The sequence below is a fragment of the Macaca mulatta genome, chromosome 15 (assembly GCF_049350105.2).
Source record: "Macaca mulatta isolate MMU2019108-1 chromosome 15, T2T-MMU8v2.0, whole genome shotgun sequence".
Taxonomy (NCBI): domain Eukaryota; kingdom Metazoa; phylum Chordata; class Mammalia; order Primates; family Cercopithecidae; genus Macaca; species Macaca mulatta.
Genome location: NC_133420.1, coordinates 52704167 through 53280882, shown reverse-complemented (window position 1 = coordinate 53280882; position 576716 = coordinate 52704167). Strand labels below are relative to the sequence as shown.

At 39.8% G+C, this 576716-nt stretch overlaps 4 protein-coding genes across 57 annotated transcripts; all 4 read left to right on the top strand.

Annotated features, from left to right (window-relative positions):
* The first annotated feature begins 149136 nt into the window (after positions 1-149136).
* Positions 149137-346985, top strand: SLC44A1 (solute carrier family 44 member 1). Of its 13 annotated transcripts, none has more exons than XM_015117154.3 (16): positions 149137-149420; positions 206468-206557; positions 217318-217460; positions 243053-243189; positions 255866-255959; positions 263681-263850; positions 265814-265903; positions 268538-268677; positions 270147-270333; positions 271903-272068; positions 272835-272991; positions 273703-273786; positions 281539-281676; positions 289775-290011; positions 292082-292162; positions 345429-346985. In XM_015117154.3, exons 1-16 carry the CDS (start codon positions 149385-149387, stop codon positions 345441-345443), a joined length of 1965 nt encoding a protein of 654 aa, XP_014972640.2. In that variant the 5' UTR covers positions 149137-149384; the 3' UTR covers positions 345444-346985. The 13 variants fall into 13 exon arrangements, with proteins under 13 accessions (XP_014972640.2, XP_077824507.1, XP_028690844.2 ...); XM_077968381.1 differs by having other exon boundaries at positions 345390-346985; XM_028835011.2 differs by having other exon boundaries at positions 292082-292363.
* Positions 346986-355185: 8200 nt separating this feature from the next.
* FSD1L (fibronectin type III and SPRY domain containing 1 like) lies at positions 355186-445933 on the top strand. 5 transcript variants are annotated; one of them, XM_015117149.3, is made up of 15 exons: positions 355186-355387; positions 369316-369409; positions 373948-374043; positions 377785-377916; positions 381786-381887; positions 389524-389546; positions 394505-394626; positions 410470-410679; positions 412381-412479; positions 416582-416711; positions 417377-417409; positions 430274-430374; positions 430855-431106; positions 435096-435184; positions 439833-445933. In XM_015117149.3, the coding sequence occupies exons 4-15, from the start codon at positions 377866-377868 to the stop codon at positions 439956-439958; spliced, it is 1338 nt and encodes a 445-aa protein (XP_014972635.1). In that variant the 5' UTR covers positions 355186-355387; positions 369316-369409; positions 373948-374043; positions 377785-377865; the 3' UTR covers positions 439959-445933. The 5 variants fall into 5 exon arrangements, with proteins under 5 accessions (XP_014972635.1, XP_014972633.1, XP_014972637.1 ...); XM_015117147.3 differs by lacking the exon at positions 369316-369409; XM_015117151.3 differs by lacking the exon at positions 417377-417409.
* Positions 445934-451688: 5755 nt separating this feature from the next.
* FKTN (fukutin) lies at positions 451689-527650 on the top strand. Of its 37 annotated transcripts, none has more exons than XM_077965406.1 (14): positions 451689-451735; positions 458146-458248; positions 460978-461068; positions 461263-461471; positions 462470-462662; positions 474622-474681; positions 479449-479652; positions 482502-482779; positions 485176-485308; positions 492998-493127; positions 495679-495812; positions 497374-497501; positions 516375-516472; positions 526353-527650. In XM_077965406.1, exons 5-14 carry the CDS (start codon positions 462558-462560, stop codon positions 526427-526429), a joined length of 1347 nt encoding a protein of 448 aa, XP_077821532.1. In that variant the 5' UTR covers positions 451689-451735; positions 458146-458248; positions 460978-461068; positions 461263-461471; positions 462470-462557; the 3' UTR covers positions 526430-527650.
* Positions 527651-538224: 10574 nt separating this feature from the next.
* Positions 538225-549149, top strand: TAL2 (TAL bHLH transcription factor 2). Of its 2 annotated transcripts, XM_015117088.3 has the most exons (2): positions 538225-538280; positions 544990-549149. In XM_015117088.3, the coding sequence occupies exon 2, from the start codon at positions 545000-545002 to the stop codon at positions 545324-545326; it is 327 nt and encodes a 108-aa protein (XP_014972574.1). In that variant the 5' UTR covers positions 538225-538280; positions 544990-544999; the 3' UTR covers positions 545327-549149. The 2 variants fall into 2 exon arrangements, with proteins under 2 accessions (XP_014972574.1, NP_001181375.1); NM_001194446.2 differs by lacking the exon at positions 538225-538280 and having other exon boundaries at positions 544966-545603.
* Positions 549150-576716: the final 27567 nt, after the last annotated feature.

The following is a 576716-nucleotide window of genomic DNA, read 5'->3' as shown; positions in this document are numbered from 1 at the left end:
GATTCAGCTGGTCTGGCTGGCTAGGCGGGTGTCCCCTTCCTCCCTCACTGCTCCATGTGCGTCCCTCCCGAAGCTGCATGCTTGGCTGAAGAGGACAACCATCCCCAATAGAGGAGGACCCGTCTTTGGTCAAGGGTATACGAACAGCTGCGCTCCCGTGCTAGAACCTCCAAAGAAATAGGCTAGGATTTGGTGATGGTTATGTACCACCTCGTTACCATAAAGAAGTCCTAACCTCTGCATGCTGTATTATTGAAAGCATCAGAAAAGCATCCGAACACTTGGGAATCTTATGGCTCATCTTTTCAAATCAAGACAAACAAGAACAAGAAACAAACCCAGGATTAGTACACTATAACCACTGCCCCAGACAGGTTTAAAGTTTCAACCAAGTTTGGTGGGAAACCATGCTTGGTCTATTTTTTTAAAAGAAAATTATAACTCTAGTGCTCAATTATGGATGTTTGAAAACTGAAGCTGAATCACACACATCTATATTCTGGGATCATTTTCCCAATATGTGAAGAGTTCAAAAGTTCAGATCGAAGTCAGGCAGGGTTGCTCACGCCTGTAATCCTAGCACTTTGGGAGGCCAAGGAGGGTGGATCACTTGAGGTCAGGAATTCAAGACCAGTCTGGCCAAATGGTGAAACCCCATCTTTACCAAAAATACAAAAATTAGCCAGGTGTGATGGCACACACCTGTAATCCCAGTTACTCAGGAGGCTGAAGCAGGAGAATCGCTTGAACCCAGAAAGCAGAGATTGAAGTGAGCCAAGATTGTGCCACTGCATTCTAGCCTGGGTGACAGAGCCAGAATCCACATTAAAAAAAAAAAAAACAAGTTCAGGCCGGGCGCAGTGGCTCATGCCTGTAATCCCAGCACTTTGGGAGGCCGAGGCAGTCGAATCACGAGGTCAGGAGATCGAGACCATCCTGGCTAACTCAGTCAAACCTCATCTCTACTAAAAATACAAAAAAAAAAAAAGTAGCCAGGCGTGGTGGCAGGCGTCTGTAGTCCCAGCTACTTGGGAGGCTGAGGCAGGAGAATGGTGTGAACCCGGGAGGTGGAGCTTGCAGTGAGCCGAGATCGTGCCACTGCACTCTAGCCTGGGAGACAGAGCGAGACTCCATCTCAAAAAAAAAAAAAAGTTCAGATCAAGCAGGTTTACACCCATCACTAATTACTGTGGGGAGCTAGGGGAAGTAACTCTATCTTTCTGGGTATTAATTTTACTCATTGCAAAATTAGAGCATTGGAATGGATGATTTCAAAGTCCCTTATGACTCTTAGCAAAGTCACAGAAAAGGAGAATCACAAGGTTTTCATTTGGCATAAGCAGAATTGGTATATGCCAACATAATAATTTTTGAGAGTCAAGAAAGAAGAGACTTTATCCAAAAACACCTGTCACAGTAGCCAAGGACCAAACTGTACAAGCTGAGATAGTGGAAGACACGGAGGCTTTGGAATCAGCCAGACCTGGCCTCTAACCCGAACTCTGACACCAGCTTTCTGTCAGTATGCAAATTACTTAATCTCTCACCTCAGTTTTCTTATCTATAAAATGTAACGTTCAGTTCACACTCTGTTACTCAGGGTGTAGCAATGGTGGTCAAGTGCAGCATGGATCTGAGAGGGGCAGGCCTCCCCAACCTGCAGGGTTAGTGATTAGGCAGAAATTAATGAGTTCAGATTACCAGCCTCTACTCCAACAAGGGGCAGGATGAGCAGGGACCAGTTGCCTTCTGAGTCTCCCTGAATGTATGGGCTTAGTCTGACCCTCTTCCAAAGCCCAGCCTCAGTGAAAAAATGAACCCCTCCCAGGTATAGCCAACAATATAATTATAGTTCATCTTCTCCAAATAATGGAGCATTGACTATAATATTGTTTTAACTGTGGTTTTGGATTTTTCTGAACCTGCTGTTCCATCCTTGCCAATACCCCCATTGTTACTTGCCAATACCCCCATTGAATCCAAAGTTGAAAGTTCACTATACAATAATATGTTAAGAGATGATGTTATGGGTTTTTCCCTTTTGTTCAATGAACAACATAGAAATCCCCTTAAATGCTGTTCAGAGCCTGGTACACTTGAGCCTAATTTTAGAGCAGCAATCTTAGAGTTAAAGAGAATTTGAGGGCCACGGGGCTCATAGGAGCAGAAGACCTAGTCTGCCCCAAAGCATCTTGGGAAATGTGTCCAGTGCCGAGAAAACAGGAAATGCAGCCATGTTATCCTCTCACATATGGTTTTGGACAGGATAAAATGAGATAATTTCTGCAACACAGACTACATGGTACCTAGCCATAGGAACGACATTAAGTGGTAGTTACTACTATTACTCACCGCTGGTCTGTGTAGCTCCAAAGTCCATCAATGTTCTGCTATGCATACTACCTCCCTACCCCAAATGATAGTCTCCAAACTTTTGGATAATATATCACTATAATTTTGTTTGTTTTTTGAGACGGAGTCTTGCTCTGTTGCCAGGCTGGTGTGCAGTGGCGTGATCTCGGCTCACTGCCACCTCCGCCTCCCAGGTTCAAGCGATTCTCCTGGCTCAGCCTCCCAAGTGGCTGGGACTAGAGGTGCCTGCTACCACACCCGGCTACTTTTTCTATTTTTAGTAGAGACGGGGTTTCACGTGTTGGCCAGATGGTCTCATTCTACTGACCTCATGATCCGCCGGCCTCAGCCTCCCACAGTGCTGGGATTATAGGCTTGAGTCACCGCGTCTGGCCCATCACCATAATTTTTTAAAGGTTTAGCATACAGACTTCAAAATACCAAAATATGCATATTCATATATTTATATAATATACAAGTGCTACTTTTTACATGCTAAAACTTATTACAAGAGAGATAGTTAAAAGGCACGAAAGGTTTGAAATAAAATCTTTAAATAATATTTATTTTATTAATTTCTAGAACAAAAAATATCTGTAAGCAATGTGTTCAATGTGTTTCCTTATTTTTAAAATCTTGGTTTAAAGAGGCAGAGGTTGCAGTGAGCCGAGATCACACCACTGCACTCCAGCCCGGGCGATAGAGGAAAACTCAGTCTCAAAACATTTAAAAAAAAATAGGTTGGGCGCAGTGGCTCATGCCTGTTATCCCAACACTTTGGGCAGATTACCTGAGGTTGGGAGTTCGAGACCAGCCTGACCAACATGGAGAAACCCCATCTCTACTAAAAATACAAAATTAGCCGGGCATGGTGATGCACGCCTGTAATCGCAGCTACTTGGGAGGCTGAAGCAAGAGAATCGCTTGAACCCAGGAGGCGGAGGCTGTGGTGAGCTGAAATCCCGCCATTGCACTCCAGCCTGGGTAACAAGAGTGAAACTCCAGCTCAAAAAATAGTAATCAATAATAAATAAAAATACAAATATAAACATTTTTAAAAGTAAATATAAAAATAAAATAAAATCTTGTTTTAATGTTTTGTGTCACAACAATTTGAAGGAGTGCATCTAAGTTCAGTTTATGATCAACACTGAATTCTAATGGATGACATAGACAGAAAAAGAACCTCACATGAAGGTTCCAAATAGAACCAAATGGAAGAACTGTCTTGCTTGGCTGCACTTGCTAAATCATAATTGCCATCTTTTAAATCCTATCCATCATTCATGCAGAGGTTTTTGTTGAAATTTGTCTGATAGATTTTCATCATTCCTTTTTTTCTTGAGACGGAGTCTTGCTCTGTTGCCAGGCTACAGTGCGGTGGCACAATCTCAGCTCACTGCAACCTCCAACTCCCGATCCAAATGATTCTCCTGCCTCAACCTCCTGAGTAGCTAGGTGGCATGCGCCACCATGCCCAGCTAATTTTTGTGCTTTTAGCAGAGATGGGGTTTCACCATGTTGGCCAGGATGGTCTTGATCTCCTGACCTTGTGATCCGCCCACCTCTGCCTCCCAAAGTGCTGGGATTACAGGCATGAGCCACCATGTCCAGCTCTTTTTTTTATGAGATGAAGTCTCACTCTGTCTCCCAGGTTGGAGTGCAATGGTGCCATCCCAGCTCACTGCAACCTCTGCCTCCTGGGTTCAAGCGATTCTACTGCCTCAGTCTCCTAAGTAGCTGGGATTACAGGCAGCCAACATCATGCCTGGCTAATTTTTATATTTTTGTAGAGAAAGGGTTTCACCATGTTGGCCAGGCTGATCTTGAACTCCTGACCTCAGGTGATCTGCCCACCTCGGCCTCCCAAAGTGCTGGGATTACAGGCGTGAGCCACCACGCCCAGACTGATTTCCATCATTCTTAATGCCAAAAAATTACCCTGAAAACAAATTGGAAGGGATTGCATGTTTATATTTTTTAACAATTAGATTCAAAACCCACTACAATTCCTTAGGAGATTATTAAACATACTAGAAAATTCTTTTTCCAAGTGTATTCACTATGCATGTGACAAACATATGTAATTTCCACAACTAAACAATATTCCAATAGAGACATTTCCTCAGAGTCATTTTCGAAAATGTCCTCTGGGTATCTTTTAAAAAGCAGTTTGTTTCTCATTATTGGTGTCACTTTTACCTTGAAGAAACAAGCTATTTAATCTGTTCTTACTTTTCTTTTAATTTATCTGCTAGGTAGCATACTATTGACAACTGCTTGTCACATAAAATACCAATAAATTGGCTGGGCACAATGGCTCACACCTATAATCCCAACACTTTAGGAGGCTGAGGCAGGCAGATCAAGTGAGCCCAGGAGTTTCACACTAGCCTGGGCAACATAGCAAGACACCCACACCCCCTACCTCATCCCCGTCTCTACGAATAATTTTTTTTTTTTTTTTTTTTCAGACAGAGCCTCACTCTGTCGCCTGGGCTGGAGTACAGTGGCATAATCGCAGTTCACTGCAACCTCTGCCACTTGGGTTCAAGCGATTGTCCTGCCTCAGCCTCCCGAGTAGATGGGATTACAGGCGCCTGCCACTGTGTCTGGCTAATTTTTGTAGTTTTAGTAGAGATGGAGTTTCACCATCTTGGCCAGACTGGTCTTGAACTCCTGACCTCGTGATCCACTCGCCTTGGTCTCCCAAAGTGCTGGGATTACAGGTATGAGACACTGCGCCTGGCTGGCAAATACTTTTTTTTTAATTAGCCAGGTGTGGTGGTGTGTACCTGTAGTCCCAGTTACTCTGAAGGCTTAGGTAGGAGGAGTGCTTGAGCCCAGGAGGTCCAGGCTGCACTGAGCTGTGATTGTGCCACTGCACTCCAGCCTGGGCAATGGAGCAAGACTGTCTCAAAAAAAGAAAATCAATAAATGGCAGATTTGTCTTTAACTTCAATAACTTTTTAAAGTGTTTTGACAGAAGATAAACAATGAACTTCTGTGTTTATTGCTACCCCATCTCATTATAAAGCAGGGGTCCAACTTTATGGCCCTTATATCAAATCCCATTCCACTCTTGTTTTTATAAATAAAGTTTTATTGGAATACAATCACACTCATTAATTTACATATTGTCTACGGCTGCTTTCATCCTACAGTGGCAGAGTTGAATCACTATAATAGGGACCATATGGCTTGCAAAACCTAAAACAATGACTATCTTCTTTACCAAAAAATGTTGCAAAACCTTCTGTTATACATCATTATGAATTTTTTAATATTAAAGTTTCTGTTTTCACAAAATTTATCACACCTAAATTTCCTGGAATTTTAATTATTATGGCTCTAACTTCTTTGCTACGGTAACTACATATGAATGATGCAGTCATTAAATTTCACTTATGCTCTATTCCTCTAGCCTTATCCCTCTTGTATTTAAGAAGTAATTATAATTATAATTAAAGGTATAATTATATCTTTATAATTAATATAGCCCCTCTAAGATACATTTTTCTTAATGGCGATAGAATTGTTTTCTATGTATTTCACTATTGAAACAGAATCTAGCAAGTATCATAAATTGAGTTAAGTTAGAAATATCTGTACTTTCATCCAATTATATCAGAAGCCTCCCACAATGTCAAATCTATCCTAATGCTTATTTCCTCAGATCTTCAGCTATCTTTTCTATGCATCTTCCAATGATATTTGCTGACAAAGGAACACATTTTTCTTATTATTTCTGCTGAGTTTTACCAGGGCAGAAGAACACGTATTTCTCTAATAGTATGCAGCTTTTTAACCTCTGCTCTTAAGCTAAAATCTGTAAAGTTAGTGAAATTAAGTGACACTGAGCAGTGCCTGATTAAAACATCCGTGTAAAAAAGCTGTAAGATTGGCCTGCATACTCTAGATGCTTCATTTCTAAATGTCATGATAACCATGACAATTTCATGGATAAAACTCAAGTACAAGATACACTTTGGGGCAGTGTTCACTGTCAGTGGTGTTAGACTTAAATCCACATTTCAAACAGGGCTCCATCATAATGTCTAATTTTTTCAACACCTCTTGTCGGATCTCACTAGATATCATTGTTTTATCTCTTAATGTAGTTGACAAAGAGCTCGTAACAGAGCAGAAATGCTTGTTTTGCCATTTTCTCATTGTTCCCTTATGCTTCCATTATAGGTATTGTCTTAAATTTACAATTTCATTACAGATATCTTTTTAAGCTTTTTGTTCATTTGGTGCAAGTTACTTTAGTTCAAACTAGATAATGCATTTTTCTTAGAATCCACACTGGCCCATGTAAACTGCAATGCATCACAGGATGCTGAGAGCCAACCCAGAAGAAGACAACACAGTCGAGCCCTCCACATTGTGGAAGACCCACTCTTCCCTTAGAGAACTCATGAACTACTCTTGATATCTGACCTATGTGAAAACACAAATATCAACCTGTATATTAGATATTAGCAACACAATGTTTCTTTATTTTTTAGATAAACACATATAGAGGTCATAATATTTTTTTATACAGTGCATTGCTATACACATTCTACATTGGAGACCATGATACTATACAATGATTTTGCCACTTTATTTTATTTTATTTATTTTCTTGAGACAGAGTCTCACTGTGTCACCCAGGCTGGAGTGCAATGGCACGATCTTGGCTCACTGCAACCACTGCCTCCCATGTTCAAGCGATTCTCCTGCCGCAGCCTCCCAACTAGCTGGGACTATAGGCATGTGCCACCATGCCTGGCTAACTTTTGTACTTTTAGTAGAAACAGGGTTTTGCCATGTTAGCCAGGCTGGTCTTGAACTCCTGACCTCAGGTGATCCACCTGCCTTGGTCTCCCAAAGTGTTGGGATTACAGGTGTGAGCCACCTTGCCTGGCCAATTTTGCCATTTTAAAAAGTACAATACTTAAAGGAGGTGAGAGTTATTCTGCTAATACAGTAAGGTATTACATTAGGTTGGTGCTCAGCAAGTATTCAGTTGCTTATTGAATACTTACCATATACCAACATACACACACACACACACCAGTATATCAAGTGCTATGAGTGTTACCAAGACGAATCAAAATAAATCAGACATGAATCCTGCATTCAACTCCAGTTATTCACTAATTTATTCATCCACTTAGCAAACAATTACTGGGTGCCTTCAAGTTCTAGGGACAGAGTAAGGCACTAAGAATTGGTGTCTTGGTGACTTCCACTTCAGATATGGCAAACTATTCATCCAACTTGAATTAGCTTAGATAGATTGGTCATTATTATGGTAAGTTTTCATTTTTTGGCTTCCTAGGGTTTGTTCTCCTATCCCAATAGCACTCCAATTTCCTACTGGATAACAAACTTTCCCCCACTGTGGTACGGTGACCCAAGCTGAAACTACAGGGTCTAAGACACCATGAATAAGGAGAAATTTATTCTCTGCAGGGAGAAAGCCAGAATGGAAAGAAGCAAAGACAAAAGATAAAAGAGTCTTAGGAAAAGAACAGCCTTATTTCCTTACTTTCTGTCTCCCTTTTATAGACCCTCTGAGGCCCAACTATGTATGCTTTATTTCTTCTTCATAAATGTCTATAACATTGCCTCACTGTCCTGGACATTGGTTGTTATAGCCATATAATAAATGTACCATTTTACTTGGGCTAATTTTAGTGAGTTTCTCTTCCTTGCAACCAAACAGTTCCTGAGAATAATTTGGTCCCAGGAAGAGGCTTTGCAAACAAACACTAAGAGGAAATTAGGAAAGATTGTTGTAGAACTGTGACACTCTCTTCCCTTCCCATCACCACCTTCCACCCCAGATGAAAAGCTGGAGGTCTGAGATCTGAGATATACAGTTTGAGAATCAGCTGATTAAACTTTAACTTTGAGTCTCCATCTCCATGTGACTTTAAGAAGAGTATCGTGAGATAGAGGAAAGATAAAACTCAGTTCCAGATTGCCTGGCTTGAAATAGAGTAGGGGAAAAAAGAACATTCTGGGGGATTGGTAGCATCTGTTTATTGCTCTCCCAGCTTGGGGGATCTTGTAGTCTTAGTTAAACCATCTAACTACAGGTGTGGAAACTCTTTCCCATCATTTCTCTGAGGGTCTAGGAATCATCTTTAGTCTAACAAAGAGGAAAGGTATTTTGGTAGAAATACCGTAAGAGGTAATTGGCCAGTGGCAGAAGTAGATATATGCTTCAAGGTGAGCATAGCCTCTACAGGAAGGAAAACTATTGAGGAGACCTGATGTAAAATGAGCAAGGTTTCATGAAGGGTGAATACCTGATCTTCAGAAACCAGGGGTAAGTAATATAAGGTTTTCAATCTTGTGAAAACTGCACGGTCAGCTGGCGAAGTTTCTAATCCAATATGACTCCAGGGGCACAAAGACAAGGCTTATTATGGACATCTTCTCAATTCACTTGTCCAGATTTTTCAGGTGGTGGCCCCAATCTTGAGCCAGTTTTCTGACTATGGATCAATGGTCCTTCTTACTTTCTCACTATATCCCTTTCATCCTTTCACACTTGAAGGTTTATTCCTTCTTCCTTCCCTCCCAATTCCCCATCAAAGTCCTTAACGAGTTGACTCAGGATCATCAGTAAGAACTTTGATGGCCAATGAAATATCAAAGCAGGGTAAAAAAAGGTAAGCAAGGAGCAACAAATAGTAGCCCTTTCTCAAGAGCATGGAAGCATTTTTGAAACAATAGTCTTCAAAACACTATTGCCTAAATCTCCACTTCCCGGAAGGAAAGGGAGATTAGACAGATGACAGATAGATAGGTAGGTAAATAGAGAGAGATAGAGATTAAGAAACAGATGTAGATGGTCTTAGTCCTGTTCGTATTGTTATAACAAAACACCTGAAATTGGTAATTTTTTTTTTTTTGAGACGGAGTCTCACTCTGTTGCCCAGGCTGAAGTGCAGTGGCATAATCTTGGCTCACTGCAACCTCTGCCCCCCCGGGTTCAAGCAATTCTCCTGCCTCAATTTCCCAAGTAACTGTGATTACAGGTGTGTGCCACCACACCCAGCTAATTTTTGTATATTTAGTAGAGACAGGGTTTCACCATTTTGGCCAGGCTGGTCTCGAACTCCTGACCTCAGATGATCCACCCCATCTTGGCCTCCCAAAGTGCTGGAAGTACAGGTGTGAGCCACTGTGCCCGGCCATGAAACTGGTAATTTATTTTATTTTATTTTATTTATTTTTTGAGATGGAGTCTCGCTCTGTCACCCAGGCTAGAGTGCAGTGGCATGATCTCAGTTCACTGCAACCTCTGCCTGCCAAGTTCAAGCAATTCTCCTGCCTCAGCCTCCCAAGTAGCTGGGACTACAGGCACGTGCCACAATGCCCAGCTAGCTAGTTTTTTGTATTTTTAACAGACACGGGGTTTCACCATGCAGACTGGTCTTGAACTCCTGACCTCAGATGATCCACCCTTGTCTCAGCCTCCCAAAGTGCAGGTTTGAGATTACAGGCATGAGCCACCACGCCCTGCCTGAGACTGGTAATTTATAAAGAACAAACATTTACTTTCTCACAGTTCTAGAGGCTGGGAAGTTCAAGATCGTGGCACTGGCAGGTTCAGTTTTTTTACAAGGGCTGCTGTCTGCTTTCAAGATGACACCTTGTTGCTGCATCCTCCAGGGGGAGAAACACTGTGTCCTTACATAACAGAAGGTGGAAGGATAAGAGAGCCCAATGCTATTTGAAGCTTCTTATATAAAGTTTTAATCTCATTCATGAGAGGAGGACCCCTCATGATTTAACTACCTCTTAATACCATCACATTGGCCATGAAGTTTCAATACCTGAATTATGGAGGGGACATATTCAAACCACAGCATGGACATACAGATTCTATTTTAAGGAAGGTAGCCATTGCTTTAAAGTAAGTTCAATGATTTCTTCTAGTTCCAAATAGTTCAAAACAGGACAGTCTGGTATGTATGTATGTATGTATGTATGTATGTATGTATGTATGTGTTTAGAGAGGGAGCCTTGCTCTTTTGCCCAGGCTGGAGTGCAGTAGCACCATTTCGGCTCACTGCAAACTCGGCCTCCCAGGTTCAAGCGATCTTCCTGCCTCATCCCCCCTAGTATAGGCATATGCTACCATGCCCGTTTAATTATTGTATTTTTAGTAGTGACGGGGTTTCACTATGTTACCCAGGCTGGTCTCAAACTCCTGACCTCAGGTGATCCACCTGTCTTGGCCTCCCAAAGTGCTGGGATTACAGGTGTGAGCCACCATGCCTGGCCAAAAACAGGCTCTTTGGGGACAATGTGAAAAAAAAAAAATACAGGCACGAGCCTCTGCACCCGGCCCTTTTTTCTCTCTCTTCTAAATTAAAGTTTTTTATTGTATTACATTCCTCTATTAAACATGGGTTGCCGAACCAAGGGAAGTCATATTCAAAGCAGCTCAAGAACAAGAAAGATTCCCCAGAGCTTTGGACTTGGAGCTTAACCTGCTGGTAAATACATCAAATTGTTTTACTGTGGGAAAGGGGGGAATATATTTTAGGTACCTGTATGAGGGCTGTGTGATTTCCGGGAACTGTCTTGGAATACTATTTATGGGAGGAGAGTTTGTATTAGACTAGGCAGTCAAGGGGTAGACTGTAGCAGACTGTGGTTGCTTCCTTTTCCTCCCAGGAAGCTTTCACTTGTTCCTTCTGTTAAGAGATTCCATTACGCTGGCCACACACTGGGTCAATGATCCAGTCTGGCCAATTCCCTTGGCAATAGCAATAGTTCAAGCGGAAGCATGCAACACAAGCAAAATCAATGAGAACCTTCATCAGGATTAAAATAGAGACTTGGGGAGAAAGATATTTTTTCTTTTCTCTGGGGTTCCTAAGCTAAGACTAGTAACAGCCATGTCCATATGGAGAAGCAAGAAAGAATGACACCAACATGAACAGAAGAGCAAACACAAGTAGTGATGATCATGAGAACAGGAGAAAAAAACATCCTTGTCATAGGGAGGCCTCAGTGCTAGCCCCTGAGATCATGGTTTTTCCTTTAATTCTGTAAACTACTCCATCCCTGCTCTGTGCTCCAGTTAACAGCCACCCCCTTTCCTGCAGAGTCTAGTTTAAATTGAGTTTCCATCACTTCAAAGAGTCCTGACAAGGCTTGGCATGGTGGCTCACACCTGTAATCCCAGCACTTTGGGAGGCCGAGGCAGGTGGATCACTTGAAGTCAGGAGTTTGAGACCAGCCTGGCCAGCATGGTGAAACCCTATCTCCACTAAAAATACAAAAATTAGCTGGGCATGGTGGCGCATGCCTGTAATCCCAGCTACTCGGGAGGCTGATGCATGAGAATTGCTTGAACCTGGGAGATAGAGGTTGTAGGGAGCCAAGATCATGCCACTGCACTCCAGCCTGGACAACAGAGCAAGACCCTGTCTCAAAAAAAAAAAAAAAAAGAAAGAAAGAAAGAAAAGAAAAGAAAAAAAAGGAAAAGAGAAGAAAAAAAGAGTCCTGAAGAATACATGCCCAGAAACATGGGGAACTCAGAGGGATAATTTAACACAAATTTAGGGTTTTTGTTGTTGTTGTCATTGTTATTATTATTATTTTTAAACTGTAATACAAGCCTAGGGTAAAAATTCAAACAGTATAAAGAGGTTTATTATCTAATTATAGAATAAGTCTTCCTCCTAGAACCCTGCTGCCGAAGAAAAAAAACCTGTTAACAGCTTTTTTCGTATCCTTCCAGAAATTTCCTTGAATTAACCTTATAGCACTCTGAAGGACCAAGGAGAGAATGAAGTGAGTGAAATATATTACCCTCAGATCTAGCTCAACAAAGCAGATATATCAATATTATGTCTATTTTTCCCCTTTTCTGATTATACTTGGTTTAAATATGCAGTGTAAAATTGCCTGTGAATGTCTACATTTTATATTATTGAGTAAAATCCCAACAGGGAAAAACTAACTAATGAGTTTTGTTTTGTCATCATGTAGGGCTTTTACAACATAGTTTAAAACACTCAACATCTTGAAACAATTGACAAAATCATTCACCTTCACAGAAAGTTGGTTTGTTTTTTTGAAACAAACATAGAGGAACTTGCCTTATTTTATTTTATTATTTTTTTTGAGATGGAGATTCACTCTTTTGCCCAGGCTGGAGTGCAATGGCATGATCTCAGCTCACTGCAATCTCCACCTCCTGGGGTCAGGCAATTCTCTTGTCTCAACCTCCTGAGTAGAGTAGCTGGGACAACAGGCAGCCACTACCACACCCAGCTAATTTTTGTATTTTTAGTAGAGACGGGGTTTCACCATATTGGCCAGGCTGGTCTCAAACTGCTGACCTCAAATGATCCAGCCACCTCGGCCTCCCAAAGTGCTGGGATGACAGGCGTGAGCCACCATGCCCGGCTGGATTGTTTTCTTTAAAGCGGTTACTTTTCTGTTATGTGACTCTTACCTCAATACTAATAATCTTTAAAAGACGGAAGGTATACATTTTGCAAAGCAAACCTAAATCAAAAGATTTTTTTTTAAGTCGTAACCTCTGACAAAAACGTTAATTAACCTGTATTAAGAACCTACTCTAGGCAAGAAAGACCCTGTGCTAAAAACTTTCCAGTAAACAATAGACATAATATGTAAATTATGATAGTATGCTAGAAGGTGATAGATACTATGAGGAAATAAGTAGAATAAGGTCAAAAGGAATAGAAGAGACAGAGGGGCAGGGAGCAGAATTTGAAACAGTGGTCCTGGAAAGCATCATTAAGAAGGCAGCATTTAAGAAAAGATTCAGCCAGGTGTGGTGGCTCACACCTGTAATCCCAGCACTTTGGGAGGCTGAGGTGGGCGGATCACCTGAGGTCAGGAGTTGGAGACTAGCCTGGCCAACATGGTGAAACCCCGTCTCTACCAAAAATACAAAAATTAGCCAGGCATGGTGGCGCATGCCTGTAGTCCCAGCTGCTCGGGAGGCTGAGGCAGAAGAATCAGTTGAACCTGGGTGGTGGAGGTTGCAGTGAGCCAAGATGGCGCCACTGCACTCCAGCCTGAGCAACAAGAATGAAACTCTGTCTCAAAAAAAAAAGGGGGGGGATATGCTATGCACTGAAATGTAGATGGCTGAAGCAGGTTTGAAAGAGGGATGGGGAATGAGAGGAGGAGAAGAGGATAGCTGTGACAAGCAGAAGTTCTGTTTGGGACAGGTTGCATTTGAAATGTCTATTAGAAAACGAGGTGGAGGTAGCTCATAGAACTGAGGTGATTTTTGTAAGAATTGAGCCACCAGTCCCTCCACCTCCTTGCAAAGCAATAATATTTAATTATGATAGTATCAGTCAAACTCAATGTTTTCCTTTTTAACACTTCCATATATGTTCCTATTTATCTTGCATTTTGAACTTCTTTTTAATTGAGGTAAAATGCTAATGCTTTCTTTTTTTCTAAAGATTGAGGTCTTTACCCTGCTCCATTGTCAAATCGTGACATGATTTTTTCCATACTTCACCTTGTGTCCCCTCTCACCTACTTTTCTTTTTTTTTTCTTTTTTTTTCTTTTTCTCTTTTTTTTTTTTTTTTTTTTTTGAGACTGAGTCACACTCTGTTGCCCAGGTTGGAGTGCAGTGGCATGATCTTGGCTCACTAAAACCTCCATTCCCTGGGTTCAAGCAATTCTCCTGCCTCAGCCTCCCTAGTAACTGAGATTACAGGTGTGTGCTACCATGCCTGCCTGATTTTTATATTTTTAGTTGAGACAGGGTTTTGCCACGTTGGCCAGGCTGATCTAGAATTCCTGACCTCAAGTGGTCCACCTGCCCGGCTTCACAAAGTGCTAGGATTACAGGCATGAGCCATCGTGCCCAGCCCTCACCTACTTTGCTAAATGGGAATATAATTTACTCCTTAACTCTTCTCTTTCTTTCACACCTTGAATCCAATCTACCAGACATTTTGGCCAATGTGTGTTACTCTTTTTTAAAAAACAGATGTTACTGCAATTTACTGTTATTTTTAAGAAAGCTATCACTACATATCTTCCAACAATTATGTTAAAAGAGTCCACAAATGGTGATTGCCAAGGTGTAATTTCCAAGACTTGTAGATCTAGCCAAGTGAAGTATGACATCTCTGAAAGGAACCTGGACTATGGGCTATCTGAAATATGTTATATAGCTGGAGTCATTTCTTAGGGCTGTTGTAACAAAGTACCAGAAATTTAGTGGCTTAAAACAGCATAAGTTTATTCTCTTGCAGTTCGGGAAGATAAAAGTCCAAAATCAGCAGGGACATGCTTTCTCTGAAGGTACTATGAGAGGATCTTATGTTCCTCTTCCATATATGTCTGTTTTTAAAGTTCCCTTATGTTATGAGAACACAAGTCATTTAATTTAGGACATACTTTAATCTCATATGGCCTCACCTTAACCTCATTACATCTGCAAATACCCTATTTCCAAATAAGGTCACATTCACAGGTGTCAGGGGTTAGGATTTCGGATATCTTTTTGTAGGGACACAGTTGTCAATCCATAACAACAACAAACCTCAGTTATTCATTCATCTATTCACTAAAAATAGTACCTGTGCTTGGCACACTTGCAAATACTAGAGATACAAGCATGAACAAGATGACGTAGTTCTTGCCCTGAGAGAGCCTGTAATCTAGTGTGGGAGGCAGATACTTGCAGTTCAATATGGTAAAAGAGAAGAACTGAGGCTGGGCGCGGTGGCTCATGCCTGTAATCCCAGCACTTTGGGAGGCCGAGGTGGACAGGTCACTTGAGGTCAGGAGTTCAAGACCAGCCTGGGCAACATGGTGAAACCCCGTCTCTACTAAAAATACAAAAATTAGCCAGGCGTGGTATTACATGCCTGTAGTCCCAGCTATTTGTGAGGCTGAGGCAGGAGAATCGCTTGAACCCAGGAGGCAGAGGCTGCAGTGAGCAGAGATTGCGCCACTGCACTCCGGCATGAGCAACAGAGCAAGACTCTGTCTCAAAAAAAAAAAAAAAAAAACAAAAAAAAAAAGAGAGAGAACTGGCCAGGCATGATGGCCTGCACCTGTAATCCCAGCTACTTGGGAGGCTGATGCAGCAGGAAGATCACTGGAGCCCAGGAGTTCAAGATCAGCTTTGGCAACACCATGAGACCCCCATCTCAGAAGAACATGAAGGAGAAGGAGGGGAAGCAGCAGAAAAAGAAGGAGAAAGAGAAAAGGAGGAAGAGGAGGAGGAGCAGGAGGAGGAACAACTGAGTAATATGGGAATTCAGAGATGCAACACTTAACTCAGCCTGGAAAGCCAGGCTGGCCTTACCACTTTCTGAAGTAAGCGATATCCAAACTAAGACCTAGATGATGGCATGGGAGGTACAGGGAAGAAGACTCCAAGCAGAGGGATTACATTTGTTGAAGTCCAGATGTTAAAGAAATCATGCAGCTGGGCGCAGCGGCACATGCCTGTAATCCCAGCACTTTCGGAGGCCAAGGTGGGTGGATCGCCTGAGGTCAGGAGTTTGAGACCAGCCTGGCCAACGTGGTGAAACCCCATCTGTCTCTACTAAAAATACAAAAATTAGCCAGGCGTGGTAGCGCGTGCCTGTAATCTCAGCTACTGAGGAGGCTGAGGCAGGAGAATCGCTTGAACCTGGGAGATGGAGTTTGCAGTGAGCCGAGATCATGCCATTGTACTCCAGCCCAGGCAACAAGAGCGAAACTCTGTCTCAAAAAAAGAAAAAAAGAAAGAAAAAAAAAGTATAAAAATTAGCTTGGTGTGGTGTAATGCCAGCTACTTGGAGGGCTGAGAATTGCTTGAACCTGGCAGGTGGAGGTTGCAGTGAACCGAAATCGGGCCAGTGCACTCCAGCCTGTGTGACAGAGTGAGACTCTGTCTCAAAAAATAAAATAAAATAAAATAAAAGATAATAATAGAGTTTTAATATTAAAGACAGAATAAATCAATAAAAATAATCCCAACCATTAATCTTTAGTTCATCCAATTAGTTTCAAACTTTCTTCCACACCAAACTTCTTAAAGAGCACATTAAGATGAAACCAAATGGAGTTTAGCTTGGGCATAAACAAGGCACTGTTGGCATCGCACAGCCATGCAGAGCAGACAGAGAGGATGAAACAAAACCTGGCCCTGCATCTACACAGCTGAATCTTGGGCAGGAGGAATAAGCCCAGCTGCAAAAGCAAATATCAGACTGGTAGCCTGATGGGTGAGGCACAATGGCCAAAGGACACAGGAAGCCCAGGCGCGATTGAAGCAACTCTCTAATCAAATGGATGGAGCCAATGGAGAGGAATCCAAGCATCTTGTCTGCCCTCCCCAGTCAGGCACACAGGCCAGCAGACAGGCAGGTAGGAGGTTATTTGTAGACAAATTGTCCATGGGTAGCAATGGATAAGATCCAGGTTCTGTCCCAGGGAAAAGGGCTGGCAAGTGCCACATAGTATGCCAAGGCCCAGTCCCAGGCTGAGTTCAGGAACAGTGTGCAGTCCTAAAAGGGGACTGTGCCTCTGGGCAGGAGAGCTAGGGATCAGGTAGAAGCTGGATCTCTGGGTTGGGCCAACAATAGCCAGAGAAGAGACAGATATCACTCGGGGAAACATGGCTGTCAGAGGATGTAACCGGACTATCAACCTCCAAGGTTCAGTGGATGACTGGGCACCAAGGCCCACCAGAGGCACTGAGGTGGTTAATCTACTTCCTTCCTGAACTTGTTCAGACTGAGGAGCTGAGGTGGGAGGGTGGCAGCTGAAAGTGAGATGCATCAGTGGACCCAAAGGGGAGCAGCTGGGCAACATAAAGGCATGGAAACTGAGGCCGGAGGTCAATGGGGTTGAGTTATTCTGCTTGACTGTGCACCATGCCCGCTCCCTGGTGGATGTACTCATGGGAAAGAAATGACTACAGCTAAATTACCTACTTGGAAGTCTAATGGAGTGACATTAAGAAACAGCCCTTCATTCCACTAACATGTATTGAGTACCTCTTATGTTCTTAGCATAGTCTCTGCCTTCAAGGGTCCTACAGTAGAACAAGCATGATGGGAGATTCACAGAACTAACTCGGTGAGAAGTCCCATCCAAGTGCTGGGGAGCACAGAGGGAAAAAGAAGAACACCTAGAAGAACAGAAAAGTCTCTGAAGCTTTTTGAGAAGAGACCGTGACCATTTTTGCCTGGATAGCCCAATTCTAATTATCACTCTATCCGAGACTTTAATTGCCTCCGGGTGATGCCAGCTGCCTTGAACGCCAGGTCTGAAGGCACAGCTGTTGCTACTTAATCTACGCCTCCCTCAACTAAGTCTCAGGTTTGTAATCTTATCACAGAGGGAGCCTAGGGTTCCATATGACAGGACTGAAAATCCCTAGCTCTGTCTCTTACTAACTAGTTATGTCTGCCTTTTTTAACCTTTCTGAACTTCAGTTTTACTACTTATTTATATGAGAATAAAGACAACCCAAACTTCAAAGGGCTGTTTCAAGGATTAAGTGGAAGTCATGTATATGCATGGGTTTTATAAACTTTAAAGAGCTAGAAAAACATTTCTTATTTTAATGGTGTCTCAACTTGAGTCTGCACTGGGCTGCAGCCATGCCTGGGTGTGTTTGATGAACTGGTTTGTGAGGCTTCTGGTTGTCACTCTGTGTGAGGAGGAGGAAGTGGTTTGGCTCACATGCCAGAAAAAGACGCAAAGACAGCTGGGCCGCATGTGGGAAGCTTCAGATATCTATGCCTATCCTAGCTCCGCGGACGGAAGTCAGAACTCAGCAGAGAGGCTGGGCACGGTGGCTCATGCCCATAATCCCAGCACTTTGGGAGGCCAAGGGCGGCGGATCATCTGAGGTCAAATGTTTGAGACTAGCCTGGCCAACATGGCAAAACCCTGTCTCTACTAAAAATACAAAAAAAAAAAAAAATAAAAAAATAACCTGGGCATGGTGGCACGTGCCTGTAATTCCAGTTACTTGGGAGGCTAAGGCAGGAGAATCACTTGAACCTAGGAGGCGGAGGTTGCAGTGAGCTGAGATTGTGCCATTGCACTCCAGCCTGAGTGACACTCTGTCTCAAAAACACACACACACAAAATAATAACTCAGCAGAGAGAGGGGCTCCTCACTGTTTTCACAGGGGGATGTTACCACCACCGCTTTTGGGCCTCCTGACAAACCAAGATTCAGAAAGGGAGGTGGGGGTGGAGGGACATGCTCTCTTCCCAGCACAGGAAGAATTCCAGAACGTTTGTCACTGTTTAATCACCTGAAGAGTCTCCTCACCAGGAGAACACATTCTTGATGCAAATACAGCATATAAGGTGTCTGCTGTACCTTCCCCTGGAGTTGCCAGGTGACCTGGAGACATTGCCAATGTTGGGGAAATGGGAAGTGTAACAGGAGTACTTGTGAGTTGCTACAAATGCTCCTGGGGACAAAGTCTCAGGGGCAAGGGTCAGCAATGACAGGCCATTGCCCCTAAAATGACCCCAACAGTGACACTCACGGGTGGGTAAGTCCTGGAGAAACTCGGCCACATGACTCTTCTGTCAGGATGAGTGTTAGATGCCATGTGAGTTCCCATGCCAGTAGCTGCTATTTCCAGTTGTTTCAATTGCTTCATTTGTTCAGGGAACCCGAGAAAGGAGATGTGTTACCCAGCGATGCTAGAAGCTGGTTCTCAACAAAGACCACCCAGAAGTGAGCCGAGGTATTGGAAAGTACCTTATGTGTGCTTTCAACAAATGCTGCTTAAAGCTGCTGCAGTGTCCATTAAACCATTGCTCTTGGCTCTCATCTCGGAGTTTTCCAATGCTGAGGGAATGCAGACAGAAGGATGTGTAAGATTATGACACAGGAGCTGCATGGTGAGGCGGTAAAGGAGGAGAGAGGAGCAACAATCGTGCACCCTGTGAAATGTTCCCCCCGCCCCGGTTTTTTTTTTTTTTTTTTTTTTGAGATAGAGTCTTGCTCTGTCACCCAGGCTGGAGTGCAGTGGTGCAATCTCAGCTGACTGCAGCCTCCACCTCCCGGGTTCAAGTGATTCTCCTGCCTCAGCCTCCTAAGTAGCTGGGATTACAGGCACACGCCACCATACCCAGCTGATTTTGTATTTTTAATAGAGATGGGAGTTCACCCTGTTGACCAGGCTGGTCTCGAACTCCTGATCTCAAGTGATCTGCCCACCTTGGCCTCTCAAAGTGCTGGGATTACAGGCATGAGCCATTGCACCTGGCCAAAATGTCCCTTTTAAGTGGAGATGGAGTTGGGGGACAGTGCAGGGAGCTGGGGGCAAAGGTGAGTCAAAGAGAACAAAATGCCCCCACTAAAGATATGGCAGGAAGTCTGGCCAAGGGTAGGGACATTGGCTTTTTTTTCTCTTTCTCTGCAGCCCACCACCATTAAGTCTAGAATTCTGGATTAAGCATCTTTAGAGGAGACTCAGATGTGCCCAGCTTTGGACACCCCACACAGATGCCTGCATTCACTCAACAAGGAGAGAGTAAATAATTCATCCAAGGTCTGCCAAGACAGCTCTCTGGCACCATAATGGTTTCTGAGGTTGAAGGTTAGCTCTTGCCAGACAGGGAGGAGCCCAGCAAACAACAGGGGTCTCCTTAGCAGTATGGAATCTCTGTATAAATGCCAGCTCACAGCCACTCTGACTTGTCCAGCAGTGCCCTGGGCCCCTGCAGTATGCCTCGGACTAGCTTCATCCAGCAAATTGCTGCCTCTGACAGAGTCTGATGTCCATTTCCCCAGCCCATACTGAGTGTCAGTCACGGGCCTGAGTGAAAGAGACATGACCGCTGACTGCCTTGGAAGAGCCGGCTTAGGACAGGTTAGTGTGGGAGGGCAGTGGATCCATGGGTCCCAAAACGGGTAGTGAGTAGCCAACTGGTGAGCAGTCAGGTGAGGGTTTGGGGAGAGAGGGACATTTCCTAGAGGTAGAGTTATTTAAGCAGAGTTTTAAATAGTAAGTTGGAGCTCACCAGGCAGGAAAGGAAATTAAAAGGAACAGCTAGAGTTCTGTTAGAGCTTAGTATATGCAGGCATTGTGTAAAGGGCATTTCAGAGAGAGAGAAAACAGCTGGTGTGAAGTCTTAGAAATGTGAGAGTGCATGCTATATGGATAGGCTAATTCTTGTAAAAAATTTACTTTTATAGATTTAGGGGGTGCAAGTGCAGTTTTGTTACATGAATGTATTACATAATGGTGAATACTGGACTTTCAGTGTAACCATCACCCAAATCGTGTATATTACACCCATTAGGTAATTTCTCATCCCTTGCCTCCCTCCCACCCTCCCACATTTCTGAGTTTCCAATGTCAGTTATTTCACTCTCTATGTCCACGTGTATATATATACATAATTTAGCTCCCACTCATAAGTGGGAACATGCAGTATTTGACTTTCTTAGTTATTTCACTTAAGATAATGGCATCCAGTTCCATCCATGTTGCTATAAAACATGATTTCATTCTTTTTTATGGCTGAGTAGTATTCCATGGTGCAGATTATACACACACACACACACACACACACACTCCCCACACACACTCACACACACACACCTCACATTTCCTTTATCTAATCGGAATAGGCACAGTCTACGTATTTGCCTATACACAGGTGAATTCTGTGTAGATAATGTTTAGTGTACTGTGGGAGTTGTAAAAAGATAAAGCTACAAAGGAAAGTTAGAACTGAAAAGGCCTCACAAATTTAAATATATATATTTATGCATAAGTCTGGAAAGATATATGGCAATATGTTAGCATTGATTTTGGTGATGAAGACGAGAGATTCATTTTTACTCTTTCTATTCTGCATTTTCTTTTTTATTTTTTTTCACCAATAAAAAGAAGAGGTTGAGGAGGTGGGTGGTCTGAATACCATTCCAGAAAGTATGTGCTTCATGCTGCAGGCACTGGGGAGCCACTGAAAATTCTTAACCAGAAGACCGAGGCAACCAGGCAGGAGCCATCAAGAGCTGCTTACATGGGAGGCCCTCAGTGACGCACTTGCTCCTACTTCCCTGGGACTATCTTCCTCATACCACCTGCAGACCCAGAAGTCAAGCCTGTAGGATGAAACCTGTCCATCCACGAGATGGGAAGCTGCCAGTAATGAGCAAAGAGGCACACTCATTTTGAGTGCTTTTCTCTGCCCACTCAGAACTCCTCAAAACTTGACAGCGGGCACAAAACAATCTGGCTCTGCCCCAAGCACAAAGACCGGGGGAAAAGGACAGGTGGCAAAGCATTCACAAAAGCTAGGGGGAGAAAAACCAGATTGGTTTTTTCCCTACAACGTAGGAGCTTTTATTACTAGAAAATAAAATCCTGTCTGAGCAAATGCCAGGAAAACGATTAAGGGCTCAATTTACATTGGGAGGCTTGGCTGGGCACTGCTGAGCAGGGAGCTAAACAATGTCAACCCCACTCTCTGTGCACATCACGTTTGGGGTGAGTGGCCCGAGCCCCAGCCAGGCCTTTCACTGCCAGTTTTGTAGAATTACAGTCAAGCTTTGGCCACTTGGTTTCAGTTAAAAGGATTGTGTGGAAGGAAGGATAAAAGCCTCTTGCGTGCGCAGACCAGCTATTGCGTCTGAGGTCTAAGAGGAGATGTAGCCAGGGTGGTGCCAGGCCCTGCAGAAACCCTTCTTCCCTGTGGTTCTCAGGCTCTCCAGCCTGACCCAGAAAGGACAGGAGAGGTATAGGAGCATGGGCTGGCTTTGGAGTCAGACAGGCCCGGGTTGGAGTCCCCATTCTACTACTGCCTGTGGGCCTGTAGGCAAGATTTTAACTTTTCTTTTTTTTCTTTTTTTTAATTTTTAGACACAGTTTTGCTTCTGTTGCACAGGCTGGAGTGCAATGGCGTGATCTCGGCTCACTGCAACCTCTGCCTCCTGGGTTCTAGCGATTCTCCTGCCTCAGCCTCCTGAGTAGCTGAGACTACAGGCGTGTGCCACTGCGCCTGGCTAGTTTTAGTATTTTTAGTAGAGACGGGGTTTCACCAAGTTGACCTGGTTGGTCTTAAACACCTGACCTCAGTTGAGCAGCCTGCCTCAGCTTCCCAAAGTGCTGGGATTACAGGCATGAGCCACCATGCCTGGCTGGCAAGATTTTAACTTATCTGAGTCTGGTGTCTTCATCAATAAAGTGAGGATAATAATGCTTAGAATTATTATGGGAATAAAATAACATGATATATGTAAAGCACCAATAAAGTAGATACTTGTTCATTGGTAGCTTCTTTCTATCCCTTTTTTCCCTCCAAGACCTCCTAAGGGAAAGAATTATAATGCAATGGTAAAGACATGAGATTAGAGTTTGAGAAACTAAGGTTCTAGTCCAACTACTAATGAGCTGTGTAACTTTGAGCAAAGCACTCAGTCTCCCTGGGTTTCACTTTCTCCCACTGAAAAATTTTGGATTAAATAATCCCTAAGGGCTCCTCTATCTCTGACTTTCAATATTAATTATAATTACTATCATGAAACAGTTGCTGTGTGCCAGGCATGTTGGTCAGCAATGCACATGCATTATCTTATCAAGTATTATCTTTAGTTTACAAGTGAAGAAAATGAGCTTTATAGGGGCTGAAGAACTTGTCCCAGATTGTATAGCTAGTAAGGACAGGCCGAGAAGTACTTGCCCTGACTTATTTGTTTAAAAAAAAAAAAACTAATTAACTTAGCCTCAGGGTTCCAAGTCTTTGCACTAAACAGGTAATAAAATCAAACCACTCTGCAGGTTCTAGGTCAGGTTTAAATGGCTACCAATTCTTGAAACTGTAACTGGGAATTCAGGCCTGAGGAATATTGATCACTTGTTGCAGTGTGAAACAGCCCCAACAGAGGAGACATTCATATAGAGGGTAAGAAAAAGGTGCTGCAAATTGGCATTCCTGCAGCTTGAGTCTGACTGGCAACAAGAAGACTCAGGAAGACATATCAAAGCCCAGCGGTCGTGACCAGGCCAGGGAGCCCAGGGCTGAAGAAGTGAACTGTTGGTAAGCCCATATCAGTTGTCTATTGTTCCATTTTAAACCACCCCAAAACTTGATGGTTTAAAACAACATACATGGCTAAATGCAGTGGCTCACACCTGTAATGCCAGCACTTTGGGAGGCCGAGGAGGGCACATCACTTGAGGTCAGGAGCTCGAGATCAGCCTGACCAACATGGTGAAACCCCATCTCTATTAAAAATAAAATTAGCCAGGTGTGGTGGCACATGCCTGTAATCCCACCTACTTGGGAGGCTGAGGCAGGAGAATTGCTTGAACCCAGGAGGCGGAGGTTGCAGTAAGCTGAAATTGTGCCACTGCACTCCAGCCTGGGCAACAGAGCAAGACTCTGTCTTAGAAAAATAAATAAATAAAAATAAAACAACAAAGATGTGTTATTTCTAGGCTGAGCACGGTGGCTCACGCCTGTAATCCCAGCACTTTGGGAAGCCGAGGCGGGCAAATCATGAGGTCAGGAGTTCGAGACCAGCCTGGCCGACGTGGTGAAACCCCATCTCTACTAAAAATACTAAAATTAGCCAGGCGTGATAGTGGGTGCCTGTAATTCCAGCTATTCAGCAGGCTGAGGCAGAAGAATCACTTGAACCCAGGAGATAGAGGTTGCAGTAAGCTGAGATTATGCCACTCAGTAAGCTGAGTTGCACTCCAGCCCAGGCAACAGTGCGAGACTCCATCTCAAAAAAAAAGATGTGTTATTTCTTACAATTTTGTGGGTTGGCTGGGCTCAGATGGGCAGTTCTTTAGTCCCGTGTAATGCCAGCTGGGTTCACGCATGTGACTACATTTAGCTAGGAACTCAGTGAAGTTAGAACATCAAAAATGGCTTCACTCTCTTGTCTGGCAGTTGGTGCTGGCTATTGTAAGAATTAAAGAAAGAGGAAAGAAACATAAAAGGTGGCTTGACAGTCAAGGACAGGCTTATTTTAGAGAAAACAAACTTGAGAGGGGCTTCTGGCCAAGTTAGGTCAAAGGCACACTCTCTTACAGATTAAGAGTTTTTAAGGATTCAAGGCAGGAGAATTCGTCAGAGGCTTGGACTGCTTCTGTGTCTCTTTGTTGTGCTTATCTGGGAGGGAGAGTTTTATGTCTGTTCCTATACATCTTCCTGCAGCTGCAGGCCTACCCCCGAGTCTGCTTTTAACTTCCCTATCTTAGTGCACCTGAAGGGAAAGGAATGTGCTTATTAAGGCCCACAGTTTTACTGGGACCCACTGTATGAAGGTGAAGCTTAGCTTGGCAGTTACCCCAGAGACTTCCCCCTAACCTCCCTCTGTGCCCAAGCTGTCTTATCTGTGTTTTACTGTCTGCTCTTTTTGGCTGCTTGTTGTTAGAAGAGAAGTGATTTCCTTGAAATGCATAAGGCTGGAAAGGGAGCTGGAACTTAAAGTGGCGGTGTTTGTCTGAGATGACAGTGCTCCTGCTCTGTCAGCTATCAGCTGGGACACCTCAGTTGTCTGCCACATGGTCTTTTACCCTCCAGGGCCTTTTTCTAAATGGTCTCTCCACCAGGATAGCCTGGCCATCTTAACACGGCAGGTGGCTTCCAAGAGAGCAAAATCAGAATTAGGTCAATAGACAAAGAATCAACTGGATTTATTTATACTAGCAATGAATGCTTTGAAACTGAAATTTTAAAAACAGTACCACTAACATTCCAAAACATGAAATACTTAGTCATAAGCTACCCTACAAAACACTAATGAAAGAAATTTTAAGAGGTAAATCACGTTCATAGACTGGAAGACTGGATGTTGTTAATACAACAGTTCTACCCAAATTGATCTGTAGATTTATGGAAATCCAGACATTATCCTCATCAGGGGGGCAAGTTGTTATAGATACTTACAAGCTGATTCTTAAAAGGGCAAAGGAACTAGAATAGCCAACCAACTTTGAAAAATAAGAACAGCAAGTAAGTGGTTAAACAAATAGACACTACTGAGCAATACAAATAATTGAAAGACTAAGTACACAACTTGAATGAATCATAAAGTTATTCCTTATTCTAAGTGAAATAAGCTAGACTCAATTATTATTATTATTATTATTAATATATATATATATATTTTTTTGAGATGGAGTTTCACTCTTGTTGCCCAGGCTGGAGTGCAATGGCGTGATCTCGGCTCACTACAACCTCTGCCTCCCGGGTTCAAGAGATTCTCCTGCTTCAGCCTCCTGAGTAGCTGGAATTACAGGCATCCACCACCATGCCTGGCTAATTTTTTTCAGATAGAGTCTCACTCTGTTGCCCAGGCTGGAGTACAGTGACGCAATCTCGACTCACCGCAACCTCCGCTGCCCAGGTTTAAGTGATTCTCATGCCTCAGCCTCCTGAGTAGCTGGGATTACAGGTGCCTGCCACCAAAAATTAGCTGGGTATGGTGGCACATAACTGTAATCCCAGCTACTCAGAAGGCTGAGGCAGGAGAATCGCTTGAACCAGGGAGTTTGAAGTTGCAGTGAGCCGAGATCACACCACTGCACTCCAGCCTGGTGACAGAGTGAGACTCCATCTAAAAAAAAAAAAAGAAAAAAAAAAGATTTATATTTTTAGAGACAGGGTTTCACTATGTTGGCCAGCTAGTCTCAAACTCCTGTCCGTCCCCCTGATCCACCCACCTCGGCCTTCCAAAGCGCTGGGATTAAAGGTGTGAGCCACCGTGCCCAGTCTCCAGCTAATTTTTTGTATTTTTAGTACAGAGGAGTTTCACCATGTTGGCCAGGCTGGTCTAGAACTCCTAACCTCAGGTGATCCACCTGCCTTGGCCTCCCAGAGTGCTGGGATTACAGGTGTGAGCCACCACACCCGGCCAAAATTTATGTACTGTATGATTCCATTTATATGTCATTCTGGAAGAGGCAAAAATATAAGGACTTACTATAATCAAGACCATGTGGCCAGGGCACAGAGGCTCATGCCTGTAATCCCAGCACTTTGGGAGGCAGAGGCGGGCGGATCACTTGAGGTCAGGAGTTCAAGACTAGCCTGGCCAACATGGTAAAACCCCATCTCTACTAAAAATACAAAAAATTAGTGGGGTGTGGTGGCACGCGCCTGTAGTCCCAGCTACTCAGGAGGCTGAGGCAGAAGAATCGCTTGAACTTGGGAGGTGGAAGTTTCAGTGAGCCAAGATAACGCCACTGCACTCCAGCCTGGGCAACAGAGCAAGACTCCAACTCAAAAAAAAAAAAAAAAAAAAAAAAGACCATGTGATATTGGGTATAAGATAGATAGAGAGGCCAGAAGAGACCTAAACACATATGGTCAATTGATTTTTGACAAAGGTGCAAAGGCAACTAAATAAAAAAGTGATAGACTTTTTGGCAACTGATGCTGGAACAATTGGACATAAATATGCAAAAGCATGAATCTTGACCTACAACTCACACCTTATACAAAATTTTAAAAAATGGATTATAGATCAAAATGTAAAAGGTAGAATTAGAAAACTTTTAGAGGAAAATATAGGAGAAAATTTGTATAATCTTGGATTAGGCAAGGAGTTTTTAGTAGGACAACAAAAGCACACTATGAATAAGTTAAACTTAACATTTTTTGCTCTATTAAAGACACTGGGCCGGGCACAGTGGCTCATGCCTGTAATCCCAGCACTTTGGGAGGCTGACACAGGTGGATCACTTAAGGTCAGGAATTCGAGACCAGCCTGGCCAACATGGTGAAATCCTGTCTCTACTGAAAATACAAAAATTAGCTGGGCATGGTGACACGTTCCTGCAGTCCCAGCAACTTGGGAGGCTGAGGCAGGAGAATCGCTTGAACCTGGGAGGCGGAGGTTGCAGTGAGCGGAGATCACACCACTGCACTCTAGCCTCAGCAACAGAGTGAGACTCCATCTGAAAAAAAAAAAAAAAAAAAAAGACATTCTAGAGAAGACAAAAATATAGAGGTATAGAATAGATCAGTAGTTGCCAGGGGTTAAGGATTGACAGAGGGTTTAACTACAAAGAGGATGCATAAGGGAATTTTAGGGAATGAGATCACTATTTATATTCTGGTTGTGTAAGTAGTTACACAACTCTATGTATGTGTCAAAATCACAAAATTATACGATAAAAGAGTAAATTTTACTGTGTTGAAATTTAAAAATAGGACAGACGTGGTGGCTCATGCCGGTAATCCTAGCACTTTGGGAGGCCAAGGTGGGTGGATCACCTGAGGTCAGGAATTTAAGACCAGCCTGGCCAACATGGAGAAACCCCATCTCTACTAAAAATTCAAAAATTAGCCAGGCGTGGTGGCAGGGGCCTATAATCCCACCTCTTGGAAGGCTGAGGCAGGAGAATCGTTTGAACCCAGGGGGCAGAGGTTGCAGTGAGCTGAGATCATGCTACTTCACTCTAGCCTGGGTGAAAGAGTGAAACTCCATCAGAAAGAAAGAAAGACAGGAAGGAAGGAAGAAAGAAATTTAAAAATAACTAACATATAAAACTCAGCCATAAAAAAAATCTAGTTGGGCCCAGCGTGGTGGCTCACACCTGTAATCCCAGCACTTTGGGAGGCTGAGGTGGGCGGATCACAAGGTCAGTAGTTCAAGACCAGCCTGGCCAACATGGTGAAACCCTGTCTCTACTAAAAATACAAAAATTAGCTGGGCATGGTGGTGCATGCCTGTAATCCCAGCTACTCCAGAGGCTGAGGCAAGGGAATAGATCAAACCAGGACCCAGAAGATGGAGGTTGCAGTGAGCCAAGATTGCACACTGCACTCCAGCCTGGGCTACAGAGCGAGAGTCCGTCTCAAAAAAAAAAAAAAAAAAATCTAGTCAATATTCCTCCAGACCCACCCTGAAGTGGATACCAAGGATCATCCCCATAACAAACAAATTTTTTAAATGTTCAACCTCCTCATTAATTAAAAAATGATAATTTAATCAAAGCAATACCATTTGCCTCCCCATTATATACATTTCAAAACTTGTAATAATACCCAGTATTGGCAAAGGTATGATAAAGTGGGTACAATCAAATGCATTGAGTAGGCATGTGAATTGGTACAGCTGTTTTGGAAGGCAATATGGCAACATGGATCAAAAGTGTTCCATACTTAAGTGTTCTTACTTCTTGGAAAAATGAAGCCACTTCTAGGACTCAATCGTCATGAAATAATCAGAGATTCTGATGAGGATCGTTATCTTTTCTACATTGAAATACTGTCTCCCTCATCACAGGGATAGACGTGCAGCGGGTCCCAAATAAATGCTGCTAACTATCTGGATGACAACTGACTTCTATACAACATCTTGCTTCCAGGCTGGAGTCTGGTTGGAAGAGAAGCCTTCTACCTCCTGGGCCTGTTTGGTCAGGATGCTGCCTTCTGTGTATCTTTCACTGTGAATGACTGAAGTGACAATTATATGCCCAATGATTTAATAAGCAATACTTCTTACCATACCCATAGAGAGAGTAGGGGTTCCTTTTCCAGACTGACGACCTCGTGAAAAAACAAACCCAGGAGACCAGACGAGATAGAATCAAAGAGGCAAGAGAGTGAGCTCAGTAGATGCTGAGAACTGCTGGGAAAGCCAGAGAACTCAGGCTGCGAGGCTGTCCAGCCTGAGCCCAGGCTACACTGACAGACTCAGACAAAAGCTGATTTCTAAGGAGGCCTGTGAATTCAGGAAGATGGCTCAGCTTGACTCAACGTTCAAGAAAGAAGAGAAACATCCTGCTGAGCAGCCAGAGAAAAAAGGGCTTAGCTGAGAAACGCCAGGCACTAGCCTTTGAATCATTGGGAAAACATGGTCACTTTAAGATGAAGAAAGACCCCGACACAGGACCTAGGGTCTAGGCCTTATCCTCAGGCCCCACCCGCAATCCCCATCTGCTCACAACAGCTATGCTCTTTGTTCTCAGTTAATGTTTTTTTTTTTTTTTTTTTTTTTTTTTGGAATGGAGTCTCACTATGTTGCCCAGACTGGAGTGCAGTGGCACGATCTCAGCTCACTGCAAGCTCTGCCTCCCGGGTTCACACCATTCTCCTGCCTCAGCCTCCCGAGTAGCTAGGACTACAGGCGCCCGCCACCACACCTGGCTAATTGTTTGTATTTTTAGTAGAGACAGGGTTTCACCATGTTAGCCAAGATGTTCTAGATCTCCTGACCTCATAATCCGCCCTCCTCGGCCTCCCAAAGTGCTGGGATTACAGGTGTGAGCCACCGCGCCCAGCCTGTTCTCAGCTAATGTTTTATTAATTCCTTTGCCGTATGCTGTTATATGGACAGTGCAAATCCTCGTCCCAATCCTGGCTGTTTAAACAACTGCCTCTGCCCTGGCTGTGGTGCTCCAGAAACCTTCTCAGTCCTGATGTCTGGGCTTTCTCCTCTGCCCACAGGCTCCCAGGCCCCACCCTACCCACCGACTCCTTCCCTGCACGTGCACACACACACACCTCTTATTCCCTTAGCGGTTACAATAGGCACTCTGAGGCCTTAGTCCATGAGACTAAGTTATTAAGGAAACAGGGAATCTTTTCATATTATTGTCTCAAGTTGGAGAACTTTTTTTTTTTTTTTTTTTTTTTTTTTAGAGACAGAGTCTTGCTTTGTCACCAGGCTGGAATGCAGTGGCGCAATCTCGGCTCACTGCAACCTCTGCTTCCTGTTTCATGCAATTCTTCTGCCTCAGCCTCCCGAGTAGCTGGGAATACAGGTGTGCGCCACCATGCCCAGCTAATTTTTGTCTTTTTAGTAGAGATGGAGTTTCACCATGTCGGCCAGGATGGTCTCGATCTCATGACTTCGTGATCTGCCCACCTCAGCCTCCCAAAGTGCTGGGATTACAGGTGTGAGCCACCACACCCGGCAAGTTGGAGAACATTTAATTCAGTATGCTGACTCTAACAAGTGACCATTTCTAACATTGAGTGAGCACTCACTGTATTCTAGGCGCTGTGCCAAGTACTCTACGTGCATTATGAATTATTACAATTTAATCCACCCAGCAACTCTGTGAGTTGGGAACTGGTACTATCATGGTTAACACCCATTTTGCACATGAGGAATTGTGGGCTCAGAAAGGTTAACCAATGTTCCCTGGACAATGGGGTTAATAAACAAACCAAAACCATAACTTTGAACTCTTTCATTTAGCAAGTGTTAACATTGAGTTCCTCCCATGTGTCAGACACTGCTCTGCCAGGCACAGGCACTAGGCTATATTGGTAGACAAGACAGACTTAGCCACCACCCTCAAGAAACCCAATATCTAGCAGATTAGGTAAACCTTAGGCCTCTACAGCTGCCCTAATTGGCCACAAAGCCAGGATTCAACCTCATGTTTTCTACAACAAAGCCGAAACAATAACCACAACACTTCCTGCCTCTCTCTTACCGGAAACAGTCCGTCTGTGAGAAACTTGAAGTCTTGGAAGTTCTCAGGCTGAAGTCAAGCTGCATACCTGTATGACCTGATGTTGACGTTGAATTAAATGCTGTGAATCAGGCTACTGGATGCGTGGAACCTTTTTAAATACTTTGCTCAAATGTCACTTTCTCAAAGTGCTTTTCTAACTACTTGCCTCCTATCAGCATGGTTAACCCATCTTTCCCTGCTCACTTTTTCATCATGTCTGATAATCTTCTTTTATAATGTATTATTTATTTTATTATTATGCCTATTGCTTAGCATGTGTTTATTTGCACTTTTTTTTTTTTTTGAGACAGAGTCTCGCTCTGTCACCCAGGCTGGAGTGCAGTGCCGTGACCTTGGCTCTCTGCAACCTCTGCCCCCTGGGTTCCTCAGCCTCCCAAGTAGCTGGGATTACAGGTATGCGCTACCACGCCCGGCTAATATTTGGATTTTTAGTAGAGACGGGGTTTTGCCATGTTGGCCACGCTGGTCTCGAACTCCTGACCTCAAGTGATCTGCCGGCCTCGGCCTCCCAAAGTGCTAGAATTATAGACGTGAACCACCATACCCAGCCCTTTGCACTTTAATATAAAGTTCCCCCAAGGGCAGGGAATCCCTATCTGTTTTGCTCACTGACGTATCCCAGAGCCTAGACAGAGTCTGGCACACAAAAAGTACTCAGTGATGAATTTTTGTGTAAAACAATAAAGGTGAAGAGCACGTACGGGGTTAGCAGACGGATGGTGCTAATTAGATAGGAATAAAGGATAGGGAAGGAAAACTGAGCTGGGAACTGAGGATAGGAGGGAACGGGGCAGTCAAGAGAGGTGTGCTGCAAGAACTGGAAGGGAGGGACCACACAGGCCCCAGCCTGGAAAACAGAAGACCCTGCAGGCGGTAGAGTGTTTATTCTTCTCTGTGCTCAGAAGCATGTCAGACATGTGAGAGCCAGGAAGCCAGGGTTGATCAGGAACTGTACGGCCTCCTGCGCTCTGCAAGAATCCCAGGGAGTCACGGGGTCAAACGAACAGTCAGGGGTTGAGGATCAAAGCAGGCAAAGGCTGAAATCCAGGAAGTCTGAGAGAGTAAGATAATGATACCCATCCACCAAAACACAGAGAAAAGCCTAAGCCTGGGGCAGCAACAGTGGAAACTAAGGTTTCTGTCAAGTTTTCTCCCAGGAGGTGTGTAGTCCATAGGGCTGCAGGGGTGGGCAGGGAAGAGAGTATGGTTGGTGGTAAGCTACAGCTGGAGAGAGCTGATTGTGCATTATCTCCTGCCCAATTCATGTTTAGTGTCTTCACATCTGTAGCTTGAAATTGGCCACGGCAGAAGTATTTACACCATGGAAATTGGCAAATGCTATATAAGTCAGGGATTGTTGGTTTGCTTGTTGGGCAGCTGGTTGTTAAATACTCACCAGCACACCACTGGCATGGTTTATTATAGAACTGAGGCTGCAGGAAGAACTCTGTTCTTGGCTGAAAAAAGAAGGCACTGGGATTGCAGGTAGGTACTTAGGCTAAGGTGTACCCCATGGAAAGACACCTATGCCCTTGGGTAACTGCAGACAGAGCAAAGAGCCAAACTTAAGAGATCCCTTCCCGGGGGTTCTTCTGTTCACTATAGAATTTACATGGGGATTCTTTCTCTTACGTTTGGAAGCCAGAGACTCATTTGAATCCATTTATTCATTCGTTTCACAGGTACAAATAGAGGATCTGCCATGTTCCAGGTTAATAGCTGGACCACAGAGAAGACAGACTTGTTCCCGCCCTCATAGAACGGGGTGCTGCCTAGTACAGAAGTCTACAAATCACGTCCTGAGGGCCGAACGCAGCTCAGGACCTTTCAGTCAACAGTCCTCAAGTTAAGGATGGTTTTTACATTGTTAAAGGGTTGTGAGGAAGAACAAAAGGAAGGAGGAGGAAGATGAGGAGGAGGAGAAAGGGGTAGGAGAAAGAGAAGGAGAGAGACCATGAGTGGTCTGCAAAGCTTAAAATATTTCCTATCTGGGCCTTTACAAAAAAAGTTTGCCAACTCTTGGTACAGCAAACTAGACAAACCTTACTCCTTTATAGCCACCCTAATTGGCCATTAAAAGAACAATGTTTGGCCAGGCGCAGTGGCTCACACCTGTAATCACAGCACTTTGGGAGGTTGAGGCGGGTGAGGTCAGGAGTTTGAGACCAGCGGGTGAAGTCAGGAGTTCACCTGAGGTCAGGAATTCGAGACCAGCCTGGCCAACATGGTGAAACCCTGTCTCCACTAAAAATACAAAAAAGTTAGCCAGGCATGGTGGCAGGCACCTGTAATCACAGCTACTCAGGAGGCTGAGGCAGGAGAATCACTTGAACCCGGGAGGCGGAGGTTGCAGTGAGCTGAGACTGCACTCCAGCCTGGGCGACAAGAGTGAAACTCTGTGTCAAAACAACAACAACAACAACAAAAACAAAAAAATAAAAAACAAACAAAGAAAAAAAAAAACCACAAAAAAACCCAATGTTTGAGCCAGAACTTCACCTGAGGAATGGACCAGGAGCAGGTCAGGTGACACTAACACAAAGAATGAAGCAGCCGGGCATGGTGGCTCACACCTCTAGCCCCAGCACTTTGGGAGGCCAGGCAGGTGGATCCCTTAAGGTCAGGAGTTCAAGACCAGCCTGGCCAACATGGCAAAACTCCGTCTCTACTAAAAATGCAAAAATCAGCCAGGCATGGTGGTGGGTACCTGTAATCCCAGCTACTCAGGAGTCTCACGCAGGAGAATTGCTTGAACCTGGGAGGCGGAGGTTGCAGTGAGCTGAGACTGCACTCCAGCCTGGGCGACAAGAGTGAAACTCTGTGTCAAAACAACAACAACAACAACAAAACCAATGTTTGAGCCATGACTTCACCTGAGGAATGGACCAGGAGCAGGTCAGGTGACACTAACACGAATGAAGCAGCTGGGCGTGGTGGCTCACACCTGTAGCCCCAGCACTTTGGGAGGCCAGGCAGGCGGATCCCTTAAGATCAGGAGTTCAAGACCAGCCTGTCCAACATGGCAAAACTCCGTCTCTACTAAAAATACAAAAATCAGCCAGGCGTGGTGGTGGGTACCTGTAATCCCAGCTACTCAGGAGTCTCATGCAGGAGAATTGCTTGAACCTGGGAGGTGGAGGTTGCAGTGAGCTGAGATCACACCACCGCACTTTAGCCTGGGCAAAAAATGAATGAGGCTGGACATCTCCTGGGCTATAACTCAGTAACCAATTAGAAATATGTGTTTGTAAGTATTTGACTATGTGGACCACAGCATGAGACTGAGGCCTAAAAGTTGAGTTCCAGGAGAGAGAAGGTCAGGGGTTAGCCCAGGAACATAGGAGGGAACAAAGTCAGAGGACCCTTACTGGAGTCAGTAATGAAGGTAGAGAACAATAGCAGCAGCAAACACTTCTAGAAGGCCTGCTGTGTACCACGTGCTATTACAAGCACGTTACTCATATTGACACATCTAATTCTCCTAACAGCCCTATGAGCTTGGTCCTATTATCATTCCTATTTGACAGATGAGGAAACAGGTAACAAAGTCACTTGCCACCAGTGACACAGCTACTAAGTAGTAGAGCCAGGATTTAAGACCAGGTAGTCTGATTTCAGGATCCATGTTCTTAACTACTATACTACACTACACTACACTACACTACACTACACTACAGTACACTACACTACAGTACACTATACTATACTACAGTACACTACAGTACACTACACTACAGTACACTACACTACACTACAGTACACTACAGTACACTACAGTACACTACACTACAGTACACTACAGTACACTACACTACAGTACACTACACTACACTACAGTACACTACAGTACACTACAGTACACTACACTACAGTACACTACAGTACACTATACTACACTACACTACAGTACAGTACACTATACTACACTACACTACAGTACACTACAGTACACTACACTACACTACACTACACTACACTACAGATAGACTGTGAGGGGGGAAGGTAGGAAAGCAGGTCTTTTTATTTCTAGTTAAGTCTTTTGCTGAGCCCTGTGACTGTGATTTGCTCCGGAGTAGAGAAGGGACTCTGTGCTTTCTCAAGAGAAGCAATTTCAAAACATATGACTCTAAGGAGCAGGTCTGATCAACTGCACTTGAGCCGAAAGGATGACCGGAGAAAAGCAGGGTACCAACCACAGTCAGGCCACCGTGCGCATTCCCCCAATCCCGTGACAAACAGGACTGAGCCTTCTCTGTGCCAGGCTCTGAGCTGGATGCTGCAGGGAGAGCGATGAGACAGACTCGGCCTCAAGGGGCGGCAGCCATGAGTAAACAGGCTGTGCTTAGTAGAGTCTGGATTAAGACCCACACAGCACCCATGGGGGCTCCGTGGAGAAAGCAGCTCTAATCCCAAGGGACCTGCACCTGTAAGCTCGAAGCCAGGTGCCAGGGAGGGATGTGGAGCATGGCCTGATCAGCATCACTTGGATGAAACTCCCTTCAGAATAGGTGACAAAAAGAAAGGGCTCCACAGACAAGTCAAGGGACCACTGGAGAGCCCAATAAACACCAATATGCAGAAGAGAGAAGCAACAGTATCAATCCCAAAGTAAGTGCTAAGTCTAAAGCCAGATAAAAGGCCAAGCAGGTGTTAGCAATGGCATAGTAGGCATCTGGGAAGGCCAGATCAGCAGCAGAAGCCAGAACCAAGCAAGCAGAAATGGAACAAGGTGACCCAGACATGTTTGTCTGGGTCTTTATGCTACACCGCCTTCCCTACCTCACAGCTTTATTCTTCATTTATCTCCCACAGCTGACTCTCTGCCAGCCTTACACATCAGGAACTTACTAACATTGGTGCCTCCTAAAACTGGGGAAGATCCATCCATAGTAAGGGGTTTTTTTGTTTGTTTGTTTGTTTGTTTGTATTTTTTTTTGAGACAGAGTCTTGCTCTGTCGCCCAGGCTGGAGTGCAGTGCATGATCTCAGCTCACTACAACCTCTGCCTCCCAGGTCCAAGTGATTCTCCTGCCTCAGCCTCCCATGGAGCTGGGACTACAGGTACCGCCACCATGCTGGCTAAATTTTTTTATATTTAGTAGACACAGGGTTTCACCATGCTGGCCAGGCCAGTCTCAAACTCCTGACCTCAGGTGATCTGCCCGAATCGGCTTCCCAAAGTGCTGGGATTACAGGCATGAGCCACCGTGTACAGCAAGAGTTAGGTATTATCTGCTAATGCTCCTCCTACCTCCTCTTCCCCGCCAGCCAGCTGACTTTCCCAAGATGAGCTAATAGCCTTCCTTTAAAAGAAATAGTGTCAGGCTCTTTTTCTTACTCACATTTCTCCCTAGCATCATTCCATCCAGAGCTTAAGGTTGCTGGTGACCTGGTGGTGTTGGTGACTTCACCATTCTCCCTCTGGGAAATGAAGTGACTCAGCAGTCACTAAGGCAAAGATAATAGTGTCATCAGCGGTCCTTTGCAGAGCAAAGAAATGTCAGGGTTATTGGGTGTCTGAATAGAGCTGGAGGTCCTAGGGTTAACATAGCAAGAAAAAATGACGGCGTAGAGTTGCAAGCTGTTCCAACAATTATCAAGTTCCCAGGAGCAACTCTTAATAAAGGCTTGCTGACTATTCTGGCAATAGGAAGGGCGGTGTGCTAGACTACAGTTCTTCCTTCCTTATTTCCAACATACCAACCGACATGCCTGTGGATGCAGTTGCTGGTGTGCTATCATATTGGACATCTGTAGGATTATTTGCCCCAAATCCTCTCCACCTAGAAATTACTCACCCCACCCCTGACCACATGGCATGTTTGTTTATTTATTGAGATGGATTTTCACTCTTGTTGCCCAGGCTGGAGTGCCGTGGCGAGATCTCAGCTCACCCCAGCCTCCGCCTCCCAGGTTCAAGCGATTTTCCTGCCTCAGCCTCCAGAGTGGCTGGGATTACAAGCATGCACCATCACGCCCAGCTAATTTTGTATTTTTAGTAGAGACAGGGTTTCTCCATGTTGGTCAGGCTGGTCTTGAACTCCCAAATTCAGGTGATCTGCCTGCCTCAGCCTCCCAAAGTGCTGGGATTACAGGCGTGAGCCACCACGCCTGGCCCACCTGCCGTGTTCTTATCTGGTCTTGTCTTCTCTCTCCATGTTTGATTAGTTAAGGTTGGGTACTTGACTCAAGGTGGGCCAATCAGAGCCTTGCTTGGGATTCTCCCAACTGGAATAAAAGAATCAGTCTCCGTTTGGTGGTGGAAGTTGAAAGATGTAAACTTCAGGAGCTTTTATTAGCTGCATATACAATCATGAGAAGAAAGGCTATTTGCAGTTAGAGAAGGCGAAAGCATAAAAAGAAGCAGAGGCTAGGGAGTTAAAAAGAGTTATTGGCAGCATCCAAGTCTCGGGATCCAGTTGTTCCTGAGACCAAGTTGCAGCCTTGCTTCCTGCAGTTTGGTTTGCAGGTATGATAAGCTACACCTGATTGTTTATTGGATTCCATGAGCAAGTACATTTGCGTGTTTTGCCTAAGCTGCTTCCAGCCTGAGAGCCCTCTACTTGGTGATAAAGTGTCAGAGTCAATCTGCACTTACGATGACACTATACAGTGGCACAAAAAAAAAGTTCTCTAGAAGGGCCTCCTGGGAACTCCTAACTTCGCTTTCATTGTCAGGGTATGATGAAAGAGGGTGTCAGCATGCAGGGGCAGGCTGTCCCCAGTCCTGGCCGAACACACGAAACCCAACACAAGAGGAACAAGACAGTCACCACCTTCTGTGTCTTTATCTACACTGGGCCTCTGCTTACTCTAGCATCTCTCTAGCTTTTCATTTGTTCTGCCACTCCAACTGATGTCTAGTTGGTCTGTTTCTCTAGATTCCAACTTCCTGATTCATTCCTTGCTATTTCTCCCCTTTTAACATGCCCTCCAGGTATTCAATTCCAGTGTCAGAGGCGTGTGAACCAGAGCAACTCCATCTTAAATAAGAGCTGGGTAAAATGAGGCTGAAACCTTCTGGGCTGCATTCCCAGACGGTTAAGACATTCTAAGTCACAGGATGAGATAGGAGGTCAGCACAAAATGCAGGACATAGAGACCTGGCTGATAAAACGGGTTGCAGTAAAGGTGCTGGCCAAAACCCATCAAAATCAAAATGGCGTCAAGAGTGACCCCTGGTCGTCCTCACTGCTACACTCCCACCAGCGCCATGACAGTTTACAAATGCCATGGCAACGTCAGGCAGTTACCCTATATGGTCTAAAAAGAGGAGGTGTGAATAATCCACCCCTTGTTTAGCATATCATCAAAAAATCACCATAAAAATGGGCAACCAGCAGTCCTTGGGGATACTATATGGAATAGCCATTCTTATATTCCTTTACTGTCTTAATAAACTTGCTTTCACTTCGCACGGCGGACTTGCCCTGAATTCTTTCTTGTGCAAGATCCAAGAACCCTCTCTTGAGGTCTGGATGCAGACCCCTTTTCTGGTAACACCAGCAACCTAGGTAGCCAGCAACCTAAGTTTTGCCTCTGCCAGTCAGCATTAAGGGCTGAGCCTAGGTAAGCCCAGTGAATCAGTAAATGATACATGGTATGGTAGACTCTGGAACTGCCAGCAGAGATCAGGAAAGGGAAAAATCAGTGTGGGGTACAAATGGCCTTGAATTTGGAGAGGTAGAAAGGACATTCTGATCTGAAAAACATAAACAAAGACACTGAACAGAAAAGGGCATAGGGACAAGAGGACTGGAAAGAAAAAGTAAGCCTGGCTGGAGTGGCATGTTATCAGAAAGGAACCAACATTAGGTAAATCTGAGAGCTAAAAGGGGATTAGATTACACAGCATCTTAACATCCAGACAGAGGAGGTTAGACTATTTATAGGCAAATATTACAGGTTTTTTGATCAGAAAAATGACACAAGGAATATGATACTTTTGCCATGCATTTCTCACACAGGATGAGAGAGACAATATCTCCCTGGCTTACACAAAAGATGAAAGGAGGAGTGTTGCTTATTCTCTCTACCAAACACATTCTTCACTTTCCTATAGGATCTGTCATTGCTTATCTTGAGTCTTTTTGCTGTTGGCGCGTGCTGTTTTAAAACTTAGTTGTGTTCAATACAGAATTTTTTTTTTTTTTTTTGAGACAGAGTCTCACTGTGTCGCCAGGCTGGAGTGCAGTAGCACAATCTCAGCTCACTGCAACCTCCGCCTCCTGGGTTCAAGTGATTCTCCTGCCTCAGCCTCCCGAGTAGCTTACAGTCATGAGCCACTGCACCTGGCCCAATATAGAAATTTTTAAAATGCAGCCAAACAAAATTAAAAATTAAAAGTTTCCCCAAAATTTTACATACAAAATAAGTATTAAGATATTTGTAGGCAGGCACAGTAGCTCATGCCTGTAATCCCAACATTTTGGGAGACTGAGGCAGGAGGATTATATGAGCCCAGGAGTTCAAGACCAGCCTGGGTAATGTAGTGAGACTCCCCAATCTCTACAACGAGACAGGGTCTCATTCTGTCACCCAGGCTGGAATGCAGTGGCTTGATCTTAGCTCACGGCAACCGCTGCCTCCAAGGTTCCAACTATTCTCCTGCCTCAGCCTCCTGAGTAGCTGCGACTATAGGCACACGCCACCAGGCCCAGCTAATTTTTAAATTGTTTTAGTAGAAAACAGGGTTTTGCCTGTTGGCCAGGCTGGTCTGGAACTCCTGACCTCAGGTGATCCACACCCTCGGCCTGCCAAAGTGCTGGTGTTCTGGTAGAAGGTGTCCAGGTTCTTGGGGTCTCAAACAAAGAGTTGGACAAAACTCGCAAAGCGAGGAAAGCAAAAGCAGGGATTTATTGAGAACGAAAGTACGCTCCACAGTGCGGGAGTAGGCCCGAGCATAGGTGCTCAAGAGCCTGGCTCACAGAATTTTCTGAGGTTTCAATACTCTAGAGGTTTCCCATTGGTTACTTGGCAAATATTCTATGTAAATGAAGAGAGTCACAGAGTCATTTACTCAGAACGCACCCTAGTGTAAATGGAGAGGGTGTTACTTGGTGTATATGATCTATGTAAAATGGAGAGGATGAAGTGAAGTTACAAAGCCATTCACATTTCTGTCATTGCCGAAGTGCTTTTATTTGATTTACTTCTAGGAAGTCAGCGTGGATCAGCCTTATGTTCCCTACATCTTGCCTCGCTGGGATTACAGGCATGAGCCACCGCACAAGGCCAACAATTTTTTTGTTAATTAGCTGGGCATGGTGGTGCACACATGTAGTCCCAGCTATTAGGGAGGCTGAGGTAGGAGGATCACTTGAGTCCAGAAGGTTGAGGCTAAAGTGAGCCATGATCGTGTCACTACACTCTAGCCTGCGTGACAGAGTGAGACCCTATCTCGAAAAGAATGAGAGAGATTTGCACACATCATTCCAGAATGATTTATAATACAGAATATGTTCACCAACATTTTTATGTTATATAAATAATGTTATTTATATTTAGCAATATATTTTCCATTGGTTGCTTTTGAGTGGTAAATTCCTGTTATTACATTTAAAATATTTGACTCACAAAAAATTAATTAACGTGTACCTTTTTAAGAATTTTATTCCATAGTTCAAACCAGCATTTTCCTAAATTTGTTCTGTGTAAGTTTAGAGTTACAAGATATTCTACCTCAAATAAGCAGGTTATGTTTAGGAAAGGCTATATCCCTTGTGGAAATTAAAGGCTTCTCAGTGTTCTCCAATTAATTGATCAAAGGTAAATGAAGTATGCTCCAGCAAATACCTTTTTAATGAAAATTCATTGATATTTGTATAATTCTGATAGAAAGTAACGGATTCAAAAACAGAGAGCTCCCCAGGTGCGGTGGCTCATGTCTGTAATCCTGGCACTTTGGGAGGCCAAGGCGGATGGATCACCTGAAGTCAGGAGTTCAAGACCAGCCTGGCCAACCAACATGGCGAAACTCCATCTCTACTAAAAATACAAAAATTAGCCAGGTGTGGTGGCAGGCGCCACCTACTTGGGAGGCTAAGGCAGGGAGAATTGCTTGAACCTGAGAGGTGGAGGTTGCAGTGAGGCAAGATCGTATCACTGCACTCCAGCCTGGGCGATATCCTGCACCCATGGAAATAAATGAAGGAGCTTCCATTTGCTGGGACAGTTGTGATCTCCTCATCTTCCAATGAGACCAGTAGTGGCCACATGGCCACTCTACACTCTTTTTTTTTTTTTTTTTTGAGATGGAATCTCATTCTGTCTGTCACCCAGGCTGCAGTGCAGTGGCGCAATCTCGGTTCACTGCAACCTCCCCCTCCTGGGTTCAAGCGATTCTTCTGCCTCAGCCTCCTGAGTAGCTGGGATCACAGGCATGCGCCACCATGCCTGGCTAATTTTTGTGTTTTTTAGTAGAGACAGTGTTTCACCATATTGGTCAGGCTGGTCTCGAACTCCTGACCTCATGATTTGCCTGCCTCAGCCTCCCAAAGTGCTGGGATTACAGGCGTGAGCCACTGCGCCCAGCCACTGTACACTCTTTAGAGACCAGAATTCAAGCATCTATGTGAGGTTGGATATGTAATTGTCAAGGTCCTTTTCAACCTTGAGGCTCTGAATTTTAATTGAGAGCATTAAAAACATCTTGTTTTAGATCCCATCACTCATTTGCCAGCATGGAGCAAGTCATCCAGGTGTCAGTTGCTTCATTTGTGAAACAAAGGGTCTTTGTCTGAGGCCAGGGTTGTCATCTGATGCTGGGTCACAATCTCTAGATCCCCTTGGGGTCCCGCCCAACAGTGACATACTCAGGCCCTATTCTTTCTCTTTATTGAGGAGGAAATAGTGTAAGCAAACAAAATCATCAAGAGTTGCTTACATATGCACACAGAGCATGCACCAAACAGCTGGAAAACAAGGAAAGTAGGTGAAAGGTGAAGTTGTTTTGCTGAATGGGTGTCAGAGGTTGGTTTACAAATCCACAGGGAGGACCAGAGCTCACTTGCTCTGAAAAATCCGTTCGCAGAACTCTTAGCAGCCCCGCCTCCCTCCCCACAGCTGGCTTCTTCTGAGAGGCCTAGAGGCAACTAAAGTCTCCGTTTTGATGTTTTGTTTTGTAAGAAAACAAAGGGAAGTCTAAAAATTAAAAAAAAAAAAAATGCTGAGGTTCAATCAGAAAGAAATTCCCCCCTGCCCCTAAGAAAAAACCTTCAGCTGTTCCAATGTAGTCCCACGAGATTGGTTTATCCGAACTCTGAGGGGTCTTGTTGTTTTGTGTGTTCCTCAGAGCCCAAAGAAAACCAATTCCAGGCAGGGCGCAGTGGCTCACGCCTGTATTGCCAGTACTGTGGGAGACCAAGGTGAGTGGATCACCTGAGGTCAGGAGTTCAAGACCAGCCTGGCCAACATGGTGAAATCCCATCTCTACTAAAAATATAAAAAATTTAGCTGGCCATGGTGGCAGGTGCCTGTAGTCCGAGCTACTCAGGAGGCTGAGGCAGGGAAATTGCTTGAACCCGGAAGGCAGAGGTTGCAGTGAGCCGAGATCACACCATTGCCTGGCAACAGGCAAAAAAATCTCAAAAAAAAAAAAGAAAACCAATTCCATTTTCCTCTTTTCTTCCTGGTGCTGAATGACAAAGGGAAGCTAAAGGGTGTTGTCTTCTATCTGGCATACTTTGCAATGTAGAATAAAATAACTTTGAGCTGTGGTCACTTCTTGAGGTGACCTTCCACCCATCCTCCAGGCAAAATATCACAAAGACCAACAAAACCTGAATCTGAGAAAGACACAGAGCTGATTTCCTGGCTGACTCAACGCCCTGAGACAGGCACTTGCCTCTGAAACCTTCAGGCCTCCTCACTAACTGCAAGACCGTGCTTACTGCTCATGATTGAATGAAGTATACAAATTCAAGCAGTCTATTATTTTTGGTGGAGTGACAAGGTCTATTGTTCCCTGGGTGCTGTGTCTCTTTCCATAGAGGCTGTAACTTTACCCTACTCTAAGATTAGTTGGTCCTGTCATTGTAATTTCCTTGTGTCTATTTTGGAGAGAACCGACCATGTTTGTGTTATGTGTAGTGTCTGAGGCAGAGAATGGCTCTCCCCAAAGCCGCAACAACCAGTGTAGGACAGTTCTTTTTTTTTTTTTTTTTTTTTTTTTTTTGAGACAGGGTCTTTGCACTGGCTGGAATGCAGTGGTGCAATCTCAGTTTACTGCAACCTCAGCCACCTGGGCTTAAGGGATCCTCCCACCTCAGTCTCCTAAGTAGCTGGGACTACAGGTACGTGCCACCACACCTGGCTTTTTTTTTTTTTTTTTTAAATATAAAGACGACATTTCCCCATGTTGCCTAGGCTGGTCTCAAACTCCTGAGCTCAAAAGATCTGCCCACCTCAGCCTCCCAAAGTGCTGGGATTACAGGCGTGAGCCACTGCACCCAGCCTACGACAGTTCTTATGCCTGCTGGCTAATAAACATTCATAGCTTTAGTAGAATTTTGTCAAGACCGCACCTGGTGGAAAGGTTGTAAGGAAAGGTACACATCGCCCTCACTCACCTCTAACCGCCAGAGGCAAGATATCCAATTCATTCTGGTTTTCCTAAGACTTGCCCAGTTTTAGCAGTGAAGGTCTCATGTCCCAGGAAACCCCACAATGCCAGACAAATCAGGACATTGGTCACCCTACATATCTACCAAATAATTTAATAATTGCTGAATGCCAAATTAATTTTAGCCAGTATAAGACATCTGGTTTCCCTTAAAATAGCTTCTACCATGGAATAGGCTTACATTTCCAAAAAGGATGAAAGGAGAGATGAGATGTAGAGACTTGCTACTCAATGTGTGGTTAAGAGATCAATGGCATTTACGCTACCCTGGAGTTCTTTCAGTTGTAGACCCTCCGGCCCCACCTCAGACCTACCGAATGAAAGTCTGTAATTTAACAGGGCCTCAAAATGAATTCTTGCACAAGGGCTCCGCTTACATTAAAATCTGTGATGCACCGGCCCAGAGGGAGATATCTCAGGGTGATTTTTAGCTGGGTCTTGAAGTCAGTAGGCATTAGTAGGCAGAGAGGGGTAGGAGGGAACAGAAAACTGGAACCGGAAAACAAGCGCACAAAGGCAAAGAAAATGACAATGTGTTTATTAACCATGAGTGATTTGTTGTTTCTGGGAACGAGAGATGGGAAACAGCCTGGGAAGGCAGGTTGGTGAGAAGACTGTAGACGCCCTTAAACAGTAGACTGGAGCAGTAGCTTTGTATCTTCCCCGCTCTCCTTCCTCTCAAAGCTCAGTCCTCTGCTAAACTGTTTTATCTTCTGAAATTTAGAACCCTTCCCTTCCCCTGGCTCAGACTGGCAGCAACTGGTGTCCCAAAGTTCCAGTAGAGAAGAGGACGGCAGGCCCAGGAAGATCCTCCCCTAAGGAGAAATTTAGAGGCAAGCTCTTTTCTCCAGGGTCCCTTAAAGGGTCAGAGCCCTGGGCTCCTTAAGGAACTCAGTCTTTGACTGGGAAAGGCAGCGGTGAAAGGGATGCAGATCAAGGATCTCTATTTCTAGCCAAAAAGTTGGCAAAATGAAGAAAAATTTGGAGCCCTGAGCAATATCTGTTTCATTCCAGGACACAATATAAACTAATGATTACTTAACCACTTTGTGCCCCAGGTTCTGAAATCACAAAAAAGGAGCCACCCTTGTATCAACCTCTAGGTTACTAGGATTCAGTGAGTTAATGCCTGCAAAGCTCGTAGGACAGTGCCTAGATCCTACTAGGAACTCCCTAGAAGGTACTTGTAAGAGTTGGAGGCATGTTGCTGAGTGGGGAGCTGGGTGGGGCAGCCAGCTTCCAAAATGAACCCCAATGATCCCCATCTCCTGGTATTCACAACCTTGTACAGCACCCCCTACACACTGCACCAGGGTTGGTCTGTGTGATCAGTAGCATATGAAGGAGTGATGGCGTGTCACTTCTGCGATTAGGTCATTACAGACTGTGGCTTCCAGCTTAGGGTCTCTGTTTCATTTTGGGGGATGCCAATCACTTTGCGGGAAGCCAGCTGCCATGTTGTCAGCTACTCTACGGAGAGGTTCACATGGTGAGGAACTGAGGGAGACTCTAGCCAACAGCCAATGAGGAACTGAGATCTAGCAACCACCAAGTGAGTGAGCTTAGAAACAAATTCTCCAGCCCTGAGATGACTGCAGCCTGGACTGACAGCTTGACAGCAGCCTCATGAGAGGACCTGAACCAGAATTACCCTGCTAAACCCCTCCCAGACTCCTGACGCATAGAAAATGTGTATGATAATAAATCCTTGCTGTTTTAGGCGCTAAATGTGGGGGTAATCTATCATGCAGCAAGAAATAATTGAATCACTGGGCTTGGTAAAAATATACATACCATTATGGGGAAGGGTCCAAGAAAACTGGCCTAAATATGCCCAGGCTTTCCTCCACAGGTGCAAACAGGAGGTCCAGAATCTGTGCCCGAGAACAAGAGCGTTGAACAGAATTTAAACAGTACAGCTGGGCGTGGTGGCTCACGCCTGTAATCCCAGCACTTTGGGAGGCCGAGGTGGATGGATCACTTGGGGTCAGGAGTTCGAGACCAGCCTGGCCAACATGGTGAAACCCCATCTCTACTAAAAATACAAAAATTAGCCAGGCATGGTGGCACATGCCTATAATCCCAGCTACTTAGGAGGCTGAGGCAGGAGAATCGCTTGAACCTGGGAGATGGAGTTTGCAATCAGCCGAGATCACACCATTGTACTCCAGCCCAGGCAACAGGAGCGAAACTCTGTCTCAAGAAAAAAAAAAAGAGTTTAAACTGTAGACAGTTTGCTCAAGACAGAACCAGGTGACCTGTGGCCAGCAATGGAGACTCCAACCTGGTATCACTGCTCAGAATCCACAAAAATGACCACTGACAACTCACCCAAAAAAACCTCTGCGGCAACTGCGCTAGTCCTAGAAAAAGGTCTGGTCCAACCATGCAAGACAGCAGGGCTCTGGCCTCCGCTTTGAGGCCCAGCCCATGACTTCTACTCTGAAAAGTTAGAAATAAAAGCACAGTGGCTAAGGGATAGATGAGTTCTGCAGGCTGAGCCAAACCAGGAATGGATACCAAATTTATAGCATATTTTAAATCTATTAAACAAATTAATGCTTTTAACAGAAAACCCAAATGGGATATAATTATTCCATTGACAAGAAACTTTCAAGGTTTGTTTTTAAAATAACTTATAGTACACTGTTGTCAAAATGGCCAGTAATGGGTCACAAGTTTATGGTTGTGTAATGAATGTGATCTTCTTATCCTGTATCTTCGTGTGAATAACCACATTTGGAAAGAACCCCAAAAGTCTAATTTGAAATTCTTTATGAAGGAGAACTGCCACCCCCAATAATCTCTGGGAAGGAGGCTGGCAAAGAAGCCTCGTAACTCCCAGGCTATGTGATATTGAGTGAAGGAGGGTGTCCTTTGAGAAAAAAACTGGAGTCTGATTTGTACCAAAGGAAATCTAGGTATTAGAGCAGGACTGCGTGCCGATGCATCTGAGAGAGTCGCCCAGTTCTACATACTTGCACTGAGGGGGATGTTGGCTCATAACTGGGTACACAGCTGAGCCCAAGAGATACCTGACAGCATCCCACCAGGAGGAGGAAGGCAGAAGCCAGGGATCTGAGAGGGTAACAGCCATTTGTGAAGAAGGAACTTAGCCACGGATGATACCATTTCATATCTTCCAGAATTTTCATACACATTATTGGCCCCCCTGTGAAGGAGGGAGCCATTTTTAAAAACTAGGGCTCTGAGGTTTTTGAGGAATAAGTTCCCGGATGTTTTCCAGGTCCTGAGCAGCCCTGGCCTTCAGGCTCCCCAAGGCTGCCAGTTCGGTCAACTTCATGCTGCCTTCACTGCCTGGGCTCCAGGTCCTACAGGATGAAGTGCCATGACAGTCTGCATCCCCAGGCCGTTCTTTCCACTGCCTCTCTCAACACCCCACAGTGGGGCAGGAAAACACAGCAACACTCGAGCTGCACAGCCAAAGCCTCAAGTGTCCAACCACCCTGTGACATATATGAGGCTGCCCTCTCCATTTATGTAACCTAATCCTCCCCATCGTCTTCTTTCCATCAGCTTCCTCTTGTGTCCTGTTCCGACCCAAGCAGAGGAAGGAGGCGCACAACGACAGAGTAAATGCTGGGGCATGGCACACGGAGCACTGGGATTGGATTCCTCAAGCTGCAAGGGACCTTGGCACTTTCTTCTTTGCCCAGTCTCTGTCCCCTTTTGTTCCCTGGAGAAGCAACTTTGTAATTGATAATGATAATAATGGAAACTAGCTTTTTAAAAAATTAAACATAGAATTATTGTTATGTACCACATGAGGACGTTTTGTTCAATGACAGACCACACATACCACATTGGTCCCATTAAATTTATAATACCATATTTGTACTGTACCTTTTCTATGTTTAGATATGTCTAGATACACAAGTACGTACTATTGTGTTACAACTGCCTACAGCATTCAGTATAGCAACATGCTGTACAGATTTATAACCTAGGAGCAATAGGTTACACCATATAGCCTACGTGTGTAGTAGGCTATACCATGTAGGGTGCATCTTTGTGTAAGTGCACCCTACAATTGCACAATGACAGAATTGCATAATGCTGCATTTGTCAGACTATTTCAGTCAATAAGCGACATATGACTGTACCATATCATCCAGCAATTCTACTTCTGAGTATACACCCAGAAGAATTCAAAGCAGGGACTCAAACAATATTTGTACACCTATGTTCATAGCATTATTCATAAGAGATGGAAGCAACTCAAGTGCCAGTCAACAGATGAATAAAATAAAATGTGATTTATACATATAAATGAAATGTGGCACATACATACAACAAAATATTATAAAGCTTTAATAACGAAGAAAGTTCTTTTTTTTTTTTTTTTTTGAGACAGAGTTTCACTCTGTCACCCAGGCTGGAATGCACTGGTGCGATCTCAGCTCACTGCAATCTCCGCTTCCCAGGTTTAAGCAATTTTCCTGCCACAGCCTCCCAAGTAGCTGGCATTACAGACACACACCACCACGCCCGGCTAATTTTTGTCTTTTCAGTAGAGACGAGGTTTCACTATGTTGGCCAGGCTGGTTTCAAATTCCCAACCTCAGGTGATCCACCTGCCTAGGCCTAGGCCTCCCAACGTGCAGGGATTACAGGCATGAGCCACCAGCCCTGGCCAGAAAGAAAATTCTGATACATGCCACAACATGGATGAACCTTGAAGACATTATGCTAAGTGAAATAAGCCCGTTGCAAAAGGACAAATATTGTTTGATTCTACTTATATGAGGTTCCTAGAGTAGACAAATTCATAGAGACAGAAAGAATGCTAGTTGCCAGAGGCTGGAGGGAGGGAGAAATGGGAGTTATTGTTTAATGGGTATGAAGTTTCAGTTTGGGAAGATGAAAAAGTTCGGAGATGGAGTGGTGGTGGCTGTTGAAAGACAATGTGAATGTGCTTAATACACTCAACTGTACACTTAGTGGTTAAAGTGGTAAGTTTAAAGTTATGTCTATTTTACCACAATAAAGAATAGTGAAAGCTAATGTTTATTGAGTGCTTACAATGTACTAGCAATACTATGCTAAGAGATATAAACACATTGTCTCATTTAATCCTCACAACAACACTTTTGAGATCAATACTACTAAGGGCACCAAGTTTCTCTACAGCTCAGCGGAGCTCCTAGGAGTTGTCACACACTCATGGTGGGGGACAGTGGGGAGAGGACCATTTCCCCAGTCAGAAGTCCTATCTGTCACTAATGTTCCTCAGATGCATGTTCTCTAAATCCTTCAAGACGCTCGGCTTTCCAGAGCCTCCTGTTACACATCCTGGGATCTGGATTCGATGGGCTGGGTTAGGAGAAGAGAAAAGGAAATAGAGTGATGACGCCTTTTGGGAAAGCAATGATAGACTTCCCGGCAAGAAAGTTTCTGGGGCATCTTTGTAGTTGCTGACATTTGAAAATACATGATTCCTTGCTACTTAACATAGTCATTAAATATGGAATGCTAATCAATCAAACACAGCGTGAATGGAGACTGTGTGCAAAAGTCAGGGGTCGATCAGAGAAGCGGAACCATGATGGGTAATGTAGAATAAAGAATTTATTATACAGTTAGACATTAAGCTAGCCTGGCATAGTACAAAGCCACCTCACTGTGTATCCCTAGCATAGCTGATCAATTTTGAGAATTTCACAAAAAAATTCTTGCTCTTTTTTTTTTTTCTTTAGTTTTTTTTGAGATGAAGTTTTGCTCTTGTTGCCCAGGCTGGAGTGCAATGGTGTGATCTTGGCCTACTGCGACCTCCGCCTCCCAGGTCTGAGAGATTCTCGTGCCTCAGCCTCCCGAGTAGCAGGGATTACAAGCATGTCCCATCACACCCAGCTAATTTTTGTATCTTTAGTTGAGATGGGGTTTCACCATGTTGGTCAGGCTGCTCTTGAACTCCTGATCTCACGTGATCCACCCTCCTGAGCCTCCTACAGTGCTGTGATTACAGGCGTGAGCCACCGCACCTGGCCTCACCAGAAAAGTTCTTATTCCATATACTAAAACCCAAGTGGCATCTCTGGGAAGCCTTTGCTTTGGTCCTTCCCTTTTGCGTATGTACCACACAGCCCTTTGTACATATCTGTAATAGAACCCATATCACTTGAATTCCAGTTATGTGTGTCCACCTCCTCTCTGGACTCTAAGCGCCTTCAGCCAGAATCTGTGTTTCATTTCTTCCCATCTCCAGCTCCTGGCATGGTGCCTGTCATATACGAGATCAAACCATGGGAAATTGCTTCTGTTCTATCATCTTTAATACAAAACAAGGCAATTTCATAAATTCCAGAGTAATAGGAAGTTCTGGGCAAACATTTGCCAAATAAATGAACACAGAACAATCAAATACCCACAAATTCTGATTAAGCATCAAAGAAAGGAAATGCTTTAGGTTTTCGTGTGGCCTTGGGCTCACATGCCTCAATGATCCTTGCACTCTTGAACATGGTGGTGCCATGAGAGATTCCCAACACACATTCCCAGGTCAACACACAGCTCTTGTATCATTTTCTTCTTTCTGGAGACTGGCAGTATCTCCCCACAGAAGAGGAGTGATCTCTAACAGGTCCAATGCATGGTTTTCTGCACTGTGTTTACGGTTCTGGAGGCCGGCAGTTTCTCCATTCAGCTGCTAAGTGGCAGACCCCAAGATGGATGAGATTAGCATCTGGGATGGCAAGTGTCCAGGATGGCTCAGAAGTAGCTGCCAAACTCCACTTAACTCTCAGTCCCAGCATCACAGGGTGGCAAGGAGCTGCAGAGGCCACGGATCTCAACCATGCATCATTTGGAACTGAAAACTAGCAGATGCAAAATAGCTTTCTAAAAATCAAGACATGGCCAGGCTTGGTGGCTCACGGCCATAGTCCCAGCACTTTGGGAAGCTGAGGCAAGAGAGTTGCTTAAACCCAGGAGTTTAAGCCTGCAGTGAGCCAGGATCACACTGCTGCACTCCAGCCTGGGTGACAGAGCAAGACTCGGTCTCCGAAAAATAAATAAGAAAAAGGAAGCAAGAATTGATAGAGGTGACTCTTCATCCCTAGGCAGTTGTGCCTTCCAAAACACAGCCTCTGGCTTCACTGTATCTGGCCCACTGTCAGAGGCTAAAATTAAGTGTGAGGTTTGTCAGACTTCAACATCCAAATGGACCCCAGCGGCCACCATTCACAGTTGCAGAGAGGCCTGAATTAGTGTATGGGAGAAAGGTTGTTCTGGAACTTCAGAAAGAACTAAGCTTCAAAAAAATTTCATCCATACAGAGGTGCTTCTGCCTGGATCCAGCCCAGCAATTCTTCTGGCCCTCCTCTCCCTCCCACTTCCTGTTCCTTGGTCCAGGCTCCCCTGACCTTCCCTGCCCTCTGCCCTTGGTTACCTGATGATCCAACTCCAGGCCTCCACCCTGGGTCCTACCTCCTGGGCCTGGCCTGGGAATGGAGACAGGAAAAATGAGCTAAGAGGAGTTGATTGCCTTATACAGGTTACCTCACTTCAGCCTCACAAGGAAATGCTGAGAGGTTAGGGTTATTATCTTCCTTTTAAAGATGAAGAAAGAGCCAATTAAAGAAGTTAGCTAATCTGCCTAACACTACAGAGTGGCTAAGAGATGAAAAAGGAATCAAAATCCAGGTGTGTCCAACTCTAAAGCCCATGCTCTTTCCAACATGCCACACTGCCCTCTCTCCCCTGGTACCTTTCCACCTTCCCTTGAGTCTCATGTGCATATCCTGCACCCCAGATATTCATTCTGATGTCCTCTTCAACCTACAATTCATCCCTTCACCTCTAGCAACATCCCTCCTCCCAGACTCTGGCCGACTCAGAATGTCTTCTAAGATAGAAGAGCTGCCTACCATTTGTAATCCACAAATGAAGTGAGGGCACACCTGATCACACCTTACCTGCCTTCTCTGAGTCTCCACTGCCTCAGGGAGGGTCCAAATATCTCATCATGACCTAAATGCCACTTACAGATTGCAGCCCTTACTGGTCCCTCTGGCATCACCTCTCAACTGATCCTTCTCTCTTCCCTTTTATTTATTTATTTATTTTTTTTTGAGATGGAGTTTCTCTCTTGTTGCCCAGGCTAGGCATTAAGCTAAATAAAAGAAGCTAATCACAAAAAGCCACTTATATGATTCCATTCATATGAAACATCCAGAATAGGCAAATCTAGAGACAGAAAGTAGAGTAATCACTGCCAGGGGATAGGGGAAGGGAAAATAGGGAGTGACTGCTAATAGGTACGGGGCTTCTTTTTAGGAGTCATGAAAATTTTCTGGAATTAAATAGTGGTGATGATGCCACAACTTTGTAAATAGGCTAAAACCACTTAGCTGTATGCTTTAAAAGAGCAAATATTATGGTATGTAAATTGTATCTCAATAAAACTGGTATATTTTAAACATATTTTAAAAGTGTTTATTAGGAATCAATGTCTGTGAAAGAAAGGAGGAAGCAGGATCGGGGCAGAAGAGCTTGACCTGTGATGCAGGCCCACTAAAGCCGCAACTAACCAGGGAGGGAGCTCTGGAGCAAGTATGCCCATCAGAGTGTCTCTCATCAGGCTGAAATGGCCCAGCCTTTATGCCTCTACCCTGCTCAGTCACCGATGTGGGCTCCCCAAAGAATAGCATGACCCTGGGCAAGGCAGCTCTCCCCCGCTGGAATGGACCCTGAAGCTGCTGGACAGCTGGAGGCTGTCTACAAACCCTGTCCCTGGACATGGGCAGCAAGTCCTTCTTAGAAGGGGATCTGAGTGGTGTAAAGACCATGCAGGCCACTAGAAAGGAATGTGACAGTTGTTTCAGAAAGGAAAGAGAAGTTGACAGAAGAAAAAGGAGTGAGATAGAGCCACAGAGATGGCAGGAGGCTGTGCATTATGCAATGGGATCCCACCTCACAAATCATCATCTTCGCCTGAGTTAAGATGCAGAGTACAGACCCTCAACATTTTGTCAAATAGGTAATTCTCTCTATTTTTTTCTTTTTTTGAGACAGAGTCTCACTCTGTCACCCAGGTTGGAGTGCAGTGGTGCGATTTTGGCTCACCGCAAACTCCACCTCCTGGGTTCAAGTGATTCTTGTGCCTCAGCCTCCTGACTGCCTGGGATTACAAGCGTGCACCATCACACATGACTAATTTTTTTTTGGAGACAGAGTCTCGCTCTATCCCCCAGGCTAGAGTGCAGTGGTGCGATCTCGGCTCACTATAACCTCCACCGCACGGGCTCAAGCGATTCTCATACCTCAGCCTCCCGAGCATCTGGGATTACAGATGTCTGCCACCATGCCCGGCTAATTTTTGTATTTTTAGTAGAGATGGGGTTTTGGCATGTTGGCCAGGCTAATCTTGAACTCCTGACCTCAGGGGATCCACCCGCCTCAGCTTCCCAAAGTGCTAGGATCACAGGCGTGCACCACCGCACCTGGCCAGTAATTCTCTTCTAACATTCTGTCTTTTCCTTCTTAGGCTCACATTTCTCCCAGAGCCTGAGCTAGCTGTTGCATTCACTCAACTAAATTTTTTTTAAGTTTTGTGAAGTGTGTATGGTGGTACACATCCATAATGTCAGCTACTCAGGAGCCTGCAGCAGGAGGATCCCTTGAGACCAGAAGTTGCAGGAGGATCCCTTGAGACCAGAAGTTCCAGGCCAGCCTGTGTGACATAGTGAGACCTTGTCTCTAAAAATATTTTTTAATTTATAAAATAAAAAATAATGAAGTTTTGTGGGAGAGAGAGCACCTCTTTTTCTTATCTTCACAAACATGATAAAAGACATTACAATTAAGGTGTAATTTATAAATGATGATCAATACTGTGCTGAACAAGAAGAGTAGTGAAGGGAAAACAAGAGGAGTCCCACCACCAAAATCAAGTGGATTTAGTATCAGGTGTTTGGTCTACTAGCTTTCCATAAAATGCACATCTGGATGCTGCAGGAAAGACTGTATTTCACATATACACTGCATCTGGTTAAGACAAGAATAATAGGGAAACCAGCAAGGAAAAATGCAAACCCAGACATCTAACAATACTGCTTTTGCAAAGGTGCTTTCCTATACCATCCCATTTATTCCTCTCAACAACTCCATATTATAATAATCTTCATTTTATATTACAGTTGACTCAAATGACTTTCAGTTTAATTAACTGGCTCAAGATTACATAGCAACTAAGCAATGGTACAAGGACTTACATCCAGAGCTGGTGACTTTTTTTTTTTTTAGACCAAGTCTCACTGTCACCCAGGCTGGAGTGCAGTGGTATGATCTCAGCTCACTATAACCTCTGCCTCCCAGTTTCAGGTGATCCTCCTGCCTCAGCCTCCCGAGTAGCTGGGATTACAGGCTCGCACCACTAAGCCCAGCTAATTTTTGTATTTTTAGTAGAGATGGGGTTTCACCATGTTAGCCAGGCTGGTCTCGAACCCCTGACCTCAAGTGATCCGCCCACCTCGGGCTCCCAAAGTGCTGAGATTACAGGCATGAGTCACCATACCCGGCCACTAGTGACTTTAAATGCAATACTCTTTCCAAGACTACACCAAGATATAATACAACCTCCATTTTCTCTCCACCTTCTGTGGCCAGACAGGTAGCCACAAGAGAATAGAAATCTCCTCAGCTGTCCAAATTCATTTCCCAAGAAGTAAAAGACATTTAAGGATTAACTTCTTAGAGAGAATATTTCATTGATGAGCATGGCTTTCAGCCAAGAAAGAGAATAAACAAAACTACCTCTAATACACCTCAGAAATGCAACAACTCATTTGTGTGTGGCCTTGAAATTTTTAAAGAGGAAAACTCCAGACAGGCAACTAGTAAGCATTTTTAACTCCAGCTGTGACAGGAAGTGAAATTTTAAATGGCAAAATAGAGGAAGAAGCTATTAAATAAGGGTCTCCATAGAACAGGGTAGCATTCAGCCCAGGGGTTTCCCACCTCAACAAAAGTCACTATGACAACACTGGGACATCAAGAGCGTTCATGAGCAGTGATGGCTGGTGAACATATCTACAGCCCTGGAACAGAGTGACACCGCCAGCACTGGTATGGGTTATATAATTAGCAATGAAGAGGAGACAGGTTCCTTGGACACAAAAATATGTTTGTGATACTGTGACAACCAAGTTAAATGAGTTCATTTACTCTAGAACTTTCCAAGAGGGGAATAGTTTATACACTGATTTAAGAAATGGTGAATTCCAGCAATAAAATGATCATTTGTAACAGCTGCAGAGAGAAACTGATCATTCTGGACAACTAGTTCAGGTATGACAAATAGTCGTTCTGTTTGCCTTCATTTCTCTCGCCTGCCCCCATGGAAGGCATGACTAATCACTGCATTTTTTGCCACTGACTTGAGATATAACCTTATACTCTTGAAAACAGCACTTCAAGAAGCCACTACTGGTTAATCATAAATGCATTAACAACTTTGAAACAAAAAAGGGCTGGCATAAAGCTGCATAGGATGAAGAAAGAGTGCAACAGATGGAGAGTCTAGGCCAAAAAGACCAGGCAGTTAACTCTCAGAGGAGGAGTTAAGGGGTAGGGGCCAGATCCCATTTATCATTGTATCCTTGACACCTAGCACAGTGGTTAACACCCAAATCACATGGTAGTGATGCTTTGACATATTCTATATTTACTATATATATCCATTCACTATTAGGAAAACTGTATATAATTATTCCCTATTGTGCATTCCTTTTCTTTTCTTTTTTTAAAAACAAATTTTTTTTTGAGACTGAGTCTCACTCTGTCATCCAGGCTGGAGTGCAATGGCGCAATCTCGGCACACTGCAACCTCCACCTCCCAGGTTCAAGTGATTCTCCTGCCTCAGCTTCCCAAGTAGCTGGGATTACAGGCACCCGCCACCACACCGTGCTAATGTTGGCATTTTCAGTAGAAGTGGAGTTTCACCATGTTGGCCAGGCTGGTCTCGAACTCCTGACCTCAAGTGATCTGCCCACCTCAGCCTCCCAAAGTGCTGGGATTACATGCATGAGTCACCGGGCCCAGCCATTCTATTTGTTTTTCAGGTATTTTTTTCTACTATCTTTGTAAGGACCTTAATGAAGAACCTCATTCAGTATTGTTTAAGTAAGTACCAGGAACCACAGAGGGTGTATTATCAGCGGACCTTGGTTTGAATCTTGACTTTACATTTATTTGCTCTACAGTCTTGAGAAAATTGCTTGACCTCTACAAGCATCAGTATCTTCATTTGCAAAAGGAGGATAATACCATCTACCTTGTAGGATTGTGTTATGGTCTGAATGTTTGTGTCCTCCTAAAATTGATGTTGAAACAATTCCTAATGTAGTCGTAGTAAGAGGTGAGGCCTTTGGGAGGTGATTAAGTTATGTGGGTGGAGCTCTCATGAATGGATTGGTGCCCTTATTTTAAAAAGCCAGAGAGAGCTTGTTTGCCCTTTCTGCCATGTGAGAACACATAGCAGGTGCTATCTATGAGAAACAGACCCTCACCAGTGAATCTGCTGGTGCCTACTTATTAGACTTCTCAGCTGCCAGATCTGTGAGCAATAAATTTCTGCTGTTTATAAATTGCCCAGTCTAAGGTATTTTGTTATAGCAGCCCAAACAGACTAAGACAGGTTATTATAAGGATTTACTTGGCAAAGCACCTGATACAGTTCCTGGTTTGTTTGTTTGTTTGTTTTTCTATTTATTCCTCTCTGTTTCTAAAAGGATTTAAAGTGGCTTAAAAAGTTACCTACAATTAAGTAAATAAATTTAAAATAAACATGTAAAAATTTTACAGCAAAAGGGAAACAAAAATATTTAAAAATACGGTAAACAAGGAGCGAGTTACAGCATCTCATACGTAGTAGACATACAGTTAAATGTTAGTTGTTAGTAGTAATAGTTTGTACTAATAACATTAGTCATTATTGTTGATGTCATCATCTCTGCCAAGAGAATTCCATTTATCTTTCAAATTCCATTTATCTTTCAAATCCCCTTCTGGGGTCCAGCCCTATCAGGTAGCAAACTGATGTAAAACCTCAAAAATTAAAACTGTGGTATAGGTGTATGACCAGATAGACCAATAGAACAGAATAGAACGTCCATAAGAGTTTTCAGTATATGATAAAGTTGCATCATATATATGCACAAAGTACACGATAAAATTTAGTCTATAAAAAAGCTGCAAGATTTTGAAGACCTCACATCCAGATACAGACATTAAGGCACAAAGAAGTTAAATAACTTGCCAAGTTCATGCAGCTAGTAAATTACAGAACTGGGATTTGAATGTAGGCATTCTAATCCAGAGTCTACTTTATTAACCACTAAATGATAAAATGTTTTTTTTTAAAAAGCAGACTACACATCAATAAGCATAATATGCTAACTTTGGGGAGGAAGAAAGAAACTTATTTATGTTTGCTCATGTGTGCACACAGAAATTCTGGAAGGACACACAAGAAACTAATAGCAGTAGTTACCTTTGGAGAATGTGGAGATGGACAAAAAGGTAATGGGGATATATATGTGTATGTGTGTATGCATATGTATATATATATGTGTATGTGTATGTTTCTATAATTATGTTATATATTTGAATTATATGACCAGATTCAAAATTAAAATAAATATAAAAAGAAAACACTTGTTCTGAACAAGTCTTTTCTGACTTCCCCAAGCAGAGTAAGCTCACCCTTTTTTGGGGGGGGCAGGGACACAGTATCACTCTGTCACCCACCCTGGAGTGCAATGGCATGATCTCGGCTCACTGCAACCTCTGCCTCTTGGCCTCAAGCAATTCTTGTGCCTCGGCCTCCCAAGTAGCTGGGATTACAGGCATGCACCACCATGGCCAGCTAATTTTTTGTGTTTTTGGTAGAGACAGGATTTCGCCCTGTTGGCCAGACTGGTCTTGAACTCCGGGCCTCAAGTGATCCAGCTGCCTCGGCCTTCCAAAGTGCTGGGATTACAGGTGTGAGCCACCATGCCTGGCCTACCTTTTATTCTTCTTTGTTTCCAAAAGGATTTAAAGTGGCTTAAAAAGTTACCTACAATTAAGTAAATAAATTTAAAACAAACATGTAAACATTTTACAGCGAAAGGGAAACAAAAATATTTAAAAATACAGTGAACAAGGAGTGAGTTACAGCATCTCATACATAGTAGCCGTACAATTAAATGTTAGTTGTTTGTAGTAATAGTTTGTACTTATAACATTAGTCATCACTGTTGATGTCATCATGTTTTCTGGCACATACTATGTTTCACCGCCTTTATTTACGTTCCCTCTCTTGTTCACCTAGATCCTCCAGCCAATCCACAAGCTCTTCTACGGCAGAGTTCTGTTTCTTTCATTCTTTTATCCCCAGCACAGAGTACAGTCCCTGACATATAGCAAGCATCCAGTACATGGGGAAGTGGAAGTGGGAAAAGAGAAGAAGCCGGACCAACCAGCCAAGTTCTGTGGTAATAGCACTGTGGAAAAGGAAACTGACTAGGACCTTCGTGTAATAGTGGGAGCTTGGACAGGAAGTGAGGAGGGAGGAAAATACAGCAACCCTTGCAGAAAAGGTGTACCTAACCCAGCTAAGGCAAAAGGGCAAAAGGGGTACTGCAGGCTGCTGCTAATCAGGGGGAAATGAGGAAGGTGAACATCCAGCTGAGGAAATGGTGGGAGTTTAGCCAGTTCCAGGAAAAGCAAGAAATGGATACTAAGACCCCAGAAGAGAAAGACCTCCAGCACACGAGATTCAGCTGAAGACTCTCCGCTCCTCTGACGACTGAAAATGGACCAGGGGGCATGTGAAAGACTGGCATGGGAGGAGACTCTCAGCAGGTATATGCTACCTATACTTTTGGTCTGTTGCTGTCTGTTCACTGAAACTCTTTGCATACACTCATTTGAAGGCTGAAGGGAGATTCACACAGGGTCAGAGGTGTATTTTCCCCAGCAGAGTAAATCCCTAACTCCATAGGCAAGAGATCTGGCCCACTCCAGTCAGATCACCCACACTCTCTACAAAGCTGCATTTCTGTGGGCAACTGTGTAAGTCCTTAGTAGGAGTCACAGGAATATATTGCATTATTTAATGTGTTAATCATCAAAACTGCACAGATTCTATAGACCTCATTTTAGAAATACAGATAAAATATGTATAAGTTAAGATAAACAATGCCTGGGATTTCTTTCAAAATAATTTAGCCCAGGGCCAGGCACAATAGCTCACACCTGTAACCCCAGCACCTTGGGAGGTCAAGGAGAGAGGATTGCTTGAGGCCACACCTGGGAAATGTAGTGACAGCCTGTCTCTAGGAAAACTTTAAAAATGAGCCAGGTGTGGTGGCATCTGCCTGTAGTCCCAGCTACTCAGGAGGCTGAGGTGGGAGGATGGCTTAAGCCTGGGGAGGTCAAGGCTGCAGCAAGCCATGATCATACCACTGCACTCCAGCCTTGGAGACAGAGTGAGACCCTATCTCAAATAATCATCATCATCATCGTCATCTAGACTACAGAGGAGAAAAGTCAGCATGAATTGATGAAACAAGATTCGCCAAGTATTGGTAATTTTTGAAGCTGGGTGTGGATACCTCAGGTTTGTTATAAAGTTCTTTCTACTTTTTTGTATATGCTTTACATTTTTCATAACAAAATGTTAATAAAAAATAGTTTTCATAGGGCCTGGTGGCTCACGCCTGTAATCCCAGCACTTTGGGAGGCCAAGGTGGGTGGATCACCTGAGGTCAGGAGTTCGAGACCAGCCTGGCCAATGTTGAAACCCCATCTCTACTAAAAATACAAAAACTAGCTGGGTGTGGTGACTCATGCCTGTGATCCCAGCTACTCGGGAGGCTGAGGCAGGAGAATCGCTTGAACCTGGGAGGCAGAGGTTGCAGTGGGCCAAGATCATGCCACTGCACTCCAGCCTAGGCAACAGAGCGAGACTCCATCTTAAAAAAAAAAAAAAAAAAAAAAAAAAAAAAAAAAAAAGCTTTAAGTGCTGACCCAGGTCTTCAGGTAGCCAAGAATTATATATTTACCTATGTGATTTTTTTTTTAGAATTTTGCTTCATCAACTTGCTAAGCTCAATTATTCAGGGGTACTCTATCATCCTTCTGCTTGGTCTCTCTGAATAGTGGGATTGCTGGTTATTATTTTTTCTTTTTTATTCTTTTCTGTATTTTCAGAATTTTTTAAATGAGCATCTATTGCCTTTATAGTTAGGAAAATCAATAAAGCTATTTATTACCAATGTGGACTCATGGATTTTTATTTTATAAAATGGATTATCACATTATGCATTTTAATAAACTTATTTGAAATTTTACACGTGACAGGAGAATATTTATTTCTACCCCACAAACAGTAACAAAATAATACATAAAAATCAGAAACTTGGATTGTCCAAACAGTAGCCATTAGGAAGAGAATGTACTTTATGTACAGGATGCTTCTTCCTAAGAGGCAAGCCGGTTAAATGAAGAAAGTAGAATCCTGGATAAATATAGAAAATGTTTGCAGAAGGAAATTTTATTTCATTGCCTCAGTCCTAAATGGCATTAGCAAATACTGCAAAGTAATGAAGGAGGTCATTAAGAAGGAACTAGAAACGCCTTCCAATGTTATGGAAGAAATTCTGACATCTTAATTATATTCTGCCACCTAGTGACAAAGGAAGATTAACATACTTCCTTAGCCCAGCTACAACAGCAGAGAGGCCTGCCCTCCACCACCTAGACACCAGAGCCATGGCCTGACTGCCAGGACAAGCCTGATCCTACAAGCGCTTGGTGCACAGTATCCTCTCTCTGCTTCTGCTCACAACTCTGGGAGACACTGTAAATATGGTCAAAAGCCATGGAGCTGTTCAGTCTGTGGCTGACAGACTTCCCATGGAGCCAGGTCAACCCTCTGCCACTCAGCACAGTGCACTGGGAACTCTGCTCTCTCCTGCCTGTTGCAAAGGACTTCCAGGGAGAAACAAATTAGGAGACTAAAAAGACATGGCTCACGGTGGGCATTTTCATCCATAACTTCCACTGGACTTAAAAAGAGGAGTAAATACAGTGATCCCCTTACCCTGAAATAGGATAACTTTGTTTTGTTTTTGTTTTTGTTTTTGAGACAGTCTCGCTCTGTCACCCAGGCTGGAGTGCAATGGTGCCATTTTGGCTCACTGCAACCTCCGCCTCCTGAGTTCAAGCAATTCTCCTGTCTCAGCCTCCCGAGTAGCTGAGACTACAGGTGCACATCACCACATCTGGATAATTTTTATATTTTTAGTAGAGACAGGGTTTCCCCATATTGGTCAGGCTGCTCTGGAACTCCTGACCCCAGGTGATCTAACCCGCCTCCCAAAGTGCTGGGATTACAGGCGTGAGCCACTGTCCGCGGCCTGGGATAACTTTTATACAGGAATCTTTGCAATTACACGAGGTGATAGGCACAAAAACTCCTATTGATTCCCCGAATATAAATTGGGGAAGGAATGGATGGTCTCAAAGCACATTCAGGGGCAGCCACACACCACCTGGAAGAAGCTTCTGGTCCAGCGGATGTGGCCCGTGGAAGTGTTGGCCCATCATGCATTGCAATGGTGGGTAGGCAGGTAGGGGCGGGGCCAGGGCCGGAAGTAGAACTGTGGCCTCCATGGCCGCTTGTGACTCCAGAGGTTCTATGCAAGAACCATAGAATCACCGTGATTCTTTTTTTTATTTTTTTATTTTCTTTCTTTGTTTTTTGTTTTTAGTTTGTTTTTTTTTTTTTGAGACAGAGTTTGACTCTTGGTTGCCCAGGCTAGAGTGCAATGGCATGATCTCAGCTCACTGCAGCCTCCACCTCCCGGGTTCAAGTGATTCTCCTGCCTCAGCCTTCCAAGTAGCTGGGATTACAGGCACCTGCCACCATGCCTGGCTAATTTTTGTACCTTTAGTAGAGACGGAGTTTCGCCATGTTGACCAGGCTGGTCTTGAACTCCTGACCTCAGGTGATCTGCCCGCCTCTGTCTCCCAAAGTGCTGTGATTACAGGCATGAGCCACTGTGCCTAGCCCACTATGATTCTTTAGACGCTCTTTGAGGTCTCCTCTGTGCTTCTGTCAGCAGTTTCAGCCCAATTTTCGAAAGAACATTGGTGATAACAGCAGTGACATTTAATAAGGAACTTGATCCTGTGCAGAAACTTCGTGGACAAGATTAGAGAATACAAATCTAAGCAACTGGCATCTGTAGGACCTTTTGATATTGGCCTAATGTGTCAGCAAGAGCTGGAGAGGAAGCTTTTAAAGCGTGAGCAGATGGCTCACGGCATCGGAATAAAGCTTCCGTGAAAGCCATGTCTGAGATGGGGCTAAACTAATAGTCTAAGTCAGGGAGCAGTGAACTATCAGCCTGCTTTGTAAATAAAGTTTTATTGGAGCACAGCCATGCTCATTCATTTAAATGTTGTCTATGGATGTCTTCACACTATAATGACAGAAATAAGTAGTTGCAACAGAGACTGTGTGGTCTGAAAAGCCTACAATATTTACTAACTGGTCCTTTATAGAATAAGTTTGCCAATTCATGGTCTATATGAGCTACCCAGGGAGACCATGGCTTTCAGTCTTCCAAAAACATCCATTCCTCCAGCTGGCTTCTAATAAGAATTACAGATGATATAGTGATGAAGTCCTAAGAATTCACTTTTTGGTTTAGAAGCTGATAAACTGGCAATCCTTAAAAAAAAAAAAAGAAAGAAAAAAAAACAAAAGGAGGTTCAAACTTGTAATGTTTGCCAGTTTCCATGGTGTAAATCAGGATTTCTTAACTTTAATACTATTGGTGTTTGGAGCCAGATAATTTTTTTTTTTTTTTTTTTTTTTTTAAACGGAGTCTCTCTGTTGCCAGGCTGGAGTGCAGTGGTGCGATCCCGGCTCACTGCAACCTCTGATTCCCTGGTTCAAGTGATTCTCCTGCCTCAGCCTCCTGAGTAGCTAGGATTACAGGGATACACCACCACGTCCAGCTAATTTTTTATTTTTAGTAGAGCCGGGGTTTCACCATGTTGGCCAAGATGGTCTCCATCTCCTTACCTCATGATCCACCCGCCTCGGCCTCCCAAAGTGCTGGGATTACAGGCCTGAGCCACAGTGCCGGGCCTGGAGCCAGATAATTCTTATGAAGCACTGTCCTTTACATTAAAGGATATTGAGCAGCATCCCTGTCTTCTACCCACTAGATGTCAGTAGCAACCCCCCAGTTGTGATAACAAAATATTAGTATGTCTCTAGAGATTGTCAAATGTGCCCTAGGGGGCACAATCTTTCTCATCGAGAATCACTGGTGTAAATACTCCTGCTGTAACCAATTTCAGGCTAGTAACTTGACATCAGTGAACATGGATGTGGAGAAAGGTGCACACAGCCTAACAAACCAGTAAGAACCATCTCCAGTGCTGTGCAAGAACATATTTGCAGATAGTGATGTTGTTGCCCTGTTTTTAAAATTGAGGTACTTAACCAGAATCCACATAGAAATTAATCTGCTGGCCAGGTTAATTTTTTTCTTCAGGAAGTGGGCTGAATCTCTCTGCACAAAGTTATATACCATAAAACATGGTTGAGATTATTCTGAACTAAAAAATATCCAAAGCAAAGCCAACATTTACCCCCAATGGTTATTTAAAACTCTCAATAATATATCAATAAATCCCATGGCTTTCCAGTGGATTTGACAGGATGAATGAGTCCCAAGGAAATTGAATGGCTGTACTTATTAGATGGATTTTGGGTTCTGTTTTGTTGTGATTGTTGTTTTGTGGGGGTTTTGTTATTTAAGTCAAATGAATTTGGGGAAATATCTGCCAATAATTATGACATTGTCTTTGGAAGACTTTGCATTAAAAGTACTGACAATGGTTAATTACTCAGAACCAATTACTGGGGACATTCTTGGGCCATGACATTAAAACCATATCATCAGCACCCAGGAGGACCTTTACCCTCCTATTCCAGGAGAACAGCCATCTATTTTTATCTACAGTTTCAGTTGATTAGGATATAACACTATTTCTATCAATCCTGAATTCTTGAGGGGCATTAAAATACAAGTTTCGTAGGAACATCAGTAATGCAGTGTCTCTACTGAACTCATGCTACTTAGAGTGACAGGCCAATAACAGGTCAATAAAGGCTACGGTCTATTTTTCTTGCCAGATTTCTGCACAAGATCATTCTGCACAACAACTAATATTGTTACCACTTCTGGGGTTTCCTTTCCCCTTACTAGTTGTGGCCTTCCTGGACAACACACACACACACACAGAGTCATCCACAAATTTGAGCTTCACCTGCAGGGTCTCACCCGATGATTTTACCTTTGTATAGGATGTTGGCATCTTGTGGCATGTTGTTAACACCTGCTCATAAGAATTGCAAAAGTTCCCGGATGATCTAGATGCTCCCCAAATCTTGGCCCCAAAATGTTACTTAAATATGCAGGACTTCTCCTACAGTGAGCAGTGATAAATAAGTACCAAAAATCTATATATCAAATTTGGGAAAATTAAAGAATTCCAGCTCAAATTACTCAGACGGTACAACTACCAGAAATAGGGAAATTCTAATTATCATGAGGTGACCTTATGCAGTGATTTTACACACACACACACACACACACACACACAGGATGATATAAAAGTTATAAATGCACTATAGGCTAGCATATGATTGTAAACCTCTGACCCTTAAACTGAGTAAAATTTACCCCCAATCCTTTTAAAATCTTCGCATAGTTCATCTTCAACAAATAATATAGTAAATGTGCATAAAGACCATTTGCTCTACATGTAAAATTCTGACCTAGAAACCCAGATAAGCAGTTTCTTAAGAATGAGCATGATGCAAAGACAAGAACAATACAGCAAACCACCATAAATTAAAATGGAATTTTGAGAACTAGAAGGTTTCCTTTTCTAAAATTGAGTGACCTCCGTTTTGAGTGTATTCAAATTGAATAGTACTAGCAGAGTTAACAGTGAAAAAGTTTGATAAAAATCAGATCACTACCAACAAAAGACTGAAAAAATACAGTAAAGTAAGATCTTTATACCGGACTTTTTTGTTGTTGTTAAGACAGACTGGAGTGCAGTGGCACCATCTCAGCTCACTGCAACCTCTGCCTCCCAGGTTCAAGTGATCCGCCTGCCTCAGCCTCCCGAGGAGCTGGGATTACAGACATGAGCCACCATGCCCAGCTAATTTTTGTATTTTTAGTAGAGACAGGGTTTCACCCTATTGATCAGGCTGGGCTCAAACTGCTGACCTCAGGTGATCCACCTACCTCGGCCTCCCAAAGTGCTGGGATTACAGGCGTGAGCCACTGTGCCCAGCCAACACCTATTCAGATTGAAACGTGATGACTCCTGGAGTCACCCCCGCTCCTTTCCCTTCAGCTATGTAGCATTCTTTGTTTGCATAAGGCAGAGACTAGAGACTGTTAGGCTCATCAACCTCACCAGTACAACAATTCAAGTGTACTGCTAACACAGATCAAATTTGAGTTCCAGTTAAATGTTCTAGGGAATCCAGCACTGAAGAGGAGGGCTTTATTCAAGAGTCTTTGGGTTCCAAGTGAAAAAAATCCAACTCAAACTAGCATGGGCAAAAACATGGTAGTCAAATTCAGAAAGAATGATAGCCAGCTGGGCCTCAAAGTAAGACTGGATTTAGGGACTCAGATCATCTTAGCCCTCCCTTTCTGTTTTCCATCTCTACTGCTCTCTGCTTTGTCAGCATCTCTTTATCAAGCCACCTTTTCCAGCATGAGAATGGAAGGAAAATATGACCCCAAGGAACTCTAGGCTTACAACCAGAAAGGAACCAAGGGCCCTTTCTCACCAGCTCTACTTAGGAAGATTCTGGGGAAGTCACTGAAGTAGCAGCACAACCAGGCTTGTGCTTTTAAAAGATGCCGCTGACTGCTGCGTGGAGAACATATTGGGCAGAGGCAAAATTGGAAACCCCACTTGACCCTGCTGTTCCTCAGTGAAATCCTCCCTTGTCTTGCCTTCTGTGACACAGAAACATTCCTGGTCTCTGGTAGAGGCTAAGAAGCCCTTTAGATTCATTTCTGTTGTTACCACAGAACATCTCCTGGGTACTTCATGAGTTGCACACACTGGGGAAATAATTCAGAGTATTACTATGCTGATTCTGAAGCTGGAACTCAAGTGGAAAATTTACTCAGACTGATCCTCAATATCGCTTCTTTCCATAGGTAAATCCAAACCATATTGTTCCAACCTACTTTTCTCCTGAGCCTGCTGTTACTAGTTAGTTCAAACGTATCCATAGCTCCTCATGTTTATTGATTTAAATACAGACTTCTCAGGCTCTCCACAACACTTCTCTGATATCATTTTCTAAGCAGTTTTTTTTTTTTTCTTTTTGGAGACAGAGTCTTGCTCTGTCGCCCAGGCTGGAGTGCAGTGGCGCGATCTTGGCTCACTGCAACCTCTGTCTCCTGGGTTCAAGCGATTCTCCTGCCTCAGCCTCCTCAGTAGCTGGGACGACAGGTGCCCCCCACCATACCCGGCTTATTTTTTTGTATTTTTAGTTGAGATGGGGTTTCACCATATTGACCAGGCTGGTCTCAAACTCCTGACCTTGTGATCCCGCCTCGGTCTCCCAAAGTACAGGGATTACAGGCATGAGCCACTGCACCTGGCCTTTTCATTTTATTACCTAGATATGTGTGAACACCTTTTCATAGAAGACAAATTCAGAAGTATACAGAGAAAAAGGTGGCAGCTCGCCTGTAGCCTTCCCCATCCCCTCTTCAGAGGTGACCACTCTCTGCTGTTTGGCAGGTATCTTTCCAGTCTATTTTCAATACATTTATCATGTATATATATGAAAATACAGAAGTCTCTTTTTATAAATATAACAAAGATAATGCAATATGTGCTGTTCGGTCAGTTGCCAAATACTATAACGTATATGGTATTATTACTTAACAATATACCTTTCCATTTCAGTATGTATAGATCTATCTTATTTAAGGACAAACTAGTATTCATCAGGTAGATGTATTAAAGTACAGATCTGCAATCCTTTATATGCAATTTTAGATCCAAAACATTCTGAAAACTGAATGTTTTCAGTACATTTACAGCAAATTCATCTGGCGGTAAAATCTGACCTGAACTGACATGAAGCTATTTGGAGTCTTTATTTATCCCACTTAGTGAATATTCATAATTTTCAATGCAAAAATAATAATGTGTTTCATTAGGGAGCTCTTTCCTGGACCCCACTAGTGTCGTTGTATAATATACAACCCAAAATTCTGAATTATGAAACTTACCTTCCCCAGGAGTTTCAAATAAATGATTGTGGATCTATAGTTTTCGGATTGGGGTATATATATATGCTTTCACTTTCTTGAGAAAAGCTTATGAAATATGTAAAACTACTACTAAAAATAATTAATACTTATCAAGCGCATATTATATACCAAACACTATTCCAATACTTTCCATAAACTAAGTAATGCGATCTTCACAATACTGTCAATAAGTATTGTGATCTCTATTTTATAGCTGAGAAAAACTGAGTCACACAGAGACTAAGTAATTTATGCAATTTCTATAGCAGTTTACTCAGTCAAAACTGAATCTAAATTCTGGCCCCTGAATGTGTGCATTTCATCCACTGTGCCATTTTACCTTTATGCCCTCTGGGAATAATATAATAAACACCTAGTTAGATCTAAGCATTTTTCCCCATTTCTCTGACATCATTAAAAAAAATAAAACCTGGTCGAGCATGGTGGCTCATGACTGTAATTCCAGCACTTTGGGAGGCCAAGGCAAGAGGATCACTTGAGGTCAGGAGCTTGAGACCAGCCTGGCCAACATGGTGAAACCCCATCTCTACTAAAAATACAAAAATTAGCCATATGTGGTGGCACGTGCCTATGTTCCCAGCTACTTGAGAGGGTGAGGCACGAGAATTGCTTGAACCTGGGAGGCAGAGGTTGTAGAGAGCCAAGGTCATGCCACTGCACTCCAGCCTGGGTGACAGAGTGAGACTGTCTCAAAAAAAACCAAACCAGGCTGAGCACGGTGACCCACACCTGTAATCCCAGCACTTTGGGAGGCTGAGTTGGGTGGATCACGAGATCAGGAGTTCAAACGCCGTCTCTACTGAAAATACAAAAGTTATCCAGATGTGATGACGGGCACCTGTAATCCCAGCTACTCAGGAGGCTGAGACAGAGAATTGCTTGAACCCGGGAGGCGGATGTTGCAGTGAGCCGAGGTCACACCACTGCACTCCAGCCTGGGCAATAGAGCAAGACTCCATCTCAAAACAAACAAACAAAACAAAACAAACAAACAAAAAACCCTACAAATACAGTTGAACCACCGTGTACTCCAACCCAATCCCATTCCGCTTCCTTCAGAGAGGTAACCACTGTCTTGAATTTGGCGTTTATTATTTTATGCATGTTGTTTAAATGTTTATTCAACAACATATATACTTTTTTTGTATATTAGAGCTTACATATAGCAGGAAGAGGGACATAATTGAAAAAGGACATCAAATGGGACGTCAAATTCATAAAACTTCAAGTTACTACTAATCACTAATATTCTGTTTCTTAACCTAGATGGTGTGGGTGTGAGTATTCATTTAATGTTACTCTTTAAACTGCACATGTACTATCATTTTGTATTTTATACATACCACAATTTTAAGTTTTAAAGGAAGTTTAATATTCACATAAAATAATATTTTGTAAATGTTGTTGAAAAAATTTAAATCTCTCATTGGGCTGGCTTGAATATGTTCCCACCCCTAGGTCAATCACTGTGCCCAGAAGGGTGGAGGAATTACTAGATTTACTAACAAGCATTGTGTATCCACTCCTGTGGCCAGGGAGTGGGATTTATTACTCAAAGAAGCATAGGTTGGACAACGTTGGACAAACCAACAAATATAAAATGATGGCCATGGTGGGAGCCAGAAGTGTTGGAAAATATTAGAGAAGAAAAATGTCATTCAGACTCCCTTATTTAGAATGTCCATTACCTTCCCCACTGCTGCCCAGATGGATACACTTTCTACCTGTCCCTTAAACATTGATTTTTAAATGAAAGCCAAGACTCTAAAAATTAGAAGAATAAAATAATCCAAACAAAGCTTTTCTGGAAAAATAAATAATGAAACTTCCCTCCCCACCACTTCACTCCTTCTACTCCACCCCAGACCACAGGGCAAGAGGATAGAGCCAGCCGGGCATAGTGGCTGATGCCTGTAATCCCAGCACATTGGGAGGCCAAGGTGGGCGGATCACTTGAGGTCAGGAGTTTGAGACCAGCCTGGCCAACATGGTGAAACCCCATCTCTACTAAAAATACAAAAATTAGCCAGGTGTGGTGGCATGCACCTGTAATCCCAGCGACTTGGGAGGCTGAGGCACAAGAATCCCTTGAACCCAGGAGGCGGAGGTTGCAATGAGACTCCGTCTAAGAAGGAAGGAAGGAAGGAAGGAAGGAAGGAAGGAAGGAAGGAAGGAAGGAAGGAAGGGAGGGAGGGAGGGAGGGAGGGAGGGAGGGAGGGAGGGAAAGAAGAGGATAGAGCTTTGTTTATGCCCACACAAGCAAATTCAAGGCTTTCACCTGGTCTTTGGGTAATCTTGGTAGTGGCCATCAGGTAGTATGTGGTTCTCTAATGGACCCAATTTATTATTTCTGGCAAGCTTGAGAAGAGGCAAAATTTTGAAAGCAGGAGGTGACTAATGAAAGACACTAATATTCCTCTACAAAATAATAAGAAAGATCAGCTCTACTGTGGGCAGTGGTGGATTTGCCAGTAATGAAGCAGCTCATAAAACATGATACCCTTCTTTTTTGTAGGGTTGATCTGTACCTTGGTGATTCCCCCAGAATGGAAGGAGATTAGGATGGTAAAGATTTAAAGAAATAAACTTAGGATGAGATCAAGAATAAGAACTGGTATTAAATGCCAAGGTACAATGCACCTCCCAATACTTTTCCCCAAAACTTAACCTACCAATGTAGTCACAGAAAGATCTGGACAACCATCATTCTCTTCCAATCCCATCTGACTCAAAGGCTTACTTTGTGGCAAAGAATACAGAATGCATGCATTCTCAGTTATCTATTAGTTTAGGAAGTGAGGTGCTCAGCTACTATGCTCATCACAGCAACACTTTTGCCCAAGCTCACTAATCATAGAGGTCCCTTCTCTTCCCCCAGGAAGAATGAGTAAAGAAACACGAAAAATGCTCTACATGATTGTCAAGTAGAAATGTCTTCCCCTCTACAGAAACACAAAGATCAAGGAATAAATTGATCTCATCTTCCAACTCAACTGTAAATTTCTTAATATCAGGAAAATATGACTTATATTAACTTATGCATTGATCACAGTTCCAAGTGGAGAGCTGGGCATACAATAGACAATAAGCAAATTTGAGTCAATTTGCCCATCTGCATTAGTCAAGGGTCTCCAGAGAAACAGTACCAGTAGGAGACAGTGTATTAGTCTGTTCTCACATTGCTATATGGGACATACCCAAGACTGGGTAGTTTACAAAGGAAAGAGGTTTAATTGACTCACAGTTTCAAAGGGCTGGGGAGGCCTCAGGAAACTTAAAACCATGGTGGAAGGGGAAGCAAACACATCCTTCTTCACATGGCAGCAGCAAGGAGAAGTGCTAAGCAAAAGTGGGAAAAACCCGTTATAAAACCATCAGATCTTGTGAGAACTCACTCACTGTCACAAGAACAGCCTGAGGGTAATCGCCCACATGATTCAATTATCTCTTACAGGGTTTCTCCCATGACATGTGGGGATTATGAGAACTACAATTCAAGATGAAATTTGGGTGGAAACACAGCCAAACCATATCAGATAGTGGGTGGCTGGGGGGGTGGGGGAGTGGGGGAGTTGGGGGGTGGGGGGGTGGATGGATGGATGGATGGATGGATAGATAGATAGATAGATAGATAGATAATTATAAGGAATTGGCTCACACAATTATGGGGGCTGAGAGCCCCAAAATCTGCAATCCACAAGCTGGAGATGCAGATGAGCCGATGGTATAGTCCCAATCCAAGTCTGAAACCCTGAGAACAAGGAGAGTCAATGGTTTGAGTATCTGTCTGAGTCTGAAGGCCTGAGAACTAGGAGAGTCAATAGTGTAAATACCAATCCAAAAGCCAGCAGGCTGAAGACTCAAGAAGAGCCGATTTTTTAATTCAATTCTGAAGACAGGAAAAGGCTTATGTTCCAGCTCAAACAGTCAGGTAGGAGGAGCTCCCACTTATTCAGACCTTTTGTCCTATTCAGGTCTTCAATTGATGAGGTGAGGCCCAGCAAATTAGGGATGGCAATCTGCTCTACTCAGTCTATCCATTCAACTTTTTTACACTTTTTAAAATTTTATTTTTTAGAGATCAGATCTCACTGTCACTCAGGCTAGAGTGCAAGTGGCATGATCATAGTTCACTGCAGCCTTGAACTCCTGGGCTCAAGTGATTCTCCCACCTTAGCCTCCTGAGTAGCTGGGGCTACAGCCATGTGCCACCAAGCCCAAATAATTTTATTATTTTTTTAGAGACAGGATCTCACTATGTTGCCTAGGCTAGTCTTGAACTCCTAGCCCCAAGCAATCCTCCTGCTTCAGTTTCCCAAGTAGCTGGGATTACATCAAATGTTAATCTCATCCAAAAACACTCTCACAGACATGCCCAAAATAATGTTTAACCAAACACCTGGCTATCCAATGACCCAGTCAAGTTGACATGTAATCATTACACTATACTATACTCTGTGTGTGTGTGTGTGTGTGTGTGTGTGATGAAGACTAAATGTAATTTTAATGTATTCCAATTATACCTAATAGTTGAGCAGTGCTCTACAGTTTATAAAACATTTCCATGTACATTACCTCATTCAGTTTTCACAGCAGTCAGTATTATGAGTATGGAAAATGAGGCTCAAAGGGGTGGCATAACTTGCTCAAAGTCACACAGCTAATAAGAAGTAGAGTAGATACTTGATCCACGTGATCTGACTCAGATCCAATTCTGTCTGCATCACACCATAGCTGCTTTACTATTGCTATGTATTTGTTAAGCATTTTGACCTCCTTAAAGAGAAAAGGCTGTTGCAAATGAAGTCTGGGCAGCAGCTGTATCCCCAGCTGTCTGAAATGCCTCCACCATGTTTGGCAACAGCTGTCTTAGCTTGACATCTCACTGGGCTTCTGTCAGAGCCCCACCTTAGGGAATGACAAGTTTAATGAAGAAAAATCCAACCTTCCACCTGAACTCCTGGTTTTGCAGATACAACTGACATCTGACAGGCTTGGAGGCCCTCACTGCAGGGAATGGAGTGACCTCAGCCTCCCAGCTCATAGATTATATGTTTGGCAGCTTTCTCTGCAATTGGTTGGCAATATTTGTGCCTTCTCCAGATCCTACTCCCTAGTCTCAATACTAATTTAAATGCAATTCAAACAAACACTGAGTATTTCATATGTGCCAGGCACTGGGGATATATAAAAAGATGAGTAACACATCATTTCTGCCTCAGGGCCACCCAAAGTCCTACAGAAGAGTTAGAAACTTTATATTGCCAGTATGTCTATGGAGACAATACCATTACCACGGCAAATGGGCCCTTTTGAACAGAGAAAGTCTAAGGAGATTGCTCAAAAAGTTAAATACCGACTGGGCACAGCGGCTTATGCTTGTAATCCCAGAAATTTGTGACGCCGAGGTGGGGGATCACGAGGTCAGGAGTTCAAGACCAGTCTGACCAACAGGGCGAAATCCCATCTCTACCAAAAATGCAAAAAAATAGCAGGTCATGGTGACACCTGCCTGTAATCCCAGCTACTTGGGAGGCTGAGGCACAAGAATCATTTGAACCCAAGAGGCGGAGGTTGCACTGAGCCGAGATCGCACCACTGCATTCCAGCCTGGACTACAGAGTGAGACCCTGTCTCCAAAAAAAAAAAGTTAAATACCATGTTGACAATTACCTTTGGGAGGAACAACAAATTCAAACACCAGCAAGAATCTCAGAAGGGCAAGAGCTGTGGAAGGGGCACTTCAAAATCTCAAATAACAAACACCTTTGTTCATGGGTACATAGGTGTTTGTTATTTGAGAACTAGAACCTCATTTTGTGTCTTACAAAACAAGACAGTGATCAGCATGTCAAAGGCCAAATGACAGCATGTGATATGTTAGGGGGCAAAAAAGCAAAGCCACATTATTTGGAGGACAGGGTACACAGAGGACAGTATCAGGAGGTGAGGTTAGAAAAAATGGTGGTGAAAGGGCTGGGCACAGTGGCTCATGCCTGTAATCCCAGCACTTTGGGAGGCCAAGGTGGGCAGATCACAAGGTCAGGAGTTCAAGACCAGCCTGACCAATATGGTGAAACCTCATCCCTACTAAAACTACAAAAAAATTAGCTGGGTGTGGTGGCACATGCCTGTAAATCCAGCTACTTGGGAGGCTGAGGCAGGAGAATTGCTTGAACCCGGGAGGTGGAGTTTGCAGTGAGCCAAGATTGCACCACTGCACCCTAGCCTGGGTGACAGAGCGAGCAAGACTCCATCTCAAAAAAAAAAAAAAAAAAGAAAGAAAAGAAAGAAAAAAAGTTGAAGAGGTTTCAATGTCATGCCAAAATGTTTAGAATATATCCTGAATGGAGCCACAGAAGATTTGTAAGTTGGGGCTGGTGTTAGCATGTTTTGATAATGTGATTTAGAAAAGTGATGCTAGTACTTAGCAGAGGTAACAGTCATTAGAGACTAGTCAGAGGGAATATTAGAATGTCCCGAGTGAGAGATGATGAAGACCTTAACCAAGGAGCTAGAAATGGAAACAGGGGAAGGATTGGAAAGACCATTCAGAAGTGGAATAGTCAGCTCTGGGTAAGGAGAGGTATACAATATCTAGTTATGTGGCAGGGTACTGGAGAAAGTATGAAAGAACCCAGAAAAAGAAGTAGAGAGGGAGAAGGTTCGAGAAGAAGTTGTGGAGTTTGGTTGGGGCTGGACATGCTCAATGTGAAGGGTTTACATGCCTCCAAGTGAAGATCCTTAGTGGACAGACAGAAAGGATAGCCCAGGAAAATGGAGCGGGCTCACATATTAAGCCATGGGAGTGAATGAGACCACTCAGGAAAGCAGCATAGAGAGACAGAAGACGGTGAAGAACAAGGCCCGCCCTCAGGAATACTGACACGTAAGAGCCAGACCAGGAATCAAAAACTGGAAATGGAGAGCAGTCACAAGAGATAAAAGAACTAGGAGAGAGCCATCATCACTGGCCATCAGAGAAATGCAAATCAAAACCACAATGAGATACCATCTCACACCAGTTAGAATGGCAGTTATTAAAAAGTCAGGAAACAACAGGTGCTGGAGAGGATGTGGAGAAACAGGAACACTTTTACACTCTTGGTGGGACTATAAACTAGTTCAACCATTGTGGAAGACAGTGTGGCAATTCTTCAAGGATGTAGAACTAGAAATACCATTTGACCCAGCCATCCCATTACTGGGTATATACCCAAAGGATTATAAATCATGCTTCTACAAAGACACATGCGCATATATGTTTATTGCGGCACTGTTCACAATAGCAAAGACTTGGAACCAACCCAAATGTCCATCGATGATAGACTGGATTAAGAAAATGTGGCACATATACACCATGGAATACTATGCAGCCATAAAAAAGGATGAGTTCATGTCCTTTGTAGGGACATGGATGAAGCTGGAAACCATCATTCTCAGCAAACTATCGCAAGGACAAAAAAACAAACACCACATGTACTCACTCATAGGTGGGAATTAAACAATGAGAACACTTGGACACAGGATGGGGAACACCACACACCAGGGCCTGTTGTGGGGTGGGGGGAGGGATAGCATTAGGAGATATACCTAATGTAAATGATGGGTTAATGGGTGCAGCACACCAACATGGCTCATGTATACATATGTAACAAATCTGCATATTGTGCACATGTACCCTAGAACTTAAAGTATAATAATAATAAAAAAAAAAAGAACTAGGAGACAGCAATGGCAGATTGGCAAGGGTGAGCAATAGTACCAAATGCTGCCAAGAGATTACAGAAGATTAGAACTATGATGGAATCTCTAGATTCCTCTGGAATTTGAAAGGTCATTAGATTTAGAGAGAAAAAAAAACCAGTAGGGGAATAAATCGAGTAAGACTGGCAAAATGTCCATCATTGTTGAAGCTGGATCATGGGTACACAAGTGTTTGTTCTAATGTTGTCTCTACGTGTGTAGATGTTTGAAATTTTTTCCAACTAACAAGTTAAAATTCCAAAAACTAATACAAAAAAAAATTATAAAATAAGATCTCGTGACCAGCTTCCAAGATAAGGGTTTCAGTTTAAATAGCAAATGGGATACAAATGGGGGCAGGGTCTGCATTTATAGGTCATCCAGGGGCAGCTGGTCTCAAGTATAATATTTTGAACTTTTGCTGGCAATGTGACATGGCAGTGGGGCTGGGCTGGGCCCGGCCGGGCCTAGTGCTTGTGTCAGTCATTCAGTGTCAGTACAGGAAACAGCTGACACTCAAATCAGGATGGTTCCCTGAGGGTTTAGTCAAGGGAGTATTTATGGAGTAGGAGCAGAGTGTAGAGAAAGCACAAGGAGTACTGCAGGAATGCCTGTGCTGGTGGCAGCGGGATGGCACCAGCTTTCTCTCATGCTCTTGGTGGAATGCAGCCACGAGCGTGTATTTCTTGTGGGCATGCAGGTCGACTGGCAGTCAGCTGGGGGCTCTGTTTCAAGCTGGTGTCACCTGGGTTTGGCTCCTTTTTGTGGATCAAGCTCTGGGCTACTCCACATGTGTTCATTCTGGGCCGCAGACCAAACAGGCAGCAGTTGCGCAGGGGAAGTTCTTCCCGTTAAGATGACAGGCATCACAACAAAACAAACCCCACGCAATGGCTTTCCTCTTACTGCTAAGGCTTTTCCTTAAGGCTTAGGCTTGAAACTGGCACAGATGGTTGGGTGTACCCACATCTCATGGCCCCAAAGCTAGTCGAAGAGCCAAGCCTCAAAAAAAGGGGCAATAAGGCCAGGCGCGGTGGCTCAAGCCTATAATCCCAGCACTTTGGGAGGCCGAGACGGGCGGATCACAAGGTCAGGAGATCGAGACCATCCTGGCTAACACGGTGAAACTCCGTCTCTACTAAAAATACAAAAAAACTAGCCGGGCGAGGTGGCGGGCGCCTGTAGTCCCAGCTACTCGGGAGGCTGAGGCAGGAGAATGGCGTAAACCCGGGAGGCGGAGCTTGCAGTGAGCTGAGATCCGGCCACTGCACTCCAGCCTGGGCCACAGAGCGAGACTCCGTCTCAAAAAAAAAAAAAAAAAAAAAAAGGCGGGGGGCAATATATCCCTCTTTTTTTGGGGGGAGTAACTGCAAAGTCACATTCAGGCAAAGAGCATGGAAACCAGGAGGGGCGAAGAATTAAGGCCAATAATTCATCTGCAGCACACTCAGAAAGCAAGGGAGATAAGCCCGTAATAGAATCCAGAAAGTCATGAGAAGACCCCTTGAGAGAAGGCCTGACCTTCCATCTGAAAGAATGTGAAGAAATCTCACAGAGAGGATGCTAGGGGAATACGTGTCCTGACTCCCTCAGGTCTTCTCTCCGGCTGCTCACTCCCTGAACCCAGCCAGAAGCCAAAAAGCAAAGAAGCCTTTGATCCTTAAAGGTCAGGCTCCTGGGACAGGTAGCTGTAGGGCCAAAAAGAGGATACAGGCCCACACACACAGTTCATAGTAAGCAGATGAGCTGGGACATGAATTCTGGCAGTTTGCTCAGAATCCACGCTCTTGATGAGTATAATGCAACATCTTCCTTTCTAATCCCTGCCTGGGGGTCCCGTTTCAATTTTTTTTCTTTTTTTCCCCCTTTGAGACAGAGTCTTACTCTGTTGCCCAGGCTGGAGCTCAATCTTAGCTCACGGCAACCTCCACCTCCCAGGTTCAAGCAATTCTCATGCCTCAGCCTCCTGAATAGCTGGGACTACAGGCAAGCGCCACCACACCTGGCTAATTTTTATATTTTTAATAGAGGTGGGGTTTTGCCATGTTTTGGCCAGGCTGGTCTCGAACTCCTGGCCTGAAGTGATCTGCCTGCCTTGGCCTCCCAAAGTGCTAGGATTACAGGCGTGAGCCACTGTGCCTGGCCCCACTTAAATTTTTTGTGGCCTAATAAAGCAGGTGAGCCCTGATTTTAGGCTCTGAATACACAAAACTTAGAATTTAATTTCAAGGGCTCATTCTCTTCACTCCATAGAAAATATTCTTTGCTTATAAAAGAACTTACTGCTACTAGAGCAGGACCAAGTGAAGGTGGTGTGCAGGCTAAAAAGAGTCAGTGTGTGAACAGAACCCTCATCTCCCTCCAGGTCCAGCCCAGGAAAATGGGGAACCTGTGGGCTCAGAAGTTGCGGATGATCCTATAGGTGGCCTGGACCGCTACCTGGGTTTCTGATCGAGAGGGACAGGCAGTGCACCAAGAGAGAGGCTTTTCCTCCCACAAGGAAGAGACACAGCTGGAGGTGGAAACAGGCAATTAAGACTGATTGTCTGACTCAGCAATCAAATTAGGCTGTGACAGCTATTGATAGTTAAGAGGAGGCAGGTTGCCGGTGGGAGTTGAGAACAGGCAATCAGTGCAGATTGACGTTTGAGAGGATCTGGGAGCAGATTCTATGTCCAAGGGCTCTGGGGAGCCACCTCCCAAAAGGGAACACTTTGCTGAGATCCACCAACACTCTCCTGGTAGGCTGGAAGGAAGCTCTCAACGTTTGTGCTGATTGTGTTTCTTGGAGACAAATTAATGGCAAATGAAGTCAAAGTAATAATAATTGGCAGCATTTTTTTTTAAGCAGTAAGTTGTTCTAAGCAAAGAATCCTTTCTTTGCTTGTAAGGGTGGAGAGGATGCGCCCCTCAAACTAAATTCTAAGTTTTGTATGTCCAGAACCTAAAATCAGGACTCGCTTTATTAGGCCACAAAAAATTGCAGTAGGACCCCCAAGCAGGCAATAGAAAGGAGGATGTTACATTATACTGATCAAGAGCGTGGATTCTGAGCAAACTGCCAGAATTCACATCCCATCTCAGCTGCTTGCTGTGAACTGTGTGCGTGAGCTCAGGCAAGCTACATGCCTCTGTGTCCTTAGTTTCTCCAAAAAATGGAAGCAATACTCATACAGCCTAGAGCTGTGGATTTAATGAGTTAATAGATGTGAGCACTTAGTAGTGTTGCACACATAATGATATTTGAAGGCTAGTTATTATTATTGGCCCCAGTAAGCAGACTCAGGGACAATCCGCTGCCCCACATTCAGGCAGCATCCTTACCTTCTACCACCGCACCCTGTGTCACAGTTGGGAGCCTGCAAAGACAGCGGTCCAGCCCTCTACCTGAGCCTAACTTTCAACTTGGTCTTACCCCAGCACTGAATACAACCGAGACAGGGTCGCTCTCATCACCTAAGGCTAGAATCCGGGGGAAATTTCCTTTCTCAGCGAGTGCCCTGACCATTCCATCCACCATTGACTCAAGTTGATGAGAACAATTAAAAGAAGAGGTGCTAGCTGCAGAAAGAAATCAGTATTTTAATGAAAGACAAAACAAGTCTAGTAGAAAAACCAGTCCAAACAAAAAGGAGGAATGACAAAGTCAGCTTAGCTTCTTACCATGGTGCTTCAGGAGTTACTGAGTCCCCCATCTCCCTGCAGTTTCTGTCCCTGTGTTTTCACAGGGTGGGGTCTCTCTCCTTCACTTTTTGTTGTTGTTGTTGTTGTTGCTGTTTTGAGCAGAGTCTCACTCTGTCGTCGAGGCTGGAGTGCAGTGGCGCAATCTCAGCTCACTACAACCTCCGCCTCCCAGGTTCAAATGATTCTCCTGCCTCAGCCTCCTGAGTAGCTAGGACTCCAGGCCTACACCACCACACCTGGCTAATTTTTATACTTTTAGTAGAGATGGGGTTTCATCATGTTGGCCAGATTGGTCTCCAACTCCTGACCTCAAGTGATCCACCCACCTTGGCCTCCCAAAGTACTGGGATTACAGGTGGGAGCCACCGCGCCTGGCCTCTTCCTTCACTTCTTTTCTCTCCCTCTACCTCTCACTTCTTTCTTTCTCCTCTTTCACTTCCCTCTATCCTTTCTCCCTCAGCTTCCCCTCTCTCTTTTTAAAACCTGCTTTATGACAGTTTTGTTTTGCCCTTGGTTGTCTGTGGATCCATAGCTCTCAGTATAAATACAAGATTTTTTTTTTTGCCTTTCAGTTAGGACAGCTGGGATCTATTTTACTAGCTTCATCCCCTGAATAATGGTCAGCAATAACAGCAAACACATGTTACACTTAACGTACATCACTGTGACCAGGTGCAGTGGCTCATGCCTGTAGTCTCAGTGGGTGGATCACCTGAGGTCAGGAGTTTGAGACCAGCCTGGCCAACATGGCAAAACTCCATCTCTGCTAAAAATACAAAAATTAGCTGGGTGTAGTGGCACGCACCTGTAATCCCAGCTACTCAGCAAGCTGAGGCAGGAGATTCACTTGAACCTGGGAGGCCGAGATTGCGCCATTGCACTCCAGCCTGGGCAACATAGCAAGATTCTGTCTAAAAAAAAAAGTACATCATTGCATCACTCACCCTTCTAAGTTCTTTATGTGTAATAATAACTCCATTGTCAGGACATCCCACAAGGGGGTCTTTTATTATCATTATCATCACCTATAGTAAACTAGATTACTATTCACCCAATACTTTGGATTCCCTTCTTCAGAATTCTTGCTGGTAGGAGGTTTAAACCATCCCCACCCTGTCAAACAGAGGAGTGACCCCATGACTTTCTTTGACCAATAAAGGTCATAAAGGGTCATGTGACACTTCCAAACAAGAAGCACTAAAAATCAGTGAGTGCTTGGCCGTGTTCTCCTTTCCTGTGCCATGATGACTGGCAGTGTCCCAGCTAGTGGCTGCTCTGTCTGAGGATGAAGAATGCTTGGAATGGGCCAGATGCGGTGGCTCACACCTGTAATCTCAGCACTTTGGAAGGCTGAGGCAGGCAGATCATGTGAGGTCAGTAGTTCAAGACCAGCCTGGTCAACATGGTGAAACCCCGTCTCTACTAAAAATACAAAAATTAGCCAGGCACGGTGGCAGGTGCCTGTAATCCCAGCTACTTGAGAGGCTGAGGCAGGAGAATCGCTTGAACCTCGGAGGCGGAGGTTACAGTGAGCCGAGACCATGCCATTGCACTCCAGCCTGGGCAACAAGAGCGAAACTCCATTTCAAAAAAAAAGAAAGCTTGGTATGGAGCCATGACAAACTCACGAAGGACAGAAAGTATGAACAAGAGATAAATGTTTGTTGTTATCTGTCTTTGAGATTTCTGGAATTGTCTGTTACCACAGCATAACCTAGCCTATCCTGACTGATAAATTCTCATTTTCAGGTAACAAAACTGAAACACATTTAGAGCGTGTCTTGCAATCTGGTTCCAAAGTCTGAGCTCCTAAATACTACTCTATTTTACTTCTATGAGCCTCAATTTCTGGTTTATGAAGCGAGGTGATCTGTACCCTAGTTGAGAGTGACAAATGCTGTTTCTTTCAGTCTTGTCTATTTGATTCTCACTCATTCCATTTCCTGCTTTCTTTTCAGCTTTAAACGTTGCCGGCATGTTTCTTTTACCACTAACGGCTGTGAAGGGAACTAGATGGGAACATCTGTTTAGGACCAGAGATTCCTACTACCGTTGTTTCCAGCTCAGGACACCCTGAGGAAAGAATTCCTCAACCTCCACTTCTCCCCGCCAGGTCTCCTAACTTTGGTATTCTTGGAAGGATGATAAGAATTGCTTTCATTTGTTAAGTAGCTGCTATGCCTCAACACCTATACAAACATTATTTCTAATTCTTAAAGCCACACTATAAAGTACGTATTATTCCTGTTTTTTTTTTTTGATGAGGAAACTGAGGCCCAATAACACTAAATAACATGTCTAAGGGCCGGGCGTGGTGGCTTATGCCTGTAATCCCAGCACTTTGGGAGGCCAAGGCGGGCAGATCACCTGAGGTCAGAAGTTCCACACCAGCCTGACTGATGTGGTGAAACTCTGTCTCTACCAAAAATACAAAAATTAGCCAGGTGGTTATGGGTGCCGGTAATCCCAGCTACTTGGGAGGCTGAGGCAAGAGAATCGCTTGAACCCAAGAGGCAGAGGTTGCAGTGAGCTGAGATCATGCCATTTCACTCCAGCCTGGGCCACAAGAGCAAAACTCTGTCTCAAAAATAAAAAATAAATAAATAATAAAATAACATATCTAAGGTCATACACTTAGCACATTTAGACTCCTGGTTCCCTTTCAGAGCCACCTGACATGTAAGTTCTTTCCACCAGGCTTCTTGTTGTAGAAACCATTACTCCAGCTGATCTTCTGGTACATTCCCTTTTGTTATTTGTGACCTCAGAGGTATCTGAGTCTTTCAGTATATTCTATGCTAAATAATATTTAAAATGCCCCAGGGGACACAAAGAAGAGGCTTCTGAAGAAGGAAGCAGAGGGACGGTTAGCTGAATCTAGGCAAATTCCTAAGAAAGTCTTAATGTAACAACAACAACAACAACAACAAAAACAGAGGCTTGCGAAATAAAGTGAAATAGACTAAGCAGTTTGAGGTAGGTATTTAAATGAGGCCGAGCACAGTGCTGAGGAGTCTGAATCGAAGTTTTCTGAGCTCTCAACCAGACATTAATGAAGCAAACCTCCAAGGGACACATCCCAATTAGACCTATTTTTCCAGATGATCAGACTAGCACCCCAAAGTCCGATTCCTGTCCCTGGTACTCATCTTGGAACAAAATTATCCCTGTTGAGAAGCTATGCACCAAATACTACTTGTACAAATAACTGCCTGATTTTTTACAACAGGCCTGTGTCTTAGGACTTCTTGGCTGCCACTGTAGGATAATGAGCTCATTGATCATTGCTGTGTTTCAATAAATATTTTTTTCCTGATAATGAGCCAATTTATAATCTAAAGCCAGACATTGTCAGGCCTGGAATCTTTTATAAAAAAATGTATCATCATAATTGTTATTTGGTATTGCCATCTGGGTCTCATTTCACAAAATAAAAGGCTTTCTTGTGCTTCTGGAAGCCACTTTTTCCGGAATAGTGTGTCCTCAAGACACCCCCTCACAGCATGGCCTTACGAATAGCGAGTTGTTCATGCAAACTCCTCCAAACACTTTCTCCTTCGTGATCCCATTTTTAACAAAACCCCCAAATGATAATACCCCCTTATTCAGGCAGCTGCCATTTATAGAGTGCCTACAATATGCCGGGCCTAATGCCAGATGCTGTGGAGAATGCAAAGCTGTCCAAGACACAGCCTGGCCCTCAACACTCAGTCTGAAAGGCATTAAACAAAAATTCGTACAATTGCGCGATGTTAAAATTTGGAAGCCATATTAGGATATTTTGCTTTCTTGAAGGAAATCAAAGTTCTACCACTCCGTCAAGGCTCATTTTACCCCACCATCAAGGAACAGGATGGTGAGAGAAATCAATCAAATTTAGTATTTCTTGGCCATGGCTCAAGCCTGTAATCCCAGCACCTTGGGAGGCCGAGGCGGGTGGATTACCTGAGGTCAGAAGTTCGAGGCCAACCTGACCAACATGGTGAAACCCCACCTCCACTAAAAATACAAAAAAATTAGCCAGGTGTGGTGGCAGGCACCTGTAATCCCAGCTACTTGGGAGGCTGAAGCAGGAGAATTGCTTGAACTCAGGAGGCAGAGGTTGCAGTGAGCCATGATTGCACCACTGTACCCCAGCCTGGGCGACAGAGCGAGACTCCATCTCAATCAATCAATCAATTGATCAGATTTAGTATTTCTTGGACCACTCTGCCAGGATGTGGTACTTTGGGTGTGAGGGAAAAAAAGAAGCTAAAGTTCTATGGCCCTCTGAAAGCTCTCTTCGGCCCCTCTCAGATACCTCTTTTGCTGTTACCTCCTCACAGTCTTCTCTTTCTTCCCAGACTAGGAAGAAAGCATGGAGCTACCTCCCTTCTGGGAACGACCTTCTGTTTCCTTGAGTGGAAACAAAGTGAAGCCTAGGGAGAGGCCACCAGGTCGACATAGGCTGGCAAAATACTCTCTTGCAATTTCATAGGAGGTGACACTGGGGTATGAGATGGTAAGAAAAATACCCAAAACATTAGTTCAGGAGAGTACAACCTGTCCTTTATTTTTTTATTTATTTAGAGACAGGGTCTCCCTCTGTCATTCAGGCTGAAGTGAGGTGGTGAGATCATAACTCACTGAATCTTTGTCGTCCTGGGCTCAAGTGATCCTCCCACCTCAACCTTCCAAAGTCCTGGGATTACAGACATAAACCACCACACCAGGCCTCTTTTTTATTCATTTTTAAAGACAGGACCTCGTTCTGTCGCCCAGGCTAGTGTACAGCAGCACAGTCAGCTCACTGCAGCCTCAATCTCCAGAGTAGCTGGGATTAAAGACTCAAGCCACAGCACCTCGCCCTCAAGCTGTCCTTTCATGACCTACGGAACCATTCATTGTTTAGAAGGCTCATCCAAGAATTATGTAACATGCAATGAGACGGTATCATCTATGACTTTGCTATTTACTATTAATTAAGGTTGAGAATCATCAGTGACGTTGCATGTTAATTTGTGGATTTTTGACTAGCAGAGAAGCAAATGATTTCTGAAAGTAGAAAACCCCAAAGGTTGTAGTGTATTGCCCCGTAGGATATGAATGATGTATCTAGCCCAGTGACCTTACTCTGATGTTCCTTTTTAAAACTGCCTTTAAATAGCCCATTCCTCAAATACGTCTGTCAACTTGCTGGGCCATGATGTCCAACTATTTGGGCAAGTATTATTCTGGATGTTTCCATGAAGGTGTTCTTAGGTGAGATGAACATTTAAATCGGTGAACTTTGAGCAAAGCAGATTACTCTCCATAATGTGGGTGGGCCTCATCCAGTCAGTTGAAGGTCTGAATCAAACAAAAGACTGACTTCTCCCGAGCAAGAGGGTATTCTGTCAGTAGATGGTCTTCAGACTTAACCTGCAACATTGGCTCTTCCCTGGGTCTCCAGCCTGGCAACTTATCCTGCAGATTTTGGACTTGCCAACCTCCATAATTGCGTGGACCAATTTCTTAAAATAAATCTCTCTCTCTCTTTCTCTATTTACATCCTAGTGGTTCTGTCTGTCTAGAAAACCCTGACTAGTACACTATCTTACTGGTTCCTTCACTAATTAATGAGTTAAATAACATCTTTAATACATGTTTATTCTGTAGTTTTATACAAGTCATATTTTTATTTCACTTTTGAAATTTATAATTTAACAGAGGGTAGAGGCTGATCCAGTGATAACAGAGGATTCCTTTGCCCTGGTCTTGTCCTCTGACAGTTATCTTCCCTGGGAATCTCAAGGAGGGGAGGCTGAAGCACAAAAGGATGCCGGTGCATGCAATCTTAGATCTTAGCCAAATACTACCTCCTGTCATCTCACTGACAGCACAAGTCACATATTGTAAGAAGCAGAAATTTGAAATAAAATTATACACAACAAAATAAATAAAGTAGTATTGGGCTGTCATCCAAAATACAGAATCAATATCCATGCATTAGGCTGGGAGCGGTGGATCACTCCTGTAATCCCAGCACTTTGGGACACCGAGATGGGCGGATTACCTGAGGTCAGCAGTTGGAGACCAGCCTGACCACATGGTGAAACCCTGTCTCTACAAAAATACAAAAATTAGCCAGGCATGGTGGCGCATGCCTGTGATCCCAGCTACTTGGGAGGCTGAGGCAGGAGAATGACCCGAACTTGGGGAGTGGATGTTGCAGTGAGCCAAGATCGCACCACTGCACTCCAGCTTGGGCAACAGAGTGAGACTCTGTCTCAATAAATACATAAATGAATATCCATATGTTCATACTGATAGAAATAAATGATTGAAAAATAAATGGGAGAAGGTTCAAATCTATGCAGAAGTCCCAATAATTTATGTAGATACTCCACCCTTAAGGAAGTGGAGCATAACTCCCAACTCTTTCAGCATGGACTGTACATAGTAACTTTCTGCCAACAAGTAGAGTATGAAAACAGGGACGATAAAGAGGAACTTGATGGTAGACAAACCTGACAAGCACTAACTCAGCCAGACAATCAAGGTTAACATCAACAGTGACAGTATGTATCCTTGATATGATATAATGAAAATGGCATTTTTAACTCTGGTTTTCCTCTCAAAAACACATAGCCCCAGTTTACTCATGAAAAAAACATTAGGCAAATCCCAGCGGAGGTACATTCTACAAAATACCTGACCAATACTCCTCAAGATATTCAAGGTCATCAAAAATAAGGAAAGTCCTCTCTAGAGGAACTCAGGGAGACACTCTGACTAAACGTAATACAGTATCCTGGATGAGATCCTAGAACAGAAAAAAAAGGACATTAGGAAAAAACAGAGGAAATTTGAATGAAGAATGGATTTTTGCCAACAATAATGTATCACTATGGGTTTATTAATTGTGACAAATACACCATGCTAATGGCAGATGTTAATAAAAGGGCACATGGGTATATACTAGATGAGGGGTATATGGGAACTCTGTGCTATCTTCATATTTTTTAAAAAAGCAGTCAAATGAACCTGAAGAGAAAATATATTCTCTTTTGCCTGGAAAAATATCTCCTTTGCACCTTCTGGAAACACTCTTTAGCAGTGCCAGGTACAGAACCCACCCAGAACAAAGCTGAATAAATGTAACCTCAACACAGTTTCCAAAATACAGCTCTCAGTGCCCTCCCAGTTTCTGAGGTTCTTGGCCTACTCAGAACGAGGGGTGGTGTGCAAAGATGTAGCTGAGCTTGCCTGTGCTTACAGAGCAGAGTAAAGCCTAAGGAGGTATATGTGGGGTCCGTCCTCACTTAGAATATACCTGAGGGAGACTGTGAGAGGAGATCTGCCAAGGAGACTGAGCCAAGCTTCTTCCCAGGAGCTCCTGTTTGAATGAAATGTTAAATAGCATACACAGGGCCCAGAGTTAGTGGGGTGTAGCTTGCTGGGCAGAACTGGATTGCTCCCTAGCTTGCCTCCCTGATCCATGGATGAGGCAGTGGAAGGATGTCCCTCCTAAGCAGTCCTTTTTTATTAAAAAGAAAACAAGAAAAAACTTTTATTTTAGGTTTGAGGGTACATATGAAGGTTTGTTACATAGGTGAACTCATGTCATGGAGGTTTGTCATACAGATTATTGCATCACCCAGGTATTAGGCCCAGTACTCTGTAGTTATCTTTTCTGCTCCTCTCCCTTCTCCCACCATCCACCCTCAAGTAGACCCCAGTGTCTGTTGTTCCCTTCTTTGTGTTCATAAGTTCTCATCATTTAACTCCCACTTATAAGTGAGAACATGAAGCATTGGTTTTCTGTTCCTGTGTTAGTTTGCTGAGGGTAATAGCCTCTAGCTCCATCCATGTTCCCACAAAAGATAGGATCTCGTTCCTTTTTATGGCTGCATAGTAGTCCATTATATGTATCACATTTTCTTTATTCAGTCTGTCACTGATGGGCATTTAGTTGATTCCATACCTTTGCTATTGTGAATAGTGCTGCAGTGAAAATTCATATGTATGTGTCTTTATGGTAGAATGATTTATATTTCTCTGGGTATATACCTGATATATGCCTGGGAGGTAGAGGTTGCAGTGAGCCAAGATCGTGCCACTACACTCCAGCCTGGGCAACAGAGCAAGACTCTGTATATAAATAAATATCCATACATTCATACTGATAGAAATTCCAAATAATGAAATTATCTATTATTTGGAATTATCCATTATTTGGAATTTCTATCAGTATGAATGTATGGATATTTATTTATTTATTTATTTATAATGGGATTGCTGGATTGAACACTAGTTCTGCTTTTAGCTCTTTGAGAAATTGCCATACTGCTTTCCACAATGGCTGAACTAATTTACACTCCCACCAACAGTGTATAAGTGTTCCCTTTTCTCTGCAACCTCTCTGCATCTGTTGTTTTTTGACTTTTTAATAATAGCCATTCTGACTGGAGTGAGATCGTATCTCATGGTGGTTTTGATTTGCATTTCTCTAATGATCAATGATATTGAGCTTTTTTTCATATGCTTGTTTGCCACATGTATGTCTTCTTTTGAAAAGTATTTGTTCATGTTTTGCCCACTTTTTAATGGGTTTGTTTTTCTCTTGTAAGTTTAAGTTCCTTATAGATGTGGATATTAGACCTTTGTCAAATGCATAGTTTGCAAATATTTTCTCCCATTCTGTAGGTTGTCTGTTTACTGTGTTAATAGTTTCTTTTGCTGTACAGAAGCTCTTTCGTTTAACTAGATCCTATTTGTCAATTTTTGCTTTTTGGCCTGTGCAGTGGCTCACACCCGTAATTCTAGCACTTTCGGAGGCCAAGGTGGGTGGATCACTTGAGGCCAGGAGTTTGAGACCACTCTGGCCAACATGGTGAAACCCCGTCTCTACTAAAAATACAAAAATTAGCCAAGCATGGTGGTGCATGCCTGTAGTCCCAGCTACTCAGGAGGCTGAAGCATGAGAATCGCTTCAACCTGGGAGGCAAAGGTTGCAGGGACGTGAGATCTCACTGCTGCACTTCAGCCTGGGTGACAGAGCAAGACTCTGTCTCGAAAAAACAAACAAAAAATGCTTTTGTTCCAATTGCTTTTGGTGTCGTCTTCATGAAATCTTTGCCCATGCCTATGTCCAGGATGGTATTGCCTAGGTTGTCACCCAGGTTTTTTATAGTTTTGGGTTTTACATTTTAGTTCATCTTGAGTTGATTTTTGTATATGGTGTAAGGAAGGGATCCAGCTACAATCTTCTGCATATGGCTAGCCAGTTATTGGAGCACCATTTATTGAATAGGGAGTCTTTCTCCATTGCTTGTTTTGTCAGCTTTGTTGAAGTTCAGATGGTTGTAGGTGTGTGGTCTTATTTCTGGGCTCTCTATTCTGTTTGATTGTTCTATGTGACTGTTTTTGTACCAGTACCATGCTGTTTTGGTTACTGTAGCCCTGTAGTATAGTTTGAAGTTAGGTAATGTGATACCTCTAGCTTTGTTCTTTTTGCTTAATATTGCCTTGGCTATTTGGGCTCTTTTTTGGTTCCATATGAATTTTAAAATAGATTTTCTAATTCAATGAAGAATATCATTTGTAATTTTTAGGAATATCATTTATTATGTAAATTGCTTTGGGCAGTGTGGCCATTTTAATGATATTGATTCTTCCTATCCATGAGCATAGACTGTTTTTCCATTTATTTGTGTCATCTCCGATTTCTTTGAGCAGTGCTTTATAATTCTTATCGTAGAGATCTTTCACCTCCCTGGTTAACCGTATTCCTAGGCATTTTATTCTTTTTGTGGCAATTGTGAATGGGATTGCCTTTCTGCTTTGGCTCACAGCTTGGCTACTGTTGGTGTATCCGAATGCCAGTAATTTTTTTGTACATTGAGTTTGTATACTGAAACTTGCTGAAGTTGTTTATCAGCTGAAGGAGCTGATAAACAGCTCTCTTTTGGGCTGAGACTATGGGTTTTTTGAGGTATAGAATCATGTTGAAATCATGTTGTCTGCAAACAGGGGTCGTTTGATTTCCTCTCTTCCTATTTGAATGCCCTTTATTTCTTTCTCTTGCTTGATTGCTCTTGCTAGAACTTCCAATACTACGTTGAATAGGAGTGGTGAGAGACGGCTTGTCCTGGCTTCAAGAGGAATGCTTCCAGCTTTTGCCAATATGATGTTGGGTTGGTGATGGCTGTGGGTTTGTCATAGATAGCTCTTATTATTTTGAGGTATGTTCCTTCAATACCTCACATATTAAGAGTTTTTAACATGAAAAGATGTATAAATTTATTGAAAGCCTTTTCTGCATCTATTGAGATAGTCATGTGACTTTTGTCTTTGGTTCTCTTTGTTTAACATGAAAAGGTGTTTAATTTTATTGAAAGCCTTTTCTGCATCTATTGAGATAGTCATGTGGTTTTTGTCTTTGGTTCTGTTTGTGTGATAAATCACATTTATTGATTTGTATATGTTGAAGCAACCTTGCATCCTGGGATAAAGCCTACTTGATTGTGGTGGATTAGTTTTTTGATGTGCCGCTGGATTCAATTTGCAAGTATTTTGTTGAGGATTTTTGCATGAATGTTTATTAAGAATATTGGCCTGAAATTTTTGGTTGTTGTTGTGTCTCTGTCAGATTTTGGTATTAGGATGATGCTGGCCTTATAGAATGAGTTGGGGAGGAGTTTCTCCTCCTCAATTTTTGGAATAGTTTCAGTAGGAATGGTACCAGCTCTTCTTTGTACATCTGATAGAATTCAGCTGTTAATCCACCAGATCCTGGGCTTTTTTTGGTTGGTAGGCTATTTATTACTGATTCAATTGTTGATCTTGTTATTGTTCTGTTCAGGGAATCAATTTCCTGGTTCGGTCTTGGGAGGTGTAGATGTCCGGGAATTTATCTGTCTTTTGTAGGTTTTCTACTTTGTGGGCATAGAGGTGTTTGTAGTAGTTTCTGATGGCTGTTTTTATTTATGTGTAGTCAGTGGTAACATTCCCTTTATTTCTAAGTGTATTGATTCTCTTTTCTTTATTAGTCTAGCTGGCAGCCTATCTATCTTATTATTTTTTTCAAAAAACAAACTCCTGGATTTGTTTTTCTTCTGAATGGTTTTTTTGTGTGTGTGTCTCGACTTCCTTCAGTTTAGCTCTGATTTTGGTTATTTCTTTTCTTCTGCTAACTTTGGGGTTGATTTGCTCTTGCTTCTTTAATTCTTTCTGTTAGGTAATGTTAAGTTGTTAATTTGAGTTCTTTCTAACTTTTTGACATGGGCTTTTAGTGCTATGACTTTCCCTCTTAACACTGCCTTAGTTGTGTTCCAGAGATTCTGGTATGTTGTATCTTTGTTCCCATTAGTTTCAAAGAACCTCTTTATTTCTGCCTTAATTTAATTAATTACCCAAAAGTCATTCAGGAGCATGTTGTTTAATTTCCATGTAATTGCATGATTTTGAGTTATTTTCTTAGTCTTGACTTCTAATTTTACTGTGCTGTGGTCCAAGAGTGTGTTTGGTATGATTTCATTTCTTTTATATTTGCTGAGGATAGTTTTATGTCCAATTATGTGGTTGATTTTAGAGTATGTGCCATGTGGCATTAAGAAGAATGTATATTCTGTTGTTTTGGGGTGAAGAGTTCTGTAGAGGTCTATCAGATACAGCTGGTTCAATGTTGAGTTCATGTCCTGAATGTCTTTGTTAATTTTCTGACTTGATTATCTGTCTAAAGCTGTCAGTAGAGTGTTGAATTCTCCCATTATTATTGTGTGGAAGTCTATGTCTTTTTGTACGTCTCTAAGAACTTGCTTTATGAATCTGGGTATTCCTGAGTGCATATATATTTAGGGTAGATAGGTCTTCTTGCTGAAATGAATCTTTTACCATTATGTAATACTCTTCTTTGTCTTTTTTGATCTTTGTTGGCTTAAAGTCTGTTTTGTCTGAAACCAGGATTGCAACCCCTGCCTTTTTCTGTTTTCTATTTGCTTGGTATATTTTCCTCCATCCCTTTATTTTGAGCCTGTAGGTGTCACTACATGTGAGACAGGTCTCTTGAAAACAGCGTACCATTGGGTCTTGCTTTTTTTATCCAGCTTGCCATTCTGTACCTTTTAAGTGGGACATTTAACCTGTTTAAATTCAAGGTGAGTGTTGATATGTGTGGCTCTGGTTCTGTCATTGTATTGTTAGCTGGTTATTAGGCTGGCTTGTTTGTGTGGTTACTTTCTAGTCATTGGTCTGTGTGTTTTGTTTTGTTTTGTTTTTTTGAGACAGAGTTTCACTCTTGTTGCCCAGGCTGGAGTGCACGGCGCGATCTCGACTCACTGCCTCCCAGGTTCAAGTGATTCTCCTGCCTCAGCCTCCTGAGTAGTGGCAACTACAGGCATGCGCCACCACACCTGGTTAATTTTGTATTTTTGGTAGAGACAGGGTTTCTCCATTTTGGTTGGGCTGGTCTCAAACTCCCGACCTCAGGTGATTCACCTGCCTTGGCCTCCCAAAGTGCTGGAATTACAGGGGTAGGCCACTGCACCTGGCCTTGGTCTGTATGTTTAAGGGTGATTTTGTATTAGTTGGTAGTGGCCTTTCTTTTCTATATTTAGTGCTCCTTTCAAGATCTCTTGTGAGGCAGGCCTGGTGAGGAACTCCCTCAACATTTGCTTATCTAAAAAGTATCTTATTTCTCTTTCCCTTAGGAAGTTGAGTTTGGCTGGATATGAAATTCTTGGTTGAAGGTTTTGTTTTTGTTTTGTTTTGTTTAGACAGAGTTTTGCTTTTGTTGCCCAGGCTGGTGTGCAATGGGCACGATCTTGGCTCACTGCAACCTCCGCCTCCTGGGTTTAAGTGATTCTTCTGCTTCAGCCTCCTGAGTAGCTGGGATTATAGGCCCAGCTAATTTCTGTATTTTTAGTAGAGACGGGGTTTCACCATGTTGGCCAGGTTAGTCTCAAACTCCTGACCTCCAGTGATTCATCCACATCGGCCTCCCAAAGTGCTGGGATTACAGGTGTGAGCCAGCATGTCCAGCCCAAGATTTTTTTGTTTAAGAAGTTGAATATAGGCCCCACTCTCTACTGGCTTGCAGGGTTTCAGCTGAGAGGTTCACTGTTAGCCTGATGGGGTTCCCTTTATAGATGGCCTGTCTTTTGTCTCTAGCTGCCTTTAATATTCTTTTTTTCATTTTGACCTTGAAAAAATCTGGCAATTATATGTCTTGGGGATGGTCTTTTTGGGTGGAATCTTGCAGGAGTTCTCTGAATTTCCTGAATTTGACTGTTGGCCTCTCTAGCAATGTTAGGGAAGTTTTCTTGGCCAATAACCTGAAATATGTTTTCCAAGTTGTTTGCTTTCTCCCCCTCCCCTATGAATCATGTCAGTGATTAATAGATTTGACCTCTTTGCATAACCTCATACTTCTAGGAGGTTTTGTTCATTCCTTTTTATTCTTTTTCATTGTTGTTGTCTGATTGTCTTATTTCAGAGAGCCAGTCTTCAAGTTCTGAGATCCTGCTGTTGATTTATTCTGCTGTTAATAGTTGTGATTGCATTGTGAAATTCTTGTATTGTGTTATTCAACTCTGTCCAGTCTGTTAAGTTCTTTTTTATACCAGCTATTTTGTCCTTCAGCTCCTGTATTGTTTTATTGTGGTTCTCAGTTTCCTTGAATTGGGTTTTCGCATCCTCCTGAATCTCAGTGACTTTGTTCCTATCCATATTCTGAATTTTATTTGTTATTCTTGCCAGTTCAACCTGGTTGAGAACTCTTGTTGGAGAACCGGTGCAGTTGTTTGAAGGACATGTGACACTCTGGCCATTCAAGTTACTAGAGTACTTGCATTGGTTCTTTCTCGTCTCGTCATGTGGATTTTCCTTTAAATGCAGTGTAGATTGAGTACAGCCAATAGACTTCTTTTCTGGATGTTTTCACTGGGCCATGCCTTTGTGCAGGGTCTTTACTTGAAGCTGGTTTTTTGTCTCTGGTTTCAGAGGAGGGTATGTTAGTGAGGTGTCTTTTGTGTTGAAGCTTGGGGGTATAATCCAGCAGGTGGCACTTAAGACTTATTGGTCAGTTGGTAGACTCTTGCTAAGTTGTATGGCCTCTAAGTTTCCTCACAGTTGCAGCCATGTTCCCTCTCAATGCTCTGAAAGTGGCTCTGAAACGATGGGTTCTTCTCCCCCTTGAGGGCTAGCTGTAGACTGTGGCTTGACTCTGCTGGACTGCCTACTGCAACTCTGGGAGTATCTCCTTCCCCAACTTGGAGGTAGCAGAGGAAGTGATCTTAGTAATGGTTGCAGTCAAGGGTCTTTTGCTTGTCTACTGGGGGCTCCACCCCAGAGTGATGCAGGTCAGCAATTGCTCAGTGCAATCACCCCAGGATGGAGAGTCTATGCTGTGGGACAGGGGTTCCTGTCTAGTGATGAGCAGATGGGTGGGGAAGGGGTCCCCGTAGGAGACAGATTGACCTCCTCTCCTTGGGCTGACTGCAGCTTGTTGGAGGTGTGGATAAGGCACTTAGAGGTCTTTGCTCCTATGTTGGTCTGAGGGTAGTAAGGGCAGTTCCATTGCATAGGTGGTGGCAGAGAGCTTTCAGTTGCCCCTAAGGGCTCTGTCCAGGGAGTTGCAGAGCTTCCATTGACTTGATAGCTCTGGTGGCAAGGTGGCTAGAGACCCAGGCCAGGAGGACCTTCCCAGTAAGGAATTATGGGAACGGACACCCATATAAGAGTTTGGCAACTTTTCCGTAGGGCTGCTGCAGTATGCTGAGGGCCTGCTCCAGTCCCTAGTCACCTTGGATTTTCCAGAACCTGAAGGTATCAACAGTGAAAGCTATAAAACAGCAAAGACAGCGGCCTTTCTCTCCTTCTGGGAACTCTGTCCCAGAGAGGTACGAACCTGTTGCTGGTCTGAACATACCTGTAGGAGGTGGCTGGTGACCCCATCTGGGAGGTCCCATCCAGTGAGGAGAAACAGGATCCGGGACCCACTTAAAAAAATATTTGAGCCACGTTTATGTAGAGCAGTTGTGCTATGCTGGGGACCACTTCCGCCCCAGGTTAGCTTGGACTCTCCAAAGCCCAAAGGCTAGAATGGCTAAGTTGCCCAACAGCAAAGATGGTGGCCGGGTCCCTGTCTGGGAGCTCTATCCCAAGGAGGTTTCAAATCTCTTGTCAGCCGAAGAACACTCACGAGAGTGACTGGAGACCCTGGCTGGGAGTTCTGCCCAGTGAGGAGGAATGGGAACAGGAACCTGCTTTAAAAAGCAGTCTGGCCACATTTTCGTAGAGCAGCTGTGCCGTGCTGGGGCACTACTTCCATCCCCGGTCAGCCTGGACTCACCAAAGCCAGGGCTGGAACAGCTAAGTGGCCCAAGCAGCAAAGATGGTGACCTGCCCCTTCCCCTGTGAGTTCTGTCCCAGGGAAGTTGCAGCACTGCTATTGGTGGCTGGCTGGAACTCCAAGTCAGTGGGTCTTATCTTGTGAGGTGTCATGGAAGTGGAACCTACAGACTGTCACTTCTCGGCCCCCTGGATTCAGCTCCTTTCCTAGGGGTGTCTAACCTCCCACTTTGCTGGAATTGCAGCTACTTTTGTCAGGAAGCCCAGAAAGCCCAGGTCTCTAAGGCTCCTGGGTCTCTGCATGTACCTGAGCGGCTGCTCTGCCAAGACTCCATGTAGCTCTGTGTGTCAGACTGAAGGCCCGGGCGGAGTGGGTTCATGAGGGGATCTCCTGACTCAAGGATTGCAAAGATCTTTGGGAACAGGGTGGGTTCCCAGGGTCACACATGCACTCACCACTTCCCTGGGCAGGGGGAGGCTCCCCTGGCTCTGCGGCACTCCTGGGTGAGCTGCTGTCCTGCCCTGTTTTTCTCTGTTCTCCATGGGTCCAGTTGTTTCCTTGATTAGTCCCAGTGCATGTACCTGGATATTTCAGTGAAGGTGCTGTATTTACTCACCCGTTTGGTTCCTCTCTGTGAGAGCTACACACACTACCTGCTTCTAGTCAACCATCTTGGCCACCCTCCTGCCCCCAGCAGTCCCATTTCCTTTTATTATTATTTTTTTTAAGATGGAGTCTTACTCTGTCACCCAGGCTGGAGTGCAAAGGTGCAGTCTCGGCTCACTGCAACCTCTGCCTCCCAGATTCAAGCGATTCTCGTGCCTCAGCCCCCCAAGTAGCTGGGATTACACGCATGGGCCACCACGCTGGTCTAATTTTTTGTATTTGGGAGAGACGGGGTTTCACCATGTTGGTCAGGCTGGTCTCAAACTCCTGACCTCAGGTGATCCACTCGCCTTGGCCTCCCAAAGCACTGGGGTTACAGGAGTGAGCCACCATGCCTAGCCTCCATTTTCTTACCCTGTTATTAGTCCTGTTGTGTTACTGTGTGCAATACTCGCTGCACATTTTAGCGGACTTCAGATGTGCTGCAACCGTTGAGTTGGAACTGCTATATTCTAAAGAGGAGAGACTCCTCTACTAGGTTGGAATCAGTATTTCCACAGTTTCATTAGTCAGGATTCAGACAACCAGATCCTTTCTCAAAAAGGGAGTTGTACTCATAAATGCCTGTTTTATAGAGATCCACACCCATATTCTAGGAATGCCCTTTTTCCTCATGCATACAGCTAAGTAATGGGTCTTCTCAACTATTTTTCTGAGGAATGAAAGAGGACGGTGTCTGTATTCGTTCTCTATTACTACATAATAAATTACCACAAATTTCGTGACTTAAAACCTCACCCATTTTTCAGCTCGTGGTTTTCTAGATTGAAAGTTCAATGCTTTCACAATCAAACACAAGAGACAACAGTGGGTCTAGCTGCCCAGGAGGAGTGATCCGGGAAACTAGGTCATTTTACACCAGAGCCATGACCTTGGCTAGCCAACTCTTTAGTGCTACAGCCACTTCAGTCAAGGAAAAGAAAAGGACAGGATTCAGAGTGCTTTTGAAGAGCGTGAGAAAGCAGCTGAATTGGCATTTTGCTAGGTTTACAGACTTTCCTGAGTGTTCCTGAAACCTGACTTCAGATCAAAATTTCATTTCCTATAACAGGATAGTTGGGACTGTGTTGGATTCATCAGCACACTGAAATTTGTCCAAGTCTCCAAAAAAAAGAAAAAAGAAAAAACCCTCCTGACTCTCTAACTTTTCTTCTGTGGTCTGGACTCCCTTGAGGCTGCTCTTAAACTATTCTCTTTTCGAAGGTACCCTGGAAGAAAATGAACCTCTCAGGGCTTCAAAATGCAAAAGCAGCCAAAATCCTCCCTTTGCTTCCCATTTTTTTCTTTTTTCTTTCAGATAGGAGTCTCATTCTGTCACCAAGGCTAGAGTGCAATGGTGCGATCTTGGCTCACTGCACCTCTGCCTCCCAGGTTCAAGTGATTCTCCTGCCTCAGCCTCGCGAGTAGCTGGGACTACAGGTGTGTGCCACCATGCACAGCTAATTTTTGTATTTTTAGTAGAGACGGAGTTCACCATGTTGGCCAGGCTGGTCTCAAACTCCTGACCTCAAGTGATCTGCTCACCTTGGCCTCCCAAAGTGCTGGGATTACAGGCATGAGTCACTAAGCCCGGCCCCATTGCTGTTACAATAGACTTACAGGCTTCACTTAGGCTTAAAGGAGGACACCTGAGCAGAATTGGGGTTAGTTTTACTATTCCAGTCTACAAGACAGAATCTGAAGCCTGCCACCCTCTTGCTTTCTCTAACATGCTGCATTTTCACTTTTAAAGAACAGAGGCAGCTAAAGGCAGGTCTGTGTTCTCTCTCGGTTGGAGACATTTTTTACAACCAGTTTTGTTAACCAATTAGAAAGCCTTCTTTTTTTGTTTGATATTTAAGATTTATGTGGCTCGGTTGCTTGAATGTAGTGAAGAATCGAATGCATTTAAATAGTATGCTTGGTTCTAAGATGTCAGAAGAGGCCAGAGACTGCTACAGCTCTTTGGTATCCAAGATACCAAGCAGTTGCAAGAAGAGGAGCGTGTGAATGGGCTCCTCCAAGAGAAATAGCAAATGCTATTTCTGCTTCTTTTGGTAATAGTCCCACTTAAAGGATACGGTTGTTAATCTACAACAGGAAGGGGATGCTAAATCTGGTGGAGAGTGAAGAAGATATTACAGTGAGGAAAAAGAAATTAACCTATAAAAACTATGTGGGGAAAGGCTTATTACTTTGAGTTGACCTTGAGACATTTCATCGCCTACTTCTGTGCCGCCAGCTGGCTTCACATGGACAATAAACTTCTCCAAAATACTTAGTATAAAGTTGTTGTTTGTCTTCATTAATTTACCCTGGTGACCCCGGGGGGGACATTACTCCTTAGGGGGAAGTACAGCCCCAGGATAACCCTAGCCACTCACTGAATTACCAAGGGCCAAATTGTCACACATAGCTGTTTACCCACTGCTTCCCTTTTGGCAGCTTTCCCTGTGGTTGTGGTTGCCCCCCATGTCCCTAGCAAACCCAACTTTGTCTTTCTCACTTTTATCAGTACATTTCCATTCAGCAACCAAGCTATCTTGGACCAACGGCAGCATCTAGTCCATATGCCTAACACATGGCACATGGCAGGCACTTAAAATACATTAACTGAATCCAATACTTCCTCCTTTACTTCCAAATTAACATATTCTCTCAACTGGATGGGACTTATCTCTTTCTTATTCTAGATGCTGTTTTCTCTCTGTACCAGGACAGCCAAATGACTCTTCCTACTTTCAGAGATATTGCCCCACCTAGATGTCACCTAGGTGTCACAGATCCTAGGCATTCATTTTTTTAAATCCACCTTGAGAAGAGTTGTACATTAAATTGTTGCTTCTTGGTTCCAAATGGCTTATTTAGGGCCTTTTTGACAAGTAGCTTGTCAAAGCATTTGGCTGTTTCCTTTATTGACAACACAACCTTTCTCTCAGGTTGACACCAGAGAAAACACTAAACTTTCAAGTATCTAATCTTTATCCAAGTTCCAGTTGCAGAAAATAATATTTTTGAAGAATTACCTAAAGGATGTGTAGTTCAACCATTCCTCTGAGCCATCAAAATGTTATCTTTGGATCAAGTCAAACCATTAGAGAAAATTGATTTGGCTTTTGCTTGTTGTGGCTGGTGTTTTGACATTAACCTACAGACAGGGAGATCATTTTTAAGAGACCATAAAAAAAATTTGTTTGGGAGCCTTTTACAGACATGTTGTCAAAAGCTGTCACAAAGTATTTTCTGGAGGATTACACAAGAGAAGTTTCTCTTCATTCTCAGTTCTAGGAATTTGACTTTATTATTATATACACTGTGAATGAGGCCTCTTTGCATTCATTTTAGGAAGCTCAATTTTAAATTGGTGGCCCATCTTTAACAATTCATAGGACCTCAAAATTTTGTATGCTGACCTTACCTCTGGCTTTACTGTAATTTGCTACTCTTCGCTACTTTATTGTAATCTGGCTATCCTTTGTTTTTTTCTGTTTGCTCGGATTTCCCTACTTAATTTTTTACTCTAGTATACTGTATATTTTTGGAAGCTGCCATAAATCCTTTGGAGAAGAAGGCAGACATAAATATATTGTGATTTTTATTAATTCAAGGATCTATGTAGATCAATCTCAAAACTATATTATAATCAAATAACATTGTACAAAAACCAAAGGTGATTATTAAAAAAGAATTCCATTTTTACTTGCCATTTTTTAAAACTTAGAGGTAAATCCACATATATAGCATACAGTACCACTTACTAAAATTCTGTTTCTTCATCTATCCATTTTTCTCAGTCTCCTCTAGTATCTTTCTCTTCCCACACTTCACAAAGCTCATCCAACACCACTCCATTCCCAACAGCTATTTCCTCCCCCTTCCCTCTCTCTTTGCTGTATTCACTTGTTATGTGACCTCTCTTCATCAAGCAAGATCCCATCAGTTTTTGAAGAAAGGAAAATGAGAAAATGTGGCTGGCTACTTGAGGACTCCTTTTGCTGGGGGGAAGAGAGTAAGGCAAATAACACTCCGAAATAAATAATTTGTCTCATTACATATAAATAATTACTTCATTTAAAGAAAAAAAAAGTATCAGTCACTAAAGCTTTATTAGGCTTTACTTAAGGTATCATCCAAAAAAGTCAGTACTTCTGGACACATAAGGGCTATATTAGTCTGTCTCACACTGCTGATAAAGATGTAACAGAGACTGGGTAATTTATAAAGAAAAGAGGTTTAATTGACTCCCAGTTGCACATGGCTGGGGAGGGCTCACAGTCAGGGCAGAAGGCAAATGAGGAGCAGAGTGGCAGGCAAGAGAGAACTTGTGTAGGGGAACCACCCTTTATGAAACCATCAGATCTTGTGAGACTCATTCATTATTTCTAGAACAACACAGGAAAGACCCACCCCCATGATTCAATTACCTCCCACTGGGTTCCTCCCAGGATACATGGGAATTATGGGAGCTACAATTCAAGATGAGATTGGTGGGGACACAGCCAAAGTGTCTCCTGGGTCTTGAGTACTTCTGAGGAAAGGGAGGAGGGAAAGAAGAAAAGATGCCATACACTGGAAAGGATGAGACTATACTAAGAATCCCAAAATAAGAAAATGCCATGTACAAGAAAACATTCTTGGTATTCCTGCCTTTCAAAATTAGAACAACCTAAGTGTCCACTATTAGAGAAATGATTAGGTAAATTACAATCTGTTCAGGAAATAGCATATTGTTCAGCCATGAAGTGTTTGGTTTTTTTGTTTTGTTTTGTTTGAGACAAGGTCTCCCAACTCTGTTGCCCAGGCTGGAGTACAGTGGTGCTATATTGGCTCTCTGCAACCTCTGCCTCCTGGGTTCAAGTGATTCTCATGCCTCAGCCTCCCAAGCAGCTGAGATAAAAGGTGCTTGCCAGAACACCCGGCTAATTTTTGTATTTTTAGTAGAGATGGGGTTTCACCATGTTGGTCAGGCTGGTCTTGAACTCCTGACCTCCAGTGATCCGCCTCCTTGGCCTCCCAAAGTGCTGGGCCAGCGCACCCTGCAAAGTGTTTATTTTGAAGAATGTATTGCAGCAGTGAAAAATGTTTATGTAATAATAAGCAAAAAAAAAAAAAAAAAGCCAAACAGAAAATGGTATTGTGTTGTAATCTACTTATCAATTTATGTATCTCTACCATCATTAGACAGAGGGAAAAGCTAGGAGTGGGGTAGGGGGAGTCAGGCCAAGATAGAACCCTGAGGAACACTGACATTTATGGAATATTCCAGGGAGGGGTACCTTCAAAGAAGTCAGAAAAGATGAAGCAAAGAAGCCGTGAAAAGAAGGGAACTGACAGCATGACATTACAGAAGCTGAGAGAAGATGGCACATCCAAGGTCTGGCACTTAATGTCCATTACCACATTTAGTCCTCACAAAAGGCTTGGGTGAAAGATCCAGTTATACCCATTTTGCTATAAGCAAACTAGGTTTCAAGAGGTTGAGCAAGTTGGACAATATCCCAGAGTAAGGGAAAGATGAGATTTGAGCCAAGGTCTGCCTCTAGGTATAAACCAAAAAAGTATCTGAGGCAAGTCTCAATTTATTAGGTTGGTGCAAAAGTAATTGTAGTTTTTGCCATTATAAGTAGTGGAAAGTTTACTTTGCCAAAGTTAAGGACTCACCTGCGACACAGACTCAGAAGTTCCTGAAGACACGTGCCCAAGGTGGTTGAGGTACAGCTTCCATTTATACACTTTAGGGAGATGCAACACATTAATCAATTGAACCATTTACATTGGTTCAGTCTGGAAGGGTGGGACAACAAGGAGAGGGGTGCTTCTAGGTCATAGGTAGATTTAAACATATTCTGATTGGCAATTGGTTGAAAGACTTATTATCAGTAGAAAGAAATGGCTGGGTTACAATAGGGGTTGTGGAGACCTAGGTTTTATACCTCCAAGTAGCAGGCTTTAGAGAAAATAGACTAAATGTTTCTTATCAGACTTAAGGTCTGTGTTGATGTTACTACTGGAAGGGTATAATGAGGCATGTCCAATCCCTACTGCCCATCATGGCCTCAACCAGTTAAATTTTAGGGTGTCCTGGCAAAGGAAGGAGACCATTCATATGGTGGGGAGGGCCTTCAACTTTTATTTTTGGTTTACATTCGCAAAGTATGCGCTCTTTGCTTTATACCAGGCTGCCTCCCTGCCATGTTAGAAAGATCTGCTGAATTTATATGAGGTCACAGTTTAGGTGGGATTAGTCAGTTGTATTTTCTCTTCAATACACATATTTTTATTTTTTTGGGATGGAGTTTCACTCTTGTTGCCCAGGCTGGAGTGCCATGGTGCAATCTCGGCTCACTGCAGCCTCTGCCTCCTGGGTTCAAACGATCTCCTGCCTCAGCCACCCTAGTAGCTGGGATTATAGGCATCTGTCATCACACCTAGCTAATTTTATTTATATTTTTATTTTTAGTAGAGATGGGATTTCACCATATTGGCCAGGCTGGTCTTGAACCCCTGACCTCAGGTGATCTGCAGGTCTTGGCGTCCCAAAGTGCTGGGATTACAGGTGTGAGCCACTGTGCCTGGCCAATACATGTATTTTCTATTCATTACATGTGGGGGTTCATTCTCTCACCCCTTATCAGAACAGAGGTCAGGGAGAAGGAATGGACCTGCAGGGTGATGGATTAGTATGGGGATTGCGAACTCCATTCCCTACAGGGCAGTTAGGGTAAAAGGGGAGGTGGTGTGGCAAATTAGAGCAGGCACATACTGTCAATAGGGGCAGGAATGCAGGAATGTGGCCCACTGTTTTCAGATATCTTAGTTTGTTTAGGGGACCCCAAAATCTGGATTTTATCTTTTTTGCAAAATTATTAGTTTTTGATGTTGGGAACTAACTAAAAAACTTTTTTTTTTTTTTTTTGAGATGGAGTTTCACTCTTGTCACCCAGGCTGGAGTTCAATGACACGATCTTGGCTCACTGCAACTTCCGCGTCCCAGGTTCAGGTGATTCTCATGCCTCAGCCCCCCGAGTATCTGGGATTACAGACCTGAGCCACCATGCCCAGCTAATTTGTGTATTTTTAGTAGAGATGGGTTTTTGCCATATTAGCCAGGCTGGTCTCAAACTCCTGACCTTAGGTGATCCGCCTTGGCCTCTCAAAGTGCTGGGATTACAGGCGGGAGCCACCAAGCCTGACCCTAACTAAAAACATTTTTAAACACTGCGCAGACTAAATAAATCTGTGGAGCCCATAGGGGCCAGTTTGAAACCGCTGGCTGAGCTCTCCCACGACAGAGTTTCTCTTCAGGGAAGCTTACCCTCAGTGGTGCTGATTCTATGGAAAGTCAATCCTCAGGCTAAGAGGAAATCCCTCCGGGCTGCAGCTAGGAAAAGGAGCAGGCCTTGGATGGGACGCTTCTCTTTCCATCTTCCTTCCCCAGCTAGTCTCATTGGGCCCGTCAGTCAACTTTCCATGATGAATGCTTTGTTGCGTTCTGTTCTGTGGAGTTAAAGGAGCGTGGAGTGTCTCTTATCACAGCCCCTTTTCTAGGAAAATAAATGGCCAACTCCCTGGAGTTGAGGATTTTTTTATGCAATGACTCTCCTCCACGAGATTGATTGCAGCAGCTTTGTGAGAGATTTGTAGTAAGTAGTGTTCAGGCTGTAGGTCTTAAATCCTCAATGCCACAGTCATAACTCTCCAGGAAGGAAATGATAGAAGATCACGGTAGCTAATATTGCATTATGATGATACTGTCTTCCCAGAAATGATTGCGGTCTTGCTGCTGCTGTCTTACTTAGGAAACAGGAGCTCTTCAAATGTGCTTGAGATATCTGTCCTGGTGGTGCTTTGCAAGATCCACGAGAAGCTACAGACTAGGGGAGGAGATCAAACATTTATGAGCACCAACCATACTTTTTTCACATATGGGGAGACTGAGGCTCAAAGAAATTAAATCATTTTCCCAGGATCTCTAGCTATAAAAACTCTGATTCAAAAGCAGATCTTGTCTACTATGCCACCTATAACATATTTTAATTTTAGATATCTAAAAAAATATTAATGAGTCAAAGTTGATAGGAGTGAATGGTAAAATAATTTTATTATGTTAGGTTTAACCTCAATATCTATCACTTTTATACTTAGTCTACAGTGTACAATAAATAGCTTAAATGATACCCTGAGGAAACAATCAGACAAACGTAGGTTATGAAAAAAAGACAATTGTCCTGCTTTCTACAAAAGTCAATGTTATAGGGGAAAAAAAAAGTCAGGAAACTGTTTTCTCTTAAAAGAGATTGAACAGACAACTGAATATAATGGATGAACCTTAATTGGATCCTGGCTCCAAGAGTGCCAGCTGTATAAATCATTTTGGGGGCCGGGCGCAGTGGCTCACGCCCATAATCCCAACACTCTGGGAGTCCGAGGTGGGCAGATCGCCTGAGGTCCGGTGTTCCAGACCAGCCTGGCCAACATGGTGAAACTCTGTCTCTACTAAAAATACAAAACTTAGCCCCACCTGGTGGGGGGTGCCTGTAATCCCAGCTACTCAGGAGACTGAGGGTGGAGAATTGCTTGAACCCAGGAGGCGGATGTTGCAGTGAGTAGAGATTGCACCACTGCACTCCAGCCTGGGCGAGCAACAAGAGCAAAGCTCCACCTCAAAAAAAAAAAAAAAAAAGAAACAAGGTTATTTTGGAAACAACTGAGGAAATGTGAATATGAGCTGGATGTTAGGTGATATTTAGGAATTATTATTTGTTGTTTTAAGTATGACAATAGTATTGTGGTTATTCAGGAAAACAGTTTTATTGTCAGGTGCTAAGGTATTTAGGAGTGAAATATCATGATGTCTGCTGTTTAACTGCAAATGATTGAGGAAAAAGCTATGCATGTGTGTACATGTAAAACCTGGCAAAATGTTATTCATTGCTGAATCTAGGTGGTTAGTATGTACATGTTCATTATTCTCTTTTTTCAACTTTTCTGTGTGTTTAAAATTTTTCATGGTAAAAAGTGAAAATGTACAAATAAATATTTAATTAGATTAAACTGCCTTAGAATGATAGGGAGGAAGATACACTGAATAGGGTAATTGCATTTTGAAATTCCTGCAGAAGATCAAAACTATGGAAAAGCTGAAAATACGTCTTCATTACAGTAAATGTAAAAAATACTTTATAAGGATAGGCACACATTATTACAGCCATATAAAGGCACATTTGCAGGTGGACAAGCACTAGAAATACATCAGTTTAGTGGAAATAGAGGTGATCTGTTTTTCAAAATTACTCTTGCTGTATCATCTCTTCCCTTAATAGAATCATCAAAGAGCATGTTCATTGACCAAGGTATTAAAAGATCATAACTCTTTTGCTATGTGGTGGAGTTATAGCAAAATATTTTTCTTTTTTTTTATTTAATTAATTTATTTTGTTTTTTGAGACAGGGTCTTGATCTGTCACCCAGGCTGGAGTGCAGTGGTGCGATCTCAGCTCACCGCAACCTCCACCTCCTGGGTTCAAGCGAGTCTCCTGCCTCAGCCTCTGGAGTAGCTGGGATTACAGGCACCCACCACCACGTCCGGCTAATTTTTGTATTTTCAGTAGAGACAGCGTTTCGCCATGTTAGCTAGGCTGGTCTCGAACTCTTGACTTCAGGTGATCCACCTGCCTCTGCCTCCCAAAGTGCTAGGATTACAGGTGTGAGCTGCCGCACCCAGGCCTAAACATCTTTCTTTTAAAACTCATCCTTGGCTGAGCACTGTGGCTCATGCCTATAATCCCAGCACTTCAGGGGGCCGAGGTGCACAGATCACTTGAGGTCAGGAGCTCGAGACCAGTTTGGCCAACATGGTGAAACCCCGTCTCTACTAAAAATACAAAAATTAGCCGGGCATGGTGGCAGGTGCCTGTAATTCCAGCTACTTGAGAGGCTGAGGCAGGAGAATCACTTGAACCGGAGGTGGAGGTTGCAGTGAGCCGAGATTGTGCCACTACACTCCAGCCTGGCAGATAGTGTGAGACTGTCTCAAAAAAAAAAAAAAAAAAAAAAGTCATTCTTGAAGCCCATTGTAAAGAAATATTCTGTATCTTTATAATCAGTAAATGCATTGAATGTATTGCTTTACTAAAAACAAACCAGTGTGAGAACTTCAGCTCCATGAATCTAGTGTGGTTAACAAGATCTGGGGAAAATAACAGTAAGTAAAAAAAAATTACAGTTACAAATAAAACAGACTCAGAAAGTTAGTTCAGTTTATGAACGACCAAATAGTTTAAACTGAATTATAAAGAACAATTGCCTAAAATGGCTCCAGAAACACAGGCCAGCCACCTGGTTTTGTGAATAAAATTTTACAGCATTCTCATATTTACACGTTGTCTATGGCTGCTTTCATGATACAATGGCAGGGTTGCACAGTTTTAATAGAGACCACCTGGCACACAAAGCCTAAAATATTAGTATCTGCTTGTTAAAGAAAAAGTTTTGCCACACGAGGTGGCCCGTGCCTGTAATCCCAGCACTTTGGGAGGCCGAGGTGGGTGGATCACCTGAGGTCAGGAGTTGGAGACCAGCCTGACCAACATGGAGAAACCCTGTTTCTACTAAAAATACAAAGTTAGTCAGGCATGGTGGCACATGCCTGTAATCCCAGCTACTCGGGAGACTGCAACAGAAGAATCACTTGAACCTGGGAGGCAGAGGTTGTGATGAACCGAGATCAGACCATTGTACTCCATTGTGAGCAATAAGAGTGAAACTCTATCTCAAAAAAAAAAGAAAAGAAAAGAAAAAGAAAATGTTTGTTGACTCCTGGTCTAAAAGTATATATAGATATGTATATAAAAAAGGATCAAAGGAGAATATAAAAAAAAAGTTGATTTATTATGGTGGAGAGATTACATATGATTTCTATTCAAATTTTAAAGTTTACATTTTTACAGTGTGATTCATTAAATATTTTAAAGAAAAAATAATTGAGAGGTTTTACTGTTTCTACAATGCATAGGATGACAATGGAGAAACAAAGAGCAAATATATACTATACAGTTGTGAAATCCTGACTTGGAAATTCTAATATTCAGAATTGAGCCAGAGAATATAATCAGAAATGCAGGGGGGATTACAAAGGTAATTCTCATGGGATTGTTCATAATAAAAAAAATGGAAATAACAGGGTAACCATTACCCAAATAATGGTGTATCTCTATATGATGGAATATTACACAATCATAAAACATGCTTTAAAAAAAGCATTTCTTACTTTTGTAATCAGAAAAAAATAAGGTGTTTAAAGGATACAGTACTACTCACTGACATGGAAAACATTAATAATAGTGATATTGAAGTAAAATAAATTATAGAACATTTCCAAATACTTATTTATAAGTGTTATCTACATGCACTTACAAACACACAGAAAAATATGTCTGGAAGGATATTAAACTATACCATCAACAGTGGTTTAGGAAGTAATATTTGGGTGGACTTTTCCTTTCTCTCCAATATAATTATAGAGTATTCAGTAGGTTTGTTTGTTTGTTTGTTTGTTTTTTACAATGAGCATGTAAACCAAGAGAAGAAACATATGCATATTTTTTCTCTAATGGTTATTAAAAGCTATTAAATGATTGAATAAAATGCATATGAAAAGCTGAATACAAAATTACAGAAGGAATATAACCTCAACTCAAGGAAGAAAGCATGCCCAGGAAAAGGATCTAGAAAATGTCAAAGCATTTTGTTGCCTCTGGGTGATGACATCATGCATGATTCTTGCCTTATCTTAATGAACATATATTACTTGGATAATCAGGAAAATTTTAAAGTACAAATTTGTTAAAATAACTTTAAAAAGAAAAGAATATTGTTACAGCCTTTACCAATCCATATTGCTCTCTTGAATCCCTTTATATCTGTCTCTGTTTCTCTCTCTCTGTCTCTCTCTCTGTCACAAACAACCCCACACACACAGAGTTTGTTCATGGCAAAACAGTGACTTCTATTTTTTTTTTTTGTTGGGGGGATGGAGTCTTGCTCTGTCACCCAGGCTGGAGTGCAGTGGCATGATCTCGGCTCAATGCAACCTCCACCTTCTGGGTTCAAGCCATTCTCCTGGCTCAGCCTCCCAGGTCGCTGGGACTACAGGCACGTGCCACCACGCCCGGCTAATTTTTTTGTATTTTTAGTAGAGATGGGGTTTCACCATGCTGGCCAGACTGGTCTCCAACTTCTGACCTCAAGTGATCCACCCGCCTCAGCCTCCCGAAGTGCTGGGATTACAGACATGAGCCACCATGCCTGGCCAACAGTGACTTCTATTAAACAGATTTTCCATTTCTGTTTCAAATGTCCTAGCCTCCTTCTTTCATAACTCACCAAAATCCCACATGTCATCTGAACTCCACAGATAAGAGGGAAAGGAGGAAGAAGAAGACAGAAGTACTCAGGGATGTGTTACCTGCAAGGCTCCTCATATTATGGAAAGAATAAAATACCCAAGTCCTTACAATGGCCTACAATGCACGTGCGCGCACACACACACACAAACACACACACACACACACCTCTCTAACCTCATCTCTCACCACTCTCTTCATAACTCTTATATTTCCTTCAGGTCCCAACTCAAATTTCATCTTATCTAGGAGACCTAACTTTAGCTTTCACCAACTTGGTTTTGAAACCAAGTGTGACTATATTTGACTATACCTTGAGGTTTAGTCTAAATGTGCTTTATTAAATCGGAATGAAATCATCAGAGTAAAAGATCATGTGGTAGTTAGCTTCCAAGATGGCCCCCTGATATTCACACCCTTGGATAGTCCCCTCCCACACTAAATAGGGCTGACCTGTTAGCCAATAGGACACTGCAGAAACGACAAAGTGTGGCTTCCAAAGCTAGGTCATAAAAGACATTGAGGCTTCCGTGTTGCTCCCTTAGATACTCACTCTGGGGGAGTCAGCTACCATGCCAAGAGAATGCCCAGGACCCCTACAGAAAGACCCATATGGTGAGGAACTGAACCCCCACCTGCCAACAGGCTGCATCAACTTGCCATTCATGTGTGTGAGCTGTGTTGGAAGCAAATTGCCTGGCTCCAGTCAGATCTTCCTATGACTGTAGTCCTGGCCAACATTTTGACTGTAATTTCCTGAGTCACCTTGAGCCAGAACTATCCAGCTAAGATGCTCCCAAATTCTTGACCTACAGAAACTGCAAGAGATAATAAATGCTTATGTCATTTAAGCCAAGTCTCAGGATGAGGCATCTCTCATTTCTGCTCCTGTTCCTGTATGGGGACCCAGGAAATGTAGGCTGGCTGTACCTACCCTACCCTGCCTGGGGAGATGGGGCAGAACAGTTTATATCTAAAGTTTATCTGAACAAGTCTCCCTTGGCCTTTTTGGTGGGTCAGATTTTGCAACCCAAACTATTACTATGGTAGATGGCAGCCCCATTTCCACAAAGAAATAACGATTTCCAGGTAGAGAGAGTCATTCTTGACCACATGCCCTGACGGCTTCGTCGCCATTGTTCCTTAGTTCTCTCTCAGCACTTTTCTGCCTCCACCAACCAGCTCAAATTCCACCAAGAAGCACTCTCAGTATATAAAGTATGAGCCATAATTTTAAGAGTATGTATGCTATGTATGTATCTCTGTACATATGTTATATGTGTTCATATGGCTCTGTATATATGTATGTTGCATGTATATCTGTATATATTGTGTTTTGTGCTTGTATGTATGTTGCGTGTGCCTATTTTTGTCTTGCTGCATGCACATGTGTATATCTGTATGGTGTATGTATCTATATGTATGTCATGTGTACATATCTTGTGTATATTTGTATTATGTTCTAAGTATATCTGTGTATTGTATGTTGTGTGTGTCTGATGTGTGTGTGTATGTTGTGTATATCTGTATTGTGTATGTATCTGTGTTTGTGTGAATATCTGTATGCACGTTGTGTGTGTTTCTGATGTGTATGTGTCTGTATATTGTATATGTTTATCTGGTGTGTGTGCGTGTGTGTGTGTGTGTGTGTGTGTGTGTTTGTGCATGCATCCAGCCTTTGCTATTTTGGGATTCATACAATTTCCCTTCATAAGAAAACTATCAATACAACTGATTCTTAATTTTCGTAAGTGTGCCACAGTTATATAAAATGTTAACATTAGGGAAAGCAGATGAGAGGTTTAGAACTCTTCTGTGAATTAAAATGTTTCAAAATAAAGAGATTTAAAAAAACAAAAAACAAAAAAAAACAGCTTCCCAGATTAGTAGGAAAGTCAGCCTTCCCCTTTCTCAGATCTGAAACATCCAAGGGGTACTTAACTTTTGTCCAAGGCACCATCCTGATTGTAATTTCCTCTCCAGTGGAGTTGGAGTCAGGCCTGATGGTTCCACAACCATAGCCCAGATGGACAACTCTCTAGCTTGCCAAATGGACATTCCTATTTGCTGAACCTACAGGGTGACTGCCAGCAATCCAGATCCCCTTCCAGACTTGTGTCCTAAAACACTTAAAGGAAGATAAAAACAAAAGAGAATTCTTAGAAAAAGACAAGGAAAGAAAGACAAATTGAAGGGCCAGTGGCTAATTTGGGCAGAACTACATGTTTAAGGACCCAGGGAAGGGGAGATGAGGCCTCTGCCTGATGTTGAGTCTCCAGATCTAGGGTGGGCTGAGAGAAGGGTCCAGCGGAAGAGGAGCAGAAAACTGCATGGCAGACTCAGGCCTTAGATATTCAAATCCTCCCTGGGACTGTGTGTGTTGCCATGGGCTCCACATTTTACAGGTAGCTATTTGGGGTTTAAATATTCTTCCCCCTTCACCACTCTACAAATCAACTAAGACTCATTTGGGCAGGAGTGGATCTGCCCTGCCCTGCCCTGCCTTGCTTGGCTGAAAACAAAGCGCTCAGCTCCTGGGAGAGTGGGGTTTGTCCTTGCTCTCCGCTCACTAAGCAACCTGTTGATGAGCTTGTAATTACCAGAACTGTGTGCTACACAATGAATGTTCTTGGAGATTTTAATGATCGAAGTGAATGAACATGCTTCAACATTTGGAAACGTGCTTGAGAAGAATAATTGCTTTAAAGTGCTTCATAAATTGTTGCTAGGAGACCACATCAAGATAGGCCTTTTTACTTACAACTTGAAGTTCAACTGGCAGGAAATTCACCCATTCAAAGATAAGCAAACAGAACAATTCGAAAAAGGAAGAATGAAAGACAGAAACCTGCCAGCGATTAGAGAAAATCTTCCACCAAAAATGAAATGGAGAACAAGAGCCAAGACATTGTTGCTGGTCTTTATGGATTTTGCATCTCCGTTCTTACAGGTTATGTGTTCTTGGACAATTTCAGTATTGAATTTTCTCATCTGAAAAAAAAATGGAGATATCAATAGCTCACTCATAGGATGAGATAACTCACATGTGGATGTATCCAGCACATAATGCTCAATATTTAATTATTTACACATACTTGTTCCAAAGCGTTTTGAGGTCACTTACAAAATTATTTCCTGACTAGTTTGTGTTGCCCCAAAAGCAGGCTCTGCACAGGAAATTGGGTTTAGGTGGCTTATTTGGGAAATGATCTCAGGAAACTTAAGTGAAGTAGTGGAGAAAGAAAGACTGAAAAGGGACAAAAGTTCAAAGCTGCATCAGTGAGCAGGAAAGTCCAATACCGATAAATCCTCTGGGAACTCTCTGAAGCTCCATGGAGGACATGCCGCAGGATCATCCTGCCAAGGGATGAAGAAGCTGAGGGATGTGTCCACTGACTTGTTTCTCAGGGGCCAAGGGTTGTACCTGGGGACCTTAAGTTCCCAGTGCCACCACAATGGCCTGAGCAGTCTGGTAATTTCTGGTAGAACAGGAGTAAACTGTCTGGGAGAAGAGCAGGGAACCACAAGCATATGAGGTAGGCACCTGTCCATGTGGCCAGGAACTGACCCACTCAAGCTGCATGTGAGCTCCAAGGTGGGCCAGAGTAATACAGAGCTAGGTATCAACAGAATCTGCTACACTTAAGATTCAACAAGGTAAAATTAGTTGATGAAGAAATTGAGGTCAAATAAAAGCAAATACTCTGTGTTACTGAATCTTTAAAAAAAAAAAAAAAGATTATTTTCTAGAAAGGCTGGCTATAATGACTGACGCCTTTTTTTTTTTTTTTTTTTTTTCCTGTTTTCTAGACACCTAATGAGCACACTAGCCTGGAATTTGAGCAAGGATTCAATATTGCTGTGGGCAATATATAGTTAGGCAAATCCTTCACACATGTCAGTCCCATGTTGACCCAATTCTAGGGAATCTGGAACATTCTTATGGGGTTCAACTATGTTTGGACTTTAGGCCTGAAGCATTAAATTTGAAATTTGGGCACCAAATGGTAGTTGGAAATCACGTTCCCGTTCTGCATGGATCAGGAAGGAAGCACATCAGCTACTTTCCTATCCAGCGGACCCTGCCCTGCTTCACAGCTGTTTGCCATCTGAATCAATAGCAAGCCAGCAGGGCTCAGACTTGGCATTCCCTAGTATGGAAGAAGAAAAGCAATAAAAACTGTTAACCTCTAAAGTTTTTTCAACATATCTGTTGCTCCCCCCTTAGCTCTAGGAAAAGCATTAGCAGCACCATCATGCTCCATAGGAATGGAAAGCCATGTTGATGGCTAGGGAATAGAGCAGCGCAATATGACAGGATAACAAGGGAACAGACAGGAGCAGGCAGAAAGGCTGGCAATCCCTCCCCCCGACCCCCAACCTCCCAGCCCCCTTTCCAGGAATCATAAAAGTGAGATATGAAAATATGAGAAAGGATGAATACAAAACAAGCAGGAGAAAGACAACCAGGTATTATATGCCCCTGATGGAAGAACACACCACCACTTATGAAGTAGTCCAGCTAAAAAATTGAAACTGGGTCTGATATAGACTCTAATTTTAACTATCAATGAACAGGAAATGCAAGAAACTAAGGAACATGTTAAATACCACCACAAGGATGAATGCAAAAACTCCAGACTGTGGGAAACTACTGAACAATGAATCAGGTTTCTTCAACAAATACAGAGAAATCTATAGATTAAAGGAGAAGTAAAAGATATATTGACTGGCTGGGTGTGGTGGCTCACGCTTGTAATCCCAGCACTTTGGGAGGCCGAGGTGGGCAGATCACGAGATCAGGAGTTCGAGACCAGCCTGTCCAACACAGTGAAACCCCGTCTCTACTAAAAATACAAAAATTATCTGGTCATGGTGGTAGGCGCCTATAATCCCAGACACTTGGGAGGCTGAGGCAGGAGAATTGCTTGAACCAGGGAGGCAGAGTTTGCAGTGAGCCAAGATCCTGCCACTGCACTCCAACCTGGGCGACAGAGCTAGACCCTCTCAAAACAAACAAACAAAAGATATATTGACTAATTGCAATGTGTGAATCATATTTATTTATTTATTTTCTTTTTTTTTTTTTTTTGAGACAGAGTCTCTCCCTGTCGCCCAGGCTGGAGTGCAGTGGCCGGATCTCAGCTCACTGCAAGCTCAGCCTCCTGGGTTTACGCCATTCTGCTGCCTCAGCCTCCCGAGTAGCTGGGACTACAGGCACCCGCCACCTCGCCTGGCTAGTTTTTTGTACTTTTTAGTAGAGACAGGGTTTCACCGTGTTAGCCAGGATGGTCTCGATCTCCTGACCTCATGATCCGCCCCTCTCGACCTCCCAAAGTGCTGGGATTACAGGCTTGAGCCACCGCGCCCGGCTGTGAATCACATTTAAATAATGAGAATTATTTCAATCTTCCCTCAAACAAATTATGTAAAAAATAATGAGGCTAGGGGTGGTGGCTCATGCCTATAATCCCAGCACTTTGGGAGGGTGAGGCAAGGGGATCCCTTTAGCCCATGAGTTCTAGACCTGGGCAGCATGGTGAAACCTTGTCTCTACAAAAAATACAAAAATTAGCTGGGAATGGTAGCGTGCACCTGTAGTCCCAGCTACACGGAAGGCTGAGGTGGGAAGGTCTGAGCCTGGGAAGGTCGAGGGGCTGCAGTAAGTGGTGATTGCACCACTGCACTCCAGCCTGGGCGACAGAATAAGACCCTATCTCAAAATAAATAAATACACAAAATAAAATATAATGAGTTTAAGAGAAAGGAAATTAAAATACTGGCTGAATATTATGATGATCTTATGAATAATATGATATTGTTAATTATTTGGGTCATGTAATAGTAGTCTTATTTAAAAATTTTTTTATTTCAATAGCTTTGGGGGTACAAGTGGTTTTTGATTACATGGATGCATTGTATAGTGGTGAAGTCTGAGATTTTAGTGCACCCATCACCTAAGTAGTGTACATTGGACCCAATGGGTAGTTTTTTTTTTTTTTATCCATTGTGCCCTCTTACACCCTTCTCCTTCTGAGTCTCCATAGTCCATTACATCACTCTATATGCCTCTGTGTACCCATAGCTTAGCTCCCACTTATAAGTGAGAACATACAGCATTTGATTTTCCATTCCTAAGTTATTTCATTTAGAATAATGGCCTCCAGCTCCATCAAAGTTGCTACAAGACATTGTTTTATCTTTTTATGGCTGAGTAGTATTCCATGGTGTATACACACCACATTTTCTTTATCCACTCAATAATGGTACTTTTTTTTTTTTTTGAGACACAGTCTCGCTCTGTCGCCCAGGCTGGAGTACAGTGGCACAATCTCAGCTCACTACAGCCTACGCCTCCCAAGTAAATCTTATGCCTCAGCCTCCCAAGTAGCTGGGATTACAGGCCACCATGCCTGGCTAATTTTTGTATTTTTAGTAGAGATGGGGTCTCACTATGTTGGCCAGGTTGGTCTTGAACTCCTGACCTTGGGTGATCTGCCCACCTTGGTCTCTCAAAGTGTTGGGATTACAGGCGTGAGCCACAGCATCCAGCCTAATGGTACTATTTTTAAATAAAAACAATCTTGCTAGTGTTGGCTGGGTGCAGTGGCTCACACCTTTAATCATAGCACTTTGGGAGGCCAAGGCAGGTGGATCACCTGAGGTTGGGAGTTCGAAGCCAACCTAACCAAAATGGAAAAACATCATCTCTTCTGAAAATACAAAATCAACCAGGCGTGGTGGTACATACCTGTAATCCCAGCTACTTGGGAGTCTGAGGCAGGAGAATCACTTGAACCCAGGATGCGGAGGTTGCGGTGAGCCGAGATCATGCCATTGCACTCCAGCCTGGGCAACAAGGGTGAAACTCCATCTCAAAAAAAAATAATAATAATACTCCATATCTTTAAAAGATTGATTCTTAAATATTAATGATGAAATTATGTAATGTCTGCAATGTTCAAGAAGAACATGGGCGGTGGGGATGGGTAGGCAGCCTTGTTCATGGTCTAATGAGTAACACCTGGGGTTCTTAAATGATTTTTGTCCATTTTTGTATCCATTTCAGATCCTCCACAAGAAAAAGGTAAAATACAAAACAAAATATCAACAAACCCAACAGGTAAGTGGGCTACCTTCAAAACATAGCCAGTAGGCATATAAAGTCTGTTTCAGCAGAAGGCGTATTTTGGATGTGGGGATGTTCTACCTCACAAGTGTTCTACTTGTGAAGAAGCTTTGGCTTCTCAGCTCCGAAAAGAATCAGGAAAATGTCCAGAGTGGAGGAAGTAAGATGCTGCTCCTTAGATTGATGTTTGATCTCAAGGATCCAGCCCCTGCTACACGGCTCTCTCTGAAAGGATCTGACTAAGGTTCTTCACTAAAACATGTTTTCCACTGCAAATGCATGAGAGAGTACTGTGAGTTACTCCTGCAGGCATGGCTACATTCACGATTATGATTGAGACAGAGTGGAACTAATAAAAGAATTTGGGCCTGGCACAATGGCTCATGCCTGTAACCCCAGCACTTTGGGAAGCCAATGCGGTTGGATCACTTGAGCCCTTGAGTTTGAGATCAGCCTGAGAAACATGGTAAAACCCCATCTCTACAAAACATACAAAAATTATTGAGGCATGGTAGTGTGAACCTGTAGTTCCCAGCTACTCAGGAGGCTAAGGCAGGAAGATGGCTTGAGTCCAGGAGGTTGACACTGCAGTGAGCCATGATCACACCGCTGTACTCCAGCCTGGGTGACAGAGTGAGACCTTGTTTCAAAAAAATTAAAAAACAATAATAACAATAAAATAATCTGGAGTCATTTAAGTTTTACTACACTGAAACTACATCATAAAGCTAAAAAAATTATCACTAATAATAATAATGGCAGCTAACATTTATTGAGAGCTGACTTTAGGCTTTGATTACTATTTCTGATTTACAGATAAGGAAAGTGAGACATAGAGAGGTTATATACCTTACCCAAGATGGCAGAGCTGAGATGTGGCTGAACTGGAATTCAAATCCACCACGTTAGTTTTCTAGGGCTGCCATGACAAAGGAACACAGATTGGATGACCTAGACAACAAAAATTTATTTTCTCAGAGTCTTGGAGGCTAGACAGCTGAGATTATGGTGTCCATGGGGTTGGTTCCTTGTGAGGGCGATGAGGGAGGGATCTGTTCCAGGCCTCTCTCCTCGGCTTGTAGATGGCTTCTCCCTGTGCCTTCACATACTCTTCTCTCTTTATGTGTCTATGTCCATATTTCCTATTCTCATAAGGATACCGGTCACATTGGATTAGGGCCCACCATGATGACCTCATTTGAATGTAATTACCTTTTTAAAAACTCTGTCTCTGGCTGACTGTTGGTTCATACCTATAATCCCGACACTTTGAGAGGCCAAATCAGGAGAATGGCCCAAGGCCAGGAGTTCGAGACCAGCCTGGACAACATAGGGAGAGCCTGTCTCTACAAAAAATTTAAAAATTCACCAGGTGTGGTGGTGCCCACCTGTAGTCACAATTATTTGGGAGGCTGAGGTGGGAGGATTGCTTAAGCCAGAGGGGGTTGAGGCTGCAGTTGAGCCATGATCATGCCACTGCACTCCAGCCTGGGCAACAGAGCGAGACCCTGTCTCAAACAAACAAACAAAAACTGTATCTTCAATTATGGTTGCATTCTGAGGTACTTGGGGTTAGGATTTCCACCTGTAAATTTTGAGACAGCACAGTTCAGTCTGTACCCCTCTGTAGCCTGCTTCCAGAATGCTCAGCCCTCACTCTTTCACCAAATTCTCTACCACCAAAGGCACAATGGCCTGGGTAAAACCACAGGTGCATTTGCTCATATTTTGAGTCATAGGAGTATGCCAAGTGTGGCCTCTCAAAGCAGTGTTGCTGTCCGTTAGAAGTCCATGGGTTACAATTGAGGGAGCTTCCTAACATCTTGTGATCTGAGTGAGAAGAAGCAAACATTTATTTGGGTGTTGGATTGACAGGGAGGTTCTCTTGCACATGCCTTGGTCCCAATGAACTTATGGTCACTAAATCCTCAGGAACCTTGCCTTCTCTGTTATCTTCATCTAGTTTTTTTTTTGTTTTTTTTTTGTTTTTTTTTGAGACAGTGTCTTGCTCTGTTGCCCAGGCTGGAGTACAGTGGCACGATCTCGGCTCACTGCAACCTCCACCTCCTGGATTCAAGCAATTCTCCCTGCCTCAGCCTTTTGAGTAGCTGGAATTACAGGCACCTGCCACCATGCCTGGCTAATTTTTGTATTTTTTAGTAGAGATGGGGTTTCGCCATGTTGGCCAGGCTAGACACAAACTCCTGACCTCAAGTGATCCACATGCCTCAGCCTCCCAAAGTGCTGGGATTATAGGCGAGAGCCACTGCACCCGGCCTTCTTCTTTTTCTATATCTTCAGTCTCTCACTCTCTACTCCCTTTCCCCAAAAGCCTATAAATATCCTTCTTAAAGACAAAAGCAAGTTTGTTTACCACATGTTCCCTTGTCCCCCTCCAGTGACTGTTTCTTATTTTTCACTTCTTATCCAAACTTTCCAAAGCCTCCATCTGCATTCACTCTTCCCACTTTCCTTCCTCCTGTTCAATCCTTGACTTCTCACAATAAAATCCCCTCCCACTTTTTGCTTCTCATGTCCTAATTTCTAAATCCACTGTTAGTCACTAATTGATCATTTTTGCTTTATTTTTTCATCATATTTGGCCCTTTCTTGAAACTCTCCTCCATCTACGACGTTGGTCAGGGTAGACTAAGTTATGTAGCAGGAACAAATTAACCCCCAATCTCAGTGGCTTAACACAACAAACATTTACTTCTCACTCATGCAAAACTGAATGGCCTAGGGCTTTCCATGTGGTTACTCCACCATCCAGGTTACTTCCATCCTGTGGCTCTGCCAAGTCAAAAACAGGCCTCCATGGTTGCTAAGACAGAGGAAGATAGAGCTGGAGGGTCACACACCAGCTCTTAAATGCTTCTCTGCAGAAAAGACACATACCCCTTCTACTCGGAGCACATCGCCAGAACTAGCCACTTGACCCTACCGTCTAGAACGGGAGCTGGGAAATGTAGAAGAGCTCATGGAAATGCAGTGAAGAATAATTATTTCTAGGTGGGTGCCGTGGCTCATGCTTGTGATCCCAGCATTTCGGGGGGCCGAGGTGAGCGGATCACTTGAGGTCAGGAGTTCGAGATCAGCCTGGCCAACAAGGTGAAACTCCATCTCTACTAAAATACAAAAATGAGCTGGGCATGGTGGTGCACGCCTGTAATCTCAGCTTGTCAGCAGGCTGATCGCTTGAAGATCAGCAGGAGAAGAGGCAGGAGAATCGCTTGAAGCCAAGAGGCAGAGGTTGCATTGGGTCGAGATCGCGTCACTGCACTCCGGCCTGGGCGACAGAGCAAGATACCCTCTCAAAAAAAGAAAAACAAAAAGAATAAGTATTTCCATTATAAGAATTTCTGTAATAAATTTTTATCTCCCAATTTTCTTCCTACGTTTCAACTCTTCCTTCAAGAGCAACTCTTTTCCATATCTACCTCACAAATGTTAGCGTTTCTCATGGTTCTATCCTCCACCCCCTTCTACATGCTCTCCCTATAAGAGCACATCTACACTCACATCTGAAAGACCATCTGTAGACTTATTAATTCCAACCCACAGTCTCCATGTTAGAGATCTAGGTCTATAGTGAGCATAATCCATCCAGTAGCAGCCTGGTAGGTATCTCTTCTGATGTTCCATAGGCTATTAACACTCAGGGAACTGATAATCTCCCTTTCACCTCTAAAAACAAACCTATTCTTCCTCCTGTTTTTCATAGGATCCAAGCTGTTACCAAGGACAGAAACCCAGGGTCAACCTTGATACTTTTTTCTAACGATTTTTTCAACAAACGAATCAATCACCAAGTCCAGTAAATTCTACATTATAAATATCTCTAGATTTAGTTCCTTCTCTCAATCCCTATTGCCATTACATTTTCCTCAGGCTTTCACTATCTCCATCTTGATTGCTCTATTAATCTCCTCACTCATTTCTCTGTCTTATTGTACCACACTCCAACTGTTCATTTCTGAATAGGATGCATTTTAAATATCCACTTGGCTGGGCGCGGTGGCTCACGCCTGTAATCCCAACACTTTGGGAGTCTGAGGCGGGTGGATCACGAGGTCAGGAGATCGAGACCATCCCGGCGAACGCGGTGAAACCCCGTCTCTACTAAAAATACAAAAAAAAAAATTAGCTGGGCATGGTGGCTGGTGCCTGTAGTCCCAGTTTCTAGGGAGGCTGAGGCAGGAGAATGGCATTGACCCAGGAGGTGGGGGAGCTTGCAGTGAGCGGAGATTGCACCACTGCACTCCAGCCTGGGTGACAGAGCAAGACTCCATCTCAAAAAACAAAAAAATCCACTGACCAGGCATGGTGGCTCACGCCTATAATCCCAGCACTTTGGGAGGCCTAGGCGGGTAGATCACCTGAGGTCAGGAGTCCAAGACCAGCCTGGCCAACATGGTGAAACCCCGTCTCTACTGAAAATAAAAAAATTAGCCGGGTGCTGTGGCAGACACCTGTAATCCCAGCTACTCGGGAGGCTTAGGCAGGAGAAGCACTTGAGCCCCGGAGGCAGAGGTTGCAGTGGGCTGAGATCATGCCATTACACTCCAACCTGGGCAATAGAGTCTCCAAAAAAAAAAAAAAAATTCCACTGAGGCCAGACGTGTTGGCTCATGCCTGTAATCCCAGCATTTTGGGAAGCAGGCAGATCACCTGAGGTTGGGAGTTTGAGACCAACCTGTCCAATATGGCAAAACCGCATGTCTACTAAAAATACAAAAATTAGCTGGGCGTGGTGGTGGGTGCCTGTAATCCCAGCTACTCAGGAGGCTGAGGCAGGAGAATCACTTGAACCCAGGGGGCAGAGGCTGCAGTGAGCTGAGATCACACCACTGCACTCCAGCCTGGGTGACAAGAGTGAGACTCTGTCTCAAAAGAAAAAAAAAATCCATTGAATACCTACTATGTCCTCTGACAATATACTGTATGCAGAGATGAAAGCTACAGCTCTTCCCCACAAGGTGCTCACAATGTAGTGAGGTGGATAAATAAATAACTGAAACACTGGCAGGTCAATACTTTGAGAGCCCAGAAGATGGGCACATAAACCAGGGAGATCTTTATAAGAGGCAAATTTAGTCATGTTTTCCACTAGCTTTAAATACTTCCATGGTTCCCCAGTACCTTTAGATGAAGTTTAGACTCCTCAAATGGCAAGCAAAGCCATTCAGATCTTTGAGACCTTCATCTCCTGTCTCAGTTGCCCTGTACTCTCATGCCTCTGCCTGTTCACATAGGCTAATCCTTCTGCCCAGAAAAACCTTTCTTCACAATCTTTCTATATACTCTTCACCTTTCAAAGCTCATAGCAAGAACCATATCCTTGTGCAAGCCTTCCCTAACCTGCCAGCTTCTTCTGAGCTTCCTACTGCCATAACTTTATGACTGTATTCTAATGATCTCTGTACAAGTGCAAGACAGGGGTTGGGGGGGGCAGCATCTTACTCTGTTTGGAATCTCCAGCACTGGGTCAGGCACACCATGGAGCTGAGAGAAATTTTCAGCCATTTGCTCCTCTACCTCACTCAAATCCCACAGCATAGGCACACACCCTGAATGGTGATTGTGTGCCTGGACTTTGAACAATCCCTGTGGCCTTGTCCTCCAGCCTTTATAAATTGTTGATTTCCATTGTCTAATCATCCTCTGACTTGTGGCTGCCCAAGCCCTGGGCACCATGCCCATTTCTGCAAGCCTGCTGGTACCCTCAGCCTGCCTGTCATGTCACAGTGCGATAGAATAATTCTCCTTTTACTTGCCTCTACCCAGTGCTCTTTCTGTATCGCAGTGTGGGGTGGGTGTAGTGTGTGTGTACGTGTGTGTGTGACAGAGAGAGTGAGAGAGAAGAGATGTTGTGAGCCAAACTTCAGAGATAGTGTTCAGCTTCAGTCCAGATAGCAAACTCAACCTCTTCACGAATCTTCACAGTCATGCATACTAGACATACATTAACTTAGTATATTTTATGAGAATTTGTGCATCGACACAAAAGATTCCATTGTGCAGCAGATATCTTTCTGCCAGTGTTGTGGTTGCATTCTTTCCCCCATCTCCCTGCCCTTCTCCTTCTTCACTGTCTCTTAGGAGCAATACAATTCCTCTCCTTGTCTCATGCAAAGCAGTTTAGCAAACATTTTTTTCTTGATGGAGAAGGCCCTTGAGACTTCACCTTCCACCCCAAATGTCATTTCAAAGTATTTCTTCTAATCAAATAAAGGGCTCTCCCTCAGAGAGTTCTGGTAACCAACATTTTCTCCACCTCATTACTTGCAAGTCTTTACAGTTCTGCCATTTGGCTGTGGCTAAAGTTCATCCCTCAGGCCCCAAACAAGAGGAGTTGACAATTAGTAGAGTACAGGGCTTGCTCACAGGACACCATCTGTGTTAGTCCCTTCTTAAACTGCTAATAAGGACATACCCAAGACTGGGTAATTTATAAAGAGGTTTAACTGACTCCCAGTTTTGCATGGCTGGGGAGGCCTCAGGAAACTTACAATTATGGCGGAAGAGGAACCAAACACATCCTTCTTTACATGGTGGTAGGAGAAAGAAGAATGAGAGTGTTAAAAAGGGGAAGGCCCTTATGAAACCATGAGATCTCATGAGGACTTACTCACTATTACGAGAATAGCATAGGGGAAACCATCCCTATGATTCAATTACCTCCCACTCTGTCCCTCCCATGACACAGGAGGATTTGGGAACTACAATTCAAGATGAGATTTGGGTGGGGACACAGCCATCCTAGTCATCTCACTGAGTCACCACAGTGCCCAGAACAGTGTCCAGCACACATAAGAGATATTTGCTTATGGAATACAGAATAGTTTGAGTGATTAACCAGCATCCCTCACGAGACAGGGAAAAGATGACACACCACACTTGGAGAAAGGCAGGACCCAGAAGGGCCAGAACCCAGGCAAGGTGTGGAGGAAGGGAGCTTAGCCACTTGAATAAAGGTGGTTTTCTAATCCTAGAACATACGTCCATTTCTTTACATTTAGTGCCTTTGGTAATAACATATTTCCCTTGTAACCTCATGCTAGGGTCTGAAAGTTTGTGTCCCCCCAGGATTCATATGTTAACATTTAGTCTTTGGTGCAGTGGTATTAAGAGTTGGGGCATTATGTCGGGCGCAGTGGCTCATGCCTGTAATCCCAGCACTTTGGCGGGGCCAAGGTGGGCGGATCACCTCAGGTCAGAAGTTTGACACCAGCCTGGTGAACATGGTGAAACCCTGTCTCTACTAAAAATACAAAAATTAGCTAGGCATGGTGGTGGGCACCTGTAATCTCAGCTACTTAGGAGGCTGAGGCATGAGAATGGCTTGAACATGGGAGATGGAGGTTGCAGTGAGCCGAGAGCATGCCACTGCACTCCAGCTTGGGTGACAGAGTGCAACTCTGTCTCGGAAAAAAAAAAAAAAAAAAAAAAAAGGAGAGATGGGGTATTTGGGAGGTGGTAAGGGCATGAGGGCTCTGACCTTATGAATGGGATTGGTGCCCTTATAAAAGAGGCTTAAGGGAGTTGCTTGCCCCTTCTGCCAGGTGAGGACCCAGCAAGAAGGTGCCATCTATGAAGCTGGCACCATTAGACACTGAATCTGCTGGCACCTTGATCTTAGACTTCCCATCCTCCAGAACTGTCAACAATAAATTTCTGTTACCTATAAATTACCCTGTCTATAGTATTTTGTTATAGCATCCCAAACAGACTAAGACACCTTGTTTTTTGGTTTCATATTTTTTGGAGGGGAAACCTATGGGAGCTATTTTATGAGAAATCGAGATGTTCTAAACTGACCCAAGCTGATTTGGCCCCTCAGTAATTGCCAGGTTCTTTGGGTAAATATCAGTAACCTCAAGTGGTTAAAAGTCAGAGTAGCATACACTCCGTACCTCACAATCTCCACAGCAGGTGAGGTCTCAGAGCAAATTCCGCCAAAGCTACAAATGTTTACTAGCCAGCAGGGCAAGAATAGCCTTACAGCTGGCTCTTGAGACTCTTGAGAAGACCCATTCTCTGCCTTAGGCACTACAAATAACACAAACTTTATAAAGCAGACATGAGGACCAGCCACTCTTCTGTAGGGTCAAGTCTCAGCCACTAGGAAGGAGACTGATCCAAGGCAGCACTAGACCTCAAGCACCTAAAGTTTGACCACTAAACCACTGAGCTTGCTGGATCCATACACCTCATTCATGCAAGATCAATAAAGCATCTATCTAACCAACCATATGTCTTGAATCACTCTTATCTCACTCATTCAAAATTACTTCCCTAGGCTGGGCATGGTGGCTCACGCCTGTAAACCCAGCACTTTGGGAGTCCAAGAGAGGTGGATTGCTTGAGCCCAGGAGTTGGAGACTAGCCTGGGGAATGTGGCAAAATCCTGTCTCTACCTCCAAAAATATAAAAATTAGCTAGGTGTGATGGTGCATGCCTGTAGTCCAGCTACTCAGAAGGCTGAGGTGGGAGAACTGCTTTGAGGTTGTAATGATCAGTGATCACATCACTGTACTCCAGTGTGGGTGACAGACTGAGACTACGTCTCAAAGAAAAAAAAAGAAAAAAAAATTCTCTCTGATTAAAATCCCTCAGGTGAGATTTTGATAAGGATTTCAAAGTACTGCATAGCCATCTTTGGAGTGTTAAGTCTTGATGAGAGAACTTCAAAAGCTAACTTATCTGCCCCAGGATATATATTAGAGGTCACTCGAGCACATATGTATCATGCCATATATTAAAAGTATTTGCAAATACTAGGCTGGATGCGGTGGCTCATGCCTGTAATCCTAGCACTTTGGGAGACTGAGGCAGGCAGATCACCTGAGGTCAGGAGTTGGAGACCAGTCTGGCCAGCATGGCAAAACCCCGTCTCTACTAAAAACACAAAAATTATCTGGGCATGGTGGCATGTGCCTGTAATCCCAGCTACCCAGGAGGCTAAGGCAGGAGAATCGCTGGAACCTGGGAAGCAGAGGCTGCAGTGAACCGAGATCGCACCAGTGCACTCCAACCCAGGTGACAGAGCAAGACTCTGTCTCAAAAAAATAAAAAATAAAAATAAAAGCCTTTTCAAATACAGACAATGTAATATTAAAAAACAGTATGAATTCCATGATGGCACAGGAACTGTAGCATTATAAGGAAAAAGTAAAAGTCCCCTTTTGGTAGTGGCAGTAGCAGGAATTCAAGTGGGAGAACACTAAGTGGAAAGGGGAGAATGCACAGGTTGGGTTGGAGTGGGGCAAAGGGTCCAATGATCATCTAGAACTTTCCTCCGCTTCAGCATGAAATGACTTGTGTTTGCTTTCATGTCAGAGGCTGCTCTATCATCAGCGGACTTGCAAGAACTAATTTCAGCTCTGTTTTTGTAACGCCTCATTTTAGAAGAAATGGTTCCTTCTTCTGCTGTCAGCACAAATGTAAAAATTAGGAACGTATCTGATTGCACCTGTAGTTACCCACTTGCAGTCACAATTAGCCATAAGCACCATCTGAAAATGGCAAAAGCCATTAAGCATGCCTGCAATTAAGTAACTGGGCATCATTAGTTGCATCGTTAGTCACATGAGTAAGTTTTATGGTCACCATGGCTACCTCCTGATACCAAATTACCCACCCAACAAGGGAGCACTAGAGCTGCAAGCTGACCCCCCTTCCTTCTCCAATTTTGTGAAAATTGCATGCTTTTTTCCAATTATTTCACACAAATGAATGGGGAATGTTTGCAAATACAAACTATGTCAAGCAAAAAAGAAATGGTCACCCTGGGTTCTGTGTGTAAATTGTTCATCTTTTGTTGTTGTCGTTGTTGTCATTTGACATACAACAAAGCAAAGTAAGCTATCTCTTTTTCTGGTAGAATAACTCACTTGCGGTATATAGGTGACAATATAATCTTTCATGTGTACATTCCTGTATATAGTTTATTTCGCACCATAGTTATCATTTCCCAATTTGAATATCTGCTACAAATTTTCAACTAGAGAGCTTTACATCCTGTTAGAGTTGAAATGTTTAGATCTTTTTCCCAGAGGATTTTAGTCTGGAAGGAAAATGGGCCCAGAGACCTAGGAAAATAGTTTCTGCCTAGAGAATGATGATCTGTGGAAATGTCATCGAGAAATGTATTCTTAATGAATCACTAGCCTGAGAATGAAACATAATGTTCTTCTAAATCCCAAGAAATATATACTCACGTAACAGATCAGAGTAGGGCAGAGAGATGCATACTTTAATTTATATTTATTTATATTGTATGTTCAAGGGACTTGATATGACAATGGATTAATCATCCTTTTCTAAGTAGCATGTTTCAGATTTACCTATCCCAGAGATGAGTAGCTAGGCCCTATCAACTCCATTTACGAGTTTAGAAAGTATGGAATAGACTAAATAGCTCATAGTCTCCCATCTGTCTATTGGCATCATTTGCCATTTGGAGAGAGGAAATATTCCATCAGACTTTCTGACCCTAGTAACCTCAGACCAAAAAAAGGGAAATCTGTCTCTAGAGCAGTGCTGTCCAGTGGAACTTTTTGTGATGATAGAAATGCTCCATGTCTGCACTGTCCAACATACAATCACTAGCCACTTGTGGCTAGTGTGTGCTTGAAATGGGTCTAGTATGGCTGGGGAACTAAATTTTTCATTGTATTTACTTATTTATTTATTTTTGAGATGGGGTCTTTCTCTGTTGCCCAGGCTGGAGTGCAATGGCAGTGTCTCGGCTCACTGCAAACTCTGTCTCCTGGGTTCCAGTGATTCTCCTGCCTCAGCCTCCCAAGTAGCTGGGATTACAGGTGCCTGCCACCACACCCAGCTAATTTTTGTACTTTTAGTAGAGATGGGGTTTCACCATGTTGGCCAGGCTGGTCTCGAACTCCTGACCTCAGGTGATCCACCTGCCTTGGCTTCCCAAAATGCTGGGATTACAGGCATGAGCCACAGTACCCGACCATTGATTTTAGTTAACTTATTTTATTTATTTATTTTTTTGACAGTCTCGCTCTGTTGTCCAGGCTGGAGTGTAGTGGTATGATCTCGGCTTACCGCAACCTCTGCCTCCTGGGTTCAAGTGATTCTCCTGCTTCAGTCTCCCGAGTAGCTGGGACTACAGCCATGCACCACCATAGTTAAATTTAAATAGGCACAGGAGGCCAGCAGCTACCATATTGCACAATGCAGCTCTAAAATACACGGCTACAGTCAGAAAAAGAGGCCAACAGTGGATCCAAATCTGATCAAAAGTGTGATAAATGGGTGGCAAAGTATTTAAATCCAAATTCACAGGCTGTAGTCTTGGCTTCACTGCTTACTAGCTACATAATCTTGGATGAAACACTTCTCAAGTTGCATTTAAAGCTATCACGTTGGAGGTAGTGTGGAGATTGGAGAGAAATCAGAGATGACGGTGAAGCAGCTTGTCTTCCTTTTGCCTGGATATCTCTGCTGTGTACCATAGAAAGCTGTTCAGGGGAAAACACTGAAGGCCTTCCACCTTTATATATGATATTGCTTATGAAACAGACCAGATATTATTTTCCACCAGCTGGTTCTGAGATATTGGTATCCTTTAATTATTGTACTAAGAATGGACATTGATTCAATTTCTACTTGATTGAATGACTTCAGTGGCAGAGTTCCCAAAGGACATGCATTCATGCTGATAATGATGCTTGGAAACCCCAGATACATTCTGCTGGTTTGCTTTCTTTACTGTCTGCTCTAGGGAGAAAGAAAGGATTGGGCAGTAGAATAGCTGTTATTTGCTTATTCATTCAACAACATTTTTGACACTACTATGTCTTAGAAATGGTGGTTGGTGCTGCAAAAGTCTATCCAGAAGTCAGATGCTATACTACATGGGAGCACTTTAGGGGAAAAAAAAAAAAAAAAGCACTGAGCTTCAAGTCGGAAGACCTGAGTTCAAGCTATGACTTTGCTGGTAATTATCACTGTGATTTGGAGACAAAGGCCTCATTTGGAAAATTATTGAAATTCCCTTGAGCTGGAAAAAATCTCTTATTCCATGAAAGGTTAGATCTCCATTAGCATGACTAAGGCCTACTGCCTGACCTTTGAGAACTATCCAGCAAGCAGTAAAACACAGCTTCACCCTCAGAATTCAACACGCATATCTCTTCCTGGATTCAGGCTGAGAGGATCAAATTAAAATAAGAGACAGACACCAGAAGGAGCTTTTAATTTTATTCTGTTTTATTTATTTATTTTTTTTGAGACAAAGTCTCCCTCTGTCACCCAGGCTGTAGCACAGTGGCACGATCTCCACTCACTGCAACCTCCACCTCCCAAGTTCAAGGGATTCTCCTGCCTCAGCCTCCTGAGTAGCTGGGACTACCTGCATGTGCCACCATGCTCAGCTAAGTTTTGTATTTTTAGTAAAGATGGGGTTTCACTATGCTGGCCAGGTTGGTCTTGAACTCCTGACTTCGTGATCCACCCGCCGTGGCCCCTCAAAGTGCTGGGATTACAGGCGTGAGCCACCGCGCCCAGCCAGGAGCTTTTTTTTTTTTTTTTTTTTTTGAGACGGAGTCTTGCTCTGTCGCCCAGGCCGGAGTGCAGTGGCCGGATCTCAGCTCACTGCAAGCTCCGCCTCCCGGGTTCACGCCATTCTCCTGCCTCAGCCTCTCGAGTAGCTGGGACTACAGGCGCCCGCCACCTCGCCCGGCTAGTTTTTTGTATTTTTAGTAGAGACGGGGTTTCACCATGTTAGCCAGGATGGTCTCGATCTCCTGACCTTGTGATCCGCCCGTCTCGGCCTCCCAAAGTGCTGGGATTACAGGCTTGAGCCACCGCGCCCGGCCTGCCAGGAGCTTTTTATTAACTCAGAAGTTGTTCTTCTTGGGACCAGCACAGTACAAAAAAATCCCCAGGAGCCGAGGCACAACCCTACTGCAGGCTGGGGTTCAGAAAAAGGAGGGTCTTACAGAATAAGCAGGAATGTATCAGCTGGAGGGGCAGGGAGAAGGACGTTTCTGGCCTTTGATAGGCTTGGAACAAAGCAGAATTGCAGCTGAGAGGCTGCCAGCATTGGTGGTAGTGAAGGAGAAGTGGGTCCTCACAGGCAACCATATTTTCCCCAGATTGGCTTTGCATGTCTGCAGTCTCAAGTTCTCTAAGTTCCAGAATCCTGTATCCAATTGCTTACCTAAAATCTCTACTGGAGTTCTCACTGACACCTCAAGTTCAACAGTTCCTAACTGAATCATGATTTACCTCTATCCACACCCTCTAATAGTCTGATTTCTCTCTAGTTCTTCCTCTTCTAGTAAATAGAACCACTGCATTGGATTGTACCAGTCAGAAACCTAGGATTCCACCCAGCGATAACTGTTCTTTCCTCTCGGATTGTGTTTCTCAAGTTGGTCTACTTTTCATCTCCAAACCCTGACCTGGTCTGAGCATTTGATCACCTCTCCTCTGGAATACTACAACAGCTTCCTTATATCCACAATAAGAATGTGTTCAGTACTTTCTAAAAACACAGCTAGAAAACATCCTAAACGTGCTAATCTAACAATGCCATTCATCAGGTAAAACCTTTCAGTGACTTTTAGTTTTCACAACCTAAAGCACAACACACACACATACGCACACACACACACAAAAACATTTCCTGTCTATGTGGAATTTGCATTATGAAAGCATTAATTAAATGTACCAATTCATGTAAAATTTCAAGAAGGAGTTGAGGAGAGATGCACGGCAGTATGTACTATCTCACATGGACAGGGAGATAAGGGAAGGCTTCCCAGAAGAAGCAAAGTTTGAACTGAAATCTAAGGATGAGTAATATTTAGTTAAAGAGATGAGAGAATAGTGAGACAGACACTTGGGGCAACATGTTCAAAAGGCCTCAAGGCAGGAGGGAACAGGCTAAAAAAATGGCTGTGGGATCAAGCTCAAGAGAGAAGTGTGGTTCAAGAAGGTAGGGAGGTGGACAGACTATGTAGACCATGATAAGCAAATTTGACTTTATCCAAAGTAATTAAAAGATACTGAAGATTTTGAGGCTTTTTTGGTTTTGTTTTTATTTTGAGATAGGAGTTCAGCAAGACTTCTTTCTCAAGACACAGGTCACAAAGACCCCATTGATAAAACAGGATGTGATAAGGAAACCAGCCCAAACCAGCCGATATCAAGATGGTAATAAAAGCAACCTCTATTTGTCCTCACCGCTTATTATACACTAATTATAATGAATTAGCATGCTAAAAGAAACTCTCATAAGCACCATGACAGTTTACAGATACCATGACAACTCACAGGAGTTACCCTATATGGTCTAAAAAGGGGAGGAACCCTCGGTTCCAAGAATTCCCTGCACCTTTCCTGAAAAACTCAAGAATAATTCACCCCTTCTTTAGCATATGATCAAGAAATAACCATAAAAATAGCCAACTAGCAACCCTTGGGGCTGCTCTGCCTATGAAGTAGCCACCCTTTTATTCCTTTCCTTTCTTCATAAACTTGCTTTCACTTTACTGTCAGCTTGCTCTTGAATTCTTTTCTGCATGAAGTCAAGAACCCATGTGACCTCCCAGGTTGAGCTTCAATTTTGAGGTTCATCCTGTGACATTATAAAATACTTGATTGGTAGTTTTTGTTCTTTCAGCACCTTGAATATTTTATCCCATTGCTTTCTGGCCTCCATTGTTTCTGATGAAAAATCATCTGTTATCTTATTGAGGTTCCCTCGTATGTGATAATTCATTTTTCTCCTTTTTGGGGAGCGTCTTTCCCCCACTCTTTTTGTGTAGAGTGGGGTCTTGCTATGTTACCCAGGCTGGTCTCGAACTCCTGGGCTCAAGCTATCCCCGTCTCAGCCTATGCCTGGCTCATTTTTCTCTTGCTGCTTTCAAATTTTTCCCTTTTAAAATTTCTCTTTCAACATTTTTACTGTCACGTGTCTGGGTGTAGATTTCTTTGCATTTGTTCCACTTGGAGCTCTTTAGACTTCTTGGATTGTAGATTTCTCTGAGCCTCTGTTTATTTTTCTTCATTCTTTTTTCCATTTGTTCTTTCATCACATAATCTCTATCAGTCCATCTTCAAGTTTGCTGATTTTTCTGCTAGTTCCAATCTACTGTTGGATATGTCTAGTGAAATTCTAATTTTAGTTATTACACTTTCCAAATTTAGAACTCCAATTTTTCATTTGGTTAATTTTTTTGTAATTTATAGCTCTTTACTGACATTCTCTATTCAACGACACGTTGACATTATGCCTTTGTTTACTTAATTAAGCATGGTTTTCTTTAGTTCTTTGAACATACTTATAATGCCTGCCTTGAACTTTGTCAATCAAATCTGACATCTGGGCCATCTTTCTCAAGGCAATTTCTATTGCCTGATTTACTGCCTATGTATGTGTCATGCTTTCCTGTTTCTTTGTATGTCTCTGTATAGACATTTCAGGTAACAGATTGTAGCAATTCTAGATATTGAGTACCCCCTCAACTCCAGGGCTTATTTTTGTTCCTTTTTGCTTATTTATTTAGTGACTTGCTTAGATAATTTTAGTAAAGTCTATTTCCCTCACAGTGTGAAGCGTCTGATGTTGCTCCTCAGAGGACATACACAGACTTGGACATGAACAGTCACTGTGGGGTGACAGTAGTTTCTGCAGGACTCTCTTTATCTCTCTTTCCTTGATCCCTCTGTTAAGCTACCTACCTTTGTTAGATGCTGCCTAATTGTCAGGTGATTACTTTTTTTTTTTTTCTTTTGACAATGCCCTGGGACATAAATTGTTCCACAGTCTGATCCAATTAGATTTAAACCCCAGAAAAATAGAGGTAGTTTCTAAGCCCGGTTTTTGAGGTTTGTTGTGACTCCAAGAGGATTCCTCTTAGTTGTCTCTCTCCCTGGTTCTGTCTGGTAAGTTAACTGGCCTGTGGTTCAGCTTCTTGCTCCCATGGAGTTACCAGCCTTCTCTTAACTGCTTACCACCAAAATCTCCATTGTATTTGAGAGAACTTTTAGACTTGAGCTTTCCCATATTCTGCTTTAAATAAAGTCAATTTCTTTGGGGAGAGTGTTAGAGCTCTCTGTTCTTAGGGAATTCCTCTTCTCCAGGGCAAAATCTCTGAGCCACTGCCCTGAAGGTAAGGACAGGGACAGTAGCCTTCTCTTGAACTGACACCCCTGCTTTACACTCAAGGTAGAAGATGGGAATAGTGGCTTCAGATCTTGTCTTGCCTCTCCTGGCATGAAACCTCCAACCTAAAAGTAAGCTGGAACAAGGACTAATGGGACCCCTGTACTCTTGACCTCCCATGCCTAGGACAGAGCCTCCATCTATGAGTGGGAGTTGGGTGGAGGAAGGGAGCCCCTCCTCCCTCAGCCACACTCACCAGGAATTTAGCCTCTCCAATTCAGAGGTGGGGGATGAAAAACGCTAGTGGCCTGCCCTTCCTAGAGTGCTACTATATCCCTTGACTAGGAGCAGAGGAGAGAGGAGCCCCATTTTCTCGGTGATATTTGACCAGACTGGAACTTCTGTCATCAGATTGAGATGGGAAGGGAGGAGGGAGGGGGTGGGTTGTGCCAAAGACTCCTTTTGTTCCTGCCAAGATCTAACAGATTTTCTTTAATAGATGTTTCTTCATTTGCTGTATGCTCTTAGGACAATTTCCAGGGATTTATAAATGATAGGGTTTTTAAAAAATACATAATGTTCAATAGTTATGGCTAACTCTGAAGAGTGGGTCCATAGAGCTCCGCACACTGCTGTTCCGCAAGTGGAACTTCTGAGAGGCTTAAGGAGGGAATTTAATGATCAAAAGATCCTTCTGACTATTGAGTGAAGAACGGATCAAAGGGAGATCAAAGTATAAGCAGAAACACCAGTTAGAGGATATATTGAGTTGTCCAAAAAGGAAAGAAAAGTAGTGACTAAAGAGGTGTTGTGAAAATGGTGAAATAACGACTACATCTTTTGTTTATCATTATAATTCTAGCACCCAGCACATGGTAGGTACTTAATAAATACTTGTTGAATGAAAGAGTGAATGCTACCCACCTTAGAATTAAACCTTCACATTATCAAGCCTCTCAGCATTGACTTCTCTTTTGCTCTGTTGCTGGATTATGGTAAGACTTGTTTTGTGGAAAGGCTGAAAAATTATAGTAGAAATTCTAGTATATGAAGAAGCCTTTGTGTAGGCTGACATGAGTCACCTTATCTGAGCCAGGAAAGCTTTTCAGAAGATAAAACATTTGACCAGGCCCTGAAGTGTGACCCTGGTGATGCTATAGAGGGAAAAGGGGGGAAATCTCAAGCTCTGCTATGTTTTCTTAGACAAAAGCAACATTTTAATTAGCAGAAAATCTCTGGAATATTTGTCACATTTATAATTCCAGTAAATTTATCTCTTTCCTTTCCTCAGAGTCCTTAAATGTAAACTAAGACGGTTAAATTAGCTGATCTGTACAGATTCGGCAGCTCTAACATTCTAAGAGTCTATGCATCCATGAATGAAAGTCTGCAAGGAATAAATAATGAAAGGAACAAAATGCTCTTCCTACCAAATACTAAACTTAAATCAAGACAAATGCTTTTAATTTGGATTATGTATTGTTTCCTTTTTTCCTTGAATTTCACACACATGAAATTATAGTCTAGAAGAGAACAGATAAAACGTAGTTTTATTGAGCAAATGATCACTATTTTAGTAACTGGCAAAGGTTAAAACCTTTCAGCAACATCTTTTTTTTTGTTTGTTTGTTGTTTTTGTTTTTTGTTTTGAGACAGAGTCTTACTCTGTTGCCCAGGCTGGAGTGCAATGGCGTGATCTCCACTCCCCGCAATCCCTGCCTCCTGGGTTCAAGTGATTCTCCTGCCTCAGCCTCCCAAGTAGCTGGGATTATAGGTACGCACCACCACGCCCAGCTAATTGTTTGTATTTTTAGTAGAGATGGGGTTTCACCATGTTGGCCAGGCTGGTCTCAAACTCCTGACCTCGTGATCAGGAGGCCTTCCAAAGTGCTGGGATTACAGGTGTGAGCCACCATGCCCGGCCCATTTCAGCAACATCTAAATGAATAAACACAAGTCCAATCCTCTGCCTTCTTCCTGTACTTATTTGATTTCAAATAATAACTTCCATTTTCAAATGTTTTAAAAATTTTTGGTGGTCAATGGATTATTTGAACCTCAGTGAATATATGAGCACCCTCTGAAACACATATAGAACAATATACATACCCTCAAGTATCCATGCAACTTGAAGAAGTTTCCCAAACCTTAAGGGCGCTGGGTTCCAGAGTAAGTTTATATTGTAATTTACAATTTAAAAAGGGCATTTTGTATCTTGCTTAACACACAACTCTGTAAGCAAAGCAATATTAACTTCATCTTACATATGAAGAAATTGGAACTTAGAAGAGTTTATCATTCATCTTTTCCAGGAAGGGAAGACCAAGCACTGAGGCTGCTTTTTTCCCAGAGTGCTGATAGCCTCCCATGGCAAGGGGGAAGGAAATCAAAGCCAATGTCCTGTTCAAAATAGAATATCTAAGGAGGGACCCCTTCACTCCAGTGAAAATGGGGTACCAAAGGTTTACACCTCTCCCCTACTCCAAGGGCTACAAGAAAATTACCTTGTTGCTGAGCCTAAGAGACAGGGAAAAGGACTGAAAAGTTTCCACAAGCTAATCATCACTCAAATTTGCAGCCTACAGACACATCACTGAATTTGATTAGTCAAAAAGCTGTCAACTTCTGAATTTATTTAAAAATTGTTCTGAATTGTTAATACCTTTGAACAGCAAATAATCAAATATATATCCACTCTAGAGGAAAACAACTTTGTCCTAGACCAGAAAAACATCCCACATATCATACATATCATTTTTCAAATAAATGAGCAGCACACAATCAAAAATAATCAAGCACACAAGCAAGATACCATGAGCAAGAACCTTTAGAAACCACAGAACAAATAGACAACATACCAGATTTTCACACATTTCTGATGTTGGAATTATGAGACTTAGGCTATAGAACAATATACTTAAAACAAATCTGCCTATTTTTTTAACAGCTGGGGAAGGAGGTTGTGTGCGTGTGTGTGTGTGTGTGTGTGTGTGTGTTTCTTTTTTCTTTTTCTTTTCTTTTTTTTTTTTTTTGAGACGGAGTCTCGCTCTGTCGCCCAGGCTGGAGTGCAGTGACGCGATCTCAGCCCACTGCAAGCTCGGCCTCCTGGGTTCAGCCATTCTCCTGCCTCAGCCTCCCAAGTAGCTGGGACTACTGGCGTCCGCCACTACGCCCGGCTAATTTTTTGTTATTTTTAGTAGAGACGGGGTTTCACCATGTTAGGCAGGATGGTCTCGATCTCCTGACCTCGTGATCCACCTGTCTCGGCCTCCTAGAGTGCTGGGATTACAGGCGTGAGCCACCATGCCCGGCCCATGTGTGTTTGTTTTAATACTTGGAGAAAGCTCACTTCTGATTGGAGAAAAAGTATAAGGGATAAAGTAACCTAACAAATTTGAAAAAGAACCAAAATGAATTTCTATAAATACAAATTATAATAACCAAAATTGAGTACTGAATAACATTAAATATAACTGAAGACAGAATAAGCAAACTAAATGTAGGTTAGAAAAAATTATTCAAAATATCACGAGATAAAAATATGGAAATTATGAGCATTCAGAGACATGAAGTGTAGAACAAGGTCTGATGTACACTCCACTGAAGCTCCACAAGGAGAAGGAGACAGAATGGTTGTTAATTTTCTTATGGCTCTTTATTTTTTATTATAAAATTATTTAAGCATACATGAAAGAAAAAAGTAGATAATAGTACTATAAACCATATATGCCTATCACCCAGACTTCACAGTTATCAAGATTTTGCCACATTTGTTTATTTTCTTTCTTTGTTTTTATTCCTTTCTTTGTTAAAATATGTTAAAACCATTCCCAGAAGTCATATTGTTTTGCTTTTATAGGCAATACTTGAATATCGAATCGCTAGGAATTTTCTAAGACTAATAAAAGGTACTATCCACACAGATTCAAAAATCTCAAGCATTCCCAAGCAGGATAAGCAAAAACAAATCCACATCTGGACACTGTACAGAAACTTCAGAATATCAAGACAAAGAGAAACTCTAAAAAGCAGTCATGGGTTTACATAACTTGCTCAAGGCCATGTAGCTAATAAATGACAGAGTCAAGCCTCCTTTCAGGGTCTTTTTATTTCTAAATTTGGCATCTTCCCTTAATAGTACACTAAACCTCTATACTAAACTCATTGCTTGGGTAGCATTCAGAGAATTGACATACTTACCTTAATAAATATATCTCTCAGTATATTTTTTCTTTTACAGTAATTTCTTCTAACCTATTTTTAGTTTTCTTATTCTGTCTTCAGTTACATTTAATATGTTATATTTACATTCTACTTCAGAACTGGGACCAGAAAGAACTAACATTCAGTCTTTAACTGGTGGATTTTTACCTAAGGATTAAGAGTAGGCAGAGACCCTTACAGCTCAATGACTTTCAGTCTTCATTTTATAGATGAGAAAACTGGGTCCTAAGTGAAGACTTGGCTGAGGGTAACAGCTGACATATCATTGCCCAGACATACAGGAAGCTTATGCTTGTGATGGAAACCACTAACCATGTCCAAAATCTAGAGAGAGCTCGCTACACAGAAGGAATTTTTTTTTGAAGTTAGAAAAAAGATTTCATCTGATCTGAAAAAGTTGGGTTTGTCAATATTTCTTTAATTTCCTAATGAGAGAAATAAATTGGATATCCTTAAAACAAGCAGTTGTAGAAGTAAATGAATGACTTCACCCTGGTAAAGTTGGGAGCAATCAAAGAGTTGGTGGAGTAAAAGTCACCGACACTTGAGGATTAAAGGAAGCGTGGGAGATGACAAAGTGACATTTAATTCCACCCTAGACCAGATATTGTTGGAAAGTGTGAGTTGTACAGAACATTTTGATCAGACTTTGTAACTTTGTATGTAAGATTAGGATTCAGTGATTGATGAGTTGAAGATTCACCAAAAATTACCAACATTTTAAAAATAACTTATTTTTAATTTTTAGAAGTTATACATGCTTGTTACAGGAATTTTAGAAAACACTGAAAAATATAACAAATAATAAAAATTTTAAAAGATATATAAGAAATATAATATAAAGTGCAATAAGGCCAGGCGCAGTGGCTCACGCCTGTAATCCCAGCACTTTGGGAGGTTGAGGCAGGTGTATCACCTGAGGTCAGGAGTTCCAGACCAGCCTGGCCAACATGGTGAAACCCGTCTCTATTAAAAATACAAAAAAATTAGCCAGGTGTGGTGGCACATGCTGTAATCCCAGCTACTTGGGAGGCTAAGGCAGAAGAATCGCTTGAATCCAGGAGGCAGAGGTTGCAATGAGCTGAGATTGCGCCATTGTACTCTAGCCTGGGCAACAAGAGCGAAACTCCTTCTCAATAAATTAATAAATAAAAAATAAAAATAAAAAAATAAAGTGCAATAAAATAAAAATAATAATTCAGTAAATAAAAGTTATATCAGTAACTAATGATACATTGCTAATGTATCATTGTTTTCTTCTCACCTTTCTTCTATGCACATAAATATGTTTTTACTATCACTGTGATAAACACCCTCATTCATAAATCTTTGACCATAATTTTATTTCCTTTGAATAAACTCCTAGAAGTGAGGTTATAAAGGTAAGATCTTTGTACAGTTCACAATATATTACCAAACTGACTTTCAGAATGGTTGTAACAAACTACATTTCTAAGAACTTTATTCAAAGTGGAGTCCCACACAAGAGGATTTGTTCATTCAGCTACGGTAAAGCATATGGTGGACTATTATGTAGCCATTGAAAATCATTCTTTTGAATCCTATATAATGATGCGGAAAATGCTTACACTGTAACATTAGGTTACAAAGTAGCATACAAAACATTATACACAACATGATCCCAATTTTGTTCAAAAAACTACGTACACATTTAGAAAACACACATACGTATACACATAAAATAAACTGAAAGGCAAAACACCAAAATATTATAATGGTCAGCGGGGAACACAGAGTTGTTGTAAAACAGCAGAGTTGTTAAGAGATCAGGCTTCCAGTCAAACAGAGCTGTGTCTGAATCCTGGCCTGCCACTTACAAGCTCAGGTTTACAACCTTGGGCTACTGCTGTAACTTCTCTAGGACTCAGTTACCTCCTCTAAAAAAAAATATGGAAAATGTGGCTGGGTGCGGTGGCTCATGCCTATAATCCCAGCACTTTGGGAGGCTGAGGAGGGTGGATCACCTGAGATTGGGAGTTGGAGACCAGCCTTATCAACATGGAGAAACCCTGTCTCTACTAAAAATACAAAATAAACCGGGCATGGTGGTGCATGCCTATAATCCCAGCTACTTGGGAGGCTGAGACAGGACAATCGCTTTGAACCAGGAGGTTGCAGTGAGCTGAGATCGCACCTTTGCACTCCAGCCTGGGCAACAAGAGTGAAACTCTGTCTCAAAAAAAAAAAAAGGAAAAGAAAAGAAAAGGAAAAGAAAAATGTAAAAAATGAAACTACTTCATAGGTTCACAGTAAGAATTAAAATAAATGGAAAGAATGTAGGACTCCTGAGATAGAGTAATCAATAAATGATTGTTATTTTTGTCTTTTGGATAGCATGACTATAGGGGGTTTTATTGTCTTTGGTGTACTTCTTTTTAAATTGTTTAATTTTTTTTTGAGACAGAGTCTCGCTCCGTTGCCCAGGCTGGAGTGCAGTGGCACGATCCCGGCTCACTGCAACCTCCGCTGCCTGAGTTCAGGCAATTCTCGTGCTTTAGCCTCCTTAGTAGCTGGGATTACAGGCATGTGCCACCATGCCGGGCTAATTTTTTTATTTTTTAGTAGAGACAGAGTTTCACCATGTTGGCTGGGCTGGTTGGGAACTCCTGGCCTCAAGGAGTGATCTGCCCACCTCGGCCTTCCAAAGTGCCGGGATTACAGGCTTGAGCCACCTCGCCCAGCCTCTTTTGTGTACTTTTAAAAACATTTTCGTATATTTTCTAAATTAAAAGGCACCAAAACTATTATCACAGAAAAAAAAATTTGTTTAAGATAATACTACTTTTTTCTCTTTTTTTTAAAGATGGAGTCTCACTCTGTCGCCCAGGCTAGAGTGCAGTGGTGCAATCTCAGCTCACTGTGGGTTCAAGCGATTCTCCTGCATCAGCCTCCCAAGTAGCTGGACTACAGGCATGCACCACCACACCCGGCTAATTTTTGTATGTGTAGTGGAGATGGGGTTTCACCATTCTGGCCAGGCTGGTCTTGAACTACCGACCTCAGGTGATCCACCCACCTTGGCCTCCCAAAGTGCTGGGATTACAGGCGTGAGCCACTGCACCAGGCCTGATAACACTACTTCTCTATTGGGGAATTAAGTCATATTTCCATGTCATTGTTTCTCTCTCTGCCAAAAAAAAAAAAAAACAAAAAAAAGTAAAATTCTAGGAACCTCTCGAGTTTTAAAAGACCTGTAGCGAAATAATAATAGTTTACAGGTATGGAGTGCTTACTATCTGCAAGGAACTATGCAGTGGTAATTCCAAGGGCAGAGCAGTGGAAGAGCCTAGTCTGGTGCAACAATAGGGGGTGAATTGTCTGCAGAGGATGTGAAAAAGCTATAAAACCTCATCTGTCTGCTTTTTATTATCACCATGTGCCCACAATTTTAAACAATGTTGGCCAGGCACAGTGACTCATGCCTGTAATCCCAACACTGCAGTCCAACCTGGGCAGCAGAGCAAGACCCCATATGAGAAAAACAAAACAAAACAAAACAAAAAAACAATGTCAGCAATAGATATACTCTTCCTTAAAAAAAAATCTTTGGTTGGTCTACCTTCAAAGCTGTTGAATTTTAATACTGTGGTGTGTGTGCATATATATACTTATAGACATATGTTATATAATATATATATCTAATACTTATATGTGTGTGTATATATATGTTTCAAATGAGCAAACATTTATTATTTATGTCTTACCAAGCATTATATTCTACATGGAAACAAATCCAGACAACCACTAGTTATGCATCCACCCAGACACACGTGGACATAGCTGCATGGGGTTGCCTCAAGAGTAAATTCATAATGGTTAGGAATTGTTCAAACTCATTGAGGTCATTGTTCATGTCTTGAATCCCTATAGTACAAAATATCTCTACACTTAAACGGTAGACATAAATAATGATAGCACAGTGGTTCTCAAGATGAAGAAGTAAAACTGGATTAATTTAATCATTCTATGTGGCAATTTGCACATTTAATTTGGGTTTAAAAATTTTTAAAGTGAAACAGTATAAACTGCAAGGCGTAATACCTTGTTTAGCGAGTATAAATTTCAGTTCATACAAAACATACATTTTCATTTTAAAAAATTGAAATGTATTATTTTAAATTGTTCATTGCTTCTAACTAAAGAATAAGAAAATGATGATTACTGTTAATAATTTTGTCATTCTTGTGTCAAGCATGCCAGATACACCATTGTAACCTGGCGAAGTGCTCTCCCTCATGTAATAATCATGATGCAATGTCACAGATGAGGAGTTCAGAGAACTTCTGTAACTTGAGCAGGGTCCCACAGCTGGAATTTGCTGGACTGGTTATCAATCCCACATTTGTCTCACTCCTAAGCCCAAGGTTGTAAGCAGTGTGTCAGGATGTTTGAGTTGCTAACAACCAAGGCAAAGTGAGGAATAAAGGTTTTTGAGCTTCAGGTTCATTTTGAAAAAGGAGACTTGCTTCAAGGAAGTTCATTACTTTTGCCAAGAACCTTTGTTTTTAAATTGTCAATTATCTGTACCAATACTCTCCTAAGCAATCACCCAAGGGCCTGAAGGAGTTTATGCACCTTTCCATAGGAAGCAATTTACTTTCCTTTCTCAGGACAAAAAAAAAAAACAAAAAAAACAAAACAAAAAAACCCAAAAAGGCCCATTATCTAACAAAGGCATTTTCTCATGTCACATAATAAAAATTTAGTTTTTTTCCAAATAATATTAAAATAATAAAGAGGATCTATTTTTGGAGTTGAGACAACGATGTAATAATGAGCCAAATGGGCTTTCTCAATAGGTTAATACCTGAAGGCACTGGTGCTGACTCTGTATTACACGGGCCTTGACATTTACTTCCTAGAGAGGTGCCAACATTTACAGTGTTTTTAAATGCATGACTGCTCTCAAGCCACAACTTTTAATTCCACTGTGACATTATCCTTTCCTTTTCCCTGAAGTCATGAATGAGTTGTGGTTGGCAACACATGAAGAAAATTGCTGATATCAGGAAAAGGACTGGTAATAGAATCAGAACTTAAATGCTGGAAGTGTTGGGATCAGGTTACTAAAGTCTTTCCCCTGGCAAAATTTCAACTAGAACTTTCAGCAGAAACTCTCACTATGGAAGGCCTTACATTTCCAGGAAGGTACTTGTGTTAGCAGAAAGAGCAGAAAGAGGGGCTAGAAGAAGAAATAAGAATTCAGACCTCAACATTCATCGAGGGTGTGTTATATGTCCTGAAGGCTCTTATACTTTTACCTTTACAACAATCTTATGAGAGTTCTGTTTGTTTGTCCCTATTTTATAGATAGGAAAAGTGCCTTTTTTTTTTGAGACAGTGTCTCCCTCTGTCACTCAGGCTGGAGTGCAATGACAGGATCATAACTCTCTGCAGCCTCAGTCTCCTGGACTCAAGCAATCCTCACACTTCAGCCTCCTGAGTAGCTCAGACTTCTGACATGCACCATCATGCTGGCTAATTTTTAAATTTTGTGTACAGATGAGGTCCCACTGTGTTGCCCAGGCTGGTCTTGAACTGGGCTGAAGCGATCTGCCCGCCTCAAACTCTCAGAGTGCTAAGACTGTAGGCATGGGCCACTGTGCCTGGTGAAAAATTGCTTTTAGCAGAGGCTGAGGGACTTGCCCAAGGTCTCATAACTAGCAGGTGGTAAAATGGATATGTTACCTCAATTGTCTCAAGTCTAGGGCTTTTCCCATCATGCTACAGCTACCTCTCCACATTATGGCCACTTCCATGCCCAACATGGCATTATCAAATTATGAAAACAAATTGCATGGACTCTGGCATCAGACAGCTTGAGTTCGGATGCTAACCTTGCTACTTAATCGCTATTGGACAGTGGGCAAATTATCTCTTGGAGCAGTGACAGTGGCAATAATGCTTACCAAATAATTCACTTCTACATTTCATCCCCCTCTGATTATGTGAGGACATGTGACTAGGACTAACTAGTAAAACGCAACCAAAAGTGGTGTGTGTCATTTCTAGGCTGAAGCAGTAAAAATTCTATGAGTAATTATCCAATCCTCTCTTCTTCCAGAGAGAGAGTTGGAAGACTTCAAGTTACACAGGGTGCAGCTAAAATATCTTAGAGGCTGGGCCTGGTGGCTCATGCCTTGTAATCCCAGCACTTTGGGAGGTCAAGGCGGGTGGATCACTTGAGGTCAGGAGTTCAAGACCAGCCAGGCCAACATGGTAAACCCCTGTCTCTACTAAAAATACAAAAATTAGCAGGGTGTTGTGGCATGCACCTGTAATACCACCTACTCAGGAGGCTGAGGCAGGAGAATCGCTTGAACCCTGGGAGGTGGAGGTTGCAGTGAGCCAAGATCGTGCCATTGCACTCCAGCCTGGGAGACAGAGTGAGAAAAAGAAGGGACAATCTGGATTTCCCCTGAATTTAAACTGAAAACAGGGTATATACATATTTTGGGGAGAAGATGGTCTGGAGAATCTTAGCATTGTCTCTCTTTCCTACTTTTGAGGAAGCCATAAATGAAACTCTCCAGGAAGAAGCCTAGGGATGCTGGTGACAGTCATGAGCAGGCCATTCAGGAGGGGAACAGCATGTCATTTTTGCTTTAGCACTCTCTTAAAATGTCTTTCTACATCCCTGCAACTAGCTGAGGGGGAGTAAGAGAGCAAAGCTGTCAGACCAGCAGCATCTTAATTATGGAGATTAGAAATATTTTATGCAATTGACACAGCCTCTTCTAAATTACATAGTATTAGGGAAAACGACTCTGTCTAGCACCAATGAAAAAGGAAGAAAGGAGATCTCTGAGACAGAACAGGTTGATTTTGACAGTTTGTCCAATAAAATAATGATAGGCAAAGAAACTTCAAAAACCAAGCTAATACTACTCTTTTCATTGCCTTACACAAATCTCTTAACAGGACTTGAGGGAAGCCAGGAATGATTGTAGCTAAACTTCAAATTGCTAGTCCAGCAATGTGTGCAGACCCTGTAGCCTGCCCCGCCTCCCCATTCCTCCATGTTGTTCTGTAGCATCACACTAGGAGATAAACCACTGGAGCACTTGGGAAGCGAGTGAGTTGGTGGTCAGTTTCCAGGGAGTCTATGTCCTTTGCTCAGTGGGAGAAATATCAGTTAGTATCCCTGAAGTGGTACCTTGGTATTCTCAAAAAGTTCAATTACTTCCCAAGGCCTAGTAATTTCCTGCCAGGCACAGGAGCATCTGGTTCTACGAGAATTGAGGCCCATTGAAAGCATTCTGAAGACTGAAGGTTTTGGTAAAGAATATGGAAGATTCCTGTCAATCATACTTAGGCACCATTTTTCTGAATTGAATAGGGGAGTTGATGAGTAGGGGCATAGCTCTAGCGCCTACTGTTTTTATTATTTAATCTTTCCTCCCTCTAGTCCTCCCTGTATGATACTACCATAGTGATCATTTTAAAGCAAAAAGCCCACTGTATTACTACTTTACTCAAAACTCTTTGTTTCCTCTTATCTGCAGGAGGTACAAATTCTAAGGCCTATGAATGCCAGAGGGTAATGTAGATAGGAGAAACTGGCCCCTGTCAGAAAAGACTTCAGAGAGTGTTTGAAACTGTGATAAACAGAAGAGCTCAGGCCAAGATCTCCCAACCTACATGCTCTTCTTACAGTGTGACATTGATATTTCCTCAAGGGTAGGGTTTGGGGAGCACCAATGGTCGCTTCCCTTGAATCTAAATGGGCCTATGACTATAGCAAAAGTGATGCTATGTACTACCTGAGGCCAGGTTATAAAAGGCAATGCAGCCTGGGCACGGTGGCTCACACCTGTAATCCCAGCACTTTGGGAGGCTGAGGTGGACAGATCGCCTGAGGTCAGGAGAAAACCCATCTGTACTAAAAATACAAAAAAATTAGCTGGGCGTAGTGGCATGCGCCTGTAATCCCAGCTACTTGGGAGGCTGAGGCATGAGAATCACTTGAACTTGGGGGGCGGAGGTTACAGTGAGCCAAGATCATGCCATTGCACTCCAGCTTGGGCAACAAGAGAAAAACTCTGTCTCAAAATAATAATAATAATAATATTAAATACATAAGTAAAAGGTAATGCAGTGTTAGCCTGGTCCTCTCAAGATGCTCACATCTGGCCGAGTGTGGTGGTTCACACCTGTAATCCCAGAACTTTGGGAGGCCGAGGCAGGTGGATCACCTGAGGTCAAGAGTTCAAGGCCAACATGGTGAAACCCTGGCTCTACTAAAAATACAAAAATTAGCAGGTGCCTGTAATTCCAGCTACTCAGGAGTCTGAGGCAGGAGAATTGCTTGAATCCAGGAGGTGGAGGTTGCAGTGAGCCCAGATCATGCCATTGCACTCCAGCTTGGGTGACAGTGAGACTGTCTCAAAATAATAATAATAAAATAAATGAAAATAAAAAATAATTAAAAAAAAAAAAAAGATGCTCACCCTTAGATCTCAGCTACCAAGCTTTGAGGAAACCCAGGTCATGTGGCAAGGCTCCAAGTAGGTATTCTGGCTGATAGCCAACAGCCAGTAACAACCTCCAGGAGTGAGGAAACTTCAAGATAACTCCTGCCTCATCCACTATCTAACTGCAACCACATGACAGCCCTCAAGTGAGAACCGCTTAGCTGAGCCTACTCTGCTCCCCCAACTGTGAGATTTGATGATTGTTGTTGTTTTAAGTCATCAAGTTTTAATTTGGTTTGTGATACAACAATAGATAACTGGAACATCCAATAGATCTTATTGATTTCTAAGCCTGCATCTTTGCTTAAGTCATTTTACACCTGAGAGTTCTCTTTTTCTCCCATCATCTTCACTTATCCAAAGCTACGTGTTAAGGACCAGCTGAAACACAATTTATGAAGCCTTTCCTAATTATTGCATTTGTGACCTGTTCTTTCCTTGTACTCTGGACACTGTATATGTTCTTCATGATTAACAGGTCATTCAGGAGAACCCCCCTCCCTGTCCTTAATAAAATAAAACGTTTTATATTATTAAAATATTTAAATATAGTTTTTTTAAGTACATGCTTTTGTCAAAACTACAAAAAATTCAAAAGTTATAATTCAGAACATGTCTCTCTTCTGTTTGTTCTGTTTCACCACGATTTATCCCCACCTCCTCTCCAAAGGTAACTGATGTTTACAGATTGGTACATATTCCTCACAACCTCATCTATACAGACATGCACACACGTGCTTGTGTACACGCAATTTACATCACACACACACAAGATTGACATGAACATGATTCCATCATAATCCTGTTTTGTAAACTACCGTTTTTAGCTGATGGTATATTTTAGTTATGTGTAGCTCATGTCATTAAATACAGATTGCTCTTACTTTTTAACAGTTGTGTAGAGCTTCCCATTATTTAAGCAATTACTTAACCAATCTTCTGTTTATGGAAATCTAGGTTTTTCTCAATGTTTCCTTATTAAAAACAAGATTGTATTGCTGTTGGATATTCTCAGGGTAAGAATTGCTGGGTTAAAAGAATACACCTTTTACATTTTGATACAAATTCTTAAATTTCTCCCCAGAAAGAGGGTAACTATTTATATCACCATTAATCATGTATAGAGTACTGTGACCTTCTCTCACACTGGTTATTATTAAGCTTTTAAATCTTTGCCAATTTGCTAGGTGAGGAATGATGTCTCCTAATTTTTAAACTTACAGTTTTATTATTAGTAAGGCTGAGCAACATTTCGTGTTTTATTAGTTCTTGTATTTCTTTCACTGTGGATTTTGTCTGTTATATCCTTTACTCATTTTTCTGTGGAGTGGGTTTTTTCTTTTCTTTTTTCTTTTGGTTTTAAATAGGAGCTTCTTGTGTATTATGTAAACCTTTATACAGACTTTGCAAGTATTATTTATCTCTGTCATTTGTATTTATTTTGTAGTATCTTTTGCATGTAGGAGTTTTAAAATATTTATGTAGTTAATCCTATAGGTCTTTTACTATGGTATTAGGCTAGTGTTATCCAAAGAAAAGTCTTTTATACTTCCAATATTAGAAAAGTTATTATTATTATTATTTTTATTTATTTTTGACAAAGTTTGGCTCTATCACCTAGGCTGGAGTGCAGTGGTACCATCTTGGCTCAATGCAACATCTGCCTCCCAGGCTTAAGTCATCTTCCCATCTCAGCCTCCTAAGTAGCTGGGACTACAGAGGCACACCACAACGCTCGGCTAATTTTTGTATATTTTGTAGAGACCGGGTTTCACCATGTTGCCTAGGCTGGTCTCGAACTCATGAGCTCAAGTGATTTGCCTACTTCAGCCTCCCAAAGTGCTGGGATTACAGGTATGAGCCACTGTGCCCAGCCAGAAAAATAAACCTATTTTATACCAGAAGTTTTACAGTAAACAATAACAAACAACAATAACAAGAAGTATTTTAAAAAGTAGTAATCTGATATTTAATATAAGCTTTCCTTTGAGACATTCTAGGCATTTATAAATCTAAATTCCTAGGGACTCACTGACAAAATTCATTCATTCATTGAACAAATATTTATGTAACATTCCTGGATACCAAGCTGTTTTCTAGGCTTTTGGTACACAGTGGGAACTTGTCTAGTGGAGGTAAGAAATGGTTAACAGGGAAAAAATGGAACAGCATTTTTTAAATTAAAAAAAAAAAATCAATCTTTGTGGACCTCCTTTAAGCTTATATAGCATGTGGACTTTTCCCTTTCATTGCATTTATACTATACTCTGTTCTTGGTTTAAATATCTTTCCACCCCTTAAGAATGATCTAAAGGCAAGGAGTGTATTTGTCTTCGAATCCCAGGCACCCAGCTAGGTATTTGGTTCATTATAATGGCTCAAGACATGTACTGTTAAATAAATAGATTTCCCTACTTTACAAATTTCTTCTCTCCTTCACAAATTAATACTCATAACCCTGGTTCCGTTTTCTCTCCTTCCTCATCCCACTATCCCAAAATGAAAAACCAACACTAATTTTATGTTGGAAACAGCTGAGATCCCTGAGGACTGATGCTTGAGCACAAGCTACTTAATCAAAATCAAACATGCTTAGCTCATAGAAAGCAGTCAATACAAAAATTATTAAATGAATCGAATGACTACAATGTTTAAAAAAGTCATTCAGAAAAGTAGTAAGAGGAAGATACACCCCTCAACACAAGTTCATAACAAGCATTTTAAAGAGAATTCATACATGGTTTGATCTTGCAACAAAAATCCAAGTGAAACCACAGATAAAAGCCAGAGTTATTAATAAATATTGGAGGAACATCAACTTACAAGTGTGAGCTGAAACAAAGTTGCAGAGCTAAGGACTTAAGAACTGCCAGTCTTGCTGAATACAATGTTGTCTTTTTCTGTGGCATGTCTGAGTTTGGGAAAGCTCTCTCAAGGTAAAGTGGATTTCTAACTTCTGGTTTAACTGGGAGGCTGAGATACATTTCTAACTTCTCAAACAGAGACCTGCTCTTGCCTCTCTGGCAATGAATGAACAGTTACAGCCTTTGGTTACAATTAGTTTTTGCTTTTGGAGCATCTCCCAGGGGTGATATATGAATGCTCAGGAGGAAGAGGTTGTGAGGCAAATCTGGAAGCTGGGGCTCTGCTGAAGCAAATATGCTCTTGTGGGATGTGGCTGTGAGCACAGTATGTGCTAAAATGTAAATAACACAGCCAAAGCACCAAATGCCACGGTTTTTAAATTAAGAGGACTTCTCAGCAGTTATAGACATATACATGTAGAGATGCATTTGTATTTCTGTTACCCCAAAACCTGAAATCATGTGAACAACGAGTCAGGCTTTATTAAGATCATTGGAAAGACCATTAATTCAACGTTTTCCCTCAGTGAGTGACCAGCACCAAGTCCTCTATCTGAAGCTGGCACCCTTGGAATTCACACAGCCAATTACGCAATACCAGACCATTGGGAAGCATTTCTGGCTGGCTCAGCTGGTGATCCGATTTTACCCCTGCAGCACCAAGATTGATAGACCTTATAATTTTATCCTGGTTAGCGCAGATGGTTTTTACATAAGTTTTTAAAAACCTCCTTTCTCCCAAAAGAAAAAGAAAAACAACCTAAGCCCTTCCGAAGGGGCTTGCCCTGCTAACATCTCACGACGGTAGATAAGTACCCTCGTCACCGGCTTAAGAAAAAAAGAAATCTCTTTTGTGATTTCTGAGTTTGCTGTGGTTTAATTTCATTGAATGCTGTGTGTACTTATTTATAAGAGTGAAAAGGAATGGTAATTTGCCTCTCTAAATCACTCATTTCACGAGGCTTTTTTGGGGCATGAGGGGGATGGGAAAGAGACTCACTCTTAGAAGGTACAGCATATCCAATGCACAAGCTGTTAGTTTCCCTCATGCTAATGACAAGGTGTAATTTTGAAACATCACATTCATATGCATATATGGTGCATACATACATAAGTGGTGTATTTACAAAGCACCTTAGAGAATCTTAGAACTCTTAGTTCTATTAACCCTTAAAGGGAAAACCAGAGTTCAGATCAGTCAAGCACAATGGACTGTGCTTGCTTTCAATTATATTCACCCATTAGCTATGTCTAGGAAAGAGATCTCTAAAAAAGTAAAATACATTTTATGAAGCACTGCCACAGTCTGTTACGCATTATCTCCTTCTACAGTTCCAATTACAGAATAAGCAGTAGCTACTACACGGAACAACAGCACTAGCCAAAAAGATTTTTCTAATCTGAGAAATGCTCCCATATTGACTCTGCTAAGAGAAACAACTCCCCTTTCCTTGACTATAAAGAAGGAAGACAGATGGCTTCTTGTTTAGGACTGTAATTTTACTTTCAGTCTCCTCTCTGAGTTAAAAACAACATGTACTTTTCTGGCTTTGAGGGAAAATCTCAAGGGAATGTTTTTTATTCCTGGCCACACTGAATAATTCAACAAACATTTGAGAGAGCTGAGGGAGATACAAAGGAGAAAATACTTTTCCTTGTTCTCAGGGAGTTTACAATCTAACTCTGGAGTTTACAACCAGAATTGGGACTAGAACCATTAGAGTTTTATGTCTTCGCTTGTATTTGTCGGTCTAATGGTTATCAGAAACACATGTAGGATTCTCTAGCTCCGGGGTATGGCGGACCCTCTGATCGAATTGAAAGGAAACTAGAAAGAATGCAGAAGAATTCAAGATCTTAAGCAGTTGAATACTTGCTGACCTAGCAGCACTTCCTTATGTTATTTAATCTTGACCACAAGCCTTTGCGGTCATCCTTGCTACCAGCATATCACAGAAGAGGACAATGAGATTTGGAGAGGTAACTCGTCCACAGTCACGAACTCAGGAAATGGCATAGGAAAACACCAATTAGGAATTTTTCTCTGGCCCTTTCTGTAGCTGTCCCCTTACAGGCTCCCATTCCAATTTTCCTTGGCTTAGATTCCCTTTCAATGCATGTAAAGTCAATTTAATTCTGTGTTCTTTTCTTCCCTCTACACTTGAAGTAATCTTTAAAACGTGATGTCTCATATTTGGTGAATCAGTGCTTTTGGAAGTCTCACTCCCTTGCGTCTTTGCAAATAAAGTTTTTCTTTTTTCTTTTTTTTCCTGTGTCTGTCTTTTGAGACATTCTGTGACAAGATGAAATGACATATGAAGGCTATAACAGTGCCTGATAAATGTGTTTTTTTTTTTTTTTTTTTTTTTTTTGAGACGGAGTCTCGCTCTGTCCCCCAGGCTGGAGTGCAGTGGCCAGATCTCAGCTCACTGCAAGCTCCGCCTCCCGGGTTCACGCCATTCTCCTGCCTCAGCCTCCCGAGTAGCTGGGACTACAGGCGCCCGCCACCTCGCCTGGCTAGTTTTTTGTATTTTTTAGTAGAGATGGGGTTTCACCAGGTTAGCCAGGATGGTCTCGATCTCCTGACCTCGTGATCCGCCCGTCTCGGCCTCCCAAAGTGCTGGGATTACAGGCTTGAGCCACCGCGCCCGGCCGATAAATGTGTTTTTTAACATTAGTCATTACCTTTAATTTCTTTCACTTTTTAACTGTTTTCACCTCACACTGTATTTCCTAACGACTCTTTTGGAACTGTAAATTTCTTGAAGATAGTGACCACGTCTACTCTAACTTGTTGCTGCTTCCTTTAGTCTTACTGATTTAGCAACAGTAACTTGGTAAGTCTCTTTTGTTCGTCTCTTTATTGCCAGTACCAGTTACTGGAACTTAGTGTGTCATAGGTATTTTTAATATAAATTAATGTCCCCTTTTTGTTTTTTGTAGACTATCCTGTATAGGAAAGTTTAGCTTAGATCCAGTATGGCTTTGACTTGCAAGCCTGGGTAACTTTTTGCCTTTTCCTCATTTCTGGCTATTTATTACCATTTCAACCTTGGGGACATTTCATTAGGTTCTTGGTCCCTTTCAAAGCTCAGTTTCCACATCAGCAAAATGGGGACAGTAGCAACAGATACTTCTTTCTTCCAGCCTTCTTATCACCTACTCTTTCTCCAGGAAAGGTTTCTTATGTACGCTTTCCTCTGAAGAAGAGCCGACAGAGCGGTAAGAAGCCATCAGGATCCTGAGTTGTGCGCCCAGTAGGGAGAGGGAGCAGTCTCGCTTGCGTCCCGGGTCCGGAAGCAATCAGGCCCCTTTTCGGCAGCGAGTTGGCCCGGTCTTCGTCTGCCTCAGCCCGCTTTGCCCTCTAGCCTCGAGGCAGAGAGCTGCCTCGGTGCCACCGCTAAATAAGCCCGGCGCCGCGCAGTCTCTGACACGCGCGGAAGGGCCCGGCCTCGTTCTGGCTGCCGCCGCCCTGCCGCCCGCACGGCGCTGCACTGGGGGCGGGGAGTCTGATGGGAGACGCGCGCGGCGCTGAGGAGGCGGCGGCCCGGGAGAGGGAGCGGGAGAGGGACTGGGCGCGGGAGGCGGGAGGCGGGGAACGGAGGGAGGCGCCGCCGCCGCCGCCGCCCGCCCCTTTCCGCTGGGGAGCAGCTGCTGCAGCAGGAGCAGAGCAGGAGCCGCGCAGCCGCCGCCGCCGGGGGATGTGGCCGGTGTCTGCCCCTAGCCGCGCCGCCTCTTGAGTACCAGCCGCCGCTGCAGCCACCGCCGCCGCCTAGCCGTGCGGGGCCAGGCCGCGCCCTCCCCGGGCGCCCGCCGGCTCGCATGCCGAGGGGCTCTGGGGCGTAGCTGCGCGCCCGGCGCCGCCTCCGGGCTCCTTCGGCCCCGCCATGGGCTGCTGCAGCTCCGCCTCCTCCGCCGCGCAGGTGAGGGGCTCCCGCCTCCCGGCCGCCCGCCCGGATGCCTCCCGTGCGCCGCGTCGCTCGGCGGGCGCCCGCCGTCCGATACCTCTCGCTGTCCCCAGCCTCCCTTGAGCGCACCGTGCAGTCCAAAGACCCCCACGCCGCCTTTCCCTCTCCCGGGTGCCGCCGATGCCCGCGCGCTGGCTCCCCGGTCCCGCCGATGCCCGCGCGCTGCTCCGCGGCTGCCGACTCGCAGGCGCCTCTGCGCGTCCCCTGGTGCGCCCTCAGCTCTTCCCGGCCCCTTCCCCACTCGGCCCCCTCCTGCCAGTCACACCTGAGCGGCCCGTCCCGCCAGCCGGCAGGTAGAGGCTGCACTGGCGCCTCCTCTGCCCCAGGTGGCATCCCCTTCCCTGTTCTTCCGGGCCTGGCTCCTCTCTTCCACCTCCGTGGAGTCTCCCCGCCATCCGTCGCCTGTTTTCTGTGCTCCTCGCAGGTGTACCCCCAGCAAGGGCTCTTCACCTCTTCCACCGAATTCCGGTTTCTGCTTCATTAGATATTCTGTCCCTTTTCTCTTGCCTGCTGCCCCCCGGCTGGGTTCAGATGTTTCAGCAGGTCCCGGAGCCCTTCCACGGCCCGCTCCGCAGACCTCGCTTGCTCGCTTGCACCCCATCCCCCCTTGGTGCCGTGACCCGGGCCCCGCGGCCTCCCAGCACTCGGAGGCCCCTGCGGGAGCGCGGATTCTGGGCTGGGAAGGAGATTGGGCACCTGGTGGGTGACGGGAGCGTTACGGAAACTCCCTCTTTGTTGCCAGTGTTACAGGAGGAAGAGGTTCCGAATTTAGTTTTTCTGTGGGCACTGGCTGAATGTTGTCGCTGAGGGCTGAGATGCAGAGATTTCTCCCAGCTTCTACCCTGCCCCCATCCAAATTTCGCCAACCTCCTTCTCTCGGATCCGAGCCCTTAACCTGGGTGGATATGTTTAGACAACTGTATGAGGATCAAATGTAATAGAACTTGACTACTGGCCACTAATAACTGGGAGGACCTGTTTGTAAATTACCTAATTTAGTGGGTTAGTGAGTGTATTTACAAATACTATAAAAAGCAATCAGGAATACTGCATCAAACTGTCTTGTGGTGGTGTATGAAAAATAGGCTCTGACAACGCCTGGGATGTAATCTCACAGTTTCATTAGCGTAGAATTTAACTGTGGTCTGTGATTTGTTTGTTTTAGGGGGCAGGAAAGGGTTCTTGTTTTTAGAAATAAAGGATGGTTGTTGGTGAAGAAAAATGCTAGTTTGGGGGCAAAAAAAATTCCTCCAGAGATCTAGCATCTGTGATAATGCCAGAAGTGTTTTTACTGCTGCTAAATGACTATATATAACTCAGTTTTAAATAACCTGCATACTTGTTCTGAAAATCTGAGATCTGTTAGAGAGAAAATGACTAGAATTGCAGATGAATGGGGACATTTATGTTTTATTAGGTATCCATCCTATCATCCTATTCCTCCAGTCCTTTGTTTTTTTTGAGTGTTTGCTTACCCGTTTGGTTTTCTTTTTTTTTTTCTACTAGCATTATAGTCAGGCTTATTGGTGTAGTTAAACATTCCTATTCAGTTATAATAGCAAAGAAAAAACTATGTAGAGGTGTTAGGAAGGAGAGGCTTGGTATATCAGAGTTTTCATATTAACATATAAAGGCGTAGAATTGCACATAACTTTCAGCTGGTTAGGATTTTGTGGGGTCTAGTTGGGTGCTCTTTAATATTTAAATATAATTTTCACCAAAAAGGTGTTTTTCAGACTGCCTTTCTTTTCAGAATTGAGTTAATTTACATTCTCTTTTGGTGGTGAAATGCCTTTAAGACAGAAAAGTATTGATAGTTTATGGTTGACTTGTTCAGTGCATGAACAATTAAATTTGGGAGGGATGGGTGCTGCACCAGAACTCTGCTTTAAAACAGGTAGTGGGTCTTGCATTTGTCTAGCTCAGCGTCATACTTTTCAGAATGCTATCATATACATTTTCTTTTCTTTTACCTCCTCTCACTGTAGAACATGCCATGTTCTACAGATAAGATGCATGTCATACACCCAAGGGGTGCATTTTTTTCCTGTGGATTCCTGTAACCAATCAACAGCTGTCACATTTTTAAGTTCAGCTTTAAGGACTTGTAGTGTTCAGTGGAGCATTGAGGAGCAGGTTTTGTGCCAAAGAGCTGAACTTTTTTTTTTTTTTTTCTTCTTATTTGAGATTTTTGGCATCCTTCTTCATTTGTGAAATGTTACTAATCTGCTGGTATTTTAACTCCTTTCAGGAGCATCACCAGTTTTAGAATACTGTTGTTCCTATATGTGTTTTTAAACAAAATAGGGTTGCAACTCCACATTTTCTCCTGCCTCTCTTAGGGGTCTCAAATGTATTTTCTTCTTCTTCCTTTTTTTTTAGATGGGGTTTTGCTCTTGTTGCCCAGGTTGCTGGAGTGCAATGGTGCGATCTTGGCTCACTGCAACCTCTGCCTCCCAGGTTCAAGCGATTTTCCTGCCTCAGTCTCCCAAGTAGCTGGGATTATAGGCATGTACCACCTCACCTGGCTAATTTTATATTTTTAGTAGAGACAGGATTTTGCCATGTTGGTCAGACTGGTCTCGAACTCCTGACCTCGGGTGATCTACCCGCCTCGGCCTCCCAAAGTGCTAGTATTACGGGCATGAGCCATCGCACCCTACCAGGGGTCTCAAATGTATTTTCACTCAGAATATGTTTGTTTCATCGCTTCTACTGGATTGTAAGCTTCTGGAGCACAAGAACTGTTTTTGTTTTCCTTATTTGTGTATCCACTGCAGTGCCTCACTGTAGCTTGTACTTAATAGTTGTTCAGCAGTAGTCCCTGGAGGGAATATATAGACATATATTTGAACCTCTGACTGGCAAGTGGCATCGAATGTGACTCTAGCCCTGACCCATTGAATTCTATAGGCTGGTTGATTAATTCTGCCAAGCTGTCCTCTTCTAAACTCAAACCTGGACTGTTTAAGTTAAAACTTACCTGCCTTTTCTACATCTCTGTTCTTTCAGTGGTACCATCAGCTTGCAAAATTGTTCAAGGTTTTCCTTTGCTCCTGATGACCTGCTTAATGTGTATGTTTTAGATGGAGCAGTGACTATAACATCTTAAAAGAGCTTGTCTGCAAACTCTAATGATAACCTACACAATACATGAAAACAATGAGCTTTGAGGTAATCTGCAGTTCAGTTTAGCTTTTCTTAGCAGTATCTTCAGCAACTTTAAAGCTCTGGCAGGTTTTTATCAATGTAAATAAAGTGCATTTTCTTTTTGTAGCAGGGATTCACTTTTGAAGTACAATTTATCTTCCCTTACAGTCTCTTACTATGTTGTAGATTCTCGTAAAAGAGTTTGTGGTCTTCCAAAGTTTGATCTCTTGTAGTCTGTCCTGGTATTAGTTTCATTTTCTTGGCAGTATCTGGGTATCATAATTTCCCATCAAAATAATTATACCGTTTTAGGATTTAGATCAAAGAAAAGTGTCACATTCTATACTAGTATTTCATTGCTAGAGGAGCAGATTATTGGCAAAATAATTTGTGCTGTATCAGCTATGTACATCTAGGATCTTAAAAGTGAGTGAGGGCTCTTAAAGAACTTTTAAAATTATTTTTAAAAAATTAATGACCATTACAAGGTGTTTACTAATATTGGTAATTGCTCAATATCGACCAACACATGATAGTCTTTGCCTAAAAGTCTTTTGAGGGGAACTTAAAAGTAAGATAGTCTTGAGTTTCTTTTTACAGTACTAATCCTCCCTAAGGCTCTTAAAATTTACTCCCATCTCCCTATAATTCGTTTGTTCTGGTATAACCTGACATAATTTCTATCCTTGTAATGTTAAACTTCAAAGTTCACTTGTAAATCTCCAGATTTATTAAAATGCTCTTTCCCATTGACAAACCAGTTTGAATGAATCTTTTGAAATATTACTTAGCAAATTGCCATAAGTCTTTGTCCTTAATGGCTACATCATATTTCTCACAGCAGTGCTTTGGAGGCCAGGAGATTTTGCAAGTTCTGTGAAGTTCTGTGTCCTTCAGTTCTAACCTTAGACATTGTGAGAGGGATGGAAGAGAATCTTTCAGGTTGAACAAACTGCCCCTTGTCTGTCTAGCTTTAGGAGACTTTTGTCCACTGTCTCATTCTGTGGTCTTCAAATTGAAGGCTGTATATTTAACTGTCTTTTTGTAGCTCTCATATTCTGTTTTGGGAGTAATAAAAAACAATCAGAAGTGGTTTACAAATGCTGGTTAACATTTGCATATACTAACTGTGCTTTAACAGAATTTTAATAATACCATCATCTATATCAGCTTTGTGGAGTTTGAAGTCAGATGGTAAAAATTAAATTTGAAGAGTGTAGTGGGAATTACCAACAGAGACTAAAGTTGCTCAATTAAATTATGACCTGCAAAGTAAACTTGATCTAACGGGAACAGAAGTCATGGCATGAAGCCTTTTTTTCTTTCCTCTTCTGAATAGTGTGCTGTTAGCGTAGAGGATCTACTCCTCAAAATATGTAAATCAAAGTTAATGTCAAAATTGGAAAATAATGTAGAAATGGTAATTTTTTTTTTTTTGAGCCAATGTTTGGCTCTTGTTGCCCAGGCTGGAGTGTGGTGGCATAATCTCGGCTCACTGCAATTTCTGCCTCCCGGGTTCAAGTGATTCTACCGTCTCAGCCTCCCAAGTAGCTGGGATTACAGGCGCCTGCCACCACGCCCAGCTGATTTTGTTTTTGTTTTTTTTTTAATTTTTAGTAGAGAGAAGTTTTCACCATGTTGGCCAGGCTGATCTCAAACTCCTAACCTCAGATGATCCACCCGCCTCAGCCTCCCAAAGTCCTGGGATTACAGGCATGAGCCGCCACGCCTGGCCAATTCCCAAATCTTAAATTGCAGTTTACTAATTTTTTTTTTTTTTTTTTGAAACAGGGTCTTGCTCTGTCACCCCGACTAGAGTGCAATGACATGATCATAGCTCACTGCAGCTTTGATCTCCTGGGCTCAAGTGATCCTCCCACCTCAGCCTCCTGAGTAGCTGAGACTATAGGTGCGAGATCATGCCTGGCTATTTTTTTTAATGTTTTAAATTTTTTGTAGAGACAGGATCCCACTATGTTGCCTAGGCTGGTCTCAAACTACCGGGCTCAAACGATCCTCCTGCCTTGGCCTCCCAAAGTGCCAGGATTATAGGCGTGAGCCACTGCACCCAGCCTACTTTTTTATCTTTAGAAAAGGCTTACTTAATAAAATTTTGAAGTAAAGAATTTCCAAGTTAAATTTCACGCCGCCATTTGGAACTTCCTATAGTTGCTATCTGGAGAGCAGCATGGTACAGCAAAGCTAGTCTACCTAGAATGCTTCCAGGCTTAACAAGTACTATACTATCAAATACTATTTGATGTGTTAACAGTACAGTCATTTAAAAATGTTATTGGCCTGGGAAAATTATTCATAAATATATATTCTACTACCAGTAATTGGTTAATAGTTGTTTTTCTGTGCTCCCCTTTCCCCTGCTCAAACTGCAAAGAAAGAATGAAATATTTCAATTTGGTCATTTTGCCTCAGATTTTTGGGACTATAGGGGATATACGAGATAAACCTACTATCACTTTTCTGTTGATCTAAACTAGAATGTAGGAATATGAAGTAGACTGAGGTCAGAGAGATACATTATGAGGTAACTGGGATTAGAAACCTTAGTCTCTTAATCTCTTGTCCTTTCTGTAGTACAGTACTATTAATTCTTAATGTCTTAGGTTTTCTTTTCCTTTCATCCTTGGCTGTACATTGGAATCACTTGGAGAAGTTTACAAATACTATGGAAGTGATGCCTGGGTCCTATTCCCAGAGATTCTTATGTATTGGTCCAAGACTGCTGGCTAGGCATCACAATTTTTTCTTTCTTTTTTATAACTGCTTCTTGCAGAGCAGGGCTGACCCATAGTAGTGCACCCAGAGTAGCCAGCATCAAAACTTTTAAAAGTTCCCCTGGTAGCCCTCATGTGTCACCAAGTTTGAGAGGCACTGTTCCTTACCCTTTGTCTAGGTAATTTTATCCCTCGTATGGCTTCAGTTACAGTCTGTATGTTAACAGTTCCCAAACTAAATTACTGTCCTCGTCGCTGATCCTTATATCCAACTGATTAATTAGCATCTACACTGGAATATTGTACAGGCAACTCAAACTCAGCATGTTTAAATCTGTCCTCAAAATTGTACCCCTCACCCCTGGCTTTTTCAGTACTTTATCTCTGGTTCACTGAATGATGCCAATGTCCTGGTTGTGGAAACTGGAGACTTGAGTCCTGTAGGGAAACTGCCTCTCATTCTTTTATATCTAGTCACCACATCTTGCCTCTTTGACCTTCTCAACGTCACTGCCAGCACTCTAGTTCAAACCTCTGTCATCTCCAGCCCAGATCTCTCCGTAACTATTCATGCTCCCTTCTAATTTTTCTTCGTATTGCAGTCTTGGTGATCTTTGAAAAATCCCAAGCTGATTGTCTTCCTCTCCTATTTAAAACACTTTAATGGTTTCCCATTGCTCTTAGGACAAAGACCAGAACCCCTGACCCTGGACAATAAGACCCTGTGTGTGGCTGTTCTCCATCTCTCTATAGGGTCACCTTGTGCTGTGCTTTTCTTTGCTCATTGCACTGCAGCCTCACAGATTCTTCAGTTGGTTGTATTCCTTCCTCTTAGAGGGCTTTTCCATATGTGGTTCACTTGTCTAGAAGGCTCTTTGCTTTGCTCCCTGGCTTTTGGCTGGTTGCTTTAAGTTTCAGCCTGAAAGTCACTTCCTTGGAAAAGCCTTTTCTGATCCCTTCAAACTAGGCCGTGTCTCCTCATTAAACTCTCATAGTCTTATGTGTTTTTCCTGTGAGCACTTAAAGCAGTAAACACATAATTTTACAGTTAATATTAATGTCTATACTAGGAGGTGACAGACTGCAGCCCATGGGCCAAATCTGACCTGCTACCTGTTTTTGTGTGACTTGCAAGCTAAGAATGGTGTTTACATTTTTAAGTGGTTGAAACAAATCAAAAGCATATGATTTCATGATAAATTAGTTTCATAAATTATGACATTTTAATTTCTTCGTAAGGGTTTATTGGGACACAGTCATACTAATTCATTTACTTGTCTGTAGCTGCTTTCATATGACAATGGCAGAGTTGAGTAGTTGTGACAGAGGCCTTATGGCCTGCAAGCATAAATATTTACTCTGTGGCCCTTTACAGAAAATGTTTGCTGACCCTTGCTCTAGGCTGAGTTGATGAAGAGAGGGCCCATGTTTGCTTTGTTTATTGCCATCTTGGTGCTTAGCTGGTACCAATACATGGTAGGCACTCATGAAATATTTGAATGAATTAACAAATATTTTCTTTCCCTCCATGGATAGAGGTGATTGAACTTTTACCTTAGAATGCTGGGGTTTTAAAATTCATTATAAAATTGTAAAAAAGATTCTTCTTTAGAAGATTCTTAACAGAATTTTCAGCAGCTCTCTTAAGCAGCTTGTCTGTTGAAGGTATACATGTCATTTATGAAGCAAGTATACTTATAAAGGTGTAAGTTACTGGGTCAAGGTGGATGGGAAAGGGCTAGTGCACTCAAGTAATGGACCAGTCAGGTTTACAGTGCTGATGTTTTTATAGCAGGCACAAATGGGTGAGACTTTATGGCAAGCATTGTAAAGAAAACCTGTTAGAGCTGGTGAAAAATTTAAGTCGTTAAAGAGTTCGACATTGTTATCTCTGCTGTGGGAATTCACTCTGTGAAGACAGTTAAAGTTTTTGACACAGTAATATTTCCTCCTTTTTGGTACTTTTTGTTTTCTCATTTATTTGGAATATAGTATAGCATAATGTTCCAATTTTGAATTTATGCATTGTATAAAATTTAGTATTTTTTTGGCAATTTAAAAAACAGATTTACATTTTTCAGTATGTTTTATTATACTCAATAGAGGGATGCCAGCTTTTTCCTCCGGGGGGACTCCTTTGTTATTGCATAATATGATAATGTTGTATAATAGGATTCATTTAACAAACATTTGGTTGATAAACCACTGAAATTTATTTTTTTGTGAATATATTATTATTCCTTTTAGTTGCTCTCTACAATATCCCACAACCAGATATTTAGACTTTTATTTAGTAGGGAAATCCTTAAAAGCAACTTTTATTCCAATTTTTAAGGTTGCCAGAAATGCTGAAAATTATTAAATGTAAGTGTTTGACTTCTGGATATGTTTATAATACGTAAAGTAAAAAAAACCAGCAAGAAGATGGAAAAATTGAAAACAGATGACTACTTCAAGATATTTAAGTAGCAGGAAGGTATTAAAGTTTGTTTGTTTGTTTGTTTTTGTAGATTTGTGATAATATAATGATGATTATGTTCTCAGAAAATTCTTCATTATGAACTACTTACGATGTTACAGCTATAAGAAATAAAAAAGGCCAGGTTTGGTGGCTCACACATACAATCCCAACACTTTGGGAGACTGAAGCAAGAGGATTACTTGAAGCCAGGAGTTCTAGACCAGCCTGGGCAATATAGTGAGACCCATCTCTACAAAAAGTAGAAAAAAACAAATTAGCCGGGTATGGTGTTGTATGCCTTTGGTCTCAGCTACTCGGGAGGCTGATGTGGGAGGAAGATCTTTTGAGTCTGGGAGGTTGAGGCTGCAGAGAGCGATGATCGTGCCTGTACTCCGGCCTGGGTGGCAGAGCGAGACCCTGTCTTTTTTTTGAGATGGAGTCTCACTATGTTGCCCGGGCTGGAGTGCAGTAGCGCAATCTCGACTCGCTACAACCTCTCCTTCCTGGGTTTGAGCAATTCTCCTGCCTCAGCCTCCAAGTAGCTGGAACTACAGGTGCCCACCACCATGCCTGGCTAACTTTATGTATTTTTAGTAGAGACAAGGTTTCTATGTTGGCCAGGCTGGTCTTGAACTCCTGACCTTGTGAATCTGCCCGCCTCGGCCTCCCAAAGTGTTGGGATTACAGGCGTGAGCCACTGTGCCCGGCTGAGACCCTCTCTTAAACAAACAAGCAAGCCAATAATAATAATTTTAAAAAACCCTTAAATCCAAATAGCTAAAACATTAAGGAAAATTGATTATCTCCTGTAAGTCAAGGGGTAAGGTAGCTTCCAGGTTGGGTAGTTCAGTGGCTTGATGATGTCAGCAAGGCCATAAGTTCTCTCCTTGTTTCTTTTTTGTCATTTTACGGAAGGTAGCTTTTTCTTAATTAGCTCCCCTCAAGATCCCAAGATGGCTATGGCTCTTCTTACCATCTTTTGCTGAGCTGACAATCTCCAGTGGTTTTCCTTTCATGGGAATTAGAGAGGGCTGCACACTCATCCCTAAACAAGCTGTAACGAGAGGAAGGCAAAGGACTCTGCAATTGGTTTAGACTGACCAGGACTTCCCTCTGAATCAAGTGAGGGGCAGAGCAACACCAGAACTAAAGGAGGACTTTGCCAGCAAGGTGGCGGCAGGGATGCAGGAGCGGGCATGGTGGCTGAATAGGTAGCCAATACTATCTGCTATGGTTTTGCCATCTTCTTTTGTCTTTAAATCAGACTTCTGTAGTGTTTCCTAACATTTTACTTACAGCTCCATTATGAACTTCACAGTTCGTAGTTCAAAGTCACACAGTTATCTTCTTATTGTCCTAGTGATGCTGCTCAAGCCATTGCTGAAACCCCTGTCTTTCTTTTTTGCCCACCCCCACTGCATCTTTCCCATTCTGAGCTAAGGACAGCTTCAGATGAAGAAGGAGCATTTTGAGGTTGGATTAATGGTTAAGTAGTGAGTTAGTATTCTTGCAAGCCATGGTCCCTCAAGAGCACCTTGGGGGTATGACCTCTTCTCTCTCTGGCTCACAATCTCCTTTTCTACCTCTTTTGAAGTCTCACTTCTGTCTGTGTTTATCTCTGTTTCAAAATTGGATATCAAAAACCTGATAGTTTTTATTTTCCTTATTTTTCTTTCCACCTCCAGCTAATACACCTAAGGAGCTATAATACTGAGTGGAATATACTAAAGAGGGAAAAAGAGAGTGCCTCTGTTTTCTTTTTTTTTTTTAAATTTGCTTACTTTCAGGATTTTTTTTTTTAAATAACTAAACTGAAAAGTCACATCATTATTTAGAGTATCTCTGATATAAAGAGTTCTCACAGTATATAAAAGGCATCCTTGCAATACATAATTTATAGAAGGAAATAAACTAATGTGTAAATATGTTCAATTTTGTTAATAACCAAATTAAAGCAAAGAGGCATCCTTTCACATCTGTAACTTTGGTAATAGATAACAAAATAATGTTAATTGCCCAAGTGGTTTTGACTCAAATATACTTTATTGATTTGCTGGAATAAATTGGAATGATCCTCTTGAGATACATTAAAAGCCTTAAAAAAATTGACACCCTTTATATGGTAATTCAAAAGTTGAGTAATGCTATATGTAAGAATCTTTTTATTGTAGCGTTATTTATAATGGCAAAAAGTTTAAAACATCATATGTTTGCTGTGAAACTTTCTTTTTCTTTTTAAAATTTATTTATTTATGTATTTATTTACTTTTATTTAACTTTTTTTAGACGGAGTCTTGCTCTGTCGCCCAGGCTGGAGTACAGTGGCGTGATCTTGGCTCACTGCAAGCTCTGCCTCCCGTGTTCATGCCATTCTCCTGCCTCAGCCTCCCAAGTAGCTGGGACTACAGGAGCCCACCACCATGCCTGGCTAATTTTTTGTATTTTTTAGTAGAGACGGGGTTTCACCATGTTAGCCAGGATGTTCTCAATCTCCTGACCTCGTGATCCGCCCGCCTCAGCCTCCCAAAGTGCTGGGATTACAGGCATGAACCACTGCACCTGGCTTCTTCCTTTTTCTTATTAAAATCCATTTGAATTTAGTCTGTTATACTTCCTCATTGCCAACTAAATGATCCTCCCTTAGTCATTGAGTGGCCTTTTGCCTTCCTCAGAAGTCCTTTCGCTATTTCTTCTCTAAACAGCTAGTAGAATCCGGAGGATTGAACACCATTGTGTACTGGGAGGAGGGTGGTCTCTATAGCCAGACTATATTGATGTGAATCCCACCTTGTCACTAGTTGAGTTATTTGGGGCCACGTTCTTTTTTTTCTTTCTTCTTTTTTGAGACAGAGTCTCACTCTGTAGCCCAGGCTGGAGTGCAGTGGCACGATCTCGGCTCACTACCAGCTCCGCCTCCTGGGTTCACGCCATTCTCCTGCCTCAGCCTCCCGAGTAGCTGGGAGCACAGGTGCCTGCCACCACGCCCGGCTTATTTTTTGTATTTTTAGTAGAGACGGGGTTTCACCGTGTTAGCCAGGATGGTCTCGATCTCCTGACCTCGTGATCTGCCCGCCTCGGCCTCCCAAAGTGCTGGGATTACAGGCGTGAGCCACCGTGCCCGGCCTGGGCCACATTCTTTAACCTTTGGTGCCTGAGTTTCACCAGCTGTAAAATATAAACAATAATAAAACTTGCCTCAGAAGCTTTTAGCAAACTGCACAACTCATGAATGTATCTCAGAAATTACAATATTAATGTAAACTAAATATCCCTGATGTTCTAATAACCATTAATCCTTCCCTTAAAAATGTTTTTGTGTTTGAGGTTTGGAAAGGTACCCTGACTTCCAAAAATTTTAGTTTTGAGACAAGGTCTCGCTCTGTCACCCTGGCTGGAGTGCAGTGATGGATCTTGGCTCACTGCAACCTCCACCTCCCAGATTCAAGCAATCCTCCCACCTCAGCTTCCCGAGTAACTGGGACTACAGGCAGGTACCACCATGCCTGCTAATTTTTGTATTTTTTGTAGAGATGGGGTTTTGCCATGTTGCCCAGGCTCGTCTCAAATGCCCGAGCTCAAGTGATCTGCCCACCTCAGCCTCTCAAAGTGCTGGAATTACAGGCATGAGCCACCACACCCAGCCTGGTTTATATTCTTGAGATAATTTTATTTTGAGACAGAGTATCATTTAAGAGTTGGATCCAGCTGCATAGGACAGAAAACTGAAAGAAACTAGATAAACCAGATAAAAATGTATTTCTTACCCAAAGTAAGTCCAGAAGTAGTGGTTTCAGGGCTGATATGACACTCCTTGTTTACCAAAGACCCACTCTCCTTTTGGTTTCATTATGTAAGCATATGACTTTCATTCTTAAGATTATAAAAATACCTGGAAACTTTTTATTTTTATTTATTTATTTTTTTAGACAGGGTCTGTCTGTGTCACCCAGGCTAGAGTGCAGTGGTGAGATCTCAGCTCACTGCAGCATCAATCTCCTGGGCTCAAGTGATCCTCCTGGCTCAGCTTCTCAAGTAGCTGGGACTACAGTCATGTACTACCATGCCCAGCCAATTTTTGTATTATTTTAATTTAATTTAATTTTATTTTATTTTATTTTATTTTATTTTATTTTATTTTTTGAGAGGGAGTCTTGCTCTGTCACCCAGGCTGAAGTGCAGTGGCGCTATCTCGGCTCACTTTAACCTCCACCTCCTGGGTTCAAGCATTCTCCTGCCTCAGCCTGCCGAGTAGCTGGGATTACAGGCACCTGCCACCATACCAGGCTGATTTTTGTATTTTTAGTAGAGACGGGGTTTCACCATGTTGGCCACGCTGCTTTCAAACTCCTGACCTCAGGTAATCCACCTGCCTTGGCCTCCCAGAGTGCTGGGATTACAGGTGTGAGCCACCGCGCCTGGACTTTTTTTTTTTTTTTTTTTTGAGACCGAGTTTTGCTCTTGTTGCCCAGGCTGGAGTACAATGGCATGATCTCAGCTCACTGCAACCTCCGCCTCCCGGGTTCAAGCGATTCTCCTGCCTCAGCCTCTGAGTAGCTGCGATTACAGGCTTGTGCCACCACGCCTGGCTAATTTTGCATTTTTAGTAGAGATGGGGTTTCACCATGTTAGTCAGGCTGGTCTCGAACTCCTGACCTCAGATGATCTGCCTGCCTTGGCCTCCCAAAGTGTCGAGATTACAGATGTGAGCCACTGTGCCAAGTCTGTATTTTATTGTAGAGATGAGGTCTTCCTATGTTGCCCAGGCTGGTCTCAAATTCCTGGGCTCAAGGGATCCGCCCATCTTGGCCTCCAAAGTGCTGGGATTACAGGCATGAGCTACCACGCCTGGCCCCCAGATTGTAAACTGTGTCTGGAAAATGAATGCAAAGAGAAACAAATTATGAGAGGCTAAATTGGGTGGTGAGGAGTTCAGGGGATGGGGAAACCAAGAGAGGAAGGAATAGTTGGGGAGTGGGCTTCCTAAAAATGATTCTCCAACAAAAGATCTGGTCTGGAAGAGTGGGGTTTAGAAACAGTGAAGGGCAGACAGATTTTAGTAGAAAGCAGGGAGAGAAGAGGGCATTCCAGTGGAAAGGAACGGCTTGATCAAAGGCAAGAAAGCAGACAATAACTTGTCAGCATGGAAAGGAGACCTGACCAGAGTGGAGTGAAGAGATGTTACATGTGGGGAAGGCATTCATATTTGAAGGCGAGGAAAATGGGCAGCCATGGAGGGATTTTCAGAGTGGTTTAAGGAAGATGAATTTGACAGCATACCTGCACCTGAATGGGAGAAATGGAAGGCAGAGGCCACCCAGGAAGCTGTTCAGTAACTCATATCAGTGTAAACAGGAAACAGAGAACAGACATTGTGGAGTCGAAATAAAATAGACCTTCCTGACTTAATCTGGATATGTGGAATGAAGAAGGAACTAGCACAGATGTTTCGAATGCCACATTGTGGGAGAAGGGTATTATATAGTATGTGGAGAGGGGAAGATGAATTCAGTTTTGTATGGACTGACTTGAGGTGGTACTGATATTAATACCTCCAGGTAGTATTTCCATAGGCAATTGAAGACCCAGAACTGGATTTCAGAAAATGCTTTAAGTCATGAGCATATAGAACATAGAGAACACCAATCATTGCTGGGGATTTACTGTGTGGTAGCCTCTGGACTAAGTGCTTTACATACAGTTCTCATTTTATTCTCACAACTCTCAGGTGGGTCCCAGTTAGCCTCATTTTGCAGATGAGGAAACAAACTCAGAAAGGCTTAGGTACCTTGCCTAAGATCGCCCACGTAGTGTAAAATCGGGAGTAGTTCCAAGCCTGTGCACTTCTGCTGTATTTCCCTCTGCTGTTCTGAGAACTACTGTATTAAATGGTAGATTGAATGTACCTTAGATACCACATTTCTGTCACTTAAATTCAGAGATTCTGTGTGCTGTTTGCTGTTTGTTCTTTTTTTTGGGGGACAGAGTTTTGCTCTGTTGCCTAGGCTGGAGTGCAGTGGCGTGGTCTCGGCTCCCTGCATCCCCCGCCTCCCGGCTTCTAGCGGTTCTCCTGTCTCAACCTCCCAAGTAGCTGGGATTATAGGCGCCCACCACCACACCTGGCTAATTTGTGTGTGTGTGTGTGTGTGTGCGCATATATATATATATATATATATATATATATATATATATATGTTTTTTTTTTTTTTTTTTTTTTTGGTAGAGATGGGGTTTCACCATGTTGGCCAGGCTGGTCTCAAATTGCTGACCTCAGGTGATCGCCCGCCTTGGCCTCCCAAAATGCTGGGATTACAGGTGTGAGCCACTGTGCCTGTTTGTTCTCTCTTTAAAGTCTATATGTAGGTTGGTTTTAAATCAGTGCACCTCAAACTATAGAGGCCAGGGTATGACAGTTTAGAGCAGAGTCTGAAAGTGGTGGTTATAAACTTCAGACTCTGAGTAAGGACCAATGGCTACTGTGCATTTCCTCTGGGGACCCTTCCATATTTTCTTCTAAGAACTAAGTCTGAGCAAGTCTATCATAGCAGCAAGTTTACTACTTATGAATATAATTGTGTTCTTTCCCCATAATTCACCAATTCCTGAAAATACACTTTTAAATAAGGAATGGATATTTATATGGTTAGTCAGTCTTTGGAGATTCATGGTCTCCAAAAGGGTTAATGTAATTGATGCTTGTGTTATTAATATTGAGTACCAACAAGGCTCTGGAGAGTAGTAAGAGAGGAAAGGGTGAAGAAAATGGTCTCAATGAAGTTGACTCTGGAGCACAAATGATTAGTGTGCACATTAAGATCAAGTTACGAAGGCAGAGATTCCTACCATCAGAGCAAGAGCTGGAATTTTTAAAATAATAAACTTCACTTTAAAAACTCAGCATATTTAAGAGAGTTTTATTCCTTGCTTACTAAGCCTCGAAAGTTTTTCCAAATCTATTTTGCTTGTGGTTTTGTATTTTCATGACGATTTTGAAACCACAAGTGTTGGAAGACAATTCTAAAGATACCAAGTTTTAAATATATTTTGACATATTTTGAAACTAGTCATACTTTTCATCAAGAAAAACATTTTTGAATGTACACTGCTGATGAAAGTTTGAAAATAATAATTTAATAAGGCACTTCATTTTAAAACTGAAAGCAATTCTAGTTTGCTGCTAGTTTTAAAAAGTTTATAATTTAATGTAATCTGAGGAAGTAAACTAAGACCAAGTGGAAACACTTACTTATCTTGAGGTTGCAACAAGCAAATTGAGCTGGGAGCATTCTGGGTGAGGAAGGATCTGCTATTTAAATCAGGCTCTATGATAAATGGTGCTCTACATGCCATCCCTTTTAAAGGTCCAAATGTTTCTTATATAAGAATATCTTAATTAGGATTTCTCCCAAGTATGTGCTTCCAAAGCACCAGGGCTATAAGGTGTTCTGCCAAAAAAAGGGTTCTGAGGTCAGAAAAGTTTGAGAGGTTCTTTTTGTTCACTTCATACCACCCCCTCCCCGCCCCCCAACCCCATTTGAAAAGTATCAGGCATATTAATATATTTAGGGTCATCGCCCTGCCTCCCAGGAAACCAGTTTAACTTTGCTTAACTGGCCTTTATTGGACTTCTGTCCTTTAAATTTTTTTTCATTATATCTCGAACTGCTCTCCTGCAGAGCACACTTTGAGTAACACTGCTTGAAATATTGGTTCTCAATTTCATTCTCCTAAATGACAACAAAAGTGATTACTGTGAAACAGAAGCAACAATAAGGTTGTTGGATCAGGTGACTCTTAGCTAAGAATCACTCAGCTCTGAAACTGAGTTTAAGCACATCACAAACTTCATGTTTTTCTTTAAAATACTGGCAAAAGTAGGTACATTTCAAGTCACTCAAGTATATTATAACTTAAAACCCTTTCACCTGAATCATTGTTTCTCAGATTAGTGATTTGAGATCTCCAAGGGATATCAGGTAGGGTAAATGATTGACAAAGGGATCCTTCAAGTTTGAAACTTAATATGAACTGCTGTGGGGTCAGCTGGGCCAACAGCAAGAAGGGGAGCCGTCATCTGCACTGGAGGATTTTCTCCTTCCTTCAAGTCTGCTGCAGCAGAGGGGCAGTTACAGTTATCACTTAAACTCCAAATGGCCATCTGGAGATGGAATGCTTCTTTTATTGGAGAAGGAATTGAGGACAGGGATGATGGACCAAGCAAATAACAGATCCTCAATAAATGTTTATTGAATACATATGGAACAGGGATGGAGTATTCAGAGACTAAACATTTAGTTTGTGGTGCTAATACTTGTCAAGACTATGGTTAAAACGAATATAACTTGCCAATGGAGAGAAATGGGAATGAACCTGAACATTAAAACTAGCTACCATTCAAAATGTTTAATTCTGGTGGACTTTTGAACCCTACCTTGCTAGCTTGTGTTCCTAGGTTACAATGAAGTCTTGGTGAAGACATTAATATTAGCCAATCAGCAAAAAAAGGCACATCATAAGCTAGAACCCTCTGGGCCTCATCAAAACCTCAGTATGACAGGTAATCAGCACTGGACGATAGATTTGTTATATAAGAATGAGAACCTTCTTTCCATTCTGCCACACCCCTTTCCCCCATTTCCCCGCAGCACACCTCTTGTTTCTGGCCTACAGAGCATAATGAAAGCTCTTCTGGCCCATTTTCTCAGTGCCTGCCTGGGAGTAGGCTGGGTAAAGCTCCAGTCTTAAGTATTTTGTTCAGAGTGACCAGGAAGGTGACAAGCAGCACTGCTTCTGCCCAGTGCAGCAATAAGGAAACTCAGGACAAAGGGAAGATGCTGAAAAGTAAAACAAAAGAACCAAGAATATCAGTAGAATAAAAAGAGAATTCCAAACTGGCTGCATGCTTTGGTTCTGTTCAATGTTTATGGGCTGGTGTGCTGCTCAGGCTGCTAAGTACTGGGCTCAACAAAAAATGAGACTTTTCCCTCAGTAAGTGTGCCATCTGTTAAGGGAGATGCTACGGAGGGGTGTAGCTTTGTCAGTGTGCCAGAGCACAGCTGAATCTGTTTCTCTCTCTCACTTTTTTTTTTTTTTTTTTTTTTTGAGAGGGAGTCTTACTTTGTCGCCCAGGCTGGAGTGCAGTGGCACGATCTCGGCTCATTGCAGCCTCTGCCTCCCAGGTTCAAGTGATTCTCCTATCTCAGCCTCCCAAGTAGCTGGGACTACAGGCGCCCACCACCATACCCAGCTAATTTTATTTTTTTATTTTCAGTTGAGACGGGGTTTCACCATATAGGTCAGGCTGGTCTCGAACTCCTGACCTCAGGTGATCTGCCCGCGTTGGCCTCCCAAAGTGCTGGGATTACAGGCGTGAGCCACTGTGCCTGGCCCTGTGTTTCTTATATAGCTAAATATTAGTATAGTTTACAAGGTGTAAAGCACTGATAATTCCTTGCTAGATTTTAAACTAATTTTCAAAACTAAAAACTAGAAATACAAAAATGCCCTAAAGGAACATAGATGTTATTTTTGAAGTTTGGTGTGTGTTTCTGCTTAACTGGTAAGGATGAAGTTCAGTAAACTTTAGGATAAAGTTACTGTGTTTGTAGGCATGACAACATTTTATTATACAGAGTGAAAAAAAAATACCGTCTTTGAGTAAGAAAATAACAAAGCTTCAAATGCCTATATGCAAGTTACAATGACTTTTGAGGCAGTCCCATTGAAAAGATTGTACCTATACTATGGGTAATGTTTTAATTTTCATGTTGAAATGACCAGTTTTTAAGCTAATAAATGAGTTTTGTTCTTTGATAGAGCAGATTCTAGAAATTTTAAAGTAGAACACATCAAAAGTATTCTTCTGTCGCTGTTGACTAACCTATGGTGGCTCTTTTGTTGCTCTTATGTGTTTATGACTTAGTCGTATATCTCTGCCCTATCACCCTGCCAGGAAACCCAAGTGCTCTTGCCATAGTCCCGGAGTCTCATACCTAACTGGGCACAGTGACCTGTTTAATGTTCCATGGCCACTGAACTACAGGGTCCAGAATGGATTCAGGGACACCCAACTCCTCAATTTGTTTCCTACCACTACATCAGACCACCTTCTCATTTATCTTCCAGCTTTCTCCCATCCAGACATACATTTTCTCTTTATGCTCTTTACGTTTTTTTGTCTCATTTGGTTCCAAAAATGTTTTAGGTAATTTGTAATAAAGTGTAAATATATTTAAGACTTTTGAAATGAAAAGCCAAAAGCTGAAAGGAGCTGGAGGTAGGATAAAAGGAAAAAGAAGCACAAGTGTACTGAGTGCCTGAGCTTCTTCACCTCAGGCACTCAGGTACCAGTGTTTCTAGTCCTATTTTAGAATGATACTGATTCAAAGGAAATTGTCACATGGAATCCTTTTACAGAACTGCACAACTGTCAGGGACTTAAGAGGTCTACCAAGGTAGCCATGAATTTTGTATCACATCCTCTACATGGATTTTGTTCAGTCTTTGTTTAAACACTTCCAGCAACAGATAACTTACTGCTTCCTGAGACATTTGTTCTACATTCGGGCAGTTATTAGAAATTTCTTTTTGTACTACCGAGCTCTGTGTCCGTGTAACTTTATTGTTCTGATTCTGCATCCATTAGCCAAACAGAATAAAAAACTGAAATTGGTGTGTGCCAAGGTATGTGTGTGTGTTTTAAAGTTAAACACCTTTAGTTTTTACAACCATGTCTGAATGTCAGACTTTCAGAAATTTTACTGTTCTGGGCCACTTCTTTACTTTCCTTTTATGCTTTGATTATTAAATCTATGTAATTTTTATTTTTATCAGTTACACAAGTATGTGGTTTTTTTTGTTTGTTTTTTTTTTTTGTTTCTGAGATGGAATTTCACTCTTGTTGCCCGGGCTGGAGTGCAGTGGCGCAATCTTGGCTCACTCAACCTCCGTGTCCTGGGTTCAAGTGATTCTCCTGCCTCAGCCTCCCGAGTAGCTGGGATTACAGGCGCCCGCCACCATGCCCAGCTAATTTTTTGTATTTTTAGTAGAGACGGAGTTTCACTATGTTGGCCAGGCTGGTCTCGAACTCCTGACCTCAGGCGATCCACCTGCCTCAGCCTCCCAAAGTGCCAGGATTACAGACATGAGCCACCACGCCCAGCTCACATGTTTGTATTTTAAAGAGTTAAGCATTTCTAGGGCTTGTTATTTTAAAAAGCCACCTCCCCATTTTCTGCTGCCTGAGACCACCACTTTTAATTCTTTAATTCTTTTGCTTTTCCCCCATATATCTTTAATTTGCTTATACTGCTGCCTCCTCGCTTTTCAATTTTTGACATTAATTTTGGACTCCACTGTAGAAGATGAAGATTGATTTGTCTTCCAATGCCATCCTCTGCCCTATCCCATGCACCTACTTTGGGTTGCCCTTATCCTTCTGCTACAGATATATCATCATAACTTTGGATCAATGTTCAGTCTTTTTTTTTTTTTTGAGATGGAGTCTACTGTGTCACCCAGGCTAGAGTGCAGTGGTGTGATCATAGCTCGCAGCAGTCTCAACCTCCCAGGCTCAAGTGATTCTCCCACCTCAGCCTCCTGAATAGCTGGTACCACAGATTTGCACCACCACACCTAGCTGATTTTGTAAAATTATTTTGTGGAGATGAGTTCTCACTATGTTTCCCAGGAGGGTCTCGAACTCAGACTCAAGTCATCCTCCTGCTTTGGCCTCCCAAAGTGTAGGGAATACAGGCGTGAGCCACCGCACCCTGCCTAATGTTTAGTCTTCATCTTATGACTAAGTGGTTGCTCTTAACAGCTAAGTCATGTTATATTTCATCATTTATCACTCTTGGAGATCATGGTTGTCTTGATCTACTGTCAAGTAGATCATGGTTCTACTGTCTACCCAGCTTGCTAGTAATTTGCACTTGTAACTGGCTTATAAACTCTCACCTAGTTGTGTGACTCTCCTTTGAGTAAGCTCAGATACCTTAGATATTCTTTCATTTTAATTTTCTGAATAGATCTCTCCCATTTCTCCAAACGGGGCTGGACACTTCTCATGCCTGCTTTTTTATAAAGCTGTCAATTTAAGATCTCCTGTCACATAATGCCTGGAATTTTTTTTTTTTTTTTTTTTTTTGAGATGAAGTTTCGCTCTTGTTGTCCACGCTAGAGTGCAATGGCATGATCTTGGCTCACTGCAACCTCTGCCTCCTGGGTCCAAGTGATTCTCTTGCGTCAGCCTCCCAAGTAGCTGGGATTACAGGTGTGCGCCACCACGCCTGGCTAATTTTGTATTTTTAGTAGAAATGGCGTTTCTCCATGTTGGTCAGACTGGTCTCGAACTCCCGACCTCAGGCAATCTGCCCACCTCGGCCCCCAAAGTGCTGGGATTACAGGCGTGAGCCACTGTGCCCAGCCCATACCTGGTATTTTCTTAATCTTTCTTGTATTGGATTCCCAATTATCTGGATCCCACGTGTTTTTTAAAAGTTTATTTTTTAATTTACATGCAGTACAATTCACTTTTTGTTCTACAGTTCTATGAGCTTTGACAGATGCATGGCCTTATGAAGTCACTACCACCAGTACCAAGACACAGAACAGTTCTTCCAAAAATTCTCTTGAGCTGTCCCTTTGTCATCAGATCACTCCTCCACCCTTGGCAACCACTGATCTATCCCTGTAGTTTTGCTTTTTCCAGAATTCATATAAATGGAATCATACAGTCTTGTAACCTTTTGGAGTTTGGCTTCTTTTCTTCAGCATAATGCGTTTGAGATGCATCCGTGCTATTGCATGCATCGATAGTTTGTTTTGGTGGCTAAGTAGTATTCCATTATATGAATATATCATAGTTTATTCACCAGTTGAAGAACACTGGGTTGTTGCCAGTTTGGGGTGATTATTAATAAAGCTCCTATAAACACTTATATGCAGTGTGAACGTTTTCATTTATCTTCGGTAACTATCTGGGAGTGGAATTGCTGGATTGTATGGTAAGTGAATGTTTATAAGAATCTGCCAAACTGTTTTCCAAATGGGCTGTACCATTGTGCATTCCCATGAGCAATGTATAAGAAGAGTTCTAATTGTTCCATATCCTCGTGAGCATTTGGTATTGTCAGTTTATTTTTTAAATTGTTGGCATAGACATTTAGTGATATCCCACTATGGTTTTAATTTGCATTTTCCTAGGGACCAGAGATGTTGAACATCTTTTCATATACTTATTTAATATCTGTATATCTTTCTTGGTGTTGTATCTTTCGAATTATTGCTGTGTGTGTGTGTGTGTTGAGAGACGTGGTCTAACTCTGTCAGCCAGGCTGGAGTGCAGTGGTGCACTCCTAACTCACTGCAGCCTCAAACTCCTGGGCTCAAACGGTCTTCCTGTCCTAGCCTCTCAAGTAGCTAGGCCTATAGGTGTGTGCCACCATACCTGGCTAAGTTTTATTTATTTTTTATTTTTATGTAGAGACAGGGTCTCACTGTGTGCCCAGGCTGGTCTCAAACTGCTGGCCTCAACCAGTCCTCTTTTCTTGACCTCCCAAAGTGCTGAGATTACAAGCGTAAGCCACCATGATTGGCCTTCATTGCTTATTTAGTGGAGGGAGTTTTGTGGAGTAAGTGGGTTTGCTTCCTGTCTTTTCCCACCACTGGCACGGGATTCAGCTTTTTGGAGTGTACTATTTAATCTCTTATTGTTGAGAGTTCTTTTATACATTCTGGATACAAGTCTTTTATGAGATATGAGACTTGCAAATATTTTCTCCTAGTATGTTTATTGTTCTTTCATTCTTTCAATATTTCAAAGAACAAACATTTAAAATTTTGACAAAAGTCTATTTTATCAATTTTTCTTTTGTGATTTATGCTTTTGATATCTAGCTAGGAACACTGCCTAGTCCAAGGTCACAAATATTTTCTCCTATGTTTTATTCTAAAAATTTCTAGTTTTACATTTTACACTTAGGTCTATTATCCATGTTGTCAGTCTTTATATAAGGTTGAGTTGGTTTTTTGGTTTTTTTTGTGTGTGTGTATGAATATCTATTTATTTCAGTGCAATGTATTGACGAAGACTGTTTTCCATTGAATTGCCTTTGTATCTTTCTCAAATATCAACCATATATGTGTGGATCTATTTCTGAACTTTCTGTTCTGTTTCATCCATTTGTTTGTCTTAATACTAGTACTGTATGGTCTTGATGATTATTGTAGCTTTATAGTATATATTGAAATCAGTTTATGTGAGTCCTTTAACTTTTTCCTTCCTTTTCGAAGTTATTTTGACTATTGTAGTTCTTTTGCCTTTCCCTGTACATTTTAGAATCAGCTTGTCAATATCTACAAAAAATTTTGCTGAGATTTTGATTTGGCTTGCATCCCTGTATGGATCCTTTAGGGAAGAATTAATTGTCAAATAATACTGAGTCTTCCAATCTCTGAGTGTGGTGTAGTTCTCCATTTATTTAAGTCTTCTTTGAGTTTTTTTCTCCCCATCAGTGTTTCTGTACTGGTGTTATTTTTCTTGGTTTATTCCCTTGATTTGGTAGAATACCTCCTTTAGTAGCTTACTGAGAAAGGCTCCATGAGGGAAGTTTTTTGACACCTTGCATGTTTTTATTTTTATGTCACATATGTAATAGTTGAGTGGATACAGAATTCTAGGTTGGAAATTATTTTTCCTCAGAATTTTAAGTAAGTTGTTCCATTGTCTTCTGACTTCTAGGGTCACGGTTGAAGTCTGCTATTCTGATTCTTGATTCTTCATATTAAACTTACTCTCTCTCAAACCTTTTAGGATCTTCCTTATAACCCACATTCTGACATTTTTCACCGATGGGCCTTCTATCCATTATGCTGGATACAGCGTGGGCTCTTTCAATCTGAAAATTTCTGGTTTGCAGTTGGGAAAATTTTTTCTTAATTCTTTCTTGGATTTTTTACCCCCATCTCTTCCCCCTGTTTCTGAATTTTCTTACCTTTTAAAGGTATTTTTGAACTCCTTGTCTTTTCTTCACATTGCAATATATTTCCTTAATTTACCTTTCAGTATTTCTATTGTGTTTTTATTTCTGCTATGATTTCTAATTTCCTAGTGGGTGCTTTTGTTCTCTTCAGTAATCTTTTTGTTTGTTTGTTTGTTTGTTTTTTGTTTTTACATCATCTGTTCTTATCTCTGTGTGTGTGTTTTAATTTCACTTCTCTGCAACGGCATCATCTTTTTCTTCCAAGTAATTTCTTTCTGTTTGTCATGGTAAAAGATTCCTTAAATGTCTGGTCATCCTTAGCTCTGGTTATTATTAATATTTAGGAACAGGGCCCTAGAAGATTGTTGGAAAGCATTGTATTATTTGGGTATGGGATTGTTGGCTGTGGCACTTTCTGTAGAGTGGTCTGGCTCGCCTTTTTCTTTGGGAAACACTAAGTGTCAGTATCGTTTGGTCATTTCTCTTGTACTCATCAGATTTCCTGAGAGAAGTCTCTTCTGAGCTCCTGGAAAGGATATTAGTCTGGCTGCCAGAGTCCTGGTACTCAAGCAGGGAAAGAAGGTTGGGGTGGGTGTTGGTTTCAGTATTCAGTGTGTAAACTTCCACTTCATCCTTTTGTTTTCTGTGTGGTACCTGTGTGTGGTCCAGCTCTTCTGGGTAGAAGAGGGGCAGTTGTCCAACTGCAGAGAAGATCTGAAAGCTCTCATGCAGCCCAATGAATCCTTCATTTTTAGCCCCATTGTCATCTCCAGTTCCAGAGATATATTAAACCACTAATTCCTGAGTTTTGAGGGAGTTTTATGGCGTAAGTGGGTTCACTTCCTGTCTTTTCCCACTGCTGGCTCGGGATTCAGCTTTTTGGAGTATACTAGGTCAATTTATTCTCCCACCTGCTTCATAGTTCCAAATATTTTAAATCCCTCTATTATTTCAGTGGAGTTTTAGAAGGGAGCAGAATTCAGTGCATGTATTCAGTTAGTCAGAATTTATGACTGTCCAAGTCTCTTTCATTGATCTGAGTTCTATTTTAACAATCTTCTTCTTTTTTTTTTTTTTGAAACGGAGTTTCGCTCTTGTTGCCCAGGCTGGAGTGCAGTGGCGCGATCTCAGCTCACTGCAACCTCTGCCTCCTGGGTTCAAGCAATTCTCCTGCCTCAGCCTCCCGAGTAGCTGGGATTACAGGCATGCACCACCACACCCAGCTAATTTTTTGTATTTATTAGAGACAAGGTTTCACCATGTTAGTCAGGCTGGTCTCGAACTCCTGACCTCAGGTGTTCGGCCTGCCTCAGCCTCCCAAAGTACTGGGATTACAGGCGGGTGCCACCACACCTGGCCAACAATTTTCTTAAAGTGGGGTATGCAAAAAGCAACTCACTAAAGTAGGTATAGGTAGTCCTTTCTTCTGGATTCTTAATGTTGCCTAATGTTGAATTTGCTTTTTCAACGACTTCACTTACATTACCTTGCTGTTCACCAAAAGCCCTTAAAAAAGCCAACTTTCCCTTTTGTGCTGTTGTTTCTTGTAGAATTTTAAGAATATAAGTATGAAGTTGGAATTTTCCGCAAGACATTTAAAGCTGTTGATTTTTGCCCAGCTTTATAGACTGTCATGAGCTTTTATTTTTTATTTTATTTTGTTTTTTTAAAATTTTTTTGTGACAGAGTCTCGCTCTGTCGCCCAGGCTGGAGTGCAGTGGCACGGTCTCGGCTCACTGCAACCTCTGCCTCCCGGGTTCACGCTATTCTCCTGCCTCAGTCTCCTGAGTAGCTGGAACTACAGGCGACTGCCACCACGTCTGGCTAATTTTTTGTATTTTTATTAGAGACGAGGTTTCACCGTGTTAGCCAGGATGGTCTCGATCTCCTCACCTCATGATCCGCCCACCTCGGCCTCCCAAAGTGCTGGGATTACAGGCGTGAGCCACCTCGCCCAGCCTGAGCTTTTATTTTTATTATCCAGTGTATGTGCTCTTCCTTTCCCAGGTTTCTATTATCTGATTAATATGCAGACATAAATAAATTTATGTCTGCATGTTTATTTAGGGAACACCTCCTGATTGTGGCATTCACTGTAGGGTGGCCTGGCTGGCCTGTTTCCTTGAGAAACCCCTAATGGCAGTATCTTTTGTCCTTGATATTATTTATCATTTTATTTTTATTTTTAAACGTTTCCTTTCAGATCCTCTCTTTAGACAATCACTGTCTTAAGCTGGTCACCTCTTTTCTCAAGATGATTCTGGCAGTTTCCTATACAGCTGACCTGTACTTTAGTCCATTTCGTCCCATCTTATCCCCTGAACTATTACTAGAGTTACGATGAATAAATTTTAATAAAATTCAGGTATATTATGTATTTCCCAATTTCCATTCTTCTATCAAAAAAGGACAAGACTTTAGCCAGGAATGGCTTACTCAGGTACACGTGTTGGCTCTTACTGGTCACCTCTTTCTTGTCTAAGTGCCCACGAACCCTCCCTTTGGTATTCTGTTGTACAGTTTTACTCAGAGTTGACATTATGCTCAATTGCTAAGTGGGTAGCATACACTTTCTTCCCCCTCTTAAAACCAGGGATGCTGCCATGTTCCTCTCTGTGTTGTATTGCCGTGGTTCTCTACGGTTGCTTGAAGACTGCTGCCAGCAGTCTTCTTTGCACAAATCCTCTTGGTGTTTGTTCAGGCATGTGACTTGTGTGGACCACCAGGGTGTGAACTCTAACCTGGGAGACAGGAGAGGCAGGTCTTAACTCTCTGTTCTTAGTGTGCCACACTAATAACATGTAGAAGACACTCAGTAAATGTTTCAGTAAGCTTGTTTATTTGAAACAGTTTACTCATCTACTAGAGCTTCAGTGTTTATAGACCAATATTGAATCCCATCCCACTAAATTTTGGTTATACCTGTAAGGTTATACTTGCTTTCTTGTGTTAAAGTGTTAAAATTTATTGAAAAAAATATATTTTCCCAGTACCTGTTGATGTCCCAAGCATTGTGCTGGGCTTTGGAGATATCACAACGCATGACAGCTCTTAACTCTCATGGAACTCAGTGATGTTTCATGCATGATCATCCTCTCCACTTGTTTATTGACATTGGAGGTGGCATATGTGATGTCCCTTTTTCTAAAAATTTTTCTCCTAAGACTGTCTGTAGTCTTCTTCACATAATCATATCTGACATGTGTCAACTTTGTTGCTGCCACCCTAGCCCAACTTGTGGTCATCTTGTGCTTAGCTGCCTACAGTCCTCCTCCACTCAGTAGCCTGAGTGATCAAAAAGGTGATTCAGACTCCACATCCTCTCCCCTCCAGAGGCTTCCATCACACTTAAATATAATATCCAGACTTCTTTTCTACCTTACTCTGGCTCTGCCTCCCTCTTCACCTGCCCACTACCGCCCTTCTCATTTATTATGTTCTGGCCAAGTTCATGTTGTCAAACACGTCGAGATCCTTCGTCTTTCAGGGTCTTCCTTTTCTCTCTGGCTCTACCCTTAGATTTGCCAGACTTCCTCCCTCAGTTCTACACCTTGTACCCTAGCTGTCATTTTCTGTTTCTTTACTTGGTTGTATTTTTTCAGTGATCATCACCTGAAATAATTATGTATTTTTTTTTTATTGGCTTTCTCCCAGCATATGCACGGGATTTTGTCAGATCTGTTGACTGCTGTATCCCCAGTGTTAGAACAGTACCTGGTCAATGTTTGTTGAATGAATGATGCAGTATTGTATCAACTTACATTGTTTTTTCTACCTCTCCATTTTTAGTTCAGAGCCCTTTGGATAAGACAGGCCAGTTTCTGAACAAAGGCATTCTTCCAGACTTAATTAGGTTCCCTCTTCTAGGGTTAAGTGCTTAATCTTTGCAGCATCTTGAAATGGTAAAAACTAAATTCTATTCTTTGATGCCATCTGTGTAATCAGTGGTTAATGTAACTTTTCACACGCTTCTTATTCCTGTTGGAATAGATGAAAAGACCAAGTGTGGCTTTAAGTCCTTCTGTTTTATAATTCCTGGACACATTTCTCAAATTTCTGCTGCAGGTTTTCTTGTTATCCCATAATCTCGACAGGTTTTCTCTCACCTCTTGGATTCCTCCTGTCAGACCTTGTTAGGCTTGTTAATTTTCTGTATAGCATGGAATGATGCTTTTCTAGAAGGTTCTGACAAATCCTTACTGTCATTTATCTCATTGCTCCTCTGGTAGAGTCTTTCATTCCTCTCCTATGTTCCCTTGTTTCTTTTTTTCCCCCCTAAATCACTTCCCTTAATTCCAAGTGGGTGGAAGGAAAAGGAATGGAACTTGGTCTTAAAGGATGAATAATGACTTCCTTGGGATATCAGTAAAGGAACTCTAGTCTGCAGGAATGGTACGAAGAAACACATAGAAGTGGGAAATGTGTAATGTGTTTGGCAAAAGTGGTTTGGGATGGCTGGAGTATGTGTTTATCTCTAGTGTGAAATCTGGCCAGAAAGGTAGATTGTGATCTTTTTCTTTTTTTTTTCTTTCAGACAGAGTCTCACTCTGTCGCCCAGGCTGGAGTGCAGTGGCGCAGTCTTGGCTCACTGCAACCTCCACCTCCCAGGTTCAACTGATTCTCCTACCTCAGCCTCCCAAGTAGCTGGGATTATAGATGCCTACCACCACGCCTGGCTAATTTTTGTATTTTTAGTAGAGACAGGGTTTTGCCATGTTGGCCGGGCTGGTCTCGAACTCCTGACCTCAGGTGATCCTCCTGCCTCTACCTCCCAAAGTGCTGGGATTACAGGTGTGAGCCACTGCACCTGGCCTGATTGTGATCTTAAATGCTAGTTTTAGAGTTACGGAAGTCTGTACTTTAGTCTCATAATACTTTTGTTTCTCTGGTGTAGAAATTATTTTGTTATGTTTTACATATTTGTTGAAAGCAAGAGTCTATTTTTATTTTTTCCTCATCTTCAACAGTATCTAATAGAGTAGCTTGCACATACTAAGAGTTCAAAGTTGAGTTGAATTGAATTCTGATAAAAGGGTTTAATTTTCCCAAGAAAATCTAGAAGGCTGGACTCTCTACTGAATTAATCAAAAGGAGAAAATATATAATTTTTTAATTGTACACTTTATATGAGTCTGTACTGTGGAGAGATATATATATATATATATATATATATTTTGTCTTCTTTATATCTCCTACCTCACTTTTCCTTTTTGTAATATGTAATCACCACAACAGGCAGTGTTGGGATCAAGGAGAGGGGCTTGGGAGATATTTAACTCCTCAGTATCTCCGTCAAGTCCCCATTCTTTGATAGGACAGTTAATCTTTTCATAATCTTCAGTGCAGCGCTATGCAGAGGCATGTTCATGTACCTCCGTCCAATCAGAGAACTGCTTGTGTCCTACAATGCAGGAAATCTGGAACCACCATCACGAACAAACTTATATTCCTTTGAGAAAGGCTGAGAGAAAAAAAAAACAGCCGTATGTATTAGGTATCACTATTCTCTTTACAGGTGAAAAAGCTGATTCATAAAGGTTAAAAGTCTAAGATTATTTAGCTAGGAAGCAAATGAGTTGGAATTAGAACACAAGTGTTATATTACTTTATTTCCCCTAATTTTTTAGGTATCCCAAATTCCACTTAAGGATGATGAATGGCCTATTGGTCAGTTGAAAAAATTCAATTTGTGCAGCGTTGGCTAGCACAAATGCTGAAAGTAGGTCTCCCCATCTGCTAAAGGATATAAGCAAATTCATAGCCTCTAGCCTTTCTTGTGACACATGCATGAAAGTAGGTAATAAAAAGAAAAGTGAATATTATTTTATGCCACATTAAGTATAATATTAAAATAATTTCATTCAGTGTGTTTAATTTTCTTTCATATGTATATAATTTGTATTTTTTTATTTTTTTCTTCCTTGAGATGGAGTCTTGCTCTGTCACCCAGGCTGGAGTGCAGTGGTGCGATCTTGGCTCACTGCAACCTCTGCTTCCCAGGTTCAAGCAATTCTCTTGCCTCAGCCTCCCTAGAAGCTGGGATTACAGGTGCTCACCACTACACCTAGGTAATTTTTGTATTTTTAGTAGAGACAGGTTTCATCATGTTGGCCAGGCTGGTCTCGAACTCCCAACCTCAGGTGATCTGCCTGCTTCGGCCTCCCAAAGTTCTAGGATTATAGGCATGGGTCACTGCACCCAGCCCAATAATTTTTATTACAGTAAGAGTTTGATTAGAGTATGAGTGACCAAAATCTATTCCTAGAACATAGAGTTATTGGTGAATTAGAAGGGGGTGGATGTTATTCCTTATTGTCAACATGGTTCATGTAGACTGTGGAGATGAATGGATTACATTTGGCTTGTATTAATGCTTACAAGCTGTATTTTTCCTTTTTTGCTTTTTTCTAGTTCTTATTGAACAGCATTGATTTGAAAAATTCATATGTAAACTCAGGATGCTGGGCTCTTCTACCATTTCATGGTGGATGATTTGTGTAAAATTGCAACAGTGAATTTCATTCAAGCAGTAGGAATCTTGAAGATGTGAGTCCATTACTAGCAAATGTTATGTTCTGAATATATTGTCTGAGTTTTTTTTTTTACCTGCAATCACAGAGCAGTGACAGCTCATGCCATTGTACATAGCCATATCATACTTCGTTAAGCAGTTTTGTATTGCTCTAAAATCGCTGTTTTTGCTTTTTCCTCAACAATATGTGTCTGATTTTTTTTTTCTCTTAGTAGGATTAATAATAATCTACTTTCCCTGGCCGTGATGCTCTTTAGAGATCAAACAGCATTTTTAAGTTGCAAGGAACCTTCCACCCTGTTGTCTTCTGCTTTTACACACCCACACAGTCACATGTTAATGAATATGATAGTTCTGTAGGTTATTATTTCTTTATGCATATAAATATGTTTCATGGTACTTAAAGACAGGGTACGGTAGTAATACTGACATTGATGTTAGAGGGAAAAGTAGTGAATAAAGCCAATAAAAAAACCAGTAAAAGATATATCCATCAGTGAGGTTGTGTTTATGCTCATTATAGCAAACTCTTTATTCATTCATTCACTAGATAAACCACTAATTCACATTTTACCAGATGTTCCCCTTAAGCAATATGAAGCTACTCCTTTTCCACTTTGATTCTGTTTTGCAATATATCTTTTCTACCAGCATTAGATTCAAAGTTTCCCCTGGACTGTGCCCTCAGTATACTCATCTGGCCTTTGTCACTGAACAATAATTGTACTGGTGGAGGTGTATTGGCCTTTTTGAATGAGCATCTTCACTGCTGCCTCACTGCTTTTACTTACGACGTCCTTGTTTGGAATTTTTCTTCCTCCTATCTGAATCCTATCCTGATTAGCCAGTTCATATTCCCTCCTTTCAAGAAGCCTTCCTCTTCAGTCCGCGCTGACCACCCCCTTCTCTGAACACAGTATAAATTACCTTGGGTATTGTTACCTAAGTGTTTCATGTCACCTACCTATAGAAATATCGAATCTTTTAAAGCATAAGATGAGGCCCTATCATTCTGAGCATGAAACAAGTTCTTCTGCCCAGAATTTCATAACATCTTGTTGAACAGTATGGGTAGAGTAAGTAACAGTGACACAACTATGTATCCATTGTTTACTTTGCTATATATAGTGGTATGTATTTTACATATACTGTGGTTAACCTCACAACTGTTACAGGTGAGGAAAATAAGGCACACATAGGGTTAAGTGACTTGCCTATGTCATGTAGTAGTTTCTTTGTAGTAGAGCCAGGAACTCTTAGTTATCTCATCCATTCCAATCTGTGAGTTTTTCAGGTGTTTCTATCTTTCATAACCTTGATCCTATAGAAAAGTAAGCACCTGTACTTTTAGAGCAATGAATTATATAATTTGAAATCCACACATGGGAACCCAAGTTTAAATTCTTAGCAATAATGATATAAAACAGTTCAATAGTATTATGATTTCAAAATTAATTTGAAATCAATTTGAAAAATAATAAATTTTTTTCTTCAAAAGTACAGCGTTAAAGGCTTGGAGCTTGTCTTGACACTAGTCTTGACAGGAAAGTGGTGTTTGAGAAACAACTACACAGCCGTAGCATGTATTAGTGAGGCCGATCTCAATTTGTTGTAATGCTAGATTTACATCACAGATGGTAGCTTCAGCTTTGATTTCAGCTCTTTCATGAAAAATAATGTGTTTTACAGCATCAGGGATTGTAAACACGTTCCAAAGTTGAGCGCATGTCAGAAGTTTGGGGATAGCTCAAAGCTTAGTAAATTCATCTTCAGAATGTCATGAATATTGAGTTTTTGTTGATCATATTTTGCTTTCAGCTCTTGCATTTTGTTCATGAAAATGTGAGCCATGCAATGGGATAAATGCTTGGCAATTCAGGTCTGTTCCTGAGGGATCCACCTTGGACGTAAACACAGACAATGAAAGTGTGATTCCTTATAAAATTTGTAACCTTCTTTTGAAATTGATTTCTAGGAAATATTCTCTAAGTTTTAAATTTAGTGATTCTGTTGAGTTTGAGGGTTGGTCAGCTTATGAAAAATCAATGCAGTCTCAACTTCTTTGATCCACATGTCTGGTTTGAATCAGAACACTTGTGTTTCCTGGATCATATCAGCAGTGCTACTGCTTTTTTCCCCCTGTAGTTTCAGTTTTGGTGTGTTCAGATGTCTTGTCGCATCATGGAAGAACAATCTTTTTTTTTTTTTATTTGAGACAGAGTCTTGCTCTGTCGCCCAGGCTGGAGTGCAGTGACCTGATCTCCACTCCCTGCAAGCTCCGCCGCCTCCAGGGTTCACGCCATTCTCCTGCCTCAGCCTCCCAAGAAGCTGGGACTACAGGCGCCCGCTACCGCGCCCGGCTAATTTTTTTTTGTATTTTTAGTAGAGACGGGGTTTCACCGTGTTTGCCAGGATGGTCTCGATCTCCTGACCTCGTGATCCGCCCGCCTCGGCCTCCCAAAGAGTTGGGATTACAGGCATGAACCACCGCGCCTGGCCTTATTATTATTATTTTTTTTCTTTGAGACAGAATGTCGCTCTGTCTCCCAGGCTGGAGTGCAGTGGCACAATCTCAGCTCACTGTACCCTCGCCTCCTGGGTTCAAGCAGTTCTCTTTCCTCAGCCTCCCTAGTAGTGGGGATTACAGGCGCCCGCCACCATGCCCAGCTTATTTTTGTATTTTTAAGAGAGATGGGGTTTCACCATGTTGGACCAGGCTGGTGTGGAACTCCTGGCCTCAGGTGATCCACCCGCCTCAGCCTTCCAAAGTGCTGGGATTATGGGCGTAAGCCTCTGCACCTGCCCGGAAGAACAATCTTAGAGTCACCAGGGGGTATGACAAGTTGAGCCACTCTGAACCCTTTAATTTCAAGTGTCCTTGATCTGAGGAAGCAGCTTAATAAATCTCTTGAACAAGTTTTCACAACCTAGCCATATGAGTGCATTAAAATAAAGTCAACTTCTATGCACCTTTTCATCTTCTTTCAAATATTTCTTGGATTTGTGAAGATTAAGGTGACTCAAGAGTCACAATCTCAATCTGTCACTGCTTTCATCACATCATGCAATGAACCTGATTTATTCATTCAGTAAGTAGTTTTTTGAAATTTTTATGCCCTAGGAACTGTGCTAGGTACTGGGGATAGAGCAAAGAACACCAAGCTTATTTTTTAGGGGACTAAACAGAGACACAGGTAAAATATACAGTATAGCGATGAAGATATATACTGCTTTGGAGAAAATTAAGTTAGGAAACGGGGATGGGGAGCCGTGTGTGTGTGTGTGTGTGTGTGTGTGTGTGTGTGTGTGTGTCTGCAGTTTACAATAGGGTTGTCAGGAAAAGCCTCACCGGGATGAGGGGGCAAACAAACTTGGTATTTAAGAAAGGAACATTCCAGGCAGAAGGAATAGCAAGTACAAAAGTCAGGAGGCAATCCTGAGAGCTGAAGTAGCATCAAGAAAACCAGAGTAGTCTGAGAAGTGGAAGGAAGGGAACAGCAGGTCCAGGCTATTTTGTGCCCAAGCATCTAGGGTGTTCCAAGCCATTATAAAAACTTGGCTTTTGCTCTGCATGTGGCAGGAAGATATTATGGGATTTCAAGCAGAGGAATAATAAGATCTGGCTTTCTGATCACGTTATTGAAACTAGTGTTGAGGGGACACGGGTGGAAGCAGATAGAAGGCCATTGCAGTAATCGAGGTGACAAATAATGGTGAGTTGAACCAGAGTGGTAGCAGTGGAGAGCTGACAGGACGTGGTCAGATTCTGGCCATATTTGGAAGACAGAGCCATCAGCATTTCTGAACTGAATAGATGCTGTGAGAAAGTGGCAATAAGGTTTTCAGTCTGAACACCTGAAAGTGGAATTATTGTTTACTGAAGTAGGGAAGGCTGTTGGTGGAACAGGTTGTGTAGAATATGAGGAGTTGGTAATAGATGTGTGTCGTGAATGAGACAATGGAACTCAAGTGTGGCAGCCTCAGCTCTTGAATACACTTCAGAAATTTGCACACCCCTCTCTTTACTGCAGTTACTCCATTCATGATAATGATTTAAACTTTTCAGGGTTTAAATTAAGTGTTTTAGATTCCCTGATGGCAGGTACTCGTGCCTGTTAGCTAACTGGGTTACAAAAAAATCTCAAATCTCAAGCAGGCCACACTCTGGTAAGCAGGTGGCACCAGATCCAGTGGTTCTATGAAGACGCAAATGTTTCTGCTGCCACACCGTATAGGTGAACCTGGAAAAAACAAGCAAACAAAAACAGAATAAAATGGAAGCCGCAACAGTAATTGAAAAACACAATAAACAACCCATGTTTGCAAAATCAGGCACTGAAAACAGTAAGGCTGATGGGATTTGGGACAGACCAATTAAAACTGAGGAACTTTGTAAACCAAGTAGCCTAATAGGGCTTGGTCCTTCCCATGTAACCAAGTAGTGCATGGGAAGTACTCAAAAAATGTTAGTGGCAGTTGTTCTGTTGTTGACACAAGAGTACTAAAAAACAAAATAAAACAAGAGCCAGCACAGTCAACTCTAACTGGTACTTGTTTCCAGTATCATAGTCAGAAAATTCTATGTAGCTGTAAACCCTGGGGCTCATACTTTGTTCTTTGGGAAATAGGTTTTAGAGGGTATTTGTCTTCCAATAGAGACCATTTGGATCAAAATTGAAAAGTTGATCCAGCATATAGCCTTTCTTTTTTTTTGAGACGGAGTCTCGCTTTGTTGCCCAGGCTGGAGTGCAGTGGCGTGATCTCAGCTCACTGCAAGCTCCGCCTCCCGGGTTCACGCCATTCTCCTGCCTCAGCCTCCTGAGTAGCTGGGACTACAGGCGCCCACCAACATGCCTGGCTAATTTTTTGTATTTTTAGTAGAGACGGGGTTTCACCATGTTAGCTAGGATGGTCTCAATCTCCTAACCTTGTGATCTGCCCGCCTTGGCCTCCCAAAGTGCTGGGATTACAGGCGTGAGCCACCACGCCCGACCCAGCATATAGCCTTCTTAATCCATTGTTTTAATACAGGGAGGAGTGTATTTGCAGCCTTCCTTTTTTTTTTTTTTTTTGAGACAGGGTCTCACTCTGTCACCCAGACTGGAGTGCAGTGGCGCTGTCTCCACTCACTGCAACCTCCACCTCCCAGGCTCAAGCAATTCTTCTCCCTCAGCCTTCTGAGTAGCTGGGATTACAAGTGCACCACTACCACCTGGCTAATTTGTTGTTGTTGTTGTTGTTGTTGTTTTTAGTAGAGACTGGGTTTCACCATGTTGGCCAGGCTGGTCTCGAACTCCTGACCTCAAATGATCCACCCGCCTCAGCCTCCCAAAGTCCTGAGATTACAAGCATGAGCCACTGCGCCTGGCCGTATTTGCAGGTTTCTCATCTGCATTTGCAACTTTGCCAGATAACTTAGAAGGAAAGTATAGTGGTTTTTAAAGCCACTGAATCAACTACCACTTATGCTAAAGTAAGTCACTTCTGTAGACTTTCAACTGTTTTCCCCCCATTACGGTCATCTTGTATTGCCAAGGCTTTCTCTTTAATCTTGAGAAAACTTGTCTCTGCTTGAAAACATTATTATGCTGGGAAAAATTGCATGTGAGCCAATGTGACTTCACCATTATGCCAACAGCATTCATCTGTTGCCAGTCAGGTATGAGGTAATGCCTGTCAAAGAAACACACTGCAGCAGAACAAACTGTGCTGCTGACCTAAGACTCCTTAGATCTGCCCTTCCACCTGGGAACCAAACTCAGATCTACCTCCTTATTGATAGTCTAGGATTTTTCAGTTTAAAATAGGTATTCAGTAAGAACAACCTTAAGTTGTTTTAATAATATGCTCAAAAAACATTTGAGAAAGCTCAACATCTTTTTTTTTTTTTTTTTTTTTTTTGAGACAGAGTCTCGCTCTGTCGCCCAGGCTGGAGTGCAGTGGCCGCATCTCAGCTCACTGCAAGCTCCGCCTCCCGGGTCTACGCCATTCTCCTGCTTCAGCCTCCCGAGTAGCTGGGACTACAGGCGCCCGCCACCTCACCCGGCTAGTTTTTTGTATTTTTTTAGTAGAGATAGGGTTTCACCGTATTAGCCAGGCTGGTCTCGATCTCCTCACCTTGTGATCCGCCCGTCTCGGCCTCCCAAAGTGCTGGGATTACAGGCTTGAGCCACCGTGCCCGGCCTTTTTTTTTTTTTTTTTTTTTTTTAAAGCCATCTTAAAACTAGGAAGAGAAAACTATCTTTTTTTTTTTTTTTTTTTTTTTTTTTTTTTTTTTTTTTTTGAGACAGAGTCTCACTCTGTCGCCCAGGCTAGAGTGCAATGGCACAATCTCGGCTCACTGCAACCTCCGCCTCCCAGGTTCAAACGATTCTCCTGCCTCAGCCTCCTAAGTAGCTGGGACCACAGGTGCGTGCCACCATTTCCAGCTGATTTTTGTATTTTTAGTAGAGATGGGGTTTCACCATGTTGGCCAGGATGGTCTTAATCTCTTGACCTCATGATCCGCCAGCCTTGGCCTCCCATAGTGCTGGGATTACAGGCGTGAGCCACCGCGCCTGACCGAGAAAACTGTTTCTTTAATAAGATCCACCGTCTTAAACCAAAAAGCCAGTCTTGTACTCGACAGTGATACAGTAGAGCATCTTCAGTTTACATCAGGAATATATAAGTAAGCCTTTTATCACCATTAACATTGCTTTAGAAGTTCTAACTCGTGCAATAATCCACAATACCAAAGTAAGTATAATGATCTAAAAGGAGATAAAATACAAAAAAAAAGAAAATCAACTAAAAATTATAGGTGCTGTATTTGTTAAGTATACAAAAATCAGTATCTTTCTCAAGCGTTAGCAATAACCAGTTAGAAACATATAGTATAAAGAACATCCCATTTATCAAAGTTTCAGCAAATATAAAATTAGAAATAACCCTAACAAATATGTCCAATTTTGAAGTGAAGAAAACTTATAAAACTATAGTGTTCGGCCGGGCGCGGTGGCTCACGCCTATAAACCCAGCATTTTGGGAAGCGGAGGTGGGTGGATCACAAGATCAGGAGATCGAGACCATCCTAGCTAACACAGTGAAACCCTGTCTGTACTAAAAATACAAAAAATTAGCCAGGCGTGGTGGTGGGCGCCTGTAGTCCCAGCTACTAGGGAGGGTGAGGCAGGAGAATGGCGTGAACCCAGGTGAGATCGCACCACTGCACTCCAGCCTGGGCGACAGAGTGAGACTCCATCTCAAAAAAACAAAAAACACGTTTCTTGAGGTTTTAAAAATAAATAAATGAACTAGAGGGACATTTGTTGTTTCTGGATACAAAAACTAGAATACTGAGATGTCATTGTTTCAATTTAATATGATTTGAATAAAATTGACAAAATGATTTACAAAATGATTCTAAGCAAGAAGCATAAAGGGAGGACTAACATCAAATAAAATTTAAAAATAGTGGTCAACACTGTGTTGCAGTTTGGCAATAATGATAATGAATTGAGGTCTTGGAGGTAGAATACATGGATTCCAGGTCTAGCTGTGACTTATCAGCCACATGACTATGGCCCAGGTACCTAATCTCTTCAAGGATAACTTTCTCACCTGTAAAGTGTGGGATTAAATGAGATAGAGAGTTGAGCAAATTGCTGGTACATGGGAAGTACTCAAAAAAATGTTAGTTGCTATTTTGTTGTTGACCACCATAGTATAAATAAGAATTTATTATTTGTTAAAGGAGCCATTCTGAATTAACAGTATTACACTATACATCAAAATAAATTCCATGAAACCATAAACAAGTATTAATAGAAGAAAATAATATTAAAAAGCTAAAGAGCTTAAAAACATTGAGACAAGGTCTAAAGTCAAGTTGATTTAGCTGTACAAAAATTTCTATTTCTGCAAAAAGAAAAACAAATTGGGTAACAAACTGAGGCAGAAGTAGTGTCGTATTGGTGTTTAACAACCAGCTCTCCAAGTGAAGAAAAAAAATCCAGATTTGCTACATTTGCTGATTTCCATGGTGTATATGCTCCCACTATGACTCATTTTAAGCTGCCGATGTAAAGTCCATGAGCAGGAGTTAGGAAGAAATGTGCAAGATTGGCTGTCATGAGCTGGTGTGAGCCCGTGTGAGCTCACTGCGGCACACAAATGGCACAGGCATGGCAGAACATGCTGAGAAACCCTCTCAACATCACCCAGCCCACCGAGGTGAACCTGTGACTCCCAGGCCAGAGCACATTCGTTTTTGTAGCTGCCTTCCCCAGGCGGCATAAGATAGACATAACAGAGCAAAAAATTCAGTGTTATGGAGAGCACCTTGGCAGGGATCTGGGCCTGCAAATGCTCTCAGTAGAGAAAGCCCTGTAGAGTGGCTGGGGCCTACCCTGGGAGCAGCCTCTTTGGGAACAAAGTCATACCATGGCTGAAGATTAAGGATAGAGGTATTGCTAGGCAAGTGCTCTGGACCAGGACAGAGATGTTCCTCTGGTGGCTTCTTCTCTTTCTGAAACCCGTGATATTCTGGGCAGCGGCGCATGTGTTTTACTGTCTTCCTTGGTAGGGTGCTTATAGTCTTTCTCTTTGGTTTTTACTATCTTTTTGATATTGTTTAATTATTGCCTGTAATAGTTTTCATAAATGTGGTCACCAGAAAGATGAGTCATGGAGGCAGTGGTAGTATGTGAGTGCATGAAGGGTTGTGTCTAGGAGTGATGAGTCAGGTGATATCTTGTAGTAAAGAATGTGTCTCATAGTGACCAGGCAGATATGATATCATCAGGAAGGGAGGTTTGAAGGTATAGAGGCTTGGGGTCCTTTGCCATGTTTGTTGACATAGGGCTTCCCTCAGGGGCTTGCACTTTTTATTCCACAGTGGATGACTACTAGCTGGTCATTTGGTAACCCAGGCTTACATGTGCCATCTTAAAATGGGTTGTTCCTTTGTGATTACATCTGTAGTTCTAATAGAAGATCAGCTTATTCTTGGGTGGACTTTGTGGAAAGAAGCAGGATTTAACTGGGTTTCAGAGAAATGAAGACTTTGTGAATTTGGGAGCCATATTGTTTAAGTTGTATAGTTATTTGAAGCCTGTGATTGAGAATCATTATTTAGGGCAGTACAGAAAGAACAAATTGACATGGAGTGGGATGGGGTTCAGAGACTGAAGAGAGAAGAAACTAGTTACTTTTGTGGGATTAACACAGATTAACTTTACACTGTGAGAAAAGTAGCTGTAACAGATGCATAGAAGACTGGCTGGTGGGCAAGATGAATTGCCATAATTGTATACAAACCAGTCAAGGTCTGTCTGAGCTTGGGACCTGGCTTTACGAGTGGGATGTCTTAATGACTCATCGGGTGTGGAGGTTTACAGATGCCTGTGTTTTTAGAGCATTTACTTATTCAAGTTAGGCTTATTAGTGTTCATTTTTCTTGGTTGCTTTTTTTTTTTAAGAACAAGTTTAGTATCTCTCATTTGTAGAGCTATTAATTTGATAATTCAGTGTTCCCCCTTACTTATTTGAGTGTGTCTAATCTAATCACTTTTGATCTTTAGCTGACTTTCCTTAACTCAGCTTCTGGTGTGCCCATATGTTTTCTTGTGAATGTTTGCTGATCATGGAACCATTGAATGTCAAAGTTGGAAAGGACTGCAATAGTCTTCTAATCAGACTTGTCAACTCTGTATTATTTTCTTCCCTACTTCCTTCTTAATAATAGATTGGGTCTTGATTTTTTTTTTTTTTGAGACGGAGTCTTGCTCTGTCACCCAGGCTGGAATGCAGTGGCGCAATCTCAGCTCACTGCAACCACCGCCTCCTGGGTTCAACCAATTCTGCCTCAGCCTTCTGAGTAGCTGGGATTACAGGTGTGCGCCACCATGCCTGGCTAAGTTTTGTATTTTTAGTAGAGATGGGGTTTCACCATGTTGGCCAGGCTGGTCTTGAACTCCTGAACTCATGACCCACCCACCCCCCCCCTCGGCCTCCCAAAGTGCTGGGATTACAGGCGTGAGCCACTGCGCCTGGCAGGTCTTGATTTTTAATAGTTGGAATTTGCCAAGAAGGAGGATTTGGGGGTTTTGTGATAATATATCATCTTCATATAGAGCAGTCACTTGGAGATAACCCATTGGTCATACCTAGGGGTAGCTGAAGGCCAGCTGATTGTCTGATGCTGAAATGTCAGTGCACATTCAGTGGCCCCTGCTGCAGGGTACTTCAACCTTTAATTTTAAACCTTGGGCCACAGGTGGGAGTTTAGTTGGACTTTGGACCCAAATTTTAGGGCCGGGTTAAACTCAGCACTCTCATGTTCCTAGGACTTCCTCCATGGTTCTGATCTATTTCGGGGCATGGAGAGGGTGCTGGAGGTTGGTTGATTGTGGAGAAACAACCTTGTGTTATCCAAAGATAGTAAGGCAAGCCTGCAGATCTAAGAGCTGCTTATTTGTAAATTATACTGAAATGCTAGGAGAAGTTCTCTGGAAACGGTCTAAATTGTAGTTCTTTAATATTTTCTGCTTGTAGAATTTGAATGGGGAGTACTTGGTGTGGTTTAGGTTTTACCAAGGAAGGCCAGCTGTTGGCCATGAAGAGGCACTACTAAGTGTCGTTGACCTTAGAATCCACAAAGCCCCAGGGCTTTGGAGACTTAGAACTTAATTTTGCTAGATTTAAAGTGTACTCTCCTCTTAACGTAGAATTCATGTAAAACTACATCATAAGACACACTTATCAACCCAGAAGGCTAATTTATTAAAGAATCAACTGACAGGCAGACCAGAAATTTTTTGTCAGTTTGGTAAGCATGAAAGTAAAGCCAAATTATTATTAAGAACTATTACATCTATTCTTAATAGAAAAGTAGTATGGTTATTTTTTAAAAATCCAGTCCCAATATGTGTGAGTCCTTTCTCATTCCACTTTATGAGATAGCAAGCATTAACAGCTTAGTCTGTATATGTTCTTCCCAAATGTCTGTAATTGCAATAAGCTCCCTTGCTCTATTGCTTTTTTTTTTCTATAGCTCTCTAATTATGTTGTGCACTCCACTTGTCACCCTGTGGGAGGCAAGAGCACAGTCAGAAGGTTGCCTGATGACGTGGAATCAGATGAAGGGACAGGGAGTAGGCTGGATGACCCACGGCGCAGCCTCAGTTCAGTAACCTGAATTGTCTGTTCAACAATAAAAGCACGTCTGCATGAGAAGCTGGGTGCCAGAGTTCACTCTCCTATCACCCTTTCCCCAACAGTTTGGAAGGGCAGTATCAAGGTTTATCTCTCAGACTTTGATTTTTCACTATAACTACCCAGGTACAAATCCTGGCACCTAATAGGTGCTAAGTAAATAGTAGTATGTATCTACCTGCCCTATCCATTTCGTATTTTCTGACAAATACAATCTTTTTTTTTTTTTTGTAAGAGATGGGGTCTCACGATGTTGCCCCGGCTGGTCTTGAACTCTGAGCTCAAGCAATCCTCCCACATCAGCCTCCCAAAGTGCTGGGATTATAGGCATGAGCCACACACTTGGCCCTGACAATCTTTCTGTAACTGTGTTTATACTGCAGTCTGGTTTGCCTTGTCACTCCATCCTGGACTCCATCCTGGGCAACAGAGTGAGACTCCGTCTCAAAAAGAAAAAAAAATGTAAAAAAAAAAAAAAAGATGATATTTCTTATTCAGATCTATTTTATATTATATTTTAGTTGTCTGCAACATTATTTACCCTTTTCCCTTGTGTTGCCTACAGAGAGATGGAAAATCAGCACCTTATCTAGCAATTCTAGTAACTTCTGATTTCTCGGAAACATGCTTCTGTTCATCAAATTTCTTTATTACCCAAGTCTTTACCTTAAAGACCTTCCACTTTCATCTTGCATATCTGATGTGGTAGCTATATGAAAAGTGTTCATATGGAGTCTGTCATGAAGTCAGCAGAACTCTGCAGGTGAAGTGGTCAATGTGGACCCTTTGAAGTGTTTTAATGTGATTTCTTTTATACATATAACAAATTTATTGAGATATAATTCACATACCGTACAAAATGATTTTTAGTGTGTTCATAGAGTTGTATAACCACCGCCACAATCAGTTGTAGAACATTTTTATCACCCCAAAAGAAACCGCATCCCCATTAGCAGTCATTCCCCATTTCCTCTCAACTCGTACTTTCTGTCTCTATAAATTTGCCTATTCCGGGTATTTCATATAAATTGAATTATATAATATATGGACTTTGTGCCTGGTTTCTTTCACTTAGAATGTTTTCAAGGTTCATTCATGTTGTAGCATGTATCACTACTTCATTCCTTTTTATTGCAAAATTATATTCTATGCCATGGATGTACCATATTGTGTTTAATCACTCGTCAGTTGATGGGCATTGTATGTGATTTTTTTAATCGCAAAGTAGCACTTTAAGTATTATTGTTTTTGAAATACAATCGAGTGTTTTATAGAATTTAGGTGGAAGTTACAGACGGCTAGGAGAAAAACAGTTTGTTTCTACCTGTTAAATATCACTGCAGGTGTTTTCTTCAAATATCAAGAATAATATTTGGACATTTGGAAATTACCTTTGAAATCAAAAGAGAAAATATGTTAATATGTTACTCTTGTTTATGGCCTATAATTTTCCTGTACGAAAAAGTTAACCATGTAAAAAAAAATAATTTGCCCACTGTCTCACGCGTCCGTGTGAAGAGACCACCAAACAGGCTCTGTGTAAGCAACAAGGCTGTTTATTTCACCTGGGTGCAGGCGGGCTGAGTCTGAAAAGGGAGTCAGCAAAGGGTGGTGGATTATCATTAGTTCTTACAGGTTTTGGGATAGGCGGTGGAGTTAGGAGCAATGTTTTGCCAGCAGGGGGTGGATCTCACGAAGTACATTCTCAAGGATAGGGAGAATTACAAAGAAAAGGGTGGGGGAGATTACAAAGTACATTGATCAGTTAGGGTGGGGCAGAAACAAATTACAATGGTGGAATGTCATCAGTTAAGGCTATTTTCACTTCTTTTGTGAATCTTCAGTTGCTTCAGGTGATCTGAATGTATACGTGCAGGTCACAGGGGATATGATGGCTTAGTTTGGGCTCAGAGGCCTGACACCTATCTGGCCAACATGATGAAACCCTGTCTCTACTAAAAATACAAAAATTACCCAGACATGGTAGCATGTGCCTGTGGTCCCAGCTACTTGGGAGGCTGAGGTGGGAGAATGACTTGAACCTGGGAGGTGGAGGTTGCAGTGAGCCGAGATTGTACCACTGTACTCCAGCCTGGGTGACAAAGTGAAACCCTTTCTCAAAAAAAAGTATTTTTAGATAAATTAAGCTATAGAACATACTGTGGTATTTTTACTGCAATTCTTATGCCTCTCATTTTCCTCTTTTCCCTCCTTTTTTCCACATAGTTCATTCCACAGTGTCTACACACGATATGCTAACCACAGTAAACAGAGCAGAGCAAAGTGTCATGGGTCCTGGCCCAACTGTCTGGTTCACATTCCTGCTGTAGTACATACTGACCATTTGTCTTGAGCATATTACTTAACCTCCTTTGTCTCAGTTTCCTCATCAGTAAAATGGGAATAATAACAACATCAACCTCATAACACTTGTTCTGAAGAATAAATGAGTTAATATAGGCAAAATGTTTGGCACATGGAATATGCTCAACAATATTAGCTGAAATCTGTCTCTGTATGGTATTATGATTTAGTGTTACACAGTCACTTTAAGTACTTGTGTAAAACATCATTTTGGTAATATTCTTAATTTTGATTGATCTATAGTCTTTTTCTACCTTAATATGCGCAGCTTTTCCTATAATTTTGCCAGCCCTCAATTATGAACTCAAATGGGTTGTGTTATAAAAGGGAGGACAACCAGGCACAGTGGCCCATGCCTGTAATCCCAGCACTTTGGGAGACCAGGGCAGGAGGATCACTTAAGGCCAGGAGTTTGAGACCAGCCTGGGTAACATAAACGAGACCCCATCTCTACAAAAATAAAAATATCAGCCAGGTGTGGCAGTGCATGCCTATAGTCCTAACTACTCAGGAGGCCACGGTGGGAGGATAGCTTGAGCCCAGAAGTTTGAGGCTTCAGTGAGCTATGATCGTGTCACTGCGTTGCAGCCTGGGTGACAGAACGGGATTCTGTCTTTAAAAACTAAATAAAGTAATATATGAAAGGGAGAACAGAAAAGGTAGAAACCAGAGATAAGGAAGGCAAATTAGCAAGAAAACAGCAGAAAAGTAAAAGAAGCTGAATCTCTTAAGCTCCAGCACCCTTCCTTTCATATGATAATAAGTCATTTGTTGAATGAATGGATTTTTAATAGTTTGGTTGATTATGGGTTTCAGAATTGAAGTTTCCTTCAACTTCTTTTAAAACTTTATGACTTCACAGTCTATATGTGTATCAAAGCATCATGTTGTACACCTTAAATATATATACTTTTTACTACTCAATTATACGTCAATAAAGCTGGGTGGAAAATTTAAGCTGTAAAAAAGGCATTTCAGTTTTCCTCATTGTGTTGTCATTTGAAAGTTACTATTAATTTGTTTCTTACACAATTGTCTCTAAAACTGTGTACTCATTCATTTCTTCTGGTTGTATTTCCCTTACAACTAGTTTTTCAGTTTTCAAACACACATTTTATAATATGTACAATATGGGAACAACTTAAAGATGTTTGAGATGAATATTTGTGGGAACTCACTTTTTTTAATGCTTCATAGGGAAGCATAGCCCATTGGGAAAAGACGTTAACAATGATTTAGGGCCTAGTCCTAGGAACTTAAAATCATTTATCCTGAAAACAATGCATGGTATAGGGTAGTTGTGCTTACCTTGCTGGTGGGGAGGTCAGTTCAGCTGATCATACTCCTATTTAGAACACTAGCTAGAATTCAAGCCCAGGTTTGTGTTCCTTTCCCTCTACACACCCATTTACCTCTCTAAATTGCCAGTTTTCCTGCATTCTTCAGGAGAAATCTTGCTCCTACCTGGGTCGTTCTCAGCATACAGCTTTCTAAGGAAGTTTGAAGTGTTCTGATCTCCCATCAATAAGTGTTAGGTAAAATGACTTAAACATTTTCTGGTGGCTTTGATACTGTATCTTTTTATAGGTAATGAGGAAGTAGAAAAAGCATAATCTGGATCAATGGGAGCATATATTATATATATGTATGTTATTTCTTTCATAATTAAATAGCATTAATGGAAATCAGAATGAGAAAAATGCATTATAAATCAAACTACTTAAAAATTGCATCATCGCTTTCCAGTGCTTATATATTTGCATATTCTCTTTTGCATATTTGTATAATCAGAGCATAGATACAATTTCAAACCATGTTTCTAACACAACTGTTTATTATAATCGTTTTTATATGTTACTATACAGCCTTCATAATTATTTTTATGACTGCTTAATATCCCATTCGTATATTTATTTTCTATTATTGGATAATTTGTAATTTTTTTCTCGTAATAGCATTGTATTGAACATGTGGAGCTATTTTAATGTGTTTTTTTGTTTGTTTTTTGTTTTGAGACAGGGTCTTGCTCTGTCACCAGGCCAGAGTCTGGTGGCATGGTCACGGCTCACTGCAGCCTCCACTGCCCGGGCTCAAACGATTCTACCACCTCAGCCTCCCAAGTAGCTAGGACCACAGGTGTGTGCCACCACGCCTGGCTAATTTTTAAATTATTTATAGAGACAAGGTCTCACTGTTGCCCAGGCTGGTCCCAAACCCCTGGGATTAAGCGATCCTCTAGCATCAGCCTCTCAAAGTGCTAGGACTATAGACATGAACCACCATGCCTGGTCCTATTTTAATATTTTGGATTATTTCCTTGGGCTTCTGAAATGTATTGCCAAATTACTTTCTCAAAGTGGTTAACCAATTTACATTGCTTTCAGTTTCTTAACCAATGTTGTCAGCGTTCTGAAAGTTTTTCAGTGGGAGTAGCATCCTAACTATGAACTCTTATTCTCTGATTTCTAGAAATATAATGAGAGAGGTTGGCATTGTCTGCATCCACTTCCCCCAATGGGTGTGTGACCAAATACATTTTGGAGAATCTTAGAATAAAGGCTCAAGAAACCCTGCTTGAAAGACTAGACTTTGTTAACCCGCATTTCCAAAACTTATTTAAAATGGGATTAATTTTTCTCACATAATCCATTAACAAACATCCTTGGGAATTGCCGACCATATAATATCTGCGGGAAAAGGAATCCGCTTATGATGCAATAGATACTTTTTGGGAACAAAATCTTATGCAAGAAAAGCAGTAAGGCTGTCTCTTCTAACATCATGCCACTCCATGGTGAGAGACCTAGCCTGGTTTATTTATTCACTAAATAAATGTCCTGAGAGCCTACTTACGTGCTAGCTGTGGTAACTGTTGGGGACATAGAAGTTAACAAACCCAAGTCCCTGTCCCCAAGTAGACGATAAAGTGGGAAGACTGAACATTATATATGCAACCATTTAGGGGAAGCTTCTGTACACATTGTTTTGCATGGAATAGGTTTTCATTTGAAGAATATTTGAGTGCTTTCTATAAACAATGTTAATCCCTGGGTTAAACAAAAAATAGACACTTTACACTTACCATCAAAAAGGTCATCTACTGGGAAAACATAAATAATTATAATATGGAATGATAATTACTGTAATGGTATTTACGTAGTGTGCTGTAGAAACACAAAGGAAGGGAACCTAATTCACCTTATGGATTCCTCCAGTAGGGATTTGGTTCACTTAAGAGTTTTATGCCACTGCCATAGAACTGAACACATACTTGTTTCAGTGCGTGACTGCTGTGAACTAAAAACATCTTAATTGGCAAAGACAATACCTAATTTTGATTTAGAACATAAATTTACCAAATTCTGCTCACCTATTTGCTATATTATGATCAGTGCAATCTTCATGTTACTTCTGTATAAGTCATTATAAGTCAGTTCTCAGTGTTTTTTATTTTATTTATTTTATTTTATTTTTTATTTTTTGAGATGGAGTTTTGCTCTGTTGCTTAGGCTGGAGTGCAGTGGTGCAATATCAGCTCACTGCCGCCTCCACCTCCCAGGTTCAAGTGATTCTCTTGCCTTAGCCTCCTGAGTATCTGGGATTACAGGTGTCCACTACCATGCCTGGTGAATTTTTTTATATTTTTAGTAGAGATAGGGTTTCATCATGTTGGCCAGGCTGGTCTCTAACTCCTGACCTCAGGTGATCCACTCACCTTGGCCTCCTAAAGTGCTGGGATTACAGGCATGAGCCACCGCACCTGGCCTATAAGTCAGTTTTTATCTGTTCCATCATGGAAAAGAGAGCAAGGTTGGAGTAAGAATCTTATATTGTGTATGCATGAAATTTAAAAAAATGGTTACAGCATAGCCAGAAAAGTCAGTACACCCATTAACAGTCTGGAAACTGACTATACTGTAGCCGATGGGAGGTGTGAAGTAGAGCGTTGGTCTATCAGTCTGTCCTCAGTATCATCAAGTACTGAAGAAATTCTGACCCTTGTAGATGTGATAAGAAAAAAACAAAGCCCATGAAAACTATAATTTTAAAAAATTAAATAGTAATTTTAAATTATAAAGGTTGCTTACCACTGATTCAGGAGAAAGACAAGTTAGAGGTATTGTTTGAGGATTGCAGACAAGGTTTGTCTGTATAATTTTGATTGTTTCTTTGATAATAGAGGTAAAATATGTTATTAGCTATGTTGTAGAGCAGGATTAACTTGGCCTCTGCCCAGTAATTGTTATGTGTTCATATGCAAGAAAGACAGTCATTGAGAAGTCTGATGCAAGACAGACATCTTTGTAACAGGCCCACAATTATTTTTTAGGGGAATTGGAGGCAGAATGAAGTCACTGGCAATTTATCTCTCTGTGATCTTTCTATCACTATGTAAATACCTAACTTACAAAGCAGCTCTAGTTGCCATTTCCCCCTTTCTCCTTAAATGGATGAATGTTTGTGATTTCGTATAAAGTTCATGAACTAAGAAAAGCAGTTGGGCACAGAATCCTGTATCTTTCCACGCAGTGTATCTTATTACCTTTAACTGTCTGTTAAAATCATGCTTTTAGTTTTACCTTTCCATAATGAATTTCCATCACCAGGCTTAGCAAATGAAACAGATTACTTATGGTAACCGTAAGTAGTTATGCACTCCAGATCCTTGACAGAGCCTTCCCAAAGGACAGGCAATGTCTTTCAAAATCCTATTACAAGATTTTATTTGCAGATGCTAAGAACAGAAGGCTAGAGCCGCCATAGTTTATTGCCACTCAACTTCATCAGGTCTGCTCACTCTATTGAAAACTGTGGCAAAAATGATATATATCAACTCTTTTATTTTATTTTTTACCACTCTGTGCAAATAAAAGCATATTGGGTAATTTAATGAAGCAGTATGTCCTTGGAGGGAGCTTTAAAGATTCTGAATGTACAACTATTTGTCTTTAATACTGGAGGTTTCTGTGTAAAACTGGCAGGAGCAAACTAAAGTCTTCACAGACCAATGTTTGCCACATACACAGTTGAATCGCACAAATGTCTATGTAGCGGTGACCTTGGAGATAGATGCATTCAGTGACTAATAGTGGCTTTTGAGGTGTGTCAGGGAGTAGTTAGGACAGTGAAAACTACAGCAGAGCTGCTGGAACTGTGGGACCATTTTGGAGATGGTCTGCTAACTCAGGAAGTGCAGACCATGATGTTCAAACAAAAAATTGGGGGAGGGGTTGATTACTCAACAAATCACCCATTTCAACCCAAGGATGCATTCTGAACTCTGTGCTTGATGAGAGTACATCTTAGCTTGCTTTGGTCTTCCCAGGTATAGCTGGCTTTTCATCAGAATCTGGGAAAAGGAGCAGCGATGGATCTGTGCTGCAAAGATCTAGGCACACAGGAGGAATAGCATTCCTGTGCTTATCATGAGGTATAGGCTTCAGGTTATATGGGATTCCTGGCCTGCCAGCTTAACTCTCCTTACTAGTGACCTGTAAGAACAAGTATATGTTGATAACCTTGTCAGAAGGATACTCTTGATTGTGCTTAAATTTCTAAGCTTCAGTACTTTGTTAGTAGTTAATACTTTTATACCTCCCAGTTGATTAGAAAAAATACAAGAATATGGGTGGTGCCGTAGTGGTGAAATGGCATCCCAAATGGTATTGGAATCTGTAATGGTTGGTCCCTTATTTGTTTGCAGGCTTAACCCTGCCCATATACCACTTCTCTTCCTTGGGACCAGCCTCCCAGGCTGCTATTTATTGTTACTTTGAATGTCGGAGAATGCAGTTCTCTGGCCTAGTCTGGGGGAATGCCAAAGGAGCATGTAGTCCTTTAGCCTGTCAGAAATTACAAAAAACTAGCCGGGCGAGGTGGCGGGCGCCTGTAGTCCCAGCTACTCGGGAGGCTGAGGCAGGAGAATGGCGGGAACCCGGGAGGCGGAGCTTGCAGTGAGCCAAGATCTGGTCACTGCGCTCCAGCCTGGGCGACAGAGCAAGACTCCGTCTCAAAAAAAAAAAAAAAAAAAAAAAAGAAATTCCAAGTTGTAGCACCTCTAGATATATGTGACCAGATAGTACTTAACTCATTGTTAGTAGGGATCTCACCAGTGACATCTACATGAAAATATTATTCCAGTAGCTTAGTAAATATAACCCTAGACAATAAGTGTCAGAAAACAAAGGAAGATATTTTTCCTCATTTCTGAGGCTGAAAGGCCTTTTCCTAACTGGAGCCACAAAATCTTTAATGTATAAAAAAATCTTGATATGAAGTGAGAAATGGCTGATTTTTTTTTTTTTTAAGCAGCTTAATGTCCTGTTTGCTACTAAACATTTCTGGGTGTAATAATTCTTATTTAGCAGTCAATATTTCCCCACGATAGCAACCAAGAATTTTTAGAATGTTTTGGGGCACAAAACACATTATATTTTAGACACTGAAAGATCATTTTAATGTTTGCCTCAGAATATAAGCTCCAAAAGTTTATGAGGTAATTTCAACAGTTCTCACAAACGCTTCTTTAATGTTCCCCATGTCTATTCCTGCAGTATCTTTTCTGTCTCTATCTTGGCATCACTCACGCTATCTTAGTAGTTAATTTGTCTCTTTCCCACTTAAACTAGAGCTCAGTGAGGACAGGGGCTGTCTTGTTGTTGCATCTCAAGTATTTTGTGTGGTACCCAGTATTTATTTGAAGAATCAAAGAAATGCTTAAGAATATTTTCTGAAGCTAGGTGTGGTGGCTCATGCCTATAATCCTAGCACTTTGGGAAGCCAAGGCTTGATCCAGGAGTTAGAGACCAACCTGGGCAACATGGTGAAACCCAACCCATTTTTAAAAAACAATTAATGGAGCATGGTGATGTGTGCATGTAGTCCCAGCTACTCAGGAGGCTAAGGTGGGAGGATCACTTGAGCCTGGGAAATGGAGGCTGCAGTGAACCGTGATTGTGCCACTGCACTCCAACCTGGGTAAATGAGCAAGATCCTGTCTCGGAAAAAAAGAATATTTTCTGAAAATCAAGCAACTTTATATAATTGACTCTAACCTTTTTATAGCACATTTTCCATTATTTTAAAACCTGGTGTATGAAGGAAAGATTGATAGCATTAGGTAGTACTCTTATTATATTACTTATAAGAATCTTTTGGGAAGCTTTGTACTTCTGTCTTAATTAGGAGAAAGTCATACAGGCAGTAAGCACATAGTATGAAAAGAGAGCAGGAATATTCAGTCTTTGCCTTTAGATATTACCTAGATGTCTTCTGACTTCCAGGGTTTTGGACCTACCTGCCTCCATATTTGAGACCTAGTTAACTCTTTTTGTATGTAATCTGGATCGTTGATAATGCTTGTCTGATCTTTTGATATCTTCCTAATCCTTCCTGCCTGACCTAATTCTGTGCACTTGATACATAATTGCCAGACCTTTTCCTACTTAATTGGCCCCTTGGCCTTGGCCCACCCTGCCTGCCATATTACTGCCATATTACAGTGATGGCTAATTTGACCTAATTGTTTACAAGATATCACTTACCAAAACCTCTGTGTTTTACTATTATCTACAAATACATTTATTCAACAACTGTGTATTTGCAGTCACATGAAAATTTAGGTTAAAACATTTTACAGGTTTATTTACTAAAAAAAAAAAATACACCCTTACTATAGCATATCAAATTCACTAGAAGGCCTTGAGTTTAGTTATTAGGGCTCATAGTGAATATGGAGTCTAAGACATAGTAGTACTATGACTTCTATAAGAGATACCATGGAAGCTAAAATATTAGATATCTATGCTGTACAAAATATAGGAAGGCATGTGAAGGTGTTACACATTGTTCCTCCCTAACTTTAAGGATATAAATGTACAAACAGGAGGTATATGCCAGCTGTGGTCTGACTTAGAATTGTTCTTTAATTCTCCAGTAGTAGTATTAGAAATTATAATTCTGCCTTCTAGATTACTAACCTTGTATATATGTGCAAAAAAATGCATGTACTGTGGATATTGTTATAGGAATATATTCACACACTTACTTTAAAACATTAAAAAACTTTTTATTATTGAAAATCTCAAACGTTCATTTTAGCCATTTTTGAAAATCTTTAAATCTTTTGTACCTTCAAGTTTGTCTGGTATCAATTCCTTGTGCCTGAAGAACTTTCCTTAACATTTCTTACAGTTCAGATCTGTGGCTAATAAATTCTGTCACGTTTTTTGGTTTGAAAAGTGTTCATGTCTGAGAGATATCTTCTATCGCATAGAATTTGGGGTTGGTAGTTTTTTTTTTTTCGTTTTCCTTTCGGCGGTTTAAAGATGTCGTTCTGTGGTTTTCTACTTTTCATAGTTTCTAACAAGAAGACTGCTGTCATCTTTGTTTTTCTGTATGTGATGTGTCTTTTTTTTACCCTTCTGGCTGCCTTCAAGAAGATCTTTGTATCTTTGGTTTTCAAGGGTTTGAGTATAATAGGTCTAGGGGGTGTGTGTTTGTGTATTATATTTATCCTGCTTGGGATTCTCTGAACTTCTTGGATCTGCGCTTTGATTTCTTTCATTATTTTTGGAAAATTTGCAGTCATTATTTTTTTCAAATAGTTCCTCTGCCTCATTCTGCCTTCTTCTTGGATTTCAATTACAAATGTCACATCATTTGTTTTTTATTTTATTTATTTATTTATTTTTTGAAATGGAGTCTCGCTCTGTCGCCAGGCTGGGGTGCAATGGTGCGATCTCGGCTCACTGCAAGCTCCGCCTCCCAGTAGCTGGGACCTTAGGCACCCGCCACCACGCCCAGCTAATTTTTTGTATTTTTAGTAGGCGTGGTTTCACCGTGTTAACCAGGATGGTCTCGATCCGCTGACACTGTGATCCGCCCACCTCGGCCTCCCAGAGTGCTGGGATTATAAACCTGAGCCACGGCGCCCGGCCACATCATTTGTTGTTGTCCTGTAGTTCTTGGATGCTCTATTCTGGTTTTTAAATTTTGAGTCTGTGTGTGTGTGTTTCAGTTGGAATAATTTCTGTTAACCTGTCTTTGAGTGTACTGATTATTTTCCTTGTCTGTGTTTAGTACACTGATAAGCCTGAGAAAGGCATTCTTCACCTTTGTTACCATGTTTATTTGTTTGTTTTTAGCATCCCTGGATCCTGTCTTATAGTTTCTGTTTTTCTGCTACAGTTTGAGGACTCAGGTTTCAGACATAGATTTTCCACTTGTTTTCTTTGATTTTTGTTTTCCTAATCTATAAAATAGAAAAGTCAGGAGTATATAGTAATTAACAGAATTGTTTTAGGAATCAAATGCGGTCATAGATAATATAAATGTATGCCCTTGGGCAAGCCCCTTCCCTTCTCTGGGTCTTAATCACTCTCACTAAAGGCTTGTATTATATGATTACTTTGGTACTATTTAGTTCCTAAACTGCAAGATCCTGTGAAGGGGAGAGACCTAACATGTACTGAAAGCCTGGTATTAATCTCATGTAGAATCTGAGAAAGGGGTAAAATCACATTTAAAAAGTGCTGTTGCAAAACAGTTTACTTTTGCTAGGTCAGACAGCATTAAATCCTGTTGCCACTTGGATAAATCTGTTAAAGAATTATTAAAAATTTTCAACTCTTGGGTTTTCTGACTCACTTGAGAAACTTCATGGCTCATAACACATCTCACTTGCTTTCCCTGTGCCAATAGGATTTAAAATTATTGAGTTGGCTCCCAAATTTTTCAATGTGAGGAGAAACTAATTGAGGTTATTGCTTTTTACTAACTAGTGCAAATAAAAAATAGTCTTATTGGAATAGGCTTTGGAGTCACAGAGGGGGGTCAAAGACTGATGGTGCAGGTGTGAAACCTTAGGCTGATTATTTAACTTCTGAGCCTGAGTTTCCTCATCTGTGAAATACAGACGACACCTACATCAGTTGTTTTGAATGTAGAAGACATAATGTGTGTAAAGCTTTGCGTCTAATGTCTGATTAATAGTAATCAATAACTGATGGCATTAACAATGGCAGCTAAAATGAAATATGCCACCATTAAGTCAAAATTTTAGTAAGTATAAGGGAAAAAGAGTTTACTATTCTTTATATCCTTTTTAGTGAGAAAGTTCACTTGGTAAAAGGATATTTTAATAATAGAGAGAGGGTTAACTGAAAAGTATTGATGAATAATAGTAGTAACAGAGAATTGAGTGCATGCTGGGTGACAGGTGCTCCCATTTACTCTTCAGAACATCCCTGTGAAGTAAGCCACCCCTCCTCTGCTAAGTGTTCCTTTGTCAAGTGAGGGTGATCATTTTTGTTCTTCCACTCTGCTTTAGACTCTGTCAACATCTTTTATATGTAAGTCCTACCCTCGCTCCACTTCTCATTCCCGGTGAGAGAACGTGTATTTGGCACAGAAGTGGCCCACAGCAAGTTGAAGGGACTTGTTGAGATGTTGAATCTTTGTATTTTGCTGGTCAAGAATGAAATATCTCTTTATGTTATAGATGAAAATTTAGGCATTAATGAACTGAATGTTGGTCTAAGGTAAAAATACTAAGAAAATAGTTGGAGATAAAGAAACTGCTCAAACAACCTGAGGCCTTCCCCTTTCTTCCCTCCCCATACATGCTGTTTATTAAGACAAATAAATATAGCATTTCAAAGTAGCTTTTGCTTTATAAATTACCATAGAGTAAATATAATGAGTATCAAAGATGGGTCCAAATTCTGTGTTTGGAAGCAGTTTTACTGTAATGGGTATTATTCAAGACTGAAATTATTTAATACAAAGAAACATTCTTTATTCACACTGTGAATAACTGTCTTCCAAAATACAGACCACAATACAGGCATTCTTGTATGAATAATACAGAGAATTAAGTCAAATTATTTTGCAGTTTTTTCCAGTCATAACAGTTTCAACAAAAGTGCATTCCTGATCATAAGTTTTAGAGTTGGAAGGAACCTAAGAGATCCAAACTAACTCTTTTCTGCCACCCAGAGAGATGAAGCAATTTATCTAAAGTCATGTAGCTAACTAATGACAGAGCCAGGGAGAGAACCAGTCCTTCATCTATTATGCCACAGTGCTGCATTGCTCTGGAAAAAAATACTGCCTACTCATTCTTGGTTTTTAATGCTAGTTAGAGTCTTAGGGTAAGGTTTTTTTCCATGACTAACTAGTGCTCTTTTGTTTTCTGTGTGGGTGTTTGGGAACAAGCTAACTGGTTGTGTTTTTTGTTTTGTTCTGTTCATAACAATTGTACAGTGTAAGGCAATAACAAAGCATTTGTTTGGTTAACACTTTAGGGGTTAGGAAGAAATCGTTTTAACTCAAATTCTCTGCCCTCATTGTTGATAGGCAGATATTTTAAAGTTGTGTTTTTTAATCTGGGATTTGAATTCCCTAAATTCTTATGAAAATCATGTGAATATCTGCTTACTTTTTTTTTTTTTTTTTTTTGAGATGGAGTTGCACTCTTGTTGCTCAGGCTGGAGTGCGATGGCGTGATTTTGGCTCACCACCACGTCTGCCTCCTGGGTTCAAGTGATTCTCCTGCTTCAGCCTCCTGAGTAGCTGGGATTACAGGCATGCACCACCACACCCGGTTAACTTTGTATTTTTAGTAGAGACGGGGTTTCTCCATGTTGGTCAGACTGGTCTCGAACTCCCGACCTCAGGTGATCCGCCCGCCTCGGCCTCCCAAAGTGCTGGGATTATAGGCATGAGCCACCATGCCTGGCCTATGCTTACATATTAAGAAAAGAATCTGTAGTTTTCATCAGGTTATCAAAGATACATAGTTCAATACTATGGTTTTAGAGGGAGAGAGAACTAAGCCTGTTTGCACTCTATATATACTAATTGTACTAGAGGGCTCCCTTATCTCCAGCCCCCTCCTGCTGGTGCCGTTTCCTCCTGACAAGCCTTTTCCGAATAGCTTCCTGGATATTGTCATGGAAGCCACTGGAGGCCTCAACCTTCTCAGAGGAACCTTTCCCATAGGTTTCCCAAGGATACCTTCTTTCTCCCTTCGCTGCTTACTTTTTCCAGGAGAGGGTGTGAGACTCAGGGATTTTTGTTCATTAGAAAGCTCAGGGGGCTTATTTCAGTTAGATTTCCATTAAAAGGGATTTGTGAGCTGACCCGAAATCCTAAGACTATTGAAATAAGAAAAAAAAAAAATGCAATTGGAATTCCAGTCAATACTTAAGTTAACTTTTAGAATGCTGCTAGTTCTGTAGTTCAGGATTCTTTGTGTTTGATCTAGAAACTAACATTTTCTAGGAACAAAATGAAAATACATGGATTATTTAGGAGTTGCACAGATCTGTCTATAAAAACTGATTTTTTTCTTCCTGAATTTTATTTGATTTAGAAAAATCTACCCCTGAATAGGAATCTATTTTTTTTTTTTTTTTTTTTTTTGAGCTGGAGTTTTGCTCTTGTTGCCCAGGCTGGAGTGCAGTGGCACAATCTTGGCTCACTGCAACCTCTGTTCAAGTGGTTCTCCTGCCTCAGCCTACCGAGTAGCTGGACTTACAGGCGCCCACCACCACGCCCGGCTAATGTTTGTATTTTTAGTAGAGATGGGGGTTTCACCATGTTGGCCAGGCTGGTCTCGAACTCCTGACCTCAGGTGATCTGCCCGCCTCGGCCTCCCAAAGTGCTGGGATTACAGATGTGAGCCACCGGGCCCAGCCTGAATAGGAATCTATTTTGATGGGCATCTTTCCTAGAAGAGAACATATATATAAACAGCACATTCTAACTTTTTTTTTTTTTTAAGTTTAGCGTCTGGACACACAAAGAAAAAGCTAGTATTAAGACTGAAGTTGGGCCGGGCGCGGTGGCTCAAGCCTGTAATCCCAGCACTTTGGGAGGCCGAGACAGGTGGATCACGAGGTCAGGAGATCGAGACCGTCCTGGCTAACACGGTGAAACCCCGTCTCTACTAAGAAATACAAAAAACTAGCCGGGCGAGGTGGCGGGCGCCTGTAGTCCCAGCTACTTGGGAGGCTGAGGCCGGAGAATGGCGTGAACCCGGGAGGCGGAGCTTGCAGTGAGCTGAGATCCGGCCACTGCACTCCAGCCTGGGCTACAGAGTGAGACTCCGTCTCAAAAAAAAAAAAAAAGAACCTGAAGTTGGAAGAGTGTATTCATTTATTCATTCATTTTTAAAAAGCCCTCACTGAGTACATATTATGAACCCTCAGGCATCATGTTACATGCTGAGAAATAAGCCTGGTCTCTTCCCTTATGAAACTCATAGTCTGCTGGGACACAGCATAACAAATAAGAATGACAATTTAGCCCACTAAAAACTCTAATATAGGTACCAAAAAAGCAATGAACTCAGGACCGGCCCTGGCCAGGAAGAGGGGTGGGAGTAGGGCCAGTGGAGTTATTGCTGTGGGGGTTAGCATAAACGTCACAGAAAAGATGACAAATATTTGAGTTGTGTCTTAAAGGTTCAATAGAAACTTGTTTGGCAAAGAAGGGCTTTAGCTATAGCTGGTGTATTTGTACCCTTCTAACTTTAACTAAACTTAACATTTAACATTCTCTTATTTTGTGTTTCCAATTAGAGCTCCAAACGAGAATGGAAGCCACTGGAGGACCGTAGCTGCACAGACATACCATGGCTACTGCTCTTCATCCTCTTCTGCATTGGGATGGTAAGGAAACTCTCACAGATGGTCCGAACCTGGACTCATGATCCAAGGGAATGATGAGGAATTGGTTTAATGAGGGCAGTTGTTGTGGAATATACAAGTCCTTATACAGTTCAGTGGTATTTTGTGTCACCCTTGATTTGTTTTTCTATATGAAAACTGAGCTCAAATTAAGGAGCAGCTGGGACTCGTATGCCATTCAATAGACCATTTCAGAAAACAAATCATTTGACGTAAGTCTCTGAATGGTGATCTTGATGGGGGTGGTGAGCAAAACAGTGACCATGAGTCACAAGCCCCACGTATTCACCCAACCCAGTCACACCAACTTGTTGGTTATCTTTAGGGCAGTCAGTTCCTCTCAGAGACTTCGTGTTCCATAGTTCTTCCTAGATGGGAGGCTGGTTGCTCACTCTCCTTCTTCCTTCTGCCCGTCCTAGGCCCCTGCTGCCTTCTGTGTCTACTGTAATGAGTGGCATCTTTTGATTGGAGATCAAGGGACCTGGTGGTTTTCCAATGGCCCCTGCTGCCTGCTGGGTCTACTGTAATGAGTAGTATCTTTTGATTAGAGATCAAGGGACCTGGTGATTTTCCAATGGGTATAGAGAATGGAGGAGCAGAGTTGCTGTTACAAGGTATTCGGGGTGTGCACATTCAGTTGCATACTCGAGTACTCTGCCCTACAGGAGTTTCTGACACAGACTTCCGTGGCATTAGAGTTCCTGCCAGTGTGCTGGGCTGAAAAAAAGATAGAAAACTGCTATTTTTAAAGCGGACTGATATTTAGAAATAGAAAGGACTTGGAAATCCTCATCTGGTCCATCGCCCTTATTTTACAGATTAAAAACATCAAACTCAGAGATGGAAATGACTATCCCAAGGCCACACTGCTAGTTCATGACAGAGCTGGGAACAGAGCCCAGGTCTGTTCACTTCCATGTCAATGCTGTTTTCTAATACCCCATTTCCTCTTCCTCAAGGGGACTCTGCAGACACATTATTGCTCTCTCTTTCTTAGTCTTCTACAACTCAAAATGCAATTACACTACCTCAGGCAGCCTTGCTCTTACTCATGTGTATTTTTAACCCCCTTCTTACTATACCTTTTATAGAGTTTCTTTAGGAAAATCTTGCTGTTTGTCTCCTCTAACTGCCCACCAGGCCAGCGCCATTTGTGAATCACAGAACAACTGTAATCTTGGCTAATAGGCACAATTGTAGGTACCAGTTCTGCCTCTGAGCAAAGGAAAAGAAAGCAATACATTTTAATGAGATATGATAAATCCAGTAAAATAAGGAGTATTTATTTTAAAGATAAAAGCATAGTTTCACCAAATTTAGGATATTTAGGAAAGATCAAAATACCTGTCTCCTAACTTAATGACTTATAAGATATTGCTCAAAAGTTTACTTAGTTTAATGGAATGGCAGCTGAAATATAACATGCATGAATGTTTATGCAGCGTGTGGAGAAAAAAAAATTTTTTTTTTTGAGACGGAGTTTCGCTCCTGTTGCCCAGGCTGGAGTGCATGGTGTAATCTCGGCTTACTGCAACCTCCACCTCCCAGGTTCAAGTGATTCTCCTGACTCAGCCTCCCAGGTAGCTGGGATTACAGGCATGTACCACCACACCCAGCTAATTTTGAATTTTTAGATGGGGTTTCACTATGTTGGCCAGGCTGATCTCAAACTCCTGACCTCAGGTGATCCTCCCATCTCGGCCGCCCAAAGTGCCGGGATTACAGGCGTGAGCCACTGCATGCTGCCGTAGAAAGATTCTTTGATAACAGAATTAGTCCACAGCCTTTCCCTGCTCCCTGAATGTAACCCTGAGACAAATAGCAGCTGACCTTTCAAAATTGTTTACAAAAACATATACCATGCCACCCGAGGTGCTTTGGATTTTCTGTGCTAAAATAGGTCAGGAAAGTGCAATCATTAATGTTAATAGGCTGATTTGGGAGTGACTTGAGACTAAGGAGTTATTTGTTTACTGAAACATTTTAATGCAATGGTAATTAATATAGTGTTGATTTCAGTATGATGGTAATTAAGACCCACTGTGTGTACTTTTAAATGTTGGCATAGCATTATTAGCATTATTTGTTTTCTAATGATTCTTTTAATGGATTACCTTCATGGAATTGAGCTAACATCATATTTTGCCATGTAGAAATAAGAAATCTTAAAAGTTCTGGCTGGGCTCAGTGGCTCACGCCTGTAATCCCAGCACTTTGGGAGGCCGAGACCATCCTGGCTAATACGGTGAAACCCTGTCTCTACTAAAAATACAAAAAAATTAGCCAAGCGTGGTGGCGGGCGCCTGTAGTCCCAGCTACTCAGGAGGCTGAGGCAGGAGAATGGCGTGAACCCGGGAGGCGGAGCTTGCAGTGAGCTGAGATCTCACCACAGCACTCCAGCCTGGGTGACAAAGCGAGACTCCGTCTCAAAAAAAAAAAAAAAAAAAAAGAAATCTCAAAGTTCTATTCACTGGCACAACAGAGATTCAGCATTCTTTGGCTTCTGAGTATTTGTTTTAAATGATTTTTAGAAGATTTCTCCCTCTTTGGATTTCATTCTGTAGTACTTTTAAAATAAACATTTAACAAAATGTTTTGTTTTAGATTTGTTGTTCTAAAACAAATCTAAAACAATTTTAGATTTGTTGGGCATTAATCTATGCTCAACACTTTAGTACGTGTGTGTGTGTGTGTATATATATACACACACACACAAAATATGTATCTTTTAAATTTTTTTAAATGACTATGAAATAGGTTTTATCCCCTGCTTATAGACAAACTATAGCAAGGTTAAATATTAGCTTATCTAAGAATATACTGCTGGAAATAAGTGGCAAAGATAGAATAGGAACTGGAACTTTCTGGCTATGTTCTTTTAATCGAGTGGCCCAGCTGCCTGCTTCTCTTACAGATTGTTTCTTCTTAGTAATCTTGCAGCCTGGTACTCAAACCATACCTTTATTCTCTATCTTTATTTGCAGCTTTTTGCTCGTTTTTTGATACCTATGGTCTGGTTCTTAAATATTCTAAGATCTTGTCATCTTTCACTCATCTCTACCATTAAATCTTTATACATGTTCATCTCTTCATCAATATTTGTACTTCTCTTTTATTTCTTCCCTTAGTTTCAAGGTTTTTCTAATGCTTGAGTTGTCTAGAACTTAGAGTGTTTTTCAAAGCAAATTACTCTCAGCCTTCTTAAGTGCTATCTTCTACATTTGAACTTTCATCACTATTTTGGGATTACTGGGCATATACTTACTCTGCTCCAAAAAATTACTTGTAACATTGCACTGCTAAATTTGTGTATTTCATTAAGGGAGTAAACAAGTGGTTTTTAGCCCTAGCTGTAAATTGGAATTAGCTGGGATCTCTTCTTTTTTTCTTTTCTTTTGTTTTTTCTTTTTGAGACAGAGTCTTGCTCTGTCATTCAGGCTAGAGTGCAGGGTGCGATCTTGGCTCACTGCAACCTCTGCCTCCCAGGTTCAAGTGATTCTCCTGCCTCAGCCTCCTGAGTAGCTGAGATTACAGGCACCCAGCACCACTCTTGGCTACTTTTTGCATTTTCAGTAGAGAAGGGATTTTATCATGTTGGCCAGGTGGTCTTGAACTCCTGACCTCAAGTGATCTGCATGCCTCGGCCTCCCAAAGTGCTGGGATTACAGGTGTGAGCCACCGTGCCTAGCCTAGAATTAGCTGGGATCTTTTCTAAAAAAAAAAAAAAATTCCTCAGCTCTACCTCAATGGTTCTCATATAATCTCTGCAAACCTGATGTTCAGCCAAAGTTGAGACCCATTATTATAGGTACAGATCAACCACTGAAAAGATCAACCACTGAAATGTATTGAGCAAGAAGTGTTAAGAGTGGGTTTAGAAAGCTGGTCCTGGCAGCTAATGTTAAAGATGGCTTGGAAGGTGGAAAGAGGTTTCAGGTAGATCACTTTGGGGGCTGATGTAATGGTCCAGATAAGAGGTGAAAAACCTGAAATAAAGAAGTGCTAAAAGAGAAGAAGAGAGAGATTGAAGAATTTGGATCCATAACATTTATCAATGGTGTTATCAGTGTTGCAGACAAGTGAGAGATAGATCAAGGATGACTAAGAGGTTCTTGTGTTGGGGGTTCAGGATAGGTTTCTCAGCTCAAATCCCACCCCAGCTCCTGGTAGGTTCCCAACCACGGTTTCTGTACACATCATGAAACAAGAGTGGGATGGATAAATAAAGCACCACTTTATTAGTAAATACCTGATTATGCCCAGTTAGTTACTCCCTGGTAAAAGTAACCTGTGGAATGAAGCTTGAGCCCAAAAGGCTGAAGTTTCTTCCTATCTAGGATGGTCTGACTTCATTCTGTCTCAAGGAGAGGTGTTTGTCAGAAAAGAAGAAAAGAGAATGGAGATCTACCTGGACGAAATCTGCCCAGATCAGCTTACCACACAAAGGCAAGAACGGAGGCAGCTGGATGGCCCTAACAAGAGTGCTTACCATGGAAAATAGAAGATACAGAGATCCCCTACAACTTACTTACCCTAGTAGTTATTGCTGTTTACTGTGAGCTAGACACTGTTCTTAGCACTTGACACATAGAAACTCATTTAATTCCTACACCTGCTCAAGGAAGTATACACTGTTGTTATCACATTCCCATTTTACAGAGAAGGAAACAGAGGCATAGAGATAAGCTTAGTAACTGTCTTAAGATTACATAGTGGCAGCACTGAACCCAGAAGAGAAGAGGGAGAAGCAGAGGCCTCAAGAGGTAGACCCCACTCTGTTGCCTGGAATTGAGGACAACAGAAAAAGCTGTTTAGAACATGGACCTGTAGGACACAGTAACCTCGCTTGCCAGTGAAACATGGTCTCATCAATATCTCAGGCTCTGACCAAATCGCTTGCCATTACCTCTTCCTCTAGTGTGGTTTCAGGAAGCTAGGGTGAGGGGCAGAAGCACGGAGAGAGGAGATTGCAGTCTTCCACTTCGTATCTTGTGTGTGCCATCTAGAAGTGGTACCACCAATGGAGACAGAGCATATGGAGGAAAGGGAAGTGTGGAATGAGAAAATGAGTTGTGGACATGTAGAATTTGTGAGTAAGGAGAAGCAGTTGGAAATGCAGAGTTGGAATCTTGGAGAATGATCTGGACTAGAGTTGGATTTAGGGGACATCATCTCATAGTTTGTCCCTTCAGACTGCTTTCATGGAAGGACCTTTTCTATTTTATAGCATTGGTTTACTTCCCAGGGCATGATGTTTCTACCTCATTAACTATTGCTGAGCATGCAGAACAGAGTGAGAGATTCACTGCACTATTTAGTCACCTGTTTGGTGGGCTGTTCTTTGCTGGGATCACAGATATAAGAAGAACAATATGCCAAAAAATTACCATAAGGTTACCTGATCCAAATGACTTTCTATTAAGTCTGTTTCCTTTCTTTATTTTAATTTGTGGTAATTACCTATTAATGTACCTAACATAATATTTACCATTTTAACCATTTTGAAGTATGTAGTTCAGTTAAATTCGTTTGTTTTTAATCTGGTTTTGCTTTATTTATTCTCAGACACTGTAGTAAACCAAACAGGTGTGAACCTCTCCCTGCAAGTATATTCTTAAAAATTGCACTTTGTATCTGCTTTCCCTTAGAAACATAATAGTTTGGAAGAGGAAGGGCTTTAGAGATTCATCTAATTCTATCCTTGTGATAATAAGGAAACTGAGGCTCAGGGAATAAAAAGTTACTTGCTCATGATGGTAAGGAGTATTCATGGCAAAGTGAGGGTCAGTTTTCAGTCTTTCTTGTCTGTGTTCTTTTCATTGTTTTAGCTGCCCATGAAATTGAGCCTATGATTTCGCTCCGTCATGCCCATTATTTTCTTCTCTTTTGAGAACATTTCAGTTCTTTTAGGATAAACCTTGCATTTGTATATGCAGAATAAATGCTTATTGAGTGGTTATTTCCTAGACTTTCTATCATTTTGTTTTTTTCAGAGTCAAGGTCTTATTCTGTTGCCCAGGCTGGAGTGCAGTAGTGCAATCATGGCTCACTGCAGCCTTGAACTCCTGGGTTCAAGCAGTCCTCTTGCCTCAGCCTCCTGAGTAGCTGGTACTACAGGCGTGTGCCACCGTGCCTGGCTAATATTTTTATTTTTGTAGAGACAGGGTCTCACTTTGTTGCCCAAGCTGGTCTCAAACTCCTGGCCTCAAGTAATTCTCCTACCTCAGCCTCCCAAAGTGCTGGGATTACAGGCATGAACCACTGCTCCTGGCCTCATTCTGTTTTTTTTTTTTTTCCTTCTTCTTTCCTCATTCTTAGAGAGATGCATCCTATTGCATGTTTTAAAAAGTTTGGGAATCTGACAGATTGACACAAGTTTATAATTAATTTTGTTTAATTTGTTTATATAAATATTCACTCCGCATCAGGCCTTTTCTAGGGTAGGATACTAATCCTGCCCTGTTTGCTGGGTCCTCATAGCCCTCTGTATCTTAAGGTTCCCAAAAGAGGAGAAACAGAAGCCAATTGTTCCAAGATTTTACAAATCAGTTATTATAAGATTGAGCCCAAGCACTGATGAGATATGGGCTTTATAGAGGTGAAGTGGTATCTGAGAAAAAGAGAGTCAGTATATGTTTTCATTAATTCCAGGGGAGAGGGCTGTAAGCAGAACTCCTTTTTTTCCCTATCTTTTTATTTTGAAACATTTTGCCATATTCATACACCATCTCCCACCCACTCTATACATGTTTTTGTTGACCATTTTTTTCAAAACTAAATTTAGTCCTTCTGCTTTGTTCAGTTACTTAGTAGAGGCTCTAGGTATACAATTCAAACATGCTTGTGAAATGAAAGTATGTCTTTTTTTTTTTTTTTACTAATAGCAAATAAAACTAAGCATAAGCCCTTACTTAGGTACAACTAGACCTTGTGATATGAAGGGAATATGAGCACAGTTCATTAATGAGCAAATTGTCTTTCTCCCACTTAGGCAGTCGGTACTTATGAGTTGCCAGGTCATGCCTCTGACCCACCATCCCTGTGTGCCTTCATCTGATTTGAGTCACCTCCTATTTGTGAATAAATTTGTCTGGTCCTCTTCTCTCTCTTAAAATAGCAGTGCTGAAAGCACTTCCATAGCTCACTCATTTGAACATTTTAGCCATGATTTTCTTCCTTGCTAATAGTCTTACTTTTTCTCTAAGATTGCTTCCTACTCCACGCTTATGAAAGCCTTCCTTATCCCCTTATCATTTGCTTCATTAATGTGATTTTTCCTTCTGTTGAATGCCTTTCCCCTCTCTCTCTGCTGAACCATTAAATTATTGAGTGTATTCTGTAAAGTTTCTCTCACCCCACTTTAATTTCATGTACCACATTGTTTCCTTTCTGAAATTATATTGCTTCCCACATTTGGATTTTAGAATTTTTCTTTTTAAAGATACTGTATTTTTAATTGTATTTGGCCTAGTTCCCCATTGTCAGTGGTTGTACCATATGAGAAGTCCCTAGGATAATAGTCATGGTTTCTTCCCATCTTATTAGCTTATTATTCTCCTTGCCCATCCCCCACCCCTGGCAGCTTTCCACCCTCTCTAATACTTCTGGAAGCTACTAAGAAGTTTAAGTGGCCTATGTGAAAATATGTCAGTGTCCCATTTTAGCATATATATGTAACATTTACAATTTATACCCCTGCCTACATCCGAGAGGGATGTGAGGTGGCTTATGATGATAAAGAAAAAACCCACATGTCCAACAGTACTGTTAAAAATAGTCAGAAAAGGAAATCAGAAGCCACTTAAAGGAATCTGTAACACAATGTACTTACCAAACATAAGAAGAAAATTCCTATAAAAAGTAAAAGAAGAACGTAACCTTTTAATTATGTAACAACTTTGCTATTCTAGATTAGTAGTGAAAGAAGATTGTAATTGTGGTCTGAAAATATTTTTGTACAGTAACAAAATTACTGACATTCTCGCTGTTCCCCCTAGAAATTTTTGTTCTAAAACAGAACCGAAGGGGTTTTTGTTAGTGTCCAGTTACTGTTGTTAACCTCTTTGGTCTGACTTTCCCATTCAAATTCACCGCTAACAGCTACCATTTATTGATTACCTGCCATGTACCAGACAGTCAGCTAGGGATTGGATATGTGTTATTTCATTCAGTTCTCCTCATTAGGCTGTGAAATAGATGGTATTACTCTGTGTTAGAGAGGAGGGAACAGAGTCTAAGTATGTAATTAGATAAAAATTACACAGATAGTGATTGGTAGAGTGAGGGTTTGAATCCAGGTCTTACTGAATACGAAGTCCATTCCCTTACTGTTAATCTGAGTCTTCTTGTTAAAATATGTGTTGGAGGCTTCACGTGGTGGCTCACGCATGTAATCCCAGCACTTTGGGAGGCTGAGGCAGATGGATCATTTGAGGTTAGGAGTTCGAGACCAGCCTGGCCAATATGGTGAAACCCTGTCTCTACTAAAGATACAAAAAAATTAGCTGCGTGTGGTGGTGCATGCCTGTAGTCCCAGCTACTCAGGAGGCTGACACAGGAGAATCGCTTGAACCCGGGAGGCAGAGGTTGCAGTGAGCCAAGATCGCGCCACTGTATTCCAGCCTGGGCAACACAGCTAGACTCTGTCTTAAAAAAAAAAGTATTGGAAAGGTTAGCTATTAAACCTCCTAATACTTACCTCCTTTTCCAGTTTTTACTCAGCACAGGGCTTTCTAATTTGGAGTTCAAAGATATGCTTAAAATGGTATGCTGATTCACACATGTAAATATGCAAATATGTATGCAAAGGATTAAATATTTTTTTTCCATGTCTTAGTATTGGGTTGAAGTTCTGAGGTGGGATTGATTGCCCTACAATGTCCTTGGAGGAGTCAGGAGAGGGGGAGAGGGGCAACAGGGTGAGTGTGAATGAGTAAGTACTGACTAGCTGTGTCTAACCCCACCGCTAGCAGTTTGTGCTGCTTGGAGGCAGAAGGAGACTAACATGTATTAAGACATGCACTTTACATGTAACGTGTATTATCTCATGTAATTCTCACAACAGCCTTTGTGGTAAGTGGTTTTAACCTTAACTTATAGATGGCAAACTGAGGCACAGAATTAAGTAAGTTTGTCCAAGGTCACCCAAGAAGAAAATGGAGTCATCAGTATTCCATTGATCAACGCAGGCTTTTCTGACCCCGAAGCCCACCATCTTTCCCTTGTAGCAAATTCTCACTTATAATAATAGTACCTAACAACTATAATAGCTAAGACTTTATTAAGCTCTTACTATATGCCAGGCAGATTTTTTTTTTTACCATTTTACTGGATTACATTATTTAATCCTTACAACAGCCCAGTGAGCTACATACACTCATTATCTCAATTTTACAGATAAGTAAATTGAGACAGAAAGTTGAAGCTAGTGAGTAGCAAATCAGGGATAGTCTCCACTCTCAGTCTATTTTTTTACAAAGTATAGCTTCAAGAAGTTTCTACTGACTGTAGCTATGGTCTCTACTCTTTCCTTGTAGCTCCCTTACCTGCACAATGAAAGTGCAGGGCTTGTTTAGAAAACAGTTTGTTTGCCTTTTTAGGTAAGTATATTTAAAGGGGAAATACTTTTCTCTGAGGAATTGCATATGAGTATAGTATTTTCCGCTCTAGGCCTTAGATCTAGCAAGGCTATTTAGATAAGTACTACTCATGATACTTGGCTGTGATTAATTAAATAATGGTAGTCTCTGCCTTCATAGCCAGTTTACTAAAGATAATAAAAATGTAACCTTTTAATGACCAGGTTGCAAGAATAGTTCTTAGCCTCAGTCTTTACCCACAGATACAATCAGTTTATCAGTAGTGATTCACTTTACTTCCTGTTCTTCTGGCTAGTCGCTTGCTGTCAAGCATAGGCTTTTATTGCTTTGTTTTGGTCAGTGCATGCTTGACTTAGCAAGCATGATGTGCTTCTGAAGTATCTACCATTTGCCTTTAGTACTGTGATGAAGCATATTCCCATGAAATGAAGTGACCTTTGCAGTATACAAAGCCAGTGCATTACTGTCCTCCAGTCTTCAATATTAAGAGCATGGCAGTGCTTCACGATGTAATTCTTTGACTTGTATACAGCTTTATTGCAGGAAGGAAACAGAACTATTGCTTGCACTGAAGCGATAATGATTCAAAACCCGCGTTCCTATTGTTCTTTGAATTTTTTTCTTTCATCCTTTGCTGATGTTCACTTAAAGGAACCCCTTTACAACCAAATGAAACTAAAGAATGAGGGAAGCTGGGTTTGATTCTGTGCTCTGATCTTTACTAGCTTTGATGGCCTCGGATAACTTGTTTAACATCTCTAGGCCTCAGTTCATAATCTTCATCATGAGATTAGAGATAACGTACTACAAGCACCTATTAAGAGTATACAGACTGGCACAGAGCAGGTGTTCTGTATAGGGAAGCTGATATTATTACTATTATTATTATTAATAAAATTCAAAGATGATCTTGTGATGTAAAGGTTAGGATTTGTTTTGTTATGGTAGTAAATAGTGTTTCCCTATGGACTTCTTTGTATTGCTTATGTGCAATCCAAGGAAAACAATAGAATAGTGTTTGCAGTAAGGAAAGATAGCTCTTTGTTCCCTTCAGCAGACAAAAGAAGCTCATTATCGTATCAACTAGTGACTGTTGGCTATTGAAATGGTTTATTTGTATGTTTTTTTCTGTTTCTTTCCTAGGGATTTATTTGTGGCTTTTCAATAGCAACAGGTGCAGCAGCAAGACTAGTGTCAGGATACGACAGCTATGGAAATATCTGTGGGCAGAAAAATACAAAGTTGGAAGCAATACCAAACAGTGGCATGGACCACACCCAGCGGAAGTGAGTAGACTGTTGCTGAATGATGAACACATGGAAACTTTGAAAGAGGCACAGAGAAAATCCTGCTATTCTTACTGTTTTAAAGATAATATCTTACCAAATATTATTTTTATGTGACTTCTGTTGGTGTGTTTGATTTTTTTTCACTGAACCCTTGAGTCATTCTTGTTTTTGGTCTACAAATATATTCTTCAGGAAACAGAATTAGTTACCATGTTAAAATGGGCTACCTTTATCCATGTTAGTGGGTAAAGGCTTGATTTGAAAAGGGTATTCTTTTACTCTTTTTTTTTTTCCATTAGCCTTTAAGCTGTGCACTAGTTTTAACCCTGTAACATTTTTTTCCTCTAAGATTATACTTAATGGGAGAGAGAGGGATGATAATGGATTTTGAAATATTAACATTATAAAAAATATTTTATGTGGTATCATTTATAAGTATACATCAGATTCCTATTTTATAAAATATACATTTTGTCAGACTTTAAAATTTGCTTTGGCTTCTCAATATTCATCTTTTAGATTTCATGAGATTCCTGACTTAATTGACTTTTTCTTCAAAAGAGCTGTCATTTTGTTTTTAATACCTGTGGGGAAAATAGATTTCATCTAGCATATTTTATGTATGATGCTAATATATTTGTGTAAACTATATATTTGTGCCCCATGAAGCCTTATTAGGCATTTGTTCTTCAGAATTAGCAACACTAATTTTAAAGTAGTAGGCTAACTAATCCAGTTAATGCACTTTATAGGAAAAGGCTAAGCAGGTAACATTTTAAGGTTGTAGGTCTATTATAAAGCATTTTCCAGGAACGTAATATGTAATAACTGTATTTATTATATAAATCTGTTGGTTAAATCTGGGCCCCTAGTGGGAAGTATAAGATTAATTTGATAATGTTACAAACCTGAAGAAATCCAAATAGTTAATTTCTCAGTGTTATTCCTCCCATTAATGAAGATAAGATAATGCATTTTAAATAAACAAAATTGTAAATGACAACAATGAGTATCTTTATAGCATCCCAAAGTCAACTAGCATGTGATACCACCCTGTGAGGTAGGTGTAACGGAGGCTTGGAAGACTGAAGTAATTTTCCCAAAGTCACATGGCTGGTGGGCGGTAGAATATCCAGCTCAGAAGATGAGTTTTTCTCTTGATATGCACCTGCATCCATTGAGAGAAGTGAAAATTGGACTCTTAGCAATTGGAAGAATTATTACATTTTTTCTTCTTTATGATTGCTTCATGAAATTAACGCAAATTTTAGACTGTATGTTATTTCTTGTAGCAAGACTATGCATATTTTTTTAATTTTTATTTTGAAATAACTTTAGACTCATAGAAGTTACAAATATAGTACAGAGTTCCACAGTACTATTTTTTTGTAGATAGCATCTACTCTGTAAAATATTATTTAACTCTTTAATGCTGCTGACATGTATCAAATATAAAATATTACAATTTAGATAAAGGAGATAAGAGGAAAAGGGAACTACTCCCTCAGGTCTTCTACTTACATGGGATTGGAATCATTTTTAATGGCTCCTTTCATAACTTGCCAGGACTCCAAGCCTGTTCTCACCATAAAGTTTGTGTAAATGCCACTCTTCGTATTTAACATTGTGGTGATTCATCTGTTCAGTGGAGCAGATTGCAAATACTTGGATTATTTTATGTACCTTTCGGCCTCTTCCAAGAGAGGCTACTTATTATTCTGAAAATGTGATCACTGTTCCCTGAATGCTTAGCATAGTCAAGAGCCATTCATATAGAGGGAAAATAGTTTCCCAAGTGTAGCTGTTCCTTAATTCATGTACACATGTTTAAAATTTATTTTTGATTTCTACTTCATCTTCTCTTACTGTATGACCTTTTTAGTGCTAACCTACTTAAGTATTTCTGTCTATAGATGTTTTTGTAAAAAAAGAACAGACTTTTTTTTACCTTTCTCAGATAAGTCTATAATATTTCGATCTGAAAAGAGACAGAAAAGCAGCAGTCTTTGTGTTTGTCACCTTTATTCCATCCTCTTCTTTCTCCTGAAAATGTATTGGTTTCCTTCCTTTATACTTATTTCCTCGTACTTCTTTGCTTCCTTACGAACTGTAGGCCCTTCTGTAGCTGTATAGTATTTTTATACCTGTTTTGTCTGCTAGTACTTCAGCCTAACCCTGATCACTCTCCCATTCCTTACTGTCAGCCGCTAGTACAGTAGCTGGTCTTACTAGGACCTTTAAACATATTTGTTGAAAAAGTCAACAAATCAGTCCTCTAAAATCTCAACTATAACTCTCTCTTGCGTTCATGAATATTGTTTCTTCTATCAGAAAAAAAAATTCCTCCCAATCTGCACATGGCTAAACTCTACTCATCCTTCAGCTCTCAGCATAAATGTCACTTCGCTTCCCAGAGAGGTATTTTTGTTCTCATAATTTAAATCCGATATTCAAAAGTACTCTCATTGTATCCTATAATATGTGTAAGTATATACTTATTTTTTGATTATTTGTTAAATGTGTATCCTAAGTGCCATAAGAGAAGAGATATATTTGCCTAGAGCATAGTAGGCACACATTTAAATGCTTGTTTAATGAATAAATCAATTTGTTTCCTTAGAATATGTTTTAAGAAGTAAATAGTGAGTTTGAGAATTTGAACATTTTAAAATTATTAATGCATATTGCTGAATGGCTTTCCATAAAGACCGTTCCATTTATATTCCCATGAACAGTGTTTGAGATTGCTTTATCTTTGCTAGTATTATTAGTTTTTATTATTTACTAATTTGTTAAGCCAGAAAATAGTGTTTTATAGTTTTAATTTGCATGTCTTTGATTATTAATGACTGTGAACCTTTTTTCCCCATGTTTGTTGGCCTCTCATGAAGACTGTTGTGCTAGCGTATCTATTCTTGGTCGTCTTACCTCTAATCTGCTCCATCCTTTATACTGTGATAAGATTAAGTTCTTTAAAATAGGGCTCTTATGTTGTCATTTCCCTCCTCAAGAGCCTTTCCTTTGGTAGTGTTGTCTATAGCCTCAAAGAAGAGCCCACTTAGCCCTGCCCTTCCAGGCTTCTTGTGATCTGGACCCGTTTCACCTATTCAGTCTCCTCCCACTGTTCCTCAGTGTGGTGTTCTTATTGTCTGGGACATTCAATTGATTCTTACCTCTTTGCTGTTCCTTCTACCTGTCTGCCAGTCTGAATTCTTGAAACACTTAAGACGCGTCTCATAGCTAACCTCTGTATGAAATGTTTCAAAACTAACCTTATCCGTAGTGAGCTTTCCTTTACTTTGATTACCTGAACTTTTCTATATTATACTTGTTATTCTACTGCCTTCAGTTTGCGCCCTAATTATATTGTGTGTTTCTCATCTGTCTGTATTAATTGGCAGTTGCTAGGTAACAGTATTACTGTAAAGTTAGTGACTTAAGATACATTTGTGATCACTTTCTGTAGGTCAGAAATCTGGATGTGGCTTACCTGGGTCTGCAGACACAGACTCTCACAAGGCTGCACTTAAGTTGTTGGTCAGGGCTGAGATTTCCTCAAAGGCTCAATGAGGGGAGGTTCCCCTTCTAAGCTCTTGTGGTTGTTGGCAGCATACAGTTCCTTGAGGGCTGTTGGACTGAGGGCCTTTGTTCCTTGCTGGCTGCCATTTTTTTGATGGTGGGGATCAGGGTGGTAGTAATATATTTTGAACTCTGATTGGGAATTCCAAAAACATACTTTTTCTGCCACATTCTAGATTGTCCACAATCTTTAGGTCTATAATATATAAGTAGCCTCAGAGTATATATGTCAATTTTAGATAAAAATTTATCATTATTATTATTATTGGAGGCAGAGTCTCGCTCTGTTGCCCAGGCTGGAGTGCAATGGCATGATCTCGGTTCACTGCAACCTCCTCCTCCTGGGTTCAGGCCTCTCCTGCCTCAGCCTCCCGAGTAGCTGAGACCACAGGCATGCACCACCACGCCTGGCTAATTTTTTTTGTATTTTTAGCAGAGACTGGGTTTCGCCATGTTGCCCAAGCTGGTCTTGAACTCCTGAGCTCAGGCAATCTGCCCACCTCGGCCTCCCAAAGTGCTAGGATTACAGGCGTGAGCCACTGCGCCCAGCCTTATTACTATTATTGTTTTCCCAGAGAGGAAGCTCCCTATCTTCCATATCAATTTGGACAGACCAGAGATGGTCCTGTTTAGTGGCAAGATACCTGAGTTAGTGAGTGTGTGGACTGAGCTAGGACAAAAAAAAGGTCTAGCTTTGTTGGCCTCTGGGGAGAAGACTGGGGTGAGGGCAGAGGTGTTGTGTATCTACCAAAGATGCTCCCAGGTACTGGGTGCCTGAGATGGGAGAAGATGTGGCAAAGTGGTGGTAGCTCTTTGTAAACTAGGTCATCATTGTAAAGCTGGGTGACAATAAGTAGGGAACTGCTCTTAATCTTTTTGACATAAACATTGTATCATTATTAGAACTTTTTCCTCATTCTTCAAACAGTCCTAACACAGAGCTTAGTGTCCGCTTTCTTTGTTACTCCAAGAAGTTTTACCAGTATATCTCATGCATGAATATCGATTCTTCCATAGAGGTTTTAAAGATATATTTTTGCACAAATCTAATTTTCTTTTTTATCTGTCTTTCTTCCAAGGAAGCCATTTAAAGTCCCAATCACTGATAAAGGCTCCATTACCCTAAAATGCCTCTCCAATTTCAGATAATCTGTATTAACAGGATGTAAAGAACTAGAGGTCTGCAGAGGATGATAGCATCTATGTATGAGTAAAATCTATAGGGGGTGCATTTTATTTGAGCTCTTTTCAATTTCCTGCATAATCTTTACCAGAGTACCTAGTAAAAACAGAATCAGAGGATGAGTTTTACTTCTTTCTCTTAATTGTTCTCATTGGCAAGATACTCAAAGCTTAAAATGTTTGTGCTAAAACGATCCTTGAGATCATATTACAAGTGAGGAAACTGAGTCTAGGAAACATGAGGGACTTGATGGAGATAGACCAGCACTCAGTTCTCACCCTCAGTCGGTGCTCTTTGCATCATGCACTAAAATAGATCTGGTGAGCTGTGTGGTAATTCCAGTTTCCCACCTTTTTTGCTTTGGGGGTTTCTCCCTCCCAACATTTAAAGATGAAAGAAATTTTGGGGGGAACTTGATGAGTCCCCACTCACGCTAAAAAAACTTTGAAAGGAACCAAAGCCCTTATACAATCTAGGAAGGCTTTGAGTAATTTGAAGGCAATTTTGTCTATTTCTTTCTCTGTCAAATAAAGAATATGAATTGTGATGAGGAACTGCGTTTTTTTGTCTTTTTGTTTTTTGTTTTTTGTTTTTTGCCGTTTGTATGTTTTCAATATTTACTGAAAAATACTTAGCTTCAAATTGATAATGGGGTTTTTTAAATAAGATAATTGATTGTTTAATAAACAGTGGTCTTATTTTAAGGAAACTCTCCATTTTTATAGTATCTACACATATGCAGAATAGGACTTTAGTGGCCACTGATCACCTTCTTTAAAGTGAGAGTCCTGTATCTTAATGTCTCTGGTTCAGTCTACCCCATGATCACATATTAACTTATGCAGAGGATTATTTAGGGGATTGTACCAATAGGAAGATTGTGCTTGCTCTTTAAATGATTGCCAAACTTTCTAGGCCTATACTAACCATATAGCCATCTATTTTAGGGAGAATATTATTCTTTAATTAGTCAGCATGTAAAACATGCCTCTTTTGAAGACTTTTTAAAGAGTAACCGAATCTTGTTGACTGTGCATACCTGTTCCTGTTTGAAAAAGAATTAGAAAAATACAGATAAAATATGCTAAAATATTTGCATTGGTCCTCTTATCAGCTAAGTACTTGCACAGGTTTTCATTATGTGGCTAGGACTTCTCTTCCTCGTGATGACTTAAATCATACTGCTGTTTCCTGAATGACTATCCTTCACCATTTTTGAAAATTATATTTATTATTTTATTTAGCCCTCAGCAACCATTTATTGAAAATCAGCCGTGTGCTACAGACCACTATTACGAATACTAAAATAACAAGCAACCTAAGTGGTTGAAAAAAAGGTTTGGTTAAATTCATTCATTAATTCATTCATTCGTGAACTCTATTTCTTGGCCATCTTCTTTGAGTTAGGCACTTGAGATTATACTCCTGAGCAAAATAAGCATACTTTTTTTCTTTAATCTCATGGGAATTACAGTTTTGTGGAGAAAACAATAAAATCATCATACAATCACAAATTATTATAGCTATAGGAAGTGTTTTGAAGAGAGAGGTATAAGGATATGAGAGAGGTTATAATGGGAAGGCCATGAGAGAGGTTACAATGGGAGGTCCTGGCCCGGTCTGAGACACTGTGGAGTCAGTAAAAATGATGCTGTAGAAGTATGTCCATAGCATGCAATATATGCATAACATTATTAAGGGAAAAATAAATTGCAAACCAGTATGTACAGCATTATTTTATTTATATATGTAAAAATATACATATACATAGAAAAGTATGGAATGACATGAAAATGTCAGCAGTGTGATTAGCAGTTGAATTATGGATGGTTTTAATTTTGTACTTATCTCTTTTTTCCTAAGTTTTCTATAATCAATATATATTACTTGGGTAATGAAAAAAAATAAAAAGGATAAAAAGACATTTGTAGTCCCTGTCCTTGAAGATCTTGCATTCTAGTGGGAAAGACAAAACACATGGAGAAATTATGACAGTTCAGTGTTGGAATGTCATGTAAAAGTGTTGTCTGTTGAAAGCTGAGTGACTCCACTTTCCTGAGTTCCTAACAGCAGGCTGGTGGGGAGAGGAAAATAAGGCAATTTGATGGTAGTACTGGAACCACTATTGTGTTAGTTTCCTAATGTTGCTGTAACAAATTACCATAAAGTAAGCAGCTTTAAACAATGAAGTTCTGTAAATCAGAAATTGAAGCAAATTCGTTGCTTTAAACAATGAAGTTCTGTAGATCAGAAGTCTGTGCACAGCATGGCTTAGCTGATTCTCTGCTATAGGGTTTGAAGGATGAAATCGAAGTCTTGGCAGGGCTGTGATTTTTTTCTTAAGGTTCTAGGGAACGAATCCTCTTCCAAGCTCATTCAGGCTGTTGACAGAGTGCAGTTTCACATGGCTGTAGGACTGTAGGACTCCTTGCTAGCTATAAACTGGGAGACATTCTCAGCTTCTTCTAACATATGTTCTATAGCATATATTCTATGGCTCATGACCCTCTTCTTCCAGCAAAATTGGGTCCGATTCTCAGTCTTGAATCTCTCTGACTTCCCCTTCAGGGCAGCATCTTGGTTGCAGGTTGTACATGTGAGTTGAAGACTCTCAGCCAGTGACAGGGGTTCAGGGACAGGGTAATTTCAGGCAGAGTTTTGGAGCCCCATTTAGGTATAAAGATGCTAACTAAATTTTCAGAAGGTAAGTTTATAGAGATGTCTTTGAAAATATTTTTTGTCATATTTTGGGGGTTCAATGCAGGGCTTGCATTTTATCAGGGTAAAGTCAAGTAAAGTAGGCTGTGAAAGGATGGTACACATAATGGTGATTGGAAGAAGAGGTGAATAGATGGTTATGAGGGTTTGGGGACTGAGAGGTGGCTCCAAGAGCCCATCTTCTGGTGAAGATGGAATTCTGATTAGAATACCAAGCTTGGTTCTCATCGTCTGAGGAATAGTGTGGCTGAGTCTACAGTTTAGAATGCTTGTTGGCCATCCTAAAGCCCAGGGAAGACTGGCACACACAGGAAGGTGCTCCCGACTCTGTCGTGTACTCCTGACTCTATCTTGTGGAGTTGTAGAAGCTTAGAAGAAGAGAGGTATACATGTGTCCATTGGACTAATTCTTAAGTTTTACAGGATATTCTACCTACCTGTTGTTAAGGTATTACTTAGAGCAGCCTGCTTCTTCCTACACTTAGGGATAGGTTTAAACAAATGGAGATGCTCTAAGCCTTTGACGAATTTGCCTTTGCTTTGAGGGAAAGCACTCTTCTCTCTGTCTTCTGTCAGTACTCTCTGATTCTAACTCTAACCTACTGTCACTCCTACTAAAGTGAAAAAGAGAAGCCTAGATAGATACCTCACATAAACTTGTATTTGAGAACTTATTTCCCCCCCCAAATTTACAAGCATTTGAAAATAGTAACATCTGTGATGTTCTAAATAAAAACTTCTTGTATTATGTATACAGGTTTTTTTGTTTTTTTGAGATGGAGTCTTGCTCTGTCACCTAGGCTGGAGTGCAATGGCAAGATCTCAGCTCACTGCAACCTCTGCCTCCCGGGTTTAATAGATTCTCCTACCTTAGCCTCCCAAGTAGCTGGTATCACAAGCACCCACTACCACACCCAGGCAATTTTTGTATTTTTAGTAGAGATGGGGTTTCACCATGTTGGCCAGGCTGGTCTTAAACACTCCTGACCTCAATGATCCCCCCCACTTCAGCCTCCCAAAGTGCTGGGATTATAGGCGTGAGCCACCACACTCGGCCTATACAGTTTTTTTCTAAACTTTCATTCTCTCTTATGGAAAATATTAGAAGCTGTAAATATGCTAACTAAATTTTCAGAAGGTAAATTTATGGAGATTTTTTGTGACCACACTACTCTTTAGCCTAAAGTTTTAATCTCTTTACAAAGGTAACATCTGTATTGCTAGTGTAATTCTGCCTTCAGGATAATACTTGCTGTGGAAAATACTGCTAGCAATTTGAAAGAGGAGATCCAGCTACATACCTTAGAAAATGCAGGAGCTCAAAGTCAAAATGTTTTGTCAATTCTAAATAGGGAAGTGAAAAGCTGTTTAACAGAACTAGATGACATGTATGCAGCTAGGTGGCAAGGAAGGGAGGATTGGTTTTTCTCCGTGTTGTTTGACCAGGTGTGTATATTTGCCATGTCTAAGTTAAATAGCTGATACAAATGCTCAATCCGAAGTCTCACTATTTGAGTTGGTTCTAGGTGACCTGGCACCTGTAAAGATTTTTATAAGCTTTAGTCGTTTTACATGAGCTGATAGATAATGATCTTTGTAATATACTTCAGGTAATTATTAACTGCTTCAACTATGAGTTTGATGGTGATTGGTTTGCCACCCACTTGTGTTTACCTGGGTGTGAGAGTTGAAGGCACCTAGGAAGTTAGAGGGCACACAGTCCACACACAACCACCCTTACATCTGACCCCAAATGCAAGATTGGGGTCCATAAAACCACCTATTTCCTGGCAAATAATTTGCCAGGAAGACTTACAGAACTCACTGAATGCTACTGTACTCATGGTTGTGGTTTATTTTTAGGAAAGGATATAGAGTAAAATCAGCCAGCAAAAGGAGTGCATGGGGCAGAGCTTCCATTGTTGTCTCCCTTGGAGATAGTGGAGTGTGCGGAGTCAGAGCACAGTACTTTCTCAGTGTCAGTGTGTGACAATACACAGAGTATGTCTAACCAGAGAAGCTCACCTAAGCCTCAGTGTTCATAATTATGTGGCTGACTCAGTCTCCAGTCTCCAGCTCCTCTGGTCAGTTTGATACCAGGTGATCCCAAACTCCTAATCTAAACAATATTGTTGGTCTTTCTAGGGTGGTCAACCCCCACCCTGAATACTCTGTGGAGTGGTCTACTCCGACCCTGAAACACATGGTTAGACTTCTATGACCCAAGAGCACCAAAACAACAAAGACACTCCCATAAGGCTTAGAAATTCACTCCCAGAAGTCACGGGCAAAGTCCAGATCTCTTTCTGAGTAAGGCTAAATTCTTACTACCTTCCCACTGGGGCTCATTAGATTAAATTGAATTTTGTGAAGTCGATTTTTGGGAAGAAATTTAAAAATATTTCATTTTTATAGCTTTGTTGAGTTATAACTTACATATAGTAAAATTTACTCATTCAAGTGTAGTTTGAATTTGGTAACTATATACAGTCATGCATCTTCCACCACAATCCACACTTCTTTTGCTCTTAGAAAATTACCTTGTGCCCCTTTGTAGTCAGTTCTTGCCCCCATTCTTGTCCCTAGACAACCACTGATCCGCTTTTCATAGTATAGTTTTGTTTTTTCTAGAATGTCATATACGAAGAATTATACATTGTGTAATATTTTGTGTCTGCCTTTTAAAACATATCGTAATAATGCTACTGAGATTCATGCATATTGTGAAATATATCAGTGGTTAGTTCCTTTTAAATTACTGAGAAATATTTCATTGTGTGGATATAACACAGTTTATCTGTTCACTAGGTTTTTTGCAATTTGGGTTATTTGAATATTTAACTTTTTTTTTTTTTTTTTTACTATTGTGAGTAATACTGCTTTAACAATTTGTGTATGTAATTTTATATATTTCATTACTCTTGGAGAGTTAGATATATAGCATTGAGATTGCAGAGTCATGTGGTGAGGATGTTTAACTTTATAAGAAATTATCAAGCTGTTTCCCAAAGTGGTTGCTGCACCATTTTGCATTCCCACTACAAAAGTAGGAGGATTATATTTGCTTCATTTCCTCACTAACATTTTGTATTATGAGACTTTTTGTTATTTGTTATATTTTATTTTATTTTTTTAGAGATAGGATCTCACTGTGTTGCATGGTTCAGAGTGCCATGGCTATTCATTGGCATGATTATAGCACATTACAGCCTCAAAGTCCTGGCCTCAAGTGACCCTGAAGCTCCCGAATAGCTGGGACTGTAGGTACAGATCACCATGCCTGTCTCTGTTCTTTTTATTCTTAGCCATTCTAGTGAATCTGTAGTGGTATCTCATCGTAGTTTTAATTTGCATCTTTCTGATGACCGATGATATTGACCATCTTTTTAAGTGCTGGTTGACCATCCATCTGTTTTCTTTTGTGAAGTATTCATATCTTGCACATTTTAAAACAAACTGGTTAGTCTTAATGAGTTATAAGCACTAAATCTGTATACAAGACCTTTGTTTGGTGTTTTGCAATTATTTTTTCTAATCTTTGGTTTGCTTTTTGTTTTCTTAATGACATCTTTTGATGAGCAAAAGTTTTAAATTTTGATGAAGTTGAATTTGTTTGTTTTTATTAATGGCTCATGTTTTTTGTGTACTAGCTGAGAAATTACTGCCTTACCCCAAATTCACAATTTTTTTAATGCTTTCTTCTGCAAGTTTTTTAGTTAGCTCTTATGTTTATATATATGATAAATTTTGGTTTAATTTTTTATTATGGTGTGAAGAAAAGGTCAAGGTTTATCTTTTTTCTCCCATACAAAAAATACAGTTATTACAGAAGCATTTATTGGAAAGACTGTCTTCCGCATTGAATTACTTTGCCACCTTTGTTGAAAATAGATTTTATTATAGGTTTGATGGCATGAAAGGAGGCTGATGGAGTTTCTAGTAATAGCAGCTACCAATATTATGGAGAAATAGAAATAGTTTGCCTCATTAAATAAGCAAGGACATCATCTTTTAATAGCACTATTTTCAATAACTAGTTGCAGCAAATCATAATAAAAGAGATAAATAGAATATGTATAGGTGGTTAGAAAGAAAAATAATACTATTTGCCAGTGACAAGGGGCTATAACCTAGAATGTTTAGGAGATTCAACAAAAACATATCTTGAAATGAGGCGCTTAAATTATAGGTTATAAAACAGATGCCTAACTAAAGTCAGTCATTTGTCTTATCAGTGCACAGAAAATACAATGAAAAATATAATACTTGTTTTATTAAAATAAAATCTAACAAGATATATGTGGGACCAAATACAGAGAGTTATAGTATTTTAATTAAAAAAAAAAAAGCAAGAGAGGTATAATCTACTGGTTGAGTAGTCTTAATATAGTAAAGATGACAATACTAACAAAATTAATTTATAGATTTAATACAGTGCCAGTTAAGATCCCAGTAGGATGTGCATTGAACTTGATTGATAATATAAATCACAGAGTAAAGGACCAGGGAAGAATTTCAGAGGGGAAATGTTTTTAAATTGTTTCTCATTCACAAGATAATTTGAAAGGATTAGAAGTAGGTGCATATATTGTAAGACAATGAAATGGGAGTAAAAAAGATCAGGAGCCACACAATGGAAGTGGAGAAGAGATGAGACCAGAAATCTAGGCTAAGTGTAGTTACTGACATTAAGCACTAAATTAGCTGTGAACTTCCTGGTTTTGAAGGCAGGAAGGGAAACACATGGGTTTCACCAGAGGTTGCAAATCCAAAAGCCCCTAGGCACATACTGTAAATCACTTACATGGGTTGGGTATAAGACAACAGGGAATATTGGACACTTCGAACTTTATATGTGTGTGCCCCATATAAAGGAGATAGCTGCTAATTGGGGTGAGTTTTGGCATATGGGTAGATGGGGCCAGTGATGCTAAGTTTTTAGAGGAAGCCAGAAGTCTGTTAATGAGAAGAAGAGTGTATCAGTCCTATGATTTTTAAATGTTGATAGTTAGCGTACTAGCCAAATGAAAGATGGGAGCGAAGGATTACTAATTGTGTGAGTACAGATTGTGTATCTATAGTTGTGATTATCTAATTAATAATTGTGTCACTTGGAGAATGAAAGGGGTATTGCCATTCTAGGCCGAAACCTGTTCCAAAGTACAACAACAAGACTACCTGGACATAGGTTAAGAACAGTGATGGGAACAAAATAGAAAGAGCAGAAATAAATACTGTGAAAGTAGTCAGTGTTTAACAAAAAACATTGGGTTGAGTGATATTTTGAAGAAAGCTACATTTAGTTCTATTTTAATCTCATACCATGCAAAGTAAGTTCCACATGGGTTAAATATTTTAAAATGAATGTTCTACTTTATATAATTGAATGAATATTATACTTTAGTGATTGTTATATTTTGTATAATTTCAATATTATAAATGAATATTATACTTTATATAATTTCAATAATTGATACATTGTTGAGGCAATAAAGGAATTACATAAGGCTGGGCGTGGTGGCTCATGCCTATAATCCCAGCACTTTGGGAGGTTGAGGCGGGCAGATTACCTGAGGTCAGGAGTCCGAGACCAGCCTGGCCAACATGGTGAAACCCCCTTCTCTATTAAAAAAAAAAAAAAAAAAAAAAAAACCCCAGGTGCAGTGGCAGGCCCCTGTAATCTCAGCTACTCAGAAGGCTGAGACAGGAGAGTTGCTTGAATTCAGGAGGCAGAGGTTGCAGTGAGCCGAAATCGCACCCTTGCACTACAGCCTGGGCAACAGAGTGAAATTCTGTTTCTTAAAAAAAAAAAAAAAGAAGAAAAGAAAAAAAAAAGAAATTAAATAATTCGAAGGTAGGCATGTTTGATTATCAAAAATTTGATTCTCTGATACAAAAGCAATACAATGGGAACAACATTCAGAGTTTTTCTGTAATAGATAAGATTTTTCATGCAATTGGGGGTGTATCTGTACGGGTAGATCCATTAGGCAGATTATTGAAGGACAGGTTACACTGTTGAAAATAACAACAGTAATGTTTGGCCAAAAGATCTTCATTTGTAAAATGAAAATAGTAGCAGTACTTCCTTTGGTGTTTTAGAGGAGTAAAGATCATAAATCATGGTATGCCTTAGCACAGTGCTTGGTATCATGAACGTTAACAGCTGTTTATTATAATCATCTTCATTATCATCCGAAACAAGCTTCAAAGTTACTTATCAAGGCTTCATCCCTTTTTAACCTAGATGGGGAAAACACAGCTATTTTAACCATCTGTTACATTTATGTGGTTTACAAAGCACTCTAACATATTCTGTCTCATTGATTCTCACTATCCCTGGGAACTGTTTAAATTTTTTCTCAGGTTTTGTTTCAGGGTTCCCTCTTTCATAGACACAGCTTGGTCTTTGTCATCACCCTTAATTGTTCTACCTATAAAATCAATTCAGAGTAATTCAAAACTTCCCCCACCCTCACCATGGGCTTCTCTCCTTCCATCTTGCATTGCATGTCCTTTTTTGCCCACTGCAGCCATTCTTCGACCTCTAGTCCTTCGACTCCTGTACTTTCTCCCAAGCCCCTTTTTTTTTTTTTTTTTTGAGATGGAGTCCTGCTCTGTCGCCCAGGCTGGAGTGCAGTGGCATGATCTTGACTCACTACAAGCTCCGCCTCCCGGGTTCACGCCATTCTCCTGCCTCAGCCTCCCGAGTAACTGGGACTACAGGCGCCCCCACCACGCCTGGCTAATGTTTTGTATTTTTAGTGGAGACGGGGTTTCACCGTGTTAGCCAGGAAGGTCTCGGTCTCCTGACCTCGTGATCTGCCTGCCTCGGCCTCCCAAGTGCTGGGATTACAGGCGTGAGCCACCGCGCCCAGCCTTTTTTTTTTTTTTTTTTAAGACATAGTCTCACTCTGTGGTCTAGGTGGGAGTGCAGTGGCGCAATCTCGGCTCACTGCAACCTCCGCCTCCTGGGTTCAAGTGATTCTCTTGCCTCAGCCTCCTCAGTAGCTGGGATTATAGTTGTGTGCCACCACACCTGGCCAATTTTTGCATTTTTTTTTGTAGAGATGGGGTTTCAGTGTATTGGCCAGGCTGGTCTCAAAAACTTCTGGTCTCAAGCAATCCACCTGCCTTGGCCTCCCAAAGTGCTGGGATTGCAGGCATGAGCCACCATGCCTGGCCTCCAAATGCTCTTTTTACTCTACTTTCATCCTTGTTTTTTGTTGTAATATAATTTTTTCATAATGTTGTGGCAATATCTAGTGTATATCTGTGCCTTACTGTCTTCCTCAGAGATCTGAAAGAAATCTGTGATAGGCAAAGGATTCCAATGGACATTTCTCCAAAGCAGCTATATGAATGGCTAACACGCACATGAAAAGATAGCCAACATCATTAGCTCTCAAGAAATGCAAATCAAAACCACAATGAGTTACTATTTCACATCCACTAGAATAATTATAATAAAAAGGCAGTTACAGATGTTGGTGAGGATGTGGAGAAATTGGAGCCCTCATACGTTGCTGCTGGGAATGTAAAATGGGATAGCTGCTCTTGTAAACAATCTGACAGTCCATCAAAATATCAAAATAGAGTTACCATATGATCCAGCCATTCCACTCCTTAGTATCTACCCAAGAGAACTAAAAACACATGTCCCCACAAAGACTTATACATGAACATTCGTAGCAGCCGCAGCATCTAATAGCCAAAAACAGAAAACAGCACAAATGTGCATCAACTGATGACAGGATAAACAAAATGTGGTATATCCACACAATGAAAAGTTATCCAGCCATTAAAAGGAATGAAGTGCTTATATATGCCATGGCATGGATGAACCTTGAAAGTGTTATACTTCATAAAAGAAGCCAGCCACATAGTGTATGATTTTCTTTATATGAAATGTATAGAATAGGCAAATATATAGAGACATAAAGTAGATTAGTAGTTGCCTAGGGCTAGGGAGTAGGCGGACATGGAAGGATGATGTATTCACTTGTTTTCTGTTGCCTACAGCAGAATACCTGCAACTGGGTAATTTATAAAGAAAAAGGAATGTATTATAATTATGGAGGTTGAGAAGTCCAAGATGGAGGGTCTGCATCTGATGAGAGCCTTTTGCTGGTGGGGATTCTGTGCAGAGTCCTGAGATAGCTCAGGGTTATCACATGATGAGGGGGTCAAGTGTGCTAATATGCTAACTCACATCTCTCTTCTTACAAAGCCACCAATTCCCCTCCCATGATAATCCATTAATCCATTAACAAGGGCAGAGCTCTTATGATCCAGTCACCTCTTAAAGGCACCACCTCTCAATACTGCCTCACTGGGGATTAAATTTCAACATGAGTTTTGGAGGGGACAAATATTTAAACCATAACAGATAGGGAGTTATTCTAATGGTTATGAGGTTTCTTTTGGGGGTGACAAAAGGTTCTAAAATTAGATTGTAGTAATGGGATGAACAACTCAGTCAAATATACTTAAAACTTTGAATTGCACAGTTTACACAGGTGAATTTTATGGTATGTTATTTATATTTCAAAAAAGCTGTTACACTAAAAAGAAAATGAAATTTCTGGCCATTGGCTTATGACACATATTATTTCTCAGTATGAGTGCTGAAACAAGTTGATTTAGGAGTGTTCTTTCAATTTATTGGACTAACTAGAAAATTGTTTTTTTCATGTGAAATGTTCTTTTTTAAGAGACCAGGTCTTGCTTTGTCAGCTAGGCTGGAGTGCAGTGGTACCACCTTTGCTCACTACAGCCTCAACCTCTTGGACTTAAATAATCCTCCCACCTCAGCCTCCCAAGTAGCTGGGACTATAGGCATGTGTCACCACATCCGACTAATTTTTGTATTTTTTGTAGGGATGGGGTCTGACTATGTTGCCCAGGCTAGTCTCAAACTCCTGGCCTCAAGTGATCCTCCTGCCCTTGTCTCCCAAAGTACTGGGATTACAGGCGAGAACTAATGCACCCAGTTAAAGTTGTTTTAATTTACTTTCTTGCCTCAGTTTATTATAAGGAATATCATTTGCTGTAAGTGACTCTTGGTTGCCATTCTGACAATTATGTCTCCCTCCATAGTAGATGGATAAGCAGGAGTTTGTAGCTAAATAGGAGAGTCATTCTTCCCCCATGCTTTTCTAGTTCCATGCCTTTGCTCTGCAATGTTAGTATCTTCTTTGGCTCTTTCATCATCTTACTTTTTACTCTTATGAGGCCTTTGACAATCTATTTAAAACTATGAAGTATAAAGTCTGTCTTCAGAAAAATACATATGGATTTGCACATCAGAGTTTGCTTATGATTTCTGGAGGCTCACAGATTTCACCCAGGTTAAGAATCTTAAGAATCTCAACCTACACACTGACTTTGGTGATCTCATGCACTCCCAGGGGAAAGCTACCATTTATATGCTGATTATTCCAAAATCACTATCGCCTGTCCAGATTTCTCTGCTAAAACCCTACAGCCAACTGTATAGGTCCATTTGGACACTTCATAGGCATCTCCAACTTAAATTGTCTAAAGTTGGAACGTCATCCTTGTCCTTCTGTACTCTGCTTCTTCTGAGTCCCCTATCTTACAGAATTGAGCAGGATTCCAAACGAGAATGTCCTAGCCATTTAGTCTAAGATGCTAAGCATTATGTTTATTTTTTTTCCTTTCCCCCTATGTATAATCAGTCATAAAGTTTTCTTCAGTGTGTCTAAACTTTTGAAATCTACTCCTTTTTATTCGCATTCCCACCCTAGTTCAAGTCATCATTTCTTGGTAGAAACTTAGTAGCCTCCTAGCCAGTCTCCTTACTTTTCTCTTGCTTACCTCTGATTCTTTCTGCACATTGCAGCTGGTGAGCTCCCAATGGCTTCCCAGTGTCTTTAAGAAGAACTCCAAACTTTCTAACTTTTTTTTTTTTTTTTTTGAGACTGAGTCTCACTCTGTCACCCAGGCTGGAGTATGGTGGTGCAATCTCAGCTCACTGCAACCTCCACTTCCCAGGTTCAAGCAATTCTCCTGCCTCAGCCTCCCAAGTAGCTGGGATTACAGGTGCACACCATCACACCTGGCTAATTTTTGTATTTTAGTAGAGACAGGGTTTCACCATGTTGACCAGGCTGGTCTTGAACTCCTGACCTCAAGTGATCTGCCCACCTGGGCCTCCCAAAGTGCTGGGATTTACAGGCATACCATTTATAAGGCCCTGATTGATCTAGTACCAGCTGACCTGTCCAGCCGTCTACCAACCATCCTGACCATTTTCTTGTTTTCAGCTGTGCCATGCCCCCTTTCACCTTTTTGCCTTTGCCTGCTCTGTTCCTGCCCTGTTCCTACTCGCTTTCATCCACACTGGTTAACTCTTACTCATTCTTTAGGTTCCAGCTTTAGATATCCCTTCCTCAGGACACCTATCCTGATTTTCCATTAATGGGGTACGTTTGTTGCCTCCTTTATAATCCTGTTTTCCCTGCTTTAGCACTAGCACACTGTTTATAATTGTCTTCTTACACTCTGGATTGTGAACATTAACAAGGGAGACACTTATTTATCATCATATCTTTAGTACTTATTTAGGCCTACACCTGGCAGAATAGGTGTTTAATAAAATTCTTTTGAATAAACGAGAGTATTTCTCTGTCCGTGAAATATCTTCTTCCCTATCTTCACTCCTCTCTGGCCCCACTTAGCAAAATCTTATATAATTACCATCTGTTTATTAATTTGGGAAATATGCAGCTGCTTCTTTATTCCAGGCATCATTTTAGGCACTAAGGATGTAGGGATGAATTAAGCAGTCAAATATCTTTGCCCTGTTGGAGCTGATATTCTACTAGTGGTGGTGGAAAATAAACAGATAAATCAGTAAAATACACAGTGTGTGAGCGAGTGTAAGTCTGAGGAGAAACAAAGCAGGAAAGATGAAGGCACATCAGAGTAGAAAGTTGGTGTTTTAGACAGGCTGGCCAGCGAAGGCTTCACTGAGAAGGTGTCTTTTGAGTGAAGACTTGAAAGGAGGGAAGGAGCTAGCTCTGTTGCTGTCTAGAAAAAGAACATTCCAGGCAGATAGGCGTGCAGCGGCCCCAAGGTGAGAGTGTGCAAGGTTGCTTGAGGAACAGAAAGGAGACCAGTGGGAGACCAGGCGAAGGTGAGATTAGAGAGGTGCACATTCTCTGAATATTGCTCTCTTAGTCTGATCCTTGGGCTTCCTCTGCAGTTTAAAGTTATTTTCAGCTCTCAGTGCTGTGAATTACCAGAAAGGACCATGAAAGTTTCTCTTCTTAGCAGTTGCCTGTAAATCAAGGTCTACAGAAGTGCTGGCGGAGGAGGCTGCCATGCTGTTTAGAATTCAGTTGTCTCTTTGGGGATTGGTGAGATGGCATCCTTAGGTTTTAGTTTTAACAAGTGGCACCTCTTCCTTAGGAGATTTTTGCCTCTTCCTAATTAGGACTGAGGAAGCAGTGGGGAAGGGGCACACCCCTGTCAGCAACCTCATGGGTTGGGTTTCTTGGGTTTCACAAACTCTGGGGTGCTGGCTCCATAGTTCTTTCCTAATATAACAGGGCTCCTCTGGGGGCATTTGGGTCCCACCCCGAATCAGATGACTGGGCTTGCCTTGCTGGCACCCCAACACCAGCCCCTCTGGAAATAAGAGGCCTCCTCTGGGCAGAATTCCACTGTGGGTGGAGTACAGATCTGCGGGGTTCTCTGTAGCCTATGTTTAGCAATAGCAAGCCTCCGCTAGGCTGTCATGGTTTTCAGTTTGGTATGATTCACTCACGGCAACACTCTCTGTGGAAAGGGGCTATAAATTGTAAATTGATATGAGGTAATAATTGGAAAAATGATCAGACTCCATTTTTATTCCCCTCTGGGGAAGACACATGTCAGGAATCACTAAAGCAGAAGGTGACAGAGGGATTTTTCAGCCAGCTTTCCAGCTTTAGTGCTGCAGTGCTTCCATCCTGATTAGAGAGGAGAGCAGCCAAATTCGGCAGGAGGCGGCCAGCAGACCTAGTATCTGCTTGCCACCTTTTGCTCCAAAAAGGCTTGTCACAGAGTTACCATGGCAGCAGGAGGCAATTTAATGGCAAAGGCTCATCTCTGGAGCAGCACTGCTGTTCCCCAGCCATTCCCTCTCTAGCCTTCAATTCGAGGGGCTGGCCATACTAGGGTATCACTGTTCCATGGCCATTTGAGTACATGTTGCCTAATGGAAGAGCTATAAGATCTTCCAGATTCTAAGGATGGCTACATCTTCTATCCCCTGCTTCTCCTTAGTGCATAGCTCTTTGATGCTCCATCCTATAGTCGACTTTATCAGATTATTTGCAGTTCCTTAAATATGCTCTTTCATGATTCTGTGCTTTTAGACATGCAGTTTCCTCTGCCTAGAGTGCTCCCTTCCCCATCTGTCTGGAAAATTCTTACTCATTTTCAAAATATGGCTTAGAAACTGCTTCCTCCTCCTTAATGGTTTCTCTGACCCCTTATCCTCCGTGCAGAATTACACAATTTCCACTGCCATCTCAGCCTTGCCTCCTATCACATGGTTTTTAAATGACTGTATACATTTTTGTTTGTTTTTCTCTAGACTATAACTTACTTGCATTCAAGAACTGTATTTTATGAATTTGGTATCCCCTATTTAATTCCTGTCACGTGAGTGTTGCATACCACATAAGAGTACAGCCCTATATCATGTCCAGGTAGGGCTTTGTCTCTCAGGGATCCCAGAAGATTGCACTGATTTAATCAACTGACTTGACTGGTCTGTAACTCACTCTCCTTTACATTTATTCTCACTTTCCAGTTTGAACTGGAAAGTTAGGTTAGTCACCCAGCTTGCCAATCAGTTCCATCCTTTGTTAAATTAGGATGTTGTGAGGCTAAAGCCTGTAATGCTTTGTGACTCAAAGTAAATTATCAATGAATCTTACTGTCTTTACCTTCTCCTATCTTCAGTAAAGAAAGTAAAAGCAAAACAGAAGTTTAAATGAGTTTTAAACCTTCTGTGGCATGGTATCATTCATTTTCATCTTCTTGCTCTGAGCGCAGCTTTAAAAGTCACTTCTTTTGTGACTCTTATCCTTTTTCCTGAGTTTCAGTGATTTAATGTCCCTCCTTTGTCTCATCCTGTTTTCATCTTTGGTGCATCTGTCCCCCTCATTCACTGCGTAGACAGAGCATTTTATTTAGACATCTCTCCTTTTCCTACCTTTTGGGATAATTTGTTATTGTATCTCAAAAATATCCATTTAAAAATAAACCTTTTTCTGTTCCTCAAATAATTTCTGGAAACCACCCCAACTGTAATAAATACACATTTACATGCCTTACCTGCTGTCTTCTGTAATGTTTGCTTTGCAGTTTGGTCTGAGCATTTTTCTCCATTCCCATCTACCTTTTAAGTTCAAAGCTTACTTAGGCTGTTTTGCAATTCCCTTTGCAAATGCATTTCTGTATCATCTGATCATGCTATGTGCATATTGTATATGCCAATGCCTGCAGGTGTCTAGGCTGTTTTGTTTATAGAGTATTTTTCTCTTACTGCTTCTTGTCTTTCATTCTCACTTTTGGTATTTTATTTATTCCTGTTCCTCTAAAGGATGTGAAACTTAAACCTGTATTTAAATTATCAAAAGGCTCAGTAAAAGATTCACTGAGGATGACAACGACAAACTTGCTCTTAACTTAGGTTTATGGAATATCTGTGACATGGGCTCTCCACCTTGGAGATGGCGTAGAGAAGGAGGAGGTATGGAGGCCAAGGCAAATAATCAGAGTTGGCCTGAGAAGCTTTTTCAAAATGTATGTGCTGCATCTCTTGCCTGATCCTTGCCCTGTCGGGAGTGAAACTAGGCGGATACTGTGTGTTACCCTCTCAGCTGAAATACTCATCTGTAGTTTTCAGTTACAATAATCTGGTTTGTCAGTGCCATGCTTATTACGATTATTTGTTTCATTGTCTAAAAATAAAAATAAAACTATCAGTTCATTTTGTTTAAACTGAAAAGTGAAAAACTAATGTAAGCATTTATTTACCTGGTTAAGGACATTTTCAAATCAAAAGGCAAGAAAGTGCAATTTTAATAAATCATAAATTGGTTTGATACACGCACTTTGCCTCCTCTGTAAATATTCAGTTAAATATGAATTAGTTAAAATATAATTACTTGCAAGCATGTTGCCATGGATTGGATGAACTTCAGAATGCTGGAAACAATATTCAAAGTTAATAGAGAACAGTTAAAGTTACTAATGATATTTGTAGGAAATATTTTGGAATAGTGCAGAATGGAAACAGTGAAACTCAGAATCAGAGGTACTAGGTTTGAATTCATGCTTTGGCACCTACTAGCTCTCTTGGGCCTGGTGGTTAGGCCTCAAGGCCTCAGTTTTAACATCTTTGGAATGGTTATGACCCCTACCTCACAGAGTTGTTGCAAAGATCAAATAAGGTCTTGAATGTGACAGTGACTAATACCTAAACACCCAACAAATGTTAATAGAATCTGGACCTACGATCAAGGTTTCCATGTTATTTTTAACTTTATGTGTGTGCATTTGAATATGTGAAATGCATAGAGAATTAAGCTTAATATCTTCTCTTTTCGTTCTTTCTTTTTGCTTTTTTTTTTTTTTTTTTTTTGAGACACAATCTCACTCTGTCGCCCAGGCTGGAGTGCAGTGGCGCCATCTCGGCTCACTGCAACCTCTGCCTCCCAGGTTCAAGCGATTCTCCCGCCTCAGCCTCCCAAGTAGCTGGAATTACAGTTGCCCGCCACCACACTCAGCTAATTTTTGTGTTTTTAGTAGAGATGGGATTTCACCATGTTGTCCAGGCTTGTCTCGAACTCCTGACCTCAAATGATCTGCCCGTCTTGGCCTCCCAAAGTGCTGGGTTTACAGGCTTGAGCCACTGCACCTACCCAGCTTAACATATTCTTAGACTATGGAGGGCAGGTAAGATATGGAGTGTAAGCATGTCATGTGTGTGAGTGTGTATTTCTTGAAGATATCATTTCAAGTAAGTTTTTAGATATTTTCAAACCACATACACAGGCTGAAAAATGTGCAGTGTTAATTTCAGAGAGTTATAGTCATGGTAGCATTCTTCTCGCCCTCCTGTTCTTGTTTTCCTTGTGCTGGATCTGTTTTGGCGGCGTACTTGGTTCTCAAGGGGGTAATGACTTTACCCTTAGTCATGAATACTCCTACACAGATTTTTTTTTTTCCTAAATGAAAACTAAATATTAGTATTGTATCCCTGTTTTATGCCCATATAAGAAAGTGTTGAGTTTAGTTCCTTACTATGAAATGTAAAATGTGTGGAAAGCAAGTAGTATTCTTTGTGGTGATGACACAAATCACTGAGTGCATGCTATGTTAGGTGCTTAATATATATTATTGATCACATTACAACAAACTATAAAATAGGTGATATGTAATTTTTCAGATAAGGAAACTGAGGGTCAGACGGATAAATATATTTTCCAAGGTCAGAGAACTATTAAGAGAGAACCAGAAAGCAAGTTCACATTGGTCTGACTAAAGCAAGGGATAAGGTTGCTGCCCAGTCACTAGCATAAGTCAAAGGAATATGTTTTAAGGTATAAAAGAAGTTAGAAATGTAATAGGGATACTTTTGCCCTTGGAGGAGGCTGAAGCCTGCAGGACGGACAGTGCATCTATTCTCAAGAGGTTGTCATTGATCCAGCCTAGGCCCAGCAACAAGGCCCAGGCAGCTTCTGGCTTTTTTTCCCTTTTCCCTAAGCTTCTTTTTCTACTGTGGTGTGATTCCCCAGATGGTTCTCAAGGCATTGCTTATCACTTAGAACTGTGTACTCAATGCCTCTCTCTCATCCCAGTTCCACTGCCCAACTCCCACCCCATAGAGAAACACACAACAGAATTACTGTGAGAATTATATGAGTTAATATATGTAAAGGGTTTAATACAGTGTCTGATAAATAGTAAGTACTCAACAAAATTGGCTATCATTTTTAAAAGTCTTTATCATTAAGTATTATTAGGCCAGGTGCAGTGGCTCATACCTGTAATCCCAGCACTTTGGGAGGCCAAGGTGCATGGACCACCTGAGATCAGGAGTTCAAGACCAGCCTGGCCAACACGGTGAAACCCCTGTCTCTACTAAAAATACAAAAATTAGCCAGGTGTGGTAGCAGGCGCCTGTAATTCCAGCTACTCAGGAGGCTGAGGCAGGAGAATCGTTTGAACCTGGGAGGCTGAGGTTGCAGTGAGCTGAGACCATGCCATTGTACTCCAGCCTGTGTGACAGAGCAGAACTCCATCTCAAAAAAAAAAGTGTTCTTAGTAGTGATCACAGTGGTGGTGATGGCAATGGTAGCAGTGATGGTGGTGGTGGTGGTGGTGGTGGTGGTGATAGCAGTAGTGGTTGATTCAAAGGTTTTATGACACATTTTTCAAGGACCTGATTGTTCCCTGTCCATGATCTGTCTTTGTGCAATTCATTATACAGGGTCACAGGCATAGACATGCTTAGTCAGACTCCCAGGATAGAAGAAGGGAGAATTAGTAAGGGAATGCTTGTTTCTACTCAGAAGTTGCCAGAAACAATTCTCTGTATGCCCTACTTCCTTGTTATCAGCCATGGAAACAGTCCACAAAACCTACTTCTAAACCTCATGTTGCCTGGCTTTTTTTCTTTCCTTCTATCTGTATAGATAGAACATTTGGAGTCACTGGTTTGGAGTCACTGATAGGGTCACACACACGTTTTTTTTGTTGTTGTTTTCTTTCAGTTTGGTAAGTTATACCTGAACTTCATGCCGGGTTCCCAGACCCGTTGCTGTGCTGAAGTGTGCAGAATTACTTGATCTGCAAAGGCCTCTGTAGTTGCCCCCCTTTTTTTTCCTACTTACTTTTTTTTTCCCCTTCATATAAAAGTTTCCATTTTAGCGTATGTATTGACTTTACCTTTTCTGCTTTTCAGTTTGTTCTCCTAATTTTTATATTTGGTTATATTTCCTGTTGCAGATTTGAAACCACATTTTGCATAGCAACAGAGTTTAATCGTGTGAAAGGCTATTGACAGATGCATGATTTTATAAAACTTCTTATGAACTCAGTGGAATTGAACCCTGGCTGGAGATTCATTTTAGGTGGAAGCATTCCTTCTTGTACTCCCTTCCTTGATCCATATTATTGCACTTAGCTTATCTCAGTTGAGAATGTTTAGCCCTTATTTTCTCTTTGAGCAAATGTTAACATCTACAATCTTTATCATCTCATCTACTTTATAACATTAAAAATACATGCTTCAGTATGCTTTCTAATTAATCTTCCCTTTCCTAAAATACAAGTATACAGAACTTAAAGGGTATAATTTCAGATTTGGGGATTATTTTGTCTATCTGTAATGGACAGTATTTAACTATTAATAAACAATATTTACTGCAGTTATATCAGCTCAAAAGTAATTGGCATTCTTTCTAGAAGATGCGGATTATGAAAGGTAAAATAAATTAAAAATCACTTTATTTTAATACCCAGAGATGACTGTAGTTGAAATGTTGGTGTATTTCCCTCTAGTCTCCATTTAACTTTATATATTCAGTTGTATATATTCATTGATATCTATAATATATATTCATTTTTGGAATTATATAATTCTGTTTATATGAATTATATATAATGAATGAATTATATTTATTAACTAAAGTTTACAGTTTATATATAAACTGCAATTCATGCTATATTATATAGCAGTATTATGATACTCCAATAATTTTTTTGGTACAAGTTTGACAAAATAAAAAATTAATGATTTGAAGAAAACTAAAATAGATGATTTCTGATTATAAAATATGCATGTGTACAATACAAACATTTAAATATTAGAAAAATAGATCATGATAATTATGAATCCTACAATTCCCCTATTCCCACTGTTAGTCTGTTTATAAGCAATTTTTTAAAAATGTATTTATGATGAGATTTTTATTGTGGAGGAATGTGGAATAGATATTCTTTGCTCTAGGCTTAGTCAAATATGCAGTGACCCACAATGTGTTTTGTGAAATAATATCTCAGTTTTTTCTCCATGCTTTAGGTATGTATTCTTTTTGGATCCATGCAACCTGGACTTGATAAACCGGAAGATTAAGTCTGTAGCACTGTGTGTAGCAGCATGTCCAAGGCAAGAACTGAAAACTCTGAGTGATGTTCAGAAGTTTGCAGAGATGAATGGTGAGACATTAGGCCATTCAAATCTATGTCCTATCACCTTGTTCTCTTTGTTAAATATAAATTTGCCCTAGTGTTAAATAAATTATCAAGGAACCTTAGATAATTGAAGTAATTTTGGACTTCCTTGCTAAAAAATATTATAGTCACCCAGGGAGCTTGTTAAACTCCAGATTCCTGGGCCTCACCCAGCAAATTCTGACTGAGTGGGTCTTTGCGCTCTGGAAGTCAGTATTTTTTAAATAAATATCTCAGGTGACTTTGATGTAGTCTGTTGAGTGTTTGGAAATTACTAAACCACTCTAGGTAAAATTTGTTTCTTGTTCCCCCTTCCCAAGGATTGGTTAAAAGTATTTCAATTCACATTTATATAAATTGAAACACATTTTATATATTGAAATAATATATATACGTGTGTGTGTGTGTGTGTGTATGTGTATATATATATATATAAAAAACCCTGGTTAGCAATGTAACATATGCATATTATAGGAAATTCGAAAAGTTCAGAAAAAATAAGAAGTAGAAATTAAAATTCCAGCATCAGTACTTTTTCAATGAGTCGGTGTGTATATAGTTTTGTGTTCTGCTTTTTAAATTTAATGTTCTGTCATAGCTCTTTTTCTAAAAATAATTGTGAGAAATTTTGAGGCCAAACATAGGGGAATTAGCTGAGAAAACTAACATAGTTTCCTGAAATCTAGCTCTGTTCTCTGAGGCATTTTATCTGTAGGTACCATCCTCAGGTCCACATGGCTTGCCTCAATTCTTTTCTGAGAATCGTTTTTTTAACCACCCTTTGTAGAGGCCCCTGTTTTTGAATTTCTTTGAGGTTTCATGCTTGTATTTTGTGTGTAGGAATCCTCAGAGCTGCCTTGGTCCTGCCCAGATCCACAGGCTGGTGCTGGTTCCTTGGAACAAGGACCAACTCAAGTATCCAGTGGGTACAACTTCTGGCTGGGTGGACAGACAGCCTGGAACCATAACGCTGCACACACTAGCATGGCTCCAGTGTCTTCCTGTTGGGGATGCTAGCCTTCTGAAGGCGGGAGGACTGCAGCCTTCCAGGCTGGCAGTATCCCTGTTCCATTGTTCCATGCCCTCAGCATAGGATAGCATGGGTTGATTTGGGTTGGATTCCAGTGCTGACTGTCACTGACTGCCTCTGTAATAAGGGTAAAGGGTAAAAGGTCTCTGAGCCTAGGTTTCCTCATCTGAAAAAATGTGGATTAAAAATAATACTCCCTCATACGTTGTTATGAAGATTAAGTAAGATGATGTATGAAGAATACTGAACACTTGGTAGGCACTTGAATAAAGAAGTGCCAACCACTCTTCACGATCTCATTTTTAATTCCCATATGGTATCCCCACATGTGTTGTTGCTGAGCCTCTTACCAGAACTACCAGCCTCATCATTATAAGGTTTCTTAGGGAGAGGTGAGCCCTTCCTTAAGGGTTTTTCCAGAATTTTAGACAATGTGAGTATACTCTGACAAGTGATGTGGTTGAGTGGTTAAAAGTATACGCTCCGGAGTGCGATTGTTTGGGTTCAAATGTTGCTCCTACCACTCACTGGCTGTGAGACCCTGGGCAAAGTACTTGACCTCTCTTTGCCTCCGTTTCCACATCTATGAAATAGGGACAATATTCATACCTAATATACTTCATAGGATTGTTATGAGGACTTGATACATGAACAATGCTTAGAACAGTATCTGGCAAATATTAAGTTGCTAAGAAAAATTATTGGCTGCTGCTATTATCATTATAATTATTAATATTATTCCACTAGTGGAATGTAATAGTCTTTCTACCTCCAATTTCTGTCTAGTTTTAGCTGTCTTATATACTGCTGCCATGTTAATATTCCTAGAGCTTCAATCAATGCTAACCCCTTGCTCAGAAAGCATCCATAGTAAAAAATAAAAGTCTATATGTCTTATGCTATCATTCGAAGCTATGATCTAGTCTCGAACTATCTTCCAACATGTCTTCTCAAACCCACTGGTTGTGAGTCTTGGTCCCTTGAACCTGAGCTGTCATCTGGAGGGCTAGAAGAGAGCTAGGTCCTTGTTAGCTGTGTGGCCTGCTGAGATGTTTCCTGGAGGAGAAATGCCCCATGCTCCCCTGCTGGTATGCTTTGTTTCCAGGCTGGTATCCTTCTAAGTGAATATGATACTGACTGTGGCCTGTTCAGGTTTAGTTAAGAAGACCTTCCTGGTGGGTTTTACAGCTTTGTATTTCTCACTGTGTCTTGCACAAAGTAGGTGCTCAAGATTTATTAATGAATAAACATTATTTCAGAAAACAGACTTCTTAAATTGGTGCCTAGCTACAAAGGTACCATTGGGGTTTTGTGCCAGCTGTATGAATAATAAGTCAATAAGGTAGCCATAAAAAATGAGAGCATCAAGAAGTACAACGATGGAGGATAGAGAAGACAAAATTTTAACAGGCGAATAGAAAAGCTATAAAATTATATCAGAGAGAGAGCCTTTGGTATAGGGGCCTAAATACCTTATTTGAGTAGCAACCCTAACTTGAAATTTCTGAACTTCTCAAAAGAACCTATGCTGTTGTTTGAATTGGTAACTTAAAACTAGACCTGGTAAGATTTAATTCCAATATTACCCTTGTCACTGAGAGAATTATTTCTCTGCTTTTTGCATTATTTTTCCTTCTTTTGTCTTTGTAAGTTACCTGATTTTTTTTCTTTTTCTTCTTGCTTAAAAGACAGAGTAAAGTGCAGTAGTCTGGTCTGTAGGACAGTGGCACAGTCATGGTTCACTGCAGCCTTGTACTTCTGGGCTCAAGTGGTTCTCCTGCTTCAGCCTCCTGAGCAACTGGGACTATAGGCATGTGTCACCATGCCCAGATAATTTTTTTACTTTATGTGGCAATGAGGTATCACCATGTTATCCAGGCTGTCAAACTCCTAGCCTTAAGTAATCCTCCCTCCTCAGCCACTCAAAGTACTGGGATTACAGGTATGAGCCACACACCTGGCCATTCAGTTATCTTTTCTATCTTTTGAGGTGCAAGTTGATTCAAGAGTAGCAAGTAATTTTTATTAGAATCTATGTCTGCATGTTGTTACAGTATATTTCTGTTAGAAAATACACAGACCTTTTAGCCTCAAATATATAAACCTCAGTCATTAATTTCAGAGAGAAATAGCTTTAATATATAATTCAAACTTAAGTGGGAAATTTTCAAGTCTGTAAGAGGGGATAGTGTAAAGTCCACGAAAGAGCCTAAATGTAAGAGCTAAAACTGCAGAAACTCTTAGAAGAAAATGTAGGGGAAAGCTGCATGGCAATGCATTTGGCAGTAGTTTATTGAATGGCACCAAATTGCACCAAAAGCACAGGCAACAAAAGAAAAAAATACATAAATTGGATTATGTCACAATTGAAAACTGTACATCAAGGGACAAAAATCAACAGAAGTGAAAAGTCAACCCATAGAAGATACTTATAAATCAGATATCTGGTAAGGAGTTAATATCTAGACTATCTGAAGAGCTACTATAAAAAAACACACCTAAAATCACACAAGTGTTCGTGAGGATGTAGAGAATTGGAACCTTTGTGTACCATTGATGGGAATGTAAAACAGTGCAGCTGCTATGGAAAATAGTATGTAGGTTCCTCAAAAAATTAAAGATAAAATTAGCATATGATACAGCAGTCCCACTTCTGAGAATATATCCAAAAGAATTGAAAAGAGGATCTTGAAGAGATATTTGCACAATCATGTTCGTTGTAGCATTATTCACAATAGCCAAGAGGTGGAAGCAACCTCATGTCTGTAGACCAATAAATGGTTGGAGAAAATATGGTGAACTACCAGTCGTGGTGGCTCACACCTGTAGTCCCAGAACTTTGGGAAACTGAGGCAGGAAGCGCGCTTGAGTTCAGGAGTTCAAGACCAGCCTGTGCAACGTAGTGAGATCTCATCTCTACAAAACATGAAATTACCCAGGCATGGTGGCACGCACTTGTAGTCCCAGCTACTCAGGAGGCTGAGGCGGGAGGATCTCTTGAGCCCAGGAGGTTGCAGTGAGCTGAGATCATGCCACTGCAGTCTAGCCTGGGTGACAGAGTGAGACCCTGTCTCAAAAACAAACAAAAACAAGGAAAATGTGGTGTATACATACAATGGAAGATTATTTTAGCCTTAAAAAAGGAGGAAAGAAACATCATATGCTTCAACTTGCATGAAAATTGAGGACACTATGCTAAGTCAAATAAGTCAGTCATAAAAGAAAAAGACTGCATAATTCCACTTACATGAAACAAAAAGTAGAAGTGTGGTTGCCAGGAGCTGAAGGAGGGGGAGAAAGGGAGTTGTGGTTCAATGACTAGAGTTTCAGATTTACAAGATGAAAAAGTTCTAAAAATCTGTTGCACCACAATATGCATATAGTTAATAGTGCTGTACTGTACACTTAAAAATGGTTAAGACAGTCAATTATATGTTATGCATTTTTTTACCGCAATAAGAAATAGGAAAATAAATTCTGACACATGCTATAACGTGGATGAACCTTGAGGACATTATGCGAGGTGAAGTAAGCCAGTCACAGAAGGACAAATACTGTGTGATTCCACCCTGGAGTAGTCAAATTTATATAGACAGAAAGTAGAATGATAGTTGCCAGGGTGGCAGGGAGAGTAGAATGGGGATATTGTCTAATGGGTGAAGAGTTTTAGTTTAGTAAGATGAAGAGAGTTCTGGAGATGGATGGTGGTGATTCTTGCACAACAGTTTGAATGTACTTAATGTCACTGAACTGTACACTTACAAATGATTACGATAGTAATTTTATGTTGTCTTTATTTTATCATAATTTTTATTAAGTTCATGAAAGAAGAGTCCTGTTTGAGGTAGTAACAGTTTAAGTGCTAATTTTATACCTAATTTTAAGATGCAAGGCAATATAACATGTTTCTTACTAGAATGAGAGGATAATATCAATCCTTTTCAAAGAATTTTAAGTTTCCATGACAACATTTGAAAGTACTTTTTAGCATTTACAACCATCCATTCACATGAAATTTTATTACCCCTAGAAATTAAAGGGGAAGAAGCTCTTGGTTCCTATGGTGGTGGTTGTAAGAAATGTATTTAATAGGCAAATAAATTATTTCCTCAAATCTTTGTTTCTTTTAAACAAGAAAAAGAAGATATTTTCTTGGGCACTTAGAGTTTGTGGAATGCCCCTGTCAAGTATGACTACAATAGAGAGTTTGGAAGAAATAGCTGGAAATTAGATTGGTATTGTGGAGATGCTGTCATATTACAAAGAGCTTTGAAAGGCAGGCAGACAAATATAAAAATGTGAGCGCTGGCCGGGCGCATGGCTCACACCTATAATCCCAGCACTTTGGGTGGCCGAGGTGGGTGGATCACCTGAGGTGAGGAGTTTGAGACCAGCCTGGCCAACATGGTGAAACCTCATCTCTACTAAAAATACAAAAATTAGCCGGGCGTGGTGGCAGGTGCCTGTAATCCCAGCTACTCGGGAGGCTGAGACAGGAGAATTGCTTGAACCTGGGAGGTGAAGGTTGCAGTGAGCTGAGATCATTCCACTGCACTCCAACCTGGGCAACAAGAGCGAAACTTTGTCTCAAAAAAATAAATAAAAATAAAAAAATAATAATAAAAGAACTGTGAATGCTAGTACATGAGTTGGGTGGTGGGGGTACAAATGTGCATTTGTTTTTATGGTTCATAATTCATATAACACAAATATTATAAATATATAATGCTAGAGAAGAAAACAGTTTAAAAATTGCCTTTAAAGAATTGAAGTTGCCAAATACCATAAGGACTCAGTATCAAACTTCTTGCAGTTGTGTATGAATTTCCTAGGGGCAAGCTCATGCTCTTTTCATCTGGGAATATCCAGGCCCTAATATAGAGGCTCCCATAGTAGATAAGTAGATATCCATAAATGTTATTTGAAAAAATGATGGGCTGGATTCCCTGTTCTCCTCTATTGCCACTTAATAATTTCTCATTCTCACAGAAAACTTTATCCTCAATTCTGTTATCTGTGTGAGTTGACACCAGCAGGTAAATTGTTCTCCAATCTAACCAGTATTTCTGTGAAATCAGTTCTTTTTATTCATCTCTAAGTAACTCATTTATCTCCCTTATAATGCTATCCAAGTGATTATTCATATCTCTTCTCTCAAGCCCTCTTGTTTGTCCTCTTTCCTAAACTTATGCCCTACAGAGAAAACTGAAACCATCTGGTAAATGCTCTTATTTGAGTTCTTATTTTCAGCAGGGCATGAATTCCATCTTACTTTCACTTTCCCTCTCTTCAGTCTGATGAACAGGCCACTTTCCTCCTTATTACCATTATTTTTGAAAATTCAAATAACGCTACAGTAGTTCTCCCTTATCGGTAGTTTTACTGTTCGATTTCGGTTACCCATGGTCAATTACAGTCTGAAAATATTTAATGGAAAATTCCAAAAATAAACAATTCATAAGTTTTACATTGTGCACTTTGCTTAGTAGCATGATAAAATCTTGCACAGACCTGCCCCATCCCACCCAGACACGAATCATCCCTTTGTCCAGCATATCCACACTGTGTATGCTACCCACCACTTAGTCTCTTAGTAGCCCTATCAGTTACCAGACCGCAAAGACGTAGTATATAGAGGGTTTGGTACTATCCACAGCTTCGGGCATCCACCGAGGGGTCTTGGAATGTATTCCCATGGATCAGAGGGAACTATGTACATTATAGTGAGAGAGAAGAATCTCCCTCCTTCAGCTTTCATCTCAACCCAGCCATACCAAGACAGGTGGTGAAGATACCAATGCATCTTGCAAGACAGGTGGTGAAGGGAAGGGGAAGACAATGCCTGCTCAGACAGTTCTTCTCCTTTCTCTCTCCCCCCTCTAATTCTGACCCAGCATCTCTGGTCCATAGACGACCCTTCACTTCACTCCACTGTCCGCATTGTTCAGCATGGGCATCTGAATCGGAATAGAAACACCAGACTTATGCCCCGGGTTTTGTTTCAACATACCATTTATTGGTAGCTATTGTATGCCATGGACTGCACCAGATGCTTTGCATATTGTTTTGATTTTTGCACTTGCTGTCTAAATTCTAAATGGCAGTTTAGAAATGAGCACAATCTTCCGAGTGAGGTGATACATGCCTGTATTCCCAGCCTACTGAGAGGCCAAGGCAGGAGGATCACTTGAGTTCAGGAGTTCAAGGCCAGCCTGGGCAACATAGCAAGATCCCTGTCTCTAAAAAAATAAATACATAAATACATAAATAAATATAAATGAACATAACCTGTGAGTAAGTTAGGAGTTGACTATAGGTTCTCAGTGCTAATAGTTCACATGGAATTTTTATTACCTTTTCCATTATTCTTATCAAACTGTTTTATAATATGTATTTTATCTTCCCTAACACAGTAGTAAAGTCTGGCAGAAATCTTATTTTCCTTTTGTTTGCCTCCCATTTATAGTATGTGGAAAAAGCACTCCCATTTACTAATGCTTCTTCAATGTACAATATTTTGAAAAAAATTTGAGAGCTTTATAACCTGCCCTGAGACCGTGTTCACATTTTGAGTAGAGCCATGAAGCTTGGTGTTTTCTTAATGATTACTGTTTAGCCATTAAAAACTTTAACAGATTATGTGGTCCATTCAGATAATGCTAATTGTGAATACTAATAAGCCTTTTTGATTATTGTTATCTGGTTATTAGTTTAGAGTCAGTATCAATAGATGATCAGTATATTACCCTTTTTCTTGCCAGTCAGTATCAATAAAACTTAAACCCCAGAGTAATTATGTTTTCTTTTTGGCACAGTAAGTCAAAAGATTTGACTTGATATCATTTATAAATGAATGAAATGATCAACTCTAGCAACTGAATTAATTGCCTCCAAGTCAGAGATCAGCAAGGATGCTTGGTTGTTTAAAAAGAAGGAAAATCCTTACATTTGATACTGCAGTTTAAACTAATTCTTTCATTCAACAAATACTTAGTACCCATTAAGCATGCATCAGAGATACAAAGTACAGTCCCCACATTTAAGGAGTTTGCAGTATAGTTGAGTCAGAATTCTCCTTATCCTCCACAACACCTAGTAGAAGTCTCGTACATAGATGTTCAAAATTAATTCACTTAGCAAATATTTATTATGTATGCCTAGTATGTGCCAACAGTGGTTGACAGATGATGCCACATTCTTACCTGGCTAATTTCTGTAGGTGGATGCTTCTTGGGAATTACAAATATGTCCATACTTTTCATGGGTTACTAGGAATTAAAATTGGAAAATTATCTTCCATTCTCCCAGCATATAAATAGTGTTTCTTAATTAGTGAAAAGGAGGTTAAATTCATTAGACATCACAAGGCAATGGAAATCTGTCATAGTAAAAACTGTTCTGCATTGAGAGACTTTCTTTTCTATTAGTTGCAAATATTTAAATCATGTTTTAAGGAATATTTTTCCTTAATTTTAATCTATCCTATAAATATCACTGTGGTGGTAAATTAAACAAAATTTTAAAGCAAGAAAAATTAGCCCCCAGCATAGAAACTCTTTGTTTTGTATCTTATTTTCAAATAATGTGATGTTTTAAACTATTGGTTCACAACTTTGAGGAGGCTTTTGCCTCCTCAAAGAAAATTGGCAACATCTGGAGACATTTTTGGCTGTCACACTGGGTGAGAGCTTAGGAGGAGGCTACTGGAATCTTGTGGATAGAGACCAGCGATGTTGCTAAACATCTTGCAATGCACAGGACAGCCCCCTACAACCAAGAATTGTCCAGCACAAAATGTCATAATGCTAAGATTGAGGAATGTTGTTTTAGATCATATATTTGTAGCAAATGGTGAAACGCATCCGAACATTGTATATAACATATAACACCAAAACATAAGAGATTAAAAACAGTTATTTCATTTTTTTCTCCACTCAGGATACCTGTTTTATTCAACAGAAGGCTTTTGGATGACATCTATATACCAGGAAATATAGGTTCCAAACTTTTCAAAGGCATAAGGTTTGAGTTCTCAAAGAATTTGCATTGTAAAAATAGAGATGATATACAAACAAAAAGTTACAAAAGAATATGCCCTGTTTTATCATAGAGCTAAGCAGTAAATAGCTTTGTTGGGTGGGTCAGAGAAGGCTTGACAGAAGAGATGAAGTTTGAGTAGTGTGTAGAAATTCTGCTCAGACGTTAACACTCAGGTGCTAGCTGGGAAAGGACAGCGCAAGCAGAGGGAGTGGTGTGTGAAAACCTGGAAGCTTGTTAAACAGCAATCATTGATTGTATGTAGTTTATTATGTTGAGATGAGTCTGGAGTTTTAGGTAGAGACCTGCTTTAGGAGGAACTTGAATCCAGAATATTTGGACTTCATCCTGAGGATAGGGGTGTGATATGACTAATCTGCATTGTACAAAGATCATTCTGATGGTTATACGCAGAATGGAGATGAGAAACACTTTACAGTATTTTAACTGACACAGTAGGAGATCATGAAGTTCTGAGATAACATAGGAAGGTCCAATGCTCAGGACGTGGTGTCTCTTGAATGGTATAGGAAAACAGTAGATAAAAAAGATGTCGGATAACTTGTATGTTTCACGGATGGTGGAACCATTAACCAGGACAGAAAATATAAAGTCAGAAGGTACATGGTGGAACTAATTTTTCTCCAAAGATTTTTTTTTGAGGTGTCTGTAGAACGTATGTTTTTTGGCCCAGGAGTTTATTGAATACTTACCCAATTTTGAGTATTAGAAATGGCACAAAGGAAGCATGGCAGCTTAGGGGCAAAGAATTCCACTTGTAAATATGCCAGTGATTGCATTGAAGGCCTTGGAAGTACTGCTTTTTTTTTTCATCTGTAATATTTGGAGTGTTCTGATGGAAACGTACCTCTTAGGGGAGTTGATATAACTGATATTGAGCTAAAGAATAATAAATTCAGACTAAATAATTGACTATTATACAGCATTTGAAAAATTATAGTAGTTAAACATTCTGGGGGCCATAGTAACCATTTGCCATGATAAATGTTTATACACTAAAGTTAGGTTCCTAAGATCACTCATTTTGATAGTCTTTGAATAACATCGGCTGAGTTGCATGGATTACCTCTGGTATGCTTTAGATAAGCTTTTGTTCTTAGTTTTCTACTTTTCATTACTCGTATAATTTTTACCTGCTTTTACATTAGAAGGAAAACTTTGTCCTACTGGTTAGATCCAAACTTCTTGTGCTAAGTATTTTTTATACGTTCACTGTAAAAAAAAAAAAAAAAAAAAAAATACTACCTTCAGAATGTTCACTGAAAATGCTTAGCTAATGAACATGAAAAGAAAAACAGTTGTAAAATGTTTGCCATTACTGAATTGTTTTAATGTTCTTCATTGAGGCTTCTCTGTTCATCAACCCTTTGAGCAGGAAGCAGTATAAGGTTTCTTATGATTATTACTACTAACACATTGTAAAGATCTTTTTCCTTTAATCTATTTAGTACAGGATCTATTTAGTACTGGCCTGTGTCCCAGAATACCATCAGAGATAAGGCTATTATCCTTTCATTGAGTATTATCCTGGGAAAGTATTTATAAAATTGAACTCCATTGCACCTGCTGACCTCCTTTTTTAAATTAAGAAAGGGTGGGGATAGAGATTATGCTAACTGAATTCAGATGAAGCAGTGTATTTGGCAGCACTGACACAAAGTGCTTTAGTTAGGGCCTTTTATTTTGTGCAAATCGATTCCATCTTGGACTCTGAAAGAAATAAGTTGACAATTCAGATCAGGAAGTTGATGATCACATCGGGTGCTCGACACTTATTGGCACAGTTGCTGTTTCTCCTAAGCAATTCTATACTAGGACTCCTAGCTATTTCAGGATTAATCTAAAATGTTTCCTTGCCATTGTTATGTTTTCTGCAAAATTACTATAAATGTAATCTAGTGGCATTATATTCAAGTGTGAAAGACAATGCTCTTAGAAGAGTTAAATATTTAATATTCATCCTTAGCTTTTTAAAAAATAGATCATTAAAATGCAAAAGAATAGTCAAGCACAATTTTTAAAACTTAGTTTCTTATTGAGCCTACTTTAAGCTTAAAAAACTTGAAGAACAGTGCCATGTAACTCATAATTATCGCTTTAAAAATATTTTGCATTGTCAGATTACTCAGATTATCTTTATATAAAATATATGCTACATGCACTCATATCAGTATGCTGTTAAGGCTCACATATTTAATCACTTGGATTTTTTGCTGGTTTGGGGCAGCATTGCTAAATTAAATGTTGGTTTGTGCCTTTCTAAAAATTATTTTGATTGATAGGACAAGATATAAATGAAATAAATTTGTTCCCAATTTTGTTGTCCCATTAAATCAAGCTATATCCTTTTTTCTATATTCCCTTCCAGTTCCTTCTCCTATGCTCACATGCCTTTTCCATAATTAACTCAGTGTTGCAGTCTGCTGTTCACATTATATTTTAAGCTTTTTCTATGGTGGTATAATATAAAAGTTCAGTATCATCATAATACAGATGCAAAGCTATTCTGTTTATTTCATAATAAAGTATTTGACCAAATTAGTAATCTGGTGGGAACAGAAGTTAATAAAATATAAACCGTTTCTGTGATGAAATGCAGCAAAATTAGAACCGGAGCCTGGGTCTCCTCACTTAACAATATATTATACAATGAACCTTCCAGTATTCTAGTTGCTGTATTTTAAAATTAACGGATCAGGAAAATAAGACTTATGTTGGATTTAGTGGACTTTATCCCTCTCAATTTTCTATACTAAGGAAATTAATGTATATACCAGCTTTATAGAGTTATAGTAAATTATATAATACATTAATGTATTATGTAAATTTTACACTGTATACATGTTACGTATATTCGATATGTGTTGGCCATATAATCAGAAAAATTAATGTTTTTTTGCATAACCAATCTACAGTTGAATTTAAGCTGTCTTAAACTCTGAAAACTAGGAATCACTTTTATCAGTTTATCAGTTTTATCAATTTGTTCCGTTTATTTACAGTTAGGAATGTTTCCTGCTTTTTAAATAAGTAATGTATTATCCAAATTTATATGAGTTAAATGCAGTAATTGTAAACATTTAGTAATGGTAGGCATAGGAAAAACAGGCATAATATGTAATTGAGCACAGGCTTTGTAGTCAAGAGACGTGGTGTTTAATCCCAGCTCTACTCCTACTAGCTCTATGTTCTTAGGCAAGTTATTTACCTTATCTCTTAGCCTCTATTTCCTTCTCTCTAAAGTAGGCTTAATAATACCTGCCTTATAGACTTATAGTAAATTGTATAATACATAAATGTCATCTTGCAGAGAACCTGACACTCAATAAAGGTAGTTCTAGTACTTATTATTACCTTTAATATTAATTCAAATTTGTACATGAATTACATTAATAGTAATTTTAGAGAAGAATCAATTTTAAATGGTTGAGGACTTATACATCAAATCAGATTTCTATGAATTCTATAATGTTTGGAAAGTTGCATATGTTGAATGATACAAAATTAAAATGGATAGTGAGAGAATTTTTTCTGACTCTTCTGCCAGCTAACATATAATTTTTCTTTGAACAGGTTCAGCACTATGTAGCTACAACCTAAAGCCTTCTGAATACACTACATCTTCAAAATCTTCTGTTCTCTGCCCCAAACTACCAGTTCCAGCGAGGTAAATTTTATTGCAAAGTTGTTAACTTGTGACTGTTGTTTTTGTAGGTAAATTTTAAACAATATATGTTATTCTGAGAAAATAGTTATTTGATACCTGTTGGCCAGGTCCAATACTTTTATAACAAAAATTTTAAAGTAGGAATAGAAATGACATTATATATTTAATATTTAAAAACAACAGGTAGACAGCCAACTTTTCTTGTTCTGAGATATTTTAAATTTATTTTAGGGGCTTTCTTTTTTTGTTTTTATTTTCATGCCATAATTTTTAAGTGCACAAAACCACTGAATTGCTGTAAAATCTGCAACAAACTTAGAAACCAACTCTCACAATCTCCAAAGAGTTTTTTTAATTGATCCTAGTAATATTTACTGGGATTGTTGTAAATTTACTTTGTGGATTTAGAAAGTATGCCAGTGATTATTCCCCATAGTTTCAGGTTATATTTTTTTAGGGCCATTCTCTGTATTAGGTTGTTTGCTATATCTTACCCAAGGTCTTATTCAACAAACATTTATTATTAAGTACCTACTGTGCATAATGGATACAAAGATGAAACAAGAAATGTTCTTTGGAAGGATCTCAAAGTAGTTACAAGTAAAGCAACATTTAAAATTATAAATAGGTTTTTTGAAAGGAAATGCATTATCAAGCATTGTAAAATATATGCTCAGAATTAGGTATATGTATATGTGTGTATGTATAGTTTTGTATATGCATTTGTGCACATATATACACACACTTACACACTTTGGAATGTTGGTCAAATCACAACCTTAGTGTATATTGCCAACTGTGTGTAACATGAGTCAACTTCTCCAGGAAAATGTACTTGAGGCCACTTATAATTGCATCTCAATATATTATAGGAAGCTGTTGTATAAAAAATTTTGACACTCATGTCTACTTTCTTTTGGATTACTTATGGGTGTAACTTGGGTTTTATTAACTTGAATTTGAAATTTTCTGTTGAAAGTAGAAAAAAGATGTATCAGTTAAATATATTTTCAGCTCATTAATCTTGTCAAGTTGCTATTGAAAATCAAAATTTAAAGCCTGTAGACATAAAACTAAAGGAACTATTTTAAAAGATAGTAAGAGAGACCTACAAATTATGGCCTTAAACCAACAGCTACGGAGATTACATTCATATAAGTTGAGAATATTAGGGAGGCTGTGGCAGTAAAGAAAAGGGGATCCTTCGAATAGTCTTAGGAGAAAATTTATCCATATAAAAATGAGAAAAGCTCTATACCCTCATCTATCCAACTGGTAAAGTCTGTTTTAAACATATACTTTGAATATAGAATCATGCTTTCAAGATTAAAACATATTATGACAGGATAGCCGGAAAGCCTGGTTATGAGAGAGAGGTCTCTGCTCCTGTGTAATGGGGGCAGGATGTCAGGTGGGGGCAGCTCAGCTCATCCTGCACATCCTCCCCTGCCTCTGACCTCTGATGCCACTTTGTTGAGGACTGCCTGTTCCTGGTTATCTTGGTTTTTTCAGTTTTTGGTACACACATGCATCTCACAATGTCCTAGGGGTATTCACTGGAAGACAAAGAATAGTATCAGGGGAGAAGATTTTAGAGATGGACAGAAATGGCTTCTAACAAGGTCATCATCTAATATCTCAGTAATCTAAAATGCAGTGCTGAACCTATACCATCTGAAAACTGCATGCTGTGTTTAAAAATCCTTATGTTTTACTTATTTTAGTACATCACAGTCTAAGTATGTTATCACTTTTGTCTGAACCAAGCCAGCTGGAAAGTAAAAGAGAAGAACATTTGATAGAAAGAAGGCAAATCTTGTAAATACCAGAGCTATGTAGTATTAGGTAAACAAACTGAAAGGATCTGAGAATAAGAATAAATTTGTTTTAATAAAAAGACTTGGGGCATCACCCCGTTCCACACATCGTTGTATTAGATACCAAGTTTCCAAAGGTGAGTAAGACCTAGTCTCTGTCCTTAAACTCATAGTCTAGTAGGGACTATGTTTTTGGTGACTTTTTTTAATGGCAAAAGACCAGCACCAGGCAAAACTATGAGGCAGGCAAGTACCCCTCAGCATCCTTCACATCTCTTTTGGTGTCCTTCTAGGAGCATCCTACTGGGACAGAAGGACATGAACTTTGAGATAAGTCTGGGGTGAATTCCATATTACTTTCAATTTGTCACCTCTTGCAAGCCTCTTAACCTCTCTGTAAACCAAGTTTTTTCATGAGTGAAATGGGAATAGTCATACTCCCCTCAAGGAATTTAAGAGTTAAACAAGATAATACTCATTAAACATCTATTACTGTGTTTGGCACTTGACTTAGGAGGTATTTCTTTAAAATTCTAGAACCTCTTCCTTTGGCCCGTCTTTCTTTGGTATCCAGGGGCCTTCTACAGCTAAAAGCAGCACCTGTTTTAGAGAAAAGCAATTGTAAACTAATTTTCAATGAAGCATTAGTGACACATAATAACCAGATGATTACCATTCCTAAAAGCTTTTGAATTTTAAAAACAAATGCCTAGAAAGAGTTGTATTTTATCCAAATTCATAATTCTCTATTGGTGAAATGCCAACCACGGTGGCAGTATGGGGAATAGCTAGCCAGTATACTTACAGTGCTTTTAGAAATAGCTGGAGAAAACAGCAATAGTAGAAACAGATTACATAAATTCAGTTTATTCATCATGTGTTTGGGCACCTCTGGATGACAGAAAGTTTACTAGATGCTGGGGAATTAATGATACAATATTGTATAAATGACAGATTAATAGCCAAAGGCCAGATACAGTGGCTTATGCCTGTAATCCCAGCACTTTGGGAGGCCGAGGCAGGTGGATTGCTCGAGGTCAGGAGTTCAAGACCAGCCTGGCCAACGTGGCAGAACCCCATCTCTACCAAAAACACAGAAATTAGCTGGGCGTCGTATTGCATGCCTGTAATCCCAGCTACTCAGAAGGCTGAGACATGAGAATCGCTTGAACCTGGGAGGTGGAATTGTAGTGAGGCAAGGTTGTGCCATTGCACTCCAGCCTGGGCAACAGAGCAAGACCCTGTCTCAAAAAAAAAAAAGAAAAAGAAAAAAGAAAGAAATTAATAGCCAAGAAAAAAATGTTATCTGTTCATATTTTTCAATGGAGGATTCAAGGATAAATTAACATTTACAAATCATCTACTACTTGCCAGCTATCCCACAGTATCTCTCATATATATTATCTCATTTAACCTTCACAAAAACCTATCAAGATATTGCCCCCAATTTGTAGGTGAGGAAAAAGAAGATGAGAGAGGTTATCTAAAGCCATACAACTAATTGCTGCAAATTGGAATTTGAATCCAGGATGTTGTAATCTATACCACAATGAGTGTTCAAAAACAACAAAGAGTATAGGAGTGAAAGAAGGCCGGGCACAGTGGCTCATGCCTGTAATCCCAACACTTTGGGACACCAAAGTGGGAGAATCACTTGAGCTTGGAAGTTCAAAACCAACCTGAGCAACATAGCAAGACCCTCTCTCTCTATAAAACATACATGCATGCATACATACATACATACATACATACATAAACAAATAACAAAAATGTTTTAAAAAGGGTGAAAGAAGAGAAAAAAGAAACACCACTCCATGTTTAGACTCATATTTCCTGCCTTTAGTGTACTGTAGAGATATTGCCAGAATACTTCATTGTTATACTTACTTAAATAAAACTTTGGCTAGACATCATGTGTAATTGTTTCTTTATAACCTGAGGTTCTAAAGTAATTATATGAGATGCAGACCCCTGCCTTCTTGTGAAGGCAAATGGACAAGTGGTATTAGGCATTGTTAGTCATCATACTTTAGGGAGCTTATTAACTGTGATGATCTGAACTGAAAGGGAAATGGACAGTATGTTTGCCAAGGTAAGATATAATTTTCATATGAGGGACTAATGTAAAAACTTTAAAAGAGTCATTATAAATTCATTTTGTTCTTGACTGCTTCAGCAAGTGAAACAACATCACTTCCTAATGTGACTATATCGACTTACTAAAGATTCAATATTTGGTGGGCTTTGGAATGTAGAAAAACTTACTGTATATAGAATACTTTAGGCTTGTCCTTTTAATTAAGAAGCACAAAATGTGTCATTTACATAAGATACTAAAGTAGAAATGATCTCATAATACTAGCTCCTCAAAAGTATTATTTTCTCAGAGGCATATGAAATTGGTGTATTCAACTCCACCTAAATTCATTAAATCACATGGGATTTCAATGCTAACATATAAAACAAACCATTTCAATGACACAATTATTACTTATTTTTTTTTTAAATAAGAAAACAATTCAAGTATCAAAACCCTGTGGCCGGCAGAGTTGTTTTTGTTTGGGGAAAAGTTGAGAAAAAGAATGACAAGTAAGGAAATCTAGTTTGTTTAGATTTCAAACAAGAGAATCTAGTGCTTTTTACTTTAAAGCTAAGTATTTCATCTTATTTTTGAATAATGTCCCTATATATTATTTCTTCTTATGTTTGCCTTCTATTTTTGTTTTTCATTACCACTAGGAACAGATTTTGACTATCAGCTAGACAATGTAGTTAATCAGCGTGTGCTAATTTTATACCTTTAAATTTAGAGCATCAGGTTGTTTTATTTTATTTTATTTTATTTATTTATTTATTTTTTAACTGACATAGACTGAATTTTGGTGTAAAGGGCTGCTGTTATTTTACTCCAGTTCTTTGAAGGATACTTACAAAAGTACTCTTTCCAATTGGCCAACTGTTAATAAACAGTGTGTAAAAATGTTTGAAAGGGTAAGTTCAGAGCAGATATTACCCAGCATTTCCTCCTAAATAAAAATGAAGTATTTTCATTTTGAGAGTTATAGTCATTCTATTTTAAAATCATCTATTCTCATCCTAAATTTGAAAACAACAACAACAACAACACTGAACATATTGGGCATCCTGTTCCTATATAATTTTGTGTCATCGATTTATGGGTGCCCTCTTGGATGATGATGATGATCTGAAGAGACTTGCAGAGTACTTACTCCTACTCTTTCAGCTAACCAATGGAGAAAGTAAGAGAGAGAGATGGAGTTACAGGCAGGGTGCAAGATTAGAAGAATTGGGGGTTTTTATAGTTACCTGGCAGGAAAAAGAAAACAGGAAAGCAGGGCTGAGAAAAATAGTGGGTACTGAAAACAAGAAAAAGACATCAGTATCGTTAAGTGAATATATTTTATGTTCAAGGTTGGAGGCAAATGAATTAAATAGACACTAAATCACAGATGATGGGGTAATAAATAAAGAGGATGGAGTTATAGATAATCATGAAACAGAGAGGATTTTAGTTTTGAAGGATAGAGAACCAGGCTTTAGTTTAAAAATATGGTTAGAAGAGTCCTTAGGCAGAGACATTAACTTGCAGAGATAGCATCTAGACAACATCAGAAAAGAAGTTTCATCATGGCAAAGTTGTCAGTTTAAAGATTTCTGTAACAAATCAGCTTCTATTGACTTAGAAATTTACAGTTAATCTTTTTTGAGTCTCATAATATTTTTAACTAAATCTACTTCACTTAAAAGTATTCTATAATTTAATATCTTTTTGCATCATTTGTGAAGCACTTTTTGGTTAAAAAAAAACAATGATTTGAATACCTATAATTCAAGCATTTCTTAGAATGCTCTGACTTCCTGTGCTTTCTGATACGATGTCAAACCTTTGGCATTAACTTTCACTAATACCATTTTGGAGGTTTACACAAATACACAGGGATGCAAGAGGCAATTTTTAAAAACAAATATTCATGTCATATTGTTATGTCATCAATTTTGGATATATTTACTAAAGCAAGACTAAGGCAAAGCTAGATCTTTAAAATTATATTATTTTAATGTTCCACCAAATATGACAGCATGGAAGATGTCACTTATTCTTACCACCAATGGTGCTCGTTTACTACCATTTAAAGGAAACTGATACATAGTGTGCTTATATTCTTACTGGAAAAGAAACATTGTTTTTCAAGGAAGGAAATGAGGATAGTGTTTTGCTTCAGGTCATACAAAGTTGCTTTGCTGAGATTAGAAACCTTGTAGTGCCCAACCATGTAATTTTATCCACTCATTGGACCAAAATACAGTGCCAACCAAGAATGAGAACACATTTGTATCGTTCCAGTCAAAAACGTAGTTGTAGCTGTAACTTAAAGTTCTATGAACATATTTTCATGGATACCATTTTAAAAAAAGTTACAAGGGGCCGGCCCGGTGACTCAAGCCTGTAATCCCAGCACTTTGGGAGGCCGAGACGGGCGGATCACGAGGTCAGGAGATCGAGACCATCCTGGCTAACACAGTGAAACCCCGTCTCTACTAAAAAATACAAAAAACTAGCCGGGCGAGGTGGCGGGCGCCTGTAGTCCCAGCTACTCGGGAGGCTGAGGCAGGAGAATGGCGTGAACCCGGGAGGCGGAGCTTGCAGTGAGCTGAGATGGTGCCACTGCACTCCAGCCTGGGCGACAGAGCAAGACTCCGTCTCCAAAAAAAAAGTTACAAGAACAATTCTGGAAATGTGGGATTCATGTTAGCCATGGCTAAATTTTAACATAAGGCACATATAAGTGTGTCTTTATGCATGGACATACATATGGCTGTCTTAGAATTCGAGTAAATCACAACCAAAGGCATATTCATAGTTCTGTGTTTAAAATCTCTCATTGATTAGTGTATACTATCCTCTCAGAAGTTGAGGATAGTGTATACTATCCTCTCAGAAGTAGAACCATGTTGTAACAAACCAGATTAATGTCACAGTTTACACATAGCTGTAGTCTTTCGCAAGTAAAAGCTTCAGTCCATATAAGCCTAATATAAATGACTAAGTAATTGGTTATTTTACATCTTTTTAGACACAGATAACCTTAGATTAATAGTGACTGATGAAAAGAAAATAGCCCAGAATTATGTGATCCTAACAAATCCACTATTTCTCACTTTTTAATTATTTTCTGTTCTCATGATTATGTGTAATCTTTTATGCAGAGATATCACATTCGATATACTTTTTCCCCTTCTATTATTACATTATAAGCATTTCTATATATTACTACTCATGGTTACTGTTTTAAATAGCTGCCTATTATGCTGTTTGTTGATGTCTCAGCATGACTTTGTTTATATGAGAGGTATTAAGCTTATGCTGTAAACACCTTTATTAATCTGAGATTTTGTATGCTGTTTTGTTAGAGGAAACGTTCTATTAATGGTGGCACATTTCAAGTAAAAGCATGTGCTTTTTATTTTCAAATCGCTTATGGCAAAAATTCATTTTCAGTTCAATAAAGTATGTGTTTGTAAGCTTTGTCATCTGCCCCTTGACTGGTAGATGTGCAGGCTAAGGAGTTTTAAGTGTTTGGTTTTGCTTTTGGTAGTTCTGTGTGTATGTGTGTGTGTGTGTTTCTTTTCAGAAGGGGAGGGTAATGTCTTCTGTTGGAACATGCACTCCACCCTCTTTGATAAGGCTTGTGGTAAGATTTGCATCACTACCCATGACAGTCATCCTCATAGCATTAAGCACACAGCTCTTAGCTCCCATAATGATGCGTGGAGGGTGGAGTGTATTGCAGCCATATTCACCTTTCATTTGTGTGTTTGATGTGGCATTTATATTAAGTAGGAGTAATTTTTTTTCTGATTTTTTTTTTCTTGTGTCACCAGTGCACCTATTCCATTCTTCCATCGCTGTGCTCCTGTGAACATTTCCTGCTATGCCAAGTTTGCAGAGGCCCTGATCACCTTTGTCAGTGACAATAGTGTCTTACACAGGCTGATTAGTGGAGTAATGACCAGCAAAGAAATTATATTGGGACTTTGCTTGTTATCACTAGGTAATTGTTTTTCTCATTATTAGCTATTGCATAGTATTGGAGAAGAAGACTGTTTTGTCTTTTAGCCAAAATATGAATACAACTGGGGATACTTGTAAAATGTTTAACTTCCCATAGCCAAAATCATTGTTTCAGATTATATATAGTTAAGAATATGTACATATAAGTATGTATATATATCTGAAACTCATTCCCTTTTTTTCTTTCATGGGAGAAAACTAGTGTTTTCCCAAACATTGGTTACTTAGTCCACAGCTACTTTAATATGATAGCAGGAGGCTTCTTTTAATGAATCAACTACCCTCTGTTTTTAGTTATGATTCCTAAAAGGTATATTTACTTATACAGGAGGCGACATATTCTCTTATATATTCCCATCTAAGAATATAGATTTCTGATAGATTAGTTTTGAAGTATGTAATTTCCTTTTCATTGCTACAGTGCATAGTATCAATGTATTGCTGGAAAAATTAGGAAATCTCCACCTATTAGCCACTGAGTTTTCTAGTCCATAAATAGATAATAAATCAAATAAAAAATTTATTTTCAAGATTAACACTCCCTGTATTATTCTAGAACTATGTGTACCTTATCAGAATGTATAGGCCTTCTTAGTTGGGAGAAGTAAACTATGGTAGGAACCAACAGCTATTTCATTATATAAGTAAACTTAGTATTTATGCCTGTTAACAATTATAGCCATTGAGAAGATACAAGCTGTATTTCCGTCTTTCCTGTCATTAGAGAGTATTTTCTTTTTGCTTAGGTAGTACTTGACTCAATTGAAATAATGCTGTCCATATGAAAATCTATTTCTGTGATATTTGAAAGGCTCCCATCTGTTTTTGGTTCCTGTACATTTATTGCAAAAGTGAGTACCTCAATAATGTTACCTAGACACGAATCCCAACCATTTATTTGGCTTTGCAAGTGGCCCAAAGAAACTTGACTCTTAGTCTAGCTTTATATCAAAATTATTTGGTTTTTGAAATAGTTGAATACTTTAACCAAAAAACTAAAAATCCAATTAAAAATAGTGCCAATAATGTTAAGCCATCAGAATTCTATTTTTTATTAGAATGATTCTCTTTTGAGGCTTAAGTATGTAATATAAACTTAAAAAATCTTTGTTCATTTTTTGTGGAATGGGCCTTTAGATAATTAAGAAATTTATAAATTATTATTTCAGAAATGTAATTCCCATGCAATGGTTAAATCTTTCCTTTCTTCTTTAAGATTTTTACTCAGTATTATAGCACATGGGATTTAGCTTGGGGCAGGTAGAATAATTGGCTGTATAACTCAAACAGCTTTGCTCCTTTTTGAGGAAGGTCTCCTTACCTGGGACCCCCGACCTCAGTTGAGAAATTAGACAGAGGAAGTTCGGCCATAGTAGGCTTCAAGATGTTACTCCATAGGGTCAGACCATCCTTTGGAGTTCTAGAGGAGAAACAGCCAGAAAAGGATAAGATGCCATTTAGCTTCTGGACTGACTGTCAGAGAAGTTAAGTTGGTCCTGAAATACATAGATTACTCAATAAAGGGTAGCGCCTAATTTAACTGATCTCTGTCTATGTGTAGTAATTTTTCTTGTCACCAACATGACATGTCATTCTCTATACTTTGTGTGCTGGCATGTATGTTTGCATGTCTGATGTCTTCCCCGTGGTGAATCCACAACAGTCCTGTGCTGTTTTTGAGTCACCATGTGCATTTGCATGTATTTTTTTCTGTAGTTTATAAACCCACAGTTAGGTGACTTTGGTTTCGAGTGATGCTATTTAAGTGGTACAAGTAGCAAAGTCAAATACAACAGCAGCCAGTTTCCTTCCTTATCTAAATTGTGGTCAGTAGCAACAGATTATTTCCCTGGGGAAAAAAGCAACCATCGAAAAGGTTTTCTTTATATTTACCTGTGTTTTCAAATAATATTCTATATGTTCTCTATTTATCTTCCCTGCAGTTCTATCAATGATTTTGATGGTGATAATCAGGTATATATCAAGAGTACTTGTGTGGATCTTAACAATTCTGGTCATACTCGGTTCACTTGGTAAGCTATTTGTTTCTTTGTTTTCATGGTACTTAACTACTTTAGTAGAAAATAGAAATATAAAGAAGAAAATAAATTTTATTTTCACATGCTATATCTTCAAGGAAGACTGTTAATTTTTGCCTTAAAATTTCTCATAATTCTATTTGCCCCTCCCCTCATTTCATCACTGTTGGCATTTGAAGTCCGGACTTTTTTTCTATGCATATGTATATGAGCATATATAGTTAAATTTTACCAGCTGAATATGAAACCTTTTAGTAATGGAATTTGTTCTCATTACATTTATAATCTTCACTGGTATGTTTGGTCTTACTGTTCTCATCTGTTCTGTCTTTCCTGAAATTCTTTAGACTACTGTGATTATTAAAGTCAGAAATAAGATGATATATGTTGAGTTCTCCCCTACCTCCCTTAAATTTAGCATAAACTTTGCTTCCTTTCATCCCCTACTCTCTTCTGCTCCCTCCCACTTTTTGCCCTAGTCTGAGCTTTTGTACTAGGGTTATAATTAAAGTTAAAATATTATTTTCACCTGCTGTATCTTTTTAAAAATCTTGTTTATCTTTGCCTTAAAAAGTTTTATGATTATATTTACATTTACGTTTTCCTGGACTAGTTTTAGTAGGAACTACTTGTCCTTCTTCTATAAAGTAGTACAGAACTGCTAGTAAGGAAAACTAAATCAGTTATTTGGAAATAAATTTGAAGAGGTTTTCCTGAATGTAAAGGAAAATTACCAAAAAAGTAAAATGGTAAGTGAGAAGATGATAGCAGAAGAATAAACCATGACCTCAGGAGAAAGAAAAAAATGGAACAGAAACAATAATCAAATACACAAATAAAAAATTTCAGAATTAAAAAGATTCCCCCAAAAGATCATAGGCAAATTTAATTATGATTCAGAATTAGACGAAACTTTAAAGCTCTAGATATTAATAGTGTTGTGATGATTAAATTAGATCACATCTATAAAGGACATAGCACAGTTCCTAACACAAATTAAAAGTTTAATACTAAATACTGTCTACCATGGCTATTGTGAATAGCTTCCTCCTTGACATCATTATTTCAATTTCATTCTATTTTTTTAACTTCAGCTTTTCTCCTATAATTCATTTCTGTTTCTAGGAAACATATTTTCTTCTTCCATTTTCTGAATATATTAAACATTTTTCCGAACAATTTTCTTGTACCTGCAAGACTTCAAAATGGAAACATTCCCCTTGCTCTCAAATGTTTTTCACCAATTTCTGGTAGTTTTGATTTGTTTCTTCCTCTTCAACAGATGGAAAATTTGTACTTGGTGTTTGCCAACAAAAAGGCAATGGAATTTGTCTTTGACCTCATTCACTCTTGAGTGCAGATGTTGATGTACCTCGACTTCACTTCAGTTTTTTATCTCCCAGATGTTTATCGTATCAGCCACACACACACACATCTCTCTACTCTGAATTATCCATTTTTTTACTGTGACCTACAAGGCCTTACAGTATGGTCTGGTCCCCAGCTACCTGTCTGCCCACATCTCTACCACTTTCTGCATTGTTCATTGCAGTAGCCACAATGGTCTTCTTGCTCTCATGCTAAGGATGATTCTACCTCAGCCTCTTTGAACTTTGCCTAGAACACTCTTTCCTTAGATAGTGTCATAGATTGCTCTCTGTCTTTGATTCCGTTGCTCACTTATCATCTTACTAATACCAGTGAGGCCTTGCTTACCCATGATATATAAAATTGCAAAGCTTTCCCTACCCAAACACTCTATATCCTTCTTACCAGGAGATCATTTTTTCTTTAGACTTAATATATTGTATTTTTCCTTGTTTTCTTATTTTTCCCCCCCTACTATTACATAAGTTCCATGAGCAGCAAGAGTGAGGACTCAGCCTTGTTTACTGCTCTATCTCTAGCTAGAACAATAGGTGCTGTAGCATTCAACATGTTTGCTGAATGGGTTGAAGGTAGGTATGTAAGTCAGCTCTCATATGTGGAGGTAGGTTTGTCTCCGTCTTCAGTCTCGTTCTTTGAATCTCTCAACCAGTGTTGGAGATTAAAAAATGCTCATCCCTAGCACCCACCACTATCAGAGGTTTCCTCTTTGTTCCTCCCTTTGGAGGGAACTGTTCTTTTGATTTGCATGTATTCATTGTACAAATATTTAATCAACTGCATTACTGTGTCAGTGCAGGACACAGAGGTATCTGTGATGAGTACAACAGAGAAGATCCTTGCCCTCTTCAAGCTTCATTGATGTTTTCTGTGATGCTTATTTCCTTCCTTCAGCCTCCTCAGCTTAAATGCTGAGGCTCTTTCTTTGTGATCAGTTCCTCTCAGGGGTGTATGTTTCTACTGGCTCGCTCTTAGCTTCATAGTCAATAATAAATAAATTTGAAGGAAGCTTATTTGATATACTGAAGGATTTATAAGTGCTTAATGTGGAGGATGATAATAGAGTAATGGACACTTTCTTTATGCTGGCAAAAAGTTATTGCTACGTACTTCCCAGCCAAATGGATTGTCACTGCATTAGTCCCATGATGATCAGTAGGAAGGGTCAAGAAAATTGAGAATTTATGTTACACATTTTCTTATGCTAATTACTGCATTAAAAATTGGGTCTTTTGTCTCCAGGAGGCACAGGTGTACTGTGGTGGCTGTATGCAAAGCAAAGAAGGTCTCCCAAAGAAACTATTACTCCCGAGCAGCTTCAGATAGCTGAAGACAACCTTCGGGCCCTCCTCATTTATGCCATTTCAGCTACAGTGTTCACAGTGAGTTTAGGCTTTGGCTTGTCTTTCGGTTTTGTGTTTTATTTGCAGGAGATCATTAATGGAGCAGAAACTCAAATCTAGCTTTTGCATTCCTGACCCTGATCTCCAGTAGATAATATCTCTGTCCCATAGTGTATGAAACACTAAAAAATCTCCTGAAGGATTCCCTCATGGATGAGTGCTATTTGATGAAACATTTTTTCTACCCTGACTGCTTTTTGAGACAGGATGTTCACCTAGAATATTTACATTACCATTTGTTTACAAGAACATATTTCTTACTGTCATAAGATAATTACTTTTTAAAAATGATTCCCTTTACTGCAGAAAAGTATGTTAAAAAATATATCATTCCATTTACTTGTTCACTAATTATCTTCCCATTTGTCTTTCAAACTTTTCATTTAACAATATGGCATTATTTCAGAAATGTACGTCTGGTCAGGTACAGTGGCTTATGCCTATAATGCTAGCACTTTGGGAGACTGGAGTGGGAGGATCTCTTGAGCCCACGAGTTGTAGACCAACCTGGGCAAGATAGTGAGACCCTGTCTCCATAAAAAATTAAAATCAGCTGAGCATGGTGGTGTGCACCTGTGGTCCCAGCTACTTGGGAGGCAGAGGTGGGAGGGTCACTTGAGCCATGATTGTGTCACTGCATTACAGCCTGGGCAACAGAGTGAGAACTTATCTCCAAAATATATATGTGTATTTGTGTGTGTGTGTGTGTGTGTGTGTGTGTGTGTGTGTGAGATTTGCTGCTTAGGTATTAAGCAATAAAATTACCAATTAACATGTGGTTAAATAATTTATATGTATATCTTTGGTTCATCATTATCTTCTCTCTGAAAAAAGAAAAAAAAATCATTACTTCTAAGAGCAATCCCAAGCTTTTTATTGAGCATCAGAAACAAAAAATAAAGCCACCATAAAACCATTGATGCCAAAAGATATTTGTTAGTTATTGTTATACAGATATTACAACAAAATATGAATGAAATCTCATTTTAGGTACAATTTGCTGTGCCAGCTGCTGGAGATGGGATGTGGGGGTGGGAGGAAGCAAGGGGTGAATCTGACACAGATCCCACTTTTAAGGAGCTGTTGGTCTAATAAGGAAGATAGAAATAAAAACCTCATTTTTGTGGTGTATCTGTTTAAATAAAGAGTCTCATCCTGACTGACAATATGTTTTGATTCATAATGAGTGGCAAAGGGAAAAGGAAAAAATTCTAGGATGTATTAATAAGTTGATAAATCCTTTATATTTTGCTTTAAAGGACACTTGGTAACCGTAATATACAATTGACAATAAATATTGCAAGAGAGATACTTACTGCTAAAATATTATTGAAATTCAAAGAATGCTACCTCCAGGTTTGGGAGTGAAGGGTTATGTTAAAAATTTCCACTATTTTCGGTTTCTGTTTTCACTACTTAGAATAACTGAAACCATTCTCTCCATACAGGTGATCTTATTCCTGATAATGTTGGTTATGCGCAAACGTGTTGCTCTTACCATCGCCTTGTTCCACGTAGCTGGCAAGGTCTTCATTCACTTGCCACTGCTAGTCTTCCAACCCTTCTGGACTTTCTTTGCTCTTGTCTTGTTTTGGGCGTACTGGATCATGACACTTCTTTTTCTTGGCACTACCGGTAAGAAGATATGCTTCTTTCTCTTAGTGACAAACGTGATTTGCATTCCAGTATTTTAGAACATCAGAGAGAGGTGATTCTTCAGACATTTGTTGGTGACGGTCCAATAGCCATCAGAACTTGTAGTGGTTATGGCTCTTCAATAACCTACTCCATATTCGTCTTTTTTTTTTTAGACAGAGTCTTGCTCTGTCACCCAGGCTGGAGTGCAGTGGCGCTCTCGTGGCTCACTGCAACCTCCGCCTCCCAGGTTCAAGCGATTCTTCTGCCTCAGCCTCCTTAGTAGCTAGGACTACAGGCACATGCCACCATGCCCGGCTAATTTTTGTATTTTTAGTAGAGACGGGGTTTTACCATATTGGCCAGGCTGGTCTTGAACTCCTGACTTCATGATCCACCTGCCTCAGCCTCCCAAAGTGTTGGGATTACAGGCGTGAGCCACTGCTCCTGGCTTTTTTTTTTTTTTTTTTTTTTTTTTTTTTTTTTTTGAGACAGAGTGTCTCTCTGTCGCCCAAGCTGGAGTGCAGTGGTGCGATCTCAGCTCACTGCAACCTCTGCCTCACAGGTTTAAAAGGATTTTCCTGCCTTAGCCTCCCGAGCAGCTGGCACTACAGGTATGCACCACCACGCCTGGCTAATTTTTGTATCTTTGGTAGAGACAGGGTTTCTCCATGTTGCCCAGGCTGCTCTTGAACTCCTGGTCTCATGTGATCCGTCCACCTCAGCCTCCGAAAGTGCTGGGATTACAAGCGTGAGGTAGCGCGCCCAGCCCATATTCGTGATTTTTTAGAACATCCTAGCCATGTAAGTCTAGATCAGGGAAGGCCTGAAATTGCATTCTAATTCTGAAATGATCATGAATTTGAAGTAAGTTCTGGTACTGACTCAGACATTTAGATTCCTTCTAAGATGAACCAATGAATGCAATGTCACTCAGGAGTTACCTCAAATCCCAGGTATAGCCAAGGATATACTTACTTCCTTGAGATTTTCTAGTTTGGAAACGATCTGACCCTACCTAGAGCTCCAAGTGAGGATATAGTTAATAGTTAGACACTCAGACTTTCTTACAGCCATACCGAATATCAAAGGTTAAACTTAAATGGAACTAATTGTAAAGAGTATCATAAGGTTAGTAAACTTGTATGTAACTATGTAACTTATCTGTCCATTCAGCACACACACTTAGCAATTGAATATAATAATAATTTCTGTACTTTGTTAAGAAATCCATAATGATTGGATAAATAATAGGTCTTGAAAAAAACTGAAGTGTTTGAAAATTCATGGTTAAACTAAATAATTGATAATATAAGAAGAATTTTATCAAATAGAACAACTTTTAAAAGCTTTATATGATGCCTCTGAGGACATCAAAATGCATAATAGTACAATTCTTAATTTCACAACTTTTCAAGTGATAGTTGTTTTTGTCCCTTTATGAAATAGCACACGGATCAGAAGGTTTGTGGCTTGGGGTAGGGGGGCCCTATTGCCTTCTATTTAATTGCCGTATTTCTGGATTTGTACTTTATGTGCTTCTTCTTTCCTCCCTTGATATTTTCCTAGGCAGTCCTGTTCAGAATGAGCAAGGCTTTGTGGAGTTCAAAATTTCTGGGCCTCTGCAGTACATGTGGTGGTACCATGTGGTGGGCCTGATTTGGATCAGTGAATTTATTCTGGCGTGTCAGCAGATGACAGTGGCAGGAGCTGTGGTAACATACTATTTTACTAGGTGAGAAATTGTTGTTATTAGAAAATTCAAGTTCATCTAAGGGACGGTGTCCACAGGCTGGAGGGGAAGGGAATCAGACTGGGGCTGGTAGGAGTTTCATTTCTTTAACAAAATAATTAGAAATGAATATGATAGAGTGTTATATATAGTTGATAATTCTGGGAGGTGGTCAAATGAGAGATTGTTGTTTTATTCTTTATACTTTTCTGCAATTGTCTCAAAAAATTTATCGTGATGTCACAAGTTGTATTTAGCAGAAGAATAAATCTTATAGTGGTGCCATACGTACTTCTGCTTTGTATAAAAGTCCATCAAAGGACAAATCTTTTTAGTTTGTTTAGACCGGAACAAGTGTGAGTTCCCTTTGGTAACTTTAGAGCCAAATATGAAAGCTTTAGGCCTCATAGTTTTCTATTATAATTATATGCCAAGTCTAAATTGAACATCTTTTTAAATTCTATTTTCTGATTATGTGGTTAACCCCATAAGTATTCACTAATAAAAGCTTTCGGAGCACAGTTTTATTTAACTTGAAGTATTAGAGCATCAGAACCCCATGAAACCATAGAGCAATGACATTAATTTTATATAGCATATGTGTAGCATTTGTAATAGTTATATATCACTTGGCCATTTTGTCATAAGACAAAATAAGAATGATGAGCTGATTTTTTTTTTTTTTCACTGCATTGAACTCTAAACCATACCTGTGTTTCCATCCTGATCTAGGCTTTGTTTTAATTGTCTTTGGTCATTTTTTAAATAGGGATAAAAGGAATTTGCCATTTACACCTATTTTGGCATCAGTAAATCGCCTTATTCGTTACCACCTTGGTACGGTGGCAAAAGGATCTTTTATTATCACATTAGTCAAAATTCCGCGAATGATCCTTATGTATATTCACAGTCAGCTCAAAGGAAAGGTAAGAGGAAAATGCATTTCTGTACTTTCTGTGGGCACATTCCAGACCTCAGTTCTGCATGTAGGAAAGCACCCAATAATGTTAAATACAAAGTTGTGTTTTCTTCAAAGTCTTTACGAGGCAAAATCTAGCCCTTCTACCCTGTCTCCCACTCATGCGCTCCGTATGCTCTGGCAAAATTCATCCAATCACTAGTTACTAAAAGTTTCCTGTGCTGCTCTTCCTCTCTGTTAACTCACATATCTTCCTTATTAGAACTTCTTCCCTATCCTTGACTGTGGGAATAACATGCATTTCAACATAGTTTAGCTCAAATTCTACCCCTTTGTAGAAACCTTTCCTGATTCCTGCCATCTCCCAAATGATGCTGTCTCTTTGTTCTCCACTCTTAAAACACTTAGTATCTATACTACATTCTGACTGTAACTTTTTTGTATTTAGTATTTTTTTCTCCTACTAGATCGTAAGTACCTTGCAGGTGTTACAAACTTCGTTGTATCTTATATGCAATAGAGACTAAATAAACATTGAATTTAACTTATTAAAAATAATTCAGTCATTATGTTTTAAGGAGGAAGTAGACAAGTATGGAGGCTTTGAAGCATAAATTGTGATTTTAAAATTTTTATTTATTTTTCTAATGTTTGAAGTCTTCTATATGACAGTTTGATTCTTTGGTTTTTTGATTATTTCAATTTTTCCCCTATCCAGGAAAATGCTTGTGCACGATGTGTGCTGAAATCTTGCATTTGTTGCCTTTGGTGTCTTGAAAAGTGCCTAAATTATTTAAATCAGGTAAAATATTTTAAAAATAAATCTAATATTTACTTTCAAAGATAGGTTCATTGTTTCTTCTCCTAAGCTAAAATAAACTTAATTGAAAGATGTTATGTTTTTCTTGTGGTATTGTACATTGTACCTTGATAAAGTATGTCTATTTCAATCATATTCTTATTTTTTAAATTAATGTATATGCTTGCCAAGGCTCATTATTATTTTAATTTTTTCCAACTATTATTTTAGGTTTAGGGGTACATGAACAGGTTTGTTACATAGGTTATTATTTTTATTTTAATAAATAGATGAAACATCACTAGGATTTGTTTTTCAGGGAAAGCATTTATCTCTTATCCCTTAATTCACATTCCTTCATTTTTTAAGTTTTCCCTAAGAATCTGACTACTGTGGCTATTATTATCCTTTCATTTTTAAAAATGTTGTTTGAAAACTTCAGTGTAAAGCTGTTGTGACGCTTTATCCCTCTCTGCAACTAGCTACTATCATTCAAACTAGTGTGCTCTCTATGCTGATACTTTTTTTAGGGGGGGGTCCCCAACTGTTAAACACTATGATATTGGCCTGGGAAATATTATCAAAGGAAGTACTACTTATAAGCTTGAATGGAAGAATTGATATTTATAGGATAAAAGGGCTTAGGGGAATGGGTTAGTCCTCTATCTATCTAATATCTGAGGATCTAGGAGTCTCTGTGGGGCATTCCTTCCTTCTTTTCTTTATTTTTTTAAGTTACTTTTCCATTCCCCAAAAGTCAATTCTAATGTATTAATGCCCTCATCTAATAGGCCAGAGGTAAAATTGACTTTCTCACCATTTGCCGCTAAGTGATTAAAGAGTAGCATTGCACTTTCCATTCACTTCAGGCTAGTCACAGGTTGATAGTTCTATGGTCATGGTATTGAGCATGCCCGGACTTTGCTTTACTGGGCTCTGTGGTTACTATGAGAAAGTAGGTATGATGTTTCATTAGCAAAATACATTCTTATAGGTCATAATATTCCCTATGGATGTATAAATGTTTGGAAGCTCATTCTTAAAATAATTAGTAACGGCCATAACAGCCTGAAAAATTGGGTTCTTTAAAATTGGTTTGAGGCCAAATCGTCTTTATCAGAAAGTTGGTGGATACACTAAAGATGATCATAATTGCATTTTTATACCCATCACTAAGTAGCTTATCCTTGGAGAGGTATGCTAAGCCCAGATCTCTAGTCTCAATCCCACTGCCGTCCCCCAGGCACCTTTTGCTTTTGCAGTTTTCCAAGTGTGCCTGGGATGACTTCCAACACCTGAGTAGTTCCTACTGAGTCTTAATGATTCTGCCTGAGCGTCACTCCAAGAAGCCATCCTTCACCACACCAGCCCCTCTGCTGAGCTTCTAACACTAGGTCATACCTTAATATTCAAATACTAACAACACTATATCGAAGTTATCTATTAACTTTACCTTTACATTTCTAGCTCCTTTAAAGTAAAGATCTTCTTTTTCTTGGTCTCCTCAGAAGCTAGCACAGTGCCCAATATACAATAGGTGGTCTTTTAGTGTTTTCTGAATGAACTATTAATTATATTAGTGAATATTTGGACTCAAAAAGACTAACAGGGTGATACAAAACTATAAAAATCTTGAAAAGGAGATGTGCAGTTATACTGAAGGAAGAAAACACATCATATGATATCAAGATAGTCGATTAAAAGGTTACAAAAATCAAAGGTTTTGAGCATATCCCAAGCTAAACATTAGTCAGTGATTTAGTACCAACAACCGTGAGATGTTGATCTTTTTTGTACACATTTTGTCCATTTTGGTCAGCATTTTGTAGGCATGATGTTTGAAGTTTTAAGTGGAACATTAAAATAGTAGTAAATCAAACATGTGAGCAAAGGCTTAGGGAGAGTTATTCTGAACTCATACTTTGTAGTTCTGTTTGGGAATACAAAGTGCTACAATGTGGGGACTGATCACCCGCAGTGCTTCATGTCTCCTGGGCTCATAGGAAATGGCCACGTTTGAAATGTGGTCAACACAACTCTTTAAGGCTAGCATTGTTTTCTCATCTATTTATATACATTTATATAAATATATATAAATATATATACATTTCTGAGTGGCATAAACAAAAATATGGTTTATTATAGAAAATATGCAGACATCTCAAATTTTAATGATTCATTCTGTAAACTAAGACACTGATGTTTTTAAAGAAAATCTATTGAGGTCAGGCACGGTGGCTCATGCCTGTAATCCCAACACTTTGGGAGGCCGAGGCAGGTGGATCATTTGAGGTCAGGAGTTCGAGACCATCCTGGCCAACATGGTGAAACCCCATCTCTAACGAAAATACAAAAATTAGCCAGATGTGGTGGCTCATGCCTGTAGTCCCAGCTACTCCGGAGGCTGAGGCAGGAGAATCGCTTGAACCTGGGAGGCCGAGGTTGTAGTGAGCCGAGATTGAGCCATTGCATTCCAACCTGGGCAACAGAGCGAGACTCTGTCAAGAAAAGAGAAAGAAAGAAAGAAAGCCTGTTGAAATTAAGATTTGCAACATACTTATAATTTTTATGACTTTGAAAAAGTCTAAGAATTTAGAACAAAATTGGATAAGGCATAGAGTATGAGTTTGACTTTGTGCCCTGTCTTAATCTGTTCAGGCTTCTATAACAAAATACCATATGCTAGGTGGCTTCTAAACAACAGAAATTTATTTTTCATAGTTATGTAGTTTATGAGAACTATCCCCATAGTTCTAGAGGCTGGGAAATCCAAGATCAAGGCACCAGCAAAATCCGTGGCTTGTGTGGGCCTGTTTCCTGGTTCAGAGATGGCGCTTTCTTACTGTGACTTCACATGGTGGAAGAGACAAAATAGCTCTTTGGGGTAATTTTTTTAACAAGGGTACTAATCCCATTCATGAGAGTAGACCCCTCATGACCTAATCACCTCCCAAAGACCCTACCTACTAATACCATTACCTTGCTGACTATGTTTCAACATATGAACTTGGAGAAGACACAAACATTCAGACCATAGCATTCCCTTTCTCCCCTGTGCCTTAAATAAGAAAGGAATAATTGTCATTACCCTTTCATTTATTTAATTTATAAGGATCCACACAGAACTGCACATACCCTATATTCCCTTAGCATTGCTGTCTAGCTTGCCCCTATTAAGTGAGTCATTATGTAAATATTTTAAACTTTAAGAGAATTTCTGGGTCCTTCACTAGAGAAAGGAAAGAAGATGTGAAAATGAAGAAGTTGTATTCTGGGACAGATGGCCACACAGGCCTGTTACATGCATGTGACCCTCTGCCCTAACATATTTTCTTTCACATGATCAGTACTTTTTAACTATATCCCGTCACACAGAATTACAACCAGGGATTGCGTGGGCTAACAGGCATCCTTTAAAAAGATTTCCGGATGGTGGTCATCCTTCATCTTGCTCCTGGGGGTTGAATATCCTCAAGCTTGTGTCCTACCCAAGCAAATGTTGAGCGTGGGCTAAATGTTAATCAGTGATGTCTGTCTGTGGGCAGTTTAACTCCAGATAAGGAAGGCTGTCTGAGAAGAAGGTGGGTGGACTCTAAAAATCTTAACCAAGAAAGTCTGAAGAAAGTTCAGGGAATAGTTATCAGGGAAAGCCACAAAGGACTCCAAAATTCCTAAGAACCTTAAGCATGAATTCTTTTAGACTAGGAAGTATAGAAAAGGAGGGAATTTTCATTGGCCTGCTATGATTCGCAGCACATTTTTCTTCCTGAAGAAGTCATCTTGACCTTTTGTGTATCCAGTTCATCTTCCTACCTTGGGAGGGAGTGAAAGAGCTTGCAAAATAGCCACCTACTTTTTTTCAGTTGGGTTGAATACAAAGGAATTGCATAGATCCATAGAAATATTGCCAAAAAGGCTAAATTTCTGTGACTATGTTCGACCCGCACAGAAATTTCTCAGAGGGGTGGAGAAAATAAATTATTGCTGCTTATTTATCTACAAACAGATAGACTTCTGCCCTAAAAGCAGATGGAATGGCGCAGGGTGGGGTGATAAGAGAGAAGCAAAAGAGGAATAATAATAATTCACAAATGAAATGAAGCTTCTAAAAACTAATGAGGGAAACAAAAAAGTTTTTATAGTTTAGTTTGGAAGTGTTGGGCATTCTCCTCATGTCAGCTGGTCTGATGATAACAGAGGAGAGAGACTGGAGACATGTGGGTCCTCTCTTGCTTCTGTCTCAAAGAAATTCATGGTGAACTGGAAAGGGTAGAACACTATAGTTAAGAGTGAGTTGTTCCCATTGAGGGTGGGAGTGACCATAAGCTAGTACCTAGTTGATTTAAATGGGTTGTCCAATTTCCTTGATTCTAGACATTATGAAGCTACTTAGCATCAGGATGCATCTCATAATCAATACGTATATTTGATATGGTAGGATATTTTCTCCTAAAAACTTGTTATGAATAACTGGCTCATTAGTCTCTTGATTATATCTTAGAATGTGGGAAATAAGGTATTTCTCTTCAAGGGAGTCATACTCCAGATCACTGAAGACCTTTGTCAATTAAATTGTTGAACTGAAGAATTACAGTGAGAGATGCTGAAAGATTGAAAGTTGTGGAGGAAGTTACTAAAACTTGAAATGAGTAAATGTGGTTTGTATTTCCAATAAGAGGGTGGGTTCCACATACAGTAGATGAGGGAGTAGATGAGATTGATATTAATCCTTGGCAGTACTCTAGAACAGGAGGTCAGCAAGCTTTCTCTGTGAGGGACCAGAGAGTAAATAGTTTTGGCTTTATGGGCCATACAGGATCTTTCATGACTGCACAATTCCATCACTGTAGCATGAAAGCAGCCATAGACAATAGGTAAACAATGAGCACAGCTGTAAATAAAGTAAAAAACTTTATTTACAAAAGTAATTGGTGGCCGGGTGCGGTCGCTCAAGCCTGTAATCCCAGTACTTTGGGAGGCCGAGGCGGGTGGATCACGAAGTCAGGAGATCGAGACCATCCTGGCTAACATGGTGAAACCCCGTCTCTACTAAAAATACAAAAAACTAGCCGGGCGAGGTGGCGGGCGCCTGTAGTCCCAGCTACTCGGAGGCTGAGGCGGGAGAATGGCGTAAACCCGGGAGGCGGAGCTTGCAGTGAGCCGAGATCCCGCCACTGCACTCCAGCCTGGGTGACACAGCGAGACTCCGTCTCAAAAAAAAAAAAAAAAAAAAAAGTAATTGGCAGGCCAGATATGGCCTACAGGTGATAGGTTCACTACCTCTTCTATAGAATAAATCGTTAACTGGGTGTTTTTGTGAGTACTTAGGGAACTGGTGCGAACTGGGAACCAATCTGTGTTCTTTCAGAATAGAACTGGCTGGGGCAGTTCTTCTTCATCGTTTTTCAGCAAGGTTAATGTTACACAAGATCAAAAGTATAGTTTATTTTTACTTCTTTGGCAGAGTATTTCAAAAGAAGCTTTTGTAGAAGATGGAAAAAAAAAACACGTGGACCACTGCAGTTAGGTAGTTAACTCTGTGGTGCCTGCTGTCTTTTATCTGATAAGAATCACTGACAGATGACAATATAAGGGAGCAACAAGCAGGTAGATGCTAATGAACACTTAGTATGATTTCTTCAAGATGTTCTGTATTTTAGTTTTTGAGATAAAAAGACTTATAGTAATATATTCTGATAATAAACTTCCACAATTTGTATGATGGAATTCTATATACCAAAATCATACTGTACTTCTGTTTTGTTTTTCTTTTTTTGGAGATGGAGTCTTACTCTGTCGCCCAGACTGGAGTGCAGTGGTGCAATCTCGGCTAACTGCAACCTCCACCTCCCTGGTTCAAGCAATTCCCCTGCCTCAGCCTCCCAAGCAGTTGGGATTTCAGGCGCACCCCACCACGCCTGGCTTTTTTGTATTTTTAGTATAGACGGGGTTTCACCATGTTGGCCAGACTGGTCTCGAACTCCTGACCTCAGGTAATCCACCCGCCTCGACCTCCCAAAATGCTGGGATTACAAGCATGAGCCACCATGCCCATCCTCATAATGTGTTTCTTAAAGAGCACCATAATTTATTTCCTACTGCCCCATTACTGAAAAAAGCTTAGGAACCACAGGTAGTGACCTGCTCAGTAAAATACTCTCTTTGGCTCTGAAATGTTCTGCATTTTTAGTCAATGAATTTAATCATATAATGGCAAGTTAAATTTTTGATAATTCAAACCTCATCTTCATTACAGACTCCTAATAATTAACAAGCTTATAATTAGAATATTCATAAATTGTAGACCATCTCTCCTGGGCTCAGTGGTTAAAGCTTTATAGACAACACAGTATAAAGCAAGCCCTTTATCTCCCACAGTTTCCCAGCAATCCCAACATTTGGGACCCAGTGACAATTTAAGTCAGCACTAAACCCAAAATTCCTCAGGACCAAAAGTTTTAGTCACAAAGTTCATATACTTTTCCTTCCTAAGACTCAAACATATTTGATGTTATAATACTTTTTCACACTTCCCAGAAAACATCAATGCTGTTCTAGAATGTAACATAAAAAAGAATGGAAAAAAAAATCAGTCTGTGACTAGTAGGTCAAAGAGCACATGGGGCAGCAGAAGCAGGTATAATTGAATGAAAGCGTATCAGCTAGAACTCAGTATTTTAAGGAACAGAAAGCTCAGCTCAATCTGACCTGAACAAGGGAGAGGGAGGGGAATGTGGAGCAGGGAAGAGCTGGGATTCTTAGCAATTTATTAGCTTCTATAACAGAAAAGTTCAGAAATCTGGCAAGTTCCCAATGTCCCAATTGTCACCAAGGTGAAGTACCTGGTTCTCCCTGCTCTGACTTCATGGTGTTGGCCTCACCCTCAGTTTTACACTGTGACCTTCAGCAGCTCTTCTCATTATGTTAGCCAAACAGCTATAGCCATTCATACCCTCACACCTTCAAGAGAACCTATGGAAGAGAAAGAAAGCCTCTTTTTCCCAGAAGCCCCAGGGAATATCACTTTTGCCTTCATTGGCTCTGATTGGTTTATTTACCAATTCTGAACCAATCATTGTGGCCAGTAGGTATAGTATGCTAATTGGCTTATGTCAGTCAAGACCCATCCCCAGAGCCTGAGGTAGTGACAGTCTCACTGGGACTGAAACAGGGAATGGGGTAAGGCTGTTTTCTCCAAAAAGATTTAGGATTCTGCTCCCAGGAGGAGGAGGGGTATAAAATGCCAGCCATCAAAGAGCTATGTACTACAAGAGCTGTGAGAAGTGAGAGCATAGAAGAAAGCCACCAAGGAGGAGATAGTAGATAGTCCAGATAGAACACCACAGCAATCTGATGCCCGCACCTACCTCTTCAGCTTTTAAAGCATCACCTAAATGATTACAGTGCACTGCTGATGTTCACAGTCACGACCCTGAGTCATCTAGGAAAGATTAAATTATGTTTGATTTACTAAGACAGGGAAGAAGTTAATGGATGTTAGAAAGGTTTTTGTATGTTTTAATAAATAACAGTGTTTTTAAAGGACCAAAACTAAGCCAAATGGAAAGTTATTTTTACCATATGAGGCTTTAAATCTTATATTTTCTTGTACTTAGTCTCAATCTTACCTCATTAAAGGGTGCCATGTGTTTGACTGAAATATTTTTAAAAGCTGTGTTTTAGCTATACTCAGTTTATATCTTAACAAAGGAAGTTTCAGTTGTTGATGAAAATGTTGTTTTTGCTTTTGTCCAGAATGCATACACAGCCACAGCTATCAACAGCACCAACTTCTGCACCTCAGCAAAGGATGCCTTTGTCATTCTGGTGGAGAATGCTTTGCGAGTGGCTACCATCAACACAGTGGGAGATTTTATGTTATTCCTAGGCAAGGTAAGACCAAGTATTTTTTTCTGCAACTTACAGTAAAGTTTTGCATATATATATTTGCTCTTTTATTTTAAAAATATCCAGGCCACCAAAAAACTAAAAGAAAGTACTTAGGAAGCCCTTACTATGTGTCCAGCATTGTTATAAGTACTTGACATATATTGTGTTCATTTAATCCCCACAATAAATTTTTAAGGTAAGTTCTGTTATTATCCTCATTTTACAGAGAGGGAAACTGAGGCATGGAGAGGCTAAGTCATGTGCCTATGTTTCTCCTTCTGTGTTGTTTTTTGTTGTTGTTTGTTTGTTTGTTTGTTTGAGACGGAGTTTCACTCTGTCGCCCAGGCTGGAGTACAATGGTGCTATCTTGGCTCACTGCAACCTCTGCCTCCTGGGTTCAAGCAATTCTCCTGCTTTAGCCTCCCGAGTAGCTGGGATTACAGGCGTGCGCCACCACACCTGGCTAATTTTTGTATTATTGGTAGAGAGAGGGTTTCCACATGTCGGCCAGGCTGGTCTCGAGCTCCTGACCTCAGGTGATCCGCCCGCCTTGGCCTCCCAAAGTGCTGGGATTACAGGCGTGAGCCACTGCACCCAGCCCTCTTTTTGTGTTTTGAACTGTAAAGAATTAGGAAAAAGTCTTCCTCCTGGTTAGTGGTACTGCAACTGGAGCCTGACTGCCTCGATTTCAGTTCTGACACTATCACTGGTAGTTGTGTGACCTGGGCAGGTTAGATAATCACTCTGTGCCTCAGTTTGCTCATCTGTAAAATTGGAATATAATAGTGTCAAACTCCTAGGGTCATGAGGTTAATGCATTGTTAATACATGTAGGGTATCTAGGAGAGTGCTTGACACATTTTAAGTTCTCAGTGAATGTTAGGTGTTGTCATTATTACTATAGTATTATGTATAAGCCCCTTTAAAATAGAGCTGTTAGAGAATAAGACTTATACTTTCCTTAGAAATGTCGAACAAGAGGCAAGTTATTCTATACTATTAAAATACTGCAAAATATTCAATAACATTATAATTAGATTTCATTGTATCTGAGTTTTAAACCACAAAATATACAGAAAATTTTTGAATTGAGGAAAGAGAAAGACTTATACTACCACCACTATAACTAAATAACATCATTTCTATATAATTCTTCCCATGTTTTTTCATCGGCTTGTATTTCTGTAGTATAAAAATCATAGCATACGTACCTGTTGGTCCTCCCGATTTATCTTTACATTACACCATATACATTTTCCATCTTGTTTTGATAATCTTCACAATTATTCATTATTACCAGGTAAATATCCACCAAATACTATTTGTAAACATTTTCTTACTATTGAACCCTTAGGTGGCTCTAGCCAACTGTATTTTTTAAATGTTTTTGTAAAGAAAATGTGTTTGGCATGGAGAAGTATAGCATTGTGTGTGATGAAGTGGGTCGGTTCTCTACAGCTGATTCAGAAAGGCTTCACCATCTTTCATTTTTGTTTACATATTTATAATTTATCCCTACAGCTAAGAAAGATTAGAAGCAACTTAGGATAAAAGTATATATATGTATACCACACACATACTACACACACTGCTTTTGTTTTTTTTTTCCAGACAGAGTTTCACTCTTGTTGTGCAGGCTGGAGTGCAGTGGCACAATCTTGGCTCACCACAACCTCCATGTCCTGGGTTCAAGTGATTCTCCTGCTTCAACCTCCCGAGTAGCTGGGACTACAAGCATGCCCCACCATGCCCATCTTTGTATTTTTAGTAGAGACGGGGTTTCTCCATGTTGGTCAGGCTGGTCTCGAACTCCCGACCTCAGGTGATCTGCCCACCTCAGCCTCCCGAAGTGCTGGGATTACAGGCATGAGCCATTGCCCACAACGCTTTTTACAAAGGGAAATAAGAAGCCATTTAGAGGAGTAAAGGAGATACTAAGTGGTAATATTTAATGATGATGATTTTAGTAAACTCTGATTAAGACACTTTGGGTACCAGGCACTGAGGGAAGGGCTTTTGTTAAGTGTTACATTTGGTCCTCCCCTGTAAGGTGAGCTACTAGTATTATCTTTGGTTTCCTCTACTCTAAAAGTTTAGAGAACAAATTAAATTGGCCAGATTTAGAGAACTAGAATGTGGCGTTCAAGCTCAGGTCTGTCTGACTTCTAAGTTACTAATCACTGTGTGCTATAATTGCCTCAGCTGATGTTAAATTTGTCCTTGGGCCTTTTAAAAAAATTTTTTAAAGCCTTTTGACTCAGTAATTCTGAGCTCACCTACTAAGCCCTGTTTTTTATTAAGAGTTTACAATATGAAGAAATGCATATAATGTAATAAATGAAAAAGCTGAGTAAAACTACTAGGCTTTAGTAGTGTTTAACAATGTTTATAAGAAAAAGAATGGAAATGAATATCTCAAGATGTTAACAATGATTGCTTTTGGATATTGAAAATACAGATAATTCCAAACCCCTACCCCACTTTATTGTAGTAAGATAATATTCTCTATATTGAGTCTGCATTATTTTTTTAATGAAAAATAAAAAGATGGGTTGGGCACGGTGGCTCACGCCTATAATCCCAGCACTTTGGGAGGCTGAGGTGGGCAGATCACCAGAGGTCAGGAGTTCGAGACCAGCCTGGTCAACGATGTGGCGAAACCCCATATCTACTAAAAAAATACGAAAAAAAAAATTAGCCGGGTGTGGTGGCGAGCACCCGTAGTCCCAGCTACTTGGGAGGCTGAGGCGGAGAATCATTTGAACCCAGGAGGCAGAGGTTGCAGTGAGCCGAGATCGCACCACCACACTCCAGCCTGGGTGATAGAGCAAGACTCTGTCTAAAAAAAAAGAGAAAAAAATATAAAGATGATAAAACACAATGTTCTAAAGTTGACTTTTTTTAGCAGCCTAGTGACCTGTCAAAACTTTTTCTTTGTTTATCATATCCTTTTATTCATATCTTTATAGAGTGCCTACTAGTAATGTGGAAAGGACTATTATAGGTTCTGGTTATATACTGATCAATACATAGAATTTAAAATCTAGTAGAGGGCCAGGCACGGTGGCTCATGCCTATAATCCCAACACTATGGGAGGCTAAGATGGGTGGATCACTTGAGGTCAGGAGTTCGAGACCAACCTGGCCAACATGGGGAAACCCTGTCTCTACTAAAAGTATAAAAATTAGCCAGGCGTAGTGGTACATGCCTGTAATCCCAGCTACTCAGAAGCTGAGGCATGAGAATTAGTTGAATCTGAGAGGCGGAGGTTACAGTGAGCTGAGATAGTGCAACTACACTGCAGCCTGGATGACAAAGTGAGACTCTGTCTCAAAAACAAAAACAAAAGAAACCTAGTAGAAAAGGCAGTTTTGTATCCCTTTTTTCACTTGGTATTACATTATGAGCATTTCTTGTTTTCTTAAAACGTTTCTAACTCTGGTTATACAACTGTTGTGTCATTTAATCCTCAGGTTTTCTGTTTTTTACAGTTGAGCTGTGCTAAATTTTTTACTAACCTAAAATTTGTATTTGTGTATAAATCTTGCCCACATCAATCCTTATTTCCTGAAGACAGAAACCTAGAATTAGAATTAATTAGGATTCTTGATGTGCATTGCCAAATTGTTTTCCAGAAAGGTATATTTTTAATAATGTAATATTTATAGTATTTCAAATGACCTCAAAAACCATAAAAGATGATAAATACATTTTTAATTGAGAAATTCAAAAAAGAGAAAAATAAGAGGAAGAGAAATCTTCTGGGTTTCTAACATTTTAATATCAATGTTCTTTAGTTTTTTTTCCTAAAAATATAGTTCTGATCATAGAATACAGTAAATCTTTCGAAAAGAGTTTTTCATTACAATTAAATAGCTGCTAGCATGCAGAATTTGTTTCTAATCAGGGAGTTCAACTAATAGATCATAATAAACATTATAAAACATGATGCCAGAAATGAATTGTTTGTATACATAGCAACTTGACTGAATCTTGAGGAAACTATGCTGAGCGAAAAAATCTAATCCCAGAAGATTAATTCTGTTTATATAATAGAAATTACAACAGGGCTGGGCTCTGTGGCTCACACCTGTAATCCCAGCACTTTGGGAGGCCAAGGAGGGTGGATCGCTTGAGCCCAGGAGTCTAAGACCAGCTTGAAAAATGTGGCGAAACCCCATTTCTACAAAAAAATACAAAAATTTTCCTGGCATGGTGCGGTGCACCTGTATTCCTAGCTACTCAGGAGGCTGAGGTGGGAGGATCGCTTCAGCCCGGAGGCAGAGGCTGCATTGAGCCGTGATCACACCACTGCATTCCAGTCTGGGTGACAGAGCAAGACTCTTTCTCAAAAAGAAAAAAAGTGAAATGACAGCAGTGTGGAAATGGAGAATGGATTTGTGGTTAGAGATCGGGTTGAGGAGGAGGGGAAATACCCATAAAATAGCAAAGTGCAGGGTTTCGGTGATGATGGATATATTCTGCATCTTCACAGTATCAATGTCAATAACATGGTTGTGACATCGATATCATGCTATAGTTTTACAAGATGTTATCATTGAAGGGAACTGGGTAAAGGGTACATGGAACCATTCTACTATTTCTTACAACTGCATGTGAATTCACAATTACCTCAAAATTTTAAATTCAATTTTAAAACTCTGAATTAAAAAAGGCATCATTATGGGTTCCATTTCTATGGTACCCTGATAGTTTTTATGGAATATGAATTAGATTTGTAAGGGAACTTAGCTCTTCTAGTTTAGTGACTTGTAACATATGGTCACTGGCCAATAGGGTCCTAAAGGTAAGAATAGAGATTTATAATCCAATTTAAATTTTTTAAGTATTGATATTTGTCCTAATAAAGCTATCCCGAAACCCTTCAATCTCAAATTTATTTGCTTCTGTGTGAAATTATTTTACCTCCATTTGGTAATGTCTTTTCTCACACTAATTATATCTTCTAGTTGACAATTTATTTGACTTGGGTTAATAAAAATTGAGAATATGAATTATTACTTATAAATGCTATTTTATTGGTAAACAATATCTTTCAAAATGTAGGTGCTCTAGAGAAAGAGCATCATAAATGTTGCACTTAGGATGGCAAAAAAAGAAAGGAAGGGAGGGAGGGAGAAACATTGCCAGGCATTGCATTAAATACTTTTAAAATGTTTATTTTAACAATCGTGGGATGTATGTATTATTATGTCTCTTTTAAAGATGGAAAAACAGGCTCAGAATGGTTAAATGAGCTTGCTTAGAGTTACAAAACTAAGTACTAATTCTGTGATTCAAATCTACATCTTTCTGACTCCAAAACTAGTATCATTTCCTTCCTGCTTCCCACATCCTACCCAAAGCATGAATCTCGTCTACTGTATTCCAATAATTTATCCTCTAGAACAGGAATGTCTATTTTTTTTTTCTTTTTTTGAGATGGAATCTTGTTGTGTGCCCAGGCTGGTCTTGAAGTTCTGGGCTCGAGCAATCCTCCTGCCTCAGCCTCCCGAGTAGCTGGGACGGTAGGTGTGAGCCATCATGCCCAGCTAGGATTTCTTAACTTCTAAAGTCATGCGCCCTATTAAGAAAAAAGTTTGATCACAGTTGTTTAATATATTTACATTTATTTATCAATTGTGTGTATATTATATATATATAGCTGTTACTAATATATGCCTTATAAAGCATACTAAAGAAGACATTATAAATGTATGAGAAATATAATAGAAGTCCCAGGTGATCCTGTTAAATACTCCCTAGGATGTGGGTACTCCACCATGGAGATCACTGATATAGTCCAGTACTTCTTGAGACATAGGCTTTATCAGCACCTGGGATACTTTTTAAATGCAAACTACTGGGCTTTATTGTGGATCCAACCAACCAGACTCTGGGAGTAGGGCCCAGGAATCTGCATTCTTAGCCTTTCTACAGTTTGAGAACCATTACTGTATCTGCTTGAATAAGTGCATAACACTCTTTCATTATATTTGGGAATAACTACTACTTTTTTTGGCTAAACATCACTAATTGTTGAAGTTATCTCTTGTATGAGAATATTTAACCTTCCATCTCACCATCTTTTTGTCTCAACATCTAGTTTGTTTGAGCCACACCTTCTTTCTATAACTAACTTTACCATTTCAATGGGATTTAACTTTTAATGGCATGCTGAGAGCATGAAGAACCTCAGCCCTCCAATAAGGTGAATGTGCAAAATTTGGAGAGTATAGGAAATAACTCACTCTAAAATTGAAACTAGGAGAGTGGAAGAAAATGGAAGTAATGACCGGGCGCGGTGGCTCACACCTGTAATCCCAGCAGTTTGGGAGGCCGAGGCGGGCGGATCACCTGAGGTCAGGAGATAGAGACCAGCCTGGCCAACATGGTGAAACCCTGTCTCTACTAAAAAATACAAAAATAAATTGGCCAGGCGTGGTGGCGAGCACCTGTAGTTCCAGCTACTTGGGAGGCTGAGGCGAAGAATTGCTTGAACCCAGGAGGTGGAGGTTGCAGTGAGCCAAGATCATGCCACTGCTCTCTAGCCTAGGTGACAGAGCAAGACTCTGTCTCAAAAAAAAAGAAAAGAAAATGGAAGTAATTAAGCATCTATGGAAATAACCCCAGAAAATAAGTCACTATAAGAGAAGATTCATAAGTGAGTTGCTACAAAAATGGTGGGGGAGTCTTCCAAAGCTTGGGCAGACCCAGATTTGCTCACTAAAAGCATCTGAGAGAGGGATCAATTTATAGCTTAACCAATGTATCATCTAATGCAATTTAACTCCAAGTTAAGATAATGGTGAATGAGAAATGCCTTGATGTTGATAAATACTGGAGAAAATGCCAAAGAAGAATTCTCACTCTGCCTCTGCTTAATGCTAGGCAGGAACAGGCTGCCATGATTCTAGAGGTCTCTTTTTTCCCTTTACTTAAAGCCTTATGCAAGACAAAATAATGGACTGGGAAAGAGTGTGTCTAGAATTCAGTAGAATCCATTACTGCTGTGTACCAATATCCAAATATTTCTGAGTTTTTATCTGGAAAGAGCACTGGAGTTGACATCATGAGACCATTATTTGAGTAGGATCTATTCTTTTTTCTACTCTTATGACCTTGACCTTGGGTCTACTCTTTTTTTTCTACTCAGGTTGGCTAGCATCTCTAAGTATGTTTCCCAGTCTATAAAATGGGATGATAATATTTGCCATAAACCATTTATAGTGTTATTGAAAAGCTGTAATAAAATGTATTTTAAACACCACAAAAAATTTAAAATGCTGCATGTGAAATTGTGAAGCATCAGAGTGGGTGGTTCTTGACAATAACTAAATTGGCTATTTCTTTTATTCTTTTAGCATGGATGTTTTTGGCAACCTCTTTCTTCACAGAGAGTCCAAATATAAACTTCATGGCAAATTATATTAAATTTACCACATATTCTATGTGAAATAAAATATGAAACACAGAAAAAGTTCTAAGACTATAGATGTTTGTTGCAGCATTATTTATATCTGAAAACAATGTAAATCTCCATAGTAAGAGAGTGGTTAAATGTATTTTAAATCTCTCATAAAATGAAATTATGTAGCTGAGTAAATATTTATGAAGCATTTATAATGATACTTCTATAAATATTAATGAAAAGCTTATAGTGATTTGTTTATATAATACTATTTCATATATGTGAAAATGCTTAGAAAAAAATACATACCATTACACTGAAATATCACTTTTTTCTTAGTGCTAAGAGTGTGTAAATTTTTTCTAAAATATGTGTACATTTATCTTAAAAATTGCCACAGATTCTAAATAGGTTAAGTTTTAGGGTGCAGCGTAGCATTTAGAAAACTTAATTATCTTTAAACCAGAATCATTTAACGTATGATTTTAAAATGTATATTATATGATAAGCATGCATGACTCTGTGTGTATATGGGAATATATGGATTGTATTTCCTCATTTGAGATGGAATGGCCTCATGCAACCATCACTTATAAATAGTAAAGAGAATTTGAAGTCTGCAAATGATGAGAAAAGAGTGGCTTTCTTCAGTAGGATATTAAATGTGATCTTTGTTCTCTCTGCTTCAGGTGCTGATAGTCTGCAGCACAGGTTTAGCTGGGATTATGCTGCTCAACTACCAGCAGGACTACACAGTATGGGTGCTGCCTCTGATCATCGTCTGCCTCTTTGCTTTCCTAGTCGCTCATTGCTTCCTGTCTATTTACGAAATGGTAGTGGATGTATTATTCTTGTGTTTTGCCATTGATACAAAATACAATGATGGGAGCCCTGGCAGAGAATTCTATATGGATAAAGTGCTGATGGTAAGTACTTCAAATGCCCTTTCCAATTTAGGGATAAAAATACCAATAAAAATATTTTGTAAAACATTATCTATGTTTAATTCACACTATATGCAACTGAGTAATTTAGAATTAACCCCGTAGCACTGACTCATGAATGAGGTTAATCTTGGGTAAGTCAGGGAGGAAGGCTTCTTGGCATGGACAAGATCATTTCAGATCACCTAGCTAGAGCTGTACTCGTTAATAGTCCTAAGTTCACCCTATTCCTGCTGCCCCTCTCTCTGTAGTTAGATAGATTTGAATTGACTTTTTAAACCAGCTTCTAGCCTTTTCCTGAAATGGGGCTCAAAGACAAAATAATCCTGTTTCCCAGGTCCTAGTGCCTACCTGTCTTTCTCTGTCCACCATTGCCCCAAACATTACTGCTGTCAACCCTGATTAAAACTCATCATCTTAAATATGGTGGGCCAAACTGAAAGCATTTTGTGATGAATATGGATAACAGACCCATGACTGATAGAGTGTATAGTTATTTATTAGTCAAGATCTGAACCTTTACACAGATATTATATGCAGATTTTTCATATTAGAACCTCAATTAAATGTCTTTAAAAATTTGAAAACCTTATTAAATGGCTTAAGTACCATTATAATCAGTGTTAACTGTTACCAAGTAAAGATGCTTTCTAAATAATAGTAGTTTGCTATTAAGCTATGAAATATTTCTATCTCAAAATGGGTAATATTGAATACTAAGCATTATACATTGAAATAACAAGTCATTTTCCAGGAGCATATTTTATCCAGTTAAATCTGAAATAAGTGTATTAATAAATAGGCTAGATTTTTTATTTTTTTTATTTTTTTTATTTTTTTGAGACAGAGTCTTGCTTTGTCAACCAGACTGGAGTATAGTGGCATGGTCTTGGCTCTGCAGCCTCTACCTCCCAGGTTCAGGCAGTTCTGCCTCAGCCTCCCAAGTAGCTGTGATTACATGCGTGTGCCACCACTCCTGGCTAATTTTTGCATTTTTAGTAGAGATAGGGTTTTACCATGTTGGCCAGGCTGGTCTTGAACTCCTGTCCTCAGGTGATCTGCCTGCCTTGGCCTTCCAAAATGCTGGGATTACAGGTGTGAGCCACCACACCCAGCCTAGATTTTTTTTTTTTTTTCAATAGCAAGAATGCCAAATGATTTAGCTGACCTATTTGGCATTGATTTTCTCTTTTTCTGACAACATCAGCTAAATTGTGGACATTTTCTTAATGTCTAAACTAATTCTAACTGGTTATTTTCTGAATGGAATTTGATCATGATTATTGCATCTCTTTTGTGATTAAAGCATTTAGAAGAGTGTTACTGTTTTTTAAGTCACTGATCAAAAGCAGAGTAAAGAATACTATTTTCCACCCTTCAGTTTTCTCTGTAGGAATGGTGAGGATATTTAATGAAGAAGTGCCCTGTAAATGTTGACAGAATGGAAATGTTCCCTTTGGGGCACATTCCCATTTCGACTACTACTAACCATAGGTTCTGGTTGATACACCCTGTCTTCCTACTTTATGAAGTAATGTCATGGTCAGATTGACACTTTTTTAAAAGATAGTTTGTTTGTGGTTTGGTTAAGAAAAAAAGCATTATGTGCTTAGCAATATCAGTGTGTTCTTTTACCTTCTGTGGTTATTTAAAAGTGGAGGCTTATGGAGTAACATGTTCTTCTTGTTTCATTTAACCTTGATATAGAAAAAAACAACAATAACAAATAAAATGATATTCTGAGTATGAGAAAATAGCCTCTTAAAAATGTTAGGTGTTTTCTCTTCCACATAGAACTAACATTATCTCTTGGAGCCTTAGTAAGATTGTCACAATGAATGGATGGAAAGATGTTTTAAATCAGCGGATTGCAGGATCCATTCCTGCAAATTTAGCAGCCCTCATGTGTGATACTAAACATTCTTTATTGCTATGTTTTTAGGCCATCCATTTACCAAGATTGAGTCAAAAATGTAAATGTTCTTTAGAATTCATCTACTAACAAATCTGAAAGGAACCAAGAATTTACGCATTGTGATCCATATTTTGCAGGAGTTTGTGGAAAACAGTAGGAAAGCAATGAAAGAAGCTGGTAAGGGAGGCGTCGCTGATGCCAGAGAGCTAAAGCCGATGGTAGGTGGAGATGAGGAGGTGGCCGCCCTCCAAGAATTTCACTTTCACTTCCTCTCTCTCTCTGTCTTCACTGACTGCACTTCTTCAGGAGAAGCTTTTGTTATCTGTATCACGCAGGACGTGCTGCTCTTTCTGTTTGTGTGCTTACCCATCACTTGGATGGCAGAATTCTTGTCACAACTGAGACCACCTTCTGTAAAAGTAAGCTGAAAGGAACAACATCCTCGTCAGTGCTCGGTGGGGGGTAGGGGATGATAGTTTTGTCCCTAAGGTAAAACTGCTATTGCTCTTTCCGTTTCAACTGTCAGTGTTTGGCTTTCATCAGACTGAACATTTTGGTGTACACTTGAACTGACGGTTTGACTTTTATCATTTTGGAAGGTGATCATAGCAATTCCTTTCAACTTGCTAAAATTCATACTCCCCCATTTTAAAATATTGTTCTGTTTACATCGCTGTCCTTTTCCCTTGGCTGACATTTTCTTCTGTTGCCTAGTTGTACTTTCTTTGTTTCTTAAGCTTTATTTTTCAGTAGCAACAAGGCTGTTTTCATCAATACCCACATTCCCACTCAGTAAGACAATCTAGTCTTCTCCCAGTTTAATTGTGAGATGGATAAATTATTTCTGGTCATTGATATTATATATATGTATATATATACAAATATATCTCTGTACTCCACTTTTATTTGAAAAAAGCAGCTTAATGAGTGTAAGAGAACCTTGAGCCGCTTTTCACATGGGTATTGTCACATATATTTCACATGGGTATAGCGTAGCAACAGATGCCTCTGTCATATGTTGGTCTAATTACTTCCTAATTTAAATGTGTATTTTTTTAATAGCATGTTTGTTTTCAAATATTATGTAATTGTCTTCATCCTTAAATAATTAATTTTAAACAATGTGCCCTCTAACTGCATATAATGTTCAAAAGTGTGAGGTAAGGACTTTCCTTTCTATCTTCCTTACACTTTAATAAATGATTTGATTTATAGCAAACTTGTCCAACCTGCTGCCTGTGGGCCGCATATGGCTTAGGAAGGCTTTCAGCACAAATTTATACACTTTATTACAACATGAGTTTTTTTGCATTTCTTTTTTTTAAGCCCATCAGCTATCCTTAATGTATTTTATATGCAGCCCAAGACAATTCTTCTTCCAGGGTGGCCTGGGGAAGCCAAAAGATTGGATACTGCTGATTTATAGGTTTTCAACTTTAAAATATATGGTATAAAATAAGTTCATTTAAGTAGACCGAGTGTGGTGGCTCATGCCTGTAATCCTAGCACTTTGGGAGGTTGAAGCAGGTGGATTGCCTGACCTCAGGAGTTTGAGACCACCCTGGGCAAAACGGTGAATCCCCGTCTCTACTAAAATACAAAAAACAAATAACAAAAAGAAATCCCATCTGTACTAAAATACAAAAAAAAAAAAAAAAAAAAATTAGCTGGGCATGGCAGTGAGTGCCTGTAATCCCAGTTACTTGGGAGGCTGAGGCAGGAGAATTGCTTGAACCTGAGAGGCGGAGGTTGCAGTGAGCCAAGATTGCACCATTGCATTCCAGCCTAGGCGACAGAGCAAGACTCCATCTTAAAAAAAAAAAAAGTGTATATATGGTATAAAATAAGCTCATTTAAGAGTAAAGGAAATAGGCTTATTTATGGGGGGAGGCAGGGAGGCTATATGTATATGCAAACTAATTGCATATTCAACCTAAGTTAAAGCCTCAATAAAATATTTAGATATAAACCCTTTTTTCTATAACCCTTTCCAGTGCCTATTTTGGTGTTACTCTTAATAGCATGAATAATTATAAAATCAAATTTAAATGTTTAGATCCCAGAGCACAGATCACTCTAGTACCCACATAGCTCTGAATTTTAAGTTTGTATCACCTAGACATGGATTGCTTGGGCAGATGGCAGCTCACCAGCAATCTTCCCAGTCAGATTCCATGCCCGCCCTCCACACCTTTCTGTATCCCTCTTACTTCACAAAGGCTGAGGAGGGCAGCAGTGGAGATTCTGCCAACCCTATGGCAACATGGAGAAAGGAGGGAGGCTTCCTTTCTTCTTCTGCTTGGTAGTCCTAATGGTTCAGCAAATCGATTCTAAGCCCAAAACTTAAAAAGATACAAGAAATCTTTAAATAAAAACCAAGCTTTCCCCCCTTTTCTGTCTCTCCAGTGATTGAAGCTTTCATTATATCATTCAGTAATAAGCGTTTAAAGAAAGGGAGAACTATTTCGAGGTTGAAGACTAGGTAATCTTGCCATGAGTTGGCACAGATTTCTATAGTATTATTTAATGAATGGTAGATGAATTGTAGTAGATCAGAATGCAAGTATACTTTCCTTACCTAAACTCCTAATTTATAGGCAATAATCCTGGGAGAACTGCCCAGGTTATGTGGCATTCTACCAGATGCCAAATATTTTAGAAGGAGTTCTTTCCTATTAGTATTTTTAGTTTTGAAATAGTGTCCCTTACTTCAAACAATGCATTAAAATCTTCATTTAATTTTTGCTTTCATTTTCTGTTGTTCAGTTCATTGCTTGCAGATTAATGGCAAAGACCCTCTTCTGCATCCCAAAATACATCTTCTATGTGCATCGTTCTGGTGCTTTGGACATTGTAGCATTGGGTCCCTAAGAATAATGTTTTCAATGGTTAAAAAGCTCCCAGAAGACAAGTGTGAAATATTTCTCACAGAGTAGTTTTATTTTCTCAGCACCTCAGTACCTTCTTTATTTCTCTTCCACAGTATGCATGGTTAGAGTTGGCCCCTACTAACACCATTCCCTTGCATGTGTTTCTAAAAATCTGTTTGAGAAATTTCTACCTTAAGTTTGGGGATTGATAGAATTTAGGATTGCTTATTTGTATTTGCTTGATATAATTTACATATTGTTGCTGTAGATGAAAGTTCTATAAAAGAGCATCATGCCTATTTTGCAGTAGCTCTAGAAACATTGCTGCTGTTTGAATTCACTATCTTCCTCCCTCCTCAATGGGATCTTTTAATTTACGCTTCATTTTTAGCCTATACAATAATGTTCAGTAAAATGAGGTTTTATATTTTCCTTTTGACAGGGGATCATTGAACTAAACATGAGAACTTCCAGTTTTGTTCTCGAACTTTTCCCTGAGAGAGGCTCACTAGTTAAGGAAACTTTAAAGATTTATGAATTTTTTTTATGATTCTTTGAAAGTGATTTTGGATAAATGTACCAAAAGTGATAAAAAGGTTTAGGAAAGAGATTTTCTGACTGACTGCTTGCTATCATATAGCAAAGAACTTAAAGAGAAAAGGGAGGAAAAATCCTAGACCCTGTAGGAACATGGGCTAGAGAAGTATGCTCTGTGTATCTCAGAGATGATCCTGGAGAAAGTGTGACTTTCAACATTCGTAAGAATTTCAGCTCCAGGAATTCAGGGGAGAAGGATTCTCAGTCCATTTTGCCATCTTGCTGTTTGTGACCATGTGTATATTTGTAACATCATTCATGATCTCCTTTTAATGGTAATTGTCTAAGATTATACTCTGTATGACTTTGTTTTCTAGGCTTCGGGAGCAAGTTCTGCTTGAACCTAGCCGACGGTTATGGAAACCCATTGACATTCCAAAACAATATATACACATAACTATGTATTTGTGTGTGTGGGTGTGTGTATATATGTATATGTATGTGTGTATATATGTATATGTATATACACACACACACATAAATCAGCCAAAATCAGAGAAAAGGAACAGGGATTTAATACCTTTTTTATGCTTATTTTTGTCAAACATGTACTCCTTTCATACGGGTGGCTTTTACAAGGCAACTTCCGTCATTTAATGTTTTCAACTGTAATTGTCTTAATGGAAGTGTTAAAATTCATATCTGATTAACATTTTTAATAACTTAGAGGAGATTTTAACTTTAGTTATTTAAAAATAGGCAAAATTATTGTACCAAATTATGTCTAAAGTTTATTCAGGGGTGATTTCCCTGATGTGTGTATAAAATCAAGATCTTATTTTACTGATGCATAAGTCCTAGTGAGTCAAGACTAGGCATATGCTTTCAGATAAATAAGGAATTACTCCAATCAGTTTTCCCCAATCAAAGAAGCCATGTCATTTTACTTTTAGAAACATACAAGTGGGCCCAATATGGGAATTTTCATAATAGTTCATACATTTGTCAGCTAACATTAAAAGGTAACCAACTCCTCAGGTATTTGTAGTTTACCCTAACGCTTCTTTAAAAGAAAGTAGGTAAAAAAAGAAAAGGGTAGATAATCTTTCGTATGCAAACTTTTTCCTTATATTTTGTCTTTCTTTCCTTTTTGACTTTAGTAGCATCCTCCACACATTTGTGTGCCTGATTTGAAAGGAAGCTGGGGCACCCAGCGAGTTTAGCCTTTAAGTTTCTGTGTATTGATTTGCAGATTAAGTAATGCTGGGAGGAATAAAGAAGGGACAGAAACATGGAACATAAAGCATTGAAAATTGCGGTGCTTGGGCTTCTGCTTCAGAGTAACGTCAGTGGCTTAGGGTTAAATGGCCATTTTATTCAAATGCTTGCTATACAATCTGAAAACACACTGGCAGGTGCTCCCCTCCTTGGCAATTCATTGAGTATCCAGAGTTCTACGATGTTTAACTGAAGAATTGGCTAATGTGTTGATCCTCCAGTGTGACTGTTCTTTTTGTTTGGGGGTAGGTCTGGGGTTTTTTGCTTTTTTATTCCTGAAGCTTACCAGATATGAATGGCTAATATTCCATTGTTCTGCTTATTGTAATGGTGAATGCTTTAAGAAAAAAAAAGTGTAATTTGCTAAGAATAATTCATGATCTGTTTATGCGATAACTCCTTTTTGTTACAATTTTTTTAAAAAAAGCTATTTTTGTTAATGTAAAGTAAATATTTCAGAGCAAATTTTTTAAACTTATTGCACTAAATACAGGCTCTGTACAAAAAACAAAAAAAGCCTCAGCATTTTATCATTCCATGGAAGGAGAATCTTTTGAAAGAAAGCATTGCCTCCTACCAGAACTAGACAGTGAATGAGACCGGTATTATGGAAATGCATACAAGTAATGTCACTAGGGCTTCATAAGCAGCTGTTTGCTAATGTGCTTCCTTTCAAAGGGTTGGACCTCTAAATTGCTGCAAAAGGTAAATGGTATTTTTTTTTAAGTATTGGCGTTCTTTACTCTAGGTAGGCTAAAATTTGCTAAATGCCTTGGTTTCTTTTCAAAGTTCATGTAATATTTCTGATTTTTCAGAATATTTGCAATAAGAGTCTGGATTTTAAAAAACACACACATACACACAATTAAGAGCTCATGTCTTAGCAAGATCTGGGAAACCAACATTGCAAGAGTAGCTATTTGGAAAGAATAATTCTCCAGAAGTTAACATCTAACATCTAGTATCACCAAACAGTATCACTGTTCTTTTTTGTTCATCTGATATGGAATAAATATAATTATGTAACTAACAATTGTCCAAATAGATGAGAGAGCAAATCATGTGAGAAAATTCAGAATACCATCTGTTTCATAGCCACACAGATTTTGGACTTTCACAAACATTGGGAACTAAATTTAGAATTGGCAAAATTCTAGAAGATGGGTATCCAAACAGAAGACATTCCAGGAGCTAGCAATTTAAAGAGGTGTCCCTCCAAAGTGACCTGATGGAAGTCCTGAACTTGGAAATTAGGTTCTACTCACTTGGACATCCCTGCATCATGGACTGTTGCTGCTCCCTGTTCCATATGCTCGCAATCTCAGCTATTTGGAAGCCACCAGGAATGCTTTCTAATTATCATTTGCAACTAGAACTGTAATCAGAAAGAAATTTTGTATTTTTGTATAACTTGATTGTGTGCCATTTTATATAACAGGTCCTGTTTTACAAATAAATTTTGTTTTACTAACATTGTGTTTAGAAATTATAATCTATGTGTAACCATGTCATTTGAGTTGCAAATTATTTGCCAGGCTGTTTTCCTTAAGTAAATTCATGTGCCATATAGAAATATGCAGATATGCATATACATTACACAGGCACACACAGAGAGATATTTAATATGTGGAATATCACTCTCTCATGAGCTTTATTCCTTGATTAATTTGATAAAGCCTCACAGAAGATTTTAAGCAATATTTAAATATGTTGAGGTTATGTTTGGATATTCCTGCTGCCTCTTTTCATTCATTTCAAGTCATTCTTCAGCTAGCTATGGGCTGCCTTATTGCTATTCGCTCACTGCTTCCATCTTCTGCCCAAGTGAGAAGAATAGATGAAGAACAGAAATTTATCTGTGAAATGTGGATACCCGAATAATTTTATAAATCATTGATTCTGTGTTGTGGTTTTTGTCTTCTTCTGTGGTGAATCTTCAAAACTGCATTCAGGACTCATATTTCTAGAGTTTTAGTTGGGGTCCTCTATTGTCAATTGTAGTAGTGACCAGAGTATCATGGTTTCTGCCATCAGATAATTAAAGCTCTGGTGGATAATTTAGACTTTCTAAGCTCCTGCCTCAAGAATAAGGTCTTCCATAATACGGAAGAGAAAAGTTATATTTCATTGTAAATCCAAGAGACCCATCTTCTATGAGAGGCTTACCGGTGCAGTAGTAATAAAACATTAGCAATTTAGCTAGAGCACTGAGATTGTATAATCCTTGCGTGGATGAGCAGAGCTCAAAGCCAGTTGTTCCCTTAAACCATTTAATGCAATGGCTAATGTTTAGGATTAAAGTTTTTATTTTATCCTATAAGATAATTAAGTCCTAAGTCACTACAACTTAAGTAGCTTAAGTGTATGTTGGTCCCCAAACTTTTTCCATAATGGTTAAGGAGGAGGCACTTACTGAGTTTATTTTAAAGTTATGCTAGAAATGTTCTTCTTTTGTAGAGATGCTCTCTCTCTCTCTCTCTCTTTTTTTTCCCCCACGAAGGGCATTAAGCTGCTGATGGTAAGTGATTTCCAATACCACTGATCTTGGTATCTGCCAAGGGCTTCCTTGCCTTCCCTGGGCAGTTTTAGGATTTCACCCCCGTAGGGGGTATGAGGCACTGACCCCTTTATTCTGGACCCAAACTGCTTTAGAGCAGAGTTAATACCTCTCCCTCACTCTTCAGAACAGCTACAGGAACTGCAGGCACCACATATGTGTGAGGCCACATCACTGCCCCTGAGGCTTCAACCATTTCCACCATGCACTATCACTGGCTACTAACAGCCATTTCAAGAGATCTTGTAGCCTGCAAGCTAGAATTCTGGGATCAGTTCCAAAACCAGAACTGCCAGTAATGTTGACTTGAATATTTTATTTGATTTTTGGTCAGTAACCTTTTCATTTAAACTGGACTTTCCAATAGCCTTAACATGGCCTCTGAGAAGTTTCCTCCAGAAAGGTCTTTAAGCTTTCGCTTTTCAATAAGTAAATTCTTTACTGCTTTTCTACTGCTACTTAAAAACAACAACAACAACAAAACTCTCAGAGTCTGGAGGCTTATCAGTGTACCTGCCACAGTTAATTTCTGTATTCTTTTCATACATTCCATCTGACAAATAAGAGTGCACTATCATGGCTTGCCTAGAGTTGTTAAGAAGTGGTCTGTGAATACATATCGAAAAAATATGGGTTCATAAGTAAAAGCATAACGCAGAGATTTGTGTATTCTGTATTCACAGCATAGGCTGCCTTTTGCTTTAAATGCATATTCATGTATCTTTGTGTACTAAGAATGTGTGTTAGCCTTTTTGAAAAGTAGGCACTGTTCATACACAGTAGCTTCTTGGAATTAACTCACCTTTGTTAACTTAGTGGCACATAGTCCAAATTTTAAAAAAGCAAGACCCTCGAGTATGCCAAAAGAAAATCTAAAGCTAGCAAACTTAAAAAACAAAACAAAAATTACACATGTTGTGTACACTTATGAATTTAGAATACCACATTTCCCATTCAGATTTCATACATTTGAGCCAAATTCTTATACTCCACGTTTTAATTTTAAGAGGGTAATTTTAATCCAAGATTTAAATCTTTGAAAAATCTTTCTTATAGAAAACTTCAATGCAGTTTTTAAAGTTACTGATTTCTGTGGAAAACCTTTCTTTTCTATAGAAATACTATAGTGCCCTTTCTTCCTCCCCGTCTTGATTTTGTATGTGTAAAGACAAATGATGATTCAGTTTCTCAATATTGCATGAACAATTGCCACTTTTGTAAATTATATGGACAGAATGTGTTCTAAGGAAATTCATTAGTCAATTTGTGGAAAATATGTGAAATTGTTAGAGACCTATTAGGCTATTCAGTTTTGATGCTCAGTTTTACAACTTAAATGATTTTCTCCAGGACACGGAGCTCAGAATAATAAAGCTTTTATTGATGGTCTAGTGAAGATCTAGTTGAACATGGAAACATTGTAATTTACAGATGTCTCAGAAATGTTTCACTTTTATTTGCTAAGACCTGAATTTAATATTTGATATTCAAAAACAAGTTATTTTGAAGGGGCAGTGGGTCTCTTTGAGCTTAAGAAAGTTATGGACTATCTCTCAAATGCACATCGCATGTCTGTGAACACTCAAAATGCTCATAGAATCTCAGGGCCCTCAGACTGCCAGCTGCCACCCCTCCACCCCCTCAGAGTCTTAATGAACCCAAGTCAAAAGCCTGCTCTAAAGTTGTTCTGATAATGTGTTTTGAAATGAGGAAGTGATTAGGCCTCCACTAGAGATACTTTTGAGATGATACTTACCACCTTCTGACCTGGAATCATTTTTATAACTTAAAGACTTTATGTAATTTAGTAGCAGGTTAGGGAATAGAAACCACACTAATCTGAAGGAATAACAAGATGATCAACACTGAATCTTCATAACAGTAAGATTTTCTTTCTTTGGAGGTGTGAGGGGGGGGGTGTGTGTGTGTGTGTGTCCTTGGGGGTTATTTGGGGCAAGGTAGCAGATTATTTGCAATGAGCCAAAAAAAAAAAAAAAATCCAAGAAGAAATAAATAGGGAATCTTTGTAACTAATCCATCTACCAAAACACTTGATTCTTTTTATTGTAACTCAGCTATGGCGTTATGTGGCTTAGTGTTATCAGTATACTACTGTCTTAAAATATATTTGTCAACATGTCCAGGAACAGTTGAAGATGATGATAAATTAGCAAACTCACGTGTAGACCATAGTTGGCAAAAAATAAATTTGGTAGAAAGTTGGAGGAGCAGATGCTAAAGGTAGAAATGCAAAAGGTGTTTTTTCTCCCTGCATAAATCAGTGAGGTGTTTTCTGTTTTAGTGTTTTCCAGTCACCCACTAGAGCAGCTTCGGACTGCTCTGCCAATAGAACTCCGCCCCCAGTCCCTTCCCTACTCCATCTTCTTTAGGAATATGTGAATTTCTTCACATCTGCACCTAGTACTATTAGGTAAGGGTGCTGCATCTACATGGAAGGCTCCCTGGGCCCTTGAAAAAGCAGGCAGACACTCATCAAGGGGTTTGAAGTTCTTGTGAAATTTGATCCCAGTGGCTCATGATTTATAGTCAGACATCAAACCGTTGCCTACCTTTTCAGGCTGAAGAAAGTGGAAATGTTATAACTGACTGGTGAAGAAAGGAGAAAAGTCAGCTCCCTACTCCGCCCCACACTCCTATAAAAGTTTGGGGGTTTTTTGTTTGTTTTTGCTTTTTCTTGAGACCGAGTCTCGCTCTATCGCCAGGCTAGAGTGCACTGGCGTGATCTTGGCTCATTGCAATGTCCACCTCCCAGGTTCAAGCGATTCTCCTGCATCAACCTCCTGAGTAGCTGGGACCACAGGCATGTGCCACCACGCCCAGCTAATTATAGTATTTTTAGTAGAGACGGGGTTTCACCATGTTGGCCAGGCTGATCTCAAACTCCTGACCTCCGGTGATCCACCCGCCTCAGCCTCCCGAAGTGCTGGGCTTACAGGCGTGAGCCACCGTGCCCGGCCTAGAAGAGCTTTAATGAATCTTCCACAGTAGTAAATGAAGAGACCACTGGTGGAAATTCCCATATTGGATAGAAAAGGGCCTAAGTCCAGTGTAAGTATCTAAATTTGATACGTCTTTTTGTCACAGAAGTGTAGGACTTAAAGGGAATATTCTGACCTTCGTGTATGAATCTGATCCACCCATCCTGTCAGCTAGGATTATAATTTGAGCTGTTTCGGGAGCATGTGTTAAATCATATGAGTAAAAAAAAAAGTGGGCATTGAAAAAAAGACTTGGGAATAATTGGGCAGATAGAATGGGTTCCATGGATCATCCTAGTTGCCACTAGAAAATGTGAGCTCCTTCATTTACCATGTTGATAATCAGGTCGTGACTTTTTTTTGTTTTTTGTTTTTTCCGTAAATTGTATTAGATACCACACAGGAATGTGACAATAATAGGATAGCTTTGGGGGCTGGTGATTTGAAACAGGGACTATTAAGTCGATTTTCCCCATTCTCTAGGTTCCAGTAGTCTGTGCTCAGAACTTGGTTTTTGGCCCCTATTGTTTTTGCCTATTTTGATTTTCTGAAATGATCACATGGGGACAGTTAACTTTTCTTCTGCTGTGTTGCCTTAATGCTAGTAGATTGTGTTGTGTTGTTGGAGTTTTCTGATTTCTTCCCTATATGAGGGTACTAAGAGCTCCATAATGAAAAGAAGTTTTTATACTTTCTCAAAATATTCTGGACCACTGAATGCACTTCTAATAGATCTTGCACCTAAAGAAGTTAGTTCAGTGGTTGTTAACTGATTTGATTACAGGAGGGAAAAAAAACCTTATAACTAACAAAAAGGCGGGGAGAAAAGTGTGAAGGGCATCAAGCAAAATGACAGGGGCTTCAAAAAACAACCAAAGACAAAACCCTATCTTCTGAAGACCAAAGGTCCAACTTTACTTACTGGCTGGCACAGCCTTTCTGAACTCCTCGAGTTTAGAATGGAGCTCCTAGAATAATAAGGCAGCCAAATTTAAAGATCAGTCAATACAGTAGGGACCTGTTATTGATCTCTTAGGCACTGAGTCTTCACATCCAGTGTCAAGCCCAGCCCAGCATATGGGGTGATATGAGCAGAAAACACACATCAGTGTGTTTTGATTTCTTATGGCTGTGTAATGTGGCATAAGAAGTATATTGTGGTGCCACATATTTCTCAATCTGATGCCTTTTTGTCTTTTTTTTTTTTTTTTTTTTGCCATTTGCATTCTATTTCGTAGTGCCAGAATGAATTTTCGTATCTTGTCTTGTCTTTGTCCATTATAAACTGGAGGATCACAGTTAAGCCTTTCATAGTTTGGGATCATTTACCTTACCATTATTTTGGATTTTTTTCTTGTTACAGTGTCACTACACTGTATTCATGTGGGGGAACAAACATGTAGGTGCTTGAACATGCCCCACAGACACAGTTGTAGCCCCAGTATTTGTGACTGTCGTTATTGACACAGTGCAGACTTTACAGATGGAGCATTATGCTCTCAGAGGACTTTAAAAATATGTATATTAAGCAATTGACTTTCTGGAGTTGGAGTTATCAAATCTTGCTGGGAAATTAACTTCCAAGAGCTCTGAATTGGATGGAATTCCATCTGGCTTCAGAGAACAATGAGCCTATATGAAATGGAGCTTTGAAATGTTTTTCTTGTGCAGAAATATAAACTAGAAAGAAAAGTGCTGATCTAATGCTAAGTTTTCTCTGTGTACTGACTCAGTTGCCAGAATTATAATGAAAACTGTATTTTAGTCTAACAAATGTATAGAATTTTTTATGTAATAAATAAAATTTTATAGGAAAGAATGTTATTGTCTACTGTGTTGTAACACTTCCCCATGCCCAGCGTGGTGACTGATAAAATCATGGGCAACATCTTCATTTCAAATTAGGTCAGTATGCCGCAAGGGTGCCCCAGAATTTCCCATCTATTCCTTTCTGTCTCTCACAGCATGTGCTGGGGGCTTCGGAATAACAAATATAAATGTACTAAAACCAATTTCTGAAGTACAAAGTTCATCCACTTCCCGGCCAGGCTTCATAGCTGGAGTCTGAGTTGCCATGTGAATGCTAAGATTGCAACTGAACTCAATCATCAGGCAGAGTAGAAAAGCCTCCACTGGCCTGGGCACAGTGGCTCATGCCTGTCATCCCAGCACTTTGGGAGGCCGAGGCGGGTGGATCACGAGATCAGGAGATGGAGACCATCCTGGCTAACACAGTGAAACCCCGTCTCTACTAAGAAAATACCAAAAAATTAGCCGGGCGAGGTGGCGGCGCCTGTAGTCCCAGCTACTCGGGAGGCTGAGGCAGGAGAATGGCCTGAACCCAGAAGGCGGAGCTTGCAGTGAGCCAAGATCGCCTCACTGCACTCCAGCCTGGGCGACAGAGCGAGACTCACTCTCAAAAAAAGAAAAGAAAAAAAAAAAAGAAGAAGAAAAGCCTCCACTGGACAGCGTCCATCGTGGAAAGCATTCACTGTGCCTGGTACAGTGGTCTGCACGTGAATTGAAGCCTGGATCTGTACTGAGTTTAGTGCATTTGTGAAACTGTGGTGCCATCATTTAGGCAGTAGCTGTGCCCCATTGAAAGTTTAGAAAAATCAATCTTTTTAAAAACCAATAATTTTAGGTAATATTAGGGACTAAGGAAGGGATGTTCTTAAGTGGAAGACCTTTTGCAATGCCATATACCTCTCCTAATTTGTTTTGTTATTTTGGATTTTTCGTGAGAGGCTGCACTGTAAACTGCCTTTTATTAACAAATGTGAGCTGATGATAGTCCTGGCTGTTTATATCATCCTGCCAAAAAGAGTTGTTACAGGATAATTGTGAGGAGGCTTAAACACTGGAGGGATTTGAGATTCTGAAGAATATTAACCAATCTGGACTGTTCTTTCTTTTTTTGAGTGGTTCTGATGCAGATTGACGTAATTCTGTTATACAGACTACCTAATGATTAAAGAGCCTGTGAAAAGCCTCACGTCTGAAAGGTAACCTGAAAGTCTTTTCTTTCTGTTTGGCTATGGAAAGTGTACTCTGTACTTAACCTCAAATCGAAGGAAATAAAAATCTAGAGGATTCTTTCAGGAGGCACAAAACTTATGCACCCTATCTTACTATGTAAGTAGTGATTAAAATTTTAGCTGCTTTAAATAGCTGTACAGCTCAAAGCTCTTACAGATGTTGAAGGGTTCAGAAAGAAGCTGGTACCTCCAGAGGCTCTTTGGCCTCATATCTTTGATCAGATGCTGTGGAACTAACCTACTGAGTTTGTGCCTCTACTAGGGGTGTCCAATCTTTTGGCTTTCCTGGGCCACACTGGAAGAGGACGAATTGTCTTGGGCCACACATAAAATACGCTAACACTAACCATAGCTGATGAGCCAAGAAAAAAAAAATCACACACACACAAAATCTTTTAAGAAAGTTTACGAATTTGTGTCAAGCTGTATTCAAAGCCATCCTGGGCGGCATGCGTCTCGCGGGCCGTGGGCTGGACAAGCTTGCTCTACACGTTGTTTTTTTCACTTGTGGCAAATAGTAGTGAAAATAAGAAATGCTTTATGCCTTTAATTTGATAATATGCCTCATGTCATTTACTGTCCCAATTCCAAGAAAAATAATTTTAGCAGATTCACCTAGGTTAAATTTAGGATTCCAGAAAAAGTAAAGCTAAGCTATTAGACCATTTCATGGTCTTATCAGCAATTTCAATAGAAATCTTAAAGCCCTCTCGGTACTTACAAGCTCCCTGGCCAGGACTGTCAGACTAGAGAGGCAACAGTAAGGAACTGCCTTCAAGGCAAAACAAAGTGACCTTCAGTCAGTCTCAGGTGCTGTAACCTCATACTGGGAGACAGGATATTAGGTATTTAAGGTTGGTCTACTCACTCCATCTTCCAGAAGGGATTCTCACAGCTTACAACAAAATAAAACAATTTTAACACACACGCACACACAAGTTGTGTAATAAGCAAATTGAAAAAATTAAGAAAAGGAGATTAGCTATGTAAGAATCCCAGGCTAGGCATATGACTAAATTCCAAGCTTCCTGTCAGTCCTGTGAAAGAGAAAATCAAGAAAGGTACATGTTTAATGTTAAGTTTTAAAAAGCGTAAATAGAAGTTCAACAGGAAGGACTGGGTAGGCATTCACAATGATGTAAATAATATTTAATACGTTGGATTAATGTTTATAATATAGTTAGCGAAGAAAGCAGGGGCTCAAGCAATGCATGATCTCATTTATATGAAATAAATATTCTTACACATCTTAAAGGTATAGTAGATGCTCTCTCAGTCCTGTAGGCACTGGTAGTTAACTGGTTAATTGAAAAATTGGGTTAAGGAGGAGAATCATTAAAAATGAAAATTGTTTGCTGGGCACCGTGGCTCACGCCTGTAATCCCAGCACTTTGGGAGGCTGAGGCGGGTGGATCACGAGGTCAAGAGATCGAGACCATCCTGGCCAACACGGTGAAAACCCGTCTCTACTAAAAATACAAAAATTAGCTGAGTGTGGTGGCGCACGCCTGTAGTCCCAGCTACTCGGGAGGCTGAGGCAGGAGAATCGCTTGAACCAAGGAGGTGGAGGTTGCAGTCAGATGAGATTGCGCCACTGTACTCCAGCCTGGCGACAGAGGGAGACACCGTCTCAAAAAAAAAAGAAGAAGAAAAAATTGTTTTAAACTACAACATGTAAATGTTTATTGGCCAATTGTTGACATAGGTATATTCTTTCTGACTCCTGACTCTTCCGAAGTTGTCTACTGTCTTTGGCATTAAAAACACCAATAATGTAACCTCCCGAAAGTGCAATAATATGAAATATTGATTTATTAAAATGGATAAAAATTTAGAGATGCTTACGAAGCCCACTGAGTGTAGGTTCCCAGGTTTTAATAATTTTTATAATTTCCTTGCAATGTTTCCTTGCACCTACACATAACTTGAGAGTAGTAGTTTTTGCATTTACCTTTATTATGTCTTTGCAAGGTATTCAAGCTTTCAGAGGGTTTTTATAGAAACTACTCTTGCATATTCATTGTTTTTATCAATATACATAATATTTAAATAATCCTGGCAGTAGTGAAACCACCACACCTGACATAACATGTTGAAATATACACACCTGACCCTTGTTAGCACAACCTCCTGATGCTGAGAATGAGAACACAGAACACAGGCCTCTGAGTGGAAGCCCCTCTCCAGGAATATTCCGCATACAGTAGTCATCAGCCAGTACATTCTACAGAAGCTTGGAAAAGATCAGTTTATCTGGCAAAATGGTTAAGTGAAAGCCAGCTATGAAAGCCATCTATTTACATTTTTAAAATGATAATTATGGTTATCTCTGTTTTGTGGGACTATGAGTAATTTCAGTTTTTTTCTTTGCTTATTTGTATATTTAAAATATTCCTCTATAGTTTTTAATAGGAAAAAATTACATTAAAAACAAATAGCTGGGTAAGATAATAAAATGATAGTAACTAAACCAGTGTGATAATAGGCCAATGGAATAGAAGAGAAAGTTTCCAAAACAAATCATATTATTTATAAGGGATTATACCTAAAATAGAATATACATAAAATGAATAAGGAAGGATAGGATCCATTTAATAAATTGTAATTTAGGACAATGGGCTTTCAATTTGAAAACAAATCTAAGTCAAATCTAAATGGATTTAGGATTTTTATTATTATTATTATTAGACCAGGGAAAGGTCAGGAGAAGGAGTGGAGAGCATCTGATAAAATTAGAAAGATTAGAAAAAATAATAGAAATGATAGACTTGAAATAATAGGATGATGAAAATGATAGGTGGGGATTAGGGAGATGCACACCTCACATTTCGTGGAAATTGTGATGCGTGAGGCCCATTTCAGATGCATTTCCTAAGCATGTCCACAGCAGTGTGCTAAATGTATCCATTTTCTTTCAACAAGCATTTCCTGAGACCTCTTCTGGTCAGCCAAAGTTATATTCTGGGAGCTCAGTGCTAAATACTGCCTGATCTTAAGTAGCTCACAGCCTAATGAGGGAGGCAGAGAGCAGTGATCAGTAGAGTGCTTTGGAGCACAGAGGAAGGTGTTGAGGTCATTAGGAGAAGCTGTCTCAGCTGAGTCCTGAAGGATGAGCAGGGATTAACCAGATGATGAAGGGGTGGGAGGGTGATTCTACCCAGAATAGAAGCACTTTGGCACTCATATAGCAACATGAGGAACACAAGTCGTTCAGGATGTCCAGAGCAAAGAAGATGTGGGTTTGCACCAAGAGGTGACCCTGGAGAGGATACAGGAGTCTTACATGTGTGTTCACATCTAAAGTGTGAGTTGTTTCTATATTTGTGCCCCTTTTATTTTCCAAAAAGGCATACATACAAAAAGTTTTTTTTAACCCCAGGCTGGAGTGCAGTGGTCCCATCATAGCTCACTGCAGCCTCAAGCTCCTTAGCTCAAGCGATCCTCCCACCTCAGCCTCCAGAATAGCTGAGACTACAGGCATGCACCCTCACACCCAGCTTTTTTTCTTTTCTTTGTTTTTGGAGAGGCAAGGTCTCGCTTTGTTGCCCAGGCTGGTCTCCAACTCCTGGCTTCAAGCAATCTTCCCAAGTCGGACTCCCAAAGTGCTGAGATTACAGGTGTGAGCCACCATGCCCAGCCCCAAAAGATTATTAAACTAAAAATGTAAAAGCAAAGACATAAACAGGAAGAAACAAATATGCTAGACTCTAGGACTAATACTGTCACAGTGCATTGAAGCCTTAAATTCTTTCAGCTTTCTTAGCAACCTGATAGGAAAAGAAAACACAAAGATCTACAGAATTTTATTCTCTAGTAGAAGAAAGTTTATGCATTCTTCAATTTACTGTGGAAGCAAAAATAACCCACGTATGGCTCTTAAATTGGGATTTGGGGGGGATGCTAAGCTGGGGAAGTCCCAGCATGTAATTTCCTGATGTTTTATTTGAAGTTGTTACCTCATACCTTATTTAGGTCTGCCTCTATTATGAGTTACATGACATAATTCTTAAGTGTAAATAAAACAGAAAGATAAGCCTTCATTTATTTCAGATATATTCACTGAGTTCTGTATTAGCTAAGAATACCAGAATAAGAGACCCAGCCTCTGCCCTCTGAAAACTCACACCCTATTTAGGAAGCAAAGGAGTAAGCAGATGATTGTAATCTAGTGTGTCAGCCGCTCTGTTAGAGCTAACTCAGGAGTAGCAGGGAGACCCACCTGAAGGTGGGAGGGGCAGGGAGGTGGGGCTGTAATAAGTAAATAAGCCTTTGGGGAAAGGGAAGGAGAGAGTGTTCCAAGGAGGATAGCGTGTGTGAAGAAATGATGATGTACCTGTGAATCTGTACTGAAGTGTAGGTGTGGGGACATGAAATTGGAGCAGTCAGTAGGGATCAGATCTCAAGGGTCTTGCAGGCCACCCTCAGGGTCTTGATTTTACGCTGCAGAAAATGAGGACTTGCTGAAAGATTTTAACCAAGGGAATGTTTGGAGATATTTGCATTTCAGGGGAAAAATTACCCTGACAACGGTGGGGGGTATGGCATGGGATGAGTTGCTTCTGGGCCAGGAAAACAAAGTGAAGAGACCATTGTAATATACCATGTGATTCAGAATGAGAATTCCAACTAGGGCACTAGCAATAAGAATGGAGAGAAAGGGCAGGAGAATCGCTTGAACCTGGGAGGCGGAGGTTGCAGTGAGCTAAGATTGCGCCACTGCACTCCAGCCTGGGTGACAGAGCAGTGCTCATCCCCTCCGCACCCCCCCCCCGCCCACAAAAAAAAAAAGAAGGGAGAGAAAGTGGTATATTTAAAAGCTAATGGAGGGATAGAATCATCAAAAACGAATGTTTGGTTGGTGTAAGCAGCCAAGTGAAAGAAAGATGGGAGTGAAGCGTGAATCTCTGGGTCCTGGTTTGCATGTAGTACTGCATTGGAAAATAATTTACTTTTCTCCTGGAAAGAACCACTTTAAGATGAAACCCTATTTACTTTAATAAAGAGACAAGATAAAATAACAGAAAAAGCACTGACCTAGGATTTAGAATATTTGGATTTATCTCCAGTGCCTCCAGTCCAATCATGGGTGGTTTGTCCTCTCTGCCTGTTTTCTTGACTATAAAATGGAATATGCTCAGTCTGGGCTGTAGGACTACAATGATAAATACATGAACTTAGGGGACAGGAATATGCTTCAAAAGCAGTTAAATACAACAGAGTTGTTATCTCCTTATTTCTGATGCCTAAAGGAGCCAGTATTGTATAAGGAAGAGAACAAAGGTCTTGGGATTATGGAGATAGATTTGAATCTGTCTCTGCTGCTTATTGTAGAAGCTGGGTAACCTGGGAAAGCCATAGAACCTTTCTGAGGCTCAGTATCTTCCTTTGTAAAATGGGAATACTCATGTTTTATAGGGATTGTGTAAGACAATGATAATTTGTTCATTTCACTCAATCATTACCTAACAGATACTTCATGAGTACCTACTATGTGTTAGAAGCCAAGAATATAAAAGTGAACAGAACAAGCTAGAGTCTCCATTCTAGTTTCATGTATAAAAGCTAATGGTGGCCAGGCGTGGTGGCTCACATCTGTAATTCTAGGACTTTGGGAGGCCAAGGCAGGTGAATCACTTGAGGTGAGGAGTTCGACACCAGCCTGTGCAACATGGTGAAACCCCATCTCTACTAAAAGTACAGAACAATTAGCCAGGTGTGGTGGCGGGCATCTGCAATTCCAGCTACTCAGGAGGCTGAGGCAGGAGAATCTCTTGAATCGGGGAGGCGGAGGTTGCAGTGAACTGAGATTGTGCCATTGCACTCCAGCCTGAGCAACAGGGCGAGACTCCATCTCAAAAAAAAAAAAAGCTAATGGTGGGATGATATGATTGAAATGGCAGAGCAGAAAATTCCAATACTCCATCCTTCCGCAAAAACAATGATCAAATTGGCAAAAACTATCCAATCATTTTTTTGCCAAATTCTAGACTCTAATAAAGAACTTACACACCTAGGCAAATGCTAAATAAAGACATTTCGGTAAGAGAGCATTGAGGCATGTTAACTTATTTGCATACCATCTCCACTCACCAGCTTAGCAGCAGCTGTGAATGTGGTGGCTCATGTTTCTGATGTGGCTTGCCAATGCCCAAGTAAGCAATGTGTGGTTAGACCTTATTCTCAAAAAAAATTGTGGTTGTATGTTTTGAACTGTCTGGTGGCTCCCTGAATGATCAACTCAGGGATTTATCTTTGTGTCATGTGCCTCAGAAGCTTCTTAGGGCTGAAGTGATCTCCCAGGTGACATCTGTCAATAGCACTTAAAGGCGTATATACTAGCTGCAGCCACCTGTGATGAGGAATAACAGATGCCGCAGACAGCAGACAGATGGAAGCCTGGGAAACGAGGCTAGAAAAGGACATATATGGAGGAATAACAGCTTTCAAAAGCTTCTGCATATACCAGGAAATGTCCAAGGCCACACAGGTGACCAGGGCTTGACACAGGAAGGACCTGAGAAGACCACAAATGTTCACTTCTGGCTAATCTTTTGATGCAAGCAGGAAGTAAAGGCTAAAGCAGAGTTGTAAACAGTCTTGCTAAGTGTTAAGCAGTGCCCCCATAAAGAATGAATGTGCAATGACTAGAAGGTGATCTCTCTTTTTTTTGTGGCTCCAAGTATTTAAGGAAAACTGTCAAATCACTAGCTGACCACAAACTAACAAAACAGAGACTTCAGTGACCACACACACACCAAAGAATACATTCTCTACAAGAAATAGTTCAGAAAAGTCATTAAACAAATAAACAACTATAACCCACAACAAGCCAACAACAACAAACCCTAGGGAGGAGGAAGAATCTGATTTCCAGAGTTGCCACATTATAGTATGCAAAATGTCCAGTTTTCAACAACAACAAGAAATTACAAGGTACACAAAGAAATAAGAAAGTACAGCCTATGAACAGAAGAAATTAACAGAAACTGGCCAGACGTGGTGGCTCACCTATGATCGCAATACCTTGGGAGGCTGAGGCAGGAGGATCACTTGAGGCCAGGAGTTCAAGACCAGCCTGGGCAACATAATGAGACCCCATCTCTTCCAAAAAAATACAAAAATTATCCAAAATGGTGGCGTGCATCTGTAGTCCCAGCTACTCAGGAGGCTGAGGTGGGAGATTTCCTTGAGCCCAGGAGTTCAAGGCCGCAGTGAGCTGAAATTGAGCCACTACACTCCATCCTGGGTGACACAGCAAACTTCATCTCTTCAAAAAAACATTTTTTAAAAAAGAAACTGTCTTTGAAGAAGCCCAGATATTTGACTTACTAGACAGAGACTTTAAATCAACTGTCTTAACTATGCTCAAAGACATAAAGTGAAGGACAAAGAACTAAAGAAAATCAAGAGAACAATGTTTTACTTAATAGAGAACATCAATAAAAAGATATAAATGATAAAAAAGGGAACCAAATAGAAAATCTGGAGTTGAAAATAACTGATACCAAAAATTCACTAAGAGGAGTTCAGTAGCAGATTTGAGCAGGCAGAAGAAAGAATTACTGAATTTGAAGATAGATCAACTGAGATTATTCAGTCTGAGGAGAAGAAAAAGAAAAGAGTGAAGAAAACTGAACAGAGCCTAAGAGACCTGTGGGATACCCTCAAGCATACCAACATACACAGAATGGGAGTCTCAGAAAGAGAAGAGAGAAAGAAAGGAGCAGAAAGAATATTTGAAGAAATATTGTCATGTAAGGTCTGGGCTATTAAAAAAAAAAAGAATACTTGAAGAAATGATGGTTGAAAACGTCTCAAAAGTGATGAAAACATGAATGCACATCTAAGAAGCTCAACAAACTCCACATAAAATAAACCCAAAGAGATCTACACTCAAACAGATTATAACCAAATTGTTGACAAAGAAAAATAGAAAATATCAGTTGCAGCAAGAGGGAAGCAACTCACTACGTCTAAGTATCCTTAATAAGAAAAGCAATCGTTAATCAATAATCCTTTATTCAATAAAATTATCCACCAAAACTGAAAGAAGGCCAGGCACAGTGGCTCACACCTGTAATCCCACCGTAATCTCAGCACTTTGGGAGGCTGAGGCAGGCGGATCACCTGAGGTCAGGAGTTCAAGACCAGCCTGGCCAACATAGGGGAAACCTTGTCTATACTAAAAATACAAAAATTAGCCGGGCGTGGTGGCACATGTCTATAATCCCGGCTACTTGGGAGGCTGAAGCAGGAGAATCACTTGAACCTGGGAGGTGGGGGTTACAGTGAGCTGAGATCATGCCACTGCACTCCAGCCTGGACAAGAGACCAAGACTCTGTCTCAAAAAATAAAAATAAGGCCCAGCACTTTGGGAGGCCGAGGCATCTGGATCACCTGAGATCAGGAGTTGGAGACTAGCCTGGCCAACATGGTGAAACCCTGTCTACACTAAAGATACAAAAATTAGCCAGTGTAGTGGTGGGTGCCTGTAATCCCAGCTGAGGCAGGAAAATCGCTTGAACCTGGGAGGCAGAGGCTGCCGTGAGCCGAGATCACGCCACTGCACTCCAGCCTGGGCAACAGAGTGAGACTCTGTCTCAAAAAATAAAATAAAATAAAAATAAAAAACTGAAAGAAATCAAGATATTATCAAATAAACAAAAGTTGAGGAAGTTTGCTTCTAGTAGACCTGCATGAGAAATGCTAAGGGAAATAATTCAGGTGGAAATGAAAGAAGACAAGTAACTCTAGCTATACAATAAAATAAAAAATAAAAACATCAGTAAGGAAACTACATAGGTAAACATAAAAGCTAGTATTGTTGTATTTTTTTGCTTGTCACTCATTTGTTGTTGTTATTATTGTTGTTGTATTTAAGACAGAGTCTTGCTCTGTCACTCAGGCTGAAGTGCAGTGGCTTGATCTCAGCTCATTGCAACCTCCACCTCCCAGGTTCAACTGATTCTTCCACCTCAACCTCCTGAGTAGCTGGGACTACAGGTGCATGCCACCATGCCTGGCTAATTTTTGAATTTTTTAGTAGAGACAGGGTTTTACCATGTTGCCCAGGCTGGTCTCGAACTCCTGACCTCAGGTGATCTACCTACCTTGGCTCCCAAACAGCTGGGATTACAGGCGTGAGCCACCGCACCCGGCCTGTCACTCACTTTTTTTTCCGTGTGATTTAAAAGGCAAATGCATAACACAATAATTACAAATGTATCTGAATGAACACACAATGTATAAAGATATAATGTATGACAGCAACAACATAAAGGGAGAGGGTGGAGCTACATAGGAACACAGTGTTTGTACATTATTTAAGCTAAATTGGTATTAATTCAAACTGAATTATTATAAATTTAGGATGTTAATTATAACCCCCAGGGTAACATTAACAAAAATATATATTCAGAAAAGGAAATGAGAATCAAAATAATATACTAGAAAAATCAATTAAACATAAAAGAAGACAGGAATGGAGGAACTGAAGAACAAAAAAGATATGATATAAGGAAAATAAACAACAAAATGGCAGAAGCAAGGCCTCACTTAACAGTTTTTTGTTTTTTTTGTTTTTGCTTTTTTTTTTGTGAGACGGAGTCTTGCTCTGTCGCCCAGCCTGGAGTGCAGTGGCACGATCTCGGCTCACTGCAAGCTCCGCCTCCCAGGTTCACGCCATTCTTCTGCCTCAGCCTCCCGAGTAACTGGGACTACAGGCGCCCGCCATCACAGCCGGCTAATTTTTTGTATTTTTAGTAGAGACGGGGTTTAACCGTGTTAGCCAGGATGGTCTCGATCTCCTGACCTTGTGATCCGCCGGCCTCAGCCTGCCAAAGTGCTGGGGTCACAGGCGTGAGCCACTGCACCCTGCCAACAGTTTTTTAAAATGTGAATGGATTAAACTCTTCAGTTAAAAGGCAGAGTTGGTGGGATGGATTAGAAAACATAATCCAACTATATAATATCTACAAGAGACTCAATTTAGATCCAAAGACACAAATAGGCTGAAAGTGAAAAGATGGAAAAAGATATTCCATGCAAATAATCATCAAAAGAGAGTTGGAGTGGCTATACAAATATCAGACAAAACAGCTAGTAAGACAAAAATTGTTACTAGAGAGGACATTTTATAGTCATAAAAGGAACAACCCATCAGTAACATATAGCAATTATAAACATATGTGGGCCAGGTGCAGTAGCTCACCCTTGTAATCCAAACACTTTCGGAGGCCAAAGTGGAAGGGTCACTTGAGCCCAGGTGTTCGAGACCAGCCTCAGCAACAAAGCAAGACCCTGTCTCAACAAAAAAAAATTGAAAATTAGCCAGGTGTGGTGGTGTGTACTGGTAGTTGTAGCTACTCGGGAGGCTAAGGTGGGAAGATCCCTTGAGCCCAGGAGGTCGAGATTGCAGTGAGCTATGATCATGCCACTGCACTGCAGCCTTGGTGACAAAATAAAAAATAAGCATATGTGCATCTAATAAGAGAATCCACAGTACATGAAACAGAAACTAACAGAATTAAATGCAGAAATAGACAAATCAACAATAATAGTTGAGACTTCAATATTTCATTTTCAAAATGGATAGAATAACTAGACAGAAGATCAAGAAGAAAATAGAAGACTTGAAGAGCATCATACACCAACTAGACATAATAGACATCTGTAGAGCACTTTATTCAACACTATTCTTCTCAACTGCATGTGGATCATTCTCAAGGCTAAACCATGTTAGGCCACAAAACAAATTGCAGTAAATTTTAAAAGATTTAAATCATGTAAAGTATATTCTAGGTCAAAATGGAATGAAATTAGAAATAAATAACAAGGAAATTAACTCAAAATGTTATCAAAATAACAAGGAAATTACCTCAAAATGAACCTAAATATAAGAGCTAAACCCCTGAAACTCTTAGAAGAAATCATAAGAGTAAATCTTCATGACCTTGGATTAGGCCATGGTTTCTTGGCTACAAAACCAAAAACACAAGCAATGAAAGAAAAATAGATAAATTGGATTTCATCAAAATTGAAAAATTTTTGCCTCAAGGGACATAATCGAAAGTACAAAAGGTAACCCACAAAATGGGAGAAAATATTTGCAAATCATATATCTGATAAAGGTCTACTGTCCAGAATATGTGAACAACTCTCACTACTTAACAACAAAAAAACAAACAATCCATAATGAGCAAAGGACTTGAAGAGATGTTTCTTCAAAGAAGTTTAAAAATGGCTGTGAAGCACATAAAAAGATGCTCAATGTCATTAGGGAATTGCAAATCAAAACCACAAGGAGATACCACTTCAAATCCGCTAGAATGACTGTACTCAAACAAGTAGACAATAAGAAGTGCTGATGAGAATGTGGAAAAATTAGAACACTCATACTTTGCTGGTGAGAATGTAAAATGGTGCCACCACTTGGAAAACAGTTTGGCAGTTTCTCAATAAGTTAAATGTAGAATTACCGTGGGATCCAGGTATATAGTCCAAATGATTGAAAACAGGTGTTCAAAGAAAAACATGCTCACGAATGTTCATAGTAGCATTATTCACAATAACAAAAAAGTAGAAATAACTAATGTCCATCAGCTGATGAATGATAAGCAAAATGTTGTATACTCATACAACAAAATACTAGACAGCCATAAAAAGAAATTAGGTACTGATACATGCAAAAACATAGATGAACCTTGAAAACATGATGCTAAGGGAGAAAAGCCAGACACAAAAGGCCACATATTGTATGATTCCATGTATATGAAATATCTAAAATAGGCAAAATCCATAGAGATAGAAAGCATATTCATGGTTATCAGGCACTGGGGAAATGGGGAATTACTGCTTATTGGAAATACAGTTTCTTTTGGGGTGATGAAAATATTCTGGAACTGTATAGTGGTGACGGGTGCAAAACTTTGTGAAGGAACTAAATGCCACTGAATTGTACACTTTAAAATGGTTAAAATGGTAAATTTTATGTTATATATATTTTACCAGAATAAAAATAAAGATATACAGAAAAGTTAGAAGAATAGTTCAAATAATGTTCATATATACCCTTCATCTACCTTCCCTAAATGTTAGTATTTTAATGCATTTGCTTTTTCTCCTCATTTCCACTCCTCTATCCTTCTTCCCTTCTCCTTCTCCTGCTTCCCTTTTCCTACCTCTCCCTCCCTCTCTCTTGCTCTGTCTCCATTTCTCTTGGTTTCTTGGTCTCTCTCTCCATGTTTGTGTGTGCGCACGCACACGCGCATTCTACAGACCTTTAAATTTTAACAGTTGTCCCACTAATGTTCTTTATGGAAAAAGTTATTTTTCTGGTCAACAATCCAATCTAGGATCCCACGTTGCATTTCGTTTTTATGTCTCTAATCTCTTTTAACTTGGAGCAATTGCACAGTCTTTTTTTTGTCATTCATGACCGTGATATATTTGAAGAGTCAGGCCATTTGTTTTCTTGAATGACCTTCAGTTTAGGTTTGTCTAAAGCTTCCTCATGATCAGATCCAGGGTATGCGTTTTTGGCAGGAATACTACAGAAGGCATACCATGTCCTTCTCAGTGCATCGTAGCAGGAGGCACATGATCTCATTTGTCCCATTACTGTGATGTTAACTTTGATCATTTGGCTAAGGTGGATCTTCCTCGTCTTTCCAATATGAATGTACTGTTTCTCCCTTTGTAATTAATAAGTATCTTGTGGAGAGAGATTTTGAGACTATATAAAAATCCTATTTCTCATCAACTTTTCACATATCTATTCACATTCTTCTCTGAAACAGCTATTACTGTGGTTTTCATATAATGGTGATTTTTCTAATTTCATCATTCTTCTTCCTATATTTATTAGCTGGTGTCCTACTGTAGGAAAATCTTTCTCTTCTTACCCACTTAGTTTTTCATCAAATAAATATTTATTCATCAAATAAATACATATTTGTCAAAGTTTTAATTACTCATCAAATACCTATTTATTTATCGAATAAATATTGATTATTCATCAAATAAATACATATCAAATCCCAGATTGTTCCTTTTTTCTGTTATCCTCATTTATTTTTATGCCCACATTGTCTCAGATTTAGCCAGTAGGCGCCCATTCAAGCTGGCTCCTGTACTTTTGATCTCTCCCCATTATTCATTGAGTACTTCCTTGTTTACTGACACAACCAGATGTTCCAGGCTCATCTTGTGCTTTCGTGGTCTCAACTCTGTAATCAGCCAAGTCTTCAAGTGAGCCCCGGTTCCTTTTCATGGAAACTGGTATTTGGAAACCAAGGTCTGGGCATAATATGTGCTCTTTGTGGTAGCTATTTGATAATAGCGGCCACATGGTATACAGCAGGAGAAAGGAAATGACTGCATTCCCTTTTTTTTTTTTTTTTTTTGAGATGGAGTCTCACTGTGTCGCCCAAGGTAGAGTGCAATGGCGCCATCTCAGCTTACTGCAACCTCTGCCCCCAGGGTTCTAGCAATTCTCCTGCCTCAGCCTCCCGAGTAGCTGGGATTACAGACACCTGCCACCACGCCCAGCTAATTTTTTTGTATTTTTAGTAGAGACGGGGTTTCACCATGTTGCCCAGGCTCGTCTCGAACTCCTGACCTCAGGTGATCCACCCGCCTCAGCCTCGCAAAGTGCTAGGATTCCAGGTGTGAGTCACCGCGCCTGCCTACTCTGCATTACTTTTCATAGGTCAGTCCACACCTGGAATATAAACGAATGGGAGTGTTTTCAGAGACAAGCCTAGAGAAGATATCTACTGGGAAAAGAAACATCTTGGGGTAGAGAAAGGGAAAAGCAATGATTACTATACTCAAATATCTAAAGGGATGTTGTAGAAAAAAATGGTGTCTATAGTCATGTCCTGAGCCCCTAAAGGGTTCTAATAGTTGGAAAAAGAGAATTCTGTTTCATCAGTCAATTAACATGTGTTAATCACCTATTACTATCAGGCTGCGGCAGTGAGTGTTGATTGCCCTGCTATTGATCTTCTGCCCATCTTTCTCATGAATATAACCCAGATATCATTCTGGTTAGCAAAATGCCTTACTAAAATACTCACCTTTCCATACTTCCCTGAAGCTTGCAGTGGCCATATGACATAGTTCTGCCCAATGACATATAAGCTAAAGAATAACGGCAATTTCCAAGAAAATTTTGCCTTCCCAATATAGGTGCTGCCCATCCTCCTGGTTTTTCCCTTCTCTGGCCTGTCTGGAATGCAGATGTGATCCTACTTGAAGGAACAAAAGACATATTACAAACACCAACAAAACCACAGACCAAAGATGGCAGAACCGAAAAATAGAAGGAGCCTGGTTCCCAGAAAGCATTCTTGCCTAATTTCTGCACAGTTGGGCTTGCTGTCTTCTGGGCTTACTGTTACACGAGAAGAATGAATCCCTTTCTTGTTTAAGTCACTATAATAGGTTTCTGTTAAATGCAGCTGACGTGCAGTCCTAACCCAGGCACTATGCTAAGTCCTAGTAGGGGAAAGACCGCCTAGTGCAGACACTGGCTTTTCCTGCCTATCAGACAGAATGTGAGGAAGACTTCCTAAAACCCAGAACAGTACCAAGATAGACTTAACCCCAGGAGAAGACGTGATCCCCCTGACTACAAAGGAATGTGTGTAGAGTCTGGGTGGTACTTTTGCAGCTGGGATGTTGTAAAGCAGTATTGAGCACAGAGTGAAAGGCTAATTCAGTGACTTTTAAAGTATATTCTAGTGCAAAATTTTTTCTAAGAGAAAGTTAAAAAAAAAAATAGATGGACTCAGGGCATGCTAGGCTTTCGCTGGACAGTCAGTGTTTGTTTTTTTGTTTTTTTGAGACAGAGTCTCGCTCTGTTGCCCAGGCTGGAGTGCGGTGGCACAATCTTGGCTCACTGCAACCTCCGCCTCCTGAGTTCGAGCAGTTCTCCTGCCTCAGCCTCCGAAGTAGCTGGGATTACAGGCATGCCCACCATGCCTGGCTAATTTTTTGTAGTAGAGATGGGGTTTCACCATGGTAGCCAGGGTGGTCTCTATCTCCTAACCTCGTGATCTGCCCGCCTCAGCCTCCCAAAGTGCTGGGATTACAGGCGTGAGCCACCGCGCCCAGCCGACAGTGTTTTTTAACTGTAGTCCTGTATTTGGATCCACGATTTTCATTAAAGTTCCTAAGAACGCATGCTCCCTATTACAGCAATTTAAAGTTTCTAATGAAATTTTTGTTGTAATTTATTTGTAGCAATCTAATTTATCCCTTTTTTTACTTCTAGAATTTTTATTTATTTTGGATTTACAAATATTGCCGTAAAACATAGCAGCATTTTAATTTTTAGATGGCAATGGATTTGTTATTTTTATCTGTGTTTAAAGTCATAGTAGTCTGGGCACCGTGGTGCACAACTGTAGTGCCAGCTACTCAAAAGGCTAAGGTAGGAAGATCCCTTGAGTCCAGGAGTCCTAGGCTGTAGTACATGATGAATACACCTGTGAATAGCCACTGCACTCCAGCCTGGGCAACATGGCGAGATCCTGCTTGAACAAAAAAGGAAAAACAAGCCACAGGAATAAGATGCATTTTCACCACTTTGGAATGTTTATGTCCTATAAACTAACCATTAGGGATCCATTTATTGGCAGAGTTTCTGTAAGTATATTAATGCTCTTGATGAGAAAAGGAGATTTTTTTTTCCTCTCAGGGTGGAAGCCAGGTTCTTTGGGGGGATGCTCACCCAACAAACAAATGAAAGGAAAGGTCAAGACTTTACTGGATTCTATGGTTGATCCCAAGCCTGAGATAGGAGAATGAGCTGCATAACTTTGTGAAGGTAGCCAGTGGTAACTGGGAGGCTATTAAGGGCACAATAGAGGTTTATTGAGTGAATCAACAAATGAATCCTTTGGCAGCCTGGTTGTCTCTGAGTCGAGGCTATGAGATGATTTTGCACAGTCCACACAGGATAGAAATCAGTGTTTCTCAAAATGCATCACAATAGGTGGTGCAGGAAAGGTAAAAAGGCAGTGTTTGAAACAAATTTCTCAGGGTCTCACTTCTACCTGCTGAATCAGAATCTCTGCAGCCGGCAGACAGAAATCTGCATGTTAACAAACCCGACCCAGTCCAGAGGATTCTGCTGCATAATAAACTTTGAGAACTATGGACACTTATGCTGTTCCAGCTGAAGTTTCCACGGAGGGATGGAACCTTAGGGGGAGGCAGGAGTTCCAGCTGGAGCAGGATTTTGGGGTGGTCGTCCTTGAGAGGGCAGCCGTAGTACATGTGCTTGTCTCTAGCGACACCTGCTGGTTGAGAGTGACAATTAACAACACCTGAAACTACACAGGTGTTTTCTCTGGTGGGGCCTCCAATACTAAAGGCATTTCGTGTTTGCATTCTAACAGCGGTAATTAACATACCAAAAAGCCCCGGATATGGGACACTGACTTTTACATGTGCATCCTCTTTTCACTAGCTTTCAGGTAGAAGCAATATACACCTGAAGAATATTGTCCTTCGATTATCTTATATGTTTCTTAGAACGAATGTTCCCGTTTCACGTTCATTTGAAAAAAGACCAACTTTTGGATATTCTCTGAAAGGATTTACTGAACTTTTTTTTTTTTTTTTTTGAGGTAGTATCTTGCTGTGTCGCCCAGGTTGAAGTGCAGTGGTGCGATCTTGGCTCACTGCAACCTCCACCTCCAGGGTTCAAGTGATTCTCCTGCCTCAGCCTCCCGAATAGCTGGGACTACAGGTGCCCGCCACCACACCCAGCTAATTTTTATATTTTTAGTAGAGGTGGGTTTCACCATGTTGGCTGGTCTAGAACTCCTGACCTCAAAAGATCCACCCACCTTGACCTCTCAAAGTGCTGGGATTACGGGCGTGAGCCACCGCACCCGGCCTACTGAACTTTTTGATTAGGGAGTTTGTTCTCTGTTACTGTTTTATAGAAATAATAAGAAGCTAATTCTTATCTGACATCAAAGACTCCAGGCAAGATTAAAAAAAAAAAAGTACCATGATATCTTAGAGAAAAACTGGTTCCATTACTTCGCTGAGCACCTACTATGTGTCAGTATTCCTCTCAGGGAGCTCACAGTTGAGGGACGGAGAGGGGATAGGTGTGGTCAGTGTAGCAGTGGAAGTATGTATAATGTGTCAAAGCAGTTGGGGGTGGGGGCAACCGTTCATTCCACTGGGGTGGGGTCAAGGAATAAGTTGAGGCCTAGGGGAAAAGTGTGGTCTTCCAAATCCTCCACAGACATCGCCAGATCTGAAGTTCCCAGAAAAGAGACTGGAGTGTGGTAAGGCATAAAGGTGTGAAATAGCATTTGCAGCGTATGCACTTGGAAAGCACTAACCTCCAAATCATATGTTCTTATAAAGAATGAGGCTGGAAATGATAAGAGATGAGGCCAAAGAGTCAGGCCACGTCTCACCCACCTGCCAAGAAGGTTAGATTTTATCCTGTAGGTGGTGAATAGCCATAGAATAATTTACATTTAAGATTTGCTTTTTATCAGGTTGTTTATCCCACTGGTATATCAATGCACGAAGTATAGAACCTCCTATTTATCTGACAGTGGTCAAAACTGAATCAAAAGGCCTAAGATTATATCTATTAATTGAGAATTTCATGCAGATTAAACACAAAAAGTCCCAGTCCCTTTGGAAAGTATCTTAGCATTCTGGTAATTACATTTGACCTGTGGGCTGTAAAAGGTTTTGGTTTTGGTTTTAATGTAGATATTTAACAGAGCTGAATTTCTGTGCCTTTTATACACAGAGCTGCTGCACTGCCTCCTCTCCTTGTCCTAACAGGGACTCACACACAGCATTCCCCTCACACAGACCCCAGAAAATCCCATCGGTGTCCTTACTGGGGCCAAACGCTCAGCACTAGTTCCTAGAACCTGAGGCATGAAATAAACCAATTCATTGTTTTCTGCATAATTTTGCATGCTTTTAAAATAATATGTGATGATGGATATATTACCATGTTGCCTTTCACAACAGGGTAAGATGCTCACTTTGTGGTCATACACATGATCAGGACCTTCCCTCATGGATGAAGGATAAAGAATCCCTTTGTTTCGCCCTCCTCCCTCCTGCTTGGTCTTCAGCCATACCATGCATGTCTTTATCCACCTATCATGGTCTGGTGGAAAAGCATGGGATTTGGAATCTGATGGACTTGAGTTTGGATCTTGCCCACCCCATCACCTTGCCAAGTCCCTTAACTTCTCTTTCTTTACCTGGCAAAAGGAGCTAATAATACCTTCTCTTGAGGATTGAGTGAAAAATGTGATTACATCCTAAAACCAGTGCCCAATGCACAGCAGGTTCTTAATAAATGCTGGTCCTTTCCATTCTTTTTCTATCTTCCCCTTCATATCAGTGAGCCATCAGAAGGCCAGGAAGCAGCCAGGCATGGTGGCTCACACCTGTAATCCCAGCTACTCAGGAGGCTGAGGCTGGAGGATCACTTGCAGTCAGGTGTTTGAGACCAGCCTGGGCAACATAGCAACACCTCATCCCTACCAAAAAAACAATTTTTTTTTAATTAGCCAGGTATGGTGGCATGTGCCTATAGTCCCAGCTACCCAGAGGACTGAGGCGGGAGGTTTGCTTGAGCCCAGGAGTTTGAGGTTACATTGAACTATGATTGTACCACTGCAGTCCACTCTAGCCAACAGAATGAGGCTCTGTCTCTAAAAATAATGATAATAGGCCGGGCATGGTGGCTCACGCCTGTAATCCCAGCACTCTGGGAGGCCGAGGCAGACGGATCACCTGAGGTCAGGAGTTTGAGACCAGCCTGGCCATGGTGAAACACCGTCTCTACTAAAAATACAAAAAATTAGCTGGGCGTGGCAGTGCATGCCTGTAATCCCAGCTACTCGGGAGGCTGAGGCAGGAGAACTGCTTGAACCTGGGAAGCGGAGGTTGCAGTGAGCCGAGATCGCGCCATTGTACTCCAGCCTGGGCAACAAGAACGAAACTCCGTCTCAAGAAAAAAAAAAAAAAAAAAAAAAAAGATAATTAGAAGTAAATAACTTTTAAAAGAGCAGGAGGCTCACAGCCTTCAATTCAGACTGCAACAGTACTGACTGGCCGTTAGATCATGCTGTTCAGTGTTGTCCCAGGGGGCTTACCTCTGGAACAGGTTAATTAAATAAAAGCACTCTTCTTAGCTTACAGATTTTCTGTCTTGATGTCTTTGTAAAGATTTTGAGCTGTTTTGGGTATGGAGTCTGACAGTCATTAACTAGCCCCCACCCTTCCTGCTCCCTTGTTGTTCCAAGAGGACCCCAGTTCTGTCAATATTTGCTCACCACTAGACATGGACCACAACCCTGATGTGATCCCCAAAGCCAGGCTTTCCTGGCCTATCGGTTAAGCTGCCCCAATTGCACAGATAAGCAGCTTGTGCCTGACTGGCCTGCCCCCAAATCAGGAGAGGATCTCTTAGCCACTTGTGCTGAAATGTGACTTTCTTATTAACAGATATTGCCTAACAGACTGTGGTTTCTTGCTCATTGGCCAAGTCAACAGCCTAAAGGACCTTACTCTCAAAACTGTAGTCAAAAGTTAATCTTTGACTTAGAGGGACAACATTTTTGGGAACAGTCTTCATTGCACGTAGTTTGTTCTGTTTGTACTCATCTACTCTTAATATAATATCCTGGAAATGCCAAGATGTTGGCAGATTGTGACTGAACAAAATTTGGCAGTGAACTTGACAATCAAAATAGAGCCAAGTGACAAAAGTTTGAAAAGACACAAAAGAAAAAGACTTACAAGCTGAAGAACCCCAGTGTTAGCATAGAGACATATGGTTATAAAAAAAAAAAAAATGCAAGTTTGCAAAGCTGTAGCACAGAACAGTGCTAATATAAATGCCCGCCCAAGTGTGGCTGCAAGACAAAGCTGGTGCCTGATATGGGGAGATAATGATGATTCTGAAATATTACCCTGCTGTATTTGTACTTGAAGGATTTTAAAGTATGTTCAAAGTAAATTTTATCTGTGTTTAATAAGCTCACAGGATAAGAAAGGGGATTGTGCCTTCATTGTAGTTTGACAAAGAGGGTATCTTTCAAGACATACACAAGACAGGAAAACCAGCCTTTGGAAAGACCATATGTTACAATCTGAGAGTTAGAAGGTTTGAGCATGTATACTCCAAGAAGCCTCTTATTTGCTTTGGAACTCCCAACTTACAGGTATAGCCAACCGTTAATTATTAATATAAATTAATTTAGTTATTTCTACCTTCTACCTAGTTCAGAAGTTCTCTTAGAAGGCAATGTATTTCTGGCTGGGTGCGGTGGCCCATGCCTGTAATCCTAGCACTTTGGGAGGCTGCGGTGGGTGGATCACCTGAGGTCAGGAGTTCGAGACCAGCCTGACCAATATGATGAAACCCCTGTCTCTACTAAAAATACAAAAACTAGCCGGGCATGGTGGTGTGCACCTGTAATCCAGCTACTCGGGAGGCTGAGACAGGAGAATCACTTAAACCCGGGAGTCAGAGGTGGCAGTGAACCGAGATTGCATCATTGCACTCCAGCCTGGGCAATAATAGTGAAACTCCAACTCAAAAAAAAAAAAAAAAAAAAAGAGGCAATGTGTTTCCATGCTGCCTGCTCTGAGAGTTGGAGAGCAAAATCTGTTGCTTCCTAACCCCCATGCAGTGCTCCTCGCTCTGTCTTCTGGAACAGCAGGTGCCTGTGCTGTTCAGCAGCCCTTCCAGCATTTGATTAGAGGAAGCATTTGATTAGAGGTCTCTTTTGTCTGCCATCATTCAGAACAAACGCATAGTCTCCAAGCCCTCCCCATCCAGGATCCCTGACCCTGACCCTAGCAGAATGCGCCCTGTTGCCTTGCATCACCCCAGGGTTTTCGCAGGAACAGAGGAAAGAGGCCAAATGTCCTATTTTACTTCTTGTTAGAGTCCTAGAAAGACCAAGGCAGTGAAAACACTTGATTAAATAAAAGTCAGGATAATTGGTGATGACTTTTTTTATTTACAAAATGTTGGCGTTCTCTTGGGCATGGGAATTTAAAGTTACAAACACTCTTTCCTTTGTCCGGGAGACATGTGCATGGTGGAGTATAAGGGAGAATTACAAAGACTCTTCTCTTTCACTGAGAATCATGAATCCCTTTTTAATATATCTCTTTCTTTTCTTTCAAATGAAAAATGTGCCAGAAAGTTGAGCTGATTTTGAGCTGATTATGAGTCAATGCCAAGCTTATCCAAAATGGATGGTCTAGGCCAGGTGAGGTGGCTCATGCCTGTAATCCCAGCACTTTGGGAGACCAAGGCAGGTGCATCGCCTGAGGTTGGGAGTTCAAGACCAGCCTGACCGGCCGGGCGTGGTGGCTCAGGCCTGTAATCCCAGCACTTTGGGAGGCCGAGACAGGCGGATCACGAGGTCAGGAGATCGAGACCATCCTGGCTAACCCGGTGAAACCCCGTCTCTACTAAAAAATACAAAAAACTAGCCGGGCGAGGTGGCGGGCGCCTGTAGTCCCAGCTACTCGGGAGGCTGAGGCAGGAGAATGGCGTGAACCCGGGAGGCGGAGCTTGCAGTGAGCTGAGATCCGGCCACTGCACTCCAGCCTGGGTGACAGAGCGAGACTCCGTCTCAAAAAAAAAAAAAAAAAAAAACCAGCCTGAACAATAGGAAGAAACTCCTTCTCTACTAAAAATACAAAATTCGCCGGGCGTGGTGACACATGCCTGTAATCATAGCTACTCGGGAGGCTGAGGCAGGAGAATCACTTGAACCCGGGAGGCAGAGGTTGCAGTGAGCTGAGTGCCATTGCACTCCAGCCTGGGCAACAAGAGTGAAACTCCATCTCAAAAAAAGAAAAGAAAGGATGGTCTAGATAGACGTGCTGTTGTGTTGCTTTGATGTCCTACTGAGTTAAGCACTGCAAGAGTCCATTCAGAATGACACAGATATATAGAATAATTTTGATAAATAAAAACCATGCAGAAAATGTTGAATAAAGTAACAAATCTCCAGAGTTCCATAGGTTTAACCGTATCATATATTTTTAAAAGGCAGGTGTTAAGCCTTTTAAAGTTATTTCACCTTAAAATTATTTATTTTCCTTACAAAACAATACCTGGAATTGGTTCCTCTGGTTTTCAAATATATGATCTGATAAATGAAATGCATTAACATTTTATGAATTAGATGTGCTGGAATGGCATACATTGCTCCTGGAATAGCCATCATTTACTGGACGCTTTTTCTCCTTTTGCCTGGTAAGCAAAAACCACTGTGCTAAGGGCTTTGTAGGCATTATCTTTAAATCCTTATAAGAATCATGAGACAGAGAGTCGTTCCCATTTTAAAGTTGAAATCACAATAGCTCAGAAACTTAAGTTATATTACTAGAGGTCAGAGAGCCTCTGGCAAGTTAGTTAAGTAAGCGTTAGAGCCACAGTCATTAGCAGAGTTCTGAATTACAGGAGTTTGTATAGTAACCCATATTCAGAGAACAGAGCAACAACACTCCTAATCCAGTCTTGCATTAGGTTCACAAGACTTCAGGAATCTCCTTTTAATTCCTTCAGCACACTGGTGCATTGTCAGTTTTTTTCAGTCTTGCACAGGCCTAACTTTTCCAGTAAGTTCGGGCCTCTGGTAGAAGTGACTACAGTACTGTGCATACTCAAGTGTTTCACTGAGTGCCAGTTGACAGAGGTGATATCGTTAGGTTGGACTCTCCTACCTGAGTTATGATAATAAGGAAGTCCACCAACTTCCTTTTTTCCTCCAGGTCAGAGTTACATCTAGCAACTTAGGTACTCAAGTCAAGTAGTTCGAAATGTCCTCTCAAATCAGCAGGGTGGAAGCTGGTTCTGTACTGCACAGAAAGGGGCCCTCATGATCTCATGACGAGGGACTCCTGCCCTGACCTTGGGTCTCCTGCTCCATTTTTTTTTTTTTTTTTTTTGAGACAGAGTCTTGCTCTGTAGCCAGGCTGGAATGAAGTGGCAGGATCTCGGCTCACTGCAACCTCCAAGTCCCGGGTTCAAGCTATTCTCCTGTCTCAGCCTCCTGAGTAGCTGGAACTACAGGCACGCGCCACCACACCCAGCTAATTTTTGCATTTTTAGTAGAGACGGGGTTTCACCATGTTGGCCAGGATGGTCTCGATCTCTTGAACCGGTGATCCGCCCCCTCGGCCTCCCAAAGTGTTAGGATTACAGGCATGAGCCACTGTGCCCAGCCCCATCCTTCTTTATCAGCTGCCATGAGACAGATCCCTGGATAGGATAGACTTGCCTCGTATGCTGGAGAATTGCTGTGATAATTTGGCTAATGAGAGGGCCAAATTTGCGTTGTAAAATGGTACCCTCTATGATTCCCTGGGGGCAAAGCCTACCACTTCTGGTAGACCACTTCTGGTCTGCATGAAGTTAAACATTTTTTCTTACAAACTCTCAGTGGCACCACCAACTTAAATAAAGAAGGAATTTTAGCTTATCTTGTCTGCTGTCCAGAGCCAAACAAGTTTGTGGGTAGAATATCCAAGTCACTCATATTCAAAACTCTAGAGTTCTCCATCACACTTCCTTCTCCCTGATCATCTACTAACCCCTAACAAGGAGCAAAGTTAGATTTATGTCAGACCCTGTGTGGGACATAGTAGGTACTTATCGAATGAACAAAGGAAAAGTGGGAGGGAAGGAAAGAAGGAGGGAGACTTAGAACTTGAGTGTTTGAAATCTACTCTAATGTTAACAGTGTGAGGAAACAGCTCTTTTGAAAGTATTTGGAAACGTGTATTAAAAATCTCAAGAATGGGCCAGGCATGGTGGCTCATGCCTGTAATCTCAACACTTTGGGAGGCTGGGGTGGGTGGATCACCTGAGGTCAGGAGTTTGAGACCAGCCTGGTAAACATGGTAAAGTCCCGTCTCTACTAAAAATACAAAAATTAGCCGGGTATGGTGGCACATGCCTGTAATCCCAGCTAGTCCGGGAGACTGAGGCAGGGAGAATCACTTAAACCCAGGAGGTGAAGGTTGCAGTGAGCCAAGATTGCCCCATTGCTCTCCAGTCTGGGCAACAGAGCCAGGCTCAGTCTCAAAAAATAAAATAAAATAAAATGAAATCTAAAGAATGTGCACATTTTTACCCAGCAATTCTGTGTTTAGAAATTAAGGATATGTGAAAAGATTTTGCTGTAAATCAGACAATTGTTCCTTGTTATAACATATTGCAGCCAACCTAAATACCGAACAATAATCAGGTGAATGAATTATAATACATCTACACCCCTTCTTCCTCTAACCTTTCCTATCTCAGTAAATAATAACACTGGTAAACCAGCTGTTCAAGCTGGTAACCTAGAATCATTAAATTTCCCTTTCTTTCAACCTGTCATTTCGAGTCCTATTGTTTTCCAAAATATACAAGGAGTCATCTTATAGATGTATTAACTTAAGCAAGCAATAGGTGTCATCAAGCCTAAAAGCCAATGTATCAAGAAAATCTGAATGCTTTTAAGGGTTTACTCACCATGGATATAGAAGGAAACATTGTTCAAGTAACCAGGTAAGTGGGTGTTGATTCCAACATCATGGAAGATGAAATTAAATTAATTGAGAGCCATAGGGAAACATGGACAAGGAAAAATGAAAAATAATGATATAGGGCTGCATACATAAAACATATGTACAGTATTATACTTTATCGGTGATTTAAGAGGTTTTTCAAAGTTAATTTTGATTAGATGTAATCAGTACAATCCTTAGATCCTCAACACCAGGCCCCCTGCTCTTGCCCTCCTCTCTCTGGTCCCCTTCCATGGGGCAAGGAGTCCACCATGGGACTAAGGGGACATGCCCACCCCAAGCCTAATACCACTCTCCAGAAACCCAGGACCCTAGAACTCCCTCCCAAGACAAGGCCTGTATGAGTTTCTTCTCCAGGTACTTCTTCCTAAGGATGGATACTGGCTGTGATTGTAGCAGGGCATGTGGCTGGAGCTTGTCCTTGTGGGCTCAGGTGTCCACACGTAAGCGTGAGCAGCCTCTCCTAGTGTGGGCTGGGGCGAGGAGTGGGAAGAGAATGGGAGCAGAGTCTTCCATTTGTCCTCTTGCCTCAGACCTCACTAATGTTAGTAGTTATCCTGAATGCAATGTTTACTGCTGACTAGTCATACTAACTAACTCTCTCGGTCCCATATAGGATATGACTCCATTAGATCTCAACTTCAACTACTATAACTACAAAGGTGATAAACAATCAGTATTTTAAAAGATAAGCAAAAATAAGAAAATTGTTTGGGTGCAATGGTTCACGCTTGTAATCCCAGCACTTTGGGAGGATGAGGTGGGCGGATCACTTGAGGTCAGGAGTTCAAGACCAGCCTGGCCAACAAGGTGAAACCCCGTCTCTACCAAAAATACAAAAATTAGCCAGGCGTGGTGGCGCGCACCTGTAGTCTCAGATACTTGAGAGGCTGAGGCAGGAGAATCGCTTGAACCCAAGAGGCGGAGGTTGCAGTGAGCCGAGATCACACCATTGCACTCCAGCCTGGGCAACTCCAGCCTGGCAACAGAGTAAGACTCCATCTCAAAAAAAAAGAAAAGAAAAGAAAATTGACTACACTCACATTTTGTTAACTTAGATAACCACGATAACACCTTGCAGATTTTTAAACACATATATTTGTAATATAGGTAAATATGTATGTAGTATATATTTACATTTTAAAAACAAAAACTGGATTATATTACTATAAAACCTACTTTTTTCACTTAAAGTTATATCATGTACAACATTCTATGTCAGTAATACCCATTTAACACACTTTTTTTGTTGACTAAACGGCATTCCATTATATAGATTACTTAATGCACACATAGTATTGTGCTACAAAGTACTAAGCTCTGACATATACATTGTTGAACATGGTACATATAGTTTGAAGGAGGAAGCAGGTATTAACCAAACAGGAAAAAATACCTGAGCATAATTTGTGATGAAATGCCATGAAGGAAGAGAACAGAATACTATGAGAGAAAATCATAGAGGTACATAATGTAGTTGCAGAAAGATCTGTCTGAGGGAAACAAATTTGGTCTTGAAGGATGACAAATTTGGCATGTAAAAAGCTGAGGAAGAACATTCTAGGCAGAGAGAACTGTATATTTGGGGCTGGGTGTAGTGGCTCACGCTTGTAATTTCAGCATTTTGGGAGGCTGAGGTGGACAGATCACCTGAGTTCAGGAGTTCGAGACCAATCTGGCCAACATGGTGAAACCCCGTCTCTACTAAAAATACAAAAATTAGCTGGGCGTGATGGCGGGTGCCTGTAATCCCAGCTACTTGGGAGGCTGAGGCAAGAGAATCGCTTGAACCCAGGAGGCAGAGGTTGCAGTGAGCCGAGATTGCGTCACTACACTCCAGCCTGGGCGACAGAGCGAGACTGTCAAAAAAAACAAAAAACAAAACAAACAAACAAAAAAACTGTATATTTGGGAGCCTTGAAGCAGAAAATTTGTTACTGGAAAGATGGTCATGGGGACTCGTACTCAGCGAGGCTGGGACAAATGAGGCTGGAGGCCTTCCATGCCATGCAAGGTGTTTTGCGTTTTCAATCTGTGTAAGTAACATGATCTGATTTATATTTTAGAAAGCTTACTCTGCCTGTTCTGTGTAGGAGAATGGGTTGAGGCTCTGATTTTAAGATGAAAGACTAGTTAGACAAGTATTTCAGTAGTCCAAAGGAGATGATGGGGACATATAGGAGAATATTTGTGTAATTTGGCCTTTCTATATAAACCATTTAATACTTCAAAATAAAATCTCAAATTTTCTGGGCTATGTAATGCATCACTAATTCCACTAGATGGCAACAGCATAGTTATTAAGCAACACTGGAGAATTTCCTGGGGTTACTCAGTGCACCGCATTATTTCTAAGGTTATATTTTTTCGGTGTTTGATCTTTGCTTTACATTGACATTTACATTCCCTTTAAGTTCCAAGAATGTAATATATTTTACAGTTCTTGTTTTAAAATTATAATTTCAATAACTCCCTTAGCTGGGAGAATGTGAAGGTCTCTGCCCATTTCGTTTTTGGTTCCCCACTATTTCTTTGCATCTACTTAAAAAAATAACAATAATAAAATAATATCAATTGCTATTTCTTAAGCACCTTTTATGAGTGAGTTATCGTGCTGAGTATTTGTATACATTGCCTCATATACTCATGCAGAGTAGATGTATTTCTTCTCATTTATAGACAAGAAAATAGAGACTAGGGAAGATTGGTAATTTGCCCAAAGTCACAATTATTATCTGCCAGAACCTTAATTCAAGCCCAGTCGCTGTAAACAAATTATTAAGTGGATAAATTGGTAAATAAGCAAATAAATGAGTAAATAAACAAGATGATTATGCCTAGATGAATTGAATAAATTGGTCACTATAGATAATAAAATATTAGTTACAACCAAGTTAAAAATATAACCCAAAATATGCAAGCATGACAAAATAATATTCTCATAACACAAAGATAAAGATAAGATACATATTAAATAATTTCTATCTTCTCTTTTTGCTTTTTCTTTCTTTCTTTTTTTTTTTTTCTTTGAGACCAAATGTTCCTTTGTTGCCCAGGCTGGAATACAGTGGCGTGATCCCGGCTCCCTGCAACCTCTACCTCCCAGGCTCAAGCAATTCTCCTATCTCAGCCTCCTGAGTAGCTGGGACTACAGGCCCACTGCACTTGGCTAATTTTTTGTATTTTTAGTAGAGACAGTGTTTCACCATGCTAGCCAGGCTAGTCTTGAACTCCTGAGCTCAAGCGATCTGCTCTCCTCGGCCTCCCACAGTGCTGAGATTAAAGGTGTGAGCCACTGCGCCTGGCCTGTCTTCTCTTTCCCTTAACATATTAGAATCTCCCAATGATATTAAAACTTCCTTGAAAGCAGGACCAACTGAGTTATAATATTCTTTCATTTGAACATACTATATTCTATTCACTAATTCTCCTATAATTGAATTTAGCAATTTCCTCTCAAAATTAAGGGATTATTAATAATGCTCTAATGATCATCTTTGTATAGAAATTTTGTATCTCCACCCATTTTGTTAAGGATGCTGTCCTAGAACTTAAATATTTATTGGATAAAAAGAAATTAACTTTTAAAACACTCTTGTTTATGTTATTTTTAACCTGATGAGTAAAGTAACACATTTTCCTTTAAAAATATGTAGCAAATACTCCCAGAAAAGAAAAACTATGCTACATCCCTCTAACCAGAATAATGACTTTTATGATTTTTGTGTATTTATTTCCTGCTATATATATATTTATATATCTGTAATAATTATCTATATATACACCCATTTTCACAGTTACAATAAAATATATACACATAGGAACTTTCATATCTTGCCCTTGCCATTTAACATTATGTACAGTTATATATAGATATTTTATATTTTTTATAGATTTAGCTATAGATATCTGAACACACATGTATAATATACATGTTCCATATCATTAAATATTGTTCAGAAACATGATGTCTTTAATTTTTTTTTTATAGAGACAGAGGTCTTACTATGTTGCTCAGGCTGGTCTCGAACTCCTGGGCTCAAGCAATTCTCCTGCCTCAGCCTCCCAAAGTGCTGAGATTACAGGGGTGAGCCACTGCACCCAGCCTCAGAAATATGATTTTTAATAGTGGAAGTATATCCCCTTTTACTAAACTTTTATTTATGATCTTTTTATTATAGAGATATCTTTGCACTCTGCTAATTCTTTCCTTTAGATAGACTTCTGGAAAGGGTATTACTACATCAAGCGGTGAAGGTACTCTATGAATGTTGATGCATATTGCCAAATTGCCCTCCAGAAAGTCTCCACCAATTCTTTGCTCTAAAGCCTATGAACGTCACCATTTTCCACATCTGGTGGATACTCATATCATCATTCTCATCACCTTTAGCAATATTAATGGCAAAAGATGACAGTCCCTTGTTATTTTACTTTGTATTTTTTCTCAGTGAACTGAATATTTTATAGTAATTTATTAGTCCTTTATATTTTCTCTTCCATAAATTCTCTATTCATGTCCTTTGCCATTTTATTATTGAGATGTCACCAATTTTCCTACTGTTGAATAAAAGATTTTTATATATTAGGGATACTAGCACTTTTTCCAGTCATATTAGTAGCAAATCTTTCTCCTTCTTTGTAGTTTGTCTTTTAATTTTGTTAGTGATACTTTTACCTATAATCTATGTGATTTAAATTTTCGATAATTTCCTTAAGCCCCCAAATCAGCAAAATAGTTACCTATATTTTCTATATTTAAAATATTATTTTCTTTTATAAATTAAGGTACAATTTATATTCTATTTTTAATGGTTTTATTTTAATTTTCATATTTATTAATAGCTAGAAATAATTCTATTATATAATACGGAGTAAGGCCCATTTGTTATGTGATTTATTCCTTCCCCCATTAACTTGTGTGGATATTTTGTCATATGGAGTAGATCTATGATATTCTAAGAAGTATAGTTGTTCAGAGGTTAGACTCTGTGATCAACCACATCTGGGTTCAGATCCTAGCTCTGCCATCTTTTTGGTCCTGTGCAAGTTACTTAGCCTATCTAATTCTCAGTTTCCCCATCTGTAAAAGACAGATTGTTGGGAGGATTCCATTATCCTGAGCATGCAGAATAGTCAGCATGGGCTGTGCTACCTAGGAAACATTCAGTACAGTATGCATTCACTACTAGAATTATGACTATGATATCGATGAAGTTATTCATAGGTTTTCGTTTTGTTTTTTGTTTTGTTTTTGAGACGGAACGTCACTCCGTCGCCAGGCTGGAGTGTGGTAGCGCGATCTCGGCTCACTGCAACCTCCACCTCCCAGGTTCAAACGATTCTCCTACCTCACCCTCTAGAGTAGCTGGGACTACAGGCACGCGCCACCACACCTACCTAATTTTTGTAGTTTTAGTAGAGACAGGGTTTCACCATGTTGGCCAGGATGGTCTCGATCTCCTGACCTTGTGATCCACCTGCCTCAGCCTCCCAAAATGCTGGGATTACAGGTGTGAGCCACCATGCCCAGCCGGTTATTCATAACTTTAAAAAATTCTGATATTCTTGAATGGTGCAGGAATACTCACTTCAAACTTTTAATGAGTTACTGGGCATATGGTCAAAAAATACAACAAAGCTGCATTCACATCTCCACAATGGCTGTTTGCTTGTCTCACTCACAGGTAAGTGATACACTTCCACATCCACAGGGCACACAATGTGTATCTTGCCTTAAAAGGAAGAACTGCAAGGATATAAAACCAGATTATCTCAAAGGTTAGAGTGATTTAGGAGTATGGCTTTTCTGTATTACTTTAATCTTTTTCGTTTGTTTTGTTTTTGTTTTGAGACAAGGTCTGGCTCTGTCGTCCAGGCTGGAGTGCAGTGGCACGATCACAGCTCACTGCAACCTCCACCTTCTGGGCCCAAGCCATCCTGCCACCCCAGCCTCCCGAGTAGCTGGGACTATACGTGTGTGCCACCATGCTTGGCTAATTTTTGAATTTTCTGTAGAGACGAGGCTTTGCCATGTTGCACAGGCTGGTCTCAAACTCCTGGGCTCAAGCAATCCTCCCGCCTCGGCCTCTCAAAGTGCTGGGATTATAGGCATGCGCCACCGCACCTGGCCCTTCTGTATTACTTTAATTTTTGACAATAATTATGCATACTGAGGGGAAAACAATAAAGATGTACCTTTGGAAAAAGTGCTTACCTCAATGAAGTTACAGATTAATCATCATCCAAGATTTGGAATTTACTGCAAATAGTAAAAACATTAACACTTAAATCTTCAAATACGGAGAAGACTTTTAGGAACCATTTCAAGGTGTGCAGAAATTTGGTATGATCTCAATTTTATTTAAATCTTCTTTCATCTTTCTTTATGCATGTGTATACCTTAATTACAGGGTGTAAAATTACAAGTATAATTTTGTTTTGAGACAGGGTCTCAGGCCGGGCGCGGTGGCTCAAGCCTGTAATCCCAGCACTTTGGGAGGCCGAGATGGGCGGATCACAAGGTCAGAAGATCGAGACCATCCTGGCTAACACGGTGAAACCCCGTCTCTACTAAAAAATACAAAAAACTAGCCGGGCGAGGTGGCGGGCCCCTGTAGTCCCAGCTACTCGGGAGGCTGAGGCAGGAGAATGGCGTAAACCCAGGAGGCAGAGCTTGCAGTGAGCTGAGATCCGGCCACTGCACTCCGGGCCTGGGCGACAGAGCGAGACTCCGTCTCAAAAAAAAAAAAAAAAAAAAAAAAGAGACAGGGTCTCATTTTGTTGCTCAGGCTGGAGTGCAGCGGCACGATTACAGCTCACCACAACTTTGACCCTTCCAGGCTCAAGTGATCCTCCTGCCTCAGCCCCCGGAGTAGCTGGGACTATAGGCATGTGCTGCCAATGCCTGGCTAATTTTTAAATTTTTTGTAGAGACATGGTCCCTCTATGTCTCCAACTCTGTGGCTCAAGCAGTCCTCTTCCCTTGGCTTCCCCGTGCCTGAATTACAGGCATGAGCCACCATGCCTGGCCTAATTATAGTTCTTATCATGTGGAGCTCAATCAACTATTACTAAATTATTTCATAGTTATTTTCTTTCTCTTTTTTAAAAAATGAAGATATTAACATATCATAAAACTGACCATTTTAAACTGTTTACTTCACGGTTTTTGGCATATGCACAAAGCCATGCAACCATGACCACCATCTGACTCTAGGACATTTCATTGCCCCAAAGAGAAACCCATGCCTTTTAGCAGTCAGTGCCTATTCCCCTCACCCAGCTCCTGGAAACCACTATTCTACTTTATTTTGCTGTGGATTTGCCTATTTGGGATTCATGTTAAAGAAATTATACAATATGTAGAATTTTTTTGTCAGCTTCTTTCACTTAGCATGTTTTCAAGTTTCAATCATGTTGTAGCATATACCAGTATTTCATCCCTTTTTATGGCTGCATAATGTTCTGATGTGTGATCTATTATATTTTGTTCATTCATTCATCAGTTGATGGATACTTAGGTTGGATTTGCACCTTTTTGCTATTCTGAATAATGCTGCTATGAACATTCGTGTACAAGTTTTTGTGTGGACATACGTTTTCAGTTCTTTTGGGTATATACCTAGAAGTGGAATTCCTAGGTCATATGGTAATCCTGTATTTAACTTTTTGAGGAATACCAAATTGATTTACACAGCAGCTGCCCCATTTTACATTCCCACCAGTAGTGTATGAGGGTTCCAGTCTTTCTACATTCTCGACAAGTGTAAGTTTTCATCTTTTTGATTATAGACACCCAGTGAGTGTGAAGTTGTATCTCAGTATGGTTTTGTTTTGCATTTTCCTTATGACTAATGATGTTAAGCACCTTTTCATATATTCATTGGCTATTTGTATGTGTTCTCTGGAGAAATGTCTATTCAAGTCCTTTGCCCATTTAAAAAATTGGGTTGTCTTTTTGTTGTTGAGTATGAGTTCTTTATATATTCTAGATATATACTAGACCCTTCTCAGTTATGTGATTTACAGTTATGTTCTCTTACCCATGAGTTATCTTTTTACTTCCTTGTAGTATTCCTTGAAGTGAAAAGTTTTAAATTTTGATGAAGTCAAATTATCTGTCTTTTCCTTGGTTGCCTGTTCTTTTGTTGTCATGACTCAGAAATCATTGTTTAATCCAAGGTCATAAATATTTAGCCTTAAGTTTATCTTCTGAGAGTTGTGTAGTTTTAGCTCATACAAGTAGGTCATTGATCTATTTTGAATTAAGTGTATATATGTCATATACGGAGTATATGTAGGTGTATATGTGTGACATATATGTAGATGTCCAACTTTCTTCTTTTGCATGTGGATATCTAGTTGTCCCATCACTGTTGAACAACTCTTTTTTTCCAAATGAATGGTCTTGATACCTTGTCAACGTCCAAAACAATTGACTATAGATATGTAGGTTTATTTCTAGATTTGCAATTCTATTCCATTGGTCTATAGGTCTTAGTTGAGCTCTTGATAAATACTGGCTTGAGATGAGTATATTTCATTCTCTAACAAGTGCCTGGAGTATAGCCGAACACTGACTGGCCCACGCTGCTTACCTGTCAGCTGGCATGAGTAAGAGATTGACAGCCTCCTCTGAGACATGAGGATCATAAGAGGGGCATGCACCTGAAAATAGTTTGTACCTCTGATCAGCTCCAAGAGTCTCCATAGAGACAAAAAGACAAATAAGGTCCAAATTCCTGTCCATATAGCTTGACTAAAATAATTTGAAGCCTAGTAATTTTTAGGCAGTTATAACTCATACACCCATTTCAGCACCCTCAAATTCACCTGATAAATATTTATGGAGTCCCTGTTCTGTCCTGTGTGCAACAAAGCAGCTTTAATTTGAGGACTTTTATTTTCTGGCATTCTTCCAACAAACTACTTAGAGCAAAGTTGCCAAAGACAGTAAGCTGATTATATGAAAGTATCATTATTTATTTATTTATTTATTTATTTATTTATTTATTGAGACAGGCTCTCACTCTGTCACCCAGGCTGTAGTGCAGTGGCCCAATCTTGGCTCACTGCAACCTCTGCTTCCTGAGTTCAAGCAATTCTTGTGCCTCAGCTTCCCGAGTAACTGAGATTACGGGCATGCGCCACCACTCCCGGCTAATTTTTCTTATTTTTAGTAGAGATGGAGTTTCACCATTTTGGCCAGGCTGGTCTCGAACTCCTGACCTCAAGTGATCCGCCCACCTCAGGCTCTCAAAATGTTGGGATTACAGGGGTGAGCCACTGCACCCGGCCTGAAGTTATCATTGTTATAGGCCAAAAACAGTTGAATGGTGGCTCTTATTTTTGAAAAGTTGATTTATAGTCCTTCTCTGTCAATAATTAGCCAGCAGGCCAACTGTCTCTTCAAGCCACTCCTTGTTAAAGGTAATACAACCTTATCGTTCGTGTATAACAGAATGTTTAGTCTTTCTGTTTTGCTTTGTTGAAGATAGGAGTGGAGAGATATCTGCAGGACTGCATTAAATTTATCCAAAGTGATATTAGATTAACATGCAAGTTGTAAAGAAGGGAAGCAGAGACAATTATTCCCTGGGCCTGGAAGCTTCATCCTTCTGCCTTTAGGGACCAAAGCTTTGTTGCCATATGGTCTGCCATAACAATCCAAGACTGATCCCTTTCTTCCTGTTTGCTGGTGCCAGTGATCCTAGAATAGCAAGGTATAGTTTGTGTCTGGTAATGTTTAATCTTGATGACAGCTGGCACAAGAAACATAACCCTGAACCTTGGAACGAAGATGGTTTTCTGCTCAGCGCAAGTTCTATTGCAGCGTATTACAGCAAGCTCAGAAAGATAGCCAGACTTCTAAATTACATTATTCCTTTTTAAGTTGCTAAAATTGAGGCTGAGACAGGAGAATCATTTGAGGCTTCCATTTGACACTGTAAAAATTAAGAACTTCAGTTCATCAAAAGACACCATTAAAAGAGAAAAGGCAAGCCACAGACTGGAAAAGGATATTTGCAAAGCACATATTTGGTAAAGGACTCCAAACTAAAATTTATAAAAAGTTTTACAAATCGCCAGACGCGGTGGCTTACTCCTATAATCCTAGCACTTTGGGAGGCCGAGGAGGGGTGGATCACCTGAGGTCAGGAGTTCAAGACCAGCCTAGCCAACATGGCGAAACCCTGTCTCTACCAAAAATACAAAAATTAGCTGGGTGTGGTAGTGCCCACCTATAATCCCAGCTACTTGGGAGGCTGAGGAAAGAGAAGTGCTTGAACCCAGGAGGTGGAGGTTGCAGTGAGCTGAGATCACACCACTGCACTCCAGCCTGTGCAATGGGAGCGAGACTCCATCTCAAACGAACGAACAAACAAACAAACAAAAACTTTTGCAAATCAATAAGAAAAAGGCACCCCAAATGGATGAAAGATTTAAATCGGTACCCCACAAAAGGGGATAGCCAAGAGGATAGAGCATATGAAATGAAGATTAACATCTTCAAACACCATCCCCTAGTCTGTGCAGTCAGGCAACTGCCTTTTCTCATCCTCAGCAGACAGAGAGGTATTCTCTGAAGAGGTTAAGACAGAACTTAAGGGAGGAGCATCCAAAACAGAGGTATCATATTAAGTCAGGGGGATTAAGACACCGTCCCTGCTACCCACCGCCCCCTCCCCATCCGCCACCCCCTCCTTCACACTCCCTCCCCCTCCGCCCCCGCCCGACCCAGCTCCTAGAATTCTGACAACCAGGCCTTCACCCACCAAGCAGGAAACTGAAAAATTATTCTCCAGGGAATCTGACCAGCCCAAAGGAAAATGCCTTAAAATGCTTACACGGGGTTCTCTAGCTAGAAAGTCCTATCAAGTCGTTATACAGTGAAGCATTTCAATGACAAGATCTACCCAGGAATAAAAACTTCCAATTAGTTTTAGTGCTGCTTTCTTAAATAAGAATTACCAGACCCTTGGGGCAAGTCTCTACCATGAAAGACAGAGATCAAAACAAAGAGAAAGGCAACAACAAAGCAACTTAGAGGAAACAGACTATAAGGTAGAAGAAAACTGTAAATTACTAAACTCAGAAAATAGAAGGGATTGTAATAAAAAAACTAGTTTGCTATTTAGGCTGTGCGGTGGCTCATGCCTCTAATCCCAGCACTTTGGGGGGCCAAGGCGGACGAATCATTTGAGTTCAGGAGTTCAAGACCAGTTTAGCCAATCTGGTGAAACCCCGTCTCTGTTAAATAAATACAAAAATTAGCTGGGCATGGTCATGCGTGCCTGTAATCCCAGCTACTTGGGAAGCTGAGGGAGGAGAGTCATTTGAACCCCTGGAGACAGAGATTGCAGTGAGCCGAGACTGCACCACTGCACTCCAGCCTGGGCAACAGAGCGAGACTCCGTCTCAAAAAAAAAAAAAAAAAAAAAAAAAAAAGAAATAAAATAGTTTGCTATTTAAAAGAGGAACATTCAGAGAACAAAAATATTTAAAATAGAAAAAAGTGTAAAACTCTTAGAAGGGTTGAAAGATGAATTTGAGGAAGTCTCTTAAAAGTAGGGGAAAAATAAGATGGAAAAGATAAAAGTAGAGATTCATTCCAGGGGATTCAATATCCATATAATAATTCCTTTATACCATACATATATAGAAGGAAAACTTGTTTGGACCAGTTAATTAGATGTAGTCTTGGACCTGAAGTTGAAGAAGGGTGTTCTGGGCTCCCAAGGGATCTGACACAAAGAGAAGTTTCAGGAAGCTTTGAATTGAATCTTCTAGTCACTCACTGGTATGAGCTAGATTATGCTGTGAGTTTTCATGTTCAAGGGTAGTAGGAAAGATACAGATCCAAGTGTAATGAAATCACATTTATTAGACTGTATACTTTAGTGTTAAGGGTTGCATTTAGCTTTTTAAATAATATTTTAAAAATAGGAAGAGATTCAGGCACAATGGCTCATGCCTAGCACTTTGGGATGCCGAAGCAGGTGGATTGCTTGAGCCCAGGAGTTTAAGACCAGCCTGGGCAACATGGTGAAATCCCATCTCTACAAAAAATACAAAAAAGTAACCAGGTGTAGTGGCATGGGCCTGTAGCCCCAGCTAATCAGAAGGATGAGGTGGGAGGATCGATTGAGCCCGGGAGGTTGAGGCTGCAATGAGCTGTTACGGTGCAACTGCACTGCAGCCTAGGTGACAAAGCAGGACTCTGTTTCAAAAAACAAAACAATTGGGAGGCCGAGGCAGGCGGATCACGAGGTAAGGAGATCGAGACCATTCTGGCTAACACAGTGAAACCCCGTCCGTACTAAAAATACAAACAAATTAGCCAGGCGTGGTGTCAGGCGCCTGTAGTCCAAGCTACTCGGGAGGCTGAGGCAGGAGAATGGCGTGAACCTGGGAGGCGGAGCTTGCAGTGAGCCGAGATTGTGCCACTGTACTCTAGCCTGGGAGACAGAATGAGACTCCGTCTCAAAAAAAAAAAAAAAAAAAAAAAAAAAAGGAGGAAAGCTGAATATAATACAGTCTCCTGGATAGGATTGTGGAAGGACATCAGAGAAAATTAATGAAATCTGAATAAAGTATGTGTTATGTGTGTGCCTAATTGAAGAGACTACCCAAACAGGCTGAGTGTGAGCAACAAGGCTGTTGCAACAAGGCTGGGTGCAAGTTGGCTGAGTCCAAGAAAGGAGTCAGCGAAGGGTGGTGGGAGTGGAACTGGTTTTATAGGTTTGGGGTAGGTAGTGGAAAGTTACAGTTAGGGGCAGCTTTTTCGGGCAGGGGAAGAATGTCACAAGGTGCATAGTCATGAGGTGGGGGGAGGTCACAAGGCACGATACCACAAGGTCGATTGATGAGTTAGGGTAGGGCAGGAACATATCACAATGGTGGAATGCTGCAAGGTCAGTTAATCAGTTAAGGCAGGAACCAGCTGTTTCTTCTTCTTTAGTGGTTCTCCTGTTGCTCCAGGCTTTGTGACTCCAGGAGGCCTGTATGTGTGGGTCACAGGGGTCACAATGACTCGGCCACCGTGTAGCCTGTTCAGAGGACCTTGCAGTATGAAGTTTAGCTAATAGCCATGTCCAGTGTTGGTTCACTAGTTGTGACAAATGTATCATAGTAATGTAAGATGTTAGCAATAGGGGAAACTAGGCCTGAGGTAGATGGGAGCTCTATATTATATTTGCAGCTTTTCTGTAAACCTAAAACTATTCTAAAATTAAAAAGTTTATTTGGCTGGGTGTGTTGGCTCACACCTGTCATCTCAACACTTTGGGAGGCCAAGGCCGGTGGATCACCTGAGGTCAGGAATTCATGACCAGCCTGGCCAATAAGGCAAAACCCCGTCTTTACTAAAAATACAAAAATTGGCCGGGTGTGGTGGTGGGCACCTGTAATCCCAGCTACCCAGGAGGCTGAGGCAGGAGAATTGCTGGAACCCAGGGGGGCAGAGGCTGCAGTGAGCCGAGATTGTGCCACTGCACTCCAGCCTGGGTGACAAAGCAAGACTCTGTCTCAAAAAAAAAAAAAAAAAAAAAAGTTTATTTAAATAGGAAAGTAGGAGGAAAGAACTTTTATCGTAACATCAGACAAATCACAACTTTGGCATAAGCCTGGTGACTACGCCACATGACTATAACCAAGCAACAATCAGTCAGATGTCAGTCTAATCATAGGTCCTGTTATTTTCAGTAAAGGGGAAAAAATCATGAAAGTTGAAACTGCAAGTCAAAGTATGTAAAATCATAAAATGGAATAGCATGTGGCATGGAGCTCCTATAGTCCCAGCTACCAAGGAGGTTGAAGTGGGAGGGTTGATTGGGCCCAGGAGTTTGAGGTTACAGTGAGCTATGATTATGCCACTGCACTCCAGTCTGGGTGACAGAGCAAGACCTTGTCTCAAATAAATAAAATAAATAAATAAATAAAATGAAACTGATAAGACAGCTAAGTTTAGATGAGGTGTTGTGGAAAATAGGAAGCCATTGCTAATTTCTTGAGTAAGGAACTAATGTGGTGAAAGCAACAATTTAGGGATTTATTCTCTCGGCAGCCTGCCAAATGGATTGAAGTTGGGAAAAATCTGAGGCGGGGGATCAGCAATAACTGGCATGTACTAAAATCTCAAGACTAAAGCCCTAAAATGAAACTTTTGGTAAGGGTGTCAAACAATGTTATTCTTAGTGCTTCATGTGACCTGTTTTAAGCACCTGGAGACAAGCAGAGCCTCTTGTGGAGACAGATGTAGCAGATCTTCACCTGACTTCATTACATATCTGAATCATAGAACTATTTCATATCCCCTTCTTGCAAGTCCAAGCTCTCCTGGCATCTTGTGGTTAGGACTGTATCTTGTTACTTCTGTTTATGCTGCAGTGGCTCTGGGCTTGTTTGATAACCAAACTGAGCCTACCCTTATTTTTAATTTTTAACCCATCCTAATGGGGCTTTTTTATTTGGAAATGATTTTAAACTTAGAGAAAAGCTGCAAGAATAAGAATGGTACATAGAACACCATGCTACATGTTGTTATACCTTTGTTAAACATGTATTTTATCCTATATGCTCATCCATTCTCTCTCTATATCTATCTAGATCTCGATATCTATCCATAGATATATCTATCTCTATGTATAGATAGATATCTAGATATATCTAGCTATTGAGATCTAGATAGATAGTTGCCTGGATAAGTATCTAGATTGATATAGATAAATACAAAGAATATTAGATCCATACTCTTTCTCTCTCTCTCTCTCTCTATATATATATATACACATACACACACACACACACACACACATATCTATTAGGTACATAGTATATACCTAATACTTTTGGATCATTTGAGAATAATGTGCACACGTCATTGCCTTTTAGTCCTAAATACTTCAGTTTGTATTTCCTAGGAATAAGAATATCCATTTAAAGAACCACATTATAATTCTTATCTTCAGTTAATTTACTTAGTCACTATTTCTTGAATTGAACTAAACTATGAGAATATCCATTATCCTGGTCTGACCTGACCCACTGCTGACTGAATTACAGGAGTGAAAAATTCAAAGTTTCATTTGCATTTCAGGTTTTGGTCTTTGAGAGTACCATAGAATCAAATTTTGCAGATTAGCTTTGAATTTGACTCATCATAGGTGTGTCTGATTCAGTTCAACTATTCTAAAATCCTCTTTGTCAAAGAATAATACTAATGCCAACAATGGCAAACACTAATCCAGCCTTCCTCGGTATGTGTCAGACAGTGTTCTAAGTTCATTGCATTTACCAATGCATTTAATCCTTACAACAACCTTAAGGAAACCGTAATTATCTTTATTTTATACATTGGGAAATGTAGGCAGAGAATTTAAATAACTTGTGTATGAATACACAGTTGATAAGGGGATCTCTCAGATATCTTTTTAAATATGTTAATCTGTGTGTGTGTGTAGCCTTCTTACATTTCATAATGTTTTCTTTAAAGACGATCCCATGCTATTTCTAGTTATTGATTACTTCTCATTGTGTCATGTTCCCCTAGGACAGAAGCATTCATTTTCTTGATGTGTTGATCTTTCAGCTGAAGAAAAGGTGACTGGTCTCATGAGCCCGGAAGAATGAACTCAGAGGAGGTTGTTTACATGAGATTCTCCCACTCACCAGCTGTTGAGAGTCTGCGATTATGAAGAGCAGGATCTTATTACTTCAATGAAAGCATGTAACAAGGTTCTCGAACCACCAACAGCCAAGTGGATTTGGTACAGTGTGGCTGTCTAATAAATAATCAAAAGCATTTGATAGAAATCTGTCTTGCAGCACTGTCTTCACATTTAATGTTGCTTTCTCTTCTAGTCTCGGTATGTTTAAATGATTCCCTTTTCTCACTCTAGTGCCAATACTGTCCTGAAGGCTAGATCCACAGCGAAATTATTGTTCAGGCTGGGTCTGTCGACTTTGACTCTGCTATTTATAGAGCCAATGTGGGTTAATAACTGCTATTTATTGAGTGCCTGTTCCATGCCAAGCATTAGGCTGGGTGCTTTATATATGTTTAATCCTCACAATAGCCCTGTAAGGTTGCACCTATTATCTCCACTTTGCCCACGAAGAAACGGAGACTCAGAGAGTTTGTGTGCTATGTGTAAGATCACACACTTGCCAGAGTCAGGATTCAAATCTAGTTCTAACTCCAAAGCTCTCCACACTAACATTGTTTTGCTTATTATTGCTCCAAAGATAATTACCCCAACACCTTATCAATGGTAGACTTCCTCTCATGATGGCAGTGTATGTATATGAGAAATGTCTGAGATGGAGGACCAGGGAGTCTTTAGAGGCACAAAAGAATCACAGAATTATCTTCTAAAAAATAACACAATATTATTTGAGATCAGGAGTTGATAAAATATGGCCTCCAGCTATTTTTGTAAATAAAGTTTTATTGGGAACACAGCCACACCCAATCCTTCATTTCTATGGCTGCTTCTGCTCTACAGTGATTGAGTTGCAAAGTTGTGACAGATTCCGTATGGCCCCCAAAGCTTAAAATGTTGACTATTTGGCCCTTTCAGAAAAAGTGTGCCAACCTCTGTTTTAGATGACTTTGGAAGAAAGTCAACCATCTTCATTTGGGCCAATGTATTATTTTTTCCATTTGCCTGAAAAAGTACTTAAAGATTTATAATGCTAAGGTAATTACTGTATTCTAATGGTGGTGGTGGTGGTGGTGATGGAGTGGGGGGAAAGGGGGGCTGTAGGGATCTAACCAGGAAGGGGAAGAGGCAGGGAATAGGAGAGGTCTGGGCCTCTGGATCCGCCATCAACTCCTCACCCCAGACCCCTCCCACTCACATCCTTCCTATTTCTCCTGCCAAATCAACTGTCCTAAAATAACTCATTGCTCATAAACATGCAAGTGGCTTCCCCCACACAACATGCTCAGAATCCAACACCTTGGCCTGGAATTCAGAGACCATTACAGTTTGACCCCTATTAATCTCTCTCTCCACCCACTTTTTCCCTTTTCCTTTTTTTTCATCATGAGGAAATCATGCCAAATTTGAGTTTATATATCAAAGCCAATTTGCTTGTCTTTGATTCACTTTTATGTAGCAGAAAAATAAACATATACTACTTACAGTTGTTTGTTTTAGTCCTTTCTGGTGGCTGTAACAAAATACCACAGACTGGGTGGCTTACATACAAACAACAGAAATTTATTTCTCACAGGTCTGGAGGCTGGGAAGTTCAAGATCAAGGTGCTGGCAGATTCAGTATCTTGTGAAGGGCTGCCTCCTGGTTCACAGCTGGCACCTTCTCACTTCATGCATCCCCACCTAGTGGAAGGACTGAGGGGTTTCTCTCAGGACTCTTTCATTCATGCCATTCATGAGGGCTCTGCCTCTGACCTAGTCACTTCCCAAAGGCCCCACTTCCTATTACTATCACCTTGGGGGTTAAGATTTCAACAAATGGATTTTGTGGAGACCCAACCATTTGAACCGAAACAATGTTGTTGCCAGGTGTGGTGGCTCACGCCTGTAATCCCAGCACTTTGGGAGGCTGAGGCAGGCAGATCACTTGAGGTCAGGAGTTCAAGACCATCCTGGCCAATATGGTGAAACCCCATCTCTACTAAAAATACAAAAATCAGCTGGGTGTGGTGGTGGGCGCCTGTATTCCTAGCTACTCAGGAGGCTGAGGCGGGAGAATCACTTGAATCTGGGAGGCAGAGGTTGTAGTGAGCCAAGATTGCACCATTGCACCCCAACCCCAGGGGACAGAGAAAGACTCCAGCTCAAAACAAAAACAAAAACAACACACACACACAAAAACAGTGTTGTATTTGATCACAGGAAGCCAGGCTGAGCTTCATATATGATGTCACTTCACCTGAGCTAAAAGGTATAAACAAAATAAAAACTTACAAATGCATTGGTTACTTTTCTATAGTAGGTATTATCCGATTGTATTTAGAAAAATTACTCTAGCTATTTTTCGGCCGGGTGCGGTGACTCATGCCTGTAATCCCAGCACTTTGGGAGGGCAAGGTGGGCAAATCACGAGGTCAGCAATTTGAGACCAGCCTAACCAACATGGTGAAACGCTGTCTCTACTAAAAATACAAACAAACAAACAAACAAAAAAATAGCCAGGCATGGTGGCAGGCACCTATAATCCCAGCTACTCGGGAGGCTGAGGCAGGAGAATGGTGTGAACCCGGAAGGCGGCAGTTGCAGTGAGCTGAGATTGTGCCATTGCACGCCAGCCTGGGTGACAGAGCGAGACTCTGTCTCATTAAAAAAAAAAAAAGGAAAGAAAGAAAAAGAAAAATTATTCTAGTTATTTAAAAAATTTTGTAATATTATAAACTCTCTCACTGCTATGTATTTTTCTTAAAGATAATTTTCATGGCTGTAGAACATTTCGTCTCCTATATATTCTAAAGTCCTCCTAATGCTTCCCCAATATTTGGGTACTGAAGGTTGCACTTTCCACTCATTTCATCCCCTACCTCCATTTTTGGGTTTGTTCTTCCATTGTTGTCCATTTTTGCTCAGGCTGTTTCTTTGGCTTGGAAAGGCTCCAATCTTCCCTTTCTGTCTCCTTGTCTTAAGTCCTTCCCTTCTAGCATAAGTCCTATCACCTTTCTCCCTTAAACTCTTTTGTCATGGAAAAGTAGAGATTGACCTTCATAATGAAGGATGGATTTCAAGAGGCTTATTTTCCCCAGAAGTGCTGACACAGTACCATCTTCACTAGCAGCAATGGCACTGCAGTACCAAAGGGCTCACAGACACTATTATTTCCTGGTGCTGTGCTTAGAAGAACAGTTTGTTTTAGAAAATGATAAGAGATAGCTCACATATATTATGTATTTTCTATATGTCTGCCATTATTCTAAGCATCTTATATACATTAAGTCATTTATCTTCATAACAAACCTATCAAGTGGATATTGTTAATACTCTTATTTTAGAAATGAGAAAATTGAGGTACAGAAGGGATAAGAAATTGCCCAAAGACACAGCTGGCAAGACTTGGGATTTGAATTCAGACAGTCTGGCACCAGAGTCTGGGTGCTTAGCCAGTGAAATAGAAGTGCAGTGAATTTGCGATGGCTCTTTATCTCCCTAGTCTCAACGTGGCCCTTAACATTTTCAGAGTATATGCAGAGGGATAGGGGCTGCTGAGCAGTGTTCTTCCCAGGAACATTGAGTCTATTCCTCTGTGTTGGAGAAATCTGGCTGGGGGCCACCATGCTTTACAAAGAGGAGATTGGTAGGCAGATAAATTTGCTTTGTCCTTGATCATTCTCTGAATATGACGAGTTCAGAGGCATGACCAGGGCCATGGCAGAGTAGATTGAAAGCACTTGTGCCTTCTAGTCCTTAATCATCTCAGTGTCCCTAGTGCCAGCATAAAGTAGGCCATTACACATGGAGAAGGTATTGTGACACAATCACATCATAATGGCTAGGGTTTAATTAACTATTCCTCCCAGGCCTTCTCCCAGGAAGGAGTGGGGCTTCTTGCAACGGACCACATGGGAGTGAGGGTGGGGAGAGGAGATTCAGAGAGCCTTCTAAATGTGAGTATAATTACAAAACTGAGTCAGAAAGGGAATGAATGGTTTTGCCTTGCAGTTTAGAGAATGATGTAACCTCACAGTTCAGGAAGATGTTAAAAATTATCTCTGCTGGGCACGGTGGCTCACACCTGTAACCCCAGCAGTTTGGGAGGCCAAGGTGGGCAGATTGCTTGAACTCAGGAGTTTAAGACCAGCCTGGACAACATGGCGAAAACCCATCTCTACAAAACATTAAAAAAAAAAAAAATTAGCTGGCCATGGTGGCATGTGCCTGTGGTCCCAGCTACTCAGCAGGCTGGGGTGGGAGGATGGCTTGAGCCTGGGAGGCGGAGGTTGCAGTGAGCCGAGATTGCACCTGCACTCCAGCCTGGGTGACAGAGCCAGACCTTGTCTCAAAGAAAAAAAAAAAAAGTTATTTCTACCGGATACCCTTCCAGTGCCTGAATCCCCCTATGAATGCTCTGCTAAGCAAATGTCCAGCCCCTGCTTGTATACCTGCACCAATGGGGATCTCACTACCAGTCTATTCCAGCTCTGTATGGCTCTGTTAGAAAGTTGGACATTTTGTTGAATGGAAATCTGTCTTCCTGTAGCTTCCACCAATTGGGTCTAATTATACCTATGGGATGCTAGAGAACAAGTTAGCTTCCTCTTCCATACAATAGCCCTACAGAAATTTGAATTCAATGATCATATCCACTCTGAGTTTTTCCTTTCAGGCCATATACTCACAGGTGCTTTAGTTGTGTCTCTTCTCACATGGTTTCACTAGGCATGTATGTGTCCACTGACTGCTTCCCACTTGGCTTAGAGCTCTTCAAGTAGAGAGTGCCAGCCCGCATCAGGGGAGAACCATTCTTTCCATCCGTATTAGTCTGTTCTCATGCTATTGATAAAGACATACTCGAGACTGGGTAATTTATAAAGAAAAAGAGGTTTAATGGGCTCACAGTTCCATGTGGCTGCAGAGGCCTCACAATCATGGCGGAAGGCGAAAGGCACATCCTACGTTGGCAGCAGGTGAAAGCGAGCTTGTGCAGGGAAACTCACTTTCATGAAACCATCAGATCTCGTGAGGCTTACTCACTACCATGAGAACAACACAGAAAAGACCTGCCCCCATGATTCAATTACCTCCCACCAGGTCCCTCCCAGAACACATGGGAATTGTGGGAGCTGTGGTTCAAGATGAGATTTGGGTGGGGACACAGCCAAACCATATCACCCTCCTGGGAGACTCTGTCTGTAATGAGTGCCTAGGATCAGAAATTTTTGCTCTGACTTCCGAGGGGTTGCAGGGATTTTGGGTGAGTTTGGTTTTTACCCAGAAGAGGGCCAGAAAAACAAGGTCAGGCATGGTGGCTCATGCCTATAATCCCAGCACTTTGGGAGGCCAAGGTGGGAGGACTGCTTGAGGCCAGGAGTTCAAGACCACCCTGACCAACACAGCAAGACCATGTCTCTGTTAAAAAAAAAAAAAAAAAATCAGAATTAATTACGTTTCTACAGTTGATAAGAGATGATAATAGCTAATATTTTTCGAATGTTCACTACATGCCAGACACTGTGCTCAAAATTTAATATGAATTATATCATTTACCATTCAACAACCCTTGTAGGTGCTACTTTTATGATCCCTATTTCACAGCTAAAGAAGCTGAGGCTTAGAGAGGCCTTGGAGTCTTCCCAGGCTGGGTGGCAAATGCTAAGACTCAGGCCAGATATAGTAGCAGGGAGCAACGGGCAAAGATTTCGGACTTCAACAAATGGCAGCATTTGACTAGTGATTTTGCTCCAGAAAAAAACAGGTATAACAGGGAAAAGGGGAGTTGTGGTGAGAATAGGTCTTTTAAGGCCCCAAAGATCCAGAAGGAACAAGAGCTGTGCAAGGGTAAAACAGGAGGACATGATGAGTAAGAGGGTAATTATTAGTAACAGCTACCACTTGTTAAATAATACTAGCCAGCATTTGACCTACATAATCCCCTTTAATCCTCACAGCAACCCTAAAAGGGAATTACTACTATTCTGATCGCTATGTTACAGACGAGGAAATTGAGGTTTAGCAAGGTGAAGTGACTCACCGAAGGCTACGCTGCTGGTAAGCAGCAACATCTGGATTTAAATTCAGACTGCTGACTCCATGCCGATGGCCCTATAGTGACTCCCAAAGGGGAAGACTGCTGGCAACACTGAAAGGAAGGAAATTTCTCTCCTAAGAGATGGAGGAATTTCAGAATATGCGAGGTAGCCCAGGGCTGCAGGCAATGCCTGGCACCACTCAGAGAAGATAGAGAACCTGGTTCTGGGAGAGACAGTTTCGCCAGACTCTCTATATCAGCCTCTCTATGAGGCTATCCTAACTTGAGGTTTCCTCAGAAAGAGGTTCCTGGAGGCCCAGAGACCTCAATTGGATAAATGTCTATGACTAGATAGGCTTTTTAAGAATAAGAAACCTAGGTTTTGAAGTGGTGTTTTTACGCCTCTGTAGTTCTCTCCCCGACCCCTGCTTTTTGTAAACAATTTGCTTTCTCTCAGTTCAATGACTCTCAAGCTTAGCATTCATCAGAATCACCTAGAGGAAATGTTAAAACACAGATTTTTGGACTCTACTCCAAGAGTTCCTGATTCAGTAGGTCCAGGGATAAGGCCGGACAATTTGTACTTCTTAGAAGTTACCAGGAGATGTGGATTCAGCTGGTCCAGGGATCACATTTAAGAACAAATGCTTTATTTTATTTGCAAAACTACTTTTGAAAATGTCTAAATGGATTTGGCTGTGAAAAAAAATAAGTACAGAAAAGGCAAAGGACTTGCCAATAGGCCAGAGGTACTGGGGGGGATTGGGTGGGAGACTTAGAGCCCAGCTCAGTAAGTGGCTGTGATGGGAGAACTTGTACAAACTGAGGAAGACAGAAGTCACAGTCAGAAGGAACTAGCTGTTCCCAGATGGGAACGAGGGGAAGCAAAAGGCCCAGGATGAGCTGGGCAGGAGAGCCAGACTGGCCAGAGACAGAGATTGGGTGAGGGCAGAAGTCAAATGGGGTAGAGATGTTGTCAAAAGCTGCAGTCTGCTGGCTGGGCTGCAGGGAAGGAACTCGGGAAGCTGGAGGCAAGGAGCCAGGAGTGAGCTCCTGGGGTGTGGGAGTTGTGACAGAGTCTGGTGATCACATTTCAGCTGCAACTCACTGTCCCCAAAAGCCTCTTTCTTCCTCCAGTGGTGCCTGTCAGTCATAAAGTGCCCAGGAATTGCCCTCTGACAGTAATGAGGTGAAGTCCTTGCAGCAAGAGAAGTGGGGACATCACCGAGTCCTGTTTCCTCCGCTTAGTGGTGGGTCCCATAGTGGCAAGCAGGGGCAGAGCCGGGAAGCACGCAGTCTGGTGATTAGACTTTAGATGTTCTCCAATCCCCAGGCTGCATTTCTCCCTCATGGGAAACTGACTCAGCTGCAGTACACAGTGTGGAGGAATGACCTTTGTGGCTGCAGCAGTGGGCTAATGGCTGGGCACCTGGCTGCACTTGCTGTTCCTCATGGAGCTGGGAAAGGTTGAATAGGAGGCTCTCTTCTCTTGGTACTAAGAGATGGGCATCTCTTTGCAGGACTGCATGCCACTACTCCTTTCAGCTGGCGCACATAGGCTCACCCTGGACCCTGGCTTTCTAAGCACTACCCACCTAGCCTTAGCCAAGCCCCTCTTTTCCCTTTCGTAACTTTCATTTCATTTCTTGAAAATCTCTGTGCAGTTAAAAAAGGATATATTAAGTGCATACTATGTGGCAGACTCTGAGCTGGGGATACAGATACGGGGTAAAAGAAATTCAGCCCTCGAAAAAATCACAGTACTGTCAGAGGGATCCATGCAGAGATGTAATGACAACATTGTAGAATAAATAGTTTCTCAAACACAGAGCTCCTTCCCTCCACAAGGCCTTTGTATTTGTTGTTCCTACTGTCTAGAATGTTCTTCCCTAGATCCTTGTACAATTCATCTTCTCACTTTATACTCAGGCCATTTCCAAGAGAGACCTTCCTTGACGTTTCTATGAAAAATTAAACCCTCCCAATTCTCTGAATCCATTTGCCTTATTTATTTATTTATTTATATAGGAGCTGGGGTCTCACTCTGTTGCCCAGGCTGGAGTGCAGTGGTGTGATCTAGGCTCACTGCAACCTCTGCCTCCAGGACTCAAGTGATCCTCCTGCCTCAGCCTCCTGATTGGCTCTGGCTACAGGCTTGCAGCACCACGTCTGGCTAATTTTTTTTTTTTTTTAAATTTCTGTAGAGACGCGGTTTTGCCATGTTGCCCAGGCTGGTCTCGAACTCCTGGACTCAAGCAATCCACCCTTTGGGCCTCCCAAAGTGCTGGGATTACAGGTGTGAGCCACCATGCCCGGCCTGATTTTTAATTTTAGCACTTATAACTACCTAGCACGTTAATTTTTTTTTTTTTTTTTTTTTTGGTTGGCCTCCTATACTAGATTGTAAGCTCCGTGAGAAAAACAGGGCCTTGTCCACTACTGAATTTTGTTTGTAGAACTGGTACTCAGTACGTATTTCCCTTTTATTCATTCATCATAAATGACTATCCAGTTGAACTTTTGTGAGCCTCTCCAGAGTCATCCAAATGGAAGATGAGGCCTCTCTGCTTGAGGAAGAACTTTTTCAAGCCTACTAAATTCCAGGCTTTCTAAAAATCTTCATTGCCGCCTCAGGTCACACTGAGCAGGTTCTAACTCCCCACTAAGATGACTATAATGGGCCTGGCACAGTGGTCACACCTGTAATCATAGCACTTTGGGAGGCTGAGGTGGGCAGGCTGCCTGAGTTTAGGAGTTCGAGACCATCCTGGGCAACATGGCTAGACCCAGTCTCTGCTAAAAGTACAAAAAATTAGCCAGGTGTGGTGGGTGCGCCTGTAATCCCAGCTACTCGGGAGGCTGAGGCACGAGAATTCCTGGAATCCGGGAGGCGGAGGTTGCAGTAAGCCAAGATGGCAACACTGCACTCCAGCCTGGGTGACAGAGCGAGACTCCATCTCCAAATAATAATAATAATAATAATAATAATGGTAATAATTTACTCAGTACTAATATGTACCATACGTTATTTAATCCTCACAATCCTCTGCGAAGTCTGCATTATTTCTCTCATTTTACAGATGAAACAGGCTCAGGGAGAGTGACTTGCTCAAAATCATACAGGTAGCAAGGTGCCGGGGAGGGTGGGTGAGTCCCCGGGAAAACTGTGCCAGGCCCCAAAGCTCACATTAATCCCATAACCACGTTTCCGCCACTCTCATCCCTATATCCCCCCTCCCACGTTTCCACCACATCCCCTAAAGGCCTTTTCCCACATTTTCGCTACATCCCCATCCCAGCCCTTTTCCTTCCTTCGGACCGCTGGGTCCGCTGTAGCCTGGCTGCCCCTCTAAGGATAGCATGGGGAGGGGCTTCAGATGCGTGCTGGGTGGAGGGTAGGCTCATCTATCTCCAGCACCAGATACTCTTTCCTTCCCGGATCCTCCCCACCGGTCGGCTGCTGGATGCCCAGTGGCCTATTTCAGGGCCGCAGAGACTGCTGTGGCTGGAGGAAAAAGGATGGGGGAAGGGACTACAGCCTGCAGAAGCACTAGCGGGAGACCGACCCGCGGCGCTCCCCACCCTCCACCGCTACTTCCCGGGTGCAGTCGGCCGCTGCGCGCAGGCGCGGGGTGCTCCTCAGCCCCTCCCTTCTGCGGGCCGCCCTTTCACCCTGGCAACCACGGCGCGGCGACGGCGCGCGCGGGCTGGGCGCGGACGGGTGGGGCCGGGCGGTGCCGGTGCGGGCTGGGACAGTGCAGTGAGTAGCGGTCTTGGGGTGTGCGATCTCGCTGAGCCTCCTCACACGGTTCGTCGTTTCGGGTTCAAGCCCAACAGGCTTAGCCCCTCGCCATGGACTCCCAGAAAGTAAGCGGGGGAGGGGAGCCCGGGGCTACCGAGACAAGCCGGGCCGGCACAGGGTGGGCGGGGCGCCTGGGCCCGTGGGCTGTGGGTGCGCAGGTGGGCCTGGCCGGGCGTCCGGGCTGCTGCTGCGGAGGGCAAGGCCGCCCGGCCGCTCTTTGGGCGGGAGCGAAGAGGCGCCCGCACGGATGCGGGGACCACGCCCGGTGACTCGGGCTGGCCTCTGCCCTGTGCTCTGTCCGGGGCCCTGACTCTTAAGGAAAAACAGGGAGCCATCCTCCTTTTAAAATCAGCCACTCTGCAATGCTTTAGGCCCGTTTTCATGCCCGCAGCCTGCGAGCGTGCTGGTGGGGGTGTATCCCTCCTCAGCAGATGAGGAAACCGAGGCACAGCCTTGTTTGGTGTCTCCCTGCTGACGCCGAAAGCTGGGGCTTTTTCCTCGACCAAGTCCCGTCTCAGCACCACGCTCTTTAGGTCAGGGACCCAATCTCCTTTGTACCGCCCACCCGCTCCCCTTCCCATGACTTTTCCTAAGTAGATCTTAGTGTTCGTTGAATGGAGGGAAAAGACTTCAATTGTTAGGGCAGCCGTCCCACTCTGACCAGTTGGTGTTGCTGGGCACAGTTACTTAGGGGTCGTCGTGGAATGTTTTATACTTTCCGAACAGTTGAGGAAAGGTTATATAATCGTAAAGGTTCGATTCAGGAGAAGTATTTGGAGAACAAAGCCAATGTCTTGAATACAGTTAGAAGTGAGTTATTCAGTCATAATCTCCATATGAAAATAACCACCCTGTTCTCTTTGTTAGACTATAACGTAATTGAAATATAGTGCAGGGTAGGAAAGAAAAAACGAGGAGTATTAATAATGTAGCAGGGAAAACAAAGACATATCTAAGAGGCTCTTCTTTTCTATTATTAGAAAGCACGGGAAAGACTTAGAACAACGTTTTCTACAATTTTGTCTAGATTCACCTTCTTGATCACTTTGCTGAGGGCATGAGAGAATAGTGATGTGTTGAGCATTGATTATTATAGTATTTAACAAAAATGCACATGATTTCATTGTATGTGTTGATCCTGAAACTCACCTTGGTATGCGTGACTATTCGCAAGACATTTAAAAATTACATTTTGTGTATTTTGGGTATGTATAGGTTTAAAATATTGTCTCTGCCTAAATTTGTAAAGCATCTCTCAGCTTATTAGATAAAAGTAATGGTATTTGAATGGACATTAGCAGAGGTCAAGTGAAGGAGCAAAGTCCGGAGACATGGGTTCCAGGATGCTGTTTACTAGCTCTGTGATAAGTAGCAAGTCACTTAACTGTGATTAATCTGTTTCCTCTTCTGTGCGGTAGAAGTAAGAGTATTTTATAGTGTCATAGTAAAAATCTGATCAAATAGTTTGTTCTGAAAACACAGTATTTTAAAGTTTACAAAGTATGAGCACTAAAATACTCTGTGTCCCATAAAATAAAAAAAAAAAGGTGTTTTAATATGGATCCTCATACTTTGTCAGGGATGCATTATTCCTCACTTTAATGAGGAATCAAGACTTGGAGGTTGTGACTCCTGGAAGGTCATGCTACTAGCCCTAAGGCTAAGATTTGGACCTATTTGTTCTCATTTCGAATGATGTGTTTGGGTACCTACAGGTTACCAGATGCAGTTTCCTGAGAGGTAGCAAAGAATTAGCTTCTCTTTCTTATTAGTAGTAAAGTATCTTATTTGTGATATCTTTGAGAATCAACTTCTCAATATTAGAAAATATGTTGAATTTCATTGATGGTACCGAATCTTTCTAATAAAAAAAAAACCCACACTCTTTGGTTTATAGCTGTAAAAAGAATGTCCGAGGTTAATGTGCATTAACCAGTTCAGTGCTCTGAACCTGAGCTTCCTTTTCTCATATGAATTCCTGCAGAATCACAAGCCTCAAATAGTAATGATCTAAGCTGGATATTGTTCTCTTTAAATAAGACAGTAGTACACCCCAGACATTATTTTTAGAGACTATTTTCTGTTATGGAATGTACATTGAAAACAGTAGCAGGGGTAGTACCTCAGTCAGTAGAGTGTAAGAAAAATAGGTACTGGAAAGTGTGAGGAATGCCTGAATATATACCTGAATGTTTGTTAGGCATTGGGATTTGGGCTTTACATTATTAAGAGGATGGCTCCGGAGCCAGGTCTGCGGTTCTACTATTTATAAGCTGTATGAGCTGGGGTAGTTTGCTCTGTCTCCATTTCTTCATCTGTAAAATAGAGATAACAATTGTACTTCTCTCACAGGATTATTGTGAGGATTGTGTTTTGTTTTGTTTTGTTTTTGAGACGGAGTTTTGCTCTTGTCGGCCAGGCTGGAGTGCAATGGTGCAATCTCGGCTCACTGCAATCTCTGCTTCCTGGGTTCAAGAGATTCTTGTGCCTCAGCCTCCTGAGTAGCTGGAATTACAGACGTCCCCCACCACACCTGGCTAATTTTTGTATTTTTAGTAGAGATGGGGTTTTACCATGATGGCCAGCTGGTCTCAAACTCCTGACCTCACTCAGGTGATCCGCCTGCCTCAGCCTCACAAAGCGCTGGAATTACAGGCTTGAGCCACCGTACCTGGTCTAGCGTTCATTTTTAAAAGCCACTTAACAATGCCTAGCATACAAAAATACTGTTAGCTACTGCTGTTAATTTAATAATCCTAACTTCAAATTAACTTTCTTCTTTTAAAATTCAGTGTAGACATTTTTCCTTTTTTTTTTTTTTTTTTTTTTTGAGATGGAGTCTCCCTCTGTCGCCCAGGCTGGAGTGCAGTGGTGCGATCTCGGCTCACTGCAAGCTCCGCCTCCGGGATTCATGCGATTCTCCTGCCTCAGCCTCCCGAGTAGCTGGGACTACAGGCGCCCGCCACCACGCCCGGCTAATTTTTTGTATTTTTAGTAGAGACGGGGTTTCACCGTGTTAGCCAGGATGGTCTCCATCTCCTGACCTCATGATCCCCCCGCCTCGGCCTGCCAAAGTGCTGGGATTACAGGCGTGAGCCACTGCGCCCGGCCCGACATTTTTACTTTTAAAGCATATTTTCTGCTATTATATCTGTAAGAAACGATTCACATGGTGGTGCCAGAGAAGAGTTGTTAAATTCTAATAGGAAGAGGATTGGAAGTTCTGACTCATGCAGGCTGACAATAGAGGTTAACTAGACAGTCTTACAGAAGCTTGATGGTGGCTAGTCAACAAATGGATTAGCTTGACCAGCTGCTTTTTTGTCTGTGAAAATAACTTGGACTTCAGTGTTAATGTTAGCAACAGATGCTCTGTTTGAGTAGAGGAAGAAAACATAATCACCCCGGGTATGTAAGGCATACTGTTGGATACAGAAAACCACAGTATTAACTCCTGGAAATAAACAGAGGGGTTTTGTTTATATCGAGTTTCTGGGACGCTTTTGTGAACAGGATGTGTTACGGATAGGTGGCTTTTGTTTGATACTCAAACCTTTTGATTATGTCTTCAAACGGTTTTAAGATAAAATCCCAAAGGTTTCTTTACCTGATAAAATGTGCACGTTCAAAGAAAACATTGAAACAAATAAGACATTTGTACCTTTTTAGAATCTTGGAGCTTGAAATTTTAGAGTTTAAGTTAAATTTTTGTACAGATTATTCACATGCATAGGGATCACTCTTTCTAAGAAAGGTACTTACTGTAGGAATACGAAAGGGTGGAGAGGAAGGGAGATGAGAGCCCAGAGGAAGGAATTCACCAAGAGCATGTATTGTCACTTGTTTGCTTTTCCCCACTATTTTTCCTGCATATTCTTCCTACTTGGAAAGGGGGTAGTGAGTGACAGGTGAGGCTTGACTGGACAAAACTAGATTGGGGAGATTGAACTGAGCAGGAGGAGTTTTAAACATGACAACCTGCAACAAGTAGCCTATCTACACTCAGTTTCCTTATCCCAGTTTCCTGCTCCAAGCTATGTGCTATTCTTTACCTTCCTCTTGTACCTTACCAGTTCCAAGAACCCCAACACACCCATAACCAACCAAGTGTTCCATGTTCCAGAATTACTCCTCAGTTAAAAAAAAATTGTTTCCTGAGGAAAGAGAAATGAAATTTTTTTTTTTTTTTTTTTTTTTGAGACGGAGTCTTGCCCTGTCACCCAGGCTGGAGTGCAGTGGCCGGATCTCAGCTCACTGCAAGCTCCGCCTCCCGGGTTTACGTCATTCTCCTGCCTCAGCCTCCCGAGTAGCTGGGACTACAGGCGCCCGCCACCTCGCCCGGCTAGTTTTTCGTATTTTTTTTTTAGTAGAGACGGGGTTTCACCGTGTTCGCCAGGATGGTCTCGATCTCCTAACCTCGCAATCCGCCCGTCTCGGCCTCCCAAAGTGCTGGGATTACAGGCTTGAGCCACTGCGCCCGGCCGAGAAATGAAATTTGACTATTGTTCTGCATCCAGTATTGTGTTGAACTGTCACAACAGTTCTTATTCCTGTTTCACTGTTAGGGAAAATGAAGCCCAGGGAGGCTAAGTGTCTTGTTCAGAGTCACACAGCTAGCAAATAGTAGTCTGGATTCAAGCGAAGTTTTTCTTTATAACCCAAAGTTTTTTCATTACCACCGTTCTTGCCTGAATTATTTGCATTTCAATGGTGGTATGATTAAAGTAATTAAAACTTAAAATGTAACAGGGATAAGCCCCTATAAAGCAGGGTTCCGTCCCTCCTCCTCTCCCCCCTCCTTCCCTGCCTCCCTCCCTTCCTTCCTTTCTCCCCCCTCTTCCCTACCTCCCTTCCTTCCTTCCTTCCTCTCTCCTTCCTTCCTTCCTCTCTCCTTCCTTCCTTCCTCTCTCCTTCCTTCCTTCCCCTCCCTCCCTTCCCTCCCTCCCTCCCTCCCTCCCTTCCTTCCTTCCTTTATCAGAGTCTCGCTGTCTTCCTCAGGCTGATGGCTCACCACGGCAATCTCTGCCTTCTGCACTCAAGCTATCCTCCCAGCTCAGCGTCCTGAGCATCTGGGACTACAGGTGCATGCCACCATATTGCCTGGCTAATTTTTGTGTTTTTTGTAGAGACAGGGTTTTGCCGTGTTGTCCAGGCTAGTCTTGAACTCTTGTGCTCAAACGATTGGCTCGCCTTGGCCTCCCAAAGTGTTGGGATTACAGGCATGAGCCATCACATCTGACCTAAAGTTGCTGTTGTTTGTTTTTTTTAAGAAGCTAAATAGTTGAAGTATAGTGAAAATAGTTGATAGATGATAAAGAACATGATTTAGGTAAAAACCTGGAATTCGGTCTCTCTTGTTGCCCCAAATAAAAATCACTATTGTTTTTTTTTGAGACAGAGTCTTGCTCTGTCGCCCAGGCTGGAGTGCAGTGGCGCAATCTTGGCTCACTGCAACCTCTGCTTCCTGGGTTCAAGCGATTCTTGTGTCTCAGTCTCCCTAGTAACTGGGATTATAGGCGCCTACCACCACACCCAACTAATTTTTAAAATTTTTAGTGGAGATGGGGTTTTGCCATGTTGGCCGGGGGGGTCTTGAACTCCTGCCTGACCTCAGATGACTCTCCCAAAGTGCTGGGATTACAGGCATGAGACACCTCGCACAGCCTAAAATCACTATTTTTATTGTGTGTGTGTATGTGTGTATGTGTGTGTCTATACATATCTCTCCCCTTTTTTCAACTCTTTTGAAGGAATGTCTTAGCTATCTAAAGTAGAACTGTGAGCAAGAAAGTAGAAATGGGCTGGATGTGGTGGCTCATGCCTGTAATCCCAGCACTTTGGGAGGCTGAGGCAGGTGGATCATGAGGTGAGAAGATCGAGACCATCCTGACTAATACGGTGAAACCCCCGTCTCTACTAAAAATACAAAAAATTAGCTGGGCATGGTGGCGGGCACCTGTAGTCCCAGCTACTCGGAAGGCTGAGGCAGGAGAATGGCATGAACCCGGGCAGTGGAGCTTGCAGTGAGCCGAGATCACACCACTGCACTACAGCCTGGGCAACAGAGCAAGACTCTGTCTCAAAAAAAAAAAAAAAAAAAAAAAGAAATGAACACCATGTTGACATACTTACGACCATTATATGTAATACAGATATCTTCATTTTTCAATTGAACTTGGCAGTTTTTAAAAATTAGAAAGATAGTGAAGCAGACCTTTTTTATAAAAAAATTTAACATAGTGCTTGTTTGCAATGCTTGGCTAAATGTAAGCAGGATTATTCATGCAGTAAACACATATTGAATGTTTGCCATAGTGATAGATATTCCACTCTAACTTACGGTGGAAAATATTTTAAAGTTGGTGGATTTTATCTCCAGACTTTTAAAAATACGTTTTTCACCCTTTTTTGGCACTTCTTCCCAGCCACAAGGTTCTGATAGAATCTGATTTCAGTTATTGATGCTTGTTAATTGCTATTAATTGCATTTTGAACTAATTTATTTAAAAAGTATTAACATAGCCAGTGTTTGCATTTCTATTGCATTATAAATATAGGTAATATAAGTTTATTGTAGGAAAATAGGAATATAAATAAAACGAAAATAAAATAAAAACGACTCAATTCTGCCACGCAGAGATAATCTCTTCAACATTTATATCACCATCTAGTTTTTTGATATGCATACAAAAACTTTTTAAAAATTACGGTATCATGCTATATATGCTGCTCTATAATTTGCATTTCACATAATTATGGATATTTTTCCATATTAATCATTCTACAATACTTTTAATTATTCAACAGAATTCTTTTGTATGCATGTTTTACTTGATTTTATTTAATCAGTACCCTTTTGTTGTATATTTTTGTTGATCCCAACCTTTTAATGTTATAAATGTCACAGATGAGCATCCTTGTAGCTGAGTCTCTGCTTACACCCTTAATTATTCACTTAGAATAAATTAGAAATAGAATTACTGAGTCAATGTATATATACTTCAAAAATTGTATTTGATACGTATTGTCAAGTTGCCCTTGAGAAGGGTTGTTAGTTTATACTAATACTCCCATCTCCACTCCAATGCCACCTTCTTTCATTAAATGGTAGGACCTCTGGTTTCTTTGGCCGACTATGAGCCTCCTTGACTTTACTGGGTAAAACAGCCAGTTCAAAGGCCACTGAACATGGTTAAGGCTTCATTTACTCTGGTGTGCTTTACATCCCTCAAATTCTAGATGGGAGATTACCTCCTCTTATGCCGTGATATCTTAAACTGGATTCAGGGCAGAAAGGCAGCATTCCCCAGCCAGTTCTTTTACTAGCATTTAGATTTTTTCTCAGCTGGTAAGCTAGACTAAATCAGAATTGACTGTAGGCTGTCTCAGTTACATCTGTGTACAGGTAGTGTTCTCAACTGTTTCACTGTTACAGAGGGTGTAGCCTTCCATCTTTTAGGTATATTATGATGATTAGATTCCTGAATTTCCCAGTTCTCTTTTTTTCACCTTCTTGCATCACATCTGAGCATGATACTTTTGTCAAAATAACTGGCGAGATTCTGGTTATCTAGCTAACAGCTGGATAGAGCTTTCTGGATTCAGCTCTTATCACTGTATGGTAAACCTACCTAACAGCGATAGTTTAAGCATACTATTAGAATGAGCTTGTATGGCAGACTCACCTGAATGAGTGTTCTGAGTTTCACTGGGCTGTGTAGTTATCTTGTCCAGCTCACTGTCACTGGACCTTTTCTGTATTTAAGGCAGTTCTGCCCAGCCTGCCACCACTGGACTCTCTCCCTTGTATGTAATCCCTCAATAAAGCACCATGTCTCATTTGGTGGCTCTCGGTTTCTTCTTCAGCCTCTTGAACCTGGTGCCATCCCATTGGAGTCGATGAAGGGGTTTAGCATGAAGTCACTTAATTCAAAGGACAGGTCTATGTGTGGGATGATGCAAGTGACATCATTTCTGGTGGCAGTTGGGCATTTTCCAGGAATGTTACATGCTGGTTTGATCAGTCCCTTTCCTCTGGTTGCAGGAACCCTGTGATTATCTTGTATAGTCCCCAACAGTTTAAACAGCCTAGAGTACAGGCTCTGGAGGCAACCTCCTGGATTTGAAAAGCAGAGGTTCTGGGGACAACCTCCTGGATTTGAATCGTGACTGCCAGTTGATAACTGTGTGACCTAAAACAAGTTTCTTAACATCTTGAATCTTTCCTTTTTCCAACCATAAAGTGTGAAGACTAATACTACTTTTTTTTTTTAATCAGATGTGATGATTAAAAAGATACTCCATGTTAGCAGCACAGAGCCTGGCACGTAGAAGGTGCTTAATGAAATTCTAACTAAATTGGCTATAATAATAGTTTGACCCCCTTAAATTATAGATCTATTTGTGGTATTTGCAGGGGCTCTAGATTTTTGTATTTTGATTTTCTGGAATACTGCTGTAGAATTTGACTCAGAAGTCTTCTCCTGGTCAGAGAAGATGCTGGTGGGAAACCCATATGTCAGCATTTCTCTAATTACGATCACATGGATGCTGATGCCCTCTGATTTGGGGTTATAACCTGTTGATCAGTTCCAGATTTCTTATCTTGAAGTAAAATCTTAGTCCTTTGGATGCCTTTAGCCATTCTGACCTGTTCATGAACCTCTGATCTCTACTTTATCAGGCAGTACAGTGTAGTCCTTTAAGAGCATAGACTCAGGAATCAAACTGTCTTAATTTGAATCCTGACTATGTGACATATTAGCCTGGATATTCTAGGCAAGCTGCTTAACTTCTCCATGCGTCAGCTTCCTCATTGGAAAACGAGGATAATTATAGTATCTTACTTCATAGGATTCTTGAAAGGATTAAATGAATTAATAATATGTAGAGAGCTTAAGATAGTACTTGGCACTTAAGAGTACCAAAGTGCTCTTTTGCTCAGTCTATTGATTATCCTTTTACTTGATTGATAGTGATTATAAACGTAACTTTAAGCTGTGCTGCATTGAAGAGAGTAGCTCATGTCGTGTACATCTTAGATTACTTTGATTCATTCCATGACGATGACAGTGGTTGTGGTTGTGCTTGGCTAGGGTGTATATAATGCTTTTTCTTGTTGGTGTAGCAGTTGCCTTAGTCTAAATCCATAGTCACATCATTGTATTTTTTTGTTGTTATTATGAGGGTCTGGTAATTGTGTTATATCACCAAAAGACAATTGCTGACATTGCCTGTGCAGACTTCCTATGGAGACTTATGTCATATATTTTACTATGATTTAGCAGAATTGGCATTTGTCAAAGCATGTCTTCAGACCTGCGTCACCTAGAACTTTTAGTCATCACCACCTGAGTCTTACATAATTTTCTAGATAAGCTTTAGATAATTTATATTGCCTTTATTCATCTATGTTTATCTATTACTTTATCCATCAGTGTTTAGAAGGTAATGGGAGACTTGAGATCTGATATAAAAATCTGAGAACTTCACAGGCATCCTTTAAGGTTGATAGAATCCTGTGGGGCAGATGAAAGTTGTCTTTGCCCTCCTTCACCCATAGGCTTTGATGAAAAAAAAAAAAGAAATGAATATATGTAACATAGGCTCATTCTATAAGTACATTTTTGGAATTTGTTTTGTCAGTACATTGTGTATATGTTTTAGGACAGGGGTTATAGGTAGAGGAACTGATAAATGAGAGGGCTCCTAGGAGGAAGCAAGTCAAATGAGATAAATTCATAGCCGGCTATGCAGCTGGAGTGTAATAAGAGAGAGGAAGTCTGGGGAGATAAAGCAGGTGAAGTAGGCAGTGCACAGATCATTTGAGATCTTATAGGTCATGTTAAAGATTTTCAGTTTTATCCAAGGTACAATGGGAAGCCATTGAAGAATACCGATCAGGAAGCGTGATGCCATCATTACCCTGGCTGAAGTATATAGAGAACTGATTACTGGGGAGAAAGATTATTATCAGAGTCTGATTAAGAAGTTTTGCTACAGTGAAGATTGAGATATAGGTTGAGATATCATGGTAACTTTTACTAAGATAGTAGTAATAATTCTAATGTCACAGGATACTTTGGATGTTTCTTAACCAGCTGGAAACCTCTGTGGCTGGCAGTGTCTCTCCTTGAGTTTCACTCATGCCTGCTGGGCTCGTTCTGCTCACTTGGCCTGGCAGGCTGTGCTCAGCTCATACTACTGGCCTGGATCCCACACCTGCCAAGGGCGATCCAGGCATGGAGCAGTGAGGGATATGTGAGCGAGCGAGTGAGCTTGGGGTACGGCCACTATGGACAGCCTAGCATGCTGGCTGCTGTGGCCATGCGGGCAGCTCCAGGCACTGGCACAGTCACCAGCTCCATGTGAAGCTGCAGCTGAACCAAGCATACTGCAAGTGGTTTCCTCTGTGGGTGCCTGTGTCTGGATGAGGTGAATGCAGTGGTGCCTGAAAACTCAGAGATGCCAGTAACTGTGGAGCCCCAAGGAGTTGGGGGCATGGGTGCTACAGCGTTCTTGTTCCTGCCACCCGCAGCTTGGCCAGTGGGAGCAGTGGGGCATGTTTCAGCCTGTTCACTCCTGCCACCTCACCTGGGCCTGTGGCTCCCAGGCTGGCCTAGTCCTGTTGTCACCTCCTGTCATGTGGGAGAGCCGCCTGATGCTGGTGGAAGGTGGGAGGGCTATAGTGTTACAGCTCTGACTCAGGGAATCCTGAGGTCTAGGCCCTTAGAAGTGTTGCCACTCTTCACTTCTACAGTTCATGTCACTGCCTGCAGCTTGGTGAGCTGGCCAGGAACATGTTACAGCCCCTTTTGCTCCTGTCTGCAGCTTGGCAAGCAAGCCAGGAAAGTGTTACAGCCCTTTCCGTGCCTGCCTTTCAGTGGTTCCTGACTTCTTGTCCAGAGTCCAGGAAGAATGAGGTGGCATGGACGACTGGATGGTGAGCAAGGCAGTAGAGAGTTTTACTGAGTGACAGAATAGCTCTTAGTGGTGAGGAGCCCTGAAATGGGTAGTCCAGATATGTGGCTGAGTCCAGGGTTTTTATGGGCTCAAAATGGGGTAGTTTATGCTGATTGGTCCACGGGCAGGAGGAAGTATGTGCTGATTGGTCCATGGGTGGGCCTGGAAAAAGCACTGTTTGACTGAAGGGCATAAAGGAAATTCTCATTCAGGTTGGTGGATTCCATCAGGAACTGGCAGCCCAGTTTTCAGGCTTCAGGCTGTCTTCAGCCTGAAGGTCAGGTTTCACCAGGGATCCGCCCCATCTACCTAGGACTAGGTCTGCCTCCTGCTGCTATCAGTAGAACCATTAAGAAGGTACAATCTATAGAACTTTGTGACTTCATGTAGAGCACAAATTAGAGGAGAGGAGATAGTGATGATGGCCTAGCTTTCTGTCTTTGCTCTTGATTAAATTTGGAAGTCCTGGAGGGATAGACTGGGGTAGAAAACTCATTGCATTATGATGTCTTTTAGATCTTTTCTGCTCTCTTTCTCTGCCTTGGCGTATTGCCTACCATATCTAGAAAACACTTTTTAAAAATTGCTGGGTTTGATACCTATTCAGCCAGCCTCCCCTTGTATACCTCCTAGATTAGGCACATACTATCCTTATATACACCTTTTACTTGACTCCTACCACTGTAGAGAAAATTTTAGCTTTATGTCACATATACAAGCTAGGGTCAAGTTTCCGAACTCAGCACATGTAATCTTAATTCTTTAGTTTTCATGTTTTGGTGCTGGTGGTAGTTTTGTCTTAATTATTCTAATTCCTTGTAACTTGTTTTCCAGTTCAACTGAGCACCAAGTTCCTTAGTGCTTTTTATCTTTATGTCATTTCCACTTAGTTCCAGCCAGTCCCCATTCTTGTGAGGGTCAGAAAGGCTGAAGCCTTGGCCCTCTCACTGATGAACTTTTACTATTTTAGAATGCTAAATATGAGCTCTGGATTACAGTCTTTTTCATTTGCTCATCCTCTCCACAGCAGTTGCAGATTAAAGGGCAAGTGGATCAGAGCTTCTGGAGCCTTTGTCTCAGTAGTCTGCCCTTGGGGAACTTTGCGGATATTTCCTACCTTTAAGCTTAGAAAAGCTTAACAGAGAGGCAGCATTTTTTCTGTATTAGCTAACAAGGTCACATTGGTTGCTGTGACTTTCTCTTTATGATCTGAATGGTTGCTGCTTCTGCAACCATGTTTAGTAATGTATTCGGCAGCTTTGAAAATACAGATGATCTTAAATGCTGGGGTTCCAGAGTCCTCTACAGCTGGCTTGTCCATTCTGACAGCATCTCAGTGTTGTATTGTAGCAAAGGCGCTGAAGCCCTCCCCATCTAAAGATTGGAATGCATCCCCTCAAAATAATCTAGGCCTTTAGTCTTTGCAGTTTTGGCATTAGGGTAAAGCAACTTTTCTCAGAATGTAGACCCTTTATCTAGGTGTGTATTACAGACTCTCATGCTGTACTGGAACTCCTTGTTAAATTCAAGAGCTGTAGAGTGCTCTCTCTTCAAAGAATGAGACCATGTTTCCCAGAAATACTATATCAGTCTTTAAAGACCTTTCTTTCTCATCCACTTTCTGGGAAAGTACAGTATTTTTACAGCCTTACACAATTCATATAGGATATCATTCCCCTAAAGGCTTTAACATAGATTGCAGAGTTTCTTTCCAGAAGTATGGCTATTAATACATCTTAGGCCAATACGGTTGAAAAGGGTCTTTCATCTGTGGTAATAGAATTTTGAATGAATTTAGGGGAATGGTAAAGATAAGATTAACTGTAATCACTGGGCGCAGAGGCTCATGCCTGTAATCCCAGCACTTGGGAAGCCGAAGCAGGTGAATCACAGGGTCAGGAGTTCAAGAACAGCCTGGCCAGCATGGTGAAACCCCATCTCTACTAAAAAATACAAAAAATTAGCCAGGCATGGTAGCTTGCACCTGTAATCCCAGCTACTCGAGAGACTGAGGCAGTAGAATTGCTTGAACCTGGGAGGTGGAGGTTGCAGTGAGCCGAGATTGCACCACTGCACTCTAGCCTGGGTAACAGAGTGAGACTCCATCTCAAAAAAAAAAAAAAAAAAAATTGTAATCTAAGGATGGTATTTTTTGGAGGTATGGTATAGTATCATAGAAAATGGAGGGCATTATTCTGATGATTCTTTGAATTTGTCTAACCTATATGTCAGTTGTCCTCAGGTGCAGTCTTGTTTTTGTTAGCTGCCAACTGTGACATGGACATTTGTACTTTTTGTGATCCCAAGAAGTCTTCTCTTACCAAAAACATGAGTGAGCAGCGTAAATTTCACAGGAGAGAGGAGTGTATTTGTTTCTTCTGTTATGGTTTTGGATCCCAAAGTGGTGTTACTTATGCACCAATTTATTTTGAGAGTTGGTAATTTTAAAATGTCTTTCGCTTTCTAGAGTTAATATTAATGTAAATTAAAAACTGAGAAATTAGCGAAATTCTGATAAAGGAAGTTGGTTGTAATGTTTTAACTTATATCCACATATAGTTATTATAATTCAAGAATCTGGCATAACATAAGCACATAAAGAAATTCTGGTCTTCCAAGAAAAAGTTCAGAAAGCTTTTAGGTCGTTTATTTTTAATTGCAAATTAATAAGATTAATAGAGGATCTCTGCCCTATTTCCACTCTTAGAAATATATGGTCTGTTTGGATGACATAGACCTCTTAAGTCTGTATTTTCCAGGATGGTAGCTTCTAGCCATAATGTGGTTTTTGAGCACTTGAAATGTGGCCAGTTTTGAATTGAGATATGCATAAGTGTAAAATACAAACTGAATTTTGAAGACTCAGTACCAAAAAAAAGAAAAACTCATTAATTGTTAAATATTGACTACATGTTGAAATGATGATGTATTTTGAATCTATTAAATAAAATATTAAAATTAATTTCTCCTGTTTTTCCTTTACTTTTTTGATGTGGCTGCTATTGGCTCCTACTATATTTATATTGGACAGTACTGCTTTAAGGAGAATGAAAACGTTACAGTTGGTAAAGCCTGTTTTCTGATCTCTAACGTCACTACTGGACCAGTCTGTTAACTTGCAGCAGGTTGGTAGCTCTTAAAGGAGCAGAGGATTTAACCTGAAGATCTGATTCAAAATTAGAGCATTTAGATGTCTTGGACTGTACTCAGTAAAAAACAGGAACATTAAAAAGGTAGGCTTTAGCTGGGAGCAGGGATCATGCCTGTAACTTCAGGAGGCTGAGGTGGGAGAATTGCTGGAGCCCAGAAGTTTGAGACCAGCCTGGGCAACATAGTGAGACCTCGTCTCTACAAAAAATCAAACAATGAGGCAGGTGGATATGGCTTGAGCCCAAGAGGTTGAGGCTGCAGTGAGCTGCAGTTGTGTCACTGCACTCCCACCCATGTGACAGAGCCTCAAAAAAAAAAAAAAAAGGTTTCTCATTAAAATCTTTGGAGCTCAGGTCTTACCTAGTTGGGGCCATAAACTACAACTATCTCCAGATTTTTGCTATATAATTTCTGAAATGCAAAGCTTGCTACTAAACTTAGACCAAAAAAAAAAAAATACATAGATGGGAAGCTATGCTAAGGATATTTTATTTTTTGCTCTATGTCTGCCTTTTTTTTTTTTTTTTTGGTACCAATGTTTTATAATTTTTTTGGTGGAAAGTTTTTTTGAGTTTTTTTTTTTTTTTTTTTTGAGACAGAATCTTGCTCTGTCACCCAGGCTGGAATGTAGTGGTGTGATCTCGGCTCACTGCAACCTCTACCTCCCGGGTTCAAGCAATTTTCTTGACTCAGCCTCCTGAGTAGCTGGGATTACAGGCGCCTACCACCACGCCTGCCTAATTTTTGTATTTTTAGTAGAGACAGGGTTTCGCCTTGTTGGCCAGGCTGGTTTCGAACTTCTGCCCTCAGGTGATCCACCCATCTCAGCCTCCCGAAGTGCTGGGGTTACAGGCATGAGCCACTGTGCCTGACAGTTTTTTTTTTTTTTTTTTTTTTTTTTTTTTTGAGGCAAAATCTTGCTCTGTTGCCCAGGCTGGAGTGCAGTAGTGAGATCTCGACTCACTGCAGCCTCCACCTCCTGGGTTCAAGTGATTCTCCTGCCTCAGCCTCCTGAGTAGCTGGGATTACAGGTGCACACCACCACACCTGGCTAATTTTTATAATTTTAGTAGAGAGGAGTTTCACTATGTTGGCCAGGCTGGTTTTGAACTCCTGACCTTAAGTGATCTGCCTGCCTTAGCTTCCCAAAGTGTTGGGATTACAGGTGTGAGCCACTGTGCCTGGCCTTTTTTCAGCTTTTATTGAACTCACATATATCATGGTGATTGAAATTTTGTTACTGGGTTGAATTCATTGGGCCTGGCTCCTCTTTTTCATAGAAGGTGATCTTTTCAGAAGATTCTTCTACTCTTGTTCTGGTAGAATGTTATCAACTTTTCTCTGAAGTTCATTAGATGTGCCTCCCAGTGAATCAAGCTGTGATTCTCTACTATGAAAATTCCAGCAGTTCTCTGTCATTGAAAACTCTTGGCAAATAAGATATTTAAAGAATATGTACTGTATTATATGAGTAGCCCATATGATGGGCTAATTGATTGGATTTAGAGGCAGTATCCCAAAGTAGTTAAGACCATGGGCTTTGGACATAGATCATTTTAACCTTACTAGCAGTGTTACTTTGAATCTCCGTTTTCTCATCTGCACAATACAGATGTAACTCTGCCATTTTGAGGGATAGAAGGGGAGGCAGATTCAGTTCATTAGCCAGAAACAGCCCTGTCTTATTAACTGAAACCTACTATAAAGTCTGAGTATTGTACAGACCTGTTTTTACTATTCCATTGTATTGCTTTTAAATATGTATTGAGCTGGGCATGGTGGCTCAAGGCTGTAATCCCAGCACTTTGGGAGGCCAAGGCAGGTGGATCACCTGAGGTCAGGAGTTTGAGACCAGCCTGGCCAACATGGCAAAACCCTGTCTCTACTAAAAATATAAAAATTAGCTGGGCATGGTGGCTCATGTCTATAATCCCAGCTACTCAGGAGGCTGAGACAGGAGAATCACTTGAACCTGTGGGCGGAGGTTGCAGTGAGCCGAGATGGCGCCATTGCACTCCAGCCTGGGCGACAGAGTGAGACTCCATCTCAATAAATAAATAAATAAATAAATAAAATAATAAATATGTATTGAGGCTGGATGCAGTGGCGCCTGTAATTCCAGCACTTTGGGAAGCTGAGGCAGGCAGACCACTTGAGGCCAGGAGTTCGAGACCAGCCTAGTCAACATGGCGAAACCCTGTCTCTACTAAAAATAAAAAAATTAGCTGGGTGTGGTGGCACATGCTTGTAATCCTAGCTGCTCAGGAGATGGAGGCAGGAGAATTGCTTGAACCTGGGATGTGAGGTTGCAGTGAACCAAGATTGCGTCACTGCACTCCAGCCTGGTTGACAGTGAGACTGTCTCAAAAAAACAAAAAGCAAAAAAAAAAAAAAAAAAAAAAAACAAAAACAAAGAAAGAAAAAAGTACTGAGCCTACCTTGGGTGAGTACTTGGAAGATTTAAGTCCTTTGACCTCTTCTCCATTTCTGTATTACCTCTGTTGCTTCTCCAACTGCATCCACCCCTCCCCCAAGTCTTGGTGCACCAGTTCTTCGGAAGAGTATTGGCAGGATAAACACTTAATTCTCGGTCTTCATTGGTCTTCTTTCACAGTATAACTTCATTGTGTTATTATGTTAAAATACCAACAGTAGTGACAGTGGGAAGAAATAGTGTAAGTGAATAAAACAGAGAACCCTTAGGCAGCCCCAGGGATGATAATAAAAACCTCCTTATCTCCAGGAATTTTGAGACTCAAAGGAGAACTGTTACTGTTAAATTAAAAATTTTCAGCCGGGTGCAGTGGCTCATGCCTGTAATCCCAGCACTTTGGGAGGACGAGGCAAGTGGATCACCTGAGGTCAGGAGTTCAAAACCAGCCTGGCCAACATGATGAAACCCCGTCTCTACTAAAAATACAAAAATTAGCTGGGCATGGTGGTGCACACCTGTAATCCCAGCTGCTTGGGAGGCTGAGGCAGGAGAATCGCTTTAACCTGAGAGGTGGAGGTTGCAGTGAACCAAGATCCTGCCATTGCACTCCAGCCTGGGCAACAAGAGCGAAACTTAGTCTCAAAGAAAAAAATTTTTTTTTCACTTCTAAAATGCTTTGTGAACATTTGTATAAAATGTTGCCAGGTATGGTGGCTTACACCTGCAATCCCAGCACTTTGGGAGGCTGAGGCAGGTGGATCTCCTGAGGTCAAGAGTTTGAGACCAGCCTGGCCAACGTGGTGAAGCCCTGTCTCTACTAAAAATGCAAAAAGTGGCTGAGCCATGGTGGCAGGCACCTGTAATTACTGCTACTCGGGAGGCTGAGGCAGGAGAATTGCTTGAACCCAGGAGGTGGAGGTTGCAGTGAGCCGAGATCACGCCATTGCCCTCCAGCCTGGGAGACAAGAGCAAAAAACTCTGTCTTGAGAAAAAAAACTTAAAAAAAAAGATGTTACCTCCCTTCAGACTATTTCCTGGGCTCCTTATGTGTAACCGTTTATCGATATCTGATTATATTTTTTAGGAGAACCTTTATTTCACAAAGTCTTATAGGCTTTATTAAAACATTTAAGCTCATAGGTACTTACAGAAAAAAGTCCTGTGCTTCTGAGAAAATTACAAAGTATTAAAGTACTTGCATTTGATTTTTTTCTGACACTATAAATAACCTTGTTTGGTTTTTGCTATTGCTACCAGTGAGTAGTTACTGCAGCTAGACTTGTGCTGTCCAATATGATAGCATTGGTTACATTTGGCTATATAAACTTAAATTAATTAATTACAGTTGGAAAAATTAAATTTAGTTCCTCAGTTCTAGTCACATTTCAAGACTTCATTAACTGTGTGTGGCTGGTGGCTGCCATATTGGGCAGCACATTTATAGGACATTTCCATCACAGTGGAAAATTTTATTGGATAGCACCGAACCAGAGAGAAAATTAACCAAATGTTTTATTTAAATAGGAAGCATTATCAAAGTCTCAGCTATTTGCTACTAAAATTGCTTGATTTATTATAGTTCTACGGCATCTGTAAACATTGGAATGAATGTTGTCATTCTAAATGCACATTTATTATCTAGTTTCATATCTCTAAAATATGTTTATTTTTGTAAATAAAATGTTGATGAATTTATGTCTCCTTGCTTTTATTCCTTGCATCCTGATGTTGTATTCTGTTTCCATTTGTTTTTACATCATTTAAGGATTTTGCTCTATTCCATTGCCATGGCCGATGACCTAAAATAATTCTATTGGTATTAAGTTAAACTGATCAGTTTCAATCTGAAAAGTATCATGGGGATTAAGTTGTATATTAGGAATAAGAGGGCTTAATACAGTACAAATATATACCCCATCTTTTCTAATTATAAGCCTTTGGAAGTTTTGAACAATGAGAAATTTTACATTGCTCCTATTTGTTGTACTCTTACATAAAGTTTGTTTAGAGAATGCTTGTTAATGAGTTTTATAACTCTTTCATTGAAATATAGTGTTTTAATGTTTTTCTTAATTCTAGGAAGCTCTACAGAGGATCATTTCAACTCTGGCAAATAAAAATGATGAAATTCAGAACTTCATTGATACACTAAATCATACACTAAAAGGAGTTCAGGTATGATTTTTTTATGAAAAATTTTATATAAATATGTCACAACTAATGAGTCAAATCTGAAGTACAAATATACTCTATGAACTTTGGGTTATAAACTAATGGAGGTGAGAGCAGGGTTTTAAAATAGCAGATAAAGTAAAAATGTTTTCATTGCAATTCCTGTTTTGTCCATGGAAAAATCAAAATAGTAAGAGAAAAGGAAAACTCTGGAATAGTAGTTGTTAGGGAATACCAGAGTGCTCACTTTAGTCCTTTTCCATTTGACATTTTTTTCTAATATAAATTAAGAGCAATTTGTACTTTTTCAAAAGTACTGGCAAGTAAAACATTTCTTTTTCAATCAACAATGGAAGAAAAATGTTGGCCACATGTGATGGCTCATGCCTGTAATCCCAGCACTTTGGGAGGCTGATGCAGGTTGATAGGTTGAGCCCAGGAGTTTGAAACTAGCCTGGGCAACATGGCAAGACTCCATCTCTACCATAAATAAATAAATAAATAAATAAATAAATAAAATTTAAAAAAAATTAACTGGGTGTGGTGGCATACACATGTAGTCCCAGTTACCCAGGAGGGCCCATTGAGGAGGGAGAGGAATACCTAAGAAAATCGTTCCAGGTTTGGGGAGATAATTTATGTTGTAAGTAGTGACATACTGATTGTGGAAGAGAGAACTCAAGATAATCTGGTTGCTAGAAACGTAAAATCTACCAAGACTGAATCAGAAAGAAATAGAAAATATGAATAGGTCAATAATGAATAAGGAAATTGAATCCACAATAAAGTCTTCCATCAAGGAAAAGCCTGCAACCTGGTGGTTTTATCGCTGAATTCTACCAAATATTTAAAGAACTACTATCAGTTCTTCTCAGCCTCTTCCAAAAAAATCAAAGAGGAGGGAGTACTTCCAAATCCATTTTACAAATTCAACATTACCCCAATAATGAAGCCAAACCAGGGATACTACAAAAGAGAGAACTACAGGCCAATATTCCTAATCAACATAGATGCAAAAATTCTCAATAAAATATTAGCAAACTGAATTCAGTAGCACATTAAAAGATCATTTACCATGATCCAGTAGGTTTCATGCCTGGGATGCAAGGATGGTTCAACAGAAGTCAATAAATGTGATATACTATATTAACAAAACTAAAGACAAAAAAAAAAGTGTATGGTTATCTCAGTAGATGCAGAAAAATAATTTGACAAAATTGAATATCCTTTCATGATAAAAAACTCTCAACAAATTGGGTATAGAAGGAATGTACCACAACACTGTAAAGGCCATATGTATAATAGCAGTCTCACGGCTACCATCTTATCAAAGGTGAGAAGTCAAAAGCTTTTTCTGTAAAGTCAGGAACAAGACAAAGATGTTTACTCTCACCACTTTTTTCTTTTTTTTTTTTTTGAGACAAAGACTTGTTCTGTCACCCAGGCTGGATTGCAATGTCGCAGTCTCGACTCACTGCAACTTCTGCTTCCCAGGTTCAAGCGATTCTCCTGCCTTAGTCTTTAGAAAACTCTAAAGACTCTACCAGAAAACTATTAGAACTGATAAATTCAGTAAAGTTACAGAATGCAGTATCGATGCACAAAAATCAGTATTCAGTACACGAAAAACGAACTATTTCAAAAAGAAAATAAGAAAACAATCCCATTTACTGTAGCATAAAAAAATAGGAATAAATTTACCTAAGGAAATGGAAGATCTGTATACTGAAAGCTATAAAACAGTGGTGAAAGAAATTTAAGAAGACATAAATGAATGGAAAAATATCCCATGTTTGTGGATTAGAAGAATTAACATTGTTAAAATATTTGTACTACCCAAAGTAATCTACAGATTCATTGTAATCTCTATCCAAATACCAGTGTCATTTTCCACAGAAATAGAAAAAAATCCTAAAATGTATATAGAAATACAAAAGACCCAGAATAACCAAAATAATCTTTAGCAAAAATAACATTCATGAGAGGCCGAGTTGGGTGGATCACCTGAAATTAGGAGTTCAAGATCAGCCTGGCCAACATTGTGAAACCCCATCTCTACTAAAAATAAAAGAATTAGCTGGTTGTGGTGGGCGCCTGTAATCTCAGCTAGTTGAGAGGCTGAGGCAGGAGAATCGCTTGTACCCAGGAGGTGGAGGTTGCAGTGAGCCGAGATTGTGCCACTGCACTTCAGCCTGGGTTGATAGAGCAAGACTCTGTCTCAAAAAAAAAAAAAAAAAAGAAAAGAAAAAAAGAAAAAAAATCATTATTTTAGCTGTCTTGAACGATTTTATTGGAAAATTGGTGAATCAGCTTTCTTTAGATAAGCATAAAGCTAATGACTGTAAAGCTCCTGATCTGTGGACAAGAGAATCATCACATTTGATATCTGGAAAGAGAGATCTTATGTAGATATAGCTCAAACCATTCTTCTGGTTGATAAATTTTTGATTTCTACCTTAATGTTAGAAAAAAAGTAGTGGGGGAATTAAACTACACCCTTGTTGCTGTAGATGGGGGCTTAGTAGTAGGCAAAAGGCAACAAGATGCCATCTGGTGATTGAGAGGAAAATAGTCTATTTCTTTTTTATGAATGAATAAACTGAGGTCTAGGAATTTAAGTGCCTTGTACGAGGTCATGCTGTTACTGAGTGGCTAGTGTGGGATTTGAGTTAGGTCTTTTCCCTTCCGGACTGCACATTCCACTTCTGTAGTTGTTCTTACCATTGTAAATAGACTAGTAAAATGATTACTACCACCTTTGGTGAGGTGCCAGTGAGGTGTCTAGTTTTTATAAACATTATAAGCAAAAGTTTGGACATAATATTATAATAGATTGTGTATATTAGTTCTCTTAGTGCCAGTTCGCTTCTCTTAATTGAATGATTCATCCAAGTTGAAAAATGTCTTAAGAGAATTTCTTCTATCTCATATTTGTTGCAAGTGTGGATATTGCTTATCTAGGGATTTTACAAATAATTTAATTTATTTTTTGTTGAGGTAGCAGCATCTTGCTTATAGACGCAATGGGGAACTCTGAGAAGTCAAGAGACTTGAAATGCCTTATTGACCATGTTACTAGTAACATAGTTACTAGTGTGGCTTTGGGCAAGTAACTTACCTGTATTTTAATTAATAAAATACAGGATTTGAATACAAATTCTAGTCATTAGATGATTCAATATTTGATAAATATCTTAGGATCCAATAAATAATTGCTTAGTCTTTAAATTTCTGTTTATCTTATATAAATGCAGTGTTTTAGAGACCTTGAAATATTTTAAAATTTAGACAAAATCTGCCTCATTTCTGTTTGTGCAAAGTGTTCCTCAGAATTACTGAATTAAAATCTCTGGAATATTTTATTAAAATACCTCACCAGTGATTCTGATAAGCACCAGAGGTTAAAAACCACTGGCTTAAAGTCTGCCTGAGAGACTGAAGGTCTGGACAAAGTTGGGAATCTTCAAACATCCTTTCATGTTGTCCTGTGGAAACAGTAAAGTGAAGAGCGTATGGGGCTAGTCCATAAAAGGCAACTTAACTGATAGTATAGCTGAAACAGTACTGTTAGCATTAGCAGGCAGTTTGTTGCATTTATCTCTTTTGAAAGCCTTAAATATTAGAATTATGTTCTTTTTATATTAGGCCAAGTATAATATAAATTTATTCTCTCTTTTGGGCATACCTTTTAGTTTTTAAATGATAGCTCTTCAGTAAAATTGTTTTGTTTTGTTTTTTAAACAGGAAAATTCGTCCAACATACTCTCAGAGTTAGATGAAGAATTTGATAGTTTATACTCTATACTGGATGAAGTAAAAGAAAGTATGATTAACTGTATCAAGCAGGAACAAGCTCGTAAATCCCAAGAGTTACAGGTGAGATCATACAACTGTTAAAATATGGATAATTTTAGTCTATTTAATGCTCAATTTATGGTAAGCAAAGATTAGTGAATTTCTTAGTATACCTTGAAGAATATGGTTTTTTGTTTTGGCCATAAGTATTCTAAAATTATGGTTAAAAAAAAACCAATTTATTCTCTTAACCTTTTTTTTTTTTTTTTTTTTGAGACAAAGTCTGGCTCTGTCACCCAGGCCAGAGTGATCTTGGTTCACTGCAACCTCCGCCTCCCAGGTTCAAGTGATTCTCCTGCCTCAGCCTCCCAAGTAGCTGGGATTACAGGTGCCCACCACCACGTCTAGCTAATTTTTGTATTTTTAGTAGAGACGGGGTTTCACCATGTTAGCCAGGCTGGTCTCAAACTCCTGACCTCAGGTGATCCACTTGTCTTGGCCTCCCAAAGTGTTGGGATTACAGGTGTGAGCCACTGTGTCCGGCCAATTCTCTTAACCATTTTAAACTATACAGTGTACAATTTGATGGTGTTAAATATATTCACATTTTTGTATAACAGATCTCTAGAATTTTTTCATCTTGTGCAAGTGAAACTTTATGTCCGTTGATCAACAACTCATTTCCCTTTCTTACTAGCTCCTGGCAGTCAACATATTATTTTCTGTTTCCATGACTACTCTACATGTCTCATAAGTGGAATCATAGCATTTGTCCTTTTGTGACTTATTTCCACTCAGCATAATGTCCTCAAGATTTATTCATATTATAGCATGTCTAGGATTTCCTCCTTTTTTGTGGTTGAATAATATTCTACTCATGTATATGCCACATTTTCTTTCTTTTTTTTTTTTTTTGAGACTGAGTCTGGCTCTGTCGCCCAGGCTGGAGTGCAGTGGCCGGATCTCAGCTCACTGCAAGCTCCGCCTCCCGGGTTTACGCCATTCTCCTGCCTCAGCCTCCCGAGTAGCTGGGACCACAGGCGCCCGCCACCTCGCCCGGCTAGTTTTTTGTATTTTTTAGTAGAGACGGGGTTTCACCGTGTTAGCCAGGATGGTCTCGATCTCCTGACCTTGTGATCCGCCCATCTCAGCCTCCCAAAGTGCTGGGATTACAGGCTTGAGCCACCACGCCCGGCAGCCACATTTTCTTTATCCGTTTATATGTCTATGGACATTTGGGCAGCTTACATGTCTTAGCTATTGTGAATAATGGCGCAATGAACGTGGGAGTTTAATATCTCTTTGAGATTCTGTTTTCAATTCTTTTGGATATGTATACTTAGAAGTAGGATTGCTGAATCATGTGGTAATTCTCTTTTTAGTTTTCTGAGGACCCTCTATATAATGTTTTCCATAGTGGCTGCACTATTTTACATTCCTACCAGCCCAAGGGTTCCAGTTTCTTCACACGCTTGCCAATGCTTCTTATCTTCTGGGTTTTTTTTAATAGTGGCCATCATAATGGGTATGACATGCTATTTCATTACGGTTTGGCTTTGCATTTCCCTAGTGACTAGTGATGTTAACCATCTTTTCATGTGTTTGTTGGCCATCAGTGTATTTTCTTTAGAGAAATGTCTATTCAGGTTCTTTGGCTATCTTTTAATTGGGTTACTTGTAGGGTTTTTGTGGTTGTTAAGTTGCAGCAGTTTTCTATATATTCTGGATATTAACTCCTTATCAGGTATATGATTTTCAGTCCCCCCCCCCCCATTTTGTAGGCTGCTTTTTTACTCTGTTGGTTGTTCCATTTGATATGGAGAAGTTTTAAAGTTTTACGTCATCTCATTTGTCTATTTTTGCTTTCATTGTCATATCCAGGAAATCATTGACAAACACAGTGTTATGAAGCTTTTCCTGTATGTCTCCTTCTAGGAGCTTTAGAGCTTATGTTTAGGTCTTCAATCCATTTTTAGTTAATTTTTGCATGTGGTGTTAAGTAAGGGACCTACTTTATTTTTTTGCTTATGGATATTCAGTTTTCCTAGCACCATTTGTTGAAGAGAGTGTCCTGTCCCTATTGTTCAACCTTGGTACCTATGTCAAAGATCATTCGATCACATATGTGAAGGGTAATTTCAGGGCTGTCTGTTTTGTTCCATTGGTCTGTGTATCTGTCTTTATGCCAGTACCACATAGTTTGGGGTCCTATAGTTTTGTAAGATATTTTGAAACCAGGAGTGTTGAGGCATTCAACTTTTTTCTGTTTCAAAATTGTTTGTGCAATTCAGGGTCCCTTGAGATTCTACGTGAATTTTATATGTATTTTTTCTATTCCTACAAAAAAATGTCTTGGGATTTTGACAGTGATTACATTGAATTTATAGATTGTTTTGGGTAGTATGGACAGTTTAACAATATTAAATGTTCCAGTCTATGAACGTGAGTATCTTTCCCTTTATTTTTGTTGTATATTTCTTTTAGCATTGTTTTGTAGTTTTGGGTGTATAGGTCTCATGCCTCGTTGGTTAAGTTTATTTCAAAGTATGCTGTTCTTTTTGATGCTATTATAAGTGGATTTTTTTCTTATTTTCCTTCTTGGATTGTTCATTATTGGTGTGTAGAAGTGCAAATTTTTGTATTTTGATTTGAGTTATAGATATCTTTGAGCACCTAAAAGCTATGGAAAAACACGTATGTTCTCTTTCTGTCTTACATACACACTGTACATGCACAGTTTCCAGGGATCAGATACCCTCTGAAGCGTGTCCATACTCCCCAGGTTGAGGTTTGTTGTTCATATTTGGGGGCAAGGGATGTACTACTTAAATAATTCAAGGATAATTTGTTTATTCATAAAGTTTCCATACATTTCAATAAATACTAATAAGAAATGAATTCATTTAAAAAACAAAACACTGTAGAAGAAAGGACAACTCAGCGTCTTCTGAAGATCCAGCCGAAAACTCATCCTGTGCAGAATTCTGTTCTGTTTTGGACCCAGACCCTTCTTTACAGCACCACTCTGGAATGGCCTTTAGGCATCCAGTTGCTTAATCTCCAATCTTCCCTTTTCCCTCCCCTTACTTCTTTACCAGAGCAGCTCTAATGGTCTTCATCTACCACTAGCCAACATTTCTGTCACCCTAACTCGTACCACATATTAAACCTGCCACCAAAATGGCCATGGGTCATGTCTTTTCTCCTGCCTTTCCTTTTTCCCATCAAGTACCAAAAACTCTTGCATATTGAGTGTGCGTTATCCATTTCGATCAGCCCCCTAGCCATCCCTGGTGTGAGTGATGTTCCAGTGCTGCTGGTAATATTTTCCCTTTTCACTTACCTCTCAGTTCCTAGTACCTCATTGATATCTGTTGTTTGTCAGGGCCTTCTTTCTGCTTGAATATATGTGGACAGTTTGTTCTTCTGGCATTGTTACAGGGGAGCTAGGAGCAGCCAATAGAAACATTTTTAAAACTTGCAGTTTGTTAGATAAAATTGAATTGCAAACATTCATCTTTAGAGCAGGAACTTTGCCATTTAGGTTTAGAAAAATACTTCCTACTTGTCCTATATTCTTTATGTATCTTGAATTGCTAGTTTTTAATTAATGCCAGTTGACTAAGCTTCGCTTAGGTCCTTTTTTGTTTTAAAGGATGAGTATATCTTTCCCTGTATGCAGTTAAGCTGTTTTCAATAAATTATGGAAAGAGGTATAAAGTATTAAGATAATTAAAATTTGTTTTATATATATATATAAAAGAAATATAACAAGTTCTTTATATATATGTAAAACTTGTCTTGATTATCTTGCTGCAATAGCTCACTGAAATATTTTTCCTCTGTTATTGCTATTACAATTATTTGTAAGTTCATTATAACAATATGTATTTAAGATTCTGATGGCAATAGGAAACTTCATTTTAATGATTTATTTATTTTTTTCCTAGAGTCAGATTAGTCAATGTAATAACGCCCTGGAGAACTCTGAAGAACTATTAGAATTTGCAACAAGGTCATTAGATATAAAGGAACCTGAAGAATTTTCAAAGGTACACAAAAACTGCATTAATACACTTAACAAGGAAAGTTGTATTTTTAAAAAGGCGTTTTTGTTTTTCTTTAGTTTTGGATGTCTTTACTGATTTCTAATACTAATAAAGGCTTGGGGTTTCTTGATAAGTAAAATGCTAGCTGTTCATTTATTCCAAAGCAAACACTTAGAAGTGTGTGTCTTTAGGGTCATCAACAAATATGTTTAAAAAGTGTTTCTGTGTTTCCGTCTATGAGCTGATTGGGAAAGCATTATCACTTTATGCATATGAGCACTGTAACTGTGTAACTTCTTATTGCAGATGAATGCCCCCACTGCTTGATTTAAGTAATTGAATGTTTTATTAAAACATGGAAATGTAGATCCTTACTTAAGGGATATGTTTAGTATAAAAATGTAAAGAGTAGAGCAAGAAGCCTGCTAATGTTTTAACTTAGATCCTGGTGTTTAAGTGATTGTAAATTCTAAATTCTAATTATTCTTTTAAGTAGGGTCGTTTTAAATGATTACCATTTTGTCAAATCAAACCCAGAAATGTAGAATATATTTTAAAATGATGTGAAAAGAGTTGGAAATTAAGCTATATAATTAGCAAAAATTACTGTGTAGTTATCAAGATAATTTGAGTTTGATGTTATTTACTTCATCTTTGTGGAGTGTATAGTGAGCTGCATTGGTGTTAGAAAGGTAGCTTTATAATTGATTTATGCCTAGTGATTGTTTTCATTTTATGATTTTCTGTGAACTTGAAGGTAGAAAAAACTTCCTTGAGAAGGTAACCTTTGCCACCTTACATCTTTGGATATTAAAATTAAACTTTAACATGGATATCTTCTTTTAAACAAATGAATCAAAACAAAAGTTCTTTTGCTGTAAGCCAATGCATGAATTAATTCTTTAAATTTGGAGGTGAGTTGTAAAGATACTAATGCACATAAGTGGACTTATTATATAAGGAATTATGAGGGAAATGTACCATACTTAAAAGTACTTTAAAAGTATGATATGTTGGCCAGGTGTGGTGGCTCATGCCTGGAATCCCAGCACTATGGGAAGCCAAGGTGGGTGGTTTGCTTGAGCCCAGGAGTTTGAGGCCAGCCTGGGCAACATGGTCAGATCCTGTCTGTACAAAATACACAAAAAAATTAGCCGGGCATGGTGATGTGCACCTGTACTCCCAGCTATTTGGAGGCTGAGGTGGGAGGATTGTCTGAGCCTAGGAAGTCGAAGCTGCACCAAGCTGTGATTACGCTGCTATACTCTAGCCTAGGCAACAGAGCGAGACCCTATCTTAAAAAACAAAAAACAGTCCGGGCGCGGTGGCTCACGCCTGTAATCCTAGCACTTTGGGAGGCCGAGACTGGCAGATCATGAGGTCAGGAGATCGAGACCATCCTGGCTAACACGGTGAAACCTCGTCTCTACTAAAATACAAAAAAAAAAAAAAAAAAATTAGCCGGGTGTGGTGTCGGGCACCTGTAGTCCCAGCTACTCGGAGGCTGAGGCAGGAGAATGGCATGACCCCAGGAGGTGGAGCTTGCAGTGAACCGAGATTGTGTCACTGCACTCCAGTCCGGGAGACAGAGCGAGACTCCACCTCAAGAAAAAAAAAAAAAAAAGTACGATATGTCACTTACTTAGAGGGCATTCATGTGATAACCTTAAATGTCTGGAACATAGCTAAGAAACATGCAGAAAGCAAAAGATGTCTTAGTCATCAAAATCAACATCATAGAGTTCATGACAAGAGTTAATGTCCTCTATTCAAGATCATTTCTCAGAATCTGTTCACTATTGTACTTGATACTACTATTATTTTCAGTATTTTTCGTTCTGTTTTCTACTTGTCAACAAATTACCCTTTTAGTGGAGTAGGGCAATTGTTAATGACAGGCATAGTCATAGCAGTAAGAATTACCAACTGACAGCCTGAGAGTGAGGAAGAAGACAGGGAAACTATAGAATGTGGAGACTAATACTCAAAAATGCCTTGAATCCAGTTGATTTAAGGAGGGACTGAAACTTGGGGAAACTATGATAAAAGTTTATTTCTCCCATGTTTCTCTTTCTGTTGACATTTTCAGAGTTCTTCTGTCTTCTTTCTCCCAAATGCTACCCTTTTCTGTTTCACTGTCCTTTATTCTTTCCAGCTTTGTTTCTGTTATAATTTGTTCTTGACAGATTATAAATTAGAAAGGTTCTGATAAAATAAGTCACATTGTGGTTTAATATGCCACTTTGCTTATTCTTACTATTTGGGTCTTGTCTTGCAGCAGTTTATAGTACTATTTAGTAGCTTAAACCATTTGGAGATGTGGTGAAATGAATTACAACCATGTGTCACTTAACGATGAGGATGTCTTCTAAGAAATGTATCATTAGGCGATTTCATCATTGTGGGAACATTAGAGTATAATGGCACAAACCTAGATAGCATAGCCTACTACATACCTCGGCTATATGGTATAGTTTGTTGCTTCTATGCTGCAAACCTGTGTAGCATGTTACTGTACTGAATACTGTAGGCAGTTGCAATACAGTGGTATTTGTGTATCTCAACATAGAAAGGGTATAATAAAAATACAGCATTATAATTTTATGGGACCACCATTGTATATGCAGTCCATTATTGACTGAAATGTAGTTATGTGGCACATTACTGTATCTGTCAGTGTTTCCTAGCCAGAAATCTGGGCTTATCATTTAGGAAAAATGCTTAACTGAGAGCTGCTTGCAATTATTTTCTTCATATGTCCAGATAATAATTTGATTTCAAGTAAAAAACTAAGTTCACTTTCCTAGCCAGCTACATGGACTACAGGCCTGCCTCAGACACCTAGTTGCTGAGTGAACAGGGAGAGATGACTTTGGAGATTATTAGTCTAGCAGTATATTGTTAGATGTCTGGAAAAAGAAATTCATTTAAGGTATACTGTTTGTGAATATCCCATATTAAAGTGCTTAAATGAGATTAATGTGAATGGCCCATGAGGACAAAAAGATAGCATAGGCTAAAATCGAGTGTCTTTTCATACTTCCATTATCTTAAAAAAGTAATTTAAGTTCTGGTATTTAAATTATCACATTGCAGTATCTCAGCATGATAACTGAATGTGAAACTATGCTATTTACCAGCATTTTATACTCTCTGAAAGTAAACAAATACAAATAGCACAAATGCAAAAAGATTTTGGAACATACTTTCACTTTTTTTTTTTTTTTTAACTGCTAGAAGTTTGGTTGTTAGTTAATTTATGCAGAAGCATCACCAGCAAATGGGATCCAGATCTTTAGCTTTATTCCTGGACTTAGCAAATTGGCAACATCCCACCAAATGTGGGTGCTCTGCTAATAGCTGGCCTGCAGAACACTGCTTGGATCCTTTACCAAAATTAGTATTTCTATTCCCACCCTGACTTAGACCTTGAATTCTCTCTATAGAAAGAGCTGACAATTTCCAAGTCAGTGTAACTAACTTGCCATCACAATCATGTCACATGTACTCCAGTTGTCAGACTAGAAGGGAGAAAATAGTTTCCTACCCATGGGGTCCCTGTAATGGAATAAAAAGTACAGTTAGGTGAAAGGGGAACAGTGTCGTCTGCATTTGACCACAGCTGAAGAGGGAGAATAGGTTTAGTGTATTTCCCACATCTCACTCATAATGAATGATTCGCCTGCAGAATATTGTCCAGTGAGTGTTAGGCTCTGACCACTGGCAAGAGTGAACAAGAAGAGGAGTGGGTAGAAGCTCACTCAGTACTTTCAAGTAAGCAGAAATACTGCCAGAAGCTCCCTCTGTAGGCTGAAGTTAAGAATGTTAGGAGAGAGGAGAGGACCTTCAACAAAAGCATGAATGTTTCAGTTTTGAGGGCAATATAAAAAAACAGATCTAAATATTTGTTAAGCATAGGTCAAATTGTAGTTTTCACCTTAATTTCATTTCTTGGTGTTTGTATCTTACAGAAATGCAATCTCCTGTACAGATATGTCTAATCATGAAACAGTTGCATGCAGTACTATATTTCAAAGTGTATTTCAAGTTATTCACTGTGGCTTTTGTGACAGATTCTTTCAAATGATCGTTTTTTGAAAAATAGTTCCTTTTATGAACAGATAAATGTCTGCCAAATACAAAACTTCTAATGTATGGAATTAACTGGTGTGCAATCCGTTTTTTTTTTTTCCAAAGACTTATTTTTGCCTAAAAGAAAATAATGTTTTGAGGCTCTTTTTCCCTCTCCCTTTCTATAAAAAGAGAAATGATGATATTAAAGAAGAAAGAAACAATAAGATACTTTATCTTCAAAGTGCTTGATAAATTCACAGAAGAAAATAGTTTCTATATTCACCCATTACAGATTAAGAACAAAAGAGATTGGGAAAAGATCTGTTAACTTTTTTCTGTGTGACTGGGAAAATATCTGGTTTGACTTCTTTAAATTTAATTGGCAGTTATGAAGATTGGTTTGCGATTACTTCTACTTGTACTCATATTACAGTTTCTCTGCATTCATGTCAGAGATGGTGCCTTCCTTTCTCCCTCTCTGTCTCTCTTCCCTCATTCCCTCCATCTCTTAATTGTTTTTAAACTAAATCTTACAATTCCATTTCTTTAATCAGCCATAGAAAGGTGTCACCGGAGACCAAACTTCCTTGAGTAGAACTGTAATGTTGAATTTTGTCAAACATCTGTTTAATTAGTACCAGCTGATTCCAAGATTTACCACTGCTCTGTTGCCAACACATTTATTTGAGCCTCCGTAATTCCAGGTAGTGAGTTATGAAGAAGCTGCAATGAATGTTTAGATTTATTTTCAGGTTATGGTACTGTATATTATTGAAAAGCTTCCAAGAAGCTTAGTTATATTACTTTACTCAACATCACTCTTTAGATCTTCTATTGAAATCCTTTCTGCCAATTTTGTAATTGACAAAAGTCACCATTCTTGAAATAGAGGAATAGAAACTTAGAAGCTGTATAGTGTTGTGTATCTTTTGGATACCTTTCTGTTTAGAGAGAAGAATTCTAGAAAAAAAAAATTTTCTAATTTAAGACATTTCTTGAAATTGGGCCCTTTCAAAGAAATGTCTTCAGAATTTGAAACTCTGCCTTCTAATCATTGCTCAGAATAACTTCTTAAACCTCTCTCACATTTATACAATATATATGCAGTATAATTTGAACCTAAATGAAAGTGGAGCCATGGGAGTTTTCAGTTTTACCAGCTGGGTATATTCGATGTAAATGCATGGACAACAGTTTTTCCTACATTATCTGGCTTTTCATTTATTCCTTTCCTGGTTTTTCACAAACAGCATGGTACATGAAGTGATACCATAAAAGCTTTGCATGCATGCATATGTGCACACACACACTAAAAATTTTCACCTTATTAAATTTAGTAACACTTGACACAAAATTGAATCATCGTGGTCAGTTTAAAAAATGGTAATGGTCTTCATATCATTGGGTTATGCGAGGGTGATTTGTAATATTTCTCTGGGTTTGAAACCAATTAGGAAATAAGATAAAACAAAACTGATAAGAGGCCAAATAATAGTAAAAGGATGTTGGAAAAGATGGCTTTTGTTATTGGGCAAGTTTCCAGATACTAAATACCTAGAATTAGACAGACAAATTCACCCAGTCATGATCAGCAGGAGCTGCCTCAGGTGATGGGCAGGGGAAGCCACTTTCAGTGAAAGTTATGGCACAGAGGGAAAGAACAGAATATATGTTCTCTGTGGGCAAGCAAGCTGCCAGAAAAAGCAGAAGGTCCTGAGCTACTCTTTTCTAGTTTCTCCTTTCAAACCCATTATCGGATAAGTCGTATCATTTTCCTAGGAGAAATAAGGGAAGGGAGATGCAAAGAGTAATCCTAGTAGTACTTGTTTCATGTCAGGTACAGAGAAGAGTCCTCTTTCCTTCCTTTAACACTTACATTAAAATCTTTGTTTTGTAATTCCAGCTTTAATGTCAGTAATTTAAAAAATCAATATAATTAACTTTTTAAACATTTTCTCTCTCTGGTACTACAGTAGTTTTGTGACTTAAGCTACATACAGATCCTACAGAATTTGTTTGCTGTAGTATGTGGGCCTTGGAAATGATTTTTGGAAACATTAAGGAGCAAAATTCATTAGAAAAGAAATAGAATGATTAATGTACAAGGTCTCAACTGATTAATAGTAGTGCTGAAACTGTATAATATGCTGATCTCTTAAATCTCAGTTCTGTGTTGCCTGGGCGCGGTGGCTCACGCCTGTAATCCCAGCACTTTGGGAGGCTGAGGCGGGTGGATCACGAGGTCAGGAGATCAAGACCATCCTGGCTAACATGGTGAAACCCCGTCTCTAATAAAAATAAAAAAAAAATTGCCGGGCGTGGTGGCGGGTCCCGGTAGCTACTCAGGAGGCTGAGGCGGGAGAATGGCGTGAACCCGGGAGGCAGAGTTTGCAGTGAGCTGAGATCGCGCCACTGCACTCCAGCCTCGGCGACAGAGGAAGACTCTGTCTCAAAAAGAAAAGATCTGAGTTCTGTGTTTTTGAGTAGAAAGGGTACTCAGACCAGAATGTTTTAGGGTGGATATAAAAATGACCAATAATGAATAGGAACAACATTAGAACTGAAGAAGAGAGGCCACAGAAGCATTGCTACATATATCTAATTAACATTCAAATAAATTTAATAATTATTAAGTATTACTATGTCCTAAGCATTTTTGCTAGGCACTGGGGATACAGTGTTGAGCAAAACAGCCTTGTCTATGTCTGATATATTGTTAACTGTACTGGTTACTGTGGGGAAAAAAACTTTTGTTGGATATATTGTATGTAAATGTAAAAAGGACAACAGTTTTTACTTGTTTTTTATCATTTTGTATGACCATGCAACCCCAAGTAAATAGCTGAGTTCCCTTTCTAAACTTGTACTTTCATTAAAAAAAAAAAAAAGACAAAAGAGATATATTTAGGTTTAAGTTGGTAGCATCTATGAAATCATCATGGAGAAAGACCCCATTGCTGGAAGTATTTCTCTGGTCTCTTTGTGTCTGGATTTCTGCCATTACAACTTTCTTTGGAGTAAAGTTTTGTAGAATTGCAGCCTAGTTGTATTTGTTAGCAGGCAAGCTTTCAGAATTCCCTGCCCTATAGAGGCATATAGAGAAAACTTGGAACAACAATTATGAAGTAGTGAAAGAGATCTCCGAAGAAAAAGTAGAGAGTCAATCTGACATGTACAAGAAAACCATGAAGGAAGTTGTCCCATGAAGGAGGTTGGTTGCTGTAGTTGATGAGTATCAGACTGAATGAAAGTGGAGGTGTGTTTTGATAATATTAAGGTAAGAAAAAAACATTTATAGTCACCTGGAATTTGTTTGAAGTGTTAAATTTTCTTCCTAAAAGTTGATTTTTATGGGGTCTGGATTTTCTACTGTAATTCTACTATAACATCACATGAAAGCTTATGTGAACTATACACATAAATTTTCTATAGTTTGTGTTTTGGTGAATATGAACTAATCTATTGCAGGGTTTATATCCTAACTTTTCTTGCATGTCACTGCCATTGAAACTTGCATGAAAAGCACTAACTTGCCTTCTTTCTCTTCTCCCTGATTGGCTCCAAGGCTGCCAGACAGATCAAGGATAGGTATGGTATAAAACACATTTTTACTTAAGAATCGTTATTGAAGTCAGAAATGAAATTCAGAAATAGTTTTTAAATTAAAATTGTGTTAGTTAAGATAAAAATACCCAATGACCAAGTACAGAATAAAATGTCCCCTGTATATTTTCTTTGAATAACCATTGTATGAATAAGATTTTTTAAAAGCATAGTTGTGGATAATTATGTGCTTCAGAAGAATTTCATTTCTGGTATAGTAATATAGTTAGTTTTAGTTTTAGAACAGTTCTTAATTAGCTGTACTAATGAAGAGGGAACTATTTTGAATAACTTAAAAATATATACTCCTGGAATGTGTTTTTTGTTAAATTTAAATATGTGGGTCTTATTTTCTGTGAACTCACTCATTTTAAGTAGTCCTCAAGAACTAAAGCTCTCCTGTTTCACTGCCCTCCTGTTTAACACCTTTGTATTCTCATTCCATCCTGTTCCTGGTGCCATCTCTTTCTATTTCTAATGCCACCACTATCTGGTTAATATTCTATGGGAAGAGAAAATTAAAGATAATTATTAAAGGTTTTGACTTAAAAGGTCTTTCTTATTGATAAAGCCAGGCTTAACAAAAGAAATTTAGTATTTGTAATGAACATAGAGTGCTAAAGGAGTTGCTAGCAACATTTGGATCGCATTAACACAGACGGAACAGCTTGGATCTGCCTGTCTAGTCACTGAGTGTTGTCTGTATTGAGAATATAACAAGTTTTTTCATTTGAGGATCATGAGATTTTCTGAAAGGCACAGCTCTTCAAAGTACCACTCCAAATCCTAGGTTAAATTATTCTTCAGATAATTCACAAAAATTTTCATTATAGATTATGTGAAAAACAGTGTCTCTATTGTTAATCTTGGCTGAAAATTTTACTTCTGTGTTTCTCTCTCTTTTTTTTTTGAGGCAGAGTCTCACTCTAGCACCCAGGCTGGAGTGTAGTGGTGTGATCTTGGCTCACCGCAACCTCTTCCTCCTGGGCTCAAGTGATCCTCCGCCTCAGCCTCCTGAGTAGGTGGGACTACAGGCATGTGCCACCACATCCAGCTAATTTTTGTATTTTTTGTAGAGACGGGGTCTTGCTATTTTGCCCAGGCTGGTCTGGAACACCTAAGCTCAAGCAATCTACCCAACTTGGCCTCCCAAAGTGCTGGGATTACAGGCGTGAGCCATTGTGCCTGGTCCTATATTAGTTTTTGTAGTTTTTATATATTTTACATCAGGCAGTAGCTAAACACATGGATCACTCTTACAAATCCTGAATCTAGAAGGATGATTGTGAAAGTTTGAAGGTGAAAAATACTAGCGGTGTGAGGAATGGATGGTAGGTAGGTCAGTTTTGTGGATAAGGTAGATTTGAGTTGTGTCTGGAAATTGCTATGAGTCATCCATCTTCCTCCCGGGGTATATTATACTTACTGTTTAGCTACCTATCCCACTACATCCTGTTTTAGTTCCTAATTTTCTGAATTAGAAGTTACTTCCTTATCATGACCTTGCAAAATTTCTCCTTTTTTCAAGATTCTGTATGGCTCTTGGCATCACAGAATTTTGTCTGTATCCTTGAACTGTTTCTCTTTGCCCAGATTTGTTTATCAGGATTTAATTTTATGACCAATTTCAGTGGCTGTGTTCTTTACTGAAGCTTGGGTTTTTTGCCTCTTCTAAGCCAGCCTCTTGACTTGATTTCATTAGTATCCAGGTGATCTCAGGAATTAGGGTTCAGGCAAACTCCTGTGTGTGTGTGTGTGTGTGTCTGTGTGTGTGTTTGCATGTTTGTGTGTTCAAACCCTATAGCATTTTTGTGGTCCCCTGCAACATTTTTACTTCCTGCCTGAGGAACATTTCTGAGTCTCAACTTAATTTTTTTTTTTGAGTCTTGCTCTGTTGCCCAGGCTACAGTGCAGTGGTGCAATATTGGCTTACTGCAGCCTCTGCCTCTTGGGTTCAAGCGATTCTCTTGCCTCAGCCTCCCAAGTAGCTGGGATTACATGCACCTGCCACCACACCCAGCTAATTTGTGTGTGTGTTTGTGTTTGTAGAGATGGGGTTTCACCATGTTGGCCAGACTGGTCTCAAACCCCTGACCTCAAGTGATCTGCCCACTTTTGCCTCCCAAAGTGCTGGGATTATAGGTGTGAGCCACTGTGCCCGGCCCTTCAACTTAATTTTTAAAATTTTGATATTTAGCTTTATAATGTCCAGGTTTCTCCGATGTAGTTTTTGGTACTCCCCAAAAGTGAGCTTTTAGAATTCCATTACCATTTAAAATATAAAAATAATTTAAACATATAGTCATAATAAAATGACTACTTTAGCTATTTTCACCAAGTAAAGAAAGGATTTTTCTTTTTTTTGGGCGGGGGACAGAGTCTTGCTCCATCACCCAAGCTGGAGTGCAGTGGCACAATCACAGCTTACTGCAGCCTGGACCTCCCTGGCTTAAGGGGCCCTCCCTCCTCTGCCACCTGAGCAGCTGGGACTGCAGGCACATGCCACTGTGCCCAGTTAATTTTTTGGTATCTTTTGTAGAGACGGGGTTTCGCCATGTTGCCTAGGCTGGTCTCAAACTCCTGGGCTCAAGCCGTCCTCGCCCCAGCCTTCCGAAGTGCTGGGGTTACAGATATGAGCCACCATGCCTGCCCTAGGATTATCTTTTTATAAGGGCATAGATGGACTTTAAGGGAGAATGTGTAACATATCTGAGCAAGGAATCAAATATAAAAAATGAAAATATCTGCGAAAACTCATTATTTATCATTTGCTATGGTAAAAGTTACGCAGAGGAACAGCAGGATTAAGAGAGAAAACTTAGGATAGAAATAAGATAATAGCGCATCTCTACAACTTTATAGAATCACTGGTATGTACTTCTGGGGACTTAATAATATTGGAATATGATTAGTTGAGGTATATTGCAGGAGTTACTGGTTCTTGAAAGAGAGGAGTTATGAAAGAATCAAGTTAATTAGGTAGTTTGAGGAAATTAAAACTATGTTTTGTAGTTATTTTCTCTTTGCAAAAATCAGGAGCAAAGGATCCTTGAATTTACCTTGTGCTAGTAGAAATGAACTAAGAAAATCAAGGGGAATTAAAACATACCTAGCCTCATGGATCCTGTGGTATAGAGAATTATCTAATGAATTTTAGATGTTTAGTTTGGGCTTTGAGGCACATGTCTAAATACATGCAGTTAAAGTTTAATCTTCTGAAAGATTGTAGCATTGTTGCCCATCTAAATTGATTCATGGAAACTTAAGTTTTCATTGTCTAGAAAATAAGAGTTCTTGTTTTTTTTTTAAAGCTTTGATAAGCCTTTCTAATGCATTTATGGGGCATATTCTTTTTCTTTGATGTCATGGTGATTGAATCAAATCTTACAGGTTTAAGGTTTTAAGTTCTCTAAAATACTTTCAGATTTTTTTCTCAACATTTCTCAGTAAACATTTTAATATTTAGTCAGGTTTTGAATGAACCAAGTAGGTTCTAACCTATTCACTGATTCAGTGAGCATTTATTAAGTACATATCTGACTGTAGCTCTTTCAGATGTCCTTGAATCAAAAAATACTTGGGGCTGTAAAGAATAACATATATAGGACTTAGTATTTGTTCCTTTTTATTGAAATTGTATTATTTGAGAGACAAACAGCTGAGCATAATATGCATGAAATAATCAGAATTATACTTGGCATATAGTAAGCCTTCAGTCAGTGTGAATTCCCTTTGCTGTAAATTATATTTCAGTATAGCACTTTCTTCTTGATAAACACATCAACTGTTGTTTACTCATTGTTACTATTAAATTATTACTAGTTTTGAAATGAAGCAAAATAAATACAGAAACAGTTTGACATTTTTCATCCTAAAATAAGTGAATATAGCAAGTTTGACATCTTTCATTTCATTAACTTCTTGTGTAGATTTGGCAGATCCAATTGATTTGGCAGATCCAGTTGACTAGGCCTAGTATTCCCCTTGTCCCACCAGCTCTGTTTCCTTCCCCTTCCAAATTGTGTACTAGGAGGACAGTGTTCACCTGTAGTACTTCTGATCATTCTTGAACCAAAGATAGTAAGGGGCTTACTTTGTGATACTCATGGAAATTTATTGGAATATGAAAAATTGAAATTAGAGATAAAATTACAAAAGAATAGGATTAGAGGATTTCTTTTAATCTCCGGTTTTAATGGACTACAGACTCTCTGTACTTTGGATAAAGTGACTTTATTCTTTTTGTTTTTTCCCTCCACATTCATCTAGTAAATATTTATTGAATTCCTATTATTTCCATGGCATATAGTTTTTCACAGGGCTGTTTCTTATAGTAGGCTTCCCTGTAGCTGATGTTGATAGATCAGAGTGACACCTAGTATGGTATTCATTGATAATGATTTCACTTCTCTCCTTTCTTATCCATGGCCTATCTTTAGCAACTACCAAACTATACAATATTAGGTCAATCTACCTCTACTCTTATTTGAGGGTACATGGAGTAGCTCTTGTTACTAGGGAGAATGTTTGAATCAGGGTGTGATTCAAATGAATATAAATGAATTTAAGTTCATTATCTGGCATATGAAAAGGAGTAAGGCTGGCATCAGGAAGTCATTAAGATTGAGTGTACAGAGGTTCAGATGAGTGTTGAGTCTGGTAAAGATTATTTTTATTGGATACTTGTTATGTTATTTGTATATATGCAATTTAATAAAAATTGGGAGGAAAGTTGCTAACCAGTTGTCTTAAATGTCTTTAAAAAGACATTTCGTAGTTTTTTATTTAGTTAATTTTGAAGACTAAGAGCAAATTTCTATTTCACTTTTATTAGAGTCTCTGAAATTATTAGTGATATAATTTGTATTTTCATTTTATAAATTAAATATGATTTGATACTTCCTATTCCTTTATTTTAAAAAGTATGTTTGTGTTTACCATAGAGTCACAATGGCTTCAGCCTTTCGCCTTTCTTTGAAACCAAAGGTCAGTGACAACATGACTCATTTAATGGTGGATTTCTCACAGGAAAGACAGATGCTGCAAACTTTGAAGTTTTTGCCAGGTAAATACATGTACTACATGTAAAGTTTTGTATAAAAACTTTTTTTTTCTACAAGATTTTTTTGCAATGAACATTGGTATGTAAATATTAAGGAAGTACAGTGTGATTTTTTTTTTTTTTCACTCAGCTAAGGAATAATTAAATTTGGTAGTTTTTTTTTATTTTTAGAGATTTTATTGGTAGTAAAAATTGCATTTTAAGAATCCTATCAAGGGATCTCTTATTGTTAGCTTGGCAGAGGGAAGCAGTATGATGTGATGGTTAGCAGTGGGTCTCAAGGCCAGACTTCTTAGGTTTGAATCCTGTTGCTTACTTGCCATGTCATCTTGAACAATTTACTTAACTTCCTTCATTTTTAACATCTTTAAAATGTGATGATATTCTTCTAAGGTGTTTATAAGGATTAAATAAATTGATACCTCTAAAATATTTATAATAGTACCTGCACATAGTTAAAATTCAGTGAATGTTAGGTGTTATTATTATTATTATTGTTGTGGTTGTGGCTCAGATGGAACTTTATCTTCAGTATATGTTAACATTGTTTTATTAAAGTATTAATATGAGGATATTGCAGTAGCCAAAACTATTTGTGATTGAGTCCCAAAGTATTCACTTATATGAAAGAACCAGTTAAGAACCAATCTTAATCTGTTTTGTGTTGCCATAGCAGAAGGCCTGAGACTGGGTAATTTATAAAGAAAAGAGGTTCTCTAGGCTGAGAAGTTCAAGACTGGGCAGCAGTGTCTGGCACCTTCTGGTGATAGCCTCATGCTATGTCAAAACATGATGGAGCACAGAAGGGGAACCAGACACATGCAAAAAAGGCAAAACAAGAGAGGCAACCTCATTTTGTAAGAACCTTTTTTCACGGGAACTAATCCATTTTTATGAGAACTAACCCAGTCTTTTGAGAAAGACATTAATCCATTGTAATGACCTAATCACCTCTTAAAAGCGCCACCTTCCAACACTGCCATATTGGTGATCAAACTTCAACATGAGTTTGCTGGGGACAAGTCAGGAATATGACTTACAACCTTTTGGTTAGGTTTTTTTTTTTGCATCATGTTGCTGATAACTAAAACTATTTAGATATGGTGATTTGAGGGATCAAGGAATTCTTGAAAGTGACATGTTTTTCTTACAAGTACTTTTTTTTTGGAGGCTAGCTATTTTTCAATAGAGAATGTTGATTATATGGAACCATTCTTTTTTTCCTTGAATATATGGTCAGGGACTTTAAAATATGATTGGAAAAACAAGTTAGTAGTTCTAACACTATAATGGAACCTAGGAAGGGTAGCACAAGTGAAATACTAATTTGTGTGATACAGATTAGAAGTTCTAGAGGAGTCCATAAAAGGAAAAGATGAGAGAAGGAACTGTAGTTGTAGAGGAAGAAAGTGTACTTGTCATTGGCTATTTACCTAAACACTGGCCTTTCAGAATTTCTATATTTTCATTCACAAGGCTCTACTTGAGAGTGAAACTGATATTAAAGCAGGAATAAACATTTTTTTTTTTTTTTAGGAATAAACATTTTTAAAAGTTTTGATTACCATATAATTTAAAATGGTTTGTTTTTTTTTCATTCTGACATGTAGAATTTCATTGGTAAGAAGCTGGATTTTATTTTAGTTTTGAAAATTTGAGGTGGCACAGGTTACCAGTTAACTGAGGTTTTACTTTTCAGTAGAACACTCTTACGTTCACTTGTGGGAGATAGGGACTTAAATTTCAGACTAGGGAATATATCTCCAAATGTGAGCTTTCTTAAGAAAGGAAAATAGGAAATATGTTTAGAAGTCACATTAACCATATGTCTCTACTTACCACCAGTATGACTCTAAAACTTCAGAATTTCACTCTTCTTCATATAGCTATCAGATGTAGAACATTCTTAATATAATTTCCATCTGAGTGGAGAGCAAAGAAAAATTTCAGCAACCTAGAGAGGAAAGTTGTCCTTTCCTGCTTATCTGTTTACATATTAAAGTTACTTTAGTATTTTTGTTGGAAAAAGGAATATATGCATGTGATAAACAGTTGAAGTCGTACGAAAGAGTATAAAGTAGCCCTCTCATCTCAGACTGCCAGTTTTCTTCCCTAGGAGCTACCACTGTTAACTAGCATGTGCTTATCTTTCTAGAAACAGTCTGTGCCTTTGTAAAAGTATCATCATATAGACAGAATCATGTAATTGGTAACTTTTGGTGATTTCATGTGATTAAAGCTAACATATAATTCACCTCCTTTAAAAAGGTGGAAGCACATAGTACAGCAAGAACTCAAAGAAAGGAAGCATACATATACATTGTTATATAATTTTGCTTTGCCACTTAACAGTATGTTGGAGTTCATTCCAGATCACTGTACATCTACTTTATTTTTTTTTTTTCATGACTAGATAGTGGGAATGTAATTAGTTCTGGATGAGTATTTAGGTTTGTAGTCTTTTTATTAGAAACAATGCTGAAATGATCAAATACTTGTATATATTTACAGAGAGGTGACACTATCTCTTGAGGACAAATTCCTGGAAGTGGAAGTGCATGTTTATTTTAAATTTGAGTAGATTTTAAGTTGTCAAAGAGATTTCACAGTTTATATGTACTGGAAAATATTTGAATGCATGTATTGTTATACTGCTGCAAACACTACTGTCAGGTTTTTTTTTCCTATTCTAATAGGTGACAAATATATTGTGATTGCTTTAATTTTCATTTCTTTAAGTATGAATGAGTTTGTGCCTTTGTCATATTTTCATACGCCACTTTAAAAATGAGCTCCCTATTTATGAATTTTGTCAAATTTTCATGGGATTGTTAGTCTTTTTATTTATTTTTATTTTATTTTATTATTTTATTTTTTTTTGAGACGGAGTCTCGCGCTGTGTCACCTAGGCTGGAGTGCAGTGGTGCGATCTCGGCTCACTGCAAGCTCCGCCTGCCAGGTTCACGCCATTCTCCTGCCTCAGCCTCCGAGTAGCTGGGACTACAGGCGCCCGCCACCATGCCCGGCTAGTTTTTTGTATTTTTAGTAGAGACGGGGTTTCACCATGTTAGCCAGGATGGTCTCGATCTCCTGACCTCGTGATCCACCCGCCTCGGCCTCCCAAAGTGCTGGGATTACAGGCTTGAGCCACCGCGCCCGGCCTTGTTAGTCTTTTTATTAATGAAATGTGGGATAGGACCTTTTAATACATTAAGGAAGTCAGCCTTTGTCCTATGTGGTGTATATCCTTGCTCACCTTGATCATTTGCCTGTTGAATTTATGGTGATTTTTTTTCCTAGCAAAATTTTTAATTTTAGTGCAGTCAAATACATCGCACTTTTTTTTGTGACTCTTAGATTTTATAAAGGTCTTACTTAGAAAGACTTTCACTATTACAAGATTGTAAAAATATACATATTTTCTTATATTTGCAGCTTTTTAAAAATAAACTTTAGTTTTAGAGCAGTTTTAAGTTTACAGTAAAGTTGAATGAAAGGTATGGAGATTTCTTATACACCTTCACACATGCATAGCCTCCTTCACTATCAACGTCTCCCACCAGAGTGGTATATTTATTACAATTGAACCTAAACTGACACATCATTATCACCCAAAAGTCTATAGTTTACATTGGGGGTTCCCTCCTGGTATTGTACATTTTATGGGTTTGGGCAGATGTATACTGACATGTATCCACCATTGTATTATCATACAGAATATTTTCACTGCTCAAAAAATCTTCTGTGCCCCACATTTTCATCGTTCCTTACCCCCAATCCATGGCAACCACTGATCTATTTACTCTCTCCATAGTTTTGCCTTTTCCAGAATCTTGTATAGTTGGAATCATATAGTTTAGCCTTTTCACATTGCTTTCTTTCACTTAGGAATATGCATTTAAGTTTCCTCTATGTATGTTGATGACCTGATAGCTCATTTCTTTTTATTATGGAATAATAGTCCATTGTCTGGATGCACTATAGTTTATTGGTTTATTCATTCATACACTGAAGCACATCTTGGTTACTTCCAAGTTTGAGCAGTTATGAATAAGGCTACTATAACCATCTGTATGCACATTTTTGTGTAGACATAAGTTTTCAACTCCTTTGGATAAATGCCAGTTACTGAATAGTATGGTAAAAGTTTGTTTAATTTTATAGAAAACTACCAAACTGTCTTCCTAAGTGTCTGTACAATTTTGCATTCCCACAAGCAATGAATAGAATTCTGTTGCTCCACATTTTCACCAATTGGTGGTATTGTGGTATTTTATTGTTTTTTTAAATTTCAGTTTCCCTAATGACATATTATGTGAAGGATCTTTTAATATACTTACTGTTTGTCTGTCTTCTTTGGTGAGATGTCTGTAAGGTCTTCGGCCTATTTTTTTTACATTGGGTTGTTTCTTTTCTTATTGTTGAATTAATAGAGTTCTTTGGGCTGGGCAGGTGGCTCTCTGGGCGATAGAGCGAGAAAAAAAAAAAAAGGAGTTCTTTGTAGTCCTTATCAGATGTTTCTTTTGCAGATATTGTCTCACCGTCTGGCTTTTCTTCGCCTTGAACGATGTCTTTTACAGAGCAAGATTTTCAATTTTAGTAATAATGTTTAGTCTATCTTATTCTTTCATGAAGCATGCCGTTCGTTCCTTTGATCTATTTGTCTCTTCTTTCACCCACACCACGTCTTGGTGACTGTAGCTTTTTTTTTTTTTTTTTGAGATGGAGTCTCGCTCTGTCACCCAGGCAGGAGTGCAGTGGCGCGATCTCCGCTCACTGCAAGCTCCGCCTCCCATAGTATGTCTGAGAATTGACTAGTTTCAGTCTTCTAATTTTGATCTTCTTTTTCGGTATTGTGTTGCCTTTATCTGGATCCTTTGCCTTTCCGTATAAACTTTAGAGCCATCTTATTGATATCCACAAAATAGCTTCCTGGGATTATGATTGGGATTGCATTCAATCTGTAGATCAAGTTGGGAATAAGTGACATCTTAAGAACATTGAGTATTTCTATCCATAAACATGGAATATCTCTAAGTTAGTTCTTTGATTTTTTTCATTATACTTTTGTAGTTTTCTTCATATAAACATGGAACATATTTTGTTAGATTTATATTAAAAGATTTCATTTTAGGGGTGCTGATGTGAATGGTACTGTGATTTAATTTCAAATTCCACTGGTTCATTTCTGGTGTACAGGAAAGTGGTGGAATTTTGTATATTAACCTTGTATCCTGCAGCCTTGCTGTGATCACTTATTAGTTTCAGGAGTTTTTTGTTGGTTCTTTTGGATTGGATTTTCTACCTAGATGATCATGTCATTTGTTAACAAAGACAGTTTTATTTCTTCCCAATCTGAATACCTTGTATTGTCATACTGCATTACCTAGGACTTCCAGTACTATGTTGGAAGCAGTGGAAAGAGGGGGATCCTTGCCTTGTTTCTGAACTTAGTGGAAAAATTTTGAGTTTCTCCCCATTAAGTATGGTGTTAGCTGTAAGTTTTTTTGTAGCTATTTCTTAACAAGTTGAGTTGAGGAAGTTCACTTTTGTTCCTATTTCACTGAGAGGTTTTATTTCGAATGAGTGTTGGAATTTGTGAAATGCATTTTTTGGCATCTATTTATATGGTTGTGAGATTTTTCTTTTTAAGCCTATTGATGTGATGGGTTACATTGATTTTTCAAATGTTGAACCAGCCTGCATACTCGTAATAAACAACAGTTGGTCAAGGTTGTAATTCTTTTTGTTAATTGTTGGATTTGATTTGCTAATATTTTGTTGAGGATTTTTCACATCTAATTTATGAGACATACTAGTTTGTAGTTTTCTTTTGCAGTAATATCTTTGTCAGTTTTGGTATTAGGGTAATGCTGGCCTCATATAATGAGTTAGGAAGTATTCTCTCTATTTTTCTCTTCCTCAAGAGATTATAGAGAGTTAGTATACTTTTGTCCTGAGAATAATGGTAGAATTCACCAGTGAACACTTTTATGCCTGGTGCTTTCTGTTTTGCAAAGTTATTAATATCGATTCAATCTATTCAGATTGTCTGTTTTCCTTCTGTGGGTTTTGGCAGATTGTGTCTTTCATAGAATTGTTCCTTTCATTTAGGTTATCACATTTGTGGACATAGAGTTGTTCATAGAATTCCTTGATTAGCTTTTTACTGTCCATGGGATCTGTGGTGATGCCCCCTCTTTCATTTTTGATACTAGTTATTTGTGTCCTTTCTTTTCTTAGTCTGACTAGAGGTTTATTGATTCAATTGATCTTTCAAAGAACCAAGTTTTGCTTTCATGACTTTTTTTCCTTTGATTTCCCTCTTTTCAGTTTCATTGATTTCTGTTCTTGTTTTTTTGTTTGTTTTTAGAGATAGAGTCTTGCTCTGTTGCCCACGCTGGAGTGCAGTTATGTAATCATAGCTCGCTGCAGCCTTGAACTCCTGGGCTCAAGGGATCTTCCTGCCATAGCCTCCTGAATAGTTAGGACTACAGGCATGTGCTACCATGCCCAGCTAATTTAATTTTTTTTTGTAGAGAGGGGGTCTTACTGTGTTGCTTAGGCTGGTCTTAAACCCCTGGCCTCAAGTGATCTTCCCACCTGAGGCTTCTAAAGCACTGGGACTACAGGTGTGACTACTACACCCAACCTGATTTTTGTTCTAATTTTCATTATTTCTTTTCTGCTTGCTTTGGCTTTATTATTATTATTATTATTATTATTATTATTATTATTTTTAGTTTACCAAGGTGGAAGCTTAAATTATTGGTTTTAGATCTTCTTTTCTAATATAATCATTTGTCAGTCGTGGGGATACATTCTAAGAAATGTGATGTTTGGCAGTTTTGTCATTGTGCAAATATCATAGAGTGTACTTACCCAAACCAAGATGGTATAGTCTACTACACATCTAGGCTATGTTATATAGCAGATTGCTCCTAGGCTACAGACCTGTACAGCATGTTACTGTACTGCATACTGTAGGCAGTTGTAACACAATGATAATGATTTGTATATCTAAACATATCTAAACTTAGAAAAAAATACAATCAAAATATGGATTGTAGTTTTATGGGACCACTTTTGTATATGTGGTCTGTCATTGACCAAAATGTTGTTATGTGGCTTATGGCTCATGACCAAATGTGCATGCAGTGTTATAATTTCCCTCTAAGCACTATTTTCATTGTATTCAACAAATTTTGGTAAGTTGTGTTTTCATTTTCATTTGGTTCAAAATATTTAAAAATTTCTCTTGAGATTTATTATTTGAGTATGTGTTGTTTAGAAGTGTAGTGTTTTTTTTGTTTGTTTGTTTTGTTTGGTTGGTTGGTTGGTTGGTTTTTTTTTTTTTTTTTTTTTGGAGACAGAGTCTTGCTCTGTTACCCAGGCTAGTGCAGTGGCGTGATCTCAGCTCACTACAACCTCTGCCTGCCAGGTTCAGACAGTTCTTCTGCTTCAGTCTCCGGAGTAGCTGGGACTATAGCACGCCCTGCTAATTTTTATATTTTTAGTAGAGGTGGGGTTTCGCCATGTTGGCTAGGCTGGTCTTGAGCTCCTTATCTCAGGTGATCCGCCCCTACCCCAAAGTGTAAAGATTACAGGCATGAGCCACCGCGCCTGGCTAGAAGTGGGTTGTTTAATCTCAAAGTATTTTGGGACTTTCCAGCTATATATCTTTCTGTTAAGTGATTTCTAATTTAAACCTTGCATGATTTGTATGCTTTTGAGTTTGTTAATGTGTGTTTTATGACCCAGAATGTAGTCTTTATCTTGGCAAATGTTCCATAGGAGCTTGAGAAGAATGTGTATTCTGCCATTGTTGGATGAAGTAGTCTGTAGATATCAATTATATGCAGTTGATTGATGGAGTTGTTGAGTTCAACTATGTACTTAGTGATTTTCTGCCTCTCTCCCATCACTTGTATCATTGCTGTCATTTATTTCACTTACGCAACAGTGTATATAAGCACATATATATACCACACACATTCAAATAAATGGTTGCTCTTATTGTTTTGAATTGTTTTTTTTTTAATTTATTTATTATTATTATTATACTTTAAGTTGTAGGGTACATGTGCATAACGTGCAGGTTTGTTACATATGTATACTTGTGCCATGTTGGTGTGCTGCACCCATCAACTCGTCATTTACATCAGGTATAACAATACAATCCCTCCCCCCTCCCCCCTCCCCATGATAGGCCCCGGTGTGTGATGTTCCCCTTCCTGAGTCCAAGTGATCTCATTGTTCAGTTCCCACCTATGAGTGAGAACATGCGGTGTTTGGTTTTCTGTTCTTGTGATAGTTTGCTAAGAATGATGGTTTCCAGCTGCATCCATGTCCCTACAAAGGACACAAACTCATCCTTTTTTATGGCTGCATAGTATTCCATGGTGTATATGTGCCACATTTTCTTAATCCAATCTGTCACTGATGGACATTTGGGTTGATTCCAAGTCTTTGCTATTATGAATAGTGCTGCAATAAACATACGTGTGCATGTGTCTTTATAGCAGCATAATTTATAATCCTTTGGGTATATCCCCAGTAATGGGATGGCTGGGTCATATGGTACATCTAGTTCTAGATCCTTGAGGAATTGCCATACTGTTTTCCATAATGGTTGAACTAGTTTACAATCCCACCAACAGTGTAAAAGTGTTCCTATTTCTCCACATCCTCTCCAGCACCTGTTGTTTCCTGACTTTTTAATGATCGCCATTCTAACTGGTGTGAGATGGTATCTCATTGTGGTTTTGATTTGCATTTCTCTGATGGCCAGTGATGCTGATATTGTTTTGAATTGTTACTGGTTAGATCAGTCAACAATAAGAAAAATAAGTTTTTATTTTACCTTCACTTATCCTTCTCCAGTGCTCTTTGTTTCTTTCTCTTTAAAGGACTTTTTAAAAACATTTCTTACATAGCATGTCTATTGGCAACAGATTTCCTCAATTTTTATTTGTCTGAGAGAGTTTTTATTTATCCTTCACTACGGAAGGATAATTTCAAGGTATACAGAATTGCTCCTCTATAGGTAAGGTCCCCTCCTCCGCCCCCACCTGGTGTCTTTCAAGTGTTTTCCTTGTCTTTGATTTTCTGTGGTCTGAATATATTCCTAGATACGGTTTTTGTTTGTGTATGGCAGGGAGCATTTATTTTCGTTGATGTTCCCTGAGCATCCTAGATCTGTAGTTTGGTGTCTGACATTAATTTGGGAATTTCTCAGTCATTATTGTTTCAAATATATCTTCTGTTCCTTTCTGTCTTCTCCTTCTGTAATTTCCATTATACATATTTACTCCTTTTGCACTTCCACAGTAAATTTTGGATATTATATTCTGTGGGGTTTCTTCCAATCTTTTTTGTCTTTGCTGTTTCATCTTACAGGTTTCTATTGAGAGATCCTCAAACTCAAAAGATTCTTTCCAGTCAGCTATTAAGTCCATTAAATTATTCTTAATTTATGGTACAGTGTTTTTTTCTTTGTGTTTGTTTCTTACAATTTCTAACTCTCCACTTATATTGCCCATCTGTTCTTTTATGCTGTCTCCTTTCTCCATTTTATGCTGTCTGCTCCCTCCATGAGAGCCCTGAGAATATTATAACTGTCTTTAACTATTGGCCTGATAATTCTAGCATCTCTGCCATATCTGAGTCTTATAATTTTTTCTTGATAACCTGATATGTATTGGGTTAAAGAAGCTGATGTAAACAGGCCTTTATTAATGTGGTAGTAAGGTGTGTGGGAGGGGAAGCATTCTGTAGCACTATAATTAGGTCTCAGTCTTTTGGTGAGCCTGTGCCTCTGGACTGTGAACTTCACAAGGGACTTCTCAGTTTTCCCCACTCCTGACTCCTGGATTTTTCAGTGGAACAGGATGGTTGGAGTGGCCTGCGGTTGGTTTGGGTATTTCCCTTTGCCCACATGGAGTAGCTGATTGGAGTTGGATATTTCCCTTTCCCCAGGTCACTTAGGCTCTGATAATACCTCAACAGATTAGACTATGATTAAATAGTTTCTCTTAAGGGAACAGAAGCTCTGATGTATTTCAAAATACTTCCTTTTCTCCTCCCCCTGCTGTGGAAGCATAAGGGGATTTTTCTCCGTTAGTTATTCATGGTAGGAACCTGGTAAGCTCCTGGAGGTAAAACTCAAATGTGTGGGGACACTCCTGTGACTGGGTCTCCTTTGAGTTGGACTCTCAAGACATCCTGCTGTACTCCTTAAGTAAGTACAATTTCAATTAATATTTAAATAAAAATGTGGCCAAGGGATTATACTCTCAAGCATTTGAGATAGTTTATTTCCCTTTCATTTCTAAATAGAGTTTTAAGGAGAAAACTCAGTAATATCAGAAAGGCTTTTCTAATAGCCACAACTGACTATGACAAGAGCAATTTTAGGAAATAGTAACTTTTCCCATCACTAAAATAATTCAGTAAGAAGCTTGACAGTAGCTTGAAGCCAGTGTTGTAAAGGGAATCCATTCATTGGAAGATATTGTCCATTGCTTCTCAAACTTTAAAGTGCATGGAAATCAACTGCAGATTCTGATTCAAGAGTCTTAGTGTTGGACTTGAGGTAACTTAGGGTTAATTTTACACACATTCAAGGTGAGAAGCACTGTCTTATAAAAGCTCAGCCATGCAACACAATAAAATTGTTTTATGCTGGATTTTTTTTTTTTTTTTTGCTATGGTAGAATCCCTCCAGAGTATGGTAGTTATATGGTAGTTATAACAGTCTATGGTAGTATATGAGTCCTCTTCTTTTTCTATTTGAAATTTTTGAAGTTTTTTTTCAGATTTTACCCAATCTCTTGCTCTGGCTTTCATGGATTCTTTAAGGTGACATTGTTGCTTATTTCTAAAGTTCCCATCATTTACAGTTTTTTATTGTTTGAGAAAGGGTATTTCTCTGTCACCCAGGCTGAAGTGCATTGGCATCATCATAGTTCACTGTAGCCTCCAACTCCTGGCTCAAGCAGTCTTTCTGCATCAGCCTCCTGAGTTGCTAGGACTACAGGTGCATGCCACCACACCCAGCTAAGTTTTAATTTTTTTTTCTTTTTGTAGTGATAGAGGTCTCACTGTGTTGCTCAGCCTGGTCTCGAACTCCTGGCCTCAAGCCATCCTCTAGCCGTGGTCTCCCAAAGTGCTGAGATTATAGGTGTGAACCACTGCACCCAGCCATCATTTCCACGTTTATATCTGTGTTCTTCTTATTGGTCATACTTAGGTCCAAAAAAGTTAGTTTACCAAACACAGACTCTACTTTCCAGGTTATCAAATTATCAGTAAGGCAAATTCAGAACTTTTCAGAGATTCTGCCTTTAGGTTCCTTTAGGTTTCCAGGCCAGTAAGGGTCCTATCATTCATCCCTTTGTGTTAGTTTTATAGATCACTCGTTTCCACCTGACGAGGTGGAAACTTAACTTTCATATGTGTTATTTTCTTTTCATTATTATTTGGATATCTTTCTGCATGTTACTGTTCTTCGATTTTATATTTTTTTATATACTAATATATATGGCCTTAGCTTAGGTGCCTTTCTTTAAGAATAGTAAAGGCTGTTGTCTCTAAGTCAAACTGCTTATATTTAAATCCTGTTTCTTCTCTAATTGTCTAGCAGTGCAATCTTGGGCAAGTTACTTTGACATCTTTGAGCCCCTAATAAAGATAATGATAATATAAAGTTTAAGGTATTGTAATGGTAAGGATTAAAGTGGAAAGCACTCAATAAATGATGGCTATTGTTACTACCATTATTCTTTTTTAGTTTTCTATTTAACTTATGAAGAAAACTTTGTTTGATTGTTGCCTTTGATATTATATTTTTCACTTTGTATTTATCTCCAGTTCACTTTTTTAATCACACTTGGAGAATTTACATGTTGACTTACAGCAATTGAGGCTTTAACTGTTGTTTTCTCCCCCCTTCTCAGTTTTCTCATGTGAATAACTGATACCAATGATAACATTTTTTCCCATAATGTTTTCTGTTGTAAGTAGAGCTTTTCACCCTAAAATCCAGTGTATATATCTTCATTTTCTGTATCTAGGTTTCCCATCACTTCTAAATTTTGACAGAGTGAAATATTACTACTACTTTGATTAAAAAAATGACTGAAAACGCAGTCTTCTCACCCTTACTTCCCTTCTTTTGGGCTTTCAATGATGGCTTAACAGACCAAGAGCGTGCTTATTGTACGTCAACAGTTGCATGAACAGTTAAGATTTCCCCTTTTGGCAAAATGAGATATAAATTAAAAAAAAAACCAAGAATCCTTTTTGTGGAGGAGTTTTGTCCAGAAGGAAAACTGCAATAGGAATTTTTTTTTTTTTTTTCTTTTAGACAAGGTCTTGCTGTGTCGCCCAGGCTGGAGTACAGTGGCACAACCACTGCAGCCTCAACCTCCTGGGCTTAAGCAACCCTCCTGCCTCAGCCTCCTGAGTAGCTGGAACCATAGACATGCACCACCATACCCAACTAAATTTTTCTGATTTTTTTGTAGAGATAGGGTCTGACTTTGTTGCCCAGGCTGGTCTCGAACTCTTGGGCTCAAGTGATCCTCCTGCCTCAGCCTCCTAAAGTACAGGGATTACAGGCATGAGCCACTGTGCCCAGCAGAAAAATATAATAGGTTTTAAAAATTCATGAAAGATGCATTTAAATCTCTAATTTTTAATATTTTATAGCATAAAAATTTTCTATAAGATGGAATCAAATTAACTTATAAAATGAAGAAATATCTTTATCTCTTAATTCCATAAATGCCACTATAATCTATCCTATAGTACATTATATGTAGTAATATTAGTTATGGACATACCTGAGTCTTAACAGTGGAAGTAATGATGAACAATGATAATTACAAAGTCATTATCTACTGTTAGCCATTTTTTATGCATTGAAATTTTGACTTTATATCCTTTCTCCTTTCTAGAGCTAAGAAAAGAAATAAGTCTGGCAATGCTGATGCCACTTATCCTTTTACATTCAGATGCAGATAAAACATTTAGTAAATTCTTCAACTAATTTCTACACTATTGCTAGTTAGTCACTGTTGCTTTATGGAAATATGTAGACAAACATGTGGATTGCTTTCCTTTCAAAGAGTTCTGCATCGCCTAAGTAATATTTTTATGTTATAAGTACACTATCTTTCATCTTCCCCTGAATGTGTATGCCGTATTTGATGAATTGTTTTCTTACTTCTATATAGAATCTAGAGTGAACTTCCCACATGTTAGCTCCAAGTCAACCTAAATTTGACATACCACTCTTAAATTATCTAAATATTCTTTGTCCTTCCCACGTGTCACCACTTTCTTAGTTTTTTTTTTTTTTTTTCTTTTTAACCTCAGTTTTCATTTTGTTACTTGACTTTCTTTTGGGGACCATTATTCACAAGAAAGAAGAATCTGCCTGCCAGTGCAGTCTTACTAGAATGGCAGCTGAATTGAGATATAGATAGTAGGGTGCTAACTAGTCCTACTCACTAATTAAGTGACTTTTTTTATACCAGCCTCTCAGGACTTTCAGTTGCAGATTTATGACTCAGCAAAATTTTCACATTGCTACAGGCCATAGGCCTTTACATTTCCTTACATGTAGGCATAACAGAGCATATTAAATTCATGAATGCCTATATAGTCTCTTCTCTTGGCAGTGAATAGTCTACAATTCTTATGTTTCAGTAATAAAGACTAACAGATGTTGCGTATCATAAGGACAGAAATCCTACAAGACAGATGAAGGAAACTGATGGTAATGACAAATAATAAATGCTTTTTTGGTTGTCAGTTGTCTTACTAATAAATTATATCCAATTATAAGTATTTATTGTACAATTACACATGCAGAGTTTAACTTTGGGAAGATTCTAGTTAGTGGAAATGGATCATCCTTTCCAAGTCAAATTTTTTTCATCTTGATGTTATTTTACTGGATTTGTTAGCTCTCATGTTACTTTGCATCTTAACTTTTATACGTAATTCTTTTGTTATTGTTGTGGTTTAAAAAAATATTAGCAAAAGTCATCTCTCAGTATGTGTGGGGGACTGGTTCTAGCACCAAAATCCACAGATGCTCAAGTCCCTTGTGAAAAATGGGTATTTGCATATAACCACATATATGTACATCCTCCCATATACTTTAAGTCATCTCTAGACTACTTACAATACCTAATACAATGTAACCACTATGTCAGTAGTTGTTATATTGTAGTTTTAAACTTTTTTATTGTTGTATTGTTATTTTTATCTTTTCCAAATATTTTTTGATCCAAGGCTGATTGAATCCATGGACACAGAGGGCCAGCTTTACTTTGTTTTATAGAACAGGGTTATATTTGTGGAGAATTGAGCATGATAGTACAGTAAGTTACCATAAACCTCCTTCATATACAATTTCCCCTGTTATTACTATTCTGCATTAGTGTGATACATTTGATATAATTGATGAATCAACAGTGATACATTAAAGTTCAGGTTTTATATTAGCATTTACTCTTTGTGTTAAACAGTTCTGTGGGTTCTGATAAATTTATAGTGTCTTATATTTACCATTACGTTACCATATAGAATAATTTCACTGCCCTCACATTCCCTTCTGCTCCACCTATTCATCTCTTGTGTACTGCAACCCTTCTATGATTACTTGTTAGTGCCAGGAATTTTATTCTATGGTTTTTTGTTGTTGTTGTTGTTGTTCTTTTTGAGATGGAGTCTCGCTCTTTTGCCGGGGCTGGAGTACAGTGGTGCGATCTTGGCTCACTGCAACCTCTGCCTCCTGGGTTCAAGCAATTCTCCTGCCTCAGCCTCATGAGTAGCTGGGATTACTGGTGCATGCTACCACGCCTGGCTAATTTTTTTATTTTTAGTAGAGATGGAGTTTCACTATGTTGGTCAGGCTGATCTTGAACTCCTGACCTCTTGATCTGCCTGCCTTGGCCTCCCAAAGTGCTGGGATTACAGGCATGAGCCACCACGCCTGGCCTGTTCTTTGGATTTTCTACATAGACAGTCATGTCATCCACAAAGAGTTTTATTTTTTACTTTATAAATGGTATTTTTCTTTTTTTATTGATAACATTATATAATTTTTCTGCAATTGATGGAATAGAATACATTAATTGATTTCAAACGTTTAACTGGCCTTACATACCAGGAATAAATCTTTTGAATTCTTTTCTTTAACAATAAAATGTTTAAATCTGATACCTGCTAGATTGCATAGTTTCACCCAGTTCAGACAAGTCCATATCACTGCAGGACCATGTTCTACAGTTGTTATGTCAGTGGATCATGTGTTAATGTTAAAAAGCTATGAAATATGTCTTTCATGGAAAAGAAATTAATGTTCATACATGTTAAATGTGGCTCATTTACTGTAGTTTATTTTAATGAACTGTAGAACTCTTGGGAAAAACATTTAAAAATCCTTAAGTATTTTGCAGGGTTGGGAAACAAGATTTTAAAATACATTCAAGAGTGAAAATATACTCTTGAATTATTTTAATCATTATATTCAAAGCAATTTATTCTATTTGTTAATGTTGATTTAATGTATATGCTACAACTATTTGAAATGTCAGATTAAAAATGTGTTCAGAAGTAGCAAGTCTTTCTTAATTCCTTATCTTTAGTGTGTGTACTTTGAAAATAGTTATTTTACATTTATGGGGTGTCTTTTTGCTTAATCTGATCTACTTTTGAGCAGTTCAAAAGCAGAATGAAAAAGCAGTTTGAATGATATAAATATATCAATATTTGATTAGTGCTGTAATAAATGAGGAATGAATGAGTCTTTTTTTTTTTTCTTCTTTGCAGTCCCCAAAGCTCCAGAGATAGATCCAGTAGAGTGTTTGGTGGCAGATAACTCTGTAACAGTAGCTTGGAGAATGCTAGAAGAAGATAATAAGATTGACCATTTTATACTGGAACATAGGAAGACTAATTTTGATGGACTTCCACGTGTAAAGGATGAGCGATGCTGGGAGATAATTGATAATATTAAGGGTACTGAATATACACTATCAGGTAACATGTCTGCATTTCAGGAATCTCATTCTCAGAAGATAAATGTATTCTTGAAAAATATTTTGAGTTACTTTAAAGGATAAAGTTTTTAAGTTTCTTTAGTCACACTGACTTTTTAGATATTCATTATGGAAGTGATTTTCTCTTGAAATATCAAGGAAACCCTTTTTTTTTTTTTTGAGACAGGGTCTTGTTCTATTATCGCCCAGGCTGGAGTGCAGTGGCGGGACCTTGGCTCACTGCAACCTCTGCCTCCTGGGTTCAAGCGATTCTCCCACCTCAGCCTCCTGAGAAGCTGGGACTACAGGCACGTGCCACCACATTTAGCTAATTTTTGTATTTTTTGGTAGAGACAGGGTTTCACCATGTTGGCCAGGCTGGAAACCTTTGTTTTTATTACTTTTGGACATTTGTAACATAGTAAAACAGAATATATGTAAAATAAGTATGAAGGGATATTCTGAAAACATTATTGCAGAATAACATTTAATTTTTACCTTGGTTTTCTGACTCTTAAAAAGCTGTTGGTTTTTTAGATGTTCTCAGTAACCATTTCACTGATAATGTAAATGCTGTATTTACATTATATGTGATAATGTAAATTACTGTTTTAAGATTACCTTCATGTTAATAATTAAAGAAGACCTGTGACTTGGTATAATATTAGAAATTCGTGTTGACCTTTTGAAAGCCGTTATAAGGATGTCTCAATATATAGTGGACTTTGGATATTTGAAATGGCAAAATATTGCCTGAGTTGTCAGATGCTTATTATGCATGAGTAGTAATATTAGGAGCACCATTATTGAGCCATACCATTTGTCAGAAGATGGGCTCAAGTGTATTACATATAGTACATCTCATTTAATCAGCATGTTACATCTCATTTATCTTTACAACAACTGTGAAGTTGGCTTTATCATTTCTGTTCTACAACTAGGAAACTGAGGCTCAGTCAAGTTGTTGACAGTCCCATAGCTAGTAATTTCTAAACTGCGATTTTAATCTAGACTGTACTTCAAAATGTTTGTTACTAACCTCTGCTTTACTTCCTCTTTAAATTCATTTTCACATAAAAAACGTTTCATAAATATAAAAATTATTTAGAGTGTTCACTTTAAATTGAATGTGTTATTATAAATTGTACCATCTCTCTTTGAGTGAAATACTACTTTTAATGAGGCCTGAAAGGGTACTTTTTAATCACTGAGTTAAAATAAAAGTTGATAAACTATATGTGTTTCTTTGAATAAAATAATAATTAAATCATGATTCCTCTTATTTTGAGCATATCACTCTTTTTTTTTTGAGATAGAGTTTCACTCTTGTTGTCCAGGCTAGAGTGCAATTGCATGATCTTGGCTCAATGCAACCTCTGCCTCCCAGGTTCAAGTGATTCTCTTGCCTCAGCCTCTCGAGTAGCCACGCCGGCTAATTTTATATTTTTAGTAAAGATGAGGTTTCTCCATGTTGGTCAGGCTGGCCTCAAACTCCTGACCTCAGGTTCGGGAGTTAGCCTCCCAGAGTGCTGCGATTACAGGCATGAGCCACTGTACCTGGCCACATATCACTCTTTTAACAAATTCATACTCTTCCTGAATACAGAGACACGGTACTTAATGTCTGAAGGCTCATACTCATACTTTTGGGAATAGAGTCCTTTACTGTTCATGTCTGAAAACCATGTTTTCATTTTTTCAGGCTTAAAATTTGATTCAAAGTATATGAATTTCAGAGTGCGAGCTTGTAACAAGGCTGTGGCTGGAGAGTATTCTGATCCAGTGACTCTAGAGACCAAAGGTGAGATCAGTAACTCTTTATACAGCATAAAACAAAGCTTAGCAGCTGATGTTATTCATAACTTTGTAACAGGAAACACTTCATGTTATGTTGAATTCCTTCTCTACTTCCCCTAGCCTAGCTTTCGCAACAGTAAGAATTTTAAGAAAGGGAAAATAGGACTACGGTAGTGTTTTTCATTGGGTTTTCCTATATGATTGTATTCATACAAATAAAATAGACTGAGATGATGATATTGTATTTTCTGGTGGATGCTTGATTTATACATTTCAATATATAAATAGGTAAGTATCACCGAGATTTGTCCAGAGTTTTCCCATAGAATGGATTAGTGGGGAATCAATACTGGGGAAGTATCTGTTTAGTTCAGGTCCTCTCTGTTTTCATGAATCTTATTGCAGCAGTTAACATTTATATAGTTTATTAATGGTTACAAAACACTTTCAATTCTTTATTAGATAATTAAAGTCATCGAGAGATCAGTATGCTAGATATTATTGATATCCATATTGCAGATGAAAAAATAGTTTTAATATATTAAATGACTTTCCCATGATCCCTAGACCTAGTTTGGAAAGGTGTGAATAAGTATCCACTTTTGAGTTCTGTGCCATCCCTTACTATGAGCCTGGAACCTAGGTTCTTCTAGTCTCTGAGAGCAATTTGGATTTAATGAAAACTCCCTAGGGTAGCACACTTGAATACAGAGGATATTTTTAGGTATTTACCAATTTGAAGGTTATAATGCTGGAGACTTTCCCAGTTGTGAGATGATTATTGACTGGGCTTAATTCCAGAACCAGACTCTACACATTCTTGTAGGCACTTGGGACTTAAGGCATTCCACTGACCTCTAGTTCATACAGCATTTGAATAGGTTTACCTGCCAGAAATTTGATTGGATTTGGAGGATGAAAAAAAATCATATCAGAATAAAACAAAATATGAGGCCTATAATTTGTTGATGAGACAAACTCAGAAAAATGTTTGCTTCACAAAGGTCTAAAATAAAGTCTATCTTGAAGTAATTTGTTTGGATTAGCAAATGTTTTTATTTGAGAACTGAACTATAGGTAACTTAGCTAAGGAATGCAGTTACTCTGTATTACATGTTATCAAACTGAGATGTTACTGTGGTTTCTTAGAGGTTTTTACCATTTTAAAATACAGTCATATATAGGAAGATAATCTTTTCTATATAACTTGAACTGTTTTAGCCCATCAAGTAAAATTCATTACTATTATTATTCTTCCTCAAGAGCATCGTATTTTTAAAATTTCTTTTGTATCTTTTCATTTACTCTTTATATTTAATGACCAAAGTTAGACCTAAATGTGGTGAATTATACATTTCTATGCAAATTCCATAGATACAGGAAAATTAATGACTGGCTTGTAGTTTTCTTCGAGCTGGGCTGGCTACTCCTGTTAGCAATGTTTGGATGTTACTGGTCAAACTCTTAATCTTGGGGTTTGTAGAGAGAAACTAAGTTGATTCTAGGCCTTTTCAGCACTTCTTCACTGTTGAGTAAACCCTCTGCGGTAGGAATAGACTGAAACTCAACTCTGAGACCCATGGAACAGTGATTCTGACCTTCAGGGAGTTCCAGAATAAAGTTAGACTCCTGCATGGCCATGAGTCACAGATTTTCTAGGGTTATTCCATAGCAGTAAGAGCTGCATAGGAAAAGTCCACATTTTTACAAATGACACACTGAACAGTTGTTTACCAATTTATTTGGCTTGTTGCAGCCTTTTTCAACCAACCAGTAGAAATTAGTGTATGGACAAAAAATGAGAGAGAAAGGAAGAAAGGTGGAGATTAAGTAGTTGAGCCTACTAAAATTTCATATGCTTCCACTTAAGGTTCTTGATATGGAAAATAGTGATCATTGTTTATTTCTGCCCTCTAACATGTGTAGCACTATTTCTTCTGGCATTGAAATTCTCAGAAGTAAAGAGTAATATAAGTTCTTATCACCAGAATATTTAGGGTATAAGTTATTTTCTTCTGAAGGTAAATGATATTAAATTACTAAATCACAAATTATTCTCCAACTTTAATTGATAGTGGCTATGATATAATTTTATAGTACCAAGAAAGCAGCCAGTGGCACAAAGTTAAACATGTGAAACATATCTGTACTCTGATTTTTGGTACTTTGTTTTCACAGACTCTTAAAGATATGGGAACCGGTATCTAGTTGTATTATAGGACTTAGGACTTATACAAGGGATAGGACCTCACTTTTGAGGCTAGTCTTTTTATTATTATTATTATTTTTAACTATAGAGTGTTATCTCTGTTACATTAAGGAGCTCTATAACTTAACTGAGGTCCCATAAAGGGGTAGTGTACAAAAAGAAAGAGAGATATGAAAATGACACTCCTTAGGATTGAAACCCATGCCTTTTTGTTTGGATGCTGCGGTATTTGATAAATCTGGTTTTAGGTGGTTTTCAATGGCACTATCTTTTTTTTTTTTTTTTTTTTTTTTACCACCTTTGACAACAGTATTGCTGGTGGCCCTTCTCTCCAGCATAACAAACATTAGGGGACAGCCTTAGGATTTCTTCCTTTTTTAAAAAAACAGCCTTAGGATTTTAGCAAGTAGTTGAGAATTGGTGGCACCTTAGAGTTAAATCCAGTATTCTTTCTCAAAAATGTATTGCTCTCACATGCAATACCTAATGACTCACATATAGATGTTAACTTTATTAAGGCAGTTCATTCTTGGAAATGCAGGGTATCAGTGTTACATAATCCTAACCTTTTGACAACCTGTCTATTAAGGAATTCTATTTCTATTTTTACTAAAAAGCTGCATTATTGCTGCATTATCTCTTTTTTCTGTAAGTTCATTTCTGTTTAAATACAGATTTTGAAAGCTGTGAACTTCCTTGTATTGTATCACATTTACTGGAAGCTCTGTGGTCAGTAGAGTTGTATTCAGAATGTTGTTTCATAAATAAAAACAATGAACAATAGCTCCAATACATAGTTGAAATTAAAGTGCTCTTTACAGAACAATAGGGGATAAAAGGATTGTTGATTCATTAGGTAAACAGATATGCATCATCAAACAACAAAATAAACACATAGAGAGTCGTAGTTCACAGACACACTGAAGCCTTAGCTAAATTAAGTAATATCCGTAAGTGAAACAGGGTTTTGTAAAGGGATACTGTATTTCTTAATATATACTAGAAGTTCGAACCTTTGGAGGGAAGTAGAACTAACAGGCAGATTAGTTAGTAACTGTGTAATAGCTGATACCTTGCAAGATAAAGATTCCGAGAGTTATATTTTAAGATAAAAGGAATGGTGTGATCAGTCATGAATCAATACATTCTAATGATTTACCCTAAATTTCCAAGGAGGGAAGCGTATACCTTGCTTCACTGATTTCCTAAATTAGCAGTTCTGAGTAAGTCTTGTGAAAAGTATAGATAATTCCTCAAAATATCAAATAATCTGGAAAGCATAGTTTTATGTTTTTTGTTTTTTGTTTTTTCATTTATGTGGTCCCTTTTCCCTCTGTACACTTGGTCATGTAAATTATCTGTCAGCTGGGCCAGTTTCCTTGTTCTGCCATCATGGCCTCAGTTTCTCCATGTTTGTCTTACTTTGAAACTGAGAGTTTAGGTATGAAATTATTAAATATTAGAGTATCAGAGAAAAAGTGTATGCCAGGTTCTATAATTTTTTACACTATGTAACTTTATCCTTCTCCTTAATTCTTCCAGTTCCCCTTCCTATTTTGTCGTAACAGTCAACTGATATCCTAATAACAGGAGATTTAGGTTACTGTGTACTCACTGAGATTTTAGTAGAATGAACAGCATAAATGTCAGTGACCATGCAAGTACATTGTATTTGATTGGAGTATAGGATATATTGAGAAGAATAATGGGAAATCAGATAAGAATTATAAATTACAGCCTGATTGTTGAGAATTTTAAGTGCTAGGATTATGAATTTGTACTTTATTTTCTGTATTCAGTATTGAATTGATTGAGTTAAAAATAATGTGATAGCTGTGTTTCAGAAAGTGGAGATATGCTATATTTTAAAAATATATTGAAATATTATCTTGAATAGCACTTAACTTCAATTTGGATAACTCCTCATCCCATTTGAACCTGAAAGTTGAAGATACCTGTGTAGAGTGGGATCCTACTGGAGGAAAAGGTCAAGAAAGTAAAATGAAAGGAAAAGAGAACAAGGGCAGGTAAGCTAGGCCATTAAATCTGCCATATGGACAAATGCTTGTACACTGGTTCTTACTTAACAATAACTTTCATTGAAATTCTTAGTCAATATACCTATGATATTTACAGTATATTGGTAGCACCAAAGTGAAGAATATAATACTATTTGTCAGTAGTTTAATATGTCATTAACATTTTTTGTTACTTTTGTTTTAGTTTCATCCCTAATCCTCTTACACATTTTCATTTCATTATTCCATTTTTTTGAAGTTATATATACAGAAACTTGAATTGCTTAGAAGAAGTTTCTAGTTTAATTCCTGAATTTTAGACTTATAGATCACCTATCTTACCTGCAGGTCTGGTCTGCACTAAATGACAGCGTTTAGCAGGTACAACCCTAGGGTCTTCCTTCTGATCAGCAACACAATGAACCTAAGCGGCAGGTTTGAGGGCCTTTTGTTATTGTCATAACTAACTTACTTAAATAAAGTCAAAGCATGTGAGCCTCTTTTTTAATAGAAGAAATTTTTGCTCAAACTGAAGATAAATGCCTTTGTGAGCTACAATAACAAAAATGAATCCCCAAAAATTCCTCAGCAGGCCTTTAATCTGATTTTGTTATAAGCTGTTAAATTTAAGTTGTAAAACAGTTTCTTAACAGTTGCCTGTTTTTATCTGACAGTGTCCATGTTACTTCACTGAAGAAACATACAAGGTGATGATCTATGTCTGTCTAGTTCTAGGACTTAGTATAATCTAGCTTGGCTGATTAAAAAAACTTTAATTTTTTCTTTTAACCAATAAGCAGAAGCCATTGCGGCAGCCTTCATAAGCTAAAATACTGCTCTGTGTAGACTGTATTGGTAGCTTATGTTTTGAATTTACATTGTAGTGTGCTGCATATTATTCGGATTATATTGTATATGGTAACAAAGTAAGCTCTGCTTTAAAGTCTTTCTTGAATTTTTTTTCCTTATCTGATTTATTTTTATGCTTTTACTCATACCTGGCATCTTTCTTGTTGTACTGAATAATATTCACTAGTCTAACATTATAGCTTCGCTTTTATTTGTATTTGACACATAGCAGGTTTGAAGAGTTCTCTATTTTATAATAATTAGGCAGTTTCAGAATCAACAAGGATAAAAAATAAAGGTCATTGCTAAAATTGTCAAGACAGTTCCAGAAAGATGAATTGTTTCAATTTGCATGAGTAATATAATGCTTATTTGAAGATACTACATATCTTTACTGGAAACCAGAATGTATTCTCTTTTCAAAATTATCTTCCTCTTCTTTTCAGTTTATGTACTTGGTATTGGGAAAAGTGATTTTATAGTGTATGATAAATTGGAAAATGCTGAATTTAACAGTCTATGAATAGACTACATATTTGTGATTTAAGGTTATATTATTTCTTTCTCCCTTCCTACTTTTTAAGAGTATTTTACATATAGGCTACTTGTGGAATGTTATATGCATTTATATATTCTTTCCATAAATATTTGTTCACTATAGGATGTCTGCTGGATGTTATAGGATTTATAGGGATAAACACTGTCTGCTTTCAAGAAATTTGCCCTAACTTATGTAGATGAGATGTATGTGCAAATAGCAATAATGCAAGGTAGACATATGTACAATGGTAAGTGTGAATAAAGGTGCTCAGAGGAAGAAAGATGCCCAGAGCTACCAGATGTTGAGGTGGTTAGGTAGGATAGTCAAACTAACAGTAATAATCAAACATTTATTGATTTGCTGTGATAGTATAAGCAAGAGGCCACAAAGGAAAGAATACTCACTCCCCCATTGTTCAGTTTTTCCCAACAGAATGGCACTGGGTGAAGGTCACGTAAATCAACACAGATCACAAGTAGTGGATCTTCTCACTGCAGCAAGCCCCAAACAAAAGGCTCCTGCCGGTTTATGGACCTGAGAGCCAAGAAGGTGGGCAGTGAGGGCTAAAATGGGAAAAATACTAAAACAGAGGGGAGAAAAATATTTTCAGACCATCACTCCTCCCCTGACCTCTGCCCTAAAGGAGTTTTATGCAGAGACACCTGAAAAGCAACTCAGCCTAGGGCCTCTCTCCAGGAAGAGGACCTCTGAATAGAGGTGCCTAGGGTAAGATTGCAGATACGGTGTACGATCATGATGGGGAGAAGAGTGGAACTGCAACTCTCTCTCGAAACTACAGTGCACTAGCTGTGCACCAAGTCTGGTGTGAGGAGGGCAGCTCACCCTACCCTGTGCCCCGACCCTGCCTCATCAACGCCTGCCTATGCTTAGGCCTGAAAGATCACACACAGGGCGCATGCATGTCACTAGACGGCACGCCTGCCTTCTTTCCAGGAGAATTTCCCAAGGACTGCTGCCTGGAAGCTTATGGCTAATGTGGAGCTGACTGTAGTTTGCCAAATTAAGAAAATGCCCCGGGCATTCTTAGGAAGAAAGATGTGCCAGATTTGATCTTTAAGATGGCTGAATAGGAACAGCTCCGGTCTGCAGCTCCCAGCAAGATAGATGCAGAAGGCAGGTGATTTCTGCATTTCCAACTGAGGTACCCGGTTCATCTCGTTGGGACTGGTTGGACAGTGGGTGCAGCCCATGGAGGGCGAGCTGAAGCAGGGTAGAGCGTGGCCTCACCCAGGAAGTGCAAGTGGTCGGGGATTTTTCTCCCCAACGCAAGGGAAACCGTGAGGGACAGAGCCTGAGGAACCCTGCACTCCAGCTCAGATACTGCACTTTTCCCACAGTCTTCACAACCCGCAGACCAGGAGATCCCCTCCGGCGTCTACCCCACCAGGGCCCTGGGTTTCAGGCACAAAACTGGGTGGCCTTTTTGGCAGACACCAAACTAGCTGCAGAAGTTTTTTTTTTTTTTTTTTCCCATACCCCAGTGGCACCTGGAATGCCAGTGAGACAGAACCGTTCACTCCCCTGGAAAGGGGGCTGGAACCAGGGAGCCAAGTGGTCTGGCTCGGCGGGTCCCACCCCCTCGGAACCCAGCAAACTAAAATCCACTGGCTTGAAATTATTGCTGCCAGCACAGCAGCAGTCTGAGATTGACCTGGAATGCTCCAGCTTGGTGGGGGGAGGGGCATCCGCCATTGCTGAGGCTTGGGTAGGTGGTTTTCCCCTCACAATGTAAACAAAGCTGCTGGGAAGTTCGAACTGGGTGGAGGCCACTGCAGCTCAGCAAGGCCACTGTGGCCAGACTGCCAGATTTCTCCTCTCCGAGCAGGGCATCTCTGAAAAAAAGGCAGCAGCCCCAGTCAGGAACGTATAGATAAAACCCCCATCTCCCTGGGACAGAGCACCTGGGGGAAGGGGCGACTGTGGGCACAGCTTCAGCAGACTTAAATGTCCCTGCCTGATGGCTCTGAAGAAAGCAGTGGACCTCCCAGCACAGCGTTCAAGCTCTACTAAGGGTCAGACTGCCTCCTCAAGTGGGTCCTTGACCCCCGTGAATCCTGACTGGGAGATACCTCCCAGTAGGGGCTGATAGACACCTCATACAGAAGAGCTCTGGATGGCATCTGGTAGGTGCCCCTCTGGGACGAAGCTTCCAGAGGAAAGAGGCAGCAGTCTTTGCTGTTCTGCAGCCTCCGCTGGTGATACCCAGGCAAACAGGGTCTGGGGTGGACCTCCAGCAAACTCCAGCAAACTCCAGCAGACCTGCAGCAGAGGGACCTGACTGTCAGAAGGAAAACTAACAAACAGAAAGGAATAGCACATCCACTCAAAGACCCCATCTGAAGGTCACCAACATCAAAGACAAAAGGTAGATACATCCACAAAGATGGGAGAAATCAGCACAAAAAGGCCGAAAATTCCAAAAGCCAGAATGCCTCTTCTCCTCCCAAGGATCACAACTCCTCGCCAGCAAGGGAACAAACCTGGATGGAGAATGAGTTTGATGAATTGACAGAAGCAGGCTTCAGAAGGTGAATAATAACAAACTCCTCCGAGCTAAAGGAGCATGTTCTAACCCAATGCAAGGAAGCTAAGAACCTTGAAAAAAGGTTAGAAGAATGACTGACTAGAATAACCAGTTTAGAGAAGAACATAAATGACCTGATGGAGCTGAAAAACACAGCACGAGAACTTCGTGAAGCGTACACAAGTATGAATAGCCGAATCAATCAAGTGGAGGAAAGGATATCAGAGATTGAAGATCAACTTAATGAAATAAAGCAAGAAGACAAGATTAGAGAAAAAAGAATAAAAAGGAATGAACAAAACCTCCAAGAAATATGTGAAAGGACCAAATCTACATTTGATTGGTATACCTGAAAGTCACAGGGAGAATGGAACCAAGTTGGAAAACACTCTTCAGGATATTATCCAGAACTTCCCCAACCTAGCAAGACAGGCCAACATTCAAATTCAGGAAATAAAGAGAACACCACAAACATACTCCTGAAGAAGAGCAACCCCAAGACGCATAATCGTCAGATTCAACAAGGTTGAAATGAAGGAAAAAATGTTAGGGAAGCCAGAGAGAAAGCTTGGATTACCCACAAAGGGAAGCCCATCAGACTAACAGCAGATCTTTCTGCAGAAACCCTACAAGCCAGAAGAGAGTGGGGGCCAATATTCAACACTCTTAAAGGAAAGAATTTTCAACCCAGAATTTCATATCCAGCCAAACTAAGCTTCATAAGCGAAGGAGAAATAAAATCCTTTACAGACAAGTAAATGCTGAGAGATTTTGTCAGCACCAGGCCTGCCTTACAAGAGCTCCTGAAGGAAGCACTAAACAGTGAAAGAACAATCAGCACCAACCACTGCAAAAACATACCAAATTGTGCAGACTATCAAGACTATGAAGAAACTGCATCAACTAATGGGCAAAATAACCAGCTAGCATTATAATGACAGGATCAAGTTCACACACAACAATATATTAACCTTAAATGTAAACAGGCTAAGTGCCCCAATTAAAAGACACAGGCTGGCAAACTGGATAAAGAGTCAAGACCCATCAGTGTGCTGTATTCATGAGACCCATCTTACATGCAAAGACAAACATAGGCTCAAAATAAAGGGATGGAGGAATATTTATGAAGCAAATGAAAGAAAGAAAAAATCAGGAGTTGCAATCCTAATCTCTGATAAAACAGGCTTTAAACCAACAAAGATCAAAAGAGACAAGGCCATTACATAACGGTAAAGGGATCAATGCAACAAGAAGAGCTAACTCTCTTAAATATATATGCAGCCAACACAGGAGCACCTAGATTCATAAAGCAAGTTCTTAGAGACCTACAAAGAGACTTAGACTCCCACACAGTAATAGTGGGAGACTTTAACACCCACTGTCAATATTAGACAGATCAATGAGACAGAAAATTAACAAGGATATTCAGGACTTGAACTCGGCTCTGGACCAAGCAGACCTAATAGACATCTACAGAACTCTCCACCCCAAATCAACAGAATATACATTCTTATCAGCACCTCATCACACTTATTCTAAAATTGACCACATAATTGGAAGTAAAACACTCCTCAGAAAATGTAAAAGAATGGAAATCATAACAGTCAGTCTCTCAGACCACAGTGCAATCAAATTAGAACTCAGGATTAAGAAACTCATTTAAAACCACACAACTACATGGAAACTGAACAACCTGCTCCTGAATGACTACTGGGTAAATAGCAAAATGAAGGCAGAAGTAAAGATGTTCTTTGAGACCATTGAGAACGAAGATACAATGTACCAGAATCTCTGGGACACATTTAAAGCAGTGTGTAGAGGGAAATTTATAGCACTAAATGCCCACAAGAGAAAGTAGGAAATATCTAAAAGTGATACCCTAACGTCACAATTAAAAGAACTAGAGAAGCAACAGCAAACAAATTCAAAAGCCAGCAGAAGACAAGAAATAACTAAGATCAGAACAGAACTGAAGGAGATAGAGACACTAAAATTCCTTCAAAAAATCAATGAATCCAGGAGCTGGTTTTTTTAAAACATCAACAAAATAGATAGACCACTAACCAGACTAATAAAGAAGAAAAGAGAACAATCAAATAGATGCAATAAAAAATGATATAGGAGATATCACCATTGATCCCAGAGAAATACAAACTACCATCAAAGAATACTATAAACACCTCTATGCAAATAAACTAGAAAATCTAGAATGGATAAATTCCTGGACACATACACCCTCCCAAGTCTAAACAAGGAAGAAATCGAATCCCTGACTAGACCAATAACAAATTCTGAAATTGAGGCAGTAATTAATAGCCTAGAAACCAAAAAAAGTCCAGGACCAGATGGATTCACAACCGAATTCTACCAGAGGCAAAAGAGGAGCTGGTGCCATTCCTTCTAAAACTATTCCAAACAAAAGAAAAAGACAGACTCCTCCCTAACACATTTTATGAGGCCAGCGTCATCCTGATACCAAAACCTGGCAGACAACAAAAAAAGAAAATTTCAGGCCAATATCCCTGATGAACACAATGCGAAAATCCTCAATAAAATACTGGCAAACTGAATCCAGCAGCCCATCAAAAAGCTTATCCATCATGATCAAGTTGGCTTCATCCCTAGGATGCAAGGCTGGTTCAACATATGCAAATCAATAAACGTAAGCTATCACATAAACAGGTCAAATGACAAAAACCACATGATTATCTTAATAGATGCAGAAAAGGCCTTCAACAAAATTCAACACCCCTTTATGCTAAAAACTCTCAATAAACTGGGTATTGATGGAACGTATCTCAAAATAATAAGAGCTATTTATGACAAAACGACAGCCAGTATCATACTGAATGGGCAAAAACTGGAAGCATTTCCTTTGAAAACTGGCACAAGACAAGGATGCCCTCTCTCACCACTCCTATTCAACATAGTATTGAAAGTTCTGCCTAGGGCAGTCAGGCAAGAGAAAGAAATAAAGCGTATTCAAATAGGAAGAGAGGAAGTCAAATTGTCTCTGTTTGCAGATGACATGATTGTTTATTTAGAAAACCCCATTGTTTCAGCCCCAAATCTCCTTAAGCTGATAAGCAACTTCAGCAAAGTGTCATGATTCAAAATCAATGTGCAAAAATCAAAAGCACTCCTATACACCAATAACAGACAGAGAGCCAAATCATGAGTGAACTCTCATTCACAATTGCTACAAAGAGAATAAAGTACTTAGGAATACAACTTACAAGGGATATGAAGGATGTCTTTAAGGAGAACTACAAACCACTGCTCAAGGAAATAAGGGAGGACACAAACAAATGGAAAAACATTCCCCGCTCATGGATAGGAAGAATCAACATCGTGAAAATGGCCATACTGCCCAAAGTAATTTATAGATTCAGTGCTATCCCCATCAAGCTACCATTTGACTTGCTTCACAGAATTGGCGAAAGCTACTGTGAACTTCATATGGAACCAAAAAAGAGCCCTCATAGTGAAGACAATCCTAAACAAAAAGAACAAAGCTAGAGGCATTATGCTACCTGACTTCAAACTGTACTACAAGGCTGCAGTAACCAAAACAGCATGGTACTGGTACCAAAACAGATACATAGACCAATGGAGCAGAACAGAGATCTCAGAAATAAAACCACACATCTACAACCATCTCGTCTTTGATAAACCTGACACAAACAAGCAATGGGGAAAAGATTCCCTATTTCATAAATGGTGTTGGGAAAACTGGCTAGCCATATGCAGAAAACTAAAACTGGACCCCTTCCTTACACCTTATACAAAAATTAACTTAAGATGGATTAAAGACTTAAACATAAGACCTAAAACCATAAAAATCCTAGAAGAAAACCTAGGCAATCCCATTCAGGACATAGGCATGGGCAAAGACTTCATGTCCAAAATACCAAAAGCAATGACAACAAAAGCCAAAATTGACAAATGGAATCTAATTAAACTAAAGAGCCTCTGCACAGCAAAAGAAACTATCATCAGAATGAACAGGCACCCTACAGAATGGGAGAAAAATTTTGCAATCTATCCATCTGACAAAGGGCCAATATCCAGAATCGCCAAAGAACTTAACCAAGTTTACAAGAAAAAACAGCCCCATCGAAAAGTGGGCAAAGGATATGAACAGACACTTGTCAAACATATGCTAACAAACATATGAAAAAATGCTCATCATCACTGGTCATTAGAGAAATGCAAATCAAAACCACAATGAGATACCTTCTCATGCCAGTTAGAATGGTGATCATTAAAAAGTCAGGAAACAACAGATATTGGAGAGGATGTGGAGAAATAGGAACTCTTCTACACTGTTGGTGGAAGTGTAAATTAGTTCAGCCATTGTGGAAGACAGTGTGGCAATTCCTCAAGGATCTAGAGCTAGAAATACCATTTGACCCAGCAGTCCCATTACTGGATATGTACCCAAAGGATTTATAAATCATGCTGCTATAAAGTCACATTGCACACGGATGTTTATCAGGGCACTATTCACAATAAAAAGACTTGGAACCAATTCAAATGTCCATCAATGGTAGACTGGATAAAGAAAATGTGGCACATATACACCATGGAATACTATGCAGCCATAAAAAAGGATGAGTTCATGTCCTTTGCAGGGACATGGATGAAGCTGGAAACCATCACTCTCAGAAACTATCACAAGAACGGAAAACCAAACACCACATGTTCTCACTCATAAGTGGGAGTTGAACAATGAGAACACATGGACAGAGGGAGGGGAACATCACACCCTGGGGCCTGTCAGGGGGTGGGGGCCTAGGGGCGGAGTAGCATTAGGAGAAATACCTAAAGTAGGTGACCGGTTGATGAGTGCAGCAAACCACCATGGCACGTGTATACCTATGTAACAAAACTGCACATTCTGCACATGTACCCCAGAACTTTTTAATTTTTAAAAAGAGAAAAAAAAATCACACACGGGATTTGGGCCTGGAGCTGGAGTCCTCCGACAGGTTATTTAGCCTGATAGAATTTGGAGGACTTTCATTAAAGAAGTGGTATTTAGGCTGGTTTTTGAGCAAGTGGGAAAATGTGTGGTTAGACTTGCACTGAAAGGGGGAACCACCATAGCAAAGGCACTGAAGTATATGGTGTGAGTTTAAACAACATTTTGGCTGGTATATTTAGCTATATAGTGATCTCTAGGGGTGAGAAGGCTAGAAAGGCAGATTGAGACTAAATCAAGAACCAGAATGTCATGCTAAGTCGTTTGTGAGTAGTATAGAAGTACATGAAGATTTTTAAATAAAGGAATCAGAGTTAGCTTTATCTTATAATAATGAGCAAGATGAATTGGACAGTAAAGAAATTATTTGGGAAGCTGGTAAAACAACCCAGACTAGAGGTAGCTGAAGAGCCTTACTTAAATTCAGATAGTTAAGTGGTCAAGGTGTCCTTTAGAGAAGTAGGGTGAGGGAGGGGATGGGAGGAGATCACGCTTGACATAAAACTTACTATAAGTTGTTTCTTGAAAAAGTGACTTAGGATTGGAAGTCTGGAATGCTGCAATGGAAGAGTTTTTGTTATTTAACTTTTCTCTGAAATTAAAGTACCAATGTCAATAGTTATGTCTGTTTTTCTTTTCTCCATGCTTCCCTTTATTTCTTTACTACTGGTAAGTTACAAATTTTTAAAAATTGTTTATCTGGTTATCAAAAGAGTTCTTAATACATTTTGAAGCAGTGCCAAGTGACATTTTTCTCTTTATTTATATGACGTTCACTTTCTATTTGTTGCCCTGAGTTACTTGGGAAATATTTTTCAGAATGCATGTTTCCTCTCAGCGGACACTCTGACCCACCAGTTGGAGAGGTAAACTGTCAGTATATTTTGAAAAAGTTTCCTGATTGTTTCTGATTCTGTTGTGCCTTTTCAATTGACAATCATTGATGTATTACAAAATGCCAAAGGCCATTGTTTTTCCAATTTAGTACTTTGGCTCAGGAAGATACAGGTGGTCCTTAATTGATAATATCACATATTCTCTTTACTCAGCTGAGCTCATTCTAGTCAGATATTGTACACTTACTCTGTACTGAGGATACAGAGATGAGATGTGGTTCCTAGCAACAGTTAGTCCCCTTCCCTCGGCTACTCCATAGTCAAGTTCCTCACTTGCCGTAGCAAGCACCAAGGGTGCCGTATGATAGATTGTGTAAAACCTGTCTTTTTATCACCCTTTTAATCCCTGCTCCTTGATAGGGGAGTTTTGTTTTGTTTTACCTCAGTGGCTCCTAGCGCAGATGAACAGCAAAATCCTGAAATTCTTAATTTAAAAACACAGACATGTGTTTCTCAAGCCTGCCCTCCAGTATCTGATTTAGTAGTTTATGGTTAAGTCCTGGTAATTTGCATTTTTAAAAGTTCCCCAAGTGGTTCTGATGTGCAGCTGGGTTTGAGAACCACTGGTTTGGCTCATTTAATTCTTCCTCACTCCTGATTACACGTTTACTTTAACCTCTCATCTCCTTTCATTTGATTCTTACCTAGTTAGCCAAAACAAAATCTTGTTGACTTTCTTTGCTGTTTCTCAACTGAATAGCAACCATAGTCATGACTATTAATGGTAAGATAGTACTAGCAATACTAAAAAACATTGGGGTTTAAAATGAAGTTAGATATAATGAAGAGCTAGTGTTCTCAGGTTACTGTATCCCATCTGCCTTCTCTAGTTACAAAAGTAATTTTTCACAAATACTGACATGATTAATTAAAACTGTGTTCATTTTTGTATAGTTACCAATATTTGCAGTTGAATAACTTGAGTGGAGGAAGATTAATATGCAGTCAATTTATGAATTGGTGACTTGATGAACTGGGTAATCTTTGGTGACCTCTGCACTCATTTTTTTAAGGGGAGAATGTACTTTCATTTCAGATAATCTCATATGAACTTTTGGAGAATAACTGTCAACCACATGAAGTTCTTTTATTACATAGGTGTTCTGGAGACCTAAAAGCTTTTTTGTTATAATTTATATACCATGTTGAAACAATTTTACTTTTGCCTTCTTCCTTTTCATGTCTTCTTTTAATGTTGCATCTAAAACATTGTTTTTTCACACCTTTTTTAAAAAAAGCAACAGCATGGTTCTTTCATGAAATATTTCCAGAAGCCTAATCCGAAAAGAGAAAAGTATAGCTGGTTAAAGGAGGGAGGAAGCCCTAAAGCTGGCTTCTTCGCATAATATCTCTGTGGCATCTGTGGATTCCTTTGAGTTCAGCACATGGTTTAAAAAACCATTGATTTCAAGAGTCTTTGCCCTTCACAAGATCAGGAAAATAGAGCTACATGTACTATTTTTTTAAACTTTGAGGCAAATATAATGTTTTCCCCTGAGCTTAAGATAAAGCTTTTGAAAACATACAGACCTTTTGTAATCAGGCTTTTAACATTCTCTATCAGCTTATATAAAATGAATCGGAAGGAAAATTATGATGCAGTTATTTCTTCCTGAGTTACCAGTTGACAATGTTTGCAGTTTTACTTTCTTACTAGTTAATGACTCTTAAAAGTATTGTATAAGTATCAGCTTAGAATACATGTTCATCCCAAACCTTGAAAAAGTGAAAACAGGTATTTTTGTTATTCAGAATAAAGAGTATAAATGTTTAGTAATTTTTATTTGTTTCTATCCCTCATTTTGGAGATCTCAACAACTATTCTGGAACTTTCCCCCTCACGTTCTGTTTTGCTGTCCCCCTACCCAATAGCAAGAAACTACTGCCTACCTTAGCACAAGTTTCACAGAAATTTTAATCTACCTATCCACATTCAGCTTTGTTCATGCTATCTGTTCAAACAACCTATAGTCAGTTTTCAATTGTCTTTTTAAAGAAATATCTTTATACAAAGGACCTTTGAAATCCCTTGGGAAGAATTAAACTAAGTCATGTGAGTGTTATAGTTCTAGACTTACACTTTTGCTATTTAATATTATACACTAAAAAGGAGACAGTTGAAGTGGTCCTGAGTTCTTCAAAATTTGTCTAATAAATCTGCTTTCTGACAGCAAGACAACATTTAAATAATGCAGAACGAAGTCACTGAATCATATGAAATGAATCATATGAAATGACTTTAAGTTTTACCTGTATTCTTGCTTTGCCTTTGTCAGGGATTTCTATTCTAGTATTCATAGCTTATATTAAAATCTACTAAGTTGATTTTAGGAAGAAAATTTCTAGTGCTATGTTAGAAAAAAAGTGTTTTTATTTCTAATTAGTGGTGAAAATATAGTTATCCCCATATCCCCTAAATAATTTTAGGATAATCTTGACCAAAAAATCTTTTGTTAAATGTAGTAATTCAGTATAATTAAAATGTTATTTTGAAAACATCTTTGGGACTTAATCTATTTTGAGTTTTTGAAAGTTAGCAAACATCCCAATACTCTCCAGTTTTCCATATATCATATAATTTGATATAAGAGGAAGTCAAGGTGGATCTTGGCTATTTGAGTAGGAGAAATGCTTGATAATACTTTTTATTATCCTGTGCATGGATTTGGACAATTGCCATTTCCATCTATTTTTTTTTTTTTTTTTTTGAGATGGAGTCTAGCCCTGTCCCCCAGGCTGGAATGCAGTGGCATGATCTGGGCTCACTGCAACCTCCGCCTCCCGGGTTCAAGCGATTCTCCTGCCTGAGCCTCCCAAGTAGCTGGGATTACAGGCACCCACCACCATGCCCAGCTAATTTTTGTATTTTTAGTAGATGCGGGGTTTCACTGTGTTGCCCAGGCTGGTCTTGAACTCCTGACTTCGTGCTCCGCCTGTCTCGGCCTCCCAAATTGCTGGGATTAGAATTGTGAGCCACCGCCTGCAGCCCCCCACCCCGCCACCTTTTTTTTAGACGGAGTTTCGCTCTTGTTGCCTAGGCTGGAGTGCAATGGTGCGATCTTGGCTCACGGCAACCTCTGCCTCCTAGGTTCAAGCGGTTCTCCTGCCTTAACCTCCTGAGTAGCTGGGACTACCGGCATGCGCCACCACGCCCTACTAATTTTGTATTTTTAGTAGACATGGGGGTTTCTCCATGTTAGATAGGCTGGTCTCGAACTCCCGACCTCAGGTGATCTGCCCACCTTGGCACCTCCCAAAGTGCTGGGATTACAGGTGTGAGCCACCACGCCTGGTCGCCATTTCTATTTTTAAGAAGTTAAGATTCAGAGCAAAAATACTCACTGCTTATAAAAAGAGTTATTTAGTCAGGATTATAAGAAGGAACCTATCTTTGCCTTTATTTACCTGCAAAAAAGGTAAGCTGTAACTCATCTTTCTTGAGTCCTTCTTTTTTCTTTAGTAAGTCTTGTCACATTTTAGCATTGTTTGTTTCAGCCATGTGTTCTTTGTGTAAGCCTTGCTCAGTCTGCATGCCATTAGTGTTTTCAGCCTGCTTTGTATTGATAGCTTCTTACATTTCAGTGTTTATAATTGACAGCGCTGTTTAATAATAGTTCGGATCAAATTGAATGGTTGTTATTTCTATAACATAATGAGAAATCTTTTCAGAGGTTCCTTCTATGATTTCTAGTTTTAGTTTATGAAACATTTACAATATAAAATATCCGTTTCTCTTTTTTCTTTTTGTTTATATAGAAGTGGTACACCATCCCCAAAACGAACATCTGTGGGCTCCAGGCCACCAGCAGTAAGAGGCAGTAGAGATCGTTTTACTGGAGAATCGTACACGGTGCTGGGTAGGACAAAATATAATTGTTTTTCATTATCTCAGATTAAAGGCATCACAATCACACTGGTGGACTTTCCACTCAAAGTGGCTATCTGTACATTGAATAAATCTTTGCAAGAAGTTCCTCCCAATTGAAACCTAATTACTTTGGGGAGTTTTCAGATTGTCTTATTATTATTGATACTTTTAAAACTCTACTTCAGCTTACATAGTGTTCCCACATCTTTATATATATAAGCCGGGAGGAGGGATAGTAAGGAAGAAAACCTCTGAAACATTTTATATTCAGAAGAATATTACTAAACATAAAGGTAAAGTTAGAGCAGGTACTCAGCATTTAGTGTCTGTGTGTTAACATGATTATTCTTACAGGAAAAGTACTTGAATAAAAATTTTTGTGTCATTTTTTTGGGACGAGTGATAGGTAAAACTATGTGACTCATAAGGAAGAGAAAAGAGTCAAATCTACCTTTCTGATCTTTTGTAGGAGACACTGCTATTGAAAGTGGACAACATTATTGGGAGGTCAAGGCCCAGAAGGACTGTAAATCCTACAGTGTGGGAGTAGCATACAAAACGTTGGGGAAATTTGACCAATTGGGAAAGACAAACACTAGTTGGTGTATCCATGTCAACAACTGGCTACAAAACACATTTGCAGCAAAGCATAATAATAAAGTCAAAGCTTTGGATGTTACTGTTCCTGAAAAAATAGGTGTATTTTGTGATTTTGATGGGGGTAAGTTTATTTTCTTATAGGTTATTTCTTCATAGTTGCTTGCATTTCAGTACCTTTCACTGGTGATCATCTATACAGGATTTCCATTAGTATTGTGGTAAGGACATTTTGATCAGGTAGGCTTTTGATCATCATCAAAATCTCAGTTCTAGAATTGACTGGAATGGTATATGTGATGTCTGCCTGGAGCCCTACAAAAGCTCTCATACTATACTAAGTCTGAAAGATTTTGCTAATTTTAGTCTTCAGCACTAACATTTCTTCCGTCCATTTTAATTCCTTCCTTACCATGTTTTATTACCTACCTCTAAAGAGTGATAGTCAGAATTTTCTAGTTGAAGTAGACCTTAGAAATTACCTAACCCAGGATGAACACCCCATTTTACATGACATTATTACACCTTGCATGCCTGTATGAAAACATCTCTTGTACTGTACTGCATAAATACACACCTACTATGTACCCACAAAAACTTAAAAAACTTCGAGAAGATACCAGAGCCATATCTTCTACTATTCTAGTAAACATGAGCTATACAGCAATTATTTACTGTGCCAAACCACATCAAACTTGAAATGAATGGAATGTTCTTAATTTTCAAGTTGTATCTTTAAAGGTATTCTTCAGAATGACTTGTAATATCTTTACAGGGGCCAAAGGGATTTCCCCTCAATATCAGAATTTCTTTACTTACAAAATTATTAACACATTGTAGTCTAATCCAAAAAAGAAAAGACATTACTCGATCTGCTACACAGTATGAAATTCTTATGACACTATCTCTGCAGGTAGTTGCCACTCCTGTGCCTGAAGAACTTTTAATGTGAAGTTTACTGTCTTAGAAAGCAGCCTGTTTCATTGTTGGACAGCTCTTGGTTAGAAGATTTTTCTTAAGTTGACTCACATTGTCTCCCTATAACTTCAGAAACTGTTTCTCTTAATTTTTCCCATCTGAATAAACACAGAATTATGTTTCCTCATTCATATTCACACGATAATCCTTATTTATGAAAAACTACAGGTACTAACATCGCTTTTCTTGCCCTGTTTTTCCAGACCATATATTCCGTTATTAGCTGCCCCTGTTAAAATTTAATTTTTCCAAGTCTTTATAATCTCCTATGGCTGTCTAGTATGTCAGTGTTTTTCTTAAAGGTTGGTTGTTAGAGTGGAACACATGACCTCTGACCAACAAAGGACAGTAATTTGGCTGTGCTATTTGTAATAGTATGACTTAGCACGCTGACCAATGTTGAGCTTGTCCAAAAGATTTAATCCATTAGATCTTTTTTCATGGCATTATGTCAAATTGTCTTTTTCTTCTTTTATTAGGCAGTTTAGGATTTTGTTTTGTTGCTGTTGTTGTTGTTAGGTTTTTTGTTTTTTTTTTTGAGACGGAGTCTTACTCTGTTGCTCAGGCTGGAGTGCAGTGGCTCAATCTCAGCTCACTGCAACCTCTGCCTCCCAGGTTCCAGCGATTCTCCTGCCTCAGCCTCCTGAGTAGCTGGGATTACAGGCACGTGCCACCATGCCTGGCTAATATTTGTATTTTTAGTAGAGATGGGGTTTCACCATGCTGGCCAGGCTGGTCTCAAACTCCTGACCTCAAGTGATCCACCTGCCTCAGCCTCCCAAATTGCAGGGATTACTGGCATGAGCCACCACGCCCAGCCACTTTAGGGTTTTTAAAAATAACTCAATGTTATATATAATGCAAATGAAGACTATTACATTTATCCTTTTTTAGTTTCATCTTATTGATTTGGCCCAAATTTCCCCTCCTCTTAAAATCATCTAAACTTGATATTTATATTTTGGAAAAATTTTTAAGCTCATTGAATTAGTTATTTCATAAGCATATTCTCTACAGTTATCTAATGTATAATAATTTTGAAGATGACATAATATTGAACTAAAGTAATTCCCTAGATGTTTTTTTTCCAAGTTGACACTTAAACTAATACCAAATTTTATTATTTTAGTAGTATCATGCCCAAATAATTCTATGAGCTATCAATTAATTTACTCAAAAAAGGAGAAAAAGTAATTTTGGCTTGATTTATTTTTGGTGATGACATGTTAGCTTTGCTGTGTTTTTTGTTTTTTAACTTATTTGCCTTGAATCAGTTAAATCATTTTCCTCAGGATAAATGGCAAATTTATTAGCACACATTTTTTTTTCTTTTTCAACTACCAAGGCAACATTTGCTTATCTTCTTTCTCCTTTCCAATACTCTGTGAGTCCACAAAGGCAGTAGTGAGATTTTAGTCTAGAGCATAACATATGGCAAGAGGAAGTTGTATTGTGGAATAGGATCAGATTCTGAGAGCCTGGAAAAATAATAATGGACTGGTCTTTAGTAGTAGGGAGGGGTGGTTCTGCATGTTTTAGAACACTATAGTCATAAGATAATCTAGTTTTAGAAATATTAGAGAGTCAGTGGTTAAAGATGGAAGAGCTTGAAAGCATAGTGAGCATAAGACTTTTCAGGAAGCAGTCTTCAAGTGGTGTAGAGCAGGACTGAGTCTCTTGTTAGCTATTAAACCCTTATTGCCTGGCTAGTGCTTTTCACATAGAAAGCCCTTAATAAGTGTTGAGTAACTGGCAACAAGCATCTGAGCAGTGGAGAATTAAGAATGGATTTGACAGTAGAATTCATAGGAGTTAGTAACTAAATACAGATCAGCTGAGGAGAGGCAGTTGAAGATGACTTTGAGGTTCCAGCCAGTGTGATCATTAGGATGACCGTGTCAACAGGATAGGGAACATAGAGTTTTGGGGGGAAATGAAATGCCAGCAGGATAACCATGTGGCATGTTTAGCAAGCATTTTGAAATTCATTGCTAGAATTCAGCAGTTAAGTAGAGCTGATGCTAAATATTTGAGACAGCATTACAGAATTGCTGTGGAAGACTGTATAGAACTATATATTTAAGCATTACTGTTCTGCTATTTACTCACATTGTGATCATATGTACTGTTCTGCTGTTTACCAACTTTGAGATCAAAGTACTGGGTACTTTACATACATTACCTCAATTAAACAACCTACATAATAGTGTGCATAAATACTAGTTTCCTTTATCTTCCTCTTTGGTGGTAGTTGATTTATTAAGGAAGCATTTTATAGAGAAAAGAGCTTGGACAAAGCAGCTACATTTAGAACAGGAAGAAAAGGAGGAGATTGCGAAGTTATCCCCATGGTTATGATACAAACCAAGGGAATGGTCATCAGAGAAGAGTTTCAAGAAGTGATAACAGTTGTAAGGAGGCCATTTGGTTGTACAGTTTAGGAGGTCAGACAGACAGCTTTTATTAGGGCATGATCCTATTGAAATATATACCGTGAGGTGATTTTAAAAATTAACAAAGCAGGTCAGGCATAGTGGCTCATGCTTGTAATCCTAGCACTTTGGGAGACTGCGGTGGAGAATTGCTTGAGCTCAGGAGTTCAAGACCAGCTTATACAAAATAACAAGACCCCGCCTCTATTAAAAAAATTAACAAAATTGAAGCAATGATAATTATACTGTGATTTCAGAAACTGGAGTATCAGTATGGCATCAGGTAGATAGAAGACAAGGTTTAACAGAGTACACCTTAAATGGTGATTAGGATTTGGGCAGAGAGGCTGGTTATGGGAAAAATAAGGAGGAAGAAATGGTCTTGGTTTACACTGGGCTAATGAAACCATTTGTTAAATACTGATCAAATAAGGAAATAGTTTGCAGTAAGTAAGTAGAATAGTGCCAGATTATAGAGGTATTATGGAGGTCTTGAAAACCAGGGGAAGAAAATTGGATTGGGCTTTTCCTTAAGCATTTGTCCTTATGATTTTCAAGTGGGAATAATTAATCCAGTCCTCAAAGTTTATAACAAAAATTAATGTCAACTTATATATTTTTTTACATGATTATGCACTAGATTATGTAACTAAATGTTACAATTTTTGTATAATAAATTAGGCTTTTTTTCCTTCTTTTTTAGGTCAACTTTCATTCTATGATGCAAATTCAAAACAGTTGCTATATTCCTTTAAGACAAAATTTACTCAGCCAGTACTACCTGGTTTCATGGTTAGTATGTTTTATATTTTTTATATACCTAACTTATATTTTACTTGGTTTGGCAACTTTAAGGAGAATATTCTATATTGTATATTTGGAGAAGGAGTATATTTTATTTTTTCTTCATATTCTTCTCCCTTTCCCCAATTCACCCTCTCCCAAATCTGTGATTGTTTTTATATATTTTTGGTATATTTTATTGAAGTTAATGTTAATACATGAAGTACACAAATCATAAATATGTAGTTTGATGATTTTTTTAAGACTGCACTCATGTATGTAACTAGCACCTAGAACATTACGAGAACCTCAGAAGCCCCCTCTAATGCCCATTTCCAGTCCCTAATGGCCCTTCTCCAGTGTTAACACTGTATTAACTTTTAATATCCTAAATTTACTTTTCTTCCTTTTCAGTTTTATATAAACAGAATCATACAGTATCTTTTTGACTGAACATTATGCTTGTGAGATTAATCCATATTCTATGTGGTTATAGTTCATTCATTCTCATAGCTGTATAGTTTTCCATTCTGTGACTGTATCAATTGATATATACATTTTAATTTAGTTGGATATGTGGGTGGTTTCCATTTGCGGGCTTATACATTTGCTATGAATGTTTTTGTTCATATCTTTTGATAAATGTATGTGTATATTTCCATTGAGTATATACCTATGATTGGAGTTGCTAGATCATATGGTGTATGTATAATCAACTGTAAAACTGCCGGTTTTCCGAAATGGTTGGTTATGCTAATTTACAACTAGCAGTATGTGAGAATTTTAGTTCCTTCAAATCCTTGTCAACACTTGGTATTTAAAAAAAATGTATGCCCTTCTAGTGGATGATATATTACATTGTGGTTTTAATTTTCATTTCCTTGATTACTAGTGCTGTTGAGTACCTTTTTATATATTTGTTGACTATTTGGGTATATTCTTTTGTGAACTGGCTATTCAGATCTTTTGCTTGTATTTCTATTAGGTTGTCTTCCTGTTTCTTATGGGTTAATTTGTAGGATCTTCTTCACTCTGGCTTTCCTTTTTCCTTATTGGTATCATTTGATAAAAGTTAATTTTGTTCAGTTTATCAATTTTTTCATTTACAGTTAGCACTTTTTGTGTTCTGTTTAAGAAATCAGTATGCACCCCCAAGGTCATGAAAATATTCTTGTCTTCTAAAAGCTTTACCTTGTACATTTAGATATAGACTGCATTTACAATGCAAGTACAATGTAGGATTGATGTGTTTGGTATGAAGTAAGGATCTAGATACGTTCTTTAATTCCCCATGGATATCCAGTTATTCCAGGACCATTTACTGACAAGATCATAGTGCACTGTCATCTTTGTACAATATTAGATTACTGTCTTTATGTGCTATGCTGAATATATGTATGCACACCACATAGCAATTACTTCCTATATAACTGCAGGTCTACTCAATTTCAGGCTGAAAGGAAACATTTATGTTTCTCCGCACAAAATGAAACATGGTTTTGAATTTATTTATTTAAGCAAATGTTACTGCTTTTTCCAACTCTTAACCTTCTGCAGTTTTTCATAGGTTAGGTTCCTGTAGGGAGTTCTGGGATCCAGTTAAAGTTACCATTACTTTGGCTAGAACTTTCCTTAAATTTGGGGGCTAACCTCTGTAAATCAAGATGGTATATTTCAAATGCAAACTTGGAATATTTTGCATGTATGTTCTTCTGTCATCACCCCTAACTGTAACTTGTCAACTATAAGGAGAAAGTTTTCAGAGTATGAGTGGGTTGAAAATACAGTGCTTTTAAATCTCATTATCCGTAATAGTTATTCCAGATACTTTAATCTCTTAAGTTTAAAACAATGCTAATAACCAGGACACCTATTTTTATATTAAAAGTAAGTTATTAGTGACTAAAGTTATTGCTCATGGAAACATAAAGATATTAGAAGGGTTGTTTCTTTATCCTTTTTTTTTTTTAAACTTTGTACAAATCTCTGCCTTATTATGCATTTTTGGCTATTTTTCCAAACTGGTCCGTCAAGGATGAATTGTTTACCATGTGGAATGCAGAAAACTTTTTTCCAAGTCTTAGGTGTGCTTTTATAAAGAGTAGATTTACTTTTAATTTGAATCTATCTCATGTATGTATGTGCTGAGTTTATTGTTTTATATTCCAAATAATACTCTAATTATATTAGTGTCATAAGATACTGCAAGAAATTATTTTAAACTTGTTAAAAAAAATTTTCCTTCATTGAAGGCTTGCTTTTATTAACTACGTTAATGCCTGTTAAATGTTTTGTGTACAAGATTAATTTTTAAGTCAGTTTTATTGAATTTATAGTATGGTGCAGTTCTGTGGGTTTTAGCAAATGCCTACAGTTGTATAATCACCACCATAATCAAGATATAGAACATTTCCATCACCCTAGAAAATTCCTTTATGTTCTTTTATAGTGGACCCTTCCACACAACCAGCCCTAGCTATCAGTAACCAGTTCGTAGGCCCTGTAGTTGTGCCTTTTCCAGAACATCATATAAATAGAATTGTTTGGTATGTAGCCTTTTGATTCCGTACCATGCTGCATTTGAAATTCATCCATGTTGTTGTGGTGTCAGTATTCTCCTCTTTTTCATTGCTGAGTAGTGTTTCATATATGTATGTGTCACAGTTTATTCATTCATTCACCGGTTGAAAGACACTTGGGTTTTTCCCAGTTTTGGGCAGTTATGAATAAAATCACTATAAACATTTACATACGGGATTCTCCCTTGTGTAAATACCTAAGAGCAGTAATACAGTTGCTGTATCACATTGAAAGTCTATGTTTAACTTCATAGGGAACTTCCAAAATGTTTTCCAAAGTGGCTGTACCATTTTTTGCCTTCCTATCAGTGATATGAGAATTGGTCATATCCTTGCCATTATTTGGTATTACCAGATTTTTGTTGTTGTTAAGCCATTTTAATAGGTGTGTAGTGGTATGTCATTGTGTTTTTATTTGTACTTTCCTAATGACAAATGATGTTTCATGTGCTTATTTGCCATTCATATAATTTATTTCAAGTATCTGTTAAAATTTTTTGCTTACTTTTAAGGACTTGTTTTCTTATTTTTTTATATTTTACTTTATTTTTAAGACAGGGTCGTGCTGTGTCACCCAGGCTAGAGTACAGTGGTGCGATCCCAGCTCACTGCAGTCACAACTGCCTGGGCTCAAGTGATCCTCCGACGTTAGCCTGGGATTACAGGTGCCCACCACCACACCCGGCTATTTAAAAAATGTTTCTTGTGCAGATGGAGTTTTGCCATGTTGCCCAGGCTGGTCTCGAAGTCCTGGGCTCAAATGATCTGCCAGCCTTGGCCCCCCAAAGTCCTGGGATTGCAGGCATGAGCCACCGCACCTGGCCTGGTTTTCCTATTTTTAAGAGTTCTTTGTACAGTTTGGATGTGAATCCTTTATCAGATATATGCTTTGCAAATATTTTCTCCTGGTTTATGGTTTGCATTTTCATTTTCTGAACATTTCAAAGAGAAGTTTTTCATTTTGACATGAAGTCCAATTTAGTAATTTTTTTCCCTATTATGGGTAATGCTTTGCCTAACTCAAGGTCACAAAGGTTTTATGTTTTCTTCTTGATTTCCCTTTGCATTTTCATGCTAGATATTTTGAGTAAATATTTTTCTAAATCATTTAAATAATTCCCAAAAAATAATATAGTAGTTTTATAATCAGAAAGTTGCTTTGTATTTTGGGAGTTATCATTACTGTGCCTGATAGTTTTGGAAATTTATAATGTTAATTATATAATTACAAATTTCACAGTTCTGTAGATTCTTTAGTACAATAATCTAGTTACTTAGTAGATACTGAACACTTAAGGATATAATTGAAGGTGATGATACTTAACTTCTGGAATTTCCCTTGCTTTAAGCTTGTGTCTGTTATTAATTCATACCTGGTAGTTGATGATAGTGTCAATGATCCATATTTTAATATTTTAATTCTTTTGACTGTGTCCCAAATCTTATTTCTCACTCTATTGAATCATAGCTGCTCTGTTCACAAGCAAAGCAGTTTTAACTTTCACAAAGTCATTCACATTTATGATAAGTAATAGAACATGGGAAGTGCATCTGGATATTGGGATTTGTATTTTTGTCAGGAGTCCTTCTTAATTATAAAAGAGTTCTTACTGTTAACACAGTAGGGAAGAAAACTGGATTTTACTGTTAATAGAGGGGTGTTAGATTTTTATAATCTCAGGCCATATCTCATTATCAAAACCAAAAGCATAACTGGGAAGTAAGTTGGTGCTTTGTATGCTTCCCTTGGTTGTGAAAGTTAGCATCAGTAATGACAGGTAATATCTTTTGCCTAGATTAAGCCAATTAAGTTTCTCAATTTCTGCAGCCCTGAGTTCCCTCTTTTGGGTGCAACTTCAGTTGGTTCTGCTACCACCAAGACCTCCTCTGGCCTCTGTGGTTCTAAAATAATTCTGATTTAGTCTTTCCATTTCCCCTCAGCTGAAATACGGTGGTTATCTGTTTGAGAATGATTGATGTTCATATGTGTGACATTTTACCTTTGAAATAGAAATGTAAAAATCACTGAAGTTCTAATCTGATTTGAAATCTGACAGGTTTTTTTTGTCTTTTCTTAGGTATGGTGTGGTGGACTTTCTTTGAGTACTGGGATGCAGGTTCCAAGTGCTGTGAGAACCCTTCAGAAAAGTGAAAATGGAATGACTGGTTCGGCTAGTAGCCTGAACAATATTGTTACTCAATAGTGTCTACTCAGAATACGTTTACCCTCCCTCTTGATTGGGTGGCCTTCTCTGTGCAGTTATTAATCACAGGAATTTGTGAGTAGTGAAAATCAGGTTTGCTGTGTTCTGCTTTGAGGCCTGGAATCTGTTATCATTAAACACCTAGTTCGAAGCATTTGCAGGAACCTACTGTACAGTATCATAGAAGCAAGCAGATACCAAGCAAAAAACTGATGATTGAAGAGTAAATGGGGGAAAAGGCAGTGTTTAATTAACATAAAAACTCATTTTTGTATTTCTTGGATTACTTTGACTCTTTTAATGTTTAACTACATATAGTAACCCTAAGGCCTGGGGAGAAAAGCTTTTAAATCTTGCCTTCTTTCTTCTGTATTTTGTCTTTTTAAAATCTCATTACTATCTATTATTTAGTTCTAACACAGAAGCTTTAAAAATACATAGTCATCTAAGGTTTTCTAAAAATTGAAATCATATGTTGGGAATGATAAAAAGGTTTTCAAATGGTTTATTTTTCCTCTTTTATAAATAAGTTTTACAAAATTATCCTCTTTTGTTTATTGACTAGGTTGTCTATAATTTTCTTTTTTCCAAAATACTGTGATAAGAAATTTCTTGACACAACAGCTTAAAATCACCCAAATTTCAGTTTTTTACCTAGTGCACTAACAATGGCAAGGGGGGTATTCTTTATATGTTGCCTTGTTTAACTACAGTTCTTTTCATTCCATCACTTTACGTGATGGGTAAGAGTTTTAAAGCCTTATATTTTTTGATTTTGTTGTCTAGTTTAATCCTACCTTTAATAGTTGTGTTTGGTAAAATTCCCACTTGAATGTGGCACTGATAATAATTATGCTGATTTTTAACATCTCTAATAGGAATGAAAGTTTATTAAAGTTACACAGAAGACTGAAAAACATATATCACTTAATTTTTATCTAAGAAGGATAGGTTATAAAGGAGGTACCCAAATACTCAAATAATGTATATATTCTTTTTCATAACATATGGAATGCTTTAAGCAATTGTTTTGGAAAAAATCTGAGTATCTTTGACTTAATTGGCACATGAGTTTTTCAAGCAGCCATTCATTCAGAGGTTTGTTTACTCTCAGTCCTTTTGCTACATTCACTTTCTTTTTAAAGAAATGTTAATTATTACAAAAATTGACATAAATGTCTTTCCCAAACTTGGGGTAAAACCCATGGTTAAGTGGAACATAACTATTCTTAAAAAGTCAATTATAATTTGTAACTCACATCCTTTGAGCTAAACTAAGTTAAAATTACAGTATTTAATAATTTCTTGGGCATTTTTAAGAGGTCTGAATTTGTATTTTTCTTAATTTTTGAAACTTTTCATTTCTCTTGTTGACTTTTTTTCATTCTCATTTAAAATATATTGTGTTATGATAACCAACCTTCTTCCAAGGAGTGACCATTACGGCCTACATTTGAGTTGCTTTCTACATAAAGACCTGTGTAATAGTGTTAATAACAGCTCATTCTCTCTAAAAATTCACTGCTGATAGGATATTTTGTTCCCTTGATAAAACAAATGTAAATGAGGAATTTTATTTGAATTGGAATATTGTTTTTCCAGAGGACGTTCATATCTGCACTATTATCTGATGACATGTTGGTAACTTTAAAGACTGCAAGGCAATTTAGAGAATGAGTAAGCCAATAGATAGTCTTTTGATTCTCCAAAGAAATATAATTTTGGTTTTTGTTCCTCAGAGAGGAACAAAATTTTGAAAGAAAGAAATTTTCAGATGTTCTGTTCACTACAGAGGGCCTATTCCAGGATCTAAATAAATGGGAATTTATAATTCCCTTCATAGACTCAAACCTGAAAGCAGAAATTTTTAGTAGTTGAGTTGCTTTAAGTGAATTTTAGCAAATATGACACAGAAAAGGTCAGATGCTGTTGTATAAAATTTTTTATTACTGTGTCTTATATAATTCTTTCTTCTTATTAATTCAGTGCCTTTTTCCTCTAAGCATACTCTTGGTCCATGCTCCATGCAGTGTCAACTGATGTTTAAGCTACAGAGCATTGCTACAGTGGTGAGGGCCCTCTGTTGCAGGGGCATGGGGAAAAGCATATATGAATCAGGGGCTGGAGGAGTGTACATGATTCTCGTGTTCATGTCGTCATTTGAAACTCTTCACATAAAATTTTCTAATATTCATTTGGAAAACCTCTCCGCTGGAGAGGTTTCATCTCTGAGAGGTTTTGTAGTAATAGTGTAAGTTCAGTAAATCCAGAGTACAAATTCTCATCACATGTATTACTTGATATTAAATTTTGCAATTATTACTTCAAAATAAGAATCTGAGGATTTCTTCTTACTGGCCTTCTTAAAGGTCTCTAAAATTAAAGAACAAAATGTGTTTTTTTGTTTAAGATGTTTTTAGTTTATTTGTTGTTAAGTTAAACTGGAGAAAGCATCATCCTCATTTTCAAACTGAAAACTAATCAAATATAGTGCCTATTTAGTCTCAAAATAAGGTAACTATTAACTTGATTATAATATATAATATTCTCATTGACATTTGAATTTTAAAATGTTGAGCTCTTGCTCAATTTAATACATTGGAAAAAGTATTAAATCCTTTGAAACATCTTTTGTTGCTTACTTAGTTTTTGTTTCCACAGGTCAAACATGATTGCTTCCTATAAAAGAAATGCATGAGAGGTTGACTATAATGGATATATCACAGGTGTAAAACAGTTGTTTTATAAAAACATGCATTTAGTATGGATTTCTCTTTTAGCAACTGAATTCCAAACCAGTTTTATTAAGCTGGATATAGAAATGAAGGAGCTGCTTTAAGCACTTTAGAAAAAGAATTTTTTTACAATTCATTTTGACTCTCATGGCTGACCATGTCACATTATGTCTTTAAATTTTGGTAAATATGTAGATACTAAGCATTAATAACTAATGCACTCAGAAATTTAATACACAGCAATTCTTTGAATGTTCCAGGTGTAGGTAAACTAATTGAAAGTATTAAGGACATGCCTGTCTATACATGGGTTTCATTGATGGCATCTGTATCATCTTGACAAATCGTGAACTGCTGCTGTATAGCTAGACTTTGCATATTTACTCTGTTCTGCAAACAGTAATTTTCCCCGATGTTATGAAAAGAGACATATTGGCTTGCTTTAATTTACTTATTTATGAAATTAAAGCATGAATAATATGTGTAATTTGAATTTTTTGTGACTGATCCTTGGCAGTATAAATGATAAAAGTAAATGTAATGGAATCTTTTAATTAGGCTAAGATACACTATTTCATAATTTACGTAGAATGATTAATTTTTATCTATATACTTTGTCCATAAAATTATAATTGTTTATGTAATTTTATTGTTTCTTATGGAAACAATTGGAAAAGTATATGGAAAATGATTATTTCAAATAATATTTATTTAAAGAGGAAAGTGTAGACGTCTTACTATAAAATATGTGATTCCAGGCTTAAGAAATTGATTATATTTTTAAAAAATTATTTTTTTAAAAATGTAATTTGTTTTTAAAAGATCAGTCTCCATTCATTGACTAATTGATACAGCAAATATTTGAGTGTTCTTATGGCAGTAAAAATGTGATTACTTTATATGTACATTAACCAAAACCAGTGAAGTTTGATGGACTGTGCGTATAGTTTTGCAGCTTTTGAGTAGTGTGACAGAGTTTGCCTCTTAAAAATGTTTTGCTAATAAGTCAGAAGTTTAAAATGTGTTGTAGTTTGCTAAAAAAAAAATCAAATTAACTGCATATTAAATGGTTCACTTTTATATAGTCACATGTAATGGGTCTGAAAAAGTTTCTTCTTTGATTTTGTAGTTACTCTAGATACATTCTTTTAGGGAAGTGTATGGTCAACATAAATTTACTCAATATACAGATAACCACAAAGTTGTTATTTTTAACCAAAATATACATTTCATAATGTTGACAGTGGAGTATTATAAGAGATCATGAATGTTTCCTTAATTATCACGGCAAGATTACCTCACGTTCAGTATAGTTTAGTTTTGTGTGTATCTTACAGTATTCATGTTCTGCAATTATTTGTGATCCTGATATGTCACATATAATAGCTTTGTTACCTGGAGTATTTGATAAACCGAAGCAGTCTAAGCATTTCGAATTAGTTGGAGTTTAAATGGATTACATTTGGTGTATGTTGTCTTCATTGAAAAGATATTGTTGGATATGCCATATCAAAGTTAGCATTGACTTATAAATAAATACCAGAATTTGCCAGAGTACACTTTTCTCTTCACATGACTCAATTATTAAATAAAAGAAGATTTGTTATTTCTGGGTCAATATAAGCTACTGACTTCTGATGCATAATCAATTAAGATATGTGAGTTTAAACTGGTATCTTTTCTTAGTGGTACCCATTCAATGTAAGCTGATCCATGGGAATGGACATGTAGAGGATTTCACAGTATGTATAGCAGAAGGCAGGTGAATGTGTTTGCTTTGGCTTGGAGCTTATTAAGTTTTGACTAGGGTTAAAATAAGTCAAATAGTAAGTGGTAAAACACATTTTTGTTAGTATTGGAACTTTTTGGAGAACATAAGGACTATGAGAATGCATAACTTTTTTTTTTTTTTAACATTTCCTTTATATCTAAGGTACCAAAGCACTGAGTCTAATTTACCTATTAAGGGAGACTCTTTAAAATCAACTTTATAACTAATTCATACTATAAGACAGATAATAGCTAAAATTTTGGAATAATTTATATTAAAAGCCACAAGTCTTAAAAATCCCTGGATGTGATATAAAAAGGATCTTGGCTTCTTTTTTGAAGTATTTAAAATTAATCACCTTAGCTCTACCATATACTAGATCTGTGACCGCTACATAAATTGTTTATCATCTTTGGGTCTCTATTGCCTTATTTATAAAATAAGTGTAAGTTGTTCAGCCTACCTCACAGGGCTGTTGTGAGGAAATACAATGAAATGGAGTATATGAACTTGCTTCAGCAACAGCAAAGTGCTATGTAAATGTAAAGTGTTCTTTTTAGCTAATAATGGATTTAAGTGTTTGGATAATTCTAGATGCATTTACTTTGATAAAGTGTGTGCTTAAAGTGGTATCACCAGTGATTTCAAACATGATTTTAAAAAAAATCAAAGAAAACCCCAATTAAAATGCTCTTTAATATTCATTTAATTTGTGCATGACTTGTGGCCTTTTTATATTTTCTCAAGCCTATTACTCTAGAGCTGTAAAAGCTCTTTTCACAGCATTGGTGTGTCAGTGTAGAATAGTGGCATAAATAAATGAATTAAGCTACATTTCCATGCAGGCATTTGCACTTTGAAGTTTGGGCTGCCCAGTGCCACATGCAAAGAGTGAATTTGGTCTAAACAGTTCTTTCCAAACAACCAAATGACTGGGCAGTTTGTTGTCACTGGATAAATGATATAAAATGTAACCACTGAACATTTGACAACTTTGTTGCATTGTCATTTTTTTAAAAAGATGAAGCATTTCAAAATCTTGTTAACCTGGATATCTCTTGGTATCTCTCCTGACATACTTGTTTTGCTTTAAATTGGATTAAATGGTTTACAGGTTACCTGAATCTACAGATTTAGTATGTCTATTATCTGGACATGGTTTTGCTATGCAGTTGTGATAATAAAAATTCTAATTCCTCAGGTTTGGCCTTTAAGTTATGGCTGAAGACCTTTAATGAACTACAAATGATGTACTCAGTGCTGCACAATAGTGTTTTAAGAAGCACATGGCCTCATTTTCCTTAGAAACAAGACAAAGCCTTTTTAAAATGTTTTTTTTTTCCACTTTAAAATAGGGTATTCAAAGTGGAGTAACTTGTATTTTGAAATGATTTTGTGTTCTGTATAGAATGTCCCAGTTAAGATTTTACAGAAGCACCTGGAATATCTCATTAAAAATTTAAAAACTCTTTTCCTGCTCTCTTTTGCTTCATTGTTTGATTTTATTAACTTTTATTTAAGTATAAATACAATATGCTGTTGGGGAAGAGAATATAAAAAAAGTCATAGTTCCTTTGCCTAAAAAGCTTAACATTTTAGAGCACTACTGTTCAACAGAATTTTATGCAATTATGAAAAGTTATTTGTGCAGTCCAATACAGTAGTGACTGGCCATAGGCAGCTACTGAGCCCTTTATATGTGGCTACATAGAGTTGCATATTGCTAGTAGCCACTGTTTTGAACAGTGTACCTACAGATGGAAAATGAAACATGCTATGTAAGTAAGTATAATGTAACTTAAGAATTTGGTTTCTTTGGATCTTGCCACATGTTGGGTTACATTTTGGTAGATGGTAAGGTAACTAAGAGTCAGAATCAGAACCTAAACCTTTTAAAAATCCTTTTTCTAACTTGAAAACAGTTTAGAAGAAAAACAATCAGTGAGACTGGAACTCCTATAACTAAGAAGTTATGTGAGAAGAATGAAAGGAGACTGGATAGTCTTGAGTCACAGGAAGAAGAATGGACTAAGATTGATCGAGAAACCACTGTAGAAGATGGAGAGTGAATGGGTGCAGCATTTCTGGAGAACAGTTTTAGCAATATTAAGATTTTTAAATGCACATACTCCTTAATTTCCTTTATAAGTATTTCTCTTACATATGTACTCACAAAAAAAGCCAATGTTAATTGCAGCATTACCATAGCTAATAGTAGCAACCTAGTTATTAATTGAAGACCTACAAATTTGGATGACCTTGGAGGTAAATTCCTTTTCCTTTTTTGATAGCAAGGTACAGAACTGGTTCAAAAGGCCTGAGTTGCCTCAGCAAAGGAATGTGATAACAATTTTTAAGGCTCCCTTTTCTAACTTGCTGCACCAGCAAACTACCATTATTAAGTAGTGATCTAGCTATTACATATTCTGCACATTCCCCTCCCCAATAAATGTTATAAATATATAGACCATTATGACAATTGGCTTAATTAGAGCCTTTTCCTTGGTATACCAGTTCAATTGTGCCTGGCTGGGAGTTCTGTGGCATAAGAGCTCAGGATATTATGTGCACTCTACTTTTCTGTCCAAGCTTTTCCTTATACACTTACACTGCATGGTATTTGTATTTATTTATTTATTTTTGCACAAGGTCAGCACAACAGCAGATGGTTGGATTGTGGTATTTCCATGTGATCCTACACAGCTGTTAAAGGATATGCTGTTAATGGAAGTGCGTTCATGATATGATTAAACAGAAAAAAGTCATCCAGCAATATATAGAGTACGATATATTATAGAGTACAATATATAGATTTGTATATATAGAGTACAATATATAGAGTACGATATGCATACACGCACCGGTGTGTGCATGCACTTATACTTGGGTAAGAGGGGACCCTGACCTGATACCCACACACTCTTGCTGTGCTTCTCTTCGTGGGATGAAAAATTGAGGAGCCAAGGGATTATGCCTACTTGAATGCATGTTTCTTTACCCACTTCTATACTACGTTATTGAAATAGTCTTTCATTGTCTGAGATAACACGTGGAGTTCTTGTCCTACCTCCAAGACGATTATGGAGCACGGACAGAGGTGAGGTTAGAGCGAAAGGGTGAAAGAAGAAAGCTCTCTGCCAGCAGAGAGGGGATCCCGAATGGTCATACCCACCATGAGCCTGGGGTCCAGGGTTTTTATGGACGAAGGGGAAGGAATGTGCTTATTCCGCGGGCTGTCTTGGAGAATGCGTGACGGCTTGGCCCGGGGCCAGTCAGGAGGTGAAATGATGATTCATAGATGCTGCTTAGCTTGGCCCAGGACCTATCAGAAGCTGAAGTGAAAGTTTGGCCGAGGACCAATTGGGCTAAGGTGGACATCGCAGCTGTACTAATAGTCCTAACAAAGGAAAGTAGAGCGCCCACCGGAACCTATCAGAGCCCACTGTGCCCGTGCCTACAAAAGGAGAAGAAACTTTTCCTGGGAACCTGCTGACTATACAAAGGACAAAGGCATTTCTATGCCAGGCCTTGTTCCCTTATCTGAGTGAGCTGGAGGTTTGTGTAAGTTTTTATCCAAATGGGCCGTAGGTTTTTCCATCTGTGCAGTCGTGGGCATGTCTCCAGGCACAACATCCTGTGCTAGTTCCCTTATTGGTGCCTGCAGCTTTTTTCCCAGGCTGCTTTTTATGTTATCCGGGATGAGGCACTGACCCATGGGCCAGGGGCTCTCCAGGACCCTTCTCTTGTTACCTACCTAAGGCAAGCTAACTAACAGGATCCCCACACTCTTGCTGTGTCTCTGTCTGTGGGATGAAAAATTGAAGAGCCAAGGGATGCCTACTTGGAATCCATGTTCCTTTACCCACAGAATTCTATACTATGTTATCAGCCAGGACCCCAGAATTCCTTGCCTCATCAGCCTGAAGCTTGCCCCCAGGATATGTGCAGCCCTTTTGTCCAAGTCCATCCTGACAAAAGACTACTACAGATGTATATACCCCGATGGCTGGCAGTTTGTGGGAAGTACAGATGAAGCTTGGATGTGCAGACTGAGTTGTCCACATGCATGCCTGATAGGCCCCTCTGGCAGGCTTAAGCTAGAAGTAAAAAGAGACCCAGGGGATCAGGGAAGGGCAGGCCAACCCTAATGTCACTTTCTAGTACACGTCTGAAGAATCTGTGAATTGCATATTTGAACCTAGATTTCTGTTCCTTGAGAAGAAATACGTGTTAAAGTAGAAGAGTATAACATTTTATTTGTTGGTTAACGCTCAGCTATTTAGACACTGAAAATGTGTCAGGGTTGGCTTTCATTTGTATTCTTGGCCCAGACCCTACCAATGTTAGGAGTGGGCCAGGATCCTTGCTTGTGTGCACAGCTGAGTGGTTTATAGAACATGAATATTTACTTGTAAGAGAGGCTGTTTTTATGCATCCTTGTACCCCCCATCTTTCAACTGTATTTGCTAACCAGGTTAAAGCATACTGACGTTTGCCATGAGCTGAGGGCTCACATCTGACCTTTCAGTATGCTTGATAAGTAACACTGCTACCCATTGAGTTGTATATTTACAATATTTACAACTATATATATATATATTTACAATATATACAACAATATTTACAATATTTACAACTCAGTTATGTTTGTTCCGAAACCTGCTTATGCAGGTGGTAGTCACTGTTGTAGTCATATAAGTATGTAAACCAATTATATAAATAAACCAATATAAATATGAAATGAGTATGAAAAGATACTTATAAGTAGGGGAACCATTAGAGATGAAGAGTTTAAAAAGTTGCCAAATTAGTTGTGGCCAAAATAATTGTGAGTGATAGGGGAAGATCTGTTTTTAAAAAATTCCAGGACTTCAAATTCATATTCCTTCACTTGTATCTTTAAGTTCCTGGTCCATTTTACAGAAACAGAAACTAGAAATGATGGATGATGCATTATTTCTATGGTGTTCTAAGAAAAACAAGTGAGATACTCTAATCAGTTGGTCCATACTTAAAATGAACTTAGTTCAAATCAGAAGATTGGCCATTGTAATCCTCTACTGAAACTGCCTTTTTAAAAAGGTTTATTCAGAACTAGATTTGTTATACACTTGAAAAATATTTACTTCTAAGAACCTGATAATTTTTCCCTTTTCCTGTTACTTTTAATTATAATTTCCAAATATACAGAAAAGTAGAAAGCCAGTGCTTTGTGCTCATCACCTAATCAATTGTGAACATTTTGCCATGTTTGTGCCATCTATTTTGTTTTAAAATGTCACCTGTAAGTATGCTATATGCATCAATGATGGTTTTTTTAAAAAGAGCCACATTCTGTTAACATTCTTAGCAAAATTAACAGTAATTCTGTACTATTATCTAATGGATCAGTCCATACTAAAATTTCAGTTGTCTCAAAAATAGCTTTTTACAGTTAACTTGTTCAAATCAGGATCCAGACAGGGTCCACACATTGTACTTCTTTATATCTCTTAAATCTTTGATTTTGTAGTAGTTCCCTCTGCTTTTAAATGCCATTGATTAAAAAACTGAGAAATTTGTCTTGTAGAATGTCTCGTTTTCTGAATTTAGCTAGTTGCTTCTCTATATCCTGTGTTAGATCGAGAGTCTGAGTAAATGCAGGTTCAATTTTTAGGCAAGAATCCTTCACAGGTGTGGCTGTGTACTTTCTGTCACATCAGGAAGTACATAATCTATGCTTTTCCCAAACTCAGTGAGATGAAGATGAGTGGGTTCAGGTGGTGCCAGTCTATTATTAAAGTTCCCCATCAACCTTTCACCTTAATTTTATCTATTGATGTTGCCCTTTCTATTATTTTATTAGGAGTTGCAAAATCGTGATTGTTTTATCATTCTCCATTTATTAGCTGGAATTCTTACAAGTATTTTGGTTACACTGAAATTCAGTTCGTACAAGAAGGGCAGGATAAATGCTTGATGTTTTCCCTTTATCAAGTTTTAGAATATTTAATCTTCAACCTGGCAACTTTCAATCACGACTGAATTTTATTTTTTAAGGAGTCATTATAAACTCAGGAATTTTTATATTTGATGTGTTTCAATCCATAGCAGGTATGTGATGCTCATTTTTTCCCATGTCCCATCACATTAGCACCTGTGTTAATGATGCCATTAAGCTTTGATAACTTCCTTCGTCTTGGTGTAACCTTCCACTTTTTTTTAATTAACCTACTGAGTACCTACCAGTTCTGAGTGCGTTGGATAAGAGGACTTCTACAGTAAGCTTGTATGTACGTAGGAAATTTCTGGAAGGAAAAACAAAAAGTTGGTAAAAGTGATAACCTCTATGAAGTGAGGAAGACTTTTTCATCCTTTTCTTTCTGTATTGATAGAATTAAAAACAAAGCTTAGAAAACACATATATGATAGGGGTATTTTCCATCTTGTAGAAATAAATTATAATTACGGTAACTGGTTTAGTGATTTATGGTTTTCAAAAATTTATAACAAGATTAATATCTGAGCCTTAACAACAATCTTTTGGATTACACCGTTAAAGAACCTAGGTGGGAGGATCGCTTGAGGCCAGGAGTTCGAGACCAGCCTTGGCAAGATGGTGAGGACGCTCCCCTCCCCTCGCCCCGCCTCGCTAGCCCCCAAAGTCTCTACAAAAAAAGAAAAGAAAAAAGTTAAAGAATCAGGTCCAAAATTGTATCCAGCCTTAAACTGGAGGGCAACAGGCCGCTGGATCTTTAATGTCATAACGGCACCTCAACTTCATGAGCAATAGTGAACGCAGCTGCTTGTTCCCACTCTATCCCCTATCTCTACTAATTGTATCCAAACCAACTTCAGGGAGTTATGCTGAATCCCTCTAGCAAAGCACACGCACTAAAAAATCACTCGTTTATCAGAAGTTCACATTTAATGGGCTTGGAAAACAGCTCAGCTGCTGCTGCCTCCAGTTCATCGTCCGCTTTCGAAAGCGTTTGAGAACTTAAACTCTCAGACTGCCTCAGTGCGCTGCTGTAGTTGTTAATTAGGCAAGAGATAAAAGAGGGCTTTGGCTAAGTGGCTAGATTATAAAAGCGAGGAACCGCTAGGGCTCAGTGAACTTCTGGCTGTGAGGATGCGACAAGAGTCATAGTCACGCCGAGGCTGTTGCTGGACCGCAGGAACCTCCCAGCAGGAACCAAGCGAGCCTCCGCGGCTCAGCACTTGACGGCCGCTTTTGCAGCGGTTGCTGTGAGTGCCGTAAAGCGGAGCGGCTGCAGGTGCTGTTGAGTGAGGTAAGGTGTGGGAGGCTCAGCTCGGTAGCTGGGGATGGTTGGGCGCCTTCAGACAGGTACGGCTGGTGGCCCAGGTGCCCTTACCGGGCATCCTCCAGCATTCTGGGCACCTGCCTACCCCTTGGTGGGGAGGCCGGCCACAGGCTGAGCGCGCTCCAGGCTGGGTACTCCTCAGTCAGTCCACGAGCATCGCGTGGCAGACTTTCACTTGGCCAGTCCTTCCCACGCTTCTGGGCGTGTCATCAGGTAAAATCTTCATCCTGGGACAGGTGAATGTTTGGAGGACGATCGAGACTCTTGTAGTAGCCGGGTTAGGGTAGTGACCCCTGACCTCAGGTGATCTGCCCGCCTTGGCCTCCCACAGTGCTGGGATTACAGGCGTGAGCCACCGCGCCCGGCCTACAATTTACAATTTCTCAGTTAACATGAGGTAAGCCACGTTTTCTCAGATGTGGGAAAAAAACAAAAACAAAAACAAAAACCAACCTAGATGATACATCAGATTCTTTATGCTTTTGAAGATAGCACGTTTCCAGTAAGTAAAAATCAATCTGTGAACAAATATAAAAGTGAATGGTAAGAGTAGTATATTAGAAATTGGGCAGATGGAAGCTAAGTAGAAAAGGCTGTGTTTGAGCTAGACTCTGAGGATGAATAGGGTTTGAACGATTGGAGACCATCCCTGTTGGGCCATGGACAAAGATATCAAATGCAGGAATAAGCATTTATATTTTAGCGATTCTATTTGTGGACATATGTTTAGTGAGGGTAGAGGATTTGGGAAGGCTGGCATTGAATGATGAAAGAACTGTAAGTGGAAAGGAAGTGCAGGGTGTTCTGACAAGGAAGAAGAAAGGAACCGGGGAAATGCCGAAAGAATAATACACAGGACTTGATTTCTTGGATCTGAGTGATGATATTTTTAACCTGGGTTTCTAAAAAAAGTTTAAGTGCTGTTGGCAAAAATGGGAATGCTGTTGAATTCCAGCATGCAATAGTGTACTGGGAATAAAGTGATTTAGATCGTAGAGTGCTGATGTTGCCAATAACTAGCCTCCTGGCTGTCCTTTAATTCTTCTTCTAGAGCCTGTTCTCCATAAGGTGATGTTGGGCCAGCTGATCTCTCTTGTCTAAATCCTGTACAACTAGAGACTGTGAGGATGGAGAGCTAGTTACTTTCTTCTGGATGGGGAGAGGAAAATAGCTGACAGAGAATAAAATTGTTAATTTGGGGCCGGACGCGGTGGCTGACGCCTATAATCCCAGCGCTTTGGGAGGCTGAGGTGGGTGGATCACCTGAGGCCAGGAGTTCGAGACCAGCCTGGCCAACATGGTGAAACCCTGTCTCTACTAAAAATACAACAAATTAGCCGGGCTTGATGGCAGGCGCCTGTAATCCCAGCTACTTCTGAGGCTGAGGCAGGAGAATTGCTTGAACTAGGGAGGCAGAGGTTGCAGGGAGCTAAGATCAGGCCACTGCACTCCAGCCTGGGCAACAAGAGTGAAACTGTGTCTCAAAAAAGAAAAAGAATTGTTAATTTTGAACATGTTAAATTTGAGGTGAGGTTCAGGAAATAGAATTGAAAATTGAAAATTCTACGCAGATAGAGCGCGTAGATTGTAATTTAAATAGTGTTTTCTCTCACAGGTGGTAGTTAAAATCTTGAGCATGGATTTGCTTTCAGGGAGAGATTGTAGAGAGAGTAACTCTAGGCTATTCCCATAGACAGGAGGTTGTAGAAATTATTGAGGAGGCATGTGGATCTCCGAGGTAAGAGCAAGGAACGAGTTCTTTTTAAAAAAAGTTACATATAGTTGTAGATTCTCAGGGGCCCAGTGTTGTTATTAAACTAATTTAACAGCATTTACAGCAAATAATAAGCACCTACTTCTGGGAATTCTGGCAGAAAATAAATAATGCAAATAGATATAATCTCCACTTTCTAATTGCCTACCCAGAAGTGATATCATTTACATATTTATTTATTCAACAAATACTTATATGTTTCAAGCACTGCTGGTTCTAGGGATATAACGATGAGCAAGGTAGACATTGTTCTTATCCTCCCAGCACATAAAGCCCTTAGCATCCACATCAGTGCTTTTCAGATTTTAATGTACATATGAATCATCTGAGGATTTTATTAAAATATAGATTATGAATCAGTAGGTGGGTGCTGAAAATTCTGTATTTCTAACAAGTTCCAATGTGATATGGATGTTCTTTGGACCATACTTTTAAGTGACAAGAATCTAGATCCTGTTTAGCAAATATGGCTGTTATTAAGCCACTACCACTACCCATCATCTGTTTCTCTTAGGATAAAAGCATTTTACTCCTTATGAAAATAATATATGCTCATACAAATATTGGAACAATGTAGAAAAGTATAAAGAACCGTGTAAAAATCACTCCTAATTCTTCCTACCCAGAGATAACCATTATTAATATTTTTGGGAACATTCATCCAGATTTTATGTACATACATTCACAATTTAAGTGTTGCACTAAGTACATGATACACTCTAAGCCCTGGGTTTGATTCTGTTTGCTGTATGGTTTTATTAAGATAAATACCCAAGTGTCCAGAACCAAGCAATTAAGTACCTGCATTCTTGAGGGAGTCACTTAAAAATAACTTGGGGGCCAGGTGCAATGGCTCACGCCTGTAATCCCAGCACTTTGGGAGGCCAAGGCAGGTGGATTACGAGGTCAAGAGATCGAGACCATCCTGGCTAACATGGTGAAACCGTGTCTCTACTAAAAATACAAAAATTAGCATGGTGGCAGGCACCTGTAGTCCCAGCTACTCAGGAGGCTGAGGCAGGAGAATCACTTGAACTTGGGAGGCTGAGGTTACCATGAGCCAAGATTGCGCCACTGTACTCCAGCCTGGCAACAGAGCGAGACTCCATCTCAAAAACAACAAAACAAACCAAAAAAATACCTTGGGAGCCAGACAGTGTCTCATGCCTATAATCATTCCAGGTGCCCAAGAGGCTAAGGTGGGAGGATTGCTTCTGCTTAGCAGTTTGAGGCAACAGTGAGCTATGATTATGACACTGCACTCCAGCCTGGGTGACAGAGCAAGACCCCATTTCTTAAAAAAATTCTTCTTACTCCAGAAATGGGGAGACATTAACATAATTACATGTGGGCTCTAGTAAATGAATATTTGTCATTTCATTTAGGCTGAGAGAAGAATTTTTAAAGTTTTTAAAAAACAGTAGTTTTTTCTTATTACAAAATCAATTGATGTTCATGTAAGATAAATAAGGAAAAAATAAAAGCACCTACACTCCTCCCAACCCAAAGACAATCCTTGCTGTCTTCACCTCCCTTCTTGCTAACCTGTGTTATCTAGATCTTTCATTTCAGCTACTCTCTTTCCAAAACCCTCTTACACCATAGTCATTCAGAAAGGAGTCACTATGTATTTAGGATTTTTCTGGAGCATCTGCTGGAGAGACTAAATTTTGTTAGCTTTTTATCTTCAAGTGTCAGCATGTTTAGGTAGAGGTTGTATTTCAAAGGATTAAGTGCATGAATGGTAAGCAGGTAAAGAAATTTCTTAACCCTTTGCAGTCTAATGTTTACTTCCAAGCTGCTGACAGTTGTGATAAGTTAGCAATGAAAGGAAAAGAAATGGACAATAAGAAAGACTAACAGTATTTAGGGAAGATTTGATAGTAGCTGTTGCTACTGGGATATTTTTGGCTTTTGAGAACAGCTGAAAAACATTGATTTTTTTGTTTTGGTCTTACCTCTGAATACATTTTCAGAGGCATTTTCTCTTTATGCCTGCCAATCTGCTACCTCATCTCTCTTACTATGACTTTTCCTAATTACACTACTCTCTTCCCTCTGTAGTTCAGCCTCCTGTTTTGTTTTGTTTTGTTCAGGGCATATTTGAATGTCAGTTCTGTTGTAATCAATTGCCTGTAATCAGTTGCCTTCCTGTCCACTGCACAAACGAAACCAGTTCACTGAGCCCATGGTATTACAGTAAAGAAAGAGCTTAATTAACAATGATGCTGGCCGTGCAAAGAAGTTATTACTCAAATCAGTCTCCCCAAAGACTTGGTGGTTAGTTTTTCAAGGATAGTTTTTAGTTTGGTGGGCAGGGGACTAGGGAATGAGGGCTGCTGGTTGGCTGGGGATGCGATCATGAGGGTATGAAAAATGGTCCTTGTGTACTGAGTCCACCTCTGAGTAGGGAGCCACATCACTGGTTGGGTCGTGAGTCACTAGTTCACCTCTAGGTAGGGTCAGTGGGTCCAGAATGCAAAGGTCTGAAAAATATCTCAAAAGACCAATCTTAGGTTTTAGCCAGGGAAATTATAAATCCTGTGTCCTCTGGAAAAAAGACTGGTTGTCATTTAACTACATTTTACCAGAATTCAGGTCCCTCTCATAATCCTAATCTTATAGTCTTTCATTAGTTTTACAAAGGCAGTTTAGTTTTGGAAAAGGTTACTATCATCCTTGCTTTAGGTTAAACTGTAAACTAAGTTCCTCTCAAAGTTAGCTTGGCCTGTACCCAGAAATGACCAAGGACAGATTGGAGGTTAGAAACAAGATGGAATCAACTATGTCAGATTTCTCTTAGCTGTCATAATTTTGCGAAGGCAGTTTCACTCTCTGATTCATATCATCCATGCCTCTGTCTTACTCCCCGATATCCCCAAATAAGTCGGGGAGCCCACAGCATAAGGATATGGCTAGGCTAGCACATACCATCTTATGAACCTAAGTTAGGTGTCAGGGCAGGTTTTTGATTCCACTTCCCCCCACTCCTGCCTTCTGGATCATCTGTCTTGATATATCATTCATTCATTCAGACATTCATTCAAACAGACCCCTACCTAGGTGATTCTCAAAAGAGGGGTCTGGGGCTGGAGGAGGTGTCAGAGTAAAGCAGTTACCAAAAGTCTTTCATAGTAATACCTTCAAAGTACAGATGCAAATGTAAAAGGAAAGTTGAAGAATATGCAGTGCTGCTCTTCACTGTAGAAAGAGCCTGAGAATTATCGTGAACTCCTCATCCTGTACCTTTTTTCATCACAGTTGTGTATGGGTTTTATCTACTACTAGTTTTTTCCAAGCCTTTTCACATCTTGATACATAGTAAATTTGACCAAAAAAAGATAAAAGAATGTGTTCTTGGCTGGAGGTGACCTACTCTTGGGGTCTAGCTGCCCCAAAGACTGAGAGGATTGTTAACTCTGACACCTGTAACCCATTCGTGGTTTAGTTGGTAAGCAGATCTACCCATTTCTTTCTTCTTCATTGCCAGATCTCAGTTCATGCATTAGTTATGCCCTGCTTCCACATCATCTAAGAATAATTCTGTGTCATAATATACCATACTTACATATTACCCTTCTCATATTTGCATTAGAACTTTAAGATAGTTGGGCTACTTAAACTTCATAACACCTCTTATTACATCTTTTTTTTTTCCTGAAAACATTTGCCATTTCTCTCCCAACCCCCACCTCATTTTAATTTACTATCTCTGCAGTACTTTTTGTTTTCTTTTCCATTAGAGATGATATTCTGTCTCCTTTAGGAAACTTTACCTAAGTGTAAGTAAGGAAATGAATGCTATCCTCCCTAGTGTTTTTATTATGATAGCTAAAATGTAACACATAAAAAGAAGTACATATAGAAATAATATTTTTGTTTCAGTTCTATGCCATATCTCTCCATAGGTTATTTTTAATATTTTTAGGCATTTATTTTTTGAAGGTTGGAACCAGGCATGAGAGTTTAAGGGCCTTTAAACTCTTTTAAAAATCTTTTTTTAATATTTCAAATTCTGTTTTATTGTAAAAATTCTTGCAGAACAGAAAACTTGTATTTAAATAGTTTTCTGTTCTCTTGAGCATTGTGCAGTGTATTTTTAGTATACTTAGCATACTTACTATTACTTGATGTTAATTCAGCCAGTTTTAGGCTGGGTGAGGGAGACGATTCATATACACTAATAGCTATAATGCAAACTAGAAACTAGTAAAAGCGTCAGGGTTAGTTGCCTCTCCTTGTGCTTCCATCGTAACCCGTGCTTATTCTTTCATTGCAACTACACTGTATTGTTATTGCCTCTATATTTATCTCTGAGAGAGTCCATCATAAACTAGAACAGTGGTTCTTAATTGATGTGGGGTTGGTAAGGAATGGGGCTTGTGCATTTTAGAAAAAATCTTCTCATATTCTTTTTCAGGTATATCACTCTCTCCACCACTATCACTACTGCCCTTCTTCTTTTGAAAACTCCTGTACTCACCTGTAAGCTCTTCGAAGTTAGAGAACTGTATCTTATTTGTCATTTTATCTCTAGGGCTTAGCATTGTTTTTTTGGCATCTGTGCCCATTAAGGTAGACAGTAACTATTTATTTCTTGCAGGAAGGTAAAAGTAGATTAGAGGTGGAGGGAGCACTTCTAACCTGGAAGAGTATTGAAGACTTCATTGAAGAAGTGTCATTTGAGAGGATCTATGGAAAGAAAGGTAAACTAGTTTTATGGAAGTAAATGAGAGCATTGCAGACAAGACGTAATGGGCAAAAACACAGAGGCAGGAAAGTGTAGGATGTACTCCAGGAATACTCATGCAAAAACCATGGACTATGTGAAGTATGAGAAAGCTTATAGTAAGTTTGTCTGTATTCAGTCAGATTGTGAATACCCCTTAATACCATTATATGCAATTTGAACTATTTGTAGGTGGTTGGGAACTATTGAAAATTTCTGATTGTGGTGTTACTTGATTTATCTGTCAGCAACTTGATACATCTGTCAGTGTATAGGTAAGATTGTGGATAAAGAGAAAGTGGAGTCAGGGACATCAGTTAAAATTAGGACATTAGGTACAATTAGAGTTTAGAATGACAGTGAAGAAGGAAAGAGTTGATGCAAGAAGTATTTTAAAGGTAAAATTGACATACTATGGTTTCTCTTTTTTAAGTATCACATTATTTTTAAGTGGTTCCTGAATATTCTTAATGAAGAGGTAGTGCTAGTAAAAAGGAACATTTTGATAGGCGAATCTTTCTCTTTTGCAACTGAATTGCCTTGGCATTTATAGAAAATAAATAATGAGGTAAAGTTAATTGGATGTCATCTTGATAATAAAAATATAGTTAAGTTTTTGATGATATATTTTAGAGGTTTATTTTATGGAAGAATTAGTTGTAAACTAGAGAAGAAAGAACAAGCTACTAATTTAGATTTTATGCCTGTAGTAGCTTATATAGGCCTATTATGTATTCTTTCCCATTTATTAATTTGGGCTTAGAAGAAGCTGAGTGATGGCCTACTCTGAATGCCACTTTAGATTTCACTAGGAATCAGCATACAATACATTAATGCACTATTTAATACAAGTACAAGAACTTGAGTTGAAATCTTGAAAATGAAGGGTAGTCTCCTTGTTAATCTTGTGAGCTGCCCTTATCAGAGTATAGGTTGAGCATCCCAAATCTGAAAATTCAAAATCTGAAATGCTCCAAAATCTGCAACTTTTGTGTGCTGATATGATGCTGAAAGGAATGTTCATTTCAGATTTTTGGATTTGGGATGTTCAACTGGTAGTGTAATCCAAATATTCTGGAATCCTAAAAAGTCCAAAATACTTTTGGTCCCAAGTATTTTGGATAAGGAATACTAAACCTCTATTTGATAATTGTATTTCCATGGGTTTTAACTGAGTATAAAAACTAATACCATCATCAATGTTGATTGATACTGTTTTCACAGTTTTGGGAGATAGAAAATAATTATGATTTATTAGGTTATCTTTGCTTAATATACATTATCTATTGATCAGGTGCATTGTTCACATCACTATTGGTGTTATTTCTCTTAAGTAGTTTGTTGACTTTATATATATTTTATAGTATTTGCTTTATATAGGCATCAGCTCTGGAAGCTCATTTGGATTGTTTTAAAACCCCAAACCAAGACTTGATTTTAAGATGGTAAAGACATTTTTCTTCTCTCTGAAATTACCATGAAGCAACAAGGAAAATGAGAGAAAGAGATGTAATTACATCTTTGCTGAGACTGGAAGACCTGTAACTCCAAATTGAAATATTTGAGAAATGGCAGCCGCATGTAAGCAGGAAGAGCTTAAAAGAGAATGCTGGTAGAAAGAGATCTCAGATAGAGCTGGCAGAGCAAAGAGTCATCTGCTGTTTACAGTGGGATGGGGAGTCATAGAAAGGCAATGGGAATTTCCTCGGATTGTTTGGCAACATGAACTAGCAAGAAAGGAAGAGTGAATGAGGAAGCGCACAGATACCCTGTCTTTGCAGGAAGCACTGTCTTGCTGAGGCAAAGTAGAAGAGAGATAGTGAGTGGCTCTTTGCTGCCTGTCTCTGACATCTGGAAGAAGTAATGTTTAAATGCTTTTCCCACGTGTTCTCGTACACATTCTCTGCCTTTCTCACATATACACATGTAAAAAATACTCTGTCAGAAAGAGCTTTCTTGTATACCAGAGACTACCCTCTAGTCTAGAATATACCCTTACTTCTTTCTTCCATAGTTAAGGAGTAAATTATATTCCCATTTAGAAAAGTAGGTGAGGAGGCCAAGGCTGGTGGATTGCTTGAGGTCAGGAGTTCCAGACCAGCCTGACCAACATAGCAAAACTCCTTCTGTACTAAAAATACAAAAATTAGCTGGGAGTGCTGGCAGGCGCCTGTAATCCCAGTTACTCGGGAGGCTGAGACAGGAGAATTGCTTGAACCCGGGAGGCGAAGGTTGCAGTGAACTGAGATCGTGCCGTTGCATTCCATCCAGCCTGAGTGACAGAGAGAGACTCCATCTCAAAAAAAAGGCTTAATTGTAGTTCTGAAATTAGAGAATTCAATGTTATAACAGAAAAAATATTTAAGAAAACCTTCTGCAAAGTAAAGAAATCTTTAGGTCAGTCTCAGTAGTAGCTCGCACCTGTAATTCCAGCACTTTGGGAGGCTGAGGCAGGAGGTTCTCTTAAGGATGAGAGTTTTAAGGACAGCTCAGGCAAAGCAAGACCCCATCTTTACAAATAAATTTTTAAAAAGTTAGCTGGGCATGGTGGCACATACTTTTACTCCTGGCTACTCAGGAGACTGAGATAGGAAGATCACGTAAGCCTGGGAGTTTCTGGTTACAATGAGCTATGATTGCACCATTATACTTCAGCCTGGATGACAAAGTGAGACCCTGTCTCAAAAAAAAATCTTTATTCTACAGATTGAAAGGAAACACATTGAATGAGGAAAAACTAATATACAGTCATCAACATCCTTGTATAACCTAGTTTTTAAAAAATTGGATTTCAAAGGTAAGGAATGCATTCTTTGCTCATCCCAATAAAAAGATTAAATTACTTACGGGGGATTGGTTTGGGAAATCAGATACTGTCAAGGGAATATTTAGCACTACAGGACAATGGTACAAAGTGTGTAAGTCATTGGGGAAAGACAGTGTAACCTCGCAGCCAGATTGACAGCTATTTTTTTTTTTTTTTTTTTTGAGACGGAGTCTCGCTGTGTCGCCCAGGCTGGAGTGCAGTGGCCGGATCTCAGCTCACTGCAAGCTCTGCCTCCCGGGTTTTTACGCCATTCTCCTGCCTCAGCCTCCCGAGTAGCCGGGACTACAGGCGCCCACCACCTCGCCCGGCTAGTTTTTTGTATTTTTTAGTAGAGACGGGGGACAGCTATTTTTGAACAAGGCAAAAGCTCAAGGTAAGTGGTACCTCTAAGTTCTTTTTGATAAACTGCAAGAAGATGAATATCAGTCATCCAACAGATGAACAGAGATGATATAGCAAATGGATTGGCAGGGAACATTGTAGGAATAAGACCAAAATCACTATGAGATTTATAGTTATGGAATACAATAGAACTGTAACAAGTAGAAATAACTAATAGAAGTTGAGATTGAAAGGGGAGAGAAGACAGAATGTAGTATAAATTTCTTCTTATTTTATAGCTGGAGAACAAAAGACATATAAACCTTAGATATCAAACGTAATAGAGGTGTCAGTATATTTGAAGGATTGAAGGAATAAATGTAAGCACTTGAAAAACTAAATGTATTTAACCAAAATCAAACTGGTGACAAGGTAGGAAGAATTAGTACTGTATTAAATTTCTTATCCTAAAGGAATAATCAGAGATGAGACCTAAGATGAAAGAACAAAATGTTTATTGTGGCATTGTTTACAGTTGAAAAACTGAAAACATACATGGAGTGTTAATAAAAACTGACCACATCCGCATCTGAGATCACACACAAACTCGAAAAGCAACAAAGAGCTGTCTTATAGGCTGTGTTCCTTGATGAAAAATGTTCTCAGTTTCTCCTTTGGAAGTGGTTCTCAGCATTGTCAGCAGCATCAGCATCATTTGGGAACTTGTCAGAAATGCAAATTCTGAGGTCTCATACCAGTTTTTCTTAATCAGAAACTGGAGGAAAAAAGCACCTCTCAAACTTTGTTGCTCAGTTTTTATAAATACCCTATTTATGTTTTCAGTTATTTGCTGTTATAAAAAAAAGTGATGATAAACATTTTTGTTTTTTCATCATTGATCTCATATTTGGTTATTTCTTTAGCATAGAAAATGACCAGATCAAAGAATGCCTGTGGAAATTTAGTTTTTTCTTGGTTCTATTTTTGGTTATTACAGGTAAAAAATTAAAGAGATTTTTGTCTCTTTAAAAATGTCTTTTTTGTTCACAGAAAACAAAATTATCTTCCTTTCCAAATCCAAAAAGATGAAAACGACTGAGATACTTTCAGAAGACAACCAAGTGAGCACCACAGACTAATGAGTAGAATCAATAAGAACGTGGTTTTGGCCCTTTTAACGCTGACAAGTTCTGCATTTCTGCTGTTTCAGTTGTACTACTACAAGCACTATTTATCAACAAGGGTAATTTTATTCCTCTTTTCTTATCATTCCTCCTTTCTTATCATTGTATATTTTCTGATCACACTTTTCTTTGCAATACATAATATTAATCATGGTTATTCAAATTCTTGCATCTTTGTGAGGTGCAGCAAACAATTAAAAATTCAGTTAAATATACTTTAGCACACTAAAGACAGAGTTGCTAAGTTTCAATGATGTTTAATCTATTAAAATTATTATTTTGTTAAACAGATTATCCTTCATTTAAATGAACTCAATGATAAATAATTTTGATAAAATGTCAAAATTAGTTTATTTTAGTACAGCATATATTTTAATTTAGTACCTACTGGAGAAGTATAATGGTATGACTTACCTTTATCTGTATGTATAGGAATAAAGTAGAGACAATGATGTGGAAATCAATAGCTTCTGAAGATTCCGTAGAATATATCAGATAAGGAATTCCAAAATTGTGACGGTGTTGTTACATTGTGAAAAGTTGCCAGACACTCTCTCTGGGGTGTATTATAATAATTGCTACCATTATTGAGAATTGTACTAGACGCTTTCCATGCTCAATGTAATCTTAAAAACAATCGTGAGGAAGAAAAATATATATATTTTTTATGTTTTTATCCTCATTTGTTAGAACTATTCATCAGAATTAATCACTTTGCGCCCCTCCTCAGCTAGAGGGGAGTATACTTCCCTGCCTTTTTTATGTTGGGCTTGAACAGTAGAATGTTGACACATGCAGAAGCTTCAAATAGGCTGTTGTGATTTGACTTAGTTTTTATGCTCCCCTGACCTATAGGAGAAGAGAAAAATGTATGGAGCAGACCAAAGCATAGCTGCCCCTCTGACTCACAGATTTGTGAGGGAGGAAATAGATGCTTATAAGCCATAAGACTGGGGGAAGTTTATTATGCAGCATTGTTACATGGGGTTATTAGACCTAATTTTGACAGATGAGAAAACTGAAACTTTCTTTTTTTAAGAGGGGATCTCGCTCTGTCACCCAGGCTGAAGTACAGTGGCATAATCATAGCTCACTGTAACCTTGAACTCTGGGGCTCAAGCAGTACTCCTGCCTCAACCTCCTGAGTAGTTAGGAGGACTACAGGCACATGCCATCACGCCTGACTAATTAAAAAAAAATTTTTTTTTTGTAGAGATGGGGTCTGTGTTGCCCAGGCTGTTCTTGAACTCCTGGCCTCAGGCAGTTCTGTCACTTCAGGCTCCCAGAGTGCTGGGATTACAGGTATGGGCCACTGCAGCTAGCCTGGAAAACCAAAACTGTTAAGAGAGATGTTAAATAATTTACCTACCCAAACCACCCAATATCTGATGTGTAGAACTGACCTCTAATGTCCCTAGCTCCATTTTTTCCAGGCTATATAATTTTAAAAATAAGTGACTATACTGAATCTACCTATGATCTTGGCTGTTTATCCAATGAATGTCTTTCCGTGACATCTTCAACCCTTTCCTGATTATTTTCTTAGGATAAAGCCCTAGAGTAGAAATTCTAGATCTAATATGCACATTTTAGATTTTTGTTATGTATTACAAAGTTATCCTTCATAAGGATAAGCAGTATGCCTGATTTCTCATATGTTTTCATAAATAGGAATAACAATAATAATGGCATCTGTTTCAGTTAGAGAGGGCTGGCTAATAGTAGCTTAAACAAATAGAGGAATTATCTGTCCATATCTGTAAGTCTAGAGCCTCTAAAATTCTCTTGGTATTTCCTGTGCTACAGTCAAGGCTAGAAGAAGTAATAGTGTGATCTAGCAGGCTTCTACTTTTGTGACAGTGGCCAGCAGATTCCCAAATATAAGAGAATCTGGGGTAGTAAGGTTTTACTCTTGTTATTTAGCTTTTCCAGCCTCTATAATAGAGACTGCAAAAGAGAAGGGGTTTGGGAATTGGTGTCAGGTCAGCTTACCTATAGTGTCTGCCATAGCAGCTAACATTTTTTGATGTGCTTGATTGAGTAGGCCCTATGCAAAGCACTTTACCTACATTTAACTCTTAAAACAACAAGTTGAGTAGATCTTGTTCTTCCCATTTTTCCAGCAAAAACACTGAGGTTTGGAGAGATTTACTAATTTTCCCAATATCACATAGTTATTAAGTGTAGGAGATGGAATGTGAACCTGAGGAGTCTACCCCAAAACCTTATTCTTCATTAATTTTTAGTGTTCGTAATATTCAGAAACTGAAAGCTATTCAACTCCATTAGAGGTCATTTCTTTGATTACTAGTGGGGTTAAACATCTTTCCATATGTATATTGGTTCTTTTTAGTTGTATTCTTACTTCTTCTTATTTGTGTCTTTCACATATGTTCCTGATGATGTTGTCTTTTTCTGTAGCTGTTCTTTATAGTTTGAAGGTTATTAAACCTTCATCATATATGTTTCAAATATTATTCCTGACTTGTAATTTGCCTTTTAACTTTATATTCATGATATACTCCCTCAATAAATTAGTACTTAATGTATAAGACAGATGTCAAGATCTTTTTTCCTTAAGGCATCTGTTTTTATGTTATAACTAGCCCAAGATTATGGGAATATTTAACTGTATTTTGTCTATGTAATGTTTAAATTTTTTCACTAAATTGAATTTATTTTAGTAGGAGGTATGAATAAGACATCTAACTTACATTTTCCCCAATGATTAACCAATTGTCCCAATATCCCTTATTGAATTACTCATTGATTAAAAATCCCATCTTAATTATATATTAAATTCTAATAAAGAACTGCTGTCTCGACCCTTTTCCCTTGGTGGCAATGTAACATAGTTGTTGAGAGCATGAACATCAGTTTGAGATTAAACTTCATCTATACTGCTTATTAGCTGTGGGATCTTGAGTTAATTACTTGACTTCTAAATGCCTTTGTTTCCTTATCTACAAAATGAGGGGCAATAACAGGATCACCTCGTAGACTTGTGAAGCTTAAATGAATTGATATACATAAACTATTTGGAACAATGCATGTTATACAGAAAGAAAACAGTAAAAATTGGCTGTTATTATTATTTTTAAAAATTTTATAATGAAAATAGTATTTGTTGTATTGTGTCCATACCATACAAACTGCCTTAGTAATAATGCCTTATTCATTAAAGAAAATATAATCTTTGAACAGAAGTAGTATGTAACTAAAGTTCAGGTAACCTTTATATACCATTAATTTTGTAAAGTTCGTTATTCACTCTAGATTCTTGTTTTTTATGTTTACTTTTGATAATAGGTAGACACTATAACATGTAAGTTCTAAAATATCACAGATTATTTTTATTTTATTGAAATATATGGAGTGGGGGCACTGGCTCACACCTGTAATCCCAGAATTTGGGGACACTGAGGCGTGCAGATTGCTTGAGCCCGAGAGTTTGAAACCAGCCTGGGCACCATGGCGACACCCCATTTCTACAAAAAATACAGAAATTAGCCCAGCATGGTGGCGTGTGCCTTTAGTCCCAGCTATTCAAGAGGCTGAGGTGAGAGGATCACTTGAGCCTGGGAGGTTGAGGCTTCAGTGAGCTGTCTTTGCGCCACTGCACTCCAGCCTGGGTGACACAGGGATCCCGTGTCTTAAAAAAATTTTTTTTTAATATATGGAAATTATTTTAAATCATTTGTAGCCCAGTAATTGTATCCTTTAAAATGGAATTTTAAAATTTACTCATGAATTCAGAAACTGTTATTTAAAAGTCACAATTTGTAGAATATTTTGCCAAGGCAATAGAAACAATGAATGAGGTGGTTTCTTCCTGCCCAATATTTATAATTTAATTTGGGACAGATGCTGATGAGAGTATAGATGCTTCCTGTGTGTTTTAGTGTGAAAACAGGATACTATCTGTAAGGAATACAAGCAGTTTCTCTATGCCAGTAGGAAAAAAAAAATGCTTTATTTAAAAATAGTAAGGAGACCAGGTGCCTGCCTGTAATCCTAGCACTTTGGGAAGCTGAGGCGAGAGGATCGCTTGAGCCCATGAATTCAAGACCAGCCTGGACAACATAGTGAGATCTCATCTCTGCTAAAAATAAGACAATTAGCTGGGTTTGGTAGCACATGCCTGTAGTCCTAGCTACTTGGGAGACTGAGGTGGGAGAATCCCTTTGAGCCCAGGAGTTTGAGTTGACAGTGAGCTTGGGCAAGAGAGGGAGACCCTGTCTCAAAAAATAAACAAATACGTACATACATGAAATAAAAATAGTAAGGATAGTTAGACTAATTAGATGCTAAAGATACCAACTTTTAAATTTTTTTCAATGTCATTTTGGAAAAATTTTAAGCTTTTGGGTTTTTGTTAAACTAAATCTCACTTATATGCAGCATTTTTGAACTCAAACTTTAGTGAAGTATAGATGCATCCTCAGTTTTCTAATGGTTTTCTTCTGACATAGGAAGAGAACCTGAACTATTGTTAACTTTGTTTACTGATTATATCTAAATTGTATTCCTCTGTTGTTCAATGAGCAGTGTTTTGTGGGATATGCTTAGATAAATAAATTCATGTAAAAATTATTTCTAGTTCAATTAAATGTTTGATTTGGTAGCCAAAGAGTACAGAATCATAGTCTTGATCAGTGTGAAATTATAGGTTAGCGTCATCAACATAAAAACCAAGATTCTAAGTCATCCTTGAACTTAAAGGTGATTTTCAGAGACCCTTAAGATTATGTGATAGAGATAGGGATGAAAAATGGATTTTATCTTTGATTCCAACCCAAATTTAGTAGCAGTAAATGCCTGCAGCACTATGGTAAGAAGGACTGCAAAGCTTTCAGGCTTTTCAGGAAAGAATACTCTAGTATTTGCTACCTTGGAGTTTAAAGCTACTTATTTTATTTTAAAGCTATTTTATTTGCAAAAGATATTTTTACATTCTTTCTTAAGAAGGGCCAATGGCTGGACACGGTGGCTCATGCCTGTAATCCCAGCACTTTTGGAGGCCGAGGTGGGTGGATCACCTGAGATCGGGAGTTTGAGACCAGCCTGGCTAACATGGCAAAACCCTGTCTCTACCAAAAATACAAAAATTAGATGGGTGTGGTGACATATGCCTGCCTGTAATCCCAGCTATTCAGGAAGCTGAGGCAGGAGAATCGCTTGAACCCGGGAGGAGGAGGTTGCAGTGAGCTGAAATCACGCCACTACACTCCAGCCTGGATGACAGAGTGAGACTCCGTCTCAAAACAAAAAAAAAGTGGGGGAGTACTAACAAAATAATATAATCTTCGGGCCCTCTAAAACTGAACCCTCCAATGTCCTTAACCTTGTCCCTTCAAGCTGAGGTAAGTACAAGGTTTACAGGAAAGAGAGACTACTGAATAACATACTTGGGAAAGCGATTACTGAATATTTCCTGGATGAAATAATAATTTGAGTTGGTCTTGTAGGATGAGGAGTTCCTCAAGTGAAAAAGATGGAAAGGTCATTACAAATAGAAGACACAACCTGTTCAAAGAGAATGAGTATTTTGATATCTAGAGTAGAAGCATACTAAGTAGAAAACAAAGGAAGTACAAAAGCCCTGAGGCAGGAATATGTCTATCAGTTTTGAGAACAGCATAGAGATCAATGTGGCTGTAGACAAATGAGTGATGGGGAGAATAGTAGGTAAGGTTAGAGTTTCCTATTACTTAGGGTCTTGTAAGCCATTATAAGGACTTTGACTTTTATCCTGAGTGAGACTGGGAAACATAGGAAGGTTTTGAGCTATGCGACATGATCTGACTATTGTTTTAAAACAAGTAGTCTGGCCACTCTGATGAGAATAGATTGGGTGTGTCCCCACCCAAATCTCATCTTTAATTGTAGCTCCCATAATTCCCATGTGCTGACGGGGGGACCTGGTGGGAGATAATTGAATCATGGAGGTGGTTTCCCCCATACTGTTCTTGTGGTAACAAATAAGTCTCATGAGAGCTGATGATTTTATAAGGGGAGATCTGATGATTTCCCCTTTTGCATGATTCTGATTCTCTCTTGTCTGCTGCCATGTAAGACGTAGCTTTCACCTTCTGCCATGATTGTGAGGCCTCCCCAGCCACTTGAAACTGTGAGTTCATTAAACTTCTTTTATCAATTGCCCAGTCTCAGGTATGTCTTTATCAGCAGTGTGAAAACAGATTAATACACAGAGAGACCAGTTAGAAGGCTATTCTAGTAATTTACATAAGAGATGATAATGATTTGGACAAGAGAGTTGATGGTAGAGTTAGTGAGAAATGGAAAGTTAGAGTTTTCAGGATTTGTTGATGGGTTAGATGTAGGGTATTAGAGTGACAGAAGTGAATCAGGGATAACTCTAGTATTTTTGTCCTAAGTAATTGGAATGGCAAAATTGCTGTTTACTGAGATGGGTAAGACTGGAAAGAGCAAGTTTGAGGAATGGTGAAAATCAGGAGTTTTTTTGTACATGTTAAGTTTAAGGTGCTGTATTCATCTGTTCTTGCATTGCTATAAAGAAATACCTGAGGCAGGGTAGTTTATAAAGAAAAGAGGTTTAATTGGCTCATCGTTCTGCAGGTTGTACAGGAAGCATGATGCTAGCATCTGCTCAACTTCTGGGGAGGCCTCAGGAAACTTACAATCATGGCAGCACGTGAAGTGGGAGCCTGTACCTCACATGGCCAGAACAGGAGGAAAAGAGAAAGTGGGGAGATGCTACACACTTTTAAACAGCCAGATCTTAGGGGAACTCACTCACTGCCTATCACAAGAATAGCACCAAGAGGATGGTGCTAAACCATTCATGAGAAACTGTCCCCACAATCCAGTTACCTCCCACTAGGCCCCATTTCCAACACTGGGGATTATAATTTGACGTGAGATTTGGTGGGGACACAGATCTAAACCATATTGTTCTGCCCCTGGCCCCTCAAATCTCATGATCCTCTCACATTGCAAAATATAATCATGCCTTCCCAACAGTCCTTCAAAGTCTTAACTTATTCCAGCATTAACTCAGAAGTTCAAAGTCTCATCTGAAACGACACAAGTCCCTTCCACCTATGAACCTGTAAAATCAAAAACAAGTTAGTTACCCCCAAGACTCAGTGGGGGTGCAGTCATTGGGCAAATACTCCTGTTCCTAAAGGGAGAAATTGGCCAAAAGAAAGGGGCTACAGGCCCCATGCAAGTCCAAAACCCAGCAGGTTACTCATTAAGTCTTAAAACCCCAAAATAATCTCTTTGACTCCATGTCTCATGTCCAGGGTACACGGGGGTGGGCTCCCAAGGCCTTGGGCAGCTCTACAACTTGTGCCCTCTGAAGCAGCAGCCTGATCTGTACCTATGCTGCTTTGAGCCAAGGCTAGAGCTAGAGCACCTGGAATGCAGAGAGCAGTGTCCTGAGGCTACTCAGGGTGGCAGGTGCTGGGCCTGGCCCACCAAACTATTCTTCCCTCCTAGGTCTCCAGGCCTGTGATGGGAGGGGCTACCTCAAAGGTCTTTGAAATTCCTTCAAGGCCTTTTCCCCATTGTCTTGGCTAATGCAAATTTCTGCAGCCTGCTTAAATTCCTCCCCTGAAAATGGACTTTTCTTTTCTGTCACATGACCAGGCTGCAAATTTTCCAAACATGTATGCCCTGCTTCCCTATTAAATATAAGTTCCAATTTTATATCATATAAGCATAGGTTGTTAGAAGCAGCCAGGTCAGATCTTGAACTCTTTGCTGCTTAGAAATTTCTTCTTCTGGGTTGGGCATGGTAGCTCATGCCTATAATCCCAGCACTTTCGGAGGCCAAGGTGGGCAGATCACAAGGTCAGGAGTTCGAGACCAGCCTGGCCAACATGGTGAAACCCTGTCTCTACTAAAAATACAAAAATTAGCTGGACGTGGTGGTGGATGCCTGTAATCCTAGCTACTCAGGAGGCTGAGGCAGGAGAATTGCTTGAAACCGGAAGGTGGAGGTTGCAGTGAGCCGAGGTCATGCCACTGCACTCCAGCTTGGGCAACAAGAGTGAAATTCTGTCTCAAAAAAAAAAAAAAAAGAAATTTCTTCTTCCACGTACCCTAAACTGTCACTCTCGAGTTCAGAGTTTCACAGATCTCTAGGGCCAGGGCACGATGCAGCCAGGTTCTTTGCTAAGGTATAACAAAAGTGACCTTTGCTTCACCTCCCAATAAGTTCCTGATTTCCATCTGAGACCTCCTCAGCCTGGACTTCATTGTCCATATCCCATAAGCATTTTGATCGCAACCATTCAGCAAGTCTCTAGGAAGTTTCAATTTTTCCCTCATCTTCCTGTCTTCTTCTGAGCCCTCCAAACTTTCCCTCTGTCTATTACACTGTTCCAAAGTTACTTCCACATTTACAGATACCTTACAGCAATACTGCTCTCCTGGTACCAATTTTCTGTGGTTAATCTGTTCTTGCATTGCTATAAAGAAATACCTGAGACTGGGTAATTTATAAAGAAAAGTTTAATTGGCTCATGGCTCTACAGGCTGTACAGGAAGCATGATACTGGCATTGGCTTGGCTTCTGTGGAGGCCTCAGGAAACTTAGAATCATGGCAGAAGGTGAAGGCGGAACCAGCACTTCATATGGCTGGAGCAGGAAGAAGAGAGAGAGGGAGGAGGTGCTACAGTTTTTAAACAGCTAGATCCTGGGATAAATCACTCACTCATTATCACAAGAACAGCACCAAAGGGATTGTGCTAAACCAATCATGAGAAACTGTTTACATGATACAGTCACCTCCCACCAGGTACTACCTGCAACACTGGGGATTACAGTTCAATCTGAGATTTGGTGGGGCACAGATCCAAAGCGTATCAGGTGCCTATTTGACCTTTAAATGAAGAAGGTGAATAGACAATTGGCTATATAAGCCTGGGTAGAATGGGTTGGGTGTACAAATTGAGTGTTGTAAGCATATAGATGGTATTTAAAGCCATACAACTAGATGAGATACCAAGGAAATGAATATAGATTTTTAAAGGGGAAGAGAGGAAGTCTCAACATCTGAGCTTTAGGACCCTCCGCATCAGGGAAGTGAGAAGAACCAGCAAGTTAGACTAAAGAAGTAGCCAGAGAGAAATAGAGAAAAAACAGAAATATGGTGATACAGAGAGCTAAGTGAATGAAGTGTTTCAGTAGAAGTGTTTCAGTAGGTAGGGGTTATCAACAATTCTTGGTATATCAAATAATATAAGTACTGATAATTGACTATTGGATTTAGCAGTGTGCAGGTCATTGGTGATCTTCATGATGCTCAGCAGAGTGAATTTAAAATGAAGTGAGTTCATGGGAGGAGAGGAATTGGCGGCAATGAGAAGAGACAAACCATTAAGAGTTTTGCTGTAATGGGGAACAGAAAGTTGTTCTTTGGGAAGAGAGGAGTTGAGAAGTTTTTGTGTTTTGTTTTAATTATTAGTGTTTTAAGATGGAATAAATCATGTTTGTATACTGATGGGAATGATCCATCAGAGAAAGAAAAATTGCTGGAGCAATGTCTTTGTCCAGTCAAGGGAGGATGGGATTTAGTGCATAAGTGGAGAGGCTGGCTTTAGATAGGAACATAGACAATTCATCTGTTATGACAGAAGGGAAGTCGTATTATATGGATTCAATTCTTGTGCAGTGGGTGGGAAGATGTGGTGAGGGGCTTTTGAAAATTATTTTCAAATTTCTTTTTTCTCAGTGAAATAGAAAGCAATGCCATAAGTTGAAAGATAGGATAGGGAGGTGTTAGAGAAAAGAGGGAGAAAAGTCATCTAAGAGAATGAGACAGTTAATACACAAGGGGGATGTAGTATGATTTCTGAGCAGAATTAAAGCCCCACTTGAGTTTAGTAGTCATGAATTTAAAGCGACATCAGCCAGGCATGGTGTCTCACACCTGGAATCCCAGCACTTTGGGAGGCAGAAACAAGTGGATTGCTTGAGACCAGCCAATGCAATAAGGTGAGAACCTGTCTTTACGAAAAATACAAAAATTAGCTGGGTGTGGTAGTACATGCCTCTATAGTTTCAGCTGCTAGGAAGACTGAGGTAGGAGGATCACTTGTCTGGGACGTTGAGGCTGCAGTGAACTGTGATCACGCCACTGCAACAGCCTGGGCAACAGAGACCCCTGTTTCAATAATAATAGTAATAATAATAGTAATAAAGTGATAATTAGTCAGCAGCCACTTTAGCTGCACAATTGCAGGTGCAGAAGAAGTAGAAAGTTGGGCTTTTGCTGAGCAAGTAAAATGAAGTCAGATGGAGGTAAGTTGTCAGTGTGTACAAGAGAATGATTATGAAACATGAATATTTCTGATTGCATTTTTCATAGTAGCCACCAAAAAAGCTGGAAATAACCTAAATGTTCATCAATTAATGAATGAATATACAATGGAATGTTAGCCATAAAAGGAAATAAAGTACTGATTTATGCCAAAGCATGAATGAATGAACTTTGAAAACATTATGCTCAGTGAAAAACCAGATGTAAAAGGCCACATATATGATTCCATTTTTATGTAGTGTCCATAATGGGCAAATCCACAGAGAAGATAATTAGCGTTATGATTGGGACTGAGTGGAGAAAGGGGAGTGGCTGTTAATAGGAACATAGTTTCTTTTTGGAGTGATTAAAATATTCTGGAATTAGACAGTGGTAATAGTTGCACAACTCTAAACATACTAAAAATCACTTTAGAAAGGCAGATTTTATGGTATGTGAATTATATCTCAATAAAGCTATTATAAAAATAACATGCTCGTTCACTAGAAATTTGCTTATCCCAAACTCAACAAATTAAACAGCTCAGAAATATAGTCTAATCAACTAATGTAGGACTAAGGTGAGCAAGTAGCCATATTACAATGTTTGCAGTTTTTTTTCAGGTTTGAAGATTACGGTTGTTTTTTTCTCAAACATCCCTTAGTATTAAAATGTTATTGGTTAAGTTGCAGAGCTTGTGAGGAGAGACCAGTTCTGGCTCTGTCTTAATTACTTAGTATGTTCATTTCTCCATCCCTTCCTCTCTCCTTCCAATTAACAAACCTTTACTAAGCTATACAAATCATCAAGCACTATCCTAGGTACTACTGGTGATACAAAGATGGATTGGACTTGGTCCCTACCCTTGAATGTGAGGTTTAATGGGGAAATGAGGTTTAGGAACTTAGAGCCCATTTCATTTTTAGGGTGAGGCTACTCTAATTGTTCTTCAGCATCCTCCCATCTATAGCTTATAGATAAAGTATGCACTCAAGGCATAAGAAACTTATTTGGATCTTCTTTAAGCTTGAAACATTCTTCCTGTTGTCTCTAGAACATCAGACATTCTTTCTCCTGTTACTCTAAAGTATTTTGGGGCTATCAGATGGAAACTCATAATAATTTTCTTTCATCTGATGCTCTAGACCTGAAATATCTTTTATAAAAACTTCAACATTCAAAATTATGATGTATGTTAGGTAAAGTGTGCGTACTGGTGCTATCTGCAAAACAATAATGTTTACCTTGCAGGATTGTTGTGAGGGGTCAATGAGTATACATAATCCATATATGGAAGTGTCAAACACACGAGCTCCTCAATAAACATTATACTTTATCACTTTGCCAAAGTCTACAAACACTAATTTTATATTTGGAGATATGTTGAGATTGCAGATATAGCCATAGACCTTAACAGACAAACCCTAATTCCAAAGAGTTTGCCATTCATTGATGGAAATTAATTGATTCAGAGATGTTGACCATGTCTACCTTATTATTTAATAACTTAATTAACTTACTACAAATCTATCAATGTTTTCCATCTTGGATTTTCATATCATAAAAATTTAGAATTCTTAGCTCATGACTATGTGAAAAATAGATATTGGATAATGCTTTTTAATGATTATAAGCTAATTGTATTTTGAATCTCATGCCTAACCAAAATGTAATGTTATATGCTGAGCTTTGAATTTACTCAAAAGTTCTTTTGTTATCTTCCTAGAATGGAGCTGGTTTGTCAAAATCCAAAGGAAGCCGAATTGGATTTGATAGCACACAGTGGGTATGTAGAATAAACAAGAAATTTCTCAATTATAATGTTCGTTTAGTTCATTCATTTACTCCGTAAGTATTTGTTGAATGATGGTAGTAATAATAGCTACCTTGTGTGGTGGGTGACCAGTTGGTAGTGGCAGGTAAGGAACAGGCCCTTTACTGAGTGCTTTATGCAATGTCTTATTTAGTCCTTATAGAAACTTTAAGAAGTGAGTAAATATTGTTACTCTCAATTCACTTAGAGAGATTAAGGTTAGTTGACTAATAATTTGGTAAGACCAGATTCTGTCTGCCTCTAAAACCCTCATTCACTGAGCTATGGTGTTTCTCTAAATGAATGAATATATGAATCAAATATTCAGATGAATATTTGAATAAGGGACAAGTAATGATCAGGAATAAAAATCTATTCAACATAGTTCCTTTATAAGATGAGAGGAAACCAGCAATATACACAATATATCCTTGTTTTGTTTTACAAATTTCAGAACCTATGCACTGATGAAATATATTTTCCTATGTTTTAAAACTAAATTTAGAAAGAAAAACATTGCTGGGTTACTAATAAAACACAACATTTATTCTGTTAGTATACATTATGGGAATGACCAGATATTTCTTGATACACTTCAATCTTTGGCTTCTCTATAACCAGAGATGTGGAACTCTTTAAATTAGAGTGGATTTTCAGATCGCCAAGCAGTGGTCATTTTAGGTCATTGCTAACACCAAGTAGATTTTGAACTACTGTTTAAAAGTAAAGTTGGGGATATCCTCTTATCAGGCTTCCCAGCTCTCTAGTCTATAAGTATCAATGTAAACTTTCAATTTATTAAAAAATAGCAATTGTTTTGCTCTGTGAATTTAGGGTATTCTGAGGATAAAGGTAAGCATGATATACTTGGAATTTATACTACCCAGTCACAGTTATAAAGATTTTAGATTAAATTAAAAAGAAGTATTTTGTATGCTTCTCTGTAACTCTTCTCTACATCCATGCCACCCTTAGAAAACACATACATGTAATACTTGGACCAGATTTATCATCCTGTGGTTGAAGCAATTTGCTGAGATTTAAAATTCAGTATTTAACAGCCAAAGGCAATAGTGGTGATCTATCATACATTTTAACATTATAAGATGTGATGATACTTAGAGAAACATAAATTTTTCAGGTTTGCCATTTATTTTTTATTTTTTATTTTTTATTTTTTTGAGACGGAGTCTCTCTCTGTCGCCCAGACTGGAGCGCAGTGGCGCGATCTCGGCTCACTGCAAGCTCCGCCTCCCGGGTTCACGCCATTCTCCTGCCTCAGCCTCCGGAGTAGCTGGGACTACAGGCGCCCGCCACCACGCCCGGCCAATTTCTTTTTGTATTTTTAGTAGAGACGGGGTTTCACCGCGCCAGCCAGGATGGTCTCGATCTCCTGACCTCGTGATCCGCCCGCCTCGGCCTCCCAAAGTGCTGGGATTACAGGCTTGAGCCACCGCGGCCGGCCCAGGTTTGCCATTTATTAGGAGTCTTCATCTGTACACTGAAAAGCAATTTCAGAAAAAAATTTAAAGTTGTAGTAGCTTCAGTTGGATAAAAGGTTTTCCTTTATCAGTATTAACCAACAACGTTCTGACAACATTCCCAAACCTTTTAGTAAATAGAGCAGTCGGAGAAGGTACAAGTTCACTGATACATTTTTAAATGGAATTTGTGAAAAATTTAAAGCTTAAAATAATAGAAAAAAGTAGCGTGACTCTATCCTTTTCATTCAAGAAATGATCCTTGAGGTGGGAGAAAATAATGGATTTTTTTCAAAGTCTTTACTTCCATGGTACTCAAGCAAAAAGTTGAAGAGCAGCTTACATTCAGTGAGTTCTCTTTATACTCTTTTACATTGAGGGGACTAAAAAAAATTGTAAATGTGGTCAGTGAATCACTATATTTGCAAAATCACAGGAAAGCAGAAGTACTAATATACTTCTAAACTTTTAGAAGGAATAAAAGGTGAAATCTCATCAATAGTGTGATATTGAGCCCTGGTAAAATTCTAGGGCTCAATGTTTATTGAGTTATTAAACAGATGACTTGGGAGCACTTAGAAAAGAAAATGATAATAATTAGGAACTAGTCTTTTACTAAGAGCAAGTCCTGCCAAGCCTTTTTAGGTTTTAATAAAATTTTAATACGCAGGCAGATGAATAGGCTATTGTGGTCTCAGTATAATCTCTTTTCAACAAGATGTTTTTCATTCTTATAAACAAAATGAATTACTGAACGTCAGATGATAATATTGATTTAGAATTAATTGGATTTAGAATCAATCGAACACGTTTCCAGGGAGCATTAATGATTGTATTGATAACAACTTGGAGGATGTGTTTAGAAGGTGAGTTATAGAATCTCTCCTTGACCCTGACCTAATCTGTATTTCTATTAATAATGGTAATAAAGCTATGTGTGTTCATCATATTTGTATTTAACACCAAGCTGAGATCCATTAAACAAACATTAAAGTACCTTTTATGTAGTAGTTCTGTTATCTCATCTTTCTTCCAAAATCATTTCTTTCTTGTTTTTTATCCTAGTGTAAAGCACAGAAAGCAATAACCCTAGAAGACACATACACACAAAAAATAGCTAAATTGGACTATTAAAATTTTAAACTTCTCCTCATCAAAAAACACCATTAAGAAAATGAATAAGCATGCCACAGAGTAGAAAATATTTGTAAAACATTTATCTCACAAAGGAAGGGTATCAGAGATATGTGAAGAACTCCCACACGACTCAGTAATAGATTTTCTGTTCATGCCTTTCATCAAGTTGAGGATGTATTTTATTCCTGGTTTGCTGAAAGTTTTAAGTCGTGAATAGATATTGAATGTTGTCAAATGCTTTTTTCTATATTGAAATTATCATAGTTTTTCCCTTTTTTCTGTTGATTTGTCACATTTTATTGATTGATTTTCATATGCTAAAGTAACCTTTCATTCCTAGGATAAATACTATTTGGTCATGATATTTACTTTCCTTTTTATCTTTTTTTAGTTACTAGAATTGATTTTCTAATATTTTATTAAGTATTTTTGCATCTATGTTCTTGAGGGATGGTGGACTATACTTTGTTTCTGTAATGTCTTTGTCGGGTTTTGCTTTTTTTTTTTTTTTTTTGAGATGAAGTTTCTCTCTGTTGCCCAGGCTGGAGTGTGGTGGTGTGATCTCGGCTCACTGCAACCTCCACCTCCCGGGTTCAAGTGATTCTCTTGCCTTAGCCTCCCAAGTTGCTGGGACTACAGGTGCACGCCACCACGCCAGGGTAATTTTTGTATTTTTAGTAGAGACAGTGTTTCGCCATGTTGGCCAGCCTGGTCTTGAACTCCTGACCTCAGGTAATCCACCTGCCTTGACCTCCCAAAGCTGGGATTACAGGCGAGAGAAGTTTTGCTATTAAGTATTGTACTGGCCTCTTAAAATCAGATAGGAAGTATTTTCTCCTGCTCCATTTTCTGAGAAAGTTTTTGTAGAATTGGTATTCTTCCTTAAAAATGATAGAATTCACCAGTGAACTGTCTTAAGTCTGAAGTTTTTCCTTGCTGTTTTGAGGGCTGTTTTTTTTTTTTCCTAACAAATTTAGTTTCCTTAATAGGTATAGGGCAATTCAGATTTTGTTTCATCTTGTGATAGTTTTGTTAAATTGTATTTTTAAAGAAATTTCTGTCATCTAACTTGAATTTTTTGGTGTAACATTGTTTATCCTAACTTTTTACTTAGCTGTTTCTCACACTGAGGTAATAAACCCCTATAAGGCAGAGATTATTGTATTCTTGGTATTTGCATAATACTGTACGCTAAAAACAAATAATGACACTGATTCTTAGCTTTATCTCATGCTTTATCCTTAAAATTGATACTTTATTTATTTATCTTGTATATATTTTTATGAGTTTCTTCAAATTTTCTGAATAAGAATTTATTCTTAATTTCATGAAGCACCTTTTGGTAGGCAAACATTCCTTTAAGTCTTGCTTTCACTGAAGTAGGCTTTTAAGCAATAGTGTATGCCAAATACTCTGTTTATCCTTGCTGCTCTTAGGTATTACTTACTCCTAAGTGTGATTTAGTCTGTTTTCATTCTACTGTTGAATTTTTGTTTTTTTCAGTAGGGGACCCTAGTTACTACCCAGCAGAGTTATATTTTGAAATATTGCGATATTAGAAAAGCATACATGGCAGTCATCAAACAGGCAGTGTATTTTGGTCTGAGTCTTTTGAAAGATTATTAAGCAGCATTACACACATGAAGAAAAATGGTACAAACAACTGATTTTTGTTTTTGAAAGATTAACAAGACTGATTTTTAAAAGCTGACAGATAGTTATCTCAATTTTGCTTGAAAAGATTTAGCTAACATTAAGAGAATAATTTTGTAAGCCCCACATTTTCATGTCAGATACCACTTCCTCTGTGAAATTTCTTCTCCTTTTGATGTACGGCAAATTTGTAGCTTACTGGTCTGTACTTTTATAATATGTTGTATATGTTTTTATTATAGCATATTTCACCTTATATTGAAAATGTTCCTCTTTCTTAGAAGACTGCTTATTGAGAGCAGAGACCATATGTGCTATTTAATCATTTGTATTTTTTAGCACAATGATAAGCATAGTATCTATTGGGTAAATACTCTGCATTCTTATGCAATTAATGCATTAAAATGTTATAAAATAGGCTGTTGTGTTGGCTTACTGGAAATACGAAAATTCTTTTTCTCTCAAACAGCGTGCAGTTAAAAAATTTATTATGCTAACATCCAACCAAAATGTACCAGTGTTTCTTATTGATCCTTTGATATTGGAATTGATTAATAAGAACTTTGAACAAGTCAAAAATACTTCTCAAGGCTCCATTTCACAATGCACATTCTTCTGTGTTCCAAGAGACTTTACTGCATTTGCACTGCAGTATCACCTATGGAAGAATGAGGTAAGTGATTTGCTTTCAGATAATGGAATGTCTCTCTTTTTACAAAATAGTATGGGTTTAGGCTGGTTTAAAATGCAAAACATTAAAAAATTTCCTAAAACACTTTATAAATTGTATCAGGAATATTTTCAGCTATAAATAACAATACAACTAATCACTAAGGCAAACAGGGGATTTCTTTTTCTTATATAATGAGAAGTTAAAAGGTTAGTGGCTATTGATATTAGTTTAGCTAGCCACTGATGTCAGGACTTGTGTCTCTGAAATTCTTTATTCATTTACCTCATTATCACAGGATAGCTGTCATAGCTCCAGATATCACATCCATGTTCACAACAGGAAGATGAGAGGAAAGATTCTGCTTTTTTGCCGGGGGACATCTTCTCAATATCAGTATTTTTAGGTCATTTCTGTTGAACTGTTTGGTATCTCATAGAAAAAGCCTACAAGGCTTATTTTTACAAAGAATATTTTATAATGTCCCTTTATTTTCCTCAAATGAAGTTCATAGAAATTACAACCCTCTTATATACATAATTCCCCAAATCAATATAATGCGTTAACTATAATATAACCTAGAAATAAAAGGAAATGGTATGTATTTCAGTGTGCAGATGTTCCAGAATGACTATACTAGAAGACGTAATAAAGTAATTCCGATGCTTGTATTTAGAAGTAGGATCACAGAATGTGTTAGCTACAAATATAAACTCATATTATGAATGATATTGTTGGCAATATGATTTTCCAAATTAGCGCACAAGTTTCCAACAACAAAAAAGTAAAATTGTTTCTCCGTTGACGTGACTATTGTATTCCTGAGAAATAAAGGCTCAGACAATTATAAACAAATTTTTTACTACGTGATTATCTGACAGGACATTTGAAATTACATAGTACACAGGATAGATTTTCATATTTTGGATTGTAGGATGTCTAGTGTTCTTGGCCTAGGACTCTAAATGCCAGTTTATTATCATGATAAACCAAAAATATCCCCACAAATTTCTAAAATGTCTGTTGGGTGCAGTCCCACTTGCCTTGAGAATCGCTATTTTAGAAGAAGGGGAATATGCCACCATTGGCAAAACTGATACTACCTTAGTCAGAGGAAGAAGCAAAAGCTCAGCCGTACCCAGAATCAGCACATGGGTTCAAGTTTATTCTTTGTTTGTTTGAGACGGAATCTTGCTGTGTCACCCAGGCTGGAGTGCAGTGGTGCAATCTCTGCTCACTGCAACCTCCGTCTCCCAGGCTCAAGTGATTCTCCTGCCTCAGCCTCCCGAGTAGCTGGGATTACAGGTGCATGCCACCACACCCAGCTAATTTTTTTTTTTTTTTTTTAGTAGAGACAGGTTTTCACCATATTGGCCAGGCTGGTCTTGAACTCCTGACCTCAAATGATCCACCCACCTCAGCCTCCCAAATTTATCCTTTTGTACATGTGCATCCTGCTATTCAAGAGATTCAAGAGTCCTTGGATAGTCCCCCCCAAAACTTCCCCCAATGTGGAACTAATCAGATTGTTAGATCTAATAATGAAAGGCTCCATTTGCATGTGAGTTTTCTGTGTTAATGCCATTACCATAAAGTGAGCAGACCTCTGCCAGGGCAACTGGAAGTGGACTTTTACAGCACAACCTTGACCTAGGCCTTTACACCAATTGATCAGATCAACTATTTTGTTCTTTACTTATCTTGTTGATAGTTATAAGAAAGCAAACCATATCATAATTCTGCCTATTTTGTCTGTCAGTCTTTCCTCCTATAACCCAAGGTCACATTCCTCTCAAGTTCTGGCTGCCTTTTAAATATTTCCTGAATTTGTCAGCTGATAATGCCTTTCTTTTATTCTATTCAGTAGTGTCTTTCTCTGAATTGGCTACCCTCACCCTCAGTCAGTGCTTTCTACTTCTTAGGTGTACCAAGAAAGAAAAGGGAAAAAGGGAATATTACAGTTGATAATGAAACAAATGATGTTGGAAAATGAACCTTGTCTTACAGTATGTTTGTTTACTTTCTAATAATTTGCATTATGATGGTGTTCTATTATGGTAGTATTTTAAGATGCTGGGATGTAAACTCTGAGATGAAAGAACTACTTTTTTGAGGTACTTTTGAAGATAAAGATTATTAAAAGTTGAATTAAGGATTACAAGTTTAATTTTAAGTGCTGTCCTTAAATCAACATTTACTTTATAGAAACTAACCAGAAAACACTGATATGAGCATTCTCATTCCAAGGAAGGGATTTGTATTAATTTTCATAAAGAGAGTGTTTTTTTTTTTTTTTTGAGACAGGGTCTCACTCTGTCACCCAGGCTTGAGTGCAGTGGCACGATCTTGGCTCACTGCAGCCTTGACCTCTCAGGTTCAAGCGATCCTCCTGGCTCAGGCCCTCAAGTAGCTGGGACTACAGGTGCATGCCACCACACCCCAGCTAATTTTTTTTTGGTATTTTTTGTAGAGACAGAGTTTCACCATGTTGCCCAGGCTGGTCTCAAACTCCTGAGCTCAAGTGATCCGCCTGCCTCAGCCTCCCAAAGCGCTGGGATTACAGGGGCGAGGCACAGAGCCCAACCCATAAAGAGTCTTTGGCTATATCTTTCCTGCTACATACTTTTTGTTATGCTAACATAATAAAAGTATTTTTGCTACTTTCCTTTTTTCTCCCACCACTACCTTCTGCCCATCACCTTCATTTAAAAATATTCTTACAGAGCAGATTAGCACAAAAATATGGCTCAAGTTCAATGTAAGAATCACTTTTGTTTTGCTACTAGTATTTGGCTTTAAATATTCCGTGTTTAAATGTTGTTTCTTGATGTTTGATGCTTCTTTGGTTCTAGGAAGGCTGGTTTCGGATAGCTGAGAATATGGGATTTCAGTGCCTAAAGATCGAGAGTAAAGATCCCCGGCTAGATGGGATAGACTCACTTTCTGGAACGGAAATCCCCCTGCACTATATCTGCAAACTGGCCGCTCATGCGATCCACTTGGTAGTCTTCCATGAGAGGAGTGGCAACTACCTCTGGCACGGCCACTTGAGACTTAAAGAACACATTGACAGGAAATTTGTTCCCTTCCGAAAGTTACAGTTTGGTCGTTATCCAGGAGCTTTTGACAGGTAAGTTCAGAGTCAAAAGGTGAAATGTGAAATGAGTGATGTTCAGTCATAATTCTTGCAGTGTTTTTACATTTGAGTATTGAAATCTAATATATAATTTATATAAGTGTTTATAGTAACATTGTTCTTAATGCCTCCAAATTAGAAGCAACCCAAATGTCCTTCAACAATAAAAGGATTGGCTGGGCCCTGTGACTCATGCACATAATCCCAGCACTTTGAGAGGCCGAGGCGGGCAGATTACCTGAGGTCAGGAGTTCCAGACCAGCCTGGCCAACATGGTGAAACCTCATCTCTACAAAAAATACAAAAATTATCCGTGCATTATGGCAGGTGCCTGTAATCCCAGCTACTGGGGAGGCTGAGGCAGGAGAATTGCTTGAGCCCCGGAGGCGGAGGTTGCAGTGAGCCAAGATTGTGATACCGCACTTTAGCCTGGGCAACAGAGCAAGACTCTGTCTCAAAAAAAAAAGAAACAAAAAACAACAACTATAAAGGGATAAGTAATTTTTGATATATATATATTCATATAATGAAGTATTACACAGCAGGGAAAAATAAACTAGAGGTCTATGCACATCGTGGATGAATCCTGCAATGCTGAATGACACAAGGCACAAAAGAATCTAAATTCTATTATTACTTTTATAAAAAATTCAAACACCTGCTAAATTATGTTCATAGATGTACACCCTTACAGTAAAAGTATTAAGAAGGCTAAGCAAGAGGTACCAAAAAAGACTAGATAGAGGACACAGAGAACTACAGGGAAGCCGAAAGAATTTTATTTCTGTGGTGGAGACTTTGGTGTTTACTTTAAAATTCATTATTTTGTGCCTTTATGTTATGCACTTTCCTGTATATTTTTTAAAACCATGTGCAATAATTTATCTTTGGCTATTGCAATAATAAAAATGTTTCTTGTGACAAACAGTTATTTGAAGGAACTCATGTAAAATTGATTAGGTTTAGTTTGTAATGTTAACAATTACAGGACTAAAAACATTCTTGAAGTTATACTTGGAGTATGAGGTTTCTAACCTAGAATTGTCCCTTTTATTCTCCTTTTGAAATCAGCAATAATGATGTTACAGTCTACTTTGAATAGCAGAATCTGATGTAAAGGTAGCAGTAAATATTTGTAAGGATTTTCACATTAAAAACTCCTTCTTAGCAACTTCCAGTGAGATAATTCTTATCTGTTACACTTGAGAAGTGTAAGGGTATGTTTATTCTTGCCTTCTTTAAAAAAAATATTATATATATGTTTTCTCTCTCCCTTTCTATCTGGAATCATGTGAGATTGCCTTCTTGTTAGTACTTAAAGTCACATATTTGAGAATGACTGAAAAAGATATTCAAAACTGAAGTCTTCTATATTTTTTGTGTATTGAAAGTCAAAACTTTTCTGAACCAAGCCATATTTTCAAAATTAAATGATCAAAAAAAAAATGAGTAGAGATGGAGAAAAATACTTTGTTTTTATTATTGACTTCTCTTATTTTAATAAAAAATTTTAGTACTCACTGTTCTCTTACCACTTTTTTGCATGTTTTTTTCTTATTCTGTATTTCGAATAACCTTCTTTAGGGAGACATTATCTTTTAGTTTTTTTAAGTTTTGCGAATTTATTTCAAAGTTTAATAACTCAGTAAAGTTCAAAATTGTCAGTTACTTATTAAATATAAATGTGTAACAATAGATAAAAGCTATCTCTACATTGTACAGTTTTATATGAATAGGAATGGAAAACTCTCAAATCATATTTTTAGAGCATGGCATCCAAAATACATAAGATAGATTTGCAGATTAGCATTTTACCCATTAATGAGATTCTCAGGCCATTGTAATTAACTTGTGTGACTTAAGTGTTAAAAACATTTACTTCTCTAAAAGTAAACTGATAATTAAAAATTATGTCACAAAATTTTTGTTTCTGCTTAAAATGACAGTGTATATGAACAAGTACAACTATATTAATATATAAATACGTTAACCAAAATAATTAAAACTCAACTGTTTGAGGTCAGATTTTTCAAGGTCATATTAAAATTGCTAATTGATATCTGAAGTAATTGATGAAACTATGCTTGATGTTTAGGTATTTTGCTAATGTTTGATATTTGTAAGAGGCTACCAGTATTCTGGGTTAAATCCTTTTAATCTTTTTAAAATTATTTATTATTATTATTTTTAAAAATTTTACTTTAAGTAGTAGGATACATGTACTGAACGTGCAGGTTTGTTACATAGGTATACATGTGCCATGGTAGTTTGCTGCACCTGTCAACCTGTTATCTAGGTTTTAAGCTCCTCATGCATTAGGTATTTGTCCTAATGGTCTCCCTCCCCTTTTCCCTGACCCCTCATTAATAAATCTTAACTTTTGTTTTCAGGCCAGAGTTACAGCAAGTTACTGTTGATGGACTCGAAGTTCTCATTCCAAAGGATCCAATGCACTTTGTAGAAGAAGTACCACACTCTAGGTTTATTGAGTGTAGATATAAAGAAGCTCGAGCATTCTTTCAGGTTAGAGACAACCAAATGTGTACTTTTAAATTAATTAAAATGTTGGGATTATTTTTAATATTTGAAGGTGGGAAGAGGAAGGGGCTTATGGAAAATAGAAAAGTAAACATCCTTTTTTGATATGTCTCTTTTCTTCTAGATTGTTTTCTTTCAGTTTTTTAAAAAGTAGATTAAAAATTAACCTTAAGAAACTATTTTCTAAGTCAATAGGTTGATATTTATTTATTATTTGAATAAATTTAATAGATTTAGCACTGGCTTCTGCCTTGAGTTAAGATAGCGCATTAACTTTGTAAAAAGTGGTGTATTCTCAGTCCAAGTAGGATAAAGCCACTATAGAAGATGGACTATGTAGATTTAGAAAAGACTTCACGAAAATACAGTTTGTTTCAGAGTTGGCATTGAATATGATTTTTTTTTTTTTTTTGCATTTATGAAGGTTTTTGAAGATAGGTGCTACACAAAGACCAAGTGCTTTTAAAACTTTGTTCTCTTGCTGCAGCTTTCAATTCAATACACATTTATTGTGTTCCCCTGGCTTCTGGCCCTGGGGATATAAAAATGATTTTGAGAGGCATGAAAGTTCAGCTCTAAGAGATGACATGAAACACAGAGATACAGTGAAAACAGGCAAATTTACAGTGGCGTTTTGGTACCCGAATTCTTTCACTTGCCCTTTATTTTCTGGGGTTCCCTGCCAAGAAAACTGTATCCATGAGGGCTATAAAAATGAAGTACATTACTGTCAAGTGCACAAGACCCACAAATCTGAGGTTTCTCTAATCTAGTGTACTGGCACCTAAAGCCGAGTGGCACCTAAACCCAAGTGGGCCTTCCTAGCCCTATTTCCTTAAGTCATTGTGGAGCTGTGACATTTATGCAGCCAGCCTCATGAATAAAAAGCTGAAAAACCACATGCATGGGTGGGCCTACTGTAGTAGAAAAGTGCTGCCTGACATATGCCTACCACGTAATAACAGGAAGTAGAAGAGATGGAGTTTTGTGCTTAAACTTGACCGCTCTTCCTGTCCTAAGGGAGTTTGCTGTGGTTGTCATGTCTATTATAGCAATTATCACAGTGAATTATGAATATCTGTCTCGTCCTCTTACCAAATTTTATGAACTGCTTGGTAACAGAAGTGTTCTTTTATTTACCTGTGTTGGCCCAGTATCTACTGTACCTGGCACAAAGAAAAGCTCCAGTAGGGTCAGTTTTCAAATTAAAGTGAACATACATGTATTTGAACACTTGATGGCGCCAAACAGTCTTAAATGTAATGCTTTGGTGTAAAACGAGCAATGAATTAATCTAATAGATCTCATAAAGCAGCCTCCTGTCTTTTTTAAAAATAATTTTTAAAAAGCACTTTTAAATACATAAAAGCTGCAAGTACAGTACCAATAGCTTTTTTTTTTTTTTCTGAACCACTTGGGAGTAAGATGTTGACCAGATGTCCCACAACTTCAAAAAATTTAGTATTTTTTAAAACAGAGGAACATTCTCTACATGTCTTGATATGAAAGCTAGGAAATTAACATGTACATTTTTACCATTTAATCCCTATTCAAGTTTTGTCAGTTGTCCCAGTAATAACCTTTGTAATAAAAGGATTTGATTCAAAATCACACGTTGTCTTCATTTTCCTGTCTCCTTAATCTTCTTCAGTCTGGGACAGTTTCTCAGTTCTTTTATTACTTTCATGACTAATACTTCTGAAGGTTACAAGCCAGATGTTTTGTGCAGTGTCCCTCATTTGGGGTTTGTCTGGGGGTTCCTCATGTTAGATTTAGGTTATACTTCTTTAGAAGGTATAGAAGTGGTGCTGTGCTCTCATTACATCTCACTGGGCACTGCATAATTTTGATTTGTCCCATTACTGTTGATATTCACATTGTTCACCTGATTAAAGTGCTATCTGAAACTTCATATCTTTACCACTATGAAGTTTCTGGTTTTTTCCTTTATAATAATAAGCGTCTGGCAAGAAGTTACTTTAAAACTATGTAAATATTGTTTTCCTCATTACATTTTCAATTTATTTGTTCATATCAATATAAATTAATGGTTTCCTATTTTACCCTATGGGTTATAGTCCATTATTTTCATTATGTATTTTGATCTTCAGGTTGTTCCATATTTGGCCAGTAGAAACTCCTTCACAATGCTGTGTCTTTTTACTTGTCTCTGTTATTTTTTGAACACTTTATTACTTTTTGGCACTATAAGATATTCTGGGTTCATCTTATAATTTTCCTACCTCCACCCTGGGAGCAGCCATTTCTTTAAGTCCTATTTCCTTTTAGAAGCCAAGACCCGGATGCCAGGTGTATCCATTGCTATTTGGGTTTTGCTGCAGGAAGTTTCTCTCAGTGGACAGGGGTAGGGTGTGTATGTCTGTGTGTATTTATTTCTGTATCTATGTATTGAAACCTCTGAATTCACATTGATATCTCCAGTCCGAAGTTCCAATTAAACAACAGAGTTCATTTCCGTATTTGCGACTCCCTTCTCAAATCGTGAGAAACCTGACTCCCATTGTCCTTAATGTTTACTTAGTTGTTCAGTCGCCCTGTATGTAACCAGTCTTCCAACACGTGTCCTCCCCTTCCTGCTCCCACCACGTGGCTGTTCTTCTCACCCTACCTGGGCACTGCTATACCCTGCTGGACTGCACCCAGGTAGAGGCACTCTTCTTACCCTGTTCAGGCTCTGACTTCCCACACCTGGCTGCTCTTCTGCAGAGAGGCTCTCCTCACCCTGCTTGGGCTCTGACTTCCCACCCTGGACACTCTCCTACCCTCTTCATGTGGGTGCTCTCATTACCTGCCCAGGCTCTGACACCCCATATCAGGCAATCCCTTTGCACAAAAACCTTTCTTGCTCTGCTCCATCTGATGGTTTTAGTATCAAATAGTTCAGGAAGAGAGGGAGACTTTATTTACTTTTAATTATTTTCTCAATCTTCCATGAAGTTCGAAAACTAGAATAGTATACATTTTCCTGAATTTGATTTTGTTTTAGCAAAAACCATCACAAGATAATTAATGAGCTCCAGCCTGTTGAATATCAGTGAAAAACCAAAAGGAAAGTTGGAAATACCTGTACACCTGGCCTAGGAATATCTAGATAGCAACATTCTTGTTTTACTTCTACTAATTTGCTCTAAGATTTTGGGTGATTTTCTGAGCCTTGCTTTCCTCATCTACAATAAAAGTTGGTACCTTCTGTCATGTTATTCTTTGATATAAGATTTGTGCTTTTGGATTCCAGGATTCTTCTTGGGCTTTGTGTCCCCATTCATTGGCTGAACAGGAAAAATCAAACATGATATTTAAATTAGGATCTTAATTTTGTCTTTTTTTTTAGAGGTATAGTAATCCTGAGATTTGTACTCGGGATTTATTTTTATTGGTTTACTTATTTATTTTATTTTTAACTTTTAAGTTCAGGGGTACAAGTGCAAGTTTGTTACATAGGTAAACTTGTGTTGTGGGGGTTAGTTGTACAGATTATTTCACCACCCAAGTATTAAGCCTAGTACCTATTAGTTATTTTTCCTGATCCTCTCTCTCTTCCCACCCTCCAAAAGGACCTACTGTGTGGTGTTCCCTTCTATGTGTCCATGTGTTCTCATCATTTAGCTCCCACTCATAAGTGAGAACACGAAATATTTGGTTTTCTGTTCCTGTGTTAGTTTGCTAAAGATAATGGCCTTCAGCTCCATCCATGTCCCTGCAAAGAACATGATTTTGTTTATGGCTGCATAGTATTCCATGTTGTATATATACTACATTTTCTTTATCTAGGCTATCATTGATGAGCATTTAGATTGATTCCATGCCTTTGCTATTGTGAATAGTGCTGCAGGGAACACATATGTATGTGTCTTTATAATAGAATGCATGATTTATATTCCTTTCAGTATATACCTGATAATGGAATTGTTGGTTCAAACGGTATTTCTGTCTTTAGGTCATTGAGGAATCATCACACTGTCTTCCACAATGGTTGAACTAATTTACACTCCCACCAACCATGTATAAGTGTTCCTTTTTCTCCACAACCTCACCAATATCTGGGATTTTTTATTTTATTTTATTATTATTTTTTTTACTTGTTATAGTAGCCATTCTGACTGGTATTAGATAGTATCTTATTGTTTTTTATTGCATTTTCTAATGATCAATGATGTTGAACTTTTTTCATATGATTGTTAGCCACATGTATGTCTTTTGAAAAGTGTCTGTTCATGTCCTTTGCCCACTTTTTAATGGGGTTGTTTGTTTTTTTTCTTGTAAATTTGTTTAAGTTCCTGATAGATGCTGGATATTAGACCTAATACATGGTTTGCAAACCATAGTTTGCAAAAATGTTCTCCCATTCCGTAGGTTATCTGTTTACTCTGTTGATAGTTTCTTTTGCTATGCAGAAGCTCTTTATTTTAATTAGATCCTGTTTGTCAGTTTGCTTTTGTTGCAATTTCTTTTGGCCTGTGCCTATTTTTGCCTGTGCCTATGTCCTAAATGGTATTGCCTAGGTTGTCTTCCAGGGATTTTATAGTTTTGGGTTTTACATTTAAGTCTTTAATCTATCTTGTGCAGGATATTTTTAAATGAAAAAAAAAAAGTATGTGTACTAAAATGTTTAAATTTTGTAACAGATGTTTAAGGTATATAGCTGTATGCATGTATGCACTTTAACACATACAAGGATCAGTTCTAAGAAATGGAATTTCGGGCTAGGTGCCATGGCTCATGCCTGTAATCCTAGTACTTTGGGAGGCCGAGGTGGCTGGATTGCCTGAGCTCAGGAGTTTGAGACCTCCCTGGGCAACATGGCAAAACCCTGGCTCTACAAAAAATAAAAAAAATTAGCTGGACATGGTGGTGTGCATTTGTAATCCCGGCTACTTGGGAGGCTGAGGTAGAAGAATCACTTGAACCCAGGAGGTGGAGGTTGCAGTGAGCCAAGATCATGCCACTGCATTCCAGCCTGGGCAACAGAGCGAGGAGACTTTGTCTCAAAAAAAAATAAAAAGAGAAATGGAGTTTCTGAGAGTGTCATGTTAGGAAAAGTAGATTGGGGTGGGAATATGTCCATAGGGCGGCAGTACCAGCAAGAGGTAACTATCAGACCTGATGTTTTTGTAGAGCACGAATTTTTCATATCTGCTTTTTAATCCTTTCAGTCACTCTGTGTAATAAGGCAAGGATTATCTTAACAGGTAAGAAAATTGATCTTTCAGGATGTCAGTAACACAGTCATCGTTGGTTGAGCATGGACTAAATCCTAGGTCTCCACCTCTTAACTCCAGGCTTTTCCTACTACAACAAGCATTAGAACATGTATCTCTCATTCCAGTCATTTATTGTAAGAGCATTTATGGCTTTGAGGAAAGGGATGTATTCAAAATGAAGGAATCATGTGTAATTTGTGTATTCTGTAGACAGTGACTTATCTGCAAGAAATTCTTCTTACTGAAGGTAGGGTACTTTTTGCTTAAGATTCATATAGTCCATCAGGAATCTATATTCTTGCCTACTATATTGTAAAAGAATTACAGGATATTTTAGGATGTTGCAGGCCTGGGAGGGGCTTAGTCAGTCATTTATTCATTTGCCCATTCATTAGTATGTGTTTTTCAGACATTATTTGCCAGGCATCATTCTAAACCTGTAGATATAGTGATGAAGAGATGTAGTACTTGCCCTCAGGGAACCATCTTTACGGTCTAGTGGGGGGAATATCAAATAAAATTGATGATTAGGATTAAATATGATATGAATTATAGTAAAAGTATTTACAAGTGGTAACTATCATAAGCTTGTTAAGGAAAAAGATAATTCATTTGTCTTTGTATATCTAGAACCAAACATAATTCTTTGTTCTACAAATGTTGAATAGAAACACTTCCTGAATAGGAACATTGGAAGAATAAATACATATGTCTTCCTGGGACAATCAGAGAGTGTTTTGCAGAGGTTGGAGCTGAGACTTGAAAGATTTTATTGGTCAGGGCCATATCAGACAAAGGAAACAATAGGTGTGGAGGCTTGAAAAGTTGTGGTATATTTGAGGAGTTACAAGTTATTGTGGTATATTTGGGGGTTTACAAGTTGTAAAATGAAGTGTGAGGAGAGTGCAGATGAGGCTGGACCCCAGTAGTCAGGAACAAGAACACAGTGTTTATGTCCACCAGGACAAGAAGTTTAGATTTTGTCCCATAGGTAGTGAAGCATCACTGTAGAATTTAGAGTGCTTTCCTCAGCTCCAGAACACTCTAAAAATGAAGAGAATCAGAAAACCAAGATGAGTAAATGGTATCTATGGCCTTACAATTTGCAAGACATTTTTCTTTTTTTTTTTTTTTTTTTTTTTTTTGAGACGGAGTCTCGCTTTGTCGCCCAGGCTGGAGTGCAGTGGCCGGATCTCAGCTCACTGCAAGCTCCGCCTCCCGGGTTTACGCCATTCTCCTGCCTCAGCCTCCCGAGTAGCTGGGACTACAGGCGCCCGCCACCTCGCCCGGCTAGTTTTTTGTATTTTTAGTAGAGACGGGGTTTCACCATATTAGCCAGGATGGTCTCGATCTCCTGACCTCGTGATCCGCCCGTCTCGGCCTCCCAAAGTGCTGGGATTACAGGCTTGAGCCACCGCGCCCGGCCTGCAAGACATTTTTCTCCTTTAATCTTCACAGCTGTCCTATGAAGTATAATAATTATCTTTAAACAAAAATGAGAAAATTAGATATAGGAGAGATTTGTTTATTCTTACATTATTTCATTCATTCAACAAGTATTCAGACAGTACTCTACCCACTGGAGATATAATGATAAAATGAATTCACTTTCCTTATAGAAAGTGAAGATGATGTGCATATGATTACAGCTAAAAAGAAGTATGCTAGATTTGATAATCTGATTCAAAATCTCAGGCTCTTTCTACTATACTACACAGTCTCTAAAGACCAATAGAATCACTGAGTGGTGAAAACATTATTAAATTCATTTTGTTTCAGCTCTGTTTGTAGCTCTCATAATTAGCCTTATTTTTATCCTGACTGTCCAGCTACTAAATTGCAATGTAGAGGAGGGAACTGATAAAAGGATGTCTCAGCCTTTGGGAATCCTGGTTCTATTCTTTCCCTTTTAATTTACCTCTCCAAGAATCTACTTTTAACGTGTTCATTTTAATGTGGGACAAACAAGTAACTATAAAATGTGGTTTTTATAATAGAAAAAAGATTATATGGGGTTAGTTTTGTTTTTTTCTCTCTTTTCTTTTTCTTTCTTTTTTTTTTTTTTTTTTTTTTTTTTTTGAGACAGTCTCATTCTGTCACCCAGGCTGGAGTATAGTGGTGTGATCTTGGCTTACTGCAACCTCCACCTCCCAGGTTCAAGTGATTCTCTTGCCTCAGCCTCTTGAGTAGCTGGAACTACAGGCACGGTCCACCACTCTCAGCTAATTTTTGTGTTTTTAGTAGAGATGGGTTTTGCCATGTGGGCCAGGCTGGTCTTGAACTCCTGACCCCAAGTGATCCACCTGCCTTGGCCTTTCAAAGTTCTGGGATTATAGGCATAAGCCACTGTACCCAGCCTGGGATTAATTTTCAAATTTAATTCAGATGCCACAGAAAGATTCCTAGCAATTTAGAAATGGCTGTAATAGCTGACGATTTATTATATCTGTAGCAGTACCTTGATGATAACACTGTGGAAGCCATGGCCTTTCGGAAGAGTGCAAAGGAATTACTGCAACTAGCAGCGAAAACATTAAACAAATTGGGAGTACCATTCTGGCTGAGCAGTGGAACTTGTCTAGGTAAAATTCTTACGACTTTCCATTTGTCTTTTTGTCATTTTTGTCCTCTCGCTTTAGGGATTTCTACTTAAGATGACAAAATATCAGTGATATTTGAAGGGTCATATGTATAGACAGAATAAACATGAGTGCATGCAGCAAGGATCTATTGATTTCCTTAAAGAAATTAATTTGAGAATTATAAAAAAGAATGTTAGGCCATGTTTGTATTTACTAAAATGTATAAATAATATGTATAAAATTTATATCAGAACATGTAGACTATACAATAGTCCCCCCTTATCCATGGGCAATACATTCCAAGACCACCAGTGGATGCCTGAAGTCTTCGATAGTACTGAGCCCTATATATGCTTTTTCCCTATACATACATACCTATGATGACGTTTAATTTATAAATTAGGCACAGTAAGAGATGAACAACAATAAATAATAATAAAATGGAACAGTTTTAACAATACTATAGTAAAAGTTGTGTGAGTGTGATCTCTCTGTCTCTCAGAATATCTTATTTTACTGTGCTCACTGTTCTTCTTATGATAGTGTGAGATGATAAAATGCCTACATGATGAGATGAAGGGAGTTGAAGGATGTAGGCATTATGATGTAGTGTTAGTCTACTATTGAAAACTTCCTGGGCAAATCAAGGAATGTTTTGCAGAGGCTAGATCTGAGCCCTGAAAGATTTGATTTAACACTTCTGAATTATTTCTGGAATTTACCATTTAATATCTTCAGACTGTGGTTGACCACAGGTAACTGAAACTGCTAAAAGCGAAACCACGGATATGGGGGGACTCTACAGTTGATTCTCAGATGATCCTTAAATTAGCATTTTATTAGCATTTTATTATTTCTATCCCAAAGATTGTTTATTGCCTTTTTTAATAATTATGAAAAACCCTCTATTTTGTTACTTCTATACCATACAAACAGCTTGCATTGCACCAAATGTTTCTAATGAGAGGAACATTGAAGGGCGTGTTGTAAGGTCTTCCATCAACCTTTCCTAGGTCGTTGGTAGTGTCACTAACTAGACATCACTGTTCATCTGACATGGACATACAGACTTTTCTTAAGCAAGTTGCTATTAGAATCTGTGAATGATTTTTCTGGGTCTCTGTCCACTGTCCATTAAATCAAACTTCTTTGGAATTTAGAATTATTTAGAATCTTAAATTTTGTTTTGTTTTTATTTGTTGTCTCTTGATTATCATGATAGTTAATTATAGCTGTATTTTCTTTTTCTTTATAATAACCATATCTGTACAAAAGTTAATTCAACTCCTGCCTTTATAGGGATAGGGTTGCCATCCAATTTATTGTTCAATTCAAGAGTCTTAGAGTGAAAGGAAGCACCATTAATAATTGTGTTGGTACAACAGACATAAACTGGAATATATGGTTATCCTATCTATTAGCCTTTGTTGAAAATTTACATAGTTCTTCCTGCCAAGTAGCTTACCACTAGAATAAGCCAAAAAAAAAAAAAAAAAAAAAAAGTACATCTCACACATCTATGTGATATTTGCTTTAAGGTTTAAGTTTTTAGAAACAAGATTGTTTTATAATGTGTGTCATCAAAGACACTTCATAGTCATTTGACATGATTTGTTTTGAGTTTTCAGTCCCATGGTTTTCTTGACTTAAGGGCACTTATGAGGGAGTTGTATTAGATGATATTTAAGAAAACTTCTATTTTTAATTGTTTATAATTCTTTAATAGAATTATTTTAGAATTTCAAGCAATATTAACCAATAGCAATGCCTATAAGGATAATCGTAATCATTTATTTACTTTTGAAAGAATTGGAATGAAATGATTAGAAAGATCATAGGGGAGACCCAGGAGTCCTTAATAATATTAAGGTATATGTTTTATTTCTTCAAAACAATGCTATAGCAACGAATTAAGAGCACATACATGGTAAACACTTAGAAATAATCATTTGGCAGTGTGTTGAAAACTGAAGCTGCTACTGCTTTTTTTGTTCCCACATGGCCAATCAGGTAGTCTCTGTTGAGAGCTATTAGGTTCTACAAATTATTCGTCAAGAAAAATATATTGGTTAAGCAAAAGAATTAAATTTTTTTGCATATCTTAACAGCCCCCTCTATCACTAGAGATTAATGATTAAACATTCTCATCAGCAAGTTAGTATTATTAAAGCTAATGGTTTATTCAGAAACTAAAATATATCATGAAAGTTTTTGAAAAAGCTGAGAGTGCTCAGACAGTAAAAATAGATACATAGTCAGGTGACTGCTCAAAGTCATTTAGTTTGAGATTTAATTTTTAAAAATAATTTTGGTAAAGCACCTTAATTCTAATCCTGGGAAATAAAATCCATTCTGTAGCCCCAGCCACTCGAGAGGCCAAGGCAGGAGGGTCATGTGAGCCAGGAGTTTGCGTACAGCCTGGGCAATATAGTGAGGCTCTGTCTCTAAAAAAAAAAAAAAAAAAAAAATCCTTGTTACAAATATAATTTGTTATAATAACTAATTTTTTCCAAACCTAAATTTTGTTAAAAAAATTTAATCTTCTTTTTAGGATGGTATCGACAATGCAACATTATTCCTTATAGCAAAGATGTCGACCTAGGAATTTTTATACAAGATTACAAATCTGATATTATTTTAGCATTTCAGGATGCAGGACTTCCACTCAAACACAAATTTGGGAAGGTCAGTAACAAAAGTCGGCTTCATTTCATAAATAACATATCTCAATTGTAAAGTTTATATTAAGCAACTCAGATATGGGTAAGAATGCTACATACATAATTTTATCACTCAGTATTGACTAGAATGAGTTCAGCAGAAGCCTGTTACCACCTGTAATTTCTGCAGTATCTAGGCAAAAGCAAGAAAATCTGGCTTTCTATTGGGTTGGTGCAAAAGTAATTGTGGTTTTTGCCATTACTTTTTCAGCAACTAACAATAATGAGAAAAGAAGGATCTTGAACTCTTATAGGTGAATGTATTGCTATTATATTAGGCAACAATGTAATATAAAATCAATATAATATATAATATACAATTAATATAATAAGTAAAAATCCCACCCACCATACCTGAAGTTACATTGTTTCTCATGAGTCATTTAATTTATGAATGTCATTATCAACATAAAATATCCCATTGGTTGCTAAGGGATAGAAATATAGAATCATTTCAAATAAGTACTTCAATTTCTTGTTTATCTTATATGTCCTAGGCTATAGCAGTTTGCTCAGACGTCAACCAGGGATAGGTCATTGTGGCCTAGATGAAATCTCCCTCTAGACAATTTGATTCCTATGCCCTAAGCCCATGATCTCTTGCAACCATCTTGTTCTTAATTTGCTTGTCCCCTCGGAGGTGTTATCCTACAAGCAAGTAAAAATATGTTTAATCACCAGAAAATTATTTTTTCCATCATAAATAATTTTATTTCACTAAAAAATATAAATAAAATATTTTACTGAGGTCAAAGTCAAGTAATAGAGCTCTAGTTATTCAGCAAACATTTACCAAACATTCACTATAAGTATGGCACTGTCCTCTGCACCTGGGACACAAAGATGAATAAATGATAGTTCTTACCCTTGAGAAACTCACTGTCTAATTGAGAGGGGGAAAGACTGCATAAATAATTATTCAGTGATGAGTGCAGTGGCAGACATATGTATCAAGTCCAATGGGAACATGATTATTTGTATGATAAGTTTTCTTTAGGGAAATATTCTCAGAATTATTTACATTTTTTACCTTGACTTTTATTTTTTTCTTTTTTCCATGTGTGTAGTATAATGATCTAAACTATTTATGTATGTGGCTATGAGGAATACCACTTAAGTACTTATTGATTGATTGATATGAGAGACTTATTTCCTGATAGTTTTATTTGGTTATTAAAGGAAATAATATTTCTTTGGTTCTTTTCCTTTTTTAGTCAGAAATCTGCTCTGGAATAGGATGTTCCTATTTTTTTCTGCAGTGATAATTACCATAAATCATTTACTCTGAGTTATCATCAATTGTAAGAAACAACATTATTTTAGATGCAGTTAAGAAATTAAATGATATGTTACTGATGCATCCCACTTTCAGAGGTGCTTTAACTTGAAAAAATGTACATCTTAGAATGAATAATCTACATATGTAAAACTTAAGAATCTGTTTCTTTATTTTTCTTTTTAAAAAAAGGTTTTCGAAAATGTATTTCCTTTGTTTCAGTGTGTGAAGGTTTTCATCTTCCCCATAGGTAGAAGACAGCTTGGAACTATCCTTCCAGGGAAAAGACGATGTAAAACTTGACATTTTTTTCTTCTATGAAGAAACTGATCACATGTGGAACGGAGGCACTCAGGCCAAAACAGGAAAAAAATTCAAGTATGAATCAAATAAGTACTTACAAAGGCACTACAGAAATAATTTCAGGAGGTAGAAATAAAGAAGTTACTGAAAATGAAAAGAAAACCAAAAACCTTTTTCAGGACTCCATTATTAGCTAACACTTTTCATACCCATAGAGTCCAGTTATGCCTGTGAAGTGAAAATACCTAGAAGGACGGTTTGTGAGGAGGAAGTGTCCCTGGGTTTGTCAGTCCAAGTTGATGATACAGCTGGTCTATTCTCAGTTCTGAGAGAGAGAATGAGAATGGGAACCTGAAGAGCATGGGTTTTTGAGTCAGGCTGACCTGGGAAAACTTAGCTCCACCCTAATTTGTGGCCTTCAGCTTTTCTGAACAGTAATCATTTTATCTATTACATTGAGTAATTCTACTGTGTGTCAGGCACTATTCTGAACATTTTACATATATTAACCCATCTAGTCCTCATAACAACCTTCAGAGGTAGATATTCTGAAGCCAGTGTGATTGCTGTTGAATCTCAGCTCTTTATTTTACCAGCTATATTACTTTGAGCAAGTTATTTAACCACTCTGCCTAAGTTTCCTCAGCTGTAAAATGGAAATTATAGTAGAAATTGCTATATAGAGTGGTTTTAAGGATTAAAAGAATTAATACACAAAAAGAGCTTTGAGGAGTGTCAGGATGTCCTGGGTGCTAAGTAATTATTACCTGCTGTTACTAATACAACTATAGTTGTAATAGTAGTAGTAGTAGTAGTAGTAGTAGTAGTAGTAGTAGTAGTAGTAGTAGTAAAAAAAACTATTTCTCTTCTTAGTCTCATGAGAAGTTTACAGATTAGAGACCTGTATAATCATCTCAATATTAAACTGTTATGTCTATTCTTAGAGAACTTCTATGACAGTGTCACCTTTTTTCTAAGAAAAATAATTTCTAGAGCCAGTATTAGAATCCTGTTATTCTTAAATTTATTTCTAAGGCTTGAATTTTTTCTCTCACTGACATGATCCGAAACCTGCAAACCTCAAAAGAACTGTTCATTTCCAACTACTACATTTCTGGAGAGAAAAAGCTTCTTTCATTCTGCTTTAACAGCTCTTTATAGTAGCAGTGTTTGGGAAGTGTGAAGTGTTCTGATTATTTAACAAGAGAAATGAGCAGTGATAGAACTGTCTGGACAGATGGTGTGAGTCCCAGATTTTCTATCATATTACTGTGACCTTAAAAGGCAGAGAAAAGAACAGGAGATGGCTGAGTAGAGTAGTTTCTTTGGAAGATTCCCCCAGCCATATGCCATTTTTATTCTTTTCAGCACTATTTACTTTAAGAAAATGTAGTATTTTTAACACTACTATTCCTTGAGGATGAAGAAAAAATGTTTAAAGCTAGTCAAAGGGTCTTTTTAATGGATTTTAAATATTTGAATAGATTATATATTACATAGTTAAAATATTCAAAGAATGTAAAGGGTATGTGTGATATCCATTCTCCCTCCTCTGCCCCTCCTTTTCCTGTTTCTAGTTGCCCTTTCCAGAGATAAACATAATTACTCATTTCTTATGTATCCTTTCAGAGACAAACATATGCTTGTATACATATAGTATTTATGTTCATCTCTCCCCCTTTACGCAAATAGTATTATAGTATATTACACACTGTCTGTATGTTCTTTTCCTCACATATCTACATATCTTGGAAAATGTTCCAAATGAGTATGTATAGAAATAGCTGCATTTTATTCCATTGTATGGCAATACCATAATTTATTCAACCCATTCCCTATTGATGAATATTTAGGCTATTTCCAGTAGTTTGCTGTGACCCTCAGTTCTGCGATCACTATCTCTGTTCATATGTCTTTATGCACACATGTGAAACCCTGTGTAGGATAAAGTATTAGACTCAAATTTTGGGGCTAAAGGGAATATAAGCATATTTCAATTTTGGTAGATATTGCCAAATTGCCCTCCAAAGATGTTTCCCCAATTTATATTATCAACAACATAGTTTGAGAATATGGGTTTATTTTTTTTAAAGTGCACCATCTATAAAGAGAGTTAAATTTGCTCAATATTTGCCACTAATCAGTAACTAATCAATTATTTGTAATCAGTAACTAAATCTACCATACACCAAATATAGTTGGGAGCACATTAGAATTACTATTGAAACTAATCAGTGTAATGTATCATCTCACCTTCTCCAAAGGTTTTTTTGTCTCTATAATAACCTATTTTTTATTTTATATATAGTTCATTCTGAGAAAAGCTTAATAATGTAGAATGCTTACTATTTTTTGAAAGGCAGAAGAGGAACTCAAGAAGGAAGAAAAAAGATTTTCTTCTAAACTACTCTGCAGGCCTACCAAATGATATCTTTGGTCCTAAAATTTAAAAATATATTAATAGTAATAATAAAGATATCGCTACCAGGATATCTGCTGGCTATCAGGCACTATGATAAGTAGTTCATATATATATATATATAAAAATATATATATATATATAAAAATATATATATATATATATATATTTTCTGGTTAATCCTCATACTATCCCTGTGGGTTCAGTATTCTCACCTCCAGTTAGACATTAGGAAACTAAAGCTCAGAGTGAAGTAACTTACTTGAGGCTTTTGGCTGTTAATGGCAAGACCAAGATTTAATGCCAGACCTGTTTGACCCTTAAGCCTAAATGCTTTCTTCTTAGAGTTAATAGGTTAAGTGAATGAGTACATCTAATGCATTTAGAACAGTATCTGGCACATTGTAAGTATTGTGTAAGTAGTAGCTACTGTCAGTACTGTATTATTATGACTATTACCATTACTATTATTACCACACTGCACTGGCATAAGGTATAGTACCTTCAGCACAGTGGTAAATTGGATTAGTAATTTTCTAGGCAGGCATTTTCTTCCCCCATCTCATGATACTCATTCTGTCTTTAGTTCTCGGTCTTTTCACTTCTTTATAGGAAGCCCTTCTTTTACCTGAAATCCAAATTCCATTTAAAAATATTGACTGTATTCTTTATTCTGTTTTTCTCCAGCATCCAAATCTGCCAGTAATAAAAGTGATGAATATAATAACTATGCCTCCAGAATGTGAAGTTTTTATTCCTCAACTTCACATTTCCTAAAGATGCTGCCTAGATTTATTTGGTTTTTCTTTCTTTCCCATTTTGAATCAACTGGAATGGGTAGAAACCAGAAGTTTGAAAGGTAATAATAATAGTTAACTGTATTGAATACTTACTGTGAGCCAAGCACTATGCCAGGCTTTTATATGTGTTATCTTATTTAATCCTCACAATAAGTTTATAAAGGAGATTTTATCATAATCACCTTTATTTTATGGATGAGCAAATTAAGGCAGACCTGGGTCAGACCTAGGTGTGTATCACTTCAGAGCCCATGTTCTTACCAGTACACTATGTAATGTCACCATGATCTCTATCATGTTGTTAATACCCCCTCCATGAAAACATTATCAGGGTAATATAGCCACTGCTACATCCTCTAATAGGAAATCTACTCCTTGGGCTAGTAGTGGGTTCCTTATACCTTCTGATAGTTGCAGCTTCTGCTTATTGGATAGATCTTCAGAAAATTCAGATTCATCCTCTGTGAACCACACTCCCATCCAAGTGTAGATCCTATGTAATTTATCACTTCATTTCTGTGAAGTGCATTTATTAACTGCTATGTGCTAAGGATACTAATGTGACTCTTAACTTAGTTTCTGCTCTTAAGGATCTCATGATCTAGGCCATGAAACATGTTAAAGTACTCTGATAGCAGTACTGTAATCAAATATGTATAATCCATAGTGTTTTTGTTTGTTTGTTTGTTTGTTTTGAGACGGAGTCTTACTCTGTCACCCAGGCTGGAGTGCAGTGGCGCGATCTGGGCTCACTGCAAGCTCCGCCTCCTGGGTTCACGCCATTCTCCTGCCCCAGCCTCCCGAGTAGCTGGGACTACAGGCGCCTGCCACCATGCCCAGCTAATTTTTTGTGTTTTTAGTAGAGACGGGGTTTTACTGTGTTAGCCAGGATGGTCTCGATCTCCTGACCTCGTGATCCACCCGCCTCGGCCTCCCAAAGTGCTGGGATTACAGGTGTGAGCCACCGCGCCCGGCCTAATCTATAGTTGAAGTACTGAATCAGCCATATCTAGAAACAATGGCAAAGAAGTGTGGCTTAAAAGTAGAGAAATTTGTTAGGTAGACTTAGGAGAAATGTGGAAAAAGTCCTAAAAATAGGTTTATTTAACTATTTTTAAATTAGTTTATTTCTATTTTTTAATTTAAAAAATTCTGTGGGCATCTGTATACATAAAGTAAAAGCTTTATTAAGGGGTTGTTTCCTTCCCAAAGGTAGAATTATTAAGTCAAAAGATATGAGCCTTTTAAAGAGTTTTGATACATATTGCCAGGTTGCATTCCTAAAAAGTTATACAAATTTTTATACAGTCACCAACATAAATGAGCATGCTTAGTTTGCTATATCATACTGAGTCTTGCATTGTACTCACAGTCATTCATGACTCCCCTGATAGTTTCTTTGAGTAACTTTTTTTTCCACTTTCTTTTTATTATCCCAAGGTATCTTCTATCATAAAACCAGGTCAGTCATTAGTAGCAAGTTACCAACAATTATTACCTTTCTGGCCAGGCACAGTGGCTCATGCCTTTAATCCCAGCACTTTGGGAGGCCAAAATGAGAGAACTGCTTGGGCCCAGGAATTTGAGACCAGCTTGGGCAACAAAATAAACCCTGGCTTTATATAAAAATTTTTAAAAAATTACCCAGGCATGGTGGCATGTACCTGTGGTCCCAACTACATGGGAAGCTGAGATGGGAGGATTGCCTGAGCCCAGGAAATCTAGGCTATAGTGAGTCACATTTGCACCACCGTACTCCAGCCTAGGTGACAGAGCAAAACCAGAAAAAAAAAAAAAAAGGAAAGAAAAAAAGGATCATTTCTTTTAACTATTCCTAACATCAACTGGCTTTTAGTATACATCTAACCCCGTCCCTGTCATTGCAGTCTCCCTTTCAAAATCCAACTTTAAAATATTACAGTGCATTTTGAATGTCTTATAGGTGTTTGTTAGACACTTATTATGTAGAGACTTTTATATTTAAGCTTTATCCAAGTGTGATTTTAGCTGAGTGAGCCCAGGAATTAGAAGACCTGAATTAAAATCTGAGTTCTATTTTTTTTGTGTCATATAACCTTCTGAGCTTCAGATTTCTCCTCTGTAAAATGGGAATAACACTGTGTACTTCACAGGGTATAATGCTTAGATTAAATAATGTGTAGTTACCCGATTCAGTGCTTGGCATATAATAGATTCACAGCTGTTTGCTAATTCTAAATTAGGCAGGCAGAGCATAGAAGTCTCATTAGGAAGATTCTTTGCTAGGTAGCAATTAGAAAAAAAAATCATATAGTGAATTAAAGCCTACCAAATGATACAAAGATGAATATAAACTTGTATTACATATAACTGCAGAGAGATATAGTTTACAGGAAAAAAACGTGTAAAGAGTACTGATTCTATGAAGTTTTCTCTGAAAGTAAGGGTTGAGTCAGCACAATTTGAATGAATATTGTTGAATGGGGAATTGCTCTTAAGTTAGATTTGGTTGCCTCTAGGAAAAGAGACTTAGGGCCATGTAAAGATGATATTGGGCAATGTTGGTAAACTGGTTAACTGCCAGAAGGTCTTGTTGTTTGGTGGGGTTTTTGACTGGATGTAATAAAGAATCGCTCTCATAAGGCTTTTGGTGGAGAATGTAGTAAGACATAAGTCCTATTGAGGAATATTGTTCCTCAATATTCCAGCATGGAAAGCTGGTGTAGTGAGGAAGACTTGGGTGGTTGAGGACCTATGCTAAACAGGAGGTGACTGGAAGAAATGGTGAAAGGACTTAGCACCATGCCCGGCTATGAACAGGGGGAGTCCAAGAAAACTAAGTGTCCAAAATAACATATAAGTTTATAATCTTAGAGCTAGAGAAAAATTAGGAAGTAGTGGATTATTATGTTTTTAATTGAAGTATAACATACATACAGAAAGCTATACAAAGCAAATGTATACCTCCAAGAATGAACAAATGTGTGACCAGCACCCTAGTAAAAAGAAAAAAATAGGTGTTTGTCAGCACCCCAGAAACCCACATCATTTTCCCTCACGATCATAGCTTCTGTTTCCCACAAGATAACAGCGATGCTAACTTCTGATATTACAGTTTAGTTTTACCTGTTTTTTTATTTGATATAAAATAAATGATATGTTGCTGGCTTCTTTTCATTCAACATTGTATTTATGAGAACCATCCATATTTTTGCATGTTGTAGCTCTTCAGTCATTTTCTTTGCTGTGTAATAGTTAATTGTGTGAATATATCACAAATATTTATTAAGTCCACTAACCCAAATATTAGTTGGATATTTGGGCTGTTATTTGGGGCTATTACAGATGATGCTGTAGTGAACATTTCTGTACGTGTCTTTTAGTGCCCTGGTACGTATTTATCTTAGTTTGCTCAGGCTGCTATAACAAAATACCATAAACTGGGTGGCTCATAAATAACAGAAATTTATTTCTCAGGGTTGTGGATGATGGGAAGTCCAAGGTAAAGGTACCAGCATCGTCAGGTTCTGGTGAAGGCCCTCCTCCTGGTTGCAGACTGCTGACTTCTCCTCACATGGTGAAAGGAGCAAGCAAGCTCCCTTGGGCCTCTTTTATAAAGGTTCCATTCATGAGCCTTTCACCCTCATGACCTAATCACCTCCCAAAGGTCTTACCTCTTACTACCGTCACCTCGGAGGTTTGGATTCAGCATATGAATTTTGAGGAGACATCAACATTCAAACCACAGCAATGTTTTTCTATTGGATTTACACATACAGTGTGGGATTGCTTGGTCATCGGGTATTCATATGTTCAATTTCAGCATATTGTTTACAAATAGTTTTCTAAAGTGATTCCGAGTTACATTCCAGTATGTTATAGATCTTTCCATTGTCCCACATTTGTACCAACACTTGGCATTGTCAGACTTCTTAATTTGTAACCATTTTGGTAGGTATGTAGTGTTACCACATTTTAGTTCAGATTTCCATTTCCCTGACTTAATGAAGGCAAGTTCATGTTTACTGACCATTTGGATATCCTCTTTTGTGAGTTACCTGCTGAGTGTCTCATCAGGTTTTTTTAATCTATTTGAGTTTTCTGTCTTTTTCTTACTTGGAAATATCTTCTCCCAATTTGTGCCTTTCTTCTTTCTTCTTTTTTTTTTTTGAGACAGCGTTGTCACCTAGGCTGGAGTGCAGTGGTGCGATCTCAGCTCACTGCAACCTCCATCTCCCAGGTTCAAGCAGTTCTCATGCCTCAGCCTCCCAAGTAGCTGGAATTACAGGCACTTTCCATCACACCTGGCTATTTTTATATTTTTAGTAGAGATGGGGTTTCACCATGTTGCCCAGGCTGGTCTCAAACCCCTGACCTCAAGTGCCTCCTCGGCATCCTAAAGTGATTGGATTACAGGCATGAGCTGCTGTGCCAGCCCTTCTTTACTCTTTTATTTTATTTTTTATTTATTTATTTATTTATTTTTTGAGACGGAGTCTCGCTCTGTTGCCCAGGCTGGAGTGCAGTGGCCAGATCTCAGCTCACTGCAAGCTCCGCCTCCCGGGTTCCCGCCATTCTCCTGCCTCAGCCTCCCGAGTAGCTGGGACCACAGGCACCGCCACCTCGCCCGGCTAATTTTTTGTGTTTTTAGTAGAGACGGGGTTTCACCGTGTTAGCCAGGATGGTCTCGATCTCCTGACCTTGTGATCCGCCCGTCTCGGCCTCCCAAAGTGCTGGGATTACAGGCTTGAGCCACCGCACCCGGCCTCTTTACTCTTTTAATAGTGATTTTTGGTCAATAAAAAGTTATTTTAATGTAGTTCAGTTTATCTATTATGGCTAGTAGTATCATGTCCTGTTTAAGAAATCTTTCCCTATCTTAAGATAATGAAGCTATTCCTCTTATAAAACTACCTTCTAGAAACTTTATTGTTCTATATGTAGTATGAAGCAAAGATCAACTTTAGACTCTATACTTTATTTGGATTCACTGGCTTTTCTACTAATGTGCTTTTTCTGTTCTAATATCTAATCCAGGATACCACATTGCATTTAGACACTCTACCTTTTGAAACTTTTTTTTGGTCCAAGATTTTAAGCTTATCACTGGTAATACTAGATTATCATACATCATCGCATGTCCTAGTTCTACTCATTCAAGGGCCTTGTGTTGCTCTCTGTTTGAACTAGCTTCTTGGTACCTCTATCTGGAAATAATCTTCTCTTCCTCTGCATTTCTATAGATTTTCTTTTTCTTTACCTCTCTCATGCTTTATTGGAGTACTTTTGCTAATTTGTCTGTCCTTTCTACGTGATAGATAAAATCAGGCCTGGGACATGTTTGGCTAAGTGAGACCTGAGCCCTACATGAAACTAAGTCAGATGCTCTAAGTGTAGTCTACACTGTTTTGTTAGGATGATGGGGTGACACTAGGTTGATGACTTGATCCAACCTAACACTGTTGGAGAATTAAAACCATAGAGTTAAGTTAGGCTAGTTGTTTTCAATCATTCTGCTTCACAAGAAGTTAAAGACTAGAGGTAGTTGTTGAATCCTCACTCATTGTCTGTCTCAGCTTCACAGATTGATACTGTGCTCCTACAGTTGTAACTCCAAGAAACACATTTGTCTTTTTAGTACTTACAGCTGTGAAGCTAAAGGCAAATTTGAATAATTTCTTTAAATGAGTGTATTTAAAACATTGACTTTTCTAAGAATGATCTCATATTTTCTGCTCTGTTTGTGCCTTTATATTTTACAACATACAGATTATGTCTTAGGTCTCCTTAATTACACCTCCAAACCTCTAGTAAGTAGCAGGTGCAAAATTGAGGAGTTGAGGAAAGAACTTTGAATGCATGTTATATGGGAATTGTATACTTATACAATATGTAGAAGTGGCAGTTATTTATATAGCAAGCTTTGTTTTTTTTTTTAAGAGAAGATTGCCTCCAGATGAATAAACAGCAAATCTTTCATTTATGTGAAGTAAATTATATTTTTTAAAACTGTCATATAGTTTGCTGTTTGAACATAATTCTATAAGATATTATATAGGTTAGTATTCTAAGAGAAATAAAAGCATGTTTTCAGTAAAAGACTTGTACACAAATGTTTACAGCAGTCTCACTATACTAGCAAGAAATGGAAGCAACCCAAATGCCCATCTTCTGGTGACTAGTTATAAAATTATGATACATTCAAACAATGGACTAGCACTGAGCAATGAATAGCAATGAAATACTGATAAATGCAGTAACATGGATGAATTTCTAAAACATGATGCTAAGTGAAAGAAGTCAGATAGGAAGAGTATATACTATGTATTTGCTGTTATTTGAAATTGCACAGGAAAAACCAGTCAAGAGTGTAATAAGCTTAGTAGTTGCCTAGGGCCAGGGTGGGTTGATTGCTTGACTGCCAAGGGGCACAGGGAACTTGACGGGGGCTTGGTAGAAATGTTCTATATCTTGATTATTGTGGTTACACAGGTATACACATTTGTCAAAACTCGTCACTTAAGATGGATGTATTTCATTATAGTTAAGTTATACCTCAAAAGCAGTTACCTCAAAAGAAGTTACCTTAAAAGTTTAAGACTGGGCACAGTAACACAGTATCAGCATTTGGGGAAGACCCGGTGAGAGGATCACTTGAGCCCAGGAGTTCAAGATAAGCCTGGGCAACATAAGGAGACCCCATCTCTACAAAAAAAAGTAAAAACTAAACTTAAAAAAGGTTAAAATGATAAAAAACGGTTTGTGACTTAGAAGACTGATGCTAAGAGAAAAAGGGTCTGAGATCACATGTGGAAACTGAGGGATATATGGGACCAAAAGCAATGAATTTGATCAGGGCAGACCTAATTGCAATGATAAACTTTGAGACTTTCACATATGATTAAACAAATTGGGTAATCTGATAGTAAAAAAGCCTTTTGTATTGAGTATGAAAATTGAAATTATAATTTAATTCTTTTAAAAATTATCCATTATTTACAAGGAGAGATCCTGTAAAAACTGTCTGAAGGAAAGCAAGCACAACTGGAGTCTAACTGGTTGTTGAAGCGCACAACTTCTAACTGGTTGTTGAAACTGCATAGTTTTGGGAAGTTATGCAGTTATCCAGAGCTATAGAGTTTTTAGAAGTTACGTAATTATGTCCCAAGGCTTTGTCCTCTGGCATTGAGGAAAACTTTAGTACTTGTTTTATATTGATAGTTTTTAATGTAGTCATTATGTATATACATTCAGATATTAAATTATATCAGTCCTTATAGGGTTTAATTTGTCTACTCCTTCTCCTTGATAAAATAAATGTTTTCTTGTTTCTCCTGTGGCACAGATGAGTACTAGTTTGTCACTGGGGCAGTGGTCTTATGGGGATTGCATAGTAAAGTTAATAATAGGATAAATTGAATCATTCAATGTACAGTCGAAGTCAGTAGGAACATGAGGTTTAAGAGGTAGAATTTTACTTTATAAAACATGTATATTCCTTACCCCCCATATATAATATGTTAAAAGTTTAGGACGGGGGTGGGGAATGGGGTTAATGAAGATCTCAGAGAGACTGTAACCCAGCATAGGCTCTGAAAAGCATGTTAGCAATTCCTCTCCTTTTGCTTTTGTTAACTATGGTGGGATTGTGCCAAGTTTAGTAAAAGAGATGGTTAAAGAAAATACTGGGCAGCATACTGTAACCTTGGTTTTCAAGAGTTGAGTCTGATTCTTAGATGACTATTTAAGGGCAGCGTTGGTGGTAATGACTTATAATTAATATGACACCGTCATTTTCCCTTTGCCACACTTCCTTTGCTCCAAACACAAAGCACTGATGAATATATCTAAAAGACAGAGGTGAGCTAAAAAAAAAAATAGAGTAAATGATGAAAAGCGATATTTAAAGATAATTTACAAATTAAAGACTGACAAGGAGGATAAATAATAAATCCAAGATACTTTTTAAGGAAACCAATATCAAAACAGAAAAATTTTACAGGATACCAGAGAAAATGGGTTGCTCACAAATGAGTAGCAAGTATACCTTAGCAACAATAGAAGTCAGAAGATAATGCAGTAACATCTTCCAAAAGCTGAGGAGAAATATTTGTCAACTTAGAATGTTATGTGTAATTAAAACTAACATTGAAGAATGACATCAAAGTAGAGACATTTACATTTATAGAAAGACTAAAAGTTTATGCCTTACTGATCTACACTTAGAGACATATGAAAGAACCCAGAAGGAAGACATGATATATATGAAATGATGGTGAACAGAAAAATGCATTAAAAGGTCAGTGAATTTGTTAACCACTGCCTATAAAAAATAATGGCAATTATTATATTAAAAAGAGAAAGGAAGCCAGGCACAGAAAGACAAACATCACATATTCTCATTTATATGTGGGATCTAAAAGCAATTTGAACTCATGCATATAGCAAGTAGAAGGATGAGGCTGGGCACAGTGGCCCATACCTGTAATCCCACCACTTTAGAAGACCGAGGTGGCCAGATCACTTGAGGCCAGGAATTCAAGACCAGCTTGGCCAACATTGTGAAACCCCATCTCTAATCTAAGTACAAAAATTAACCAGGGATGGTGGCACATGCCTGTAATCCCAGCTACTTGGGAGGCTGAGGCATGAGAATCACTTGAACCTGGGAGTCAGAGGTTGCAGTGAGCTGAGATCACACCACTGCACTCCAGCCTGAGCAACAGGCAAGACTCTGTCCCCCTGTGCCCCCCCCCCAAAAAGGGGGAGGCGCGGTGGCTCACGCCTGTGATCCCAGCACTTTGGGAAGCCGAGGCAGGCAGATCACCTGAGGTCAGGAGTTTGAGACTAGCCTGGCCAACATGGTGAAACCCCATCTCTACTAAAAATAAATAAAAAATTAGCCAGGTGTGGTGGCACACACTTGTAGTCCCAGCTACTTGGGAGTCTGAGGCAGGAGAATTGCTTGAACCTGGGAGGCGGAAATTGCAGTGAGCCAAGATCACACCACTGCACTCCAGCCTAGACAACAGGGTGACACTCTATCTCAAAAGAGAGAGAGAGAGAGAGAGTAGAAGGATGGTTACCAGAGGCTGAAAAGGGGTATGGGGGGAAGGTGGGGATGGTTGATGGGTGCAAAAAGAAAATAGTTATAAAGAATGAGTAAGACTGACTATTTGATAGCACAAAAGGGTGACTATAGTTATAATAACTTATTTGTATATTTTAAAATGACTAAAAGAGTATAATTGATTGTAACACAAAGGATAAATGCTTGAGAGGATGGATGCCCCATTCTCCATTATGTGATTATTATACATTGCATGCCTGTATCAAAACAGTTCATATATTCCATAAATATATACACTTACTATGTACCTGCAAAAATTAGAAATCAAAAAAAGAGAAAGGTCAGAAAACTCTTAACATAATAAGCTGGGGAAGAGGTGATGTATCAGTGTTTAAGGAGTAAAGTATACTCAGTTTCATGTTTAGAAAGCGGGTAGAGATTCTGCAAAAATTTACTTTTTAATAGAGAATGTTATAGTGAAGTAATTATGTTTTAGAATAAACAGTCACTAGGATAGAAATATTACCTAAAACTTCCAAACGAACAGAACAAAAGGGAATATATAAATTTTATCAATCCAAGTGAATGTTTCAGATGTGGAGGAGGGGGTCAAAGAAAAAGAATGGTAAATTGAAACTGTGAAAATAATCATACTATGTTGACAGTAGTCAACACCGTTAACAGTACTTGCTATGTCTTAAACACTGTTCTGGGCACTTTACATTTATTTATTCATTCTGTACTAACATCTCTCTGAGGTGTAGGTACTATTATTATCCTCATTGTAGCAATGACAAAATTAAGGCTAAAATAGATTGATGAGGTAATACAATTAATAATTGATGAAGCCAGGACTTGAGCCCAGGCAGGCTGACTCTAGAGTTCAAAATAAGTTAAATATACAGTTTATCACAATAAATATAAATAAATACATAAATGGATTAACCTAACCTATGAAACGACAAAGATTATCAAATGAGAAAGCAAAATTTAGGTATATAATGCTTGCAAGAGGCACATTCCAAGCAAAGTCACACGGAAAGGTTGAAAATAGGTGCCGCAGAGCACCGTGGCACACATATACCTATGTTCCAAACCTGCACATCCTGCACATGTACCCCAGAACTTGGCGGGGGGGGGGGGGCAGTGGGAAGTGAGGGGACCAAAAAAGAGAGAGAGAGAGAGAGAAGTTGAATTCCAGGTGGATCCCATTCCTTTAAAAGGTCACCACCACTCAAATGCCAAGCTGAGCTCTAAAACTGGTATAATAGTATCAGACAGAATAGAATTTTAGAGGGGAAACATTAAAGGATTAGAAGGCTCGTTACAGAATCTCTCAAACAGTCTACCAAGAATAAATAATATTTGTGAGTTTACATGACTAACAATATGGCCTTTAAAAATACAAATTAAAAAACTGATGAAATTCTAATGAACATTTAACATGTCCGCAACTACGGTGGGAGATTCTTATATGCTTTTATTTTTTAAACTGCCAAAGACCAGGCATAGTGGCTCATGCCTGTCATCCTAGCACTTTGGGAAGCCGAGGTGGGAGGGTTACTTGAAGCCAGAAGTTTGATACCAGCCTGGGCAACATAGTAAGACCTCATTTCTACAGAAAACATTTTTTTAAAAATTAGCTGGGCATTGCGACATGCACCTGTAGTCCCAGCTACTCAGCATGCTGAAGTGGGAGGTTCACTTGAGCCTAGGAGCTTGAAGTTATAATGAACTATAATTGCACACTGTACTTCAGCCTGGCTGACAGAGCAAAACCCTGTCTCAAAATAAAACTGCTGGTTTAAGCAAAGAAGAAATTAGTAAAAATATTGAAGATTTGAACAAAATTAACAGGCTTGATCTATTTGACATATATAAAGTCTTCATCCAGTAAGTGGTGAATACATTTTCTTGTCGGCTATAAGCAGAGCATTTACAAAAGTTGATTATATGCTAGATCATAAAGGCAATTTTAAGAAGTTTCAAAGCTTTAATAAGATTTTTCTTGTGTATGTATAATTCTCCATATTAATGGATTAAAGGAAAAAAAAAAAACTACATGGTTATTTCAGTAGATAGCATTTATGACCACAATGGAATTAAATTAGAAATTGGCAATTAAAAGACATCTTTAAAATGTGTGAAAACTTTAAAACATCCTCCTTAATAACTCGTGAATTAAAAAGGAAATCATAATACAAATTATAAAATATTTAGGACTTAAAGATGATGGATGTACTACATGTTAAAAATTATAGGCTGAGGCCGGGCATGGTGGCTCACGCCTGTAATCCCAGCACTTTGGGAGGCAAAGGTGGGCAAATCACAAGGCCAGGAGTCTAAGACCAGCCTAGCTAACATGGCAAAACCCCATCTCTACTAAAAATAAAAAAATTAGCAGGGTGTGATGGCACGTACCTGTAATCCCAGCTACTCGGGAGGCTGAGGCACGAGAATGGCTCAAGCCCGGGAAGCAGAGTTTGCAGTGAGCCGAGATTGAGCCATTACACTCCAGCCTGGGCGACAGAGGGAAACTGTCTCAAAAATAAAAAACAAAACATTATAGGCTCTAGTTTAGGGGTAGAAATAAGTGTATTGCCTTAAAAACGTTAAGTATGAAAAAGTAGATTTAAAAACAAGCATTCAGCTGAAATAAAAGGACAACAGAGTCAACTTAAGGAAAGTGAAGGAAGGAAGCCAAGAAAAGAAATTAATGAAATAGAAAATAAACATTATCAAAGACCAACAAATCCAAATGCTGACTTTTAAAAAATTAATTTAAAGACTAGTAAAATAGCAAGATTGATTAAGAAAAAATAAAAATCTGGGATGGTTGGCTTTAGTTTATACTCAGCTGTGTTATATGAACTCTCTCAAAACAAAATGCAATAGATAAGTAGGTCAATAAATGTGATCATTAGTTAAAATGTGAAAATGATAAAATTTTCTAGAAAAATAAATACCAAAATCAACTCAAAAAGATCTAGATAACCTATACTCATTCAACAAATTGAATTAGTAATCAGAAATCCTCCTTTCTCCCTCTTTTCCCTACCAGAGGATACTAAAACCTAGAAGGTTTGCTGCAAAGTTTTATTCTGCCTTCACAGAGCAGATTATCCCTATATTGTATAGCTTATTTCAGGCAATAGAAAAAGAAAAAACTAAGTAACTATTTTATGACAGTGATAGCAAAAGTGGACATGGACAATACCAAAAAAAATGTTTAAGGGAAATTACTATCTCAGTGAATACAGTGAAAAAACACTAAATGAATAGAATTTTGTAGTGTGTACTTATTAGTGTAATTCTCTGTGTTATAGATTAAAGGAACAACAACACTACGAGTGTTTTAATAGGTGATATTAAAAGTTTTTGATAAATTTTATAATTAACCCAAAGGAGAGAGACCTTTTAGCAAATTTGGATTAAAAGGAATCTGGGCTGGGCATGGTGGCTCACGTCTGTAATCTCAACATTTAGGGAGGCCGAGGCCGGTGGATCACTTGAGGTCAGGAGGTCGAGACCAGACTGGCCAACATGATAATACCCTGACTCTACTAAAAACAGAAAAATTAGCCAGGTGTGGTGGTGCACGCCTGTACTCCCAGCTACTCCGGAGGCTGAGGCAGGAGAATTGCTTGAACCCGAGAGGTGGAGGTTGCAGTGAGCTGAGGTCGCACCACTGCACTCCAGCCTGGGTAACAAAGCGAGACTTGGTCTCCAAAAAAAAAAAAAAAAAAAAAAAGGAATCTGAAATTTCTTTAACCTAATAAAGAGAATATAACAAAAAACTAGAGTAAGCAATCATGTTTAACGATAAAACTTTAGAAGCCTTTCCATTAAAATCAGAAAAACATTAGGAATGTGTGCTAGCCCTGCTTCTATTAAACAATATGCTAGAGGGCTTAGGCACTGGAATAATGTGAGAAGAAATTAAAAGTTAAAAGAAGAGAAAAAATTGGTAGTGAGAATAAACCATTTATGTTTTGCAGGAAATTCTTATCCAGAAATGGCTCTACTGCTCCAACTCTGGAGTTAATGTAAAACTTAAGTTCAAAAAAGTCAGGTTCAGTTATAGTTCATGTTGTCTCTCTCTCTCTGAGCCTAGTAATAATAAAACACTGTTGGTTCTGGGATGGTGGAAGAACTTCGTTTTCATTTAGCAGTTATGTCCATAGGTTGTACTTAAACTGATTGTAATTAAACTGATGAAATTATCCAACTACCACCAAGTAGTTGTATAGATTTTAAGGATATCTGTGAGGGAAAAAAATGGTCTATTCTAACTATTTAACTACTGTTTTATGTAAAAATAATATGAAATAAAAGTGGTATGAAATAGAAAATGGATGGAGGGATTTTTTTTTGTGGTAATAAGATCTCTTAAACTTACATTCTGATTTAGGGTTGCCTTAGTCTGCATTTAAACCTGTTTACATGTTGGATCCAATACCAGGGCCTTAAAGTACAAACCGCTTAGCTGAACTTAATCTTAACTTTAAAAGTCGAGGTAACATTGCAGACTCATGGTGTATTTTGGTCTTAGTCATTATTTACTGGTAGCCTGGAGAGGGTACATGGCATGTGCTGTTCTGCGTCATTCACCCCCCTTCACTTCCTCTTCACAATCCTATTTTATAATCAGTTTTTACATTTTATTGTTTGCTTATCTTTCCTCTTCTCCTAGGAAGCTGGGATTTTCTTTTTGCTGAATGGATTGAAAAATAATTGGGGAAAAGAAAACCACAAAGTTTAGAGAGGTTTCAGTTTTAAGTACAAAAACTAACATTTGAGTTAAATTGTCTTTGAATTATTTTCACATTGTTTATATATTTAAAGTGTTTTGGCTTTGCTCATAAATTTTCATTGTTCAAAACATTGCTTTTGTAAAATTTGTAGTATTCCCTTTCACCTTATCTATCCTGTATCTATTATTATATTTCCCTCTTTTACCTCTTTGATGAGACTACAAAGAATAATACTTAGAGAAGTTTCCTGGCCTGTATTACAAGATAGAACATGATTTCTGCCTCAATTCAACTTCAGTGTGTCAACTTGATAGGATAAGACAGGCGGACATTCTGCTAACCAGCATCTGATTAGAGAGGGTGGAGGCTGGTGATGGATTGTTATGTGTGATGACAAAATAAGCAATTCCATGAACATGAGTGTGCAGAGTAAAATTGGGACCAGCAGATGGTGGGGCTAAGCTGTATCTTACTTCTCAGCTATGAGATTTTCTGTGGCCGCCTTTTCACAGTAGCCAGCTGGAATTGTCCATTAACTGGGTTTGAGTAAAAGGGAGTTGTTGCTTTCTTTAGAATTTGTTCAGCCTCTCCTTTTCATGTATGGCTTTATGTTCATTTGGTGGTAAAACACGATAATCAAAGGCAGAATATATCAGAACTGACCTTTTCTTGGAGAACATCCCAGTTAGATCCCATTTCCACAATATGATTACACTTTGAAATCTGGCTTTTCCCTGTTCTTTCTTTAATCCTCTGATATTTTAAATTCCTGTAATCTCTGCTATTGCCACTTTAAACCTCATTACTGAAAGTTCTTCCCACATTGAAACATTTCTCAGGAAAAAAAATGCAGAATATAGAGTAGAGCTATAATATAAACTTAAACAGACCTGCTAGTTTTAGCTTTCTTTTCTAGGATACATAATTTAGTTTACTTGATCCAAAGTACCTTTCAGAAACATGTTTTGGTTTAATTTCTGTTTGTTTTGTATTTTTTTTTTTTTTTTTTTTTGAGACAGGGTCTCACTTTGTCACCCAGGCTGGAGTGTGGTGGCATGATCTCGGCTCACTGCAACCTCCACCTCCAGGGTTCAAGTGATTCTCCTGCCTCAGCCTCTTGAGTAGCTGGGACAACAGAAGTGCGCCACCACACCCAGCTAATTTCTTTGTATTTTTAGTAGAGATGGGGTTTCGTCATGTTGGCTGGCTGGTCTCGAACTTCTGGCCTCAAGTGATCCACCCGCCTCAGCCTCCCAAAGAGCTGGGATTACAGGCAGGAGCCACCATGCCCGGCCTGGTTTAATTTCTGAAACTTACCTACTAATTGTCTTAGTCCTGCAATAAATATAGTTAAAATCATTATAACTAGTATTCTTTGGGCTGGTTTAAAGACATTCCTTAGCGTTTGAGATGAAAGGCAGAAACCACAGGTAGGATCATGTAAGCTATGGAACCAAAAGAGAAGCCTGGAAATGCAGCTTGGAGTCCTGCTTACTCTGTATCGTTGGGAAATCCAGATTGTGAAAGAAAAGAAAATGATCGTTTCGTCCATCTTTTGACAACTTTTTGCTTTGATACTTCTTTCCTCTACAGTTCCAACAGAAAGCCCAAGGCTGACTTTGATTGCCTGCCTTGGGTACGTTCCCATCTGTGCCTCAATCATTAACTTACTGGCCTGAGTCTTTTACCGATCTCTGGAGCTTAGTGATAGGGTCAGCCTCTCCTCAATCCTATGGACTTGGAACAAGGGAGGAAAATTGGAGAAGAGGAAAGGGATTCTGGACAGTCAAAAACAATTAAATAGTCACTCTATTCCCAAAGCTGTTTAATGGGAGAGCACTGTCCTTCAGCCAATAATGCACTAGCAGCTAGATTCCTTAGCTAGACCTTCCACTGTTGAAGCCTAATCCCTCCGTTTTGCTGCAGGTACCTGTTTCCCAAGTTTACATTGTGCTGGACTGAGTTTGTAGACATGAAGGTCCATGTGCCCTGTGAAACCCTCGAATACATTGAAGCCAACTATGGTAAGACCTGGAAGATTCCTGTAAAGACGTGGGACTGGAAGCGCTCTCCTCCCAATGTGCAACCCAATGGAATCTGGCCTATTTCTGAGTGGGATGAGGTTATCCAGTTATACTGAGATAATAGGTTGAAATGGGAGAATTCCTCTCTTGGAAAAAAAGGTAGATAACTGTTTAAAAAGATACATGTCTGTCAAACGTAAGTGGGAACCAAAGAAAAAAAGTGACAAGTTTGAAGACATGGCAAGGGTCCTAACTCCAGAGCCATCTGATTTAATTCTCTCATTTAGCACTGAGGAATTTTCATGTGCCACATACAATGCTAGGTTACAGTGGAGAAACCTAGATGAATGAGACAAATACCTGCTTCTTTTATTCCTCCCTTTGATAAACAACTCAATTTTTCCTCTGAGGGAACCCTCCCCCACCCTTTGAAGAGTTCAAGTTCTGTAAAGGTTTTAAAAATGTTAAGTAATGTTTGCACTGGAGGATGAGCTCACCAGGCAAAGCAAAGGAAGGATATACTAGTCAAAAAGAATAACCCATTCCTGTTCTGGGCATTTAAGCTGGTATGTTAGTGCTACTTTTAAGATTGTGGAGTCTGAGTTAATACTCAAGTGATCAGACTTTGAGTGGCATCAAGAAAAGATGATTATCAGGTTCATTTTTCAACTAATCTTATGTGGAATTGAATTAGAGAACAAGGCATTACTCTTTTAGGGAAGGTGAGAGCTAATTTATATCAGAGCTTTTATTACTTGTCAGGATAAGTAAATTTCTATACCTGTACTGCTTTCATATTTGAAGTGAGAAGAAAGTTTATGCTTGTATAATGCTTAAATTTCGATCCATTGTGAGAATATTTTCACTGACATCTGATGGCACTTGTTGACAAATCATTCAAGTGAGACCATGCTACTAGACATGATTTTGAAAGAGTCCATGATTTCATAAAACTCATTTTTATTTTGTTCTCAGTCACTCTGTTAGGTAAAAATATGAGGAATTCATGTACATTTTATATTTTCTGAATTTATAATCCTTGCACTCCCAATTTTAATGACAATAAAATATTAACAGAATTGTTTTAATGTACTCTAATTTTTAAAACATACTTTTTATTATCTTCATTCATCAATTACAGCTTCATTAATTTTTGGTCTATATACCAATTTAAGTGGCATGCAAACCTACCTGTTTCTTCTCCTCTTCCTATATATCGATCTCCAAAATGGAAGCTAAATGGTGGACTTGGCAACTATTCACCCTACCTCAGGTCATAGAATTTGTAAAGTTTGTGTTCATCCCTAGTTTTTCAGTCTGTTGAATGTCGATGGGGCAAGAACTCAGACTTCTACTTTATCAAGTACCACACACTCTGGAACCCTTCATTTTCCTTTTCCCCTCAAGGTGTCTGAGTCAGATGGGATGCTGTTTACCCCATCTCTTCACCAGTCACTTGAATGATATATTCTAAGTGAGAGGTAAAGGAAAATGTAGGCACAATAAACACTGCTATTTTTCTCTTTGTCTGGGAAAGGAAGCTGAATCTTGTATTTTACCTATGCTATTTAGGACTACTTCCTGGAGCTTGCCAGATTTTCCTCTGAAACCAGAGAACAATAGGAGTCTCAAAAATGGAAACCTGAACATCTGAGGGAATGGGCTGATAGACTTTCCCAAAAACAAATTAGGAAAAGTAACTTACAACCACCCCATTCCAAATTTTTAAAGCAACATGAAAACGTTCTTTGATAAATGATAACCAACAGTCTTCCTGACTTAAGTTGCATTCTCAGTGCAGAATTATTGGGTTTTTCTTAAAGAACATGAGCAGGTTTCTGGGGACCTTTAAGATTATTAGCGGACTCGTCCCAAAATGGTACATCATCATCATCATCATCATCAGTTTTCTCTGTGCTGGAAAATCAGCCCATAGAGTACATTCCCAAATTCTAAATAGCTGACCCTACATTCATTTTTCATGCTCAAACATAATATAACAAATAATAACAGTATTTTTGGGCAAAATCCACCCTACTTGATGAGGACCATTTGCTTGTGCTCAGTATCTAGAAATGCATACACTCCACATTTCTGCCCATTTCAAATTGGGACTCCCGTTCTTTGCCAGGAGATCTTACCCATCCGTTTACAGATTAATCTTTTATCCTTTCCTGGAGTACAAAGTCTTAGAGTGTCTGAAATCTAAGACATCTTGGCCCCATTGACACAAGGTCTATATTCTTCCCTACATAGACCGCTGGCTGCTCAAATACTTGTCTTCTGGTTTCACAGGCTTCAGCTCATGGATTCTGCCCTAACTTTGGGTAACAAAAGCCTTCCCCTAGAATGTGAAGGCCAGACGTACCTCTGATTCTGATTCATCCATACTTCATCTTATGTTTTTTAACAGTTGGATTCTGCTGAGTGTCCAGAGACCTTGGGTTAAGTATGTCCATCTTCAGTAGCTCATTGGATCACTTTTCTTTCCTCACTTGAGTATTCTAGCAGTCATTCTCCTAATCTGACCACTTTCAGGTTTAGTTTACCTGGCTTACCTGGGGAAGCTGACAACTTGTTGGTAGTTAGGCACTCATGGATATCTCCAGAGACATCCTGAGAGGCAAGATTCCTCTTAATTGACAACCAGGACAACCAGGTAGTCACCCAGTCCCTCTCTAAGCAGGGAGCACTTTTCCTTCTCTCCTCTGCTGCAGCTACTGATATCTGGCCCCTGGAATAAAACCATAGTTCCTAAAATTGAGCATCCCTAAGAGTAGCTGCTTGGTGGGACATCTGATTTCTTTGATTCCCTAGCTGCAAAACCTGAAATATGACCACTAGCTGACAGAATGTTTGCCAGTATCCCCACAAAACAAGTTAAAATTTAAGTGAAAGTAATTCTGCTTTTGAATCTTGAAAGAGACCATATGTAATATTCATTTTAAACCCTCTTACTTTATAACTAAATAAATAATGGCAGAAAGGAATGATCTAAACAAGAACAGCTGAGGCTAAAACCCAAGACTGCCATGACTTCTAGTCCAATGTCTGTTTTGCATCACAACACAGTATCTTTAACAGTGCTTGAGATGCTTAACAGAGAAGCCATCCAGTGCTTCATTGAGTCCAAGTCTTAGGGTATTTCTGCCACTTAGTATCTTTTTGTTCAGACTGAGAACCTAAGGCAACAGAGAGGTCAAGGGGAAGTATTTTCTTGTTCAGAATTCTTAGGCAACCTTCATACCTTTATCTGGAAAATGCCTTCTCTCCAGACAATAAGATAGTTCACATCTGGAGACATCAGCCTTTGGTACCTAATTCTCTAAGCTCAAGATGCATCCCATTGCCATTTTACCATTCTGTTTCCCAAAGGAAGCATCAGCACCAACCTGCTAAATGCCTGTATTTGAAGAGTCCCCTTCCTACAGTGACCTTTCATGAGGCCCTTTCCTTCCTAAGGGACCTTTACCTGGTAGTAGTGGTCTCATTCACAAAAAAGAATAACATATATAACTGGAGTACTTTGCAGTTTTTGGGATTTTTTTTAATCTGCTTGGCTGGAAAGGAGACTAGAGTATCTCATTTTTAGTATAAACTACTTTTAATTATTTATATTGATACTCTCTGATAAATGCAAGTAGTTAAGAATAGATAATACTCATTCTTTTTAAAATTTGTGATGTCAAACCATTGTTTTTATTACACAACTACAGTACTTCAGATGGCACACAGATAGGCAGGATATTACATAGGTAAGCAGGAATTTATACATTGGGTACCAGAGCTAAATCTGGAAAACACATTTGGAATGAGCTTCCACACTTCAGTCTAAAATCTCACCCAAACTTATGGCTACACATTTTTCTGTTTCCCCCTGGTTTCACCTTCTGGAAAGTGAACAGTTTTTTAAATCCTAAATGTTATAAATCCTTAGGAGAAATATTCCCTCAAAACCTAGTCAGAGAAAGTGCCACATTCCTGCCTTCTAACAGGTAATTATTAGTTGTAACAGCTTTAATGCATGGAAAAACTTCAGTGCATGGAAAAACTTCAGTTACCAACCAGTCAAGAGACTTTCTCAAGAAAAATCCCAGCAGTTATCCCTCTTTCCTCCTTGTCTTACACCATCATTAAGACCTGGGCTAGATCACCTACAACATCTCACTTAGGGAAGGCAATGTGTTGCCATAAAAAGACCACAAGCTTTTGAGTGAGGCCCGAATTTGAATTTCAGCTTAATCCTGTGGGATTTATGGTGGGGGCCCTTTCAGTCTCAACTTCCACATTAGTGAGCCGGGGAAATGATACATACTTCTAAGGGTTTTTAGGGGGATTAAATGAAGTATACAGTTCTTAGCCTCAGGCCTAGGATTAAGTAAGTACTCAAGAAACGTGCAGGTTTTCTACTTCCATGTTTCTTTTCTAATCTTCAAATGGAATTATAGAAACCGTGGGTCAGAACACATTGCTTTACTCAAAAGGTTGCAAGACTGAATTTGCTTAAGAAAAAAAAATGCTATCAAGTCATTAAAAATTAAATTGTATGGTTTATGAATTCAGAGACATTACCAGTTTGCCTCCTTCTCTCAATAGAGCTTGTATTTTCATTTTCTTGGTTAAACATTTGTCTCCTAATCTTATCCCATATGCTACCTAGTTTGCTGGTCCCAAGCAGTTCACTGTACTTCCCTAGATTTGGTGCCTACTCTCCCCTGGACTTCTTTTTCAATATTCTAGCCTTTCCTAGATGTAAATCTTTACCTCCTTGTTGGTGAAATTAGACATAAGCCATGATTTGGAAAGGGAAGAAGTCTGGAATACTTAGTTTCATTTAATTGTCTATGCTGGTGAATACCTGTGTCATTGTTAATAAAGGAGAATTGAAAATACTCATTTCTACTTTCTGCCCCCAAATTTGTGTTTCTGTCTCAACTTGGCAAGAATCAGCAGGGTGCATGATGCCACTTTAAGCTGCTTCACATCAGACTGAAATCCTAATTATAGTTTATAAGTGAAACAGACTAATTCAATGGTGATACCTTTTGTATAGGTACTGTGCTTAAAGGAGGCAAGTATAAATTTTCTAACAAAAAATTCCTGCTTCTGTTGGGTGCAGTGGCTCACGTCTGTAATACCAGCAGTTTGAGAGGCCAAGGCGGTGGATCACTTGAAGCCAGGAGTTCGAGACCAGCCTGGCCAACATAGCAAAACCCCGTCTCCTTTAAAATACAAAAAACTTAGCTAGGCTTGGTGGCACGAGCCTATAGTCCCAGCTACTCGGGAGGCCGAAGCAGGAGAATCACTTGAACCCAGGAGGCAGAGTCTGCAGTGAGCCAAGATCGCACCATTGTGCTGCAGCCTGGGGTGATAGAGCGAGACTGTCTCAAAAAAGGAAAAAAAAAAAAAAAAAGGAAAGAAAGAAATCTCTGCTTCTGCTTCTATACTATCAAAACTTCTACCCTAGAATGCCCCCTGGCACCTTCTAACCCAATCTAATACAGAGATTATGTAGGAACCCATTAACAAGCTGCTATATAATTATAAGCAGCTCTCACAGTAGGGTTGGAAGAGAGTATGAGGAAAACTAGAAGTACTGTATTTTTGCTATTAGAAATGAAATATTATTTCATGTACCTTTGAAAAAAATAACAGGATTTTACAGCCTTCTGATGATTCATTCAAAACATGGGGAATAGTTCATATGTTTGTTAAATGAAAATCTTATGTAGCTATTTGTGTGTCCCTCCCACTTCATAACTACAAAAACATATATATGAATTTCTAAACAAAGTGATATTTTAAAGATGAATAGATTCAATGTGTACTTACCAGTTTACTATTTGATTTTATCTTCAGGTACAGATAGTTTGTGGTACTACTTGAAAATACCTTTAATATTATTTTCATCAGAATTTGTAATATATTATCCAGTTTGGGATGATGAATAAAATTTTTCTAATCTCTTGGGATATCTTGTATTTATTTTTGAGACTTGCAGTAGAAATAACAGACACTAACATTCATAAACAATCTGGTAAAATAGTAATCCTGCCACCAGTACAGTATTTCTGAAATTCAACTCTGGGGACCCTAGTAGTCTGCACACATATACCTGGGTATCCAAAAGTTCTCAGAGATAAAACCTGTCAGCCAAAGACCACCAGGAACACACCTGTAATCAAACAAAGTTAGGTTTATTAGCTTGTCGTAGTAAGAGGAAACAGCCACCATGGGGAATCATAACATACTTCAGGGAGAAAGAACTAGAAAGATCTTTTATAGGATTTCAGCTGATGTCAAAATTGTTAAAAGTAACTGTAGTGGAGTGGAAATAACACAGGACATGGAGTAAGAAGTTCTAGTTTGAATCCAACAGTGCCATGACCAGTAGGATTCATTTCAGGTGTACATGGCTAGTTCAGCCTTAAAACAGTCAATGTAATGCACCATATCAACAAAGTAAAGAAAATCATATCAATAGACACAAAAAGAGTCTGACAAAATCTAACCCTCATTCATGAGAAAAACTCAGTAGTTAAAAATAGAAGAGAATTACCTCAATTTGATGAAGAACATCTAAAAAACCCAGAAAAACCAAAAACCTATATATCTTAATAGCAAACAACTGAATGTTTTTCCTCTAAGATTAGGAACAAGGCAAGGATGTCTGCTTTCACCACTCTTATTCAGCCTAATACTAGAAGTGCTAGTCACTGCAATAAGGCAAAAAAAGAAAAAAGAAAAGTTAATAAATAAAAGACATGCAGATTGGAAAGAAAGAAATTTTTAAAAACTTTTTATTTGCAGATGACATGATTGTTTACATAGATAATACCAAGGAATGTATTTTAAAACAAGCAAATACCTGGAGCTAATAAGTGAGTTTTAGTACAGTCACAGTATACAAGATCAAGACCAATACCCCCAAATCAATTGCATTTCTATATTCTAACAGCAAACATGAAACCAAAAACACAGTACTATTTAAAGTCACCACGAAGAAAACGAAGTATTTAGGTATAAAAGTAACAAATTATATACAAGATTTGTATGTTAAAAATGCTGATGAGGCCAGGCGTGGTGGCTCACGCCTGTAATCCCAGTACTTTAGGAGGCCAAGGTGGGTGGATCACAAGGTCAGGAGATCCAGACTATCCTGGCTAACACAGTGAAACCCCGTCTCAACTAAAAATACAAAAAATTAGCCAGGCGTGGTGTGGGCGCCTGTAGTCCCAGTTACTTGGGAGGCTGAGGCAGGAGAATGGCGTGAAACCAGGAGGCAGAGCTTGCAGTGAGCCAAGATTGTGCCACTGCACTCCAGCCTGGGTGACAGAGTGAGACTCCGTCTCAGGAAAAAAAAAAAAAAAAAAAAAAAAACTGATGAAATCAAAGACCTAAATAAATGGAGATGCATACCATGTTCATGGATTGGAAAACAACACAGTAAAGATGTCAATTCTACTCAACTTGATCAATAGGTTTAATGCAATTCCTATCAAAATCTCAGCAAGGTTTTTAGTAGACATAGACGAACTTATTTTAAAATGTATGTGGTAAGTTTATTTCTCTAGAATATCTCAAGTAATCTTTATAAGGAAAAAGTAGCAGAAAGATTTGGCATCAGAAGATCTAAGTTCGTTCTTGCACTTCAATAGATACCGCATCTGATCTTATAAGGTAGATGTTATCACCCCTTGTTTTGCAGATGAGGAAGCTGCAATTTAGAGGTAACACAGATCTTAAATCCTTGTTTTCTGACTTGAAATCCAGTGACTACTCACTGCCAATTCTACTTAACTGTTGATCTAAAAAAAAATTTTTTTTGTATTATTACTTAAAACCAGCCTCTTATACTGAAAGTGAGAAGGATCACTCTACCCAATATTAAGGTTTATTATATAGCTATAGTAGTTGTTATGGGCTGAATTGTGTTACCTTATATCCCTCAAAATTCTTATGTTTAAGTCCTGACCCCAGTATTTCAGAATGTGACTGTGTTGGGAGATAGAGCCTTTAAACAGCTAATTAGGGTAAAATGAGGTCATATGGGTGATTCCCAATTCACTGGTGACTACAGGAGTCCTTAGAAGAGCTTAGGACAAGGAGAGGCACAGAAGGAGGACCATGTAGAGACATAGAGAGAAGATGGTCACCTACAAGCCAAGGAGAGGATCCTTCAGAAGAAACCAGCCCTGCCAGCACCTTAGCCTTGGACTTCTAGTTTCCTGAACTGTGAGAAAATAGATTTCTACTGTTGAAACCACTCAGCTGTGGTACTTTGTTATGGCAGCCCTAGCAATCTAATGCAGTAGTCAAAGACAGTATGTTTTGGTAAAAGGATATGCACATAGATCAGTGAAACAAAATAAACCAGAAATTGACCCATATGAATATGTCCGACTGATTTTTTACAAAAGTGCAAAAGCAATTCAGTGGAGGAAAGACAGTCTGGTTTTTTTTTTTTTTTTCCTCTTATAAACAGGGTCTCACTGTGTCACCCAGGCTGGAGTGCTGTGGCACAATCATTGTTCACTGTAACCTCGAGCTCCTTGGGCTCAACCAATCCTCCCGCTTCAGCCTCTCAAGTAGCTAGGACTACAGGTGCATGCCACCACACCCAGCTATTATTTTATTATCTTTTGTTGACATGGAGTCTCATTATGTTGCCTAGGCTGCTCTCAAACTCCTGGCCCCAAGCTATCCTCCACCTTGGTCTCCCAAAGTGCTGAGGTTACATGAGCCACCACACCCAGCCAAGATAGACCTTTCAACAAATGGTGCTAGAGCAATTGGACATTGGCAATTGGACAATAGGCAAAAAACAAACTCAACTTGAATGAACCTCACACTTTGTACAAAAATGTACTTACGATGGATCACATGCTTAAGTGTAAAATATAAAACTGTAAACCATTTTGGGGAAAAAAAATAGGAGAAAATCTTCATGATCTAGGGTTATGCAAAGCATTCTTTCTTCTTCTTGACACCAAAAACACATCTATAAAAGAAAAATTGATAAATTGGACTTCATCAGAATTAAAAATTGCTGCTCTGCAAAAGCTCACATGTGAGAGCTGAAAAGTCAAGCTACAGACTAGGAGAAAAATATTTGCAAACTATGTATCTGACAAAGGGCTCGTACCTGGAATATATAAAGAACCTGAACACTCAGCAGTTTTTTGAAAAATTCAATTAGAAAATGGGCAAAGACATAAACAGACATTTCATTGAAGAGGATATGCAGATGGCTAAGAAGCACATGAAAAAGATGTTCAACATCATTAGCCAGGGAAATGCAAATTACAACCACATGAGATATCATTGCATACCTATTAGAATGGCTAAAATTAAAAATAATGATAACACCAAATCTGCTAGTTGTTTCTTTTACGATTTTCTTTTTTAACGTGTACTGTGCACCATTTTTTCACTGTGATTTTACTAAAGAGTGTCCTTAAACATTTTACAAACATTCGTAATAGGTAACACTCTTCATAATAAAAAGGAATAACCTTGTCTCAATTTTTGGAAGACAGGTTTTTAGGTTTTTGTTTTTGACTTTCCTCCAATTCTTTGTTGATTTACTTTGTCATTTTAGTAACCCTCTTTTTATAATTTATTTTCTCTTTATTATTCCTTTGTGTTCTTTGAGTTTTCTTTAATTAGCTTTATCAGTAAAGCCCTTTAACAGCTGGTACTATTGTTCATAGTTCTCTGCAACTTTATCAGTAGGGCTTTTACAACCTAAAACTTCTAAATTCAAATTTTTTCTTCTGTTAATCTTAATAATTTGGAGGATGTTTTCTAGTGATTTTTACAAGAAAGGTAATTGAGTGGCCAATGTTCTGAAAATGTTATACCACCAAATGTCTTTCAGATGTCTTAGAAGATGACGGTCTCATAGTTGAAGTGTGGAAGAGTTTGTTTTGGAGCCCAGACTGGCCAACCCTCTAATCCAGCCAGATCCTGCTTAGCAGAAAAAAATTTCTGGCATGTGACCTCATAAACAAGGGAAAAGCTCTCCTTTTAGGATTATGTCTTCTCTTATCATCTCACTTGTAATTTGTTAGGAGCCATCTTTTTCCTCATGTCTTAGTGGAAGACAGAGAATTATCTAGAGCATTCTGTGGTGCTGCAAATGATCTATCTGTAGCCACTAGCCACATGTGACTACTGAGTATTTGAAATGTAGCAAGTGTAACTGAATAACTAAATGTTTACTTTAATTTTAGTTTAAAACCAGTAGCTAGCATATTGGACATTGCAGATCTAGAGGATTTTATGGGATCAGCAAGGGTTTTGGATTTGTAGACTGGAATCCAGAGTCCTCCACAGCCTAGTTTTGTGATCTTGGGCTAGCTATTCAACTTCTGATTTCTGAATTTTTTTTCAACTAATGGGGCTAAATTAATACCTACCTTTCAAGGTTATTAAAAGAACTGTAAGAAATCTGCAGTATCTGGCACACTGCTCAGTACATGGTAGATGCTCAGTGAATGATAACTATTGTTAATATTATGTTCACATGGTTTTACATCTGCCTTTGGCGTAAATCCTATAAGCTTGTATTTTCCTGATAATCCTATGTAACAATTTTTCTGTAAGACTGGTATTTCAGATCCCTCCTGGGTAGAGGCCCTATGCTGACCACCGTTGATCAGAAGCGACCCTGGCCTCAAGAGCACAGGTACAAGGCCTGTTCTTTGGGGAGAGAGTATGTGGGGTTAAAACATAACACTTAAAGGAATTGAGTCTCAAGGACCAGGCTTAGGCAAGGAGACAAAAGTCCTAGACTTTGCAGATGGCCATCTAAGCACACAAGGCTAGAAAAAAGCTCCAGGAAAGAGGACAGGGTCTGGGTAATGAGGTTCAGCTGAGTCTTAGGACTTGTAGAACAGAAAATTTGAATAAATGAAGAAAGAAAACATTTCTGAATAAGAGGAGTCAGTAAATTCACAGAATAGACTTTATGGGACAGTGAATAAGACCATGTGCCATATGGATAAATAGTGAAAAAAAAAACAACTGGAGGCCGGGCGTGGTGGCTCAAGCCTGTAATCCCAGCACTTTGTGAGGCCGAGACGGGCAGATCACAAGGTCAGGAGATCGAGACCATTCTGGCTAACACGGTGAAACCCCGTCTCTACTAAAAAAAAAAAAAAAAAAAAAAAACAACTGGAAAAGTGGGCAAGGAATGAGGGGACTGAATATTCTGCTATGAAGTTTGGATATGAGAGAGAAAAGTTTTGGATAGGAGCATCGTGCCTTCAATAAACACTTCTGACCTGGTTACTGCTCACCAGATCTGTCCTAAGGGTGAAGTTCAATAAACATTCAGGAAACCCCTTCAAGGACAGAGCAGGGATTTAGGAGAATTCAGATTCACTGAGACTGACCCTGGAGACCCTAGAACTCGGATAGTTGCAGGGACAGAGGATAGAAACTTAGCCAGATGGGCATAGGACCCTAGATGGTTTAAGTAAGGTCACTTCTAGGAATTCGCAGTCAGTGCTAGACATGGGCACGAGGCGTCCAGGGTCAGGAAGCGCTTGAGGCCAAGCGAGCAGGGGACAGTTTGGAGACCGTCTGGGAAGTAGAGCTCAAGAGCAGAACTGCAAGCCACAGAAAGGGAGTGTGATAGGACAAGAGTATGTGGGGTTAAAACATAACGCTTAATGGAATTGAGTCTCAAGGACCAGGCTTAGGCAAGGAGACAAAAGTCCTAGACTTTGAAGATGGCCATCTGAGCACCCAAGGCTAGAAAAAGCTCCAGGAAGGAGGACACGGACCAGGTAATGAGGTTCAGCTGAGTCTTAGGACTTGTAGAACAGAAAATTCGAATAAATGAAGAAAGAAAACATTTCTGAATAAGAGGATAGTCAGTAAATTCACAGAGTAGGCTTTATTCTGTGAATAAACCCTCTGTTTATCCACAGGGTTCCAGGGAATTAGAATAGGCCTTTGAGAGCGAAGACAAAAGCTCAGTTTGATGAATTGGGCCAGAAGAGCCAGTGAGATTCTAGGCTGTGGGGAAGACACGAAGGCAATTTTTGGAACACAGCAGAGTAGTGGAGACCAATGGTCAGTGCTAGACCTGGGCACCACAATACGGGCAATGTGAGAGATGTGGGAAAGAGGCTGGAGCCATTCCTACACCTGTTGCTTCAGTTAGAAACTAGAACAGGATAGACTTTTCACGTGGTGATGCCACAGAGCATAACTGGAAGCTGGGGAGAACAGAAGCCAGGCAGAGAGATAAGCTTAGTGGTGATTTTAAATTCTGGGTCTTAACTTAGTCCTCATGTCCCTATTATCTGTTCACCTCTGGAGACTGTGGGCTCCAAGGGGTAAAAAGTAAATGCTCTAGTTGCACTAGGAGAATAGTTTGTGCTAGCAACTGACCTTCTACCTTACCTTTACCTCTACGAGAAGACTTGGGACTCCAGTGGCTTTCTGGACCATAATAAAAACAAGGCCAGGCCAAGGCCATCTTGTCTTCACTCTTCCTCATTTTCACCCAGACAGATTCTGCTGCCTGGGTAAGAGAGCTCAGGCAGGGACTGCTGGCTGATGAGGCCTGGGCAAGCCTATAATCCCAGCAGAGAGCACAGGGACAGTGAGTGGGAGAGGAGCCAGGCACAGGTTGTATCTTGTTAAATCAGTCTGCATCAGCTACAGTGTAAGTCTCAGAAACAGCTCTGAAACCCCAGCTGGTAACCTATTTAGTTCAGGCAATGTGCAAAGAAACCATATCCCCGCCAGCTAAAAAGATGCATGTGCTCTTGGGTAGTGCAGAAGTATCTGTTATGAAAAGCAAAAGTATCAACAGTGGTGGGAAATTAAGGTTTCCTCTGTGTGTTTTTGTGTTGGTTGCATTTGACGTGACATCCTCTAATTTTCCTAAGCACAGTGGGGCCTCCTGGAAACATCTGCTGGATTTAAGGAGTAAGGGGATGCCTCCCTCATCCTCCGGTGTGTGTATTTGGTTTGGGATTTGTCAGTCTGGGAAGCTGAGGGCTCTGGGCAGCTTGACCTGGCAGATTTCCCCCACTTGCCTGAAAAGCAGCCTAGGGGGCAGAGGCCCCTCCCCAGCTCAGCCCTGCACCTTCACTCTCAGCGCCTGGAAATGCGGCCTTTTATTTCCAGTCTGGTCCCCAGGGAGCTGAGTGGGAAATGAGGACAGCTGATAAGCCTGACAGTATTGACTTTATGGGGAGTGTTCCATGAATTTACTTTCTGCAAGTAGGCTGCACTCTTATCTGCTGCCCACAGAGCATCTAAATCCTCATCTAGGAGACCCATTGATGAGTCATGTCCATTACACAAAGACCAGAGACTAAAGAAGGAAAGGGGAATTCCATCCACCTCTTTCTCTCCTCCAGTACTTGGTCCTGCCCACCCCAACACCTCCCCTCGCTTTCCCCGCTGCGTTTGGGTTTATTGGCTGAAAATAGAAACACAGCTCCAGGCCTGCGGAGTCAAGGCCAAGCCAGCCTGGTCTTGAGAGGTCGGCAGCTGGGCACACCCAAAGGCTGTGTGTCCCTCTAATTGGTAACTATGGGAAGCTCACTTGAAGTAGTTGTGTGCGCCGCTTTATGCTGCAATAGTCAACATTTGCTCTGGACAGAAATACCCTCACGGCTTTAACGCCAGGTGTCTTGGAGATGAAATGTGGGTGTGTGGGTGTTACCAAGGGGTCCTGGGTCTGGGGTGCTGGAGAATGGAAGTTAAATGTAAGAGAAAGGCCTGATGCTACACAGAAGTTTTTCTTTCCCCTCTGGCTTCTCCGTCATCCAGTCCTGGGCTCTGTTTCAAATATTAGAAAAAAATAAAAGCTTCTTAGCAGCACAGAAACTAAGTAACTTGAAGGAGAGAGCTGGGAGCCAGAATGCTGGATTGGGCAGAGGAAAGAAGAAAACGGAAAGTACCCTTTGGCAGAAATTAGAGGCATGTGTTTAGATTCGCCATCTAGCTTTCAGATAGAGTTTTTTTGGTAGTAAATATAAAATGAAATCTATGTATTGAGTACCTTTGGTTTCATTAGATGACTGTTAGCACCACTTTTTAGTATTTACTCCAAAGCACTCACTTTTCATACATTAGCTCACTGAATCTTCACAATAACCCATGAGATGATACTTCTAAGTTATAGCTGAGAAAATTGCGTCTGAGTTAAGTAACTTGCTCAGGATGACAACTATAATAGCATCAAAGCAAGGATACAAACGCCAGCCCGTCTGCCTCCAAAGCCAAGTCAAAGGTCTTCTCTTAGCTACCACACTAAACTGCCTGCTATTTGGCATTTTTCAATATCTTATCTCAGTTCACAGCCAATCAATGAGTATTTATTATTCCCATGTTTTAGGAAACAGGCTCAGCAGGATACCACTACCTGTCCAGGGCCACAAAACCAGTGTGTATCAGAGACTCTGGGCCACAGTGTCTAGCATCTCTCCTAAAGAGCTCACCCCGCTGGTGCATTGCCCACTGCTCAGGCAGATGTGGGCCACATCGGTGCATTTCTCCCTTCCGGGTCCCCTGGTTTCCTGTGTCACCTGCTTTCACGTGCTGCTACTTGCTTGATAATTTTCTTATTTGAAGGAGGTTGGAATGAGGGAGGCAGGAAGAGCCTGGGAGGATGTGAGCTGTTCACAGTTGCTCTGTGGGCCCTGTGAATGGAGTAGTATGAACATCCATGAGAATTTGCAGCTTCTGCAGGCTCTGGAAAGATGTCTGTCTAAAAACCACTAGTAAAACTGAGTCAGCCATATGCTTGTTTCTTTAAGTATGTGTTTTAGTATTTGACTTCTTTGGGAGAAATAATTTTTTTGTTTAGGATAACTTGTTCTGTAACTTTTTAATTAATATTTATAATTTTTCATATTGAGTGAGAAAACCTGGGTGAAATGCCTAGCGTGACACCTAGCACTTAAGGTTGAATAATTGGGGCAGAGGATTAAGTTCCTGGGCCAGAGTTGATGCTTAATGTCAACCCCCTCCTCAAGTCAAGCCATCATCTCCTCTTGCCTGCATTGCTTTCATGGCATCCTAACTAGTCCCCCAACCCCACCTCTTCTCTTGCCCCTCTCCATGTAGCAGACAGAATATTCTCTCCTTCCTGAAAAACAACCAGGTCAGGCGCGGTGGCTCACGCCTGTAATCCCAGCACTTTGGGAGGCTGAGGCGGGCAAATCATGAGGTCAGGAGATGGAGACCATCCTGACTAACACGGTGAAACCCCGTCTCTACTAAAAATACAAAAAATTAGCCGGGCGAGGTGGCGGGCGCCTGTAGTCCCAGCTACTCGGGAGGCTGAGGCAGGAGAATGGTGTGAACCCGGGAGGCGGAGCTTGCAGTGAGCTGAGATCGCACCACTGCCCTCCAGCCTGGGTGACAGAGCGAGACCCCGTCTATGGCCTTGGAAACATTTACCTCACAGAAGCAAGCTATGTATCTGCTGACAGAAAGCAGGGCAGACTGGAGGCAGCTGTCTGAAGAAATAAGAGCTTTCTTGCATTCATTCAACAAATATCTGATCAAGCAGCTTTTATGTGCAGTGAGCACAATTCCTGGGGTCCAGTAATTACGGAAACTAAGTCTTTGTCCTCATGAAGTTTATAATGTAGCAAGTAAACTAGAATGCAATTGGTTTTGAAGAATTCAACATGGAGGTGGGGTCTTCTTTAAAGAAAAAAAACAGAGAGTTAAAATAATTGAAATTTATCAAAAAGAGCTTCTTATGACCAAGAGTCACTCCCACGCACCCACAAATTAAGTATAAAGAATGGGCACAGTTTAATTTGGCAAATGCAAATTTAAAAGCAGGGGTTGTAATATGAATATAATAAAATGAAATTCATGGCAAAAAGCAGACATTTTATATTGATATAGGCTACAATCCTCTAAGTCAATAAAAAAAAGTTATGAGTCTTTATGCTTCAAAAGCAATGCATCAAAAGATGTAAAGATCTGAAGCAAACACTCCCAGAAAACAAAAAGAACAGACACAAAATAGTAAAGGGAGATTTTCACACAGTGCTCTCTTGAATAGATCAAATAGACCAAAACTTCCAAGAATATAGATTTATTTAATGGATGTGTAAAAAGACATTTTACCATTCAAACAGAGAATATACCTCCTTTTCTAGTACCTGTGAAACATTTATAAAAGTTGAATATATGTTTTATCAAAGAGAAAATTCTCAATAAATATCCCAAAGCAAAAAACATGTAGGGCATATATTTCACTATACTGCAATAAAATTAGAAACTAATAGCAAATGGTTGCCAAAAAAATACAACAACAAGAAAATTTAAAAACACTTTCTAAAAGAAAAATAAGCAACTGACATTAGAAACCAATGACAATGATACTACAAATGGAAACGGGATATCCCCAAAGGTCTATCAGAAGAAAGTTCACAGCCTGGAGTGCTTTGCTTACTAAACAAGAAAGAGTAAAAATAAATAAGCATTCAATCCAAGAGTGGTAGAATGGAGAGGAAATAAAATAAACATAAACAAAAAGAACAGATTTAATGAAGATATAGCAGAAAGTGTATTTGAAAAAGCAAATCCCAGAGCTAGTTTTTTTTAAGAGTAATAAAGTGAACAGACTTTTGCAACACTGATCAAGAAGGGAGAGAGAAATCATAAACACATAACATGAGGCATGAGAAAGGGGATAAAACAAATACAGAGATTTTAAAAAGTAACCGAATAACTGTATATAACACTCTACTAATGAATCTGAAAAGGTCCAAATTTATATGTCAAAGTACCAAAATTAAGGAGAGAGAGAACATGTGAAGGAACAAAACCTACCTAGAAGGATTTACCAGTAAATTAAATATCAAGAACCAGCTAATTCATGTTTCATAAATTAATGGATGCATGTACAATAGGTGGATGGAAGAAGGGATGAATAAATGACTGGATAAACGGAGAGATGGATGGATGAATAGGGCCTCAATACGTAGAATTGGAGATTGGTAAAGGGGCCAAGAATGGAGGAGGGAAGAAGAGAGTTTTATGACTGGCTAAGGCTGATGCTTGACCTCCAGCCAAAACAATCTTGGCCTGCACCCACTCGGCCTGGCAGAAATCCCTTCCAAAAGTCCTAGGTTTGGACCATGGCGGTGGCCGACTCCTGTAATCCCAACGCTTTGGGAAGCCAAGTCTGAAGGATTGTTTGACCCCAAGAGTTCAAGATCAGCTTGGGCAAGATGGCGAGATTCTGTCTCTACTTTTATGAATAAAATATAAAACAGAAATCCCAGGTTTGGTCTTTCCTGAAACTGACAAGCCCTGCATACAGGACTAGAAGGCCAGTCATCACAGGCTAATCCAGACAGATCAATTAAACCGGGAGAACCAGAAAGCCTGACAGTGTCCAGGCTCTCCTAGTGACCTGCCCTTCCCTCCCCAACCCTCTGTTTCCTCCCCAGGAGCTCGCAGGTGCAGTCTCTCCAGGGGGCGGTGAGAGCCATGAATAGTAAGGGTTTTAGCTCAAGCACACAGAGGCGTTTAGCTGCCCAAACCTAATCCCCCAATAATCGGCTTATGTAAATTCCTACTTCAACCCCTTCCCCTGCAGGTCCTAGCCCTGAAATTCTCTACATTGGGAGACTGGCATGGGAGAGGACCCATCATTCTGAAGGATCACTGCTAGTGGAATGATGCAGCAAAGATTGTTTCCCCTGCTTCTAAAAGCATAAAACCAACAATAACATTTAAGAACGTTTTGAAAAGGAAAAAACCATCAACCCCGGTCCTAGGATGTCAACACAGTCGTGCTCCTTTCTCTGTAGCCCTTGTCCTTTCTCTGAGTCCTTGTCCACTTGCACACATATCCTATTTGACAGCTAATTGTTTTGTTTAGCATCATCCATTTCCAATCTTGCTATCCTGTTATCACGATTCTTTTTCTCAGCTGTAAAATATGTCATTGAAAAAAATATTATCACTTTACAGTTTTTGGCTAAGGTGAAGATTAATACAGGTTATTGCTTCAAAATGTAACATTTGCTGTATTAGAACTGCCACATAGGGAGAACAGAGGAGCAGAAAGAGGAGCAAATCAGGGAAGCTTATTGCAAATATTAGTTTTTGTAGTTGTTGTTTGTTTGTTTTTCGAGATGGAGTCTCTGTTGTGCAGGTTGGAGTGCAGTGGCGTGATCTCAGCTCACTGCAACCTCTGCCTCAAGCAAAGTGATTCTCATGTCTCAACGTCCCTAGTAGCTGGGATTACAGGTGTGCGCCACCACACCTGGCTATTTTTTGTATTTTTAGTAGACATGAGGTTTCACCATGTTGGTCAGGTTGTTCTCAAACCCCTGACCTGAGATGATCCACCTGCCTTGGCCTCCCAAAATGCTGAGATTACAAGCGTGAACCACCGCACCTGGCCTTAGGTTATGTTTCTAAAGATCCCTTTTTACCAACTAATTTTCCCCAATCCACCCTCCAATCCCTCCTCTATACTGCCACCAGAATGAGTCTTGCAACCTGTAACTAAACATACTATTCCCATGTTCAAAGCACACAGTTGTATTTGTCTGGGCTGCCCTCTCCTCCACCCCTACACTTGTATTATAATTCCTACCCAGTCTTCACCACCCTTCCACCGGGCACCCAGCAGTCAGAGCTCCTGCCCTGGACAGTGTACTTTTAGATGGCCCTGCTCTGGCCCTCCTCCAGTGCTCACCCAACCCCCATGCCCCACCTTCTAGAACATATTCTGGGAATCTGGGACCCCTGAATTTCTGTTCAAATGACCATGAGCCCATTTCCAGGGCCTGGATAAGGCTATTCCCTAGGCCCATGTGGGCTGGGAGTTCACATCATATTCACAAGACCCTTCACAGAAAAGGACAGAGCTAGCGGGTGGGAAAAGAATGGGGATGGGGATGGAGTCTCCATTTGTACCCTTATCATGGCCCCCATAAATGTCAGAGCCACCCTTGCTTCAAGGCCTAGTTTAAATGCCATCTATCCCATGAGTAACCTCTGATCCCCCAGCTAGAATCTTCTACCTCTCCATCCCTAACTCTAATTTCACACTCTCGCATTCAGGACTGTCTGTCTTATATTAGTCATGTTGTCATGTCTTCTCCCTTCCAATAGCTGTTAGTGCCTTGAAAATAGATACAGAACTTTCCTCACCTTCATGCCCACCTCCCCATCCTACCCCACTCCCCGCCTACCACCATAACCTAGCAATTTATGCAACACCGTTTTAATTTATAATGAAACTGTATTGTTTCTTTTGGAGGTGGGTAAGATGGGTGGTGGTGTGACAACCCCAAAGTCTCAGTGACTTACAACAATAAAGATTTATTTCTCACTCATGTTATATGGTTGGTTGCGGGTTTGCTCCATGGTGTCCAGTCTGCACGAGCAACCCCAAACCAACTTTCTCATAGCTGAGCCCATCCAGCAATCCCAACGAGTCTTGCTCTATCCCCAGGCTGGAATGCAGTGGCACGATCTCGGCTCACTGCAACCCCTGCTTCCCAAGTTCAAGCGATTCTCCTGCCTCAGCCTCCTGAGTAGCTGGGATTACAGTCATGCGCCACCATGCCCGGCTAATTTTTCACTTTTTTCAGTAGAGATAAGGTTTCACCATGTTGACCAGGCTGGTCTCAAACTCCTGATCTCAAGTGATCTGTCCGCCTTGGCCTCCCAAAGTGCTGGGATTACAGGCGTGAGCCACAGCGCCGGGTCCAGCAATCCCTTGTAAAGCTTCTGCTCCATCAAGATCAACGTTAGGGCTGCTCACATTCTATTGGCTGATGCAAGTTGTATGGTCAAGCCTGGCAATGGGGCAGGGAAGTATAGTTCCTCCACTTACAGGGAGGTGCTGCCAATCACATGGCAGTGAGTGGGGCTATATTATTCTCTCCCAGGGAAGGGAGCCAATAGTTGTTAACAATAATACAGTGGACCACAATAAAATTTACAATATACCAACTGTGTGCTAGGCATACTGCTAAATGCTTTACCTACCTTTTTCTCGTTTAGTCCTCACAATTCTGTCATTGTCCCCATTTTACAGATAAGGACTAAGGCAAGCATAAATTCTATAATTTGCCTAGGATCACAAAAGTGAATAGACAAGGAATTTCCACCCGGGTAATGTAACTCCAGAGCCCTTTGCTCTTATCCACTAAGCTGGAATTCATTTGTGAATTTATTGTGCCAGGTCCTATACCAGATCTTTCAGAGAGAGTGGTACCTGGGAATTCATTACTTATTCATTCATTAATTAACATTTGATGAACACCTATTCACTGGGAGTAGATGGAGTGGGGAAAGGCAGAGAAGATTAAGTAAATATTACTAAGTGGGGATAAGTGTTAAGAAGAATAAAACAGAAGGATGAAGACTGTGTGTGTGTGTGTGTGTGTGTGTGTGTGTGTGTGTGTGTGAAGGAACAATTTTATTTATTTATTTATTTTAAAGAGATAAGGTCTCACTATGTTGGCCAGGCTGGAGTGTTGTGGCTACTCACAGGTGCGATCATAGTGCACTACAGCCTCAGACTCCTGGCCTCAAGTGATCCTCTTGCCTCAGCCTCTGGAGTAGGTGGGATTACAGGCTCACCACCATGCCAGACAGACGGTGCAATTTTAGATATTGTGGTCAGAGACTTCACTGAGAAGGTGCCATTTGAGTAAAGACCTAAAGAATGTCAGCTCCTTGAGGGCAAGGACTTTTATCTGTTTTGTTTGAAGTTGTGTCCCCAGGAATTAGAACAGGGCCTGGCTCATCGTAAGCTCTCGGTAATAATGTGTTGAACGAATGAAAGGAGGTTAGGGAGGGAATCGTGGATAACTTGGGGGAAGAGTGTTCAAGGCAGAGGAAACAGTGAAAAGTGAAAAGACTCTGAGGTGAGTTCCTGAAACAACAAAGAGAACAAAGTGGCTAGAGCTGAGTGAGCCCCAGGGAGAGAAGAGACAGCTCAGAGGGATAAAAGATATCCCTGGGCTCATTATAAAGGCTTCGGCATAAGTCAGTGAAATGGAGAGCCACTGCGGGATTTCGAGCAGAGAAGTGACCAGAATCTGACTTGTGTTTTCATAGCATCATTCTGGATGATGTTGGAGAATAGACAGAAGGAGGCAAGTCCAGAAGCAGGAAGACCAATTAGAAGTCCCCTCCCTCAATGAAATAATCAATATTAGTGCTGGGCACTGTGCAAACTGAAATGGATAAATTCGGGAACCTACCCAGTACAGTGACTGTTAAATTCTGCAGTGCATCTTAATCTCCTGAAATACTTAGGCTTTAAAAATGCAGATTTCAGACCCCACCCGCACCTCCGAAAAATCCTGGTTTCATGGGTTTGGGTTGTGGGGGTTGGGATCCTCCTTCCCCACCTGTGATTCTGAAGCAAGCGGTTCCTGAACTCCAGTTAGAGGCTCACTGGCGCTTAATAAGCATCTGATGAATTAACAACGGATACGGACTTTCCCAGGGTTGAATGTGTTGGAGAAGGAGGTTAGTAAGCGGCTCCCCCAGCCCAGGTGGGTAGCAGGACCCCCTTACCGCCCCCAAGCCTCACATAAGGCGGGGCTCTCCTTCCTCCCTTGCTCCCTTTCCAGGGCACAAGAGAGGGCTGGTCTCGGGAAGCCCGGGCGCGGGGAGTGGGGAGGAACCGGTGGGAGTCCCTGTCGGGAAAGGGCCCCCGGGCCCCGCGAGACAAAGGGCGGTGTCCTATAAAGGCGGCGGCGGCGCGGCGTCCAGGCGAGGGCGCACACGGCCGGCGAGGGCGACGGCGACGGCGCGGGCTCTTTGCGAGGAGGTGCGTGGACTCCGGGGGTACGTGGGCGCCACCAGGGCCGGGCTCGTGGGCCTGCGGGTCTCTCGCTGAGCCACACTCACCCGGGAGAGCAGGAGTGCGGCCGAGACTTGGTAGCAGCCACCGAGCCAATTCGATGGGAAGACCCGGGGACCTTCCGCGGGGCAGGGGCGGTGGCTCGGGTGCTAGGCCGACTCTCTAGCGTGTTGGCGGGGCCGCGTCGCTTTTATGCGTGATGCCGCGTACCCACTTATACCGCGCCCGACAGCGCGTCTCCCAGAGCCCTTCAAGGAGCTCGCGCATCCCTGAGCGACTCCCGGACACCTGGCAGATTCGAAACTTCAGCCACGAGATGCTTTCCTGGACTCCCTAAATACTTAGTCATTAGGCAAGGCAATGGTTTGCAAGGGGGAGCAAACGTTATAATAAGGAAAACGGAAAGGCCTGGAAGCGAAGCGGGCAAGGGAAGAAGGTTGGGCAGGTATTCGAGGTGCGTCCAGGCTGGACGGTGCAGGGATTGGGTGCATCTTAGAACAGGTGGCTTCCCCCAGCGTGAGGCTACTGTGAACGGCGCTGAAGAGCAGAATTCATACTGTGTGCTGCTGATTTAATATATCAACATGCAGAGTTGTGTGAGAAAAGTGACTTGCAAAATATATATGGTGATTTTAAAGGGTGTGTGTGTGTATGTGTGATACACACACCAAACTGGCTGCGGCTGGGGAGTGAGACCGAGTAGCTAAACAGGTAGGGAGCCTTTTATGCTTTACTTCAGGCACATGTGTATGCTTGATTTATTTTTTTCTTAAATGAGCTCGTATTACTTCTATACTAACTTCAAAAGGCAGAGCTGTGCCTCATATTGGAGGTTAAGCACTGTTCCCCAATCTAACTATATAAACCACCCTTCATGGCAAGTATTTTCACTTACTTTCAAGAGAAAGGTGAAAGAAGAGACAAATGCACCGGACCAAATTCCAGGAAGATAAATTTAAAGCTGAATGAAGAAAGAGCTGCATGTGTGTGAATGCCTGGGACAGGCCCCCCAGTGTTAGCTGTGAGCCTGTGCTGCACCCTTTCTGGTGAACCCGGGCTTCGTGTCCAGGAACCCCTGGCACAAAAAGTAGCAGCTCCTGTTAGGGGCATTGGTCACCTTGGGGGAGTGTGTCCTTCTTTTCTTTGCTAATGTGTTACCTTCAGTAGCGACAATATAAACAGAGGATTTATGCGTATCTATGTTCCTGGTGTTTCTACCTGACTTTCCTCCAACCCAGGCATTCTTAACCTGGGGTACCCAACCCCCATCCACCCAGGGATATACAGATAGAATTCAGGGGTGCTATGAATTTGGATGGAGAAAAATTACATCTTTACTTCCACTAACCTTTCATCTAAACATAGCATTTCCTTTATTTATGAATGTGGGTAATAAACTGTAGTAGTATTAGCTGTGGTGGTGAATTTGTCACCAATAGAAATCATAGATGCGTGCATTTCATGTCACAGATGTTGCAGATCTTTTGAAAACATCATTTACGTATCACTTTTTAGAGATTATCATAATAAGTCTAGTTATTTAATGTGTTAAATATGAAGCACATGTATTGCTATATTGTATTTTATTTTAATAACTACTAAATATAATTAGTTATTTTCTGTGTCTATGTATGTTTAATTTATGGACTTAAAATAATTATTCTGAGACGAGAACCAAAGCCTTTTTACTTTATGTATTTAAAAATCATTGTTCTGAAAATGAATCTGTCCCTAGGCTTCCCCAGACTCCTAGAAGGGTCCATGGTACAAAAAAGGTTATGAACCCTGACCCGGCAGGAGTCCTCAGTGGTGACGTAAATGCATCAATATCCAGGCCTGGGACACAGGCTATACCACTGATTCCCTGTGTGGCCTAAATGCTTCACCTCTGTTTTGGCATTTATCAAATGTTCTCCGATTCTGTGGCATCTAGTCTTTTTTTTTTTTTTTTTTTAGCTCTTACATTACTCTGAGATCACGATTAGCAGCAATCAGTCCTTGTGACTGGAAAAACACTAAATGCAGTTTTCCTTTGATTTAATAAGTACTTCAGTAATTTTCCAGTGACCTCTACTTTGAGCTTTTCCAGCTTGTTAAACCACTGATTTGTTTCCCCTTTGGAGAAGGAGACGAACACACTTGAGGATAAATCAACAAGGAATGATTAAGCACCTCCTAGGATGGAGACTACATTTTAGAAGCCAGTTTTCTCTGTTTTTTTGTTTGTTTGTTTGTTTGTTTTTCTGTCTGTTTCTAGTACAATAGGATAGAGCCCTCTTAGAAAAGAACAACACAGTTAGTTTATCCTGCCTAATCTTTTTTCCTCCCAGCTTGAAAAAGACCCCCCATGGGACTATGGTTGACTTAGTGAATGAGCTAAACCCTCTTTTGATAAGAGAAGCATGAATGTAACGTTGCTGCCACAATCCTGGCCAGCGTCAGTGTGAACAAAACTAGATAGTTTTCTACCTTAAAATCCCCTTGATTCAGGTTCAAACTTTTATATTTTAGGTATACTTGGGTATAGTTCTGACAACACTCAGGTTTTCATTGTAGAACCAAAGGTCAGATTATTCAGAAATGACTTAGGTTAGATAAAAGGCAATGGGCCCAGACATGGTGGCTCACGCCTGTAATCCCAACACTTTGGGAGGCCAACGCAGGTGGATCACCTGAGGTTAGGAGTTTGAGACCAGCCTGGCCAACGTGGTGAAAACTCATCTCTACTAAAAATACAAAAAGTAGCTGGGTGTAGTGGCGGGCACCTGCAATCCCAGCTACTTGGTAGGCTGAGGCAGGAGAATCACTTGAACCCGTGAGACGAGGTTGCAGTGAGCCGAGACTGCGCCACGGGAGGTAGAGGTTGCAGGGAGCAACAAGATTGGCCACTACACTCCAGCCTGGGCGACAGGAGCAAAACTCTGTCCAAAAAAAAAAAAAAAAAGGGAAATGGGCGGGGCATTGTAGCATTTCTGAGTAGAATGAGGTCCTGGGGATCACCTGGCCCACCCCTTTCAGTTTTGGAAGGCTACTTGCCCTGTCTGGGAGCCCGCTAGAATGCCTGGCTAGCTACTGCTTCTCTGCTCCTGCAGTCGCAGTGCTTCCCTCACACGTTAATACAATCAGCCAGCTCCTCAGCATTCAGCAGCAAGCACAATACCTGGCTCGCAGTGTCGGCAAATGTTGGTCCCAAAGCTTGGAGTGCATAGTATTGTAATTGGTCCTTGGGTCCAACTAGGAATGTCTCCAGGGAGAGAGGATGTGGGTGCAAGCGGACAGTGGGGTGAGCTGGAAGCCATGCGGTGACCTTGTGCTGCTGTGCTTCCAGTTCACCATGAATTCTCAGCACAGCACTGTACTCTCCAACCTAGACACAAGCAGGAAAGGCAACAAGAAAGGAACTGGGATGGGGAAATGTCCAGGGGGCAGAGAGGTGATTGAAAAATGCAGTTGGTGCAGTGGTTCACCCATAATCCCAGCAATTTGGGAGGCTGAGGCAGGAGGATTGCTTGAGCCCAGGAGTTCCAGGCCAGCCTGGGCAACATAGTGAGACCCTCTCTCTACCAAAAATAGTTTTTTAAAAAAAGAACAAAAAGAAAGAAAAATGCTTTTCTTTGCAACAATGATGCTTTCCATGTGTATAGGGAGGAAATTGCTACATTTATTTAGCATCTATGTGCCAGACACTTTATAATGCATTTCGTGTAATCCTCACAAAAGTCCTGCTGATGGCTGTATCTCCCTCCGTTTTCCAGAGAAGAAAACCGAGGCTTCGAGAAGTTAAATGATAACTAGGACATCGAGAGCAGAGATTCAAAGCTGGATGTTTCTGCTCTAAAGCCCATAAGCATTTAAAACATTTCTTCTGTTATGAAGCAAATAATACATGAATAATTTATTATAAAAATATAAAACAGCCGGGCACAGTGGCTCACGCCAGTGAGCATCTCCAGGCCCCCCGGATGTTTCCCCATTCCAGTTCCTTTCTTGTTGCCTTTCCTGCTTGTGTCTGGGTTAGAGAGTCCAGTGCCGTGCTGAGAATAATCCCGGCACTCTGGGAGACCGAGGCGGGCGGATCATGAGGTCAGGAGATCGAAACTGTCCTGGCCAGGATGGTGAAACCCCTTTTCTACTAAAATTACAAAAAATTAGCTGGACCTAGTGGCGTGCGCCTGTAGTTCCAGCTACTAGGGAGGCTGAGGCAGGAAAATTGCTTGAACCTGGGAGGCAGAAGTTGTGCCTCCCAAGAAGTGAGCCGAGATTGCACCACTGCATTCCAACCTGGCGACAGAGTGAAACTCCATCTCAAAAAAAAAAAAAAAAAAAAAAAATATATATATATATATATATATATATATATAAAACAATACAAAAAAAGAATAAAACACCACAAGTCTCTCTTTTTTCTCTTCTCCCAATCTACTGTCCTTCTCCCAAGGAACCACTGTTGACAGTTTGGCCTGAATCCTTCCAGGTTTTTGGTCTACACACACACACACACACACACACACACACACACACTCCGCCATATATTCCTGTAAAGTGAATCAAAAGAGCACATAAACAAAGCTCAGGCCTTCTCTAATGCATGACAACGTCTTCATTAGGAAGAAAATGATGAATTACAACATTTACTTTTCTCTGTTTTATTTGTAGAGATAATAATTGCAATCATTAATTTTTTTTTTTTTTTTGAGACAGTCTCGCTCTGTTGCCCAGGCTGGAGTGCAATGGTGCGATCTCGACTCATTGCAACCTCCACCTCCTGGGTTCAAGTGATTCTTCTGTCTCAGTCTCCTAATTGGCCCTGACTACAGGCATGCGCCACCACGCCCTGCTAATTTTTTGTATTTTTAGTAGAGATGGAATTTCACCGTGTTGGCCAGGCTGGTCTTGAACTCCTGACCTCAGGTGATCTGGCCCCCTTGGCCTGCCAATGCTCTGGGATTTCTGGTGTGAGCTACTGAGCCCCGCCAATCATTAAATATTTATTGAGCCTTTACTATGCACCAGACACTGAGCTAAGGTACTTTATGTGTATCATTTTATGTGTCCTCCCAATGATGCAGTACTCCTGAACTGCTCTTTACTTATGAGGCATTTGAAACACAGAGAGGTTAAGTAGATTGCTCAAGGTCACACAGCTAGGGGGAGTAGAACCAACAGCCAAACCAGGGTTCTGGCCTTGGAGCGAGCCTGTGCTCTTGACCACCATGCACATGGTTCCACCGATGGCTGAGTTATGTGAAGACTCCTGTAGAGTCAGGGCTTGGTGGTAGGAGAAGATCTGGCCTGCTCTTTAAAGAAATAGGTAAGTAGAGAGTGGGGAGGAAATTCAAGGAACAGAAAATGACACTGTGCAAAAGGGTAGAGTTGGGAATATTCATGAGTCTTTGGAGGAACCAGAAAGGGCCCAGTGCCCAGGGGAGCTGAGCGTGGAGCAGGCAGCAGACCAATAGCAGTAAGCCAAGAGCATCAGACTGCCTGGGGCTGCACCTTGGCTTGTTTGCCAGTGCCTCCCAAGTGTTCCTATTAGCACATGTTAATCCAAGCCACCTGAAAAAAGGGGCCCGTGCCTCTAGGAGTGAAAAATGGCTGCATTATGCTTGACAGTATATGATGATAAACCACTCTCCTAGACTCGGAAAGGTCATCCAATGCAGCCCCGAAGAGGCCCAAGTATCTTCTACAGAATACATGCCAAATAACCACTCCCACCTGCCCCTTGTCCTTTCATTTTTGTGAGACTAAACACCCCCACTTCTGTTCTTCATACAACAGGGTTTCAAGACCCTTCATCACTCTGTTCCTGCTCCTCTAAATATAGTCCAGTCTGGATATTTTAGTTCTTACAGAGAGGGGCTGAATCCTCCCAATGTGGTCCGCCAGCTAATAAGAGAGCTGTATTGTCTTCTCTATTCCAAATTATGAAACCTAGAATCATTTTCTTTTTTTACTTCATTCTGAGAACACACTGTTGGTTCATACTCAACTCTCTGTTGGTGGCCCGGCGTGGTGACTCACGCTTGCAATCCCAGCACTTTGGGAGGCTGAGGCAGGTGGATCACCTGAGATCAGGAGTTTAAGACCAGCCTGGCCAACATGGTGAAACCCCGTCTCTACTAAAAATATAAAAACTAGCCAGGCATGGTGGCAGGTGCCTATAGTCCCAGCTACTCTGGAGGCTAAGGCAGGAGAATCGCTCAAACCCGGGAGCTGGAGGTTGCAGTGAGCTGAGATCGTGCCATGGCACTCCAGCCTGGGTGACAGAGTGAGATTCCATCTCAAAAAAACAACAACAAAAAAAGAAAACAAACTTTCTATTGGCCAAACATATATTGTATTCACACATAAACTCAATCGATATTGTACCTGATTCTGAACAATCAGGAAGAGTTGGTTATGAAGGAAGAAATAGGAGTATTGGGACAAAGCAATCTTTCCACTGGAGGCTTCAAAACAGCCAGGGAGAAAAAGCTGAAGGGTGTTGTTCTCACCTTCCCCTGTCATCTACTATATTTTTTTCTCTTGTCAAAAAACCTGAAAATGAGGAAATGAATCACCTAAGCTCTGAGTCAAGAAAATCTAACATCTCAGGTTCTTGGCAGGACATGTGATAACAATCAGGCCTCTTATAAGATACTGGCCCTGAGGGCCCTTTCTCTTTCCATCTCAGGAACTCAGACATGACCAGGAAGATCTTCACAAATACCAGGGAGCGGTGGAGGCAGCAGAATGTCAACAGCGCCTTTGCCAAGCTGAGGAAGCTCATCCCCACTCACCCTCCAGACAAAAAGCTGAGCAAAAATGAAACGCTTCGCCTAGCAATGAGGTATATCAACTTCTTGGTCAAGGTCTTGGGGGAGCAAAGCCTGCAACAGACGGGAGTGCCTGCTCAGGGGAACATTCTGGGGCGCTTCCCTCAAGGACCCCACCTGCCAGGTCTGGAGGACAGGACTCCGCTTGAGAACTACCAGGTTCCTTCACCTGGCCCAAGCCACCACATTCCTTAGTGTGACTCTTGGCTGTCATCTCCCAGGGCAGCACTTGCTCAGAAGTCACTGCCTGTGGACAGACTTTTGCATGTTCCAGAGCTGACCTGATGATAACTTGTGAAGCATGAATTTTAGCTTCCTGGGAGGTGGCTCAGGCACAGCTGCAGGGACCTGAAAGGAGCCATGAGGAATGTCACTTGTGGGCTCTCACCCCCCAAGATGTCAGGTAGAGCCGCCTACCTCTGCCTATTTTAAATCCAGGTTCTGAATAAGACTTTTGGAGAAAAAATTCTAAGTTAAAAAAAAAAAAAAGGTCGAAAATCACTGTTTACTCAACGTCTTCAGTTATAAGAAAGAAGTTTTCTCATAATGGATCTCAGATGAATAAGTAGAATATGCTTCCTTCAGAACATATTTTAAAGTTTGTTTTGAAAAATGAGATTTGATCAAGGGTGAACAACATAAATTTAAGATTGATGGGCTGGGCACAGTGGCTCACGCCTGTAATTCCAGCACTTTGGGAGGCTGAGATGGGCAGATCACCTGAGGTCAGGAGTTCGAGACCAGCCTGGCCAACATGGTGAAACCCCGTTTCTACTAAAAATACAAAAATGAGCCAGGTGTGGTAGTGCTCACCTGTAATCCCAGCTACTTAGGAGGCTGAGGCACGAGAATCGCTTGAACCCAGGAGGGGGAGGTTGCAGTGAACCAAGATTATACCACTGCACTCCAGCCTGGGTAACAGAGTGAGGCTCAGTCTCAAAAAAAAAAAAAAAAAAAAAAAAAAAGTTCTCTCATAATGGATCTCAGATGAATGAGAGTAGCAGCATATACTTCCCTCAGAACAGATTGAAAGATGGTTTTGAAAAATGAGATGTATTTGATCAAAGGTGAACAAAACAAATCTTACGATTGATGAATAGAAAGATAACCCCTGCAGAAACCAACCTGGGAGACTTGCGGGAAAAATCTGTGGCGAAAAGACACCTCCGCCCCCAGCCCCGACTAAGGTGTGGGGATTACAGGAATGCGGCAGAGGTATGTGGAATGGTTCTGTGTCCTTTCAACTCTGTGAAAGTGTGAGGTGCTACTTGTGCTGAGCCATTTGTACATATGTGATTTCTAAAGTCAAATAGTGGATTATATCTGTGAGAGGAAAGGACTGGATAATTTATGTGTTAGAGCTCATAGTTTTCTTATGAAAAACAGTTAGCTGAAACAAGTTAGCTAAAGCCTTCGTTTCACATGTTAGGCATTAAAACGTTTCACTCAGCCTGAACTCCTGCTAATTTAAAACCTGTAAAATTCAATTATGATTATGAAAATCCAAACATTACCATTTAACAACTCATTTAACAGAGAGCTTAGTTTAAACAAAACATTTAGAGAAAACAATAGAAATGTAATACCAGACTCTAATGAACTAATGAATTTGTAATTTGTCTTCTTTGCTATGGAGCATTAGCCGTCTCCAAAAAAAAAAAAGTTTTCTCATAATGGATCTCAGATGAATAAGTAGCATATGCTTCCCTCAGCACAGATTTTAAAGTTGGTTTTGAAAAATGAGATGTATTTGATAAAGGGTGATCAAGCTTAGTCTTAGGCTGGGAGGACTGGTACCCAACAAGTCAGTGAAATAGCACGGATCTGGCAGAATCCATCACCATATGCCACCCTGATGATACTTGGAGTCAAAGATAAATCCCATAGTTGAACCTGGAATACAAATAATGTCATTTGATTATCTCTGGGACATTTTCTTTCCCCAGAGTTCTTGACAGTACATTGGTTTTAAAACCTTCTGAACCATAGGTAGGAAACTGATGGATTTGAGATTAGGGATTTCCAGTGTATACACAATGGAGGAATTTAAATTTCCTGCCACTCAGAAGGTGTTTTACTTGTGAAAGGTTGAAATGAGCCTCCTTGGTGTGGTGATTGGAAGAAAGCTGGATGAAACTCTTACAATCTCATTCCCCTGAAATAGAAAGGTCATTATGTCATTAAACTCTATACAGCAATCGTACTTGTAACACAATGCATTTATCTGAACCAGTAAGATTTCCTTCTAGGCCCTTTATTTAAACTGCATTTTGTCAACTTCCCAGCATAGTCCAGGAAAACACATAATCAAAGAGATCAAAATGGTTTCCCTGAATGTGCATTTTTGTTCCTCACTAGCTTATGTGGACACAAGCTTACCCCCAAATTACCAGGTGATAGTACATTTCAAAGTTTTGATGACAGTTGTCAATTAACATCACTTACTCTCTCATCTGAAATTAAATCAAAATAACACTTTTTACGGTATTTTTATATCAGCTTTGTTTTAACATGTTGCCAAGGAAAGCGTAGAGTATCTCTTTGCCTAGATATAGGATTTTGCCTCTCTACCCAGGATGAGTCCACTTTTCTGCTGCTGGGGCCATGATCTGTGTCAAAGGGGGCCATGATCTTCTTTGACAAAGAGGGCCTTTCCACTGAAATGTAACAGAGTGCTCCTGAAAAGTCATGAGGAGATCAAGTTCTCATTAACCTATGTGAGAGGGATATCATTTAAAGAAATCTTGCAAATAATCCTATAATAAATAGATGAACCTTTAAATCATTAATTTATGTAATTCACCTCCTAAATGATTTCTTTTGCCTGCTTGCATTTTTGTACACCAAGTCGTGTTTGGTTAAAGCGACTGTTAAACCAGGTGTGTTGGCATGTGCCTGTAGTCCCAACTAGGTGGGAGGCTGAGATGGGAGGACTGCTTGATATTAGGAGTTTGAGGCCAGCCTGAGCAACATGTCTCAAAGAAAAGAAGGAAAGAGAAAAAAAGAAGGTGTCTGTCAAAAGGAAAATATAGTCAATTGTGGACCAAAACCTTGAGACTGGAAGCTAACTCAAAAATCATTTTAGATTCTTCTCTGGTGTCCTATACTTAAGGCTTGGTGATGCAGTAGCAAGAATTTATTATTCAAAAACATTATGGTTCACTAGATGGTACATCCGTTTATAAATCATTTGAGCCCAACAGAATAGTTTCAACAGATTATATAACTATGCTACTCTGTAACTTAAACAAAAGTGGGGGCGGGCGCCACGGCTCACACCTGTAATCCCAGCACTTTGGGAGGCCGAGGTGGGAGGATCACTTGAGGCCAGGAGTTCGAGACCAGCCCAGACAACATGTTGAAACCCCATCTCTAAAAAAAATTAGCTGGGTGTAGTGGCGAGTGCCTGTAATCCCAGCTACTCGGGAGGCTGAGGAGGAAGAATCGTTTGAACCTGAGAGGCGGCGGTTGCAGTGAGCCGAGATCGCACCACTGCACTCCAGCAGAGAACAGACTCCGTCTCAAAAAAAAAAGTGTTTAGTCTGCTATGGACACCACTAGAAACTTCTAGAAACCGGGTATAAACAGGTCCATTGATTCATATAGATCATTTGATGGGCTAATGCCAGTCCCTCATTTTACGGAGGAGAAAATGATTCTAGAGGGATTTGAAGTGACTTCCAGAGGTCACATGCACAGTTAGTGGAAACCCAGGACCCAGATCCAGGTCTGCAGACACTGTGTTTAGCCTTTCTAGAGCCCTGTTCAGCCACCAAGTATTTTAGGATTGAAAATGAAAAAGCACCTTATCATTATGCTAGTCTCTTTTCAATAGCATTCAGTAATCTTCTTCATATTATGTCTTTTTACTGAAATTCAATTATTGTACTATGTAAAATGTGATTAGATATATCAACCAAAGATTTTATTTGTTGATGTTTTGTGAATTTTTAACCATTGATTATAATTTGTTATTTAACTGTTAATTTATTGCAAATAAATTATTTAAGAAAAGAAATTGTTCTTTTCATTTAAAGAAAAATTTCATAAATTTACTAAGCACATTCAGCCCTTCTCTCATCTTCACAGCCACTATCCTGGCTTTGACACGTCCCCGCCACCTCCCACCAGCTCCCCCATGGTCTTTAGTATAGAAAAAAGCCCAGCATCACCTGAAATCAGTCTTCTTCCTCTTCATGCCACTTTTCTCACAGCTCCATAATGGTCCTTCTCAAATCACAGCTGTATTCATATCACTTCTCTGCTACAAAACCTTCAGTATCTTATCGACCAGATTGAGACAAATGCCCTCCCCTAGCAAACCAGGCCCTCTGCAGCCTGGCCCCAGTGTGTCCTTCCCTTCACCCTTCACAGTGCCTGTACGTATTCTACATGCCAATGAAACTGCTTTACTTAAAGATCCCTGAACATGCCCACTCTTTGCTACTCGTGACTTTACTCCTGTGATGCCAAATGCTTGAATTAACGCCCCCATTCTCACTTGTTCTACTCACCCCTCCACCTGTGCCAAATTCCACATGGCTGATCTTTTTTCTTCTGGTTGGAGTGCAGTGGCACCATCACTGCAGCCTCAAACTCCTGGGCTCAAGGGATCCTCCTGCCTCAGCCTCCTGAGTAGCTGGGACTACAGGTGCATGTCACCACACCTGGCTAATTTTTTTTTATTTTTTTATTTTTTGTAGAAACGGTTTCACTGTCTTGCTCAGGCTGGTCTCAACCTCTTGGGCTCAAGCAATCCTCCTGCCTTGGCCTCCCAAAGTGAGGGGACTACAGGCATGAGCCACTGCACCAGCCCATGGCTGATCTTAAACACTCTCTCTTACATGAAGTCCTCCTACATTTCTACTACTTAATCTAATCTCTCCTTCCTTAGAATCCCCTTATGTGTTTTATGATCCTTACTTCTCCTACCTTAGATATCTGTGTGTATCATTTCCCCTAAAAAGCTAAAATCTACTTGAGTTCAGGAAGAGTTTCTAATATTTAATCCCTACAGCAGCACTGCAAATGATCCCCACTTTCAAAATGTGAAAACTTATGTCAAGACTGGCTCTGTTAAGAGTACTCTTTTAGCTTTCTCTAAAAGATGACTTTGAAATGAAACTTGAACAGGCTGAATTCTTCTGAGAAACCCAAAGTCTAATACTCTTCTTAAAAGTTAGTTTCTCATAATTCCTATTCAAGGATACCCCTGGCAGCACCTGCCTTCTGAGGTTTCATCACCTAAGAATGGCTTGAGATGACCAAAATAAGTATAAATTATGCACGACTGGCTTTGTCCCTAAAAAGGCAAAAGATGAAAGAGCCTGGGAGAATGGACAGCTTAACTGCTGACCCACAGGCCAAAGGTTAGCCAAAAGTCACATCCTTAAATAAAAAGGTCAAAGATAAGGAGGAAATCTAAAAGTCCAATGGCAATGCAAAGTGAAGGGTTTAAAGGGCAGGTGTTAGGAAGGGAATGCCAAGGAATGAATGCAGTTAAGGGATTACAGAAAGCAGGGACAAAGTCTCCTGAATGACACTTGCACTTCTGCGCCCATTAGAGTTTACTGTAAACAGAGAAACGCTCCATTTTATTTTCTCTTTATTGCTAATGACTTATCACAAAGAGATTCTGAAGAGCACTAGATTTATAGATAAACCTTATGTTTGTAATCTACCAGCTAGCATTTATTCTAAGAATTTAATTTCCAGAGCCAACAATTCCCTGATAGTCCAATGAAGCAAGCTATTGAATTGTCTTTATTAGTAAGCTTTTAAAAAAGAATGTAGTCAATATGCTCCTACACTTGAACCTAAGTCATTATCCTTCTAGGAACCTATCAAAAAATAATTGGGCCGGGCGCGGTGGCTCATGCCTGTAATCCCAGCACTTTGGGAGGCTGAGGTGGGTGGATCAGAAGGTAAAGAGATCGAGACCATCCTGGCCAACATGGTGAAACCCTGTCTCTACTGAAAATTATGTACATAAGTATCTATTTCACAATTATTTACAACACTTATAAAATTACAATATTAAGAGGTAAAATCAAGATTGGCTGAGTGCTTCGTTTTTTATTTTATTTTTACTTATTATTTGTTCTTGGAAACAGGGTCTCACTATGTTGCCCAGGCTGGTCTTGAACTCCTGGCCTCAAGTGATCCTCCCGCCTTGGCCTCCCAAAGTGTTGGGATTATAGGCATGAGCCACCACACCCGGCTGGCTGAGTACTTTCTACATGCCAGCACTCTGCCAAGAGCTTCCTGTGTGTCAGCTCATCTAATCTTTGTGACAATATTATATTGTTAATATAATATGAGCTATGTTATATTAATCACATGAATATATAAATATCACTGTTCCCATTTTGCAGATAAAGAAACTGAAGTGTAGAATGTTATCTAACTTGCCTGCATTTCCACTGCAGAGCCCGAATTTGACCCTCAGGTTTTTTTGCTCAAAATCACTGCATTCTGTAAAGCCAGGGTTGCTTTTTACAGTTAGCGTTCTGTTTTAACGCCAGAATTCTTAATTCTTTTTCATCCTAAACACCTTAATGGAACCTTGTGGACTAGGTATATTACCCAATAATGATATTGGGTAAACAAACACAACCCCTGAAAAAAAAAAAAAAAAAAAGCTTCCTATTTGGAAACACCAGGCTGGAGTTGACACTACGATGAGACACCATGAAAAGACCGTCATACTGCGCCAGGCTTGAATGTGATACCTGCAGGTACAACTTGTTAGTTCCATGGTCTGGACATGGTGACTTGCCAACTTGACATGGTTTTGTTGTTTTCCAGTCACTGCCTTTAACAATGCTCTGCCTAGTCTTCCCTTCCCATCCAGTCATGACGTGTTGGGCTAGTCTGGGCCAATCTGAAAGTCCATCTCATCTCCTTCCTACCTCCAACTCCACCCTGGCTCAAGCCTGACCTATGTCTCAAGTGTGTGCGCAGGGTGGGTGCACACTCCCAGGGTGGGAGATCCACTCCTCCACATCTTCTGCTGTCCCCCTTTCGCTTTTAGCTCCTCTGGAGTTGGGGAGGAAGGAGGGTTTAAGGAAACGGACAGTGTTTTGTTCACTAGATATGGAATTGCATTCTTGCTCTCTGCATATATTTTTAAGACTTTTTGCATCAGTTCTTTTTAACTAGTGATATATAAGTACCTGGTTTTAAAAGACTGAAGAACGGCATAGAACAGCCTCTTGGATTCAACAAGACTCTACGTTGTGCATAGTCTCATAGCCATTGAGATCCTCTTTCCACTTTGGAGGAAGTGGAATGTTGTGGTGAAATACCTTGCATCTGCGCCAGTAGCCAGATCACTGAAGCATATTTTTTGAACCTTTCACTAAATAAATCAAGATTTGATTTTACCTTATGGTGTGTATATATGTGTGTATACACATATGTTTGTGTGTGTGCACCTGTTCTCTTTCCGCTGACTATAGTACACCGGAGATGGTACAATTGTGTCCCTCACACCTCCTACTGGCAATACACAGAGTATGGATTTTGAAAGAGATGTTGACAGTAAGACAATGGTGACTGAAAAATGCCTGGAAGGGCTGGATAGTCTGTTACACGAGATTGTCTGGTCTGTGAGAAAAAGTGGGGGATGTCATATCAGTGAAAGCTACCGGCATTCCCCTTACTCCTTTCAGTTTGGACTAGTGAATGACTAGAGAAGGTGCAAGATGAGGCTCAGGTGGCCTCAGACCCAGGGTCTTGGGTTCTCTTTAACATTCTAGCCAGAGAGGTGGAGAGCATAGAAGATCTACATCATGAGCCACATCCCGCAGGGAGGAGGAGCCTGGAGCAAGGGCTGTAACCTACGTGTTCTGGGGATGTTCCCAATCTCATCACCTGGTATGGTAATATTACAGACGGAATATTACCCTAGAGACACCCCCTCCTCAGCTCCTGCTAGACTGAGGATCAGTAACTTTCCCTGCAAAAACTGGCTCCATGCTCAGTTTTTCAGCAGTATGTGGGAGGAGAGCCAACATGCTCTAATTATCCCTGGATGAGTAGATTTGAAAAGGAAGAAAAGAGAGGGCAACCGAGGACAAAACAATCAAGTAAACAAATGAACAAACAACGTGTTTGCCAAACTGCGGCAGGAAGCCTCTAAAAATCAGTTTTTACCTTGGAACCCTAATCTGGGCAAATACATTGTGAAATACTCAGGTGTAAAAATTTGTTTTCAGAATACAGTCACATTTATACTTAAAGTTGGGTCTTTTAAAAATTATTATTATACTTCAAGTTCTGGGATACATGTGCAGAATGTGCAGGTTTGTTACACAGGTACACATGTGCCATAGTGATTCGCTGCACCCATGAACCCGTCATCTACATTAGGTATGAAATGGGGTCTTTTTAAGCAAAATTTTAAAAACACCAAACTTTCAAGGTGTAAACATAATTTTTCCCCTAAGTACTCCTGTTTAAAAAAATAAGTGTGACCTGGTCAGGTTTAAGTCAATGAGCTAACTGTGTAAAAATTTAAAAATCTGTACATCTTATCATGTGTGGGTTATAATTATATTAAATTAAAATGGCCTCAATTCAATTGCAATCTTTTATAAGTTGATGGTGTTTTAAGATCTATAATTTAAATATTTTAGAAGTAATGTTTAAGATACAATTAAGATGAGAGAGAAAAATGATAATATGCCCCAAAAATGGTTATTGAAAGTTATTTTCTAAAGCTATTTTTAAAGGAAAAAAAAAAGTAAGACTGGGATTAATAACAGGAGTATTCTTTCTTTTGGAAAATATTTTTGAGTAGATAATTTACTTATATGGTATAAGGATCCAAATTATACTAAAAGACAAGTATTGAAAAGTCTTGTTTCTACCTTGTATCTATCAACCCTATCTCCCATCCCTTTTCAGAGTTTAATTATCTTTCAGTAGTTCCTTATGCAAATACAGATGGTTCCCAATTTACAGTGGTTTGAATTAGGATTTTTCAACTTTAAGATGATGAGAAAGTGAAATGCATTCAGTAGAAACAGTACTTTGAGGACCCGTACAACGTTTGTTTTTCACTTTCAGTACAGTATTCAGTAAATTACATAGTAAAGTAAATTACATGAACTTTCAGTACAGTATTCAATAAATAGTCAACACTTTATTTTAAAATAGGCTTTGTGTTAGATGATTTTTGCCCAACACTATTGTTAAGTATCCTGAGTATGTCTTAGGCAAGCTAGGCTAAGTTATGATGTTTGGTAGGTTAAGTGCATTAAATGCATTTTCAACTTAGAATATTTTCAGTTTACAGTGGGTTTATTAAGATGTAATCCTAAATTGAGGAGCATCTGTATAACTCTATATTCTCATGTCCTCCTCTTTTTCACACCATCTTGCTTTTTCTTTTTTTTTCTTTTTTTTCTTTTTTTTTTTTTAAGACAGAGTCTTACTCTGTTGACCAGGCTGGAGTGCAGTGGTGTGATCTTGGCTCACTGCAACCTCTGCCTCCGGGGCTTAAATGATTCTCCTACCTCAGCCTCCCAAGTAGCTGGGATTATAGGTGCGCACCACCATATCCGGCTAATTTTTGTATTTTTAGTAGAGATGGGGTTTCGCCATGTTGGCCCGGCTGGCCTTGAACTCCTGGACTCAAGTGATCCACCTGCTTTGGCCTCCCAAAGTACTGAGCTACCATGCCTGGCCTGCTTTTCTCTGGTAACACTATAACCTAAAGATCTTCCCAAATCATAGGGGACTTTCTCATTCTTTTTAATATCTGCATGTATTACATCATGTCCATTGTGTTGTTTCCAGTCTTTTGCTGATACTAATGCTGCTGCAATGAATAACCTGTAACATGTGATTTCCCAAGTGCGTAGGTACACCTGTAGAATGAATGCAACCTTAGCAGCAATGTATGGGTGCCCTTGTTTCTGCACAAATTCACCTTCAGGTTATGTTGACAATTGCTGGGATACTTGCCAATCTGATAGGTGAAAATGTTATCTCAATGTGGTTTTAGTTTGCCTTTTTCTTATTATGAATGAGGCTGACATCGTATGTGATAAAAGAAAAACTTCAGCCAAATTAAATTTAAAGGAGCTTAATTGAGCAATGAACAATTTGCAAACCAGGCAGCCTTCCGAGCCAGAGTAGGCTCTGAGGCTCCAGCACAGCTATGTGGTGAAATATTGATGGACAGAAACAGGAAAGTGACATATAGAAAAGGGAAGTGAAGTACAGAAATAGCTGCGTTGGTTACAGGTGGGCGTTTGCCTTATTTGAACATGGTTTGAACAGTTGGCCACATTTGATTGGCCAAAACTCGGTGATTGGCACAAGTGTAGGCTATGATGGGTTTACTTATTATAGTTCATAATGTACAGAGAGACTTTTAGGCTGAACTTAAAATATGTAAGGAGGCAGCAATATGCTAAACTTGATTTAACATGTTTGTGAGTTGTTTGTATTTCTGTTTCTGTGGACTCTCTTAAATGTCCTTTGCCCTTTGTTCCTACTGGGCTGTTGGTCTTTTTTTCTTCCCCAATTTCTAAAAGCTCTTTATCTATGAAGGAGATCAACTCCTTTTCTGTGCTGTGGGCTACGAATATTTTCCCCCAATATTTCGTTTGTCCTATGACTTTGCTTATGGTATGTGCCATATATTCAAATTGTATTTTAATATAGTACAATTAATCAATTTGATGGTTGTGGATTTTGAGTTGTAGTTAGAAAGTCTTCCTTTACTCTGAGGTTTTTGTCTTCCTGGATTCAGTTTAAAATCTTGCTGTGAGGTCCTATCTTTGAGGCTTCTGATGCAAGAAATGGGGGGTCAGGAGACACTGAATATTCCCTCTCTTTTAATAAAGACTTCTTATGAACTTAAAATTACATTTTTAAAGTAAATTCCAATTGAAAAAAATATTGCTCCCTCACCACATTCTAAATTTGGCTCTAAAAAAAGGAGTTTCAAAAACGTGCTCCCTGGAACTCTGACACAAGGAAGAGAGAGGACCCTGGGTCCACTAGGTGTTGATAGATGAGTACCCTGTACACTGACCTTTAGCAGGCTGAGCTAAGAGGACACATACCCTTGGGCTGGAACAAAAAAAAAATCCCAAAGAGGAAGGAAACGACAAAAAAAATAAAGTTTCAGTTGACAACAACTGCTTGACAAGTGTGGCCCCGGAGTGAGATTGCTGGGTAAATAAAGGTGAGGAGGAAGTCTCCTGCTACCCACTGCTAGTCCCCAGGGTAACTGGAACCCAGCGAAGGTGTGGCCATGGGAGGGGGAGGGGCTGTCTGATGGCAGCTGTGGTTGTAGATATGGGGAGGGGGATAAATACCGTGACCTCTTTCTCTCCTCCCACCTGCTGTTCTGCCACTGCCTTACATTGGCCACAACCAACCAGGGCAGGGAGGCCACAGTGATGGAGGCTGAGGTGCGTATAGGTAAACCTCCTGGGGCACAGAGCAGGCAGAGCATCTTCACTACCCTCTCCCCCAAATAGAACCAGATAATATATTTTTTTCTTTTTTGCTGAAGGTCATTCTACCTGATGGGTAATAAATTTTAATGAAAGACCTTCTGATAGCTATGGAGATGGATATGATATATAATATTAATATATTTTCTTACATTGTTTGGAGAAATCTTACTTGGTCATGGTATAATTTTATTTTCATATACAGTCAAATTATGTTCCTCATCTAAATCTTAACCATTTTAATAAAATATTTCTGAAAAAGTCAAACATTTCCACAATGAACCTTTACTAAAATCTATATGGGAAAGCACAAAAACAATTTATATCTGCAGAGTGCCTTGTCTGACTAAGGATAGCTTGTCCACTTGCTTTTATGCCACTGCCATTCCACCACTCTGTCTCTGTAAGAGGATGCATGAAACACCATGTGTCCACCTGCAGCCTGACAGAGATACGGGCTGTCAGAGTCAATGAGCTTCCTAGGCCTTCCCCTGACCTGCTTCTTACCCTTTCCTCTGGATATGAGGCCTCCAGATCCCCATCTCACACTGAAGGTGTTCCGAATGCTCACCTCGGCTTCTAGCAGATAGGAAACCAACACGGTGAAACCCCATCTCTACTAAAAATACAAAAATTAGCTGGGCATGATGGTGCACGCCTACAGTCCCAGCTGCTCAGGAGACTGAGGCAGGAGAATCGCTTGAACCCGGGAGGCAGAGGTTGCGGTGAGCCGAGATGGTGCCATTGCACTCCAGCCTGGGCAACAAGAGCGCAACTCCGTCTAAAGAAAAAAATAAAACCAACACAAGAAGAAAGCATTTTCCTACCTGCCTTCCCAGACTAAATTTCTTCCCTAGGCTCCAGAGCTTCTGAAAACAACCTTGCAGTGTCTCCTTCATCCCTCTCTAAGAGGCTTTATGGCTCTAGGCTCCAGGGGGAAGATGCCCCATCACAGAAGTTGAGAAGGATGGATGAACTGGTAAAACAGCAGAGGAAACAGAGCAAAGACACCCTTTGGGACTAGAAAACACCTTGTACTGTGCTTGGGTATCAGGATACACCTTTTTGTACACACAACATACATGTATCTGAGTATGGCAAGTTTTATTTGGGGAAAGAGTCAAAATATAAACACTTCAAGGAAGTGTTCCATATTCACTGCATGCCTATTACTGATAGTTTATAAAAGTTACCTTTAATCCTTCTAACAACCATTAAATGGAGGTGTTTGCTCCAGCTTACTGTTTGGGAAATGGCGGCTTAAAAAAGTTTTAAGAGGCAAACTTCAGATCACACAGCCAACAGCAAGCCAGGCTCTGAGCTCATGTCTGCCTTCAGCAAAGGTCAAATTTATTTTAACATATTCTTTTGCCTCTAAGAAAGAAACTTCCTGTGAAATAAATGCTAACTGCAGGCAGGCAATGATTGAAATAAAGAAAACAAAATGCATAGACTAATTTGGTTGGTGGTCTGAGTTTTCTGCCCAGAAGAATTCTTTGGTAAGGAAAAAATTATCCAAAAGAAGTGATGGGGATGTCTGTTGCTCGCAGCATTTAAATTACATTGAATGACACTTAGGAAGATATCTCAGCAGAAGCAAGCCTTCTCTAGCTGGAGGTGATTCCTTTTCTTCTGCACCTGACCTTAGAGGTAAATCTTGTCACAGATCAGGCCTAACCTATGGCTTCCTTTCGGTCCCATAGAGTTAAACATATTTTATGTTCCCTGAGAATCATGGAAACATTCTCAGTCCTCAGAAAGTGCAGGGACTTCTGTGTCTCAGGGCTTCTCCATATTTTGGGGGGAGGGGGGTGGGAGTTGGGGGAAATAGTCTTTTTTCGATTAAGAATGGTAAAAGAAATGACTTGCTTGAAATGCAACATTTACTTCACAAATACAGTCCCTTTCTTATCATGAAAACTTTGATCAAATCCATAAACTGTCTATAGCAGAGAAAGGTGCACCCAGTCAAAAATGTTCCTGTGTCACCTCCTCTAACAAGTGGATTGCTGGGTTTTTCTTTGGTAGTTTTAAAAGTACACCTTACCCAAAGGCCTAAAACAACTACCATCGCCTGGTTTTTTCTTTTCCAGAAATAAAGGAAAGATACGGAAGTCCCATTCAGAAAGTACTGAAATCAAACATCCAATGGACATTATTCCCTGCAAGTAAACCCCTTATCAGTCTCTCGCAGAGATTCTAAAACGTTATCTCGATAGACCAGATTATGAGGCTGACCCACTCTCAATGCTGAGTAGGAATCAAACGGACATTCTTCTCTGTCAGCAACCCCTGCTTTGCCAATCCAGATAAATCAATTAATGGGATGCAGAGCTGCTGTCTTGCCTTTCTCTTCCCCATGCTTACCTCCCTGAGCTCCCCCGGACTCCTCAGTCCCCTGTTTAATACCATCTAAGAGTCCTTATTTACAAGAGGGCTTGTGCAGGTGCAAGCTTTCAGGCCAGCAGCACAGGAGCGATTGCCCTCCCTCCCCTTCCATCCTCCAGGCTCCCCTCTTTGTGAGACACTTTTTTCTTTTCTCTGCTTTTCAGACCAAAGACGCCCCTCAGCAGCTAATCTAATCGGATTATGCTAATTTGTACTTCATGAACCTAAACAGCATAACTAGATCTGCAGAGGGCTAAGGCCAGGAAGAGAGGGACAATGACTTTGTCAGTAAACCTACCCCCGAAAAAGCGCAAAAAGAATGTATGTCCTGTGTTTAGCCACACAAAGCTGCTCCTCTGGGAAGCCTGCAGAGCTCTTGACAATTTAGAGTGCTCAGGAGCGGTCTATGTTCAGAACAGAAAAGGCGGCACAGCGAAGGCACAATAAAGACCGCAATGGCAAGGCTGTTTCTCCCTGTGAAAAAGTAAGGCCCCTCTTCTTCCTCTTGCCACTGACTTTCACCTCTTGGCTAATCAATTCGTAAATTTGGAAGCCGAAGTCAGGTGGTACAATTCAACAAATATTTATTGGCATCTACTACCTGTCGAGGACTACACTCGGTGCTATGGGATGCGCAAAGTTGTCTAAGACTTGGTTCTTGCCCTTCAGAATTTATACTCTGATATTTCCTTATCAGATATATCCTTTTTCTAGGTACAGCAATTAGAAAACACCTCAATGGGGTGATTGCAATTCCTGTATTCTCTCTGCCTCACGTTGGCTGACTCTGCTAGTCATTTTCCATAATCTTCCACAGATGGTTTTGATGATTATTTTTAGTTTTTTCTTTTCTTTTCTTTTCTTTTTGGTTTTGTTTGTTTTGAGACAAGGTCTCACTCTGCCACCCAGGCTGGAGTACTGTGGCACAATCATGGCTCACTGCAGCCTCAAATTCCTGGGCTCAGGCAATCCTCCTGCCTCAGCCTTCCTAATAGCTGGGACTGTAAGTGTGTGCCACCTAGTGCAGCTAATTTATTTTTATTTTTTGTAGAGACAGGGTCTCGCTATATTGCCCAGGCTGGTCTCAAACTTCTGGGCTCGAGGAATCCTCCTGCCTCGGCCTCCCGAAGTGCTGGGATTACAGGTGTTAGCCACTGCACCCAGCATCACGGATGGTTTTTAAAGATAATGTATGTTCATACAAAGCTTTATATTTTATCAAAATATATAAGTATATAGTGTAATTTTCATAATAGACTATGAGATAAATAAAACTGGTATTTTCAACCCCATTTTGAAGTCTTGAAACTGAGACTTCGAGATATTAAGTGGCTCCTCCAAGAGAAATCCTCCCGTTACCAATTGGACTTCTGATTCCAAAGCTAGTGTTCCCTGTCCTCTCAGTATGCTACCTCACATAAGGCTGGAGGGGACCTTACAAGGTCAGCAAGTTGGTTCACATGCATATGAGTAGGACTGTACACAAAACATTAAAAAGTTTACACTAATAGCCTTTAAGAAGCCTTCATGCATTGTGAAATTGAAGAACTGACCCCCTTCCCCATGAGGCTCTTGATGTCCTGGGTGGTTGGCACTCAGTACTTTTGCTCATTAGTTTCTAAGCAGGCTATACCCTTGGATGATGAGGCCCAAGCAGTTGAAGACATCTTCCCTGGAGACTGTCGGCCACACACCTGTCTCTGTCACAGCTGGCAGTGGAACGCGCCTTTCTCTTATGCAGAGGACTCATTCCCTCTGGGTCTCTCACTGAGCTCCTGCTTCGCATCTGAGAGACTCTTGTAATTCACAGTCCATTTACAGAGCTGAAAAGATTCACTACCCTGAAATTAATGAATTACTAAGGCCTTCTCGGTCAGATGCTCCTTTTGCCACACCTTCCTTTCCACCACCCCTGAAATAGCTTAAGCAGAGAGCAACAAATATGCAGCAATGATTAGTTTCTGTCAACAGAAGAAAAGGAGGGCATTTTTCATCTCTGTTTTCATTCCTGCCCCCTCTCCCTTTTAAAGCTAAAGAACATCCTCATGAATTCTCATAGCTTCAGTTGCTCGTTTGGGATGAGAAGTGGAAGGGCAGAGGGTTGGAGGTGGAAGACTTCAGATAAATTTAAATAAATAATTTCTTAACACTAAAATATCCTTATTCAACTCACAATTGCCTTAGGGTAGCTTGTCTGGAAAGTTTCCACTAATAGTTTTAACTCAATTTTCTTAGATGGTTAATGATTACAGATCAATTTCAGACTTTCTTTTACTACTAGCAATCTAAACAATAATGAATATTTAAACACCTTAACCTTGGTGTTAATTTTGCTGTGGATGGCTTTCTTTTGCTGATGTAATGCTGCCCTGTTGGATTTTTGTGCTCCATCCACATACTTTTGCCAAATTATCATAATGGGCTAAGGACTAAGGGTTAGGGTGGATGTGGGCTGCAGTGTAGATGATTTGCCAAACCAACTACCTTGACCACATTCAAATTAATTATCATAGACATTGCTGTGTGAGTAAGATGATTTGTTTGTGAAAACTGTAGTGATACAGTTTTTTTAACAGAGGATTTAAAAAAATCTGTCTAACATTTAAAAAAATCCCTGATGAATAGAAAATATTTGTACTGTATAAGGTTAGGTAAGACCTACTAATAAACATTATTATTATGCTAGAAAATGTATTACTGAATCTATACCGACAGCTTTTTCCCTTTTGTGTTGTTTAGATTCCAGGATTCTCCATAGGCAGAGTCTAGCTGATCCCTGATGTAGAATACCATGGTCAACTATCCTCTGAACCCCGGTTATACAGTAGAGTGCAGTCTCTAATAGCTGCTGCGACTGTTAGTGTAATACAGACCAAACGAAGAATGGAAAGGAGTTATATGTCGGGCTAGAATAGGCAGGATGCCAAAAACCAAGCCCAAATAGCTTTGGGTGTTTTGCCTCGGATCAGTTTCTAGGGTAGCACAACAGGAATTCCCACATACAAATGCAACGTAAGAATCAAAGTCCACTGTCACCTCTGGGATTAAAGCCAGAGAAAGTTAACAAACAGAAAAGACCAGACGGTTACCAGATCCAGTGGTCTGGTTTATTGGGGCTTCTTATAAAGACATGGGGTATCATCTCTGTGACTGTCCTTCATTATTTATAATGACACAGCTCTCTGGACTGGTGTGTGACAGTGGTTTCCCACTATGACATTCTTTCCCCCAACTTTGTACTAGGTGTCTAGTCAGAGTAGTGCTGGTCTTTGGACTTTGCAGGAAGGTGGCTGTGGAAAGATACCACATGTTTGAGGTATTGCAGAAGTGGGGGGGGGCAACTTTTTAGTTTCACTCATTGACCTTTTCCCCAGCTCCCGATCCCCACCCACCAAACACTGCAATTGCCCTGATGTCAGAGGGAGTCCTTGAGCTCTTTCTTCCTCATTCTGAAAAATATAAAAGTTTATCTGCTTTCTGAGCCTAGTCTTTGGTAGATGCATATGCCATGGACCAGGGGCCAGTATACCAATGAATATAGTGGTGGGCCTCAGAGATTCCCAATATGATGCTGGGGGAGGGGATATTTGGGGTGCTTGAGCCCATGCTTTTGTGGTTAGATATATAAACAGAAACAAGAGAAGGAGACTGTTCTAAGGAGTAGTCCTTCATATGGTGGCCACCTTGCCTGCACGACACCTGTTCTTCCACCTACTTAATGCAGAAATGTTTGCATCAGTTCATGGACTTGGATTTCAGCTTCTAGGAGACGGCTATTGTGGATGTTGGGGCTCAGAAAACAATACCTCAAAATGAAGGCCTCAGAGTCAGCCTTAAGAGCAAAAAGTTTTTCTTTGATCTTTTCCTGCTGTCCTGTCTCTCAGTCCCATTCTCCCCTGAGGCTAGCCATAGAAGGTATTACAAGTAATGGCAAAAACCACAATTACTTTTGCACCAACCCAATAGACTCCCTCTTCCCCAGGATGGGTTAAATTAGTAGTAATCAGAACCCGTTTTCCCCAAAGCTAGCCATAAAACCTAAAAATATTACTCTAACTTGCCTTCTGCCTCGTGTCAGTGATTTTCAGCAAAGCTTCAGGGGTTCTCCTTGGACCCCAAACTTGGAGACCAGAGTCCTAATCAACTTTCAAGCTGGGCACACTGTGACTCAAGATCTGGGAGAATGTCTGCTCTTTAGTGGCCTAATTTGCTGCCATGTGATTGACTAGGTCCCTTCTGAAAGAAATACCTTGTTTTAAATTCAGGGAGGGCAGACAAAACACTATAGTATACAAAATGGGGTTATGATTCTAGAGCATTCGAAAGCCAGCTAGTTCCCAGACTTTCTTAACCTCTCTAGTTTGAGTCAGCAGCTCAACTTCCAAGAGCTGTCACAATACCTTGTGTTTCCTGCTGTTACAGCATTTATTATGCCATACAATCTTTGTTCATTTATTTGTGTGCTATTAAAGCAAAGCTTCTTGAAAGCCTGGAGATGTTCTTTATCTGGACATACAGTTGATTAGATGCATGACCAGCCTTTGGGAATTTTGTCATAAATATCTTCCAAGAGTCCAATGTAGGCAGTGATGGTGGTGGTCATTTTTTCAAATAACTATTGAAGCATTCACCATTCCTCTTCTCCTGAATGGCAGTCTTTAGGGAAATTGGTGTATTCTCATCTCTATCCTCAGTGACTCAGGATCTAGCAGCCAGTAGAGAACAGCTGCTTAATGAATTTCGAGGCTGATTTCAGGTATCCTTGCCACTGAGCTCTGAATTCTAGGGGAATGACCCATATTATTAGCTCCTGGCCAGGCACCTCCAAGAGCCTCATAATATTTGCATGTGTCTGCAGCCCAAATTATATGTTTGTTCAAGCGATAACGCAATACAAGAATCTTACCCCTACTTAGGTAAAATTACTTCCTTCCAGGAAGGAGAGGAGGGCCCTTGTAGTATGCAGAGGCATATAATTGAGCCCCACAGTAGACATGGAATCTGCCACTCTATCTGCTTTTTAAGCAGCTCTACCTCTGAATTTAAAAATAAATAAATGAAGAAGTAAATGACATGAAAAGCCAATCATTTTTAAGTCCTTAGATTACTGGCACCTAAAGATGATCTTGGATGATTAACCTGGAGTTATTAACTTCATCTGCCCTGGAAGTAATTCTTTGAAAAACAGACCTCAGGGAAGCATGGGATTAAGGAAATTGTATACAGTTTAGCTGTTGTGTCTCAGGGTTCCAGAAGGAACCTCTGACTGAGCTGATGACACAGCAATGCCTCTGACAAACACTTACGTGAGTTAGGCTAGGCTCGGCTCGGCTAGGCTCTTATCCGTTAGTTCACCATGCTACTCCCATGTCTCTGGAGAGACAGAAAACCTAAACAGAGCCAAACCGCTTACTAGGTCCCAAGTTGCCTTGTATATTTGTTAGAAGATATCATTTTACCCACTTTATTGAATTTTTTTTTTTTTTTTTTTTTTTTGAGACGGTCTCACTCTGTCGCCCAGGCTGGAGAGCAGTGGCACGATCTCTGCTCACTGCAGCCTCAACCTCCTGGGCTCAGTCAGTTCTCCCACCTCAGCCTCCTGAGTAGCTGTGATTACATGCGCGTGCCACCACACCCAGCTAATTTTTTGTATCTTTAGTAGATATGGGGTTTTGCTATATTGCCCAGGCTGGTCCCCAACTCCTGGCCTCATGTGATCTGCCTGCCTCTGCCTCCCAGAGTGCTGGGATTACAGGCATGAGCCACTGCGCCAGGCCTATTGAAATTTTATGGTACACAAACCATAAAAATGCAGCTCTATGAATTTTCACAAAGTGAACACCCCAAGCCCACAAAACAGAACCCAAACTCCAGAACCCCTTTCCTGCATCCAACAGCAAACATGATCTGGACTTCTAATTTCATAAGTTGGTTTTGCCTGTTTTTGAACTCTATATAAATGGAATCACGCAGAACGTATTTTTTTTAAGTCTCTGGCTTCTTTTAATACCACATTTGTCCGATTTATTGATTTTGATGCAGGTAGCATTATTTTATTCATCCTAATTGCTATAGAGAAAATTGTACATATATTGCAAGTCTAAACCAAGATTTATTCATTTGTACTACTTTTAATGGAACATTTGTGTTGGGGCTATTATAAATATTGCTGCTATGAGCACTTGTGTAGATGTTTTTGGTGAACATATGCCCCCTTTAGAAGTGGAATTGCTGGGTCTGAGGACATGTATGTGTTCACTTTTAACATATATCACTAGTTTTCCAAAGTGGTTGTACCAGTTTATATTCTCACCAATGGTGTGAGACAGTTCAAGTTGCCTAGCATCCTCACCAGCACTTGGTATTACCTTTTTTTTTTTCATTTTAGCCGTTTTTATAAGCATATCTTACTGTAGTTTATTTAACATTTTCATTAGTATTTCCATGATGACTATTGAAATCAAGCACGTCTTCAGAAGTTTACTGATTATTTAGATATCCTCTTTCCTGAATTACCTGTAAAGGCTTTTGACTATTTTTGTATTGAACTTTCTTAAAAAATTAGTTGCATTTCATTTATTGATTTATACAAGTTCTTTATATTTTCTGGTAAGAGTCTATTGTTGGAGATGGATATGTGTGTGTGTTTGGGTATGTGTGTGTGCATATAACAAGTATCTTCTTTTCTTGCCTTTTTACTCTTTTTTTTTTTTTTTTTTTTTTTTTTGAGATACGGTCTCACTCCATCACCCAGGCTGGAGTGCAGTGGTGTGATCTCAGCTCATTACAGCCTCGATAGCCTGGGCTCAAGCGATCCTCCCACCTCAGCTTTCCCAGTAGCTGGGATTACAGGCAAGCACCAATATGCCTGGCTAATTTTTTTTTTTGTAGAGACCAGGTTTTGCCATGTTGCTTAGGCTGGTCTTGAACTCCTGGGCTCAAGGGATCCACCTGCCTCGGCCTCTCAAAGTGCTGGGATTACAGGAGGGAGCCACTGCGCCAGGCCCCTTTTTACTCTCTTAAAGTGTCTTTTGGTAACTGGAATTTTTCAATGTTAATGTAATCCTATTTATCAGTGTTTTGTTCTCTGATTAGGGCTTTTTGTGAGAAAGTGTCTTTTGGATGGCAAATCTTTTTTGATGCAACTCTTCACCTGCCTGGGAGAAATCCTTGTTTGGCCTCTGCCAGTGCTGGCATCAATAGGTTTATGTGGCTGGTCATCCACAATGTCCCTGACGTGTCTTCTTACCTCATTGAATTTTTCTCACCTAACCTTTTTGCTCTGGTAATATTGATGCCAGCTGACTATACCTCATCTGTCCTTAGGTTGGATTCCTTAGTCTGAGCTATGATCTGACTGACCAAACTTGCCAACCACCCAGTCTAATTAGCCAGTCTCAACCTCCTTTTATCTAATTTTATCTTCAGCCTCTCTTCTGATTATGGATTTGCAGCAGCTGTCAGCCCAGTTGTCCTAACCTCAGTCTAGTAGGGAACATTCCCAGCCTTTATTTAGACCATGTCCTGGCTAACGGTATTTTTATTTTGGCATCTCAAGCTTAGGTGAATTTAGAGGACCAGAGAGGCCCTATTGAAAACTATTCCAAACTGAACTAGTATATTTCAATATAGAGGACTTGTAGCTGGGAGGATGTGAAAACAGACTAGAAAAACTCGAGAACATGGCTTTAGTCAAAGCAATAACATCATCTTTGTGTATTAAAGGAAGCATTACTGTTATTTCTACTTGGGCATATGTTATTATACATATATAACACTTAAAAAAGGATATAAAACTAAAAAACAAAACACAAACCAAAAGGGAGAAAAAGAAAGAAAAAATTCCCACACGTTTTTCTTGGAATGTTGCAATTTTTCTTAACTTCCTGAAGTCTGTAACCTAACCTTTTTATTGCACAATGATAATTCTGTTCATTTCAATTAGGTCAAACAGATCAGCACACTAGAACACAAATTTGACTGCTTTTATGCAGTAGGTAATTTTTATGAAATTAGATCCAAATTAAATTCTATTCATGACAAGAGAAAATTATTCAAAAAGTCATTACGATATTTGGAAAATAAATTTTGAATAATAATAACCAACCTTTATTGAGGGCTTTCTGTGTGCTGGACACTGTTCTTTACGTGTGTTGATATATTTAATATTTACAAAAAAACCCATGAAGTCCAGATTTTTATTTTTGTCATCCTATGAATGAGAAAACACGTACAAAGAAACTTGCCTAAAGTACTTCAACTAGCAACTAGCAGGGCCAGGCTTTGACTGAGGATGTCTGGCCTCATCACCTGCAGTCTTAATCACTGAGCCTCTAAAATCAATATATTCTATACAATGTTAGTAGTTAAGAAAGCACACCAACATGGCACAAGTATACATATGTAACAAACCTGCACGTTATGCACATGTACCCTAGAACTTAAAGTATAATAATAATAATAATAATAATAAAGAAAGCAGTAGGAAAGGAACTTCCAAATTCCTACTAAGAGATCTGGAGATCTGAATAGTCTAGAAGAAGAGTAATAGTTAAGATTTATTAAGCACTTACCTTGTGGCAGGCACTTGTGAAAGCAATTTATGTACCTGATCTCTTAATTTTGAAAACAACACTGTGAAGTAAGTACTGTTATTCTTATGTTAAAGATGAAGACACAGGCTTATAGAGATTTAGCAACTTTTTCTTTTTTGAGATGGAGTCTCATTCTGTTGCCAGGCTTGAGTGCAGTGGCATGATCTCAGCTCACTGCAACTTCTGCCTCCCGGGTTCAAACGATTCTCCTGCCTCAGCCTCCCGAGTAGCTGGGATTATAGGCGTGTGCCACCATGCCCAGCTAACTTTTGTATTTTTGGTGGAGACGGGGTTTCACCTTTTTGGCCAGAATGGTCTTGATCTCTTGACCTCATGATCCGCCCGCCTTGGCCTCCCAAGTGCTGGGATTACAGGCGTGAGCCACTGCGCTCAGCCAGCCACCGCACCCAGCCTAGCAACTACTTTCTGTGAAGTTGCACAATGAGTGGAGTGTCTGACTTTAAGGCCTGTATGTTTTATGTTACCACCATACTACACTGCCTCCCAAGATGAGAATATTTCTCAAACGAACTCAAGATGTAGTCAAGGATGTAATTTGATATACTGCTAGCGGCTAGTTAAGCCTAACAGAAAAGTAGCCAAAGAGGTGGAAGATGCAGTCATAAAAAAGAATGAGTTCATGTCCTTTGCAGGGATGTGGATGAAGCTGGAAGCCATCATTCTCAGCAAACTAATACAGGAACAGAAAAACCAACACCACATGTTCTCACTCATAAGTGGGAATTGAACAATGAGAACACATAGACACAGGGAGGGGAACATCACACACCAGGGCCTGTTGGGGGGTGGGGGGCTAGGGGAGGGAGAGCATTAGGACAAATACCTAATGCAAGTGGGGCTTAAAACTTAGATGGTGGGTTGATAAGTGCAGCAAACCACCATGGCACATGTATGCCTATGTAACAAACCTGCACGTCCTGCACATGTATCCCAGAACTTAAAGTAAAATATAAGGAAAAAAGAAAAGAGGTGGAAGAAAAACCTTTGCTATCATAATCTGATGGTTCCTATCTGAAAAATGGGATACATATTTACTGAGTGAATAAACACTATAAATAACCTGATAGTCCAGTTGAAACAGCAGAGATCAGAAAGGTTTTACATGGGGTTCTCCAAGATGAATTTCCAGTTTTATGAACTACTTGCAGGGAAAAAATTGTTTCCAAGGTTAAATTACTGTGGGATATTATCCCCTTCTTAGATAATCATAATGCCTATGAAAAGCTCTGCTGTTATTAATAGTAAAAATATTCTCCTTAGTTTATTTTGGATTGAGGAAGCATTACCAATTTTTGTATGCAAAACTATAAGAATATCCAGCTTCATAGATAAAAAATAGAATACTGGTAGATTTTTACATTTTACAGATTTTATATCTTACGTGATTTATGGTTATTTAAAGCACATACAGTGATTGAAACAGTCCTTGGACTATACATTCTATCCATACATATACAATTCCACTAATTGACCATTATCTTTAACAATAGTCCTGGAAATATATGTAATGTAGACACATTCTGTATGAAAGCTAGACAAGTTTGGACTCAACCAATGAAGTCTGTATTTATTGTCAATTGTCACATGGAAACAGCTTACATTGGAATAATTTCTCTCTGTGATTGTTAATCCACCTGCAACTGTATTTGCTCTCTCTGTATTTATGGACCCTCCTGACCATGCCTGCTCTGGTATTTGGACACATTTATAAATCCCTGGGTATGATTCTTTTTATTTGCCCATACATCAAGTACATGGTGTATTCTCATTGCTAGTGTTTTGGTTTGATCAACCCATCTATTCAGATAACTGACACTTTGTAGGTTCCCAGCTGCAGCCATGTGCACTTCCTTTCAAACCTCACCCATCCATCTCATTCTTTTTTGAGACAGGGTCTTGCTGTGTTGCCCAGGCTGGTGTGCAGTGGTACGATCATAACTTACGGTAGCCTCAAACTCCTGGGCTCAAGTGATCCTTCTGCCTAAGCCTCTCGAGTAGCTGGGACCCGGTGCACCTCACCACCCCGGGCTATTTTTTTTTAAAATTTTGTGGAGATGGGGTCTCATTATGTTGCCCAGGCTGGTCTCAAACTTCTATCCTCAAGATATCCTCCCACCTTGGCCTCCCAAAGTGCTGGGATTGTAAGCATCAACTACCACACCCAGCATCATCCACCCCGTTTTCTAATCTCCTTCCTTTGCCTGTCGTCTAGTATAACAAGATGCTAATTTATCGTGAAATTCCATTAGAGCCCCTAAGACAAAAGATGTTACTTCTACATTCTGAAAAGACAATTAAGCCCTGTCTATGCAGGACTTAATAAAATATAACAACTGGTCCAGAGAACTTCACTTTCAACAATGTAAGAGGTCAAGAATTTGAAGGGAAATTCATGGAAGGGAATTCAGTAGGCTAGAGGCTTTGCTTTCCTACTCCTCTTCCCGTGAAGAAAGAGGTGCTAACTTTCCCTGAGCCAATTCAGACTCTATTTAAACAGATAAGAAATTATTTTTTCACATAACAGGAAGTCTGAGAAGGATAATTGATAATTTTGATGATCTGCTATTTTCTCTCATGGTCACAACATGGCTGCCCCAGCTCTAGGCAGAAAGACAAGGAGAAGGGCCAATGTCAAGGGCATAGGTCCCTTTTATCAGAGAAGCCACATATTTTCATTGATCTATTTTTTTATTTTTTCACCAATATCATATGTCTTGATTATCACTGTAGCTTTGTAGTAAATATTGAGGCTGGACGGTGTCAGTCTTCCAACTTTGTTTTTCCTTACTTTGTTTTCAGAAGCATGTCAACCTAGGTCCCCTGAAGTTTTATTTGCCAATATCCTAACACAAGTTCACGCCTTGCTGAGAGGCTGAACAAACTATATCTAATGTTTTAACCTGAATCACAGAGTTGAATACGTGTGCTGGGTGATTCAACCAATGGTGTCTGCCATAACTGTAGAGGTTAGGAGATCTTGCTATGTGAGCTCCATGGCATCATTGGGAAACCCACAAATACACCCCATGCATGAGTCTGCATTGAGAGCCTGCCATAGAGAAGAATATCAATAGCCAAAAGCAAACCAAGACCAAGAAACCAAAAAACAAAAACTATGACCAACATTTGCCAACTAGAAAGTCTTCTCTTCCTTTTCTCTAATTTCCCTCCTCACTGCTCTAACCCTAGAAGACACAGAAGATGAAAGGAACAGAAGATGAAGAAAGGTTGGAGGGCTCCACCATGCCCATTCCCCCATCAAAGTCTCTGAGACAGGCAGTCCTGAGCAAATGGGAGGAAAGAAGTTCTGTATTGCATGTAAGATGGATGTTGTAGCTGGACTGGACTTTTTATTTTATTTTAAAAATATCTTAAGTTAGCTGGGAATGGCGGCAGGCACCTGTAATCCCAGCTATCTGGGAGGCTGAGGCAGGAGAATCACTTGAACCCGGAAGGCAGAGGTTGCAGTGAGCCAAGATCCCACCACTGCACTCCAGCCAGAGCAACAGAGCGAGACTCCGTTTCAAAAAAAAAAAAAAGAAAAAGAAAAAGAAATCTTAAATGACAACAAAGCAATGGGATCTGCTGAGATAATGTCAAAGAATGGTATGAGGTTACTAATGATTACTAATTGGTCTTCCTGGCCCTTATCCGGTGGGTAACCTTTTCATTGCTGTAGGGATGCTGAATCTATCCGTAAAGGAAAACTTTAAAAGAAGTATTTGGGTTCTGTTGGACAGGAGAAAACCTAGTAGGAGTACATAGGAAGACTGATTGTAACAGAATAGTAACAAATTTTGGTCTGTCACTGCTGGTGGTGACCTTTCTAGCACTTAGTTTCCTACTTTAAAATAAATGGGTTGGCCAAGTGCTGTGACTCACACCTGTAATCCTAGCACTTTGGGAGGCCGAGGTGGGTGGATCACTTGAGGTCAGGAGTTGGAGACCAGCCTGGACAACATGGTGAAACCCCATCTCTACTAAAAATACAAAAATTAGCCAGGCGTGATGGCAGGTGCCTGTAATCTCAGCTACTCGGGAGGCAGAGGCACGGAATTGCTTGAACCCAGGAGGCAGAGGTTACAGTGAGCTGAGATCACGCCACACTGCACTCCAGCTTGGGCAGCAGAGCAAGACTTGCTCTCAAATTAAAAAAAAAATTAAAAAATAAAATAAATGGGTTAAAGAAAATGATTATACTAGACATCTCTTGGGATGTCTGCCTAGCTCCCTCCTTTCTCTTTATTTTTTTTGAGACAGTGTCTCACTATGTTCCTCAGGGTGGTCTCAAACTCCTGGGCTCAAGCGATCCTCCTGCCTTGGCCTCTCAAAGTCCTGGGATTACAGGTTGAACCACTGTGACTAGCCGCTCCCTCCTTTTTCAGGAAATTGCCTCTGATATGGAGGGATGCTTCAGATCTGAATCACATGACCCAGCTTCTCATCAGAAGCGATTAACCAGGAGTGTACAGCTGTCCCAGGTCAGGACAGGGTCTCCCTCCTGACAACATTCAATAGGGGGACCCAGAGACAAAGAGATGTTGGCATTGAGTATCATCAGTGACTGAGAGAAGTGCACACCCACCTGTTGCTGCTGGGCCCAGAAATGCTCTGCTTCTTGCTCTTCTTGAGCTCAACTTTTCTTGGCTTTCATGAGATTCCCTAGTAGATTTTTGGCAAGTTATTCATTTTGCTTAAGCTGCACAAAACGGTTTTCTATTACTTGTACTCCATGTTACTATTTTTTGGGGGGTCCATTCAACTTCCGAAACTCGTTTATTCTGTGATTTAATGGTACCTGTTACTCTTGAACAGAGATGTTGAAGAGGAATATGTTGAACTTAAGTGTTAATGACCACAGATAACTGACAGCTATGGCATTGGTGGGTGACTACAGTTTTGGTGGTCCTTACGCTGAAGAAAGTTAGAAATATTCCCATAATAACATCAGGCTTTTAATCAGGTAGGTTTGTACTTGTTATACACGGAGAACATTTTTAGTTTACTAGTTTATATTAGTGGTACAAATGACGATTATAGAAAAGGATTTTAGTTTCCAGTGCAATAAGTAAGTGAGCCATGTCAGCTTTTCCAAGACACAATATCAAAGGCACTATTATTAGATACATGCTGAGTCTAAAGAGTTGAGTGTATACTTAAATTGGTTTTACTTCAGTCTCATGCACTGGCATCTAATTATACTGATTGAATTCAGCGGGTATTTTGAGGGCAATTGGTGCTCTCTAGCTAATTCTCCTTGATAATCCTGAATAGTTAAAAAGGTTGAATTCAAATTACATATACTTTGTCTTAAATGTCACATATCACTATCATTTGATACAGTGTGGCTATCAAGTGCTTATCAAAATAACTTTAGAATGAACATGCCTGACCAAGATACTAAGGTTTAGGAGTGCAATTGGTTCCTTTAATATGAAACTTCCATATCGTGGACTCTAAGGTAATTTAACAAGTTCAATAGCATGGTAGGGTGACTATAGTTAACAATAATATATTGTTTATTTCAAAATGGCTAGAAGAGATGATCTGATTCATAGTCCTTTAAGATTCAAAAGAGAAAAACAAAAAAGATGATTTGAAGTGTTCCCAACACAAAGAAATGATAAATGTTCGAGGTGGTGGATAGGCTAAATGCCCTGATTTGATCATAACACGTTGTATGCATATATCAAAATATCACATGTACCCCATAAATATGTGCAAGTATGATGTATTAATAAAAAATAAAAAGTTATTATTATAGATTTCCCAAAGTGAAAGGCATGCCACTTAGTGGGTAGAAAGCAGTATTACAGGGAAGAAACAGCTAGGATTGCATGTATGACACTGGGTTTCAGGATATTGTCAGTTTGACCCAGGAAGATGGATGTGTAAACTGAGACTAAGAAGGGTTATATGGATTTTTCTAGAATTAAAGAGATAATTAACATTAGTGACATGACCATATTGTTTGTATTAATAGAGGCTTATATTGCTGAAGAAAGCATTTATTCATTTACAACACTAGTTCTGAACCAGGGGTGATCTTGTGCCCCCCAACCCCTGCCCCCGCCCCAGAAGACATTTGGCAAAGCTGAGACGTTTTTGATTGTCACAAGTGGAGAGAGTGTGTGTGTGTGCATGCACGTGGCTCTGACATCTAGTACCAGTGATGCTGCTAAACGTCATACAATGCAAGCACAATCCACCATGACAAAGTATTGTTTAGCCCCAAATGTTCATCATGCTGGTGCTGCAAAACCTGGCTTATAAAAATTAGATTCACTATTTTTTAACTAAAAAGTGCCTCCAACAGATTTAGTCAAAACTCTTTTTCAGGCCGAGCGTGGTGGCTCATGCATGTAATCCCAGCACACTGGGAGGCTGAGGCGGGTGGATCACCTGAGTTCAGGAGTTCAACCAGCCTGGGTAGCCTGGCCAACATGGTAAAAACCTGTCTCTACTAAAAATGCAAAAAATTAGCCAGGTGTGGTGGTGGGCGCCTGTAATCCCAGCTACTCTGGAGGCTGAGGCAGGAGAATTGCTTGAACCTGGGAGGTGGGGGTTGCAGTGAGTCATGATCGCACCACTGCACTCCAGCCTGGGCAACAAGAGCGCAACTCAGTCTCAAACAAACAAACAAACAAACAAACAAAACAAAACGAAAAAACACCCCACGAAACTCTTTTTCGGATATTAATACAATTAGACCAGTTTGGCTTCCTAATGAATAAGCTATACTTTGTAATTTGGATTCACTTTGTCACCAATAATTATGTAATTTTGTATACCCCTTCCAAAAGTCAGAAAGACTTTGAATTTTCACATGTAATTTTCCCAAATCTTGCCTTTCCTTCTTACCAATTTAAAGGTAATTGGTAATTAAAATGCAATTGGTCCCTTTAATATAAAACTTCCTAATTGTGGACTTTAAGGTACTTCAAAAAGTTCAATAGCATGGTAATTTAAAGGTAAGAAGGAAAGGGGTCTTTCCATCCTCCATTTCCTCCTACGATGCTCGTAGGAGGAAATGCAAGCACAATCCACCATGTGGATTGTGTGTGCTTGCATTGTATGACATAAGTCAACCACTGACCAGAAGCAAATATGGTGAGCACATTTAAATGTAGATGGAACTTGTCTTTTTGTGAGATTAGCATTCAATTTCCCCTAGAACTTTATAAGGAAATTTCTTTAGGCTCTAGGCAGATAGGACCAAGTTTATTCTTACTGTTTTGAAATGCAACAATTTTCAAATTATCTGTAGATCTGAGATAATTAATTCCTTTCTATTGGAATTATTCTGTTTAAGGAAGTAAAGTGCTTGATTTACTTTCTTCATAAAACCTCTGATTTTTTTTTTTTAAAAATCAGTGATTATTCACTTTTGCTCTATCGGTGTTAATAATGGATTTAATGGTACCCCAGAATAACACCGGTAAAGACACATAACTCAGTGATGTCTTAAGGATTACATCATATTAAGTATTTTTTTAAGCCCAAAGACTAACCATATATTTTTCAAAATTAAAGACTGTTAAAATGTAAAATATTTAAAGAAATAATATCCAGGCCGGGCGTGGTGGCTCACGCCTGTAATCCCAGCACGTTAGGAGACCAAGGTGGGCGGATCACGAGGTCAGGAGTTCCAAACCATCCTGGCCAACATGAAGAAACCCCGTCTCTACTAAAAATACAAAAAAACGTGGTGGCGTGTGCCTGTAACCAGCTACTCAGGAGGCTGAGGCAGGAGAATCGCTTGAATCAGCGAGTTGGGGGTTGCAGTGAGCCGAGATTGCGCCACTGCACTCCAGCCTGGCGACAGAGTGAGACTACATAGCAAAAAAAAAAAAAAAAAAAAAAAAAAAGGAAACAAAAGAAAAAAGAAGTAATATCCAAACTCTGAGCCTAAATTCACAAAAGTAAAATTCCAAAAATAAGGGACTGTGTAAAAAGTATGGAAAGAACAGACTTAAACAGGAAAGTATAAATATTCACAGGTGTTTTTTTTTTCCCCCTTAGTTTTGCTAGAAAGTGTGCTACCGGTCTAAAGACTTTTCTCTACAGGAAGTGCTTGCTTAGAAAACCACAAGTGAAAATATTTGAACAAATCTATTCTTTCTTGATAAGTAATGAAGTGTAGAGATTTACTACAATTTTCTTGCGTTTTAAACACTTAGTGTTAGGGCAGTACTTCTGACATCCAGCAAAATGCTGGCTACATAGTAGGCACGCAAAAAACATTTTGTTAAATGAATTAAAATTAATGAATAAATATTCAGATAAAAAAATTCTCCTCTTGTAGTACATACTCCTGTGAAGCTGCCTCGCCTACCTAGCAGCTAATCACGTTTCTCCAATTTCCTGGTGCCAGCATGTTCTGTTCACACATCAAATAAAAGTGTGCCAAGCTAGTTTTTTTCTTACCCAAACCTACTCCTTCTTGTTTCCTATTTATCAGAATGCAACCACAATCCTCCTACCCACCTGTTCCTCATTTTCTTTGACAAATGCTGCCTTTCCGGCCTGTACAGACTGACACTCACTGACGGTATTTTGCTTCTACCCATGTTTCCCACAATTGGTCTCAATTTCTGCTGCCACAGCCTCCACTACCTTTTGGTTGGACCAGTGAATACCCTCCGATTTTCCGTTGTCAGTCGCTTCTCATCAATCTATTCTTAATCTTGTTGCTTGGTTGCACCTCCACGCCCTCATCCTCCACCAAACAACCCGGTTAGCGTAATGATTAGGAGAAGGGATTCTGGCTCTGCGCAAAACATATTGATTGATCAAGAATTTAACCTCTGGAGCCAAACTGCCTGGCTTTGTCTGCCATTCGGGGACTTTTCCCAACCTCGTTTCTCACTTCGTAGTCAACCCAAAACACCCGCCTCCATCTCCCACCTAGCTTTTGCTTCTCACTTAACTTTTAAAGTCCGGCTCACATGTCACTTTACCCACTTCCTAGAATTGTAATCTTCGTCTCGGAACTGCTCTCGCACGGCAGCTTTACCTCTCAGTACCTGCTTTTGTACCATTATGTGCGTTTTATCTCTTTTTATAAAAAATATCTTTCAGGGAAGGCATAGTTCTTGAGGGCAG

Excerpts from the sequence above, each read along its gene's own strand:
- SLC44A1 (XM_077968375.1), top strand. The coding sequence starts at position 149,586 with ATGCCCGCGCGCTGGCTCCCCGGTCCCGCCGATGCCCGCGCGCTGCTC. Across the intron at positions 265,904-268,537 it reads GGTCATACTCGGTTCACTTG|GAGGCACAGGTGTACTGTGG; the intron begins GTAAGCTATTTG and ends TTTTGTCTCCAG. Across the intron at positions 290,012-292,081 it reads ATATGGATAAAGTGCTGATG|GAGTTTGTGGAAAACAGTAG; the intron begins GTAAGTACTTCA and ends CATATTTTGCAG.
- FSD1L (XM_015117147.3), top strand. Across the intron at positions 394,627-410,469 it reads AACTTTGAAGTTTTTGCCAG|TCCCCAAAGCTCCAGAGATA; the intron begins GTAAATACATGT and ends TCTTCTTTGCAG. Across the intron at positions 417,410-430,273 it reads TCACTGAAGAAACATACAAG|AAGTGGTACACCATCCCCAA; the intron begins GTGATGATCTAT and ends TTGTTTATATAG.
- FKTN (XM_015117103.3), top strand. The coding sequence starts at position 462,558 with ATGAGTAGAATCAATAAGAACGTGGTTTTGGCCCTTTTAACGCTGACA. Across the intron at positions 479,653-482,501 it reads ATCACCTATGGAAGAATGAG|GAAGGCTGGTTTCGGATAGC; the intron begins GTAAGTGATTTG and ends CTTTGGTTCTAG. Across the intron at positions 495,813-497,373 it reads TCAAACACAAATTTGGGAAG|GTAGAAGACAGCTTGGAACT; the intron begins GTCAGTAACAAA and ends TCTTCCCCATAG.
- TAL2 (XM_015117088.3), top strand. The coding sequence starts at position 545,000 with ATGACCAGGAAGATCTTCACAAATACCAGGGAGCGGTGGAGGCAGCAG.